The following is a 576,716-nucleotide window of genomic DNA, read 5'->3' as shown; positions in this document are numbered from 1 at the left end:
TTTTAGATATTTTAAACCATTGGTAAGTTTTGAAGTAAAGTCTGTTTTTCAATGTCTTTTGTTACTTTATGCAGGGTATCTCATTAAGTAGGTACATATGGGCTGAATAGGAAAGCTTTGCTGACTCGGCCATTTTTTTACTTCTTGTGTATTTTTTCTGTGTAGTGTGCCATTTTGTTGAATGGTGAAAAAGTTATGGTAGCCGTCAGTCATTTTTGTAGGATGCCATTTATTTACATCATGAGAAAATGAGGTCTTTATAAAATTATACCTTAGGTTTATTTATAGGTACCATTTCATACCTGCAGTGCAAATTCTCAGAGCTGTGTAGAGCTGAGGCCATTATCAAGATTTAGAGGCAAAAGAAAAAGCATCGTACTTCACAAGTACAGTATATTTATATTTACAATGTACAAAACCTGTAACTGTAACTTTGAACCTCTTAGAATTTGTCAAATTCTTAAAATGAAATTTAGTCTCATTTTTCCAAGTTGCTTTCTAATCTATATACATCTTGAGGTCACCAGTATTTTTTTCTAAATAAGAGGTTAAATTAAATATTATAATATCTCTTTTTTAAGATAAGTTTTGGAGTTCAAGAAATCTAATTGCATTTCTCAAAAGGAAATAATGAGATTTTCTTTTCTTTACACATCTGGGCAATTGCATGTAGAGGAATAGCAGAAATTATGACCTTTAGTTTTCCTGCACATTTTTCAGTCATGATATAGAAATTTATAAGCACCTTATCAAAGAAACTGAAATCATTTCTCATTCAGGGTCATATAGTAACAAAGCAAGTTACCAATGAATAAGTCTAAATTCTCAATTTTTCTCTTGGACAAAAATCGTGGATAGAATCCTAGACTAGAGTTCCGTGTATCTAATTTCAATCTAAACTATGCTATTTATTCCCTCTTAACATTTATAAGCCTCAACTTTCTTATCTGTCAAAAGGGAGGTACAATTCCCACCACACCAGATTTTGATGAATATTAAATGGGATATGCATGAAGCACATTCCATCTGGGAAGCAAATTATACACCTCATATTGACAGCAGAAATCCTATAGAATATGGCTTTCGGGAAACTGCCTGTAATGTTTATTATAAGGGAGCACTGTGGTAAAGAGAGTAAAACAACTGTGTTTCGCAGCTTGCTGAAAATTAAACATATGTCTGTGCGTGAGTGTGTGCATATGTGTATATGAAGGGAATTATTGAACATCTCTGATTTTTTTAGGCTTCTTTTTCATTGTAGTAAAAACACATAACATGGAATCTACTCTCTAAAATTTTTAAGTACAGTATTAACTATATGCACATTGTTGCACAGCAGATCTCTAGAACTTTCTCATCTTAAATGACTGAAACTCTATGCTCATTGAACAGTGACTTCCCATTTCCCTCCCCACCAGCCTCTGTCAAGCACCATCCCATTTCCTGCTTCTATGAGTTTGACTACCTTAGGTACCTCATATAAGGGGAATCATACACTGTTTGTCCTTCTGTGACTGGTTCATTTCATTTAGCATAATGTCCTCAAGGTTAATACATGTTATAGCATATGACAAGATTTCCTTCCTTGTTAAGGATGAATGATAATCCATTACCTGTATGTATAACATTGTCTTTATTCATTCATCCGTCAGTGAACATCTAGATTGTTTCAACCTCTTGGCTATTGTGAGTAATACTGTAATAAACATGGCAGTGTAAATATCTCTTTGAGAGCTGTTTTCAGTTATCTTTTAAAATAAATACCCAGAAGTGGGATTAATGGGTCATGTGGTAGTTCTATTTTTAATTTTTTAAAGAACCTCCATGCTGATTTCCATACTGATTGTACCATTTTGTATTACCACAAAGAGTACACAAAGGTTCCAATTTCTGCATATCCTTATCAACATTAATTAGTTTCTGTTTTTATTCCCCGCAGTGGCCATCCTAACAGATATGAGATGATAACTCATTGTGGTTTTGATTTGTATTTTCCTGATGATTAGTGATGTTGAGCATCTTTTCATTTACATGTTTGGCCATTTGTATGTCTTCTTTGGAGAAATACCTATTCAAGTTCTTTGCCACTTTTTAATAGGGTTATTTATTTGCTATTGATTTGTAGGTATTCCTTACATGCTTTGGATATTAAAGCCCTTAGCAGATACAGGGTTTACAAATATTTTGTCGCATTTCATAGGTTTCTTTTGTACTCTGTTGATTGTTTCCTTTGCCGTGCAGAAGCTTTTTAGTTTAACATAGTCCCAGTTGTCTAGTTTTGCTTTAATTCCTTGTGCTTTTGGTATCTAGCCAATAAATCATTGCAATGTTATGTTCAGACTAATCTTATGAAGCTTTTCTTTTATGTTTTATTCTAGGAGTTTTATAGTTTTAGGTTTAAATCATTTATCCATTGTGAGTTGATTTTTGTGTATGGTATAAGATAAAGGTTCACTTTCATTCTCATGCATGTGAATATCCAGTTTTCCCATTACCATCTGTTGAAGAGACTGTCCTTTCCCCACTGTGTAGTCTTGGCACCCTCATCAAAGGTCATTTGACCAAATATACATGGGTATTTTTCTGGGCTTTCTACTCTGTTTCACCAGTTTATATGCCAGTACCACACTCTTTTGATTACTACAGCTTTGTAATATGTTTTGATGTCAGAGGGTATGAGACTTCCAGCTTTGTTCTTTTGTCTAAAGGATGTTTTGACTATTCAGGGTCCTATGTGGTTCTGTATTAATTTTAGATTTTTTTTTCTATTTCTCCAAAAATGCCATTGAGATTTTGATAGGGATTGCGTTGATTCTGTAGATCACCTTGGAAATTTTAACAATATTAAGTCTTCCAATACCTGAACATGGAATGTCTTTCCGTTTATGTGTCATCTTTAATTTCTTTCATCAGTGTTTTGTAGTTTTCAAAAGTGTATGTTCTTTTGCCTCCTTGGTTAAGTTTATTCCCAAGTATTTTATCCTTTTTGGTAGTCTGTTCCTAAGTATTTTATTCTTTTTAGTGCTTCTGTGTATGGGATTGTTTTCTTAATTTGATTTTCATAATATTTGTTATTAGCATATAAATGTGCAACTGATTACTATATGTTGATTATGCATCCTACAGCTTTACAGAATTTGTTTTTTCATTAAAAGAGTCTGCGTGTATGTGAATCTTTTTTTCTACATTTGAGATCGTGTCATTTGCAAACAGAGATAATTTGACTTCTTCATTTCTAATTTGGATACCAATTTTTTCTTTTTCTTACCTAATTGCTCTGGCTGGGACATCCAGACTATGTTGAATAGAGATGAGAGTGGGTATCTGTGACTTGTTCCCGATTTTAGAGGAAAAGCTCTCAGTTTTTCACCACCGAGCATGAACTGTGGGTTTTCATATATGGCCTTTATTATGTTGAGGCAATTTCTTTCTAGTCCTAGTTTGTTGAGTTTTTTTATCGTGAAAGGTGTTGAATTTTGTCAAACACTTTTTCTGCTTCTCATGAGATGATCATGTGATTTCTATTATTTGTTCTGTTAATATGGTATAGTACATTGATTGATTTCCATTGTTGAACCATCTTTGCCTCCTAGGGGTAAATTCCACTTGTTCAGGGTGTCTGATTCTTACAATGTGCTGTTGAATTTGGTTTGCTAGTATTTTTTTGGAGGATTTTTGCAAGTATATTCATCAGGTATATTGGCCTGTAGCTTTCTTTTCTTATAGTATCTTTGCTTGGCTTTGGTGTCAGGTTAATTTTGTCCTCATAAAATGAATCTGGAACTGTTCCCTTCTCTTCAGTTTTTGGAAAGAGTTTGAGAAGAATTTGTATTAATTCTTCCTTAAATGTTTGTTAAAATTGGCCAGTGAAGCCATTTGGTCTTGGATTTTTCTTTGATGAAAGGTTTTTGATTACTGACTCAGTCTTACTAGTTGTAAGTCTGTTCAGATTTTCCATTTCTTCTAGGTTATTCAGTTTTTTTAGCATGTAGTTCAGAGTATTCTTGTATAATTCTTTTTATTTATGTGGCATCAGATATATATAATATCTCCTTGTTCATTTATGATTTTGTTCACTTGTATCTCCCCTTTTTGTCCAGTTAGTCAGGGTAAAGATATGTTAATTATATTATCTTAAAAAAAACCAACTCCTAGTTTTGTTGGTTTTTCTATTTGCTGTTTTGTTTATTTCTGCTCTAATATTATTATTTCCTTTCTTCTGCTAACTTTGGACTTAATGTGTTCTTCTTTTTCTGTTTCCTTGAGGTGAAAAATTAGGTTGTTTATTTGAGATCTCTCCTCTTAAATGTAGGCATTTACCACTCTAAACTATCCAATTTGTGGATTTTTTTTTTGCTGCATATCATAAATTTTGATATTTTGTGTTTTCATTTGTCTCAATATATTTTCTAATTTCCCTTTTGGTTTCTTTTTTGGTCCATTGGTTGTTCAAGAGTGTGTTATTTCATTTCAACAAATTTGTGAATTTTCCAGTTTTCCTTCTATAATTGGTTTCTAGTTTCACTCCAATGTAGTCAGAAAAGATATTTGGTATAATTTTAATCTTCTTAAATCTGTAAGACTGGTTTGTGATCTAACACATCATTTATCCTGGAGAATATTTCCTGTGCACTTTAGAAGAATTTGTATTTATAATTTTTGTATCTTCCTTACAAATTGACTCTTTTAAAAAATATTTATTTATTTATGGCTGCATTGGGTCTTTGTTGCTGCGCATGGGCTTTCTCTAGTTGTGATAAGCGGGGGCTACCCTTTGTTGCAGTGCACGGGCTTCTCATTGTGGTGGCTTCTCTTTGTTGTGGAGCATGGGCTCTAGGCACACAGGCTTCAGTAGTTGTGGCACGCAGGCTCAGTAGTTGTAGCTTGCAGGCTCTAGAGCTCAGGCTCAGTAGTTGTGGCGCATGGGCTTAGTTGCTCTGCAGAATGTGGGATCTTCCTGGCCCAGGGCTCTAACCCATGTCCCCTGCACTGGCAGGAGCATTCTTAACCACTGTGCCAGCAGGGAAGTCCCTAACTTGACTCTTTTTTTTTTTTTTTTTTTTTTTTTTTTTTTTTTTTTTTTGTAATACGCGGGCCTCTCACTGTTGTGGCCTCTCCCGTTGCGGAGCACAGGCTCCGGACACGCAGGCTCAGTGGCCATGGCTCACGGGCCCAGCCGCTCCGCGGCATGTGGGATCTTCCCGGACCGGGGCACAAACCTGCGTCCCCTGCATTGGCAGGCGGACTCTCAACCACTGCGCCACCAGGGAAGCCCCCTAACTTGACTCTTTTATTATTTTATAATGTTCTTCTTTGTTTTGTGACAGTTTTTAAATTTAAAGTTTATTTTGCCTTATATAAGTGGACTACCCATGCTTTCTCTTGATTACCATTTGCATAGATTATGTTTTTCCTTCTTTCCCTTTTAGCCTACGTGTGTTCTTAAATCTGCAGTGGGTCTCTTGTAGAGAGCAAATAATTAGATTTTAAAAAATCAGTTTAGTCATTCTATGTCTTTTGGCTGGAAAGTTTATACATTTAAAGTAATTAATGATAGTTACGGATTTGCTATTGCCATTTTTGCATAGATTTCTTCCCAGTAGTTGTTTTGTCCATTTTATCTTCTCCTGCTGTCTTCTTCCTTTTTGGTTTGTTGATTTTCTTTTAAAGTGATATGCTTTGATTCTATTCTCTTTTTCTTTTGTGTATCTCCTATAAATATTTTCTTTGCAGTTTCCATGGGGCTTACGTAAAACGTAGTTATGACAATCTTTTTTAAACTTATAACAACTTAACTTCAATCACATACTAAACTCTGTTGTTTTACTTCTTACCCCACCTATACTGGTTATTGATGTCACAAATTATATCTTTATGTATTGTTTATTTATTAACATAATTTTATTATTGTATTTACCTTTTATACTTTTGTCTTTTAACTTCTATATGAGAGTTAAAAGTTATTTATGCACCACTGTTATAGTGTTACAGAATTCTGTATTTGTGAGCCCAGAAATGTGGTCTGAATCTGATTTAGAGATAAATTTGTTTTTTTGTTTTTGTTTTTGGTAATAGAGAGGATCATGGTCCACATCCAGATCCAGTGGATCCACTCTAACTTGGGGGACAAGGGACAGTCATTTAACATCTCTAAAACCCTCATCTCCCATTTGCAAAATTTGAATACTAGTTGAATATTCATCAGTTACTTTTGTAAGTCCATTGTAAGGGTGTAAAACATGAAACTAATCTTATTGTATGTCATGACTATAGGATATATTCTGAACACATGGATTTTTATCCCAGCCTAATTGATCCAATTGGCTCATTTTGACAGTAGCTACTTTGCCCTGTGTTAGCATAATAAAGAAATTTGAGTTTACTTCAAATTCTGAGTAATTAAAATTTTTAAATTTCCTTTTTATATTTGTCTTAATTCCCTCACATATGTGAATGTGTCCATATCCATTTCAGATATTAGAAATCCTATAATTCAATAATTTAGGTAGATATTTTATGCTTAAATTAGTGCTAGTTGTAAGTAAGAAACATGGGTGTAAGAACATGAAGCATTGAATGGAGAGTGAAGAGAGTAGCTTTAGTTGTTGATCTTTTTAAAATCAGTAATCCTTATTATGCATCCTTTATTTTGAAATTAAGATGTTACATTAAAGGGCTTCCCTGGTGGCACAGTGGTTGAGAGTCCGCCTGCTGATGCAGGGGACACGGCTTCGTGCCCTGGTCCGGGAAGATCCCACATGCCATGGAGCAGCTGGGCCCGTGAGCCATGGCCGCTGAGCCTGCGCGTCCGGAGCCTGTGCTCCGCAACGGGAGAGGCCACAACAGTGAGAGGCCCGCGTACCGCAAAAAAAAAAAAAAAAAAGATGTTACATTAAAGATCTGAAATGCTGAAAGTCATGTCAGCCCATGAACAGCCATTTTTGGAAAGTGCTCTGTAAGAATGTAGCAATCTACATAGCACATTTTTAAGCCATGCAGAGCAGTTCATGACCATTATCTGATTCATGGGAGGTAAAATCTCAAAGTCTATTAATTAAAGGAAAAGAGGCTTTTCTGATTCAGGAGAGCCAACCCTAACCAGATCTGGAAACCACTGCACTGCTCAGGCTTTCTGTGGGCAAGAAATTCAAGAATAAAACACTTGGAAGAACTGTGATTTTCACTCTGTGCCAACAATTGCCGTAAACCATGTGCTCTGTGTGTTTAAATGGAACTGAAACTCAATTTTCTGCTGGACAAATGTTTGCACTGAAAAAAGCACTGGTGGAGCTCACAAACAACCCTTTCAACATGATGCACATTTTTGTTTATTCTCTTGTTTTATTGTGAAAGTGGGATTTCTATACAAAATGAAAGACATGAAAATGACTCCAGTTGTATATGTTACTATTTTTCTACACTGCGAACTGGGCTGTGACTGACATACTTCATTTGATAGGAATGATAAACACCCTTTGTTGAGGAAAAAGGGGGTTTAAGACTTCCTGTAATTAATATACTTGTATCCTTTCAAGCCAAGTACATGCTGTGTATTTCTATGTTAAAGTACCAGGTAGTGTAAAAACTGTTGTTGATGTGGTATGTGGTAGCTGAAGCCTTTTGTTTAAACCTTTGCTTCTATAAAGCATTATACTGGTAATGCTGTTTAGCAATAACTTTTGATTACTAAAGGGCGGTGAGACTTTTTTTCATGGGCAGTATTCATATTACACATAAATTGCACAAATGGAAAAAATGAAAAATATTCTGCTATAGTCTGGGAGAAATTTTGTTAAATAATGTTATTATATGGGTCGTTGAGTTCTTTTAGAGTCTTTTGAAGAGCGTCCAGGCTGTTTCCATGCTTTGTTTATATGGGGAAATGGTTTAAATAAAAAAATCTGAACTATTCTTGAATTAAGCCAAATATTTATCTTATGGCATTATTGATAGAAATTTTGTCATGTTCCTTGGAAATCATGCAATGTTTACGGGGATAGCAATTTTCTAGCCAAAACCTTACTCATGAAGTTCAGCTCTCCGACTTCTCAAACGATTGCTCTTTTTCTCCTTCTTTGCCATGCATATTTGGCATAAGCCTCAATGAATCTAAGTCCAGATGAATGTGTGCAGAGTTTCTTTCTGTTTCTAACTCTGTATAGGGGTACGGCTGTAGCTTTTGTGTGACAGGCTTTAGTGATTTTAAATAGTTCTTCTGCGTTTCAGAATCTTAGTGTTTTTCTAGCTTGTGATTAACACTGTAAAAAACATAAGCTGTTTCATATATTTATTGTTCTTCATTCTTCAACAAATATTTGATTGTCTACTATGTGCCAAACACTGAGTGGGTTACTAGGATGTGACAATGGCATGGTCTCTGCCCTCTTGGGAGATTGTGTGATCTACCAAAACATTTCCTCTCAGTCCCCTTTCCTTTCAAATCAAACCCTGCCTCTAACTGAAGTGCCTATCAATACAGTAAACACTGTATGCATTAACCTTTCACTTTTGCAGAATCGCACCACTTAATTGTTACACTTAATGCTACTGAAAAGTATTGAACATATTTGGCTGCATAGGATGGTAATGTGTGAGGGGTTATGAGATGTTCCTTGAGGAGGCCGGCAGGCTTCAGAGGCCCTGTGGAGTCGTTGAGCAGATATTGAGCAAGTCGCACTGTGTGCCCAGCAATCTGTCCGCTGTTGGGAGGTCAGTGATAAACCAAATAGAGATTATCTTTTTCCACTTAATGTACATACATTTCAAAACTTAAATTACGACAGATACTGTGAAGGTTTTGAATCTTCTGGCTTATGTATCTTCTCCCTGCAGGAAATCCAGGTGCAAAGCCAAATTTTAATTCCTTGGATGCTTAATGATCATAGAAATAGAGGATTAATGGGCAGATCCTGATCACTAGCCAGCTGATGCCCTTTCTGCGTCTTCATGCAGATTTAGGGGCTTATCTTCTTGGCAGTTCTGACATTTGGTACATTTGTATCTATTACGACAGTTCCTATGATATTTTTTCCTATCTACCTTCTGCAGCTTATACAGTAAATGCTTTCAATATAGTGAAGAGCCTTTATCATGTTAAATTCCCAATGTTTGGTCCCTCATATATACATGATTTTAAGTAGTGAATACATTTATCCATTCATTTATTCTTTGAATATGAGAGTACATTTGAGTCTCTGTCTCTTAAGTTTTTCTATTCATTATTTTTAAATATGCCAAATAAATTATTACTTTTCTGTATCTATCAAATGTAGATAATAAACACACACACATATATGTATATTTATGTATCTCATTAGCTTATTGTGTAACCAAATGAGATTGTGTATAACATATTTTAAATTATTCCAAGCATTCATGTAAGATCTCAAGAAATGTTAGATATTATTGACACTAAATAATACCACATTCTAAATCTAATAAAGAAAAATAAAGGCACATTTATCTTAAAATTGCTTCTTTCATCTATAATCCAGGCTGAGACCACATATGTGGGTACTTATGTATTTGTCTACAGTCCTGTTATTTGGTTCTACCTTATCCAATTTTATTTTTGAGTGCAGACATTCAAAAAATTCATGGTACCTGCAAATAAATTAACTCAAAGTTCTGGCAGGAATTTTAAAATTATCTTTTCTGATATGATCATATTATGAACGTATAACAGTAACTACAGAAAAAATTAAAAATATATTTAGACTGCTTTGGGGGAGAATCAAGATACTGAGCATTAAATAATGTTTGCAGTAAATTCTTTCTGTCCATGCTAGAGGATTCAGCAATACACCGCGTTTACCACCAGAAGGTGCTAGAGGGAAATGAAACCAGCTCTATGGATGCTTTGCACTGGTTTTTTTTCCATTTGCTTGGTGGTGTTCTTTCTCTCTAAATAATTTCCTCCGTTCAGTGACAGGTTTTCATATGGTTTCAATATTATATCTACAAAGTTTCAGGGATTTGTCCATGTGCAAAAACAAAAGTAGATTTTTAATCTGTTTATTCACCAATAAATAGAAAAGGTTTTAGAAAAAAAAATTGCATGAATTGTTTGAGAACATAACAGTCATGTAATTGAAGATAAATATTTTATGCTTCTGTGTAAAAATTCATCTTTTCAGTCAAGTTTATAAGTAAACCATATGTTCTAATTTAAATTTCAGATCTTTCAAATGTCAATTTACACTCACTTCAAAATAAGATAGAATTGAAAATGGTATTTTTAAAATAAATTTATTATTTATTTATGGCTGTGTTGGGTTTTCGTTGCTGAGTGTGGGCTTTCTCTAGTTGCGGCGAGCAGAGGCTACTGTTCATTGAAGTGTGCGGGATTCTCATTGCGGTGGCTTCTCTTGTTGCGGAGCACGGGCTCTAGGCGCACGGGCTTCAGTAGTTGTGGCATGTGGACTCAGTAGTTGTGGCTCGTGGGCTCTAGAGTACAGGCTCAGGAGTTGTGGCACACGGGCTCAGTTGCTCCGTGGCATGTAGGATCTTTCCGGACCCGTGTCCCCTGCATTGGCAGGTGGATTCTTAACCACTGTGCCACCAGGGAAGCCTAAGAATGGTATTGTTGAATGCATAATTCTCGAGTACATTTTCTAATCTTATAAGTAAATTCATTAACTGTAAAGACTTCACTGACTTCCAAGTTTCCTAGATATAAAGTAGTACCAGGTATCCATGTGTATTTTATTCAGATAGCTTATTTCAAGATAGTTTAAGCATCTAGGAGACGCTGGCATTAAGAAAAAATTCCATCGAGGATTTCCCTTTTCTTTCCCATTAGGAACTAAAACATGCTTCTCAGATTCCTAAATCCAGTGCTTATTTTCATTACTGCTATAAAGGCATAGAAAGAGGATAAAATAGTAAAAGGACAATGATATTATCCTGGGAACTGCTTCTGTCTTTCAGTGCTAAAAGTCCTCCAGCTATATAGATACTTTCTAAAGTCCTTTTGTAATATTAATGTAACTGATGAAAATGTATTCATTCATCATTTTAGCAAGAAAAACTATGCAATTTCCCTGAGTATTCTTAGGATATTTGCCATCTACGTTTTCATTTAACATGTGTTTAGGAAAAAAAAAACAAACTTGTGTCTGTAAGCCAGATAATTTCTCCAGGTTTTTTTAAAAATTTCATGGGTTCAGTAGAAATATGGCAGTCTTAAGCACAATGCTGCCAACTGGTAAAATGGGGCTAAAATCAGAGAAAGGAGAAGCTGCAGAGAGCTTGCCTACAAAAATGTACAAAATATGAAAACAAAAACATGTCAACTCTCCTATCCTCATATACCCTATTGTATTAGTTTCCTATTGCTGCTCTAACGAATTACCACAAACTGATGGCTTAAAACCCTGAAGTATTTTATCTTACAGTTCTGGAGGTCAGAAGTCCAAAATGGGTCTCACTGGGATAAAATTAAGAATGCAAGGCTGCATTCTTTCTGGAGGCTCTGGAGAGAATTTTCCTGGCCTTTTACACCTTCTAGAGGCTGTCCCCCTTCCTTGGTTTGTGTTTTCCTTCTATCTTCAAAGCCAGCAATGGCTGATGGAGTCTTTCCTTTCCTACTTGGCCCTGACTGTGACTCTTCTGCTGCATCTTCCACATTTAAAAGACCCTGTGCTTACACTGGGCCCTGCCAAATAATCCAGAATAATTTCTTTATTTCAGGGTCAACTGATTAGCAGTCTTAATTACCCCTTCCCTTGTAATATAACATATTCAGAGTTTCCAGGGATTAGAATGTGAACATCTTTGGGGGGGGGTCATTTTTCTGCCTACCACATCTATCTTCTGTGCATTTTTTACTGAATTGAAATACTATGTGTATAATTTAGCGTTTTCTCACATCAGCAGTTTTTAGCATACGTCCTTTCACAGCCACACAATCTACGATGAAAGAATTTACTATACTCACCTAATGTTGGCAGTTTCACTTACTCAAAAAATATTTATTGTGTTCCAGTTATGTTAGAGGTATTCTGCGAAGAAATGAGCCTTTAGTCATAAATAAGACAAAGCTTCTGCCTTTCAGGAACTTATGGGAAAATGGAAAAGAAAGGAAAGTAAGGGATTAACCAAAGAATTAGTTCATTAAAATTGTGACTTGGGCACGAAAATGAAAAAACAGGGTGCCATAAAAATGGGAAGAATATTCTTAGGCATACTTTCCCTGATAAAGTGACATTTAAGTTGACTGGAACGCTGGAAGGATTTATACATGTTAGGAAGTGAGGAGGAGTGTTTGAGGCAAAAGGAAGAGCATGGGTAAAGACCCCACGTCAGGAAGCTACTTAGCAAATTGGAGGAATCTGAAGAAGTCAGAGAAATCTCCTCCTTGGTGAGGTGAGGAGGAGAATGGCTTAAGATAAAAGTGGAGAGGTGGGCAGGATCCAGATCATGCAAGACGTCACACTGCCAGGGTGAGCATATTGGGCTTTGTGTTAAAGACAAAGGAAAGGTATTGAACCCTTTTAATCAAAGGAGAAATACAATAAGATTGCATTCAAAATGATCCCCCTGGCTGCAGCCATTCATGAATGAAGGGAACAGAGATGGAACTGGAGAAGGGAGGCTGTGTTGAGAAATGTCCACAAGTTGATGATGAAGTGAATAGTGAGGGTGGCAGGAGCCATGGGGAGGTTGTCTCCATTCATAAGAACAAGTATAGGCAGAGAAAGAGCAGTTGTAATAGGAAGATTGAGTTCAGCCTTGGGTATATTGAGTTTGAGAGACCTTTGAGTCATCAATGTGGGGCTTCAAGGGGGGAATTTAATAATTTTTTCAAGGTCTGAGAGTTCACTCTGGGCTGGAGCTGTATCTGTGGGCATCTTTAGTCTGTATAAAGCAACAGTAAACATGGGACTGAAGTAAAGAGGAGGGGAAAAGGGAGCCATTTCCTATTTCAGCTCTTAAGAGGAACAGTTAAAATATTGCATAAATCTTTGACCTTTTTTTTTTTTTGGTATCATTTAGAAGTACCATTACCAAGTTTAGGTATAAATATTTTAATACTGAAATGAAACTTACATGGCACATAGGCAGACAAAACTAGGGAAGGGCTTTCCAGGGAGAGAGAACAGCATGAGCAAGGGCCAGGAGGCATGAAGATATGTGCTGTTCAGCATAGTCTGGAAGTGTCAGTATGAGGAACGGGGTAAGAAATAATGCTGAAATATTAAGCAAGGGCCAGGTCGTAATGGGTTTTCTTTGTCATGGCAAGAAGAATTTGATTTATTTATACATGACTCATGTTTGTTTATTACTTACAACGAAGCTGAGACTGTTGTAAGAATTTTACCCTTATTAAATCAACAAGTCTATGAAGTAATCACTGTCCTTAGTCTCACTTTTTATTTTAGACAAGTAAGGCACTGAGACGGTAAGTAACTTGCCCTAGTTATACAGCTAGGGAGTTGTGCTGGAATTCGAGTCCAGACAGTCTATTACACAGCGGGATAAATGCTGTTGCTTGGCGTCCTTCTAATTATTCCTTTTGTGGGAAGCCACTCCCCTATTCATTCCATCAATCGTCTGCGTTCCCACTGGCTATCAGAGTAGGCAAGAAACCCAAACTGGCCTCATCAGTATCTTTCCTTAGGATTAAAAGTGGGAATAAAAGGGTACAAATCCTTATTCCTCTGGGAGCATAGCTGGTGGAATGTACACTCCAGATTGCAGGTGACTATGATTCCAGCCTCGTGGGCATCGTCAGTGTAGTTCATAAACCTAACACACCAAGAGAAGCAGAGAAGAGATCTAGTGAGTCTTTTGGAGGTATTCCAATACCTGATTCATTCCAGTCCGTCGGGGGCAAGCATCCCATTTTGGCAGTTTGGTCACAGGAACCAAGAAATGCCTAAGGTTGTCTGAGTTGGTTACTCTAGCTTGTGATCAAAAGCGTTCTATTGCATTTTAGCACAAAGTGGCATGGTTAGATTTGTGTACAGGAAAGCACTCACTTGCAACAGTATGGAAAATGCAAGACTAGAGACAGAAACAATATAGCTTGATTATTTCTGTAACCCAGATACACATTGCTTAAAAATGGACTAAACCATTACCACTGAGGATAGAGGGGAGGCAATGATATAAAACACGGTAATTTGGTCACACCTATTGAATTGTTTTATTAGTTGGGGAAGGATGAGGGAGAGGGAGAAAATATCCAGGTCTCCAGCTTGAGTAGAAAGTGGAATACTGTAGTGGTATCGTTTAAGGCAGTAATAGCTTGAGGGCGGAGGAAACAGTGAGTCCAGTTTTGTAAATTATGTCCAGAGCACATTTGTATATGTTCACTTGAAGAGAGCCTTTGGCTTCATATATATATAGGTTTGGAAATCATCAGTATGTTGGTTTTAGAATGTAAGATGTCATTATTGATCCTTGCTAAAACAGTTTTAGCAGCAAGAAAGGCATAGAAGCCTGATTTCATAATTGGAAAGGGAAGGGAAGTCTTCTGCTTAAACATGGAAGATTGAGTTCACATGTTTATTTTCTCAAATCTCACTAAAACATTAGCAAAGAATAAAAACCTAGCAGGAAAGAGATGGGAAAGGATATGAATAAGACCTATGGCATGTTGAAGAGTGAAGTGCAAAGGAAACATGGTTAGTAGAGTACAGAAAGCTGAAATATAACTACCTGAAGAAGGAAGAGCCAACGAGAAATAGAGTTTTGCCTCCAGACCCTGGAGGAATCGGAGATGACAAGAATCACTGAAATGGGGGATGAATGATAGTTGAAATTCCTAATGAGCTATTTAGTCTCCCAGATTCCCTCTGCAGCCATGTGACAATTCCTCCTCAATCCTGAAATAAGGCAGGAGGTTTACTCCCTGGTGAAACTGAACAGAAATAGTATCAGACACAGTGTTGTATCTGATACAATAATTTCAGACACAATAGAAAGTCTGAAACCGAGATAAGTAATTGGCAATGTAAATTCTAAATAGAGAAACTATGTAATCCTTCCTTTTACAGAATGCTGCATCCAAGCTTTTAGCTCCCTTAGTGGGAGAATGATAGATTTCTTTCTCAAGAAATGAGAGTGGGGGAAAAAAAATCAGGAAAAATAGCTCAGAAAAAAATGAAAACATTTATAATACATATAGCAAAAGAAAACTTAAAGAGCAATCATTGATAAGCTCAGAGGGGAAAAAAGATACATGAAATAAGAATAGGATGAGATATTTAAAACAGAACATTTAGTGAACAAACAAGATTTTTAGAAATGAAAAAGTATAACTCCAAGAAATTTTTAAAAAAATAATGTAAGGTTTGGCAGTTAAAAGTGAGGAAGACAGTAACAGCTAAAAAAGACACAAGAGAACCGTAATAGGAAAGGAAAGTGAACCAAGAAGTCTAGTATCCTAATTAATATACTCAGTCAATTTTTATTGAGCATTATTATGTACCATCTGTTGTTCTAGATGCTGGGCTATTGCAGTGAATAAAATAAAATTCTATGATCGTTAGTTCCAATGAGCCAGAATTGAGAAGATATAAGTAAAAAAATTAGGAGTGAAATAATACATAGATAATCTGGCTTGAGTTATTGGGGTTCCAGATTGAAAGTGCCCATTGAATTATATAGTATAATGAATTTTTTAAAAAAAGAAAAAGAAAGGCACATCATGATGAGATTTTGAACAGTCATGATAAAGAGAAAAATGTAAAAGCTTTCAGAAAAGAAGGTAACTTTCAAAAAAGAATGAAGAATTGTGTCCATCTAGAGGGCTGGGATAGGGAGGGTGGGAGGGAGGGAGACGCAAGAGGGAGGAGGTATGGGGATATATGTATATGTATAGCTGATTCACTTTTGTTATAAAGCAGAAACTAACCCACCATTGTAAAGCAATTATACTCCAATAAAGATGTTAAAAAAAAATGAATAAAGAAGACCGTTCTTGAAAGGGGTGCTAGAAGCCAGAAAAAAAAATGGAACAATTCCTGCGGTACTTGAAGGAAAATGATTGCCAACCTAGATTTTGATATTTAGCTAATCTCTGAATAATATGAGGATTAAAACAAAAGAAAAAGAAAGGTATTTGAGCAAATACGTGGCATTGAAATTTTTACCACTCACCTCATTTATGGTCCGTCAAATCAAGGGAATAAATCAAGAATGATGATTATGTGAGATTCAGGAATGAAGAGATCTAACCCAGAAGAGAGGTGAACGTAATTCCTAGAAAAATGAAGTTGCAGGCAAGGGTGACACCTGTATACCAGACCTACAGAGCAACCAGTGCTGACTGTTGGAGTATAGGGGAGGGCTCCAGGGGAAGGTCTTTCAGAGGAAATGAAAAGTTAAAATGATGGATTAGCCTACGTGCTCCCCCATAAAGATTCACAGAAGAATTTAGTGGCAGGAACATAGAAAACTATGCAGATATTTTAAAAGAGGCAATTAATTCCAAGGAAAAAATATTATAATAAAGTAAATGCTTTTATGATGCAGTGCATGACCCAGCAGTAAACAAAGTTACTTAGTTACTGTAATATAAACACCAAACAGTGATTTCTATCCAAATTGCGATGAGAGAAAGCTCATTAGGGAGTAAACTCATAGGAGAAGGAAAAATCCTCATCTTCCGTGTAAGAATTCAAGGGATTCTTGAACTTTGAAATAATAGGAAATAGCACGGCTATTGTTTGTACCTTTGAGACAAATTATAGAAAAATTAACTAAGAGTTAAAATGATCACCTTTCAAGGAGTTGAACTCCATGTTGACACAGAGGACTGCTGTTCTTATTAAAATCTTTCCAGTATTATTTAACTTTAAAAAGAGTTTGCATATAACATTTTGAATATAAAATTATATTTGGATTCTATTAATTAAAAAAGAGGAGGAATGCTTGAGGAAGAGTCTGAAATGTGCAGTTGTCGCTAGAATTAATCTATAAGGGGCAGAATAAAGAGAAGTGAGGATCTATTGCTGCATTTAGCAGCTTTAGCGTGGGAGAGGTTTGAATCGGTTTATAGGATACAGAGAATGAAATAGTAGAGAGGAAGAGTTTGAAAACCAGGTAAAAAAAGATGAGAACCCACAAATGAAATCCCCCAAATAGTAAAGTTTGCATTGGGACCACTGCAGTGGGCTGGGGTCCCTGCAAGTTAATATTCTTCTCCCTCATTAGGGATCCCTAGTGCCTTTCCCACCCAAAATTCAATAGCCTACTTTGCAGCTCTTGTGCAGGGTTGATGAAGTAGGGTTGTATCAGTTGATGAGCGTTTACCAAAAAAGGTTATGGCGTTGAAATGGAATGAAGACAGATGAAGAGGAATTTAGGAAAGGAGTTGGACATTAACTGAACCTGAGAAGAATTTGACTGAAAGAGAACATTCATCTACGCAGAGAGATTTGAAGGGAGGCTCTTCTCATTGTTTCTAAAGGTGCCTCCGTGGGTGAGTGGAACCAAGCTACAGGACCTCAACGTTGTGTATCCTCAAACTGGATAGAATTCAGTCCTTCCTACAGATAATCATTACAAATATGTTTGGCGATTACTGCTGACATTAATGAGAGGTTATTGCTGCCATATTTTCATTGCTTCATACGGAATGTATCATCTAATCCTTGTCACAGCTCTACGAGGTAAAAGTTGTTTTCATCCTGTTTTACAAAAAAGAAAAACAAGGGACACAGAGTTCAATTAGCAAACTGTCACCAAGCCAGTGAATGGAGGAGCTGGTATTTAAATCTAAGTAGCCTGACTCCTGATCATGTGTGGTTAGTTATTATCCTATGTTAGCTCTAGCTACATTGTGGACAGAGGAATAGCAAGTGCACAGGTTGAAAAAAGAGAGGGTATTTGGGGATTGAAAATAATTGAGCAGAGCCAGAGCATAGGAATTAGGATGCACATATAAAGGGGGCATGTGGGAAACTGGTAGAAAAAAAATCTGTAGACATCAGAGAAACTAGTTCATGAAGAACCTTTTTGTCATATTGAAGACATCTGGGCTTTAGCCTGATTGCTAGAAGGAGCCATTGAAGGATTTTAAGTAAGAAAATAATGTGATTAGATTTGTTTTAGAAAGGGCCCTCTGACATTATAGAAGATTGTTGGAAAAGTCTGAAGAGGGGATGTAGGGATGAGAGCATTTAAGAAACTGATGTTGATAGAGGTAAAAAGTAGGCACAGAGAAGAGGGGACAAATAGGACAGGCATTAAGGAAGTACCTTTAATCAGTCTTAGTGAAAGATTGGAAGAGGGGATGAAGGGTATGATTCCTTTGTTTTTGCCTTGAGTAACTAGGTAGATGAAGCACCATTCACCTATATAAGAAAACCAAGAAGAAGAGCATGGGGGAGATAAGGAAAATATGTCTTCAGTTTGAGATATAGCAATTCTATGTGACCTGGGAAGCTTCTAGATGGAAATGTGCAGTGGTTGGTTGCTTTAGTGTGTGTGTGTGTGTGTGTGTGTGTGTGAGAGAGAGAGAGAGAGAGAGAGATATGAATATGAAAGAATGGATTAATGGATGTGTAACCTGTCTATTTGAGTCTGGGTTTAACCTGTATAAATCACCTGCACATATTGGACATGGTTGTAACTGTCTCAGGGACATAAGCAAAGTTACAAAACATCATATGGGGGACTTCCCTGGTGACACAGTGGTTAAGAATCCACCTGCCAATGCAGGGGACATGGGTTCGAGCCCTGGTCTGGGAAGATCCCACATGCGGCAGAGCAACTAAGCCCATGAGTCACAACTACTGAGCCTGCGTGCCACAGTTACTGAATCTCACGCGCCCTAGAGCCCATGCTCCACAACAAGAGAAGCCACCGCAGTGAGAATCCTGCGCACCACAACGAAGAGTAGCCCCTGCTCGCCACAACTAGAGAAAAGCCCACGCGCAGCAAGAAAGACCCAACTCAGCCAAAACAAACAAACAAAAAAACATCATCTGGGATCATTTGACAGATATAAACTAAATAGTAAAGAGGAATGTGGTTATAATTGGGGGAAAATCACATTTAAATGATAGCTAGAAACAAAGACCACAGAGGAGATAGAAGGGGAGCCAAGTTCTGAGGGAAACCAACAAATAATGGTTTCATGAAAGATTGAGAATATTGAGTAGAATTTCAAGGAGAGAGTGATCAAATTTTACTGAAAGGCCACTAGACCTTTTGGCACTTAGCAAGCCATTACTGACTTGGTTTAGATTAGATTCATTGAGGAAGTTGGGTTAAGAGCTTGTTTTCAGTTTATAGATAAAAGAGAGGTGAGGAAATAAATCCAATTTGTGTAGACTAGACATTTCCCAAAGCTAGGAGATAACGTGAGGAAAAATAGGGTCAAAAGATTTTTTTTTAAGATGAGAGAGACTCAAGGGAAAGAGTCAGAAAAGAGAGATGAATTTGAAGATTCTGAGCAAAAAAAGAATCGTGGAGGAACATTTCAATGGGAAAAGATAGCGTCCAGTGTACAAAAGGGGCCATTTGACTTAGAAAACAGTTGAGATATCTTTGTTCACTAATGCTGTAAGGATGAAAGTAGGAACGTGATGGAGAAGGTCTAGCAATCTGTCAACTTGATAGACTCTACTTTTTTACATCCTATCCTGTCTTCCATGAACCAGTCGTTTATCCTTTCTTGGATTCCCGTTGTATTTGTGGTCTTTTCATTTGCATACTTAAATTGGTTCTGATATTTAATAACTTAATTGCATACTTAAATTTCCAATGCATGTGGGGAGATTCTCCTCAACTCCAACAAGCAATTCTTAGACACCAGCAGGGTGTCCATGAATTCAACTAAATTCTGACAGTTTACCCAGAGATACAATCGATTCCACAGGTTTAAGGGTCCAGTTCTACAAGACTGCACCCCCATTTCAGACGTTGCAAGCCCAGGTTGTTATCTTTCCTTCTGAGCTACTGGCTATAAATCAGAGGTTCTCATAACATCCTTCTTGGGTTTAATTAATTTGCTAAAGCAGCTAATAGAACTCAGAGAAATATTTTGCTTACTAGATTACCACCTTTTATAAAAGGATATAACTCAGGAACAGCTAGGTGGAAGAGAGGCATAGGGCATAGTATGGGGAAAGGGCACAGAGCTTCCATGCCTTCTCTAGGTGGGCACTCTCCCGCATCTCCACAGTGTTCACCAGCCCAGAAACTCTCCGAACCTCATCCTTTTGGTTTTATGGAGGCTTCATTATATAAGGCATGATTGGTTAAATCGTTGGCCACTGGTGATTAATTCAAACCCCAGGTCCTCTCCAGAGGTCAGGGAGTGGGACTGAAAGTTCCAACATTCTAATCACGTGGTTAGCTCCATTGGCAGCCAGCCTCATCCTTAGGTCATCCAAATGACCAAATACATATTCCTTATAAATCACAATATCACAATACTTTTTTATCTTGGAACCAGAGACCATGTCCCTTTGTCCTTCTAATTCCTCAGATTCAATACATATGCTAGCCATGTGATAATCTCTAATCTTTGGCTGATACCTTGATCTATACATGAGAAATACCTGGCATAAAAAAAACCCTGCGTTTTGAAGCATTGGCTGATGACCTTTATAGAAGTCAGAGTCACAGCAACTAAATTTGAGGTTTTTGATTTGCGTATTTGGATATAATTTTGCAGTCTGAGCAGATGATCTACAACCTGGCCTCAGAGATCTGCCTGCAGTAAATTGTAAGATGTGCCTTCTTTTTTTTTAACCTCCAAAAGTGGAAGGGATGAGTCAGCCCATCTGGGATTTTAAACATCCAGTTCCAGGGACACTGCACAGCCCAAAGCCATGCCTCCAGCAAATCACTATTAAAAATATTCTCTGCTAGGCAAGACTGCCTAATGTGTCAACCTTGACTGCTTCCTGTAAGTAAAAGGAAATATTTAGAAGTAAAAACAACAGAATTACTATTGAAGGCAATCATAAGGTTACTTCCTTCATTTGCCTTTGAAAATATGGTGTGTGTTTTATTCCCTGATAGCCTTGATGTTTTACATGAACAGTCAGATGTAACTCATTTTACCAAGGACGGATGAAGTTGAATCAATTTTCTCTCTGAAAAAGCTAATAATGTGTAAATTGATATATAAATGTTGGTGATATATACTGTATGTGCACTGGAATGATAGTATAAGCTTTTTTCTGCACAGATATCAACAATGTGATATTATTCACATAATTGCAAAGATTTAGACACAACAGGACAAAGAAGATATTTTAAAGAAAAAAATGAGGAATCATACAAATTTTGACAGGGTCTTTTAATGTCTGATAAGATATGTATTGAAAATTAGTATACTGAACATTGTTTATAATATTAATAATTGGGCACTAGAAAATGATAGTTACCTTTGAATATAAACCCTTTGTTCAGTTATTCTTAAATAGGATTTTAATGTCAGTACCAGTATGTGCAAAATATTAATAATAAATGAATTAACATAAAGGAAAGTGCAGGTCACTGTTCACAGTAGGAGCTCAACAATGGTTAGCTGAATTTGAATGATATAAAGATAAGAGGAAAAACATGTTAAACCCTCCTGTAAACAGCAGATGACCCCTGGCAGGAGTCCCTTCTTTTTCTTAGCTTTATTAAAGACTTTCTTACTATTTAGGGTGATTATTTTTCTTCTTTAAATTTTCCAATATTCCTTTAAATTTTCTGCCCTGTTAGATATTTTATTATTATCATCAGAAATATATATATATTTTAATCTTGGAAAGACAAATTACTTCCTTATATGTGGTTTTACTTTAAAGTAATGGTACATGAAATACCTGTCATTTGAATCTGCTGTTATAACTCCAAACACAGCCTTTCATAAAATGAAGTGCCATGTGCAATAAATGAGTGCATATACCGCTACATAAGCTTAAAAATAAAACAAAATCTTTAAAAAGAGTTACCAAAGTCACAGCAACATTTTTTAACACCCTCATTCGTATGTTTAATTGGTATGCCTGTATCCTTCCGATGTCTACACTTCCCATCTGCTACTCAAGGACAGATTCACGGGGAGAGGACTACAACAAGGCATGAATACTGGAACCTGTGGGTCCTGGGGGGCCACCAATGTCATTACTGTTCTAAAGAAATGAAATTCAAGATGTACTGTGTATTCTCATGGCTCTCAGAGACATTGTCGGTCACCATAAGAATTTTGATGTTTGCCCACGATGGGTGAACCCATTGCGCGGATTTAGGTAAATGAGTGAAATTGTCAGGCAGGTCTCTTGGGCAGCACTGTGGAGGACGGATTTCAGAAGAACAAGATTAGTGTTAATGAGGCCAATTCAAAAGTAGTGCAGTAATATTGAGGTAAGAAGCGATTTGAGCCTAAAATTATGCTACTTGTATTTTTTTCCCTAAAATTTCGTTTGGCCTCCATTTAACTCTGGGAGTGGGTGAAGAAATAAAGATATGGGGAAAAAGAGAAATTCAGTATGATTCTGTGCATGGTTACACCATTCATTCAGATGCGGAAGGCAGAGGAAAAAAGATGTGTTGAGGTTGATGTTTCTTTGGAGGTACAGGGAGAAATATGTACTGGTCACATGGTATCTGGAATGGAGATGAAGATTTAGGAGTCATTAGGGTGCACCTGGTTTTTGAAGCCTTAGGAGAGATTGAGCTCATCCAAGGAATGCGTAGAACAGTGTTTCTTAAAGAGGAGGGAAGAATAGCAGAATCCACTAAGGGTCGTTTGCAAACTCTACGTTCTGCTTCCCAACATCACAGGGGTGGAGAAGGAAGCATGTATACTTTGAAAAAACTCCCAGGTACTTCTTTGATATGCCGTCCTCTCCCAGGGGATGTGGACATTGATACTGTTTTAAAAGTTCTTCAGGAGATTCTGATGTACACCCAGGACTAAGAACCACTAAAGGCAAGTGAAAGGGGAAGAAGGGTGAGCATTCCATCTAGGAGAAACAGAACTCAAATGAGCAAGGCCAGACCTGATAATGTTCTCTAAAGGTGACAAGAACAACTACAGAATATTAGCAACTGTCACAAATTAAAGGATAACTTTATATATGTAATTTCTGTGAAGGACTCATAGCCATTTATCGGGCTCTTCAACTACTAGTATGCCATCTGCCTTGTAAGAATTCAACAGCCACTGCTTTTCTAGAGATAACCAGTATTTCCAAGTGTTTCGCATTTATTTGGTGACTGAATCTGACCACATTCTAGAAACTTTCAAACATGCTTTCATGTGTTTTTCTAGTTCCCTTTTGAGTGACAGCGAATTTCACCAGCTTTTCCCTTGCTCCCTCTTCTCTCTTTACTCCCCTTGATGTCCCACCCCATCCATCTTAATTTTGGCATCCTTTAAGAATATACGTCCTGTCTCCAACTTATTCTTCCTCATTGGGTTCCTGGATGTTTAACTTTAGCTTCTTTCTGTTTGTTCCATAGTGAATCTCTCAAGATATACAGTCTAGCCCATATCCAGTTGGATTCTGATGGCAAATCAAATATAAATGTGAATTATGGAATTTTTTCTTGGTATTTTAAAATCTCTCCTAATGTCCATCTTGTCATCTCTTTTTACCTCTTTATCTTTTTAATTGATCAGTTGGTAGAGTGAAAATGCCAAGTCTTACTGCTTCCTCCTTAATTTTTCTGCACTTCAGTTCCTGTTCTGTAAAATGGAGACAATTGCAATAGCTTCCTCATGGGGCAATTACGAGGCGTATAGAAGGCTTTCGTTGTTATCATTACTTCCTAATGACACCTCCTTTTCTCCCCAAAGTTTATAAATGAGTTTACCAAGATATAATTAACGGAAGCCAGACCCAAAAGTGCACAAGTGCACACACATCCACAGAAGCACACAGGACATATATCTTGATTTGGACACAGGCATATACATTTGCCAAAGTTTTTCAAGCTGTATACTTAAGACGTATACATTTTCTAGATGTAAATCATACCTCAATAAAATTACTGGGCGGAAAAGGTGTAATGAGAAGCAGAGCAGTAGAGCAGTTAAGATTGTGGGTTCTGGAACTGGATTTTGGTTTAAACCCTGGCTCTAGTACTAACTGTTGGTGTGATCTGAGGCAAGAGATTGGCCTCTATTTCAGTTTTCTCATTAGTTAGATGTGGATAAAAGGACCTATCTCATAGAGTTGTTATGAGGACTAAAGGAAGTAATCTAAAATAGTACTTGGCACATCTTAAATAGCATATAAATGTTAGCTACTGTTTTCTCATATGTTTTCTTAAAATAATGGCGTTACATATTTCTAGGGTATGTGTCTTCTTTGTATATCCCATATCTTTACTTAGGTAGTGTCTTTTTTCATGCAGAGAAAAAGGTTTTATACTTTTTTATTACCTCTATGTATGTCCAGCATTTAGCCTGATGCTACATTTAATAGGAGCAAAATCAACATTCATTGAACATTCACCAAGAAGGTCATACCAGATCAAAAGACAGTTTTTATTGTAAAAACTGATTAAATTGGGTATTCCTAACTAGTAGTGAAAATTTTATCTGACTGATTTAAACCAAATCTACCCAAAGAATAATTATTCCTTTAGCAGCAAATTTTAAAATGGTATGAAAATAAGTTTGTGAGAAGTAAACGGATTTTCTTTTAACCTCAACTATTCTACTCAACCTTTCAGATCCCAGAAAATTACAGTAATAATAAATTGGAATAATGTCAGATGATGGAAAATTCAAATCCACATGGATAATTGTCTCTTCTAAGTAGAGAGTGGCTATGGTTCTGGAGCTTTAAACATTTAAATCTAAAAGACAAATGTCCTAGTGTTTTAAAATGTTTCACACAGTGACCTTTTTCATTATGCATTTGAATTGTTTAAATCAAATTTTAATATGAAGTACAAAATCTGTTTGATTTAACAGTCATTTGTGTGAATTAAAAGAATGTCATCAGTGCCTTAAAAGAAAACTACAAAGTTTATTTTTTTAATTAAATTGACGGTAACCGTATTATTAACTAACAACATTTTCTATTTGTTCAGTTATACAGTAAAGAGAAAAAAAGATCCCACTTGATTCCCAGTTCTTGGATTAGAACTGATAATTACTATTTATTGCATACCAATTATTTTTCAATTCCTATACTTGGTGGATTTTACAGGTTTTATTAAAACTGTTGCAATGTAATTATTATCCCCCTGTAGACATGAGAAAACTAACAATATAGCACTCAATTTAAAGCTTAAACATGCTTCACTGAATGTGTGGATATTTTCCTCTTTAATGTGAAGTTTCTAATATGTGGAAAACTGGTACGTAGAACTGGAATGCTTTAAAAAGTGTGAAAATAACCGTCTAGAAAATGATAAGGTGATATGTAACCAAAAAATGGGCCATTACAGAAGTCAAAAACATATATTATTGGTTGGATGAAATCTGATTTTGCAAAAATAAAAAAGGGGGGTGTGCTTCCCTGGTGGTGCAGTGGTTAAGAGTCCGCCTGCCGATGCAGAGGACGCGGGTTCGTGTCCCGGTCCGGGAGGATCCCACGTGCCGCGGAGCGGCTGGGCCCGTGAGCCATGGCCGCTGAGCCTGCGCGTCCGGAGCCTATGCTCCTCAATGGGAGAGGCCACAAGGGTGAGAGGCCCGCGTACCACAAAAAAAAAAAAAGGGGGGGGTGGGAATGTTTATGACATATATGGGGTGAAGGGGAGAGTTATTCTTTTACAAATTAATTTTGAAATAGTATGTTAAATAGTTCAGTTTGAAAAAATAACAATGAAATTAGGACTCATCATACATTAATAAAGGTATATTTCCAGTTAAAGGGAGTGTTTTACCCATGGTACTGTGCTGATGAATCCCATTCTGTGGTCAAGACCACATCTGAAGTACCGAATCCATTTCTTGGGGTCATTTTCTAAGAGGATAACTGGAAGAGTAAGAGGTTTCCATGGTTTCCAGTGAGGATAAGCTGCTCTGATTACCCTGGAAAGGAGAAGCTTGCCAGTAGACTACATGACAGCAGAAGAGGAACAAATGGGTGAATAATACTGGGAGGTGGAAGAGAAGCATCATTTTCTGTTAGCGCTATGCAACCATGGTGTAAGGTGGTTTGCAAGGAAGTTAACTTGCAAATACTGTGACTATTTCAGCAGAAGCCAGGTGACCCCGTGTCAGGGAATGTGATAACCGAGGATTCCTCCTTGGGAGAAAGGGAGTGGAGGACTCCTAAGCAACTTTCTGACCCTTATCCTTTCAGACCAACAGAAGTGCACAGAAGTTTGCCGGGTAGATTGTATGTTATCAGTTTAGGAGAATCCGATATTTAAAAAAAAAAAAAAAAAATCATTTATGGGGAAAGTAGTTTTTGAAATGTTATTTTTTCCTGGGTATAAAGAATTGGAACTAATATTTCTTGATTTTAGAAATACCAACAACAAAATTTAATTGGCAAAGATAGTAAGAGAAAGAAAAAAATGAGAATAAAAAGGAGAGACAGATAAAAACAAAATTCTTATAAAGTGTGATACATTTAGCACTTTTTCTTTACCTGCCCCCATCAATTTAGTCATTATTTTCCATTGTTTTACATATACATACAATAATCTGAGGTTTAGGAATTATGTTGTTGTTACAAGCTATTAATTTTTACATTTGTATTCTATAAACACATATTTTAAATTTTTGTGTTGTCAGTTTTTGAGGTTTTTTTTTACTATATTTACTACAATTAAGCAACTTTTATTTAACTGGTTTTTATTCTCCCTGCCAGTATTATATGCCATCACTTCCTTATTTAAGATCTCTTAAATTTGACTTACTACTCAGTCACCTAGAGTATGTATTCAAATAGCTTGTGTAATAAATAGGAAGTTTGAATTACTGAAGAAGTCTTTCTCTTGCCTTTATATATGACTAAAAATGTGGCTAAATATAAAATTATTGGTTGGTCATTAAAACTGTAGGCAGTGCTCAGTATTTTTTTAGGAATTCAGTTTTGCAGATGGGTATGATAACAAATTGATGTCTTTCTTTTTTCATTAATAACATTATTTTCCCGACTTCATGATTTTTTGACATTAGTTTATCATTGTATCAAAAAAAAAAATTAAAAAGTGTATGGCTCTTCTTAGGCAGAAGGGTTAAAAAGCCTCTTATTTAGTTAATTTGAATTTGTTAAGAACACAGTGAACTTCTTTTGATCTTCATATAGTTTCACCAAGTTTTCTTTCATAATTACCACTCATTCTTCAGTAAATATTGAGACTTTTATTGCTTATTTTTCTGGTTTCCGCATTCAGTATACCTAAAATCTTTTATTAATGATCTGTTCTGCTACCTCTATAAAAATTTTCTTCTGAGGTAAGTTTAGCTCTTTGCTCTTTTTCACTCTTCTTATGAGTTTTTCAAGTTTGACCTCTATGTTACAGTTTTAACCATCTTATCAGTTGTGTCCTTCATCCCGCTGGTACAATGTTAATATATATGTAGCCTGTCCTGATTGAACTAATTTGTCTCAGCCTATTGCTTTTGCTGGTGGCAGTGTAAATGATACACCATCATTATAAAATTAAGCATATACCTCTCAAATGACACAGCACTTCACTCCTAGGTATTTATCCTAGGAATCAGAAACAAAAGACTGAGTTTTGAGTTGAGACAGAAAGCTATAGGAGTAAGTGAGAAGCCTCGTGTATTGTGAAAGGACTTCTCTGTTTAACAAGTGGAAGCATATATAAGACACATTATTTTTCCTCAGCCTAATTTCAGGGAGCTTGTAGAGTATAGCACTTCTTAAAATTTTATATAGGCTCTTTGCCATACTTAGCTTTTGATTGTGGTGGGGTTTTTTTTTCAGTGTTTTTCATAGTATATTAATTTAAAAAAAAAGAAGTCAGGGGAAGGTGTGTCAGGAAACTAATATAATAATATTTATTTTATGTAAAATTAAAAAATCATAATGGGCTTTTTTGGAAGATATGAACTTAAGAATGTAGTGGTTCTAAAATAGGTCATGAGAATATCCTTGGATACTAAGTAGCTCCATCTTTCTGTGTAAGAGTTGCATTTCAAGGGGTGAACAATAACTGTATTTCTGTGTCTTATTTTGTGCAGTGAGGTGTTAAATAAGTGAGATGAGGAACTCCCTATTTTATTTTAAAAAATTTATAATCTGGGACTAAGGTGTTGCTTTTGGTTAAAAGCTAGTGTTACAGTAATTTTTGCTGATTTTAATATTAATCATTAGACTTTGTCAAATGAGTTAGTAACTAAAACCAACACATTGTTCGTGGTATTACATCATTCATTCTGCATGAAACTGAGGCTGTCTCTTGTCCTCTTATTATCCCAGTAAGGATTTACACCACTTAACCAGGTATTAATCATTGGCTCTTGTGAAAGCTGGGAATGTTTGAGTCAGTTGGATGATTGTGAGAAACAAAAACAGTGATAAAGGAGCAAAAAGCCTTTGATGGAACAAATTGCCTATGAGAAGACTGGGGATAAGCTCAGGAGCCTTGGAAGGTAGAGCTCAATGAAAGGATACATGCAGAAGAAGCCAGCCACATCTTCAGGTGGAGAGGAAGGAGACTGCAAGGTGTTGTTTCTAGGGGTTATCATCTTCTCTGTAAATTTAGAAGCAAGGCCATCTTCTCAGTAAATATTCCTGGAATGACTTGAGGGTACTGAGAGAAGGAAGAAAGACTGAGAAGTTTTGATGGTAAAGTTTGGGGTCAACTGTGGAGGAGAATGCAATAAGGAGTCATTCAGGAGAGAATTAAAGGCTTGCTGAGCAATAGAGAGGTCTTGGTGTGGTTACCTGTGTATTCTGAGTCCATTACAATGGCTTTGCAACCTTTCTGGTAGTCCTTGACAGAGGGGGACAAAGGAAAATAAAATAACTGGGACAGCTGTGAACTCTCAAGTGGATAGGAGACCAAGGAATTATATGGGAAAATGGAACAGGGGTCAGGAAGGCCTGATACTGAAAACAGACTAGAAATCCGTGTAGCTCCACAAGATTAGCTAAATACTTAAGGTCAAAATATAAGAACATAATCTAGGAGGCATTAGTGAAGAGTGGTAACCTGTTGCCCAGTTGGCAAGCTGATAATGACAGCAGTAGAAGAGCAGTCAAGAGAAAATCTATCAGGCTAGTCTGTCCCATTACTCCTGTTAGTTGAGGGCTACTCTGTGTTGTGTGTTTTGCTTAAATCCAGGTTGGCAAACATTTTCTTACAGGGCTAGATAGTATATATGCCTTAGACAATCTGAAAATGCATTTACCTGAAAACCACAGGTGGTTGCCCAGGGACACTTGTGTGAAATCCCCATTAGAAGTCAAGGTAAAAAAAGTATCAGTATAAACAGTGTTGCAGTCCTTGTCAGAATGAACTTCCTAGCCTCCTGGATGTTGAAGAGCTTGTTTTCAATCTACCTACAGGTATCTATGTCTGTATATATGTATGTGTGTGTGTATATAGGTATATGATACTATATACCTAATACTGTTTTAGTCCCTATGAGAAACATATAGAAATTACAGAAATAATCTGTCTTCCAAGAAATGCCAATCTATTTGGAGAAGGAAATGGGAAAAGGAAGACTGGAGGAATGAAAATACTTATAAAATATCATATAGTTGGACAGTGAGTTACTGCTACAAAGGTGACTTAATGACTTTGAGTACAGAATTGCCTGTATACCAAGCAGGAAGATTTCTCTGCCTTTGGACTTGAGGTTTGAGACAGTAGCCAACTGGGAACTCTTTTCTCACGTATAGCATTTCAGCTACTCTCGTGCTTTGGAAAGATGAAATGACTCATTTTTCCAAGATTATTATTTCTCTTGCTTAGTTCTGCTAAATGTCATAGTCTGAATAGTTATTAAAAGTTGGAAAAATAATTAAATGGACACTTTTCAGACTCAATCACATTTTGACTGGTATGATAATGGTCTCCCAAAATATTTGATGCCTTGAAAGTAGTGTCCTGCTGTATTTGATATAGACTCCTTTTTCTTCTTTTTAAATATTTTCTTGAATTATAAAATAAATTTATGTGGCAATAGATTAAGTCTGTTAATTCTATTTTGGGCAGTTATACCTAAGAAAAATAAAGACCAGTGGATAAATCCTATTTAGTGTTTGACACATTAAAGTGGTCATTTAAAATTGTTAAACCATATTTGGAAAGTAATCAGAAAGCAGCATGTAAAAGAAAACAGGATTATAAATTTGTTTCACTTTGATATCATAGAACAATATGTTGGAAGGGCCTAGTGCTATCACTTCCTACCGGTAATTTTACATAAAATACAATCTGGGATTCTAGATGGAAAATTACATCATCAGTTGTTCAGTGGCATGATGGTGTCTTTGTAAATCTGCCCGAGCAATTTGGTTACTGCAGTCAATTTGTGTTTTACTTTGCTCATTGTCAAATTCAAGATTTCTGTTGTTCTAGTTGAGCAAAAATTTTTGTATATCACGATTTCAAGATGGTGGGTAAGATTCAAGTTGGCCTTTTAAGTTAAGATACATGTGATGTTAAGTGTTGACAATAAACTTTCAGTGACATAAAGTGAAGTGGGAAATATTCTCCCACCCTAATCTTACCCAGGGCTATTGAAAAGAGATGTTCTTCTTTAATGATGACAGGCACGATGAAGGAAAACTTGGTATGAACTACAGTTCTAAAGAGAGTGATTCCAACCAGACTGTACTGATGGGCATCAGATGAACAGAGAAGGAAATATAATTGTAAACGGAAAAGGCGGGACTTTGTTTCTAACGATTCTGTTACGTTGAGGGATATTTGAGGATCTGACCACGAAGGATTCAGCCCTGAGACTGGGTTTAACATTTTAAAACATTTTTAAATATTAAAACTTAGATGAAGTCATAAAAGGTATGTAAGTAACTTTTGCAGATGATAGCAATATGGGAGGGAGCATTAATGTGATGGATGAGAACATCAGTGTACAAGGTTAATAGCTTCAACTGATTGCATCAAATTATGGGATTAAATTTGAATGTAAATATTTATTGTAAAAACCAGTTTGGACAGTTTTAAGGTAGTAGAAACACAGCTTGATAGCAAATGGTGCTTTTTAAAAAAGTGAATCTGGGTATTTTTATATGACTATAAGATTAATATGAGCCAGTAGTATGAAGCAGCTGCTAAAAAATAAAAACCTTAGGCACGATAGAAACATAGTAAAGATCAAGAGAAGTCCTAGACAGTGCTCGCTTCGGCAGCACGTATACTAAAAATTGGAATGATACAGAGAAGATTGGCATGGCCCTGAGCAAGGAAGACATGCACGTTCGTGTAGTGTTCCATATTTTTACCTCACACCAGTCAGAATGGCTATCGTTAAAATGTCTACAAATAATAAATTCTGGAGAGGGTGTGGAGAAAAAGGAACCCTCCTACACTGTTGGTGGGGATATATTTTGGTGCAGCCACTATGAGAAACAGTACAGAGGTTCCTCAAAAAACTAAAAATAGAGTTGCCATATGATCTAGCAATCCCACTTCTGGACATATATCTGGAGAAAACTCTAATTCAAAATGACACATGCACCCCAATGTTCATAGCAGCGCTATTTACAATAGCCAAGATGAGGAAGCAACCTAAGTATCCATTGACAGATGAATGGATAAAGAAGGTGTGGTATACATGTACAATGGGATACTACTAAAAGAATGAACTAATTCCATTAAAAAGAATGAACTACCCTTCTGCAGCAACATTGATGGACCTAGAGATTATCACACTAAGTGAAATAAGTCAGAAAGAGACAAATATTGTATGATATCACTAATATGTGGAATCTAAAATACGACACACATGAACTTGTTTACGAAACAAACAGACTCACAGACACAGAAGACAGATTTACGGTTACCAAAAAGGAAAGGGGGTGAGGGAGGGATAAATTAGGAGTTTGTGATTAACAGGTATCACTACTATATATAAAGTAGATAAACAATAAGGACCTACTGTATAGCACAGGAAACTATATTCAATGTCCTGTAATAAACCATAATGGAAGAGAATACGCAAAAGAATATATATCTATATCTATCTACCTATCTATTAATCTATCTATTATCTAGCTACCTACCTACCTATAGTATAACTGAATCACTTTGCTCTACACCAAAAACTAACACAACATTGTAAATGAATTATACTTCAAAAAAATAAACAGATTAAAAAAAAATTCGTAGACACTTTGCACACTGTGATGTGCAGGCCGCATCCAGAGGGTTGTGCTGCTGTCTGTGAGCCATGATTTAAGAAGAGTGCTTAATATGACAGAGCGGGTCCAAACGAGGCTGGAGGCTGACCAGTTTTCTTCAGATGTTCAAATTGCCAATGGAACAGATGCTGGAATTATTTTCTTTCAAGTAAAAGCTTCAAGAAGCAGGCTTGATTCTCCTGGGAAGGCATGGGCAGCCACTGCCAGAGAGATATAATAAAGAGGAATCTTTGGTTCGGTAGAGACTAAAAGGAATAACTTCTATTTTCCTTTTAAAAGTCGAAGATGCCATGATTATGGCATTATTGATGCCATAATAAATAATGCCATGATTCTTGAATATAAATCTAAGATTTGAGAAAGCAAAAAGAAAGACAATCCTGGGTAAGAACTGACATAGGCTGTGACCTGAGGGTCTCACTCTTGATTAGCTTCTGGGCCTATTTTAAAGCATGTTGTTTGGACCTCGGCTCTCCATTTAAAGCCTGAATTGGACTTAATTGTGATACAGTGTCAAGTGATAAAGGAGCATATCACAAGGGGTATACTGTTAGCGTTAAAAAGGGAAAGTCAGAAATAGCTTCACGTGGATTTTTTTCCCAAATCAAGCAACGCAATGAAGTACAACAAAAAAGGCAGAACGCCAAACTCACAAGAAATGATGGTCTATCCCTTTTGAAGGTTTTCATGAACTATATATAACAGGATTATAGTTTTTTACACTGTAGTTCACTTAGAATTGAAAATGAAGGTGCCTTCGGCTACCTGACTGCCTTTATAATTCTTAGTGATTCCTACAGTCTCATGGCAAATTGTAAGAATTTTCTTTTTCTCCTTCTTGTTTATTTTCAGGGAGATGGGTTCTGTTCTTTAGAGTTTCACAAAGATGTAGTAGATCTTAGTTTGAACACATTGATCCTCTTATTTCTTCAGAATCTGTTATGTGTGTGAAAGTCTAATTTGGTATGGGTCAGGGCAAAGGAAATATAAGGACACTGGGTAACAAAAGAGACAAAAAAGGATGACTGATGTGTTAACACCCTTATAAGCCTCTCTACTTCAAAAATACCGGTCTTGGATAAAGCTATTGTTGAAAGAACACTTTTTTCTCCCTCAGGTCCAATATCCAGACACACACAAGTATACACATACTCTTTTTATAATCTAGAAATGTTATAGGAATCTGAGAATACATTTTGTATTATTAAATGACACATTGTTCAAGTCAAGGTTTTGTTTTGTTTTTTTCTTTCACAACCGAGTTTATAGTCAATTGTCCTGTGACATTAACACATTGTAGGTATTCTTAGTTTGTTATTAAAGAAAATATTGGGAATATTAGACATCTTCAGGGAAATTTTTAAAAAATATTACTAGATGGGTGAACATTTATCCTTTCCAAGAATATAAAATTTGTGACTCATTTTTATCTTTGGTTTTCCACTGTAAAGAATGGGTGTCAGCTTCCTATGTAATTTTGATTTGTTTATCCAGCAGTTTTGTTTGTCTGTGCAGTTTTCTATGTGCCAATTGTGGTCAATATTTGGTTTCCATAAAAGGTATGAGTTTTCTTTGAGGCTATCTTTCTTGCCATTGCCAAACCCACAACTGATGCACCATTACTTTGACTTTTGTTCTTAATTTAAACTTGGCACAGGTCCTGTCTTTGGTGTAAAACATGAAGCAAACTCCATTTTGACCTGGAATCTGGGGAGGAAACTATTTGCTTGACATTCTCTAAAGAGACATATAGACAGGATGTTTGTGTTGCTCGTATAGGGATAGAACTGCTACCTGAATGTGCCAGTACCCACAAGTTCAGGGTTGGCACTGCTATTAAAAAAAAAAAAAAATCTAGCCAAGTCCGTTTTTCTCAATTTATAGGTAAAAGCAGGTAAAGACACATCAAAATGTCTCTGTTTAATGGAATGCAAAGCAATCCATTTAAAAAGGCCAGAACAGGATTTAGATCCAGACTGCCTGAGTTTGAATTCTGACTCTACCACTTATATGCCCAGGCAAGTTATTTAACCTGAGTCTGTTGTCTCAACTGTAAAAATGAGACATCAGAAGTTTCAACCTCATGGAGCTCTTGGAAGGATTAAGGTCTTGGAAGGACTTAGAACAGGGATTGACACAGAGTAGCCTCTTCCTTCTTCTCCTCATCTCTCAGAATTGAATATGCAAGTTACGTTCTTTTTTGGCAAGAGTATGGGATTTAGGGTCTTCGGAGAGTTACCTTTTGACATTCTGGCCTCATTGTCACCCTGCTCTAACTTACCTAGTCAATGACTTAGTCTTTACTTCTTATCTAGCAAACTGAATGGTAACCCTGTGACCTGAAGGTGCTAATACATCTCTAAAATGTGAACCATTCAGTCATATTTTATGAATAATTTAGGTCTCGTAAGCTCAGTTCATCCATACTTTGGAAATTTTTCAATCTTCTGTAAGAGCTACGTGGGGCTAGAAATTGAAACCACATAAAACAGTAAAGAAGAATTCCGACCAACTTTTACCTGTCAAATAAAGCCATTTATTCATATTTATTGAGTGTCTAGGACCTTCACAGTGGAGAAAACTACTCAATCATTCTCATGAGCTCCCTGCCTTGCACATTGTAGGCACCTAATAAAATGGTTTTTTCAATTGAAGTTTATGACCAAGCTTTTCACAGTGAAGATTCCTTTTCAAATATTCTCTAAATCTCTTCTCTTAGAAGTAGATACCCAGTCAGAAGTGGAGAAGTCGCAATTGCTGAGCTTAGCAGTAGCCAAAAGCAAACTTCATCCCTAAGTCTAATGACAGCTTCTTGGATGCAGCTCATGTGTGTTTCTCTTCTCTCTCTTTTTAAAGACAATCCCTAGGTTTGGATCTACTGCTGATTTTGCAGTTTTTACTGGTTAGGTCATATTGAGAATGATGATAGCATTAAAAATGAAATGTTGTATTCTTTTTTAATCCTTTGCCCCAGATTAGTTGAAAAGGGAGAGAGAAGAGGGGGAGATCCATTACTATTGTTCTACAACACTGAACTAATTGCTTCTTAAGAAATAGCATGAAAGTTGTACACATTATATAAAAAATCATTGTCTAAAGTGAAATTATTTTACAGATGAAGATAATGGTGCTTATTGAGGTAATAATGCATCGAATTATATTCAAAGAAGAATTAAATAAAAGATGTTCCGTCATTCTACACATGGTTCACTAACAGAAATTCAAGATTTTTCACATTGGTAAGACGGCCACTTTTAGTGCCACTAAATTTTGTGCCACTTTTAGCGCCACGTAATTAACTGTGATTTTGAGTCTTCACATATGGAAAAAAATTAGGCTAGTACACTTGTTTGTTTCAGAAACAGTTAATAATTTTTAGTTTATCACTGAAATGATATATATTTCTGAATGAGCTTCTCCAGAGGCATGTCACAGTCATCTCATCATTCAGTATCACCCTGCCTTTCTGTCAGTTTTAGCCATTTAGAGCCGCTATTTTGGCCGTTAACTCTCAGGTCCTTCACTCTCCTCAAGCTGATCTTGACACAGGATTAGGAATACCAAAGCTTCCAGTCACAAGGAACCAGTGTCAAAGAGATTAACTGAATTATCTGTTGGCTTAATTCCCCATTCATGCTCACATGGGAAGGGAGTAACTATATGTGAGAGTTCTTTTACAGCTATACTCCAATACAGGCAATGGCTGTTACCACTTCCCTATATTGGATCATTATGGTGACCTTCATTGCTCCTCAAGAACTCCTTTACCTAGTCTTTCTCTTCCATGGTCTCAATTCGTAGCATACAAATGTAGTTCTCTGTTTCTGTACAGCCCAGACTTTGAGGTTAATTGAATATCTAATTCTTACCTACTAAAATTGGGTAGCTGCAGAAAGCAAGCTTCTTAATCAAAATTTCGTGTTTCTTGCTGCTACTAAAATAGGCAGGAAGGCAGGCCTGTTAACCGGTATTAGTGAGACTTTATGAGAATTTCAGGAAAATGTTAATGTTCCTTTTGGCTGTGCTTCCAATGAATTAGCTGTTTATGTGAAACTTTGTCTGTATTGCTCATGAGACCAATGATGCTATGAGGTTTTTTCCCTCTGCCTTGGAAAAAAGTGTTGCCAGAGTCGTGTTCCTTATGATATTGTTACTTTGCTCCTGATTTTGCACTAAACTCAAAGACGTAATCAGGTAGTGTTGGGTGAAAATTGTTGGCTGGCATGAATAGAGAATCTTTTATCAAAAGAGTTAAATATGATATCCTAAACGATAAGTTTCTTTCCTGAATTAAAAAACAAAAACCCAATAACTTAATTTTCCTTTATTTCTCAGTTAGCTGTGAAGGTAAGCTACAGGTAAACCTTTTCATACAGATGTGTACCTCACCATCTTGGTATTTCTAAGCCTGAAATCTGTTTTACTCAGACTTTTTTTTTTTTTTCCTAATAGACTATTTCCGAAATTGATGCAGATCTCTTATATCACAATTAATAATTTCCAGTTTATTTTTTTCAAATAAGGCTCTTCTTTTATTATTATTTTTTTTTATTGGAGTATAGTTGCTTTACAATGTTGTGTTAGTTTCTGTTGTACAACAAAGTGAATCAGCTATATGTTACATACATCCCCTCCCTCTTGGACCTCTATCCCACCCCTCTAGGTCACCACAGAGCACCAAGCTGAGCTCCCTGTGCTATACAGCAGGTTCCCACTAGCTATCTATTTTACACATGGTAGTGTATACATGTCAATCCTAATCTCCCAATTCATCCCACACTCCCCCTCCCCTCTGTGTCCACACGTCCGTTCTCTATGTCTGCATCTCTATTCCTGCCCTGCAAATAGGAAATACATGACTTTAATTTAATATAGGCTACATATATTTTGACCTGTTTGCTCATCCATATCTACCATCTACCAACTATGTGCTGGGCATGTGAAGGGTACAAAGCCCTCTGCCTTTATTTGGTGGGAGTTACAGTCTCCTTTTTGAGAAGCTATTGGAGAGTAACATTAATGGGTTAAAATAATGTCAAATTAGAAATCCTTTTAAGACATATTTAAGGATAAAAATTACTTTAAAGATCTTAATACACTATAGGAAAGCACAGGAAAAATCCTAAAATACTAACTTAGAATGGGCTTGGGAATAGAAATATCAACTTTGGAATCCTAGCACTGTTACTTAACAGGCACAAATTACACTTGCCTTTTTGCATTCTCATTTTGTTTTCCCTAAAAAATAGAGGTAATAAAAGTATCATCTTTATAGAGGTGTGTGAGAACTATGTGATATAATATGTACAACTACTGCCACCCAGTAGGTTCTTAATGCATTTTGCCTTTATTTTTATTACCAATGTTATTGAAAACAAGAGTTTATGGAAATTAAGTAGACTTATAGAAATTAGAACATTATAGGATAGAATAATCTTTCAGAATGTTGGCTTATATGGCTTTTTAAGTTTATGTATATCATACTTATTTGACTGTCAAATTTATTTTTAAAATTTCAATTCCCTCTTATCTCCAGGAAGCATGTATTTTTATTTTTCCACGCAGTATGTTGTCCTCCTTATTATTCTGGACATGGAAATAAAGGAGTGCTTGGAAATGTCTAGATTGTCTTGGCCATTCTCTTGTTACATTCAGTGATGTCAGTAAGACAGGCTCCTTCAGGAGCTGTGTACTTTATGAGTCTGGAGTGTCATATAAAAAAGAAATATCCATAACTCTATATTTTATGGCTGGAGGTTATATAAGGATTCTTGGTCGACTTTCTTTTGAGATGGAGTATTTCAGTAATGGTTTAAAATTGACATTCTGAATTATTATGTAATTATTTTGCATTCTTCTTATTTTCTTATTTGAAAGTAAAGAGCTCCTAATAACCAAAATATAGATGTACTTTGGACGTTTGACATATACAGTGTCCACGGAATCTTTCCACCTATCGTTAATAGGTACATTTCAGCTACACTATTTTTTTTAAGGCTAAGTCTTTTTTACTTTATCTTATTTTTTTATCATCTTTATTGGAGTACAATTGCTTTACAATGGTGTGTTAGTTTCTGCTGTATAACAAAGTGAATCAGCTATACATATACGTATATCCCCATATCTCCTCCCTCTTGCGTCTCCTTCCCACCCTCCCTATCACACTCATCTAGGTGTTCACAAAGCACCCTCCCTGTGCTATGTGGCTGCTTCCCACTTGCTATCCGTTTTACATTTGCTAGTGTATATATGTCCATGCCCTCTCACTTTGTCCCAGCTTACCCTTCCCCCTCCCTGTGTCCTCAAGTTCATTCTCTACGTCTGCATCTTTATTCCTGTCTTGCCCCTAGGTTTTTCGGAACCTTTTTTTTTTTTTTTTTAAGATTCCATATGTATGTTTTTCTCTTTCAGACTTACTTCACTCTTTATGACACTCTAAGTCCATCCACCTCACTACAAATAACTCAATTTCGTTTCTTTTTATGGCTGAGTAATAAGGCAAGAATATACAATGGAGGAAAGACAGCCTCTTCAATAAGTGGTGCTGGGAAAACAGGACAGCTACATGTAAAAGAAAGAAATTAGAACACTCCACAACACCATACACAAAAATAAACCCAAAATGGATTAAAGACCTAAATGTAAGGCCAGACACTATAAAACCCTTAGAGGAAAACATAGGGAGAACACTCTATGACATAAATCACAGCAAGATCCTTATTGACCCACCTCCTAGAGGAATGGAAATAAAACAAAAATAAACAAATGAGACCTAATGAAACTTCAAAGCTTTTGCACAGCAATGGAAACCATAAACAAGACCAAAAGACAACCCTCAGAATGGGAGAAAACATTTGCAAATGAAGCAACTGACAAAGGATTAATCTCCAAAATTTACAAGCAGCTCATGCAGCTCAGTATCAAAAAAACAAACAACCCCATCCAAAAATGGACAGAAGACCTAAATAGACATTTCTCCAAAGAAGATACACAAATTGCCAACAAACACATGAAAGGGTGCTCAACATCGCTAATCATTAGAGAAATGCAAATCAAAACTACCATGAGGTATCACCTCATACCGGTCAGAATGGCCATCATCAAAAAATCTACAGGCAATAAATGCTGGAGAGGGTGTGGAGAAAAGGGGACCCTCTTGCACTGTTGGTGGGAATGTAAATTGATACAGCCACTATGGAGAACAGTATGGACGTTCCTTATAAAACTAAAAATAGAACTACCTACCATATGACCCAGCAATCCCACTACTCAGGGCATATATCCTGAGAAAACCATAATTCAAAAAGAGTCATGTACCACAATGTTCATTGCAGCTCTATTTTCAATAGTCAGGACATGGAAGCAACCTAAGTGTACATCAACAGATGAATGGATGAAGAAGACGTGGCACATATATACAGCTACACTATTTATTTAACTGTTCCCTGCCATTTAAGAAAAGATGACATTTAGTAGATTTATGTCATTCCTGAAAAGATTCTTCTTTGTTATTTAACTTGCTAGAAACTCCTAACTTCACTCTTAGCTTAAGATTTCAGTTACTACTTCCTTAAGACTAAAACCTCCCAGTTTGCAATGTATTGGACACACCGTTTACGTCTATTAGGTGGCCTTTCCTAGTTTATACTACAGTAACAAAGTTAGAGCTTTATTTCTTGCTCATGTTCAGTATTGTATGAGGCTCCCCTTCATGTACCTTCATGGTGGGACACAAGCTGAGGGGCAACCCTTTCCTGGGCCATGCCAAGGTGGTGACAGATTGGAAAAAGAGATTGTAAGACTACATGCTGGCTCTTAACAGCTTCTGCTCGTATGAGGCCTGTGTCTCATATCTTTTCCACTCATATTTCATGAGCCAAAGTCAGTCACATGGCCAAGCCTGATGATAATGTGATGGAAAATATTGCTTCCTGTAGCAATGGGCCTGGTTTGTAGGGGAGGGGACCAGCAAAAATGTTTAGACAAAATTATAGTCCACCACACTACCTCAGTATTGCTCTCTTGACATGTTGAAATGTGCCTTCCTCGCTATAATTCGAAAATTCTATGTATTCACTTTTTAAACATATACTGAGCATTAACTATTATATATTCTGCATAGTCAGTGATTGTACAGACTTTAATATTAAGGACCATAAACTGAAAGAAGAGTCTACTGATGTGCTTAGCTCTCGTCCTCCTGATATTTCTATACATATTCAATAATTTTCATAATGTTTTCCATGATACTCTCTTCACTCACCTTTTGTGATGCCAAAAGGTGACTTGGACTTTTTAAAGAGAGATGGGTTTGGAATTCTACCTCTGTGATTCATTAGCAATGTGATCTTAGTTATTAATTCTCCTTGATCTCCCTTTTCCTGAATACTCTGGGATTATACAAAACATGTGACTCACCTGGTCAATCACTTTGATGCATTATAAATTTTCAAGCAAGTCATATCTTGTATCACTTCCACCATGACCCTCTAGGAACTCTCATTTCACTCAGAATTAAAACAGAAGCCCTTTTTGTGTTCTACAAACTCCACAATGATCTGTCCCCATGGTTCTCACCCTTGCTTACTTTGCTCCAACTATGTTGGGCTTCTCGATAATCCAAAACACAGAAAGCACAGTCCAGGCTTGGCACTTCTGCTACTGACGTTCCCACTGGAATGTTACTTCTTTAAATATCTACAAGGCTTGTTTCATCATTTTTTTCTGCTTAAATATCATCTCATTAGAAAGGCCTCTGGCCACTGTGTTTAAGATATCACCTCTTCTATCACTCTGTAACTTCTTACCTTGACATATGTTTTCTATTTTGATTTATCATCACTAGACATATATATGTGTGTGTGTTTGTTTACTGGTTTATGATTTTTTCCTCCCTCTAGAATTTAAACTTCATAAGAACAGAGACTATTTTGTATACTGTACATTCTACCACCTACAATGCTTCCTGGCCCATAGTAGGTGATTAGTAATTGATGAGTAAATAAATTTAACTTATATCATTCAGGAGAATAAATAATAAGATTAAACAGAGAAAAAAAGACAGGTTCCTTGTATCTTCTGTTTATTACTCAATACCAGAAAAGGTTACTGAGACATAATTACGGAATATTTATATTTATCTTCCAAGTCACTACCCAATTTTTTTTTGAATTTTATTTTATTTTTTTATACAGCAGGTTCTTATTAGTCATCCATTTTATACACATCAGTGTATACATGTCAATCCAATTCTCCCAATTCATCACACCACAACCCCCACCTGGCACTGCTCTCCCCAGCTTGGTGTCCATACATTTGTTCTCTACATCTGTGTCTCAATTTCTGCCCTGCAAACCGGTTCATCTGTACCATTTTTCTAGGTTGCACATATATGCGTTAATATGCGATATTTGTTTTTCTCCTTCTGACTTACTTCACTCTGTATGACAGTCTCTAGGTCCACCCATGTCTCTACAAATGACCCAATTTCTTTCCTTTTATGGCTGAGTAATATTCCATTGTATATATGTACCACATCTTCTTTATCTATTCGTCTGCTGATGGGTATTTAGGTTGCTGCCATGACCTGGCTATTGTAAATAGTGCTGCAATGAACATTGGGGTCCATGTGTCTTTTTGAATTATGCTTTTCTCTGGGTATATGCCCAGTAGTGGGATTGCTGGGTCGTATGGTAGTTTTATTTTTAGTTTTTTAAGGAACCTTCATACTGTTCTCCATAGTGGCTGTATCAATTTACGTTCCCACCATCAGTGCAAGAGTGTTCCCTTTTCTCCACACCCTCTCCAGCATTTATTGTTTGTAGATTTTTTGATGATGGCCATTCTGACTGGTGTGAGGTGATACCTCATTGTAGTTTTGATTTGCATTTCTCTAATAATTAATGATGTTGAGCAGCTTCTCATGTCCGTCTTGGCCATCTGTATGTCCTCTTTGGAGAAATGTCTATTTATGTCTTCTGCCCATTTTTTGATTGGGTTGTTTGTTTTATTAATATTGAGATGCATGAGCTGTTCATATATTTTGGAGATTAACCCTTTGTCCATTGCTTTGTTTGCAAATATTTTCTCCCATTCTGAAGGTTGTCTTTTCGTCTTGTTTGTAGCTTCCTTGGTTATGCAAAAGCTTTTAAGTTTCATTAGGTCCCATTTGTTTATCTTTTTTTTAATTTCCATTCCTCTAGGAGGTGGATCAAAAAAGATCTTGCTGTGATTTATATCAAAGAGTGCTCTTCCTATGTTTTCCTCTAAGAGTTTTATAGTGTCCAGTCTTACATTTAGTTCTCTAATCCATTTTGAGTTTATTTTTGTGTATGGTATTAGGGAGTGTTCTAATTTCATTCTTTTACATGTAGCTGTCCAGTTTCCCCAGCACCACTTATTGAAGAGGCTGTCTTTTCTCCATTGTATATCCTTGCCTCTTTTGTCATAGATTAGTTGACCATAGGTGTGTGGGTTTATCTCTGGGCTTTCTATCCTATTCCATTGAGCTATGTTTCTGTTTTTGTGCCAGGACCATATTGTCTTGATTATTGTAGCTTTGTAGTATAGTCTCAAGTCAGGGAGTCTGACTCCTCCAGCCCTGTTTTTTTCCCTCAAGACTGATTTGTCTATTCGGGGTCTTTTGTGTCTCCATACAAATTATCTGTTCTAGTTCTGCAAAAACTGCCATTGGTGCTAAGGATTGCATTGAATGTATAGATTGCTTTGTGTAGTATAGTCATTTTCACAATATTGATTCTTCCAATCCAAGAACATCGTATATCTCTCCATCTGTTCGTATCACCTTTAATTTCTTTCAGCAGTGTCTTATAGTTTTCTGCATACAGGTCTTTTTGTCTCCCTAGGTAGGTTTATTCCTAGGTATTTTATTCTTTTTGTTGCAATGGAAAATGGGAATGTTTCCTTAATTTCTCTTGCAGATTTTTCATCATTAACGTATAGGAATGCAAGAGATTTGTGTGCATTAATTTTGTATCGTGCAACTTTACCAAATTCATTGATTAGATCTAGTAGTTTTCTGGTGGCATCTTTAGGATTCTCTATGTATAGTATCATGTCACCTGCAAACAGTGACAGTTTTACTTCTTTTTTTCCAATTTGTATTCCTTTTATTTATTTTTCTTCTCTGATTGCCATGGCTAGGACTTCCAAAATTATGTTGAATAATAGTGGTGAGAGTGGGCAACCTTGTTTTGTTCCTGATCTTTGAGGAAATGCTTTCAAATTTTTCACTGTTGAGAATGATGTTTGCTGTCAGTCTGTCATATATGGCCTTTACTGTTTACTGAACCTACCTACTGTTGAGGTAGGTTCCCTCTATGCCCACTTTCTGGAGAGTGTTTATCATAAGGATCCTCTGGTCCTTTCTCTCTCTCTTCTCCTTCTGGGACCCCTATAATGCAAATGTTGTTGCATTTAATCTTGTCCCAGAGATCTCTTAGGCTCTCTTCATTTCTTTTCCTTCTTTTTTCTTTATTCTGTTCTGCAGCAGTGAATTCCACCATTCTGTCTTCCAGGTCACTTATCCGTTCTTCTGCCTCAGTTACTCTGCTATTGATTCCTTCTAGTGTATTTTTCATTTCAGTTATTGTTTTGTTCATCTCTGTTTGCTTGTTCTTTAATTCTTCTAGATCTTTGTTAAACATTTCTTGCATCTTCTCGATCTTTGCCTCCATTCTTTTTCCAAGGCCCTGGATCATCTTCACTGTCATTATTCTGAATTCTTTTTCTGAAAGGTTGCCTATCTCCACTTCATTTAGTTGTTTTTCAGGGTTTTTTCTTGTTCCTTCATCTGGTACGTAGCCGTCTGCCTTTTCATCTCTTCTATCTTTCGGTGGATGTGGTTTTTGTTCCATAGGCTGCAGGATTGTAGTTCTTCTTGCTTCTGCTGTCTGCCCTCTGGTGGATGAGGCTGTCTGAGAGGCTTGTGCAGGTTTCCTGATGGGAGGGACTGGTGGTGGGTAGAGCTGGCTGTTGCTTTGGTAGGCAGAGCTCAGTAAAACTTTAATCCGCTTGACTGCTGATGGGTGATGCTGGGTTCCCTCCCTGTTAGTTGTTTGGCCTGAGGTGACCCAACACTGGAGCCTACCCGGGCTCTTTGGTGGGGTAATGGCAGACTCTGGGAGGGCTCACGCCAAGGAGTACTTCTCAGAACTTCTGCTGCCAGTGTCCTTGTCCTTGAGGTGAGACAGAGCCACCCCCCGCCTCTGCAGGAGACCCTCCAACACCAGCAGGTAGGTCTGGTTCAGTCTCCTATGGGGTCACTGCTCCTTCCCCTGGGTCCTGATGCGCACATTACTTTGTGTGTGCCCTCCAAGAGTGGAGTCTCTGTTTCCCCCAGTGCTGTCGAAGTCCTGCAATCAAATCCCACTAGCCTTCAAAGTCTGATTCTCTAGGAATTCCTCCTCCCGTTGCCGGGTCCCCAGGTTGGGAATCCTGATGTGTGGCTCAGAACCTTCACTCTAGTGGGTGGACTTTGGTGGTATAAGTGTTCTCCAGTTTGTGAGTCACCCACCCAGCAGTTATGGGATTTGATTTTATTGTGATTGCACCCCTCCTGCCGTCTCACTGTGGCTTCTCCTTTGTCTTTGGATGTGGGGTATCTTTTTTGGTGAGTTCCAGTGTCTTCCTGTCGATGATTGTTCAGCAGTCAGTTGTGATTCTGGTATTCTTGCAAGAGGGAGTGAGAGCACGTCCTTCTACTCCACCATCTTGAACCAATCCTCACTACCCAATTGAATGCAGTCTTAATAACTATAAACTGCTAACTATAAAATATACATGATTATATTACTTTTTAAGATATTTTTTAAAATATTTCTTATAGGTGGAAACTGGTTTATTTGAAATGTAAACTGCACTTAAGCAGTTGGGCTAAAGACAGTAGTAAAAAAATTGCTTCCTTTCTTGGAAAATAGGTAAAAGAAAAAAAATCAAGCAGTACTTTGAATTTAGAGCAGTGAATTTAATAATGAAGTTAAATTTTACAATATCTGAAAAATTTAAGAACCTAAGGCATTTTACTTAAGGAGCTAAGACTTTTCATTTAAGCCAAGGTGTAATTTCAATATATCATCAGTATAAAATTGTTAATAAGATAATTTATATTTTTAATATTAATTCTTTGAAATCTGATGTGTATTTAGACTTACCACATTTCTCAGCTTGGATTGGCCACATTTCTGGTGGTTAGTTGCCATTTGTGGCTGATAGCTACCATATTGGATCTTACAGTTCCAATCTAACTGGTCATACCAATACAGGAGGATTCTAGCGAGGGCTACTCTTCGTTGCCGTGCGCGGGCATCTCATTGCGGTGGGTTATCTTGTTATGGAGCACAGGCTCTAGGTGCACGGGCTTCAGTAGTTGTGCCACGTGGGCTCAATAGTTGTGGCTCGCGGGCTCTAGAGCGCAGGCTCAGTAGTTGTGACGCACAGGCCTAGTTGCTACACGGCATATGGGACCTTCCTGGACCAGGGCTTGAACCCGTGTCCCCTGCATTGGCAGGCAGATTCTTAACCACTGCGCCACCAGGGAAGCCCCTCATTGCATCTGTATTTCACTGCTATCATGTTATTTTTTTTCAAGTTTAATAGACAAAAAACAGCATTTCATCATTTTTAATTTGTCTTTGATTAGCAGGAATATTTATCATAACTAATAGTTATTGAGAGCCACCTGTGTGCTAGGATTGGAGCAGTTGCTTTATTAATGTTATCTGGCTCTTCACAAAGATATGAAGATGTGTTAAAGGGTAAAGGGGTCCCAGAAGTTTTCCAAAATTTGCCAGACTCACACAGCTTTAAGTGGCAGAGCTGGGATCTCAGGTCTTTGTTTTTGACTGACTTAGGAATTTATGTAGGGCCAGTGGTCTTGAGATTCCAGGGAGCTATAAATTGAACTTTATTTCATAGGCAATGAAACTATGTTAATTGAAATGAGTGTGAAACTCTAAATATAGTCCTCTGATTCTTAGGTAACTCCTCAAGTAAAATCATCTCTGGTGCCCAATATAGCTGAAGTTAACCTGAAAAATGGGCTCTAAATGGATTAAATGTCATTATTTTGGTTATCTGCTATGTTTGTTCAAATGAACAAGTATTAATTAACTCTGTTGTAGATATTCACCACTCTACTAACAAATATGCACGAGTTAAATAAGGTTGCTTATTGATGAAGACCGTCTGATTTTAAAAATATTTCCAAATTATATTTCATTTTGATTCTAGAGGAATCGAAGACTTTTTCCTAGTAGTCCGTCTGCCCTGTACGGCTGTTTTTCTGGATTCTAAAGCGCTGTCACATAACTTCTGCTTGAAGTTATGCCTCAGTATGCAGTGGGTTCCTGTTTGCAGCAGAAGCCCAGAGAATGAATTGAAAGTGTCCTCTTTGTTTGTATATATTAACGTATAAGTGCTTCTTTCCCAGGATCAGTTTTAAATCCAAGGGAGCTGGAACCTTTTTAGTGGTGATTTGAATCTCCTAGACTGTTGAAAATTGTGAACATCAGAAGATCTCTGGTATAGAATATGTTTAATATTTTGAATCTCCATTAGCACCAATATGAAATCCAGATATGGCAGGAAATATCCATGTGTATGAGGAAAGCAGCATCTTTTGAGTCACTGAGTAGCCATGTAAAAGAAGTTTTGAATCTTACTCTAAAATAATTTTCCTTTTGTCAGGATTTTAGTTACACATTCAGGTGGAGATCATTTTTATGCTGAGGAAATACCTTGGCCTTGGTCCCACTGTCCTGAACGGAATAGGAATGGGCAGATGGATTTCTGGGAACCACAGAGCAGCATGCAAGTTTGCTTTGGAGACAGGGTTTCTTGCCATGCGTGTGAATTTCAAAGTGAAATGTTAACCTGCCTTAGCATCTCTAAGCCTTCATTGTTGGTTTTGGCTATTGTTTAGTGACACTTGTACTACCAGCAGTTGGAGAGTTTGCAAAGGCATCTGTAGCCTTGTTTTTAATATTACTCTAGCTGTCAGTAAGTAGAACTTCAAAGCCATCATTTTGAAGAAGTTGCATTGAAAATGAACTCCATTTTAGATGAAATTCTTGGTCAAAGCAAGAGAAACATTATCATAAAAGTTTTATGACTTTTTCAGTGTTGACTTACAGGGTAGGATTCAGTATGAACCCAGGACAACATGGAGCATACAGAGACTGGAAGGAAGGTAGAAGGTCACAGCCCTGGGTCACTAGGATGCCAGAACTTCTACCAAGCTCAAACGTGATTCAAGAAACTGTGTGTACTAGGAGTTAGGACCATAGTTAGTTCTGAGTGATAAGGTTTTTCCAGGCAAATGGATTTCTAGGAAACAAAGTTAAGTAATGTTAAGCTCTGACCACTTTAAAAGCAAAAGAAAACTCACCCTCCTACTGCTATCTTTCTGACTGAGGCCTTAAAGCTTACCCCAGGTTTCAGGTCAGGCTAACTTAGCATTAGCAAAGATGCGAGAAACTAGAGCATTCGGGAAGAGGCCATATCCTCCACAAAGATTCTGTGGGCTTACCCAGGAAGCGAGAATTTCTAGTTACATCTCTGCAAGGGGTCCATTTATTTGTTTTGTTTTTTTGATTGAGCATATCAGCAGGAAGTAAAGGTATACAGCAAGTAGCAGGTATTTGACAGTGTAGGCTGGAGATGGGGGACATATGAAAAGCAAGGTACTAATCCACAAAGAGTGCTTCACATACATTAGAGGGGTTTCTGAGTGCCCATCACTAAGTGCATTTCAAAGTGGGGTTCTTGTCCCAGAAAAGTCCAAAATCTCAGGCATGGTCATCAATCAGGGAAACTTCAGGGGAAATGTGGCAGTAGCCCAAGTCTTTTTACGACTATAATAGGGAATATCAGGAAGACTATCTCCCTATGCATGGATACTGGTTGAAACAAGAAAAGAGGGGGGCGTTCCAGGACCCTATATGTTATGAGGAGCACCGTATCCCGGCAGCTGACCATAGGACTGACTGTAGGAGAGTACTGATAATCTAAACCAAGGTTGATCCAGGCACACAACCTGAAAGTCAGTGGTCGCAGTGACCCCTGCTGTGATCGGTTGTCATGGACATAAAGAATACACTGGCTCTCTACTAGACCTAGTAGGAAGAGACCAGGCGTATCTGTAGATCACCCCCTAAGGTAGATCCTGAAAACAATATGAATAAGAAAAACAGTTTACCATTAAAAAAAAAAAAGCCAATCAGAGATTATATTAGTACAGCGCCTAACACGTTCACTAGCTCAACTTTCCCTCCTTTCACTCTACTGGTCTCTGCTAGGTTGTTACATGTTAAGAGAACAATATATAGTGGCACTGTTAATAATTCCATTTGAATTCAGATTTACTTCAAAATCCAATATATATCTTTAAAAATAAAGAGATGGCATGTTTGAGAATATCTTAGGTTGTTGATGACCATGATGTTTTCGTCCAGAATACTTACACTCTGACCTGCATAGCGGTGGAATTACATGAAGGGAGTGATGGAACGGGATGATTCAGAGGAGAGAAGAGCGAAGGAAACAGAATAAACCACAGAGTCTAGAAACTACAGTGCACGGTTTCCCCTGCTACTGTAGTAGGAGCGCTCACGGTCATTGCACAAAGCCATGCGGCTTAGTTAGCTTAACAGAATAATGGAAGAACAACAATCTTGGAAGGTTTTTAAAATTCTGTTTCAATGGGATTTTCCCCGCAATTGACAGCTTATGTGCATATTAATATTTTTAACTCATAAATCTCCATCAGCTCCGTACTTTTATTTTGAGAAACCCTAAGCAATGCCTCGCTGAAACCTGGAGTTACACAGAGAACTACTTTGAAACCACTTTGGGGATTCCACTGTCCCTCCCCAAGGAAGGAGAGATGGAAGGCTGTTATAATTCTGTAGCATCCTGGAGATCATCTGTTTCACTGTGCTACACTGTGCGACTGTCAAATCCCAACCTCCCTGACGTTTGTGTTCTTTGAACTCTTATCATGGAAATCTTCAAAAGATGACTATTCCACATATGAACAGGGATAACTGCTACAAAGTTCGTAGTTGACAGAACTCTTCGTCCTTAAAATTCCACCCATCTCTTCAAGTTCTTTATTGTTAAATGGACAATTTTTTGCTAATTGATTACTCCCCACTGTGACAAGACTGTTATTACTTTCAGTGCCATAGATCTTCAGCACCTATTTATATTGAAACAACATACATATTGCCTCTACAGTTCCATGATGCCATTTATTAAATGCTCATTGGATTATTCACGACACTGTATTATCCATTGTTTTTCCCATGAATACTGGCCTCTGGTGGCTCCCTCAGAGGTTGTTCTGTAAACACTAAGAACCGTGAATGGACCTCTTACTCAGAATGTGGAGGGAAATGCGAACCATAATTTGTTTCCTAGTCATGTTAAATTTAGAATTTAGAGTGTGAACTGAGAATAACACATCTATCTTTCAATTATATCTTTTCATGAACTCTTTAGGCCATAATAAGTGCATTCCTAGATTGTGATCATTTTTCTTTTTGCGGAACGCGGGCCTCTCACTGTTGTGGCCTCTCGTGTTGCGGAGCACAGGCTCCGGATGCGCAGGCTCAGCAGTCATGGCTCACGGGCCCAGCCGCTCTGCGGCATGTGGGATCCTCCCGGACCGAGGCACGAACCCGTGTCCCCTGCATCGGCAGGCGGACTCTCAACCACTGCACCATCAGGGAAGCCCCGATTGTGATCATTTTGAATGTTAACCGTGCCCCTGTCTTCTACACAGGGCCACCCATAGGGCAGGGGTGAGGGGACCTTGGGTGGAGAGAGAGAAGTTGCCTCTTCATATAAGGAATATCTCTCCCTCGGCCATACAGCTGGCGACCGACCTGGGGAAGCACATCAGTAGGAAGTAAGAGAGGATATTGATCACAAGGACTCATTAGCATTAGGGAAAAACGGTCTTGAAAGGCCTTTGAGAAGATAGATATGGCCACTACTAGAGGACTGTCTGACAATTAGCAAATGGGGAGGGATGGCAGCTCTGCATGCAGTGGGCAGTGAGTCCACAGGATAAAGAGTGCCTGCTGCTACCCCCTGCTACCCTTAAGTGCTACAGACGAGCAGCATCACCACAGTTGGAACATGGGCAAACGGATGCATGGGCCCACGAAGCTCAAGGCTGGTGGTAGACCTTTGGTTGCCCAGAACCTGAACTCGCCCTTTGTCCAACGTGAATAAACATTGTTCAGGATCATTTACATTTGCACCATTTTTGCAACCTAACCTTGTACAACCTTATGGAAGAAATAGTACACTGACCAGTGGGAGGGATCCTTTTCCAGGCTGCTCTCCTGGAACTAGAACAAGGTCACTAAGCCCTGAAATAGGTGTGAATCCCTAAACTAATCGGAACAACTGGTTCACCCCATACTTGGGATAAAGCATTGGAGAAGACCTCAAATAGAGGAAACAGGAATAGGTCCAATACAGTTCTGGTCTGAATTCAAGGTACCACACCCAGATAGCACTGCAGACACTGGCATGCTCCAGGCACCAGAGAAGGGCTTCTTTAGAAAATTTCAGTGAAGTGGTATAATGTTTTAGTTATGCAAGAGGAATAAGTTCTAGAAATTTGCTGTACAACATAGCACCTATAGTTAATAATATTGTATTGCACACTAAAAAATTTGTCAAGGGCTTCCCTGGTGGCGCAGTGGTTGAGAGTCCACCTGCCGATGCAGGGGACACGGGTTTGTGCCCTGGTCCGGGAGGATCCCGCATGCTGCGGAGCGGCTGGGCCTGTGAGCCACGGCTGCTGGGCCTGCGCGTCTGGAGCCTGTGCTCCGCAATGGGAGAGGCCGCAACAGTGAGAGGCCCGCGTAACGCAAAAACAAACAAAAAAACAAAACAAAATTTGTCAAGAGGATAGACCTCATGTTAAGTGTTCTTACCACACACACACAAAACAGGAAGGAAACTTTCAGAAGTGTTGAATATATCTGTTACTTTGTGTTGATGACTTTCTGGCTTTATGCATATGTCCAAACTCATGAAACTGTAAATCAGATATGCATAGTTTTTTGTATGTCAGTTATACGTCAATAAAGTTATTTTAAGAAGAAAGGAAACTTTCAAAGAAGGCACTTCAAGTGTGGGAGCCCCTGAAGACTGGGGCCCAGGACAGGGGCCTCACTTGCCTGGTTGTAAAAGGTGGCACTGCCCATTAGAGCTGTTTAATTGTGTAAAAAGTTTTCTTCTTGGTTCTAAGTCATCTTTTCTTGTCCTTCTCAATTTCTTCCAGTCTTCCCACAAGTGGATGAATGCCTTCTGAAGTATAACAACATTGTAGATGCCATTCCTTTATGTGTGTGACCATCTGTGCATGGGCACTGTCCTTCCTAATTAAGCTGTACATAACTGTCGTCTGCATTGTTTATATGTTTGTTTGGCATTCATATCCTTAGTAACACAATCTGTTCAAAATCAGTAAAATCACCCCAATTGTCACTCATCAAATGCTAATATTACCACATAGGCAATCATAGTTATTTTGGTACATGTTTTAAGACCCACACAGAGGACTCTGGGCATTTTGTAATTGGACCCAGTCATTGGTTATTTTGAGAGGAAGATAGAAATGAGCTATTCTTATAAATTTAGGAGTTTATAAAGACAAATTTAATCCTGAAGTGTTTTAAGATCACTTTACTCAAGTTGCAAAGGAGAATTTAACCTCATTTAAGTTGGTGTTTAGCTGATTTGAACATGAAATTAATTTTCTTTGTTACTTCATGAGATTTAAAAAAGGAGACTTTTATTAAATTGGTTTTATACTGTTTTTAAACCCAATAAAACATTGCATTGTTGTTAGCTGTTGGGAAGGAAGAAATTTTTTTCTACTCTTCTAGGTTCTTCTGGCTGGTCTAAGAATTAAATGGACATGAGACAGATTAATAAGAGAACATCAATCAAAAGTTTAATAACAGGTACACATGGGAGAGACACAGGAAAACTAACTTGGCAAAATGGCCAAAGCCCTCACCTTAAATACCATCTTCGGCTAAAGCCAAAAGAGAAAGTTGGCAGTAGTGGTTTGGGACTTCAAACGACAGGAAGGCAATTCACATGGAGATGAAAAAGCAAATATTTGGTAAACAAACATTGGCTGGTCCGTGCAGAGACAACGGGACACAGAGGGGAATTTTAACAAACAGACTATGCTAGATTCCTCCTGATATACCACACCTAGTTCATACTATAGTTATCTACGGTGTTAGTTCCTTTCCTGGAATAAGTCCTCTATCGACATTCTTTTAGGCAGTTAGGGAGAAGGCCAAAGGTTCTTCCTGAGTCTCTTGGGCCTTGATGATTTTCAGCTCGAAATAATACACATGCCAAAGAGACCCATTTTGGGGTGGTAAATTCTGCTCTCTTACATGGCTTGATTGCATTTTGTTCTGCTTTAACTATTTTACCATCTTATAGGAGGTCTGTAGCTCTGAATTAGCTAACAGACCTCTCCTTTATAAATGGAGTGAGCAGGTACATAAATTTCTGCATATTCATGTCAGTATATAAGTGACTTTTGTGAAAGCAAGTCTGGGTCATTGTTTTGGAAGCTACCCCAGTTCACATAACATATATACCTCATCCAGGAAGTATCTGCGCATGCATCAGCAAGCCAGTCTTCCCCGTGCCCTCTTGTAAAATCTCTTAATGGTATGTTGTCAATTATGCTAGGTTAAGAAACCTGCTTAAAAGTTTTCATGAACATAAAACATTATGAAGGCTATTAAATTAAAAAATGGTGTTTGGAAGGTGGAAATCCCCAGAAATCCTAATCTGTTAAACTTTCTTCTTTATTCACATCTTGTTGGAAGAGGCTAGTATGTTCATACCCGGAGCTGAAGGAAGACTTTTGACAACAGTCTTGCTGCCAGACCTGAATTCTTCAGTCTCTAAAGTTCTTTGACCTTTCTGAGACCCTCAGCCACAAATCTCTTTTCCAGCCACTTTGGCCTCAGCTCTGTGCTCTTGTGCCTCTCTAAATGTCAGTGTCAGCTGCTTACCCCATGACTCCAATTGTTCACTGATCAGACTACCAAGAACGGATTGTAGATGGGTCTATGGTATCTATGTATCATGCCAATTACTTAGGCTATGAAGGTAAATGATCTATTTCAAGGAGGTGCCTTTGAAGATCACATTCCACTGGAGGAGAGGTCCCATTACAAAAGAAGGTGATAGGTGCTGCAGAGACTTTTGAAAATATAGAAGCAGCAGCAGCTGACTGTGTTTCAGGCATTCAGTTAAGATGATTCTTAAGCTAAGTCAGGAAGCCAGAGAAGAAAAGGGCCATGCAAATACAAGGAGTAACATGACCAAAGGCGTGCAGTTCTGAAAGAACATGGGGTACGGGAGGAAGAGTATGGCTGGAGTCTAGAGTTCATGTGAGAGATGGTAAGAGCTGATGCTGAAAAGGTAGAGCCGGTACCGTGGAAGAAAAGGAAACTCAAGATAGGCACACAGACTGAGAATAGAAGGAAGGCCAACAAGGAAACCTGAAGAAACTGACTAGATAAGAAGAGGACACCAACATCAAAGAATGACAGAAGAAGAAGAACCAAGAGAAGATTATAACACAGAAATAAGAAGAGAAAACTGTAATGAAGGAGGAAAGAATCATTGGTGAACTTTGAAGGAGGGACATGAAACCAAATGAGAAGCGTGCAATGATTATTGAATGTCAGAGCTAGATCTGTTTCAGCTGACTGGTTGGGAAAGAGAAACGGCCATAGTTTGAGAAATTTAAGGGACATGAGAAAGAGGAGATGTTGAGTGGTCAAATTTGTTGAAGGAGAAAAGAGAGCAGGGAATTGGGAACTGAAGTCTCATCCAGACAGGCTACTTTTTTGCTCCCAGATCGAAAAACTTAGATCACATTTATCCCACAAGGGAGAAGAGCTAGAGGAAAGGAAGATGGTGAAGATATAGGAAATAGAAGAGATTGTAATTACTTTTAAAGGAGGTGTGGAAAATCTGTCAATTCCTTTTGCACATCAACACCACCTTTTTCTCTCCATTTCCTTTCCAAGTGAAACTTAACTCCCCCTTTGGCATGACTGTAATCCACCAACAAAGGTATTCTTTTTATCTCAGTCTCGGAACCTGGCTCAGCACTTTCCTTAGTGGCTGGCCCTTTCATTCCCCAGTTATCATGGCCTCATACATATTCATCGAATCACTGTCTAATATGGATAATGGCCAAGAGAATGTTTTTAACATTGAAAGAGGGTGGTTTTCGTATAAAAAACATATTGATATAGCTGAAGAAAGTAAAAAATAGGATAGCCACGTGGCCTCAGGACAAGTCCCTTAACCCTCTGAGCTTCAGTCTCCTCCTGCTTTTTAAAAAAATATATACTTTTAGAGAAGTTTCAGGTTTATAATAAAATTGAGGGAGACACAGAGATTGCCCATATACCCCCTGACCCATAGTCTCTCTCATTATCAGCATCACTCTTCAGAATGGTACATTTTTTACTAAGGATGCACCTACATTAGCACATCATAATCACCCAAAGTCCTTAGTTTACCAAAGGGTTGCCTCTTGGTGTTGTACATCCAGTGGGTCTGGAAAAATGTATAATGACATATATCCATCACTATACTATCATACAGAGTGTTTTCATTGCCCTAAAATTCCTCTGTGCTTTGCCTGTTCATCTCCCCTCCCTTCAACCCCCTGAAACCACTTATCTTTTTATTGTCTTCATAATTTTTCCTTTTCTGAACTGTCATATAGTTGGAATCATACAATATACAGCATTCTTAGATGGCCTTCTTTCACTTAGTAATATGCGCATAAGTTTCCTTCATATCTTTCATGGCTTGATAGCTCATTTTCTCTTTTTTTTTTTTGGAATATAGTTGCTTTACAATGTTGTGTTAGTTTCTGCTCTACAGCAACGTGAATCAGTTATATGTATACATATATCCACTCTTTTTTAGATTTCCTTCCCATTTAGGTCACCACAGAGGATAGCTAATTTTCTTAAAATGCTGAATAATATTCCGTTGTCTGAATGTACCACAGTTTGTTTATCCATTCATCCACTGAAGTACATCTTGGTTGTTTCCAACTTTTGGCAACTGTGAATTAAACTGTTGCAAAAATTCCACGCACAGGTTTTTGCGTGGACATAAGTTTTCAATTCCTTTGGGTAAATACCAAGTGGAGTGATTGGTGATTGTATGGTAATAGTATGTTTAGTTTTATAAGAAACTGCCAACCTGTCTTCCACAGTGGCTGTGCCATTTTGTATTTGAATCAGTAGTGCATGAGAGTTCCTGTTGTGGCATATCCTCACCAACATTTGGTGGTGTTAGTGTTTCAGATTTTGGTCATTCTAATAGATATGTAGTAGTATCTCATTTTAATTTGCATTTTCCTGATGACATATGATGTGGAGCATCTTTTCATATACTTACTTGCCCTCCATATATTTTTCTTTGATGAGGTATCTATTAAGGTCTTTGGCCCCTTTTTTTCCTTTATGGCTTTTGTTTTAAAGTCTATTTTGTCCGATATGAGTATTGCTAGTCCCACTTTCTTGTTTCCATTTGTATGAAATATCTTTTTCTATCTCCTCACTTTGAGGTTGTGTGTGTCTTTCATCCTGAAGTGAGCCTCTCGTAAGCAGCATATTGTAGGTTCTTGGTTTTTTTTTTTTTTTTTTTTTTTGTCCAATCTGTGTATTTTGACCCATTTTTTAAAAATTGGATGGTTTGTTTTCTTATTGTTGAGTTTTGAGAGTTCTTCGTATATTTCGGATAGCAGTCCTTTATCAGGTGTGTCTTTTGCAGTAATTTTCCCCTGTCTGTGGCTTGTCTTCTTCATGGAGTAGCCTTTAATTTTAATGAAGTCCAGCTTATCAATGATTTCTTTTATGAGCCATGTCTTTGGTGTTGTATCTAAAAAATGCATCACCATACTCAAGGTCATCTAGGTTTTCTCCTATGTTATCTTCTAGGAATTTTATAGTTTTGTATTTCACATCTATGACTGTGACCCATTTTGAGTTAATTTTAGTGAAGGGCATAAGGTCTGTTTCCTCTTATGTTTAAAAATGATAATTTTGTATAGCTTCTATCTAAGATGTATTCTAGCTAAAAATTCAAGGATACTAAAATTAAGCAATTAAGAATTTTATGAAAAGGGATGAAATGACTAGTAGGAAGTATGGTGGAAAGTCAAGGGGTCACAGGGGTAGGTTCCAATCTTGGCTTCTGGTATGGTAGTTTTGTATCTCTACCTAAGTCACTTGAACTAAGTCTCAATTTTGACATCTTCATAATGGGTAGGTATACTTTCCTACAGGACTGTTGTGAGAACCACATGAGATGATCTGGATAAAATAACCAGCACAGATGTGGCACATGATGTGTGCCTAGTGAATATTTGTGATTCTCTTCTTCCTAAAGTTAATTTTGCTCAATGGTAATGCCTTTTCTCAAGAACATATTAATAGCAGACATTGAATGAAAATTTACTATGAACGAGGCATTGGTTTAAGTCTTTTACACGAATTAATGTATCTAAACTTCTTTAAAAACCTTTTGAGGTAGGTAGGTATTGTTTTCATTGCCATCTTATAGTTGAGGAAACAGGCGTAGAGATGTTAAATAATTTGCTAGGGTCACTCATAAAGTAAAGAACTAAACCCAAATTGAAATCCAGGCAGGTCAGCTCCAGAACCTGTGTTTTAAACTACTACATATAGTTGCTGTTTATTTATGAAATAATTCTTAGTCAAATATGTGTTTGATATAAATTACATTTGATATAAGGCTCAGTTATATATGGCTTCCAAGCTTTCAAATATAATTTCTAATATAACTTCAGACATATGTAAAATGCCCAGTTTGTCAGTAGTAACTAACAGAAGAGCACAGATCCCAGAGCAGTCATGCCATCTGTCAGAAGCATTTTCTGATAGTGCAGTAGTTACTGTATTTGAAAAGAGGAATGTTGATCTGTTTTGTATGGTTAGCCAGATAACTACTTTGACATCTGAGACTTTTTCTGTACATTTCCTTGCCCTAAAAGAGTCAACAGTAAATTCATCAAAGAAAAGTCACAGGAATGTTTGAAGAGACAATTCTGATCATGGGTTAGTAAACAGGAATTACTACACTTGCGTAAATTAGTAAAGTAAAGCTTGAATCATTAGAGTAATTTAGTAATGATCTCAAATTAAAGGTTTACTTTTGTAATTAAGTTAATGTCTTTGATGCTAGTGTTTGAAATATACTGCCATTATAGAAAGTCAGATGTCTCAATAAGGAATTGATTTTAAAAATTTATAATGATGACTATTAGACATTAATTGAGCATATCCTATACTGATATTTTTTCAGTTAACCTGGCAGTGAATGTTATTAATTTTTAAAAAACTGTCAGTTCCTGTTTTGAGATGGTAACTTCTCATCAGTATATCTAGTGAAATGAATGTTTGACCAATAACTGGGATATTCATGGTTTTTTTTTAATGGAGTTAAGGAAGTAAGAAGGAGAAATTTGTTTTTAAAGATGATGGGTTTGAATTTGGGTATGTTTTGTTGGATGCCAATAGGAATATGAAGACACAAGAAACTTGTTCATGCTAGAGTTCTAGATTTTATTTTTTAATTTAAAAACGTTTTTTTATCATTGGAAGTATTAAGAGGCTGGTGGCGAGGGTCTTTCTTTAGTTTATAAGAAAGAATATTGGCACTGAGGACAACATTCATATGAGTGGAAAAATCAGAAATGAGAAAGCTAAATCCCTGTAGGAGGAGAGTAGATTGTCAGTTTGCAGTCTCAGAGATGGAGCAATTCTAAATGAAAAGAGGTTCTCTCCTGAAGTAGCCTTGGACTTGGATGTCACTGGGATTGAGCATGTCAAGAAACTGAGCCAGTCAATAAATTGTCCTCCCAAGTAACCAGGTGAGTGTTGTTTAGTGAGGACTTTTGCCTGAACTACTTAAGAGCTCTTGAAAAATAGACCTAGAAAGTTGAATTTGACTTAGAAGTGGCTTGGCTCAACAGTTGCCAAGAGCTTCAGGTCTGAGTAGTTAATGATACCCCAGCAATCACACCTATACCAGAGCTTCTGGAGCCTGCCCACCCTTCCTTGCTTTCATATGAAGTCTAAGACTTTACCATTTGGATTTAGGTTAGTCCAGGATATGATCAAGTATGAAAAATTAATACTATATATTCAACACTGGTACCTACTAATAATACTTAATATGTATCATTCTTTTATGATGGACCAGACACTGTGCTAAGGGCTTTGCATAATGATCTCCTTTAGACCTTACCTCAACCCTGAACTGGATATCATTAACTCCATTTACAGATGAGAATACTGGGACTTGGAGAGGTTGTGTGATTTGCTCCAGGTGACAGCACTAATAAGGGGCAAAACCAGTATTCAAACTTCGGTCTGTCTGATCTCTAAGTTATACTGATTCCGTGAAGGCTTTTCAAAAACTTTGTATGCTTTGTACTCTGAGCGACAGACAATAAAACGCAAAGATGATTTCAAAATAAAAGAAGAGATTAATTTTGAAATCTTTTAATTAGGAAAAAGCAATGACTTATCACCAAACTAAGTATTTTTATTCATAAATTTTTGACTGTACTTGTCAATCCTTTTATGAATAGTATATGTCTTTCTGTAAGGAAAGCTCAGAATCAAATCCTTGCTGAAGCTAATGATAAATAGTGTTAACACTGAAATTGACTTCACTGAGTAAAATTAGTAAGGAGATGCTAGCAATTTTCATATTAAAAGCTGCACCGAGTTTTTTTTTTTTTTTTTTTGGCTATCCTTTTATCTTAAATATAAGTTCTTCTTGGTTTGATAGGTTCTATTTCAGTGGGTAAACTCACAGTCACATGAGAAGCTGTTTTAAAAGGAAAATCCTTGATGGTTCAAGCAGTTGGAATCTGTGTTGAATTCTTAACTGAGGTTTAGGATGACTGTTGATGGGCAAAATGTGCTTGTGGGACACAAATGTTACATGATAGCACCCAGACCTGACTTAATGAACTAAACAGATTGCTGGTCTTTCCTACCAGCTGTTCCAGCATTCTTTAGTTGTTTGCATTATGACTTTTAATGAACAACAGATAAATCTGGGCATTTCAATAGCATATATATTATGTGAAGAAACTGTAACGGTAAAAAAATAGGCTAGTTTCTGACACTGTATCATTCCAATATTTAATCATCCTAAATGGCAGAAACAGATGAGTTCTTCTATTGGCTACAAAGCCATCCAATGTCATAGACATGACATCATTATGGGATATATAGCTGGTTGGCATGCACTTCAGTAATAAATAATCAGAGATTGTTTTCCCCCAAAGTGTTGATTATTTACTGTATCACGTTATCAGAACTCCTTTTGCCCCAAACCATCAGCTTTTTATTGTTTTCTCTAGTGATGATCCTCAGGGATAAGAATGTACTGAAATTATTGTAGACAAAAGCAGAAAGACTGTGATTGTTACCACCAAGATTGCAAAAGAAAAGCAATATAAACAATAACATCTTCCATTGGAATATTCTACTTGATGTCCCTATTAGTTGACTTTGGATTTTGCAAGGTGTTCTATGTATTTTAAAGAAAATTGACTGCAGGTCATTCTGTTTATTCACAAATATTTATCGAATACTTACTAAGTTCTAGTAAGTAATACTTACTTACACACGTTGGAAATATATAATCTCTGGCTCGGTGAAGTGGAAAAATAATTATTGTCCCAATGGAGTTTAAAATCTAGTAGGGGAGTCAGACAATAAGTAAGATATATAAGTAAACCACATAATATGTTAGATGGTGATAAGAACTATGGGGAAATATAAGGCGGAAAAGGCAAATAGGGAATGCTGTTGGGGAGTCTGAGGAGGTGCAATTTTAATAGATTAATTATCAAAGATTAACTCTCAAATATGTCTTTTGACAACTTTATATGCTGTTTTTCCCAGTGTACATAATATGTAACTTTGATATGTTTACTTAATTATGTCATCACACTATATGCTATTTTTATATTTACGTCAACCGACCCCTGCTGTTTTGTTAATGAACAAAAAATAAGTAGGATTTGGCAGATTCACAAGCTGCTGTTCTATCTTAGGAACTGGTAGGCATTAGATATGGTTATTTTGCAGTACTTTGTATTATGTTGCCAAAAACTCTGTTAGGTTTTTGTTGTCCTTACCTTGCCTGTTAAGCTCACGATCAGGATTGGTCATGGGTTAAAAATGTTTGAGTTCACATGACATTTTTACATTAATATTACTGAATTAATGTGAATGAGATAATGTTCTTGCGAATTACGTAGCAGTTTCTAGTTGTGATTTTCATGCTCAAGTGAACAGTGATGCATAGCTGCCTGCCCAGCTGTAGAGACTAGAAAGAACGAACATATCATCTTCCACTCAGATGCTCGGATGGTTATTTTCTCACACACTGGGAAAGGCATAACAGGAAGTGTCTGCAGTTATCCAATCACCGCCCTCCTTTGCTCCACTTCCGTGAAGAGGTAGGGTAGACTTTATTAGCTTTCATAAGTAGATGCTGGTCATAGTCTTATTGTTCTGTATAATCACTGCTCAATCAGCAATGTATAACAGTGTATTCAACGGAATTCTCAGAGCATATTATTTTGATGTCACTGCTCCAAATGTTTAGCAAAAGCTGGAATGAGAAAAAGAGTACTTATGGAAGATTCCTTGAAGGAGGCGCAGATCATCCACTCCTCTAGACTAGTAATTACAAACTTAAAGGACTAGAGAAGCCAAGAAAGTAACAAAATTGAATGAAGGCAAATATGTGACCTGTGGCCTCCTGGAGGGTCACATGCCCATCTAGGGACAGTTATTCCTCACTCCACAAAACACTTTTTGAAGGTTGATTTCTGCAAGTAGATGACCACCTTAAAACCATGCCCTTAAAGGACCAGAATCTTCCTCTGATTACAATAGGCTGGTATCTGATTAAGATACCTAAACCACATTTTTTCCAATCTCTGTTAAAATATAATTCTGAATTCTAATGTGTTGTGAATATAACACTCTACATTGAGGAAGTTAAAAAATAAAGATTTATGAAGCCTGCCGTTCTATTTACTATATTTATATATCACAGAGTACTCCTATGGGGATCCCTGGGAGAAATTTCTGTCTGATCTTAGTACCAGGATTAGCTGAGCTTATACTGTGAACAAATGAACGATTTTATCTTATGAATAAAATAAATAAATTTGTACCATTATATAGAAGGAGCTGGTGGCTTTAGACATGGATATTCCACTTAAAAGAGTCTATTTGTCAATTTCAGCTGTCTCTTGCAAAATGTAAATTCATCACCAAGCTCTAGCCAGTGGATCTCATCTTGCAAGGTGTACTTGTCTGTCACCTTCACTCCTGACTTTATCTTACCTTTCTTATTTTCATTTTCCCTCTGATCTATTTCCCCATCTATTTATTTAAAAATTTATGTTTTTTTATTGTATATAACTACATAGACCACCTTCGAACTTTGGGAACAGGTAAGATTAAAAATAAATGAATAATCAACTTCCAAAATCTATATTGGTTGACATTTTTCTTATCACAATAGCATTGCATACTAGTATATCATCAGGTCAGTCACAAATGCCAATATTTTTGTTACCAAACATAATTAAATAATAATAGCAAAATATTTACATTTTGACATGAATTGATAATTACTAGATGGTCCTTATAATGATATCTTAAAGAAGACCATCGTTCACTTTCTTAAGTTTGATAAAAGAGGTAAATTTACATCTAATGCTGGGAGTAGCATGTCAACGGAAGTTTGTCCTTGTGTGTATACATGACTGCCACTAGCGCATGTGGTACCTTTCTATGGTTTAAAAAAGGGCATTATGGGCTTCCCTGGTGGCGCAGTGGTTGAGAGTCCGCCTGCCGATGCAGGGGACACGGGTTCGTGCCCCGGTTTGGGAAGATCCCACATGCCACGGAGCGGCTGAGCCCGTGAGCCATGGCCGCTGAGCCTGCGCGTCCGGAGCCTGTGCTCCGCAACGGGAGAGGCCATGACAGTGAGAGGCCCGTGTACCGCAAAAAATAAAAAAAATAAAAAGGACATTATGTCCTCTTAGAGGATACAATCTAAGGTCAGGTCTCATACTTTTGTCCTTAAGGTGTGGCAAGGATTTTGGTCCCCAGCTCTCTCAGACCAGGAGTTATTTGGGAAAGGCATAACCTACCAGGCCATTCATGGAAACCTTACTAGTGTGTTACATGTGAGTTTCATCTGCCACATGTGTCTGGCCAAGGAAAACTAGATTGAGATCTGATGGGGTAAATTCTAGGTTGGTGACATTTTATATACACGTGAACAAAAATAAGCACTTCTAATCTCACAGAAAAGAAAGATATGACAACAGGGTGCATATGTGTCATATAACAGGTTAGTAATTTTTTGGTATGTATTGAACTCTTCCTGCATTTAATAGCTAAATACTTTTTAGTAGATCATAGACCTCTTGAGAATCTGATGAAAGCTATGGTGCCTCTACAGAAAAACACACAAAGGCATAGGCGTATATATATATATATATTTTTTTTTTAATTGAATTTATACAGGTTACCAGATGTTCAGAAACAAACCCCAACTATTGATTTTGGAGAGCTCATTCATTCTCAGTCCTTTGTTCAGAAGGATGATGATAACCTCCTTATGAAGGTACTGCACTTCTCTGACACGATGTCTCAAAATCATCAATCCCTAAGCTCATCAAAGCCATGCTCTGGGATTGCACCACTGATAAATATGGCCTCTGAACAAGTCTAAACAGGATCAGTTTTACACTACTCACACAGTGATTAATAGAAATGAATGTGAAGATTTCCTTATCCATGTAATCCAGTAGTTCAGATTCCACTTAGCATATTCTGATGCTTAAGCGTATGTTTAATAGGAAAACAAGGATTAAGTAAATCACTGTACATTTATTCAGTGAACTGTTAAATAGTCACTTAAAAGAATGAAAAGAATTAGTAACCATCTAGGGAAAAATGCTTGGCATATACTGTTAAGATAATAAAGTCGACTATGTAAGTGCTTAATCAGTATGATTGCAACATTTTTTTTCTTAAAAAATGTATTAAAAAAACTAGAAGATACTACACCAAAAATATTAGCGATTCTTTGATAAAATTATAGATCATTATTTTTTGTTACACCATTTTATTTTCCACATTATTATAATAAACATGTATTATTTTATATGAAATGGGAAAAAATTTTTAAATTATAAAAGCAGTTTGCTGGAGAAAGGAAATTGTATATATTAGTAAAGTATAAAATTGTCGTCTTCAAGCAAAAAGAGTTCTCAATCCTCACTAACAAATGTGCCAACTGTTGTCTTTGGGACAAAGAAAGATCAATTTAGTGATTATTGAGATTGAATGTCTCAAATGCCTAAGTTAAGCTGTGATGTATATTGGAATTTGTAATTTTCTCAAATTATTGATAAAAACACACATTAATAGGCTTTGAAAATGTAAATTAAAAAAGAGGTCTCTGTGATACTAGCCTGTGCCACTTTGCATATGTGAGAATAAATTATTGGAGTCTATACTTATACATTGCTTTGTAATGACACTTTTGTGGCATTTGGTCACATTACTTATTTCTGCTACAAGTGTCAATTTTGGATAAATGTTATAAAGCAACTGAGATTTGTGGGTTTGAGTTGAAATTTTGTCACGACACTGAAAAATCTCACCCAGAGGGTATGAATTAAACTTTTGGCTTCTACCCATGAGTAGGGCGAAACTAAAACTAAAATAATATCTCAAGGGGTATAAAACCAACCATTCCAGTAAAATGGACATACAGGCAATGCCTTGTTTTATTGTGCTTCGTTTATTGCTCTGTGCAGATACTGCATTTTTTTTGCAAATTGTACGTTTGTGGCACCCTTGTGTTGAGCAAGTCTACAGGCACCATTTTTCCAATAGCATTTCCTCACTTCATGTCTCCATGTCACATTTTGGTAATTCTCACAGTATTTCAAACTCTTTCATTATGATTATGTTTGTTACCGTGATCTATGATCAGTGATTTTTGATGTTATGATTGCAAAAATATTATAACTCACTGAAGGCTCAGATGATAGCAATTTTTAGCAATAAAGTATTTTTCTATTAAAGTATGTACATTGTTATTTTAGCCATAATGCTATTGAACACTTAATAGACTGTAGTACAGTGTAAACATGACTTCTCTATGCACTGGGAAACCAAAAAATTTGTGTGATTCACTATACTGTGATATTCAGTTTATCATGGTGGTCTGGAATTGAACCCGTGATATCTCCAAGGTGCCTGTATTCTGAAATTGAAGTTCTGTGTAGCTTGTATGTACTCAGACCATCCAGGACTGCTGAAAAAGAGAATTTACAACAATCTTAAACTGCTTGTTGGAAAGAACTAATATATACAGCTGGGCCACCATGTTGCACAACTCAGTGAAGTTCAATGTGAATAAAGTATGAAAAGTAGCTTCCAGAATTGGGCAAACACTGGGTGGAGTTAAACAGTCAAGGAAGACTTTACCAATCGTGACTATTAGAGGTCAAGACTATTGCAGTAAGATTCAAGCTTATACAGTAGAGGAGAGAGATTGTTTTAATTCTGATGAACCAAAAGGCAGTAGATTTTTTTTTTTTTAAACCCCACATTTGTTTATTTATTTATTTTTTTGGCTGTGTTGGGTCTTCGTTCCTGTGCGAGGGCTTTCTCTAGTGATGTGGCAAGCGGGGGCCACTCTTCATCGCGGTGCGGGGGCCTCTCATTATCGCGGCCTCTCTTGTTGCAGAGCACAGGCTCCAGACGCGCAGGCTCAGTAGTTGTGGCTCACGGGCCCAGTTGCTCCGCGGCATGTGGGACCCTCCCAGACCAGGGCTTGAACCCATGTCCCCTGCATTAGCAGGCAGATTCTCAACCACTGAGCCACCAGGGAAGCCCTGCAGTAGAAATTTTAAATGCTGGGATGAGCTAGTGGAATGTGGGACATTTGTGGGGAGGTTGGTCAATGTGTTTGCAATATGGCAGTTTACCTAATCTAGGCTCCTACCCTCCCACTGAGACTGGAAGATTGAGGCTTAATCTTTCTTGATGATAAAATTTCAAAGGGATGTTTCCCAGGTCCTTGAGAAAGACTTTCCTAGGTAGTAGTATGAGCTAGAGGCTGGGAAAAGATTTATATCTCAAAGGGGCAGAGAAAGAATTTAAAAATTCAATTTTTTTAAAAAGCAAATCCTCTAAGAAGAAGAAGGCAGAGGCCAAAAGTCAGGAAGAAACCTGTCTAAAGTTTAGTGATGCTGAGGGGATTCTTAAGGCCATCTTTGTTACATTCATTTTCCTTGGAGGCAGCATGGAGATAGAGAATCCTAACCATAAGAGGTAGGTTTTGTCCTTGGCTCTGCTTAGGTGTATTTTGGGAATATTAGTTTTTCTCTATGAGTTTTCTATACTGTGTAACAATTACCACACTTAGTGGCGTAAAACAACACACATTTATTTTTCTCACAGTTTCTGTGGGTCGGAGATTTGCTTAGGCTCTGTTGCAATCAGTGTGTTGACCACAACTGTGTTTTCTTATGGAAGCTCAACTGTGGAAACATCTGCTTCCTCCACTGGCATGGTTCTTGGCAGCATTCCTTTCTCTTTGGCTGTCGAATTCATGGCATTTTGCTTCTTCAAAGTGAAAAAGGGGAGACAGAGATCCTAGAGCAAGTTGGCTGGCAAGGAAAGTTTTGCATAACATAGTGTAATCCTGGAAATGACATCTCATCACCTTTGCTGTAGTCTATTGGTTAGAATCCTCACATTTTCCATGCACACTCAATGGAAGGCTTTTACATAGAGATGTAGATACCAGGAGGCTTCTGTAACAATCTATGCGCCACATCTTTCATTTGCAAAATTAAAGCAATTTCACTAATAATAGTTTCCTTCGATGTGTAGGAGTCCTCAAGTTGCTTCTAGAGAGGTTTGGTGATGGAGGTGATGTCTTCATGTTACAGAGCTCTGGTTCCCTATATCTACTTTAACCTAAACAAACGTGTTGAGGTTCCTTATGAAATTTGTCTTTTTCTTTCTTTTTTCTTTCCTTCTTTTTTTTGGATGAAGTTTTTCTATTTCCTTCAAAATATAATAAAAAATGCACCACACCAGATAATAATTTTGATCACACTAGCTGGAAAAGCTATGATTCAAATAAAATTTAAAATGAAAACTTGTCTCATGAATTAAAGCTTAGCTTTATGAATTTGACCAGTCACATAGTTATGATGTGACTTGTCCTAGAGAGAATTTAAAGATTCCCTAGCTTGAGCAAACAGCCTATAAGCTGGTAGCTTATTTTGCACAGACTTTTTATCCTCTGCATATCCTTGCATCTTTCATAGCTGTACCTTCTCAAAGAAATTATCCCACTCGAAATAGGAAAGTAAGAAAATTCTAGCGGAGCTGAAAGTAGTATCCAGATGAAAAAGGACCAAGTCACATGTTGCTCTCATTCTAGACCATTTTTTGCTTAGTTGAGCGTTCCACATTTGAGAACATACTTTAATTTTTCCCCACTTTTTATTTGCAAAGTTCTCTTTTCCATCTTAGTGTGAAAATGGAGCATATGCTGATACAATATCCCAGGCTGTGTTTACAGACTCTCTGGAGGTGAGGTGGAGGTGGGAGGGAGCATGGGGAGAAGCAGTTCCTTAGCAGTTGTTTTTCTCATTATGTTGTTAAGCAACCCATCACAAGTTATCCTTGGAACATATTTTTTATATTCACTTATACCACTGACTCTATATATGATTATTTATTTTTCAATTTATAATATTAAGGTGCCATTTTAAAAGGTGCTGTATTAACTCCAGTTTGGACTATAGATTCCAGCTGCTTCTTCATGTTTTACTTATTAAGACTGTTGGAACCAATCCTTGCCTTTGTACTTATAAAGTGTAAGCTCATGACCTTTCCGGGCCTGGTGGGAGAACCTCCCCAGACCGAGCACATGGAGCCTGCAGCTGTGAAGAAAAAGGAGCTAGTGCAGGTCTGGTGGCCTTGTTCTCAGGTGGCCTGGGCCTGCAGCGGCTTGAAGCAGGATTGCGGTTGGTTCCCAGCCAGAGATTGAAGTCAGGCTGCAGCAGGGAGAGTACTGAATCCTAGCCACTAGTGGCCAGTGACAAGGCCCTGGCCCGTACGGCTTTGCAGAAAATGAATTTCCACAAAGAAATGGAAAGTAGTGAAACAAGTAAAGTGTTTATTAGGAGGAAAAGGGGTACGTGTAGATAGGCACACGGGTGGACTCAGAGAAAGAGTTGCATTGTGGTGGTAGTTTGAATCACGTATATGGGGCATTTCTTCCGGGTTTCCTTTGGCCAATCATCTTGCTTTGCCTGGTTCTGTTTCCGTATTTGGTTTACCTCAGGGTCCTCTCGTGTGTGCGTGCATCTCTTAGCTAAGATGCATTCTAATGAAGAGGCCTGTGGGTAGGTTGACATTATATCACTCCCTTTTTTGACCTCCAAGAAGCCTTTCTGCACATGTAGAGTGGGGAAGGTCTCCTTAATCTTGAGAATGAGAGATCTATGGTCTCTTACCTGGGCAGGGCTCAGCTTCACTCTCGCTCCTGATATTTAGGGGTATCTGTCCACAGGGGACAAACTCCAGCTGCTCAGCCTGGGGCCTGTCTCTCTCCTGCCTCAGCCTCTGATTGCTAGTGTCTGTCAACCACATTGCCTTCTCTCAAGAAGTGCTGGGAATGTGATCAGGCAGAAACACACTTAAGTGAGTGCAAGAGTGGAAACTACCAAGGAAGAGTATGGTACACAGAGAAGAGTACGGAGAAGAGTAGACCACAATGTGAGCTTCCAAGGAAATCAGCATCTTGTTGATATGGAGGGATGTGGATTATGTAGAGAGTAAATAAAGTGTTATGGGAATTAAAATAAGGGGCAGATTTTTTTTAAAGTGGGGGAATGGGGCAGGATTCATGGAAGGGATACGTTTGATCTGGATCATATGGAATGAGTAGGACTGAAAATGGAGCTTATAAGGGTGAGAATGTTTTACATTAGAGGAAACTGCATTAATAAAAGGATGGCCATCTATGGTTTGAGGTGTATAGCTTATTTGTAGATACATGCATTTCAATTTGCCTGGAGTTCAGATTCCATGTGGCTGAGCTAGAGAGGTAGGGGCAAAGGGAGAGGTGACTCTGGAAAGGCAAATAGAAGCAAATCATAGGGGGCGGGGAGCGGGCTCAATGACCAGGTTAAGACTTGTTGATTTTTTTCATGGGTGTGTGTGTTGGGAGCAGACTAGAGTTACAGTATAGTGATTCAAACCACAGACTTTGGGATCAGAGTAACTTGGGTTTCCATCCTGACTCTGCCATCCACAAGCTATGTGAACTTGTATATACATAATGTCTCTGACCTTCAGTTTTCTCATCAATAAATGAGGAGCAATAATGCAAATTTATTTGAAGCATTCTGAGGATCAAATAAGATTAGGTACCTAAAGTGCTTAGGCTGGTACCTGCCACTCAGCAACATTCTGTGAGCGGCAGCTATGATCATGCTAAAGAGAAGGATGGAAATACCACTAACTTCAACACAATTATTCTCTTCAGTTGTTGGTGGAGATGTAACATTCCCTCTCTCCCAGATAAGTAGAAGCTGTCCCTGCTGTATTGAGCTTATTGCCAAGTGGATTAGAACACTGGCCTGAGCAGGGAGTCCAGTGATCTCATGGAGAGAAACGTAAACCAAAGTCATATAGAAGAGTGTACAACAGAATTATCAATGAAGACAGGAAGGATCTAGAGATGAGGCAACAGAAAGCACAGAGAAACTAACGGAGATGGAAATCCTGTGAATTCAGAATGAATTCCCTGAGGTATCAAGGCTGGGAGAGATTTTTTAGGAGCCTGCAACTATGAGTTGTTCAAAGAGGAATCTATTATGGTACTTCCTTGGTCTGGATAGAAGGGAGTGATGGTTCTTTATCCCTTCTATTAACCTTTGATTATCATTCTGAATAACACTAGGACCTGAAAACTGATAGACTTACTAAGATACACATCATGAATGGAAGTTCAGACTACATACCGATTAAAGTCAGAATCTGAAAGTATTGGTTAGTTGAGCAGATACAGCTGTCAGAAGTTAGGCTACGCAGGGACCACAAAACTAGGACAATGTTACCTAAAGGAAGGATGATATAACTAATATCCCATCATCAAAAGCAGGAAGTTACCTGCTAAAGGCATGTCAAGGTTAGAGGTGCAGTGAGAGTCAGTAGTAGAACTCAGCCTATGGCCGGAATCAGTTTGGTCAATGAAGCAGTTCCTTGAACTAGTATCTTATATTTTCCATTTCTTGTACGGCTGGAGGAGCAATATGTTGGAAGGATCAATTTGGGTACATTTGACATTGGGAGATGTATCTGTCAATGATCTTAGTACCAAGCTTCAGAAGCTAGCTCACAAAAGTAAAATGGGAATTAATAAGGATAATGTAAGTTCAGTGAATTAGTGAGAAGGATACTGCAAGTTCAGTGGATCAGTGGGAACCTGGAGGTCCAGACTTGGAAAATGGGCAGGAACTATAGGCACAGTACAGGGTGAAGAGCAGGAACCACAGTGAAGGTCATGTGGTCTTCGTGCCTCCACTCTGAACTCCAGTTATTCCCATGTTAATTGTTGTTTCACTTACTCAACACTGAAAAACCTCAGAGAGCCTCAGACTGACCTGGACTCTGCCCACGCCTGGCCTCTTTCTGTCCTGAACAGGGTCGTGAAGATATTTACTACTTTGACGTCCTTAGTGAGAAGTAGTCACTATTTCCTAAGGCAACGTGCAATGGGGGAGGATGGAGATCCCCTAAACAGAGATGGATGCTAATCGGAAGAGGGTTTGCATGTTACACAGATGCCTTCCTAGGAGGCACTGAGGTAAAGAAGTAGGAAGAGGGGGAAGAGAGCTAAAGAGGGTAAAGGGAGACAGACAGAGGAGGGTCAGAGTGTTCTTCTTGTACTGGCTGTTTCTTAAGTAACTAATTCAAAATCATCAGTATGCCAAAGTGGCATTTTGGGGGCAGCCTACCCTGAACGCCATCAGCAATAATGGTAGGCTCCTATAGTAGCTTCAAGATGCCTTTTATCAGGGGGCAATTTTCTAAGTACATACTTTGGAAACCTAAGAAACCTGTGGCCATTCCTCCTTCCAAATCCTTTAGTAACAGAGCTTACGTATACTGAGTTGAGGAGAAGTTTGTCATGTTAAACCTTAAGTCAAGGCTTAGCAGGAGCTGAATGATCTTTTTTGATGAGTGCAGATTTATAAGAATTTTAGCTTGGGGTTTGAGATCAAATTCTCTCACCTAAGCTGTGGGAGCCCATGAAATCTTTCCAATGAAAATGATTGCAGTTGAGATTTTTGCCAAATAGGGCCTCTTAAAAAGAGTCCCTGTTTAAGTCATTTCTCAAAAATAATTGAAAATGGCTATTTTGTTATGCTCCTAACTGCTATGTGACACCACTTATTTCTTTTTGAGAAGTATGATAGAGAATAAGATAATTCTGATTACGGTGAAATACGAGAACACTGATATTATTTTATTGGGTTTTTTTTTCCTGAGTTAAAACTTTATATTTTTGGATTGTTCATCATATACCCCTTTGCCTGCTATCATTTCCAAATGGTGACTATTACCCATGTGTTTTAATATTCTTCATATGTCATTTTAATGTTGTTCATATGTTAAAACTGAAGTGACTGCTTTTTTTTTTGGTCTTTGTAATACTAGGATAATTTAAAGAGAATGTTTTTGAAACATCATTCTATGTTTTTGTAAAGTGGGCCAAATAAAATATTTTTGTTCATTTGGGCAGCATGTCAACAGCCACGTAGTTCAAATAATAAGTATAATTTCTTTGAACATTTTGAAGCAGTTCAGATGGAGGCAGCATACAAGGTGGATCCTTGGAAAAGCTCCTGTTAAAAGATCCTATTTAAAAAAAAAAAAAAAGATCCTATTAAAGCTGATGTTGAGAGTTGGGGTTACAGATGGAAGGACTATATAGAAGAAATCCCTGAATCTCTAACTCTTCCCTTTTTCCTATCCCCACATCACCAGCTTTTATCATTTCTGACTGCTCAGGGTCTCTCTTTCTGAATGCTATACCAGCAATGGTATTAAGGTCTTAGAATCACATTGTTCTTCTATAGGATGTCTTGGCCTTCTGTCTCTTAGCACATATTATCCTCAGTTCCCTCATGCCATTTCTCTGCTCAAACTGTTATTCCCCATTATATCAGAATACCCGAGAAGAGCTTTGATGTTGAAGAACTATTTATTACTTTAAGTTGATTGAAAAGTACTCCCTTTATCCTCTCGTCTTATTGGACAATGTCATCCTGAGGTTGAAGAGCTGGTGAACACCAGGGACAACTGTGGAGAAACAGAGTTCTTGTTTGTGTGGCTCACCCGTCCTACCTGTCCTTTAAACCAGCAGCACTTGCTTAGATGCCCAGAAGGTAGCTTAGGTACAAACACTGATGTGACCTGCGAATTTTACTGGCATTGTTTCTTTTAGGATGTATTCATTGTCTAATGGGTATGAATTCATAAGCCTCCACCTCGTAGCGATTCCTTGAACTAAGTTAAGCAGTTTTTAAAAATAATCTTCTTTGTTATTTAGCAATTTGGGGGGAAACTGTTCATTTTATGTAAATGTGATTTACCAAGATTGTTGGGTAGATCATCATACAGTTAATACGGAGTATACAGTTTGATAGTTTTACAGATATACACATTTTAAAATTGTTCATGGACTTTTCTTGATAATGATTAGATCTAGATTTAAATGGCAACGTGTTTGAAAATATTTTCAGTATTATTAAAATATTTCATTAGCCCTGTTAGCTTGAGAACAAAAAAAAGGAGAGAGAGAGAGAGATGACTGAGAGACGGTATATTATACAGTTCAAGATGCTAGAGCTAGATTCCTAGTGTTCCAGTCCTAACTTCACGAATTATTAACTCCGTGATCTTGGGCAAGACATTTCACATTGCTGTGCCTTGCTGTTTTCATCAAGTATGGATAATCCTCATGGGATTGTAGTGAGTATCAGTAGACCCAAATAAAGTCTTTACTGTGGATTTTATGGAAGTGTATCACGTGCATATACGCAACTTTCTTACTGTTAAGTGTTATTCAGAATGATGTTGAGACGTTTGTAGTAAAATTAGAAATCCTGGATGTTAAAAAGAAATACAGCAGGTAAAAATGTGCTGCGTTCATTTCTCAGTCTGTGATGGTTTGGGCCTTAAGTTAATAACGAGTGTGGTCAGTAGAGGCAGAGAGCCTGGCAGGCGCGGAAGGGTAGTCCTGAGATGGGCTCCCATGTGTGAGCTTGGCCAGGTTTCTTAACCCCTCTGTACCCCTGTTGTCCCATCTATAAAAATGCCAACTTGGATTACCTGATCTCTAAGGTGTCTTTCGGCTCTAAAAGTCTATGAATCTTTCAATATACTTTGACTTAATGCATTTTACACATGGAATGTTCTTGAAAGCATTTATCCTTTTTCTAAAAAAAAACAAACAACAAAGGCTTTTTCAGGTGTTTCCTCTTCCTCCTCCTCCTTCCTGCCCGCCTCTCCTTCTTCTTCCTTCTATTATGTAGAAGAGATACCAGGCCTGACTACTGCTTTCAGGATGGTTAAATGATAGGATTTCCATTCCTAAGACATAGTAATTGAGATCACATGAGATTAATTTCTTCTAGTAGATTGAAACAATAACAAAATAAAAAAATAAAACTAAACTTGATTTTGTCTCCTAACCGAACTTCTCTTCTCTGTTTCCTGGCTCCCCAAACTCAATCCCTCCCCTGCTTTCCCTCACCTTGTGCATGGTATCCCTTTCTACTCCATCTTCCCCAGCCAGAGAACTGGAAGCCACAGTAGAAGTGTCCCTCTAACCTCCTACCCCATCCACAGTAATCCAGTAACCAAGTCCTGACTCTTCTATTTAACATACGTACTAGTCCATCCTCTGCTTTCCATTTCCTTTTGCCACTGCCTCACTTCAGACTCTAATCATTTCTTGCTTGGATTATGCCAACGAACCTATTTTCCTTATTCTGATCTCAGATCCTTCCAATAAATTTTCCACTTCTCTCCCAGAGTGGGATTTCCTGGAAATTATGTCTGATTGTCATATCCCTCCCCTAATAAATATCTCCATTTTCTTACCAGCTCTCCATGAACTGCCTCCTGCCTACATTGCCACTTAGTTTATTAGTCATTAATTCCTCTGTCCCCTGACCCTCTACCCTCTAGCTGTTACTGAACTACTTTCTTTTCCTTAGTACTTTTTTTCTGGAATCCTCCTGTTCCCACTGTCTGGAACACCTTACTGTTCTTCATCTGCCCACTAACTCGCATCAGCAGTAACAAGCCTCTCTTTGGTGCCCCTACTGTCATTTGCAATATAAATAACCATAAAAGAAATGATAGCAAATTTTCTCATACTACAAACTACAACTGTGATGCACAGTGGACACGTGCTTTCTTATTTTTTTTTTTTTTTTTTGCGGTACGCGGGCCTCTCACTGTTGTGGCCTTTCCCGTTGCGGAGCGCAGGCTCAGTGGCCATGGCTTACGGGCCCAGCCGCTCCGTGGCACGTGGGATCTCCCCGGACCGGGGCACGAACCCGTGTCCCCTGCATCGGCAGGCGGACTCTCAACCAGGGAAGCCCGACACGTGCTTTCTTAAACTGAGCTGGTGTCCTTCACAAAGGCCTACATCTTCTAACTTACCAGAAAAAAATAGATAAGATATATGCAACTGGCTCTTTAGGTGGTGCTCGGCATCTCTAGGAGAAAACATTCAATCTTGGATTCAGGCCTCTGCCCCATTTTAGGCTTTTTTCCTAGATTGGTCTGGGTATAAGGTGTTGAGGAATAAATGACTTGCATAGTCTTATGGGTAAAGAGTTGAGGTTCTTGGGTTCTGAAACTTCTGTTTTCTCTGACCCCTGGGTTGATTACCCTTGTCCACCTGGTTGCTGGTCTTGGCAGGTGGGGACAGCTATTAGTGTAGTTTCCAGTCTGGCTTCGTGGCTTGGGCAGGGCCGACCTTTGCCCCCCAGTTGACCAGGCTTTGCTTGTTTCAGAGGTTTTCTGGCCTTTGAGGCTCTGCGCCATCCTCTGTATGGTTTGAGATCGTGGACATTTATCTCAGCCTATGAGATTCACTACCCAGGGGGCCCCTCAGCAGGCCCAGTGACTCTCAACTCACTGTCTAACGATGTAAGAACATTTCAGGAGTGAAAACTAGAGCCTCTCTGCTGGACCACTCCACTCAGGCAACCTCTGCAGACTAGGTCCTCCTCACCTTACTGCTTTCCTCCACTTACCTCATGTTTTTAAAGGCATTTCTCTCCACCACCCCCGTCTCCCCTTATACCCTTTTAGGGTATAATTTCAAAAGAGGAGGAAAAGGAAGGAAGATAAAAAGGCAAGAACCTTGACCTCAGTTTGGTGTTTTCTTAGTTCCTGTAAGACAGTAAGAATCGTTTCCTTTTGTTATTCTTTCCTTCTGACTCATCCTTATGGGTGGGTCCTAATGATAAAAGAGTATTTTCCTGGCATGTGGAACAGGTTCTCTGATGAGATTGAACCCACTTAGCTCTTAGAAACTTATGATGGGTGCTTTAAACATACTGTCTCATTTAGTCTTCGTAAGTCCCTTATGACATAGGTGCTGTTATCATTTCTATTTTCAGAAGAGTTGCTGAGGCTCACAAAGGGTAATGAGTAGCCCATGGATTACCACAGGCATGTGGCAGAACCTAACATCTGTTATGTACTGCTGTAAAAGCCACCTAAGCACAAAGCACCTTACATTTTTTTTCATCAACATCATCTAACATTAGTATCATTCTCACTTTGTATGCTACTGCCAGACTTATTTTCTTCCAATTCCTCCAATTTTTTTTTTTCTTTTCCATCTGCTTTTCCCTCTGCTTGGAATTCCTTATCCTCCTACAAGCAGCAAATATAAAGCTCAGTTCACAAATGCAGGTGCCAAGCAATAAAAGTCTTGGTTTCATAATTCAATTTGTTACTTTAGCCAATTAAACCTCCTGTTAGGTTGGCAAAAAATTAATCTTCAGCCTTTTTTAGGGCCCCCTCATACACCCACCTACATGGTACCCAAATATCATGTAGGGCTAAGGCTTTGGACATGGATCGTGGTGGCCATGACAATACACCTCTCAGACCATAAGCTACAGGGAGCATCACTGAACCAAGCCCCCTGCTGCTGTGCCCTGAACTCCATCAGCACGTTGACACAGGCTTCTCGGGGGCACTGCTCACAGCCAGTTACTAAGCACAGCAGGGATCTTAAGGCAGGCCTGTTCCATGGGATTCCTTTGATGGGCAACTCTGGTTCAAGGACTCTCCACAACCTTGCTGAACTGTCCTTCGATTGCCCAGCAGCCTGAGGCACTTTCACTCCCAAATGTCCTTCCCTCTCTCCTCCATTGGGATCAGACTGGTACAATCTGAAGGCAGGCACAACCTTTTAAGTCTCCCTCCCTATTTTCTTTCATAGATGTTTCCCATAGTAAAATCTTAGCACATTTAATCCTGTCTCGGTGTCTGTTTCTAAAAACTCCCTCACTAATATATAGGGGATTTGGACATCACCAAATCATCCCTTCCCACCAGTTACTACCAAGAGGCATTTCTCTCAGTGGACATGTTACTGTGGCCCTTCAAATCTGCTGTCTCTTAGCTGGTTCATTCCATGATTCCAGTGCAAGGGGTCTTCAGAGAGGCAACCTATGGCCCTATGTGCCTAGTTACCCTAAGAAGCTAAAACCTTTCTTGGACCTTGCTGATGTCAATTGCAATTGTATGGTCCACCCATACACCAAATGAGGCTGACCTCTATGAACTTAATTTCTACTGAGAAAGCACAGACAATAATGAAATGAAATGAATAAATGAGTGAATAAGTAAAATAATTATAGCTGATAGTTAATCTTGTGAAGGAAAAAAACAACAAAAGAGGTATAATAAAAAGAATCAGGCAACATTATATTGAAATCAGAAAGGTTTCATTGAGAAGGTGGTATTTTGTCTAAGATTGAAAGAGAAGTGATAATTTCTTAATGTCTTCTGTTTAAGGTGTTAAAGTAGTTAAGTTGTAGCTTCCAATTTATAATATAGAAGAAAAGCACTGAACTTAAGGTCAGGAATCTGTTTATAGCCAAGTTTTCCTCTCAAACTATCAAGTAAAATCTTGGGCAAATAAGTAAGTGTCTTAGGGACTCCATTTTCTTATTGTTATTTAAATTAGGTGGTTTTTAAGATCACTTTACTTCTAATGGTCCCCAAATTGAAATCAAGCTACCACCTAGCTATCAATGGAGAAGACTGATCTTGCCAGCTATCTATCTAAAACCGTGTCATTTTAACATCAACCTTTATATTTTTCAGAGCACAGTGCATCAGAGTCAGAGATATTTGGGTTTCAGTACTGGTTTGCTTTCACCTAAGATGTGTGACCTTGGTACAAGTTTTCAACTTCTTCTTACTATAAAATGAAAATAATAGTGCTCTTCCATACTGTGTGTCAGAATGGAGATTATGTATGTACAATGCCTAGCACAGATAAACAGTGTCTCTTGTTTTTTATTTCATTTACAAAATATTCATGGAATATACATTATTGTCCTATTTTTACAAATTAGAAAACTGAGGCACAGAGAACACAACTTACCCAGGTCATATCAGAGCTAATAAGAGTATTAATCAAGGTCTTAGGAACCCGATTTGTTTTTTTCTATAACCTATTATTTACATGTGGTGTTCTTTAAAAGCATCTTTTGTGGGTTCTCAATATATATGTGTTTGTGCATGTTAAACTGATTCAAAAATTATGATGTGACTATTTCATTATATACTTAGAGTAAGTAAATCTGTAACTAACACGTTTGCTGATTTAATTTTCTGTACCTAAGGATTAAACAGAATTTTTACAAAGTAGAAAGTTGTTTAAAGATAACGTATTCAAGTACCTTCATTTGATAAATGAGGAAGAAACTAAGTTCAGATAGGTAACACACACTGCATGTTTAACAAATTTGCTTTAGTAAAGGCAATTTGAAGTTAAGCATTTCCATTGATCTTTCTCTTTTAAAACTCATTGTTACTGTGATATATAAATACATTTAGTCTTACATAACTTTTATATATGTATATAGTTAGTTATATAACTGTATGTAGAAATTATGGAAAATCAGTGCATTTAATAGCTGTGTGACAGACAAATTATTTAACATCTTGAACCTCATTTTCCTCACCCGAGGAGTAAGAATACAAGTAAAACCTTGTTTATAAGGCTTCGTGAGGATTAAATGAGATAATGTATGGTGCTTGAATATGTAAAATTTAATTTTATTTTATAATTTTTAATGATAAATGATAATAAAATATCATAACTGTTATGAATACTGTTGGGGGGGACTTCCTTTCCTCTGACCTCATGTTGCTATGAGGAAATTCTTGAGGGCAAGATTCATATAGGATTTGACTTTGTTTTTCAATGTTTATATACTATAAATAGGTATCAGTGAACGAATTAATGAATTAATGGAATGGAACTTCTCTTTGATCCAAATAAGCAACTTAGAATTACTTCATTGGAGGAGAAATACCTTATCAATTAGCTTTTAGTACATAACAAAACACCCCCAGACCACCTGTCATTAACAAATTGTTCTGTGGCTCAAATGGAATGTTTTTTGTCTGCTCCGTGTGTTTTGGCTGTGTTCAAGCATCTGCAGTGAGTTGGCTGGTCCCTCATGGCCTCGCTCACATGTCTGTTGGTTGGTACTGGCTCTCAGCAGGACCACATGTCTATACAAGGCTAGCTTGGGCCAGAGCAACAAGAGTCGGGGCACACCCCAGTGTGTAAGTACCGTTCAGGCATCTGTTTGTATAGTGTTTGCTCTTCTTCCATTGGCCAAAGCACATGTGGGAGGAGTCAGCGTGAGAGGAGATAACACAAGGGTTTGGATACCAGGAAATATGATTATTGGGGCTCTTTCTTGTAACAGGCTACTACAAATATAACTTTTGAGCCTCCCTTGCTTTATTGGATTTTTAATTGATGAATAATGCTTTGATTAGCTTTCCTGTTAATGAAGTAAAATGGATAAATCATTGAACGTGATTTTAAAGTCAACATGATCCTTTATTAAGAATTATTGTCTCATTATAATTTTTTTTTTTTTTTTATTGTGGTACGCGGGCCTCTCGCTGTTGTGGCCTCTCCCGTTGCGGAGCACAGGCTCCGGACGCGCAGGCTCAGCGGCCATGGCTCACGGGCCCAGCCGCTCCGCGGCATGTGGGATCTTCCCGGACCGGGGCACGAACCCTTGTCCCCTGCACTGGCAAGCGGACTCTCAACCACTGCGCCACCAGGGAATCCCCTCATTATAACTTTTAAGTCAGGATGTGACTGAGCCAAAGTTTAGTTGCTATGACTGGCGATGAATACTAAGAAAATTTATTCCTCCCCCAGTGATGCTGATGCTAATGATGGTGACTGCACCTAACAATAAATGAGCTCTTAATATATGTCACACACAACGTTAAATTCTTCACATACATCCTCCTATTTTAGCCTTATCATAGACTATTATTTTTCATTAAAAAAATCAAACAGGAAAGTGAAATACTAGGAGGCTAATAAGTTCTCCCAGAGTTATATACTAGTAAGTGGTAGAGGTGACAATTGACATTTGTTGGTCTGACATTAGAACACAGACTTCTGATTTATACTATACAGTGTCACAAATTTTATATGTGTATACATGGGTTTGTATACATATATATTTTAAACATGAAATGAATGTATGTACTTACAGTGCTTTACGTTATCTGTACTTAGTTATAATGCTGTTATATTATTTGATTCTTCCAGAATCTCAACAGTAATCTCAGTGAGTCAATGTCCCCAAAAATTAATGACACAAGTAGAATACTGTGTTAAAAGGCATCATTCTCACCATCATATGTACTTGCTTTCTGAGAGGTATAACAGTTAAAACATGTCAAACCATGGGTTTGGATAATAGTTTAATAGTAGGAGACTTGGACTTTCATGGAACATCAACAGTAGTGTCATGAGATGGCTTTTGAGGCCTTGAACTTGGCAGCCACTGCAAAGATTCAATTTGGCCAGCAAAACATAGGTAAAGGCCAAAAGGGAAGAGGGTAAGCAGGAAGGGACTGGCTGTATTTATGGGTGGGCTTTAGAAATGAAACTCTCCCAAAGCAGAAATGGAACATGGAAGTCAACTGCCATAGCTAATAAACTGAGGTATTTAAATCTACAAATCACACGTGTTTGCTATCGTGGTGTAAAGTAAATGGGTTCTAGTGAGTGTATAATGGAATGTTCTTGGGGCTCATATTTTTCTTGAGAGAATGTGAAAATTTTGATGGTTACTATTTATAAAATGGAGCATTTGACCCCCGAAAGTCACTGGTTTGATATTAGCCTTAGTTTTCTAATATTTCCTAACAAAGAAAATAGGCATTTTTCTTGTCATTTTTAAGTATAGGAGGTACTACTGTGGTCTACAAACAATTTATGATTTTATTTAGAAGTGATTATGTAACTCTGCTTTTAAAATTAGAATTAACAGCAGACTTTGGCATCTGTGGAGGTGGCATACATGTCTGAGTTTATATCAGAATGACTTGTCAAGAATTAATTGGGGGAATATTTTTAAGACCTGTTTTTTAGGGCTTCCCTGGTGCCACAGTGCTTGAGAGTCTGCCTGTCGATGCAGGGGACACGGGTTCGTGCCCCGGTCCGGGAAGATCCCACATGCTGCGGAGCTGCTGGGCCCGTGAGCCATGGCCGCTGAGCCTGCGCGTCTGGAGCCTGTGCTCTGCAATGGGAGAGGCCACAACAGTGAGGAGCCCGCGTACCGCAAAAAAAAAAAAAAAAAAGATCTGCTTTTTAATGGACACAGATGTGTGAGATAAAACACAAAATAGAAAATTCCTCATTTATTTCTATACTTATTCACCCAGGATACTCCTCATGATTTTTTAAAACATTGCAATTATTCACAGTGGATTCTATGATTTTATTAAAGAGGCAATTAGGGCAAAACATGACAACAGTCTTTTCTTACCAAAAATGATACATTTCTTTGCTTTGCCTACCTGAGCATTAGAATCTGAAAAAAATTAGTTTTGAATTCAGATTCTAATTCATCTAGATTTACCTTGGGTACAGTATTGAATCTCACAGAGTTTTAGTTCCCTACAACAAAAAACTGCTATTATAACCTAGCTCAAAGTATGGCAGTCAGGATTCAATGAGCTAAGTATATGACAGCAACGTGGCAGAGTGGCTGCTGCATAGACATTACTCAGTAACTATTAGTTCCTTTCCTCCATTTACATGACTACATACCGTACTGTGTGTGTGTGTATATATGTATATATTTATTTACATATATATATTTACATATATGTTATTTATATCATTACATAGCATGCATTAAAAATACTGTCATTGTGAACAAAAACTAAACCTTACCTCAAAGTGGTTTTAGAGATGTAATGGATTTTAAAAATTAATTATACATGAATTTTAATTTCTTCTCCTATTTTTAAAATTCACATCCTCAACATTTATTTGCAGCTCTCTCACACAAACATACATGCTGAGGAAGAGAAGGATATTTGTTTTTCCCGTGATTTTAGAATTTCTGTTTTGACACTGTGTACTTACGGTATTGATTTTCAGAGCCTCAGAACGCATTAATATGTTTTTTTGCATTCTTTCTTCCTTTGATGAATAAAAATGGAACTTGGGGGATATTTTATTTCACTAAAACTCTGAAAAAGTAGTGTGCTCCATCCAAATTGGAAAACTTAGTATATAAAACTTAAATTTTTGTTTCTTGGGTTTTTTGCTTTATGATAAGTCAACCTGGAATGCTTGCTGTGACTTGCTTCCCAAGACTTCAGTTTAATGCCTGGAAAAACTTAAGAGCTGCCCCTCATGTCCAAAATTCTTCATTCTTCAGCCCTTTGGGGGTAACTCCCTTAGCCCATCAGAGATGTTCATCTTCACTCTTTCATGATTTCTAAGTGAAAAGGGCTTGTCTTAGCTTCCTTTTCAGTTAGTAAGCTACTGAGGGAGAGACGACATTCCTTACATCTCTCTCTGCTCTTTATAGCACTTTTGCTCATAGCTGCTGCTGACTCAGTATTTGATAAATGAATGAATGGTCATGTAGTCTCTCACGGGCTCCATGTTGAACATCCTAGAATTGTACATATAAATATAAAAGTGGGCTAAACCACTCTTTAAAAGAATACATCATTTAAAAGAAGCCTTTGGCGTTAAAGTGTTTCCATGAATATAAGAATATGAGAAACACAGTAACGGACTCTAGGAAAACCATACCTAAGAGATTTGAGAAGTTAGGTATGTCATGAATTTCATATTAGATTAACTGTGTGGTTTACATTTATAGCTCAGTCAAGCTTATCTCTGATTTTTAAGAAGGAAAGATGGAAAAAGAAGAAATGCTTTTGCTATTATTCCCAGGGATTCAAAAGGAAAACAGTTTCTCCTGAGAGAGTCAAATAATTGTTTTCTGTAAGTGGATACTAGGGTAATATAAATGTGTTTCAAGCAAACTGTGTTAATGAAGCCCCAAAAAAGCTTTAAAAATTACATTCTTCTTGTGTGCCTAGTACTTGAAAACTCCTTCAGACAATTTAAAGGGTACATTTATTATGCAACATCCTATATTCGATGATATTTTAATGACAATGTCACATTGTCTAGCTTTCTTCCTTGGTATATTGTTTACATTTTAGCCAGTGAACTGAGGAATGAGTTACTATCTTTCTTGTTTTTTTGTTTTCTTTAGTTATGAAAAAAATGCAGAATAAAAAAGTACTTTGCTGTTGTGGGTTGTTTATTCTTTATGTTTGAACTCTGTCCTTTAAATTGGGTTAAGTTGCTAATTTCAAATTCATAGCAAAACCACCCTTGTGTGGCTTTTTCCATGGTGAATTACAAATCATTTTGGCTTTAATGTTTGGCAGATATGTACTTGGTCTGTGTATCAGATCTGCCTTTGGTTGGGTTCCTGGTTGCTCCAGTGCAGCAAAAATTGAATTGCAAAATATTTTTATTGGCTTGTCACCTTTGCTGTTGTAAAAATACTAAATCAAGTATCTATTAAAACCAGATTCTCAAATGCCTGAGTATTCAAACTGTTCTGCTCAGGATCGATCCAGGTTTTGCCTTCTTTTTCAGTTTAATTCCAAATTCTGTTGGTCAGTTTTCTGAACTTAGTCATTTTACACATTTTTTTTGGTACAAGATCCATTTTTTGTTTTTATGTTTTAGTGAATAATTGTTATTACTTGTGAGTAACTGATTGTTTTAAAGTGATATTATATGATTCCATTTATAGACTGATAAATGTTTTAGAAAAAGAAAATACTTTAAAACTTAGCGTAATGTTGCAGACCAACAAGGCTAAGCAGATTTTTCTTTCCAGGGTTAAATACTTTAGGGCAATTATTTAAAATAGAGCTAAGACATTTGACATTTGTCAACAAATATGTTTCTTAAAAATTTTTTTAATTCTCTTCATTCCTTAACAAATATTTCTGCCAAGCCATTATGAGTAAAAGTAGGCCAATATTCAAATTGTCTTTTTAAAAAATTGCCACTTAAAAGATTTATGTTAAATCAGCTTTATTAAGCCTTCTTATTTTAATACAAAAATACTTGCTCATTTTAAAATATGCAGTGAATGATAAAAATAAACAAATAGCTTTATATCAGATTCCCCTGCTGTGACTACTGATAATAAATATTGAAGGCAGTTAGATTTCTTAAAGGGAAAAATGGAACCTTTTCAATTAAAGAGATTTCTCTCAAATGGGATGTAAATGTGCATAGTAGATAAATTTCTAAAACTTAAAGAATAAAAGTGTTAATTAGTATTGTAGTTATTAGGTGGTAGTGTCTCTGTCCAGTTCTTCAGCATCTACTCCTACAGTCCATGAATATCTACTGGTCATCCACCCATTCTTCCATTCTTTCAGTATCATTTAAGAGCATGATAATCTGCATAGTATCTGGCCTTGTTTTCTAATATATGGGAAAGCTAATTATAGTAATTCATAATTAAGAGAATATATGATAAAACAGGTATTAAGAGAACCCTTTCCTGACAACCTCCAACCCCAAGTCTCAGTCAGATTATTTAGTTATATGTTCTCAAGGAATGTTTCTTTTTTTCAAAGTACTTTTATTGATTTGATGCTAAGCCTTCTTTAGTTTGATAATGTAATTCTTCTCATTTGTTGTAAGGGGCTCACCAAATTTTTCCAGAACTTAACACAGTGCCCTACACATAGTGGGTGCTTAACAAATATTTGTTGACTGAATGACTGAATATGAAATACAGTATAAACACTCAGAGAAGTGAAAGTTAACTTGGGGTTGGAATTAACAAGGAAGGTCTAAATCAGTAAATGACATGTGAATTGCCTTTCTAAGAGAAGGACGTGGATAGGTGGAAAGAAGAAAGAAAGGCGTTCACTGGAAATGCTATAAAATAAGAGAAGATAACATAGCACAAGATTAACCATTTTGAAGTGGCATTCAGTGGCATTTAGTACACTCACAGTGTTGTGCAACCACCAACTCAATCTAGTTCCTTAAAACTTTTATCACCTCAAAAGGAAACCCTGTACTCATTAAGCAGTTGCTCATTTCCTCTCCTCTTCTTAGCCCCTGGCAACCACCAGTCTGATTTCTGTCTCAATGTATTTACCTCTTCCGGGTATTTCCTAGAAATTGGAGTTGTGTGACATATAACCTTTGTATCTGGCTTCTTTCACTTAGTACAATGTTTTCAAGGTTCATTCCCATTGTAGTATATATCAGTACTTCATTCCTTTTACAGGCTACATCTTTCATTGTATGTATATCCACAATTTGTTTATCCATTCATCCATCTATGGGCCTTTGGCCAGTTTCCACCTCTTGGCTATTATGAGTAATGCCGCTATGAACATGAATGCGCGTGTAATTTTTAGTATATTTTTTTTCATGCTTTGAATTTTCTTTTATTTATTTTTACTGAAATACAATTGACTTGCTATATTATATTAGTTTCAGGTGTACAGCATAGTGCTTTGTACACTATGCTGTACAAAAATGTGTTTTTATACATTATGAAATGATTACCCTAAGTTTTGTTACCATCTGTCACCATATGAAGTTCTTTATAATGTTATTGACTATATTCCCTATGCTGTACATTACATCTCTGTGACTTATTTATTTTGTAACTGGAAATTTGAACCTCTTAATCTCCCTCACCCATTTCTCTTCTCTTCCTACCCCTCTCCCCTCTGGCAACCACCTGTTTTCTTTGAATCTATGATTCTGTGTCTGTTTTCTTAAGTTTGCTCATTTATTTTGTTTTCTAGGTTCCAAGTATAAGTGAAATCATACAGTATTTGTCTTTCTCTGTCTGACTTATATCACTTAGCATAATGCCCTCCAAGTCCATCCATATTGTTGCAAATGGCAAACTTTCATTATTTTTTATGCCTGAGTAGTATTCCTCTGTGTGTGTGTGTTGTGTGTATGTGCACCACATCTTCTTTATACATTCATCTGTTAATGGACACTTAGGTTAATTTCATATCTTGGCTCTTGTAAGTAATGCTGCAGTGAACATTGGGCTGCATATATCTTTTCTAATTAGTGGTTTTGTCTTCTTCAGATAAATACCCAAAGTGGAATTGCTGGGTCGTATAGTGGTTCTATTTCTAATTCTTTGAGGAATATCCAGACTGTTTTCTACAGTGGTTGTACCAATTTATATTCCCACCAACAATGCACAAGAGTTCCCTTTATTCTACATCCTTACCAAAACTTGTTATTTGTATACTTTTTGATAATAGCCTTTTTGAAAGGTGTGAGGTGATATCGCATTGTTGTTTTGATTTGCATTTCCCTGATGATTAGTGATGTTCTGCATATTTTCATGTGCCTATTAGCCATTGGTATGTCTTCTCTGGAAAAATGTCTATTTAGGTTCTCTGCCAATTTTTTAAATCAGATTGTTCATTTTTTTGATATTGAGTTGTAGGAGTTCTTTGTATATTTTGGATATTAACCCATTATCAGATATATTATTTGTCAATATCTTCTCTCATTCAGTGGGTTGCCTGAGGAGACAGATCCAAAAAATATTGCCAAGACTCTTCTAGGAATCTCACGGCTTCTGGTATTACATTTGTCCTTGAGCCATTTTGAGTTTATTTTTTCATATGGTGTAAGGTCCAGTTAACTTCTATTGTGTGTAGCTCTCCAGCTCTATTTGTTGAAGAAACTTTTTCCCCATTGTATATTCTTTTTCTTTTTTTTAAAATTTATTTATTTTATTTTTGGCTGCGTTGGGTCTTTGTTGCTGTGCGTGGGCTTTTCTCTAGTTGCGGTGAGTGGGGGTTACTCTTCGTTGCAGTGCGCGGGCTTCTCGTTGCGGTGGCTTCTCTTGTTGCGGAGCTCGGGCTTGACTCTAGGCATGTGGGTTTCAGTAGTTATGGCTCACGGGCTCTAGAAGCGCAGGCTCAGTAGTTGTGGTGCATGTGCTTAGTTGTTCTGCGGCATGTGGGATCTTCCCAGACCAGGGCTCAAACCCGTGTCCCCCGCACTGGCAGGCAGATTCTTAACCACTGCGCCACCAGGGAAGTCCCCATTGTATATTCTTGCCTCCTTTACCATAGATTAATTGCCCCTATAAGTGTGGGTTTATCTCTGGGCTCTCTATTCAGTTCCACTGACCTATGTATCTGTTTATGTTCCAGTACCATATTGTTTTGATTACTGTTGCTTTGTAGCATAATTTGAAATCAGGGAGAGCGATACCTCCAGCTTTGTCCTTCTTTCTCAGGATTGCTTTGGCTTTTTGGAGTCTTTTGTGTTTCCATACAAATTTTAGAATTATTTATTTTTAATTCTTTAGGTTATCTATTCAGGAATAAGATTGCTGGATCATATTTTTGTGACATTATGCTGATTTTAGGGCATATTATTGCCAAATATTTGATATCCTAAGATAAGATCATTTTTTGAATATTATGATTATTCATTTTGTTAATTTTTGCATTAATGGAAAAATTATTTTCAAGTTTATGATTATTTTATTCACAAACATATCTTATTAAAATTATTTTCTACTGTATGTGAGTTTAAAATCAAAGTTTACTTTTTGGTTTGTTTTAACCCTTAAGCCTTTTATCTTCTTACTACTCAGATGAATAACCTGGTAAGGTGATTCTTGACTTTGGAGATGCTGATTAATTTCAGAGCCTTGATTCCATCATCACATTTTTATTTACACTTAACCTTGACATTCCTTTATAATATTCTGCAAATTGGTAAGCATAAGCATAGAAAATTTTATTCCATTCTTCTAGGATTTGTTCATTCAGTGAGACATGTATTTTCCTCTGTTTTCTTTTACTGCCCTAGCCTGAAATAACAGCCCCACATCCTGTTGCCAAACTCCATGCCATTGAAATTCTTTAATTGTAACAAACTTCAGCTTCAGTTCTATTCCTTTAACTTACCTTGTACTCTCCTTGGACTGGAGATATCTGGATAGCCTATTCTGATGGGAATTTAAGTGATTGGCTAAATATGAAGATAAATAACTTAAATAATGAAATGCTATTTAATAAATGAGTCTTTTCTACCCACCCTGACTTCCATGATTATTTCAGAGATCAGAGCTTAGTCCCTATGAAGTATAGAGAAACTTTTTTTTCCTAATGTAACAAAAATCACATTTGCTCATTGAGCAAAACTCAGGGATTGACATAGATAGTCTTCATAAATAAAAAGTCACCAAACTCTTAAGTGTCCTGGAATTCTCTCAGCCATTGGTGCCTGGGCAGAGTTTACATACAAGCAAGGAGCCTGTGTGCAATGGACATCTTTTGTTTTCACCTGCCAACATTCATTACTCATTCTTTTGCTGACAGCACACTCATTTTACTTTGGGGAACCAGCCATCAAAGACATTGGATACTGTCTTGATAGGACGATATATCAAGGTACTCTACTTTTGCTGACCAAGGACTAGGGATGTGACCCAAGTTTTGTGAATCAAGTCTTTTTTCCCCTGGAATGCAGTCCTTGAACAGAGTAACAAAAAGTATGAACTTGATCTTAGGAAGCCCTGAAGAAAGTACCCATCAGTTCCTGCCACTCAGATCACCAGACCTGATTGATTTGTTTTGTTTTGCTTTTTCCTCAGTTCAGTTTGTATCTCCTCTGCATCCTCCTTCCAATGGTTATATTCATACATGGAGAGGCTATCCCAAATCCTAAAGCTATCCTACAGAAAACAGCCTGGGAGAAAGATGAACCCATCGAAATAAAAGGGCTTAGGGCAGACAGAATTAAATGTGTATCTAAGAGATTGTTCATAGGGAATTATGAAGGATAGGACTAGTCACCAGCCACAGGGCCAGTACTAGATTGGTTCACAGGACTGACATCAATTACTCAAAAAATTGGAGTCTGGCACTAATCCAAACTATTTCAGGAAAGGTGGCAAATTCTAGAACTTCAGGGTCTTCATTTCCTTCAGTTATTTATTTTTTTTCTGGCATCTAGTATAAATACATCTAAGTTATTCTCAAAAGTAAACCCTCTTTCTTGCTCTTGTCTGTGTTGCACACCACAAAACAGTGGTTGACAGAGTGCGGTCTCCAGATCAGCAGCATTTAGGAACTTGTTAGAGAAACAAATTCTCAGGCCCCACCCCCAGATTTATCATTTCAGAGACTTTAGGGGTGGGGCCCGGCCAGCTGTGTTTTAGCAAGCCCAACTGGTTCCAAAGCCCACTACCATTAAAGGACCACTGACCTAATACCATGCCAGAGTTTGGTGGACACTCACAAGTCCAATATCCCAGGGGAATTAATGTGTCATTGTTCAGGGAGACTCATGGCCCTTCATAGGTTGAGGAAAAACTGATTGGGGGAGAACATTTCCTGCCCTGTGATAAATTTCTCAGGAATCCTTTGGGATGATGTGGTCTCCAAATCAGGCATTCTGCTTTCTCTCTCTACTTCCACCAAACTCTACACCATGCAAATCGGAAGAGAAATAAATAAAGCAACACCAAAGCGATGGAGATCTTTATTTGAAATGTTATACCAAGAAAACAACAGGGAGAAAAGGTTGAATTCAAAGGGAATGAGTGGGTTAGAGCCAATAAAAACAACTGATTGTGGTAAGCAGAGGCAGTTATTGAAACAGGGAAAACACTGGATCCTGTGGAAAGTACTAAAGAAGTGTGGAGAAGCAGTTTGTAAACTGAGAAAGTGAGTCCTCATGAGCACAGGCCTACTTTCCTCCTTAATTAGACTGGAATTACCCATTAGTGGGACTCACCTGTGATTAAACCCAGCAAAACACAGTACGCTACTGGATGTGCAAGCTTGAAAACAAGTTAAGACTGTTTTAAGATGGTTCATGGTTTTAAAATGTTGATTAGAAAGTTGCTTCTGCTGGTGCTGTTAATCAGTGCAGTTGGAATGTGAGTCCCCAACTTAGGGAGAGGAAGAGATTTTTTTTTTTTTTAATTTTCCCAAAGTACTTAGATGTATGCAGCAAGATGTGCTGATTTTGCTATCATTTAAGTTGGCACTGTTAATGGAGGGGATCCTTGAAGCCTGTCGGGGTGGAAACTGACATGAACATCAGAGCATGGCAGTGTAATTGACAAGGTGGTGAGTGCTGATGGTGGAACGGGGGATACACGTTTCTTGAATTTTAGTTCTGGCTCTATTCACTACCAGTCAGATGTTCTTCGTTATTTCAAAGTAAAGTTTGAGGCTGAATAAATAAATAATACAAAAAGCAAATAATTTGTAGACAGTAATTTTAGTAATAACTTACTATTTAGTTCAGTGCAGTTTTTTATTTGTGGCATGACAGTTACTTATATTGTTTATATTGAAGCAATTAAGGATCTCCCTTGATCTGGAGGATACTAGAGTGGGCAGAGATACAATTACTTTAAAAATTCAAGTGGTGAAACTTGAACATCTTGTTCTGTGAAGATGCTGCTATGTTATTATGTTACTATTTTCTCATTACTAGAATTACAGCATATGCATTTTCAGGAGCACATAGTAAATACTGACCTTTCATTTTAAATATTTGGGTAGGCTAACGATCTCTACTATGAGTAGATAGGTTAAATATGGTGCATTAAAGCAATCCTGATACACCCCTTGATGTATGGCTTTTTAAATTATCATGTATATCATCTCCAGTAAGTTGTAGCTTTTAAAATTACATTGTAGTCTCATAAAATTATCGCTTTATATTAGAACATCTTAGTTCTAATATAAAGTGTGGTCATGGCTTCCTGAGATGTCATAATTCATCAAATCTTTTTTCCCCTACATCTCATCTCCACATCCTTTCTGAACTGTACACTGTAATTTTTAGATTGCCAAGTATGACCTATCAAAACTAGAACTTGGGTGTGGTACTTAGTAATTTTTGGATATTCCAATAAAATAATAATCTGATGTCTAAGGAGAACTAGATACTTTTCTATTGATATTTTATGGTATTTTGGAACCTCTTAATATATGAGTATGCACTAGCAGAGGTGGGGAATTGAAATACATTATATTATGTGTCAAGCTAGTCTCATATGTCAAACGATTTGAGAGGACAGGGAATAAGAGCCAGGAGTACTGAGGAAATATAAGATAGAATTTCAAAGGCAGGAAGAAACTTGATGGGAGAGTAATTAAGAATGAATTGGTGGAGGTTTGTGTATAATTACAAGGCATGTTTGGGGGAAATGAACAGAGTATTCATTGGAAGGGGTTAAGAATGAAGACTTAAAAAATACTAGAAGCAGGAAGTCTGGAAACATAGGCTGTTTTTAATGATGTTTTATACTGTAATATCCATGTATCATCTAATGTATTCATCTATATTTTCAGACTTGATGACCACCCTCCACTATGATCAATATGTAAATAAGTGGTTTTAGCTCAGTCAGAGAAGAAGGTGCATTTGTACAGAGAGAAGGAATTTGTCAGCCTTCTGAAAAGTAAACACACTGGAAAACCACTGTTTTCTCTTTCTGGGTAGAATTGGTACTGGGTCAGTATTTTCAGATCAGCTCTAAGATAATGGCATTTATATCCCTTTGCTCCCTTTCCTGTGAGTTTATCATCCAGGACTACCTAGAAGTTCTTTATCCAGTGTGAGCACAAATGACTAGAAAAAATGAAAGATGAAGCCACCAGGTAGCCTGTGACATGCAGTGTTATCTGCCTGTCTCTTGAATGGTGCCCAGCTATGGACCCTACAGTCTTTGTGCCTAGTCAGCTTTGAATTTTACTTACAAACACGATATCTTTTTCCATTTAGCTTTATGTTTACTTCGTTTTATTATTTGCCACTCCTCTCCCCACTTCCCTAAGCCAGAATTGGAGGAAAAAAATTTATATCAGTAGGCAAATAGTTTAAGTTATTTGAAGTAAATAATGTGGGTTTGGGGCTTTTTGTTTCAGCTCACTTCTAAACATCTTTATGATTTCTAACCTATGGAGGGAATTTTCACTGTTTTCCAGTGAACGTTTAATGCTAAAAGTTCAGAGAGAATAATAACGTGCCATCTATATGGTAACAACTCTATGAATTCTTGCTGCTTGACAAACAATTTTGTGACTGTGTCTGCACAGCTGGTATCTTACATGCTTCCATCAAATTGCAGTTGCTCCTGTTGATTTCAATTTTTTCATTCTCTTTTCCAATTTATTATACTCTTTCCATCTTCTGGTTGGCTAGTTATTGATGCTTAAACCTAGTTTACTGTGTACACGTTGGTGATCAGTTTTTGGAAGGATGCTTGTAGGAGCTCAGATACTGAGAAAGAAAATATACCAATAAAATGTAAACTGGAGAGAAAGAAAGTGGGCAACCAAACTTTAAAGCTTATCTAAATGGAGCTCACTGTTTTAAGATTGTGAGCCTGGAATGGCTGTACCTACTTTAAGATTTACTAATAATTTTACCCTTTTAGTGAATATTTAGTGAATATTTAGTGAATATTCTGTGAATATTCTGTGAAGCCCTGTTCTTTGCCATAGATGCGTTGTTTAAGTCAGATCTTTTGGAGAAAAACTCAAGAGGAGAAGCTGCTGAGTTTACCTGAGTTTTGTTTTTTTTTTTTACTTTAAAGTTCCCTTGACGGCACTGCTTGTTGATTAAAATGCTTTGAAAAGTTCTTCCAGTGACTGTCAAGAACACACTCTACTTTTTTTACTGCAGAGGCAAATGTTAGCCTCTCTTCAGGATTTTCTCCTTTTCAGCTCTTAACATTGCCAGATGTGCAATTAAATGGTCACTTCACCTTTATTATAGTTTTCGTGGCATGTTATTGTCATTAGTTTTCTTGTTTATGTACACTATAGCAGTTATGGTCTCCATATGCTTGTTTTGTAAGATAGCTTTTAAAACCCAGCTGAGAGATGCAAGCTGGTGGGGAAAAAATCACCACTGGTCTCTCATTTATCTCCTTTTAACCCTCAGAGGTAAATTCATCTGGGTAAATGTGTGTCTAAGCATCTTTCAGGATCAGGCAATGTTGTTGTATAGTTCCTCTCTAGAAAGAAGAAAGAGGGCTACAATATAGAACCTGATCTTTTCACTTAATAGCTTTGGGCTATTGACGTAGCACTTTTTAGATAAGATACAATAAGCAGATGAATTAGAAGCTGAGGTGTGGTGAAATAAATATATGTAGAAACTTGGCTTTTTGTGTTTGGGGAAGAGGGCACGTAAGGATTTCTTCCTGATGAGTATAAAGAAAAACAACTTCAAAGAATATGGGAGTTTAATAATTTAACTAACTTAGAGCAAGCCATAAAATTGAATTGAATTGATTTCTCATAATGCTCTTCTTAGAGAAATCCCAAATATCTTGTTTCATGAGAGTCTGGGATATGTACAATGCAAAATGCAAATATGCCGTTATTGCTGAAAGAATTACAGAAATAAAACTTCTAGAATGCACATCCTTTGGGGCATGGTTTTTAAAAATGTCCTATGAAAATGATATATTTCTAATGAGTAATTTTAATGCTTAATAGGAAACAGGGAAATTGGCTTTATGGGAGAAGAATCTATCCCATCCAATTTGAATTATGAAACTTTCCATTTACGTTTGTTCAAAGAGTTTTGTCTTGTTTTGTTTGCCTGTTTTTTGTCAGAAAGTGTGGAAAGTTGGAAAGTGTGGAAAGTTGGCAGTGTTGTCCCCAAGACTAAGAGTATGTGAACCCTTTGTTTTCAGTGACCTCATCCAGGTTAGCATCCGATGGTCTCCATCAGACAGGGTTTAGAGGAGAGGAGACAAATAACACATTACCTTTCATCGTTAACATTTCCTCTTTCATCCTGCCTGCATCTAAGAGGAGACAGTTCTTTTCTGTTAATTCCAGAAAATACGTGAGAGATTTTGTTTTACTTATGATAAAGAATATGAAAATACATTTATTATAAGCCAAGTTTAAGTAATGAAAAGTGAGATGATTTTAAAACTTAGCAAACTTTTCATTCCCCTGTTTCTGTATTCCAAGTTCACATGTAGGATGTATCATGCCAGTTGATAGATTTCAGCCCATCCCATTTTCAGCAAATCTAATAGTATTTTATTCTATTTTATTTTGACTGTGCACATTTTCTCCATATTCTTAAAATCCATTGAAGGCATTTTCAGTGACTAAGGAGATCACTGTCAGTGATAGTGGAATTGACTGATTTCAAACCTTCTTGGTACTGTTATAGAACTTGGCAAAGAGAAGACTCGTAGCAGTGATAGATGTTTCTGTGAACTTTTTATGAGACCAGTGGGAAACTTATAAATTTTTTTGGTGATTCCCTCTCCCCTCACCCTCTTTTTCCTTTTTGTCTGGACTGACTATTAACATAACCATGGTATAAATATGCTACTCATCCTGAAAGTACAATTGACTAATAGTGAGGATGTTAAGCTGACGTTACTAAGTCAAACTTCCTCTTCTATTAGATGAAAATCTACCTTATCACCAGCTACTTAGTAGCATGTTATTAACAAATTTTTAAATTCTCATTCCTTCTAAGTTTGAGGAACCTAGTTCTTAAAAATATAGCTATTGAAAAATGAAAAATATGCTGACGTTTTAGATACCAAATTTAGTTATCCTTTTTTTCTCCCCCCATTCTCATCCTTGCCTAGCCCCTAACGCTTATAAAAATTTTGTGGAAGCATTGTGGGGGGGATGAGAAAAAAAATGTTTTTGTGAAAATATTTAGCAAGAGAATATGGGTACAAGGAATAAAATGAGGAAAATAAAACAAAACATCTTAACCTTAGCCTAAATTTTCAACTTTGTTAAAAATTAGAAGCTCCTCATGTATATCTTATGTTGATAACGATAAAGAATTTCCTAAACTAAATTAATTAAAATTAATTAATTAAAAGTCATCTTTATAGAAATCTATCATACTTTATCAACAGTATACTTTTCTACTCAGCCATGTTCAAGGTTCAAGCAATTAAAACAGAAAAGAGGAAGATATTTAGGGCAACATATGTGTTGTTCATAAAAACAGTGACCAAAAATATGTAAGAAAGATTTAGGCAACTGTTTCTACTGCTGTCAGAAATCATTCTTCCTTTGTGAAATTTCAAGAAAAGGAACCCTTGAGATTCGGATAATGTGGAAGTGAAGGGAATGTATATCTGGACATCAATATTTTAGTCAGAAAACTGATTGGGAAAGAAAACAGATGTCAAGGTCTGGATGAATATAATGTCTAAGAGGAAATACATAAAGGAAAACTATTTTGGTGAAAGGCAGATAAGAAAGAAAAAGAAAACTGTGAAGTGTTCCCTGAGACTTTTTTAAGAATATATTTGAAGCTTGCATCTTTTATGGTGTATTTTCTATATATTCTGAATCCAATGGATTAGATGTCCCTGATACAAAAACATGGTTTTCCAGTTATTAGTCTTATTTTATTTCTGGGCTGTTGAGAATATGACCATTGCATACAGCTGGGAAAATTGTGCACTGCAACAGTCCCGGTGTGAAAGGCACTATAACTACAAGTGGTGGCCCTGGATCACTACTTTTGTTCAGTGGAATAAACAGATGATCTTAATGTATATGTAATATTACGTTGCTGACCAAGCACCTGAAGAAAATACTCAGGATAGTAGGAGAACAATCCTTAGACCTCATGTTTTCATCCTCACTCTTCCTAATTCCCCATTTCTTTTTTTTTTTAAGATGTTGGGGGTAGGAGTTTATTAATTTATTTTTTTATTTATTTATGCTGTGTTGGGTCTTCATTTCTGCGCGAGGGCTTTCTCTAGTTGTGGCAAGTGGGGGCCACTCTTCATTGCGGTGCGTGGGCCTCTCACTATCGCGGCCTCTCTTGTTGCGGAGCACAGGCTCCAGACGCGCAGGCTCAGTAGTTGTGGCTCACGGGCCCAGTTGCTCTGCGACATGTGGGATCCTCCCAGACCAGGGCTCGAACCCATGTCCCCTGCATTAGCAGGCAGATTCTCAACCACTGTTCCACCAGGGAAGCCCCCCCATTTCTTATTTTCATGCCTTCAGGTAAGATGAATAATAGGGAAACTTGCTGAATCTCTCAGTACTTCTCTCCTCCCCGCCTCTCTCTCTCTCTCTCTCTCTCTCTCTCTCTCTCTCTCTCACACACACACACACACACACACACACAGTGCTGTTTTGAAATATCCCCAGGGTTCCTAGTAAAATATTGTATGACATGATAAAGACCACCTTTGCAAAGCTATTGATTTGGGTGGGTTTTCTGGGTGGTCTCCTAGAATGGAGATGAAAGTTAGTTATATCTGAAATTCCCTTTGCTAAAACTAAGGGGCATAGCTCCTGATCACAGGCAACAATTAACTCACTTTTGGGGTTAAAATTAAAAAATAAAGTTAGAAAGAGAACTTTAGAAAATATTTCTTCTGAATTCCTGAAAGAATCCTGGTGCACCCTCAATATATCTGAAATAAAGTAGGGGATAGTTAACATTCTTATTCTGAAAGAGTAAGAGCAATGGTTATATATCATGCCCTAGGATGCTCAGGATATGAAAATGTGTAATGTTCCAAGTGATATTCCTACAAATTCTTCACAACTAGTAAGTACAACCTTTGCAAACAACATATTATTGATACCTTTTAAACAGTCATCTCTTTGTGTTTTAACCAATTCATATTTATATATAATATTCAAAAATAGCTGAAAACAATGAAAAGTGGCAAGAGAACAGTAGTAAAAAAAACCATACTTTTATAAAAAAGTGTTTTTACATATTGTTACGCCTAAAATTATTTGGCTGCATTTTCCAGGACCAAACTGTCAGGACGTGGCTTAAGTTCCCTTTCTTTACCTTCATAACACAGTGTGTTTGTGTACTTATATGCCTAGGAATAGTCCTTTCAAGTGTAACTATTTTTAAAGTTATTAATGTCCTTTTTCAGTAAGGTCTGCTGTCTTGTTGGAGCACCGAAATTTATCTGGCAAGACTATCAAAGAGATTTTTGTCTTAATAAAATAACTATCCTTTCTTCAGATGTGTATATTTTTGACTCTGGGGGATGATATTCTGAAAGGGAGACTATCAACGTGAAGTACCATTTCAAAGCTTACTATATTTGCTTTTCATTGTACTTTGTGGTTAAGAGGCCTTCTGAATTTGGTGAATTTTACTTGCTCAATTAACTATATCAGTAGTATATTGTAAGGAAGCCTGTAAGATGCTAAATAATTGCCAGAGAGCAAATATAATTAGTTTTCACCTCTCCTGAATTGTTCCTCATTTTAGTGGTTATGATGTGCATTTCCAAATGTCCATTAACTTTTATTATTGGTTCCTTTGTGCTCCTCACCTACCTTTATATTTGAACCAGCTGGTTTACCTTCTTTTCCCCTGCTTAATACCACAATAAAGGCATATCTTGGCTTATTGCTCCCTCATGTATACTACATGGCTAATACTTCTCTCTGCATCAAATTTTTCTCAGATATCTGAAAAAAAATGGTGCCAATGGGGATTCTGGAAAGACATTCTAAAACAGATCTTAGTGTTTTAAGTGCTTCAAGCCAAGTTTGGAGAAGAGTTTTAACTCCATGCTCATTGTATCCTGTATTCGTTTTTATTATTTGAATTTTCTCATTAGAGCTGGCAGACAGTCTAACCCAATCAATCAAACATTTTGCAAGTTGTCAGTACAAAATATTTCTTCTCTAAGGTTTAAGGGAAGTTCTCAGCTAAATGAAGGAGGCTAACAAACCAATAAAGATTTTGAGGTATATTGTGAAAAACTAATAACAGTAAACAGTTTTCAGGATGGATTGAAGAAAAAAATTAAGATCTGACTCTTTACTTTTGCTTCTAACCATTATAGATTAATAGGGATCTGATTTAATCTCATGTCTTAAACAACTAGAAACTGGACAAAAGTATTAAAAATATATATTATTCAGCCATTGGATAAAAGGCAGCACAGGTCTGTGATACCCAAGGGAAGGGTAATTAAAAACCAGTCCTATTATTGTGCCAGCTTACTGCCTGGAGGCAATATCCAGATCCCAGAGAAGGTCTGGAGAACCAACGTAGAGTCCAGCTATTGTGCTGAGTTGTAGAGACTGAAATCAAAGTTCAGGAAAGCCTAGAGGTCTAAAATTTTCAGACAGAGTACCAGGAAGGAAGGGAAAAATGAATGAGAGAGAGAGAATGAGAATGAACACTGGAAACTTACAGAGGCGTTTCCTCCAGTGTTTGGTAAAGGACTACACTGTACTTGTATGAGAAGAAACAAGCAAAGGTCAAGGAAAGAAGTACCAGAAAGGAGTATGATAAACAATTCCCAGAACTCGCATAAGTCTGGGGACACTAGGTATTTCCCCCAGCTGGAGTGGAGAGGCCACTTAATAGGCATTTGTTTGAGTTCAAAAAATTGTATTTCTTTAGGAGTGGTGTTAAACTAGCCCTAGACAACAAGCTGCTCTGTACCTTTTTAAAAATAGCTTGTAATAAAGTCTCAAAAGGAACTTAATTGTGCCATTACAAAGTCATACACCACATGAAATCCAGCACACAGCAATGTATAACTTAAAATGTTTCCCATCCAGGAAAAAATTACCAGACATGTAAAAAGCATTATAACATGAGTCATATCCAGGAGGAAAAAAAAAGTCCATTAATAAAAACATACTCTGAAATGACAGAGATGATAAAATTCATGTATAAGTATATTAAACAACTAATATTAATATTCCTCATAAATGCAAGAAGGTAGAAGGGAACATAAATACGGTGAGAAAAGAAATGGTAGATACAAAAAACACTCAATGCAACTTCTAGAGAAGAAAAATGCATTATCTGAAATAAAATACACTAGATAAGGTATAGCAGATTAAATATTATAGAAGTAAGTAAAGGTTGGTGAACTTGACAATATAGCAATAGAGGTTAATTGATTGCAAAATGAAAAACAGAGTTAAAAAGACCTAAAGAATAAATGAAAGGGGGAGGCAACAAATATTTTTAGAAATAACTGTTCTAAATTTTCCAAATTTGACAAAACTCTGAAGACTGCCAACGAACACAAAACCAAAGAAGCATAACAAAAGTCAAATTGCTAAAAATGACTAAAATGAGGAAATCATAACAAAAGCTGGATAAAATAGCCAGAGTACACAGGGAGGAACAAAGATCAGAATTACAACAGACTTCTCCTTAGGAACTATGCAAATGAAAAAAAATAGAGTGACATCTTTAAAGTATCAAAGAAGGAAAATTTTTAACTCAGAATTCTATACTCAGAAAAAAATTTCTTTTAAAAACAGAGGTGAAGCAAACTCTTTTTCAGCCAAATGGAAGCTGAGACAGTTAATCACTAGCAAATCTGTAATAAAATAAATTATACGGAGGTTGTTCAAGGAGAAGGAAAATGATACCAGATGGAAATTTGCATCTACACAAAGTAATAAAGACCACCGGAAACAGAAATTATGTGGATAAACATAAAATGCATTTTTATTCATTTTTGTTTTTCTTTAAAAGGAAATTGACAGTTTAGAACAATGTAATAATGTGCTATTTTAATGAATGTAAAGAAAATGTATGACAATAATAACAGAAAATGTGAGGGGAACATGAAAATAAAATACTGTGAGGCCTGTACATTATACATAAAGTGGTTTAGTATTATTTGAAGGTATATTGTAATAAGTTAGTGGTTTAAATTGTAAACACTAGAGCAACCATTAAAAAATGTTGACATAGAACTATATGTTATTAAATCAATAGCAGAGATAAAAGGGAATCATAAAAAAATGAATCGATCCAAAGAAGACAGCAAAAAAGCGGAAGAAGAATAAAGAACAAATAGAAAACTAATGGAAAGATGGTAGACTTAAACCAGTCATATCAATAATTACATTTATCTGAAGTGGTCTAAATACTCCAATTAAAAGGCACAGATTGTCAGAAATAATAAAAGAACAAGATTAAAAATGTATACCCTAACAGAAATCCACTTTAGCTGTAAAGACACAAAGAATGGAAAAGTTATACCAAACACTAATCAAAAAAAAAAAAAAAATCAAAATATTGCCAAAGTAGACTTTAGAATAAGAAATACTAACAAATATAAAGAAAGTATTTTCATTATGAATGTTAAAGGAGATAGCTAGCTCATCAAGAAGAAATAATAATCCTAAATGTGTATGAAGCCAGTGATAAAGCTTTAAATACATAAAGCAAAAACTGATGATATTGTTAAAAGACAATATTAAGATAACTAAAGGGTGTCAAGAACTATAAGGCGTCTGAGACTTTACTCTGTTTGAAAGCTAATAAGTTAACCTGGCATATATTCATGGGTGTTGGCAGAAGACATTAGACTTCTCTATTAGAGGCCAGAGATGGCTTATTACTTAGAGCAATAGCAGTAGCCAGAATATCGTATTTTCTTCTGTAGGTTTCTCTAGCCTCAGTTCCTACAGGACAGTGTAACTGAGGGCCAGGTGATGTCTGCATATGCAGTAGGTTGGGTTACAGGAGAAGACTTTGAGCCTAGGGAACACAAGTCTTTTATAATTAGTTGTAAGCAAACCTGTGTCACCTTTTTTTCCTGGAGGGAGACATGATTTTTATTAAAATATACAGCAAATAAATCTATTCTTTGCTTCAGGGGAAACACCATTCCTATCTTCCAAGGCTGTTTGCTTCTAGATAGAAGTCTTCCGAGGCTGTTTACACCTCAGAATCCTAGAAAAGATAATTTAGCATAAAGGGACAGTTAGTTATGGCCTCTGCTCTCAAGACTGCAAAATTGTGAAAAATATATAGAGAATTTTCTCCTAACGAAAGGCAATCTGTATACTAGGAGAATATGTTTTTAAAAATGTATCTAAGAAAGGACCTGTATCCAAAATATATAAAGAGCTATTAAAACTCAATAATAAGACAAAAATATTGATAGACATTTTGAACAGATATGTCACCAAAGATGATATATGGGTGGTATGGCATATAAACATATGAAAAGATACTAAATAAATTATTAGAAAAATTCAAATTAAAACTGCAGTGATAACACTATGCACCTCACTAAAATGGCTAAAAGATTGACAGTGTGAAGTATTGCCACTGGTATGTTTTGGAAAACAGTTTGGTAGTTTCATATATAGTTAAATATATGCTGATCCCCTCCTAGTTATTAATCCATGAGAAAATAATATCAACACAAAACATATACACATATTTATAGAGGTTTGTTCATAATATCCTCAATCTGGAGACAAGTCCGTATGTCCTTCAGCTGAAGAATGCATAAACAAATTGTACCATACCATGCAATGGACTACATCTCAGCTATACAAAAGAAAGAACTGTTGATACACATAACATGGACAGACTTCAAAAGTATTATGCTAAGTGAACAAAGTCAGACAAAAATACTGCATGATTTCGTTTAAACGTGTACTTGAAAAGGCAAAACCAGTGGCAGAAAGCACTTCATGGGTTGCTGGAGTTGGGTGTGGGATGTTGACTACAAAGGGGCATGAAAGAAGCTTTTAGGATGAAGGAGATACTCCACATTTTGATTACGGTGCTGGTGACATGAAGTATTTCCTTAGAATTTTATTATGTGTAAATTTTACTTCAGTCAAGCTGTTAAATATAGGAGTGTGACTCTATCTTAGAAAATATCAGAGTTGACTAACCAATCATATTTTTTCTTTACACAAGCATGTTTTTAGTGTTCATAGTAGTTCTTTTTTTCTCTCTTTTTCTTATAAATGAATAATAGCAAATTGTCATGTCATGAGGTTTTATTATATATTTTCAAAATCACTGATATTAAAATCTAGCCTCATTAGAATTCTCTTACTGCCTTCAACTTAAGCTTGGCTTTAAAAGGCAGTATGTTTTAGGAGTCATTGCTGCTTTTCCTGTTAGGTTTGATGGGAAAAAAATGACTATAAATTTATCTCATTTTTATTTTCAGGATTTTACCGAGTTCAGTTATGTTAACCCTATGATCCTGGCCAATCTCTTCAATTACGCCTCTTGACCTTACCTCAGTAATTCTCAAGGCTATTATATTTCTAATAACATTAATACCTAACATTCATTGAGCACTTACTGTATAGTAGACTCTGTTCTAATGACTTCATCCATTTATTTTCTTTAATTCTCACAACTGCCTTGTGAAAGAAGCACCGATTTTTTCCCATTTTACAGAAGATGAAACTGAGTCATAGCAACTGCCAAATTCATACAGCTAGTAAGTGAGGAAGCAAAGATTTGACTACAGGCAGTCAAGCCTTTTAGAGTCCATTCCCGGGACTGTAAAGCTACAAATTAAGTAAAATACAGATCATAAATTTTAGTGTCTAGGAGAATCAATTTATTTAAATTCAGTTCTCAAACTTCTCCCTCTCCCTCCTGATTCTTATTTGGTAGATTTGGGATGAATTCAGGAATCTATGTTTTTAGCAAGAACTCCAGGTGGTGGTTTGTTGAACCCAGTTTGAGAAACCCCATTTTCTGTGACCTTAAGCTAATTACTTTTAAGGGCCTTTGTCTCCTATTCAAAGGTGGATTCTTTTAGGATGAAATGCTTGCCCAGTAACTGCTATGTAGTACATTTCCCATATGTATTAGCTGTAAATATTTTTATTTTCACCATTATTAAATTTTAAATGATAACTATATATCTGGTGCCCTGTTCTCTGTATTTACTATATTTCCATAACCTAGGCAGGCATAATCTGCTGGATGAGTTAGCAGCTTTAGCTGCTATTGCATGAATTTAACCTGATTTCATGGGATGAAACAGAATGAACACCGTGGTTCATGGCTGTCAGTAGTGAAAAATAGCTGGAAATCAGACAAACAGCTTCATTGCTGGGATTGTTTCCGGGCTAAAAGTTCTTCCAACAGCTGTTTGTTTTGGCCATTAATCGCGTCCATTTTTTTTTTTTTTTTTTTAAGCTGGGGGAAATACAATTTTCTTTAAAAGGAGAATGCAGGCTGGTTATTTCTGAAGTTAGGAAGAATGCCTGTCCTTCCACTATTGTGGTCTTTTGGCTGCTTTGACAGTTGGACTGAAGGGCTTTCCTTTTGTTCTTTTTCACTCTCAGTGCTCAGACTCAGACTGTGTAGTGAGAAGAAAAGGTAAAACTAGGAGCTCTTTAATCCTAGAGAAGGAGCTTTGTAGCAGTTACCTTCAAGAAAAGTTTCCTCCCCAAAGGAATATTTAATATTACATGGACACTGAACAGAGAGAGAGAGAGAATGGATATATGAGAGAATGAGAATATGAGAATTCAAGCCAGCAAGAAAGAAACTTAACTAAAGATGAAGGGGAGTTTTGCCTCTTCCTGAAAGTTATATTATTAGTTGTGTTTTTTTCGTTTTTTTTTTTTTTTTTTTTTAAATCATGTTGACTGCTAGTTTTGTTTAAAGTATTTGTTCTGGAAATACTAAAGTTGGAGTCTACCAGACTGAGGTTAGAAGCATTTTCTTTGGCAGCAAGAAGATACTTTTATAGAAGCCATGCCTGTACTTGGGGTTGCCTCAAAACTGAGGCAGCCAGCTGTTGGGTCAAAGCCTATTCATACTGCTCTTCCGATACCAAATTTTGGCACTACTGGGTCACAGCACTATTCTTCGAGACCTCTGGAACTTACTAAATCAGAGAGCTCAATGCTTTCTTGTCAGGTCACATTACAATCAGCCTGTGAATTTGAAGAGAAGAAACCCCTCCAAGGAAAAGCTAAGGAGACAGAAGACAGCAAGGTTAGTGGCTGAAGGTTACCTACAGACTTATAAAGCTGAAATGCAAATTTCCTTTTAGGTAGAATATAAAACACGCTGTGAAGTGGGGAGTAGTAGAGGAATACCGGTGTAAGAAAGTAAGTAGTTTGAAAAGCTGAATATTTAGCCTATGCAGAACTGTATTTATAATTTATGGTTGTAAAAGTTGTGAACGAAATTCTCTGAATACGCCTGTGTTATCAGTACTACTTATTGATGAAGTGCCTAGTTAAATCCTAGATAACTCTCTTACTGATAACTGTAATTGATCACAAACAGGAGGAAAAGGGGAGCTATTTTTCAGATGTAAAGCAAAAAAAAGATTTATTTGTGAAAACTAGTACAGACACCATCACTTTTCTCTAAATGTCGTTTGCCTTTTAAACACTTTCTGATTGAATATATGAATCCTAGCCTGTTTAATTCATTGTAGTATCAAGCAAAATGAAGTATGATTTTCCTTGATACTGCACATTTGTCTGGGTTTTCACTTGTAAATTGAAACCCTACTCTTTTACTTATTACTGACATCTTTTTCAATCATTTAATTTATGACATTTGTGAGCAGTAGCTCATAGCTTTTGGGTTTTAAGCCATACTACACTCGTTTTCTCCAGATGCTGAGGGGCAGCATGGCCCTTCAGTTGGTGAACTTCACGGGGACTCCTCTGTACCTTGATGAGCATCACTTTTTAATGCAGCATTAACTATGACATCAAGCTTTACAAAGTCACCATTCTCACCTCTGGCTCCTTAGGGAATGATTTGATTTTACTCTCCCGCCCAAATGTAATTTAAAATAATTTAAGAAAAGGCTTCATATAGAAAACAACTCTACAAGTTAAAAAGGAAGTCACGCTTTTTGTCTGAAATGTCCATTCAGTCTTCACCTGTTCAAATCCTCTCAGGTACAGCCCAGATGCAGCTTTCTTCATAAAGTCTTTGCTAGTTACCCTTTCCTCTCCTGTGGTTATTCCTCTGTAGCAATGCTTACGACACCTTAATTTATATTGCGTTTTAATTATTTGGATAATTTATTTCTATCCCCACTAAATTGAAAATATATAGAACCTAGGACCTTATTCTGTGCTACAGCTCCCTCTCCTCAATGCTTTAGGTATAGCAATTAGTAATTGAATGGATTGATACATGAATGAATCAATCAATGAATGAACAATTATAATGAGAAAGATTTAGTTATGTTCACTAGTCCCTTTGGATCATTCAGTCTATAAAACGTAAGGTTTAGAATGAATGATTTTTAAAGTACTTCTAGTTCTAAAATTATTCCTTTTGTGTTTTAGGACAACACTATCTACCCAAAAAAAATCAATTAAAATAAAATCGTTATTTTTAGGCTTAGAGTTCTCAGTCCAACATAAGCAATTCAGGGTAAAAGTAGGGAAGTGTAAATTATCAATAAAAGACTAACAATATCTAACTTCATGCAAATAATTAAAACAAATGCATGCTGTTCTCTTCTAATATTCTGTGTACCCACAATGACTTGTCTGGATTAGATGGAAGAGAAACCACTTTTCTCTCCTGACCATGGCTATCATCTCTGCAGGTCTACTCAAACTTGTACTTTGATAACTGGCCTTGGCCTAAGACTTGACCACTGTAAGTACTATTGGCAATAGAATTTTGGTTGGTCTCTTTGGTTAGCAAACATAATCAATCATACATCCGATATTCCAATAAGACTCTGTGGTAAGCAATGTTGTATTTATAGAGATGTTTTTACCATGCTGCTTATCAGATGGCAAACGTTTTCAAACAAATGTAAAGAATACCTGGTCAGCATTTCAGAATATTTCTAAATGTTAGAAAAGAATTAAGATTTGTATAACCTTCTGAAAAAAAATAGAACTAAAGAAAACAGCAAAAATGATTAAGGTCATTGTGTTAGAGACAATTAGATTTGGCTGCAAATGGTAAAAAAAAAAAAAAAAAATCAACATAACAGCATAAATAAGATAGGAGTTTATTTCTTTTTCATTTAGAGGATATCTGGAAGTAAGCCGTCCATGACTGGTATGGTGACTTCATGCAATTGTCAGGGAACCACGCTCTCTCTTTTTGTCCACCGACGTCATTTTGGCATCCATCTCTCAGTCTTGAGTGGATAATTGAGTTACACTCAATTAAAAAGACACATCCTGGGCTTCCCTGGTGGTGCAGTGGTTGAGAGTCCGCCTGTCGATGCAGGGGACACGGGTTCGTGCCCCGGTCCGGGAAGATCCCACATGCAGCGGAGCGGCTGGGCCCATGAGCCATGGCCTGTGAGCCTGCGCATCCGGAGCATGTGCTCCGCAACGGGAGAGGCCACAACAGTGAGAGGCCCGCGTACGGCAATAAAAAAAAAAAAAAAGACACATCCTGTTTCATTAAGGATTCTTCCATATCCGTTTGGCCTGTTGATAGTTCCAAGGCTTTATCTAGTTGCAGTGGAGACTGGAAAATGTAGAGTTTATTCTAGGCCCAACTAAAAATTATGGGTTCTATTTCTCAAGAAAAGAGACCGATGATAGTACCCACAATAGATGACTGTCATTAAGAAACATTTATGTGGAGTATTCTGCTGGCCCTTGCACCAAACAGCCTCAGTCTGGTGAGAGAGAACAAACCTGTATACGACAGTGTCAGAAATGTATCTTCAGTCCAACACTCCCTTCTCCTATCCTTGTTTTTGGTTAGTGTACATGCCATCATTCCAGGCATCTAATCTTGAATTCCTAGTCTGATTTCTGGTGATATACATCGCTATTCCACATTCCATAATTTGCTAGAAATTGGAGATTTTGCTTCTGTACTACAGCTTGGATTTATCCCCTTATGCACATCCTCATGCTTTGGCCCTTGTTAAATTTTCTGTCAATTACCGTAATCATTCCAAATTGGTCTCTTCTCCAGTGGTTCTCCATCACATCCATCCAAAATATTTACCATTCTGATTAAAGAAAAAACTTTAGTTTCTTCTCCTGTCTTACAATATTTTTTTTGGAGCACAGGCTCCGGACGCGCAGGCTCAGCGGCCATGGCTCACGGGCTCAGCCGCTCTGCGGCATGTGGGATCCTCCCGGACCGGGGCACGAACCCGTGTCCCCTGCATCGGCAGGCGGACTCTCAACCACTGCACCACCAGGGAAGCCCTGTCTTACAATTTTTTAATTCAGGCATTTCAGTCTCCTAATTGTTGTCACTTCTTCGATCATAGCTCTATCTAGCTACTCTATATCTCATTCTTGGGTGTCCCAAATTTTTCAGATTGCTTAATCTCAATGTTCTTTGTTTTTAAATTGAAGTACAGTTGCTGTACAATATTATATGAGTTACAGGTGTACAATATAGTGATTCACAATTTTTAAAGGCTGTACTCCATTTATAATTATTATAAATTATTGGCTGTATTTCCCATGATGTACAATATATCCTTGTAGCTTATTTTATACCTAATAGTTTGTACTTCTTAGTCTCCTACACCTATATTGCCCCTCTCCCCTTTCCTCTCCCCACTGGTAACCACTAGTTTGTTCTCTGTATCTGTGAGTTGGTTTCTTTTTTGTTATATTCACTAGTTTGTTGTATTGTTTAGATTCCACATATAAGTGATATCATACAGTATTTGTCTTTCTCTGTGTGACTTATTTCACTTAGCGTAATGCCCTCCAAGTCCATCTATGTTGCTGCAAATGGCAAAATTCCATTCTTTTTAATGGCTGAGTAGTATTCCATTGTATATATATACCACATCTTCTTTATCCATTCATCTGTTGGTGGACACTTAGGTTGCTTCTCTATCTTGGCTATTGTAAATAATGCTGCTATGAATATTGGGGTGCATGTATCTTTTCAAATTAGTGTTTTTCAGGGGGGTATATACCCAGGAGTGGAATTGCTGGGTCACATGGTAGTTCTCTTTTTACAGTTTTGAGAAATCTCCATACTGTTTTCCATAGTGGCTGCACCAATTTACATTCCCACAAGAGTGCACATGGGTTCCCTTTTCTCCACATCCTCGTCAACGTTTGTTATTTGTGTTCTTTTTGATGATAGCCATTCTGACAGATGTGAGGTGGTATCTTGTTGTGGTCTTAATAAATAACTTTATAAATAAAGTGGTCTAAATAAATAACTTTAATTACAGATTCCATGGCCTATTTTCAAATTCCACCATGATATCTAAAAGGCATATTTTTTCTATTTACCTCTTGTTCTGATTTCTTGCTTTCCTTGAATTTTCTAGAGTCTCTCCTCATATGGATTTGTTTTTCCTTTCTTCCTGGGCGTTGACCCAATTGAGAAAGAGAGTAACTTTGCTTTGGAAACGTTACTTAAGAATATGGAGATTAAGGTTAAGAAAGAGTGTTTTACATTGTCATGGTTCACCAAATAACATACAGTTGAGCATTAGACATCCTTGTTCATGAAAGTTCCTCAGCCATACCTACCACTGAAAACTGGCCTTCACTGTTTAATCCCCATCCTCCTTTTGGCTTGATCTGTCACCTAAATTTTACCCCTCTTCTCATTTCTAACTTTTTTCAGACTTGGCTTGCTCACCCCTTCTTTCTTGAAGTACCTATGCAAACTCAAGATTCTTTTTACATTATTATAGAAAAAAATTAATTTTTTGAGCACCTATCTTGTACTTTATAGGAAATTTCTCATTTTATTCTCACAATGTTTCAAAGAAGGCACTGTATCCACATTTACAGAGAAGTAATCTGAGGCCTAGATAGAGTGGGAGACACTCGTAAGATCAGACAGTTAACTACCAGTTAATTTTGATACTACTAGTACCAAAATCCAGAATTTGAATCTAGATATGTCTCTACAAAGGCTTTATTGTCTTTTACATTACACTCTCTCATCATGGTATACTTGCAATATTTTTTCTAGTTATAACCTTTTCTCCAAGTTTCACCTATTTTTTTAAGGCTCACTTCAAAAGTCAAAGAAAATAATCAATAAGTTGTTGTGGAGGTTAAAAGGAAGGAAAGTTTATATCCAGTTGGGGAGATATAAAGGAAATTCTTGAATGAATAGTGGAATTTATATACATGGTAGAATGGATACTTGCTTAATGTTCTTACCCTGTTAGTTGTAAGGACAATCAAGATAGAGATTATTGCTTACTATTTTGTTCATATAGTGCTAACACTAATGCTTTGAAAACAGAAGATACTCAAAAGCATTAAATTGAATATTTTTTAAAACATAAATTGTGATATAGACAAGCAAATATGTGGATAATATTGCTAATGAGGGCAATTATTTCATAATTTACATTTGAGAGAAATCCTGTTTGGTTGGAACATTCAGAAAATACTTCATCAAGTAGTTGTAATTTAATGGGCAGATAGGCTCATATAGAGAGAGGAAAAAGCATTCTTTTGAGGAGAGAGTTTCATAGAGGAGTACCCAGAGAGTAAGCCATCATGGTTTGGGCAGACTATTAGTGAAAACGAACAGTTTGGGGTCAGATTATAGATGTAGGCAGACTTCATTAGGAGGACAATGAGGAAGGCTCTTCGGTAAAAATGAGACAAAATTACACTGTCAAAGACATTTGGGAGAAGTAATAGCAGAAAGGGACTTACATTAACTAATGTCTATAGAGCCTTGCTATATGCCATTTATTGGACCAAGCATTTCACGGAGTATTGCATTCAGTCCTCACAATAGTCTTATAATATAAGCACTGTTATCGTCCCCATTTTACAGTTGAAGAAACTGAGGCTGAGGTTAAATTACTTGCCAGTATCCCAATGTGGTAGAAAATGGATTCAAACTAAAACTGTGTGATTCCAAAAGATGCTACTCTTAACCAATAAACAACATTGCAACAATGGGGACTTGTGGTGCCAGGGGAAGAGAAGAAGGGCTATTGGTTGACTTGATTTCCATATATATATATAAAAGTAAGGTTTGCTGTAAGTATTTAATTAGCATTGCTCCTGAGTTGCAAATAAAGCATTGGTATGCCCAAGTGCCTAGAATTATCAGAAGACAATTAAGTGGACACAGGGTCTCCACCGAATTGTTTGAAAAACAGAAATAAATAAAAGAAACCCCAGAAGAGAAATATATAGCAGCAGATGTCAATAGAGTAGATGACAGCCTCTGGGCTCCAGCTGTTTCCTTCATGGCAAAGATGCCTGATTGCTGAGGACTGTGGACACCCCTGTTGGCTCGCTCACATGGTAGCACTTCCAGAGCTGGCCAGGCCCACAGCTGCATAGGTCAGCCCTCAGGTCTCTAGATGATTCTGCCTGCTTTGCCTGTTTCTGCTGTGCTTGCACATTTAGTTATTTGTATTTAAAGAAACATGATGATTTCTTTTTCTGGTTATACTTCATGCTCCAAGTTTTATAGTGAAGCTGTTAATGGTTGTTTTAATTGTTTTTGCCTTTGTGGTAGCAGTAGTGTAAAGAATGCTGTAATGACCCTTGAATTTTAACTTTTTCTCTGCTGGAAGAAGGCTCAGATTTTCAGTATCATACATTTATTTCCCTTAAGTAACAATTTATAGAAATGTGACAGTCTAATACTATTGTCTGTTATTTTTGTTTGTGCTTTACAACGTCTTTAAAGAATTATATGTAATGCTTTAAACTATGAAATTACCAGAATTTCTGCTGTAAATTATATGTGATTAAATGTTATTCAGAACCTCATACAACTTTTAAATTGTTCTTCTGCAAGTGTCAATATTGAGTGTATATTTGATGCTGATTTGCCAAATGTATTCTTCTTAGTTTCTTCCTTTCCAGTGTTATAGACATTTTCCTTTCCTTTAATAAAAAGGAAGGTACTAAGTATATTGTTTATGGAGACATAAAATCATTAGGTATGTCATAATTTTTAAACAAAATAATTGTTTCATGGTTGATATTTATGCTGTCATATCTCCAGCAATTACCCTCAGTCAATCTTGAACTTAAAATACTAGGTGTCATAGTTAAAAAGGACATCAAATTAGGAGCTCAAAAGATTTGAATTAAACTTCTGCTAGATTTTGAAATGATAAGTCGCTTTAAACTGTCTCAACTTCAATCTCTGTTATCTGTAAAAAATGAAAGAGAACTGAGGACAATAGTTCTTGGTAAAGCTTTTCTAAGGAGAATATTTTTATTATCTCCTCCCCTTCTTCTTCTTCCTGATTTTTGTCTTATCAGTTACCACATTTCTCTTATTTTTTCAATCTCTTCCAATCCAATGGATTCTTTGGACCCAGATTTTTCAAACTTGTCACATTTTGGAGCTGATAATTCTGTGTTTTAGGGGAATAGTCTTACTATTGTGGGATACTTAACATCATCCCTTCCATTATCTACTAAATGCTAGTAGCATTCTCCAGTGTGACAGCCAAAAATGCCTCCAGACTTTGTGAAATGCATCTGTGGGGAAGGTGAAGTCAAACTCCGTAGAGAATCACTGCTTTAGAATCAGCTTCCAAAAATGCTCAGATCTTTACTATTTTTAATTATTATTATTATTATATCCTTCAACATGCTTCAGATGATCACTCTTTCTAACTTTGCACATACCTTTCTTTAAAGAGTACTTTGTGTCCATTGCCGCTATTCCAAGGTTTACATTTGCTTTACTTTTCTTGATTTCAGACTTCTGTTTTCTGAGAGCTTACCAGTGGCTTTTAAAAAGACTTCTTTTTTTGCCTTATACACTTCTAAATGGCAGGGATTTTTTAAAACATCTTTATTGCAGTATAATTGCTTTACAAAGGTGTGTTAGTTTCTGCTTCATAACAAAGTGAATCAGTTATACATATATCCCCATATCTCTTCCCTCTTGCGTCTCCCTCCCTCCCTATCCCACCCCTCTAGGTGGTCACAAAGCACCGAGCTGATCTCCCTGTGCTATGCGGCTGCTTCCCACTAGCTATCTATTTTACATTTGGTAGTGTATATATGTCCATGCCACTCTGTCACTTTGTCCCAACTTACCCTTCCCCTTCCCCACATCCTCAAGTTCATTCTCCAGTAGGTCTGCGTCTTTATTCCCGTCTTGCCCCTAGGTTCTCCGTGACCATGTTTCTTTTTTCTTAGATTCCATATATATGTGTTAGCATATGGTATTTGTTTTTCTCTTTCTGACTTACTTCACTCTTTATGACAGACTCTAGGTCCATCCACCTCACTACAAATAACTCAATTTCGTTTCTTTTTATGGCTGAGTAATATTCCGTTGTATATACGTGCCACATCTTCTTTATCCATTCATCTGTTGATGGACACATAGCTTGCTTCTATGTCCTGGCTATTGTAAATAGAGCTGCAATGAACATTTTGGTACATGACTCTTTTTGAATTATGGTGTTCTCAGGGTATATGCCCAGTAGTGGGACTGCTGGGTCATATGGTAGTTCTATTTTTAGTTTCTTAAAGAACCTCCATACTGTTCTCCATAGTGGCTGTATCAATTTACATTCCCACCAACAGTGCAAGAGGGTTCCCTTTTCTCCACACCCTCTCCAGCATTTATTGTTTATAGAATTTTTGATGATGGCCATTCTGACCGGTGTGAGATGATATCTCATTGTAGTTTTCATTTGCATTTCTCTAATGATTAATGATGTTGAGCATTCTTTCATGTGTTTGTTGGCAGTCTATATATCTTCTTTGGGGAAATGTCTATTTAGGTCTTCTGCCCATTTTTGGATTGGGTTGTTTGTTTTTTTCATATTGAGCTGCTTGTAAATTTTGGAGATTAATCCTTTGTCAGTTGCTTCATTTGCAAATGTATTCTCCCATTCTGAGGGTTGTCTTTTGGTTTTGTTTATAGTTTCCTTTGCTGTGCAGAAGCTTTTAAGTTTCATTAGGTCCCATTTGTTTATTTTTGTTTTTATTTCCATTTCTCTAGGAGGTGGGTCAAAAAGGATCTTGCTGTGATTCATGTCATGGAGTGTTCTGCCTATGTTTTCCTCTAAGAGTTTAATAGTGTCTGGCCTTACATTTAGTTCTTTAATCCATTTTGAGTTTATTTTTGTGTATGGTGTTAGGCAGTGTTCTAATTTCATTCTTTTACATGCACCTGTCCAGTTTTCCCAGCACCACTTATTGAAGAGGCTGTCTTTTCTCCATTGTATATTCTTGTCTCCTTTATCAAAGATAAGGTGACCATATGTATGTGGGTTTATCTCTGGGCTTTCTATCCTGTTCCATTGACCTATCTTTCTGTTTTTGTGCCAGTACGATACTGTCTTGATTACTGTAGCTTTGTAGTATAGTCTGAAATCAGGGAGCCTGATTCCTCCCACTCCATTTTTCCTTAGAAAGATTGCTTTGGCTATTCGGGGTCTTTTGTGTTTCCATGCAAATTGTGAGTTTTTTTTTTTTTTTTTTTTTTTTTTTTGCGGTACGCGGGCTTCACTGCTGTGGCCTCTCCCGTTGCAGAGCACAGGCTCCGGATGCGCAGGCTCAGCGGCCATGGCTCACGGGCCCAGCCGCTCCGCGGCATGTGGGATCCTCCCGGACCGGGGCACAAACCCGCGTCCCCTGCATCGGCAGGCTGACTCTCAACCACTGCGCCACCAGGGAAGCCCAAATTGTGAGATTTTTTGTTCTAGTTCTGTGAAAAATGCCAGTGGTAGTTTGATAGGGATTGCATTGAATCTGTAGATTGCTTTGGGTAGTATAGTCATTTTCACAATGCTGATTCTTCCAATCCAAGAATGTGGTATATCTCTCCATCTATTTGTATCATCTTTAATTTCTTTCATCAGTGTCTTATAATTTTCTTCATACTGGTCTTTTGTCTCCTTAGGTAGGTTTGTTCCTAGATATTTTATTCTTTTTGTGGCAATGGTAAATGGGAGTGTTTTCTTAATTTCACTTTCAGATATTTCATCATTAGTGTATAGGAATGTTAGAGATTTCTGTGCATGAATTTTGTATCCTGCTACTTTAGCAAATTCATTGATTACCTTAAATAGTTTTCAGGTAGCATCTTTAGGATTCTCTATGTATAGTATCATGTCATCTGCAAACAGTGACAGCTTTACTTCTTCTTTTCCGATTTGGATTCCTTTTCGTTCTTTTTCTTCTTTTCTGATTTCGATTCCTTTTAGTTCTTTTTCTTCTCTGATAGCTGTGGCTAAAACTATTTTGAATAATAGTGGTGAGAGTGGGCTACCTTGTCTTGTTCCTGATCTTAGTGGAAATGGTTTCAGTTTTTCACCATTGAGGACGATGTTGGCTCTGGGTTTGTCATTTATGTCCTTTATTATGTTGAGGAAATTTCCCTCTGTGCCTACTTTCTGGAGGGTTTTTATCATAACTGGGTGTTGAATTTTGTCGAAAGCTTTCTCTGCATCTGTTGAGATGATCGTACGGTTTTTCTCCTTCAGTTTGTTAATATGGTGTATCACATTGGTTGATTTGTGTATATTGAAGAATCCTTGCATTCCTGGGATAAACCCCACTTGATCATGGTGTATGATATTTTAATGTGCTGTTGGACTCTGTTTGCTTGTATTTTGTTGAGGATTTTTGCATCTATGTTCATCAGTGTTATTGGCCTGTAGTTTTCTTTCTTTGTGACATCTTTGTCTGGTTTTGGTATCGAGGTGATGGTGGCCTCATAGAATGAGTTTGGGAGTGTTCCTCCCTCTGCTATATTTTGGAAGAGTTTGAGAAGGATAGGTATTAGCTCTTCTCTAAATTTTGATAGAGTCCGCCTGTGAAGCCATGTGGTCCAGGGCTTTTGTTTGTTGGAAGATTTTAAATCACAGTTTCAATTTCAGTGCTTGTGATTGGTCTGTTCGTATTTTCTATTTCTTCCTGGTTCAGTCTTGGAAGGTTGTGCATTTTTAAGAATTTGTCCATTTCTTCCAGGTTGTCCCTTTTATAGGCATAGAGTTGCTTGTAGTAATCTCTCATGATCCTTTGTATTTCTGCAGTGTGAGTTGTTACTTTTCCTTTTTCTTTTTTAATTCTATTGATTTGAGTCTTCTCCCTTTTCTTCTTGATGAGTCTGGCTAATGGTTTATCAACTTTGTTTATCTTCTCGAAGAAGCAGCTTTTAGTGTTACTGATCTTTGCTACTGTTTCCCTCATTTCCTTTTTCATTTATTTCTGATCTGATCTTTATGTTTCTTTCCTTCTGCTAACTTTGGGGGTTTTTTGTTCTTCTTTCTCTAATTGCTTTAGGTTTAAGGTTAGGTTGTTTATTTGAGGTGTTTCTTGTTTCTTAAGGTAGGATTGTACTGCTATAAACTTCCCTCATAGAAGTTTTTGCTTTTGCTGCATGCCAAAGGTTGTGGGTTGTCGTGTTTTCATTGTCATTTGTTTCTAGGTATTTTTTGATTTCCTCTTTGATTTCCTCAGTGATCTCTTGGTTATTAAGTAGTGTATTGTTTAGTGTCCATGTGTTTGTATTTTTTACAGATTTTTTTCCTGTAATTGATATCTAGTCTCATAGAGTTGTGGTCGGAAAGGATACTTGATACAATTTCAATTTTCTTAAATTTACCAAAGCTTGATATGTGAAACAAGATATGATCTATCCTGGAGAATGTTCCATAAGCACTTGAGAAGAAAGTATATTCTGTTGTTTTTGGATGGAATGTCCTATAAATATCAATTAAGTCCATCTTGTTTAATGTATCATTTAAAGCTTGTGTTTCCTTATTTATTTTCTTTTTGGATCATCTGTCCTTTGGTGAAAGTGTGGTGTTAAAGTCCCCTACTATGATTGTGTTACTGTCGATTTCCCCTTTTATGGCTGTTAGCATTTGCCTTATGTATTGAGGTGCTCCTATGTTGGGTGCATAAATATTTACAATTGTTATATCTTCTTGGATTGATCCCTTGATCATTATGTAGTGTCCTTCTCTGTCTCTTCTAATAGTTTTTATTTTAAAGTCTATTTTGTCTGATATGAGAATTGCTACTCCAGCTTTCTTTTAATTTCTATTTGCATGGAATATCTTTTTCCATCCCCTCACTTTCAGTATGTATGTGTCCCTAGGTCTGAAGTGGGTCTCTTGTAGACAGCATATATATGGGTCTTGTTTTTGTATCCATTCAGCCAGTCTATGTCTTTTGGTTGGAGCATTTAATCCATTTACCTTTAGGTAATTATCAATATGTATGCTCCTATTACCATTTTCTTAATTGTTTTGGGTTTGTTTTTGTAAGTCTTTTCCTCGTCTTGTGTTTCGTGCCTAGAGAAGTTCTTTTAGCCCTTTTTGTAAAGCTGATTTGGTGGTGCTGAATTCTCTTAGCTTTGCTTGTCTGTAAAAGTATTAATTTCTCCATAAAATCTGAATGAGATCCTTGCTGGTTAGAGTAATCTTGGTTGTAGGTTTTTCCCCTTCATCACTTTAAATATGTCCTGCCACTCCCTTCTGGCTTGTAGAGTTTCTGCTGAAAGATCAGCTGTTAACCTTATGGGGATTCCCTTATATATTATTTGTGTTTTTCTCTTGCTGCTTTTAATATTTGTTCTTTGTATTTAATTTTTGATAGTTGGATTAATATGTGTCTTGGCATGTTTCTCCTTGGATTTATCCTGTATGGGACTCTCTGTGCTTCCTGGACTTGATTTACTATTTCCTTTGCCATATTAGGGAAGTTTTCAACTATAATCACTTCAAATATTTCTCAGTCCCTTTCTTTTTCTTTTTCTGGGACCCCTATAATTCGAATGTTGGTGCTTTCTTTTTTTTTTTTTTTTTTTTTTGCGGTACGTGGGCCTCTCACTGTTGTGTCCTCTCCCGTTGCGGAGCACAGGCTCCGGACACGTAGGCTCAGCGGCCATGGCTCACAGGCCTAGCCACTCCGCAGCATGTGGCATCTTCCCAGACCGGGGCACGAACACGCGTCCCCTGCATCGGCAGGCGGACTCTCAACCACTGCGCCACCAGGGAAGCCCGAATGTTGGTGCATTTAATGTTGTCCCAGATGTGTCTGAGACTGTCCTCAATTGTTTTCATTTTTTTTCTTTATTCTGCTCTGCAGTAGTTATTTCCACTATTTTATCTTCCAGGTCACTTATCTGTTCTTCTGCCTCAGTTATTCTGCTATTCATTCCTTCTAGAGAGTTTTTAATTTTATTTATTTTTTTGTTCATCATTGTTTGTTTGCTCTTTAGTTCTTCTAGGTCCTGGTTAAACATTTCTTTTTTTTTCTCCATTCTATTTCCAGGATTTTGGATCATCTTTACTATCATTATTCTGAATTCTTTTTCAGGTAGTCTGCCTATTTCCTGTTCATTTGTTAGGTCTGGTGGGCTTTTACCTTGCTCCTTCATCTGCTGTGTGTTTCTCTGTCTTCTCATTTTGCTTAATTTACTCTGTTTGGGGTCTCCTTTTCACAGGCTGCAGGTTGGTAGTTCCCATTGTTTTTGGTGTCTGCCCCTAGTGTCTGAGGTTGGTTCAGTGGCTTGTGTAGGCTTCCTGGTGGAGGGGACTGGTGCCTGTGGTCTGGTGGATGAGGCTGGATCTTGTCTTTCTGGAGGGCAGGTCCACGTCTGGTGGTGTGTCTTGGGGTGGAAAAGACATCGTTTCTTGACTCATATTTACCTCTTGTTTTCATCCTGTTTACAGCACTTGACGTCTGCTGACCACAATTCTCATTTTAGAATGCTCCAATATTCACTATCTAAGTGACCGTGGCAAGTCAATTAATACTTAAGTCTCAGCTTCTTCATCTATAAAATGAGGACAATAATGTAAACTAACCACATAACGTTCGCATGTAAACTGTATGCCAACAGAGTGCTGTACATAGTTGGTGGTCAACTTATTACCTGTTATAATGCTATAAAACTATCTAATAGTTTAATACCGAAAGTAGTAATATTAAGCATTGTTAGTAGAACAAAGGAGACAGTGATTAATTTCCACGTACAAGTAAAGTAACATTTCAGCCACGTTTTGAAGAATGAATTTTTTTAACTAAATAAATATGGAAGAAAGAACATCTTAGGTAGAATAGCATCTATCAAGGTATGAAATACTGTGCAATGTTTAGAAAACTACAGATTATTCTCCAATCCTAGGATTTAGATAAGAGAGATGCCATTGAGATGAGGCTATGGGAAGATGACATTAAATGCCCAGTAAGGAGGTTGGACTTAGTCTATAGAGGATGGGGGGAAGGATGTCAAAGAATATGATCAAGTCTGTATTTTAGAAGGGTGAGGATGAAATGAAATGTGGAAATATCCAGTAAAAGGAGAGTTCAAAAATCAGAACATTTAGGAGTGTGTGATGGAGCAAACTTTTGTCTAAGATATCCCTCTCAAGAGCAATGGAAGAGGGACACATCTAGTGAAATAAGCTGTAGCTGTTTGAAATAACTTATTAATTATCAGCAAAACAGAGAATTCTGCGTCTTGAAGAACACGTACATGTTTCTTCAAACAAAACTTAGTTTATTTGGAAATGATAATTTGTGAACTTGGCAGCAAGTAGCAATCAATCAATGATAATTATTAATACTTTCTGAGTACCTACCACATGCTGGACGCTATACCCAATTTATTTTTTTTACAATTAAATATATGTAGAAACTGAGCTCAGAGAGGTACTAGGATAAAGCGGGAATGCCACCCTAGGTCTGTTTGACTCTTAAGTCCTTGCTTTTCAATCTCCCTCTCTGTCTCTCTCTCAGAACAATTTATAAACCACAGTCAAAATCAATGTTATTATTTCTTCTTTTTGTGGATTCTGAGTCACATAATGGGAAAACAAAGAAAACTGGATTCTTACAGGAGGGCTGAATTAATCTTTGACAGATTTCACTTTGCACTCTTCTTCCTCCCACTGTTACTCCATTTTTGCTTTAAGAAGTGCTTTTCTTTGGACTCCTAGTCACTAGAGCCAATAGAGAAATTCAATATCTGTGGGAGAGATCATTAATTGGACACATAGCAGGATTTCTCCACTGTTCCCAGGAAATGGAATGATTTGTTAAAAAGTGTTACAAGTCTGCCTGGAGATAAAGGCACCAGATGAAAAGGCAGTGGCAAAAATTTACCTAATTTTTCCCAATAACATAACATGATCTGATCTCCATCAAAGAAAAAAAACCCAAAGAAACAAAAACAGCAGGCCATCTCTTTTTGCTGTATTTGGATGTTGTCAAACTGATGTTCACTCTTTTTTTTTTTTAAACATCTTTATTTGGGTATAATTGCTTTACAATGGTGTGTTAGTTTCTGCTTTATAACAAAGTGAATCAGCTATACATATACATATGTTCCCATATGTCTTCCCTCTTGCGTCTCCCTCCCTCCCACTCTCCCAATCCCACCCCTCCAGGCTGTCACAAAGCACCGAGCTAATATCCCTGTGCCTTGCGGCTGCTTCCCCCTAGCTATCTACCTTACTTACTTGTTAGTGTGTATATGTCCATGACTCTCTCTCGCCCTGTCAAAACTCACCCTTCCCCCTCCCCATATCCTCAAGTCCGTTCTCCAGTAGGTCTGCGTCTTTATTCCTGTCTTACCCCTAGGTTCTTCATGACATTTTTTCCCCTTAAATTCCATATATATGTGTTAGCATATGGTATTTGTCTTTTTCTTTCTGACTTACTTCACTCTGTATGACAGACTCTAGGTCTATCCATCTCATTACAATTAGCTCAATTTCATTTCTTTTTAAGGCTGAGTAATATTCCATTGTGTATATGTGCCACATCTTCTTTATCCATTCATCCGATGATGGGCGCTTAGGTTGTTTCCATCTCCGGGCTATTGTAAATAGAGCTGCAATGAACATTTTGGTACATGACTCTTTGAATTTTGGTTTTCTCAGGGTATATGCCCAGTAGTGGGATTGCTGGGTCATATGGTAATTCTATTTGTAGTTTTTTAAGGAACCTCCATACTGTTCTCCATAGTGGCTGAACCAATTCACATTCCCACCAGCAGTGCAAGAGTGTCCCCTTTTCTCCACACCCTCTCCAGCATTTATTGTTTCTAGATTTTTTGATGATGGCCATTCTGACCGGTGTGAGATGATATCTCATTGTAGTTTTGATTTGCATTTCTCTAATGATTAATGATGTTGAGCATTCTTTCATGTGTTTGTTGGCATTCTGTATATCTTCTTTGGAAAAATGTCTATTTAGGTCTTCTGCCCATTTTTGGATGGGGTTGTTTGTTTTTTTGTTATTGAGCTGCATGAGCTGCTTGTAAATTTTGGAGATTAATCCTTTGTCAGTTGCTTCATTTGCAAATGTTTTCTCCCATTCTGAGGGTTGTCTTTTGGTCTTGATTGTGGTTTCCTTTGCTGTGCAAAAGCTTTGAAGTTTCATTAGGTCCCATTTGTTTATTTTTTGATGTTCACTCTTGAAGTTATTCTCTGATGTTTACTCTTTTGTAAAACTGAAAACCTGAGGTGGGCATTTCCCATCAGGACATGAGCTAGAGTAAACTTCGTAAACAGTGGAAATGGCATTTTGTTAGTCAAGGTAATGCTAACTTCTCTAGCAGACAGATTCAAGGTCTCAGTGGCTTAACACAGTAGGAGTTTATTTTTCGTTCTGTTGGCTGTTTGTATCATCAGGGGTAGACCAATGGTGGTCCATAGGTCAAGTCTGGGTTGGCACCCAGTTTTAGTGAGTAAAGTTTTATTGGGACACACCCAGGACATTTGTTTCTGTGTTGTCTATGGCTGCTTTTGTGCTGTGACAGCAGAGTGGAGTGGTTATAATAGAGTCAGTATGGCCTGCAAAGTCCGAAATATTTACTATCTGATCCTTTATAGAAAGTTTGCTGACACAGGTTTATGGCAACTCAGGAAATCAGATTTTTTTTTTTTTTTAGCTTGTGGTTGTACCATCCCACCTTTAACTAACCATCAGTGAAAGAGAGAAAATAGAGGATGTGTAAGAGACTTAGAAATTCCACATATCACTTCTACTCAGTTCTATTGGCCAGAACCCAGTCATATGACACCTAATTGCTAGAAAGGCTAGGAAGTATAGTCTAGCTGTGTGCCCAGAAATGGTTTGGTGAGCTATTAGCGAGAATTTAGTTAGCCCATGACTGTCTAATTAGTCAGATGTTCAACATTAGGCAAAAAAATTGCCATATGAAAAATATTCTAAGGGCCCAGAAGTGGCTTCCAGGTTGTCAAAATGTTGCCTTGAATGATAAGAACATGTCTTTAACAGCAAAACATTGAATGTGTGGAGGGCCATAATTATATTCAAGTTCCTCAATGTAGAGAAAGAAAATATCTTGTAGTTAACTCTGCTTTTAAAAAATGGACCAGGCCCATCTACACAAGTGTATCATACAGAAAGCTCGCTGTGGTATCGTGACTCCTCAGGCTGCTTCCCACTTGATGATTTTGCTAACCACCTTCAGTTTCTCCTGTTCCAACCTGGTGATCCAAACTCACGTCCTGAAAGCAACTCTCTCGGTACTGTGCCCTTGTTTCTACTCACTTTACTACTCAGCTTGTAGCATTCTTCTCTTGTGGGACCTGGAAACTCTCCATCAAGCTGGGAGCCAGAAAGGCCAAGACAGTGTCAGATCTGAATTCTAGAAGTGAAATTTAAAGAGTCAGGCTGGAGTCAGGCGTCACAGCAGGAAGGAGGCATTTCCTGGCTTCTGGATGTCAAATGGGTGGCTGCGTAGTTGTGTGAGGGAGTATCTGCTCCCTTGGCCTGGAGACACCATGTAGCTTCTGTCACTACATTGCAGATTGGTTCCAAAAAGGACCTAGTGGGACAGTATGAATGGGTCATTGACAATCCCACCACTGGTATTGAAAGAAGCAACTCATATTACAATCCTTGCAGACCTTGGTGAGCAAATATAAAGCAGAGTGCATAAAGCAACCTCTTTTCAAATGCAAGGTAAATTTCTAAATGACTTAATTGGTCTTTAGATTTAGTTGTGCATCTGGGATTATCTACTCAGGTTTCTACTTCTCTTTCACAGTGTTTACTATTTAGCTTTAGCATGGATCAATTTAAGTTGTTCAGTTTTTAGACTCTGAAACATGCAGGTAACAGACATTTCTCTTTACTGCCCCTGAATGCTTACATTTTTAATCTTGCTGTGCCTTTCTTTTTTTGGCAATTTGTTGGATTTCTACAGAGTGATATTTTTGCCAGAACCATTTATGTTATTATTTTGACCCATATATTTTTTTGGATTCTGTTTTACATTTCCTTTCTCTTCAAACCATATGCTTTTTATAGCTGTTTCTTCCTTCCTTTGGCTGACTTTTTGATATCCACACTTGTGTGTTGCCTTCTTCCATTGAACACAAGGTTTATCATCTGCAACAATATGTTCTCTCTGCTCTTTTCCTCTCATTCAGGCTAGATCTATTGTATTCTAAAACAAGGTGGCTATTGCACAAATGTAAATCCTTCCAATTTCTACTTCTGCCTCTTATCATGGATCCTAGTTGACTTTTCTTATCTTTATTTTTTTTTTAAAGAATCATCTTTTTAAAAAAAATTATTTATTTTTGGCTGCATTGGGTCTTTGTAGTTGCACGCGGACTTCCTCTAGTTGCGGGGAGCGGGGGCTACTCTTCGTTGCGGTGCGCGGGCTTCTCATTGTGGTGGCTTCTCTTGTTGCGGAGCACGGGCTCTAGGGCACGCGGGCTTCAGTAGTTGTGGCACGTGGGCTCAGTAGTTGTGGGTCGCGGGCTCTAGAGTGCAGGCTCAGTAGTTGTGGCGCACAGGCTTAGTTGCTCCGCGGCATGTGGGATCTTCCCGGTCCAGGGCCCGAACCCGTGTCCCCCTCATTTGCAGGTGGATTCTTAACCACTGTGCCACCAGGGAAGTCCCTCTTATCTTTATTAATCAATGAGTTCATCATCAACTATTCATTGTTTACTTACTAGGTACAAGGGGAAGTGTGTGTGTCTATGTGTCTGTGTGTCTGTATGTGTGTATGTTTGAAAGCTCATTTTGACATGATAGGCTTTATGGGAAATATACTAGCAACAACTGGGACTCTATTTAGGAATTTATATTTATTATATGGGGCAACATTAAATTCCTGTTTGATATTACCTAGAAATATCAGAAACAATTATTCAGATTTCCAATAAACATAACTGTGATTATACATTTGAGGAATGTTTGTTTTATTTCGAACAGATTTATTCTCTCCAGTTGTGACAATCAAAAATGTCTCCAGACGTTGCCTCCCCTTGGTGGGGGAGAAATTGCCCTCAGTTTAGTATCACTGATTTAAATACTGTCTCTTTTGAAAAAAAGATTTAGCAGAATTTTTTAAAATGCAACATATAAGATTTCAAAACATGTGCAAATAAAATAGGATTATAAGAAGAAAAGAATAATAGAATAGGATAAAGCCAGAGGAAAGAGCTGGTATATAAAATTTGTGCTGCAATGTTTTGTATAGTTACTAGGGGTCATCTGCACATTTGGATATGAGCTTTTGAGTTGGTGATATGTAAAGGTTAAGCAAGTGCTGTTTTAATCAGTGCCCGATGCATGAGCTAATATTTGCTTAGGAGGTTCACATCTTTGTCTGCTTTTGGGTGTGCAAGAAATATTTCCTAGGGGCATACAGAGACATTACTGTGTAATTTAAATAAAAATTTTCTTGATAGCTTTTTTATTCCAGATTTTACTTACTGTTTTCTCCCCTGACCCCCATTTTCTATAAGCAACCTTTAAAATAAAAGAAATTATTGAGTCTACATAGAGTGACCAGCTATAGTGGCTTTCCCAGAACTGTCCTGATTTTAGCACTGAAAGCTTTTGTTTTAGGAATCTCTCAGTCCAGGGCACACTGGGATGGTGGGTCCCACTAATTCTCAATCAGATTTTCATGTGTTCCTCTTTAATTTTATTGCATTTTTGTCTAATTATTAATTCTAATTTTGTAGTAGTAGAAAATGTATTTCATATTTGTTGATTTTAAAACATTGCCTTGTTTAATTAAAAATTCATTGCCAGACTGTCGGTCCTCTAGTGAGATTTAATAGAACATGTCCTTTCTTGAATGGCAGTTATTCAAATTAGAAGTAGTTTCTGTGGAGGTTTTAGTTATTCAAAGAAGAAATTTTTTTTTGAGGTTCAGATACTTACATCTGCTCCTTCTTTATCTGTGTCATTTTAACTGGTGTTGGCAATAATGAATGTCCTGTTGTATCCTTTTGTGTGAAAGACTTAGAGTTGTCAATAAAACAAACATGCTTAGTTCCCAGAGTTCATCAGGTAATTTCCACCATAAGTCCTATAGGTCCTGAGTTGAATTTAGAGCTATCTTGAGGTTGATTTGTTTTCTCTCCACCTTAGAGACTACACAGAAAAACAGGACTTTGATTTTACTCCAGCAGCATCCTTCTTCATAAGACAGACAGGATGTGGTCTGGGAGAAAGTCCACACTCGAACAATAGACCATTGACAAAATGTTGGGGAAGTTCAGAGAGGAAGAGAGCATCTGTGTACACCCAAAATTATCAGAGGCATTTGTGTATGTGTGAGAATCTTAGGTTTCAGAAAAATGTTTTTTAAGGTCACCCTTTTTCTGTCTCTGTTTTTATTGGATGAGGAAGATTGCCTTCAAGATAACACAGCATTTTAAATTCAGGGGAGGAATTGCATCACACTTTGTCTAGTTATCCTAGGCAGAAAATTAATTCCCTCAGGCACTAAACACATTTTGTTTAGCTCTTATGTCTGGTCTGTGTGAAGCAAGCTGAGAGAATTGAAAGAGCGAGAAGATAAAATCCAATTGAAAGATAAGGCTGCAGAGGTTTCAGCAGGAAAGAAGTCCTTTTAGGACGATAGTGGACCAGGTGCTGACATTATCTACAGCTCACTCTGCATGAAATATGAGAAAAGATGCTACGCGGAGTAAGGGTATCACAAGCACTGGTATGTCCCTTTCTCTTCTGCAGCCTTGATCAAGGAATAAGTAAACTTTTAATTAAATTTAATATTTTAAGGAGTTGCAAGAAAATCTTGGACATCATATCCCTGTGTTCATTCTGCTGCATTTGTAGCTCATTTCACCTTCCAGGGGAGAGTTCCTGTCTATACCACCCTGTCGCAATGGTGACTCATGAACATATCCAGTTGGTGCAGCTGCCTTTACGTTGAAAGGAGAGTTAGAACAAGTCCCAATGGCTGCCTTGTCTTTTGCTTTCTTCTTCTCTAGTGCGGTTGTGTAGAACTTTTGTTCACATGTCTTACCACCTGGATCCTCTTGTAGATGTGTCACTACTCTCCAAAGGACTTGGCCACGGTTAGTTCCTGTTGTACAACAGGCTTTCCTTTACAGGACATCTGTAAAACCACAACATGAATAGTCATAATAGCAAAAACGGCCTTCTAATAAACATAGTAAAATTTCAGAGCACATTCTTGAGCCAGGGGAAAGTGCCCCAAAGAACAGATGTGATTTAGGATGAGTAAGGCATAAGTCAAGGTGCGGGTCTTATACTCTCTACCAGAAAACAACACTAGGATTTCCTGGCAATACAATTATGTAATGACTGTGGTTTCTTTCTGTAAACTGTGTTTCAGACAGGGAGGAAGAAGGAACCAACTGGATTGTGTAACTTTATAAATAGAAACAGCCATGTTAAAATAACAGGACTGCTCTGAGTTAAGCCTATGAATTTTGCTACTAGTGGCAAAGCTGGGCCGCTGAATGAATATAAGATCCATTCTGTGGAGTAATTTCTCAGGTTTGCCCAAGAATGCTTAATGGGAAAAATCAGTGAGAAGTTCTTACCCTCCTTCCATTGTATGCCAAGTATTTTAGTCCAAGTAAATCAAAACTTTTCTCTGCTGGAAACAGTCAAGCTGGAGACATACAGGAACTTTGTCCTCCACTACAAAAAATAAATAATGAGCTCACACCATTTTTAATACAACACATAATTTACTAAATACTTGGAACAGTTTATTCTGGCAGTGGCATAAAGGATAAAGAGGTACCTGCCTTTTTATCTGTTGAACAAAATGAGTGCTACTTTTGCCATATGTTCTGGAACACTAGATGATTTAAATTTCATTGCTGTTCTTTATTTTAGAGGGCAGAACCCAGGTAAATAGAGATAAATTTCTTTAATAAAGACTGAAGCCATCAGTCTTCTCAGCGTGATGCCATTCGATTTGATATATATTCCAAAAAAGAGATTGTGCTATGTTGCCAGTTCACTGAGGTTTATAGATCATAAGTTTAGAATCTCTCAGGAATGACTGTATAATAGCAATGTTTTCTTTGATTTTTGTGGCTATAAAAGTGATACTAGTCCTTCCTAGACGCTGTTGACAAATTAATATTCCCTAGCACAGCGGGGAATCTTGGCATTCATTCAAAGTTCTCCCTAATCTAATTGAAATGAATTTTCTCATTTAAACTCTTACTTTAAGGAGAGGCCTATTTGATTCATGTTTATATCCCCTGAGATCCCTAACACAATGCCTTGGGTACAGTAAGAATTTAAACATATTCATTGAATTAAAAAAATCAATAATGACTTTTGTAATCTTATTTTTTTCAACTCATGATTTGCCTTCTGAAGACTTTGTTTCAAAAAGAGCTCTCCTAGAGGCTGTTCATGATTGCTAGGATATAAATATTGGCTCTACTGTTTTGGTATATTTCTGCTATTGGAGTAATTCAAGGTCAAAATCTTCCTAATTTTAGCTTTAGTATAGTATACTAGTCCATCTTGAGTGAATCTATCCCGGTTCAATGGTTGTTTCATATATCTCTAAATCTATATCATGAAATGTATCATATTAATAGTGGAAGGGATAGTGGAGGGTACTGTAATACAAGAATCTCTTTCTTGTACATTGATAAAATCAAGACCCAGCAAAGTGAAATGGACCATCTTAAAGCCATATAATCTTAAAAAGTGAATATAGAAGTCTTTGACCTAAGTGTCCCAGTTGTTGTTAACTAGTACTTAGGTTACCCTAAGAATCCGGCTTGAGAAAAATGATTATGACTTTAACATCAAATCCAAGACTCATCGTTTCACAGAAAGCCAGCCATTGCTTTGTGCTGGAGGACCAGTAAGGAGATGGGAGATGTTCCAGGCATGCTCCAACACCTCAGATTATCTTGGCATTCTTTGATTTCCTTGTCAGTTAGAACATAATTGATGAGATCAGTCTATTCATCAACAATGTCCATGCTCTATCGCCAGAGTAGGTTTATGGATGTTAATACAGTTTTCCTTGTCTAGGGTGATGTATGATCTGGATCTTCCTGTAAGTAATCACAGGTCCATTGTAGTGTAGTAAATTCAGCCAAGTGCCTTGTAATTTGTATGTTTGACTTAAAGGGCTTTAAGATACACTACTTCTCCAAGGTGTAAAAAAATATAATTCAGTATCTTCTATAACATATCTCTTCTTGCTCTCCAACCTCCATTCCTGCTGATAGTGGTAGTAAAGGTTGGTGAGGATGGGAGAAACCTAAATTAGACTCCTTTTTCTGTTTGTTTGCTTAGGTAAGCCTCATTAGAGTAAATATTTAGTAATTCGAAGGTGAAACTTCTTGTCAGTGCTGTTTTCCTTTCTCTATGAGGTTTCTCTCTTCTTTTCTCATTTCTGAAATGGCATCATCTGACACATGGACACAGTATGTTTAGGGAACTTTGTGTATCCTCAAGGTAGTAGCCGATGGAGTGGGAAAGGCTCTCGGGTTTGCTTGCAACCATCTGTATCCTTACTGGTCTGTGCTGGGATGGCCCCATACAGCTTGGTCACTGGGCATGCTGTGCCAATTTCTGCTGAGAGCTGGGCTTTAGGTACTGTGGACACCCACTGCTGGTTACCATTGCCTAAATTCTGCATCTGCCTTGCCGTAATGCTCTCTTTGGATACGTAGTCCTCTCAGCACTGTCGCATATCCCCACTGGCATACATAGAAACTCTGGATTTGGTGCATATCAGGAATGCTCTTTCAAGCTCTGTCTGGCTAAATGTGTCCCGTTGCCATTTTCCCTGTACTTTGGCTATTGATATTGGCAAGGGGCACCCTGTGTTTTCGCCCTCCCAGCTACCAGATGGGAAGTGGAATGCAAGTCCTCTTAGCTTTCACCCTGATCCTCAATGTATCTGGGAAGTCTTCTTAAGCAACAGTCAATCCTGGGACTACTCCCCAGGGTATGGAGTCATGGTCTTCCATCTCGGATCCTAATGGTATCGTATTTTAGACATAGCCCTTCTGAATCTCCTTGCTTCCTACCTGCTGTTGGAATTTTTTAAAATTCTCACCATCACAGTTAGTCTCTCTGAAAATATCTCCTGCATCCTCTGCATTGTGTTTTATATGAACTCTATGTTCAGGTTTTCAATGTGGTAGGTAAAAGGTAGCTTTTGCAATCTGGGAAATGGTCTCATTCAATGAATCCTAACTTTCAAAACTATTTTGTCACTGTGGACTTAAAAAAATATTTGAAATACAGTTGAGCAATGAGTTCCTTGTCATATGCTGAATTCTGTCTTCTTGAAGTAGTAAATATCATTGTTTTAATGAATCAAGGAACCATATGTCAACTAAGAAATAGAAATAAATAAGGACAAAAATATGCTGTTTTGAAATCTCAAAAATACACTCCCTCCTACCTAACTACAATGAATAAATGTTATGATTAGGTAAAATTCACAACTCACTCTTAAATATTTGTTTCCTAGAATGTTGAAAACATTTTCTAATTCTGGCCTCAGGGTCTATTATATACCTCGTGAAGAATACTAATAATAATTAGTTATTAATGAAGAACATTATTTGAGATATAAAATTGAATATGTATAATATATTCCACAGCTGCTTTGTAATACACACACACATTTATAAATTACCAAACTGTTCTATTGTATAGCCTGAATTTCAGTATATTTTTTGCAAAAAAAAATTAGGGAAATCATTATCCAAAAAGTCTGCCAAAATTAAAATATCTATGACTGTTATTCCCTTGGCTGCCAACTTAGTAACACTGTCGCAAAATGAAAGAAAGTTAGTTTGATAGAATCTATTCTTAGTGAACCTATGCTATCCCTAAAGGGCACTACATATTTTCCTATTTTCTCATAAGGTCTTTGTTTAGTGACTTTGTGGTCTAGTATAAAAACCCTGCATGACATCGTAGCTCCTCACATCAAAGTGGGGTGCAGGATGCTACCCCCATTTTGAATCTGGGCTGACCTTGAAATTTACTTCTAGCAATAGGATGTAGTTGAAGAGACACTCTAAGAATTCTTAGCCTAGTGGTTTTCCCACTTGCTGCTCTTGGGAACCCTAGGTGACTAAGCCTGGACTAGCCCACTGGATAATGAATGGCAAATGATTCAGGTACCCAGCCAACAGCTATCTAATGCCAAACTCACTCAATGAGTGAGACATCGACTACCAGCACAATGCAGATACTTGAGTGAGACCAGCCAAGATCAAGTGAAGGACTGCTCCGCTGAGCTTAGCCCACGCTGTCAACGCACAGTGTCATGAGCTAAAAAATGGTGGCTGTTTCAATTTACTAAATTTTTGGTAATGTATAATATTTTATAATAAATGCTAACTGATAATGATATGTTCTGAATTTTCATAATAATGTTATATAGTTTATCTCCATGTAAGTTTTATTATTAAAATTTCTTTTTCCTATACATTTTGGAATATTACAGTTTTCACGTCAATATAATTTTTCTGAAATTCATTTCTTCTGGCACATATGCCATAGATTACAAAGGAATGCTTTATAGTTCTTTTTACCAATGGATGTACATTAAGGTCTTTTAAGTCCCTGCTGTTTGTTCTCTTTTAGGAAAAACGTAGGGCTTGTAGATCTTGGGCTTCTATTGACTAGCGTATTCTTATTATTGTTCATGTTACCTGTAGCTATTTAAGTCTGAACATAAATACCAGTTTATGAAATGATAATGACAGGGTGAAATTAGGAGAAAATACTGATAAATTGCTCATAAATTCTGAAAGCTGGCTGTTGGCATCTTCTAAGCCCCAAGGGCTACGTTCTCACACAGAAGTTCCACCCAAAATTTGTTGTCTTTATTCTAAAGTGTAAAGATACACACTGGAAATCTAGATTTGTTTCAATTAAGACTATATTGGCTTAACTTAATGTTTAAAGTTCTTAAATCCAAAAATAATTGAAAAACTTTCCCTTGGAAAATTTTGTAGTGGAAAGAATGTCATCACAGAGTTTTAAATTGATGTAATAAAAAGTAAAATAGTAAAAATAAAATTCTTACTATTATTTTACAATTTGGGGAAATAAGGAGACATTAAAATGTAAAGTTGAAAAGAAGAAAAATAAAGTTAATTATCTACTTTCTTTTCTAAAATAACATTAAATATTTGAATATTAGGGAATGGCTTTTTAAAAAAAATTTCCCCAGACATTGTGAAAGTAAACATTTGAAAATTTGAACTTTTTGAGTTGAAAATAAGAAATGATAGTTTCTGAGGACTTACCTGGCAGTCCAGTGGTTAAGACGCCCTTCCACTGCAGGGGGTATGGCTTTGATCCCTGGTTGGGGAACTAAGATCCTGCATGACGCATGGCCAAAAAAAAAAAAAAAAAAAGAAAGAAATGATAGTTTCTGAAAATAAGATTTTTTACAGATCTTAAAATGGTTTAAAATTTTTACACTTACTTTGGACAGTGAAAGAATAGAATGGTTAAGTTCTAATTGTTTAGACTTCATTTAGCATTATCAAGTATTTAAAACTATTTTTCTAGTTTTGCATGGAATACATCTTTAACTTTTTTTAAACAAATGCATTCATTTTGATAATCTGTAAAATGAGATACCAATTAAGGGAAATTCAAACCTACATGTTTCTGATAAATTTGCGGAGGAATTCAAGCATGAAAGTTGGAACCAGCCAATTTTACATATAAATTCCAGCCCTGCCACTTATTAAAGGAGTAACCTTGAATATATCATTTAACCTCTCTGTGTTCCATGTCCTTTCACTCTAAAATGGAGATCATAATATGATATTCATGAAGTGTTTTTAAGTGTTAGATACCTTTTTATAGTAATTGGAATAAATTGAGCCTTTAATAATAATAATAATAGCTATTGTTATATACCTTTAGATTTCAGTTTTCTTTGAACTTATATGATAATTGTGGGATTTCTGTTTTATTTTTAGTGGTGATTGTTGCATGGAATAGAAAGGTTGCGACAAAAATTTAAAAAAAAATTAAAAGTCTCATTAATTCAGCAACTAAAATCAAAATGTAATCAATTCTGTTATCTTCAAATATTCAGCAATACTTGTAATAGTGAATTTAAAATATCATTATTTTGATTCCTAACAGTTCCTTTTTTCTGAATTTTAAACCATTATCTTTAGTTATATATGACATTTCTTGGATTTTTTTAAGGACAAGAACAAAACAAGGTTTTGGAAAAAGTCTTCCTTGGATAATCTTTTCCTCAAAGGAATTAATCATATTTAAATGTTCTTGCAAAATATTTAATTAAATGCTCAGATATAAAGCCATGTCTTAAAACTGAGGATAATAAAAATCTATATCATGTAGATGTATTATGTAGATGGAAAATGATCCCCCATAAACTCTTATATTAACAATGCTATGGAGTTGGTTAATGTTTTTGTGACACAAAGTTGATGAGTTTTGTTGTTGTTTTGTTTGCCTTACTTTTTTTTTTTTTTAAACTATCTTTGTAAGGACATGAGTGTAAAATTCACATTAGGTAACAAACGTTATCTATGCATTTTGCCAAGACTAAAAGCACATTTTACATTTGAGACAAAATACAATCCATATTTATTTCGCGGGTTTAGGAATTTCAAGAGGTCACTTCTATAGGAGAGTTCTAAGGGAGTTAGGAATCTGGCCTGTGATTTTTACTTTTGGCAGTGGCTTCTGAAATAGAACACAATAGCTTATAATATTTCAAAAAGTTATCCATCATTCACACTGTAAAGTACATTGCAGTATTTTAAGCTCTGGAGTATGGCTTGAAAAATTTGCTTTTCATGGGGGGTGGAAAACATGAAAAGAAAATGAAAATGGGAGACAGGGGGTTTAGGGGGATTGGGTTCCATGTGCATGAAGAATTTGACTCAAAATACATATGTTCCAGGAAATGTTTCGGGAGGACTGTGTTGTTAATTAAGATTTACAAAGGTTCAGCAATACCTCAGGTACTCAGGAAGTATGATGTGTACAACCACCATGTTAAAGTTAATATCTAAGACTCCAGCTGTTTATATACACAATTGATTTACCAGGAGAATTGGTGAGAAAGCAGCTCTGTTGAAGACAGATTGGGAACTCACAGCCATATTTTATTACCACTATCTCATTGCGGTTTTTCACACTGTGGGAATTCTGCTTCCAGAACTAGGGGAGCCTCTCTACTCTCATTTCAGTCTGACCACTTTCCTTCAGGGAAAGCAAAAGCTCACAAATCAAAAGTTTGTTCCTGTTGAACCCCAGGAAAATATTTAAAAGGCAAATCCTGCTGTATAAGCATGCTTATCCACATAACAATAGCTGCTTTACCCAAACCCAAACCAATCCAAATAAAATCTTACAAAATCTCATTAAGTATACAACTGCATGTGCAGTGCTTAGCAGAGGAGTTGCCCTGGATAATTCTGTTATGGTTTCCTACTGAGAGAGATGCAAGCTTCTTTACCCCAACCTAAGATCATAAGCCTTTTGTGTTTATTGACTGGCATTACATATTGACAGGTATTTCTTCTAGTTTATTTTCATTACAGCTGTAGAAAGTGTAGCTCCTTCCCTTGTTTTTAAATGAGTAAGTGTATATCATTCACAATAAAATAGTTTTGGTCATCCTATCCAAGAATGAGATGTAGAAGTTGTAAAAAACTGGTTGAGATCTCTTTTCAAGAGATCTGTTTTCAAACTCGTTGAGATCTTTTAGAGAAGGGAATAAAATTTCAGTTTAGCTGTGATTTTTCTTTAATTCATGAAACTTTTAGCATATCTTATTATACTCGTAAGCTTTCCTTGGGATACAGTTACATTCCAAGATTGCAGCCTTAGAGATTATATTGTAAGACCCTGGAAACTATTGTTGCAAATGTGTCTTAGAAACAATTTAAAATATAACTCCAGTCTTCAAATTTTTCAGTTTTGTCTAAGAGAAATATATAGTCCCTAGAGATATGTCTTTTGGCCCTCAGGGCAAAGGTTCTATGACAGGGTTAGTACGTTTTCAGGCTTAAGGAAAATCAGATGTGGCTCTCTTGGGAGAACAGTTTTTTGATAGCAAAGACTAAGTTGCTAACCTTTCTTGCAGTATCTTTCTGATATTCAAGAAAATATTTAAAATGGTAACTTAGCCTTGAATTTGAACTCTGACATGCTTTGTCATTCTTGTATTTCTCTCTTCCTTCTCTTGCTTACACTGTCACCATTTTATTTTTATGCTTAATTGTATTTCCTCATAAGTGGAAACAATTCCTGCTAACAAGTGAAGCACATTTAAAATATTTCCCTGTTCATTAAAAAATGTGGTTGATCTACATGTACTGATAATGAGTTAGACTCAAGATATGTTAACTGGAAAGAGCAGAATACATAACATGGTGGATCAGATGCTTCCATTTTTGTAATCAAATACACACAAAATATATTTGCATGTCTATGTACATATGTATTTATTTATGCATATACCAGCTCTGGAATGATACATAGGAAAATAGTAACAGTGATTGCCTCCAAGGAAGGAAGGGAAACTGAGAAGCTTAGTGCTCAAGGGTAGAGGTGGTCTTACTTTACTGTAATATATAATAATATAATATACTGTTACACTGTTATATATATATATATGCTATATGTATAATTCATATACATAAAAGTAAAGTACACACATAATTATATGCATATAACACACATATATCTACAAGTATATATATATACACTTATTACATATATAAAGTTATACATGTAAACACACACACACACACACACATATATATATGCACTTTGTACTGTTTAAAATTTTATTATGCACATTATTTAAAATCAAAGAATATTAAAATGTTGCTGAGGTTTAAAAACTAATTGTTAAATCTTTTTTCATACTTGAATTAGAAATAGCCATTTCCAAAGTAGTACTGCACAGCAGCAATCATGAGGATTCAAACAAACAAAAAATACTTATTTTTCTAGTTACTAGAAAATATTTCTCTCTCTTTTTTTCTTTTTACGTCTTTATTGTAGTATAATTGCTTTACAATGCTGTGTTAGTTTCTGCTTTATAACAAAGTGAATCAGCTGTACATATATCCCCATATCTCTTCCCTCTTGGGTGGGATAGGAAGGGTAGGAGGGAGGGAGGAAAATTTTTCTCTTTTGTTAAATGTTTTCTGGGTGTAGGGCACAAATTGCGAGTATTCAATAAAGCATTATTACTTTGGGCTTGGAATAAATTGCCATTATTTTATTTGAATAAAATACAATACTCCCAAGTCTGTATTTGACATTTAAACAGAATGAGGTTAGTTTTTACTGTCAAAATATTAGGTGCAGATGTGAATGCCTAAAGTCAGGTTTAAAATATTAAATAGAACTCCACATGGGTTTCAAATTGAATGGGAAGGGATGCTGGCAGTGTCTCATACAATTTCGAATGGCAGTGAACTTAGCATTTCAGTAATTCTTGGTCAAACTGCTTTAATTGGCCTATAAAAGGGATATAAAGGGCTTGAGGATCAAAACTGCCCTTCATAGAATGGGTAAGCATGATCATTTTAGTCTGAATTACTTGACTATATGATACAACATTCATTTGATATGTGTTTGTGAAGAAACGACAAAGAGTCATTTAAAAGCAGAGCATCGGTAAATCCCATTAATTCCTTTCTTGATCACAGAGACATTTGTTCGGGGCATTCGTATGCTTCATCTTGATGCCATAACCATGATTGTCTCTTATGTAGTAGAGATAAAGTTAGCATGTGATTGCAATATCATATAGCCCTGTGGTATTTACAGGGTCATAATTGTTTAAAATGTTTCCTGGCTTAAAAAGAGAAACTCAAATTTTCTTCCTCTTTTTTTTCTTCTGTTTTATGCAGATGATTATATACATTCATCTGCATGAAATTCTCTTAATTAACCACAACCAACAAGAAGTTTTGTGACTTTTTGTCCAGTTTTCTATTATCGTATGACATCAGTCATGATTAGAGATGACAATATTTAATGAGTTAATAACATTTACATTCTGGTCAAATGCTAAGAAATTTGGAATGATGTTCTAATGAAACCAGTTTGTATGTCTCTCTTAAAAGCACACTAAGAAAATGCTTCAGCGTTGCAAGTGGAGTTTCCTATTGTATCCTGATAAAATAAATCAGACAGTTAAATAACGTGAAATATGGCCCCCTGAATCCCCTGGACTTTTGCAACCTGCTATATAAGCAATAAGATGTCTAAGTTAGAGTTTCTGTTACCTTTTGGCCGGATATCATGGAAGCCAATTTGGCTTTAAGTTGTTGGGATTGGGGAGGGGGTAGATTATGGGAAAAAGCTCCTGAAATCTTAGAGGAGACTATAAAATGTCCTGAGATCTTAAATAATTTTTCTGAAGGATGTTTGCCAGTTTATATTCTATTACATATTATATTTAAACTCCATAATTCTACAAACGAAGTTCATTTTTTGAGCCATTAGAAAAATAGTCACTCCCTTCCCAAGCTAATATCAATGTGAATAAACATTAGGTAGGATTTCAATCATTTTTATCAATTGATATAAGTTGTGTTTGTCTAAAAGTACTTTTAAAATATACAGTGAAAAGTCAAGAAAGAATTCAACACACACAGAAAGATACTTTTCTGCTGCCTCATTTCTGACATGTTTTCCAATTTTTCCAATGGATAATATTGTGATGATTGTTATTTTAAATAACAGGCAAATACAGCTCTTCAGAGGTTTCTGCAGATGTGGGATACACATTAAAGTGAATTATGTTTCTCTTCATGGGTCTTTGGAGGAGTACTGAATAAAGTAACAGTCTATTAATTTTATTTTTTATATCATTAAAATAATGTTTTTAAAATGTTTTCAAGTTAAGTGTATAGAGAAGAGCAGTTCATCAGTTATCCCTGAAAAGCCTTTTGAACAAAGGAAAATTTGGTGTGACATTTTAATTACCTAAAGTTTAATGACAAAGATAGTAAAGTATCTTGCCTTCCTTGAGTCACTTCTGCTTGTCAACAAGATGAATTTGTTTCCAGTTTTGTAACGCCAGAGGAGTTTGGGGGGAGGTGAACAGAAAGTTGGACTATCGACTGAAACTGATGCAGAATCCGCTATGGCCAGCCTGTAGAATCTGTTGAATAATTTGAGACTGTTTCCTTTGGCTTGATGTTCTATTTTGAAATGGAACCAAAAGTAAAAACATGTATTAAATTCATAATCCTTCCTGTAATCCTTCGTAGCAAGGTCCAATGAGTGTACCAAGCAAATGATAACAAAAAATTATTAAAAAGACAGCATCATTATTCTCCTTTTGTTGGAATTCATCAAACAAATGAAAGCCCAAAGGGAAAGTATTGTTTCATTGGTGGTGATATGTGGCCTTTTTTTAAAACATTATTTTGATTAAATGATAGCTTATCTAATGTTTCCATATTAATCAGGCAGAAGTTTCTTGGATGAAGCAACTATTTATTTTAGGACTTGAATGGGGACAGGATGAAGGAGGATACTGTCACACTCAATTTTAGAAGGTCAGGAAACCTTTGCCTTCCTTTTTTTCTCATCTTTAAGAAAAGAAAAGAGGCTAAAGCATTCCCTTTCTTTACTTGTATCACGAACACTGCATGTTACCATTCTGAATTCCCTTTCTTCTTTGCTAATGAAAACTTTTTGCCAGTGACTTGATGAATTGTATTCATATTCTTAAGAAATGGACATCTTGAAAAATCTGTGTTAAATTATCTGCATCTGCTCATACCAAATACAACAGGTTTATATTTAAAATGTAAGGGCTGGGAGTGCCAACTAGAGAAATGAAGTGCAAAGTGTAAACAAATAATTCCGCTAAAGATAGGTATATCAGAATACATACTTGCTTGACAGAGTTAGCTTTTAACTTATTTATCTAAGCCTTGTTAAAATGAATCATCTATATTTAAAGTCCTAGAAGCTCAATTCTCTTCAGATGTCAGGGGATATGTTGAGAAGATACTCTGACTACTGGTTAAACTTGTACAAATCACCCAAGTATTTTTAATCACTTCATATTTCCTTATTTATAGTCACTATTTGGTAGACAACTTTTTGAAGGCCTCCTAATTAAGTATTTTAACTACTTTTTTTCTAAAATAAATAATAGCATAAGTTACTCTACTGATCATTTTAGCAAGATATTTTTATCTGGCTTGGGTCATGATATGTCTAACTCTTCAGTTTTCCTTTTATTATGATGCTTTGCATTCCCCATTGGCATAAGTGTGTATGGGATTCATTCAGTTTGCATTATTCTTATAGTCTTAAATTACCCTTTTGAATGAAAAAGTTTGAATTGACTACATAGGGAAAAAAAGTTTTTCTATAATCGGAAAGAGTCATATTTTAAGGCTACAGTGAATATTTGACTGACCTTTGAAAGTAGGAAAATTGAGAACTAAGACATTTACTTAAAGACAGTTTTCTCACAATTTAATTTTATGTGTTTTTTGTTTGTTGGTTTTTAATAATAGGGCTATTACACCAGAAGACAGGAACAAAAATCAGTTAAGGGTGTTACTCAGGGCAATCAAGTTAATAGTAACAGATCCCCAAATTCTCCAACATGTATATTAATATTTCAGTTCATCTGTCTCTGTAAAAATACGCCTCTTATGGCAGATATTATAATATAAATATAAATGGTGGTAGGACTAATGGATGTCTTTGGTACATCTTAGAAGATACCTAAATACAAAGGTTTGTTTAAATACTGTGATTAGGGCATCTCAAATTTGATTTGTACTTTCATCCTGCTATAGCTTCTTCATGCACCCCTTGTTTATATCTTCTTTTTCTATTTTCAGTCCTTTACTGAGTTCTACCAAGGTATACTTCCCCTTTCCTTATCAGTCCTTCATCTTCTCAGAAGTAGGGCCCAGTGGTTTGCCAATGTATCTAAGTGTAATAGTGAAATTTGCTCAAACATACGTCATTATGAAATAGCTTTGAGTCCTTTTCATAACAAGTAATCCTTATTTTAACTACCTTACAAATATCACATGTCCACTAGCATACGTTCACTGCAAGAATTTCCCTGCTGCAGCAGAGTGGAGGAACTTGCTAAACAAATGCTACTCTCTATAGTAAGCATTTATAAAGCTTTGATGCAGTTGGTTATAATTTCTGAGATGGCTGAGAGAGCAAAGATAGAAATTCTTAAGGCTAGTCTGAATAGAAGTAGACATCCCTCAGAACTATATATACCAGTGGAGTCTCTGCTCACCTCTTAAGCAACCCTTTTCCTATCTAAAATTCCCTCTGCCCACCCACTATGTGGCATGTTACCTTTTTTCCTTCCTTTCTTGGTATGTACCTCAATCTGTAATTCTCTTATTCATTGTTTTGTTTTGTTTGTTTTAGAATTATGCACCATGAGGGGAGAGGCCTTGCCCGTCTTATTCTTTTTCATCCCAGACCCTCTGTGTCTTGCACAAAGTTGGTGCTCAATAAATATCTATTCAAATAATAAATGGAGGAATGCATGAGTGAGCTAAGCCGGGAGCAACCCTAAAAGGGTTCAGAATGTTTACTCTTCTCCAGGATTAGCCTGCTGGCATCAGGCACGTTTTATGATTGATTTTGATTCTTTATGGCCATTACATGCATCATGATAAAATCTATGAGAAAGGCATTTTTATTGTCAATAAATGATGACTTTGATGAAATGTGAATAGTTGGTGAGGAAATGTAAGGTATGTTTATTTACATTAGCTCCTTTTTAAAACTACATGGTTGAACTAAAACATACTCTACAGTTCAAAACTCTTTCATAGTTCATGTAGATGAGTCTGTATGTTTTCATCCTGTTTTTATTTCATTTTACTTTGAAATGGGAGGAAAAACTGATACGTGAGACATTTCTATTGAACAAGAAAGAATAGATGCTTCCTTTTACTCTCATAATGTCCATAAGGACACTGAATATTTCAAATCCTTTTACCAACAAACATAATAGAACTTGTTTTTGTTTTCCAATCTTCTTTTATTACAAACACATTTTCCAAGGGAGATTTTGAGGTTCTTTGGAACTATAGCTATCTCTGAGATACAGGAAAAATACTCATTAGTTAATGTTTGAACCCTTAAAATGTATTTAGTCACTGCCGTTGATAGTAGTTAAATAGTTTAAAAAATTAGCTCTGTTAAATAGTCTATGTATTATAATTTAAGGAAATGATATTAAGAGTAATATTTAGGGATGTTTATAAGTTTTAAGATAATGTATTTAACAATAAACAAATGAATGTACAAAACCTCTACTATGTAACTTTCTACAATATAAAACAACCTATTGCGTCTATTATCCTACATGCATATTTTTGTCATCCTAATATGTTTGCTTAGTGACTACTGTGAAACAAACTTTCCCATTTCCCCCTTTTTCCCTAAGCTTTGAGATCCTTTACTTTGTGCCTAGTAAGTAATCAGTATACACTTCTTTTTAAAAATGCATGAAAAGACAATCCACTGCTCTTAGGGATGTTCCCATTGGCCTCCCATGATAGGAGTTTGTCAGTTTGCCACCAAAATAATGTGATAACATTTTTCCAGTATTTGTTTACCAAATACATTTTATGAAGAGTAATTAATAAAATTTTAAGCATATGGTTTGAAACCACATTTTAACTTTAAAAAGGTAAAAATCCAAACACAAAAGAAAAACATAATTCTTGAGCACAGTTATATTGATGTTGAATGATTTGTCAACTTGGATAAAATATGAATAGTGGTAGAGAAATTATGGGGATGTTAGAATATTATCTTTCCACATTCTATTGGAGAATTGAGATTGAATACATAAGACTTAAGGTTTAATTGGAACGGTTTTGAGGTTTACACAGTGCTGCTGGATAGAAGAAGGGAGTTTTTATTTATTGGGTTTTTCTATTTTTCTTTTTTATTGAAGTATATTTGACATACAATATAATATTTCATATGAACAACATAGTGATTTGACATTTGTATACATTGTGAAATGATCACTACAATAAGTTTAGTTACCATTTGTCACCATACAAACTTGAAACAATATTATTGATTATATTCCCCATTCTGTACATTACATGCCCATGACTTATTTATTCTATAAGTGGAAGTTTGTAGGGAAGGGAGTTTTTTAAAAGACTTTGGTACCACAGGAACAAGTTAGCCTAAGTGGCTGCTGGCTCATGCAAATTGTACGGGCCTCCTGGTCTATGGGGCCATAAGGGCACTTTGATTTGACTCAGAGAAGCCGGAGGATCCAGCAACCACAGGATACCGAACCAAACATTTTCTTCATCTAACATCAAGACCAATAACTAAGGTTAATTACAATCACAGAAAAATTTTGAGAAAGGCCTAGTGACAGATTTATTCTGTTGGTTATTTATAAGAAGTTTGCCATTTGATTAATATTTAAATTAAGTTTGTGGCATAGAAGGTATATATTTGCTCTATATTCTTCTTGAATAACTCAGCGAGTAACTTGAATAGCTCATTTAATAATTATAAAAGGAAAGAAATCCTCTTAATATCCAATCAAAGCTTTGGTCTATAGCTAAATTTGCCCATCAAATAACAAGAAACAGAGATTCCCAATGAAGATAAATTCTTGAAAATGTCTCATTTATACTTAGCCTCCTCTTCAATGTAACCAAATAAAATTATTAACAGCTACATTTATTCTTTAGAACATGCCAATAACATGGCAAGGATTAAATTTAGTAATGTGACAGTCAAAACAAGCAATAAATTTAACAGTTTAAAAGGAAGTCAGTGTTTAGACATGATAAACGCAATTGTTCAAGTTGAAAGTGGATGAGGTCCAAGATACATAATTATTCTTTTTTCCTCTTGACTGTTGTATTTCTTAATACATATTGATTTCCTCTAAACTTTTCTCTAAAAGAATATTTGGCATTTCTAAGCTGAAATGCATATGCAGGGCTAAAGTACATTTAAAAAATATGTGACTTATTAAAATATAGGTTAGTATATAAAATCCTAAGGGTAATTGTTTAAAGTAAGCGAAATTAAAATTTAGCTGAGCTTGATGGTTACAGGGAGATGAGTGTTGAATGATCCTTGAAAAATAATGAATAGATGGGTGTGAGGAGCGGAGTGGAACACATGATATGCTTTCAAACAGAATCAAAGCTGTAGAATATTCTACAGTATGAGAATAAAATGTGAACATTCCCAAGCATGGCAGGTAGGCCGTTCCTAGAGCTGTGACACTCAACCCTTGAGTAGACCCAAAGGTATGATAAAAACTAAAACACTAATTAGTTTGAGTAATTGTAGTATAGCAAAATCTTTCTTCATGGTTATAGAGTAAACCCTAGGGTGCTGTTGTGACCCCACCCCCTCAGGCCCCAAATAGTATAAAAAGCAGGCAGCCTACAGTTCTGGGCTACACTGACCTAGTAGATTGCAGGGTGCCGAGGCCCCTCAAGAGTGGATGTGTTTAGGTAAATCACTGAGGAAAACCAGAGAGTGGAGTCTGCTCGCCCCACATACTGTCCTTCATCTCAGGCACAGGCTCTGCATTGTGGATGTGCTGGTTCTATTGTAAACCAAAGTTTGTCATTTTCTTCTAGTCTTCAAACTTTTTAGTTGGCTCTAACTCAAAGAACTATTGATATTTGGAAGAACTTGAGAAGAAAAAGCAGCATGCTGGGATCTCTGGATTATAATGTGGAGAGAAACAGAGCCAGGGGAATATGTTCCTATGGACTAAAAATAGGTACTCCTAAAAAACTCAACTCTTGCATGAAATCTGGTTAATTTAAATAATTGTTATGAGAGCCTTAAACGTCACTATGCAGAAACGACACTTACAGATCTGTACAAGCCATTTCAAATGATTATTTAAGAAGAGTACTGAGAATGCATGTTTCAATTGATATGGTGGAAATGAGGTCAAGTGGAAAGAAGCTGGGCTTTGGGCAGGGCTGATTCTATTCTTAGGTTTGCCCCTTACCAGCCTTATGACCTTGGGCAAATTGCCTAACCATTCTAAGCATCAATTTCCCAGCTGTACTAGGATTCCACTAAATAACAATATAAAGTTCTTGACATATAGTAAGTAAATACCCTATTTGGGGAAATAAATGTCAAGTCAAAATAGTTTTGCATAGAAAATACGTTTTGGTAGTGATAATTTTTTCTGAAACACATCAGCTAATGTACTGACATATTATGCCTATGATCATTTGTTGAGAAAATGAAAATTTGTCTTAATGGATGTGAACCTGACCATGTCAGCCATTTTGAACATGGCGTGCCCCTCCCTCTTCAGGATTTTTGGAAGTACTGTTTCTGTTTGGAGTTTTCTTCCCTTGCTCTTAACCTGGTTAACTCTTGCTCATTTTCAGATTTTAGTTCAAACTTTACTTCTTCAGGGCCAACTTCCTGGACCACCTGCCTCCACCATCCAAATTTAGATTAGTTTCCTTTGCTTTATGCTCTCCTGATATCGTGTTCCTTTCATTCAAAGCCCTTATCTCTATTTTTCATAATACATTTATTAGTATAATCATTTATTAAATATATTTTTGCCACTAGGCCACAAACTTTATAGGGGAAAAACTTGTGATTTTTTTTTTTGCCAACCAATATATTTCTAGTGTTTAACGTATACAAGGTGTATACTGTTTGATGAATGACTGAAGATGTGTGTTCAGTTCTGTTTTGTGTATCATTTTTGTGTTGGATAGGAAATAAGTAAATACGTAAATAGTCTTTTGTTGTTACCTAACTCAAATTTTATATCTATGACAGTTTACCAAGAAAAATATCTGAATATGTTATTGCAACATACTATATAAAGATACGCTAAATAAAAATTTCTAATAATCATCACATCTCTATATAATTTCGGGCAAGAATGTATAGGGATCAAATTACTATATTTTAGGTGATTGAGTAAATCAGAATAAAGCCTAGATAATTGGAACATTTTCTTTCTATTAGTGAGACATTTAGGAATAGAAATCAGGGAGAAATATTGGGTCTGGAAATAAAATTTTATCAAGCTGACGAGTCAGTTAGTCATGGTGTTTCTGTTACAGGTGCTGGAGAATGTTCGGATGGGGAATCTGCCACACACTGGGGAAAGGAAAGGAAGTGAGCAGAGTGGGAAAAATAACCAGTATTTAAGGATAATTCTGTAGAGGAAAATAGTGGGAGACCTGGCAAGAAAAAGTTAATCCACGAGGATCTTAAAAACCAAACCGAGAGAGGCAAAGGATTTAAACTGAATTCTGAAAATCACCATTTTTCACGAAATTCGAGGATATACATCATCCTCAACTTAAAAGCAAGGTGAAAGCCTGTGTGAACATGGTAGAAAGTCCATTTATGATAGCTTTAGCTCTTGAATCCAATCATTTGCAAGGGTATTGAATAATGTGTATGCCCAGCTACACTTGTTAGGAGCTTGTAGTCAATTTAAATATGTGAAATACATTTTAATACAGAACTAAGTAGATAGAATCTTATGCATTATATCTCTTATTATATCTCTTATATGAGAGAGAACTTCTATATATTAGCATATAAGTAGAAAATAAACTTTAGTAAAAATTGTCTTTGAGATTTTCTTATATTGAAGACTAGCACACATGATACTTTTGTGTACTATACTAGCTTACAATTTATTGTTTTCTTTTTCCTGAAGCATGAGTGCAGATTGCCTTTTCTTTAATCATTTCATTGAACATGAAATAAGGTAAGCTTATATTTGAGACCAGCTAATATGAAAAATTAAAAATAAATGACATAGGGATTTCCCTGCGGACCAGTGGTTAAGACTCCATGCTTCCAATGCAGGGGGCACAGGTTCAATCCCTGTTCAGGGAACTAAGATCCCACATGCTGCACAGCGCGCCCCAAAATTAAATAAATAAATAAATGGCATACATGATGCTGCCTGAGTGGTATTTGTGTTCATTTTACATATACTGTAACTTCACTTTAAGTTCTAAATTTCTGAGAAACAGAAGCATTCAGAGAATAACCTGATGTGGGTATTAGTGGAAATGCATACACTAGAGCTGAGGGTACACCCTGAAATGTTGGTACTTAGTGAAAGACCGTGGTCTTGGGAAAGAGACCTCAGACTCGGGAAAGCTCTGGTTGGAGATTCTAGGACATAAGGCCAAGTTCTAGGACAGAGCCACTAGTTAATGACAATCCTGGGGAACCAAGAAAATGTATAATAGAGGTACAACTACTGAGAAAAGTCAATTGAAGCATTTTATTTTCTTCAAGCTGAGGTCTTGGCCACTGCAACTTAAATCATCTTTGCCAAGATATTAATATTACTCTTTTGTAGACTTTTAAAAATTTGGAACCCTCTAAATATGTGATTATGGCTCTGGCTTTAACCAATGTGGATCTGGATTTTTATATCATTTTTCTATTGTGTTGAATAAATATAATGTATGCTCATTTCAGAGAACTTGAAAAATATAGCTGAAAGTTAAAAAAAACCTCTAACCCAATTTTTCAGATGTTACTTTTAAAACTTATTAGAGTAATTACCTTTAGTTTTAACATATAAGAAGATATACATTTTGTACATATTTTATCCTTTTAAACTAATATTTAAAAATATTTCTCCATATCCATACATATTTTGAGGAAGTTGATTTTTTTAAATTGAAGTATAGTTGATTTACAAGGTATGTTAGTTGTTTCTGGTGTATAGCAAAGTGATTGAGTTATAAGTGTGTGTGCGTGCTTGTGTTTGTGTGTGTATATATTCTTTCCCAGATTTTTTTCCATTATATAGGTTTTCCCGAGATACTGAATATAGTTCCTTGTGCTATACAGTAGGACCCTGTTGGTTATCTATTTTATATAAAGCAGTGTGTATCTGTTAATCCAAAACTCCTAAGTTATCTCTCCCCTGCTTTCCACTTTGGTAACCAAAAGTTTGTTTTCTGTGTTGTGAGTCTGCTTCTGTTTTGTAAATAAGTTAATTTGTATCATTTTTTTTAAGATTCCACATGTAAGTGATATCATCTGATATTTGTCTTTCTCTGTCTGACTTACTTCACTTATTTCACTTAGTATGATAATCTCTAGGTCCATCCATATTGCTGCAAATGGCATTATTTCCTTTTTGGCGGTTAATATTCCACTGTGTATGTATATACACACACAATGGCATATATATGTATGTGCATATGTACACATACCACATCTTATTTATCCATATGTCTGTTGATGGACATTAGGTTTCTTCCATGTTTTGGATCTTGTAAGTAGTGCTGTTGTGAACACTGGAGTGCATGCATCTTCTGAACGGGGAAGTTGATTTTTAATGACTGAAAGAATTCCTACCATAGGTCTGTTAAAATTTCTCTCAGTACGTGCCTAGTGTTCAACGTCTGTTACATGTAATTTTTGTTTGCAAATTTTTATAATGTCATAAAGAACCATGACTATTTTTTTAATTTAGGGTAAATATCTAGAAGGCCAAATGTTGTTAACATTTTAAAAGCTATATATTGTGTCATATTATAGCATGTTAAATCATATTATATGAAATTTCTCTTTCTAAATATTGTTTGAATTTGTTCTTTCAATAGCAATGTTGTAAGAGTGTCTGTTTCTCTATAACTTAGAGAATACTAGGTGCTAACGTTCTTTTTAATCTTTTCAAATGGGTTGGGTAGATTTTAAAAACACCCAAATTTATTTGCATTTTATTAATTACTGGTGAATGCTTTCACGTGTGTAGGTTTTAAGCTTTGGAATCTCTCAGAATGGGTTTATATACTATAATTACCTTTTGGGAGTCCCTCTGGAACAAGTTACAAAAGGCTGCGATGCTTTAGGTTTTTGATCTCTAAAATGAGGTTAATAATACCTACCTTATTATGTTATTATAATGAGTAAATGAATTAAGCATACAGGGGTATCTGGCTTAATAAATGATTATTTCATTCTCCTTACTCGCTATAAATTTGGTTACTCAGTTTGACGTTAACAGCTTCCATGATAAATATATAAAAATATACATTAGAGGAAACTCACAAAAGTCGCACAGCAGATTTATATTTTCTTATAGGAAGAATGCATTTATTTTAACTTTACAAATAACAAGCCATTGGGCAAGAGTAAAGTTTTTCACGGCAGGACGTTAGCTGCCACCAGTAGAGGTGAAAGGAAGGTCTCTTTGGTCATTTGTTCGTTTTTATACAGAAGAAACATTTTGAAAGTATATTTTCTCCAGAAGTATTTTTTGGAAAGCCCCTTTTTCTTCAAACTGCCAACAAACTACAGTGTAAACATTTAAATTACTATTTTACACTATTAAACACTCCATGCATGATTGCCTCAGGACTTCTGTAGTGATTGTTACCCTTAGGTTACCCAAGGCTCATCTCTATATTTTATACAACTTTCTGCTCCAGTGGCACCTCATCAAAAAGATCTCCTCTGACTACACTTCTCGAGAAAACACCTTGTTGCTCCTTATTATCCTGTTTGATTGTTCTGCTTGATAAGTGACAGTACTTATCAATACATTATAATTATCAATTAACTTTCCCATTGGAATGTGAGCTGTATGAGAACAAGGAGTGTTCACTATTGTGTTCTCACTTCCTAAAACGTCACCTGGCATATAGAACAGCCACAATACATATTTATTAAATGAATGAGTTTATGAATGAATGAATGAATGAATACGTTGAATCTAGTAATAATGAGAAAAGGAATTCTTATTTGGTTATGGAATTTGATGAAGTCGACAGTATTTTGATTGTGTCCCTGCTCACATGAGTGATGTATTTTATTGACTATACGTATTTAAGCTGTATGTAAATTACATGGTAGATAATACATTGCAAACACGTTATTAATGAGTAGTCTATAATATTCTTTGTCTCCATTTGCATGTTCCTCTATCAATAGGTAATACTTAGAGAGACCCACAATAATTTCCTCTTTGCCCTTGTATCTTTTGAGAAAAATAGGACATACTGGAGAAACACTTAGCATTTCAGGTTAGTCCTTTTCCAAGGCATAGGGTAGCATGACAATGGCACTGTGAGCTGTTATTGTTCTTATTTCCATCAAAATTCTAAAATAAATAGTATAGATATGAAAGTAAATGTGGAAATGCAATTGGTTTATGTTTCTATCACTATTTTGTAGCCATGGTCTGAGAAACGTGCAGAGCCAAGAGGACCTAAGCAGGCATACCAACTAAAAGTATTATGGTAGCCTGAATGAGAGCCTGGAACAGGAAAAAAAAAAGATGTTAGTCAAAAACTAAAGAAATAAGAATGAAACACGGATTTCAGTTAATAATAATGTATTAATATTGATTGGTTGATTGTAACAAATATACATAGTAATGTAAGATGTTAATAAAAGAGGAAATTGGGTGCTGGGTATATGGGAACTCTCTGTACTGTCTTCTCAATTTTCTGTAAACCTAAAACTATTCTAAAAAACTGTCTATTAAAAAAAAAAGGTACTGTGATCTGATTAAGAGGTCTCTGGCAAGTGGAGCTTAGACATTCTGGTTACATTTGTTTTATTTTAATTGTATAATGGTTAGAGTTCCCACGGTACGTACTCTTTGCTCTCGAAGTAGCTTTTGACCATCAAATTCTGACCTGAATTGCTTTCTGAGAATGGCTGAGAAAAACTAACCCTCACCTCTGTCTCATAAAGTTCAATAGGATGTTTACAGGGGAGAGACGTGAATTTGTAGATTTTAAGTCCCCATTGAGCATATTTGTGACTATGTCTGCACATGCTTTGTCTCAGACAGCCATTTCTTCGTTTTCAATGACTAGTAGCAGGAAGCAGCTGTCAGTGGGCAGAATGTGGCAGTGCCTGGAGGTCGGTAGCTCTTTACCACCAAATATAGCTGATGCAGAGGAACGATTTATGAGTTAGTAAGGGGGAGTTACAACACAGTCCAGATGAAGCAAGTAACCCTGGAAAGTCCCCAGGCTCAAAAATTTCTCCTCCATACCTTCAGAGAACCATAGCGTTTTAAAACAGCAAGTTGTTTTAGTAGCTATCTAAATCAAGTCTCTACATAATGTAAGACTCATGATCACAGAATTCATATTAAATGGGAATTAAAATAATATTTGATCCACAGGGCTGTGTAAGCTGAATGGGATCATGTATGTGAAAATTATTTTACCACGGTAAAGTACTCCATATGGATGTACATAATTATTATGTGTAATCATCAGAGTTCACTGCCTCACAAACCAGTTCGTTTCACTGTTAGTGAGCTATAACTTTTTAAAAAGCACTTTCTCTTGTTAAGTCAGAGTCATCTTTTCCAATAATGATGAAGTCCCACAGGTGTGGGTTCAAATGCTGGCCCTCTTACTTACCAGTCAGGACCTTGGATAAATGATTTAAGCTCTCTACTCTCATTTTCCTCATTGATACATAATGGCGATAATCTCTGCCTTACAGCAATATTGTAAATGTGATAATATTTGTAAAAATGTGCCTATCCTAAGTGCCTAATAAATGGTAGTAGTTACTATTATATGAGTTTTCCTTTTACGATTCTACAATAGGTAAGAAAGAGTGAATAGGAGCCCCAAGCCTTTCCGGCCTCCCAATGGCACTTCATAAGAATTTGCCTGAACTTCCATTTCTAAGTAATTAAGACACAGTGAGTGGCATAATTCTGTTCCTCTTATTGTATTTGTCATTCTAGGAAGAGAAGGCCTGAGGGAGGAAATCTTTCTTTGGCACATAGCTTGTCTCATAGCGGAGTCACATCTTGTAAAATGTGGTTTCCCCTAATTGTCAGGAAAATGGACCATTCTGTCAGTATGCAGTTACTTTTTCCTTTAGAGAGGTTCCGTATTTGTTAGCAGTGGGATAAACCCTGCAGGCCAGTAGCACTTCTTTAAGCTTCTCCATCCAGAGCCTCAGTGTTGTGTTGCTCCAACTTTGGTAGATACTATCTATTGATACATAGACAGCATGTAAATGGCATCCTCTGGAGTTGTGCATGGCATTGTTGCTCTCTCCACCTACCCTGCCAATTAATGACCAGCTATTTTGTAGTTGTTTTGAGGCAGAATGCCTGGATAGCTGTGCTTTCCTTTAGGCTACCTTTGTGGATCTCAAACATAAGCGTGAATAAATGTGAGTTTATTATCGGCATAACATTTTTTAAAGGGATTTTTTTGTCATGGTGATTTTAACCTTAGGAGCTGGCTTTAACGTGGGTCTCTCTCTCTCCTTGCCCCATTCTAACACTTGGCTCCACTGTGCTGCCAGGTGAAATCTCAAGTCATTACAGTGTTTGCCTATGGTTAGTAGCTCAGTTGGAATCTTCCATAAACTGTGTATCAGGATCAGATTTCATCATCCGTCAGCATTCATGGAAAATGGCAGTTAGTCTTTTGCAGCTTTACCCACTGCTCAGCAAAATCGTTTGATATACTGTTTGGGTAAACAACTATTTTCTTCTAACATGTTTACTGAGAGAGAGTGCGAGAGAGAGGATGTGCACTGACTAACATTTCACAGTAAAGAGACTTATTTTCTCTTTTCTTTTCCTCAGAGATGGTCTCTGCTGCATTACGTTTTTGCTGTAGTTACTTGGTTTTTCCCCTTCTCTTAACTTTCGGTATACCACAGGGAAATTGGAAATCACAGGTCCAGCTGGAAGTCTTTCCTAGAAAAGATTGATTATACTTTCATGCCATATTTTTTAAAAGAGGTACAAAAATTACATTTGGCCACCTGAAATATTTTTTCCATGTGATCTTGTAGTAATTTGAAATAAAGCCAAAAGTAACCTCTCTGGGAGGCCCAGCACCTACTATAGCTTTAAAACTTTATAGCTCATTCAGCTAAAAGGCAGAGCTGGCTTCTAAAACCAGTTGGTTCATTTAATAACTGGGTGCCATTTAGCATGGTGCCTAGAAGCAGCTCCAAATGATAGCTCTGATTATTTCTTTATTTCTGGAATTCTCAGATTCCCCATCAATTCAGTAAAACTTTAGAAGAAGGAAATAAATGTTGACAATGCCAAATTATTATGAGATGCACCCCATTTTCAGAAATGCTAAGTATGGTTTATCATAAGTATAGTAATAAGGATGATGATGAAAGGATGGAACATTTCTGGAATCTTTATTGTTAGAAAAGTCTATATTCATGGACTATAAATCTACCATGGAGAGTATATCCTGTCAAATTTTGTGTCATTTACTTTAAAGTAAAGGAGGCTAACCATTTAATTGTCTCATGGTTGTTCCTGGAAACATGAGATTATCCTTATAGAGAGTAGGGGAAAAAATTAAAATATTTAAGCTTTTTTTCTAGGAGTTAGTGTTTTATTACAGTGAAGTGTGTCGATTTATGTCAGAGTCACGGAGTCAGAGTTTGAAAGGCCCTTAGAATTCAGTGGCCTAATTGTACAAATGATCAATCTGAAGTCTAAAGAGACTACATAGTCACAGCTTTTACCATTACTTGTTTTTTTTGTAGCTATATATGCATATGTACCTCTTATTTTCAGAAAAAAAGGTAGCCATGCACAATAATACCTTGTACAGAACAGTGCTCAATAAATGCATATGTTTGTTGTATAATAAACATCTACATAGAAATAAAAGTTATGTTGGTCATATATGAAGGTTTCCTTGCTTCTTACAGGTTGTATCTGCCCCAGAGGAGTATTTTTGTGGATCAGAATTTTCAAGAATATGCTCTGATCTTTAATTGGAAGTGATGTCTAATATTCATTCTAAATTTCTCTGCCTATGCCCATCTCCTTCCATTAGTTTCTCAGTTGAGTAGTTATCGATCATTAACATGCACTTAAATACATTAGAGTGGTCACATTCTTGAAAGAACATTGCTGAAGCAAGGAACCAACTTGCGATTTGAGTCATTCTCCAACTGTCCTGTTGCTTAAGACTAATTTTAATCCAAAGCGAGATATAACTCTAGTTCCATGAGCCTTCTCACCATTTTTGACAATGGGAGCAACTAAATCTTTCCGTTTAAGAATATTTCTGTTTAAACAAGCAATAAATTATTTTTGGCATTTCCTCCTCCCAGTTAAAAGTGGCATCACTTATCTATTTAAGCCAAATATCTATTCTTCATTCCTGGTATCAAATTAGTCACCAGATCCTGCTTATTTTATGTCTTAAATATTTCTTCAACCCTTCCCTCTCCCATTTATCTCTTTATCACTGTCCTGCTTCCCATCATCGTAATCGCTCATCTGTACTCTCTGAAGTCACCCTGTTGATAGTCCCAATCCAGTCTTACCTCCTCCCAACCAATCTTTCAACTGTTGCCTGAGAAATGTCAATTTTACCACACTACATCCAGGTGAATGCTCCCTACTGCCACAGGGTGAATTCCCATCTACACAGCATGGTATACAAAAAAGCCATGATCTGGACCCTGCATTCATTTATGGCATCACTTCTCTGCTCTAGTAACACTGAATGGCTTCTGCTCACACAACCTGCTGTTCAGTGGTTCAGTTTTTTTTCCCTCTAGCTCCTTTGAACTTCTGTATCTTCCCACTATCACTACAGTGCGTCTATATCTTAGACTTAACATATTATGTTTATTTATATTATCTTTGTCTTAGTCTAACACAGACTATAAGTCCCTCAAGTATAGTAACCATGCTTTGTTCATATTTCTTCAATGAGGGTATAATTTCTTTTCGTTTGAAAATATCTCAAATTGGTCTTAGATGTCATTTAAGCATTTTGTTGCTTCCACCCCTGGATAACTTGTTGCTGAATTCTTCTTTCTCAAAGCTGTAGTTACATCCCACAGTTTTTCTGATATTCTTGTTTTTAACTGTTGTAGCTTGCTGAATAAAAGCTGCTAAATTTGTTACATGTTTAATGTCATTTCCTTCATCTTTCTGGAATTGGAGGTACTTTTTATTTTTTTAATTTAACATCTTTATTGGAGTATAATTGCTTTACAATGTTGTATTAGTTTCTGCTATATAACAAAGTGAATCAGCTATACATATACATATATCCCCATATCCCCTCCCTCTTGCGTCTCCCTCCCACCCTCCCTATCTCACCCCTCTAGGTGGTCACAAAGCACCGATCTGACCTCCCTGTGCTATGCAGCTGCTTCCCACTAGCTGTCTATTTTACGTTTGGTAGTGTATGCATGTCCATGCCACTCTCTCACTTCATCCCAGCTTAACCTTCCCCCTCCCCGTGTCCTCAGGTCCATTCTCTACATCTGCATCTTTATTCTTTGGAGATACTTTTTAAAAAATCTGATCTTCTTAAATAAATATCTAGCACAGTGCCTACCACATAGCCAGCTCTCCATAAATAATTACTAGGCTGAAATGAGGTATGTAATTGTGGTTCTAGTCTGGTGTTGCCTTTTGACATGATTTATATACAACTTACACCTTGATTTCAGTTACCATAGTCAATTTAAAATGTCTTCGGGTGAGATTTTTCAATTGTTTTCATTTAGTATGGATTCCAAGCTTTTTGAGAAAGAAAAGTTCTCTTCTAGACTCATGGAGTTTTGACAACAGTTTTCCATGCTAATTAAATGAACAATTATTAAGTTCCAGCTATGATGTTAGATGCTAAGAATATAAATTTGACCTTGCTTTAAAGAAGATCCTGTTCTCAAGAAACAGATGCACCCCTCACAGTGGTGTCCCATCATAGGTGCATTTAATTTAGAATACTTTATTTATAGGCACTGGTGAAAGAGAGAAATTGGGAGTAGATAATGAAAGAAATTAATTTAAATGCTGTGGAAAATTCAGCTCATCATTCCATCATGAGATGGAAGAGTTGAATCTCTTCTTGGTTTCAGTTTCTACATTACTAATAGAATAGACTTGTATACTTAAAACTATGCATCTTCTACTTTAGGGGAAACTTCAGTATTTTTCAAGGGAAAAGTTGAGTGTGAGTAATGTGTGCCTTATGTGGTAACTTGAGAACCAGTATCCAGGGAAAGACAGTGACTCCTTGTGTTTAGGGATGTAGTAAAGTTCTATCAAAATTTGTATTTATTTGTGCGATTATGTGATGCCTATTTTCTCCACTAGATTATGTTCCATGATAACAGAGACCATATCTACTTTGTTTACTCTTACATCATTAGCCTGTAGTAAAATGCCCAAAACTTAAGGATTAGAGGAGTTATTACACGTTAATGTGATTTTCCCATTCAGTAGATTTACTTAGATATTTATACTGCTTTTGTGATCTTTAATTGAGTTCATTTTTTCTGTAACTTGTGACTTACCTTTTTTAGATACTAGATATCAATATATATGATTTAATTTATTTTAAAATATCAGTAAACTTTAAGAGAAATAAAACACCTCATTTTATCTTAAAAATTGATGTAGTTTAGAATCCACCTTTTGGGTAGCGTGATAGTTAATTTTAGGTGTCAACTTGATTGGGCCACAGGGTGCCCAAACATTTGGTCAAATGTTACTCTGGGTGTGACTGTGAGAGTGTTTATAGGTGAGATGACATTTGAGTTGGTAGACTGAGTAGAGATACTCTCCATAATGTGGATGAGCCTCATCCAATCAATTAAAGACCTAAATATGACAAAGGTTGAGTGCTTGAGCTGGGACATAGTATTTTCCTGCCCTTGGACTAGAACTTACCCCTTTGGTTCTCCTGGTTCTCAGGCCTTTGGACTCAGACTGGAACTACACAACCCACTCTCCTGTGTCTCCAGCTTGCTGACTGTACACCTTGGGATTCTCAGCCTTCATAATCACATGAGCCAATTCCTTATAATAAATCTCATTATATGTATACCTTCTGTTTCCATGGATAACCCTGACTTACACAGGTGGATTTAGCTAGGATTAAAATTTAAATGCTGGACAATCCATGGTAAATGCAACTATTTCAACTACCATAAATTATTTCAATGATAACTCAGTAAATATTCTTTTACTCTGTAATAAATAATGTTATACTGGACTCAACAAATCATGTTATACCAAACTTAAAGAATCTTGTCATTAATCTTGATCATCATTAATTACAGTTTAGGGTTAATGGCTGTTGAGCTGTTGAAACCCAGTTGTTATTAGAAATATACATGACCCAATAACTTTGGGCTCTTCTTAATAACATTCCTAAGTACAGTTCCTACCTTTAGGGTGAAAGAAAATTCTAGTCCTCACATAAGCATACAAAAATATGTCCAATAGTTATATCATTTATCTGCATTTGGTAACTTCTCCAGGATATATGAAGAATAGCTATTATAAATTTGGACTCTATAAATACATGCAGTAGTTACCACTCTTATCCCGTAGCTGTCTTAAGCCTGTCTACTTATTCATAACTGAAACCAAACCCAGTGGGTAGGTAGAATAAGAGAAAAACCTAAGAATTAGAACTTAATCTTTGAATTTTATGTTATGTTAGTCTCATAAGCCTTCATTTTATAAATTCTTGTTCTAACAAATTATAATTCATGTTCAATCAAATCTTAGCTCTTGGTTAAATTTTTTTGGTCAATGACCTTCCTGAGAACTTTGCTATTTATAGCCTATTTTGATTTCTTTAATTTTAAGGAAATTATGAAGTAAAGAAATATAATAGATATAATTTTTTATGCCCTAGCTCATCTCTAATTCATATGTGGTTATCCATGGTTGGAATTAGAAAAACATGTCTATTTTTTACCTTTCCTTTTTAATTTAGAGAACATCTGTTATACTTCGATATTTATAAAAAACCTCAGAGGGTAAATAGCCTGTTCTATTTTGACTTAGAAAGATATCCCTAAATCTCAATATACCGGCTATAATATTAGAATTTAAAGTATTGGATATGAAGATGACTTTTTGCCCAAAGTAGGTACTCCACAATGTGAATATATCCCAAAGTGTCTTAAACAGCTATCTGTAAGCTCTGTAGAAAAGCTTCAAGTTCTTTTGAAAGTAGCGTCAAGTCACATCAACATCTGAAATGCCTATATAATGTTTCAGAAACTAGTTCAAAGAGAGGGAATCATGCCCAGTATTCTAATATGATAAATGATTTAATAACTTAGACACAAGATAGTTCTCCAAAGTAGCCTGTGCTTAGTCAAATATTTTCTGCCCTTTCTTCTCTTAAGCAAGATTGTCCTGTCTTATAAGTAAGACTCCTTGTTAATTTAGCATTCCTGATGAAATATTAGCACTTTTCCTTAGTATTTCTGCTTTAAAAATTGGTAAGTGAAACAAACTGAAATGACAAGATAACTTAGATCAAATATATTTTCTCAGTGATCTAGATAGGGTATTCTGTACCTATGCTGTGATTCAGTATAAGTGTACTACCAAAGATTATTTTGATAATAACTTAGGAAATGTTTATGTGATGAGCATTGTTTTCATATTATGTTGAACTCAAAATATTCCATAAGGCACTTTTGTCTCTCACCTCCTTATTTATATTCTTGGCAGAAAAATATATGTATGTTGTCTGTTTGAGATAAATGCAATCTTGTTTCTCATACACTCAAATCTAGATGCGGACATACCTTGGAAATATCGCAGGTTCAGCTCCAGGCCACCACAATAAAGCAAATATTGCAACAATGCAAGTCACAAATTTTTTGGTTTCCCAGTAAATATAAAAGTTATGTTTATACTATACTGTATTCTATTAAGTATGGAAAGCATTATGTCAAATAAAAATACCTACCTCAATTAAAAAATACTTTTTTGCTAAAAAATTCTAAGCATCATCTGAGCTTTCATTGAGTCATAATCTTTTTGCAATCGTAACATCAGAGATCACTGATCATAGATCACTGTAACAGATATAATAATAGCAAAAACGTTTGAAAATTACCAAAATGTGACACAGAGACACAAAGTGAGCAGATGCTACTGGAAAAATGGTACCAATAGGCTTGCTTATTAACACAGGGTTGCCACAAACCTTCATATTGTAAAAATTGCAATATCTGCGAAGCGCCATAAAACAAAGCACAATAAAATGAGGTATGCCTATATATTTTTCAAGAGCTCTTTAACAAATTTCCAGTCCTATTATTTGTGGCCCTTTACATTTTTTGAAACAGTAACAACCTAAGTTCAGTGATATAATGCACTTTATCGTGTATATCACAAACAGCTAGCAATTTTTTTTTTTTTTTTTTGGCGGTACGCGGGCCTCTCCCTGTTGTGGCCCCTCCCGTTGCAGAGCACAGGCTCCGGACGCGCAGGCTCAGCGGCCATGGCTCACGGGCCCAGCCGCTCCGCAGCATGTGGGATCTTCCCGGACCGGGGCACGAACCCGCGTCCCCTGCATCGGCAGGCGGACTCTCAACCACTGCGCCACCAGGGAAGCCCACAGCTAGCAATTTAACAAACACTTGTTCATTGAAACAATTGGAGTTGAAGGACTTATGCACAACTCCAAACGTCAGCAGCCATAGAAACGGCATTGGACCCTGCTTTTCAGTCTAATAGGCTTGTTTAACTCTATGCTTTCTTCCAGAGACAAGACATTCATCCTAAGCGCCACTGTTCCCTTGTCCATTGATTTTCCTTCACAGGAAAGGTGTCATTGATTCCATCAGTTTCTCCCCTTTGCTGCTCTGTGACCAACAGCCTTGCAGGTGTAATTCCTCATCTACTAGTCTAGCAGAAGCCTCTGGGAGGCTAGTCATCCACTCTGCCACTTTCATGGGTTTAGAGACATTGACCTACACCAACATTTCTCAGGTGTACTTGACCACGGAACACTTTTATAATTATAATTTTTTGTTAGATTACTGTATTAACAAGATACAATAATAGAGGGGAATAATTCAAACTAACAGAGGGTAAAAATGGTCTCATAAATTAATTGCTTAATAAATTATCAAAATGTGACATATTTTATATATCAATACAATAAAGATACTAAAGTTGTAAGCCTATGTCGTAGCCTGTAATCACTGAGAAGCGTTTAATGCAAAGGTGAGTTGATGAATGCTGCATATATCTTCTTGCTGATGGAAAATTATTTCTTTATACGTCAAAGGATCACCAAAGGTTTCCTTAAGTTCATAAGGGAGGCAAGCAATTGAATCAGAGTCTCTTGTTTTAATTTCAGCTTTACCATTTATCAACTGTATGATTTTGAGAAAATTATTTAAACCTGATAAGCCTCATTTTCTTTATTTCAAAATGAGAATAATGAGAAAATAGGAATGAAGTGCTGATACAGTACCTGGTACAAAGTAATAAATGTATGTAGCTATTATAAAGGAAAGGAGAGCAGGGTAATGAATATTTGGTAGGTAGCTAACTTTGATATTAGTTATGTAAGTAAGGAAACAATATCATAAGTGATGAGTTTCATGATAATCATTCAGTGCCATTGAGTAACAAATATTAATATCTCAGTGGATGTTAGTCTTCTGATCAGTGCTTAGAAATACTGACAGAGTTATAAGAACTTCATATCTAACTATAGCATGTTTCTTACATGGTGTGGAAAATGTCTTTATAAATATAGGATTCAAAGGAACATAAAGGAAGTCAGGAAAGAAATTTGTTATCTTTAAGAACCTCAGGAATGAGCTAAATAACCAACTACAACTTACATCATGCTGCAAATCTTCTAATGTCAAAGTTTATGGAGGTCCCCTTCTACGAAGTTAAACTTTTTCTTAGGAGTTTACTGTTAAGTCAGACTTTCTCTGTTGCTCAACATGAACTTTTTCCTCAAGCATAAAACTCAGAAGAGTAATTAAGATTGTTTAAATTGTTCTTACTTATTTATTTACATATTTATTTTTATTGACGTATAGTTGATGGACAAATTTTATTGACGTATAGTTGTGTTAGTTTCTCTTGTACAGCACAGTGATTCAGTTTTATATATATATATATATATATATATATATATATATATATATATATATATATATATATTCTTTTTCAGATTCTTTTCCCTTATAGGTTATGTCAAAATATTGAGTATAGTTCCCTGTGCTATACAGTAGGTCCTTTTTGGTTATCTATTTTATATATAGTAGTGTGTATAAGTTAATACCAAACTTTTCATTTATCCCTACCCCTCCTTTCCTCTTTGGGAACCATCAGTTTGCTTTCTGTGTCTGTGGGTCTATTTCTGTTTTGTAAATGAATTCATTTATATCATTTTTCTTTTAGATTTCATGTGTAAGTGATATCATATGGTATTTGTCTTATTTCTCTTAGTATGATAATCTCTAGGTCCATCCATGTTGCTTCAAATGGCATTATTTCATTCTTCTTGTGGCTGAGTAATATTCCATTGTGTGTGTGTGTGTGTGTGTGTGTGTGTGTGCGTGCGTGTGTGTGTGCCACATCTTCTTTATCCATTCATCTGTTGATGAACATTTAGGTTGCTTCCATAAGATTGCTTTAAAATAAGAAAAAAGGAAAGATCTAGTAGAAGTCCATAATGCCAATATATTCATGTTAGAGTTGAACTGCATAGAGTACTTATATTGGCATGATCATATGCACATATTAATAAACAAAGCATCTTGTTATAAGTGAATTGATAAAAATAAAGACTATTAATGTAAGAAAAATCAGATACCCAATCTAAGAAAAAGTGAAGGGGGATTGAAAATTTGAAATTGTGTAGGCAAGCTTAATCTGACTTTTAAAGGATGAGCCTTGCTCAAAGACAAAATCAGGGGGTCAGGATCATAGAGTTAGGAGGCAAGAATGGTACCTTGCTCCAGTAAGGCTTTGGAATAGTGACTTCAGCAACTTAAATCAGAGTTTTGTTTGTTTTTTGCGGTATGCGGGCCTCTCACTGTTGTGGCCTCTCCCGTTGCGGAGCACAGGCTCCGGACGCGCAGGCTCAGCGGTCATGGCTCACAGGCCCAGCCGCTCCATGGCATATGGGATCTTCCCGGACCGGGGCATGAACCCGTGTCCCCTGCATCGGCAGGCGGACTCTCAACCACTGTGCCACCAGGGAAGCCCTACATCAGAGTTTTTGCAGTGGTGTTTAAAGCAGAGTGAGTTTGTCAGAGCTGGAGAAGCGTCTTCAGGATGCTCAAAGAACTTCCTTTTAGCTCTTGAATGAAAACTTTAACTGTAATTATAACATCGCTCTCCTAATTGCCATCTAGTTACACTAACATACTCTAAAGAGTAGACAAACAGCTACCTGTTTTCTGCAGAAAACACCAAGGATGTCAAAGGAACCTTGTTTTTGCCCATCTGTTGCCTTTCTCTAACTCTTGGCACTTACCTGTCCCCTTTCAAATGCGTGATTTGATCTCATGGGTCCCAGAACTTCAGCTCCCCTCTCACCTTCTGACTTCCTGAAACTATAGCAGTTTTACTTTGGTTTGTTGACTTTGGAAATTTGCCCAGCACTTTCCTAGATATTTTTCCAGTTGACTAACACTGTGGTGTTGTCACTGCCCTCTCAGCATGACAATTATGAACGTAACCTAGGAAGGTTTCTATTTCTAAAATAAAATTCAAAATAGTTTATAAGCCAAGATAAAAGTTAGAGAAAATATACATCTGTTATAGATCTTTAAATCTTGCTCTAAGTGGTATTTCATGTTAATATAAAATTTCAGTAATTTGGGTTTGGAAAACAATAATCTACAGAAAGTGAAGCAGGATTGATTATTAGAAAAAACCCAAATCCTTGGCATTGCATTATTTTAACCAACCCTACCAACTGTAGCTAGCAGAGTTAGAAAGCATTAGCCAATACCTAGTACGGGAATTGTAAAGTCAAAGAAATGTCTCTAGGGACCAGACAAGAAGAGGTAAATATGTGAAAAGGGCTGATGATATGAAACTACAGGTAATGGTGAAGAAGATTGGTTAACTGAAAAGTGGACATTATTGACATGCAAGAATGTGGATCTAATGCTGCTACATCTTCCCATTTCTCAAAAGAAGCCAGAAATCTGAAATAATCCGAGTTTTAAAAACTAGCTAAAATCTTTTTAAAACACTGTGTTTGCGAAACAAAGCATCTTTGGAGGGCTTGATCCAGTTGACTGCCTACCTCTGCGCTCACAGATATTTCTCGCACATTCTTATTTTCTTGACACCAAATGCCTCACTTGTACAGGAGTAACTCATTAAAATATTAGCAAATTAGGGCACATTTGAAAGAGACGTGAGATCTTGGGGTCTGATCAAAGAAAGAGGGATAAGAAAAGGACAGCGATGTTTCTTGAAGAATATGTCATTTTCCTGGATTCCTGCAATGACTGCCTTGCATGGCTGGGACTCTTGTGATGGGGTACGATGAAAGGAATCGGGGATATGAAATACGAACAAACAGAGTAATAGAAACAAAGAGTGAGAAGTCAGCAGAGACTTGCTGGTTTGTCTGGGACTGACCTGATTTTAAAAACACATTTTAAAAAGAAGGGGAGGGCTTCCCTGGTGACGCAGTGGTTGAGAGTCCGCTTGCTGATGCAGGGGACACGGATTCGTGCCCCGGTCCGGGAAGAAGATGCTGCGGAGCAGCTGGGCCCGTGAGCTATGGCCGCTGAGCCTGCGCGTCCGGAGCCTGTGCTCCGCAACGGGAGAGGCCACAACAGTGAGAGGCCCGTGTACCGCTAAAAAAAAGGGGAAGTGTGTGTGTGTGTGTGTGTGTGTGTGCGCGCGCGCGCGCGTGTGCATTTTGTGGGAAGGAGGAAAGAAGGGAATCGTAGACTGTGGATGGTAGAATGTTCAAAACTTTCTGGTCAGTGCTTTCATGATAAACAGTAAAGGGAACGGTTTTTGAGTCTTGGACGTGTTCCTGAATATAAAACTTATACTCTCCAAATGCAAGATAAGTATTTTGATTAGAACCTGCCTTTCTATTATTTGGCTTTGACTTTATGTTGTTAATGTTCTCAGCGGTTCTCAGTGCAAAATTTTACTCCAGAGCTTTGTATAAAATATATTAAGTTTTATGTTTTCTTTTGTAAAAAAAAATATTTTAAAGTATCTGCTTTAAGTAGGCATCATGATTCTGTTTCAGATCTGCCTTCCTTCCATATGCCACTCCACCCTATACCAACATATATATATATGCACACACACACATTAAAAAAAATTCTGTCTGGAAACATTTACACAAATGTTCCTTTTTAAACAAAATACACAGATCTGATAAGGGGAGTTATGTTTCCCACTCTTTTGCAAAGAGCTCATATAAAAGTATACATTATGATTTATAACCACTGAAAGTGGGATTTGATTTTATTCTGAACTTTTGTGGTCATTTAGTTTGTCTTTTGATCTCAATTTCCAGTTAAAAAAAATAAGATTCTGTTAATGCTATTCTTAGGACAATGGAAATCTGTCACAAAACAGAGAAAGTGGTGCTAATGTTAGAAAATTAATGAAGTGAGCAATTTATAGTAAAGTTGTGCGTTTAATTTTATCATCATTTCTGATAACAGTAAGATCTTTTTCAGGATAGCTATAGCCCTATTCTCTAGTTTGTCAGGCCACAAAATTCATCTATAAGATTGACTGTGAATCTATAGATTCACTGTAGGCAGATGTAAGTATAGCTCATGGATCTGCCTGCACATTAAAACCAGTGGAAATACTAATATAACAAAACAGGGTACTGCTAAAGGAGTCCAAAAGAAGGCTCTTGATTCCAAGTCTGTTTTCTATTAGCAGTTCATTTCATATTACTGTTTGCCAGGCTCTGTCTTAGGTACTAGAAACAGATAGATGAATAAAACCATGTATTTCAAAGTCAAAAATGTGAAGGGGATTGGCAGATAATATAAATGATTGATATGGAAAAAGTATACAATGTGATACAACTAGGTTTACATTTGTTTCCTCAGTTTTGACAGACATGGGGATGGAAAAATATCTCTCTTCTAAACAAAATCAACATAAAAATTGCATGATGAATAGAAAAATGGTCTCTGCCTCTGTCAGGGATGTACTTGGTAGTGAAGGAGGCTGTTGGCAATTGGATCGGACATGCCTCCTCTGAAGGGGTAACTTTCCCTCCCCTCCAGTGTCAACTGATGGTTGACAGGTGCAGTGATGCCAGCTGTCTTAAGATTCTAAGAGAACCAGGAAACCCAATCTTTACATATAGTCTCGTGCTTTCTCATTGTAGACTTTAAATTGTGTGGGCCAAACAGAGCAAAGCTGTAGGTCTTGGGCTGCAGGAGGCCAATGACCAGCCACAGAAGACCCACGTCAGGCTTTCCAGTTGCTTACACACCAGTACCTCACTGGTTAAAGTGTGGACCAGTGGTAGAAGCATAACCTGTCGCTTGTGAGCTTGTTAAACATGCAAAATCTCAGGCTCTGCTCTAGATCTCCTGAAGAGGAATCTTCATTTAAATAAGTCCCAAGTGATTTGTAGGCTCATAAGCATTTGACAAGGTCTGGCCTAGGAAGCATCAAAAAGAAAAAAATTGACTTTTCTCTAAAAGTCGTGACTTTGAACTTTGGACCCTTTCCTTTTATTTCTTCTGGTGCTTTTTCTATGCCCACTGACCATTTTCATTGATTCTTGGTCTCTCCTAGAGAACAGCTCATCTTAACTTGCATGGAAATAAATCTTCTGAAACCATTACAGGGTGTTTCAGTAAATGACTAGTACATGTTGTCACATCACATCATTCTTTAACTTGATAGGATATTCGAGTATTTACTGGCATTCTCCATGTCATCCTGGAGCTCTGACCTCGTTCTTTGTTGCCCTTTCTTGCCAGTTTGCCTCATATTTACTGTCTCATATTTATTTTACTCAGAAACAAAGTGGTCTTTCCCTAGCTGGGCCTTGGGTACACCTCTGTGGACTTCAATTTCCAGTTACTTTGTCACAGCAATTTGAATGGCAAGCCTGTAGGCTGCCCTGGCCTTAGTACTACTCTGGCTTCTGTGGTTCTTTCTTCTGCTTTCTTTCATCATGAACTGTACTGGTAGTCTCCATCAGCCCATTCTAGGCTCCTATTTTGTCCTGTTTTTCTTTTATATTGGCATATTTTTTGTTCCGGGGGCTGGTTGGCAGGTGTGTAGGGTGTATGTTTATATAATATGTCTGTGTTCTTTGGTATTCATGGTGTTCAAAGTGCTGTGAGAATTGTACAATTCCAATGAGGTCTCAAGAGAGAAAATCTATGTACATATTTTATTATGGATCCTACACTCATTGAGCTCAACGTCCAGTCTCACAGCCCTGTTTCTTTATAGCTCTGTGTCCAAGTGGTCCACATCTCAGCTGACCTAATACTGGGACATCTCATCAATAATTTCTATTATAAGTACATATTCTTATGTGGCTTTTCGACTCCATTTGTTTCTTATAATAACCATTACAGGTGAGGTGTCCCTATATTCCCATTTCATAGAAGAGAATATTATGATTATGGAAATTAGCTAAGTGACTAAGATCACACACACTTGAACCAACGCTGAATTTCTGGCCTTTGGTACTTTTTTGGAATCATGTTATATCACATATCCTCTGGCAAGCATATACAGAAATATCCTTATAATCCATTTGCATTTCATCTCATTTCAATTATCATTAAACTAGTCAAACTGAAAGAATATGTTTTTGTCCTGTTAAATACATAGTTAAATATTACAAAGGTAAAGTTATCAGAATTTGCTGACAAATGGTGCACAGGATATAAAAGGAAGAGGGGAGTCAAGGATGCTACCAGGGTTTTAGAATGGCCAGTTGGAAGGATAAAATGAGATGGGACATGAGATGGGAGAGAATGCAGGAGGAGCCAGTTTCGGTAAGGTAGGGATCAGCGGCTCAATTTTGGAAATGTTGGGTTTGAGATGTGTATTAGGATTCTCCAGAGAAATAGAGTTCTTTTTTGTTGTTGTTGTTTTGCGGTATGCAGGCCCCTCACTATCGTGGCCTCTCCCGTTGCAGAGCACAGGCTCCGGATGCGCAGGCTCAGTGGCCATGGCTCACGGGCCCAGCCGCTCCGCAGCATGTGGGATCTTCCCGGACCAGGGCACGAACCCGCGTCCCCTGCATTGGCAGGCGGACTCTCAACCACTGCGCCACCAGGGAAGCCCCAATAGAGTATTTTATATACATTATATTTATATCACATATATAATATATGATGAGATTGCTTATAGAGATTTATTATTTATTAAAAGGTATTGGCTCACAATAGTATGGAGGCTGAAAAATCCCATTATCTGCTCTCTGAAAGCTGGAGACCCAGGAAATCTGGTGGTGTAGTTCAAAGGCATGAGAGCCAGAGAGCCGATGGGGTAGATTCCAGTGCAGGTCCAAAGACCTGAGAGCCAGGAGTGCTAAGAGCAGAGGACTGATGTCCCAGCTTATTCAGTCAGGCCGGGAGCAAATCAGCCTCTCTCTGCCTTTTGGTTCTATTCAGGCCCTCAGTGGATTGGATGATGCCAGCCCTGCTTCCCCACCACACACACATTTTGGGGAGGGCCATCCGGTTTACTCAGTGCACCAATTCAAATGCTAATCTCTTCGGAAACACCGTCAGACACACCCAGAAATAATGTTTTACCAGATATCTGGGCATCCTGTGGCCATGTCAGGCTGGCACATAAGATTAACCGTCACAAGATGCTTTCTGGATATCCATGTAGAGACAGTGGGTTGGAAGTTGGATCTGTGAATCTGGAATATAGATGAATATATCATCTCCCTAGAGATGATAAATATAGTTAATGATTTTGGAGTCAGTAACGTACAGGTAGTATTTAAAGTCATGAAACTTGATGAATTCTCCAAAGAAGAAAGTGTAAATTGAGAAGAGGTTTAACTACTGATACTGGAGAACCATCAGTGTTGAAGGGTCAGGCAGATGCAGAAAAAAAAAAACCAAACATGTGGAGACCAAGAAGGAGCAGTCAGGGAGGCAGGAGGAAAACCTAGAGAACGTGGTGCCCTGGAAGCCATGTGAGGAAAGGGTTCAAGGAGGAGAGAATGATCAGCTACATCAAAAGCTGCTGATATGTCAAGTGTATCAGAATGAAAAAATGACCGATGAATTTAACACTTGGAAGTCATTATTGACCTTGAAAAAGACAGTGTACAGGGAGAATGGAAGATGGGTCATAAAATGCAATGGACTGAGTTTTATGAGGATTAGATGCTAGATGATGCAGGGTGATCTGTCCAAGCCTTCTTGAGGAGACAGATACAAATTGATCGTTTCTGAAGATGTAAGTGTGAATTTTGGAGCAGGGAAGGGTGCAAAGTCTAAAATTTTAATGGTATCTGGATCATAAAATGAAGCATATTTTATGGTTCAAATTTTTAAAGTTTGTATATCTTTTTCAAAATAAACTGTTCATTCACTAGCTACAAAAGTCCCGTAATATAGTCAACTTAATTTCTGTTCCTTATATCTCTTTTTCTTCTGTTTGTTGTCATGTTTTCTTTGTCATGTACTAACTGTCCTTCTTTTCTTTGGCTACCTTCTTGAAATCTTGACCCTTTTGTTCCTTTCACTTACAAATATGCCAAATAGATTTCTTGTTCTCGAAGTCTATTTAGCATATTAAATATTGTCTATTAAAAATAGACAATTTTGTTCTCGAATTTCTTTTACGTTAGAATCGCATTAAAGCTTCCGCAGGTTGGACCTGGTGTCTGCCTCTTTGCTTCTTTACAGAGGGAGAACTTGGCCATTTTATTGTTTGATTTATTTGATCTTTTCAATATGCTGCCCTTGACTCTGCTCTCACAGCACTGTCCTCTTGAGGGCGAGAGAAGGCACAGATTCTGAACATGAAGGGAATTTAACACAGGTAATGTCAGCAGTTATAAAGTCCACCCGAGCTGAATGTGGAAAATGAAGCTCACCTGGAGATTGCTCACTCTGTACAGCTCCCCATATCTGGACTATTCTTGCCATAGATCCTTCCTTCTCTGGTTCTCTGAATCAACCATCAGTCTTTCCTGTAGCTCTATCCTTCTTCTCTGCTTCATACTCAGACTGAGCTGTTGCTACCCTTTCTACTAGTCTCCGCTGAGCTACCCTGGCTCTTTAAAGAGGAACATTCTCTTCTTTCCTTTCTGTTTGGGGTCTCTGGGTTTGCTTGAGTATGCAGCTCTGAAATTATCCAGTGGTGTCTTTCTGAGTGGCACGTAGAAGTGCCCTCTGGATTTAGCAATAGTTGTCTACCATATGATTGTATGTAGGGTGCTTGTGGAAGAAGAGATGGTCCTATAGTAAATGATTTCATTATAATTATCTTTACTCTTATTTCTCTCTCTGAAACAAGTGATTTATATTCTTATTTTTTATTTCTGGCATTACATTTTAGTTGTTATATGTTGTTTTCAAAAATCGTCTCCCGACACTTTGACTAGATATTTTATTGGTGGTGGAATTTCTCTGAATTATCTCCCTTACTTAATCATCTTTAATTAGGATGTACCTGAAATTGGTTTCTGGGAAGATCATGCCCACTCTATGAAGTGGTCAGTCCCACTGAACCAGTAGTTTGGCTGCTGCCCAGCCATTTGATTGAATGAACCATTGTGTTGTTTTTATGTGTGTAGACAGCCCCTGTAATACTGGGCCTGTGAAAAATGCACTACAGATTATCCCAAAAGGTAGTGGTCATGAAAACCAAGCCAACAGGGAATAGAAAGGCACAGCACTACTTACTACATTTACTTTAGAACTGCTGCCAGTTTCTCTGAATTCTATCCTAACTTATTTTGCGTTTAGGACCAAAAGTTGTTTTCATGATTATTTCATTATACGTCTATCTACTCTAATTTTCCTTCTATGCTTTATCTGCACAAGTGTTGGTGTTTTGTTTTCCTGCTGTGCTGGTCATGCCATATGGTTGCTTTAATTTGATCAGGTACTTTATTTAAAAAAAAAAATAGAAAGAGATCTGAAATAAGTATGTATAAATGGTGCCAATGCATAAATCAAGGAATGAAAAGTTATTCTCATACTAACTGCTACAGATAGCAAAGTCAATATGCTATCCCCCTGGTCTGTAAACGCCTTTGAATATATCTGAAATTATTTCATTAAAAACTCACCTTTTGGCATAGCGAAATGTAATCTATGTCTTCAGGGATTTGGTGATTTTTTAATACCAACTGAGATCTCAATATTCAGATTCAGAATGGATTGATTACTTTGGGGGGCTTCCCTGGTGGCGCAGTGGTTGAGAGTCCGCCTGCCGATGCAGGGGACACGGGTTCGTGCCCCAGTCCGGGAAGATCTCACATGCCGCGGAGCGGCTAGGCCCGTGAGCCATGGCTGCTGAGCCTGCGCGTCCGGAGCCTGTTGCTCCGCAACGGGAGAGGCCACAACAGTGAGAAGCCCACGTATCACAAAAAAAAAAAAAAAAAAAAAAAAAATTACTTTGGGGGAAAAAACAAATATATCTACTTGCATTCATTACTGGTTGTATGCAAGTGGGAAAAAGGGTTTTCTTTGCCATGCATTTATTTCTTTATATCATCAGTGAGTCATTTTGTTTGAAAGAAATTCTCTAGATTTTATATCATTATCTCAAATATTATATGTGTATGGGGGGAAAGTGTCATAGTTTTTAAAGTAGGGAGACCTACAAATTGCATCTGTCAAATTATAGGTTGGCGAGGACCTAGAGAACTTGATTGATTTGTCCAAGGTTATAGAAGTTTGGTGCCATAAATGTGTGTATTCTTTTTCCTTTTTCACATTTACTTTCAAATATATTAAGTTTATATTTTCAGTTTACATTTATGTTTTCAGTTTTCAATTATATATTTACATCCCACTGGATTTTATCTCCAAATTTAATGCATTTCTCATTCTTGGAAGCTTTTTGAATTAATAATAATGTAACTCAGTATAGAAATAATATGTTTATCTTTTATAACAATGGTAATTATTTTATTGTTTAATAAAAGCTATATTAACTGTGGCTGACGAGACCCAAAACAATATTAGCACAAAAATTACCACAGTAATTAACTTTTGTGTGTTGATCACAGTATAAACTTTCTGAGCTAACTAGAACATTTTGGATTGGTATTGAATACTGAAGTAGACAGGTCATCGGTACCTGGAGCTTCCTTCACTTCACTGAGTACTTTTTCCACAATCTGCTGAGTAGGCAGCATGCCTTGGGACATTGTTTCCTCTGGTTACTTCTGTCTAGATAAAGGGTGGGTTTTTGATCCAAGCTATGCCAATTCTGTTTCTTCTCCCTGGAAATTGTAGACCATGAGTGTAAGTAGTTAGCTTTAGACACTGGATTCATTAGTTCAAAAACATCAAACCTGTATTTGCCATGGACCTGCAGAGCTGAGAAAGTGAATGGACCCTCATGAAAGAAGGAAGAAAGACATTAAGAGGAGAGGAGGGGAGGGAGGGGAGTCCCCCAGATTAGGCATCCTGTTTCCAGGATCCCTTTGATAGCTTATCTATAGACATGCCAATAAACTCTAGTGTCCATGCTTTCTGTACCGCTCTAGAGCTCCATGATATAAGAGAAGAGGATGACTGAAAATCAGATTGCAAAGGATTGCAGAGAACTTTAGATTTGAATCAGATTTTAGATTCTTTGGTGGATGAGTAACAATCAAGATAACTGATTAGAGAGGAGAGGAAAGGGAGGGGTAGAGAAGATGGGCTCAGTAGATATGAAAATCTTCCCTGAGAAGATATGACTCAAAGAATGTATCGAGGGCTTCCCTGCTGGTGCAGTGGTTGAGAGTCCGCCTGCCGATACAGGGGACACGGGTTCGTGCCCTGGCCCGGGAAGATCCCACATGCCGCAGAGCGGCTGTGCCCGTGAGCCATGGCCACTGGGCCTGCGCGTCCGGAGCCTGTGCTCCGCAACAGAAGAGGCCACAACAGTGAGAGGCCCGCGTACCGCAAAGCAAACAAACAAACAAACAACAACAAAAAAAGAATGTATCGAAAAGCAAAAAAGGGCCTTCAAGTCAGAAGGAACAGAATGCAGAAAAGCCTGAGTTCAGGAGAGATGAGCGTTCATTCAGATAGCGTGTAATTATTCCCAGTCTGAGTCTTTGAGAGTTTTATTCATTTCTGTGGAAAGCCATTCCTCCCTGTCTTTCTACAGGCTGAGCTTTGGTTGGTGTGGCTTCTAGTAGCCCCCAGATGGGAGCTGTTGGGAGTTCTTTGATCTCATAAGATTTTGCTCAGTCCCATCTCTTCTATGCAGCTTTTCTCACATGCTCCAGACTTCTCCTGGTTCTGCCTTTGTGATGAATAGTAATGCAAGTCACTGGTTATCTCTCTCTTACACTTTTATGTGGTATTCATTTGTTTTATATATACATAGAGATAGGGAAACATATATGTGTGTGGGTGTATGTGTATATATATATACATATATACACATACACCCACACACACACACACACGTGAGTCCTCACGACAACTCTGTATAATAGGTTTTATTACACCTGATTTTTCAGTTAAGAAAGCTAAGACTTCAGCACCATCTCTTAAGACTGTAAACACCTAAGAGGCAGCTAATATATCCAGTATATTGGACATAGGCATGTTGCTGGGCAAGTGAGCGAGCTCAATAAACATTAACTGACAGGGGTATTTCATATCTGAATGACATTACATGTGTGCCACATACTTGTAAGTAGGTGTGGATTATATGAACTTTTCTTTCACTGTGTGAGTGGCTGAATAAAGCTACTGGCCTGTGTACTAAACACAGTGATCCTCACATATTTTCTTCCATAGTATTCTGGAAAGCTAGAAATAAACCACTCTCACATAGAAACTATAGAATTATGGTTAGCAGTGGCTTTTAGCTTGTTTTGTTATATTTTATTCATTATTTTAAAACATAATGAGGCCTTGGTTGTAAGTAGCAATCACAAATTATATATTTATTTGTCAGCAGGCTATTCCAAATAACTTGTATTCAGAATTGCTTATTTCCACATAGACTACTAATTACATATTGGAAAATATACATAAATATTAAAATCACCATATTGTAAATATGGTATAAAACCAACAACATATGCTTCTAGAAAGTATTGGAGCTGACATATTGTTTATGACTTCGTATGGGCTAAATATATTATGCTTCACTGGAAAGTTTGGAAGTCTTTTATTTATTTATTTTAGAACTATAAGATAGTTTCCAAATGGGCATCACTCAGCAAAATGTACACAAATGTATTTGTTAGAAGAAAAAGAAACAATGATACAAATATTTTTAAAAGGGAGAAAACGCAGTTTAAAAAGAATATATCCTTGTTAATCTCTAGCTTCTGGTGTCTAAACAGTTTTTGGTGATCATATGAATTCCATTTTATAATAATGTTTAGACTTTCTACTATTTTTTCTGAAAATAATATTCATCATAAAAATGCACACTTTGCTTTGATAAGTGGCTTAGATATAGTTAAAAGACCTTGATTAATAGTTGGATTTTTCCATTGCTTTACTATTTACAATATTTCAGAGAAGCATTCAGCATACCACCCTCAGATTTTTTTCTCCTTTACATAATTTATAGATCAGATTGCTCCTTCTGTATAATGACAGCACTTTATCCTTGCCTGTAAAAATAGCTTGAATAGTTTGGGTTTAAAGAATCTGAAAGTCAAAACAAACCATACATAGTTCAGGGAAAAGAACATAGACTATAGATGTGGAAATAGGCAGACTGGATTCAAATCATGACCCATCCATTTGATGTTTTTTTATCAATTTATTTATTTATTTATTTATTTCTGGCTGTGTTGGGTCTTCGTTTCTGCGTGAGGGCCCTCTCCAGCTGCGGCGAGCGGGGGCCACTCTTCATCGCGGTGCGCCGGCCTCCCACCGTCACGGCCTCTCTCGTTGCGGAGCACAGGCTCCAGACGCGCAGGCTCAGTATTTGTGGCTCACAGGCCCAGCCGCTCCGCGGCATGTAGGATCCTCCCAGACCAGGGCTCAAACCCGTGTCCCCTGCATTAGCAGGCAGATTCTCAACTACTGCGCCACCAGCGAAGCCCCCCATCCGTTTGATGTTTGACGCTGCTCAAGCTACTTAATTTCTCTCAGCCTCAGTTTCCTTATCTCTAGAACAGGACTAATACTATTTGCCTTATAGTTTTGTTGTGAGGATCAAACTAGACTCTCGATATAAAGCCCCTAATATAGTTCCTAGCCTGTAGCTGGTGCTCCAAATGTGGCTACTGTTTTTATCAGAATTACATTTGTAGGTATAAGATTTCATAACTATCTGATCATTAAAGATGACATAAACTTTAAAACAGGAAATACAAATCAGTAATGTATCTGAACATATATAGTTGAGAAATTTTCGGGGACCTTTTTCTGCTTTGATCTTGCTAAAACAGTGGTGCAACTTAGGCCTGTTTCCAGCCATATAATGACTGCATTCCCCCCGGGTCTAGGCTGATTCACAGATAAGAGGAAGGAGCACAAGAGATGCCAACTCAAAGTCTATAAAGAGAGAAAAAATGTTATGAGGAGATTGTGGTACTACATGCTAGTGATTGTCGTCATAGGAGAAAAGGCAGACCAACTTGTTTATTCTCCTTTAAGTAGAACTAGTTCTTCAATGGAACATAAGCAGTTCCTTAAATGAACACAAATCAGCTTTTAAAATCAGCTACTGGCATGAAGTTGTCACCTTTTGAATGTGTCACCCATTATCTAATGTGACTCAATGGAAATGGAGAATTTATTTTATGGTTCTCTTATACAGATAATTTTCATGAATGCTTATATATTGTGGAATAATCTCTTCAATCTTTATAACTATCAGATGCTATTGAAATGATTGGATTAATGTCAAAGTCTACAGTTACTAGGTACATTTTTAAAGGTATAGCGATTTACTTTAAACAAAGAATTGAATATCTAAAAATGTGTTTAGGGGACTTCCCTGGCGGTCCAGTGGTTACGACTCCATGCTTCCAATGCAGGGGGTGTGGGTTCGATCCTTGGTCAGGGAAGTAAAATCCCACATGCTGTGTGGCACGGCCAAAATAATAATAATAAAAAACAAACAAACAAAAAAGTGTTTACATTTGCCCTGGTGGTGTGGATACCTTTAGGGACTAAAATACCTCATGATATTTAAGCTATCATTTAAATGTTTTCGCTGTTGTCATTTTTGAGACATCTTTACAGTGTTCCTACTTTTTTTATTTTAAAGTTCTTTTCGGAATAGCACTGTTTTACTATTAAGGCATTCTTAAACTATGCCCCAGAAGGAGTTCAGTTAGAGAGGATGAATAATATTTGGCTATTCTAATGTTTAATAGAATTGGAGTAGTCTTAAGTTTAACAGATTGCTAATAAGGGTATCATAATCTACAAACTCTCTCTTGCCTTTGTCTAAGTATGTTTGCTTTGAACTTCAGCAACTTGCTAGGACCTGGTCACAAGAAGCATTAAACACTCATATCTGAGAAACTGTGGTTCCAGCAAGTCATTCTGCACCCAAAATTGGTGACATGGAAAGCCCTGGGCACCCCAAACAGCTGACCTCTGTGGAAGAATAGAACTGAAAGGCTCTAACAGATTATGCCCTATTATCTGTATTCACGAGGTTCCCCTAGAGCTCAGAGAGAAAATGGGCACCCAACAGGCTGATGATGTGTCTCTGAAGCCATTTTTGCTTGAAAGCTGAGGGATGAAAGAAACATGAGAAACAATAAACCATGGGGTGCGGGGATTGGGGAGAGAGAGAGAGAGAGAGTGCAAGCAAGCTAGCTAGATACTGAGGTAGTATAGATACTAATTAGTAGAGAGAAACAACAGAAGAGCAGAGGGGAAAATTCCCAAAACTTCTGTATTTGGGATAGAATTGAATGGCCACCTTTTTTATACTTCTATCAGCCTGTAGCAAAGTGCCTAGAAGATAGTATGGGCATAATAAAGAGATGCCAAATGAAAGAAATAAAGAAAGGGAAAGGAAGGGTGGGGAAGGGAAGGGAAGGGAGGAGAGGGGAAAGGAGAGGAAAGGAAAAGTAGGGAGGGGAAGGGAAGGCATAAAAAGGGGAGTGGGGAGAGGGAGAGGGAGAAGGAGAGGGAGAGAAGGACAGAGAAAGAAAGAATGAATCTGTTAGGGCAGTACTGTGTTATTTCAACCAAACACTAACTGTTGAATAACTTAGTACCCACGTGTCCGAAGAAAGAGAGAAGAGCCATCTTGATGAGATAACTGATCTAGTACCTCGAGACTTCATGATAAATGAAGGTTAGAAATGGGATTTATACTAACCTTTAGATGTTCTAGAATTTCCTTGAGGAAATGGGATTAGAATCTGGCATTTTCATAAAATTTATCCAACTTGTTGACTAGTGAGAGCATGAAACTTTGCCGTGAAAAATTTGTCTCTTGATTTATCATTACCAGAATTGTTTTAAGATTTTCACTCAATCTTGTGTCTTTGTTTTTGTTAAAATATTAACTAATAAGAGAAAAAAGATATTTTGGTTTATTATCAATTTAGATTCAAAGAATGGAATCCTATCCAGGACTTTCTGCAACATCCTGGCAAATGATGATCCATCCTATATATTAAAACAAAAAAGAACAAAACAAAACAAAACTATCATTCTGGCAATGTTTCTCTAATTATTTTTAATTAATTTCAAAAAAATAAAATATCTACAGACTGATGGAATGAATATTTACTTATAAGAGTTTGCCAGAAATCAGTTCTCCAGACTTGTTTTGAAGCTAAAATTATTTATGATACCCTATGTGAATGTAACATTCCATTACAAAATGTGTTGATTTTAAAATAAAATTAATGTTTTAACTCACTTATCATTCGATAAAGTTAATTTCCATGAAAGATACAGCATGTTAATCAGAAAGGTTTTTATACCACCGATCACACATTTCATTATCTCCAGGATGTTCGTATGTTCGTACCCCAGTTTCCGAAACAAAGGCTTTGTAATCAGGTACTTCCACGTTTAAATGAGACTCAGCCTCTTACTTGCTGTGTCCTTCCAAAAAAGTAAATTAATCTTAACAAGCTTTCTTTCATCAGTTAAGAGGGAGTGATGCCTACTCCACAGAGTTTATGGCAACCATTAATTGAGGCAACATAGTGTCAATTACCTGGAATAAAGTACTATTGGGGATTGAACTGTGACCCCCCAAAATATATGTTGAAGCCCTAGCCTACTGTACCTTATTTGGAAATGGGATCTTTGCTGATATAATCCAGTTAGGTTGGGATCATACTAGGTTAGGGTGGGCTGTAATCCAATGACCAGTGTTCTTATGAGAAGAGGGAACTTTGGACACAGACACATAGGGAAAGCACCATGTGACCATGGAGAGAGAATAGAGTGATGGGTCTACAAGCCAAGGAATGCCTAGTAACCCTATTACAATGATATGGTGTTAATTTGATTTGTTCCTAGTAAACAGTCTGACTGCTAGAAACATCTTTTACTATGTAAATACTCATAAATCAATTACTTAGTAATTCACGCTAGAATTTTTCCATAAATCTGCATCAAGCTAGTGATCTGCAAATGCACATTTTCCCCCATTTTGAAAAATTGGATCAATCTCTGTTTCTTAAAAGATGATGATAATGATTATCATGGTCTAAAAACATGCTTTTTTTCCCAAGAACTTTGGGAAATAGCAATGTGTACTTTAAGACTTTAGTATAAAGGGTCTAGATAATTTTTTTTTTACTGTTATTTTCTATTATCTTCAGTTATTTCGGTGACCCTCAATCATGTTTTTCCATTTCCAGGTTACCAGTTACATTTGAATCACTCTTTTGTTTAATGTAATTTCAAACTCCATTTAAGATATGAAAAACATGTGCCTAGTGAAAAAAAAATCCTTAAAATAGTTTAATTGGCCCCAATATATAATGTGTACATGGTATGTGTCATATGTACACATATACTTCCACTTTGTATATTATGTACACAGCAATTCTTATACTCAGAGGAGAGCCACTTAGCTACACTAAAGGAAAGAACAGAAGGAAAGTCCACATGCCTATGACCAATGGCACTCAAGTCACTATTGGTGATTGGGTTGCGGGTAGAAAACTCTCAACAGTCCCTGAAACGTGTGCTCCATCCAGTAAACCACTAGAAGGTTAATGTATTTGAATAAGAAGAGGTAAGATTATGACCATCATCACAGATAACACTTATCTAGTATTTAACCATGTTCTAGGCATTACTCTAAGAGTTTTGTAGGTACCGTATTAATTCTATTTAATTGATTTTTTTTGGTTAGGATCATTTGACTTAGGTTGTAGTTTATTGGCAGATTAGATTCTGAATTCAAGGAATATGTTTGTGAACGAGGCTTTAAGAGGCTAGAAGCAAAATAGGATTTGCATGTTTTTATCTTTTCTCACTTAAGTTCTATCTTTAAATATAGCTAATTAAAATGTTTACACAATTTTTATGCTGGGCTTCAGACATTTTTACAGATGATTTTTAAAGTGTTTTCTTAGTTCTGTGCCTCTTCTTTCTGTCTGTTATACATATCCTTTTTCAGTCTGATGTGGATCTTGGATTTCTCAGGCAGCTTTTTTTAGCACTGTGCCTAGAATATAATACAGATTCATTGAATGTTAACTTTTTTTTTTCTTAATTCTTTGTGGGCCTTAATCATATCCAGTGCAGAAGTCCCTCTTTACCTCTGAGCCATGACATTTTAAGGAAGCCAAGTCGAGGTTTTAAGATGCTCTGCTTTTAATTGAATGAAAATTTCAGCAGATGTTTAGCTGGTTAATGTGTCCCACAATTTTTACATTTTGTATCTATGCCAACTTTTTAAGCTGCTTCAGGGGAGAACCATCCAGCAATCTCTTCTGCAGATGAATGCTTATTGGTCTTATTGGCATGTGAAGAGAGTACGCCTTTGATTCACTATTAGAAGCTTCAGTCGTTTATTCACTCATCAAGCAGCCAATCAGTCAATCATGAGAAAAGGTGTAAGATGTTTTTGGGGGTAAATTTCTACTGCGTGTACTGCAGCTGGCCTCTGAGTTTAGCAGCTACTTTGATATCTTAGTGAGGGGTGCTCTCTAGTGTTTTGCTACAGATGTTTCTGTGTCATGAAATTGCAAGATAAATGATTTTGCTTTTATCTAAAAGTCATACGTGAAGGATAACTTCTTGTTTGGGGGATACCATTAAAATAAATTATGGTCACAGGCACAGATTAAATTCCCTCAAAGGGTTAGCTAGTGCCCTATGGGATAACCTGTATATCTTGCTTTTATTTTCCTTGCACAAATATGGAGTGACAATCCATGGGATCTTGCCTAGTCTGTTGTGCACTAAAATGAATGTTGAATAGTTTTTAAAAACAATTTTCAGATATCTGTTCTCATTCATAAAACAGACACTTAAAACTCAAAACAATAAACTTAAACCCGTTACCAGGTTAAGAAATGTGTAGGTGCTTTGTCTTTGTTTCAGGAACTGGTATTTTTCCATTTTATGCCTAATGCGTGTGTTGCACATGCGTATTATTTTACAATATAAGTCATTTAAATGGCTTTTAAAAATCCAAGCCAAATGCAGCTCATTAATTTCTGAAGATCATTTAGTTTAGTTATGCAGTGTATGTTTAAGAGATATTTTGCATCTTTTTGATTCCAGCTGTCAGAATCTTGAAAACACCGTAACAAAACCTAAATGTCTTCCTTTATGCCTTACAATCCTCCTCTTCCTGAGCTCTGCAGAAATTTCTCCACCCTGGATTTACTTCCTGACCAGCTGCAAATTTTGACTTTTGCCTCCTCCCAGAGTCAAGTGGCTTAATTTCAATATGTAATTAATTTTTTTTAAATACCATAGTGGACACATCACAGAATTTCACATTTCATGCTTTATGCAGAAGAATGCATCAGTAAGTAACCATTTGTGTGTACATTAAATAAAACCTAACATTTATATAATGGCTAAAAATTCTTCCTGGCATTGCATAGAGCTGTGGAGTTTGTTTAGGGCTTTTCTGAAATTTCCACTTGTATGGCCCTCTGGAGATCTGTCAAATAAATAACAGATGTAGAGATTATCAGTTACTGTTGAATGTTTGACAAAAACAGACATGCAAGCCAGGGATTTCCCACTGGGTCTCTTCATGTTAAAAGAAAGAAAAGATCTTCCAGCCAGAATCAAGTAATTCAACTGAATAGTGTATTCTTTGCATCTTTTTATGTAATTTTTGCATAGGGTAAAATTTTACCCAGGAGGGTAAAATTTTTCTGATCTTTGAAGATAATCACTTTATCTCTGAGAAATAATTAAATTGACTGCATCATTGTCTTCTCCAGTAGAACTATAAAGACAAGGAAGTTGTAAAATTGGTAAGATGTTTGCTATGTGTACTCTGTGGCCACATGCGTTCCTCATTCATTCATTTTATCCCATCAATATTTACTGAGCACTTCCTATGGGCAAGACCTAGTCCAAGAGACTAGAGATACAGCAGTGAGCAAGACCATGCTTGATGACATGAAACTTAAATTTTAATGAGGATGTGGAGGTAATTGGGAGACAAATCTTTAGGGTAGCAGATGACATTAAGCACTTGAAGAAAATAAAGTAATATATAGAGTTAGGCAGTGACAGAATTGGGATGGCGAGAGAGTATTTTATCAAGAAATTTAAGGAAGACCTCTCTGAGATGGTGATTTGAGCAGAGACATGAATGAAATGGTTAAGGGAACAAATGAATGGTTAAGTGAATGATTTATTGATGGAAAAGCATTAGGAACCGAAGGAGCAGTGAATACAATGCCCTGAAGCTGGATAGGACTTATATGGTACATAAATTGCAGCAATTTTTATTTAATGCTGCAACTAAAAGACTATTTATTATTTGAAAATCATTGGAAAATATGTACTACCGGTCCAATGCTTCGTTCCAGAAGAAGAAAGAATAAATCCAGAAAACTGTTTTGAAGGGAAAGACTAAGGCTCCTTTCTGGTTGTACCTTGTGGGAGTCCAGTTCCTTCAACTAAAAGGTACCAAAGCAAAGAGGAAGGAATGGTTAATCCTACCAGGAAAGGGACAGATGTTGTAAAGATTGTATTAGAAACAGAGTAAAGGCTATTAGGCATTAGTTGAAATAGGAGGGAGGCAGGTTTTCCATAGATTTTAGTGAACATTTCAACAAAAGTCTAAAGTACAAAATCTACCTAATATATTTTTCCTGTTGTATTCAGTATATTTTAATCTTTGAACACTTGTGGATGGTACGTTGGCATTTTATACTATGAGTGTGTCTTCTCTTCTGTGGTCTCATATCTCGTCAGTTGTAGCTTCCATCAGTGAAGTCTGGCTTCTAGGATTCAGCAATAGCACACCTCTTTTCCCCTTTGCTGTAGAGGTGATAATGGTTTCCTGCTCTTGCTAAAATCTGGATTAAACATTCTTTATTTGTCTTCATGGCTGTTCAGTGGCCACAGATTAGATTCTTAAAGTCTTACTTCTCTAGAGTGATTTCTATTTTCCTGACTGTACGGACCCTGATTCATACTGCGATTTTGCATCTAAAGACAGTGACCAAATGGATCCTTTTAATCTGTAGTTTCTCTTCTGAAACGTGGAAAGCATGGGATGGCATTTAGAAAAACTTTAACTTACCTGCACGTTGTCAGCAGCATTGTTTTCTAGCAGAAGAGCTAACAAACGATGTGAAGTCCGGATTGAGCTAATCAAAATTAAGCATTAACTTACACCTAAAGAACAATATTCTGTCTTTCAGTATGGAATGGTCAATTGTGATATTTTTCTCTTCTTTCTCGATCCTAGGGATTCCCCTTGCTTTAATTATTAGAGCTCTTCTTAAATGAGATATATTAAGCACCACTTTGTGACCCTTCTTTTGGACAAGTTTTCATGGTCAAGGCTGTTTTCTTTTAGGGACTCTATTATCTTGCATATGACATCTACATTCTGTTAGCCAGTGATCCATAAATAGAAACTATTTGGCTGAGTATGATTACAGTCTATATTATGGGGACTTTTTTTTTTTTTTTGCAGTACGCGGGCCTCTCACTGTTGTGGCCTCTCCCGTTGCGGAGCACAGGCTCCGGACGCGCAGGCTCAGCAGCCATGGCTCACGGGCCCAGCCGCTCCGCGGCATGTGGGATCTTCCCGGACCAGGGTACGAACCCGTGTCCCCTGCATCGGCAGGCGGACTCTCAACCACTGTGCCACCTGGGAAGCCCTATTATGGGGACCTTTTACATCAGCTAGTCCAGAGTTGTTAGCTACTGATTCTGTTAGCACATCCATACCTATTTCGAGTTATTGGAAGATGTATCGGGTAGCTTTTGCTGCAAAACCAACCCAAACTCCATGTCTTAAGACAACAGCCATTTATATAGTTTACCACTTTGTGGTCGACAATTTGGCTTGGGCTCATCAAGGCAATTTAACTGTGTTCCATGGGTCACTGATGTTCGTGGTCAGCTGCCAGACAGCTAAGTGATCGTTTTTGAGAGTTGGGTGGCTTTTGTCAAGCTGGTCCACAGTGGCCTTATCTGATAAAACTGGGATGACTGGGACTTCATTCCACATGGTCTTTCCTTATCCAGCAGAATAGTCCAGGCTTGTTCACATGGCAGCTCAGAGCTCCAAGAGCAGCAAGTAGCAGTGTCTGTTGCACCAGTGCTTTTCTAGGCTCTGCTTGTGTCATGTTTGCTAAAGTAATGTTGGGCAAAGCAAGTCAAATGCCCAACTCCAATTCAAAGTTAAAGAGCGACTCCATATCATTTTGGGAAGAGTGGACAACATTACTACACTCTACCACAGAAAATATGTACAAATGGCCAAGTGATTCATTCAAGGAAGGGGAAAGAATGAACCCAAGAGCTGGTTTGAAGGGAACATAGGAGAAAGAATATTTTCAAAGACAACAAGATAGAGGAAGAATTGGAATCTTTAGTGAATGAACAAGGGAGAGAAACTTAGGTTTGGAATGAGTATACATATCACAGAAGGAGAATAAACAGAACAAACATTCGTCGTCTATGGGCAAAACGAAACGGATGCTTGGCATGCAGGCTCTTAATCATGGATTAAAGTGAGGGGGGGTTAAAGTGTGATCAAAGATTTCTTTGCACTGTTAAATCTTGACCAGGTGTCCACATGAATTAAAACATGGGCCAACAAATGAAGTAAATACATGTGAATTAGGTCATTTAGACCTCCTTATCAGAAGACCCACATGAGTGTTGTTAATTTAGACTTCAACTACTGGGGTGGAAGTGGAGGAGGAGAATTCAAATATTGCAGTATAGACTTCAACTATTGGGGTCCAGCTTAACTTCTAAAAATATTAAGGCAGAACTGTTGCAGCTTTGCACAAGTAGAACTCGGGATAGCAAGGAATATATCATGTCTAAGTAAGCCATTGCCTTGCGCCTTACTTTTTGATGCCCTGTTTTACCAAAATACATAATTTTTTTAAATTCAAAAGTCTGTAATTTGGCTTATTTCTTTTTTTTTATTTTTTAACATCTTTATTGGAGTATAATTGCTTTACAATGGTGTGTTGTTTCTCCTTTATAACAAAGTGAATCAGTTATACATATACATATGTTCCCATATCTCTTCCCTCTTGCATCTCCCTCCCTCCCACCCTCCTTATCCCACCCCTCCAGGCAGTCACAAAGCACCGAGCTGATCTCCCTGTGCTATGCAGCTGCTTCCCACTAGCTATCTATTTTACATTTGATAGTGTATATATATCCATGCCACTCTCTCACTTTATCACAACTTACCCTTCCCTTTCCCCATATCCGCAAGTCCATTCTCTAGTAGGTCTGTGTCTTTATACCCGGCTTACCCCTAAGTCCTTCATGACATTTTTTTCCCCTAGATTCCATATATATGTGTTAGCATATGGTATTTGTCTTTCTCTTTCTAAATTACTTCACTCTGTATGACAGGCTCTAGGTACATCTACCTCACTACAAATAACTCAATTTTGTTTCTTTTTATGGCTGAGTAATATTCCATTGTATATATGTGCTACAACTTCTTTATCCATTCATCTGATGATGGACACTTAGGTTGCTTCCATCTCCTGGCTATTGTAAATAGAGCTACAAAGAACATTCTGGTACATGACTCTTTTTGAATTATGGTGTTCTCAGGGTATATGCCCACTAGTGGGATTGCTGGGTCATATGGTAGTTCTATTTGTAGTGTTTTAAGGAACCTCCATACTGTTCTCCATAGTGGCTGAACCAATTCACATTCCCACCAGCAGTGCAAGAGTGTCCCCTTTTCTCCACACCCTCTCCAGCATTTGTTGTTTCTCGATTTTTTGATGATGGCCATTCTGACCGGTGTGAGATGATATCTCATTGTAGTTTTCATTTGCATTTCTCTAATGATTAATGATGTTGAGCATTCTTTCATGTGTTTGTTGGAAATCTGTATATCTTCTTTGGAAAAATGTCTATTTATGTCTTCTGCCCATTTTTGGATTGGTTTGTTTGTTTGTTTTTTTGATATTGAGCTGCATGACCTGCTTGTAAAATTTGGAGATTAATCCTTTGTCAGTTGCTTCATTTGCAAATACTTTCTCCCATTCTGAGGGTTGTCTTTTGGGTTTGTTTATGCTTTCCTTTGCTGTGCAAAAGCTTTTAAGTTTCATTAGGTCCCATTTGTTTATTTTTGTTTTTATTTCCATTTCTCTAGGAGATGGGGCAAAAAGGATCTTGCTGTGATTTATGTCATAGAGTGTTCTGCCTATGTTTTTCTCTAACAGTTTGATAGTTTCTGGCCTTACCTTTAGGGCGTTAATCCATTTTGAGTTTATTTTTGTGTATGGTGTCAGGGAGTGTTCTAATCTCATACTTTTAAATGTACCTGTCCAGTTTTCCCAGCACCACTTATTGAAGAGGCTGTCCTTTCTCCACTGTACATTCCTGCCTCCTTTATCAAAGATAAGGTGACCATATGTGTGTGGGTTTATCTCTGGGCTTTCTATCCTGTTCCATTGATCTATATTTCTGTTTTTGTGCCAGTACTATACTATCTTGATTACTGTAGCTTTGTAGTATAGTCTGAAGTCAGGGAACCTGATTCCTTCATCTCTGTTTTTCGTTCTCAAGATTGCTTTGGCTATTCGGGGTCTTTTGTGTTTCCATACAAATTGTAAATTTTTTTGTTCTAGTTCTGTGAAAAATGCCAGTGATAGTTTGATAGGGATTGCATTGAATCTGTAGATTGCTTTGGGTAGTACAGTCATTTTCACAATGTTGATTGTTCCAGTCCAAGAACATGGTATATCTCTCCATCTATTTGTATCATCTTTAATTTCTTTCATCAGTGTCTTACAATTTTCTGCATACAGGTCTTTTGTCTCCTTAGGTAGGTTTATTCCTAGGTATTTTATTCTTTTTGTTGCAATGGTAAATGGGAGTGTTTTCTTATTTTCACTTTCAGATTTTTCATCATTAGTGTATAGGAATGCCAGAGATATCTGTGCATGAATTTTGTATCCTGCTACTTTACCAAATTCATTGATTAGCTCTAGTAGTTTTCTGGTAGCATCTCTAGGATTCTCTGTGTACAGTATCATGTCATCTGCAAACAGTGACAGCTTTACTTCTTCTTTTCTGATCTGGATTCCTTTTATTTCCTTTTCTTCTCTGATTGCTGTGGCTAAGACCTCCAAAACTATGTTGAATAATAGTGGTGAGAATGGGCAACCTTGTCTTGTTCCTGATCTTAGTGGAAATGGTTTCAGTTTTTCACCATTGAGGATGATGTTGGCTGTGGGTTTGTCATATATGGCCTTTATTATGTTGAGGAAAGTTCCCTCTATGCCTACTTTCTGGAGGGTTTTTATCATTAAATGGTGTTGAATTTTGTCAGAAGCTTTCTCTGCATCTATTGAGATGATCATATGGTTTTTCTCCTTCAATTTGTTAATATGGTGTATCACGTTGATTGATTTGCATACATTGAAGAATCCTTGCATTCTTGGAATAAACCCCACTTGATCATGGTGTATGATCCTTTTAATGTGCTGTTACATTCTGTTTGCTAGTATTTTGTTGAGGAGTTTTGCATCTGTGTTCATCAGTGATATTGGCATGTAGTTTTCTTTCTTTGTGACCTCTTTGTCTGGTTTTGGTATCAGGGTGATGGTGGCCTCGTACGATGAGTTTGGGAGTGTTCCTCCCTCTGCTATATTTTGGAAGACTTTGAGAAGGATAAGTGTTAGCTCTTCTCTAAATTTTGATAGAATTCGCCTGTGAAGCCATCTGGTCCTGGACTTTTGTTTGTTGGAAGATTTTTTTTTTTTTTTTTTTTTTTGCAGTATGCGGGCCTCTCACTGTTGTGGCTTCTCCTGTTGTGGAGCACAGGCTTTGGATGTGCAGACTCAGCGGCCATGGCTCACGGGCCCAGCAGATCCGTGGCATATGGGATCTTCCCGGACCAGGGCACGAACCCATGTCCCCTGCATCTGCAGGTGGACTCTTAACCACTGCGCCACCAGGGAAGCCCTGTTGGAAGATTTTTAATCACAGTTTCAATTTCAGTGCTTGTGATTGGTCTGTTCATATTTTCTATTTCTTCCTGGTACAGTCTTGGCTGGTTGTGCATTTCTAAGAATTTGTCCATTTCTTCCAGGTTGTCCATTTTATTGGCATAGAGTTGCTTGTAGTAATCTCTCATGATCTTTTGTATTTCTGCAGTGTCAGTAACATGATCTTTTGTATTTCTGTAGTGTCAGTTGTTACTTCTCCTTTTTCATTTCTAATTCTATTGATTTGAGTCTTCTCCCTTTTTTTCTTGATGAATCTGGCTAATGCTTTATCAATTTTGTTTATCTTCTCAAAGAACCAGCTTTTAGTTTTATTGATCTTTGCTCTCGTTTCTTTCATTTCCTTTTTCATTTATTTCTGATCTGATCTTTATGATTTCTTTCCTTCTGCTAACTTTGGGGTTCTTTTGTTCTTCTTTCTCTTATTGCTTTAGGTGCAAGGTTAGGTTCTTTATTCAAGATGTTTCCTGTTTCTTAAGGTAGGATTGTATTGCTATAAACTTCCCTCTTAGAACTGCTTTGGCAGCATTCCATAGGTTTTGGGTCATCGTGTCTCCATTGTCATCTGTTTCTAGGTATTTTTTGATTTCCTCTTTGATTTCTTCAGTGATCACTTCGTTATTAAGTAGTGTATTGTTTAGCCTCCATGTGTTTGTATTTTTTAGAGACCTTTTCCTGTAATTGATACCTAGTCTCATAGCGTTGTGGGCAGAAAAGATACTTGATACAATTTCAGTTTTCTTAAATTTACCAAGACTTGATTTGTGACCCAAGATATGATCTATCCTGGAGAGTATTCCATGAGCACTTGAGAAAAATGTGTATTCTGTTGTTTTTGGATGGAATGTCCTATAAATAACAATTAAGTCCATCTTGTTTAATGTATCATTTAAAGCTTGTGTTTCCTTATTTATTTTCATTTTGGATGATCTGTCCATTGGAGAAAGTGGGGTGTTAAAGTCCCCTACTATGATTGTGTTACTGTCGATTTCCCCTTTTATGGCTGTTAGTATTTGCCTTATGTATTGAGGTGCTCCTATGCTGGGTGCATAAATATTTACAATTGTTTTATCATCTTCTTGGCTCGATCCCTTGATCATTATGTAGTGTCCTTCTTTATCTCTGTAATAGTCTTTATTTTAAAGTCTATTTTGTCTGATATGAGAATTGCTACTCCAGCTTTCTTTTGATTTCCATTTGCATGGAATATCTTTTTCCATCCCCTCACTTTCAGTCTGTATGTGTCCCTAGGTCTGAAGTGGGTCTGTTGTAGACAGCATATTTATGTGCCTTGTTTTTGTATCCATTTTTTCTTTTGGTGGGAGCATTTAATCCATTTACATTTAAGGTAATTATCGATATGTATGTTCCTATTCCCATTTTCTTAATTGTTTTGGGTTTGTTATTGTAGGTCTTTTCCTTCTCTTGTGTTTCTTGCCTAGAGAAGTTCCTTTAGCAGTTGTTGTAAAGCTGGTTTGGTGGTGCTGAATTTCTTAGCTTTTGCTTGTCTGTAAAGGTTTTAATTTCTCCATCAAATCCGAATGAGATCCTTGCTGGGTAGAGTAATCTTGGTTGTAGGTTTTTCTCCTTCGTCACTTTAAATATGTCCTGCCACTCCCTTCTGGCTTGCAGAATTTCTGCTGAAAGATCAGCTGTTAACCTTATTGGGATTCCCTTGTGTGTTATTTGTTGTTTTTCCCTTGCTGCTTTTTATATTTTTTCTTTGTATTTAATTTTTGATAGTTTGATTAATATGTGTCTTGGCATGTTTCTCATTGGATTTATCCTGTATGGGACTCTTTCTGCTTCCTGGACTTGATTAACTCTTTCCTTTCGCATATTAGGGAAGTTTTCAACTATAATCTCTTCAACTATTTTGGCAGTCCCTTTCTTTTTCTCTTCTTCTTCTGGGACCCCTATAATTCGAAGGTTGGTGCATTTAATGTTGTCCCAGAGGTCTCTAAGACTGTCCTCAGTTCTTTTCATTCTGTTTTCTTTATTGTGCTCTGCAGTACTTATTTCCACTATTTTATCTTCCAGGTCACTTATCCGTTCTTCTGCCTCAGTTATTCTGCTATTGATCCCATCTAGAGTATTTTTAATTTCATTTATTGTGTTTTTCATCGTTGCTTGTTTCCTCTTTAGTTCTTCTAGGTCCTTGTTAAATGTTTCTTGCATTTTCTCTATTCTATTTCCAAGATTTTGGATCATCTTTACTATCATTATTCTGAATTCTTTTTCAGGTAGACTGCCTATTTCCTCTTCATTTGTTAGGTCTGGTGGGTTTTTACCTTGCTCCTTCATCTGCTGTGTATTCCTCTGTCTTCTCATTTTGCTTAGCTTTCTGTGTTTGGGGTCTCCTTTTCCCAGGCTGCAGGTTCTTAGTTCCTGTTGTTTTTGGTGTGTGCCCCCAGTGACTAAAGTTGGTTCAGTGGGTTGTGTAGGCTTCCTGGTGGAGGGGACTAGTGCCTGTGTTCTGGTGGATGAGGCTGGATATTGTCTTTCTGGTGGGCCTGTCCACGTCTGGTGGTGTGCTTTGGGGTGTCTGTGGCCTTATTATGATTTTAGGCAGCCTCTCTGCTAATGGGTGGCATTGTGTTCCTGTCGTGCTAGTTGTTTGGCATAGGGTGTCCAGCACTGTAGCTTGCTGGGTTGAGTGAAGCTGGATCTTGGTGTTGAGATGGAGATCTCTGGGAGATTTTTGCTGTTTGATATTACATGGAGCTGGGAGGTCTCTTGTGGACCAGTGTCCTGAACTTGGCTCTCCCACCTCAGTGGCACAGCCCTGACTACTGGCTGGAGCACCAAGAGCGTTTCATCCACACGGCTCAGAATAAAAGGGAGAAAAAATAGAAATAAAGAGGATAATATAGAATAAAATAAAGTTAGATAAAATAAAGTTATTTTAAAAAGTAATTATTAAGAAAAAAAATTTTTACAGTAAAAAAAACAACAACAAAAAAAACAGACAGAACCCTAGGACAAATGGTGAAAGCAAAGCTATACAGACAAAATCTCACATAGAAGCATACACATACGCACAAAAAGAGGAAAAGGGGAAAAAATAATATATCTTGCTCACAAAGTCCACCTCCTCAAGTTGGGATGATTCGTTGTCTCTTCAGGTATTCCACAGATGCAGGGTACATCAAGTTGATTGTGGAGATTTAATCTGCTGGTTCTGAGGCTGCTGGGAGAGATTTCCCTTTCTCTTCTCTGTGTGCACAGCTCCCGGGGTTCAGCTTTGGATTTGGCCCCACCTCTGCGTGTAGGTCACCTGAGGGCATCTGTTTTTCGCTCAGACAGGACGGGGTTAAAGGAGCAACTGATTCGGGGGCTCTGGCTCACTCAGGCAGGAGGGAGGGAGGGGCTCGGAGTGTGGAGCGAGCCTGCAGTGGCAGCGTCCTGCATGACGTTGCACCAGCCTGAGGTGCGCCGTGCGTTCTGCCGGGGAAGTTGTCCCTGGGTCCCGGGACCCTGGCAGTGGTGGGCTGCACAGGCTCCCGGGAGGGGAGGTGTGGATAGTGACCTGTGCTCACACATTGGCTCCTTGGTGGCGGTAGCAGCGGCCTTAGCATGTCATGCCCTTCTCTGGGGTCCGTGCTGATAGCAGCAGCTCGCGCCCGTCTCTGGAGCTCCTTTAAGCAGCTCTCTTAATCCCCTCTCCTGGCGCACCAGGAAAGAAAGAGGGAAGAAAAAGTCTCTTGCCTATTCTGCAGCTCCAGACTTTTTCCCGAACTCCCTCCCGGCTAGCCGTGGTGCACTAACCCCTTCAGGCTGTGTTCACACAGCCAGTCCTCTCCCTGCGATCCGACCAAAGCCCGAGCTTCAGCTTCCATCCCTCGCCCGCCCCGGCGGGGGAGCAGACAAGCCTCTCGGGCTGGTGCGTGCTGGTCGGCACTGATCCTCTGTGCAGGAATCTCTCCGCTTTGGCCTCCGCACCACTGTGGCTGCGCTCTCCTCCGCGGCTCCGAAGCTTCCCCTCTCTGCCACCTGCAGTCTCTGCCCATGAAGGTGCTTCCTAGTGTGTGGAAATCTTTCCTCCTTCACAACTCCCTCCCACTGGTGCAGGTCCCGTCCCTATTCTTTTGTCTGTTTTTTCTTTTGCCCTACCCAGGTACATGGGGAATTTCTTGCCTTTTGGCAGGTCTGAGATCTTCTGCCAGCGTTCAGTGGGTGCTCTGTAGGAGTTGTTCCACGTGTAGATGTATTTCTGATGTATCTGTGGGGAGGAAGGTGATCTTCGCGTCTTACTCTTCTGCCATCTTCCCCCTCTACCTAGCTTATTTCTTAAACTGAAATACGTTACATAGCAACCACTGAAGGACATTTTTATATATTTCAAGGCAGAATTCATATTATTTTATCAAACATCTATTTTCGTAGGAGAATCAATGTGTTTCCATCGAGAGAATCTGCCTGGACAGTGTTCTCAATGGCAATTATACTCTCTTTGCTTTTTGTTTGATCAGATCAACAGAATTCTGGCTCTCAGAGGACCACTGTTTATTCAACTTTATGAAAACCTAATTGAGCTTTGATTGTCTGGTGATCTTTTATCACTGTTGGGCTGTGTGGTTAGAATTTTTTTTTTTTTTTTTTTTTTTGCGGTACGCGGGCCTCTCACTGTCGTGGCCTCTCCTGTTGCAGAGCACAGGCTCCGGATGCGCAGGCTCAGCGGCCATGGCTCACGGGCCTAGCCACTCCGCGGCATGTGGGATCTTCCCGGACCGGGGCACAAACCCATGTCCCCTGCATCGGCAGGCGGACTCTCAACCACTGCTTGTGCGGTTAGAATTTGAAGGAAAGGAGCGATGATTTCTATAGAGGGCTGAACAATCATTTGTATTTCGTTTTGGCAATGACACTATACATACAGCAAGTTTAGAACTTACCACCGTTTTAGACATTATTTATCAAATGCATTTAAAATATAACATAGTAGTAAATTTGAATAGAGAATACTTTGCTCTATATTGTATGTAATTTTCTCAGTTACTTTATGCAATTCAAGCTGTTTTCTCTTGTTTGAAAAAAATTGGAGTTTGTTTTGGGAATGAATGGTCTAACATTGGACATGAAGAAAATGGAAAAGTTAAATTTAAAAAACACAATAAAAAGCTCCCAAACTATAAAATGAAATAAGTCCTAAGTGACCTTTTTACTTGGAAAGTTCATAGAACAAATGAATACTACATAGCATTTTTCTGGAAACATAATTAATTTGGTATTGTGGAAAGTTAAAGTTTTAGAGAAATATATATTGTGAAAATTAGATCTATCGGAAAGACAAGTACAAATATGTACTTGTACATATTTGGTACATTGGCAAATGTACCAATGCTCAAACACCTTCTTGCTCAGGCAGCCAAATATTTGCCATTTTTTCTACTTGATTTGAAAGTATAAATCCAAATATTAACAGCAATATTTGTCACAAAAAATTATATTAAAAAATTACACAAGGACTTCCCTGGTGGCGCGGTGGTTGAGAGCCTGCCTGCCAATGCAGGGGACACGGGTTCGTGCCCCGGTCCGGGAGGATCCCACATGCCGCGGAGCGGCTAGGCCTGTGAGCCATGGCCGCTGAGCCTACGCGTCCAGAGCCTGTGCTCCGCAACGGGAGAGGCCACAGCAGTGAGAGACCCGCGTAACGCAAAAAAAAAAAAAAAAAAAAAAATTACATGAGATGCTTCTTGTCTTGAGAAAGACAAGATTATCAAAGAATAAGGTGACATTGACAATTGTCTTACCTTGTGAATGTGGAGAGTATTAGACTTTTAAAGGTCACTGTTCAGGTTCTTTTGGGTTATCTGCCCATGTCCTTGTCAAAAAAGGGAATGGAAGACTGTAGGTATTTCTGAGTAGAGAATTTTGGTTAGGAAAGTGGGCTTCTAATTATTCCATCTTAAGAACATGAAAAGGACACCCATTCCCAAGACTCAACTGCCAGTGAAGAAGTTGAAATTTAAGAGTAGAGGTATGTGAAGTATTCAGCAGACTTTTTGACAAAGGCTTAACCTTAAATTTAGGCTAGTTTGAGAAAAGATGTGAATTTTTTTTTGTCATCATAAATCTAGTAACTGAGGACATGTATCTTCAAGATATGGAGTTCTGTAAATGTTAATTTTTATTCAAATTTTAATTAGAAAGTTTAGAGACTAATAAAATGTTCTGCTAAGTCCATACCAACTGCATATAGTTGATGGAGTCATAGAGATGAAACTCAAATTTCATTTTTACTATTGATAGAACTGTTGAAGAATTATAGCCATGTGGCAACAATATACTTTATAATCCTGCACCCCAGAATTAGCCATATATACCCTGTCAGAGACACTAGCAGTCTGGAATAATCAACAAATTGTGATCATTATTAATCCAAATATATTAGAGCAAAAACAAATGCTATTAATAGCTGCAGCTTGGAACTGATTTAGGAAAGACTGTCCAACAGTAAGTTCTTTCTCATAGCTAAGTCCTTTTACCATGGAGTTAACATGAGCCTTCTAATGTGAAAAGATGAAAAATTTATTGGAAAACATAGGGTTAAAGTGACATATTCTTAAAAGACCCAGCTATTTTATGGGCATATAAAGGCAGTACCAGGGCAGACATTTTGAACATTTTTAATATTACCCTTTTTTTGTTTGTTTATACCAACAGAGAAGATGGTATGGAGTCATTGAAAACATATGGGTATAGGAGAGAGAGAAGCAGTTTTAAACCTGGCTCTGTGACTTACTATTTATAGACTTTGGCGAGTTGGTAAAGTGGTCTGAGCCTCACTTGTCTCCTGTGTAAAATAAATCCAGTGGCCTCTCGGTGTCCATGAGGAATTGGTTCCAGGACTCTCGACAAACACCACGCCCTCGTATAAAATGCACAGCACAGTCAGCCTCCATGTCTATGGATGCAACATCTGCGAATGCTGAGGTCCAACTATATAACAATGCCCATCTCATAGGATCCTTTGGAAGATGTAGGAAATAATACTCGTAAAGTGCCCAACTCGTGGGAATAAATGCTGTACCGGGGCGGGTGTCCTTCATGTCTTAGTGTAAACTGTGGCAGTTTCTTTTTTTGTTTGTTTTTGCAATACGCGGGCCTCTCACTGTTGTGGCCTCTCCCGTTGCGGAGCACAGGCTCCGGACGCGCAGGCCCAGCGGCCATGGCCCACGGGCCCAGCCGCTCTGCGGCATGCGGGATCCTCCTGGACCGGGGCACGAACCCGTATCCCCTGCATCGGCAGGCAGACTCCCAACCACTGCGCCACCAGGGAAGCCCGGAACTGTGGCAGTTTGATCAGAGCTTGTTCTGAATATTTGCGTCAGTGAACTTTGAGTACAAGAGCTTCTGGTCATTTGCCTAAAGAAAGCTACTGGCTCTGTCAGCCCTGAAGACACTCCTTAAATCAGCCATCAGTTCCAGTTACCTCCTCTTCCTGAAAGTGCCAGAATAGCCACCCTGGGATGGTTCCCTGCCTCAGTGTTTTAAAATCTCTGAGCTGTGAACCAGAGAGATTTCTGTTTTTAAGATTTCTGCCCTTTTGGAGGCTAGTGCTTTGTATTCAGTCTCCTAATTGCTTTTCTGGTCACCGGGCTCTTATGAACATCCTGGTTCCTGTCTGATCCCTTGATCGTCTAGTTCTTCAATTGCCTCCACGCCTTTATTTCTGGGAAATTCCCTCATCAGTATTTCTTCCAACTTTTGCAGCTCCCTTGTGCCCACCTTCTGCTGTTATCCTGCAAAAGTGTTGGTCATAGATGGGCCACCCCGAAGTGCTTTCAGACTGCTTGCCAACTTTGGCGCCTACCTTTGTCCAGAACTGGCTTCACTCTTGTGCCCTTGGTATGTGTCCCTCAACTTTATGTGGTCCCAAACCCCTCTTGTTACCTGTAGTTCTCTCTATGGGAGTGATAAGTAGTAATGAGTGTTCATATTACTGCTTTGAATTCAAAGTCTCACTGCATCTTCTTTTTTCAAGAAGACCAAGAAATGCTCATAAAGTATTTTTACTAATCTTATATACCTGTGCAGTAATGATTTCAAATCAATTTTAATTATATGAGAAATGTAATATTACAGAATTTTGTTAAATATAAACAAAAATCTGTAAATCTAATCACCCTCATTACAAATACTATTATTCCCTGCATTTGCTTCTAGTATTTTTTACATGCACATCTAAAGATTGTCTTATAGTCTACTTTTTTGCATCATATTAATACTTTTGCATTTTGGTATATAAGCATCATAATTTCTATTTTTCATGGCTACTTAATATTTCCTAGGGTGAATAAACTTTATTTAGTAATAATAATTTACCTATTGGGTTTTATTTTCTTTTTTAAATACTATAATTCATATTACAAATGACATTTTCTTGGCACATAAATACACATTAAAAAGAGAATAAAGAAGATCATAGGGTTGTATGGCAAGCCTAAAACCAATTTGAGAAAAAAAAACAAAAGAACAAAAAAAACGCAAAAACATTCTATTACTCCAGAATTATACCACCTAAATTATGATAGTGAAGAATTCTGAATTTAAAAAACCAGTGCTTATTTTTTACATAATTTATAAGCCACTGAATTTAATTTCACACACACACACACACACACACACACACATCAGAACTAAAATAGATGAGAGGCTGTGATGGAATTGATAGAAATTGATCATCTTCCAAATTTTTTAAAATGAATTTTTAAAAAGTGTATTTTACTGAAATCTGGAACCACCATTGCCATAGAAACAATGTTATAAATGATGGTTAATTTTCCCAAACAGTGCATCTAAACCCATATTACCCCTTTTGTAGGTCTGTAACGTAGGACTATAATTATAACACCTACTCTATTCAACTCCAAAGAGTATTGTGAGGGTACCTCCCTGGTGGCACAGTGGATAAGACTCCACACTCCCAATGCAGGGGGCCTGGGTTTGATCCCTGCTCAGGGACCTAGGTCCCACATGCATGCCACAACTAAGAGTTCATATGCCACAACTAAGGAGCCCATGTGCCGCAACTAAGGAGCTGGCGAGCTGCAACTAAGGAGCCAGCGAGCTGCAACTAAGACCTGGTGCAACCAAATAAATAAATATTAAAAAAAAAAAAAAGTATTGTGAGGAGCAAGTGAGATGACTCACTTGTAAATTATAAAGCAAAATTGGGATATTAAATATATTTAGGACCGGGGAGCTTCAAGATGGCTCAAGAGTAAGATGCAGAAATCACCTTCCTCTCCACAAATACATCAGAAATACATCTACATGTGGAACAGCTCCTACAGAACACCTACTGAACGCTGGCAGAAGACTTCAGACCTCCCAAAAGGCAAGAAACTCCCCACGTAGGGCAAAAGAAAAAAGAAAAAACAGAGACAAAACAATAGGGACGGGAGCTGCACCAGTGGGAGGGAGCTGTGAAGGAGGAAAGGTTTCCACACACTAGGAAGCGCCTTCGCGGGCGGAGACTGCAGGTGGCGTAGTGGGGAAGCTTCGGAGCCGCGGAGGAGAGCGCAGCAACAGGGGCGCGGAGGACAAAGCGGAGAGATTCCCGCACAGAGGATTGGTGCCGACCAGCACTCACCAGCCCGAGAGGCTTGTCTGCTCCCCCCGCCGGGGAGGGCTGGGGCTGGGAGCTGAGGCTCGGGTTCAGTCGGATCGCAGGGAGAGGACTGGGGTTGGCTGCATGAACACAGCCTGCAGGGGGTTAGTGCACCACGGAGTAGTCGGGAGGGAGTCTGGGGAAAAGTCTGGAGCTGCCGAAGAGGCAAGAGACATTTTCTTGCCTCTTGTTTCCTGGTGCGCGAGGAGAGGGGATTAAGAGCGCTGCTTAAAGGACTTCCAGAGAGCTCCTTAGCCGGGCGCGAGCCACAGCTATCAGCGCCGACCCCAGAGACGGGCATGGGACGCTAAGGGTGCTGCTGCCGCCACCAAGAAGCCTGTGTGCACGCACAGGTCACTATCCACACCTCCCCTCCCAGGAGCCTGTGCAGCCCGCCACTGCAAGGGTCCCGTGATCCAGGGACGACTTCCGTGGGAGAACACATGGCATGCCTCAGGCTGGTGCAACGTCATGCTGGCCTCTGCCGCCACAGGCTCGCCCCACATCCGTATCCCTCCCTCCGCTCGGCCTGAGTGAGCCAGATCCCCCGAAGCAGCTGCTCCTTTAACCCCGGCCTGTCTGAGCGATGAACAGAGACGCCCTCAGGCAACCTACACACAGAGGCGGGGCCAAATCCAAAGCTGAACCCCGGGAGCTGTGCACACAAAGAAGAGAAAGGGAAATCTCTCCCAGCAGCCTCAGGAGCAGTGGATTAAATCTCCACAATCAACTTGATGTACCCTGCATAGGTGGAATATATGAATAGACAACGAATCATCCCAAATTGAGGAGGTGGACTTTGAGAGCAAGATATATTATTTTTTCCCGTTTTCCTCTTTCTGTGAGTGTGTATGTGTATGCTTTTGTGAGTGATTTTGTCTGTATAGCTTTGCTTTTACCATTTGTCCTAGGGTTCTGTCTGTCTGGCTTTATTTTGTTTTTTACTTTTTAAAAGTTTTTTCTTAATAAGTATTTTTTATTTTCATAACTTTATTTTATCTTACTTTATTTTATTTCATTTTATCTTCTTTCTTGGTTGCTTGCTTTTTTTTTTGCGGTATGTGGGCCTCTCACTGTTGTGGCCTCTCCCCTTCTGGAGGACAGGCTCCGGATGTGCAGGCTCAGTGGCCATGGCTCACAGGCCTAGCCACTCTGCGGCATGTGGGATCTTCCCGGACCAGGGCACGAACCCATGTCCCCTGCATTGGCAGGCGGACTCAACCACTGCGCCACCAGGGAAACCCCTTCTTTCTTCCTATCTTTTCTCCCTTTTATTCTGAGCTGAGTGGATGAAAGGCTCTTGATGCTCCAGCCAGGCGTCAGGGCTGTGCCTCTGAGGTGGGAGAGCTAAGTTCAGGACACTGGTCCACAAGAGACCTCCCAGCTCCACGTAATATCAAATGGTGACAATCTCCCAGAGATCTCCAACTCAATGCCAAGACCCAGCTCCACTCAATGACCAGCAAGCTACAGTGCTGGACACCCTATGCCAAACAACTAACAAGACAGGAACAAAACCCCATCCATTAGCAAAAACCTTGCCTAAAATCATAATAAGGCCACAGACACCCCAAAGCACACCACCAGACATGGACCTGCCCACCAGAAAGACATGATCCTACCTCATGCACCAGAACACAGGCACTAGGCCCCTCCACCAGGAAGCCTACACAACCCACTGAACCAACCTTAGCCACTGGGGACAGACACCAAAAACAACGGGAACTATGAACCTGGAGCCTGGGAAAAGGAGACCCCAAACACAAGTAAGTTAAGCAAAATGAGAAAGAAGAAAAACACACAGCAGATGAAGGAGCAAGGCAAAAATCCACCAAACCTAACAAATGAAGAGGAAATAGGCAGTCTACCTGAAAAAGAATTCAGAATGATAGTAAATATGATCCAAAATCTTGGAAATAGAATGGAGATAATACAAGAAACGTTTAGCAAGGAGCTAGAAGAACTAAAGTGCAAACAAACAGTGATGAACAACACAATAAATGAAATTATAAATTCTCTAGAAGGGATGAATAACTGAAGGCAGAAGAACGGATAAGTGACCTGGAAGATAAAATAGTAGAAATAACTACTGCAGAGCACAATAAAGAAAAAAGAATGAAAAGAATTGAGGACAGTCTCAGAGACCTGTGGGACAACATTAAATGCACCAACATTCGAATTATAGGGGTCCCAGAAGAAGAAGAGAAAAAGAAGGGACTGAGAAAATATTTGAAGAGATTATAGTTGAAAATTCCCTAATATGGGAAAGGAAATAGTTAATCAAGTCCAGGAAGCACAGAGAGTCCCATACAGGATAAATCCAAGGAGAAACATGCGAAGACACATATTAATCAAACTATCAAAAACTAAATACAAAGAAAAAACATTAAAAGCAGCAAGGGAAAAACAACAAATAACACACAAGGGAATCCCCATAAGGTTAACAGCTGATCTTTCAGCAGAAACTCTGTAAGCCAGAAGGGAGTGGCAGGACATATTTATAGTGATGAAGGAGAAAAACCTGCAACCAAGATTACTCTACCCAGCAAGGATCTGATTCAGATTTGATGGAGAAATTAAAACTTTTACAGACAAGCAAGAGCTAAGTGAATTCAGCGCCAACAAACCAGCTTTACAATAAATGCTAAAGGAACTTCTCTAGGCATGAAACACAAGAGAAGGAAAAGACCTACAAAAACAAACCCAGAACAATTAAGAAAATGGTAATAGGAACATACCTATCGATAATTACCTTAAATGTAAATGGATTAAATGCTCCAGCCAAAAGACACAGATTGGCTGAATGGATACAAAAACAAGAACCGCATATATGCTGTCTACAAGAGACCCACTTCAGACCTAGGGACACATACAGACTGAAAGTGAGGGGATGGAAAAAGATATTCCATGAAAATGGAAATCAAAAGGAAGCTGGAGTAGCACTTCTCATATCAGACAAAATAGATTTTAAAATAAAGACTATTACAAGAGATAAAGAAGGACACTACATTAATGATCAAGGGACCAATCCAAGAGGAAGATATAACAACTGTAAATATTTATGCCCCCAACTTAGGAGCACCTCAATACATAAGGCAAGTACTAACAGCCATTAAAAGGGGAAATCAACAGTAACACAATCATAGTAGGGGACTTTAACACCCCACTTTCACCAATAGACAAATCATCAAAATGGAAATAAATATGGAAACACAAGCTTTAAATGATACATTAAACAAGATGAACTTAATTGATATTTAAAAGACATTCTATCGAAAAACAACAGAACACACATTTTTCTCAAGTGCTCATGGAACTTTCTACAGGATAGATCATATCTTGGGTCTAAAATCAAATCTTGGTAAATTTAAGAAAATTGAAATTGTATCAAGTGTCTTCTCTGACCACAATACTATGAGACTAGATATCAATTACAGGAAAAAAAAATCTGTAAAAAATAAAAACATATGGAGGCTAAACTATACACTACTTAATAACGAAGAGATCACTTAATAACCCAGAAATCAAAGAGGAAATAAAAAAATACCTAGAAACAAATGACAATGAAAACATGATGACCCAAAACCTATGGGATGCAGCAAAAGCAGTTCTAAGAGGGAAGTTTATAGCAATACAATCCTACCTTAAGAAACAAGAAACATCTCAAATAAACAATCTAACCGTATACCTAAAGCAATTAGAGAAAGAAGAACAAAAAAACCCCAAAGTTAGCAGAAGGAAAGAAATCATAAAGATCAGAACAGAAATAAATGAAAAAGGAAATGAGGGAAACAGTAGCAAAGATCAATAAAACTAAAAGCTGGTTCTTTGAGAAGATAAAGTTGATAAACCATTAGCCAGACTCATCAAGAAAAAAAGGGAGAAGACTCAAATCAATAGAATTAGAAATGAGAAAGAAGTAACAAGTGACACTGCAGAAATACAAAGGGTCATGAGAGATCACTACAAGCAACTCTATGCCAATAAAATGGACAACCTGGAAGAAATGGACAAATTCTTAGAAATGCACAACCTGCCAAGACTGAACCAGGAAGAAATAGAAAATATGAACACACCAATCACAAGCATTGAAATTCAAACTGTGATTAAAAATCTTCCAACAAACAAAAGCCCAGGACCAGATGGCTTCACAGACGAATTCTATCAAACATTTAGAGAACAGCTAACACCTATCCTTCTCAAATTCTTCCAAAATATAGCAGAGGGAGGAACACTGCCAAACTCATTGTACAAGGCCACCATCACCCTGATACCAAAACCAGACAAAGAGGTCACAAGGAAAGAAAACTACAGGCCAATATCACTGATGAACATAGATGCAAAAATCCTCAACAAAATACTAGCCAACAGAATCCAACAGCATATTAAAAGGATCATACACCATGATCAAGTGCGGTTTATTCCAGGAATTCAAGGATTCTTCAATATACGCAAATCAAGCAATGTGATATACCATATTATCAAACTGAAGGAGAAAAACCATTTGATCATCTCAATAGATGCCGAGAATGCTTTTGCCAAAATCCAACAGCAATTTACGATAAAAACCTTCCAGAAAGTAGGCATGGAGGGGACTTTCCTCAACATAATAAAGGCCATGTATGACAAACCCACAGCCAGCATTGTCCTCAATGGTGAAAAACTGAAACCGTTTCCACTAAGATCAGGAACAATACAAGGTTGCCCACTCTCACCACTATTATTCAACATAGTTTTGGAAGTTTTAGCCAGAGCAATCAGAGAAGAAAAAGTAATAAAAGGAATCCAAATCAGAAAAGAAGAGAAAGAACTAAAAGGAATCCAAATCAGAAGTAAAGCTGTCACTGTTTACAGACAACATGATACTATACATAGAGAATCCTAAAGATGCTACCAAAAACTACTAGAGCTAATCAATGAATTTGGTAAAGTTACCGGATGCAAAATGAATGCACAGAAATCTCTAGCATTCCTGTACACTTATGATGAAGAATCTGAAAGTGAAATTAAGAAAACACTCCCTTTTACCATTGCAACAAAAAGAATAAAACATCTAGGAATAAACCTGCCTAAGGAGACAAGAGACCTGTATGCAGAAAATTATAAGACACTGATGGAAGAAATTAAAGATGATACAAATAGATGGAGAGATATACCACATTCTTGGATTGGAAGAATCAACATTGTGAAAATGACTGTACTACCCAAAGCAATCTACAGATTCAGTGCAATCCCTATCAAATTACAACTGGCATTTTTCACAGAACTAGAACAAAAGTTTCATAATTTGTATGGTAACACAAAAGACCGTGAATCACCGAAGCAATCTTGAGAACGAAAAATGCAGCTGGAGGAATCAGGCTCCCTGACTTCAGACTATACTACAAAGCTACAGTAATCAACACGGTATGGTACTGGCACAAAAACAGAAAATATAGATAAATGGAACAGGATAGAAAGCCCAGAGATAAACCCATGCACATATGGTCACCTTATCTTTGGTAAAGGAGGCAGGAATGTACAATGGAGAAAGGACAGCCTCTTCAATTAATGGTGCTGGGAAAACTGGACAGGTACATGTAAAAGTATGAAATTAGAACACTCCGTAAAGCCATACACAACAATAAAATCAAAATGGATTAAAGACCTAAAAGTAAGGCTAGGCACTATTAAACTTTTAGGGGAAAACACAGGCAGAGCACTCTATGACATAAATCACAGCAAGATCCTTTTTGCCCCACCTCCTAGAGAAATGGAAATAAAAACAGAAATAAACAAATTGGACCTAGAAACTTAAAAGCTTTTGCACAGCAAAGGAAACCATAAACAAGATGAAAAGACAACCCTCAGAATGGGAGAAAATATTTGCAAATGAAGCAACTGACAAAGGATTAATCTCCAAAATTTAGAAGCAGGTCATGCAGCTCAATATCAAAAAAAGAAACAACCCAATCCAAAAATGGGCAGAAGACCTAAATAGACATTTCTCCAAGAAGATATACAGATTGCCAACAAACACATGAAAGGGTGCCCAACATCATTAAAGAAATGCAAATGAAAACTACAATGAGATATCATCTCACACCGGTCAGAATGGCCATCATCAAAAATCTACAAACAATAAATGCTGGAGAGGGTGTGGAGAAAAGGGAGCCCTCTTGCACTGTTGGTGGGAATGTGAATTGGTACAGCCACTATGGAGAACAGTATGGAGTTTCCTTAAGAAACTAAAAATTGAGCTACCATACGACCCAGCAATCCCACTACTGGGCATATACCCTGAGAAAATCATAATTCCAGAAGAGTCATGTACCAAAATGTTCATTGCAGCTCTGTTTACAATAGCCAGGGCATAGAAGCAACCTATGTGTCCATCGACAGATGAATGGATAAAGAAGATGTGGCACATATATACAACGGAATATTACTCAGCCATAAAAAGGAACGAAACTGAGTTATTTGTAGTGAGGTGGATGGACCTAGAGTCTGTCGTAGAGAGTGAAGTAAGTCAGAAACAGAAAAACAAATACCGTGTGCTAACACATATATATGGAATCTAAGAAAAAAAAATAAACAAAGGTCATGAAGAACCTAGGGGCAGGAAGGGAATAAAGACGCAGACCTACTAGAGAATGGACTTGAGGATATGGGGCGGGGGAAGGGTAAGCTGAGATAAAGTGAGAGAGTGGCATGGACATATATACACTACCAAGCGTAAAATAGATAGCTAGTGGGAAGCAGCCACATAGCACAAGGAGGTCAGCTCAGTGCTTTGTGACCACCTAGAGGGGTGGGATAAGGAGGATGGGAGGGAGGGAGACGCAAGAGGGAAGAGATATGGGGATACATGTATAACTGATTCACTTTGTTATAAAGCGGAAACTACCACACCACTGTAAAGCAATTATACTCCAATAAAGATGTTTAAAAAAAAAAATGACCAACAGATAAATAATACCAAGTATGTCTAGACTTCATTTTATGTGACATTGAGGAGTTAAATTTGATGATATAAAGAAAAATAAATAAATTTAATTCTTAGTTGTCTTTTTAATCATCATTAAGAAAAAAAATGTTATACCAAGTTCTAAGGATTCCAGTTGTGGAAATTTCACCAACGTATGCCCACATTCCCATCCCAGGGACCGTAGCAACAGGTTGAATGGAATTTCTCAGGACCCAAGGTCAGAGCTTCACAAGGAAGAGAGAGGCATTCCTAATGATGAAGAGCCCATAATAAGTGCTCAAAAAGATACACATGAAATGAATTAATGAAAAGATTATCAGGAATGAAGAGAAAGTCCTTGGTAAGGACTGTGGGTACAGGGCAATGGACTCTGGAAGGGAAATAGGAATATTTCCTATTTTTCTCCATTGGCATCATCATCAAATTCTTGGACACAGGAGATCTGTTGTGTGAAGAGTCTTCGGCTGCAAGGAGAATGTCTCTGTGATTTAAATTAACATCAGTCTGTGACAAACACCTGGATTCCAGGGGCTTAGCACAGTAGCTGTTTATTTCTCACTCCCACAGTGAAAGGTGTTTCCTGCTTGTTGGTTGTAGAATTAGGGATGCTCTGTTTTGGACAGTCACTCAGAACTTATACTAATGATAGCTCTGCCATTTTCATCATGTGGCTTCCATATTCCACCTAGATATGAACTTCCAGCTGCACCGAGGGCAAAAAGGATGGAGAATACGGTGTGGGGTATTTTTATGGGCCTGGCTGGGAAGAGATGAATATCACTTCTGTTCACATCCCATTGGTGAGAAGAAGTCTACATTTTCCTACCTAAATGCAAGAAGAGGAGAGCTGGAAATGAAGTTCCTGTGTGAGAAGCTGCTTGCTAGAGGATACTCTATGCTGTAGAAGCTGGAACACCAGTTTTGGTGAACAGTAGCTAAAATGTAATAGGTTTTCTGACAAGGGATGGGAGTGGGGTCACTTATAGTCATGAAGCGGCTGGAAAGGCATTGCTAGTTAGGTCAGCTCTTCATAAAAATCATCCATTGTCATAATACATAGCTGATGTATGACCTTTCTTAGAATAGACTAGGAAATACATCAGATATGGGCAGAGAAGAAATTCGAGATAAGGGCATTTTGTGGAGATAAATTCGTTTCTGTGCCTCATTAATGCAATTAAAAAACAAAACATAATTGATCTCAGTATGCATGTGCAATAGTTCTTTGAAATGATTCTATGTTTGTTTTGGGGGAATATGTTTTTAAATGTAATTCATGGGTAACATGTTTCATGGATTATAATAATGATGCCTTATTTTGTATAATATATTTTGCTTTTGCAAATGTTTTCTATTACAGTTAATCCTCACAATAATCCTCTGAGATAGGCAGGGTAGATAAGGATATGATCCCTGCATTAAAGAGGAGGAAACTCAAGATCCAGTAGTAAGTGGTAGAACTGGGAAAGGAGCCCAGAATCTCTGACTCCAGGCTGTACTTCTGAAACCCTTCAAAAATTTAACTTTATTTTTTTTTCTCAGAGGGATTGGGAGTTAGAGGGCAACATCAGCTGAGATCGGCTTACCTGCTTAGTGAGAAGTTTTACTTCCTGAGCTGTCCACGTTGGGTGAATGTTCTAGACCATGTTTCACATCCTCTTGGGGAACAACTTCAATCACTGGAATAGATTTATAAGAAAATAGATTGTAAAATTTGGTTTGGGGGCTTGAACTTGAAATATTGGCCCAATTAGAGTCTTTGATTTCTATTTGCTACCTTGCATTTGTATATAAATACAGTATGAAATCATATAGTGAGCAGTCTGCCTTTTTTTTTTTTTTTTTATTTTGCATTTTACTTAATGAAGTGTAATAACTTATAAGGGATTTAAATTGAATCCTTAGCAGTCTACCTGTTGTGGTACATTTAAAATGAAAGGATTTCAGAATGAAATTTGGAGATTTTTATGGTGATTGTCAATGTGATGACTTCTAAAATCTTGGTGCTCTCGTCGGGGTCAAGAGACCACTAGTGTGGTTGTCCAATTAGGTGAGCAGGTTTACTCCGCAGCATGACAGAGCTGTACAGTAGATGCACTCCCCCTGATGGTCTTGGAGTTATGTGGCTCTAGCCCCTACCTGTGGTGATTTGGAGCTACAGCATGTCACTGTAGAGAAACCACCTGCAGGAAGCCGATAAATAATTGTGTCTGATTGGAATATAAATTGGATCCATCGGAGTGTGCTTAGCAAACAGCAAACTACATGACACATATCACCATGTGTCGTGTATACTACAACGCATGATAGTTTCAAAAATTTCAAATATTTATGAAAATAGGATATGGCCCCACGGGGATCAACAAAATCTTCCAAAATGTATTGTGTTTGCTTAGAATTCATGTAACAACGACAAAAAGAAGATGGCAAGAAAACAAATATTTTTAGAAGTCTCTCTTTGTCCCCAGAAATTTCACTCCTGCAGACTAGCAGCGGCTGGATGGATGTATCAGTGCCCCTGGGGTGATGCATTTCTATTTCCATTGCTCTTCATTGCAGCTTTTTAGCACAGCAGGAAGTGTGTTCTCTCTCAGCTTCCAAGTTTTATGTTTTTAGCCTAAGTAAATAGAATCCACCTGTTGTTCACCTCCTTGTAAATAGATTTTTTTAACCTTGATAAAACTTTGAAATGGATACCTACCTTTATTACTAAAGATTTTAACATAAGAATGAATGGTTTCAAAGAGCACTTATAGTCAGTATTTTCTGGGCTCACTGCGAGGTGTTTTTTGGTTTTGGGGGATTTTTTTGGTAGCAGGAGAATTTTAGGAGGTGAAGGAAAATACTATATAAGCTGTGAGTCTTTTGTTACTTTTAATTTCATTGAAATAACATTCTCTTTACAGTGAAACACAGTTTAAAGTGCTAGAAATAAACCCATTTTTATGTGTGAACATCATTGTCTATGCCAGTGGTCCTCAAATATTAGCTAGCATACATCAAAATCACCTGCAGAATTTTTAAAACTCAGATTACTGTTCCCACCTTTAGAGTTTCTGAGTCAGTGGTTCTAGGGTGAGGGCTGATAATTTGCATTTCTAACAAGTTCCTAGATGATTCTGATGATGTTGATCCAGGGGCCATACTTTGAAAATTGCTGGTCTATGCTTAATGTTTCTAACAGTCAATTCCTCACTGTTAATTATGGGTACGTGAGTGGAAATACCCAGGTCAGAAGCCTAGAAACTGAATTGCTAAGACTAATCGAGGTTTATTCTCTCTTACCTTTGTGTTTCATTAATATTATTTTCTTACGCATATTTTTCTGCCATATTATTTCTTCTTTGAAGGACGGTTGCTAATATTTACCTAGAACTTAACTTACATCAATTATCAGACTGAGATAAAAAGAAGGTAAAAGAATTTCATGTATCATGCTTTCTTTCCCCCCCCAGAAAAGTATGAGAAGTAACTAAGTTCTCTTAACTGGTTTTCTAAAATACTCTTTGGTACAGTTTAATATGCAGGTTTTAACACATGTCGTCACCTGGGTTATTAGAATTTTGCAAGCAGTTAGGATGGATTCCCCATAGAGCATTCTATAAACGCAGTGGCAATGCGATTGAAGTTAAGTGAAAAAAATTTAAATTAGCACCAGAATTGTACTGTATGGTTATAATATCCAACTCCTTTTTCAGAAATTTACAAAGTGTCATTTTCTCTGTAGAAGAAAAGATCATTAAAAAGCGCTGTGAATTTAAGACAGGGTAGATGATTCTTTATATATTTCATTTCTGGCAGAGTGTTTATCGGATTGTCCACTGATGAGGAAATTGCCCAGGATGATGGTGACACTTAAGGTTAGAGGAGAAAATATGACTCAAAAACCAAAACAGTCAGTACATTTGAAGTGGTCAGAAGGATCAGAGAGTGACATATGTGACCGCAAATAAATGCCAGGGAGTCTTCACAAGCGTGTGGGGAGTGATGATTTGGAAAAAAGATCGAGGTAGCTGGAATGTCACCAGATAGGCAAGGTGGAGAGAGACGAGGCAATCATCGTTGCAAGGAACACCTGGTGGGTTCTCAAAATTGGCTAACCTGCTCCCTGCCCAGTCCTTCCTTCCCTCCTCAGGGACAAACTATGTGTCTTATCCTTTTTAATGTGGCCACAGTACCCAGCACAGCACTGTGCAATCAGTGTTGGCTGATTTGATTTGATTATGCATGCCCCAGTTTGTATTCTGGTTTCATTATTTTCCCTACAAATAAACTGCAGGTTAAAAAAAAAAAAATCAGGAATTAGCATAGTAAACTCTATCTCTTGTTAGTTAGCATAGTAAACTATGCTATAAACTAAACTATAGTTAGCATAGTAAACGCTATCTCTTGTTTTCCTTTTAGATTACATTTAGGTCTGTTTCTGCTCATCTAAAAATTTCTTATTCCTATATGAAAGTACAGGCTTACCTCGTTTTATTGTTTCACCTTATTGCACTTCACAGGTAACTGCGTTTTTTGTTTTTTGGGGTTTTTTTTATGAATTGAAGGTTTGTGGCAACCCTGCATTGAGCTTTCCGAGCAGCATTTGCTTGCTTCGTGTCTCTGTGTTACGTTTTGGTAATTCATGCAATATTTCAGCCTTTTTCATTATTATTACATTTGTTATGATGATCTGTGATCAGTGATTTTTGCTGTTACTATTGCAAAAAGATTACGACTTGCTGAAGGCTCAGACAATGGTTAGAATTTTTTAGCAATGAAGTATTTTTTAATTAAGGTACGTACATTGTTTTTTTAGACATAATGCTATTGCACACTTAATAGACTACAGCATAGTTTAAACATAGCTTTTGTATGCACTGGGAAACCAAACACTTCTTGTGACTTGCTTTATTGAGATACTTGTTTTATTTAGATGGTCTAGAATCGAACCCATAATATCTCCGAGGTATGCCTAAAAGGAGATGTCATTACATTCCAAGCTAATCACTTGGGCTATAAATTTAAACAGATAAATGCAGTTGTAAATGAAAATATCAATATAATTTCAGTTTCAGTAAAATCTGAAACTTGAATCAAGTGGTACATTTGACAGCTGTGTGCCAAGGAAGTGTCACTGGGATGGGTAGGGTTGCAAGCATGAAAGTTGAGAATATTGATGTTGATTATTTGCTCCATCTGGCTTATGGTCAAAATAAGTACAGTTAGGCAGCCAAGGTATATTCTTTTCTCAGGTAGGAAATAACTCTCAGAGAACTTGAAAGGTTAAATGCAGTCATAATGGAAAGTGATATTTTTGCATGTATATGAATTTTAACGTTTATTTAAGACTGGTGATCCCTTCACATGGAATATATTATTAGTAATATATGTGACATGGACCAGAATTTTGATATACTAATCATCATTAAGAAGTTTTCTCTTTTGTAACCAAAAATCAAATATTTTTTAAGAATTAAGAAATATTTATATTTTCTTAAAATCTAAACATGAAAGCGTCATATATATCATGTATATATTATGTATATGGATTGTGTCTAGATGGACCAAAAGGCTGTGAGCCAGGCTTTTTTGGGTGTCTACTAAGTGGTAGACACCAACATTATAACGAAGTCTTATTCTACTCCTGCCTTTGACACTGTTTTATTCTTTTTTATCTACCCATCTGGTGTCTGTATTTTATTTTAGAGGATTTCATCAAATGTATGGTAACCTTCAACTCTGCATGTATCAAGTGTGAGACACTAAAAAGCTATGTTCACACGTCCACACATTTCTTAGTGTCCTCTGGGGTTCACTCTAGGTCATCCCCTGGCCAGCTGGTTGATCCACTGGGTACCTTGAATGTTGATGTCTGTTGGTCTTAGGGATGATAATTGTTGTCCTGGAAGGACTTTCCATTTCTGGCTGGAATGTGGAAGGGGCAGATATAATCTTGCATTTCTGAAGGAGAAAGAACCTAGGGCAGGAAGACCGTCGCTGGAGTCTCAGTATCAGGATGCATAATTTCATTTAATCCCTCATTTTCATTCCTATACCTCCACCCTCCTGTCTGACTGATATCTCTAAGTCTGGATTTTCCCCGGTCTGTAGTTCCTGCCTCTTGATGGTATGAGCGAGAGGTAAAGTAGCTCTTGTCTCTGGTTTCCCCCACCCCAACTTTCCACTTGGTCTGTTGCCCACACTTCCTGAGATGTTCTGGGATTCTGTGGGAAAATCTCTGCGTTGCTCTGATGTCTCCTTCCGCAGGCTCCTGTGGGCTTGATGTTCCTTTACTCCTCTTTGCTAAACCATGTATCACTCTTGCAGCTGCTTTCCATATTCATATACTGTAGTCATAGGAGATTGAGTTTGAGCCTTCGGTTTTTGTTCTTGCTGTCTTAAGGGAGAATTCCTAGAAAATACAGGGTGGAAAAGTTTTCATTTTACCATCCAGAAAGTGGGAGTCTTACATCTTAAGTCTTAGCCTCTTAAGCAGTCTCCCTTTACTGTTTTTCTCTATCCCTCATAGCTACACCAGAGCTAGAGTTTAGAAATACAGCCATATCTGTCATTTTTATGCCTCCTACATAAAAATAAGCTTTTACCTAAAATATTGATACAGCCCTCTTTACTTTACATAGGACCCCTGCCTCATTCCTGTCCTCTTCTCTCTAGCTTTTCCATGTGCCTCTTCCCCGTGTTCTGACCAAATGGAATTATTCAGGCCAAATGGATTCAGAATTTAGAATATGAAATACACCTCTGCCCCTTAATAAGTTTCACTATCCTTCTTCATATATATATATATATATATATATATATATATATATATATATATATGGAATATGCTTTCCCCTTCTCTCTGCTTATCAAAGCTCATCCTTTTGGATGGCATTCCTCAATCTTTCATCATTCTTCTAGGACCTTCATAGTTGTGGCTTTCTTTTTTCTCTTTTTTTTTTTTTTTTTTTGTCCATTTTTCTTTAAACAAATTCACTTTTAAGAACTGGAGTAAATTGGCTTCATAAGGAAACTTTTATTCTGAAGTCAAGTGGGAACTATCCTGTGATTTTTAGGTAGGAAGGTAAATTAGTTTATCAGATTTGCATTTTAAAGCAGTCCCTATCTATAGCGTATAGAATAGTTTAGCGCATATCCTGCCTAATTTAGAGACAGTTTCTAGGACTTTTAAAGCAATTTGGGTGAGAGATGATGAAAAGCTGAACCAGAATAATTACAGCAGTAATGGAGCCGAAGGGTCAAAAGATATTAAGGAGATAGAATTAACAGAACTGGGTCAGAGATTGGGTGTGACAAATAAAGGAAAAAAGCAAAAGGAAATTATCAGAGTTTATTTTATGTTTACTTTAAAATTTACCTGCTTTCATAGACCTTCTTCTGATTTTCTGGGGTTGCTGACTCATGAATATTCACTTTTAATCAACCTTCAAACTTGAAATTTTTTTAAAAAGTTCATTACTGGTATTTTTCTTGATGTAAAAACTGAGAAATAAACTAGCTGAGTTGAACCATTTACTTGGTGAATCTATTACATATATTGTGATGATGTTTATATTATAAAAGCTTTTAATGGGTTCATTTTATAATAGTCCCTCATAGCCCTCAGTATTGAGATTTCTAGAAGGTCTGCAAGAGTCATGACATTGAACTCCATGGATCTTTTGGTCATATCAGTTCTGTGATAGCAACTGAAGATCCAGTCCGTGATCAAATTTCAAACTGAGTAAAAATAGAATGTTTCAGGTCTTAATTCCATACTGTAATTTTTCTAATCTCCTTTGCCCAACATTGCCTATCACTCAGGGATTTTTGAATCATACACTGAGGTGTACAAAATTATAGCTTTTAAAAAGAATATATAGGGAATTCCCTGGTGGTCCAGTGGTTAGGACTCTTCTCTTGCACTGCAGGGAGCCCGGGTTTGATCCCTGGTAGGAAACTAAGACCCCAGAAGCTGCGCAGCGTGACCAGAATAATAACAATAATAGGCAAAGAGATAGATTCTATTTTTTTTTTAAAGAATATATATATAAGTTCACCTCTCAAATTCCTATTTCTGTACAGCAGGAGAAAATTTATTTTTCCCAATTCAAAGTATTCAGTTACTTCTGGTTTAAATTTCAGTCCTATCAGAAAAGGCCCAGTCAACTTCAGATCCTTCTTCCCTTGTACATCTTTCTCCCTGAAGTGATAGTCTGGGGAGGGTTGGTGAAAGGGTGCTAACTTCCACGGCACCATGATGCCACATCTTATGGGCCGTTAGTGCCCATCAGTGCCACTGTCTGGTAAGTGGTGAAATTTATGATGTCTGTCAGACTGGAGTTATTATCATAACCTGTGCTCACATATTTCTTGCTTTTTGTCCTTTCCCATATTAGGTCTAAGCATCCTTCCTGTCCTGGTTTCAAATACTCTCTGGGCTCACTTGCTTTCCCTTAGAAAATCCCATATGATTCTCAGGAATTGGAAGAAAAAAATGGATGCTTTCCCATAAGCTTTTGGTAGGTGTTATGCTTTGTGAGTCCTTCTCGGGTCCAGATGCTACTATGAAACTCCACCCAGAGAGGTGGCCTGTTAGGTCGAATCTTAGCACCTTTGCTTCCTTCCAATTCTCTTCCCAGGACTAATTCTTCTCTTTGTGGGAAAAAACACTTTCATCACTGGTCACTCTTCCCTAATCTACCGTTTATGGCTTATCTTTTATGTGCTTAGTCCTTTGCTGATTTATGTAATGTGAAAACCCAATTATTACTGTTGAAATTGTTGGTTTTCAAAACAGTTTCTTTCTGCTATGGATTAGAAGAGCCTATTTGGCTTCTCAAAACCTATAATTTGAATAAACCAGAGAGCAGTGCTTACAGGAATATATCACTACTTCTTGAATGTTGGGGAGAAACTAATGTGTATAAATAAATGCAGGGTTGAAACTAGCTCAACTGATATTTAAGATCATCTGACTTCATTTATAATATTTCCTAAGTAGGTTATAGGTTAGTGTCTTTCTGTTAAAATAGGCTCTTGACTGAAGAGTCTGTCTTTCCCCACCTACTTCTCTACATTTCTTTGATCATTTAGCACTCATTAAAAATAAATTTGTATCTCATTGAAACATTTGTATACCTCAGTGTGTAGTGTATGCAGTAACAAAAACAGTCATAATAATTTTTATATAACTGTCAGGTTACTTATAATACACTCATCAAATACTGAATTATGGTTAAAAAGTTCAGGAGCAGTTTGCTGTGATACACAAAGGCAGTGCATTATATTGTCAGTAGTGAAAAAAAAAAATCATCATAAACAAAAGTTTAAGACTCCATGGAGAACCAAAGTAGATCTTCTGATGTTGTTTTACTGTAACAGGGTAAAAACAATATGATGTCTATATTTTGTCTTCTATTTTTGTTTGTTTGTTTTACAGCATACTTATTATTTATTCATTTGCCGTTTCATTGAGAAATAATTGATATACATCACTGTATACGTTTAAGGCATACAGCCTGATGGTTTGGTTTACATATACTGTGAAATTATTACCACAGTACGTCCAGTTAACATCCAACTTGTCATATAGATAGATACAGTAAAAAGAAAAAAATGGGAGGGGGAGTCTTCTTGTGATGAGAATTCACAGAATTAACTCTCTTAACAAATTTCCTGTGTATCATATAGCAGTATTAACTGTAGTCATCATGCCACGCGTTACATCCTTAGTGCTTATTTATCTTGTAACTGGAAGTTTGTACCTTTTGCCACCTTTCTCCAATACCCCCTCGCCCTCCACCCTCCGCCTCTGGTAACCCCAAGTCTGATCTTTTTTCAATGAGGTTTTTTCATTTGTTTTTAGATTCCACATGTAAGTGAGATGATACAATATTTGTATTTCTCTGTATGACTTATTCCACTTAGCATACTGCCTTCAAGTTTCATTCATATTGTGGCAAATAGTAGGATTTCCTCATTTTCTATGAGTGAATAACATTCCATCGTGTGTGTGTGTATAAATTTATATATCTATATTTTATATATCTATATATGTACCACAACTTATTTTTCCATTCATCCATCGATGGACACTTACGTTTTTTTCTATGTCTTAGCTATTGTAAATAATGCTCCTATGAACACGGGGTTGCAGATATCTTTTTGAGTTAGTGTTTCTATTTCCTTTGCATATATTTCCAGAAGTAGAAATGCTAGATCATATGGTAGTTCTATTTTTAACTACTTGAGGATCCTCCATACTAATTTCCCTAGTGGCTATACCAATTTAAAATTCCACCAGTAGTACACAGGGGTTCCCTTTTCTCCATATCCGTGTCAGCATTTGTTATCTCTTGTCTTTTTGATAACAGCCATTCTAACAGGCGTGAGGTGCTATCACATTGTGGTTTTAATTTGCATTTCCCTAATGACTAGTGATATTGAACATCTTTTCTTATACCTGTTGGAATTTTGTGTATTTTCTTTGGACAAATGTCTATTCAGATCCTTTGCCTATTTTTAATTGGGTTATTTGTATTTTTGGTATTGAATTGTACAATTTCTTTATATATTTTAGATATTAATTCCTTTATCAGATTATACTGTTTGCAAATATTTTTTGCCCATTCCATGGGTTGTCTTTTCACTTTGTTGATGATTTCTTTTGCTGTGCAGAAGCTTTTTAGTTTGGTGTAGTCTCACTTGTTTTTTGTTTTGTTTTGTTTCTTGTGCTTTAGATGTCATATCCAAAACTTCATTCCCAAGACCCATGTCAAGGAATTTATTCCTATGTTTGTTTCTAGAGGTTTCATGTTTTCAGGTCTTAATCCATTTTGAGTTAATTTTTAAGTGGCATAAGATATGGGTCCAGTTTCATTCTTTCACATGTGACTATCTTAATTATCTCAGCAGCATTTATCGAAGTGACTGTCTTTTCTCCATTGAGTGCTCTTAGCTCTTTTGTCAAATATTAGTTGATTATATATGCATGGTTTTATTTCTAGGCTCTCAATTCTGTTCCATTGGTCTATTTATCTGTTGTTATGCTAGTACCATATTGTTTTGATGACCATAGCTTTATAGTATAGCTTGAAATCAGGAATATTGCCTTCTATTTGACCCTATTATTTTATAATTTACAAATTAGCACTGTAAAAGAAATACTATAGGATCAAATAATTAAGAGATCATTACAACTTGCAGCAGTTTTCCTTAATTAGTTAGGTCAACTACCTTTGGGTGGACAGCTAAGATTTAAGGATTTGACAAAAGTACTGTCTTATAATGCTAATAAACCAATTATGATTAATGTAAATATGAAAATGTGAACTAATAATACTATATGACATTTAACAAATATTTAGTAAGTGAAAGGCCATGTTCCAAAAGTATAAATTTATTAACTCCTCACAATAATCCCATTAATAGGTAATACTATTATTGCCATTTTACAGATGAGAAAAATCTTACACTGAGAGGAAATAAATGTTCAGTCAGTATCCACATGGATATTGAGTGGCAGAGCAGAAATTCCAACCGTATAGACTGTTCCTTAAAGAATACCTGCTGTTGCATAATAGGCCCTAAAACCCATGCTGATAAGTAAGAAATATAAAGTATGCCATGGTGCCTTTAATTTCTATTATTTTAAATTACTGTAAATGCATTATTAAACATACAACTGTGCTAGAGTTTCTAAGTAGCACTTTGGTAAATGTAATCTCATTAATTCTTCTGAATTGACTGAAATATAATTATTACATGAGATGACATTTATATTCATAATATTGCAGTTTAAACATCTGAAACCAGCTTTCCTCAGATGTTTTAAGGTAAATGATATTTAAAGCTTTGGTCACAACCTTGATGACTTAAACACTCAATGGCCCTGTAGACAATACCAAATATTGATTTACGATTGATACGATATTATTTTCAATTATATCAGTTTCTTCACTAAAAAAAAAAACTGTAATTCATACCATAGTCCTACAAAATAAGTACCACACATTTCACTCATTCAACTGAGGCTAAGAGGTTAAATGCTGTGATTATTTTTATGGGAATGAATCAAGGGCAACTTTGGAGCTCAGATCCAAAATCCAGACATGATTTCACCATTCTTTTGTGTTTATTTGAACAACAGATTCTAATGATGATTGACAAGGTTGATTGTATCTTCTCTTATCAGGTTATTACAGAAAGTTTATTGATGAGTTTTAAATATATATATTTATATACCATGTGTCCTTTGCTTGAAAACTGTCTCCTTAAAGACACAGTTCCAATGTCCACTTTTTTAAATTTAATTTTTTATTTTTTAAAAAACAGGAAAATATAAGTTTATATATACTTAATTTTAAATATATGTATAAGTTGCTTTGTAATTGTTTTATATTTCCTAATCTAGATTATAACCCTTTGAAAATCACTGATTTAACTTGAATCAGGTATCTTCTACACATGTCTGTTAGAAAGAGTAAGTAAATAAAGTGCATGGGACTTAGTTTTTAAATTCATTTATTTAGTCTGAATAGATTTTTCTGATTGCAGCTAAGTCAGAGCTACTATCTGAGCAAAGTTTCATGTGTTAGAGATGCTGGACGAGTCAAAGCACTCGGGCTTGGGATTCCTCTAAAAGGAATCCTGGACCAAGTGAAAACGTATTTCATGAGCTCAGCCAGAGGCTATCCCAACAAGGTCTTGAAGCCAACCAGCTGGTTTCCCATCTGTTTTCCCACCTGAGTCCCAGGAGGGATTTGGATAGAGGCTAAGGCACTGTTGACATGCATTTGGAAAATAAAAGTATTATTGTTTTTAGTTTTAATACATTCCATTCTGTGTATATTTAAATAAGTTAAATGAATATATTTTCCATAATTTAATGCCTTTATCAAAAAAGAGGAATCCATGCAACGTGGAGTTTGTTGGAGGTTGTGTCATGATGGAGGCATTGCAGGCCTGGATGAGAACATCGCAGCCTTAAAATTGGATGCATTCCCCTGAGTTTGGATGGCAGACAGATCTGTGGCCCCAGTGAATTAGATAGCAGGAGTCAGAGATGTGAGTAGTGTAAGAAAGCAACGAGTACAGTTTCTCCAGTCGTCAACCGCCAATACTTTCAAATTTTTTAACCTTTGCAAAATGATAACATCAACACATATTTGTTGGAAAGCCATCATAGCAAATAACACTTAGATGCCATAAACCGATAATAACAGCAGACCCTTTTTCAGGGCTAACTCTGTGACCAGCACTTTACAAGTGCTATTTTATTTATTCCTGACACAATTTTATAATGTAAGTATTATTATTATCCTTGTTTTTCAGATGAGGAATCAGGTTTAGAAAGGATAAGCAACTTGTTCAGTGTCCCAGGGGTGGCAAGCAGTCTGCTGGGCCTCAAAGCCAGGTCTGCTTGACTACAGAACTCATGTTCTTCATCTTTGTGGATCCTTTAAAGTCAATTAACTGGTGCTTATAACTCGCTGCCTAGGGGACAGGCACAAATCAAGCCTGGCTTGCCCTGAAATTTCTACTAGAAACCAAACAATTAATGCTATCATTTGATTGATGTGTAGATGAACGGAAAGTGCTCAATTTTTTATATTCTAAACAGTATAAATCCTTATACAATTAAAAGTTTACAATAACACAGGCAGACTCAAATCTTGAGGAAAATGATCACCAAATAAAAGTGTCTATCTAGAAATCATGTGTTTGTTTTCTAATTCAGGAGACAGTTGTGCAAGTGATTTTTCTCACGCTTTAATATCTTCAGTATAAAGAAGATCATGAACATGGAGAAAGATGTAGTGTTGCTGTCATGTATGTTTTTCTTATGCAACAGGATGCTTCAAATTATTTATGTCTTTCAGGACACTTAATACCACTACATATGCATTAAGATGCCACTTTGTATTTTCTAAAATAAAGGAACACCCTCTTTTTCTTCTATGTTGTATTTTGGAATGTTTGTACCTAGGATACATTAAAAAAAACTTAGTGGTCCCACTTTTAGGTTTTGGTCCTGTAAAAAATACTAGTATATGAATGTGCCAAGGTATCTTACAAGTTTAGATGCAGTGGAAACATTTTAAAAATAGTTAAATATCCATCAACAAGGGATTGATATTATGTATAATATTACATCAAAAATAATGAGAAAATATATGCAAAATGGTTTTAGAAGTGTTATTAAAATACTGTTACATAAAAAACTGAAAAATGCAGTGATAAGTAAAATTGAGCTAGATTTGGTTACGCATTCTGTCATGAGCATGTGTATGTGTGTGTAATATTGTGTCATGTGGTGAAGTGTCTAGGCGTAGAAAAAATCCTAGAACTATTTATACCAAGTTATTCAAAAGTGGGTGGGGTTGCAAGTTGTGGGGAAACCTCCATTTCTCAGTTTCTACACTTTTATTTTGTTTTCACAAAAACATGTATCAGTTTTGTTAGAAATAAAGAAAGCATTTTTTTATATTTTGCTCGGCACTCAGTGCTCATGACTACAAGGCTCAATTTACCTTTCCGATCTAATTTGTCACAATTTCAGGCGTCCTGCCTTAATTATATAATTTACAACTGTGCCCTTGATTCCTTTTTTCCTCTGCCTTTCTGTATCTTGTCCCCTCTGTGGGGAAAGCCCTTTCCTTCACTTCCTATCTTTAGGTTCTATTATGTTTATAGTTCTAATTCCAGTGCTTCTATAACACATTTTTATGTGTATATTTCTCAGTTAATTGTCCTCCTCTATTCTCATTTCAAATTTTGCATTCTTCTATCATATCACATATTATAATCTGCCTTGTAATAAATGTATTAATATGTCCATATGAGCCATTCATGAAATTAAAGTCTTAACTTATTTATTTCCTTACATTTAGATTACATTATATCAGTAAGTGCCTATAACATTGGAAAAGTTAGTAACATTTTATTTTTGTGACGTTTTTGAACAGTTTCAGTTTTTTCTTCTATCATAATCTGTTATTGGAGAGGCACCTCTACTTTATGTAGATTGCCAACCTTATGGCTCATAATCTGCTCGTCGATTCTGTATTGTGATTTCTATGTAATAACTGCATTTGCTTCCTCTATTCTCTTATATAAATGCATTTCAAGAGGCTGAAATGGGATATGACAGTTCAAATAAAATAGCTTAGGCATTTGCAATTATTTCATAAAATGATGCCAAAATATTGTCACATACAGTATCTCACATGACAAATTTAATTAAGTCTTCTCAGAGAAACACACATTTTTATAGTAAGATTCTGGTATAAATCAATCCAGGTGGCTTCCTTTTACAAGGACAGGCAGATTATTTTCAGTATGATAGAACCAGGGGCAAGAGAGTAAAAACTCAAACTGATTTGCAAACAGGAGCTTCCTCAGTAGTCATCCAGGAAGGGAGTTTTGCTGTGTCACAAGTGACTAGTCCCGGGTTGTGAAAAAAGAGTGAGTCATCCCCCTTTGAAACAAGAGATAAGTGGGGGAAAGAGCTGTTTAAAAATTATTTTACAACTATTTCCTTTGGAGCTATGACTCCTTAAGCTGGAATGTGATCCAGAATAACTTCCCTTTGAATCCAACATTTGTCTTAAGCATTTTTATTGCCTCTCTTTTCCCTCGTCCCATCTCACTTCTTCCCTCCCTCCGTTCAACAGATTTACACGGACTGGGCCAACCACTACCTGGCAAAATCGGGCCACAAGCGGCTGATCAAGGATTTGCAGCAAGACATTGCAGATGGAGTGCTGCTAGCAGAAATCATCCAGATCATTGGTAAGATCTGCCCTCTGAGAAAAGCCATGAAAGTTTCTGCGCCCACGCACTTCGGTAAAATACAATTTAATTTGGATGCTTAAGAACTTGGTCCATGTGTCTCTGAGATTAATGCAGCTCTCCCCGTGATTTAATTAAAATGTTTATGTGAGAATGTTTGAAAAAGGCAGTTTGGCCATACTTTTAAATGGCTAGAACTGTATCTTTACATACACTGAATTGTCAGAAATGAACGCTTCATTAAACCATATGTCTCCCATGTGTGCATTTCGTTAGCTGGAGCAACTCATACACTCTGAGATTCCTTGAAACTATATCCTGATCCAGCAGGGACAATTGTGAAAGGTTTCATGCCAGCAGTCATTTGGCACAGGCTAAGGAATTAGCAGCAACTTCCTTCTCACTCACTTTTTTTTTTATTTGCCTGATTTGTGCATATGGACCTGGCGGCTGCTAACAAGAGTGTCTTCTTGTACACGGCTTAGGAGGCAGAGTGAATGTAGCACCAGCATTTTGCTTGGTGTTTTTTTTTTTTTCTTTTTTTCTTAGTCTCCTTTTTTTGTGTTTCACTTCATGGCTTAAGCATGTCGTTCTTTTTTTCTCTCTTTTATTTTATTTCTTGGCTTTAGCAAATGAAAAAGTTGAAGATATCAATGGATGTCCTAGGAGTCAATCTCAGATGGTAAGAATCATGTTTATTCTGAATATATTGCTTGTCTTCACTTCCAGAGTTAACTGCATTTATAAATGGACTAGAAGTTTCTTTTGCATGTCTCTCTCCTTGTTTAAGAAACCATTTGATCATATTCTATCATATATATTTCTTTGGGCGCAATTTAGGAAGAAGTGATAACAACAATACAGTTGAATATGTATGACTCCTGAAGAACCAATCTCCAGTGTTTTATCAGATTCTTGACCTTTTTTTTTGTTCTGATGTCTGAATAATGTAACACTGGTCTTGGTGGCAATAAATCCCATTTCCAGTTTTAAGTGGAGCCTTTTTGTCTGAACAACTGGTTTGAAGAACAAAAGTTGCCACGTGCATTTTAAAAATATATGAATAGTATTTTCTTCGCTCATAACAAAGTCCAGTGTAAACACATGGACTCTTCAACACTTTTGGAGATAACTCTAAGGGCAGGCTGCTGGAATTTTGCTGAGCAGGGACTGACTAGGAGATATGATTCATAGCCTTTTCCAGAAAGTTGTCGATCTAGAGGTCTGTCTGTCCCCCAGCCCTCTCTTATTTTTACCACTTGGTAAAGCCTAGAGTTTTATAATAAAATAATAGATTAATAAACTGCTGAGATAAAAACCCACCCCTTTCTTAATTAAATAGCCACAACTTTATTTTATAGGACAATATGAAACCAAAATGCCTTAACTGAAGTTATGTCAGCAGATATAATCAGGAATGACAGCCAAAATCCACAAGATGAGGTTTCCTCCAAAACTCTTTTTAGCATAGAATAGGCATTTAAAATAAAAATAATGAGTACTTAATTGACAGAAACTGCAAGAATGAAAAAAATGATGAACTGTTTTGACCTGCTGACCTGCTTTATTTAATGTCAGAAAACTGAAATCCAAAATAATAAAAAGAATTTATTTTTAAAGAGTGATTAACTAGCATGTCTGGGTGTGTGTGTGTGTGTGTGTTTAAGCACTCCTCTAAGGCCCTACTACAGTGTCATGAACTCTGTGTCGCTCTTGTGAAAAAAATCACTATAAAGAAAGATTCTCTGTAAAACATTTCAGTTTTAAGGAAACTTCCTGATCTAATTACTCTGGGCACAAAGACGACTCTATTAAAATTAATTATAGTTATTTCCTGAAGTTTTACTGGAAGTAGTTATAATACCTTTAGGCCCTGCTATAATAAAAGCTGCACGATGATGGGAAAGACATGTAACTTCTCTGAGCCTCAGCTTTCTCATCTGTAAAATGAACCCTAATTATGATATGATAATGACATATAATTATGGACATTCTTTACTACCTAAACTGATATGGAAATGCAAAATAGTATTGCTACAAACTTTATAAAGAGCACATTCATGAATTAATACCTGTTAAAATATTTTTAAGGCTTTATATTAAAAAGCTCTATAGTCCCTGAATATCATATGTTATTTCTCAAACCCAACACTGTTGGTTTTACTTTCATTATTTCAACCATAAAGAGATGTTGGATACTAAAACTCTTATGTTCTCTGCTGGCATTCCAATTTGATTCTGATTACAGTTCAATAAATAGCCAAGCTATTACTTCATGACAGATAATAAACAAATAAACCTTCAAAACTCATAACTATAGATAGAGATGCGGTCCTTAGATATTTATCTGAAACATCTGTGCCTAAAATTCTACAAATCTGAAAATATTCTCATGGGTATAAGACTCTCTTAATTTTATTACTTCCTGTTCCTTATTAGCCCCCAAATGTCATGCAACATCTAGCATACATGTTATGTTGATATTTCTGCTTCTGATTTAAAACAAACAGAAAAACCAAAACCTGAGAAATGCAAATGTTATAAAATAGGTGATTATTTTTTTCCAGCCAAAAAGTTTTAGTCAGAATTACACTGAATTTTGAGTCACGATGACTTGTACCCTCATTTTTTTTGATGTGGTTGAATTTCTAACCTGAAATTGGCATGCCTTCAATAAGGTGATTCAGAAGAATACATATGACACAAATGTAACTTTTTTGGCGGAATTATTTTTGCCTCTGTTCTTAAGAATTGGCATCGGTACTATGTTACTATGTTACTAATGAATAAAAATTCCAGATTTTAAGTGAGACAAAAAGTAGAGGAAAGAGAATTATGATAGCATGACTAGGCTTATAAATTTCATACATCTTTTCCAAACAGGATGTTGCCTGTTTCTTTATTGTGTAACAACCGAGCAGTGCTGTGTTAGTAACGGCGAGCACTGTCCTTACTTATAGAACTACTTGTCCAATGCTTTTTATATATCTGATTTTTCATGGCCTTTGGTTGGCGTTCATGTTTAATAACAAAAGGTAAGGTAAAACTAGGTCTGCTACTGTTTCTAGTTACAAATTGTCTTTTTTTAAATTTCAAACTTGGTAACCTTTATTGGATCATTTTCAGCCTTTAGTAATAGAAGTTCTCTCATGGTACGAATGTATGGTATATTGATGAATAACAGCCAGCTATTCATATTTAGGCAATATTAACTGAGCACATAAGGCACCAGGTGTAGGGACAATTGAGGATCAGAGGAGCAAATTTTCAAATAAATAATAGCAACAGTGTTAATAGGGAAGAACAAAAGGAATGTGAAGGAAGTGAGCTTGGTATGTTCCAGAAGCAGAAGACGACTGTGGTTTGAGCACAGTGAGAGGTGATTGGAGGGGACGACGGAAGCCTGATTATGTAGGACCAAAGGAAGGAGTTTGTATGTTACTCTAAGTTGATTGAGGAGCCTTTGGAGGACTTTTAAAGCTGGGCTGTGTTGTGATTTGATGTAAATATTAAAAATGATCACCCCAGGTGCTTTCTGGGCATTGTAGAATACTTAAGTGTTGGCCTTTGGTTGGGTATGGGAGATGAAAAATATAGGGACTGTGCAGTGGTCCCCGATTTTTTGGCCTGAATGAGTAAGTAGTTACCATTAAACCAGATGATTATTATAGAGGGAGAAAACAGGCTAAAAGATGAAGAAGGGAAGAGGACAAATTCAGATTTTGACAAGTAGAATTTGATGTACCCATTGGAACGTGAAGTAGGAGGTTATTGGAGGCAATTAGGCATGTGATTCTAAAGGCCAGAAGTAAGATATTGGTTAGAATATACCTACTGCGTAGATAATGGTTAAAGCCATGGACAAGGACGAGATCTCTAGGAGGTCTGTGTAAAGTCAGAAAGGAAGAAAGCTGAGGTTCTCACACTGAGGAATACCAACATGTGTGTGATAAGCAGAGGTGAAGGAGTCAGAAAAGGGTGAAAAGAATGGTGAGAAAGTGAGCCCATCACTGAGAGAGTGGATCAACAGATATGGATTGTTAATCCTTAGGGTAGCTGTGGTAGCTTAAGCTGTAGTACATACTTGGACTAACCCAGTGGGACAGGGCAATGTAAGATGGGGAAAATGTGGCAGATGCTGTCAAATGCTACCTAGTCAATGGGTTGGTATACCAGAAGGCAGGAGAGTTAGTTTTGGTAATTAGACAGGCGTTAATGACCTTCATGTAAACATCTTCTGTAGAGTGATCATGTGTTCAAGAATAGCTGAGAGGTGCAGATATCCACTGAGTCTTGAATGATCTCTCCAGGACTTTCCTGTTGAAGGATGAATAAAAAATATATAGTTTGAGAGGAAGTCAAGGTGAGGGGAGTTTTTGCAAGTGCGGAAGTAGGCAGAGAAGGAGGAAGCAATAGGGAAAGGGGAGGATCCAGGGGGATGGGGAGACAAGTGACCATGCCAGATCCTCAGGGATGTGGCAGAGGAGGAAATTTGGAGTCTGTGTGGAAGATTTAATGTTGGAAAACAATGGGGATACACTTTCCTTTCATAAGGGGATATGATTGCTTGAAGAGGTGGTATTTGTTAGTGGATTACGTAGAAATGGAAGGAATTCAAATCAATATGATAATGACTTCAAACTATTAGATACTATTAATGTGCTCTTTTCCATGTCATTCTCTAATGGTTACCTTATAATATAAAGAAAAAACATTGATTATAGTATTTTATAGCAGATAAAGAAAATTCAACAAAAATTCTTTCAAATATCATTGGCTAAAGGGCACATATTTAAGAAAAATATGAACTTGTCTTTATTAGCAGGATTATTGAGAGGTTGATTCATATTTATTCCAAGTTTCAACTGCTATATATTGCTATCTTTCCTTAATAAGTTTGAGACCAAACTCATCCTGAAAAACACAGAACTAAGTTTGTAGGAGCTTATTCAACACTATATTTAACCTCATCCAAAGATGAAGTTACTAATGTGGATGACACCTGTTAAGTAATTTCTAGGTGGGTGGTATCAGGATTCAAAATATATGCTGCATGCCACAACTCTGGTGAGATTACATGAGGAAATAAATTAGCCAACTATAAATACCAGGAACATCCAGAATGCCCAGCAGATTAAAAATAGCAGAAAAAAAATGCCCAACATGTATTTGAAATGCAGAGGCACAAGTGCAAGGTTCTTAGACAAAAATGTAAGACACGTAGAGGAAAAGTTGTTTTGAAAACAAAATTTTCTTTATTTTAAAATAGACCATTAGAGCACTTGGCCAGTTAGCTCAGTTGGTTAGAGTGGGGTGCTAATAAACTAGGCCATGATATTTAATAATCTTCATAAATGCATGGAGGGGTTAGGAAATTTGATCATGTGAAATAGTTGCAAACCAAGAATTAGATGGTGGGGCAGAGGTGAGGGCGTGGTTCCCAGCCTGTCCTTCCTCTTCGCTGCTTCCTCCCTTCACCTCACTCTAATAGCTCGACTGGTTTTTTCAGCCACAACATTCTCCCTTCTTTTCTATCATATCATATTGTTTAAAATTTGCTGAGATGCGGATTTTTGGAAAACTTGTGCCTCTTACCCTTTTCTATTCCTAGGAGATGAAAAATTAGGTTTTAGTCTTCCCTTAATTCTCTGATTCCATGTCCCACGGGGTTATGGCTGCCACAATAATTACCATCATGGATTTCACAGGCATCTTTATTCCATTTCTATAGTTTACAGCAGTCCAGACAGTGAAACTATTCTTGACAGAAAAAGTATCCTGTTCTTTTATCACCATGCTGTCCTTTTAAGTTTTAATTCTTTCAGCCACTGCTTGTTATTGCTGCCCTTTTAAAGGATCTATTTAGGTAAGATAAGAAGATGAGGCTCCTAACCAAATAGGGAAGAGATAAAATATTGGAATGCTCTAAAGGTTTAGTAAAATCTTATAAATGGCACGCTGCAGGATGCTAGCACTATGACTCAGAGGAGTGGAATATTGCTAAGTTAGTCCATTCACATGATCCCCTGCCATTTTGAAACTGTTCATCTTCTGGAATGTCTAGAAAAAGATAGCTTAATGAAGACAAATGCTTTCCTACAAATAGAGCTCTGATCTCTAAAGAAATAGTAACTGAAAATCTCTACTTTGTAGTTTCCTTAATGATTCATTATTTTTATTTAGGCTCCCACTTCAGGAGAAAAAGCATAAACTACAAGTATTAGGAAATTTATATTAAATGATTAGAGTATCACCCTGATGATTTTTAAAACTGAGTTTGTCTCTAGAAGTTGCTCTGTATACTTGTAAAGTTTGAATGAAGTAATTGAAATAACATGGGGGTGCTGAGAGTAAGTGTGTCATGTTGAAAGGACAGTGGTCACTGGAATTCTAATTCTGATTAGATGATCCAGGAAAAAGAATTCAGTAAATGCTCAGAGTTTTCACTCATTTCTGTAATGAGGAAAATTAGACTGATTAAAGTCTGTTAGAACTCCGACTTGCTAGACTGATTTAATGAAACACCAAAGACCACGGTCTGTTCAATATTTCATCTTATAGATATACCTGGGTTTTTAATCTTTATAGCTTTTTAAAACTACATTCATAGTAAAGTAAGCAAGACATTTCTTAGAATATATTACGTCTAATTTACAACAATATTTTTATGAAAGTTATGAAAGTTATCTGGTCTGCCATTCAGAAATTAAATAAATGCTGAAGACACAAGAATGCTTTTCTACACTAATTTTATATTATAGAATAAATAGTGTAAATGTTTTTCTTATGAGTATCAATATTTAAATTGGTTTGTGCCGTTAGTAGGACAAATAGAAATTGAAGTTAAGTAACTCCCTTTGGGTTGGACACCAGATTCCACATACAAATTTTTTCCTTCTTTCTGGAGACAAGATATAAAATATTTCTGGTTTTGCAGGTAGTTGTTAAGCTTTATTCTGTACATAAAAAATTGCAAAGGTACTTAATATTTCTACTATATATTTAAATACCAACCACTTTCTTAAACATTTAGAATGTTCTTTATCCTGATAGTTTTGACTTAAAATGCTGTAAGTTGTTTCCCACTGATAAGCCACTATCTGAGTAAACACAAAATACCATCATACCTTGTATTAGAAAACATATTTTGCAGCAATCCTTTTGTAATTTTAGTTTTATTACCCTCACTAATCTAGTTTTTTTTTTAAAGAACTTACTGCTCCATCTTTTTCAACCCTTCTTGAAATTAATAGAAAATTAACTGAGAAATTTAATACTCAGTACTAAAAAATATGAAATAAGAGCAGTTTTTAAAACCCTAGTTCAGAAAACCATATACTAAGATATGAAGCCATTTTAAATATGACCTATGATAGTCTTAGCTTAAAAACCTATGGTGATTAAACAATGTTTTTAAAAAAATACTTCCATAGGACAGAAAAAGGAAATGAAATGGGGGAATCTTATTCACTTGATCTCAGTATAATCATTTGGCAAGTATATCTTTGATAAAATAAATTATTTGAAAATCAGTAGATGTACCCAATCTACTTGTTTTATGATATTACATTTAAATGATTTTAATATGAATTAAATTAAACTGACCTGTGTGGATAGCCACAGACAAAATTCATGACATGTCTGGTTACACTTTGAAAAATTATATTGCCCGTTTGATTTGTATTAGCCATGTTTCAAACATTAAAAAAATATTATGAAATCATATCATAGAAGCATCAAATTTTAGAGATGGACCTGAGAGTTCAGCCATATCAGTATCGCTTATTGATTCATCTTCAGGTTGAATGTCAACCATCTTTATCCAGTGCTGTACTAGATGCTTTGCTTGCATTTTTCATTGAGTCATCATAGCAAACCTACAAAAGAACTTGTCTCACTGAGGCTGCCTGTGTCCCTATTTAGTAAGTGGAAGAATCAGTGTTTGGTCTCACGTCTATCTGAGTCTAGGCCAAATTGCTTTAAAACTTATTAACAAATGCATTTAAAAAAATACGGCCTGGGACTCAAGTCTTGAGATTTTGATCTCTTCCTCTTCTTCCCCCTCCCCCTCTTCTTTAAAGTTTGGATCCCTCTCCCCCCGCTCCAAACTTGCAATATAAATGAGCATTTTTCTTTAATATTATGCTTGTTTCTTCCATCTATGACAGGAATAAAAGCTTTGGTTAGGTTGGGAGAGGGTGTGGGCATATGAGATAAATAATGATTTATAAATTTTGTGGTGAAATTATGCATTTGGAAAATAATTAATTGTTATATGTAACTTTAGCCCTATATCTAAACAGATATTATTTGTTTAGAATGGTCTTGTAACTTCATAATAAAAGAGTAAGATTCCTTGTTTTGTTTTGTTCTCTGAAACAAACCGAGAAGCAGGAATTATTAAAAACCTACAGAGTATATTTTCAGGTCAATGAGTACTGACATAGTATTTTATAATTTTATATTTATAATACTTTATATTGGCAATTATAGCCTATAATGAAGATTTAATGTCATCTATAATTGGCAACTAATATTAAATGATGTTCATTATTCTCTAATCACCAAGTCAGTTAAAGCAGAATATAGAATTTTAAACAAAAAATAATTTTTATCTGATAAAATTCTAATAAATTTTCCATATCTGTACCCTTATCTATCTATCTATCTAGTCACATACACACTTCTGTTATATATGTGTTTATATAAAGCTTTCCTAGTATGAAAATTTATACATACACACATGTACACACAGACATAGATACACATATGCCTAGTATGGAGCTAAGCTCCTCATAAACATCTGTAATCTGAGGCTTCAGCAGAGTAAAAACTTTATTTCTAACAGTGTGTAAATTGCATAACTATGATTCAAACACAGATTTATTTGACTGCAAAACTTTAAACTATTATACTATAGTGCTTAATTAATGAACTGACTCCTTGTAGCTAACCCCAGACCAACTAAACACAAAAACAAACTGAAGAGCTAAACAAAATTTCTATCTCCTACCTCTCCCTATCCCACAACACAAACTAACGAGATAGGAGAGGAAAACATGGGACATAGCATTCGATGACGTGAAATACCTAAACTGTACCTTTCACCTCCCCTCCCCACAGACTTAACAAATCAAACCTCAGAGGGCAAGGCCTAGAACTCTGCATGCTTACAGATCCCAGCTGACCCTTAGGCTTGCTAAAGTTTTGGGATATACTGCTCTGCTGCACTAGTTTCCTGGGACTGCTATAACAAATTATCACAGATGTGGTGGCTTCAAACAGTAGAACTTTAATCTCTCACTGTTTGGATGCCAGAAGTCTGCAATCAGTATCACAGGGCCAAAATCAAGGCTTCAGCAGTCCTGTGTTTCCTCCAGAGGCTGTAGGGGGAATCCATTCCTTGCCCATTCCAGCTTCTGGTGGCTGCCAGCGTTCCTTGGCTTGTGGCCACATCAGTCATTCTGTATGTTCATCTACCGGGAGATAAAAATGCATTGGTTAGTTGTGAAATAATTTGGAATCATTTAAACCTTATGAACTTAGAATATGGATGGAACAAATAGATTTTGCATACTCTTTCTGTCCTTCCTTTCACACGACACAATTTCATCCTTACATTCAACCACAGATTTATGGAGCACCTATCTTGTGCCAGGCCTGTAGCCTAACTGCCTGTCAATCATGTAGAGAGCTTGAGTCAGAAGCTGGAAATGGCTCAGTCAGAATGTCTAAATTATAGTGGTAGAAAGCATAATGTGGCAGAAATGGTGATTTCATTGGAGACTGACAGGGTTGTGTTTGAATTCTGGCTCTGCTATTTATTAATTGTGTAAACTTGTACAAAGTATGTCATTTCTAAGCCTCTGCTGAATGGCCAAAATAATATCAAATTTACCAGAGTCTGTGGTAAAGATGAAAAAAGGGTTTTGCATTTGCAGTAAATAATACCCATGCTTAAAGCTGTGTATGAGACTTCCCTGGTGGCGCAGTGGTTGAGAGTCCGCCAGCCGATGCAGGGGACACGGGTTCGTGCCCCGGTCTGGGAAGATCCCACATACCGCGGAGCAGCTGGGCCCATGAGCCATGGCCGCTGAGCCTGCGCATCCGGAGCCTGTGCTCCGCAACGGGAGAGGCCACAACAGTGAGAGGCCCGCGTACCGCAAAACAACAACAACAACAACAAAAAAACTGTGTGTGAACTCCCTTCCTGTGCTGGGTTAAGTGGTGAAGGAAAAAGTAGCTTTCAAACCATTTCCCGTGCTTCTCTTCTTGACATGTAGTGTCCAGTTCCTCACAGTGCAGCCTGTTCACCTAGTGTGTTATGAAGTTAATATTTTACAAATGACATATTAAAATTAAATACACTAAAATAGACTTTTTAAAAATCAGAGTGCATTGCAGATAGAATGGGTAGAAATTGACTTGTGAAACTTTTATTAATTTCTATCTATAAACCTATGTATATACTGTGTGGTCATATAAAATAGATATCTTCAGTGCAACGCTGACCATTTCTTTCGCATCAGAAACACCATTAGTGCCCTGAGCTCTACTATCAAGCCCAGGCCCTTAGCAAGACGTGGAAGATGTTCCACATCTAGCCCCTGTTTATCTCTATGGCCTCGTCTTCTGCCGCTAGATTTTCCAGATCTCAAGATACTTGTTCCTGGAGTCTTTCTGCCTGTTCTCTCCTCCAGCATAGTTTCTTGAAACCTTCTGAAGGCCACCAGCCTTTGGAGGGGCCTGTTTTCGCATTGATAAACAAAGATGTTGTGGAGAAAGATTTAAGTGGGGTTCAACTCTTAATATTCCTGGCTATTCTGAATTCCCCAGTCCCTTAACTAATGGTGTTTCTCAACCCTGACCAGTTCACATATTGCTCCTTCTTTGGGTTCACTTCACCCCACATCCTGTTATTTGGTTAACCCTTCCTAACCTTTCAGGGACTGGCTCAGGCTTCCCTTGAAGCAGAAAAAAAAATAATGTGGGAGTTAATGATACAGGCTCTGTTTTTGACATATTCTCTCTGTGTATCCTTGAGCATCTCAGTTTAATTCTCTGATCAACACTTTTATCATTGGAAAAATGCTATAATTATGGCAACTTCAGAAGAAGGTATCTCTGTAACCATGATAGAGAAGTCTTATTTACTAATAACTTTCTCCTTTCCTGGTCCGTTTACCTCTGATCATGAATAGACTGTTCTGCATGCTTCTTTAGGAGTCTGTGTTTCTCTGATTATAACATTCATCACATTACATTGGAATTATCTCTCCTGTGAGACTATATATATTTTTAAGGGCTTGGACATGTCTCAATGAATAAATAATTGTTATGGAGTGAATGAAAGCAAACATCTTAAGAATATTTAACCAATGCAAAAACACTGTTGCATTTTACTTTAATTCTTCAAACATTTATATTTAAAAGTTATATTAAAATCTTTGGCTAAAATCTATATAATTATTTGAATTTTATGATAGGATGGGATTTTGCTCAAACTGAGCCATCGTATCTATTTATTTTTGGTTGAAATCAAATGTAATTAATTTATATAATGATACTAGCAGTGTATGTTTATCATGAAAAATAGGAAGACTCATTAATTAAAAATAGCACAGGTCACAAAAGAACTTACCATTGGAGAGAATGAAAGTTACGCTTGCTTTACATTCTTCTACACATTCTCTGTGTATGATTCACAGCAGCAGAACCTCAAACATGCCCTAACCAGGATGCATTGTGTCTATAGAGAGAACTCAGTCTTTGAAATATTACGCCTACTACCTGTTTTACGATTATTTAGCTTTTTATATTGCAGTGGTTTTAGGATCCCAGGGGGCATCAGAGCCTTTTCAGTTCCAGGCCAAATTCAGCTCTGTAAACATAATTGCAGAAAGGAAAGGCTGGCATGGTCTGTTTTCAGGCATCCTCTTGAGCAATTGTGTGTTGCTCTAAGCTGCTCTGCTGGGCATGGCTGCTCCCCCTTCTGAAGCTTGTCTAACCTTCTCAGAATCAGACTTCTCCTGTGCATCCAAATGACACTTCTTCTTTGAAGCTTTCACCAGATCCATAGTGAAAATTGATAAATCCATTCTCTTCACTGCCTTATAGTGTTCTCTGTAATTCTTTTTTGGACTGTTATGCCTTGTGTTATGGTGATTTATGAATCTTTTTTCGTCTCTTCAGCTATTTTACAGCTCACGAAGCTCACAAAGGCAAAGACCTTATAGTCATTTTTACATCCCTTAACCATCTAGTAGAGCTGTTTGCCCATAATAAACAGTCAATAGTGGCTGAATGAATTGATTACTTGTTGTTAAGTGTTGGTGCCATGGTTAAAATTTAATCACAAACTGATCTCAATTGATACTAATCACACTCAGAATGTAATTTCCATTAAATATCCGTAAGTAAAAATGAAAGAAACCTATGAATAGGCAAGGCATAATTTTGTTAATATTGTGAAAGATGCCTCCAATTACATCTTCCCAAACAGGTTATCCTAGTTTTGTAGTAAAAATACTAAAAGGATGGGTGGCATCAAACGTGCCACTTAAAGTTCATGAGTTCAATAATTGGGAGATTGGGATTGACATATATACACTATACACTAATATGTATAAAACAGATAACTAATGAGAACCTGCTGTGTAGCACAGGGAACTCCACTGTACAGTAGAAACTAATGCAACATTGTAAAACAACTATACACCAATAAAAAATAAATAAATAAAGAGAGTCTCTTGTAGACAGTGGAAAAAAGAAAAGAGTTGTGCTAATTAAGAACACTGCTCTTTTTTTGGACTACTTCATTCAACACTGAAATGAATAAGTCCACATATATGCAATACACACTCTGCGTTTAATATGTTGAGAACACATATTGACCCTCAGGTTTAAAAAATATTTGAAAGCATACATACAATGTTGACTGTCTAGAGTTTTCATAAGTGAAGATAATGAAAACTCTTGTTTTCCTCATTTGAAATCCAATTTGTGATTGAACAATTAGCCATGTTCATACTGAGCAAGTTCATAAGGGTCAAGATAAATGTACAATTATGAAGTCAGACAATCAAATTTCTGAAAAATGACTCCCATTCTTTGTGGGAATAGTGGAAAATACTGGAAAGAAATCAATGCTCTTTAGAATATACGAGAATAGTGGCTATATCTTGAAATTTATATCTGTAGCACCGAGTACAATTCCAGGCATAAAGTAAGTTTAATAAATGATGAATTGGAGACCTTCAAGATGGCAGAGGAGTAAGACATGGAGATCACTTTCTTCCCCACAAATACATCAAAAATACATCTATATGTGGAACAGCTCCTACAGAACACCTACTGAACGCTGGCAGAAGACCTCAGATCTCCCAAAAGGTAAGAAACTCCCCATGTACCTGGGTAGGGCAAAAGAAAAAAGAAAAAACAGAGACAAAAAATAGGGACAGGACCGGCACCTCTGGGAGGGAGCTGTGAAGGAGGGAAAGTTTCCACACACTAGGAAGCCCCTTCACTGGTGGAGACTGCGGGTGGGCGGGAGGGAAGCTTCGGAGCCGCGGAGGAGAGCGCAGCAAAGGGGTGCAGAGGGCAAAGTGGAGAGATTCCCGCACAGAGGATCAGGGCCGACCGGCACTCACCAGCCCGAGAGGCTTGTCTGCTCACCCACCGGGGCGGGCAGGGGCTGGGAGCTGAGGCTCGGGCTTCGGAGGTCAGACCCCAGGGAGAGGACTGGGGTTGGCTGCATGAACACAGCCTGAAGGGGGCTAGTGCGCCACAGCTAGCCAGGAGGGAGTCTGGGAAATAGTCTGGACCTTCCTAAGAGGCAAGAGACCATTGTTTCGGGGTGCGCCAGGAGACGGAATTCCTTCCCTGGCTGCCCACAGAAGGCAGAGCACTGCCTAAATGAGCTCCAGAGACCGGTGCGAGCCACGGCTATCAGCGCGGACCCCAGAGACGGGCATGAGATGCTAAGGCTGCTGCTGCAGCCACCAAGAAGCCTGTGTGCAAGCACAGGTCACTATCCAAACACCCCTGGGAGCCTGTGCAGCCTGCCACTGCCAGGGCCCCGTGATTCAGGGACCACTTCCCTGGGAGAACACACGGCGCGCCTCAGGCTATTGCAACGTCACACCGGCCTCTGCAGCCGCAGGCTCGCCCCGCATCCGTACCCCTCCCTACCCCCGGCCTGAGTGAGCCAGAGCCCCCTAATCAGCCGCTGCTTTAACCCCATCCTGTCTGGGTGGGTACAGATGCCTGAGAGCAAACTACACGCAGAGGTGGGGTCAAAACCAAAGCTGAACCCCAGGAGCTGTGTGAACAAAGGAGAGAAAGGGAAATCTCTCAGCAGCCTCAGGAGCAGCGGATTAAATCCCCACAAGCAACTTGAGGTACCCTGCATCTGTGGAATACCTGAATAGACAACAAATCATCCCAAAATTGAGGTGGTGGACTTTGGGAGCAACTGTAGACTTGGGGTCTGCTGTCTGTGACTGACTTGTTTTTGATTCTTACATTTACCTTAGTATAGTTTTTAGCGCTTGTTATCATTGGTGGATTTGTTTATTGGTTTGGTTGCTCTCTTCTTATTTGTGAATTTATTTATTTAAATATTTTTTATTTTATTTTATTTATTTTTCTATTTTTTTTCTTTATTTTTTTCTCCCTTTTCTTCTGAGCCGTGTGGCTGACAGGGTCTGGGTGCTCCAGCCTGATGTCAGGCCTGAGCCTCTGAGGTGGGAGAGCCAAGTCCAGGACACTGGACCACCAGAGACCTCCTAGCCCCACGTAATATCAGTCGACGAGAGCTCTCCCAGAGATCTCCGTCTCAACGCTAAGACCCAGCTCCACCCAACAGCCAGCAAGCTCCAGTGCTGAACTCCCCATGCTAAACAACTAGCAAGACAGGAACACAACCCCACCCATTAGCAGAGAGGCTGCCTAAAATCATACCAAGTTCATGGACACCCCAAAACACTCCATCAGACATGGCCCTGACCACCAGAAAGACAAGATCCAGCCCCACCCACCACAACACGGGCACCAGTCCCCTCCACCAGGAAGCCGACACAAGCCATTGAACCAACCTTACCCACTGGGAGCAGACACCAAAAAAAAATGGGAACTAAGAACCTGCAGCCTGTGAAAAGGAGACCCCAAACACAGTAATTTGAGAAAAATGGGAAGACAGAGAAATATGCAGCAGATGAGGGGGAGCAAGGTAAAAACCCACCAGACCAAACAAATGAGAGGAAATAGGCAGTCTACCTGAAAAAGAATTCACAGTAATGATAGTAAAGATGATCCAAAACCTTGAAAACAGAATGGAGAAAATACAAGAAATGTTTAACAAGGACCTAGAAGAACTAAAGAGCAAACAAAGAATGATGAACAACACAATAAATGAAATTTAAAATTCTCTGGAAGGAATGAATAGCAGAATAACTGATACAGAAGAATGGATAAGTGACCTGGAAGATAAAATAGTGGAAGTAACTACCACAAAGCAGAATGAAGATAAAAGAATTGAGGACAGTCTCAGAGACCTCTGGGACAACATTAAACACACCAACATTTGAATTTTAGGAATCCCAGAAGAAGAGAAAAAGAAAGGGTCTGGAAAATATTTGAAGAGATTATAGTTGAAAATTTCCATAACATGGGAAAGGAAATAGTCAAGTTCAGGAAGCACAGAGAGTTCCATAAAGGATAAATCCAAGGCGAAACACACCAAGATACATATTAATCAAACTATCAAAAATTAAATACAAAGAAAAAATGTTAAAAGCAGCAAGGGAAAGGCAACAAATAACATACAAGGGACTCTCCATAAGGTTCACAGCTGACCCTTCAACAGAAACTCTGCAAGCAAGAAGGGAGTGTCAGGGTATATTTAAAGTGATGAAAGGGAAAAACCTACAACCAAGATTACTCTACCCAGCAAGGATCTCATTCAGATTCAATGGAGAAATTAAAAGCTTTACAGGCAAGCAAAAGTTAAGAGAATTCAGCACCACAAATCCAGCTTTCAAAAAGTGCTAAAGGAACTTCTCTAGGCAGGAAACACAAGAGAAGGAAAAGACCTACAAAAACAAACCCAAAACAATTAAGAAAATGGGAATAGGAACATACATATTGATAATTACCTTAAATGTAAATGGATTAAATGCTACAACCAAAAGTCATAGACTGGCTGAATGGATACAAAAAACAAGACCCATATATATGCTGTCTACAAGAGACCCACTTCAGACCTAGGGACACATACAGACTGAAAGCGAGGGGTTGGAAAAAGATATTCCCTGCAAATGGAAATCAAAAGAAAGCTGGAGTGGCAATACTTATATCAGACAAAATAGACTTTAAAATAAAAACTATTTCAAGAGACAGAGAAGGACACTACATAATGATCAAGGGATCAATCCAAGAAGATATAACAATTGTAAATATTTATGCACCCGACACAGGAGCACCTCAATACATAAGGCAAATGCTAACAGCCATAAAAGAGGAAATCGACAGTAACACAGTCATAGTAGGGGACTTTAACACCCCACTTTCACCAATGGACACATAATCCAAAATGAAAGTCAATAAGGAAACACAGGCTTTAAATGACATATTAAACAAGACAGACTTAATTGATATTTACAGGACATTCCATTCCAAAAACAACAGAATACCCTTTCTTCTCAAGTGCTTATGGAACATTCTCCAGGATAGATCATAACTTGGGTCACAAATCAAGCCTTCTTAAATTTAAGAAAACTGAAATCGTATCAAGTATCTTTTTCTGACCCCAGCGCTATGAGACTGGATATCAATTCCAGGAAAAAAAAAAACCTAAAAATACAAACACATGTAGGCTAAATAATATGCTACTAAATAACGAAGAGATCACTGAAGAAGTCAAAGAGGAAATCAGAAAATACCTAGAAACAAATGGCAATGCAAGAAGATGACCCAAAACCTATGGGATACAGCAAAAGCAGTTCTAAGAGGGAAGTTTATAGTAGTACAATCCTACCTCAAGAAACACGAAGCATCTCAGATAAACAACCTAACCTTACACCTAAAGCAATTAGAGAAAGAAGAACAAAAAAAAATAAAATCCAAAGTTAGCAGAAGGAGAGAAATCATAAAGATCATATCAGAAATAAATGAAAAAGAAATGAAGGAAACAATAGCAAAGATCAATAAAACTAAAAGCTGGTTCTTTGAGAAGGTAAAGAAAATTGATAAACCATTAGCCAGACACATCAAAAAAGAAAGGGAGAAGACTCAAATCAATAGAATTAGAAATGAAAAAGGAGAAGTAACAACTGACACTGTAGGAATACAAAGGATCATGAGAGATTACTACAAACAACTCTATGCCAATAAAATGGACAACCTGGAAGAAATGGACAAATTCTTAGAAAAGCACAACCTTCCAAGACTGAACCAGGAAGAAATACGAAATATAAAGAGACCAATCACAAGCACTGAAATTGAAACTGTGAATAAAAATCTTCCAACAAACAAAAGCCCTGGACCACATGGCTTCACAGGCGAATTCTATCAAACTTTTAGAGAAGAGCTAACACCTATCCTTCTCAAACTCTTCCAAAATATAGCAGAGGGAGGAACACATCCAAACTCATCGTATGAGGCCACCATCACCCTGATACCAAAACCAAAGATGTCACCTAAAAGGAAAACTACAGGCCAATATCACTGATGAACATAGATGCAAAAATTCTCAATAAAATACTAGCAAACAGAATTCAACAGCAATTAAAAGGATCATACGTGATGATCAAGTGGGGTTTATCCCAGGAATTCAAGGATTCTTCAGTATACACAAATCAATCAATGTGATACATCATATTAACAAACTGATGGATAAAAACCATATGATAATCTCAGTAGATGCAGAGAAAGCTTTCACCAAAATTCAACACCCATTTATGATATAAACTCTCCAGAAAGTAGGCATAGAAGGAACTTACCTCAACATAATAAAGGCCATATATGACAAACCCACAGCCAACATCATCCTCAATGGTGAAAAGCTGAAACCATTTCTTCTAAAATCAGGAAAAAGACAAGGATGCCCACTCTCACCACTGTTATTCAACTTAGTTTTGTAAATTTTAGCCATAGCAATCAGAGAAGAAAAAGTAATAAAAGAAATCCAAATCGGAAAAGAAGAAGAAAAGCTGTCATTGTTTGCAGATGACATGATACTATACATAGTACATAGAGAATCTTATACATAGAGAATCCTAAAGATGCCACCAGAAAACTACCAGAGCTAATCAATGAACTTGGTAAAGCAGAAGGATACAAAATTAATGCACAGAAATCCCATGCATTCCTATACAGTAATGATGAAAAATATGAAAGAGAAATTAAGGAAACACTCCCATTTACCATTGCAACAAAAAGAATAAAATACCTCGGAATAAACCTACCTAAGGAGACAAAAGACCTGTATGCAGAAAATTATAAGACACTGATGAAAGAAATTAAAGACGATACAGACAGATGGAGAGATATACCATGTTCTTGGATGGGAAGAATCAACATTGTGAAAATGACTATACTACCCAAAGCAGTCTACATATTCAATGCAATCCCTATCAAACTACCAATGGCATTTTTCACAGAACTAGAACAAAAAATTTCACAATTTGTATGGAAACAGAAAAGACCCTGAACAGCCAAAGCAATCTTGAGAAAGATAAAAGGAGCTGGGGGACTCAGCTTCCCTAACTTCAGACTATACTACAAAGCTACAGTAATCAAGACAATATGGTACTGGCACAAAAACAAAAATAAAGATCAATGGAACAGGAGAGAAAGCCCAGATATAAATCCATGCACAAATGATCATCTTATCTTTGACAAAGGAGGCAAGAATATACAATGGAGAAAAGATAGCCTCTTCAATAAGTGGTGCTCGGAAAACTGGACAGATACATGTAAAAGAATGAAATTAGAGCACTTCATAACACCATACACAATAATAAACTCAAAATGGGTTAATGACCTAAATATAAGGCCAGACACTATAAAACCCTTAGAGGAAAACATAGGAAGAACACTCTTTGACATAAATCACAGCAAGATCCTTTTTGACCCATCTCCTGGAGAAATGGAAATAAAAACAAAAATAAGCAAATGGGACCTAATGAAACTTGAAAGCTTTTGCACAGCCAAGGAAACCATAAACAAGACAAAAAGACAACCCTCAGAATGGGAGAAAATATTTGCAAACGAATCAACGGACAAAGGATTAATCTCCAAAATATACAAGCAGCTCATGCAGCTCAATATCAAAAAAACAAACAACCCAATCCAAAAATGGGCAGAAGATCTAAATAGACATTTCTCCAAAGAAGATATACAGATTGCCAGCAAACACATGAAAGGATGCTCAACATCACTAATCATTAGAGAAATGCAAATCAAAACTACAATGTGGTATCACCCCACACTGGTCAGAATGGCCATCATCAAAAAATCTACAAACAATAAATGCTGGAGAGGGTTTGGAGAAAAGGGAACCCTCTTTCAGTGTTGGTGGGAACGTAGATTGATAATGCCACTATGGAAAACAGTATGGAGGTTCCTTAAAAAGCTAAAAACAGAACTACCATATGACCCAGCAATCCTACTACTGGGCATATACCGTGAGAAAAACATAATTCAAAACGAGTCGTGTACCACAATGTTTATTGAAGCCCTATTTACAATAGCCAAGACATGGCAGCAGCCTACGTGTCCATCAACAGATGAATGGATAAAGAAGACATGGTACATATATACAATGGAATATTACTCAGCCATAAAAAGGAACGAAACTGAGTTATTTGTAGTGAGGTGGATGGACCTAGAGTCTGTCATACAGAGTGAAGTAAGTCAGAAAGAGAAAAACAAATACTGTGTGCCAACACATAAATATGGAATCTAAAAAATACCCCTCTGGTTTTGTGGGGGAAGGGTAAGCTGGGATGAAGTGAGAGAGTGGCACTGACATATACACACTACCAAATGTAAAATAGAAAGCTAGTTGGAAGCAGCTGCATAGGACAGGGAGATCAGCTCTGTGCTTCATGACCACCTAGAGTCATGGGATAGGGAGGGTGGGAGGGAGAGGCAAGAGGGAGGGGATATGGGGATATATGTATACATAGAGCTGATTCACTTTGTTATACAGCAGAAGCTAACACAGCATGGTAAAGTAATTACACTCCAATAAAGATGCTAAAAACTTTTTTAAAACCAAAAAAACTAAAAAATAAAAATAAAAAATGAATCAGTGAATGGTTTGATTTATTGAACATAAACAAAATTAAATGGTATTGCTTAAGATACTAATATTGGTTATACAAATAGAAATTATTCATGTCTAAAAATATGAATTAACTTCTGTTGAATTTATTTAGTATCTTCAATAAAAAAAAACACATGCAATGATCAATTTACTTATTTACTCTAGAAAAACTGTGTTTTGGTTTAGGCAATTGTGATAACATTATTTTCATACAATCCAAAAGCCTGAAGGCTCAGTGTGCCCAAACATTTTTTTTTTTAACTCCCAAACATTTTAAAACTTCTGAAAGCATTGATTGTATCTAGAAGTTAGAAACTTTTGGTTTTATTTTCAGTATACAGTCAATATTTTTATAGTTATTTAGCCATCCTCAAGTTTAGCAGGAAAAAGAGAGGCAATGTAGGTGTTCCATGCCAATAAAATGTAAGCCACAGACAGAAGGACCCAAGAAATAGTGCATGACATAAAATAGGCAAGTAAAAGTCCTGGGAGTTGTCCATGAGCTGCAGATATGACTGTTACCTGAGCCAAATGAGAAATGGGGTGTCCAAAGAACCGAACGGATTTCTTTGTATTACTACTACAAAGGCAAATATATATTTTAATACCAAAGGAATAAGTGTAAAACACATGAATTATATAGTATAATGGTTCAAATACACAAAAGACAATATAGTGCTACAGTGTGAACAGTGCAATTCTTGCATCCACGTGGGGTAAATTGAAATTATATTCAGTTACTTTCTTTGAAGAGCATAGGTGGAAGCTTTGTTTTCCAGGCATCGCTGCAAACTGGAATCACCTGGGGACTTTGAACAGTTTTTGGTAACTGATCTCCACAGACATTCTTAATTAACTGATGATGGTGTAAATTGGGCATGTATACATTTAAAGTTCATCAGGCGATTCTAATGCGTAGCAAAGTGTGCAAACTGTTGAATTAAAAGTTTGGAAAGCAGGTTTTGTGCAGTGTGGATAATTCTCAGAAAAATTGCTGTAATACCAAAAGCAAAAGATGCTATGATGCTATTTTATACCATTACCACCTGCTATTGATTTTTTAAAATTTTATTTTATTTACTTATTATTTTTGGCTGTGTTGGGTCTTCATTGCTGTGCACGGGCCCCCTCCAGTTGCAGCGAACGGGGGCCACTCTTCGCTGCGGTGCGTGGGCCTCTCATTGCGGTGGCTTATCCCGTTGAGGAGCACGGGCTCTAGGCGCGCAGGCCTCAGCAGATGTGGCCTGCGGGCTTCAGTAGCTGTGGCTCGCGGGGCTCTAGAGCACAGGCTCAGCAGCTGTGGCACACGGGCTCATCTGCTCCGTGGCAGGCGGGATCCTCCCGGACCAGGGTTCAAACCTGTGTCCCCTGCATTGGCAGGCAGACTCCCAACCACTGTGCCACCAGGGAAGCCCACCTGCTATTAATATTAAAGACTGTTACAGTAATCACAGCTACTTTTTTATTCTTGAGTTTATTAGAGTTCTTACTATGTGCAGTGCATTGTACTATGTACCTATTTATGTGCAATTTCATTGGGTCCTCTGAGTAATGATGTATATTATCTGTTTCTCATCTCATTATTTAATTTGAAAAGGTCGGATAAGATGATCTTTATGGGCTCCTCAATTTTGGAAATTCTTTTAAATTATTTATTTCTATCAATCCTAAAATATAATGTCAACAAGTTCCCATAGAAGGGTAAATGGGAGAGGGGAGATGCTGGATCCCTCCAGTGTAGATGAGTGTGATGAGCATTAGAGAGGAGAAGCTTAGGATGCTGCAGAAGTCTAAGTTGCCTGGGCAGATAACGCTAAATTTGATTATTAATAGTATTATAAAGTATTGTTTATGTCTTTTTTAATTTGAATAATCTAGGCATAAAACATCATTTTATCTCTGTGTAGTTAATTCATTCCCTCAATAATTGTTGATAGCGTGCCTAAGGTACTCTTACTCTCTCTATGTGTGTACACATATACAGAGAGAGAGAGAGAAAGAGAGAGCCCAAGTGCCAGCAAGCATGAGAGGCCGGGAGTAGTAGGATTGAGGCTTTTATGAGTTGATTTATTTAATCCTAAATCTAAGAGTCAGTTCTTAGTTCTCATCTTACTTACCAGCTGCTTTAGCTAGAGCTCATGTCTCCGTTGGAGTTAATGTACTTTCTTCAGGTGCTTTTCTGTGTCCCATACTCTCCTAATTTGCGTGACATGTCACTGGTTGCTTTTCCTCCATTTCCTCTGTTGGTTCCTCCTCTTCTTTCCAGTGAGTCTCCTCAGGCCCACTGTTTGTTCCTCTTCTCTTTTATAGCTACACGCCCTTCGTGATTTAATGTAGCCCCATGGCTTTAATTACCTTCTGTATGAGGATAACCCTGAAATTTAGATCTCTGTTCCAAAACCTCTCAGTTGAACTCCAGATTGTGTATCTAAAGGCCTGTACATCCATTTGGGTGTCTAAGAGACTAGATAACAGGTCCAGAAATTAACCCCTTGTATCTGTCTGTGGCTTTTCCCATCTTATGGCTGGAGATGTCATCCACCTGGCTACCGAGGCCAGAAACCTTGGCATCATCCTTGACTGCTCTCTCTTATGTGCCACATCTTCCCATTAGATTCCTTCAAAGTATATCCAGAATCTGATCCTTTCGGATCCAGGTGATCCTTTCTCATCACCTCACTGTCACCACCATTGTCTGAATCACTATCATCTTTCATCTGAATTACTTGCACGAGCTACCTGACGGGTTGCCGTACTTCTATCTTTATATGCCTGGAGTCTATTCTCAACAAAGCCAGGGACCAATCATTTTATTTTTAATTTAAGTAAAACATACATAGAAGAGTATAAATACTCTAATAGAATTTGAGGTAAAGCAAACATAAAAAGTGTATAAAATACTCCAGTCTTAAATATATAGCTGATAGATTTTAAATATCTCTACACCTGTGTACTCACCACTCAGATCAAAACAAAGGATACTTCTAGCATGTCTATTCTCCTTGTGCCACTTTCCAGACTGTACCCCTCTAAAGTTCATCACTATTCTAATGTCTGTTTTCATTGTTTAGTCTTGATCTTGAATTTCATAAATTGAGCATCATATAGTATATACTCTTTTGTTAGCTTCTTTTGCTCATCTTTTTTTTTTTTTTTTTTTCCGTACGCGGGCCTCTCACTGTTGTGGCCTCTCCCGTTGCGGAGCACAGGCTCCGGACGCGCAGGCTCAGCGGCCATGGCTCACGGGCCCAGCCGCTCCGCGGCATGTGGGATCTTCCCGGACCGGGGCACGAACCCGTGTCCCCTGCATCGGCAGGCGGACTCTCAACCACTGCGCCACCAGGGAAGCCCTGCTCATCTTTATGTGAGACTTTCTCTGGAGGTCAGTTGCTTAATCTGTAAAGATGAGGGTAGACTAAAGATGAGATTAGGAGCTAAAATTTGAAAACAAACTGACGTCCAATCCCAACTCACAGAATTTCTGATTCTTATTGTCTGGCGTCAGACACAGGGAAGTAGTATATTTTAAAAGATCCCAAAGAGAGTGTAACATGTAGCCTCTGGATCAAATGACTCTCTGTCTTCCTCTGTCTCTATCTCTGTCTCTCTTTTTTTTTCTTGGATTCATTTCTTCCAAAAATACAAGGACCAATTGGCCAACACTCCTTTCCTCCCTTCTTCCTCAAGTATGTACTGTGCATCTATCAGACACCAAACACCATGCTAGGCTGCCGAAGGCGCACAAGTCAACAAAATTCAGTTCTTGTCTCTCAGAGGCTTAGAGCTTCGCTAAACCCATGTCTTCATAAAAAAAAAAAAAAGAAAGAAACCTGAATGAACAAATAAATAAATAAATAAAACTATGAAAACTCAACAAACATCTCTATTTACCCGCAAACCAAATAGAGGGAGTGAGGAGAGAGAGATCAAGAAATGATTGACTTTGTTAAATAACCTAGTAATTTTGAAATAGTTGTTTAAATTTGGTCAAATAACTGATTGCTTATGAAAGATTGACTCAAATTTCAACTCAGTTGCTTTCCTTTTCAAAATGATTTGGTATCTAGACAAATTAAAGGGGATTGAAAAGAGTTAAAATTCTTTTTCAGATCTTGAACAGAAGGACGCCATTTGTAAACATATCCTAAAAATTAACTATGTGATTATATAACCAGTATTTTGAATATTTTGTTTTTGTTTTGCGCCAGTTAACTGATGTAATTAAATCCATGCAGAGACTTCGCTTGTGAGGATAATTTTCCACTTTCTGATTAGTCATTGAATATAACGCCCACCTCCACCCCCCAAAAGAAAAGGTACGGTAGATGTGTCAATGCTCTGGTCTTCTTCAGGGCAGTGTTTTTCAAATTGTGGATTACTGTCCATCAATGGATCCTGAAATTCATCTAGTGGATTTTAACCAATATTTAAATACAGATTAAAAAGCATTAATTAATTAAGGAAAAGAGAAGACAATGTTATTAGTAGAAAGCATCACAAGCGATTTCATGTAGCAAGTGTAAGTACTGACCTATGAAACTTTTGTTTCCATTATATTTAGGTAGCTGTGCATTGGGTTGTTTATTAGTTTATTAAGTACATGAAATTATTCTAATTAAAAATTGACCCAAATTATTAGCTGTTAAAATTACAGTTTGAATTTTGATAGCTTATTTGGTATATGATTCAAATAATGCTGAGAAAAAATAAAACTCACTTCAGTTAATTGGATAAATTTGATGGCAAAATCACTTTTATCTGTTTAGGATTTCAAAAATGTTTGGAGGTTTTTAGTTCAAACAACAGTTGAGGTTTGACATGACAAAAAAAATTAGGAACTAAAGCAGTATTTATAGATATTTAACTGGGAAATGTGAGGGGACAATCTTATTTTAAAGCAGGAATTATGAGAAACTAATTTCTCAAATTTATTAAAATAAAAATAATCATTAACCAAAATATATTATTATATAGGTAGAAAGTATTCTCAAATTATTTTAGAGTATGCCTCTGACAAGGAAACTAAACATATAAATGACATTTAACAACATTTCTCATAGCCATTTTCTTTTATTATAACATCACTGGGTAAAAAATGTAAGTAGTACCAACAAGCATGATTGAAATTATAGATGACTTTGGAGTTAGGTAGGGAGAGGATATTATTTTCTTAAGTTTTGTTTGTTATGTTGTTACATTGTTGGAAAATTAATTATGACCAAAAACAAAAATTGGTGAATAAATAAAGTGTAATGAACTATCCTTTAATAGTCATACTGGAGATTTTGTATTCAAGTACTTATCTGTTGCTGTTACTTACCTGCTATAGTAAGATGGGAAACGGAATTAACTACCTCAAATTGTTGGTGCTCATAGTGAATGACTGTAAAGGACTATGACAAAAGGTTGAATGCTTCTGATAAATAGATATGAAAGGAATGTAAGGTATATTTTGAGTATTTTTTTCTTTTCTCTACTAGGACCCTTTTAATTTCCCCTTCTAATTTATGGTGCATATTGAGAGAGAGTTGTTTGTCTATAATACCCAATCTAGACAGCAGTTTTATTTTTTATTCTGTTTGAACAGCCAAAAAAGCCATTTTACACTTAATTACAGACACTGTTCATGAATATTTTCTTGGTCTTCCAATGAACTAATCTGTTTATGTATAATAAAAATACATTTTGCAGTAAATTATATATATTTGGGCCAGAAATCTTCTTACTTTCTATAAAATTCATATAATTGGTATAAAATTAATAATATCAATAATAATTGTTGCAGCAAACATTCAAAAATACTCAGCTCAATTCTCTGTCTTAATATTAGGCCACAATAATTATTTGGCATCCTTTACTTTTAATCAACCTGAAAAAAATTTTTTTAAAGAACACACTGGGTAGACACAGTAGTATATTCTGTTTGTTACACTTTTCTTTCCTTTATGTTATCTTATTTTCTAATAGCAAAGTGAAATGTGAAGGAAAGAATTTGAAGTGGATTCCAGAACCATAGGTTTTTTTGGGTATTTAGACGTTGACAAGTAGAACGAGAAGGTCCACTTGGTCATGTAACATTCAGCGTCTTCAACTCTATCATTCTTTCAGTAAAACTTATTTTGAAACGAATCAGGAAGTTATTTTTTTCTCAAAGCAAATGTGTATACCTTGGCTGCAATCATTTTGAAGTAAAGAACCTCTCATTGGATATTATTACTTTAATTTTGCACAAAATTACATTTAAAAAGGAACATAAACAGTTGTCCATTTTATAAAGACAGATTCTGGAATATATTTTTTTTCTTTTTATTTTCTTTAACAGACATTTTGACCTTCCTATGAAGCTCAGCTAAAGAGGACATTGGCAAAACTTTGTATGTCCTCCTGCATAGCTTTTGATGAGAATTTAATAAGACAGAAAACAGTACCTTGCCAAGTATTAACTTTAAATCTCTTATTTACTTTAGAATTTCAAGATTTATGGAATACCACAAAACCCAGGGAGATGACTCACAAAGAACTGGAACTTTCTAGTTTCCTACATTCTTTTAAAAAGTCTTAGCTATTTAACTTTGCTACATAATGCCATAACTAATACTGAAATCAGCCCATGAATTAACATAAATTAGTCTTTTTTTTTTTTTTTTTTGCTTCTCACCCTAAATGGTTAATCACTGGCTATCATGTTGCAATGAACTGTTCAAAAGCAGTGGCATCACTCTTTTAAATTACAAAGGCAATGCCTATATTTAAGCAGAGAATTAGCAACTGTAGAAGTACAAATACAGTTTTTAAAATAAAGAATTTCTATGATTTAGGATGAAAATATGCTTCATTTCTTTCATGTATATCAACCCTTATCTTTTGGCATACTTACCAAATATTACTGTTCGAATCTCAGTTACCCACATCCTAGTATTCTAACTCACAGAAACAGGAGTCTCCTCCTATTTGGATACTTTAGTTGAGACTTGTTTGTGAAACACAAAATCAGTCTGGTTTTATGTTAAGTAGGTGGGTTGCTAATCTGTAAGAATGCCATTCTTGGTCAGGCCTTTATGAATTGTTTGTAAGTACTAAATCGGACAATGCAATCTTTATATTCATTCTGCAATTAGCCAAAATAATTCTAGTTAAACTCTGGTTAAAGATCTCTAGTATGAAATGAATGTAAAGTATTCATTCTTTCTTTATCTTTCTCTCTGGCTTCATTCTAGCTCATTTATTTATTTAAAAATAACCTTCTAAGTTACTTTTTCACTGTTTTTCATGTTGCAGATTGAAAATGTTGATGTCTGCCTTAGTTTTCTAGCAGCCAGAGGAGTAAATGTTCAAGGTCTATCCGCTGAAGGTAAGAAAAAGCACAGTTGTCACAAATGGCATCCATGTTTGTAAAAGACTTTTTATAATGCTAGAAATGTAAAGTGGGAGTACATAGCCCCTAATACAAGAAAGGAAATCAGTAAAGTTTCCAAAATAATAGAAACATAAATTGAATGGTTATTAATGTACGCCTTATGTAGGTATGTTCCAGATTTTGCCAAAATTGTTCTTTACATTATGGGAGGGGGATATATTAACAAAATATCTTTATGTTATTACCAGTTGGTAGTGTTTGTAGAGTCTTAAGTAGATGGATGGATAGATAGATAATGCTGGATAATAAATACAGTAGATGGACATAAATACAGTTAAAGTAGTGTAATTAATGCTCAAATATTTTATCAATAACAATTCTATAATTTGATCAAGTTGGTAGTCCAAGTCTAAATATTTGTTAATTTTAAATAAGTCATCAGGAGTTCTTACTTAATTAGCACTAACAGTATTAATAACTGTTCTTTGTAAAGGCCTTAAAAATTTTAAATGTTTAAAAGATCATCACTGACATTGAAATATAGAAAAGTGGAAAAAGAAAACTAGATCTGTTATTGTTTTTTCTGCATTTGTTTTTCTTCCACATATATTTTTAGGAAGCCTTTGCAAAATTTTCAATTTAGTACTATTAACAAAAAACAATTGCTAAAGTTTTGAAATACCAAGTCCTTTGAGATCTGTATCAGCAACAACCATTTTTAATTAGAATTTTATGATTAAACACTTTTGACAATTTATGTTGCTTCTTGTTTCTACTACAGTCAGTTTACTCTGAAAAGCCTTTTTCCCCCACAGATAGTAGAAATATTAGACAATTCTCAGCTGCTCAAAGTTTGCTGCCATTGGAAAAAGAGGAATTGTGTGACTTCTGAAATATTATGGACATGTACTAGAAATATTTACGTTTGTCAATTTTTCTTCACTGTTTAAATTTTAAATTTCTTTAATCCTTTATCTGTATATGTCATCATGATGTTTAATATTAAATTACATATTTAATGGCAAAAAACTTATGTTCAAACCTAACTCATGGTTCTGTTACTTAGAAGAAAATTTGGTAAAATCCTCCAGGATAATACTTTACTTTCTAAGCGGTTAAAGTTGGTGAGAAATGTTACCATTTATTCGTTTTATGGCTCTTCCGTATAACATGACATCTTTTTGTTTTGCTTTGTTTTGTTTTTTCATACTTTTTTTTTAAACATCTTTATTGGAGTATAACTGCTTTACAGTGTTGTGTTACTTTCTACTGTATAACAAAGTGAATCAGCTATACGTATACATATATCCCCATATCCCCTTCCTCTTGCCTCTCCCTCCCACCCTCCCTATCCCACCACTCTAGATAGTCACAAAGCACCAAGCTGATCTCCCTGTGTTATGCAGCTGCTTCCCACTAGCTATTTTACATTTAGTAGTGTATATATGCCAGTGCCACTCTCTCACTTCATCCCAGCTTACCTTTCTCCCCCAAACCCGTGTCCTCAAGTCCATTCTCTACATCTGCGTCTTTATCCCTGTCCTGCCCCTGAGTTCTTCAGAACCCTGGTTTTTTTTTTTAGATTACATATATATGTGTTAGCATACGGTATGTTTTTCTCTTTCTGACTTACTTCACTCTGTATGACAGACTCTAGGTCCATCCACGTCACTACAAATAACTCAGTTTCGTTCCTTTTTATGGCTGAGTAATATTCCATTGTATATATGTACCATGTCTTCTTTATCCATTCATCTGTTGATGGACACTTAGGCTGCTTCCATGTCCTGGCTATTGTAAATAGGACTTCAATGAACATCGTGGTACATGACACTTTTTGAATTATGGTTTTCTCAGGGTATACGCCCAGTAGTAGGATTGCTAGGTCATATGGTAGTTCTGTTTTTAGTTTTTTAAGGAACCTCCATACTGTTCTCCATAGTGGCTGTATCAATTTACATTCCCACCAACAGTGCAAGAGGGTTCCCTTTTCTCCACACCCTCTCCAGCATTTATTGTTTGTAGATTTTTTGATGATGGCCATTCTGACTGGTGTGAGGTGATAACCTCGTTGTAGTTTGGATTTGCATTTCTCTAATGATTAGTGATGTTGAGCATCCTTTCATGTGTTTGTTGGCAATCTGTATATCTTCTTTGGAGAAATGTCTATTTAGATCTTCTGCCCATTTTTGGATTGGGTTGTTTGTTTTTTTGATATTGAGCTGCATGAGCTGCTTGTATATTTTGGAGATTAATCCTTTGTCCGTTGATTCGTTTGCAAATATTTTCTCCCATTCTGAGGGTTGTCTTTTTGTCTTGTTTATGGTTTCCTTGGCTGTGCAAAAGCTTTCAAGTTTCATTAGGTCCCACTTGTTTATTTTTGTTTTTATTTCCATTTCTCTAGGAGGTGGGTCCAAAAGGATCTTGCTGTGATTTATGTCATAGAGTGTTCTGCCTGTGTTTTCCTCTAAGAGTTTTATAGTGTCCAGTCTTACATTTAGGTCTTTAATCCATTTTGAGTTTATTTTTGTGTATGGTGTTAGGGAGTGTAACATGATATCTTTTATTAACATAAACCTCTTGCTTTTTATTTATCTCCTAAAAATATATGAATGCCCAAAATGATTTTCTAAATTGATTAAACATGCATAGTAATAAAATAAGAAGTTAAAAAAACCTCTTTCAATAAGATCATTCAGGTTTACAGGAGAAAATTAATACTTTCTCACTGTAGCTTTATATTGAACAAGCCAACACTTATATGTTATGACCCCTGTGAGGAAGATTGGGGGCTTATAACAATTCAGCCTCATTTTATATGAATAATTCCACAGCATAGTGTGTGTGGCATTATAAACCATCAGAGAGCAAGAAATCTAAGTAGTTTATTAATGTTTCTAAATTCCAAAAAGGAGACATAAAACCTTGACCTCAAAGGAGGATATATTTTATTGCCAATAGCAAGTTTCATTTAAATTATGATTATAGGTTGTGTAGCATTATATCAAGCTTTACTTGCATCTCATTTTCTAATTTTAAAATTATAGCTGCAGGAGGAAAATGTAGGCTCATGTTGTAGCCTACTTCGTGCATTTAATTTTTTATTCAGTATTAGAAAAACTTACACAGGAGCCCCATGTGTTAGAACTAGGAACTCCACTTACATTTATTCAATTATGTTATCTAAAGTCATGAGTAAGGTGATCTTTAATATTTATTAATATGTAACATAAATTAAAAATAAAAGAATCGGAGCATTAAAAATGGATACCTATGATGTAGTCTGCTTTTTGGAGGACATATACATATATTTTTGAAAATGAATTGGTTGGTGGGTGATTTAGAATTGTGCTAACAGTTATAAATCTAGTTGCTATTATGAGGTGCACCCGTAGCATCAGTATTTATAATGTAGGACAACCAGCATTTCAGTGGCTTTCTTTCTCTAGCTCATAGCCACCACTGTGTTGGTAACAGCTGTGTGTGTTTGTGAGGGAAGCAGAGTGCTAAACCAAATGATTAGCGCAAGACTGAGAGCCTGTCCATTTCCATGAAGAAACTAACTCTAGAAAAACTGCCGTTCAGGGTCAGCAAAGAACATCACTTGAGTAAGCTCTGTTCTCTCTATGCTTCATCCCTTCCCTCTCTCCCTGAAATTTCCAAGCTACTTGGAAATGCTAGCATGTTTCAGAAAATCAGATTTGCTTAAATCTGTGACTGAGAAAATCAAGTTGTATTTCTGTCTCCGTAGATTTAGCCTAAGAGGCTTGCTTCTAGAATTGCATTTGTAAAAAATAATCATTTTCTATGATACTGTTTTTATATTTTCCACTTGATACAGAAATAAGAAATGGAAACTTAAAAGCCATTCTAGGGCTGTTTTTCAGTTTGTCTCGCTACAAGCAGCAGCAGCATCACCAGCAGCAGTATTACCAGTCCTTGGTGGAGCTTCAGCAGCGGGTCACCCACGCCTCCCCTCAGGCAGAAGCCAGTCAGGCCAAAACCCAGCAAGATATGCAGTCCAGGTAAGGAAGGGAAGCGGGGAATGTGTTTAGAATGAATTTATCTTGCTACAGCTTGTTTTTAATAAGTTTTTGTTTGGAAAACATATTTATATAGTTGTATCAAAGTGTTGGGATTCTTTGATTAACATTATAGAATTTAAAACCACTCTTCTGTTGGTTGGATGACCAACACTTATCACTTTTTAGGTGAAATATTTGTGTTTGTTTTCTGAAGGTGATTGTGGTTTGTATCAAAATGTGTGAAGTGTCTTTCTTGTAAGTAGTATATCAGAGTTCCTTCCTTCTACAAGTTATTGTTTAGAATGTGCTTTCTGAATCCTAGTCTCCAGTTGTGTAGTTTTCTTTGGTTGATGCTTTTGATCGATTAAATCGTTACATCTGTCAAAAATTTCAGGTCTGTTAAACATAGGAGTTTGAGTGTTTGGGAACATACCATTTTGATGTGAGATTGTGCATGCATGTGCGTGTATACGTGTGTGTGAGTTTCTATACACACATTGTTTGTCTGACTTGAGTCTGTGGGTGCATGTAGACACAGCTGGTTTGGGGTGCTGACAAACCACTACAGCTTCCTTTACTCTTTTGTTCCTGCCTTTTTTCCAGTTTGGAACTATATCAGTCATGATTCAGCTAGAGAAGCAGAATCAGTAAGAAAGAGTGCAAACAGATTTATTTTAAAGAATTGATTCACATGATAATGGGGGCTGGCTAGGCAAGTCTGAAATCCTGAGGGCAGCCCAGCAGGAAGACAGGCTGACACTCTTAGCACGAGCTGAAACCGCTATAAACTGGTGGAATTTCGTCTCTCAAGGAGGCCACACTCCCACTTTTAAGACCTTTCAAGGAGTGAGTCAGGCCTGCTATCCTAGTGATAATCTAGGATTATCTCCCTTACTTAAAGTCAACTGCTATGGACTTTAACCACATCCACAAAATGCTTTCACAGCGACACCCAGATTGGTGTTGAGTGGAACTAAATAAACCTAGCTAAGTTGACACATCAAAAAATGATCACAGAACGTAATTAAGTTAACAGGTTTCATGCAGATTACTCATATGTTTCTGATCAATTTTCGGGTTATCAGATCATTAGCTCTATGGCATACATAACTATGATCATTTTTCTTAAGGAGGGAGAATGTCCAATATGAAAATACTCTTTTATCGTCTACTAAAATATACACACTGTATCACACATATGTAAATATTTAACTTTTTCCATCTTAGAAGCCAAGCCTAAAACCTAATAATACAGTTTGCCTTGAGTTTGTTTTTGGCAATTAGTATTGACTCAGAAAGCTAACATAAAATTCCAAGATACATTCACAAACCACTTCCCACTTATTGTCAATATTCAGCAGCTCAGAAATCCCCTTCTCTTTCATCTGTCAACCATCCCTCACTTCATATTAAGCATTGTTTCTGTCTCTGTACAGCCATGTAAACTCATTTCCTTTGGCAAATTTTACTCATTAGTGAATTATTAATAAAGAAAAATCACAGTTTCACCAAAAAATATGGAGTATACTACAAAGGCCATGGAATGATAAGGGATATTTGTTTTTACTAAGTAATGCAGATGTGCTTCTGTTCTTTAAGCTTGTCTTGGTATTTTGTGATGTCATGTGAAATTGTGCAGGAATCAAAGTGAAAAAAACATTCTCTACAGTATAAGTTCTTTAGATTTCCTTAAGAATAGAGAAGGAGAAAAAATAAAATATATTTTTTATTATTAATTTTTTGGGGGAAGTGGTGGTTGGTAGAAAGAGATCTAGATTTTGAAAACTGCCAGAAATAATATTTCCTAGAGTTTGGTTTAAGCCATTTGAACGGACAAGAAGCAAGAATGGTAGCTGGAAAAATATAGGAAGTAAAGTGGTATTGTGCAAAGGATGTTGACTCTGGAAGTGAGATGAGATATCATTTGTCATTGCTTTCCCTCACTTTATTTCTGTATCTGCCATGTGGAGTTTCTTGCCCCACATTTCTCAGTGGTTATGACCCGTTGGGGGAAATTTTTTTCTCTTCTTGCTGGATATGCATGGATATTATGAAACTGTATTATATTTTAAAATATAGACCTATGTATAATAGGCATGGTCATTTTATACCATCTTGGGGAGAGCTATCTTATTTTTTTTTTAGTGAAAGCTTATGAAAAGCATTCTTTTCACCAGCATCCTTTAATTCTGAGATAGACTGTTAAATAATTTTTTCTTTTGAAAAATTGGATTTGGTTACTTTTTGGATTGTTGATTTAATAAATGCAGAGTAGTTACTGTACTAAAGGTAGCGTAGTACTTAGTTAGCACCGTGATAAAGAGGAGGTCCAAGTCTTCATTTTAACAGAATTTATTCTATGTTTTGGAGAATGTTATATTTCAGATATTAATGCTTATTTCCATTTGTATAGATTTGACATAGTGAAATAGTGTATGAATTATAATCTCTGTGAACTTAAATATAACAATGTACCTAAGCATTTTTCAAAGCCTGTATTGATAGTATACATAGGAAAGGAGTAAGTGTCTATACAATAGAACCAAAATAATTAACATGGAAAAGAATCTCAGTGACACATTATCTTCATTTACATGAGATGAGAGTCATAGATCATGATTTATGAAGCCTTTCTGTTGATTCCAAAGCTCTTCCCAAGTGAATAGCTTGAATGACTGGTGGCTATATTATTCTGGATATTTAGCCAGAAAAATGTTCTTGTATTTTTCTCTGTAGACCTAAAATAATTTTAGTGCACATTGTTTCATGAGAGTATTTTTGTTTTGTTCTCTTTGTTTATTTAAAGTAAATTGACATAACTCCACAATAATTTCCACAATATTTATTTTATACATTAAGAATTGCTCATTTGTTTTACTCTTTTGAGAATAACCCCAAATGTTTTCAGTCAGTTTGAACATCTTTCATTTAAACAGACATTTTGATCTAAAGGTTAACAAGTAAAATATACAAGAGAGAAAATAAAATGTGGACCAAGAGACATAGAATGTGGATAACAAACTCTCCTCTTCTGGCTTCTCAGCTTCCTCTCCACTCTTGAGTGTGTGGGGGGCGGGGGTTGTGCGCATGTGAGCGAGCATGCGTGCCTGTGTGTGTCCTGTTCAAGGACTGAATATCTCCTTGTTAAGAGCTCACCTCTAGGGCTTCCCTGGTGGCTCAGTGGTTGAGAGCCCGCCTGCCAATTAAGGGGACACGGGTTCGTGCCCCGGTCTGGGAAGATCCCAGGTGCCGCGGAGCAGCTGGGCCCGTGGGCCATGGCCGCTGAGCCTGCGCGTCCGGAGCCTGTGCTCCGCAACGGGAGAGGCCACGGCAGTGAGAGGCCTGCGTACCGCAAAAAAAAAAAAAAAGAGCTCACCTCTAGAATCAGACTGCCTGCACTTGGATCCCAGTTCCACCACTTCCTAATTGTGTGACCTTGGGCAACTTACCTAACTTCTCTATGCTTCAGGTTCTCATCTGCTAAAAGGGTATAAAAAATGGCATTGATTTTATGAAATCGTTCTGGGGGGTTCAGTGGGTCAGTATCTACAAAACTCTTTGAACATACCTGTCAGATGTCACTCTTTTGCTCAAAGCCCTGCCATGGTGTCAAATAGACTAGGCTTGCTCCCCGCTTAGGAAATACGTTGTAGCTGATTCCTTTGCCTGGAATGCTCTTCCTCTGATAGCCACTTGGCTGAATCTCTCACCTCCTGCAAGTCAACTGCTCTAGTGTTGCCTTCTCACTGATGCTGACCTTAACTTCTCTTTTAACACTGCAGTGTGCCCATCTGCACTCCTCATCATGGTTGCTGTAGTTTTCCTTCTTTTCTGTAGCTCTAACCCCTCTCTAACCTACAACTTATTTATTATATTCATTGTTTATTATTGCCACTTCCTCCCCTCTGGAATGTAAGCACTGTGAGGACAGCAGTATCTTTACATTTTAACCACTTCTGTATTTCAAGGGATTAGCCCAGAACCTTACACACAGTACGTCCTTAGTAATGATTTCTGAAATGAGTTAAGAATGAATGAACCTTTATTATAGCTGCTTCTAATTTTAGGTAGGAAAACTTTCTAACATTCACAATTGCAATGGTACGTCATTTAAAACGAGAATTGTGTGTATTACAAAACTGCTATAATAAAGATAAAATGTTCTTGATTCTTGGGTGGTCATGATATTGAACTACAGTTAGTTTCAGAATGATATATAGTGGAGCCATCAGACCTTATCCAAGTGTGATGGAACTATTTGCTTCCATCCTCGTTGATGCCTGACTATATACCTCTTTGGTCTTTTACCTATTTATTATAAATATTTTGTTCCCTTTGTTTTCTGGCTGTCATTCATTAATTCACTGCTATCAGTGTTGCTGCCTCTGTGGAGTACCATTCCTTTACCAATATGTGGTTTCTGTTTTGCGGGATAAGAAAGCAGATTACCAAGATCATTAGCCTTTTGGTACCACAAAAAGTAATAGGTAACATGAGTGAAGTGTTTGGGCTATGAAATATCATTGATAGCTTAAAGACTTGCATGTTTATAACTCCTGTCTTCTCTGTCATGTTTGGTTTAGACAACGAAAGAAGATATCTGATCTAGTATTAAGAAATGATGCCTCTAATTTACAGCTAGTGCAGAGTTTAAAATTTTTAATTAAAGGCTGGTGAAAAAAATGAATGCCACAACTAATCCGACACAAACGTATTATCTTTAAAATGTCCAAATTACTAATTTGTTTTGTTAGTAAATAATATTAATACAGAAGTTCTTACCTCGTCAACATAAACTAATAGTACAAAGGGAAAAATACTGTTGAAAGACCTATGTTCTGAATTAACCCTAAAACGACATATGGTTGGTCTAAGTTTAGTGATGACATGTGAGGGCAGTCTTGTTCCTTGATCACTGATCTGTTTATCATTTGACTTGAATTATCTACTTGTAGTATGTGTATTAAAGTAAAGCTGCGACTCATTCTAAATTTCCTCAGTCCTTCAGCAATCTCAAAAATTTGAACATATTTCATATAAAAATTAATTTTTCTCTATTTCAGTGATCTTTGGAAGGACTTAACATAGGTAAAGCTGAAATATTTCGCTATATTAAAGAATGTTAAGTATCCTGTTTGCATTTATTTAATATAAAATATAAAATCAATTTCTTTTATTTTTCTGGCGCTTCATTTTATTTTGAAGAGTATATTAAAGGCCCTTTGTCTAACCAACTGGAAAAAGTATGAGAACTGTTTTAATATAAAGTACTAAAAATCTTATGTAAGAGTTGTGATCATAGTTATCTTCTATAGGCATTAACCAGGAGATGGGGAAAATAGTACTTCTTATTCAAAAAACAAGGTAGACATGAATCCTATAATTTTCAAACTCAGAAAATTCATTTCCATCAGCAAATATGTCATAGACATTCAGGATATTTCTGCTAATCATATTTTTACATATGTGTGTTTTGGCAGAATTCTAGTTGACATGAAAAGTAACAGAAAGTTCAATTTCACCAAAACCGTACACAGTGCCTGGCACGTGAGACCAGCCAGCACTGAGCAGAAATCATGTCATGAATGTCTAATTTTCCTGAGAATATCTAGTAAAACATTATAGTGAAGGAAAATTATAAAATGAAAATTCATTTTTCTTATGTACTGGTCTGGCTATACATGAGATGTTAGGGTAATAGTATACATAAAAAATGTTTTCTATTTGCCAGAAGTTTAAAAAAGGGAGGTGATTTTCCTTAGAATACAGGCCTTTTAGCTTAATTTTTGTCTACATTATTAAATGATTTCCCATCCCGTTATTAAATAGTTGGTGAATTGTACCAATCCCAAAACAGTGATTTTTGAATCACATGAACACGTATTTTTATATTATAGAGAATTAAAACATGTAAAAAAGAAACAAAATGCATGTGAAAGCGTAGGTAAGGAGTTACATAGATAGGTGATAGAGTGTTAAAGGCAGTGATAATAAGTCTTTCTCAACTAAAATAAGAGCTGTTTTGGGATTTTGGGAGGTTATGGTCTCCACAGAAGATCATTTGCCCTTCTGCTTTTCATTTTGTAGGAGAAAGTCAAGAATGTGTCCACTTGCTGTTTAGATAAATTTGCTCCTTCCTATAGGACTCACAAGTCAAATTGCAAAATCTCTGGGCACATGCTATTTGAGTGACTTGTCTGTTCCCTTTGCAGCCCCTTCTCGAGGCTCCCATGACCCCTGCCACACACATTGCTTTTGGAGCCTTCTTCCACGGAGGACATTTGCCTTCCTCTTTTCCAGGAAACATCATTTCCTTCTGGGAGATTCACTCTGAAACTGGGATGGTTTACAGCTTTTCAGCCTGGGGTTATAAATCTTGAGAAGTATATAAGGAAGTTTAATTTAAGATGACAGGAAGGCTCTGGTAATTTAAGCCCTCATGAACCTGGCTTCAATTAGTTGCTTAATTGAGCTCTGTGTTGTGGCCTATAGTGTGCTCTTCATAAAAGACAGTGAATCAATTAAACTTTAAAGAAAATGAAACAAACAAAAACGACATTTATGAATCTCCTTTTAAATAACAGAATTTTTTATTCCTAGAGAGAAATAATTGAAGGGAAAGAAAATATTCTTTAATTGACTGATGGAGGAAACCAAGAGAGGGTGTAATACTAAGAGTATGTACACACACACATACACTCACTGCTTATGTTCTGTGCTTCTAGTCCATTATTTTCAAAGCTTGACAACCACTCATGGTTCTGTTGTTATGATGAAGCAGCGTCTGTATAGTGTTGGTTATTTTAGAGTCAGGCAAACATGGTTTTCAATTCTGCCAACCAATTCCCAGTGATGTGGTATGAGGCAAGTAATTTTAACCTGCTCAAATACGAGGTTTCTTACCTCATATTAGAATAGTGGTAACCTTCTCAAAAGGGTATTGAGAAGACCACCTGACATAATTTGTGTTTAAAGTTCCTCCTTAGCACAGCCCTTAGCATGTAACAGGCACTCAAACCAGCCACCTTCATCTTTCCTCCTCCCACTTCTAGTTCATATCACATATATAAAGAAATATATTGACCCACATTAAAAACCTCAAGTCAACCTCATCACTGTTCCTTCCTCTCTCACTTTCTTTGATCAGTTCTGTCCATTACACTTCTGACTTCTACTAAATACATAAATGTAATTCAAAGTAATAATATCCTTATGATTTAAAAATGATGGCCCAATGCTCAGACCTTCCCAAGCCTGGTCTAGCTACAGAGAAGTAACCCCATTAATTATTTTAGATATTTCCTTTAGTAAGTATTCCCTTATAGCTAAATAAAATACTACTACCACTAATTTTTATTCATTAATTCGATCATTATCTTTTGATGTACACACTCTCCCATCTCTCCCATCCCCCATTAATATATTCAACAAATGTTTATGAAGCACTTAGTGTGTTCCAGGCACTCTTCTAAGCGTTGGAGATACAACAGAGGACAAAAGAAATCGAAGAATCCTTGCTCTTTTGAAGCTTACATTTAGTGATAGACAAACAATTAAAAATTTAAATATGTACTAGTAATTGGACAACTGATGGTAGAGAGGCATAAATCGGAAAAGGAGAAATAAGATGTGTAGGAGCCATATTTCTGCACATTTCAACAGGCTTCTGGGAAAGTCCTCACTCAGATGATACTGAGCAAAAAGGGTCATAGAACCAGCAATTCCATTCCTGGGTATCTATCCAAAAAAACCCCAAAACACTTATTCGAAAAGATACATGCACCCCAGTGTTCATAGCGGCATTGTTTATAATTGCCAAGATATGGAGGTAACCTAAGTGTCCATCAACAGATGAAAGGGTAAAGAAGATATTGTGTGTGTATATATGTGTATACACACACACACACACACACACACACACACACACATTGGAATATTATTCAGCCATAAAAAAGAATGAAATAATGCCATTTCCAACAACATGCATGGACTTGGAGGGTATTATGCTAAGTGAAGTAAGTAAGGCAGAGAAACACAAATACTGCATAATATCACTTACATGTGGAATCTAAAAAAACAAAACAAACTAGTGAATATAAAGAAAAAGAAACAGATCCACAAATGCAGAGAACAAACTAGTGGCTACCAGTGGGCAGAGTGAAGGGGGAAGGGGCAAGATAAGGGTAGGGGATTAAGAGGTACAAGCTACCATGTATAAAATAAATAAGCTACAAGGATATATTGTACAACACAGGGACTATAGCCAGTATTTTATAATAACTATAATTGGAATATAACCTTTAAAAATTATGAATCACTGTGTTGTACACTTGAAACTTATTGTGTATCAACTACACACTTCAATTTATTTATTTGTTTTAGAAAATAATTCTAATTTATTGGTTATCTGTTTAAAATAAATATAGCAGTGTGTACATGTCAATCCCAAACTCCCAATCAATCCTCCCCCTCCCACCCTTACCCCCTGGGGGAAGTTGGTTCTCCAAGTCTGTGAGTCTGTTTCTATTTTGTAAATAAGTTCATTTGTATCAATTTTTTTAGATTCTACATATAAGTGATATCATATGACATTTGCCTTTCCCTGTGTGATTTACTTCACTTAGTATGATAATCTCCAGGTCCATCCGTGTTGCTGCACATGGCACTATTTTATTCTTTTCAATGGCTGAGCAATACACTTCGGTTTGAAAAAAAAGAATAGGCCATAGCTCCTTTAATGATGCTCTAGAGGGATGTCAGTCCAGGTATATTGAGAGACCCCTCTTTGCTGGCATTTGTTTTCTTTGATTATTCAGTTATTATAGTTAAAATCACTTCTTGTTTGTTTGGATGGTTAATTGATTTGTTTGTGTCTGGCCATGGAGTGGTCATCAATAGTAATTGACATGGATGTTCGATTAATCTCCCTCTTTTTATATCCCCTTCGTCTTATCTGAAATTTCCTAGTCCAGCCTCCCTCGTTCTTACAGACTGAATCCTCCCTCCATGCGCATAGTAGGATGAGGCTTCTGTGTTCATTTTGATGGAGAACACATGGAGGCTATGTGTTCCACATCAAAAATACTTCATTTATTTTCAGTTCTCCAAAAGCTGCTGAAGTCTCTTGGTCATTGATGGCCCCTTTTATCTATCATGTTATCCTTTGATGTTGTGAACTTAAACCTTAATATTGTTTATCAACATGTTAATGGCATCACATTCATTGACAGAACCATTCTTCATTCTGATAACTTTTTTTTTCTTTAACTAAGTAATTGATTTCTCCAGGCAGAAAATGCAAACATCACAGTTATACTCCATCTTCCCAAGGGAATGGTGAGAATATAATATATATTATAAAGTATTAGACTCACTCCTAATTTAGAGAATTTGACTTGTGCTCTCTGACATAAATGTCTCGATAAAAACAATGGTAAGCCAATGTTTCATAATTTTCTCTTGTAATTACCAAATATATGATTCATGTATCATCACAGAGCCGTTACTCAGAATAGCTAATTTGTGATTTATTTCTTTAACATTTTACTCCAGGACATTTTGATATCCTGTTTATATATTGCATGAACATTGTCTCCCAAACACTAGACATTGTTTGGTTCTATTTGATCTTTACTATTTCTGGGGCACTCTTCTCAAATAGAGCACTGATAATGTAGAGTTGATTATTATATCTGCAATTTTATACCATATGAAATTATTATGTATTAATCTGTTTTCCACTAAAATCTGTCTCAAAGGTTCAACTTATTGTCTTACAATGGAGAAATGCATCTGTCACAAAAACTATAATAATTGTGTCAGTATGACCATTGAATGTTTTCCTGTCACCAGGTCTACAGAGAAAGACAAATTGTAATCAGGGGATGACTGGGTGAGCATAGAGTTGAATTTGGGGGACTTGCATGTTTCTGCAGCTGAGATAGTCTTGCCATTGGTTAAAAGTCCTTCTTCATTACAAAGCGCACTGTCAACATTGCCTCTTCACACTCCCATTTCCTGTGCTTCTGCTGCTGACCACTCATAGCACCCACCCCTTTCTAATTGACTTCTCAGTCTCAAAAGATGTGTAAATAAAACCAGCTTTCTCTCCTCACAAGTGGGGGCAGACTCTAGACCAGATTCCACCATCAGAGATGTTTTGAGACCCCAGTTATCCCTAAATGATATGAAACTGACTGTATTAATGATTACATTTGCTTTGCAGTAAATTGAGAGGAGCCCAATTATAAGGACTCTCTAAAATAGACTTTCTTCTAGATCTTCAAACATTTATATAATTATTTTATAAGCATAATAATTAAGTTCATTTTCATGAACATGGGTACTGGGAAATAGTTTAACATAGTCTGTGCTTCCTACAATACTTTTATTTATTTATTTTATTTTTGGCCGCATTGGGTCTTCATTGCTGCTGCACACGGGCTTTCTCTAGTTGCGGCGAGCGGGAGCTACTCTTCGTTGTGGTGCGCGGGCTTCTCGACGCGGTGGCTTCTCTTGTTGCGGAACACGGGCTCTAGGTGCCCAGGCTTCAGTAGTTGTGGCTCGCGGGCTCTAGAGCGCAGGCTCAGTAGTTGTGGTGCACGTGCTTAGTTGCTCACGGCATGTGGGATCTTCCCGGACTGGGGCTTGAACCCGTGTCCCCTTACTTTTTAAATCTTCAGAAGTATTAAATAATCCAGATTTTTTCACTCATCAGGGTAGTCTTTGCCAAAGTTTGTTTATATTTTTAGCTTAAAAAATAGTAATAACCTATATGGGAAAATAATCTGAGAGAGAATGGATATATATATATGTATATCTAAATCACCTTGCTGTACACCTGAAACTAACACAATATTGAAGTCAACTATATCCCAATATAAAATAAAAGTTAAATTAAAAAAATAGTTTTGTCTAGCGGTATTCAGGGTCCAGTTTTTTTTAAGGCGGTTGCATTAAATTGAGCTTTTAGAATGGAGCACTGAATGCATTGAGATATAATTTTACTCCACATTGAAAGTTGTAAATGGAAAAGATCCATGCAGGAGCATAGTGTTTTGAGCTACATGTAAGTAAAAGCAGTGTGAAAATCTAATTTATGGTATCAGTGTGAGAGAAATGTGAGCCTGGTTTCCTGAGTTCTTTATCTTGAAGTTCTCCATTCCTAAAAGAGCATAAGACTTTGATGCAGTAATATCCTAGCCAGGCATCTCCCTCTTTAGTTACTGTTTTGAGATCCCTCAAAAGCAGACCATGCAGGTGGCCTTATTAACTGTCAGTTGAAATTTAAGATAAGACAGAGGTTATAATAGATTTACATGCCATCTTTCGCTAATGGGATAAGTTATCACAGTAACCTGTCTCACATGTAATCAGGATGATATTTCAGCCACCCAGCTGCTAAAAAGAAACACATGTGGATGAAGGCTAAGCTTCTGACTCATTTATGGATTAGGCAATAACTGTTTTTAGTGAAGTCTCAGCAAAATTTATGTATAGGGACAACATATTTTTATCACATACTATGATGTGAGTATAGTTGTTACAAAATGTCTTAAATATTTTTAAAGGAGCGTATATGGTTTTAAGGTACAAAAGATATTTTGCAGAAGTGGCCACTTTCCTCTTTTTTAGAGCTATTAGCTTGTCAGTTATCATTTTATAACATTGCACAAGGACCCTACAGAAGGGAAACCGTATATACTGAAGGAAGAATTTGGTTTAAAGAATTCTTTAAATATTAATTCTGAAGATACGGTTTCATTTCTAGCAATCATAGGATATATAAGGAAATGTATTTCAATCTATCTCAGCCTTAAAAATTTTAGTGAGTGTGTTCTACTATCTTCAATGTTTGTTATTTTATATAAAATCCTTAGTTTAAGACTTTCTTCTGAGGTACTTAATTATAATACACCTTGGGTATTTTATCCCTAATTTTCTCTCAAGCCATTTTTAGTAAATTTGAAAGGAAATAATTCCTGTCTTCTTCACATGATACCATCTTACAAAAGAAAAGTAAAATTGGGAGGTTAAAAAACTTCCACCAAAATTTATGCGCAAGAAATTTCTTACCTCATATTGTGTAATTTGCTTCTTTGTATTCCTCCTTGGTTCCTTGGGAATAGTGTTGTTAGTAGAACAAATGTGATTTTATGATTAAGCATTTTTTTCTCTTTCTTTGGGAATCAAGAGTACTAAAGGTGTGACTGTAGAGGGATTCTGTATAGGGATTTCCACTCCTGTTTGTGTGACTCCAAGGCTGAAGTTAAGTAGACTGAAGCGAGGAAAGATGGTTGATTCTAAAACAATTTTCTGTAAAATCTCTTAATATAGATGAGGAGTTATAAAAACCTACATAATATGAAAGATTGCTGTGATAAACATAGTGTATTATCATATTTATATTAAATATATCCATTTTAAAAATTACTGTTTTGTGCTTATTTTTATGTTTTGATGAACCAGTCACTGTGTGTAGTCCATGAATACCACATGGCTTAATGAAAAACAATATTGTTCTAGTGATCTTTCATATATTACCTTAGAGCACAGGGTTCTTTCTTACTGGTGGTTTGAAAGTTCAGATGCGACCTTTCAACAAATAAAGATTCAGCCCCAACTATGTGCCAGGAATTATGCTAGATGTACAGCTGAGATCTGGTGATGCTTTAACCTTTTATTTCACCCATCACCTAACAGAGGACCTAGATGTTTAAACAGGTGGTTCAGTGAGGTGTGCTAACTACTCCAACAGAGTACAAAAGCCCATACAAAGGCACTGATGAGGAAAATGCCATTTCACTTTCAGGAAACTGCCACTTTTTGGCTGAGCAGAAAGTGGAAGTGGAAATGTGTTCTGGGTATCTCTTGCTGTTTAAAATATATTGGCACAGAACAATACGATTTTATCATACTCATAGATTTTGTGAGCTTAGGAGTCAGACAGGGCACATCAGGAATGGCTTGTCTCTACTCCACTATTTCTGGAACCTTCACAGGGAAGGGTGGAATGGCTGGAGTGTCACAGGCTGCCCCGAAGCAAAACACCTGTGGTTGGAGAATCCACTTTTGAGGTGACTTCTTCACTCACGTGTCTGGAACAGTGACTACCTATGGCCTCACCAGCATGGCTGTCTCAGGGACATTGTACTGTGACCCAACTGTATTGTGACCCAACAGATGAAGGACTGACAGTTCCATCCGGCTTCAAAGGGAGGGTGGGTGGGATAGAGATCTCACCTTTTAATGACAGGAGCATCTAATAATTGATTGTAGCTCTGGGTTTAAATTGCCACAGGGCGTGATGAGAGGGAGGCTAGAAAAGTAGGCAGAGGCCAATTCATGGGGGTTCTGGATGCTCCTTCTAGGAGCTGGGAGTTCTTTCTTGAAGGTAAAGGAAGTTGCTTCAGGAATTTTCTTAGCAGAAGGAAAATGAGGCTGCTTATAACTTAGGAACATGACCTTGGTGACAGGGTGGAGAAAAATGTGCTTTGGGGAGAAATGTGAGAGGGTCCAGGTTTGTCATACATTATAGCTATAGAGACAAGAGTTTGAACAATTTAATGTTAATAGGCATGAGGGTGGGACTGAGGAAGATGGATTTGAGGACTGTTTGGAGGCAAGGGCCAAAGAAATCATCACATTTCTAGTTTTGTTGACTCACTGGTGATGATGTATTTCAACAAGGGAAAAAATAGTAATGCTGTGGTGGAAACAGATGAGAAGGAGATGAAGAGAGGAAGTTCAGCTTTGGCCTTCATGGATTTGACATTTCAGTGGGACTTCTAGATGGTGATATCTAATATGAGGCTCTGGAGCCCAGAAGAGTGGTCAGGGCCAGATGTATGGACCTGGGAACATCGGCTTAGCAATGTTTTGTTGATTGAAACTATAGAAATGGAAGAGATTACTCAGGAAGAGAGTATAAAGCTAGGGAAGAAAAGGAGGGCTCAGAACAAAACTCTGGAGACTACAAACATTTATGGGTCAAGTGAGCAAACAAGAGAATTCCTTTTGTTGTTTTGCAATATATTCAGACTTATGGAGGCCTGTTTGCTACCTTCTTAAGGGCAAATTATTTTTGTTGTTGTTATCGAGGACTGCCTCAATTTCTGACACATTTTACCGCTGTCTTTCAAATTAGTTATGACATTTAGAGTGAAAAGCTAACACAAAACTGTGGTTGAAATATTAAAGCAAATATACTATAGCATTAAGCATATCAAAACTATATTTTCATCTAATGACTGTATCACAAAACAGAACATTTATGAAATTCTGTATTTGAGGTACTTGGGGGATTATGTACAGTTTTGAGAATTGTAGGTTCTGGAAGGCTCATCCTGTGCGTGTTGTTTTGGGAATGGTGGTTCTTGGATGTCCTATTGGGGCAATTTTCTGATGATTCTTTATAAGATTAGGACCTATAGGGCTTGATATTGTTGAGTTTAGAAAACAAGAAGAGTGAGTAGTATTCAGAGAGTTTTGAGGGAGAATAAGACAATTGTATTTGCTTGCACGAAATCGGGTCTCAAAGTAATTATAAACCAGGAGATTGAGAGCCAGAGTCAAAAGCTCAGGCACTGTCCTAAGATGTCCGTGCTTGTGGGTCTTAGAGTAAGAATGTAGTAGCATCAAAAGTGATAGGTGGGGGCTTCCCTGGTGGCACAGTGGTTGAGAGTCCGCCTGCCGATGCAGGGGACACGGGTTCGTGCCCCGGTCCGGGAAGATCCCACATGCCGCGGAGCGGCTGGGCCCGTGAGCCATGGCCGCTGAGCCTGCGCGTCCGGAGCCTGTGCTCCGCAACGGGAGAGGCCACAACAGTGAGAGGCCCACGTACCACAATCAATCAATCAATCAATCAATCAATCAATAAACAAACCAACCAACCAACCAAGCACAGGAGGGCAGGGTAGTTGTAGGAACATAGGAAGTTAGGTTTTAATGAATTCACCAGACTATTTATAGAGCCTCACATGGGGGCTTAGTGAACCCAGGGACTCCCAAACGCACATCTGAATCCCACTGAATTCTCTTTTTAACTGTTGCAGCACTTATTTCTACCAGACACCCTTCTAAGTGATCTACAGTTTAATCCTTATAAGAACCTTGAGATAGATAATATTGTCATCCTTATTTAACCCCTGAGGACACAGGCACAGAGAACAGCTGAGCTGGGATTCAGGTAGAGTATTCAGGCTTTAGAGTCTGTACTACTAACCAATATATTAGATCTTTACGACTGGCATTTCAATTTAATAATTCACAGAAGGTAGATATTTGAATGTACCACTTTTTCACACTTGCCTAATATTGTTTTGTTTCTTCTTCCAAGGTTGAAGTCAGTTCAGTTTCCATTAAATATCAAATTGTATTTTTTAGGAAGGGTTTTGAGTTGGAATACATGGTCTGAAGGGTTATACTTCTCAGAGTGAAACAGTCATCCCTGCATTCTTAAACCTAATTTTCCCAAATTAAATCGTTCTAGCACATTGCTGATACATGCCGGCGGTCAATAAAATCTTTTTTTAATGGTTTATTAATTGGTGGATAACGTCAATCAATACATGCTTATTAGAATAAGTGGAACACAAAACTCAATCAAATTTCTCAATGTCTGTGTCTGTCTGCCACTTTAAATACCTTAGGGGTGTGAAGTCAATTTCTTATTTATTAATTTATTCAATATCCAAAACTATTATGTGCTTTAAAAAAGAGCTATTATAATATGACCATAAAGTGATCTTTACTTTATCTCTGCTGTGAAAATGGATTTATTCATCTGTGAATATCCATCTTCCTAGTATTTCCTGTTACTTTATTCACCCTTTGACTAATGACATAAACTTAAAAGTGGAGTCTTGATTTTTTTTTCTCATTTTACACTCTATCAGGGACGTTATATCTCTTTTTCCTGCCCTCTGTTCCCATGTAACTATACTGTGCAACCCAAGCCAGAGGCCCCAGAGCCATCTTAGATTTTTCCCTTCAAGTCCTGTGTCCATGATTATAACTTCTCTCATTAATCATTTACTCTTATTTCCTGTGCCTCTGCCTCCATTCAGGCCCTCATCAAATCTTTCCTGAATTGTAGCAGTGATTTCCTATGTGGTCTCTTGGTTCCAGGCTTGCTAAGTATCCCAACCTCTTTCATCCCCCCAATTTCTTCTTTACATATCAAAGAAAATGATCTCATTAATCTGGGAATTTATTATTTATTCTGCAATTTAAACCTTTTGGTATTCTCTGCTGGGGTCATGACAAAGGCTCAATTTCTTAGGAAGTTACTGTGGCTTACCAACTTTTTACTTGGGCAATTAGTAGTTGTTAAAAGAATATTTTAACTCTCATGGGAATTAAATAGCAATTAAAGCAATTCAAATATTAACTGTCTCAACTGAGATTTTTTTTTTTTGAAAGAACCTTGATAGTAGCCAATGGAGGTAAAGAATGATAGACGTGTGAGGCTCAGATATTATGTTTTGGTGACTTTTAATGACGCACATGTCTTTGTATCTGGGTCCAATTTGATTTTTGAAAATGAAAGCTAAGGAATAAGATTACGTAATTTTTACTTCTGCATGGAAGTCCACTGGTGGAATAACTACAACAGAAATAGAACCTTCCACAAAAATCTTGCACTGAGCCACTCAAAATCTTCTTAACAATATTTGAGGAAAGCATAAGGAAGAGATCGAGTAAGTTTTTACCCTCATTCTAAGTGTTCTGATTAATAAGGGTTGCTGGAATCCTAGCCAAGGATTTTGAGGCTACCACAGGACTCAGCAGAAAAAAGTTCTGTGATTGATTAATTAGTCATGTGTGCAATGAACATGGGAGTGGCAAGTTATAAATAGTGTGCCATAATTTGCTAGCTCTTACTAAAATGTGGCTTAAACGTTTAAAAAATAGTGTTTACTTGGAAGATTTTTGAGAATTGCTTGGACACGAAAAGCATCAGACCATTTAAAATTTGTTTTACTGTTTATTTCCTATTTCTACATAAAGTCATCTGTTGAATGAAATTATTTAAAATTCCCTATCTAAATGCTGAAGAGTATCTATTGAAAGTAGATTTATTTGACACTGGAAGAGCTGATACTCTGAAAGCAATATAAAGTTATTATCACAATGTCTTGGAGATACAAATCCAAAAGGCAATGAATTAATAGCAAAAGAAGCATTAAAGTATCACAAGTTGTACTTTGCAAGAAAATGATATGGTATAGTAGAACATAGCACAGCTTATAGAATCCAACAGAAGAAAGTTTAAATTTCAGTACTATTATTTATAAGATGTATAACTTGTACAAGTTACCTAATGTTTAAAGGCAGTTTCATATTTTTCAGTCAGGAATGGAGTATCACCTTTGCAGGACTATTGTGAGGAATAAATGAGAAAATAAATGTAAACTGTCACTTAATAAGGACACAATGAAGACAAGTGTCTTCCTTTAATATACTTCTGATAATTCCATTTTTAAAACAATTTCCCTTGGTTAAAAGATGGTGATATAACATACCATTTTTTGATAATACTACCCAGTAAATAGCAATCAATAGTTAATTACTGAACACATACCAACCCATGATAGGAACTGAGAATGAAGAAATGAACATACCGTAATTCCTGTCCTGGTGAACAATGCAATCCGTTCAGGAGATAAGCATTTACCCTGATAAATTTCCATGTTAACCTAATTCTTAGAGATGAATAAAGACCTGGGGACTAATGGAGGACAAAACTAACTCTACAAGACTTGAGAAATGCCTCAAGAAGGAGGTGACACTTGAGCAGGATCTTAAAGCAGAAGTAAGATTTCATAATGTGGGGAAGAGAAGCCATCGTGTTGCAGATGAAGGAAACCTCATGAGAAAAGCCATGGAGCCGGGGGAGAAGAGGCCTCAGGCCAGAAGCAGAGGTGTGATGACAGTGGAGAACATGGGATGCAGGATGTGCAGAGGAGATGAAGCTGTAAGAGAGTCTGAGGAGACACACGGAAACACTCAGTAAACCAGATCGCAGAGCTTGGACTATATCCTACAGACAATGGGGAGTCAACAGCAATTTCAAAGAAAGAGATTGACATCTATTCTTTCTTGGGAAAGTTAGTTCTGTTGACTGTGAGAAGAATGATTGGATTTGGTTGGCAATAAAAAAGGGATGATAACAAAGAGACTAGTGGAGGGGCATTATCAGAGTCCATGAGAGAAATGACACAGAGGTAGAAATGGAGTGGGTCATGTCAAAGAAGACAACTCTTCTTTGTTCAATGGAAAAAAAAAAAGTTGGTGACACTAAATTTAAATAACAAAGTCAAAGAGAGAGAGATGATTTGAAAGAATAATGAGTTAAGATTTGAACATTTGGGGGATATCTGGGAGAAATACAGCTGATAGATCCAGGTAGAATATGTAGGAGATAGTGAGATACTTAGAAAAGAGGCTCTGAGTTTAGAATTGAGATTGGAGTATAAAATACAGATTTGATATAAAAAGAACGGAGGGATATACCAGCTGATACCTAGGATTATGGTTTTGAAAATATTCATGGGCATAGTACAAAATTTAGAAGGGGTGATGGTGAGTGGACCTGTGTCTTGGAAGGAGGAGGAGTAGCTCAAGAGACAGCTGTCGTGTTAAGAAAGCTAAGTGAGTTGAGGATTTCTAGAGGAAGGAGGGTGTCAGCGCTATCTAAAGCAGCAGCAGCAGAATAGAAAATGAGGCATGGCTTGAGATGTTTAGATTATGCTCTTTGACTTTGGAAACAGGTGTTTTTCTTCCAAGCTTGGACATCTGTGGATGTTCTGTAGAGCACAGCTTTTATTATGCATAGGAATCCTGTTAAAATGCACATTCTGATTCAGTAGATTTGGGATGAGACCTAATATTCAGTATTTCTAACAAGGCCCAGGTGATGCCATTTTGTTCGTCTGTGGACAACACCTTGAGTAGTGAGGCTCTGGTGGTTAATGAAAATAGGTGATTGCAATTCAGGATCGGTTTACTTTGAGAAGCTTTCTTTCCTTATAATAAATGGATATTGCAGTTCTACATGGGGATTTGCACTGAAGCTGTATTGGATAGTTCTGGCAGTTTGGATCCTTCTGTGTATTGAACACCAGATGAGTTTCATCCTTTTTTTTAATTGACTGTCTCTAATCTCCTCCTCTTCCCTTCCACGTTAGGGGAAATAAAAAGCTTTCCCTTGATATTCTACTTTACAGGATAGATACTTCCTTTAGTAGAACCCACAGTGTGTCTCAAAATATTTATTTTTTTATGCTTTTGTTTCTGATACTTTTTGCCACCCATTAGCTAGAAGGACTTTCATTTGACAACATTTCAGGAAAAGAATACATAATCTTCTAACCAGATGTCTGCAAATCCTTAGTTTAGTGGTGTTCTGACTCTATTTATCTGCCCCCACTTGCCTCAGAGCTGTGTCTACATGTCCCTTGTGTCTGTTTCACTATTAAACTGCTTTGGCTGTACCTACTCACCTGCTTTGTTACTAGCCCATTTGTAAATCTGAAATTAGGGACATGGTATCACAAGCACTGTGGGGAAAGAAATTCGTTTCTGCTGCGTAGAGAGCCAGGGCCAGGTAAAAAAGGAAGGAAGAAAGAAAGAGAGAGAGAGAAAGAAAGAAAGAAAAAGGAAGGAAGGAAGGAAGAAAGAAAGAAAGAAAGAAAAAGAGAAATAAAGGGAGCTAGAGGCATTGTGAGAAGTGTTGGGGCTTGAGTTAGGTGGTAAACATGAAAATTGAAGGAGAGCATAGATAAATTTGTAGAGGTCGAATCAGCGTGGCAGGGTATTGATTGCACATCTACAATAATTAAAAGGAAGGAAAAAAGGAAGAGTTGACTATTGAGGTTTCAAGCCCAAAGACCTAAAGAAAATGGTGATCCTGTGTACAGAAATCATGAAATGAAAGGAAGGATCTGATTAGAACTTGGGGGATTAAAAAAAGGAAAATGGTGAGTTTGATGTGGTAATTGATTTTGAAGGTCATGGAAATGGATGTCTTTTATTCAGTTGATATTGATGACTGGGAGTTTGATGCAGCTATTAACTCTAGTTTCTAGTAGATTTCACCTGAAATCTTAGGTAAGAATCAACTGAAAGAATGCATACAAGTGTTTGAGGAAAGATGACATATGAAAAAGCATGCTTTTAAGAGATGGGTAAGGGAAGAGGGCCTGGTGAAAGAAAGAGAAAATGGACAAGAATGATGGTGGGCAGATCAAGTGAGTTTATTAGTATGACAGTCTGTGAAAGAGAGAAATTTAAAAAGGCAGAGAGAAAAATATGGTCAAATACAAAAATATTAGAATATGGTGAGAGTTGAATCAAACTCTTCTTCAAATAACAGTTTCACATTTGTAAGGATAGTATAGGGCAGAAGCCCAGTTTCAAAGAATTAAAGTAGGATGGCTTGGTACAAAAATATAGGCAACTAGTAGAGTATTCGCATAATAATTAGAAAACACAAGTGGGCAATAAAATCAGACTGATTTTGACCAAGTTGATTAACCTCTAGATTTTGTTGTTGGTTTTCTACTTTTATACTAGAAATTATGGTACATCTTTAAAATCATGGAAGAAAAAAATCAACGAGGTGGCTTTAGTTCCCCGAGGGAAAGTACATTGTTTTATTGGCATCTCTCCTGCTAATATTTGTGTTCAGTTTGGAGGGTACAGGCTAGAAGACATCATGGTGAACCTGTAGGTGGTTCTCTTATTCTTGGGTTGACAAAGCAGTCTGACATGTTCACAGAAGATTCATTTTTTTCACTTTGGGTACTGTTAGTTTTAATTTTTGAATTAATATTTCATTGGAGTGCTTTGGTTTTTACTTTTAAATTGTCCTCTGATATTATTGTTGCTGAGGTAGTTTGGCCAGTTGTAGCCAGTTGTCTCAGTGTCCAGTACAGTTAGAATACAGAATGCACTCTCTGCGAATAAGAATATATCACATATCCACTTGAAAAACAAGTGCTCTGAAAAGCTGTCTAGATATGAGGAATTCTTTATTCCTCTCTAGCCAGGCAGTTCAAAGGCCTGCATACTCCCACCACAGACTGGCTGCATGGAGTAAGAGTTTACTCAGGAAACATGTCACCATCTTAAGGGATCCTTCCCTTGGTTAAATACCCTCTACTTAGCAGCAAAGCAACTGGATTAACAGCAGGGCTCCACATGACCCTTCCACCCTGACTCCAACAACCCCATGTTGTTCCTGTTTCCTTGGAGGCCTTGGAAACTGTGCATGTACAACAAATGTGTTCATGTAGAGTCATCACAATTCACCAGCAGAGTGATTATCCACTCACACATCAACCCATGACCATCACAGCACGTGTGAACATGTTTAGGCCCACTGAGTCTTACTATAGCCTTCAGAACACTAATTTCAGAACCATTAGGTAATTCAGAAATCAGTTCAAGTTAAAGCACACATGTTCATTTCGTTTATAAAGTATCCACTGCTCTTCAAAACTTGGTTTCCATAATGCTTTTTGGTGTGTTTTCGACCAAAGATTGTGATTTAAAATATCATTAAGAATTGTAATTCAAGAATGCCCAGAAATTGTCATCAGCAGTTGTTCAGTCCATTTTTGAAGAATTTGACTCTATTCTAATCTCAATTTTTTGCATAGATCTTTCTCTAGAAAAACATCTTGTATTAATCACTTCCATAAAATATTCTATCCAGGACTAGAGATCAACAATAACTTACTACACAGAAACCAGATATTTTAATCTTTTGGCTTTCAAAATAGTATTTAGGTTAAAACAGCAGACTAGAAGAGTTTATAAAAGAAAATAATGACTCTCATTTCATACTCTTTTTTCCATTTGAATCTTTTTGAGAAAGAGATCTTGCTATGGTGTTAAGTCAAACTTTAGCTTTCCTGAAGTTTTCACTGTCATTTACAAAGGTTGAATTTTTTCTAAGATGGAATAATATTACTTTAAAAATATTAATATTGTCACACAACCATTTTTTAAAATTCATTGATGACACACTTATTAAGGGGTCCACAGCATTATTTATTTCATAATATGTTCATAATCAAAGGTCATGGTATATGTGTTACATTATCATAATTTTCTAATTTATTCTTTATACATGTTTGTACATGTTCTAATTGCATTTCATTAACTCATAGTTTTCTTGTAAGTTTGTACTTTCTTTCCATGTTCAAAGAATCTCTTTAATTCAATTTCTCTGTTTCTCCTCATACAGTCTGGCAGCCAGATATGCAACTCAGTCTAATCACAGTGGAATTGCAACCAGTCAAAAAAAGCCTACTAGGTCAGTTAATATCTCTAATTTATTGCTTGTTAGTGATAATAAAGTAAATGCCCAGTGATATTTTGTCCTATCATTCTAACTTTTTTCAAAAACTGACATACTTCTGGATGAAAAGCTTAGAGTACTGAATTCTTCCAAGTAGATTTCCATACGCCTTCTTGGGGGTGAGCATGTTTGTGTTAGATTATGAAATGGGTCTTGGGTTCTTCTAATTCATAGTGCTATGACTGGGCTGAAGTCTAGGTTCTAGGCTTAGAGAAAGTCAAGGAAAAAAATTACTTTGAAGACCCCATTCTTTCCAGGCCACAAATCTGGAAGTAAAACAAGATTGTAATTGCTTTTTGAAATGGGTATGCATTAATTATTGCACATTTGGAAGCAGAAGTGAGAAACATTGGCAGATTTTTGTGGGGAAGTTAGCACCAGCTCAGCCTGAACCATTCTTTTATCTTTAATCATTTAAATTTTTGCTTCTTTATATCATATGTATTTTAAAGGCAGTCTATTATAATAAATGACAGTGCATTATATACTGTTTGGAAAATACTGGTATAGAAAAATGTGTGGAAAGTTATTTTTTTTAATGTTAGGTTACTGGAGGCATGATGGTACAGCTAAGTGAAGCCACAGCAAATGTGTTTTGCCCCCCTGATTATTATGTGATTATATGTGCCATCTCACTCACTGGGGAAGTATCTCAGTGGTGGTTTACTAGTCACTACTCTAATAATGAATCATATTATGCAGTATTTGACCGCAAGAACTACTTATGATGCCTTAACTTGAGGTTATGTGCTTTTCCCCTTGCCTTGGTTTCCTAAGTTATATTCATTTCCGTAGTAATTAAACTGATTCTGGAAAGGCAAATTAAAAGGGTATTTAATTAAAAAATCAAAAGAAATGATATAAACTAGGATGTGCAAAGAACAGTGACCTGCCATGTTCAGTAAGCATTTTCTATTACTACTTCTAAGACTTAATGAATATAAAATATATTTTAAGTACTTCTTTGATTTAATAGAACATCTCCTTTTTGGCTTCATTCTCATTTCTCTTTTTATTACTTTGATGAATGATCTTGAGCTCTGGCTGACTGTCAAATTAGGGTAATGAGAAGAGCAAATGGATTTTTTAATTTGTTTTAATTTGTTCTTCTGAGAACTAAATGTCACTTGGCTTCATGGGTCACAGTCAAGATCAAAATGCATTTTAATTGCTTTCTAGAAACAGGTCAAGTTTCATTGCAAGCAGGGCAAATTTTGTGACAAAATTTGTTTATAAATGTGAGTTTGGAATGAACTTTCTAACTCTATGGCTGTGTCTACAGGACTAGTTCTCAGATTTATTACGATGGGACATTTGGCCAAATTAATTAGTTGAGTTCCTTCTACATAGTGCAATCACTGGTACTCAAAATTCTTGGTGTCTGTGGTTATTGTGCTAGACTTACAAACCCTGTAGATCCATTTGAGTAAAAGTTAAATGCTGGAGTCATTTGGAAAAGATTCTAATCTTGTGCATGACACAACCTCTAATTAGCAAAATAGCTGAAGGAACTATTTATTAGCCATATGTATTTAAACTCCAAAATACAGTCAACATTTTGGAACTATTAACTATTCCAAGATATCAACATTTCTGGTCTTAAGCTGGCGTGTGTGTTTTCCTGCTGTTCATTCCATTTTGCAATACCTATTACTATTATAAAATATTTGTAGTATACATTTAAGAGTTTTATTTCCTGATAATCTATGGAAATAATGTGTCAAGTAGTATAATAAGGTGAGTTAAAATTTGAATATTGTAGCAACTGATTGTGATATGTTGGGTACCAATATAATAGATATAAACATTCTTTTATTTTAAACATTTTGTATAACAAGAAAAAATTATTTGCTACATTTATAAGTTATGGATTGTTTTTGTTATTTTTCTTTTAAAATAGAACTTATTAGAGCAGTACACAGTGACATTCACATGGTGGCAGCAAATACTAGCAAAGATGCTGGCAACCCATAATATCATGTTTTTAAATATGTCTTAAGATGCCAATATTAATTCTTGATTTCTAGTTTTTCATTTATGCGGATTGAGTTTACTATACATACACAATATACATTAGTATTAGTATAAAATAAAATATAGTAATTGCATATTTTATGCACAGTTCTTGAAATAATTGATACCTGAAATTTTAATCTGGAAACTGTTTAAACAGTGAAATAAATGATCCAAACTGATGTTTAATTATAGTTCAAATAAAATAACTGCAGATGATTACCTCCTATCAAACTTCCCCTAATTCTAATACAGTCTACCTACATTTCCTCATGTCTTGTCCTTTATACACCACGAGTAGATAAAGCTACTATCACTATAGGTGTATTTTAAATTGTCATTCTACTAGCATAGAGTTTTCTTCTAGATTTTCTTCTGAGACCTGCATCCTTGTCGCATGGCCTGTGTGACCAGTTGGCCACACTTGTGAGATAACCAAGCTAGAGTCTAGGTGCTTACTTTTGGCAAGAGAGTGAAACATTTTATGTGAGATAGATCAGTCAAATATGAACAAACTCACAACCTTGGTCTCCACACCGTGTTTTCGAGTAATTAACTAGCTTAGATATTCAGTAAGCATTTGCTCTTTGCAATTTGTATGTAACTTTATTCTTCTTTTTATTAATGTACAAGTTCATCTAAGATACAGCCACCTAAAATAAAAACAAATGTCCCGTATATTGAAAAGAACAAGTTAACAACAACTGCAGGCAGCTGGTTAATAACCTGAGAATATAATAGATTCTAGTTAAGTATTATTATTTCCCTTGCTTTTCATGTAATTGTTAGAGTACCTTTAAATCAAAGTTTTATTCATCAGGTGCGTATAGGCATGCCTTTTTAGTTAAAATTACTTTATTTCTAATTGTCCTGCATTATTAATATACTTTGGAGGCAAATTATATCATATGAACCAAGATTTTCCTGAAGATTTTCAAACCTTGTGTTTAGCTGTTTGTTGCTTAAGCCAACATTTTCTGCTGAATGTTATGATTTTCCCATTAACTCTTCCCTGCTCAGAACCTCCTGTTCCCTATCTTTTTATAATGTACAATAATGATGTAATTTTTCTTGTACTATTTCAGACTTCCAGGTCCCTCTAGGGTGCCAGCTGCAGGCAGCAGCAGCAAGGTCCAGGGAGCCTCCAATTTAAATAGGAGAAGTCAGAGCTTTAACAGCATTGATAAAAACAAGCCTCCAAATTATGCAAACGGCAATGAAAAAGGTAAGTGTTCGCCCATTACATCATTAAGGCACAAGTGTAACATATGAGCCTAATAAAGTACATGCTAAATCTAGTGTTTAAGCAGTGTTACAGCATTTGGAATGGAAATGTTATCAGTGGACTTTCTTATATTGTCTAAGTGCCTCCTCCTGAATTCCAGCTTTCTTCAGGACCTTTCCTATCTGAAGAACACTTTAAGGAAATATAGTCATTTATATTAAAGTGGTTAGTGATTATCCCCAAGTATAAAATCTGTTTCTCAAAAAAAGTTCCTCCTGGATGCATGTAAATAGCATTTTCTTTTGTTTTCTCATGTTTTATGAGCACTTATCTTGAAATCATAAACCTATATGAAATGTTTTCAAATCCTTGGTTTTAGTTAACATTAAATGCCATACATGTTTGAGGAAGTTAAGGTTGGAGCATCAAAATTTAAGACATAATTATGAAGGGTACTTAGTCTTTGAGAGCAGCAGGACAGATAAATATTATGACCTTAGTTTTTCCTATAAGAGACAAATTATTCATGTTTGTTTTATTTTCTTGAATGAGTGTATGATAGAAATATCCAATCACACGTTGATCAGGAAGAAAGGACACAGTGGAAGTGTGTGTTAAAGGCAGATTATATATTAACTACTGTATGATACACAGTTCTCTCCAATGTGCACAGTGCGTATTTAAAGAGGTGTTGGCTTGATGCATATCCCTGTGGAGCTTGCATCCAAACGGTAGGATGTGTAATTTACATCTAAACCATGAGAAAATCAAGAACCTCTGCTGTTGGGAGCAGTGTGACCCTGTGAGGGACTAGGGCATGTTGCGGGATTTTGAGGTAGTATTTTCTAATCAATAAAACTTTAACTTCTCTGTGTAGTATTTAACTCTCCATGCAACAAGACATGAAATTCCAAAGTGACAAATACACTTAGTAGAACAGCTGGCAAATTTGGTTTGACTAATTGAACCAGGTAGAAACTTTTTGGCTCAGATTAGATCATTTCCAATTGTTTCATATGGATTATCTGATTAGACTTCTCTTACTCAGACATGAATTGACAGGAGTGATCTATGAATTATACACTTTCATGAAAATTTCCTACCCATTAAAACAAAATTGGACAGACTGTAAATCCCTGTAAGCAAAGCAGTGTATCTTGATCCCTGTAATATCCCCAGTTCTTGAGTTGAATGGAAAAAGAAGAAAATAGTATGTGTTTGGAAGTTAGGATTTTGTCTTTAAAATAAAGAATAAAACCTTTGATTGGAGAACCTAGAAATGTTACTGAAGACTTAACACTTCTCCTGGAGAGAAAGGGGACAAGAATTTCTTATCAGAAAAACATCTCCCTCATTTTGTGACTTTCCTAGAAAGCATCATACAAAGGCCTATATGTGCTATGAAATTCTAAGGGAAAATAAACATGTTTAGACATTAAGATATGCTGAGTGGACTGCTCAAGTGTCTGATTTTAGCTACATGATACTACAGTTGTATAAGAGTTTTGCAAAAAATGACTAATAACATAGGCAAAGAAACCTAGAAATGCTTTAGATGACCCAACGCTTTGATATCATAATGTATTTTTTGATCATGTGAAATAATTTTTGTGTTTCTGGTGTCTAAAAGTAAAAATCCAGAGGTAGCCAAGTATTCATATCTTTCCATAGCCATTCAGCCTCTCTTATGTATGTCTAGGAAGTAGTGCAAAATTAGAAAGTAGCAATATTTATAATAACCACAAGGTGGAGACAGATAACATACATTACGAGGTTTTTGACCATAAGCAGATTTCCTTAGGTCGCTATCAAGAGCAAAAGTTTTCATGGTGAATTAGCCATTACTTTTAATTCCAACAAAGTAAAATTCCAAAACATTTAAAGTGTATGATCTCACATTCACAAATATTTATAATATTATATATCAAATGTAGGCATTAAATGTCTGTAAACTGTCAATCATAATTAAAGCATAAATTGCATTATATAATACAGCCTTCTGGAATTTGTTTTGCATGCTATATGGCATTTTCTATTAATGTGGAATTACAACTTCATATCAGTATATCCAATATCATCTCTAAATTAATCATTGTGTCATGCTATTTTATATTTCTAAATATTAGCTTAAATTATAGAGCAAACAAAATAAATATAAACATCACATATGAACAGTTTATAATTTATTCTTTAGACTATTTGAATGGTACATCTTTTTGGATAAGAATGTTTTATTTAACCTTTGACATGGAGATTTTTCATGTTAACATAGCATATAAAAATATAAGATTGCATCTGATGACAGGTTGATCTCTGTGACAATATAGTTCATACATATCCTAGGCATGGCCAAATAAGGTGAAAATTAAACAAGAATTTTCAAAGGTTACAATATTATAATGACAACTCAGAAATTACTAACTTGAGTATTCTAATTGCCATTCCTTTTTAGTTATTAGAAAGTATAACAGTTAAATTTAATAAATTAAGATATGGGCTCCCCTGGTGGCGCAGTGGTTGAGAGTCCGCCTGCCGATGTAGGGGACACGGGTTCGTGCCCTGGTCCGGGAAGATCCCACATGCCGTGGAGCGGCTGGGCCCGTGAGCCATGGCCGCTGAGCCTGCGCGTCCGGAGCCTGTGCTTCGCAATGGGAGAGGCCACAACAGCGAGAGGCCCGCGTACCGCAAAAAAAATAATAAATAAATTAAGATATTTTTACTCAAAAGAAATAATCACACTATCTGTAATGTGCTCCCTGAATGCTTCTAAGTGAAAATGTACTTTCTACTTTCTTTAAGAAGTCTTACATGATGACTTATATGAATCAATTGGGGAATCTCTAGAATTTGTAATAGATAGTAAAGGTTTATTCACAATTAAAAAAATTTCACTTCCTTATTAAAAAGCATACTGTTGAAAGCACAGTAGCTTCTCACATGTATGGGATGGTAAAAATAGCTTATTTACGAATTGTGTGGCTTATCTAATAAAGGGAAATCAGAAGAGAATCACAAACTGCACTTCAAAAGATACATCTAATACCGTTTTAATAATAATCCAAAAAATAGTGTGCTCATTTCACCAAATGGATTAAAATATCGGTGAACCTGGCCATAGATTATCACTTGCAGGGAAGGCTGAAATAGAAATGTTAAAATAGAAAGCAATGCCACCCCACCATTCTGTTGAAATGGAATGTAGGAACAAATTTCTCAGAACAAATGGTGAAAGGAAGATAGTATATTGTTTGTAGAAAAGCATTTCTTTGGGGAGTCCAAGTTTCTTCCCTTGGTGACCTGACATGCAGAGACTGACAATGAATAATATGATCTGACACTAGCATTTATCAGTTTGCCCATGCACCCTATGAGATTACTCTAGACAGATGTATGCTTTAAAGAAAAATCAAATATCTTTTCAGCGGAAATCAGGGATCTTGTGAAAAAAAAAATGCCCTGGTTCATTTGGGCACACATTTTTATGCCTGAAGCAAATTATCTTAAGAAATAATTCTTGTTTTGTAAAATCGACATGACAAATATGAAAAAGGCTTAACAGTTCAGTAGTATTGGGAATGTAAATGTCCCTAGCTCTATTTGGAATTCACTTTCTGAATTATGATCTGTAACCACTTATTACTTGGCAGAGTTCCTTAACAGAGAGATGTTTTTCTCTGTTGCTAAGAAACATGCCACAGTACCAGAGGGCATGCTCCCATCTCTTTATTGTTTCTCCCATGTGATTCTTACATGGTACCTGTACATCTGTGGAAGAGGAGATTTCCTTTCTGTTCTCCTAGGTTCTAATGAAGTATCTTCTGGTGTGAAAGTGTTTTCTTTCATTTACACTCAACATAGATTTAGTATGATTGATATGGAGAATTTAGCAAAATTGAAATTGAACTTTTTAAAACTGTAGGTTTAATGTGAATGTTGCATTAGTCGTGGAGTTTTGACAGCTAAAACATAATTATCTAGTTCTTAAGTACTTTTTTAATTACTCTGAAATTACTCTTAAGACCACAGAACTGAACTGTTTTATTTCCTTTTCAATGCAATGCAAATATGTTTTACTCATTATATCTCTTTATGGGTGATTTCATTATGTGTTCCACCATGACTTTTTGCTTTATTTCCTTAATAATTATATAAACCCATAATGACATAATTTCAAATTAATCTTGAGGATGTTTATGAGGTAACAATTAAGTACATAGGTCAAGTGATATGACTAAATAGACTTGGGCATATATGTTGTTTACTTATGTATACATGTTTACATATTGAGGTGTACATGTGTTTTATATGCCCGTACATAAATTACATACTTTAAAAAAATCTGGCTGGTGAGTTAAAGCTTCCCTAAATTTTTCAATAGTCCACAAAGTGGCACTCTCACATTACTAATGGTACAATATATACATGTGCAGAATGGACAGTGCCCCTACAATCCCTGTAATAGCATTCCATGTTTCTGTTCATCATAAAATTGATGATTGAGGCATTTTGCAAGCCATCATTTATGGGAGTGTGGTGAGGTAAACAAGGGGCCAATTGGTAGCAAAACAACTGAAAACAAATTTGAATGCTATTTTTTTTAACTTTCGAAACGTTCAGTGTATTTTGGTATATTATTGTAAAATGAGAGTCTAAGTTAGTTATTTACCAAACTAATTGCCGTCACCACATTGATCAGTCATTTCCTTCCTTCCGTAATGATCTGTGATGCTGAAGTTGTGCTATAATTAACAAGGACCATACATATCACTGAGCACCATGCCTGCTGTACAGTGAATACTTTAAAAAGAGTGGTGCCATTGTCATTTTTATTGTTGTTGCTACTTTCTGTGTTGTTACTTTGTGAACTGAAAGCTGGTTTGCTTCCATCCAAACAGTATACTACTCAGTGAGGAAGAAGAAATAAACAACTGAGGATGTTCCCTGGTCCTTTCTCAGGCTAGTAGCACCATTGGCAACATAACACTAAGCTCGGAAGCTAACCTGCCAAATTTCCATGGAGAATCGTCTTTATCTAAACCTCCCATATGCCTGTTGTGACTGCCACATTTACCTCCGTGTATTAATTTTAGAACTAGATTGGCATTTTTCCCAGGTCATCAAAGTTATTTTTTTTTTGCATATGAAATAACTAAAAATTAACTCTCTGAATTTAGATGTTCTCTAAGCAGGAATTAAAATCTATTCTTACATCAACTCAAAAGGATGGTGCCAGTAGGATGCCCCAGGAGATAGTATATAGGTAACTGAATAGTGAGTATCTTGTATCATGTTCTCCCCGTTTATATTCTGCTCATTGAGGAAGAAGGAACCCAAATTTCGGGGTGTTACCCAGTTGCCTTCACTGTTGTGACAAACGTGACTTTCTGGAGAACCGAACCGGCAGAATTTTTGGGTGGGCAAGCAAACATATGGAAAGAAGGGAGAGTCAAAAGCCTCCAAATTTTGTAGTCACATAAACCTAGGTTCCAATTTTGGTTTTGTCTTTTCTAAATTTTACTCTATGCATGATTTGGAGCAAGTTACTTTCTCTAAGCTTCAGTTTTCTCATTTATAACAAGAGAAATAATATGTATATTATAGATTATTATGAGTTTAAATAAGAGGCATATGGGTAGAAGCTCTAAATGTGATACCATGTATCAAAGTACTTGGGAAAAGTAAGCAGTTGATAAATAATATTATTTGGTTGTAATGGAATTGGTGGTGGTGGATGCGAGGTGGAAGAAGAAGGGGAGGAAAAGGAGAGGGAGTGGAAGAAACTTTCTCTTTGGAGGCTAGAGACAAGGAACCAGCTATAGGCAGAGAGGCCCTGCAAACGCAAGATACAAGTTTGTTGCAGGAATGCCCTTAAATATGTGCATTAGATACCTGTGCTTTTCCACCATACCCAGCTAACAGTTCATTTATAGTCAGAAGCTGAGTTAACAACACTCAGCAAATGCATCAGTTGAGACCAGGCTACTTACTATTGAATATGTAAATCGCACAGATTGTGCCGACCCCCGCTCTGTCAGAGCTGCAGAGGCTGCCATTTCAGCAGCTGTTGTTCTGCACCCTTTCTTGTGAGGTGTCCAGAGAGACACTCATTATTCTGATGCTCTCCTGATGCACAGTGACTTAGGATTTTCACTCCTCATGAAACCTGAAGCACCTCATTGCTGATTATAGAGAGGAGCTGGGCACAGATTGAGAGTTGAGTTCAGAGAAGTGTCTTCTATGTGTGTACTTATCTGAGAACGATTTTATAGCTTTTGCTGTGACCGTCGCTGTAGGCTGGATGTCGATGTCATAATTTGGAGTCCCTCCTGTCTCATTTTTGGGTGTGATGATGTTGAATTTCCTCTGTACTTGAACTGTGGTAGCAGTCTATCTAGCTAATGTCAGCACACTTAACAGAGCATCCTGACTGGTCCTTTTCCACCCTCTTCTCTCATCCTCACCAAAGCTCCCAGGCATACAGGGGTAGGAGTCCCCTGGCTTCTTAACCTAGTTGCAGAAACACAGAAGATATACACTGAGTATGTGGCGAAAATGATGAAATAAAGGACATTAGGAAAACCTCTTTTGTTTTTAGTGATCTCTCACCACAGATTGCCAAGCATCCGGGGGGAATGCAGAACTGACGAAGGTTCCAGAATTCCACAGAACGAAGAATATTAATGCTGCACAGCTATGGAACATTTAATGAATTTAGCCAATTTGAACACTGTCATAAGAAATAACTCTTTAAAGCCAAACATGGTCTGTGACCAGCAGCGTTGGTATCATGTGGAAGGTTGTTAGAAATGTAGAATCTTGGGGCCTCCTGCAGATCTGCTGAAACACAATGTGATGTACATTCAGTAGGATCCCCAGTGACTTAAGCACACATTAAAGTCTGAGACCGTTATGTTAACACTTAAAATGTCAGACATTCTACGATAATTATAGAGCTTGGGCTCTAGAATCACACATGTGGGATCAAATCCTAGCCACACCACACATTCCTCACTAGCTGTGCACCACTGAATGAGTTGTTTAGACCCTCAAAGCTTGGGTTTCCACAAGTGTGAATTAGAAATAGGAGCCCTTCCAAAAAAAGATAGGCAAAGTGATTACGAAATTGTCACACACACAAAAAAATAGGAGCCCTTCCCATCTCATCAGGCTGTTGTGAACACTATGTGAGATAATATAAAGAACCTTCAATAAAATGCCAGTAGGCATTATTATATCTGTAATAATTATTAATATTATTTTCATTATAGAATAAGAAATATTGCAAATAACTTTTGAGATCAGTGTAAGAAAGTGAAGATAAATTCAATATGAGGCCATTATTTTCCTCTTAACAATACTACAACAGACTATGATTTCATTTTCGGGGTACTTTATTTCTAACTCTGTGTCCCAATATACGTATGTACATTTTTTTTTTTATATAATTTATTTTTGCTGTGTTGGGTCTTCGTTTCTGTGTGAGGGCTTTCTTTAGTTGTAGCAAGCGGGGGCGACTCTTCATTGCGGTGCGCACGCCTCTCATTATCGCGGCCTCTCATGTTGCGGAGCACAGGCTCCAGACGCACAGGCTCAGTAGTTGTGGCTCATGAGCCTAGTTGCTACGCGGCATGTGGGATCTTCCCAGACCAGGGCTTGAACCCGTGTCCCCTGCATTAGCAGGCAGATTCTCAACCACTGTGCCACCAGGGAAGCCCCGTATGTACATATTTTTAAAATGTAAATAAATAGAATAAATTTTCACATAGTTTCGTATAAAAATTCTATATTACTCCTGCCTTGAATGCCTGCATATCTCCCTTAGCTCATCTGTCTTGATCTTATTTAATGTTGTACAGCCCTTTGTGCACTTCTGATCTCTACCATTTTCTTTCCCACCTCCTACTCCTTTAACGTTTAATATATGCCATTCATCTTCTGTGAGTCTGATTTCTTTCCTCTGACTAGATTGTAAGGTGTCTTGGGGAGTCTTGCACAGAATAGCCACTCAGTAAATATTAACAGATGTTATGCCTAGATTCAAGTCCTAGAGATTGTAGGAACTGAGTAGCATTGATTAATATTTCTGGAAATAGTAGAAAAATAGAGGCACATATGTTGGACAGAAATCTGCAAAACAGTAAGGTCACTGTGTGAAATGCACGGGCACGTACACAATTCACTGAACTTGAGAAAATGCATCTTGTTTGGAGATGTTCTTAGTTTCCAGTTGAATCTAGGTAATCGAGAAATAAAGTTTACTTGACAATTCTATTAAAGGCATGAATTTGACATTCACTATTTTTTGTGTTTCTAGAGTCAAGGAATAATGTTATAACTGATAAGCCATTGAACTTCTTGTACATTTGAAAAATAGTATAACATAGTGGTTGACAGAATTAACTTAGAATCCCAAGCTAAGTTCAGTTCTCAGACTTGTCACTTACAAATTGTGTAACTTTGGCCAAGTTCTTTTACCTCTTTGTGCTTCAGTTTCTTCATGTGCAATTTGAGGGTAATAATGAAAATTTTATGCAGTTGTTGGAAGGACTGAGTTAATGTATTTCAAAAACTTAGTTTAGTGCCTGTCACACAGAAGGTGCTTTGTGTGTAATGTAGAACTATGCATTACAGGTGTGGTCTTTGCTTTCATGGACTGTATCAACGGTGCAGTAGAGGAAACAGGCAATCACAGTGAAGTTATCTACGTTTGTCTATACTATTGGCATTGTTAATATAAACTTCACAAATCTATTACATTGTTTTAGGCACACTTATTTTCTTTTAAAAAAACCTAACTCACACAAATATTTAATGAAGAATTTAACCTCTTTTCCTATCTCTAACTTTCTTTATTAACTTTTTAATGTAAACTCCTTCTTCTGAAAAATGGGTAAGACAAGTATTCTATACCAATTGGCTTAATTACCTACTGTTTATCATGCATTTTGATACTGTTGGAAAAAACATTTAAAAGTGAAAGCATTGTAGTTTTAGATCTATGAATACTTAATGGCATTTAATGGTCTCCAATTCCTGAATATTATGAAAGGATTTATTAATATTTCCTTTGGACATTTCATCAAAAACAGCTTAGCATTTATTTGACAATATCTAGTATGTTAACAGTATCAACGTTGCCTCTTTTACATAAATATCTAATTTAATCATTTATCCATTGTTTTCTCCATTTCTCAGAAAAAAAAGAAAAAGAGGAGGGAAGAGGGAGGTATTTATGGTAGATGAAATTTAAGGTAAATGACATGACCAGAATTACATAGTTCTCCAGTGTCAACATTTATACTGAGATCTCTTAACTCCAAGCTCAATTTTTTTTTTATTCTATACATTGTTATAAAATCTCTTTTTGGTTTAGTCTTTCATGCTTAAAAATAAGAATTGTAATCAAGCATTAATCAGTGCTATAACAGTCGTATAGAAATTCATATCATAATGAGATTTCTCAGTGGACAGTAAGTAAACACTAGTGCATTATAAGTACTTATATGACAATTGGCCTTATTTCCTTATAGCCCCCAAAAAGTAGCTTGATTTTTTAATTAGAATTTAAAGTTTGTTCAGATCCCTACAGGAACCTGCAGGTGTGGTAGTTAAGAGCACAGGCTTTGAAATCCATTCAGGTCCAGGCTGGATGACTTCGGACAAGTTATGTAGAATTTTTAAAAATTATTTATAAAATTATTATTTGTAAGAATTATTTGTAAAATATCAATACATACCTTGTAGGGTTGTTATAAGGATTATACATATTATGTATTACACATTTTTTAGTATTACATATTTGTATTACATATTTTATATATTTCTTAGTAGATTATCTGACCCATGTAAACATCCCTTTCAATATTTATTTTGTACAAATAAAAACAATATTAACAAAAAGCTAAATTATGATTCAAAAGCATATTTAATCAGATAAGAATAAGCTAGGCTCCCTGTAGGTTAAAGCAATCTCTCAGTATTCATTATTTTTATAAGGCAAGGTGGAATATCCATTCACTGCTATGAGCTACAGTAGTAGCTGGAAGAATACAGAGAATTGCTTAGGGGAGGGATAGTGTTTTATTCATCTATAGACCTCTGTGACCAGCAAAATTCATTTGGCTATGAATAATTTTAGAAGGGGAAAAAAGTGTTGTGTTTTTTTTTTTTTCCCCAACATCACTGTCCTTCAGACACTGAATGTTTGATATCTGGTACGAAAACCACCACATTACAGAAGTGATTGATGCCACATAGCATGTCCGTTTCCAGTTCAGAGGAAAGAAACTTCCTTGTGCCTACAGTTAGAAATACTCAGTGGTGTGACATAAGTGATCAAAAACTAACCAGCCTTTTTAAAATGTTTCTTCTTAACCACGTCCAGATTCCTCCAAAGGACCTCAACCATCTTCAGGTGTGAGTGGCAGCACGCAGCCCCCCGGCGCCGCTGGGCAGCCCCCGGCCTCGGCCATCCCGTCCCCGAGCGCCAGCAAGCCGTGGCGCAGCAAGTCCATGAATGCCAAGCACAGCGCCACCTCCACCATGCTGACCGTGAAGCAGTCGAGCCCAGGCACCTCTCCCACACCATCTGCAGACAGACTGAAGCCCCCTGCCTCGGACGGGGGCAGAGCAGCTCCCTCGGGACAGAAATCCATGCTTGAGAAGTTCAAGCTGGTCAATGCCCGGACTGCTTTACGCCCCCTGCAGCCTCCCAGTTCAGGACCCAGTGATGGTGGGAAGGAGGACGATGCCTTTTCTGAATCTGGTGAAATGGAAGGCTTTAACAGCGGTCTGAATAGCGGCGGCTCAACAAATAGCAGCCCCAAAGTGTCACCGAAATTAGCCCCTCCAAAAGCTGGAAGCAAAAATCTCAGCAATAAAAAGTCTTTGCTACAGCCAAAGGAAAAAGAGGAAAAGAACAGGGACAGAAATAAAGTTTGCACTGAAAAACCAGTCAAGGACGAGAAAGATCAGGTGGCGGAGACGGCTCCAAAAAAGACCTCTAAAATTGCAAGCTTCATCCCAAAGGGCAGCAAGACGACAGCAGCCAAGAAGGAAAGCTTAATCCCCTCTTCCAGTGGGATTCCAAAACCGGGCTCAAAGGTGCCAACAGCAAAGCAAACTGTTTCACCGGGAAGCTCAACAAGCAAAGAGTCTGAAAAATTCAGGACTACCAAGGGAAGCCCTTCCCAGTCCTTCCCTAAGCCCGTAACGACTGAGAAAGCAAGCACATCCAACTGCCCTCCTCCTCTGGAAGGAAGGGAAGCTAGCCACGCCTCTCTGGCGGGTTCCTGTGCGGGGTCAGCGGCGCAAGGCAGTGGGCAGAGCGTGGGAAATGGTGCTGTCCAGCTCCCTCAGCAGCAGCAACACAGCCACCCAAATACTGCCACCGTGGCTCCATTCATTTATAGGTAAGGCGAGCGCCGTTGGTCCACAGCTGTAAACACTGACAGGTCTGCATACTCAGAGTATACATAATAAGGAAGGTTGCGGAGTCCTATTTCACATAGTCATTTTGGAACAGTGTTTCATTCTGGAGAGAGAGGCCTAGAATTAAAATTTTTAAAAGAAAGCCTCCCATATCCTCCAATCTATTAGTCCTCATCTCCTTCCCCTCCCCCCTCCCCTCCCCCCCACTCAAGAACCGAGGCCTTTGAAAGTTAACCTACTTGCCGTCAAAGGCAAAATAGAACCCAGATGTCATGACTTTCCCCCGTGTCTATTACTTTTACTACTATTATTTCTATTATTAGTCTTTTAAAATAATTCTCATTTTTATAGGGTTTAGAGATATTTTTGTTTTCACCCATGAGAAAACGTAAACCATAATGGTTAAGGGGGCACGCTCTGGGACCAGGCAGATATAGACTTAATGCCCAGCTCTGCCACTTACCAGCTATATGCCTTTGGACAAAGAATTTAACATCTCTTAGTCTCATTTTCAGCTGTCAAATAGAAATAACAGTATCTACCTTGTAGAGTTGGGAAGAATAACAGGCATAATGCATGTAAGATGCTTATTGTATATTGTGGTACACTGTACGTGTTTGTTAACTGTTGTCTATAAGGCGTTGCTTTCCCAACATAAAATTTACATTAATTTCCACAGCTAGGCCTGTTGTTTCCAGGCAAAAATAATAATCTATATAATTATTATATTTAATTTTATTAACTTTTTTGTTATATATTTATATTATTCTTCATTTATTAAAATACATAGCACAGGCTATATTTTAAAATATATATCCTACTAAACAGTTGTAGTGTCAACACATTTTGCCTGTTGTCTTGTGGTAAGTTTTACTCGATTAGGACTATGTCAGTGCTGCTGTGTCTCCATTTTTATCCACTGTCTTTTCAGTGAAGAGGTGGCTAGGGAGGAATAATGCCTGCGACTTTGGCAGGTGTACAGCTCATCAACAGGAAAAACAGGAGGTAGGATCTGCTGCAAATAGGAAAAGGTCAAGATTATATAGTTTCAAATTTTATTAAATTTATTAACTATGTGAGTTTTTAAGTAAAGAAAATAATTATAATGATTTGTTTTCCCTCAGTGAAAAACCTAAGTGCTTTGATTTTTTTCTGGGGCTTTATATACTCATCCACACAAATGTATAATTATTGAACTTCAGGTCTACCTCAAATAGCTACCTCATTTAAGGCTGCTATTCTGACTTCAATAGCAAAAATTCATTTAAAACCTTTGTATCTGCATCACATGGTGTTACCGAGCCCAAGCTTGCTCTGCTTGCCAGATGACAGGCCAATAAATCGGGAGATGAGTTGTTGGGGCAAGGAATAACGACTTTAATCAGAAAGCCAGCAGACCGAGAAGATGGCACCCTAGTCGCAAAAAAACATTTTCCCTCAGTCGGCATTCTCTGGGCTCTTTTTCTACAGAGAAGGGGGAGGGGGAGGGGCCCACTGCAGTGCCAGCCAATGGCTGAGTGTGACCACTAACAGTTGCTCATTGACAGTTGCTCACTAACGGTCGCTCGCTTGGGGGAGGGGCCCGGTGCGAGGCCGACCAATGGCTGAGGGAGACTGCTCTAGGTCGTGCCTGTCCCACCTGTATTACAATGGGAGTCTGCAGATCCTTCTAGCTCCAGAGACCCTATCTGACAAAGGAGAATTTCAGATGTCAAAATCATAATCCACGTTTCAAAAATATGAGAAAAAATGATAAACTTTAAAATATGTCATACTCCGCACACTTGTCACTCTCAAATGTATTCTGTAAGAAGATCTGTCATTTCAAATCACCATGGATGAATTTCACAGGAAAGTATAAATCTAAGCAAAAAGAATATATCCACCAGTTTAGCAAGCTTCTTTCTATAAGTAACAGCAAACTTCTTTGGTTGTTTGCAATAACATATCCAGTGGGTACAGATTTAGTGATTTTCATTTGGCAGTAACCTTTGCTATCTGAAAGAGGAAGCAGCACAGTTTAGAGGTTAAAGTGTGAATCAACCATGTGACTGCCAAATTCTCCAGCCTCTTTGAGTTTCTTTTTGCCCTGTTTAAAATGGAGATTATAAAAGTGAGGTAATATATATAGCCAGGTAGCTAGGATTACAGGCTGTAGAGTCCGTTTGCTCTACCGTGGTTCAGAAACTGCACCTTGTATTATTGAGACAATGGCCCCAAGAGCCAGGTTGCCTGGGTTGGAATCGTGATGACACCATTTATTAGTCATGTGACTTTGTGTAATGCATTTAAAGACTTGAGACTCAATTTTTATAATCTGTAAAGTGGAGATGATAATAATAGAAGCTTCCTCATAAGGCTGTTTTGAAGATTAAATGAGTTGATATTTATACAGGGCTCAGAACAGTACCTGCCACACAGTAAATGACCTTCCCCAGACTTCAGTTTCTAATTCTGTAAAGTGTGGTAGAAGAATATCTACCTAATTTGGTTGTTTTAAAGATTAAATAAGGCAATCTTGTGTAAAGTCTTCAGCACAGAGCCAGATTCAGAATAAATTGCCTATAAATGTCAGTAATTATTTGTTTTATTATCAATAATATAAAGTAGTTGAAAATAAATAAAACCATCTAATAAGAAATGTCACATCATAGTCTACATATGAGGAAGAGGCTGCTTGGAGTCTTTTATAAATTCAAAATAATTTTATAAATGATAATATAAATGCTCTTAAGGTTGAGTAGTCAATATTCAAGTTTCTTAACTGTCAGTGAAAGAGATATCGTAGAGTCTTGTCATTTGGCTTATGTGACCCCTGATGTCCTTTCCACTCTGACTACTCCAACACCATTTAAGAATTTCTCTTGCAAAATCCCTGGCAGACTTTTCTGGAGGTGCTAATCATTTGATACAATAATAGTAATAATTTACTATTTTATAATGGTTTTTGTTGAGTGCTTAGTACAAGTCTGTATTACAAAATTTATGTTCATTTTTTCATTTAAACTGTGTCATCAACCCATGACAAGGGAATGTTACCCCATTTTACAGAGATGAAGAAGCAGCAATTTCAAGGCAGAATAATGATAATCTTTTATAGTCACAGGCCTGGCAGGAGTTTGCCTTTGAATCCATATATGCCTGAGTCTGTAGTGTGCCCTCCTTTGCTTAGCAGTTCTTGCTGTATGTGTAGAAATAAGAGGTATTGTTACTAGGAAAATTCTGGCTGGGAAAATGTCAATAGCAGATTTGCAGATATCACAATCAGAATTCATTTATATTGGGAAATAATTGCTTTTAAGTAGAATAACTTTAAAATACATATATATGTATGTATATGTATAAACATACATGTTTGATATTTAAAGAAAATTAAATAACCTCTATATAATGGGAAGATCCATGTGTGACGGTGATATTTTTCCCTGGTTCTCAGCCCACTTCTAGGTCATGCTGGTTATTAATTATTCCTTCTGGGACCTTATTATATGCTTCATAATACTCCTTCTTGCAAATTGAATGTTCAAAGTCCTATAAATATAATGTTGAGTTCTGGAAGTTAATGAATTTCATTTTAGTCCTACTTCCTGCACAGTGCAAGGATATTCTATATTAAGTTTTTATAACTCATTTATCACTACTATGTGATAAAAGTAGTTTTGAATTGGGCATATCTTTATCCATTTAATGAGTGGATATAACTAAAATCAAAGGTGAAAACTTTAAGAAGATTTTAACTCACTATAAGAAGTTCCCAATAAGTAGACCTGTGTGAATGGATGAGCCTGCCTTTTTTAAGTGCTGCAGGTGGCTACCGGAGATTGTTAAGAAGCGATACAGTGACCAGTTGCCATAGTTTAAGTTAAGGGAATTCACCAAATATCTTTTTTCTTTTATGTACTCATCACTCATTCTGCAAATACTATGTAATAAGAATTACAAAGAGTAAAAAAAAAAAAATTATCTGCTCTCTGGGAACTCAGTTTTATTGGTGATAATGAAAAGAATTTAATCAAGAACTTAAAACATCGCTGTTGTCATGGAAGTGTACGCAACAAAGAAGGTAGAAGAGTTTTCCTGAATCTTACATGAGGGTGGAGTCAGTGTATGCATTACAGAAGAGGTAAGAGAAGAGACGAGACGTAAGGATGAGTTAGAATTTGTCAGGTGGAAGGAGGAATGTTATGGCATCATCCAAATTTGACATTCTACAATTTTACAATCCAAGCATGTTGGAAAAAATAACAGACAAGTTACGAAGTGCTATGCAAAATGCTAGTAACTAAAACTGCTAAAGACTAGAGGTTAGAATTCATGATTACTTGAGTGGGAGACTAGGAAGAAAATTTGGAGTGAATCCATACTTTGTTCTTCTCTTCGCTCACTCCCTCCCAACGGATCTTATTTTCAGCTAGTCCTCTTGGCTCTGGCTGCAAAACATACCCTCAGTTGGACATTTCTTTCCATTTCCATCCTGCCTTCCCGTGATCAGGGCACCACCAATTTTCACCTAGTTTCCAACGAGTCTTCCAGCATTCACTTTTGGTCCTTTCTGGTAGCATCCTTCACACAGCAGGGGCTCTAATCTTTTACAAGTATAAATTGTATGTCATTTAAATTCATGAGACCATCTACTGGCTTTACATTACACATGAAAAGTAAAACCTAAGCATCTTACCAAGCCCTACAAGTTCCTACATAATCCGGCCCTCTCTCTAGCCCTTAAACTATGCTCACTGCCTCCCTGCCTTCATTCTGTTTCTTAACAGACTAACCGGTCCTGCTCTGGGGACTTTGTCATAGATATTCTCTCTACATATAAGGACTCTCTTCTGGATCAAAGCAGCCTCCTGGGACTTCCCAGGTGGCGCAGTGGTTGAGAGTCTGTCTGCCGATGCAGGGGACACGGGTTCGTCCCCTGGTCCGGGAAGATCCCACATGCCACGGAGCGGCTGGGCCCGTGAGCCATGGCCACTGAGCCTGCACGTCCGGAGCCTGTGCTCCGCAGCGGGAGAGGCCACAACAGTGAGAGGCCCACGTACCACAAAAAAAAAAAAAAAAAAAAAAAAAGCAGCCTCCTTCTTCTCATCAGAACTCTGCTTACATGCTACTTCTTCACACAAGCCGTTTCCAACCATCTAGTCTGAAGGAACACTCACAATGCCTTTTGCCAGAATTATACGCCATTGTCCCCTTGTATTTTATTCATAGAGTTTATCACCATCCACTGGGTTTTTGTTTACTTATTAACAAGTGTGATTTCAGCCACCTCTGACTATAACATAAACTCATTGAAAAACAAGCATCTTGTCTTTTTTTATTTAGTAGCATAATTGCCCAGGACAGAGCCTACCTACAATAGGAACCAAATAAAAATTGTTGAATGAAACACCATCATCATGGGTTAGACTCATCTGCTATAGAAGAATAGAAACACTACCAAAAATGTACAGTGGAATAAGAAAAATTCAGAAGTCTTTTATTCCTATAAATGGTAGGGTTTAGTTGAAATATAAACGGCTTTAAAATGTTTATAGAATGAAACCATATCTTCTCTTTGGGACCTTCATTCACTTATTCTTTTACTCTTTCGACTACCTACTAAATACATTTACTGTGTAAGGCATCAGGGATAGAGTGAAACATCACACATCCCATATGTTATTTCCCTTCCATGGTCCACAATGTAGTAGGCAAGAGACTGACTGAAACATGACTACAGAATGAAGCAGGAAGTGTAAACCCCCCAAGCAGTGAACCAGATTTGGTATACCGAGACTTCAAAACATGGAAAATGACCGCTAGTTGTTGGAATCAGAAAGTGGCTTCCTGTGCTTGCAGAGATATGTGAAGTAAAGTTGTGAAGAGATTCCTTAGTCAAGGAGGAAAGAAAGACGTGCCCATTTTCTCTAAACCTCAGTATTTTTAAGAGCCCCCAATAAATTTCAAAATAGCTACTAATCAGATTCATAACTTGCTAGTTTGAGGTCTACATGCTCTTTGTTATTTTCTGACCATTTGTAGTAAATGTCAAGAAATCAGTGCATTGGACATAACACAAACATCTAAAGGCAAAGGGAGAGAATCAGGGTGAGGACAGTTCACAGAAGAAAAAAAAGGAACCCAACCTTTAGATAAGGCAAAACATTATTAAACAGAGAAGAAAATCATTGTGCTTCTTAAACCCATTCATTAAATATAAGCAGAAACCCTCTGTACACACTTGATTTGTAAAATTAGGTCAAGAAAGTCTGAATTTAGAGGTTTCCTTTTGTTACTCATATGTATATGTATATATATAATTGGTATAATATGATGTGTCTTATATAACAGCATCAGGGGTTCTCAGGAAAGATTGTTGTGACAGTTTTTGTGAGATTTCAGATTTACCTAGAAAGTGACATGGAAAATTGGCCCTTGAATATATTATATTCTGAAAGGCAAAGAATACAAAACATTCGTTTTGAAAATGCTTACTCACATGGTTTCAAGTTTGGCTTATTTGTTGAACCAGTAGATTCAGTAGGAGGATCTGTGAGTCTATGAATTTTGAAACGTGGAGCATAGAACCGTCTTGCAGATAAAGCTTTTGTAAGCCCTGCAGCTATTATTACAGATTATACTGCAATTGTGGTTTTATGTGAACTGGGCATAATTGGTTATCAGCACAAACTAAAGCTTACTGAATGCTTGTCTTGCAAACTTGTCTTTTGCTGGGTTGGATATATATCTGTGCATTGGGTAGCAGTTTAAGCTCCCTCACACAGCAGTATTTTTAAGCTGGAATGCAGAGCCAATGCTGGAAGAGGGTCTGTTGTGTAGAAGACTGCTATGAGTTGGCATTCTCCCCACAGAGAAGCTTGATAAACTGCCCTTTCTGTATTTAGCTTATGAGGTTCAGCGCCAGATTGCCCGACCAAACCACAACTGTTTCTTTTTTTCTGTATTTTATCTTCTCTTGGAAAAGCTGTTAACGTTACAGAAAATTTGCAAGAACCGTACAAAGAACTCCCATATACATTTAACTCAGAGCACCCAGAGACCTTTTTCAAGTTTCACAAATTGTCCCAGAGATAGCACTTTTAGCAATTCAGGTTGAGCGTTGTACCCAGTCGTCGTGTCTTCCTAACATCCCTCGATCTTGGAACAGTGCTTTAATCTTTCCTTGACTTCCGTGACATTGATATGTTGAAGGCAAGCATTTTATAGACTGTTTCTTAATGTGGGTTTGTCTGATATTTTCTCGTGATTGCAGATATATGTATATAAATGTATATATATATGTATATCTATATAATGTCACAGAAATGATACTGTGCTTTTCCATTGCCTTCCTCCCAGGTATCACCGTTATTGATATTCCCCTTTCTGGTGGTGTTGAATTTGATTGCTTGATTGGGATGATGTTTGCCACAGTTGGTCTGCTTTCACCCATAGGTTTTAGCATCCATTGAGGTTTCTTGCCTAAATTAATAGTTTACTCCAATGGATGTCATGTGATTTCTAATTCCATTATTCCTTCTGCATTTATGCCTTGCCATTCAACTTTAAGAAAATGATGTCCCTTTCTTATTTTTCTCCTCCTCCCTGCTCCCTCCTTCTCCTTCCCCCCTACCCCCTCCTCCTTTTCCTTCTCCTGTGCTCTTTCCCTCTCCCCCTCTTTGAATTTTGTGGACTAATGGATTCCTGTTGTCTTCAGTGGATTATAATCCATCAATATGACTAGTTATTTTGATGTTTAGAATTTCCCAGATTTGGCTGCTGGGATGCCCTTCAAGCTGGCTTCTGCCCCATTATTCTTTGAGAACTTTGTTTCTTTTTGGCTCAAGGTAATCTAGGCTCACCTTGTTCTCTCACTGCCTTGGCTTCAGCTTTTATCTAAGGTGCCCTGATTTCTTTTGTGAAGAGTAATATTTAGGAACCAGATCTCACTGCTCCTAGCTTTCCTAAATAGTAAAATATACGGAGGTACACACACACACACACACACACACACACACACACACACTCATACAGACACACACATATTTTTGTAAACCTATTTCCTTTTTTAAAAATTAATTTATTAATTTATTTTTGGCTGCGTTGGGTCATCATTGCTGCGCGCGGGCTTTCTCTAGTTGCGTAGAGTGGGGACTACTCTTCATTGCGGTGCGCGGGCTTCTCATTGCGGTGGCTTCTCTTGTTGTGGAGCACGGGCTGTAGGCACACGGGCTTCAGTAGTTGCAGCACGCAAGCTCAGTAGCTGTGGCTCGCGGACTCTAGAGCGCAGGCTCAGTAGTTGTGGCGCACGGGCTTAGTTGCTCCGTGGCATGTGGGATCTTCCCGGATCAGGGCTTGATCCCGTCTCGCCTGCATTGGCAGGCGGATTCTTAACCACTGCGCCACCAGGGAAGTCCCTACACACGTATTTATCTCAATATCAACGAGCTATCTATTAGAGAGAGAGAGAGAGATGGGTATATAACCGTAAATTCACAGTGCCTCCAATTCCAAATCAACACACAGAGTTTATTCTTGCTTTCTCCTTTCCATACTTGCACCTTCCTTTGTCAACTGAGAAACCTGGCTCCCATTATACTCAATATGTTTTCTTATTTGCTCAGCCCCCCAACCCCCAGCATACAAATCTGACAAATCTCTCATCCACACTGGGCTACTCTTCACTCTGACAGATTCCTGGCCTTGGCCCTGGCTGTCACCTGTCTTCCTTCCCACCAAGAAAGAGAGAGCTGGTTTGGGAAAGATATTTGTTTTTCTTTCTTTTAGGTTGGGTTTATAAAGCAGGAACTATAAGACCATTAGTTATTGTTGCTGACTCAAACCAGTTTTGTTTGTGTCCACATTTGTGACTAGTATATCCATATCAAGATGAATTCATATAGCTATATTTTTAATATAAACCAATATGCAACACCCCTATTTATGAAATTGGAAATCTGAAGATTGCTAGTGTCTAGGTGTATTGCTGAATTCCTTTAAATGGCATGTATAATAGCTTCCTTTCTTAGGAGTAAAACTTTAAGGTAGCAAAGAGTAAAATTAAGGTTAGGCCATTGGGTATTGTCACATTCAAATACTGTCTGTTAATAACTTAGTGACTAAGCTATCTGTCAGCTAAGGAGACATCAGATACATTAACATGCTCAGTGTCCAGAGACATTTGGAATTAAATGGAATTAAATTGTAGGGTAGTGGTTAATAAAACAATATTTAGAAGCTTCCAGATTTAAGTACAGGTTAAGTATCTCCCAGCTTGTTACACAGGGCAAATTATTACATCTCTAGAAGCCTCAGTTAATCCACAGCACCTAAATTACAGGTGTCTTAGTCTGTTCCAGCTGCTCTAACAGGAATACCATAGACTAGGTGGCTGAAGCAACAAACATTTATTTCTCATAATCCTGGAGGCTGGAAAGTCTAAGATCAAAGTGCCAGTAAATTTGGTATCTGGTGAGCTCCTGCTTCCCGGTTCATAGATGACCATCTTTTCACTCTGCCCTCACATGGCAGGAGGGGCAAGGGAGCTCTCCAGGGTCTGTTTTGTAATGGCACTAATCCCATGCATGAGGGCTCTATCCTCATGACCTAATCACCTCCCAAAGGCGCCACCTCCTAGCATCATCACATTGGGGGTTAGGTTTCAACACATGAATTTTGGGAGGAAACAGATATTCAGTCCATAGCAACACAATTGTTGTGAAGTTTGAGTGATATGCCCTAGATAAAACACTAGGCATAGTACTTGGCATATAGTAAGTGCCCATAAACAGGAACTAGCCTTTATGTTAATTATTGGTGAAACCTATACCTTTAGCTACTAGGACTCGTAGTAGCAGACACTAGCACTAGCTTATTAGAACTCTAAATAAATTAAATGGTGTTTTTGCGGCGCCCTATCTTGCAGTTTCAGTAAGTGCTTATAACATGTTGACCATGTTGTAAATGCACAGTAAGACAGTCTGCACAGGATGGTGCCTTCTCAATATTCCGAATCATCTTTCCTTTTCCCGGTCAATGTGAGAGGAATGCAGTATCGGTTTACATGGGAACAGTGAATGGTGCCACTGCAACATCTACCTTTCCGTTAGAAAACACTATTGATTCTGAAGTCTTCGTAAATTGTTTTACGAATCAACCCCAAAACCTGTTATTTTACTGGAATGAAGCATGCACAAAAATAGAGGACATGCTTAGAGCCTTCAGAGATTAAACTGAACTTCTTTGATCATTTGTATAAAAGTTAAATCTTTACCAGTTACCTTTGATTGTCCCTCTAGAGACTGGAGTTAAACTCTGATTCCACTTTAACAAATAATGAGGTAGAAATCCTGGAGAAATCGATGTCTTGTAACATATGTAGAGCAGGGGATCTGGACCCATTTGCATGTGAATACAATCCAAAGGTCATTTCTGAGATCTTTTTATAATTATTTGAAGTTTAACTTCACCATGTTCCTTCCCTTGATCAATCTGTTGACCTATCATTTCTAATGTAGGTAACTCAGATAGGGAACACTGTGAAACACACCAAAGAACTTGAAAATATGGTATAAATAAGGTTTTCTCTTGTGACCTTAACTAAAAAAAGAAGTTAAAGAACAAATCAGCCACAAATGTTCACTGCCACATTAAAAAATAAAGTAAAACAAAGGTTTCTAAGACCAAAGTTTGAATACTTTTTTATCAGAGGGTGGGGACTTAGCCAATGGAATTGAGTACTAGGTTTCATACATTGAGAAAGAAAGCCGTACACTGAGAAATATTTTTTAAGATCTGTATATTTGCAGCAAAGAAGAAAGTCTACTCCCAAAACACATTCTGAATGCTCTTTTGCTCCAGAGAGATTTTCCTAGAGGGAGATGCTCTGCATCTTTATAACTAACATGGCTACAAGTATTCTGGTTCCTATAATTGCTCTGGTCTTGTTCTAGTAAAAATCAGTTGGCATTGGGCTTTAGACAGCCATCCCAGTGAACTACTTTATGTGACTCAACATCTGAGAAACCAGTCTGTGAATTCTGAGCCTGTATGACTGTAGGCCAACCCTGGCTCCCAGCCAGTTCACCCAGGCACCATGCCTCTCTGAGGCTTCTTGGCAAGCAGCCAGTAAGCTTTCCTCGGGGTGTCCTATCTTACTACATACTCTCCATTTAAATGGCTTCAGCAAGTAACAATCCTTAGAAAACTTCAGAGGAATTTTTTCCCCTCGTTCATGGACATTAGGCTAAGGAATAAGCCAGGGAGGTACAGTGGCTCACAAGAAAAGAGCCCAAGTGGAAGAATAGATGATAATGAACTTTAGAAGTGAGTGGAGAGGGGCAATAGACAGGGGACATAGGAGACCCTGGGGGCCAGAGAAGAAAAGAAACAGCCCAGAGAGCCGGATATATTCCCCACATTATAACGTTGACCAGAATCCCACATGCCTCAGGAGAATGCCTTTCCAGGCTTTTAGTAATAATAACACTTGAGCTCACAATTATTTTGCGAGGAACATGTTTTTCTTTGCCTTTTACACATAAGCAAATTGAGGTAAGTCACTTAGCAAGGTCACATGAGTTAATAACTGTTTAGCAAGAGAGCTAAGTTTTACAACCAAATGCAGAGCATGCACCATTATACCATGCTTCCTTCTGTATGCTTTACCCAACAATGACACTATTTTATGATCACTACTGATAAGATTTATTCATTCAGTTATCAAATATTTGCAGAGTGCATCGTATCTGCTAGACATGTGGCTAGGCATTGGGGTGCAATGATGAGCTTAAACATCGAGAATGGACTCTAGTTTGGAAGATGAACATTTATTAAATAATTACACAAATGTCATGTTACGAGAGTATGAAGTGCTCAAGATAGGTGCAGGGAGAAATAAGTATTTGTAACTTGGGACTTCACCTGAAAATTTGGAATGGTTCTTTAAGAAAGAGTCACTTGAGCTGAGACTTGAAGGGAGAAATTTAATTGGATGTCGTGGGAAGGAAAATATTCAAGTAGAAAGGACCTGTTGAGGCCAGGAGCTATAGGATGTGGGTAGAAGATTCTTGTGACCACAAGGGAGAGAGATAAGGGGAGTCCAGTGCAAGATGACACTGGAGAGGCAGACAGAGATCAGACCATGCAAAGCCCCTTAGGCTCCCTAAAGGTTTCACCCAGGGGCACTATGAACAAGGACCAGGTTTGTTGAGAAAATATCACAAGTTCAGTTCTGTACAAGATGGATTTGAGTTATCTCTGTGATAATCAAGAGGTAACGTCTATTAGACAGTTATGATTCACATCTGGAATTCAGAGAAAAGTTCTGGGTTAGAGTTTGAATTTGGACTTCATGTGTGGATAGGCAATCACTAATACAATGGGTATGTTTGAGATCGTCTGGAGAGACTGTACAATGCAAACTGGAGGAAGCTTAGGATATTGCTTTGAGGAACGCCCAACTTTTGCCCTTCGTTTTTACTACTGACAACCATGACATTTAACGATTGGGTAAAAGAGAACAAAGAGAAAAAAAGTAGCATCCAGAGAGAATGGGGAACAAACTGGAAAATTTTTATTGTAGAAGCCAAGGAAGGAGAGTTTCATGAAGGGAGGAATGGTCTGCTATTCTAAATGCTACCAAGATATCAAGGAAGGTGAAGACTAAAAACGTCTGTTGATGTTCACAACATTGAAATTTTTACTGGCCTTAATGGTATATCCTGTCATTCGAACAGCATGTCCTCTTCTGAATTTTGCTGTGCTCCTTATATTTAGTTTTAAGTTACAGTAAGCTAGGAATGTCTGCCAGAAACCACTGGAGGTCAAGGCACAGCTTTGTATGAATTCTTGCATGGCTCTATCTTTCTTTTAATATGTCAATTCCTATATACATACATACATACAGCATATAGTTTTCCCTGGTTTATTAAAATCCTAATGAGCGTTTCAGTTTTTAGATCCATCAGATAAATAGAAAATATTTCTGGCATCAATGATTACACTTAATTTTCTCTCAAACAAAACCAGGATTTAGAATAAAAGTAACATAGTAAGCGAAAATTGATTTAAAGATTAACTGAATTTTTCTTTCACGTATAAATATTCTCTTTAGATTTTTTTAAAGTAAGAAATATTTAGTGATCACTTGCCATGGTCCAAACTCAGTACTAGGAATGGGACTCCAAGCAAATGAGATAACTATAAAGAACAAAGTCCAGTGTACAATGCTGTATTGTCTTGTCTCCTTCTTTCTCTTGTAGTTCACGCTGTGGACTTTCTAAAGATGTGGTGTTTTTGACCAAATATATGTAGATTTTGAAGCTGCATAAGGAAAGATAGTGCCTCTTAAAACGTTTACCTGTGCATAAAAGGAAGAAGCAATGCATGAAGATTGGAATATCAAAACGTATGCAGTCCCTCTGTGGAGTGCTTTTTATTTGATTAGACCTACTCTTTACATGTTAATCACACACACAAATATATACGCATGAACACATATACACAACTATAAAACGTATTATAAAAGGGGGTTGTCAGAATGAGAATTTGTTTTTGATCGACTTTAATTTTTCTGAAATCAAGACATCATAGTGACATTTATAGCCCATAGCAAAGTCAATATTTATTTTACTTATACTTTGTATTTTAGGATATATTTTATAGAATGTGCATGGAAAAAATAATTTTAGGGGTGTTTTCAGTGCTTTAATTATTCTCAGAAGAACACAGTTTAGACAGCAAAAAAAAAAGGAATCTTTTCTAGTCTTTTGCCCAGAAAAAGTGCAGTCAATTATTGGTAATTACAAGCTTTCAAACTTAGAAAAGTCTAAGAAATCTGATTTAATACCTCACTACAACTTGGGTTGTATATGAAAAGTAAGGAAATTCTCCTGTAGATAGACAGCTTTGGAATGTCCCAGACATAAAGAAATGCTCACTTACCTTCACAGAAAACTTTTAATACATTGATTTCTTCTTGTACTAGAGAACTTTGATGAGTCGCTGGTGACAGCAATTGGTGTTTCTGTCTTCTTCGTTAATTTCAGAGCACATTCAGAAAATGAAGGTACCTCTTTACCATCTGCCGATTCCTGTACCAGTCCTACTAAGATGGATTTATCATACAGTAAGACAGCTAAGCAGTGCCTAGAGGAGATATCCGGTAAGTGACCTGATTGGTGGGTAGGTCAAACTCAGAATTTTTATGATCTCTCCGTAAGTCTTTTTATTAAATCATATTTATGCTATACTGTTTTCCCTTAGGCGTAAATGGACTGTGTACATTTCATGCTTCAGAGATGCTTAGGTATTTGACTATTCTGCTTAGAATGGTCTCTTTGTTGCTCTGTAATGAATTCTGTAAAGAATGGTACTGCTCTCAGAGGCTGAGATTTTAAGTCATGGTTGCCCTCAGTCTAGTTGAATACTATCAGAGAAGACCTGGAGAATCTTCTATTGTTAATAAGGCAGTTCTTGAATATATCCAGAGATTTAAAAAAATATTAATGATCAGATGGCAATGTAAAATTTCCAAGGTCTCCAACCCTGCTCTGTCTACAATTCTGTGTTATTTTGAACATTTCTACATAGTGGCTCCAAATGTGTGTTCTGGGAAAAATCGAATTATGGAAATATTTCATTATATATAAATAATGTAAGAAAAATGACATATAAATACTCCAGACCCAATTTGTCTCAGCTTTAGTCCACTATTTTTCCTAGGATCCGCATAAGCCTAGGCACATATGGAAGCCCTCTGGTATAATTTTATTACATATAGGTCCATATGGACCTATATAATATATAATATAGGAACTAAGTAGGCTTTTAACGTGATATACTGCTTCTAAGGGGAAAGACAGTTTAAGAACATTTTATGTGTTTCCAAGTATAAGAATGCATGGCAGTAGAGGTATGTCTTTTGGTCCAATAAATCTCTGACTCAGCCCTTGTATATTCCTAAGGAAAAAACTAAAAGAACTATTTAAATTTTAAAAATTACTATAGTACTCCTAGAACTCAAAGTATTACTCTGAAGCTCATGAGCGTAGCCATATCACAAATTTGGAGGTTAAGAAACTTCCTCACTTAAGCAGACTTGAAACACTTTGGCGAGCATTAGCAGTTACTGCAGTATCCATCAATGGATATTGACAACAGTGACAGCACAACATCCCAAGGGTTCCTTTTGGAATTAACATCAGTGGTATCATAGGCTTCAGAGTTTTCACGTGGAGATTACAGTGGGCCAGTTCAGGGTAAGGGCAGAAATGTAACGCAAGGCATAGCTATAGGGATACTTGTAGATTTTTCAAGCACTTGGAGAAAGTGTTGGTTTTCCCTAGCTCCAGATAGCCCCTTGGTGAATGATGATATGTATCTGTATTGTGACTAGATATTATTTAAACATAGTGTAGAACGTTTCACACATTTCTTTACTCATGCGTGTCTTCAATTAGTATCAATATGCCTACAAAATACTAGAGCTCAAATCTGTAGGAGAAAATGCATTTAAGTACACTTTGAATTCTAATTATGTGATTTTCACAAAGAAACCTTGTTTTTCTGAAATTAGTATATCGCTTAGTATCTCTGATTGAATCAGTAACCCATGTTTGATCTTTTTTCCTCCAGTTTCTTATTCTTTTGACCATTTAATCATTTTTTACACATCCAGTTAATATTTCCATTTATGTAAGTCACATCATTATGTTATACACCTTAAACTAATACACTGCTACATGCCAATTATATCTCAGTAAAACTGGAAAAAAACATTCTTAATTTCCATTTAATGTTCTGATTTTTAATAGAATATTTGAAAGTGAAAAATAAACTAGACTTTAACATAATACAATAGTCTGATGGATTTATTAGAAGGTATATTAATTTATGTCAATAAGTATTGATATAGAATCATAGATTTGAATCTATGATTTAGATAGGAATAAAAGAAAGAAAACAGCACATAAGTGCTGAAATGGGGCTTATCTGATTATGTCATTCCTACGATCATTTGTTTAAAATGAGTCTATAGTGGAGTACCGAAAATTTCTCTCAATGCAAACTTGACATTTCATGAAAGAAAGATATTTATGATTAGAAAGCTATAAATTGAGTACCATAATTGGAGAAATGTAGATGAGAGTATACTGGTGGACCAGTGATGAGAGGATGACAGTCATAGGGAAGTAGGCCAGTGACAAGAGCAGAGCTGGCATACCCTGGCCTTTCTTCTAATGATCTTGCCTTCTAATCCCTCCTTGAGCTACTTATTCTCCTGTTCGTACCCTACATCTGGGCACCGTCGGAATCTGCAGCTTCTCTATAATCTCACGTCCATGCACCCCACTCTTGCTGATGACATCCTCCTATCCTTTCAATGCCCTTCCTTTCGTTCTCTGACTCTGACGCTGGTTCTACTAAGATTTCCAATTTATTGATCCCACCACCATTTACTTACCCTCACCAAACCCTACATATCCTTTCTTCCTTCCTTAATCAGATGAATTCCTATAGTGACTGAATGTGATTTTACTTTTACATATACCCTTTACTCCCTTACACCTCTTTCACTTCATTGTTCTCATTGGATGAAACCACAGACCTAGTAACATTCAGGTCTCCACCTAGTCCGTACCAGCAACGAATGAACCTGGAGAAAAACACATCACGTGTTGATGTGATTCGCTTTACATTCATGGCCACCAACTTCAAGTGAGTAGTTAATGCTGCCCGGCAATCATTCTGTATTTCTCTGGCACATTTACTCATTTTTTGTCATCTAAGAACTTGAGATTGTTCTTAGATGACAATTTTATACCTTATCTCTTCTTTACAAAGCTACAGTGCCGCTTCTCCCATCCTTTCTCTTAACTGATGACCTTGATGTCACTAAAAAAAATTTAAGCAGAGAGAAAAGAATTTCACAAACCCCTGCCACCATATCTACCCATGTACGGCATTTCATACCTATTTACTTCACTTTTCCTTGGATTACTTTCTTTTCTACCTTATCTCCCTCTATACCAAACCACTCTCTTTAGCCCCACAGGCTGCTGCCATCTCTGCAATCTTAATTTAAAATAAAACAAAACAGCTTTCCTTGACCCCTTCCACAGCTTTCTTTCTCTATCTAATTTCTCTTGTTGCTACTATATTCTGGCTGCTAGGGAAACCACAAACCACATGCACACTTGAATTTAATGCCACATCTTAGACTAGCCCTTAGAATATTTCTTCAAAGACAGCATGAGATATGAGCAGGTAAGTGTTCTAGGAAGTAGAAAAAATTAATCCTGGCCTCTGCACTGCCATTATTTTGTTGTTTGCATTGTCCCTTAGTTCTCTTTTTTGTGAGGTGACTGTAGTGATGCTTAATAAACTCAGGATTATTGTGAGATACGGTTTTATTCTTCCATCCATCTTTTCAGTAATCATTGCCAGGTACGTTATAAATGCCAAGCATGCCAAGGATTGGGAAAACAAACATGACTAAGACATGAGTTCTCCTATGGAGGAATAAGAGACAAATAAACTTTAACACCACAAAAAATTGAATTACTAGATTTGTGGAAACAACTAACTTAACTGTAAAGATTTATACAGAGCCTAAAAGAAGATCACACGTGTGTATAGTAGAATTCTAATGAGTAAAGAAATCAGGAAATAATATTTCAGGAAGAAACAACTTCAATGGAAGTAATTTGAAAAAAAGTTTTACTTGTTATTTTTGTCTGTTTCTTATTGTAAAAATGGGTACTTTTGGGATTTTGGTAGCTCAATGATTTTCAATGCCAGTTTCAATGCCAGTGCTACTGTTGAAGCCTTATTGCTAAAGGTTGCTGTGGGGACCTCAGTGGGGAGTAAATCTGTCCTGTTCCCCAAGTGAAGTAGCCTAAATAATAGAGAACTCTGATGGAGTTAGTCTTGGCTGGATAAGATCCAGGTTTTGTGAATTTTTGAAGCCTATACAATTTGGAGGAGCCTGGAAATAATTTTAAAAATACAAAGTTACATTGGCTCAACCAAGTTAGAAGCTCTGTATATTAAACACCACTGGCTTCACAATAGACGTACCTTGATGTCCTGGTATAGCTTAGCCTGACCAGCATCCATTGCTGCGTCTGCTCATAACAGCCCCTTGATTTTCTTTTGGGGAACCATAGCCCCATCAATCTCTGTTCACGTAGTTCAAATGAAATTGACCCAAGCAGATCCAATCAGAACAACCCATCCCGTTGACCGCAGTGACTCTTTCAGGAGTGGACAACTGACCCAATTCAGTTCAATCAGAAACAATGAGAATCAGTCTCAGAACTTTTCCTGGCTGTTAGGAAAGAGACGCTCCGTTTTTCCACTAGACCTGAAGCTAATCAGAAGAAAGCTTGGAGCTGCTGGCAGTTACCTTCACCCTCGAGTGAAGCAAACGTAGAGAAAACAGAACGTAAAGCAGGAGAATATTAGCTCAAGGTCCTTGTAGAAAATGTCTGAGCCCCTGAACAAGCCACGTCAGAGACTCTGTCTCCCTCCTTCCCTGTACTTTTCTGTTGTGTTACCCAGGGAAATCCCTTTTTGTACTTAAACAAATGTGAAAAGCATCCCTATTGCATGACCTGGGAGATGCATGACATGTAAAGATCTATGATACTGTTAAGGAGAAAGCTTGAATAGTTCACATTGAAAAGCAGATTTGTTAGGAGGCTTAGCTCTTTACATTTCCTCTATGCAGTAACTCATTTGAATTTATAAGAACAGTGTCTTCACGATTAAATGGTAGCAGAAGTTAAAAACGTAGTTAAATTGTGGTGTGAAGATAGGTATCAGAAATGAGTTACACAATAAAATGGCATATGCTGGAGAAAACTCAAGACTTACAATTTGGAGACCTTTTATCCCTCCAAAGTCTTTATGTATCTCTCTCAAATTTCCCATTATTTGTCATGTTCTTAGGAAGGAAACTGTGATATTTACCCAATCTGATGATGGTGGTTCTATTAATTATTACAGTCAGGTGATACGCATTATATAATTTGCGACAAAGACCGAGTGAGCTTCTTGCTTCCAGCCTATCCTTAAGATTCATGCCATGACCTCAGTATTACAAGTCCAGCTGAACTGATGGTTTAGATTTTACTGCTTTGGCTTGGGTTTTATTCTCTCATTCATTGACAAAAAGAATCTGGCTTCAGAGACCATCCCTTTCATCAAGTGCCAAGAGATCCTGCCAAATGCAAAGTGAGCTTTGTTTTTCATTCCACTGGAATCATTCAGAAAGTTTTTAGATTTTTTTTAATACATAGGTTCACACATGCCCCTTGTTTTGCATAAGACTGTCTACCAACATGTATAACATTTATTTAATCCACTTTTTAACCTTTATCTAGAATTTATATTCCACTGAAAAATGGTGATAGATGCCAGACTGAATCAGAATCAGTGGAGCCAATATGTCATTTGTAAAAAAGTAATTAAATAATTGGATGAATTCAGGAAATCATTTTAGAAGTAAGAATTTAAATTGAACAGAGAGATAAACTAATGGTTACATGTGTTTTTTTCTGACTTCCCAGACTTTGTATTGAATAATGGGAAGTATTTGGTATTTAAGACCTGTGTAAATGATCACTTATTTTGCCTTTTTCTTGGGTGTTTATAAAGATTAAGATGATCAAGCTCAGGACATTTTAAATCAGTTTAGATCTTTTACTTAAATAGCTACTTTGTAATTATGTTTACTAAAGAGCTCAAAAGCATTCCTTTTCAGAACATTATAGTAGCTCTACTTTATGTGAGGTCTTGGCTAAATTAGAGCGATTCACATTTTCAGTGTTGATTGGGTGTATTTGTCTCATACACTGAGGCTTCCTCCTCCACCTTGTGTAACATACATTTCTGAGCATGCTCTCTGGAGCCCGCGAGCCACAACTGCTGAAGCCCGCGCGCCTAGAGCCTGTGCTCCGCAGCAAGAGAAGCCACTGCAATGGGAAGCCCGCGCACCGCAATGAAGAGTAGCCCCCGTTCGCCGCAACTAGATAAAGCATGTGCGCAGCAACAAAGACCCAACACGGCCAAAAATAAATGAATAAATAAATAAATCTATTAAAAATAAATAAATAAACGATTGAATACAAGTAAATATAAATACACCCATGTATGAATGTACACCCAAAGCAAGCAGAGATAACTGCCTCTAGAGAAGCAATAATTGGGTTCCCTGCTATTGTTCAAGGTAAACTTAAGGACCCATGTAGTTGTTCCCAGGGGAAAAGCTACTATAACTACAAGTTGACAATATCTCTAAACAAAGAAACAAGCAAAAATGCCCTTTTGGTGCTTTTCTCTGTTCGGGTTATATCTTCAAAATAGCCAGCCTCTCGCTGCTGTCTCCACTGGACTTAGTCCCTTCCTAAATTCACCCCTACAGCTGTGTTATACTTTTTACCCAGTGAATCAGAATGGACCATGTGATTTCATTTGACCAATGACATGTGAGTGGAAAAATGACATGGGCCATTCTTGAGCAGAAGCTTAGGTTTCTTATCTCTTTTTCCCTCTATCTTGATATCAACCTGTCCTAGACTGAAGTTGCTCTTTCAATATGGGTCTTTGTATAAAGGGTACCTGGATCAGAGCCACAGCCAACATAGAGTGGACATTAATGTGAGCCAAGTGCATCTTTGTTTCTGTAAGCTGTTGAAATTTCTAAATCATTTGTAAATACAGTATAATGTAGTCCAAGCCAGAATTTCTCAACCTTGGAACTATCAACATGTAGTCTGCATAATTCTTTGTTTGGGGAGTGGGGTTCCTGTCATTATAGGGTATATAGCAGTATCATTGGCTTCTACCTCTCAGATGTCAGAAGCACCACACCCACCTTTGTGACAATCAAAACTATCTTCTGATACTGATGAATGTCCCCTTGGGAGGACCCAGTTGAAAACCACTAGTCTCTAGTCTCACTCTAGAAGTTCTGAAAGTGGGGTTTGTTCGAGAGCTAGCAGTATCTATATCACCTGGGAATGTGTTAGAGATGCAGAGTCTCAAGCCCCTTTCAGACTAACTGAATGAGTAGAGATGGGGCTGGGGCCCAGCAGGCTACGTTGTATTAAACCCTCGGAGAGGTTCTGAACATTCAAGTTTGAGAACCACTGGTCTAAGCTGACTGGTACACAAGTATCCTTGTATAAGGAGAGGGCATCTTTATTGCTTTCACTTGTAATGCTCAAGTTTAACTTTTGATGCCTAAAGCATAAGAATTCCATTTTTTGTGAATCTGTAAGCCTTTAGAGGATGCTGCATGTGTCCTTTAGTGTAATACATATCAAACACATTAAAGTTTCATAACCTTAACAAATTTACTCTAGTCTTGTAATCTGCTGATTTACTGGATCACAATAACTCCAAATGAAGAAAAAACCCAAAGTGAGGTAGCATCTTGATCTTTTGAAAAACACTTTATAAAATGATGTTTTTAGAAGGATAATTGTCAGTTTCTATGATTCAGCCTTTGTACCCTCATTTTATTTAAGCACATTTTATATAAACATAGATTATTTTTGAAGAATGAAGAATTGAGAATCAGTATTCATAATTCACAGGTTTGTTTAATTGCAAAAATTTTTATCACAAATGATTGCCCTTCTTTCCATCTAATACCTTTTTACATATACCCTTGAGCTTGAGCATAAGGAATAATTAACTTTGCAAAATAAGTTGTTATCATATGTAAGGGTATAGGCAGTGTACATTATAATGCTAATTTACATAGTTAAAAGACTGAGCATTCCCTCTAGCTGAAGTTAGCAACAGGAGGTGAAAAATCAGAATTAATTTGATGATATTAGCTCAGAAAATGCTACGGAATTATATCAATTTGAATGACATGAATATTTTAATCTATTTCTCCTTGCTGCCCCCTTTTAGTGAGGAATGTTTATGGGCAGAAAAATCTGAAAAGCTTTTCCTTGATGTTCTTCTCATTAGCTCTCAGTGGTACATGGTCTCTACTATACCTGATAAGTGTTTAAAAAGTTTTCCTAGAATCAGAATTTCAGGATGGTAATTATAACCAGTACAAGATAAATATAAGAAATTTACCCTTTAGGTTTTCTGCTTTTTATCAAAATATTAAAGAGCTGATTATACAGTAATAGGTTTATGGAATAGACTAAGAAAAATGCTCTATGTCAGAAAACATAATATACGTTTTATGGGTTTTGTCACATCATTATCTTCAATATACTTGGCCATCAACTTTCAGTTACACGCTTTGAGTGAAAATATTCATTCTCAAAAAGAAAAAAGAAAAAAAACCGTTTGAGGGTTTTTTTGCGCTATTTTTGTATAGGAATAAATATTGATTTTTATTGTCATATTAGGATTGTACTAAATATCTTCAGAATAAAAAGCCCTTGGATTTGTTCTTTAAAAGAGGAGGTGAAAGCTTTCCCTTTAAAGCATTATCTGTCTGCCGGCGGAGAGTGTCACGCTCCGTTTTTTAGGTCCTTTACACTCTTGAATTTGATTTGTGCTTTTACAGCACAAATCCCAACATTCAGAAGACAGATCTGCCTGCTTCAGCTGCCTGCAGCTCTAGAGAATTAGTCTGTCGTTCTCTGTCGTGGAGTGTGTGTTATGTATGTGAGTGAGTGCATATGTAGTGTGTGTGTGTTTCTCTCCGTATCTGAGGCGGGGTAGCCGAGAGTGATTTAAACATGCATAGGGTTAATCGTGTAGCATCTCATTCAGGCTTGGCTTTGAAACCTGTGGCATGCTAGGCTGGACAGCCGCTTCTGTGCCTCTGTTTTAATTTAGCAGGATGTTTGCTGCCATGGCAGCCAGCAGCATCCACTGCAGCAAGGAAGAGCCATAGATCTGAGAATGCAGGTGGAATACTAAAACATGAGAGGCGCGTGCAGGGCTGGCTTCAGTGCTTAAGCTGCTCTTACGGGGCTCTGATGTGGAGGCTCTACATGCTGCACCTTGTCAGTTCCTCTAGAGTAAAGGGCTGCAGACCCAGATAGATCAGTGAAGGGCTGGTGAGAGGCAGGGGAAAAAAGCAAAGCCAGAGACATCGCTGGTGCTTCACTACCTCGCGTTTGGGAATACAGAAGCGATAGAGGGAAATGTGGACCCATCGCCCTGCTGAGACATGTGATTGGATAAAGACTGGAAAACGTAGTTGGCTTCCTGTGCTACTTTTCAGGTGGAGCAGTGTCTTTGATGAACTCTTTTCTGCTTCTGATATATACAAGCAAAATGTTTGTAAGTACTGCTGATGAGGGGCATGACAGGGCAAGCTGAATTGTGGGCAACTCATTGATTGTACTATAGCTCTAGAATCTAACGTGAATGTTTGAGCCTTGCCTGAGCTTTTATTGAAGTGCAAGTGTTAATTAAAACCAAAAGGGCCAGTTGGCATCTCAGTGCGGAAAGACAATATGAAATCCAATTGAAAAAGAAGAAGCCAGTAAGGAGAGCCATGCAGCGGCCAGCTGAACTCTCTGTGTTTCAGAGCAAAGTAAGGCCAAAGGGAGCTTGCCTTCAGAAGCAAAAGTCTCTGACCGATCTGTCCCTCACCAGTGAGGGGGAGAGGCGACCCACTGTGCGCATTTCCAACTGGTTTGGAAATGCCGCCAAGGCCAGCCAGAGAGAATCCAGCTATGCAGAGAGGCGCTCTCTGTCCAGATTCTTGTCAAGGTCCATGCAGTCCCTGTACCACACCAGGGGCCCAGGGGCCTGGAACCTGCTGCCCACCAGCCATGCAGGCAGTGAGAGCTTAGAAGAGTGGTCTTCCGGAAAAGGCTTGGAAGGTGAGAGTGATGAAGACAGCCGGTCCGAAGATGAAAATGTGTCCTCCAGGCCTGGCAGCATCGGCAGGAGCTGGGCCGAAGAGGAGGGAGAAAGCTGCCTGCGGGAAGGCACAGCTCATCTGGACGAGGATGTGATCCTAACAATGCTGGGCGACCTGGAACAGGCCCTTTACACTGACTTGTTAGGTAAGTCGGGTCTGCTCCTAAAAGGAGGATGGAATTTTCAGAAGCTGCCTCTTTGCATAAGCCAAATAGCTTCTGTTCTTCTGACTGATGTTTTCGAAACCGTAGTTACTCAAAACAATTTTAAATTCCTTGTTTCTTGAAATGATTGTCTTCAGAAAACTGAACTGTGAGAACTAGTTGTAAAGTGTATGTGGAGAAAGTAAATAGCAACTGCCTGCCCTGGGCATTACTGGCCTAGAGTCTAGTACACTCTAGACATCCATAAATAAGTGTGAACATTTTAAAACTCCAAATTTGTTTTTTACTTAGTCATTAACGGGGCCTATTGATTCAACTTCCCTCAAGGTGACCTCACCACAGATTTGGAATAAAGAATGAAGGACCTCGTTGGGTAAATTTTTTGTATAGTCAGGTTTCTTCTGCTGCCTCAGTGGTGTCTGAATAGATGGCCTTGTTTGTACCTCGGTGACAAGTACCATACATTCTAGTTATACTTGAAATGCAGAGGCCTCTTCTGACAGCTTTACTCACTTACTTTTTTTTGAAGTGTTGGGCAAAAAATACTTCTGAGTGTGTACATCATAACTATTTAAATTACTATGTAGATGCATGTGGACTGTTCGGATACTTTACAAAGTAGGCCTGTTTGATGACATGATTCTTAGGAGTAACTTCTGATAATAATCTTTAATTAATTAGATATTACAATGTCTGAAGTAATTCTTCAGTTTTGCCACCTGCCTGAATAGCTAAACTGTATACGTTTTAATTGTTATATCTAAGTTCAGCGCTCTACTGTAGCATATTTATATCATATGGTGCCTTCTTCAAAAAGTCATAAGCATTAAACCATTGACCACATCCTCTTTTATGTCAGTGTGTATTTCCACAAAGGACTTCATATAGGACTCTTTAAATTTGAAAGAATTAAACCAGACCAGTGATCCCTTTGTTTCTATTCATACAACTGAAGCCAAATATAGGTTTGTTTTTATTCTCTATGTAGACCCTCCTGTTACAAGAGGTTTTATGAGATTTTCTGGAATCTTAGTGAACCAGCTTTAGAAGAAGAAAGCTTAGAGAGACAGCAGAGGTGAATATCGCTCAATTTTTCTTGATAGTTTAGCTTTAAAAGAGTAATGTTTCCACAGTTGCAGGAATAGTGATTTCTGAATCTGAATACACCAGGTGCTCAGACACTGAAGATTTACTTCTTCACCATTGTGTGCTTTCCGTGATGAACTGCTTCTCATAAAAAAAAAACAAAAAAAAACTCTGCATGCAGTACAAAGGCAAGAGGGGGAGTCTTAATTCTTAAGAATCTTTTTTCGTTTCTTGATCCTCTGAAACGGTAGAATCAAATAATATTTGTCCTTTGCCTTGAAAATGGTAGCATTTATCTTGTTCTAAGTACCTCTTATGTAAGTATTTTCAAAGATATGACCAGAGTAAAGTCCCCTGAAAGCATGTGTTGGTTGTTCTGTTAAATTATAGCATGCTGTGGCCGGGTGTGTATATGACATATGCCTTTTTGTACATAAATAACTTGGAGCATTACTGTCAGAGGGTCATCTCTCAATAGGTGTCTGTGTATTCCATGGTTTTTAAACTGAGCATCTGCTAATTTATTTATGGGATTATTCTCCTTAAGGCTTTTTTCTCCCCCAGCATATGCCAGTATTCAAAGATGCAAATGAGAAAGTAAGAGGAAGAGTTTATTCAAATAGCTCTGATATGAATAATCATATCAGGATAATGAAGCATTGCAATGCAATTCCCTAAATAATGATGCATGTTAAGTTGGTAAATATATCCAAGCCCACAGCCCACAAGAATTGCAGGATTTCTGCTACGTGCTTGACTAGGTTCTGCTTCTGACTCAAAATGGCTTCTTCCAAGTTAGTTTTTAGGCAGAGTTCCCTGAGTTCAACTCTTTATTCTTGGATATCCTAATAAATCAGACAGACTAGGGTCTGTGCTATAACTATATAGGAGAATATTTAAAAGGTAGTGGTAAAGCTGTTAGCCATATTTTGCTATTTTTCCCCCAAAGTGTCTAGTTTAACCTGATGAGTTGAAAATTTTTCTATCCAACTCACATTTGGAGTCATCCACAAAACTAGGGTGATTTCTCCAAATAAATCAGGCAGCTGTACTCTAAAAAATAACATTTGTAATATACCTGGTGTGGAGGACATAATTCTCTGTGAATCAGGTTCATTCATATGTAATTTGATTTCTTCCTAAAAGATGACAAAGGCTGGCAGTGTTAATTACAGTGTGTGTAATTAAAGCTTGAAAAGTAAGGGCAGGACTGCACAGATTAAATGGTCTGTCTGCCATTAAGTAAAAACGCAAAAGCACCGAACTGAGCCTGTTACTCTGTCCTAATAGAAGAGATGTTACAAGCAAAGAGAAAGTAGTTTGCACTAATGTGAAAAACTCAAAGCAAATTGAAGAATAGGCCGTTCTGGAAAATGTGTGTACGCCCTTACTATTTTGTCTGACAGGAGGCTTCTTCCAGGAATAATAGCTGGCTTTGAGATTATAAAAGTGAAAGGGGATACATTTTTGTGACTAAATTTCTCATGTGCATTTTTCTGCTAACTTTTATTTGTTACTAAATATTTAATGGTATTTGTGCTTTTACATTTGGCCTTTTCACAGTTGTGATTCCCTCCCTGCCCCCATTTCTCTATCTATTTATGGGATTTGGATACAAATTTACAGGATATTTCAGGCTTGTGCAATCCTTGGGGGGGGTTTTAAGTGCATTTAACTTTATCTTGCCTTTCGTGGGTCATTGAGAACATTTGCTGCAAGAAATTTTGATTTGGTTATTATCTTTCCTGACATGAATGAGGCAGCAATTATGTTTTGCTCAGTAAGTGATGGGAGGAAAAGGTCCATTTGTCTGATTGTCATGAGTGGTGCAGTGTCATGAGTAGATGTCATGCGGAGAAAAAACAATGGAGAGAGAGAGAGTGATGGTTCTGAAACATGAGGGAAGCTGTATAAACAAACAGTGGATTCAATTGGAAGAATCCAAGGATCTAAGATGCCTGTTGGATTGGAAGAAGGAAATTTAAAAGGAGATAAAAAGTGTTTAAAAATACTGAGTGAAATGGAATGTCAGGAAATACACTGTTCTTAAAGTTTATGTAAAAAAGATATTGAAAGTAATTCAAATATCAGTGTTACTAATATTATGCAATTGGCAAGTAGTTGAGATGCAGCTTGATTACAAAGTCAAAGTTCTCCCCAAAGGAAGGGGCTAGGAGATAGGAGATAGGGAACTTGTAATGGTGTATTTTTGGAACTTGTATAAGGGCAATGACTTGCCTTCCTTACTCCCTCCAACAAAAGTCATCTCAGCACTTTCTCCTTTAAGACTTTTCTCTTACCATCACTTAGAATCTTAGGCTTCTCTACTGTGTGAAATCTTAGATAAACTACTGTATATTAGCTTTAATGTGTCTCTAGTTTGGTCTCATCCTTCACTGTTACTTTTGCCATTTTAAGTAAAATCTCTTCTTCACCTCTGCCTTTCCTTTGACTGTAATGATATTTTTTTCTGCCCTTCAAGATTTTCCTTACAAAGCCTTCTTTTTCTTTCACCACACTGTCAGATTGTTTGGAAATAAGAGGTAGACTTCTTTCTAGCCATTTCCCAAATATGCTGTGTTATATTTATGAGGAGAAGGATGGGAAGAATTTCCAGAGAAAATATAATTAGAGTCTTAAGGGTTATTAACAGTTCTGAATTTTAAAATAATGTTAATCTATGAGGTTAGAAATTGTATGACTTGAATTAGGGTTAGAAAAGTTGTACCATATACAACATATTCTTATTTCTTTTTTTTAATTTATTTTTTTATTGAAGTATAGTTGATTTACAATGTTTTGTTAATTTCAGGTATACAGCAAAGTGATTCAGTTATACACACACACACATATATATTCTTTTCAGATCATTTTCCCATATAGGTTATTACTAAATATTGAGTATAGTTCCTTGTGCTATACAGTAAGTCCTTGTTGTTTCTTTTATATATAATAATGTGTATATATTACTCCCTCCTCTGCCACCTTTCCCCTTTGGTGACCATAAGTTTGTTTTCTCTGTCTGTGAGTCTGTTTCTGTTATGTAAATAAGTTCATTTGTATCATTTTTTTAGATTCCCCCTATAAGTGTTATCATATGATATTTGTCTTTCTCTGTCAGACTTACTTCACTTAGTATGATAATCTCTAGGTCCATCCATGTTGTTACAGATGGCATTATTTCATTCTTTTTTATGGCTGAGTAATATTCCGTTTGTGTGTGTGTGTGTGTGTGTGTGTGTGTGTGTGTGTACACACACAGGGAAGTTAGGGAAGTTTTTCAGTACTTTCTAAATCTGAAATAATAATACAGTTATTAAGCATTTCAATCATTCAAATAATTGGTAAATTAAAAGGAAGGGATTTGCAGACTGGCAGCAGAGTGGTGGTTGTTTTGGCAACCATTCAAGATGAAGGATAATGAACAGTTTAGTAGTGTTTGGCTGAAGAAGAAATTAGCATTTGTCTTTCTGAGTGGCTGCCATGGTAAAGTGATATAAAATTATTCACTTGGTTTCAGAGCCATTGCGACCCCTGGGTGGATGTTAAATGGGGGCAAATCATTATTCGTCCTCAGAATTGTTTTTATAATAAGACCTAATTGGCCTAATATTGGAAAGAGTCACCTCTTACTGGAGAGGAGGAAGCCTTTCCAATCTTGGAGGTTTTAGGCAGAGACCCATGGCCACCTCGCTAGTGACACAAAGAGTTTTCCCTCATTGGCTGAGAGGTGAGGCAAGACAATCTCTGAAGTCCCCATCAACTCTAAGATTCTACTATAGATGTTAAATGTGTGCATCTGTTGTGTGGGGTTTTTTTTTAACCTGGCATGAATATTGTGGAAGAAAAATGAACAGGTTGAATATCTACCTGTATTCTTACAACTGATGGTAGATATGCATCTTGACTTGTCTATGTGACAATTTTCATACTGGAATTTAATACATGCCATTTTCTACCTTCACTTTTCCTTCTTTTTTTCTTTTCCTTCCATCCCTTCTGCATTCCTTTCCCTTCCCTACCATCCCCTCCTTTGCCATCCTCTTCCTTTTCTTTCTTTCCTATACCTTCTCACCCCTTAATCCATTCATTCCCCTTCCTTCCTTCCCTTTTTTTATTCCTTCTGTCTTTTTATTTAAAATTCCTCGGGCTTCCCTGGTAGCACAGTGGTTGAGAGTCCGCCTGCTGATGCAGGGGACGCGGGTTCGTGCCTCGGTCCGGGAAGATCCACATGCCGCGGAGCGGCTGGGCCCATGAGCCGTGGCCGCTGAGCCTGCGCGTCCGGAGCCTCTGCTCCACAACGGGAGAGGCCACAACAGTGAGAGGCCCGCGTACCGCAAAAAAAAAAAATTCCTCATCACTGGACATCCTCCTGAGTCCAAATTGAACAGAATTAAGACTATGTTTCCTCTCCTTCCTTTCCATGTTGTTCTTACTATCCAGATTCACCAATTTCAATGGCCACTGGCCTGGGAATTATTACATGGTCATAAACAAAATGGTTTAATGGCACCTCTGCCCCCAAATGACAGATGGAAGTTGAACAAGGCCAACAGTTGTCACCCTGGCAGAGCTGTTTATGTGTAGACTTATTACTGGATTAGATGCCTAAGACTTTACTGGCACTCTGGTGTCACATGTGGATATTTTGGTTCCCTATAGAAAGTGGAGAAATAGTTTAAACTAAAGCTATCCAATTCTTGGATCTTGGTTCATGAGTCTAATAAAATAAAAGACTTAAAAAGATATTGCTTCTATGAGAAAAGGCCTCTGTCTGATTCCCCAGAGTATAAATGTATACTTGCTACATAAGTCAAGTTTGTCTCAGCTATTCTGAGCACACTTTGAAATAGGTGATTATGAAAGTAATTAGGATCCAGATAGTTTCAAATATTTAAATTAAGCTTAGAAACATGGAGCACTGTACAGTATATTTCCAAATGACTCTCTCATTTTGCAATGATTAAGGTCATAGACCCACGAAATACTATTGTATTATCACCCCTTCAGATTATTACTTGTAACATTACATTTGTTTCTATTCACATTTTATTTGTAGAAAAAAATTATAATTTCAGATAATAATAGTCATTTGGAATTTTCTACCTATTATTTTACTTTTGCGAAAAGGAACTCATATCTATATCTATATAATTATTCAGATTATTCACAGGACAGTAAATGGCATGAATAAAAATTTTATTATTATGTTACTTTTCTAGGTGAAGACCCTGAAACAAGAAGAATGAGAACAGTTAAAAATATAGCAGATTTGAGGCAGAATTTAGAAGAGACTATGTCCAGTCTTCGTGGGACCCAGATAAGTCACAGGTCTTCTTCAATTCTGCCTATTTGGGGGCCAATAAAGAAAAAATTACAATTTAATTTCTTGTAATGATAAAGAAGGAATTTTAGTTTTCCTTTACTATTTTCTCACTTAAATTTTATATGACAGTCAACTGGTGACTTCTCAGCCCTACCCAGTGATTTTTTTCTCCTATCCATCTCTTCTTCAGTATAATTTCCCATTTAAACTGAATTAGCTACTGAAACTAACACCATCACTGCTAAATGGTTTTTCACGCCTGCCTCAAATAACAACGGTGGAAGTTGTGATTAAAATGCATCTGAGGAGAGGTGGTAGAGAGTCTTTCAAACATAATTATAGTTAACTTCCAGAAAAGTTCTGGGAAGGCTACAGTGGGTTAAATTAAGGGTTGGTTGAGAATGTGAAACAATATTTTGTTTTATCCAAAATGTAATGATGGCGTTTCTTTTGAAAGCAAAAAATCTGTGATGAATGCCCCTTCCTACATTTTGGTACCTGCAGAGGTGTTTAGAATCTCAAAATGAATGTATAATTTGACTTTCATGAAAATGGACATACTTCTAAGAAATGACTCTCAACTGTAGGCGTTCCTGTCTTCATGCATTCTGGGTCTATGGCCCCAAGTGAACCAGAATATAGTGATTTCTCTATTTTATTTGACAGCACCCTGGAGACAACATTTGACAGCACTGTGACGACGGAAGTGAATGGCAGGACTATACCCAACTTGACAGGTCGACCCACTCCCATGACCTGGAGGTTGGGCCAGGCATGTCCTAGACTTCAGGCTGGAGATGCTCCTTCCCTGGGTGCTGGCTACCCTCGCAGCAGTACCAGTCGTTTCATCCACACAGACCCCTCCAGGTTCATGTACACTACGCCTCTCCGTCGAGCAGCTGTCTCTCGGCTGGGAAACATGTCACAGATTGACATGAGTGAGAAAGCAAGCAGTGACCTGGACATGTCTTCTGAAGTCGATGTTGGTGGATATATGAGTGATGGTGATATCCTTGGGAAAAGTCTCAGAGCTGATGACATCAACAGTGGGTAAGTGGCCCTGGGCCCCGGTCTCTAACAGAATTGTGTAAAGAGAGGTGGTCTACTACAATGCAGTAGCTGTAGGAAGGGGATATAGGTTAGTTAATAAAGTCATTAGAAAATGTGAGAAATCTAAGGTTATTTGGGGATATTTCAGCCTTCTATTCTAATCATTCATGAACAGTAAAATGTCCAAAATTTCTATAAAGTCTTTTCATTATAATCCATTAACTTTTTCTATTGTTAGTTCAGAGAAACACATGTGCCCTGTGTTTTTCAGAGTGATTTTCACATGCTTCTTAAATAACAGATTTTGTAGTGAAGGACGTGGGAAGGAGATAGGAGGAGTTTTGCTGAGCTGCTTGATTTTTTTTTTTGGCTTGTCAAAGCTGCCTGTAACTGCTTTGAGGAACACAGATTTTCTAGCATTCTTCAATTATATACCTCCAATCTAACTTGAGGGAAAATCATTTTAGATCTGAAAATTTCAATCTATTTATTCTCTTTTGATGGCATCAGATTTTTTATGTTAACCCCTGTTTTCCTTCTGTTTTCTATTACATTCCAAAAAGAGTTGTGATTATAAAACTCTCAAAAGCATTTTGGCAATTTGGAATATTTAGTTCAATCTGAGGATGAGCCCCAATAGAGGAAATAGGATATTCAATTAAAACTACTTCTATTAATAACTGTAGTTGACACGTTGAAAATTTATTACCTACTTCACTCTTTTTAAGTGCTTTAAGGACATTAATTCATTTAACCCCCTCCCCACCACCAACCCTTATGAGGTAAGTATTTTTATACCTGTTTTACAGATAAGGAAACTTATCCCACTTGGCCCCAACTGTATTAAAGCTAAGCAAGGACTAGACTTGCATTAGGACTCAGATACACCTGACTTCAAAACCTAGGCTCTATAATAAAAGGAAAAGCTTCCCAACTAACTTTATCTGTATTTTTCATGTGAGTCCAGGTTTTTACCTCTTCTTTGTCCTTATGCATCTGAGAGGACTGGTCTCTGAAAGCATTCTTCTGTACAAGTAACCTTTCCTGACTTCAGTCATGAAAAGCTTGTTTGAATGGGAACAAGACATTAAAAAGTACAAAAAAGCTTTTGATCAGACTTAACAGCTCTGCTTTGATATCCTGATACCCACCAGTTCATTCCTGGTGGCCACCTTCTCTGAGTTTCTAAAGGTCTAGAATTAGGGAGACAGGTTATTGTTAATTAGGGTAGGAAGCAGTTGAGTTGCCCCTGGAGTTGGAGTGTCTAAATTAAGTCTCTTTCTACCATTTTCTATCTGCCAACTCCTTGAGAGCTTAATGTATCCAAATTCTTTTCCATAATAAGGATAAAATTGCAAAATCTTCATGAAATTGTTAAGAATGAAGAAAATAACCCACAAAATTCCACTCAGCACAAAGCCTATCACAATATGTGTTCAGTAAATTATCATCATCATCACAATTACATTTTTATCAGTAATAATTATTAACCTAATGATTAATAACCTAATAATCATAGGATATGATCTTATATAGGAGACAGTAGAAATTATGAGAGGTGTGAAGAATCCTGGGAAAAGAATAGAGAAGAGAGGTCATGAGCTGAATTATGTATGTGTTCAAAAATATTTGTTGCGTTCTTCCTATGTGCCAAGCAACATTCAAGGCACTGTGTGTTCAGTGGTGAACATATAGACACAGTACTGGCCCACGTATACTCACATTAGTGTTTTTATATTTTTATAGTTGCTCATTTATCCAATAAATGAATAGTAATATGTGTACATATGTATGTACGTGTGTATGTATATACATTCTTAGATAAGGGTTTTTGAAAGTCATTTTTTAAAAAACTGAGTTCTGCTTATAGTAGTATATTTTACCAGCATACCTATAGTCAGGAGCATTTTGTATTTTCCAAGACTCTAGTGGTATTAGGCAACTTACTTCTGTAACACAGAAATCTCAAAATCTCAGTAACTTAACACAAAGAAGTTAATTCCTCCTTCACATAAAACCCCTCCTGGTGTTTCTGATCATCAGTTGGGAACTAAGATGGATGGTAGGTAACTCTGCTATTATCCAACCAGACTGCCGACGTCACCCTGGGTGTTGATTTCAAAAGACAGATGACGAAAGAGAGGAAGAACCATGGTGTAAGAATAGTTAATATGTACTAGGTCTGGAAGTGGGGTTTATGACTTCTACCCACATTTCCTTACCCAGAACTGCTGCAGCCCCATCTCACTGACAGCAAGGCCAGGAACCAATGTTCATCTTTGTGCCCAGGAGGAAGAGGAAATTGGTTTGATGAGAGCTGGCTAGTCTCTGCAGAACTAATGGGAAATTTTTAAGATATTGGTATATTCTTTGTAGTTCCTACTTGTTTCCTGCCTCACTGGAAACCTGATTCTCACGTCTGTTCTCCAGTTTTGTTCTCTGTTGGCCTTTCAGAGGAGGTCTTGAATAGTCCCACAAATGAGTCCATGTAAGAATGCATTAGTGGTCTGCATGCTTTGTGTTGAGTCATTCATACTCAGTGTCTAAAGCAGAAGAAGAAGAAGAAGAAAAAACTAAGTAAAAATAACACAAATCCTATTTGAAAACTTCCTCTGATGATGTTTACCTGCTTGGCCTTATACATGTTCTCTTTCACATGGTAGAGTACAGGACACTGAAATTTAAAGAATGACTCAGAGTTCTGTCCCCTGGATGGAGCGTGACTAGACGTGGTCAGCAGGCAGTGTCACCGGTCTCAGCTCAAGGGTGACTGGGGTGTTATGGGGAGGACACCCAGGATGTGCTGTACTTCCTCATTGCTCACCAGCAGATGTAGTGTACCATTGTCAACATCAGTGGGATGCAGCCCGATTTGTCAGCCTAAAGTTAAAAGATAGGAAGATATCCCAGGGGAATTTTAATTTGATGTTTTCTTTAAGAAAAAAGGGCATAGAAAAGTCTGTGCTACAATTCACGAAAAAAATTAAATCACAAAGTTAACTGTCTGTCCCCAATTTTTTAAACTATGTTTTAGTGATTAAAGGGTCAAAAAAGGCTCAAAAGACAAAGCAATGAATGAAGATGTTTAATCTTGGATATTCTTCTCATGCAAGAAGGAATGTCATGAAGTAAATGGGAAAGGAGTTTCATTTTTTTTGTTGTTGTTGTGGTACGTGGGCCTCTCACTGTCGTGGCCTCTCCCGTTGCGGAGCACAGGCTCTGGATGCGCAAGCTCAGCGGCCATGGCTCACGGGCCCAGCCGCTCCGCGGCACATGGGATCCTCCCGGACCGGGGTACGAACGCGTGTCCCCTGCATCGGCAGGTGGACTCTCAACCACTGCGCCACCAGAGAAGCCCGAGTTTCATTTTTTTCACGTACTTCAGGTAGAACTCAGAAAATTAGTTAATCGGCATTCTGAGAATTCGAGATTTCTTGAAGCATGCAAAGGCTTATCTCTTTCTTCTCTTCTAAAAATTACTTTAAGCACTTGGGAATGTGAATCTGCCAGTAATTAGGAATTAGTCAAAGGAAGGCTTCTTACTTATAATGAATCTCTTTGAAAAAGTCTCCATGTGTAAAGCAAAAAAAAGGAACACCCTGGAAAACGGGGGGAAAAGTTACATATTTTAATTGGGTGGAAATTGAAGTTATCTGCAGGTGTCACAGTGATAAATAGTTGGGCCAAGAATATAACCTAAAATCCTGCTTTAAATGGCCCAAACGCAAAGTAATTTAATTCTGGAGAATGACACTTTTTAAAAGGGAGGTGGATACTTTAATGCTGCTTTAATCCCCTGATGCTCCCACAATTCTGCTTTAGGAAACTTTGTGATAATTGAAGCATTCAAGACATTGGGAAGGGCAGGGTTACTTGAGTTGGCTTAAAAGGATGTACATGGGAAACCACATATTCCTAATCACAATGCTTCTATTCATTTCATATTCAAGATATGAGAGTTATTTTTAGTGAATGTAGAAATGCTAATGGAAAAAATAGCCAGTAACGTTAGTCAACACTTATATAGCACTTATTATGTGCTAGGTCACCATAACTGTAAGAGATAAGCATATCATTACTATCTCCATTTTACAGATGAAACAACTGAGGCATGGGTAGGTTAAGTAACTTTAGGTAGAACTCAGAAAGTTAGTTCATTGGCATTCTGAGAATTCAAACTTTCTTGATGCATGCAGTGCTGGACTTGAACTTAAAAGCAGTCTGGCTCCAGTCTGCAGTCTTAACCATCTTGACATACTGACCCTGTGAAGTTGTCTACATGTCTACTTGCCCACATTTCTCTCCTAGGAGTTGATTATTACAAACAAACATAACAGAGCTTCACAGCAATCATTCATTATTAGTATAGTTTTCTTAGCTAGCACCTTTGATCAAGGGGATAATCCTTAATATTATCTGTGTTCATGATCTGTGTTCTAAGCGCTGAACTAAAGTTCCTTAGAGGTTAAAAACACACACACACATTTTAGATGCCCTGTGTTTTCATGTCATAACAAATAGCTAATTGTTATATACAGTTTCTGATATAAGATATTGAATGTAAAAACAGAATTCTAGGAAGATATGGTAGGGGCATAGGTGAATCTTTCCAAATACCCACAAAAATAGACAAAACAACTAGATAGCAAAACCATGGGGAAAAACCATGATCGTTGTTGAAAAAAGATGATGACAAGGTATCACCTCAAACCCCAGGTATAAGCAATGAAGGACAAACAGTCAAGAGCCAAAGGAGCAGAATGATATCAGCATCTGTGTACGAAGAAAGAGAAGGTAGTAGTGGGGTGTCTGATAACACTGAGAACAGAAGAACCACAAAATAGCCAAGAGAAACTGACTAGAAAACACACAGGGCTTATCTGAAGATAGCAACTGAAGCTGGGAAGGTTTTGACCACTTGACCAGTCAGAGACAGTAAGGGCTGAAGGTCATATCTGAAGGGAGTGGAGCAATCTTGTCCCCATGTATTCATTAAACTCTCCAGCCACAGCTCCCTTCCAGGACAGGACCCCACACTGAGGGAAAACTTCCAGGAGTAGAAGCAAACTGAACAGGATGTAGCAATAAAAGTGAAGATAGAGAAGGTCCAGATAAAAGTGGGAGATGGGAACAGAGTCTAAAAATCTCAAAAAAGCTAATTATCACATTCTAAAACACTACACAAAAATAACTGAAGCATTTACTGTGTGTGGTTAGAAAGGTATCTAGATCAAGTTTCTTTTTATTCTGAAGAATTAATTTCACATAAAAATAAGTAAGAGAAAAATGTCAGGATAAAACCCCACATAAGCCACAAACATATACAAGACGTACAACTAATAAAGGATTACTATCAATGGGGAAAGAAAAAAATAAAATAAATATAGAATCCAATAGAAAAATGAGCAAAAGTCATAAACAGACATTTCACAGACAAAACATAAATGGCCTATAACAAAGTAAAAATTTGATCAACCTGCTTGGTAATCTGGAACTTGTAAATTAAAGCCAACATGAGAATTCTTATTCATAGACAAGTAGAAGTTTATTCTGAAAATATTTTTAAATCTCTTTGGCATTGACTAGTAAGTAGGGTTTGAATATGTGTATGTATCCCTTTTGACCCAATGATTCCTTTCCTAGATAGAGACCTTTGACAAGCTCTTGCCTGTGAGCATAAAGAAATGTGCATATACAGATGTTCATGGCAGAGTTGTTTGTAACAGCAAAAAATCTAAAAACAGCTCAAATGTCTGTAATAGTCAAACAGATAAATAGACTAGTGTGCTTGTAAAACAAAGCTGTATAACACTAACATTAAAAATGCAATAATACACATCAAGATAGATGATTTGCAAAAATGTAACTTAGAGTGAAGGAAATAAGTCACAAAAGAATATATACAGTGTGATTCAATTTATATGAAGTTCACATGCATGAGATGCTAAACAGTGTATTTTTAGGAATATACGCCCATGTGGTTAAACCGTAAAGGAATGCTTAACACAAAATCCAGGGCAATAGATATCTCTAGAAGGGAGGTTTAGAAATGTAGGACTGGAAAGAGCCTATATGGTAACTGAAGAAACTGGAAATGTTCTCTTTCTGAAGCCAGGTTATGGGTACATGAAAACTGATATTATTTTTTAATTATTATTTAATGTGTACTGTTACATTTTATACTCTTGCAAAAATATGATGTATTTAAATATGAAGCTTTTTTTGAAAAAGCATGGAGTTGCTGTGGAGGTAGAGTTGTATGTATTTATGTTGATTGAGAAAATGAGATTGAATGGCATACAAAAAGAAGATGTTTATAGTTTCTTCCTATTTCAGTGAATTCCAGATATAATGAGAACATAGTGATGTTGATTCACAGGTCTGAACAGACTCCGTCCTATAGTAATTGAGGGTGGTGAGTGACAAGAAGAAAGTCATTTACCTAGATTGTTAACTAGGTGGATGGTGTGTTTCCCTATAACTGTATTAGTATATACAAAAGGAGCATGAGCTTTAGTGGTAAAGGCAATATATGGTCTGTTTATGCTGTATTTGAGGTGGTTATGGGAAATCCACGCATCTGTGCACAGGAAGCGGTTTAATATCTCATTCTAGCGCAGGGTGGAGCACTATGGCCTGGAAATATTAACATGGAAAACACACACGTAAAGAAAATGTGCCAAAGTATGCAGTTTTTCTACAACAGAAGGAAGACGAGAGATGGCAGTGGAAGGGAGGAAGAGTTAGAAATGCTTTGGGAGACTATTGCGTTTTTTATGTGAATCATCTTATAACTTATAGAATTTGAACATGGCTAAAATTATCCTAAGACTTCCATAGTTTGAGAGATTTTACTTTCTGTCAGTAACCTTCACAAATTTCCTTTGCAACTTTTTGTTTGTACCGATCATCCTGTGACTATTACGTCTTAAACTCATCTTAGCTTATGGTTTAGAAGTTTAGGTATAACATTATTAGGAAATCTTTTTTTAAATTTTACATTATTCTTTCAAAATGATCTCCTAACATTTATATTTCCTGGATTGTAGCAATTTTTTCTAGAGGAACTATGAAATGCATGTTATTTTAGATTTTTAAATGCTTCAGAAAAGCTGAAAAGAAGGAAGAATTTTCAAGAAAAAAATTTAAATGAGAAAGTTGCTTGTGTGATGCCCATATATATTTTTCAAATAACAAACTCTTCTGTTATGAAAATGCCCTACCAACATTCCAATGTGACAGTGTCTGTAAACAGAGGAAATAGACACTGATGACTATTTTTGGTTCAATTAATACCTGTTGTAAACTTATTTGATATTGCCTGGAAAATCCCAGGGTCAAAGGAAAATGAGTATCCTTTGAAATGCTTCCTAAAAAAGTTGGGTTTTTTTCTTAATTCATTGAAATTTTAAAGTTGTTTTTTCTTTGGAAAATTAGTTTTCAAAGCATTTAACCTTTGTCTGTAGAACTTACTCTTCTGTAAACACTGAATAATTGAAAGCTTATGTTTCTAATAGAAGTCATCTTCCATCTTATTTCTTGTTTACATGCATCACCATTATGGCTAAAGTGCTGAGATCTGCTGTCATGGTTTCTTCCTGCAGTAGGGAGGCCTTTTAAATTCAGCTGAACAAATGTTTAATATATTTGTTGATACCAAACTATATACAAAACACTTTACTAAACACTTTTAGAGATACACCAATGAATAAGACAGACCAATAAGATATAAAACTTAACATGTATACATTGTTTTAACTTCCTCCTGAGGTTAAGTTTAGGATCAAGCATGTTGATAGTTTTTTTTAAAAAGGGGTCTCTCACTTACCTGGAGAGAACATTTCTACCATCCCCAAACTTTTAAAACACAGTTTCAGGGCTTCCCTAGTGGCGCAGTGGTTAAGATCTGCCTGCCAATGCAGGGAACACGGGTCCAAGCCCTGGTCCAGAAAGATCCCACACGCCGCGGAGCAACTAAGTCCGTGCGCCACAACTACTGAGCCTGCGCTCTAGAGCCCATGAGCCACAACTACTGAAGCCCATGCGCCTAGAGCCCGTGCTCTGCAACAAGAGAAGGCACCGCAATGAGAAGCCTGCACACTGCAACAAATAGCAGCTCCCGCTCACAGCAACTAGAGAAAGCCCGTGCACAGCAACGAAGACCCAACACAGCCAAAAATAAAATAAAATAGAAAAAATTTTTTTAAAAATTCAAAAGGAGAGTGAATGAGAAAAATGTTTTTCACTAAACACTTTATCAGGAATTTCATACACTTCACCTTAAGAAAAGAAGCAATAAAAATGTTTAGAATTGGGCTTCCCTGGTGGCGCAGTGCTTGAGAGTCTGCCTGCCGATGCAGGGGACACGGGTTCGTGCCCCGGTCTGGGAAGATCCCACATGCCGCGGAGCGGCTGGGCCCGTGAGCCCTGGCCACTGAGCCTGCGCAAAAAAAAAAAAAAGATAAGAAATTGGAAGTAAGAGTAAACAATAGAACACTGACAGCATCAATATGGCAGCTGACAAATTTAAAAGTACGAAGGACAAATATCCTTTAATCTTTAATTGTCTCATTTAGTATCACTGTATATGATACAGGAAATTGATGCTCATAATCATGAATTAGTTATCAAAAAAAGTTGTCATATCTAGTATTCCATTTAAAAGAGTATGTCAGTCTTCAGCACATTTTGGAACCAAAGTACTCTTTTTATTGTTTTAATTTTGGTGGGATTAAATTCTTTGGTTATCAGGAAAATTAACCATGTAGAGTACCTTATGAGGATAATACAGCATGACTTTTAGTTTTGTGTATAAAATTCATATATTTCCTTTTAAACATATGTTGGGAGAGACTTTGTGAATAACAAGTCACTATTATTTATAGGGTTCTCATATTAAGAGCTTTATGTATTTCTCCTTTAATTACCATAATATCTATCTTCAGTAAATTTTATTCTTCGCATTTTGAGGCAGAAATTGAGGCACAGTTTAAGAAATTTGTTTAAGGTCCTTCAACTAATAAGGACAGAATTTACTAATCATATAAGCAATTAGCCAGCTTCATAATCGTAGTTTTAACTATTTGGTCGATCTTTAATACGGTCATGATTAAATTTTTTATTCCAAATAGTGAAATTAACTCGAATTTGTTTAAGCAAATTGGGGATCTTATTACAAGGAAGCAAGGATATCTCCTAGAACCCCAGGAGAAGTTGTGAAGCTGAAACCACATGGCCAAGTGTGCTTTTTGTGCACCTGTGTCATTCTTCCTACTTTGCTGATCAGCTTTCTCTGTGCCTCTGCATCTGGTGAAGATAAATACCCAAAGCTCCTGGGTTTTCATTATCATAAACTCTTTCCACATAGAAAGACTGATGAGCTATCTGTTAATCCCATTTCTCAAGAAAGAAACATTTGATTAGCCCCACATGGGGTAGGAGATTAACACCTGTTCTAATCCCCCATTGCCAAGAAAGGATTATCAAATAGTAACATGACTATGGGAGTCTACCAGCCCTGTGTGAAGATGGTGGTCCTGTGATAGCAAGGAAGTAGTTCTCAGAGACAGGAAACGGGCAGGCCGTGTGGTCCTTCAGTTCAGACAGCAGTGCATGATGGTTAAGGTCATGGTTTCTGAAGCTGACTTTCTAGATTTATTCTCAATTCTGCTGGGACTGGTTGAGTGACCTTGTGTAAGTCCTTAACCATTTCGTGCTTACTTATTTTCTTTATCACTAATGTGGGGATAATAATGTTATTACATGTAAACTATATAGAACGGTTTCTGACAACATCTTAAACATTTAATACATCTTAGTAATTATTTTATGATAGTGGTCAATTGCTGTATATATTTTATTTATCAAATAAATTAATCTAATTTTAAGATTACTCCTGTGACCTTCAGTGCTTCAAAGATAGTGTTTACAAAATGAAATAATCATGCTCTTATTTTGCTAAGAGTTACATTATCTCTAAGTCTGTTCAAAATATTGATAACAAAGGGGAGAAAAAGGAAGGTCTTATAATTGGCTAGTTACTTTTTGCAGTAAGGAAGATTAATTTCCTAATAAACTTGAAAAGATTTTCTAATACTTCCTGGTGAGTAGAATATTCATATAGAAAAAACTATAATAGAGCATATTTGCATAATTATTAAAAATTTTGCACACCGTTTGTTTATTAAGTTAAATTATACAGCTGAGGTCAATTAATTTTCTGTTGATTAATTAGGCATTTATTTTCAGGTACATGACAGATGGAGGGCTCAACCTGTATACTAGGAGTCTGAACCGAATACCAGACACAGCAACTTCCAGGGATGTCATCCAGAGAGGGGTTCATGATGTGACGGTGGATGCAGACAGGTAATGTCATCAGCATATTTGATGGTGAGGAATGCATAAAGCAATTTTATAAATGAGATCCTAGGAGTTTTACAGTATTAAACCAAAGGACTTTTTATTTTGATATAATAATTATTTTGGAACATTTTGAAAACTAAGGTTCTTTTGCTTACAAGACTTTTAGCTCTGTACACTAAAAGAAATTGCATTGCTGTTGAGAACATTTAACAAATTTCAGGTTACATGGTGGCAAATTTTAATATCTGCCAAAGCAAAATTATAAACATAGACTTCTGTTCCTTACTTGAAAAGAACCCTGGCTGATAAATTCCTTTAATTCAGATGCTCTCAGATCTACCTGGGGGCTAATGACATAAAGATAAAAACATAATTCTAATTTTCAGGTAAAATAAGCTTGATGCTTTTCTTGAGGGGTTTCTTGAAAGCATACAACTCTTGCTTTAAAAGCTAATCTCTTTCATATTTCAAATTGCTTACAGGTTTGTGTGTTTCATATACTTGTTATTATTTTGCTGGGAATTGTTTTGCCAATTTTATCAGAATCACTGCTGTTTGACAATGTTGTCTTTGTGAAATAATGTTGTAAGACATATTTCTGACCTGATTTTGCCCCCTCTTCACTCAGAATTTTTAATTTCTTAAGCAGGAAGGGATTGCCTATTTCCAGAGCTACTGTATATCAGTACCTAGAGTAGTTCTTTAATTCAACATTTATGAAGGGGACGAAAGGGTAAGACCTAATGTGTCCACATTCTGAAATAAGAACTGTGTACAATTCATAGTGCATTTTAATATAGCCAACTCCAGAGGCTAGGCAGTGAATTCTGATATTCGTCATCCATTCCTCCTTACTCAAATGCTGTTGATGTTTTAACTCCTGTCGGCCAGCTCTCATCCTGTGTATACGCTAGTCTCCTAGGCTGTACACGAGGTGTCTGTGTGAAGCATGTGGTTACAGAAGGCTTATGAAAACTTTTGCTCACTCCACCCCCCACCTGAACTATTCTTCAACTGTTTTCCCTCGCTGACTCTCACTAGCTTCAAACACGATGGACTTCTGCTTTCACATTGATGCTTCCTCTGCCTAGAATGCCCTTTTCTACATTCCTTGCATTATTGCCTCCATCATATTTCTGTTTCAGCTTAATGTTACCTTCTTAGCGAAGTGTTTCCAGAGTAGCTAAGGTACATTTCATTTCCAGTCACTTTCTTTCCCATTATCGTATATTGTTTTCTTCAATGTACACATCACTCCTAATTATTGTTTACATGTTTATTTTGTATCTCCCCCATTACAGTGTAAGCTCAAGAATGCAAACTTTTCATCATATTTATGATACATTGAGCTTTTAACAAATGCTTGTGGAGTGAATGAACAAAGGAACGAATATAGGCTATATATTCATATAGGCTAGCGATAGCGTCCAGTTGACTAAAGAGACAAATAAGACTGGGAAAAGAGACAAGATACTGCAAGGATATTATGTAAGAGAGGGAACGAGTTATGTGGGAAAATAGGAAGGAGTGATTAGAGGGAAAGAAATCCAAAGTGTGGGCCACATTTTGAAACTAATGACCAACTCATTGTTAGCTGACAGTGGAAAACATTAAAGGAGAGGGAAAAATCTGTTGGTCTTTGGGAAATGAGACTTATGATAGCAGAAGCTAGGAATCAATACAAAGGTGACTTACTTTGGAGGCATTTGGGATAACCAGCTCTCCAGGCTCCAGATTGTAGGTGGGCTGAGGAACCTCAGACCAACGGAACAACCCAGGTATTCAACTAATAAATTGGGACCAGCAAAAGCCATAGTTCTTAAAGTGTGGTACCTGGATCAGCAGCATCAGTAGCACTTGGGAACTTGTTAGACATGCAGATTATCAGCTCCATCTAAGACTCGCCGAACCTGGGGTCCAGCAATCTGAGCTTTAACCAGGCGATTCATATATACACCAAAACTAACGAAACACTATCTTAAAATGAACAAATAGATGCCAGGCCTATGAAAACGTAAACATTTAACATAAACATGTAAACATAGAAAATAACATTTGGAAAGTTTTACTTCATTAGCTGTGCTTTGTCAAGTGAAAGAGACTATCAAAATAACAATGGCATTAATCTTTAAATTAGATCAAATAATGATGTGTTGCACCTGAAATAAATTGTCTCAGATTCAGATTTTGAGAAGTATGTAGAAGGTTTTTGAAAGAATTATGTAATTTGAGGAATACAAAAACGCTTTGGTCACTTTTATATATTAAACAGCAGTAGGGTTATAGTGAAAATCCTACTATAGGAGTTTTAGAATTTCCTCTTTTATTATAGTTAAATCTCAAGCTCTTTTAAAATTGTATATTCAGAAAGTGATTCAAGATGTTATTGTTTTAAAATGCATAATCTTAGATATTAAAGTTGTGAAAGTCCTGTTAATTTATAAAGGATAACGTTTCATAAAATTTTCTTAATTCTGATAGCCATTCCAAGTAGGATTGACAAGAATAGCTAAAGGTACTGAGAAGTCCTGCAGTTTAAAATAAAACCTGCTTAACTTTATTTAATTCATTGCTCCTTAAGTTTTTTTCATCGATTCCCCCACCTTTTTCTCTATAATGATAATTTGTTCCTATAATGTTTTAAGAAATGCTCATTTAGCCTAATGCTCTCATTTAGTGGATATAAAAGAGTGAGGAGTTAGGTCTTTTACTCCTGTACTTCTAGTTTCCCAGCTACCTTAGTCAAGGTTTTTTTAAAAAAAATAATAATAATATAAAATGTATTAGTGATTGGTTCATTTTAGCAAATCGGTAAATAATAGGGCTTACAATAGTTCACTGATAAGAAAGCTTAAATGCAAAAAAAAATCAGCAGTGTTTTCATATTTCTTAGATATTCTTTCTAAAAGGTGTATCAGGGAAAAATGCACTTATGTAATGGCAAAGTACCCAGCTGGCTAGTATGGCAATGGATTTGAATTGTTCGTGTTGCTGTAGTGAAGGTTATATGCTCCCCTTTGATCAACTTCTGGAGAAAATGTGATGGGCAATAGAGAATAGCTGAATTCATCTTCTCAGCAGATTGAAATGGCCCCAAAGAAAAGAGGAGGGCTTCCAGCAGCCAACTGTATTACTCAAAGACATTGCAGAACAAAAGTGGGGCATCATTTCGAGAGGAACTTGGGTTTGGTCCGTATGTAGTACTCTGCTCGGACTGCCATAACAAAGTACCATGGACTGGGTGGCTTAAACAACAGACACTTGTATTCTCACAGTTCTGGAGGATACACGTCCATGATTACAGTGCTGGAAAATTCATTTCCTTATGAGGGCATTTTCCTGGCTTGCAGACAGCCACCTTCTCACTGTGTCCTCACATGGCCTTTTCTCTGTGCTCTCTTGCAGTAAAAGACAGAGATCTTTAGTGCCTGTTTCTCTTCTGATAAAGACCCCAGTTGTATTGGACTAGCTTCCTCCCACCATTATGACCTTATTTAACCTTAATTACCTCTGTAAAGGCACAATCTCCAATATAGACACATTGGAGATTAGGACCGCACCATATGAATTTGGTGGTGATGGGGGATGAAGGGATGGGCATAATTCAGTCCATAAAACTATGTAACTCCCAGGTGGTTTTATCCTTGGAGATATAGGTTCAGTCTCTCTATAAGTGCTGGATTAAAGTAGTGAATGTGTGTATTATGCATATCATAAGCCCAAACCCTACAGGGATCAGGAACATCACATGAAATGAGTGAAACAGAAGAGACACATGGTAAACATGGCCAGTCCAAGTGGGCCTCTAGCCTCAACCGTAGAGGTCGCTGCCTGCGGAAATGCACAAATGTAGAAAGGAGGGCTGAGGACTGCAAACCATTTGATTTTTTTAATTTAATTTTTATTTTATATTGGGGTATAGTTGATTTACAATGTTTTGTTAGTTTCAGGTGTACAGCTAAGTGATTCAGTTATACATATATACATTCTTTTTCAGATTCTTTTCCCATATAGATTATTATAGAATATTGAGTAGAGTTCCCTGTGCTATGCAGTAGGTCCTTGTTGATGATCTATTTTACATACAGTGGTGTGTATATGTTAATCCCAGACTCCTCATTTATCCCTCCCCCGCCACATTTCCCCTTTGATAACCATAAAGTTTAGCCAAGAGTCTAGACTTTTTTGAGAACTCTCCCAATTTTTAAGTATTGGTAACTGTCTTAGCATATCTGTGAGGGCAGTAGATAAAGATACACATTTTTTTCAAGTTAAAGATACACATTTTTTTCAGTCAGATAATCTAGGAAATCATAGAGAAGCTTATATAAAGCAAGAAACCATGAACATTCTCACATATGGTCATGTAAACTTCCTAGGTCCATTAAATTTTCCCAAAGTACGCTGGTGGTGATACCTGCTGTACAGAATGAGAATGCTGCCACTCGTGAGAAGCCTGCCCGGCAGGTGCAAGGAATTGTGGCAAAACTAGCTGAGCACGTTTCTAAGTTTTTAATATAAGATAGGACCAAGCTAAGGTCTGTATCCCAGCCATAGCATCACTCTGGAGGCTGTGAGGCCTGTTATGGCAGCAACTATAGTTAATTTTGTTTAGAACACTCTGAGGATTAACACTGTGCGGGCCAAAAGCTCATTTGGATCGGTGATGCAGAGAGAGAAAACAAGCCTTGAGAATGAACCCTTGACGTTTAACAAGGGAATAAGGGAAGAGCAGTCATTGAAGAAGGCAGAGAAATCAGCTCTAACACAAAGGTGAGGACAAATAGGGTTAACTGGTACTTTGAAAATGGAGAGAAGAGGGAATAGGCACCAGTGTCAAATTCCATGGAGAGGTTAAGTTAGGTGAAGAGAGTTTATGCCAAAAAATAAAGTAAAATAATATGAAGTTTCACATTTGAGAGGTAAAGTTTCCTGGATGATTTAAGCAAGCTGTAAGTCATCGCCTGAGTGACTAGAGTAGAATGGTCATAGAAGTCAAAGTTCGGTTTTGCAGATGATTTATCCAGGTGGCTATTAACTCATGATGACAGAATGAGTCTCAAAAGAGAGGAAGACATGGGCTTCCCTGGTGGCGCAGTGGTTGAGAGTCCGCCTGCCGATGCAGGGGACACGGGTTCGTGCCCCGGTCCAGGAAGATCCCACATGCCGCGGAGCGGCTGGGCCCGTGAGCCATGGCCGCTGAGCCTGCGCGTCCGGAGCCTATGCTCCGCAACGGAAAAGAAAGAGAGGAAGACAAAGCTCCAGGTACCAGTCTTTATTGAATACTGACGAATTCCTCAAATTGTAATAATAGATTTCACCAGGTCTATTCTGGATTGTCTGTTACATTGTTATCTGAAGTATATTCTTAAATATAGTGATTGCTCATTTCAATTATAAACGAATCAGTTTAACTATTCATATTTTTACTGACTTTTTGCATGTTTCGTCATGACTTTTTGAAAATATAAAAACATAATATATCATAGAAATTATTTTTGTATTGTATTAAATGACAAATTGATTTCATTTATGATACTATAATCGAGAAACTGAAATCACAGCTGATGAACGAGTTTACAAAAGACATTAAGGATATCATATTACATGTCTCTAGATTGTCAGTCATTATAACTTTCTATATTGAGGGAGGTCTAGTTCCAAGCATCTAGTCATAATGAATCCCCTACTGGAAGAGGAAATCTTTTCTCTTAGGTTTAATGGTTGGTGGCCTGCAAATTACTCTGACAGAAAAACAAGAGGCAAATTTTTATACACATATGTATGCAGGAAATCACAGAAAGATGTGATTTAAGGGGAGATGGTTAGAAATTGGGACATCTTCATAGGGAAAAGGGGCCAGGGAGAAGGACACTTTCGGGAAAACAAATGACTTTCAGGAAAGATAAATGGGACCATAGAAGAAGAGATGGGAGATATGATCGTTTTGTGACAGTGTCTATTTAGGCAGTTCCTTATCTGGTGCCATTTGTCTCTGGTGATAGAAGTCAATCCTGTCTGGTGTGAAACTCCCAGGGAGGAGATTTATGACAGTTGAATTCTTTTGGGAGACACTTTCAGGCAGACAGGGGGAGTTTAGGAAGAAAGAAAAAGCTCTTTGCAGTGGTATATTTTGGATCCCTTCACCCTAAATCTACAGTTTTCATCAATGTGTAGAAAATTGCACTGCCTCTACCAAAAGGCTCATGGAAAATTCTCAGAAAATCAGGTGGGGAGTCATTTCTAAGGGTAGGAGGCCTTTGGTATTTTCACGACTTCTCCAAACAAGAAAAGTGAAGGCAACTGAGATTTCTCCTAAGCCACCAAGCAGATATCTCCAGAGTCCGAGTTCATGATGCTTGTCACCAGTTTATGTACACTCTAATAACTCCTTCTATTCTGTTGATTTATTCCCGCATAATCACAGAAACAGTATATTCCCATAGCTGAAGTATTTCCTTCATTAGCTTACTGGCTTTCCATAGTAATGAAAAGCAAACACAAACAAGATTAATAGGCTGAGATTAAAGTAGTTAAGTAAATATAATTATTCCATTTTATAATTAAATGGCCTGCCATTTTGGCCCTCCTTTCTTTAAGTAGGGAGAGACGACTGCAAAACACTGCAGAAATAGAAAAAGTTTTATTTGCCCCCCTCAGCTTCCCTTTGGTACCCTGCTCATCTTTGCAGGCTTATGCACTGGTGCTAAACTTCTCTCCTGTGTCCTGATTCTCAGCATTACCTGACCTCATTGTGAATAATCTTACAAACTTCCAATACTTTTAAATAACACCCCTCGTAGAATTAATTCACACTGTACACATGTGAACACATCGTGTGCACATGTACACAACGTGTGCACGTGTATTGAGACCCTGCTCTCTGCCAAGTTCTGTGCTCAATCCTGGGGGACCCTGTACTCAAAGGTCTTATGTTAGAAGGGCTTTTTAGGCTTGATTAATTTAAAATAGGGATTAATGAAGCCTAAAAAGCCATTGAGATTCAAAGGATACTTAGTCAGTACAACTAGCCCAAGTTGTAGATATTTTTGATTGGGATACCTTTTAGTATCTTTTTTTTTTTTTTGCGGTACGCGGACCTCTCACTGTTGTGGCCTCTCCCGTTGCGGAGCACAGGCTCCGGACGTGCAGGCTCAGCGGCCATGGCTCACGGGCCCAGCTGCTCCGCAGCATGTGGGATCTTCTCGGACCGGGGCACGAACCCGTGTCCCCTGCATCGGCAGGCAGACTCTCAACCACTGCGCCACCAGGGAAGCCCTTCAGTATCTTCTAAAACATACATACAGGTGGCTGTAAGTTTTACCACCCTTTGTAAGACTGCCCCTGATACTAGACTTGGCCATGGCTAAACTTTACCATTACAGAATACATCTCCCAATAGAGGAGATGGTCCCCAGTACTCTTATTTATGAAGTAGTTTTACATTATCTCCTTCCAAAACAATTTGCTTATGAATCTTATGAAGATGGTGATGATGACGTTGAAGACAAGGAGGAGTCATGGCTGCTACAGTAAAAATAGCCAGAGTATCTCTCTGTATTGAGGATCGAGTAGTGCAACCAACATACCATACTAGTTAAGTATGTTGTTATACTTTACCTTTACGGCAGCCCTGTGAAGTGCACTTTATTACTGCCGTTTTATAAGTGAGGCAGACAGTCCTTTGATCAAGTAACTTGCCTATAGACACTTTGTTGATAAATGGTAATGGTTGGATTTGAATCCAGTTCAATTTTTTTTATTTTATTCATAAAATTATTAATATGGATACGGGTTTTATCATGCCTGGATAACATACTCTGATTTTTAAAATTATTTCAGTTGTCCCTTTCTGGCTAAACATACCGTAAAATATGAATAGATCTTTCTTATTCAGCTTCGTAAATGTTGGTAATTTCCTTCAGCATGTAATCATTTTCTATTTCTACTGCAGATTGTCAATAAATGTAAAAACACGATTGACAGAACAATATTTTCACATGCATTAGAGCTTCTAAAAGGCTGGCTAGTTTGTTAATCAGTGACGCAATTTAGCAGTGTTTTGTTCTTTTATGCATGTAAATCTATCCTAATCTTGAAATCTAATGTCTTTTGAAATATCTATTTCTAACAGGCTCAAGGAAATAATAGAAAAATGGAAAGGGGAAAAATATGATTCATCCTATATACAGGAAAATACTAATAAAAGTGTACTTATATGAAGGGAAAAACAATGTGGACCTTTTATATTACATGATTTTTTTGTCCTACAAAGAGCAATAAAATGGGAGAGGTTTTTGTCAATGAACTTAATTGTTTAATTTGATTTAAGAGTTGCATCGATACATGAAACAGTTTTTTTCCCCTTTCAAAAGCTACGGATGAATTCTTTTTTTATAGGCTAACTAATGGGGTGAGACATTCAACTTGGGATCATTAAACTGAGGTCTTCCGGCTGGCAGCTGATAAATTCTGCACCTTCCTCATTTCAGCTGTTTGAGTGGGTGGCATGGACATATTTATTAGAGTCATATGTGCTCTGTTTATATTCTTTTTTCTTGCTTGACTTAATTTGTGTTTGAAACGGTTAAAGTTATCTGCAGTGAGCTGTATTTTTTCTTTTTTTAAGCATCAACAGAGCTTCCATATGTTTTTTTAGATAAGTTGCAAATGAAAGTGTTTTCATTACAAATGAGTGCTTATTCTCTGAATTAGTTATTTTGCTATTATAAAGCTTTTCTGTGGTTATTGAGAAAAGTTCACAGAATAAGTAAAAGTATAAAGAAGAATCTAAAAATAATTCATAATCCTCCCATCCCCAGAACAACCGAGAATATTGCTTCGATGTATTTCCTCTCAGGCTTGCTCATCCACTCTGTTTGCACAGTTTGGGTTATACCATCTATACAATAGATTATCCTGCTTTCTTTACCTACTTATGTAATGAACACTACCCCATAATATTAAACATTTTTTTAAAATATGACTTTTAATGATTGCATGCTCTTCTATCGCATGGGATAAATTTTATCTAAGGAGTTTGTATAATCAACCATAAAATTTTTAAGACATACATCAAATTTCGGATATTATTGGCAAGGCCATTAGGAGAAACTTATCTGATTGTCTATATGTATTTTTTCTTAAAAGGTAAACACCTCACATATGCACATGTGCATATTTGTATATATGTGTGTGTATATATATGCACAGGTGCATTTGAAATTTAGTTTTATTTCTCCAAGTAAATCTCATTCCTTAAGATTAAGTTTTATAATTTACTTTTACTTTAGATTTTTAAAATTTCAAGTGTATATTTAGGGCTTTGTAAACTCTTAGAATTCATGAGTTTGATATAATTTAAAAATACTTTGTCAGCCAGGTTTTCTTACAAAATAGGTGGTAAACAATATTGACTGAAACTGTGTTGCTTCTTCTTCAAACATAAGCAAATATCCAAAGGGGCTTTATTTCTTAGCAGAACAAAACCCTATCACTTGTTTCTCTAACAATATAATCTATTCTGATCCCAGACAGTTTGTACAAGGCACATCCACTTGATAACCCAAATATTTACTAGATAAAAATAATTATAATAATAGTGCCTTTATTGAGTGTCTCATTAGTGCTAGACATATTTCTTTTTTTCATCTTTTGAGATGTTAATATACTTCTTTCAGTCACTAATAGAACAAGAAGACAACCCCCCCAAAAAAATCAATATATAGAAGATTTGACCCATACAATAAGAAAGTTGACCTTATGTACATGTATAGAACACCAGAACCAAGAATAGTAGAATTCATTCTTTCCAAGTACACATTGGATATTTACAAAAAGATGTGTTGGGCCATGAAGTAAGTCCCCACAGATTTCATATATTCATATATATATATTTATATGAATATATGATATATATATATATATATATATATATAATATATATATATATAAATATATATATATGAAATATATATATATATATATATTTCATATATATATATTTCATATAGTATTTCATGAAATACTATAGAGTATGTTCTTTGACCACAGTGCTTTAAGCTAGAAATCATTAACAAAAAAGATAGACAATCTCTGTATGTTTGAAAATTAGAAAATGTACTTCTTAATAACATTTGAGTAAAAGAAGAAATCACAATGGAAATTAGAAAATATTTTGTTCTGAATGATAAAGAGAACACTACATATTAGAATTTGTGGGATATAGCTTAAAATCATGTTTAGAGGGAAATTTATAGCCTTAAATACTTATATTTATAAAACAAACAAGAAAGGCTGAAAATCAATGAGCTAAGCTTACAAGAAGTTAGGAATTCTCCAGTTCAAGGAGTTAGGAAAAGAAAAGCAAATTAAACCCAAAGAAATAAGAAAATATGCAAATAGTTTTTAATACTTCACATGCATTAACTAATTTAATCCTCATAACAACCTTCTGTATTTGGAACTGTAATTGTCATCTCTTTGCAAATGAAGCATCCATAGCACAAAGAGATTAATCATTTGCTTCAGTTCATGCCATTAGTAAACAGCAGAGCTAGACTTAAACCCAGGTGAAGCAAAACAAGTGGATTATAAAAACAACATTCATAAGTATATATTTTTTAATTTTTAAATCTTTTCGAGCTTTAGTTTTGACTAAGTAATTTGATTGTCCTCTGTTCTTCTTGTCTAAGCCGGTTTGATTGGCTGTTGGCTAGAACAGGTTGATCATAGTAAAAACCAATAGAAATTCTGCCCAAATTCCATTTAACTACTACATTTTGAGAATATGTTGGTGTAGTTGATTTTAAGATTCAGATATCATACCAGCTCTGCTGCTACTGAAACTCTCCAAATATTTTAGTGAGAAGATTTTTAAAACACATAAAGCCACAGTGGTCAGGGTACAGTTGGCCCTCTGAATCCACAGGTTCCCCATCTGGGACCATTTTATGTAACAGAGTTGAGCATCCTTGGATTTTAGGAGGGTGGGTGGAACCAATCCCCCTGCAGATACCAAGGGACAACTATACAGAAGGCAGCAATAGCAGGAAAGCTGGGAAAATGGCAAGACAGAGGGAGAATGGTGATTGATTTAACAGCCCCATGAAAGCAGGGAGCGTGCCAAGGGTGAAGGCAAGAAGCAATGCAATTTACACCATGGGAACCCCAAAGGCTTGGGAATTTTAGGATTAATTACCTTGGGATTTAGGGCTGAGTATGAGGTAAAAATAGGAGGAACTGCGTTAAAAGGTTTTTAAGAAGCAGTCAGATCCCCAAATCCCCAACCCAAATGTGAATAACTGGGCACCTGCCCCTTTTCTATCTTAGCAAAAGACCGGAGATTATTTTCTGGGGAGGAGAAAAGAAATAGAATTTGTGTGGGACACAGAGGAGGACTGACCACAGGGTAATTAAATGAAGTTTTCGTAATAAACATGGAGATTCCCAGCTTTTCCTCCAGTTTAGACCCGAAGTCTAAATTTAGGCAACCAGGTATGAGTCCATCTAATGAGGACCATCGTTTACCTTCTACTTTCCCCATGTACCTGCCGTGTGCTTACTGGTTACAAATTCTTAAATCACTATAGGCAGTATACATTTGGAAAAAATATGGTATTGTGATCTAGAATTTAGCATAATTAGTTATTAAAAAGGGTTTTGAAGTTTGGATTCCTGGCTTCAGATCGCAGCTAAACAATGGCTGTTTGTATGACTTTAGAAAGTTACATAGCTCTCTTAGCCTCATTTTTATACTTATAAAAATGAGTGATCGGGCTTCCCTGGTGGCGCAGTGGTTGAGAGTCCACCTGCCGATGCAGGGGACACGGGTTTGTGCCCTGGTCCGGGAAGATCCCACATGCCGCGGAGCAGCTGGGCCCGTGAGCCATGGCCGCTGAGCCTGCGCATTCGGAGCCTGTGCTCCGCAACGGGAGAGGCCGCAGCAGTGAGAGGCCCGCGTACCGCAAAAAAAAAAAAAAAAAAAAAAAAGAATGATCTATTAGTAATAACTAGTTACACTCTTAGGCCTCTTTTAATTGTAAATGACAGACAGTCATATTAAAACTGAATTAAGAAAAAAAGCATGCTCTGTTCCAATAACTGAGAGGTCCCTAAGTATCTCAGAGTTCGAATGCGGCTGCATGTAACAGTATCTGGTTCCCTTTATCTGAGTCCTACATAATTCAAGGTTCAAGTTCAGTGCAGAAGCGAGCTTCTGCGACATTCCTAAGACTCACTAAAATTGGACAGGTTATGGTATGCACATTCTTGAACTAGTCACCATGGCCAAAGAAGCATTTTCACTGCCTAAGTTCTTACTTGTATCTTAACATGCTTAATCTATACAATTACCATTGCACCCTTTTTTTGACTCCTTCCCTTCTTCTGTTCCAAAGCTGGGCATCCTGGCGTCTTGCCCACAGCTTTACCTCATATGTGACCTTGCCTGACCTCACAGTTTATGCTTTGGAAATATTGAATTATTTATTGCTTCCCCCTCCACACACATATACACATATCGACATACTAAAATCAGCTGTTCCATGTCTTTGCTTAGGCCCGGAATTCCATACTCAACCCTTCTGTCTTCCTTCATAATGCTTACTCATTCGCTGAGAGTTACTTCAGGTGTTGTTTTTCTCTGTGAACTTTCCTCAAAACCTTAATAGGCTCCGTGTTCCTTCTCCACGTACTGGGTGTACTTCAATCTTAAAATTCATCATATTATTTTGAAGACTCTCGTTATGTGTCTGTCTCTCCCACAAGCCTATGATATATCCAAAGACAGGGATTGTGTCCTATTCATCCTCTTACCCCAGTTTCAAATACAGTTCTTGTCAATATACATCTGTTGTCCCGAAACCCCATTTAATCTTGTGCATTCTTGTATTATACAATACTCTCCACATGGTATCGAAAATATTTTTTCCATGTCTTATCCAACGTTATATTTTCAGCATCTAACACAGAGCCTGATACACTGTTAGTACTCAATTAATGTTTACTTGAATGAGTGAATAAATGAAATGCTTTATTTTGTGGAGAGCTTGTTTTAAAACTATAGGTAGAAAAAGAAGCATGTAAATAAGAATGTTAACATTGAAGGCATTATGGAAGAGTTTATTATGTGTGAATGTCTTTGAAAATCATTATCATCCAGAATATTGCTATTTGCTTCTTTTTGTAAATTGAGATATAATTGATGTATAACATTGTGTAAGTTTAAGGTGTAAAATGTGTGGATTTGATTCTAGCTGGTGATCACTTAAAAATATTTTGGTCAAGACACTCAAACCAGAAATTTGGTCCACAGTCATAATTTGGTGATTCCTGTTCTAGACTATTCTTAGGCCTGACATTTATTCTCTGTATTAGTTGGCTAGGGCTGCTGTGACAAACTCCCACAAATTGGGCACCTTAAACAATAGAAATGTAATGTCACGGTTCTGGAGGCTAGAAGTAGGAAGTGCAGGTGTCTGCAAGTTTGACTTCTTCTGAGACCTGTGAGGGAAGGACCTGTTCTAGTCCTCTCTCCTGGCCTTGTAGATGGCTGTCTTCTCTTCATGTCTTCACATTGTCTTGCTCTGTGTGTGGGTATCCAAATTTCCCCTTTTTATAAAGACATCAGTCATATTGGGTTAGTGCCCACCCTAATCACCTCACTTTAAACTTAATTACTTCTGTAAAGACCCTATCTCCAAGAAGGTCCCATTCTGAACATGCCGGGGGAATAGGACTCTGCCGTGTGAATTTTGGCTGGGTGAGGAGAGTGGCATAGAGTTCAACCATAGCATTCTCAGTCTCTTTGTACTACATCAAACTTGATTGCCACCAGGAGGTAGAGTAACACGTACTCTTTCTGTCCTTCTAAATGTCAAGCCATAGCTTCTCTTTCAGTAACAATGCACGGTAATAATAAACAAATAGAACTGAACCAAGAAACTGGAAAGATGACCCTATAAGGCTTGCCATTTCAATCCTACAAAACACCCAGAAGAAAATATGGCATCGTATCAGTCATCTGAATATTTAACCACTTTAGAAAATGGGCAGCAATATGTAGAAAACTAAAATTATATAGAAAATTACTGTCATCGTACTTCCAACAAATATTCTGCTGGTTAAGGTCCTTAACTCTGTGATTCCCTAAAAATACCAAGAATAAGACCCACACAGATCACACCCTCCTGTGTCCAAGAAGCAGACAGAATTGACTGTAAAATAAAACTGTCATTTGAAATCCCCAGCTGTGAATGTGCCTTGTTGTTAGGAAGTGTCGTACCTTTTGTAACTAGAGCTGTCACAGCATGCAGAGCCGAGATGCCATTGAGTCGTACAGCTGGGGCAAGGATAGGTTAGCACAGGAATTCTAAAGAGGTTTTTTAAAAAATTTTAAATGAAAAGACCATGTGACGTTCTTCGATATAAAAGCTTAGATTTGTAGCTTATATACCTGAAACTGTCTTTGGAAAAATTGGTCCGTAGTCATCAATTTTGAAAGAAATGTGCTTTAAAATAGAGCATCGTATTCTATCTCTTTGAAGTCTTATTAGGCTGCCATTGTTCCATGTGTTATTTTCATGACTGTTGACATTTTTATCAGCAAAAGCAAGCAGTATATTTTGGTATTTGTTGTTTGATATTCAGCATTTGATACCTGCTCCATCATCCCAAACCTACTTTAATAGGACAGTTGTAATCTTATATAGTGCCAAGCAGAATTTTTTTTCTTTCTCATCACAGAAGTGTTAATTTTTTAAAACTTTCCCATCTTTAAAAATAAGGAAACAAACATGAGACCTCTTTAATTAGCTAGAGATGACTAGATACCCTGGTGCACTGACCATACCTCTAGAATAGAAGCATCTTCAAAGAGAACGCTGGAGAAGTGATTAGGCCTGTCAACCAAATGGAGTTTCCATCACTCCATGCAAGGTAAGTGATGGTTACTCCCTTTCCTGCACATGGCAGTAGAGAAATGGAAGGGGACTTACATTGTTTAACTACAGGCCAGATGCCATGCCAAGTGTCCTATATTCATAACCAAAGTAATGTATTCTGCATTTTGCAAATGAGGCAACCAAAGCGTGGAGAATGGACACATTTACCACGCCAAATGCGTTTTGTTTATATCTTAATACCTTATGAACATGATCCTGCCCTCTCCCCCACACACACATTCTGTTGACAGCAGAATCTCAAACTATATCCATATACCTGGGCTTTCCTGACTGCTGTTTCAGACTAGAATAGTTTAGGGATTGGATATAGTTAAGAGTTTTCTAACTTACAAGTATCCCTTCCATAGTAGGTCCTCACGTGGTGTAGGTTGAGGTATAACAGTACAAAGAACCAGTGGGAAGAGGAAAAGGAGAGTATCACATCCCCTTAGCAAGCAGGCAGCAGAAGTAGAGCTGGCCTCCTTCTCCTGTTTCCTAAAGGCAACTTAATTTTTGTAAAATTAAGTTGTCTGTGTGATATATGGAATGAGCCTTAAATTAACTTTAAATGTTTTCTATCTTGAAACATGCTTTTAAAATAAATTTTCACCTGAGTAAATGTTCTTTTTGGATTAAAGGCTTAATCACCACACTTTGAAGAGATAGTTTTGCGGTATGCGGGCCTCTCAGTGCTGTGGCCTCTCCCGTTGCGGAGCACAGGCTCCGGACGCGCAGGCTCAGCGGCCATGGCTCACGGGCCCAGCCGCTCCGCGGCATGTGGGATCTTCCCGGACTGGGGCACGAACCCGTGTCCCCTACATCAGCAGGTGGACTCTCAACCACTGCGCCACCAGGGAAGCCCTGAAGAGATACTTTTCTTAACCTTCTGACTGCATTGTTATTATAAGGACAGCAGTTCATTAACACAGTGGGTGTCAGTATTAATTATGACTTTTTTTTTTTTTGCGGTACGCGGGCCTCCTACTGCAGTGGCCTCTCCTGCTGCGGAGCACAGGCTCCGGATGCGCAGGCCCAGTGGCCTGGCTCACGGGCCCAGCCGCTCCACGGCATGTGGGATCCCCCTGGACCGGGGCATGAACCCGTGTCCTCTGCATCGGCAGGCGGACTCTCAACCACTGCGCCACCAGGGAAGCCCATGACTTTTATTTTTATTTTTTAACTTGAGATATCTGGTTTTTCTTTTTTAATTTTTGAATTTTACTTTATTTACTTTTTTAAACAGTAGGTTCTTATTAGTCATCAGTTTTATACACATCAGTGTATGCATGTCAATCCCAGTCGCCCAGTTCATCACACCACCACTTTTGCCCATTATGGTTTAATTTCTATCTAAAATAGATCATAACTCTTGATTGGCTGCTACCTTGGAGTTTTTCCAAGATATTGGACTCATGGTAAGATAATAATGTTCAAATGGATACTGATGGTCATTAGGGACTCAGGACTGTTTTCTCCTACTGTGATGCTCTGTTTTGCAGAATGCAATGGTATGGGTAGTCTTCACTGCAGAAATAATCATGAGAGTCAAGTGCATGCCGCAGGTACAATCACCACCATCCAATTGTCTCAAAGTTGTTTGTCTTCTGACTTTATTTAGCTGAGCACACGCACACAATAATAACAAATGGGCTAATTCAAAGTCCTGTCAACCGCAGGCAACTTAGTCATCATAAACGTGGTCTGGTGCATTTTAGAGATTGTATCTACTTGACAAGCTAGCAGATATGAAGAGGAAAGGCAATAAGGCAGGAAATAGAGAAGTCAGAATTTGATTTTTCTCCCCCTTAGGAGAAAAGCCTATCAAGATCTGTAAGTCTTCCTTCAATGTGTACTTGAAACATTCAGTTACTTACACTGTTACAACATCTCTAATATCTTATAAACTGTATAACATTATAAGATGTTAAGAGAAAGTGAGGTTGATTTTTCAGACTCAAAGGAATGTTCTTTTCTTTAAAGAATCTCTCTTGGTCAGAGTCAGCAGACGCTATGATGCCTTTTGTAGGTGCAGCTAATGAGCCTGTTACTTCCGCTCTGCAAGGCTCGTAGCAGGCCTGGTGCATACGCAGAGCTTGGGGCTCGGCACACCTAAGGGCCCCAAGGTAGTGATTGCAAACCTTAACAGGATGTGGGTGGCAGGAGCTGCATGGGGGAAGTGCCGTCTGTCCTTCACGCTCCTCTAAGCGTATGTCAGCTGTCTGTCTTGCTGACAATCTCTTGTTCACTGTCCACAGTCATTTCTTCTCCTTGCGTCTTGCTTCTTTCTCTCTTAAAACCCTGGCCTAGGCCTTTTTATACACCTGGGAAATCTGAGGGGGTCCAGGCTGGAAGTGGGAGAGAGGTTTGTCTGAGGCACTGTGCTGTTCATCCTGTGTGGAAATGATGTTTCTCCCAGTCCCAAGAGAGGGGCTACCTGGGACGCTCCCCAGGGTCCCCAGGGTCAGGCATCTTGAGTGCTGAGCCCTCCACATTCACCAGCCCCGTGTTTTTGTGACCTGTGCTTTGTGTTTCTGCCTCTGACCACCTGTAAAGATAATGTTTCATTTTAAAATGCAAAACTTCCTGAAGACAAGCACGTTGATGTGTCATTTCCCTGGGTGCCCTTTAATTTATCTCATTCCCTGGCATATGCGCGTTTTCAAATATAAATGTATGGGCCGATGAATTATTTTACCTCCATTGTTTTGCCAAATGAATGACCCGTTTTGAAAATATCTGTGCACGAGTTTTAAGGAAAACATGTTATTTTGGGTTAGTTAACTTTTTTTCTGATAAGTTTTATTTTTTTTATTTTATTTTTTTTATTTTTTAACATCTTTATTGGGGTATAATTGCTTTACAATGGTGTGTTAGTTTCTGCTTTATAACAAAGTGAATCAGCTATACATATACATATGCTCCCATGTGTCTTCCCTCTTGCGTCTCCCTCCCTCCCACTCTCCCCATCCCACCCCTCCAGGCTGTCCCAAAGCCCCGAGCTAAAATCCCTGTGCCTTGCGTCTGCTAAGTTTTAACATGAGGGTAACTAGTTATACCTTGACTACTTTGGTATTTTGTTTTAGACATGCTCCGTGTGGTCTCTGTTCATCAACAAAAGCAGTGTGTGATGTAGTCCTCCTACTGTTAACATTTCTTTTTTTTTTTGCGGTACGCAGGCCTCTCACTGCTGTGGCCTCTCCCGTTGCGGAGCACAGGCTCCGGACGCGCAGGCCCAGCGGCCATGGCTCACTGGCCTAGCTGCTCCGCGGCATGTGGGATCTTCCCGGACCGGGGCACGAACCGGTGTCCCCTGCATCGGCAGGCGGACTCTCAACCACTGCACCACCAGGGAAGCCCTACTGTTAACATTTTAACAAAAGATGTTTGATTTACAAACTGTGTTGTTACATACATCAAACTTTTCAAGACATACATTTAGTGTGACAATTAAAAGTTTCTCCCTCATACCTATACCCCACGGCTATATAGTCCTGTAAATCCTTTTTCAAACTCAAGTTTTCCACACCTTCCGGATACCGGAAATCCTTTCACCACACTTCTTAGAATTTAAAACCACTGTCAGCTAAATTGCCTCTGTCAGTAATCTCTTCTTGAATCACCCTTCACCGTCTTTTCACTCTAAACTGCCTCTCCCTCCAGGCTTCTAATTCCATACAGTTCTTCGCCCACAGACCTCCTGCGACTGGGCCTGGATGTAGGTTCCACGTCCTCCTTGTCTACCCACTCCCCTCTCTTTCCAACAGACATCCAGTTTTGAAGCCCCTACTATCAGTCTAGACCCCCTGCTGCCCCTTCTTGGTGTTATCATTCCAAGAACCTTAAGCCACTCTCCCTCAGGTATGCAAGATGTTAAGTCAGTTTTTGTCACTTTCTCTTACACTACTCCTGTCATAATCCACTACGATATCAGTGTCTGCACACACTTTCCAACAGCCTAGCTTCTCAGGACCTTGATACCTTACCTTGCAGGGATCTTGCCTTCGATTCTCTCTTAGCACTCTCACTCTCTTAGTGCTCCCAGTATCCCCTACTAGAACTTGCTGTTGATAAAAGTTTCACCCTCTGCATTGGAACCGTTTTGAGTATCATGGTAACAATCGCTCTGACTCCTCCAGTTTCCTCCTTTTATTATTCCAGCCCCAAGAGTAATATAATTCTACCAGGACCTTTAATCCCTTAATTCCAAACTTGTCAGAATCCCACACCTTCGCTGTGTCCTCATACTCTTCGTTAGACTATGGCAAGTTAGATTCCATGATTCATCAAAAAAAAAAAAATCCATTTATTGGCTATAGATGTCCCCCCTACTCCACTGCCCCCTTCTCCCTTTGCTTATTTGACTAGCAAAACTTCAACCTGTAGTTGAATCCAACATTTCCTCTACTCTGCGTCTGCCCAGCTGAATGTGGCCAGAAAATTTCAAAAATCATGCAGACTGATTCCATGGCAAATTCATGATTAGTGATTAGTGGACTCCTAGTATGCCCAGAAACCCTACGTTCCCTTATTCCCTCATCCTTCCATTCTCTTAACAGATAATTCACCCCTCTTCTTTCTCCTCATACTCCTATCTCCCCTTCCCATTTCGACTCCCAGTTAGCAGGCCTGCTATTCCCCTGAGAAAATGGAAGCAATTCAAAAAGAACTCCCACCACCTTAGGTCTCTACTTACTTACCACTCACTTATATTATCTTCTGTTAGTCTGTCTCAGCTATTATACAAGGCCAAACACTCCAGTTAAGTCCTGGATCCCACCCCCTATCTTCTGTTCAGACTTTTAGCTCCATTACTTCTAAGCTGCCTGGATCTTCAGATTTTTGTTTGTTTCCCCTAGGTTATTCTTATCAGCACACACAGACGTGTTGACATTTATCTCTCACCATAAACGAATAAGACAAATCCCCCTCTGCAAAGTCCATATTGCCCTTGAGCCACTACCCTCTTTGCTCTTCTTTACACCAAAACTCTTGAAACATTTTTTTAAATTCTCTTGCTATCTCCAGTTTCTCTCATCCTGTTGACTCTTGACTCCACTCTTGCAAATCTTTTCTTCCTGAGGTAATAAATGACTTTCTTATTAGGGTTAGCAGTGACTTTCATTGAGGTCAAATACATGTTGCTAAATCCAGTGTTCATTTCTCATTCCTCTTCTGATGGACCTATCAACACTATTTGATAAGTGGGTTACTTAGTCTTCTGTGAGATCTTTCCTTCCTCTGCCCCTTAGAAAATCATATATGATGTTTGTGAGATGCTCAAAGTTCACTTGAGGAAGAGTCATCTTGATAGAAACTAGAGTAAAAGACAGGCATAAGGAATTGCAGATCATCAAAAGGGATGGTAATGATCAACATAATTAGGATAGTGGTGGTGAAAATGTAAAAAAAAAAAGGATGGAAGATACATTACAAATGTAGAACTAATGGAAATTGCAATCGATTTGATGTCAAGGTGAGAGCAAAATGAAAATGTATAGCTGCAGTTACAAGAAATAACCTACTAATATCAGTGGCTTACAATAACAAGCGTTTATTCCTTGCTTATAAAACATGCCACAGTTGTGGCTTGACTGCTATGGCTTGGCTTTCCTTTGTTTTCTCATTCCTAGATCCAGGCTGAAGGGGCAGCCCCTGTTTGAGTATCTTTTCTTAAGACAGAGAGGAAGAACAAGAAAGCCAGCAGCAATGTGCACTGCTACTTAAAGGATGTGTCATACGTCATGTCTGCTGACACCCAGTTGGCCAAAGACCATCACATGGCCAAGGTCAAAGTCAATGGGATAAACATGGATAAGCCACAAAAAGAGAAGGGGGATAGAATATTTGTGAACAAGTATACCGTTTACTATAGGGGTAATTCAAACTACTAGTTTCTATCCTCCTAAGTGAATGTGAAAAGAGTGGGCAGAAACAGAAAATCTAGTAGAAAGGATGGATTTGGGAAAGAAGAAGATGAATTCAGTAAGAAACATATTTTGTGTAGGCTGAACATCCAGGAGCAGATGTCAGACAGGCAGTTTGAAATGGAAAACGAGCACTTAGGGAAAAGGTCAGGTCTAGAGATTCTGAACAAAGCCAAGAACAGATCATTTGGAAACACCTACATTTTGGCAAAAGGAGATAAAGGATTTAACTCTAAGGAATAGAGTAGGTGGTTCCCAAATTACAAAAATCCAAGCTCCGAGTAAAATGTATTCTGATACAAGTGTGGATGGGTGATTCACTATCAAGTCGCCTACACTTACTCAGCAAGTAGGTTCTGAGTTTTGTGAATTTATCAGAAAGACAATATGGCATAAAAACTAAAAACATAAGCTCAGGAGTCCAAGATACAGTTTTACCTTACCGCTCAGCCATTTTGTAACTCTTTCAGTTTGGGCAAATTATTTCACTTCCCTAGACCTGTTTCCCTCTCTGCAAAATAGTGACAATAACACTTACCTTATAGGATTGTTGAGAAGCTTAAATGAGATTTTGCTTGCAAAATGCTCAGACAGCTCCTGGCTTGTTTTAAATATTGAACTGGTGATAGTAATGCTGTTAAGAAAATTACAAAAAGAAAACATTAACTGTGGCTTGATTTACCTTTGCTTTTCTCGAAGTCTTTTCTTGAAGCATATGTTTTTTTATTTACTCGTGTTAATATTTCTTTTGACAACTTAACAAGAATGGCTGGAATTATTATCCAATTATGTGAAAAATGCAAATAAGGTTAAATTCAATTATAATATGTGTGCCGCACTTTGAGTAATAACATTTATTTTTAAATTAATTGCACCCAAATGCTCACTTCTTGCTCCTTGTCAGAGTGTGGCTGTACAGCATGCATATTTACTGCTACCAATATTTTTATTACATTGACACTCTGAAAGGCTATTTGGATGGTGTCAGTACTATTTATGTTCAGCTTCTTAAGTTTTTATGCTTCATAAGAAGTCATGGTAATGAAAGAATTTTGAAGGGATGAAACATTGCTGAAGGACTATTCAATTTAGATCAAAGAAATAAATGAAACAACTCTTGAAAGTTGGCTAGAATTAAAAACTTAAAAAGATATATCTGTTTTACTGTCAGTATTTCTACAGCCCACTTGTGGCCCAGATTCACTTTACATTTTGTTCTGCATTATCATTTCTTTCCATTGAGATGTGATTTCCACTGAGATATATCTGTGTGTTGGGGGTTATCATGGCTTCACTGGCCATCTTTCATACTAGTAAAAAAAAATTAAATACTCTTTAGTGAAGAAGATTCTCTTTATGACACCAACACTTTTTCCCATTTTTTGAATTAACTGACTATGAAGTGTTAACAGTTGTCAGTGAAACAATATGTATTCTAGAGTCTGTAGCCCATATTGCTCTTTTATACTATCTTGCGGTTTTCCTGTGAAATGGTTTTTGGTGTTTATTTTTTTTAAGCATCACTAGCCATTTTTTAGACTGCAGGGCTATTTAAAACCCAGACTCCCATATGAGGCTTACAGATGTTGCAGAATTAAAGGAAATTAGCTTCAGGTCTGGCAGTGATTTTCTAAAAATGGTTCTGTTGATCTCACTGATATCGAGGATTTCTTTGCTAAGCTGCCAAGATACATGAATCTACGAGAGCTGGTTTTGTAACAGACCTTGACGTGTATGATCTAATTCTAGAAATCAAACTTTTAACTGAAAATCAACAGCCTCAGGGAGGATTAAAGGTTCTCTTGCTATCCACGTGTGTATTCTGTCCTGTATTGGGCAGATGCATTTGGAGGTTGTACATTCAGAAGGAATCCAAAAGTATCTGTACATTATCACTATAACCTCCCTGACCTCCCCTTCCCAGCTGCAATGCACAGCCAAGAAATGAGTGTTTAGAAGGTGGGGTTGTGACCTGGGTGGGATTTAACATGCAGTTTTATGTTGTTTGACTTTTTTTTTTTTTTTTTCAATTTAATGACAGCCATGTTAGTGGGTGGTTAAGTAATCTAGCAATGGTCAAGTAGACTTATCATGAAGTATAAGGTCTCACCTTCCTGTCTGCTTCTAGAAATAATAGTTTATAAAATGCAACCTCTAAAATGAATTGTCCTCTTTTGACTGTTTTCCCTGTATATTATGCAATGAGTATTTTAGAATCAAAATGTTCAGCTAATTAATTTTTATAGTCTTACAGAGACTTTATATTTAATTAAGGATATATTTATTTTCCTTGCTTTTGCAGATGAAATCCTAATAGAAAATTAATTTGAATATTCACTTATTGATCAACATGATTAATATGAACTATTATTTTTTATTGCAAAAGCAGTGTAACATCATAGAGAACTTTTGCTAAATAGAAAAAATTCCCACCTCTTGTTTAAGCACAACTGATGTTATCATTTTTCTTTTCTAATCTTTTTTCATATGCATATTTCTATTTACCTACATGATAATGTATAAGGTTCATTCAATTTTAGATGCTGCTTATTCACTTAACATGTAAGGCTTCTTATGATAGTTAGAATTGATCTTTATTGTCACAGCTATATAGTTCATGTAATACATAAAATACATTAAAATCAAATAGTGATTCTGAAATGCATGTGAAGAAAAATAAATCTACAGGTAGCATATTATCAACAAAATATAACAGGGTAAAATACAAAATTCATTCAAGCATTGTCTTTCCTTTCCAAACACCTTTCCAACAAATCGTAAAATTCTATTATTATAGAATGTGTGAATGGATTATGACTGCAAACAATATTATCTCAACTAGGCAAACAAAGGGGGAAGACCCAATGATCAAATTAGCTTGGCAACTTTTACTTTTGAAGTTCAGTGCTTTATTGAAATTCACTGTCACATAAACTTACAGGCAATGCTAATAATGTCCTCTCTAGAAGAGAAGATCAAAAGTTCTTCATCCCACTTCTTTCTCCTTTTGTTTTCCTCTCAAGAGAGAAACTCAGGAAGCAACTAAAATAAATCCTTTTGTCCAGAACTCTACGTAAATGCTACTGCTCTTTCAACCACTGCAACTTTCTAGGTCTTGCTTCTCTTAGGCAGCAACTACTTGCTTTTACAGTGGTCCCCAGAGAATTTGAAGATGGGATGGCTCACCCAGAATCTGAGAGCATGAGTGGGAAGATGGCTATGTGTCCCATATCACTGCAGAGTGGATCCAAGACAGACATGTTGTACTAGCAAAGATGGGATCCAAAAAAAAATACATTACAGCCCCCAAAATCTCTTACTGGCATTTAGATTAAGAGTTTTAATTTCTGACCTTTCATAAGAAACTATGCAGTTCATCGTCAGTAACTGCACGTTGATCTCTTAGAATTTGAGATTATTAATGGATTCTACTCTTCATATATTTTGAAATTGGCATGAGAGGCATGTTTGTGCATTGCACTCTCTTTGCAAACGTGGCAGGTCTGATCATTTAAATTTATGATTTAGTCAACCAGCTGATTCTCTGCCCCCCACCACCCCTTTCCCCATACCCCTCAAAACAAAACAAAACAAACCTTATAGAATTCACCTATTTATAAGCTCAGATTTCTTCCCCCTGAGATTTAATTCAAGTGGAGAGAGAAAGCTAATACAGGGGAAACAAATGAGAAAGAGATAAATGCTAAACCATATGGAGAAGGCCCTAATTATTAATAAAATATTCAGATAAACATGTTAACACACCTAAGAAACTCCATTTTATTTAACGTATGAAAAGAACCAAGGCACTTTGCCTTGGTTAAATAGGCATAACTGTTGTTTCTGATTTGTCAAAAAATAAGCTATAAATCTCCAGAGTACTTAGCCTTTCCATAGATATACTACATTTGGTTTTCCAGAGGTTTCCTTTCTCTAATTTCCTCCCCTTATTTTTAAGATGAAGTAAACTTCATTTCAGTTGTTTTATTAGCTTGGATAATGGCTTTTAGGTTTAGCATTCTGAATGACTTTTGAGATATTAATCCTATTTGAATGCACTAATTAGTGGCAGGGTCAACAGTGGAAATTAGGACTCCGGGGTTATGATGAGAGATGCTCAGTGTTTTATGGGAAGTTGGTTCCCTTCTGCCTCCTCACCACATGTAGATTGATGCTTGTGGTCACCAGTCTACGTATATACTACCTGGCAATACTTCCGTAGCTACTATACCTGACTCATCTAATCAAAAATAATTTCAGATCCCAAATGTTTCAGTGTATCATCACCTTCTCAAACTCTGACTTAAGCTTTCTTCTGCTCTGCACTGCTTGACTTTTGTATGATTTTGTTTACTTATTTTATGAATTCAACTCTATCACCATTTTGCAAAATTAGAATCATACATAGGTTTCTCCTTCTCTTGTATCTCCATCATCCCCCGCATCAAGCGATGACTAACATACTCTGCATTCAGGCCCCTCCAAAAAATATTTTGAAAGTTGAATTAAATTGCAAGTGTTCCTATATCCATACTTCTTTGGTTCCACTACTGCAAATAAATGTGGATGTTATAATACTAAGCTATGGAAAATTCAAAGGTGTTAAAAAATTTTATCCAAGATTCTAGTTTAAGCTTGTCTGAATTTAAAGCCTCTGCTACTAACATTAACCATATTGCCTGATGATGCCTGTTAGAATTCACTGTAGGAACTGCGCCTTAAATGATTCCAAACTGTTAGATAATATAAAGTATATGGTGAGTGAGCTTCTTGGAATATTTTCCCACTGATCATGGTACCATTGACATTAAATAGACCTTTGTTGTCAGTATACTGTGGACTTTATTACAGAGTAACCCTAGGCACTGCTTTTATAGGTTCTTCTTAAAATTACCTCCACATACTTTTTAAAATTTTCTCTAAAACAGAAATTGCTATGGTTGATGCCCCATACAAGTCTTTATGACCTATCTTTAAAGTGAAAAAGACAGTTCTACAGTAGTTGCTTTCATATTTCTAAAATCCGTTGATTTCAAAGATAAAAGTTAAAAACATGTGAAAATCCCTCTGCATGGAGTCCATGCTTTCACTTCCAAACTCTAACAATAAAAGTGAGAGATGAATGGCATCTTGCAGAGAGTTGGAGCTATTTCTGAGCTTTGTGTGGGCATGTATGTGTGTGTGTGAACATATCCAAAGAGATACAAATTTAGCTTTTTACTCAAGTAGCTATTATATTGTAAAATGGCATAATATAATTGAAAAGAGTACAGTTTATATCTTAAAATGCCTTTTTGAAATACAATGGATTACTAACCTAGCGAATTCAGGAGACCCTACTTAGGTTATGTGCTTGAAGTGTTAGAGACCATATAAATAATACCTATTGATTCTTACTGATGTTTTGACTTTTTTTAAACATCTTTATTGGAGTATAATTTCTTTACAATGGTGTGTTAGTTTCTGCTTTATAACAAAGTGAATCAGCTATACATATACATATGTCCCGATATCTCCTCCCTCCTGCGTCTCCCTCCCCCCCTCCCTATCCCACCCCTCTAGGTGGTCACAAAACACTGAGCTGATCTTCCTGTGCTAAGCGGCTGCTTTCCACTAGCTATCTATTTTACATTTGGTAGTATTTATAAGTCCATGCCAGTCTCTCACTTTGTCCCAGCTTACCCTTCCCCCTCCCCATTTTGTAACCTGCTACTTTACCAAATTCGTTGATTAGCTCTAGTAGTTTTCTGGTAGCATCTTTAGGATTCTCTATGTATAATATCATGTCATCTGCAAACAGTGACAGCTTTACTACTTCTTTTCTGATTTGAGTTCCTTTTATTTCTTTTTCTTCTCTGACTGCTGTGGCTAAAACTTGCAAAACTATGTTGAATAATAGTGGTGAGAGTGCAAAACCTTGTCTTGTTCCTGATCTTAGTGGAAATGCTTTCAGTTTTTCACCATTGAGAACAATGTTGGCTGTGGGTTTGTCATATATGGCCTTTATTATGTTGAGGTAAGTTCCCTCTATGCCTACTTTCTGGAGGGTTTTTTTCATAAATGCGTGTTGAATTTTGTTGAAAGCTTTTTCTGCATCTATTAGATGATCATATGCTTTTCCTCCTTCAATTTGTTAATATGGTGTATCACATTGATTGATTTGCGTATATTGAAGAATCCTTGCATTCCTGGGATAAACCCCACTTGATCATGGTGTATGATCCTTTCAATGTGTTGTTGGATTCTGTTTGCTAGTATTTTGTTGAGGATTTTTGCATCTATGTTCATTAGTGATATTGCCCTATAGTTTTCTTTCTTTGTGACATCTTTGTCTGGTTTTGGTATCAAGGTGATGTTGGCCTCGGAGAATGAGTCTGGGAGTGTTCCTCCCTCTGCTATATTTTGGAAGAGTTTGAGAAGGATAGGTGTTAGCTCTTCTCTAAATGTTTGATAGAATTCGCCTGTGAAGCCATCTGGTCCTGGGCTTTTGTTTATTGGAAGATTTTTAATCACAGTCTAAATTTCAGTGCTTCTGATTGGTTGGTTTATATTTTCTATTTCTTCCTGGTTCAGTCTCGGAAGGTTGTGCTTTTCTAAGAATTTGTCCATTTCTTCCAGGTTGTCCATTTTATTGGCATAGAGTTGCTTGTAGTAATCTCTCATGATCTTTTGTATTTCTGCAGTGTCAGTTGTTACTTCTCCTTTTTCATTTCTAAGTCTATTGATTTGAGTCTTCTCCCTTTTTTTCTTGATGAATCTGGCTAATGCTTTATCAATTTTGTTTATCTTCTCAAAGAACCAGCTTTTAGTTTTATTGATCTTTGCTCTCGTTTCTTTCATTTCCTTTTTCATTTATTTCTGATCTGATCTTTATGACTTCTTTCCTTCTGCTAACTTTGGGGTTCTTTTGGTCTTCTTTCTCTTATTGCTTTAGGTGCAAGGTTAGGTTCTTTATTCAAGATGTTTCCTGTTTCTTAAGGTAGGATTGTATTGCTATAAACTTCCCTCTTAGAACTGCTTTTGCTGCATCCCATAGGTTTTGGGTCATCTTTTTTCATTGCAATTTGTTTCTAGGTATTTTTTTATTTCCTCTTTGACTTCAGTGATCACTTGGTTATTTAGTAGCATATTGTTTAGCCTCCATGTGTTTGTATTTTTACAGCTTTTTTTCCTGGAATTGATAGTCAGTCTCTTAGCATAGGGGTCAGAAAAAGATACTTGATACGATTTCAATTTTCTTAAATCTACCAAGGCTTGATTTGTGACCCAAGTAATGATCTATCCTGGAGAATGTTCCATAAGCACTTGAGAAGAAAGGGTATTCTGTTATTTTTGGATGGAATGTCCTGTAAATATCAATTAAGTCCATCTTGTTTAATGTGTCATTTAAAGCTTGTGTTTCCTTATTTATTTTCATTTTGGATGATGTGTCCATTGGTGAAAGTGGGGTGTCAAAGTCCCCTACAATGATTGTGTTACTGTCAATTTCCCCTTTTATGGCTGTTATCATTTGCCTTATGTATTAGGTGCTCCTATGTTGGGTGAATAAATATTTACAATTGTTATATCTTCTTCTTGGATTTATCGCTTGATCATTATATAGTGTCCTTCTCTGTCTCTTGTATTAGTTTTCATTTTAAAGTCTGTTTTGCATGATATGAGAATTGCTACTCCAGCTTTCTTTTGATTTCCATGTGCGTGGAATATCTTTTTCCATCCCCTCACCTTCACTCTGTATGTGTCCCTAGGTCTGAAGTGGGTCTCTTGTAGACAGCATATATGCAGTTCTTGTTTTTGTATCCATTCAGCCAGTCTGTGTCTTTTGGTTGTAGCATTTAATCCATTTACATTTAAGGTAATTATCGATATGTATGGTCCTATTACCATTTTCTTAATTGATTTGTGTTTGTTATTGTAGGTCTTTTCCTTCTCTTGTGTTTCCTGCCTAGAGAAGTTCCTTTAGCATTTGCTGTAAAGCTGGTTTGGTGGTGCTGAATTCTCTTAGCTTCTGCTTGTCTGTAAAGGTTTTAATTTCTCCATCGAATCTGAATGAGATCCTTCCTGGGTAGAGTAATCTTGGTTGTAGGTTTTTCCCTTTCATCACTTTAAATATGTCTGCCACTCCCTTCTGGCTTGCAGAGTTTCTGCTGAAAGATCAGCTGTTAACCTTTTGCAGATTCCCTTTTATGTGATTTGTTGTTTTTCCCTTGCTGCTTTTAATATTTGTTCTGTGTATTTAATTTTTGATAGTTTGATTAATATGTGTTTTGGCGTGTTTCTCCTTGGATTTATCCTGTATGAGACTCTCTGTGCTTCCGGAAGTTGATTCACCAATTCCTTTCCCATATTAGGGAAGTTTTCAACTATAATCTCTTCAAATATTTTCTCAGTCCCTTTTTGTCATCTTCTTCTGGGACCCCTATAATTTGAATGTTGGTGCATTTAATGTTGTCCCAGAGGTCTCTGAGACTGCCCTCATTTCTTTTCATTCTTTTTTTCTTTATTCTTCTCTGCAGTAGTTATTTCCAATATTTTATCTTCCAAGTCACTTATCCGTTCTTCTGCATCAGTTATTCTGCTACTCATTCCTTTTGGAAAATTTTAAATTTCATTTATTGTGTTGTTCATCATTGTTTGTTTGCTCTTTAGTTCTTCTAGGTCCTTGTTAAACACTTCTTGTATTTTCTCCATTCTATTTCCAAGATTTGGATCATCTTTACTATCATTTCTCTGAATTCTTTTTCAGGTAGACTGCCTATTTCCTCTTCATTTGTTTGGTCTGGTGGGTTTTTACCTTGCTCCTTCATCTGCTGCATATTTCTCTGTCTTCCCATTTTTCTCAACTTACTGGGTTTGGGGGTCTCCTTTTCGCTGGCTGCTGGTTCTTAGCTCCCTTTTTTTTTTGGTGTCTGCCACAGTGGGTAAGGTTGGTTCAGTGGGTTATGTAGGCTTCCTCGTGGAGGGCCTAGTACCTGTGTTCTGGTGGATGAGGCTGGATCTTCTGTTTCTGGTGGGCTGGACCACGTCCGGTGGTGATTTTGGTGTGTCTGACTTTATTATGATTTTAGCCAGCCTCTCTGCTAATGGGTGGGGTTGTGTTCCTGTCTTGCTGGTTGTTTGGCATAGGGTGTCCAGCACTGTAGCTTGCTGGTCATTGAGTGGAGCTGGGTCTTAGCATTGAGATGGAGATCTCTGGGAGAGCTTTCGCCATTTGGTATTAAGTGGAGCTGGGAGGTCTCTGGTGGACCAATGTCCTGAACTTGGCTCTTCCACCTCAGAGGCACAGGACTGACACCTGGCCAGAGTACCAAGACCATGTGAGCTACATGGCTCAGAAGAAAAGGGAGAAAAAGAGAAAGAAAGAAAGGAAGGAAGGACAGAAGGAAGGAAGGAGGGAGGGAGGGAGGGAGGGAAGGAAGGAAGGAAGAAATAAAATTAAGTTATTAAAATCAAAAATAATTATTAAAAATAAAAAATTTTTAAAGTAATGAAAAAAGAGAGAGCAACCAAACTAAAAACAAATCCACCAGTGATACCAAGCGCTAAAGACTATACTAAAACAAACAAACAAAAAAATGGACGGACATAACCCTAGGACAGATGGTAAAAGCAAAGTTATACAGACAGAATCACACAAAGTAGCATACACTTACACATTCACAAAAACAGAAAAAGGAATATTTTATATATATATGTTATATATATATAATATATAATTTTATTTATATATATATATATATATGCTCCCAGCATCCACCGCCTCAATTTTGGGATGATTCATTGTCTATTCAGGTATTCCACAGATGCAGGGTACATCAAGTTGATTGTGGAGGTTTAATCTGCTGTTCCTGAGGCTGCTGGGAGAGATTTCCCTTTGTCTTCTTTGTTGGCACAGCTCCTGGGATTCAGCTTTGGATTTGGCCCTGCCTCTGCGTGTAGGTTGCCTGAGGGGCGTCTGTTCCCGCCCAGACAGGACGGGGTTGAAGGAGCAGCTGATTCGGGGGCTCTGGCTCACTCAGGCTGTGGTGGGGCAGAGGGGTACGGAATGCGGGGCGAGCCTGGGGCAGCAGAGGCCGGCGTGACATTGCACCAACCTGAGGCATGCTGTGTGTTCTCCCAGGGTAGTTGTCCCTGGATCACGGGACCCTGGCAGTGGCGGGCTGCACAGGCTCCTGGGAGGGGAGGTGTGGAGAGTGTCCTGTGCTTGCTCTCAGGCTTCTTGGTGGCTGCAGTAGCAGCCTTAGCATCTCATGCCTGTCTCTGGTGTCCACACTGATAGCCATGGCTCACACCTGTCTCTGGAGCTCATTTAGGCGGTGCTCTGAATCTCCTCTCCTTGCGCACCCCGAAACAATGGTCTCTTGCCTCTTAGGCAGGTCCAGACTTTTTCCCGGACTCCCGCCTGGCTAGCCGTGGTGCACTAACCCCCTGCAGGCTGTGTTCACGCAGCCAACCCCAGTCCTCTCCCTGAGATCCGACCGAAGCCCGAGCCTCAGCTCCCAGCCCCTGTCCGCCCTGGTGGGTGAGCAGACAAGCCTCTCGGGCTGGTGAGTGCTGGTCGCATGGATCCTCTGTGCAGGAGTCTCTCCGCTTTGCCCTCTGCACCCCTGTTGCTGCGCTCTCCTCCGTGGCTCCAAAGCTCCCCCCACCCCACCCCCCGTCTCCTCCAGTGAAGGGGCTTCCTAGTGTGTGGAAACCTTTCCTCCTTCACAGCTCCCTCCCAGAAGTGCAGGTCCCATCCCTATTCTTTTGTCTCTGTTTTTTCTTTTCTCTTTTGCCTTACCCAGGTATGTGGGGAGTTTCTTGCCTTTGGGGAAGTCTGAGGTCTTCTGCCACCGTTCAGTGGTGTTCTGTAAGAGTTGTTCCACATGTAGATGTAGTTCTGATGTATTTGTGGGGAGGAAGGTGATCTCCACGTCTTACTCTTCCGCCATCTTGAAGGTCTCTCCAATGTTTTGACATTTGAAAGCTCATTTGAAGATGTAACATTTAATAATAACCTTAGCTTTGTAAACAAAGTTGGTTTTAGGAGAGGATTATAATCGGTTCTTTGGAGGTGCACTATTGGCCCTTTCTTGCTAAAATGCATTGTTCTTTGATTAATGTTGACAGTTTTAAAATTGTTGAAAATTAGTCATTCAGGAAATAATCCTATGAGAAATCCTCATTACTCAGCACGTTCAACAGATCAGAAACTTAACTCAAGGTAAATGTTATGTGAAAACAGTGTTTTAATCAGGGTCTAGCAAGTAATTCATCTGTTCTTTGGCTACATTTCTTATTGTTCCTCCTTTTCTTCCTTTGTGAGTTTTCATTTTAAAGTCTGGACAAAATATGAAGAATCACTGTCATGCTCAGTTCATTATCAAAATGGCACTCACTCACTGTGAGTTAAAGAGCAATCATAAGCGTAAGAAGGAAAATGCTTATTTAATTTTCCTGATATTTTTCAGCCTGTGACATTCATTCATTATTATTCCAGCAAATATCCAAACCTAATATATACAAAGTGCTGGGGAGCTGGGGATATAGTAATGCAGGGCACAGGTTCCATATAGCCCAGATTCTTGCAGAATTTCTTGAATTCATGCGAAGTTCACATTCAAGTTCAAGGATATTTTAAGTAACATTTCACGTTGGTACCTGTGAAAATTGGGAGACAAGGGAGCAAGGAGTGGTCAGCCCCATCTGAAATACTTGGCTTATATCGAGGGAGTGTTACAGTGTATAAGTACATCTTTAAAGATGTGCTCATGCTTGGTATGGTAATATTTTTCTAATGCCAGGAAAAAGAACTCATTTTAACCTTTGAAAGTATTATTTTCTCAACTGTTTCATCCATATTCACTTGGGCCTTAAACCAAGTTCTAAGGCTATTCCATAGTAAGGCGATGCAGACATTTTATGTCTCCCTGTTGCATAGTGCAGAGTAAGGTATGTATTTGGCTTTCATATATTGATTAAGTATTATCTGGTTGGTGGGTCAAATCCCCCAGAGAAACTTGCCAAGTCATGTTTACTTCCCACAATAATTTCCATTTGGTCAAATCCTAGGGGGCTGGATTTTGTTCCTTTCATCTTCATAGACTGAATAAGCACCTAGCAAATCCTTGGAGCATGAATGAATAAATGAAAGTAGAAATTATTTTATAAACAATGAATATGATTCATTAAGTAACATTTTCAAGTTTCTGTGGCTACATCTGTGACTGCCTGTTTTGGGAACAAATTCAGGGGTAGATTGTCCATAACGCATTCTTAATTTTCTGTCATTGACTAAAAATAAGCTAAAATTCAGGTTGTCAGTTATAGATATTTACCCATCTATATTTTTCTGCATCCTATTTGCTTATTGAGGACACAATCTCATTTTTCTTTATTATTTTATAACAGCAATTAGTATGGAGCCTGGAATTTAGAAGGCGCTCATAAATCAAGAATGGAATAAAAGAACAGAGGAGGCATTTTAAGCTTTGATTAGGAAATCGAAAGTACCATTAAATCTCATGGTATATGAAGTTGTGATGGAAGTAATACAACAAATCCAGATATTAAATGTTTGGAAATAAAACACACATCACTGTAGTATAGAGATTTGCAGAGCACTGGAAAAGCAAGCTGTAGGGGCCAGAGGCCATATGCTCTCTGTGTCAGTTTGACAAAACACAGGGACTCTAGAGACTAACACAAACAAACATCAAAAACAGTGGCATAGGGCTTCCCTGGTGGCGCAGTGGTTGAGAGTCCACCTGCCGATGCAGGGTACGTGGGTTCGTGCCCCGGTCCAGGAAGATCCCACATACTGCGGAGCGGCTGGGCCCGTGAACCATGGCCGCTGAGCCTGCGCGTCCGGAGCCTGTGCTCTGCCACGGGAGAAGCCACGACAGTGAGAGGCCCGCGTACCGCAAAAAAAAAAACAAACAGTGGCGCATTAAGCAGGAAAATAGACAAGTTTCTTCTTTCCCAGTAAACATTATTTCCTACCTCAAATCATCTTTCCTTTTACATTAGAAGATATACTTATTCTAGGGCATACTCAGAAGACTGTCATTTACCAAGATGTCTTAATAATCGTTTTCTTACTATTTGTATTTTTGAAGAGAAATTCTAAAGCAACAATTTTGAATACAATTGGAGGAGGAGATGTTCATAGCACGTCCATTCATTTGAGTTTATCTAAAAACACTGTGAAGCTGATTGTTTGTGAAGACTTGGGCCAGATTGGAATTTCCTTCCAACATGCAGCTATGAAGTCTGCTCATCCTTTATCCCAAAAGCAATCTAAAAAATATGAATTTCAAATGCGCAAGGTATAACATTATGTCTAGTTTGTTAGGTTATGGGCTATTTATTTTTAATTAAAATGACTCAATGAATATAATGATATCAATACAACATTTTAATGAGAAGAAAATAATTCTCCAAATCAAAAAACTATACCTGATAAAGTAGCAACAATTACTGAGATGATTGCAAATTACATATTTAAACTTGGAGGATGACATTAACCCGGTCATATCATTATGAGCATCCTAAATCATTTGTTCTTTTAAGGTCATAATTATAATACTTTGTAACTACACAATTACAAATGTGTACTATTTTAGTTATTATTAGAGAAAACCCTCAAGAATATGAGGAAGAGTAAAGAAAAAGTGTTTTTTATTGATAATTACCAGATTATAAATCAGAAGCGTATAACACCTAGTTATAGTGTCTTACACATGAAAGATATTTTAAAATATTTCTTGATATGATAGACAGCGTATTGCTGTATTTCATACTATGCATTACCTCTGTCAATACCAAAGTTCCAGAAAGCCTTGCAAGTTAGGTAGGCTCCACAGGAAGGTATTCCAGTTGCTGAAAGTGACTTCTGTAAACTTCCTCAATCAATTCAAACTCAAGGATTAAAGAAAGTGTAAGGGTAAAAGAGAGAAAGAATATGAACATATATGTTTATAAACACAATTGAAGGGTTCCTGGTGTTTTTATTTCACCAGTCCACTCAAAGAGCCCAGACCTCAGAGTGAGCACAAATGGGAGAGTTCTGTCTGTAGAGTGAGACAAGCAATGATTCTAGGATTGAAGATAGGTTTCTCTCATATATTTTGGCCCCTCAGTAAAACCTAGCTGCTTCCTATGAGGCTGAAGTGAATAAATTGCAATATGTTGTAATGAGACTGAATGAGACCACTTAGGGATAAAGAAAGGAAGATCAGTAGAAAGGCTTCGGCTTAGCAATGCCAAAATCTGCATCTTTTGCCTTATTTGAATTCTTACTGGACTCAACCTAGTCTTTTATGTGTTAACATTTGAAGAGTAAAAATTTACCAAATTGCTGCATTTTATTTTTCAGAGATTTTGTCTGAAGGACAGGCAAAGATTGGGAGATTGTCATATTTTAGCTTTTTGAGAATGAAATTTCCCAATCTTATATAAATGTATTGTTAATGTAACCCATGATATTTGTACAAGCTTACAAAATTTATTATACATGTAATCAGAAATTACCTTCAAGCAGATCACATCCCCAGGAAAAAGATAGATTAAAAAAATAAGTAGTATCAGTTTGGTGAGAGAAGTGCTATAATGAGGAGTATAAAAATTTGAACTGGATACTCACAGAATACACAGGAGCGTTATGTAAGAGCCTCAGGTGTTTGAGAAGGTTTTTGAGAAGGAACTAAAGACATGTAACAGTCTGGGGGAAATGTACATACAGAAAAATACATTAAGGAATGCATGAATTTATGAAATTGAGAGAACACTTGAAAAAGTGCAAGGTAGCTCCACGTGACTATAGGTAGAGAAGCAATGGGAAACTAGGCTAAAACACAAAGAGCAGACTTCGAAGAGTCTTTGTACCATGCTAAGTTCTTGGTAATATATTCTGGCTTTTTGGAGGATGCACTGGACCAGACCAGAGGCCGAGATGGCAATTAGGAGATAGTAGTACTAGTCTACTGGAAAGTAGTGGGATCATTAATTAAGACAGTGGCATTGGGGATGAAGAAATGCAAATGGAGGGAATAGAGATCAGATTGAGCTTGGTGACCAATTGGATTTAGGTCGTACAAGATGGAGAATTCTAGGTTTTTGTCTTGGGCATGTGCTTCCATGATCATATAGGATCATACAAGTTGTATACTTGTACGCACAGCTGAATGACTGTGGAGCTGAAATCCAGACCACACTGCTTTCAAAGCCATGCTTCTGTGGAACTATATAAATACACTTGCTACATAGGCTATTTTATTTATTTATTAGCTGCTTTGTGTCTTCGTTGCTGCGCACAGGCTTTCTCTAGTTGTGGCGAGTGGGTGCTGCTCTTTGTTGCGGTGCACAGGCTTCTCATTTTGGTGGCTTCTCTTGTTGTGGAGCACGGGCTCTAGAAGTGCGGGCTTCAGCAGTTGCAGCACGCAGGCTCAGTAGTTGTGGCGCACGGGCTTCCTTGCTCCGCGGCATGCGGGATCTTCCCAGACCAGGGCTCAAACCCGTGCCGCCTGCATTGCAAGGCAGATTCTTAACCACTTTGCCACCAGGGAAGTCCTACATAGGCTATTGACAGCCCTAGTTGTAACCCAGATGGAATATAGGAAATGCAGATTTGGTTTAAACACTACTGAAAAAAGTCATTTTCTGACCCTAACATTTTAACTCATGCAAGCCTGAGAAGAGTCTTCCATATATCTATCTTATGCCTGAAGCTAAGACAAGACAGTATTAAATCCACTATGTGGAAAAGAGAAATACAATTCTCAAAATCAATCCCATGAATCAGTACCACATAGGACATGCCCCAAGCAATTACCTGACTTCCTCCAAGCTTACAGAATAAAACCTAGTTCTCCTCTCTTGAGAGGACTAAGGAATAACATCATAACCTGCATCCCAAACTACCTGAAAAGGAGATGCTTTTCTCCACGGCTTTACGTTATTCCCTCAGGCTCCTCTGTTTGCCCTCACTAAATCCTGGGAAATTGATTTCTGCTCAACTGATAAAAATGCTCTCTGTTTCAGATGGAAGACTGACTCATTTGTCAAAATCTTTTTTTGTTACTGAGTATCACATTTTTTTTTCTCCTGTTTATGTTCTGAGCCTTTTCAACTCCTATAAATCCACTAACTCCCCAGTGTGCAAGGACTCAATGACCTCTCTTGCTTGCTTCTGTTCTGCCCTCTTTCTTTTTTGGTGTGCCCTGACTCCACTTTACCTGCCTAAGGTGAGAGATGGTCTGTTTACCAATCACTGCCTCGTCTTGAAGTGTCACCTTTTCTGAATCCTCACTTCCTCCTGGGTGGGACACAAGATGAATCTGGTCAGATTATGATCCAGGATTAGCAACAAAAATCTGTGGATGAAATCTTCATCTGGAAGAAGACAGAGATCAAATAGAAGTTACTAAGCCAGGCTCAGAGACAGAGACTGATGTGGAAAGTGAGAGAGTAGATTGGGAGCAGCTGGCAACGTTTCAGACCCAGAGATAGTTTAGGCAAAGCATCAGCAATGAGTTAGGTGCCTGGGAAATCTCAGGAGACTCAGACACCTAGCCAGGGTCACATCATCACTTCACTCTTGCTTTTAATGTTTAATCCTTTCCCTGTCAAGGCAATTTAACTGTCATTCTTGCATTTTTTTCTCCTTTATATCCATGCATACGATACAAGGAGACAACAGTTAGCTGTTTGTGGTGGGAAATATAAATGGCTATTTTGAAAGTGTGCCAGCCAGGATCTGCTGCAAGTTTTCATTGTTACTGCTGCCATCTGTTGTTCTTCACTGCTGGGATGTGAATTTCCTGGCAAATATCTCTCTGACTCTGAACTATCTTTCACCCCCTCCTAGAGATATTCACTTGCTGGAGTGGCTTGTAAAACAATGTTCTTTACCAAGGCAGCTTTCCGAAAGTTGAATGGAAGAATCTGGAATGTTTTTATATAACATATTTTATGTATCTCAGAGCAAAAATATTTCTTCATTGTTAATAATATTTCTCTTAAAAATAAAAATATTTTATTGAGTTCTTGTTACTTTAACGTATGCTATCTCAAGCAAGATAACATGGAACAGATTTCCATTTTCAACCTTGTTTGCCATTAGGTCTGTAGCTAAGTTGTTGGGTTTTATCTAAGTTCTTTTATCTCTACATAATGTTTCTGTTCACTCAACCATGAGATTATAGTAATTTGGGGACTTCTCTTCTTCAGAAAGATGGCTAATGCCAAAAATATTTCAAGTGATAAAGGAGGTTTTAGAGAGGGGAGACAATTTAGCTGAGGATTAGTAGCTGTGATTGCTACTTATTAAGTAAAATGTCTATAACTAAATGTTCAGATATCAAAAAAAAGTCCGAGTTCTCAAAAGTGAGAATTACACATTTTCTACATTAAAGGAAAAGTTATGTCTCTATAATATCTTTTTGATTTCTGTATTCTCAGTATTTTCCATAATGACACCATTCAATAAATGTTTCATGCACTAATTAGTGAATAAAGCTATGCATGGTAATAATTTTTTTAGAAGAATAGCTAATTACTATAATTTTGAGAAAGTTTTTTAAAAGGCTTGAATTCTTAGTTAAATATATATTTTTAAGTTGTAGTCTTTAGTCTTAAAAAAATATATAAAAAAACCTCTGGACCTCACTATACTAGAACAGCATGGTATTACATGTATGTATGGTATTACATACATAATCATTTAAAAATAGCATATATTGAGACTTGATAAGTGAACTATAATAATAAATAGAAAGGAATAGTTATCAATAAATGATCTCTTTGAAATTCACTGTTTGTTTAAAAAAATAGTTTCTTACTTTACCATAACAATGGACTATAAAAAGGAGGAGGAGAAATCAGATTATATATGCAAATTTTTCTGGGAGAAATTGTAGAAGAAAAGATCAAAGATTGATTTTTTTGAACCCTATATATTAAAATATAATAAATAAAACTAAAAACCAAGAAATAGATTGAGAAATTTTTGAAGTACTTTAAATATATAAAAATCTAATACCTATATGTTGTTTAAACTCTATTAGAAAAATACACGAAGGACATAGACAATTTATAGATATAAAAATAGCAACTAAACCTATCGAAAATTTAATCTCACAATTGCTCAATTTAATTAAAACTACATTAAACAACTATTTCACATTTCAAAAATTTTGAATTACTGAAGGAAATCACATACCTGAAAGTATCCAGGTTTTGTAAGATTGGCACTCACATGGCTGGCAGGAGTGTAAAATAATGTGTTCATTTATTATGCTACATCTGCAGTGTTTCAAATGTTTGTATTCTGTGAATCACTAATTCTCTTTCTAGGAATTTATCCTAAGAAAATAATCATAAATGTAACCTGAATACTATCATTGCAGTATTACTAACAACAGTAAAAAAAACTATAAAGTATTTCATATATCCTAAAACAGAAATGGTAAAATATATAATAATTCATATAATATACTTGTGTCAAAAAAAATTTAAGGATATTAAAAATCACTATAAGGTGATATGAAATAAATGAAGAATGTACAATCAGATATATAATCAGGTATAATCAGCAAGGTCTCAACCAGGTATGTTACATATGTATATATTGTACATCCAGAAAATGACTGGACAGAAATTATAAAATGTTACTGGTGGGTACTTCTAGGTGGGATTACAGATTAATTACTTTGCCTCTTTTATACATTTCTGGACTTCTGAGTTTTCAACAATGAACACGTATTGGTCTTTTACTTAATACAGAAAGATACCAAATGGACCTTAATGAATCCTGAGTTAGCTTTCACATGAGTTATATGTTATATTCTCAACTTGTCACTAATAGAAAACCTTTAAATAAACTTGTACACATTTCAACCATATAACAGCATCGTGAAAATGGGCTTTGAAATAAACTAGCGAAACCATAATAAAAGCATCGTTCCAATGATGTGGTTCAGCAAAGTAATTTTTAATTAGATTATTTTATCTCGTGATTTCAGCCCATATAGTAATAAACACAAAAATAGATGTTTCTTATCTGCCTCAGATAACATTAAAACAAAAAATCTGCCTGATTACATAAATTCATTTCAAGCTAACACCGTTCATCACATTTAATCAAATCTACGTAGGGCTTTCTCTTATAAAGAACAAGAGCTTTTTCTCTTTTGTTTATCTTACCCTATCTGATGCCATAATAGAATAGTTGTAAATATTCATTATTTGTTTTCTAGAGAAAAGAAAAGGGAATGAAAGGTCAATGCATAGAGTTTATTGATGCCCTCCTTACCCAAAATCCCCACAGTATTTATGGTGTCTCTCTAAATATTTCATGGATAAATATATAGCATTTTGTGCACACTAAAAATAATGAAAATAGAGAGACTTTAACCCCGTGTTGCCGTGAATTGCCAGTTTTGTAAAGAGTTATACACTTAAACTATGATATTGTAAACTCATATAAACTTCCCTTGATATATGAAAATAATGGTACTAAGTGCAAACAAAATTTAAGATTAAAACTATGCAAGAGATCTAGAGACTTTTTGTTTTCTCTTTTACCACATTCCAACTAAAGAAAAACTGTTTTCTATACAACCTACTCACTAAATACTTCTGACACCAAATGTTTGGGTTTTTTTTTCCCCACACCAACTGATTCTTCAACACCAGCTGCGTACCCTACAATTCAGTTCAGCTCAGTGCTGGCACTATTTACCCAGAGTTTACATCAGAGCCCCACTTCAGAAGCCAATTGTAAGCCCAGACCTCCCATATTTCTGACTGGCCAGCTGTAAATTGGGGGCTCCCATGATCCCCTCCACAGGTTCAAAAATTTGCTAGAATGTCTCACAAAACTCAGGGAAACATTTACTTATATTTACTGGTTTATTATAAAGGATATGACAAAGGATATAGATGACCAGCCAATTGAAGTGTTACATAGAGTAAGGTATAGAGAGGGGCATGGAACATCTAAGCCCTCTCTTGGCATGCCACCCTCCCAGCACCTCCCTGTGTTCACTTGGAAGCTCTATGAACCCCATAAATTATGGATTTTTATGGAAGCTTCATTATTCAGGCATAATACCTTAACTCAATCTTCAGCTTCTCTCCCTCCCGGAGGATGGAGGTGTGAGATAAATCAATAAATGATGTAGTCTTACAAAGTCACAAACTAAGGCCTTAATCTGTGATACATTCACTCATTCTAATATGTAAGTGTGCAAATAGTTATGAATTGTGGTTTTAAACTAAGGACCAATGGGCTATCCAGGAGCCAACCAAGAGTTGTCTTATTAGAACAAAAGATGCTCCTGTCACCCAGGAAGTTCCAAGGGATTTAGGAGCTCTGTGTTAGGCACTGGAGTCCAAGACCAAATATTAGAACAAAAGTCTCTAATATTAGAACAAAAATATTAGAACAAAAGGTTCTAGCACATCTATCACTAAGAAAATTACAAAATTTTTAGTAGCTCTGAATCAGCAACTGGGGACAGAAAGCAAATATATATATCTTATTTTGTCACACCATCCAACAGCAAATCCTGTCCTCTCTACCTCCAAATATATCTTGAAACTGCCTTCTTTTAATTTACTTGTAAACCCCTCATCAAAAACTGAAGGATGTTGCAATAGCCTCTTCATTGAGCTTCGCACTTCTACGCTTCTTTACCGCTAATATATTCATAACACTAAAGTAGTATGTTTAAACCCTATATCTGCTCATGTCGTTTCGCTGCTTAGAACTATTTGATGAATTTCTGTCATATTTCTAAGGAACTCTCATGTCTTCGCATTGTCTAGAAGATCCTTGAAGGGCTTCCCCTGCCTCCCTTCCCAGTCTCAGAACTGACACTTTCCCCTTTCCTGCTGCTACACAGTCCTGCTGCCCTTTGACCTTTGTGGCTTCTGGGTCTTTACACTGGCTGTCTCCTCTTCCTGTACTGCTGTCTTCTCCACCCTTTTCACAGATGGCTCTCCTTCACCCTTCAGTTGTCTACTTAATGACTGTTTACAACGACCTCCTCACAGGCCGTTCTTTATTCACCCAGAAGTAGTAGGTCTTTCTGATTGGTTTTTCTCTCACAAAATCACATTGATTTTTAACCACAGTCCATAATTATATGCACATTTGAGTGTTAGAATGAGTGAATGAATCACAGATTAAGGCTGTAGTTTGTGACTGTAAGACTAGATAATTTATTGTGTCAATTGAAAAAAATGCACAACCTAAGCATGGAAATTGTGTTTTATTTGGTAGACAAAACTGAGGACTTAAGCCTGGACACAGACTCTTAGATAGCTTTGAGGGACTGCTCCAAAGAGATAAGGGCAGAGCCAGGATATATAGGAGTTCATGCAACAAAGACCAGGTAGTCAGAACATCAAAAGATGACTGTTAATTAAAGAAGAGCAGACATCTCAGGGTAATGAATTTAGTGCTTTTCTACTATAAGAAGATGCAAAAGGCTGGGCTCGTTGAAATCATTCCTTTGATATGTACCTCAGCTATCTGGGGCTAGTATCCTGTGTTTTCCCATTCTGAGTCTCCTCAGCGTGCACCCTTGGGAGGTAGCTGCAGGGCTGATGGCTTGATGGTGGGCAGGCTGTTTCTATCCTGAGGGGCAGCTCTAATGTGATAGCTTGATGGCTGCAACATCCTTTGTTTACTGATATGGCAGGCAACATTTTTTCACTCACAATTGATTTATTCCCCAAACACTAGGAACCTATCGTGGGCCAGATGCCAACCTGAGCACTGAAACTGCAAAAAAGAAGTCGCTCTATTTGCCCTCAACCGCAGTCCTGTAGCTGAACCCACTTTGCAAGCAGATAATTTACAGAACAGTGGGAGCACACTTGTAGTAAATACAGACGTGGAAGAGTTAATGTTTCCCTGGAAATCATGGAAGGATTCATAGAGGAAATGACGCTTCAACTGGATTATAAACCAGTTGCTTATGCTCCACTGCACAGTTAAACAGTGGAAGGATGAAACACTTTAAAAGTAGAAGGAACTTTTTTTAAAACTGCAATAAAGACCATGTTCATTGTATAGGTTGAAAGGACTATTTTTAACATAAAATCATGTTTAGTATATTGATGTCGTTATATACTTAGGTTTCTACAATTCTAAAGTCTTTTTTAATGATATTCTTTTTTTCTTGGTAATAAAATATTTTTCCAGGGAAATGCTGAATAAATCGTTGTTGAAATACACTCCATTGCTTTCTATCAATGACCCTGAAGTAATATAGAATTTACACTTCAGCAGTTGCTGTGCTCAAATGTGGAAGGTAGTGTATTGTGTTTGCTGATTTAAAAATAAAAATGTATGGCATAGGTCTAAGTGATTTTGTGCTCATTTAGTCTTGAGGAAAATATCATTGACTTAACATATTAGTACCAAAGTGCAAAGCCTAGACAGTTGACTCTCAGTATTTTAAAAATTATTATTGCAAAGTTCATTATGTCTAAATAGTTTTAAGATACCTGTATCTCCTTATGTGTATTTTTCAAATTGGCATAAACAATGGTAATGGAAAACAAAGCCATCCTGGAATGTGATAGAGTTTTGTTTTAAGTGGTGACTTTATTTTCTTAGGCAAATGTTATTTACTTTTCCCTCAGAAACAGGAAGCATATCCAGAAGTTTTTACGCAGTGATCTTATGGATAGCTACGGAGACTTCATTTTTCTTTTCATGAAATAATTATTTGTCTTAAGAAATATTTAGTAAAATCCTTAGAACTTATGCTTTTCATATCTTATTATGTTTTCCAATATTTAGGTTGGAAGAGAGCAATTTTTCTCAGTATGATTATCTTATGAGATTTTTAACACTGGACCTCTAATATACCAATGAAATGTTAGGAGTTTGTATCCCCTTTTCTTCTAGCCTCTAGATTTTTTTCTGTTTCTGCTACCTCACTTACATCTTTAAAAATCCCCATTTTATAGTAGACACTTGTGGAATAAATGGGAATCTCCACATTCGTCTTAAGTGTCTGCAGTGCCCAAATACTTCTAGTATATCAAACTATATGTTTGTGGGATGTCCACAGGTCTCAGACACTGGAATGAACACTTTATTTACATTATCTGCATTATCTACCAATGGCAAACTTGACTCCAGAATTTTCATTTAAATCATATATAAAAAATGTTGAATTTGCTTAACATTTTAAAACTTTTTATGTTCTTAAAGTACTTGAAAATGGAACCAAGGATATATGAGTTTTAATTTAGAGTTCAGAATGAGGATGTTGTGGGGAAAGATTTAGGACTTGTTTCGAGACCTGTCCTATATATCTAAGTGATATTCAGAGGACTGAGATGTAAGTGAGAGTGGCATCCACAAATCTAAAGCAGTATACAGTAACCTATGGTTGATGATACATGTAGAGTCCGACCAGGTGATTACTGTCAGCATTAAGAATCAGGTACATATTGCAAGAATCATCGTGAATGAGGGAGTAAGACATGCTGGTACCCTGGAGGAGGAACCTTATGTTGATGGTAAACCTCAGGCGCTTGGTTCCATAGTGTTCCAACAGCATTGGCCTAAGAACACTCAGATAACTGACAAATATTAAACATCCATATTTTCTAAAAAACATGTAATGTATAATCAAATAATTTTAAAAGATACACAAACATTGTTTAAATGGCTATTTCTTATTTTAACTTTTAATAAAATAAGCTAACAAAATAGTATATTGTTAAAAGTTTAGGTATAAGAAGGTGTTTTTATAGCAATCAGAGATAATATCACCTTAGTGAGCGGCATTTCCATGATTGTAGTTGAATTAGGGTTGGAACTGAGTACATCTAAAGGAAGCATGTTTGTTTATTTCATTAATGAAATATTTAATGAGCTGGCAAATTGAGACTGAGGTTACTGTTGAATGCCTGAAGTATAGGAATTAGTTTTTATTGAAAGAACATCTCTATGTTTTATATGTATAAGTAGTACAGTTGACCTGCCAATATAAGCTATCAAAGAGCCTGATTGAATACCTGCTAAATGAAGTGCTACCACACCAAAAAACAGGAGTGTGTTGAAAAATTACTTATAAACAGGAGTAGCATTTTCCTCTGGAATTAGATTTAAATCTGCAAAATTATTTTAATATTTATTTACTTAATATTTCAGAATTCTTCAACATAAAAAGCAAAAAAAAAAAAAAACACTCTCAATATATAACACATTTGTTTTCAAGCAGGTCTGCTTCTAAATGTAACTCCAGGGGTGAACGTAGGGGTCAGAGCCACAAATGCACAACCAGATAAATAAAATAGATCACTGGCCCCACTGAGTTATTAAGCATTAAAAATATAAATAGTAAAAGGCATACCAAAACAATCCTTTTCTTCTTAGATTAATGAGTAATGTAGTGTATATCCAAATTGTAATTTATCAACAGGTTAATTGGCTACATTTGTTTTTACTTTACAGTGTTTTTTCCTACAGTTCTAAGTTTTGACATATGCATCGTCATGTAACAGCCACCACAAATCTTCCCACACTCCCATCCACTGGCAGTCACTGATCGGTCCTACATATCTATAGTTTTGCCTTTTCTAGAATGCCACATAAATGGAATGTATGTGAATGTTAACAGCTTTATTCATAATATTTTAAAACTGGCAACAACTCAGCGTGTAAATGCAAACTATGTGGATAAGATACTCAGATTTGTAATTTTTTAGCCGTCTTAGATTGTTGAGAAGAATTTAGCAGATCAATAGATCTGTAACTTGGAGATGATAAAGACTTGCCCTTTTATGAAGAATATAGTCAAGAATTCTTAGCACTTAAGGAATTTAAAAATGAAAGGATGAAGAAAATATATTGATGGGTTTGAGACATACTACTCAGGGCTAATTATGTGAGTAAATTAACATTTTTGTCAGTTAGAAAAACTATTTTCTATGAAGTTTTTAACTTAATTAAATGTTCCATAATAAGCAAGATTAATTATATCCTACCTAGGGAGAATTCTGGCTCTACAAAACCAAAGATGAAAGTCAAAACACAGAACCTTAAGATAAGGAAAATGATGTTGTCATCAATAAAAATTTGTTCAAGATTGTTTAGCAGAGGAATATGTTGAACACATTTTTCTCAAATTCTACATTTATTATTGCATTCAATCCGACTTAACTTTATTGGATAGAAGCAGTATTCTAAGTAAAACTGCTTCATTTATTTAACAAACATCCACTAGTCATGTATTCAATAGTTGACACCATGTTGCATGCTAGAATTATAGAGATAAGTGTCACACAGTCTCTGGCTTCAGGTAATTCAGATTATGGCCAAGAAGATAGAAAAACACCAAAATAGTGGTTATATTGTAACAAGTGATATATGCTGTAATACAGTGGAAGTGTAGAAGACTGTGATCAAAAAATGAGATTGCAGAATTTGAGATCTTAGAGGTAAAGCAGTTTGAGGAGATGGAAAAATGTAAAGTATTATCAAATGGTTCATATAAATGATTCATTTGCTTCCCACACTACTCTGTGAGATAGGGAGATCAGAATAGCAAGTTTAAGTGAACATACTAGCTACGCCCCTCTAAAACAGGCTCAAGTGAAAGGCTTTAACTTTAGGAATCCATTGTGCTTTACATTACACCAGGATAAATTTGGAAATTTGTTCTTCATGTCTATGATGTTTGTTAGTTTGATATATTTTTATTTTTCTCTCAAGAGATTGAAACTTTCTATCTTATTTTGGGTTCTTTCACTTATATCATTTTAACTACAAAGTCATTGTGTTCATTTGAGTCTTTAAATGGTTTTAAAACAACTGATTTTTTAAAATTCTAGTAAGAGTTGATGCATTTACTTTTAGTCGCTAATGCTAGGATTTACATTGGTAAACGCTATTATTAGAAATATTGATTCTATCTTCCTTTCCAGAGAAATAGTTACTTTAAAAATATTCATTTTTAAAAAACGGTAAAATTTCTTCTTTGTTTAATTTTGCTCTTTGAGTACTGAATATATTGTGGTAAGTATTTCTTAAAAATTCATTTCATGTGACTATGAAAGATTACCTCTGTAACTGCCTTTCTTTTAATCTCAATAAACCATGAGAATTTATTCAACATTTATGTCAGCCATTGCCATAAATAGTAGAAATTAAAAGAAAAATACTCCACAGTTCTGTGCTTAGAAAACTCACAGGCTAATGGTCCATTTTGACACATATTTATAGATTTATAAAACAATGTGCTAAATCCAGTCCTATAAGTCTGGATAGTATTATGGCAGTGCAGAGGGGAAGCTACCTAATTCATCCCGACAGTGGCAAGTAAAAGGGGCTTCCCAGAAGATGGATGCTAGAACTGCATTATAAGATAAGTATGGGTTAGTCAGGTATGCACAGGGGTGCCTTGATTGAAGACAGAGGTTGGAAGTAATGTGATGGTGATGGGAATTGAATGCAGCTCTAAGTCAGAGTGCACAAAGTGAGGCAGGTGATGTAAAGAGTTTAAGCTCAAGCGGTAAGCTAGGGCCACATAATGGAAAGCCTCGTATGTCTTTTAAAGGAGCCTGAACTTTGCTTTAGACTAGTGATTGCCCAAGTGTGTATATTTATAATTTTATGATTATATGCATGCATTCCTATGAGAAGATAATATATGTATTACACTGCATATATAAACATGAAAAATTTAAAGATAGGTTAAAGAAGAAATAATATTTTTAAAATTATGAATGTATTGATAGAGGTTCTTGGTTGCAAACTACAGAATCTACTATCTAATTTAAGGAATGAAGTGATATAAGAAGGCTCTCTGAGTAATTGGGGTGATTGGAGAACCAGGCTGTTTGTAGGTGCTTAGCCAACCATAGCTCTAGGGCATCACTGCTTCCTCTGCTTGGCACCTCTGACCCTTGGAATTAGAGACCTGATATCTGCCAGTGTTTACAAGAGAAAAATTGAATGACTGCTGCTGTGTTTGCCAGAAGATTTTCTCATTTGTGACTCTGTAGGCCCTTTGTTATATGTCATATCTGTCTATAAGGGAGTCTGGAAATGTGAGTTTTTTGCAGTCTACCTTCGGAAGGTAAGACTCATAATGTGGGAAATTATCAAAATAAGATGTAGGGAAGATATTCAAAAGATTTGAGCAGCCGCAAATGGCAGGTGTTTGCTACAGTGGTACAAAATACTCTTTTGCTGTCATTAAAAATACAATTATTATTGGTAATAATATGATTTATAAATGTGTTTGGTCATCATGTTTTAAGCTCTCAGTAGCTAATATCTCAAGCAAAATACTAACCTGGGGGGAGATCATCATTAATATTTTCTATAAGTTCAAATTTCAAATTTTCTTCTTGATAATTACTTTTCTAGTTGGTTTGCTATATGATCTCAATACATCACTTTTATTTGGAATGTATGGTGAGACTCATAAAGTACACATAGCAGAGTAGGAAAAGTTACCGGTTTACCATTCCTTTATGGTTAGCTTGTGCTTTCGTTACAAATATTCTCTTCAGTGTGTGGATTATTTGCAGGCGGTTTTTTTAAAGCCACTTGTCTATTTTATGAGACTGAACTTTTGTCTGTATCTAATATCTGTATCCAGTTTACCTGAATTCAATTAATAGAGTGCAGGTGAGCAGCAGTGTATCATAGTAGACTGAGAACCAGCCAGGAAGTGAGAGAACCATGGTTCAACCCTTCACCCTGTGGAGCTCCCATCCTCATTCAGGTGACCCTGCTCACCCTACATTACTTCTGCATCTTCTGACACACTGACTAAGTGAGGGTGCCTATGTTAGCCTGCACATGAATATTAATATAGCCTATTTTACTTCTTCTTCTTTAGATTAAGAACAGATATATTCAGAATTTCAGATATTTTTCTTATGCCCCAAGGGATTACTTTGTGTACCTTGCAGGGCAGGTGCATTACATTTTGGAATCTACTACCTTGGTAAAGAGAAGTCTTTGAAGAGTGGTACATAAGGAAATGACATGGCCAGATGTGAACCTTCAAGCACTGACCCAAATGTAGCAGATGAAGTTTATTGAGAAAGACTGAAGGCAGGAAGGCCAGATAAAAGAATATTGTATGTTGCCCAGGCCAGAAATGGCAGGAGGGATGATATGATAGAATAAGTCTCAATCTTCAAGATTTGGTAAATGATTGGGAGTAGTTATTGGTAGGAGAAAGAATGAGGAATGATTTTCTGGTTCCTGACCAAAGCACAGTTGTTTTGTTTTGTTTTGTTTTTAATTTTTAACACAACAGGTGAATTCTTACATGCTGTGTGAATCCTGATTGCCTTCTCAGGGGAAAAAAAAGGTTATGGATAATGTTCTTCTTTCCTGATGCCATGCAGTATTTGCAGCAGTATTTTCATTCATTCTATAAACATTCCCCTGGATCTGCTCTAGACACTGATTCTTAGCAAACCTCCGATAAGATTACTCTCAGGTTTGCGCTCAGTTCTTAGCAGTATGATTTTCCAAAAATGGAAAGTGCACATTTTTCATCATGAGATTAAAAAAATAAGACTTCTCTTCCCAACGCGTGACACACGTTAAATGAGAGTGTGGGTGACTTTTGCATCTTGCCTCGTGTGCTTAGCTCATTACTGCTGCCTGTTTTGCCTTTAGCTGGGATGACAGCAGCTCGGTAAGCAGCGGCCTCAGTGACACCCTGGATAACATCAGCACTGATGACCTGAACACCACATCTTCCGTCAGCTCTTACTCCAACGCCACTGCCCCGTCCCGAAAGAACATGCAGGTGAGAATTGCCCTCTCTGTTTCCCCAGGGCTTCTGCCACATTTTCCCCCAAATTATGTTGCATTGCATTAAAACATAGCATAACCTCTTAATCTGAAGGAGTTGCATAAACTGAAGCAGCTTATGTATATATATTTTTTCAGTTGATCACAGTCTAACCCAGAAAGCCTTATGTTGCCATATCTGTCTTTATAATAATATGTGTGTCTAGAACTCCAAAACTGATTTTAATAGTCTAATTTTGGATAGTTCCTGATTAATTTTATACTGGTCTCTGAGACACATTGCTGGATCTCTTGTGAATGGTGAATCGAGAATGAATATTAGGTAATTAAGTTTTATTTTGTCTTACTTTTCCTTGTTAGCTTTGACATATAAAGTGCCTTCCTCTCTGGAGTGTTCAGTTGGGGTTTTCTGCACACATTTCTTCTGATATTCTCTAATATGTGTAATTGAGAATTATAGGGCTAAAATTAAGGAAACTTAAATGAAGACAGATTAAAAAAAAATAGAGGAATCTTCAGAACTCTTTTGAAATACAAATCACTGCTTCTTTTTTTTTTTTAACCAGTTATCTGAAAGGACATTCCAGGGCCCAATTCACACTTGATAAACTTTTCTGCACAAAGTTTTTCTGTCCTATTTTCTTCATAGCTGAAGACAGATTCAGAGAAACGATCTGCAACCGATGAGCCCTGGGATAGTACCGAGGAGGTGAAAAAAACAGAGGAGGACTTTGATAGCCATGGGGATGGAGGTGGCAAGTGGAAGGGCGTTTCCTCCGGACTCCCTGAAGACCCTGAGAAGGCAGGGCAGAAAGCCTCCCTGTCTGTTTCACAGACAGGCCCCTGGAGAAGAGGCATGTCAGCCCAGGGAGGAGCACCACCTAGGCAAAAAGCTGGAACCAGTGCGCTCAAGACCCCTGGTAGGCTTGTCATCTGGCAGCTGTTATGCCAAATTGTTTTATTGTTTCCATTCGATCTTTTTGTCTTTCATAGTAGCTTTTCTTAATTACATCAGATTTTTCTTCATGCTAAATTTCTAAATTTCACATGCTTTGTCATATGCATCCACATGACTGTAACATTCCAGGCATCCTCTAGAGGGCGTCCTCATAATTTGGTGAGTGTCTATTTTGCCACAGTCATTTCTGATCATGTGGAAATAAAATAAGCCTACTTATTAATAAACATAAGATTGCCTTCATTCTGCCTTTCTTATGAAAGTTTGGGATATGTATGTTAACTCTGCCCCTACGTTTCACTTCCAAGTCTAAGAGAAAGAGCAGTCATGCTAAGCTACTTGGAAGGCTGGAGATTTGAAACATCATTTCTGAAATAGACTTGATGCAAAAAGGGGGTGAAAGAATTGTGCAAGTTGTACTATCCTTTTTTTTAAAAAAGACTCTCTCCCTATTTTAAAAATGGTTCCTCATTTTAAATAGTGCCACCTGAAGTACTGCTGCAACAGGGTACTCCAAATACAATCATCTCAGAGATATTCAAATGAATTCCTTTTTGAGCACTTAGTTTGATGAGATTAAGTGCTATCTTTATAAAGGAAGGGAGTTGCAAGATCTAAGGCAATAATAAATAGCAAAAATAGGTGTTTTCATTTTTATCTCCTTGATCTCTCGTCACTTTCCTCTAACAGCCATATTTTTATAGCTTTGTAGTTAATCCTCTGAATGTATTAAGAGGACATGCCTATTTAAATCTAAAACAGTGAATATTTAGGAATTGAGGTAATATAAAGATGTATTTACATCTTACACTTTGTTTAAAGAAATATTGTGAAATCAAAATGTGCAGACACATAAATTTGTGTATTTTTCACTCATTAGGGAAAACTGATGATGCCAAAGCTTCTGAGAAAGGGAAAACTCCCCTGAAAGGATCGACTCTACAGAGGTCTCCTTCAGACGCAGGAAAAAGCAGTGGAGATGAGGGGAAAAAGCCCCCCTCGGGCATTGGAAGATCAACGGCCACTGGCTCTTTTGGATTTAAGAAGCCAAGTGGAGTAGGGTCATCTGCCATGATCACAAGCAGTGGAGCCACCATAACAAGTGGCTCAGCAACACTGGGTAAAATCCCCAAATCTGCTGCCATTGGTGGGAAGTCAAATGCCGGGAGAAAAACCAGTTTGGACGGTTCACAGAATCAGGATGATGTTGTGCTGCATGTCAGCTCGAAGACCTCCCTGCAATACCGCAGTTTGCCCCGCCCATCCAAATCCAGCACCAGTGGCATTCCCGGCCGAGGTGGCCACAGATCCAGCACCAGCAGTATAGATTCCAATGTCAGCACTAAGTCAGCTGGTGCCACTACCTCAAAACTGAGAGAACCCACGAAGATCGCCTCAGGGCGCTCGAGTCCCGTCACTGTCAACCAGACAGACAAGGAAAAGGAAAAAGTAGCAGTCTCAGATTCAGAGAGTGTTTCTTTGTCTGGTTCCCCCAAATCCAGCCCCACGTCTGCTAGTGCCTGTGGGACACAAGGGCTCAGGCAGCCAGGGTCCAAGTATCCTGACATTGCCTCACCTACATTTCGAAGGTAAGAAAGCATAAAATGATGCTGAGAAAATATAAAATGCTATATCTTAGGATATATGTGTGTCCTATATCCTATCGTATAAAAGATGTATATCCTAAACATATATGTCCTAAGTATATATATTCTATGACACGTATATCTTAGAATGTTTTATTCAGTTTCTGAGTAAAATGCGTTTTATGAAGCTGATGATATAAATAGCTAGTGAAAGAAATATCGCTCATTTTGAGAAATGCTTCAACTTTGTAGTTTCACTATCATGTCATATTAGCAACACAAATAGCATTTATGAGAGACTTAAAAGCAGATGGCAATACCTAGGGGGAGTGATAAAACAGGAGCTTGCAAAATTTCCATAGATTTTAATCTTTCCACAGTTAAAAATAAAATAGAACGTTAATAGGTCTTTATGACTATTGGTATTCATTTCTAGTGTCTATATTATCTTGCTGGCTCTTAATGAGCTGGTGATCGTGAGTGTGGATGAAGTTGTGTTCCTTGTACAGTACTGGATCACAATGGACAGATGTATATAGTACCATATCTTGACATATGAATGAAAATCTAGGTATGATATGATTGACAGAATTTGAAAAACTTTGGATGTTTGATACAGGATTATAACTAAGAAATGGGCTAGGTTTTCTAACTCCTCATCAGCTTTCTTTGATATGACTCTGATAAGCAGCAGGACTTGGTTTCTGCACCGGGACTGTCTTTGGTATTGAGTTCTCCTTCGAGAACTCAAGTTCGAGAACTTGAGAGTTCTCCTTCGAGATATCACTGTTTTAAATACTGATGTGTTTTAAGTGGCAGGAAAATGCATACAGTGAAAGACTTGGGACAAATAGTCAAACCTCTCTGGGTCTGTTTCCTCATCTATGAAATGATAGAGTATGATTTGTCTTTCATGACATGTTAAGTATTTTTAATGTTTTTATTATACTGACTAACCCAAGAATCTTGATATCTGGGAGATATCAAGGGTCTTGAACCATTTACTTTTATATTTCAGGCAATCTCAGATACATGGCTGTTTGCAAAACCTAGAGGTTTTATATCTCTCAGTAGCAATATTAGTCCTGAAGAGCTGGTTTTTTGAAATGTTGCCTCGCGTTGCAAAGAATAGTCTCTAGTAGTGGGAGTAAATATCTCTGTTGCTTAAGTAGAAGCCAGTGGTGCCCTCCAGTGGCCTTTACCTATGAAACAATTTCTCATATTCGTCACAAAATGTTTCACTATAGGAAATATGGATTCCACTGCAACTTAATTAGTCATCGTTATGCCATTATTTCATGTCACTTTATTTCCATATTTACATAAATTCGATTATATCATCTGCTTCATTTACAAAACTAAAATGTTTTCTGAACTAAACTCCAGCGTCTAACTTAGCACCAACTGTGTTTCAAATCACTATTACAGATATGTATTTGAATAGCACTGGCAACTGACATAAAACCCTTTGGTCTTTCTTGGGGAAAATACAGACAAACCAACATGTTGCTGTCAGTGTCCAATATCGTTTCTAACCAAATGCTCTCTGAAAGTCAATCAGGCCACCAGCTATACAACATAACCCCTAAACCTTGCCTTAAGCATTCCTTTTAGATTTTGAATAAACTTTAAAATGAAAAGAAAAAAAGAAAAGAAAAATAATTTACATGTTATATACCGAATGCGTAGAAGTTGTTTCATTATAATGGTTCTGTAAATAGGTAGCAGCAAGTACGTGCAAATATTTACGTTTTGCAAAAGATTCTCATGATCGCTTAATTGTGAAAACCAGGGACTTTCATGTTTGATTTACAGTTCCTTTTGTTTGGCCCATGTCCCCCCACCACTGGGGTGGCAGCCCGGGACCGACTTACCCTTTTGGCGATATGAGAGATTTTTGGCACTAGAAGTTCAAGCTTATCAAGTTCATTAACATAGAGACAGGAAGTGCTCGGTAGCTCGGTCCACCAAAGCACACTTGGCTCTATGTACTGTAACCCTAAATATTAAATGTGGATATTAGTTTCTCGGAACAACTGAAGTTGTTATTTGTTTTTCTTTTAGGTTGTTTGGTGCCAAGGCAGGTGGCAAATCTGCCTCTGCACCTAATACTGAGGGTGTGAAATCCTCCTCTGTAATGCCCAGTCCTAGTACCACATTAGCGCGGCAAGGCAGTCTGGAATCACCGTCGTCTGGTACGGGCAGCATGGGCAGTGCTGGTGGGCTAAGTGGCAGCAGCAGCCCTCTCTTCAATAAACCCTCAGACTTAACTACAGATGTTATAAGCTTAAGTCACTCGTTGGCTTCCAGCCCAGCATCGGTTCACTCTTTCACATCAGGTGGTCTCGTGTGGGCTGCCAATCTCAGCAGTTCCTCTGCTGGCAGCAAGGACACTCCAAGTTACCAGTCCATGACTAGCCTCCATACGAGCTCTGAGTCCATTGACCTCCCCCTCAGCCACCACGGCTCCCTGTCTGGACTGACCACAGGCACTCACGAGGTGCAGAGCCTGCTCATGAGAACGGGTAGTGTGAGATCTACTCTCTCAGAAAGGTGAGCTCTCCTGGAGGCGTCGATGAAGTCCTCACCCCCTCCTCCCTGCACTGTACCTACCTCTCCCCACACCCTGCTCAATTCCCTTGATTTCAGTGGGAGTGCCACTTTGCAGAGGGACATCAGATTGATGAGACTGGCTGGGCCTTTTCTTTGGTCTCATTGCCAAGTTTGTAGAAGGAAAAAACCATTAAGGATCCATAAAAAATTGAATAATTAGTTTCTTAATATGAATGCATACATATATACCCAATAGGCAATTTAAATAAAATTCATAGCATGTATTTATGTATTGAATGATGTTTTCTCAAGACATGTCAGTGATTTGGCTTGAGCTCCAGGACAGCACAGTTCCTTAGGATAATTTAAGCATTTTTAAAGACCAAATTTAAATGGATTCTACAGTTATGCTCAGAGTAAAATGTTCAATTGGCTTTATTAGTATTTCCATGGAAAAATAGCAAATGGATCACTGGGAATCCTAGTTGAAGTGGAAGAAAGATCAGTTGTCAGATATGAATTCTTAGAGAAAATTACAAACACTGGTGACATTTTTAGTAGGCTCTTTAAAAATAAACCACATTACAAGGTGTTTCTCATTGATTTAATGAATTACTGTTTTCTTCTAAACTTAAAATGAAGACCTTAATGAAGCATGCCTTGCCTAATATACTTACCAGAAAGCATCTCTGTTGACCAAAATGGCTCTAGATTCTCTTCCCTAAAAAATCCTTTCTCAGATATTTTGGTACTGACTGTTTCCCTCAGGCACATGTCTTAAAACTGCCCCTTTTTTCCTGATGAACTTAATGCTATTTGTTTCTTGGCACACCTAAAGCTTTCAGAAATGGTCTTGGCTGTATATCTTAATTGAGTTATTTGTGAAAGCACCACTGGTCACTGAAAATGCCTGATACCTTTCCCAAACTTTTGTTCAGTCTATTATTGATGCTGACATATCACCTCAAACTAAGCACACGGCAAATAGGTTATTGTTTGTTAACCAGAATCAACCTCCAAGATACTGATTAGTTTTTAATCATGAATATGACTGCAACAAGTTGACCGTTTAACCATCAACCTACTTCTTTGGCATTGATGATACATTAAAAATACAGAAAAATGGTCAAGTAATTATCTGTAACCAAGTAACCCTCAAATAAAACCGGATGTTAAGATTGATGAGTTTTATGCAACATAAATGCAATGTTAATATTTTGCTTTGATCTATATTTTAGCAGAAGTCAGTATATATATATATATATATAGTCTCACTATAGAAATACACTGGCAAATATACAGTTACGTATTCTCTTTAAGCAAACCTTTTTTTTTTTCAGTCTTTGAAATAGACCAGTTTTACAGATGGATGTATTATAAATAGCCAGATAAATAATTTTTCTAAAATAAATTTTAAATAAATTAATTTTGAATAAATGAATGTTCTACCCTTGATTCTTAGTAAAATATATTGATGAATATTAAACTGTGAAAAGCAAATTATCTTCATAGGTATATTATATAATATAAACATTTAATTAGTTTCTTCCAATAGATTACTAGATTGAAATAATTTTTGATATAAGAAATTGTGCCTTTTCTTTCTTGCGAACAAATTTGCAAGCAATAGCAATTTATTCTGATCCTTGAAAGTACACCCAAGAACTTTATGATCCCTTGAAGAGAAAATTAGATCCTGTCAGAGATCCTGGCTTAATCATAATTAAGTCCGCAGAATGTTGGGAACATCAAGGAAACCAAAGAGCCATGCCTAAGAGAAAATGTGCCAAAGTGTAATATTTAAGACAAAGTAATTAGAAAGATATAATAGAGATGTATGTAAGTTCATGACTTATCTGTTTCTCTACGATTTCAGAAGACTTTATTGATACTCATTATCCTAGTACTGTTAAATAGTTTCTCATTCAGATTTTAATTTTAGTCTAAATTTCTCCTCATTAAAATATCATAAACAAACAACCAAATTCTTTAACAGTTTTTCCTCTAACTGCTCTAGGTCATTGGTGGCCTTTGGTTATAACTATTAATAGTTCACCTTTGTTTTGTTCATTTTGTTTTTTGTGACCAAACCAAACCTTAAAAATAATTTAAAGTTGTAGCCAAATTTTAAATTTTCTGGCTTGTTTTTAACTATCAGACCTGGCTCCCCTGCCTTTATAACCGTGCACTGAAACAGTGCCTGTCTTCTTCAGACTGTTGGTTAAAATTCCTCCTTCACTTGTGCAGGCGTAAGAGTTTTCGACTTTTCAGTGTTTGTGAAAACTGTCTATATTATAAAATCATTAATATCCAGATTCAAACAGATATTTCTGCTTAAAGTTTTAACTTATATTGGTAAACTTAAATTTTTTTCTGATTTTTCTTTCATTAAATTCTCTGCATCATACAAACACATAATGTTTATACAATTAATAACATGGGCAAAACAGTGCCTATTTTCAATGTACTCTGAAATGTTAAAATTGAATAAATTTGCACACATGAAAGAGATAATCTTTAAAATGGCTTATGACTGTATTAATGTTTCAGCATTGTGTAGTTTATATTTAGAGGTCTCTCATATTTGTTCAGTATGATTCCTTTTTGTTTGTTGGTTTATCTACACTACTAAAAACACATCTATAGTCACGATGTATGCTAGAACTGGCCTCTACATAATATAGTAATTACCCTATGTGGACATTCCCAAAACATAAAGTAAAAGTTGTATGATGCTTTTGGATGCTTTCTATTGCAGTGCTAAATAATGGAGTACACATAGAAGAAAACATTTTAGCTTTGATTTTGAGTGATTAAATTTCAAGTCAATGTGTTTGCATTCATGTTGTATCATCCCCATTATGCATATCATGTGTATTTAATTTTGATCACTTGAGGTTCTAATGGAAGAGATGTATCATTCTGCAAATTCAAATTAATTTTATTATTTGCTTAGCCACATCAAAGATTATAACAGAAATTCCTAGACTTATCCCACCTAGTTGTTGACACCCTCTTCCTTTATTTTTAGGAAGGCCACTTCTCATTTTCTCCAGACACATTCTTTCTTCCCCTTCTAAGACCAAATGGGAATTTTTAAAAATAGAAACTGAAAACTTATAGCCTTTTAAACAGCTAACTTATAATTTCTAAAAGGTGGCGTCATTTAATTTCCTTAAAATATTTAAATGATGCCAGAAACATTACATTTCAACCAGACATTATGTATTATTTTTCCTCTCTTATGTGTAAGTGGGATTACATCTGCCTTTATTTTTATTAAAGATTGTTTAAATACAAAAAATAAGTATTAAAAGGTGTTTTATATCTTCTCTGTCCATTGGAAGTTGTCACTTTAACTTAGGCAGGGAAGATCTTTCTTATTTCCTCCTCTATGATTCTCCTGCATGTGAAATCATAGCAGAAGTCTAGTTATTTGCATGGGGAAGGAAAAACTACCAGAGGACTAGGTAAATAGAATCTAGAGGAGAATTATGTTAACATATAATCTATCTTCTCATAGTCCTGTCACTAAATTATCATCGAAGGTGTCACAACAATGGACATCTGGTCTCCTTTGGTTGGCCTTTTCCAATGAGTTAAGCATTAAATATGTGTTACAAAAAGACTTATTTTGTGTAATTCAAACAGAACCATTTATGTTGGATGTGTAATTTCAAAGTTTTGTTTACATTATGTCCTTAGGGGTTTTCTTTGTTTTAACAGCATGCAGCTTGACAGAAATACACTACCCAAAAAGGGACTAAGGTATATATTTCTCTCAGCACAATTGCTGCCTTTCTCTGTTGTTACGTAAACTTTTTGTGCTGTCTCCTTACCTCTTTCCTTTTTTGTTTGCGAAGAAGCACCTGACATTGAGGATGAAATCACTTTTAATCCTGATGTTTTCTCTGGCCTGAGGAGTTGGTGAGATGGCCCTCAGGTAGAGATTTTGTTAGAGGCCAAAACTCAGTAAATTCAATCTAATGTAAAAGCCATTATTTGGGGGGCAGCAACTTTTAGTTGAATTCAGAACTCATTTCTGAAAATTAAAACAAAATTTTAATTTTCCTAACATTTGCATCTTGGAGGCATATGCTTGCAAAACCTCGCCCCATATAGTCTACAGATGTGGCCAGTGAATGTTGAAAAGTTGAAGGATGCTCGAATTTGAATCAAAGAAAACATATTTTCATCGTCAGATGACAAATACTGTAATTAAGGTATAATTTTTAAAGAATCCTTTTGGTAAAAACTCAGAAGAACTTTATTTTCTATTTTTCAGGAGTGCTGGTAGCTATCAGATCAATATAGACATGAATTAGTCTAGTATTACATCATAATATCAAAATAATTATTCCGTTCCTCATAAAAAATAAAATGAAAATTTAATGCATGGCCATCCTTTACTGTACACTTTTATCTAAGAAGATATGGAAGGAACTATGAATAGAGATATAACACTATATGAACATAAGTCAACTGCTCTTTGGTTCTAAGAATTGACTTACTCTGGTAAAAGTGAATTCTGGCCAAATAGGTCTTTCTCTGTTATCCTCCTCCTCTCCACATTCTTAGCAAGAGCAAACAGCTTGCAATTATTCCATTCTAAGATTTCATTCCAGAAATTTATTTTCCAATAAAGGAAGTCCATTTCTCTCTCCATTTTTAAAAAAAAGATCCAGACATGGTGTCAAGTGGCATTTTAACCAAAAAAGTGTTTTTCCTTTTTTTTTTAAAAATGATCTGTCAATTTGTGTTCTATTTCCTATGTCTTCCTGTGAGCATCACTGCAATTCCCTTGGCTTCTGGCCTACTACTGTCCACCATATTTAGTCTGTTTTTCACCTTCTTCATATCCTTCTAAACACTGTGCTTTTGAGCCCTTCTCAATTAACCTGGCTGTCTGCTCACTGCTTATGATTTTCAGCTACATATCTCACAGAAGCATAACTTTCTTTTCCAAATCCTTTATTTTTTTTCCTGTGAGATTCACACAGATGGTGTCAAATCATCTGGAAGAGCTAAGCAATTTTAATTAGATTCAATCTGTTTGAGAATGTTGCTCAGTCTGACTAGTAAGCTCCTCTCAATTGTTTTCTCGTCTCAGTATTGCCTTGCCCTTGCAGATGTGCTGAAGTGTCTTAGCTGTGCTGTTTTGCAGATATACCCCGTCATCTCGGCAGGCCAACCAAGAAGAGGGCAAAGAGTGGTTACGCTCCCATTCGACTGGAGGGCTGCAGGACACTGGCAATCAGTCGCCCCTGGTCTCCCCTTCTGCCATGTCATCTTCGGCAACGGGAAAATACCACTTTTCCAACTTGGGTAAAATATTCTAAAACATCAGTTTCATCTTGTTCCTTTCACCACCTACTCTCCCAGGAGCCCTGGCATCTCTCCATAAGAATGGTTCATTTAAAGAGGAGTTAAAGACACCTTCACAGTACCTTTTATTTGTATGCTTACTGTCCACAAAATAATTTCCAAACATTATGCAGTTTATTGCTCATGACAACAAGTTGACATAGGCAATACTGTTGTTATTTTATAGTCTAAGATCCAGAGGCAAAAAGAGATTATTTGACTTAAAAAAAAAAAAGAAAAAAAGGCTCACCCCTTGTAAGAGGCAGAGGCAGTAATTGATACCAGAACACCTGACTTTAAGTCTAAGGGTTTTCTCAGAGTCCTCTTAAAAACCAGTAAAACACCTCCTTACTTTCTGTTTAATTTTTTTTAATCCTTATAAGAACATGAATTATCTTTTTGTAGAAAATAGAAATAATTAGGAAGAAGAAAAATATGTGATTCCATGACTCCACGATCACTTCTTTGATCATTTTAAAGTTAAAACTCTCCTTAAAATGCATATGAGAATTCCTATTAAGATAATACCCTGTGAACATTTTTGGATAAATGCACTGAAAAGAAATGACTATTTGAGCCATTGGATTACTTTTGTTTAGCATAATTTGTATGAAATATAAAATCATTTGTGTAAATGTCATAGAAAACACAGGGAAAGTGGCGAAATAAAGTCTAAACATGACAGTTATCATTTAATGGATCCAATGCTTTTAAAAATAGATTTCTTTTCTATAAAGTCACATATAAAATAGTATCATTTTTTTCTCTTTTCACTTGAGAAGTTTTTTTGTAATGATAGACCAACAGATTGTCCAAATTCTTTAATAATTTGGGCTTTTCAACTTTCCGCCCTGTAGGGATAGTCAAAGCTATTTCTCTTCTATTGTAACTATTCCTGCTATACAGAATAGAGCTTTTGGCAATGAAAAAAACAATTATTTTGGTCATGGTTCCACATGCACTAATGAATATCTATCAAACACCAAGTTTTTGTTGCTAAACCTGCACAATGATGAGACTTTTTTGCCTCATAATGGCAAAGAATGGTATAACTTTTACTTTGAGTTGTAGTTATAAAACACAGCAGGAAGCTTAAAACTTTGACTTCAAAAAGTGAAATAAAAATGTTTTGATAGAGTCATAGACATATGAAACAAAATCTAATTTTATGCAACATTGGAATCAAACCCATGTCACCTAGTTGGCTAAGTTTGCTGGGTATCTCATGTCTCCTGTCAGTCTTTTGATTACTTGACATTAATTTGAGTATTTGAGTCCCCACTCCATTATTTTCCCATTGTTGTTATTCTGACTCTATCTAGTCCATCTTTCTTTGAGAAGAAAAAAAACTCACTACTTACTATGTCTGATCTTAGCAAGTCATTTAACCTCAACTTTCTCATCTGTTGAATGGCTTCATAATACCTAGGTTATATTGTGAGGCATGACTAATGTGTGCAAAGACACAGGAGATTATCAGACTTGGTGGACTCTGCTACATCATCATTTTTATTGGAAAGAGATGTCTTACACTGTCAGAGACAATTGCAGTAGATTTCAAATTGATCTTACTGCCTCTACTCAAATCTCAACATTTTCACCCAGTGGGACTTATGAAGAAAGATCTTCCCATACATGTCAACACACTCTCATGTGCCTAGCCATATTTTATAAGGATATGTGGATTCAAATCAGGTGTTCTGAGATCTCTATGTTGTATTATTTTACAAGTAAAAACGATGACTAATTTTAAAATCATGAAAATTACTTTTAGAGAATTTGGGTTGTATTTCCAGATCACTGGAACTTATAATTATTGGGTAAGAAAGTAGATACTATTAAAATGCAGTCATATATAAGAGTTACTTTATTATTAAATTTAAAAAATATATCAAATGTAGCTCTTTAATTTGAATATGGATAGCATTGTCCTACATTTTACTTTGGTCATCACTTGTTTTCAATTTGATCATTATTTTTTCTGAATGATCAGTAAGATAAGTGATTATTACTAACATTCAAGAGTTGCAGTGTCCATGTTTTTTTATCCTTACCCATTAAAATATATCAAGACATAAAATTTTTAGAAATATTACTGTAAAAATCATGTATATATAACAAACATTTAAAATTTAAGATCACTACTATTATGTCATTATTAGTAGACTACTGTGAGCTACTGCCAAAGTAAACTCTGGTTTGTATATAGTTTCTGGCATGATAGCTATGTTAGAAACCATTCCTACCCAAGAAAGCATAACAGAATATATTTATATAAAAAATAATAAATTATTGGATGCAGTTTCATTTACTATTGGTCACAGCCCTTGTGAGGCATCCCATAACCTAGTGAGACTCATTGTCATAGTCCCACGAGTGATAATTGCTCAGATTCATTTTTCACCTTGCCTCAAGGGTTACCATGTAGAAGCATTATTATCAACCTGTCACTTTCAAATTCTGTATAGTTGATGGACCCTTTTTCATACAGAGTGATGTTTAAACACCTTTGTATAGGAAGTTTCTTTGCTTTACTCCCAAAGGTCCCTCTATCTCGAATGTCCTTCTACTCCCCTCTCCATATTCACCCTTCAAGCCATTCAGAATTAAGCCCTTTCTTCTATACTTATGGAAGAATAGAATCTCAGAATTGGAAGAGACCTACATCTGGTTCAATCGTGCATCTATTATGTAAATTCTAATGACAGCTCTAGCTTCTCCTCTAAACCCACCAATGACAGAAACTACCTAAATCTAGATATATCACACATTTGAAGTTCTTTAAATGATCAAATAAACATTTCTTGAATCTCCACCTAGTTCCCAGTTATATTCCCAAATTCCACAAAATAAATTAAAATTACGTTACATATGACAACTCTTATTAAAACAACATCATAAACTCACTAACTGATGTGTCTAGATGTGGCAGCAAAGTCAGGGGGCAACTTGGAGGTATTTAAAAACCCACTCCATATTTCTGTCAGTTCCTATTCTCAAATCATTACAAATAAACATATAATTTAATAAAAACAGTGGCTTTGGTATGATATATAGCTTAAGACAAAGTCAGTAGTCCTCTTTTCCCTAATACATAGTCACATCTATATCTGTCCTGTTAGAAATGTTTACATGTCTTCTCCTGGCTTTGAATGGGTCTTAGAGGCCATTTATTCTGCCATTTTTATTTTTTAATTCATGAAGAAACTGAAGGGTAGAAATGGAGGTATTTGCCTAAAGCAAATGGAAAGCAAAGCCACCACTAGAAGCCCTGTACTAATTTGTGTCCCATTACAAAAATTCTCTGTCTGTCATACTTTTGTCTTCTATTGCATAACTTTTCTCAGTCTGTTCTATGTTATTAATTTCTCTACCTTTCAGTCACCTCCCCTAGAGGTCACTCTTGAAGCCAGGGATCTTGCCATATTTATCTTTCTATTCAACCACAATAACAAAAAAGCAAACCCGTCATAGATTTTAACTTAATTGAACATTCTTAAATAAAATGAATATCTTTCCAATGGAGAAGCTATCAGAAGTGCTTATAAATACAAACTATTCCTTTTAAAATCTACCCTAATCCTCATTACTATTTCACTTTGAATGAGCTAATTGTTATGTTTTAAAATTATAGAAGGATACTTACTTGGATATCTCTGCAACCATTCTGTAAGAATTATGCAAAGCCAAACAATGAATGAAATGTCTTTCTAACCTCTATATACATATACTAAAATGATGTACTTCATTGCGTTGAATACTTCATTTATTTAGCAAAAAGTCAATTCATACTGTGGACCTAGAAGAGTCTGATTTACCCCAATCCAGATACCTTAAACATAAACATTCAAGTCTAGAATGTCCTTTGGAGTATCTTTTGGCTGTCCTCAGCAATCAGATTGATTGTCACTGCTGACTGAAGGAATGTGCCTGAAAGATCTCTCTCTCTTACTCTCTTGCTCTCTCTTCTTTTCTTCTTTCTTTCCTTCTTTCCATCCTTTCTTCCCTCCTTCCAATGGATTGGGGACTTTGCAAATCCCCAGTTTCTTTCTTTCTTTATTATGTGTCACATATGCACACATAGGTACAGTTCTTAGGTTTTTTATTTCTTTTCTTGGTCTTTTTTTACTGTAATTCATAGCTAGCTGTATCAGAGTTGTTCTGTGGATTGATTCATTAATACCTGTAAAGTATCCAGCACAGTGCCTGGCAAATAGGAGATAATCTCCTTAAGTTATCTCATAGTATGTACTCCTCCTATTTTAGTTTGTTCTGAGATCCAGTAATTACATTAAGAAATGTAGTCTCTGTGTCACAGGAAAAAATAGCATATTCAGTCAACCACATCTTTCTTTAAATTGATGATTATCAGTTGGCCTAAAAAGTTGAGTGTCATTAGAACTATTTGGCAATAAGCACTAGGTAAATAAATTCACATTCCAAATTACAGACTTAAGGTACTGCTTTGGAAAAACAAGTTTATGACTTTTGACAGTCTCACCGTGACATTCTCATCTTAGACACAGTAGAAAGTAGTTTTATGTGATTAACCTCACGATGAGCTATAGATACCACATACATTAGATTATATTTCATTTTTATTTGCCTCTATTATAACCTAACTTTGATAATAATGATGGTACTGATTATGAACTGCCAAAAATTTAGAACTCAAAATGACTGAAAGTCTTTGGTTGGAAGCTTCAAACGTTTCTTCCTGGGAAATTTAAATTTCTTGTGTTTTATATTCCTTTCTATTTTTGCTTTCCCCATTAAAGTCATCTATTTTTCTCTAAAAAGAAATGTGCAGCTTCTAGGAACACAATCTTTTCTTCATAATGAGCAGCAGGAAATACCATGTTATTTCTAGCAAAAAACAGTAGAGGTGACTCGATGGTTTTGTTTAATACTGCTTTAAAAATGGACATACTGCTTGCCATGAAAGTGCTAGAAAAAAAGAGGACTCCACTGTAACTGCTATTGAAAATTTCAGAGGCAGACATCCCAGAATAATAGGCCGTGTGTGCTTTGTTTTTCAGTGAGCCCGACAAATCTGTCTCAATTTAACCTTCCTGGGCCCAGCATGTTGCGCTCAAACAGCATCCCAGCCCAAGACTCATCCTTCGATCTCTACGACGACTCCCAGCTTTGTGGGAGTGCCACATCTCTGGAGGAGAGGCCACGGGCCATCAGCCATTCAGGCTCATTCAGGGACAGCATGGAAGAAGGTAGGCATCGGGGGAAATAAAGATGAAGTTACTTTAGTTAACTCAGACATGAAAACTACACTCACATCACAAGGATTCCCTCAACAAAGTAAATAAGTATAACTCTCACTTGGGAGCCCTGAAGCTTGAAGAAATTTTAGTCTGCATTAGCTTCTGTTTCTTTCTGTATTTGGAAATATGCCAGAAATTGTTTCGATTAATACTTGGCTATAGAGCAGTTCAGAGTAAGTCTGGTGTTCTCATACAGAAATCTGTGTAATTTTAGAGACTATTTACCCTGGTGTGCCAAATATCCAAGTGACTGTTTTGTTTGACACCTCAGTTTAAAAACCATAAAAGATACATAAACCAGAAAAAATTCTCTTATGAAACAACCACAAGCTGCCGACTTTTATTCTCAGAAACTCCCTCTGGTGTTAGTTTTTATTATCATATTATCTTAGAATTCATATTGGGCCTGCTTTTTGCTTTATAAGTTACATTTCCTTATCCATTACATTAAGATTCTCACCTGACCTAATAAATGTCTTTGTAGTTGTAAAGTTCTACATGAATACTTTATAACAAAAACTCTTTGAAAAACTCAGGAGGCTTAATTGATTTTCAAATGTACGTAATTTTCTAAACTGTATAACCTCAAATGTCAAACTTGATGACAACATTTGAGAGATTTTCTTCTTTGATTTAATGAATGATTTTTAAGTACCCACACAGGAAAATTGTGGCACACATATTATAAAGCATATCAGCTAAGGATAAAATAGAGGTAAACAGAGAAGTTCAAATAGATTAGAATAAAATCAGACGTGTAATCAGCCCTACTATCCTAGTCCTTAGTAAGTCTGTATAAAAAAAGGGACTCTAGATCTTGAAGCATACCAAGGGTTTAAACCTCTGGTCATCCACTTATCTGTGGTATGAACATGAGCTAGTTTTGTAACTTTATTAGTCCTGATTTCTATATGTGTAATTTCTAAGGATGAAAACAGAGTCAAGAATAGTTCTGTTCCCTTCTCTTTCCCCTTCCTACCTTCCTATTTAAAGTATCTTCTGACTGTAATTGAGGTAGCTGTGAAAGTTGACTCCTGGTTTTCAGGTCACCGCTGTACATTTATTTAACACGCTGGCACTAAATCAGTTGACCGTAGTTGCCACTGCCTTTTGGGATATTAACCAAACCACTGAATTCACCATGACAGGTAGTGAATTCTACCCTGAGGGTCTGCTGATTGCTTCAAGTGTAGACAAAATGTAATTAATCTGAAATGTAAAGTCATCACCTTTCTGAAATGGTTCTTTCACAGACAGGCCTCTTATAATACTGGAAAAATGATTTGCTAAGCATACTGATGGCTTTCTAGGGTGCTTCACTGACAGAGCAAATGCTCTTTATATGCTGGGAAATTCTGGCCTTCCATGTATGAGAATTAAATAATCTGAACTGTTGAAAGCCAGCCCCAGTGGGCGAGATGGCTTTTTGATGTCTATACATTGAATACTGAATTATTATAATTCTTAAATTATGCTCTAAAATAAAGGAATTGTTGGACAGGAAATGTAAGGGACTTTATTGATTCCCTGCCCAGTGCTCACAGTGAAAGATGAGGAAACTGAGCCACAAACTTTAAGGTTATAGACCTAAGCAGCAGAAAAAGGCTAAAAATGCGATCTCCTGATTCATCGTCCACCTTCCTACTGATGCACCATATGCTAACAGTCTAAGTTCACACCAGTGTTATTAGAAGTTGAAAGAATGTGCTTTTGTTTAAAGATGACTAGCATTTTTCACACCTCACAGAGTGATTTGCTCAAGCTAGGACTCTGGGAGCCGTCCTTTATTCCGCTTTTGACCCACATCAGTTTTAAAGAGGTTCTTCCTGGTGTCTCTCAAAATCATCCCTTTATTTTCATCCCAACTGCCTCTATCCTACACACTTTTCCCGGTCCTCTCCAGACCAGGTCGTGAGCACCCCCAGGTGCTTTTGTAGTACCCAGAACATTGCTCTTAATAGTATTTATATGACCCTGTTGTGATTATCTTTTTAGTTACGTATCTTTCTACTTTTTGGGCTCCTAGGATTGTGGCATTCAATTTTACAGTCCCAGCATCTAGCAAGGGCCTGTCACATTGTGTGCGTTTGACTAATGTTTATTTAATGGATGAGTAAGCAGAAATAACCTTATATTATCCCACAATGAAAAGAGGAAGAACTTTTCTACAAATATTATTAAGCACAATTTTATCCACCTTTTGGGCTTAATATTGTACATTGGACTTGCAGAAATATAAATCATTCTGTTAATTGTTTAAGATTGGTATTTTGATGCACCTGCCTAAAAGACAGTATGCAATTTCCATCCTTAATTTCAATGAGACACTACCTTGAAATAAGAAGTACTTTCTTTTACTAAAATTATGAAGGAAACCATACTTCTCCATTAGAATGGGTATAATCAGCTCATCACAGATAATGTTGGAAGAGCTTGTTTCCCTGAAAGTTTATGGAGAAAAAAATTGAAAATGGATCTTTGTTGTATAAAAATGAAATTAAATAAAATACATAAAGTTTTTTTAAAGTTTAAACTTTCATGGCAACTTTAGGTGTCCACGATTTTCGGATTATTTATTATGTGGGAGTTTACTCTAGTTTTCAATACGTGCAAAGCATGCTAGAAGGGCTTGCACTTGTCAGTTCTTCTCTGTAATGTGGTGGAGGAGGTACTTTAGGGACCTTTCCATGGCTCAACATTTTCGATCTCTAAAAAATGACAGCAGACTTGTTCTCAGATTCTTATGTTATTTTTATTTCCTTAATCACCTATTCTTCACTCTTCAGTAAAGGTCTGGTGGTTCTGAGCAGACTTCATTACTTCACCTCTTGTTCTTTTTTGCTTTCTTCAGTTCATGGCTCTTCATTATCACTGGTCTCCAGCACTTCTTCCCTTTACTCTACGGTAAGTGTTGACTGTTAAGAAAACGCTTTTGCCTTTGCCAAGCACACAAATGGTTAAATAGGTTGGCATTTACACAGAAGCCGCGCAATTAAATAAGGGTATACTCTAAGCTCCTGCATACTGATAAGGTGGTGGGTGCTCTCCCAGCCCTTCTATGGCTCATTTGTATGTGCTTCCACTTGACTTTTATGTACTCATTGTAATCAATGAGCGGATAGAAAACTGAATCTCATAAAACCCGATGGGCTATGACTCGGAATCCCTGAAACCATGTATGATGATCCACCATAATCTTATAATACTGACTACTTTTCCTTGTTCGGTTCCCTGAGCCATGACTGGTAATTGTTCTATGGTATCTTCTCCATTTTCTTTCATAAGTTCATTTTTTGAGAACTTATGGGTAAAAGCGTAAAAGGCTTGGTGACTTTTTAAACTGTATCTTCTGAAAGAGTGTGATTTTAGAAACTTCATTTCTTAAGAGAGGAATGCCAGTGTATCAGCGTATTTTCCCAATGTGTGAAATTGTATTTTGTTTTTGCCAAGATGAGTCTTCTGTCCACTTATTAAAATTTCATCATTTTCAAAAAGTCTACAGGCAGTTACGTTTTACGAAAAGTTTCCTTCATCCTAGGTTAGAGCAGGGTATATTTTAGTTGATGAATCTCACTGAGTCTTGAGCACTATGAATAATCCCTAATCCTGTATCGAAAGGTTCATGAAAAGTTCAAGGCCTCAGCTGTCACTGAATAATTAAGCATTAAGGGCAATACTAATTTTTTCATTCGTTTTCATTAAGTTCAAATGTTATGGCCCTCTTTTTATATTTATTGCTTTAAAGTGTTACTCAAGATCAGACTATCATTAGCAGAGGCAATATTTTTCTTATCATTTCTCCTTTTAATGATTAACATTGCCAATCGATTCTATGAATAATGAAATCACTGTTAGTGTTTAGGTACATCTGCTGTTTTAGGCAAACGGATAAAGAAGTGAGAAATGTAAAAATGTATCGGAAAAAACACAAAGAAATATGTCATGTTCCTCCCATTGGGCCAATGCCACTGCTTGACGGGAGATATATTCTGACTTAAACCCTTGCAATTGAAGTCTCTATATAACATTAAAAGATGCAGCATCATTATAGTCATATTTTAAATATATAAAAAACAATATTTGGATAAGAAACTACCTTCATGAAGCCTGAGAAAAACTCAAGAAGAAAAAGAGCATGGGTTGAGGAAAAACAGATGGCTAATTAGTATACAAGAGTCTAATAGACCTTTCTGTGATAATAAAATTATTCTATACCTGTACTAGATTATACAGTAACCACTAGTCACATGTGGCTATTGAGTATTTGAATTGTGTGTGGTATGACAAAGGAAGTGCATCTTTTATTTTAAGTAATTTGATTTTATATAGACACGTGCCTTGTGGCTGCTATACTAGATATTACAGGTTTACAGGGAACAAAGGAGATACATTTAAAAAATTATAGATTTATAGGAGCAGATGTCAAAATAATAGGGTTAAATTAGAAAGTATAAATGAGAAGTATTAAGAGTACAATATGAAATAGGCACAGAGATGAAAATAAAGAAACTATACACACATATTTATGTGATGAAATAGACCCTCATGTTAAGTGTGAAAAGAATGGATTAGGTGATCAAATCACATGAGAAGGTGATATTATTAGGAAATTAAGAAATTTAAATAGTTCTGTTGGAAATGACAGAAATTATATAATTGAACTGACAGCCTGTAGTAAGACAATTAAAATAAACGCATATATGGAGGAGTAATAAAGAGAAAAATCACAGGTGATAGAGGAGTCATTTCTGTCTCCAGTCCCCCATTATCATGCACTGATAGTTAATTGGCAATGAAAAGATATCTGTGAAAGTGCTTTTCAAACTATGAAGTGAAAAGTCAATTTATCATTTTTCTTCATGCCTCCTTAAGGACTCAGGACAAAGGATCAGTTGATTTACATTTTTGCCTGACTCTATCAGGAGTTATTGTGTGACATCAGGCAAGTTGCTAAATTTCTTTGGACTGTACCTGCAACGTGAAGTTGGCAAACAGCAGCCAGATCTAGCCCATCTGCCCCAAGGGATTTCTGCAATAGTTAGAGAAGATAAGGTTCATTACATACCATAAATTACAGAAAATTATAAACTGCATGGGAGCACCATTTATATCATAGTCTTTGTGATTTGCACCTTTTGAAGTTATGCCATGTGCAAGCAACACAGTTGTGCATGATATCCCTTCATAAAATAATTAGGGAACTTGCCGGCGGTCCAGTGGTTAGGACTCCGCACTTCCACCGCCAGAGGCCTGGGTTCAGTCCCTGGTTGGGGAACTAAAATCCCGCAAGCCACGCGGTGTGGAAAAAAAAAAAAATTAAAGTGTTTAGGGGAAAAAGATTATTATTTTTTTTAAAGGACTATTAGACACTCTTTGCTATTATGAGGCAATATACTGCTCTTCCTAACCATAAATATAAACAGTCTTTAACACCATCATTTATGCAACTTATAGAATTATGTGTTTTGATTAAAAATATTAAACTAGGGCTTCCCTGGTGGCGCAGTGGTTGGGAGTCCGCCTGCCGATGCAGGGGACACGGGTTTGTGCCCCAGTCCAGAAAATCCCACATGCCGCGGAGCGGCTGGGCCCGTGAGCCATGGCCGCTGGGCCTGCGCGCCTGGAGCCTGTGCTCCGCCAACAGGAGAGGCCAACAGCAGTGAGAGGCCTGCGTACCGCAAAAAAAAAAAAAAAAAAAATTAAACTAACAAAGATGACTTGTTGTAAAGAACATTTACCTGTCAAATTACAATATAATAAATCCAATTGAAAGGATTATTTCTTCACATATAACTCTTGAAGTCTCTACCAATTATTATTTGGTAAAATTTTCCAAAGTACCTTGTTATAAAGCTGAGTAAATCATCTTACAGAATTTTTGAGCAGAAAGATCCAGGGAGATTACACACTGGTTGGAAATCACAGAGCCAATCTGACCTGCCAAGCTGTTACCTTTGGCAAGCTTTGAGTTTGTATGTTTGTTTTTAAATCTAAGCCAACACTGAAAAAATATGGAGTTTTACCTAAAAATTCAAATTTCTCAGTTCCTTTTGAAAGTAATCGGAATATCTAGCAACACGGAAATGAGATTCCTCCAGGTTTACAGCATCGCCCCTTTTCGATGTTGGCGTGTGAATTCAGGCAAGACCCAGCCTCCACCAATTCTCTTCCTGACACTGAAGCTGAGTTTGCACTGTTAGTTATTACTGTGCTGTTGCATTTATTGCAGGAAAGAAATACTCCTCAGTATCCATATCTATATGAAAAGTGGGGAAAACAGATAACCTAGGAAGGCTGTGTAATTTTTTTTTTAATACCCAGGGCTCTTTTTATTCTTTGTATGTCTAGTCCTGTTAAACATTTAAAATTTTGATCCTTGCAATAGGTGTTTTCTGAGTGGCTGTATATTAAAAATTGTATTGAACCCGTTTTGTACTTGGAATCTAATTTGTATTGATTTAATAAGAGTGAGCGAGGGCTTAGTTAGTTCATTGTGGCGCCCTTCAGCATATTTCCTAACACATAGCTAATACTAAAGTAAACATTTTTTGATTAGTAAATTTGAAAGGATGAATGAATGGCCAAGTAATGGCTTACAGAATAAAGAATCATCTAATATATTTTTATTTAGGCAAGGTGTTTTATATTGTTTACCACCCTTGAGGACATTGGGCCAGCTTCAAAACCATCATTTAAAAATGGCAAGTAATCATATTCCATCATAATGTCATCAATCCATGCCTAACCCGCTGAAAGAAATATTAATATTCTGGCTCATTGCTTCAACTTTATGGTAACACCTACCCAGTGTTGCTAACCACAGGATATGAAAGAAGGCAAAGATTAAAGAAAAAGTTAGTTCTGAAAAGTCAGCAAAGAGAAAGTCATTCTGTACAGTATATATAGAATTAATATGTGATGGTTATGCATGTAACTAGTGTAACTTATTCAGGGCTTTTTTAATGAAAAAATGCGATGACTGTCTTTCTTGACTATTTTTTTTAAATAGCATACAATGCTCTTTTCAATATGCAAGTTACTTACTGAGTATCAGTTCTGTATAATCCTAGCAAGCCTAGAAGCAGGATTTGGACAGAATAAACTGGCAGTAAATATGCAAAATACCAGGGAAACCAAATAGTCAAAGTTAATCATGCCGTATGTCTCAAGGCAAACAACCTCCAGCTTTTGATCCATGAAATTTTTATCTTAAAATTCCTTCATTCTGTCTGATTCAAAAATCAAACTTTATATGAAACATTGAAATTATTATAACTTAAAAATATTGAATCTTCACTTTAAAAAGTTGAGATATAAAACATTAAATCTTTATGTCAGAATTTGTTTTTAAAACAGTTTTCTTATAAAGGCTATTAGGATTCTACTAGTTAACCACTCTTCATTTAACCACTATATTAATAACTGTACATATTTTTTAGGAATAAAGAAAATATAAGATAGAAAAAAAATCCAGTTTAAAAGAGATGCTTATGCATAAAAAATATCCTGAGGGTTATTTTACTTTGTTTTAGTTTATGTTTTCTGGAGGAAAAGAAGAGATAAAAAATGGTTTAGGTACTTCTGTGTCAATTAATCAGGAAATGTCTCGAAAGGAGAGATAGGAGGTAGGAGATTGTTTTTCAGCTTTGGATCTGCTCAAGGCAATGAACAGACTTGTAACGTTCAGCAATATTATGCATTCTCCAGCTTTTTCCAGAATGAGGGAGCTTCCCAAATACAATGGCGCACATAATTCATTTTCTGGCATTTTGCAGCCCAACATGAAGAAGAAAAACAGAGCTAGGAGTTTTCTACAGCTGAGGCCAAAACACCCCTCAAGGTCCTGCAGCAGTGCTCATTTCCATTATCTGTGGAGCCAATGTTTGTCAGCCACTTTTATCACTGCCTTACCACTGGGGGTTTTAATGTTTTGCTGACTTGGAGCCCAATAAACTTATTTAATGATCATTAAGAAAAGCAAATAAAATAGAAACTAATCAGCAGATTTTCTGTGGTTGTCAATATTTTTCCTCTAGTCTTATTTGGCATTCTTTATGATCTATATATCACAGAATAAATTTCCGACTCCTAGGTCTTGGCTAAAAATCTCTGTGATTTCAGAGTATAAATTTCCTAAAATCTGTATGAAAAAAAGATCTACTCTATTATTTTTTTCTGCACTCATATTTTTTAAAGTATAATTTTATACCTTCTTTTGTTTATGGTCTGGATCTTAGGGTAACACCATTTTTTAATTCTATCCTTTGCTTTCAAGACATAGTACATATCCATAAATCAAATAACTGATATTTTTAAAATACCATTAGGTTTATATATAACGAAATATTCATTTGCAGTCCTAAAGGTTCCTGTTTTTACTGTTTTAATTTAATAATATCATATTTTACCATGTTCTTATGTTAGACCAAAATAACATTTTAAATACACAGTATAATTATTTTATTCTTTTATACTTGTAGAATGAATTGACACTAATTATTTATAGTTAAATTCTTTTTCCTTTTTTTTCTTTTACAGGCTGAAGAAAAGGCTCATTCAGAGGTAAAAACCTTGTAGTATTTTTACATTTGACTGCTTTCGTTTACATTTATGATGAAATGAGTGTTTCGACCACTAGAGGGCTCTATGATACAACCCATAACTCTCCAACACTGCTAATAGAAGTGACCCAGCTAGTGATAAATGGTCTTAGATATTTCCTCTTAAAAGAAAATGTAACGAAGTTTTTAGAAGCAAACTCTTTTCTCATGTTCTAGCTTGGAGTCTTAAATCAACATCTAATAAGCTGTCTCTAGCACTTACAAATCTTTGATGGATGAATGAATGAATGTGTGGTCTATTATAGTCTCTTCCCCCACTGCCTGTTAGACTAAGTGAATAGGATTAAGGCAAGTATTGAATTTGAGGCACTAGGCCGCCACAACACAATTTACCAGTATCCCAGCCCATCTACTGTTTGGTGCCAGGACTTTGCTTCTTCTAATCACTTGATGTATAGTGTAGTATATTGTTCTAATCACGTACATTTCACAAATATTTCATTGCAATCACGTACAAATCAGATTGCAGCCTGGAGAGAACATTATTTTTCTTTCCCTTTGTATAAGAGCTGTCCTGGCCAAGGAGAGCAGGGAGACTTTAATTAGGCCTTTATTCAAGGTGTGCTAATGACTATTTGATTGGTTTTACCATGAGCAAGGAAAAATGCATTGGTAACAGCCTATGCAAAGGAATTCTGCCCTTTGAAGTTTTATTTTATTAGACTTTTAAAGTAAAATTTGTGCTGTATTTTTAAAAAATTGAAAAAGTATAAATTATATCAATTTTATCTTTATAATTGCTAGACCAAAGAGTAAATACGGTTTTGAAAAACCTAAACTATTTACATCTCACGAACATGGCAATCGACCACTGACCGCAATATGTATAGCTACTAAGGCATAGAAATACCACATCTGTTTGTCATATTAGTAGTTATCCGCCTCCCCTTTAATTATTTATGCCCCATAGTAGGTTATGGTTCTTTTTTAATGATTTATATTACTTTAAGTTTTCCTAGATTCTATTTTAAAGGAAATCTGATCATGTAATAGAGACTATTAATTTGAGAAAGCTCTTTGAATTTGTATTGTTTTAAGAATAAAATAGATGTTCTCTGCTTTCTGGAACCATTTGCGGTCATCATTTGAATGCAGCTCAAATGCTCTTTGGGTCTGGGTGTATCTCTTTTTTTAAAGGACAGGAGTCAAATGGAATCACATTTACTAAAATTATGTAAATGTCCCCTGTCTCTAATTCCAGTTTAAAGTTTAGTTCTTTTTTAGAGTCTTTTCAGTATTTGCCACCATTTCTTCTCCACAAAAATCTAATGGGTAGGAAAAAAAAAAAAAAAAGACAGTTAATGAACTGTGTCAAGAATGCTCTTTCAAACTAAGGTAGTGTTTTGAAAGTTTAACTACAACAATAGAAGACTTGTTTTTGAAGAAATGAGAATCATCAGAGTAGAATGTTTGGCACCTAAGTAACTAAAATCCCTTGAGACCAGAAGTATACTTGTAGACTTAGTCTCAATTGCTTATGAATATCTTAACCTTACTAATCACTGTCTATATTTCACGGAAACATGAAACATGCAGATTAAACTGTGGAAAGTGCTTAAATTAAAATTTTAAGTATGATATATACTCTCATCTTTTTCTGGTTCACTTTTATTTGAGTGTGGACCTAACCAAACAGGAAAACATTTTAGCATATTTATGTTGGTGGTTTATCTAGCCGTTTTTACAGTATTACTGATTTTTCCCCTTTTTTGAAACTATGGATAATCTGTAGCAGCATTTCTGCCCAGAGCTCATAGTAACTCACTGAAAAAAGGGCATTATAACAAAGACTTGGGAAGGCTTCTCTAAGTGTTAGGAATTAAAACTCCAGCCAATAAAATTATTTTCAAATATGGAATCATTAAATGTTGAATTGGAGCCAACTTTCAGTGACTGCAGGATATTCTACAGCTTCTGAGAAGTTGCCAAAGTATAGGAAATAAAAATAAACGTACAAAAAAATGGATAGAAAAATAAAAAGACCCAGAAAAAATATATATGTATATTTACTGGGGGTAGGATGAGCTAATTATAGTATTGGCTTTTTTGGATTGAATTCTTAGTTTTAAGTTAAAATCTACTAGCGTATTGATTTGATTTTTTTTAAAATTACATTCAGCAAATCCATAAACTACGGAGAGAGCTTGTTGCATCACAAGAAAAAGTTGCCACTCTCACTTCTCAACTTTCAGCAAATGTAAGTCACTTTTGATTTTTTTTGATATATTAAAACAGATGTTTATATAGTAAATGGAATAATTTTAGTAACAGACTCACTAACTTTAAATGTCCAAAATTATACAGACTTTAGGTCACTAAATAGTGGGACTTTCCTGCACGCTGGGTAATCAAACGTAAATCCACATTGATGAGGAATCACAATGTGGTTAAAGTGGCTTTTTGTTTCATGTAAAGTTGGAAACATTAGTAAAAGCTACAAGTCTTATTTCTTTTCTTATTTCTCATTGTTACCAACGCCCAGCCCCACATACGTAAGACTTTCTTCAGCTCCAAGACAATGAGGGGTTGACAGTGATTAACTGTGGAGTATAAAAAATTCTTGTGCCCTGTCTCCTTCAGCACAATTTATTGGACAATTAGTTAAGCAGCCGGTTAATTCTCTAAATGTGGGTTCCTTAGCTGTATTATAAATGAGCTAGAGTTCTCTCAAAAACCTTGGTAGCCTCCTTATAGCAGTTAAAGCAGCTGAGGATCGCAAAAAATGATGATGGCAAAAACCATCAGTTATATTAACATTTACTGAAGATCCTTCAGTGTGCCTGGAGTATACTCAGAGTAGGAGCAGAAATAAAGGCGAACATGTGGCATTGTGCCTGACCCTAGGGAACAACAGTGTTAGAAGCAGCAGTGAGGGGTGAGGAAGCTCCCGCTATTTTGCCATATGTCCTGACACCTTCACTCAACATCAGTCTGCTCACTTCCACCGGGTGGCTTTGGGCCTGTTCCTGCCTCACCACTCTGCTCTTCGTGGAGTTCTTCCATCTGCTCAGCAAAGCTTAACACAGCAAGAGTGAGCAAATGTGGGCTCACTGGGTATGATTTAAATAAGAGATTTTTTTTTTTTTTCGGTACGCGGGCCTCTCACTGTTGCGGCCTCTCCCGTTGCGGAGCACAGGCTCCGGACGCGCAGGCTCAGCGGCCATGGCTCACGGGCCCAGCCGCTCCGCGGCATGTGGGATCTTCCCGGACCGGTGCACGAACCCGTGTCCCCTGCATCGGCAGGCGGACCCCCAATCACTGCGCCACCAGGGAAGCCCTAAATAAGAGATATTTTAAGAATAAAAGTTATTGTGTAATATATTGGGTTGGCAAAAAGTTTGTTTGGGTTTTTCCGTACCATCAATAACCCAAACGAATTTTTTGGCCAATCCAGTACCTTCCACAGTATATAAGTAAATCATTTCACTCACAATGCATTCATTTTAGCACTGTTTTTGAATTAACTTTATCTTTTTAACTTTGGGAGAATCAAATGAATTTGGGATTGGCTATATTTATTTTTTATAGATGTTGTCAGGGGATTCTTAAAATAATAGCAGGTTTTAGAGAACTGTTTAGACAATACTGGAAGAGAACAGTATTATTTAACCCATATTTTTTGTCTAAGAATAATTCTTTAATAGTTCAGAAGCCACTGTAAATTTTATACTACAGGCTATATGTATAGTAGTATAAAGCACTCTTGTCTAGATCCCTGAATTTGTACCCAGAGGACATATTGCAGTGTAAAAGCCGGAACACACTGGGTTGTGTTTGTCTGCAATGAGGAAGGCTCAATGACAGGCCCTATGCTCTGGATAGTAAAGACATAAATGTCTTGAACGATTACTCAGAGTTTTGTTTTATTTTGTAAATGTCTCTTGCATGGACTTATATATCAGTTGTTGGATTAATAAACAGCTGCTATACATAATGGAATTTGGGCTTTTACCCAATATTGTTTATACTGTCTCCATTTAAAAAGTAATACGGTTGACCCTTGAACAACACGTGTTTGAACTGTGCAGGTCCACTTATGCATGGATATTTTAAAAATCTGCATGTAAGTGGATCCACACATTTCTAAATATCTGCATATAACTGGACCCGTGTAGTTCAAACCCGTGTTGTTTAAGGGTCAACCATACACAATCCATGGTTGGTTGAACCCCTGGATGTGGAACTCACAGATGCAGAGGGCCAACTATGGGACTTGAGCATCCATGGATTTTGGTCCTGGAACCAATCTCCCACAGATACCAAGTGACAAATGTACGTGTATTTTGTATTAAAAAGAAAAACTGAAATTAAAAGAAGTGTTTAATAAAAGATATATATTCGTTTTTCCCTCTGAGATTCCCATTCCCATTCTTGGTTATTGATTTCTTGTGTTTCCTTTCAACATTGTTCTTCTGTATACCCCTGAATACATATATACAGAACACATTTGCAAAGGCTTATACACATACACACAGAAGGAGCCAAGTTCTAACATAGGAGGACAGTCCTGGGGGACAACTCAATGCCATTGTTTGGAAAGGTACCAAACATTTTACAGAGATGTCAGCCATTGGCTATCTGCCACTTCTCTCAAGTCACGCATGCCACACTATTTTCACTGTTGTGTTTTCACGACTATGGACTATGTATTCTCAGCTGGGCATTGATATGATCGTCAAAGAATGAATAGTGTTTCTTATGGTGGGAAAAAAAAGTACTCTTTTCTTTTTAAAGTTCTCTTCTTATGCATAAAGCACAGATATATACAGAGTACATAAACAGGTATCCAGCATATCTGTGATATTAAAATGGCCATGGAGGAAGGGGACAATTAGGAAAAAAAAAAAATCTATAATGTCTCTCTAGGGGGTGATAAAGAAAAAAAAGTGAGAAACATAAAATTAGAAAAATCGGTGCCAAATTGATACATTTGTTTAAAAAGTGCTAGTCTTGGAAAAACTATCCAACTATCTCCAGCCTTCCCTGTCCACATCTTTGTTATCATTAGTAGTACATTTTGCGCATGGATGGGAGCTTAATATATATGCTATTTGGTATGTTCTTCTTCTTCTTTTTTTTTTTTTACTTCATAATGCATTTTAGAAATATTCTCAAATCACCTCAGACCCACACAGAAACCTGTACATAGCAGCTTTATTTTTTAATAGTGCAAAAATTGGAAACAACCAAAATGTCTCTTAATAGGTCCATGGATAAACAAACTCCGATAGATACATCCATACCATGGACTGCCACTCAGCAGTAAAATTAAATAACTATTAATACACACAGCAACTTGGATGGATCTCAAATGCATTAAGCTTAGTGAAAAAAAGACCAATTTTAAAAGGTCGCATACTATATAATTCCATTTATTCAACATTCTCAAATGACAAAATTATAGAAATGAAGAACAACTTAGTGGTTGCCAGGGTTTAAGGAAGGTGGTCACCTCTCTCCTGAGAGTGGGTGTAACTAAAAGGGTAGCAATAGGAAGAGCTTTGTGGTGATGAAAGGTGGTTATTTACATGTGTGAATCTTCATATGTGTACCAATAATGAATTTCTGGTTTTGATATTATACTATAATTTTATAAAATGTAACTATTGAGGCAAACTGAATAAAGGGGTACAAGAGTCCTCTCTGTACTCTCTTTGAAACTTCTTGCGAATCTGTAATTATTTCAAGTTTAAAAATTAAACACCTAAAGATCTATCACAAATTTTTTAAATTAAATTTAATTTAAAATTTTTTAAAGTGATGTCTAGTTTTTAATTTCTTGGGAATTTGAATCTTATTTCACCATTTAGTGCTTTTTTTATTTGGTGGTGATATGGATTGTTATAGCTTTTTACCATCAGATAAATGTATTGCTGAAACTGTCAAAAGATAAAAGTCAGAAGATTCAGGTAATGAAGATATATATTATCTTCTATTCTTTTACAAAGCAGTTTATCAAAATTTACTTTAAAACTATTGCAGTAACTAAGAACTTGTGTAGGAGGATGCCTGTATAAATGTTTATAAAATAATTTTAAGGTCAGTCCTATTTTAAACATTTAATAGTATCATTATAATTACTAGGGATGGAGTCTTGTATATTTATGTTCCTTTGTATCTTTAAGGATATAATCTCCTTTACACATTCAGAAATTTGAATTATTTATAAGGCGCAAACCATCTTGAACTCATTCTCTTTAGCACTTAGTTTAAAATGTCACTTTAGATTCAGTGCACCATTATGTCATCAAAGGATTTACTTGAGAAAACACTTGGTTTCTCAGTTCTAAGAAATACTGCATTTAAATTTCATTCAGAGTGTGTTTCACGTCATTGCCTCTGAGTTAACATCTGTTGATGTATGTAATATATGCATATATTTTAATATACTTGTACAGAAATGAAATTAATTATAAGACTGAAAAATTTTTCTGTCGAGTTTCTTCAATGTAAGTGAAAAATTTTTTTTAATCTTGTACATTTCCTGTTTGGAGGTAAAGATATGCCTTTTATTTATTATTTTATTCAGACCACGAGTAAACTTTTTACTTTTTGGTGAAATGGGATCACTACAATGACCATTGTTGTATAGAAGTGTAATAGCCATGATTTATAAAGACAAACTACAATGTTTGGTTCTGTAGAAAATATCATTAACTGTTATTATTATCATTTATTTAGTAATTATTTTAAGATCCAGCTATTCAGTTTTACTCAATATATGAATAATTCTATCAGGACTTAATTGGTTTTCCTTAATTTGGGCTTTTGGGGTTTTTTTTCTTTTTGTAATTGATGTGTCACATGTCTGGACCTGGCAGCATGATTATATTTTTATGGAGTCCAGACAATAATCTGTGTTTTAATATTTAAATTTGAAACATCTGTTTCTCTGCTTTTTCTCCCCCTTTGTTAAAAGGGGCAGTGGTAAGTCAGAAAGTTATTCAGTCAGCTCACCTCTCGTTTGCCTGACAGAATATGACCTCCATTCAGTAGAAGGTACGCTGAGCCTTTCCCTCCCCTTGTGAAGTTCTCTGAGCAGAGCTGCAGAAAGCCTGGGAAGCCTCTTTATAGAGCTGTGTCCACTAGGATGTCTGGAGAAAGGAGAGAGGGTATGTTGGCCAGCGCTATTGCCTGGCCTTCTTTGAATCAATACCCCACCAACAAACAGGAAGAGAACAGGAGCCCCACAGTCCAAGGCCCCCGGGAATGTATGGTCACATCAGACAGTAAGCCAGGTGCCCCCTGGCCTCTCACCCATACCTTCATGCTGCCAAGCCAGGTGGGATGCATTTAATGTATTTCTTACAAATCTCAGCCCTTAGGTAATCTGGAAATGGGCACTAAGGCTAGTTATTGCTACCACTTTTCAAAAATATCGCTGAATGAATGTGTAACCAAAAAAAGTTTATTTTGTTTTTTGTGTGTTTTGTTTTTTTGCCTTTCAGTGCAGAAGTCTTCTAACCATAGATCTCTCAGGTGTTATTTTCCTTGGGATTGTGTCCTATATCTTTGCTCTATTTAATATTTTTATATAGTCTGGCAGTTACTTTTGTTTTTCTGCATCTCCTTTAAGGGAAAACTATTTTGCACATAATTAACAATGACAGACACTGAAGGGACAATTTTATACAGTAAAAGAAATATGAAATCTTATTTATGATAGTTTCAGAGTCATTTTCAGTTCATCTAACTATTGAATTTCAAATGTAAAGTCATCTATTTCTCTCTGTCTATCTAATCTGTCTGTCTATCCCCATATACATCTATGTAAAGAGTATGTTTTATTTGGTTGATGGGCTGTCACTGAATTCTGAATGAACAAATGCAATGCAGGCATTTTTCATAATGATATTCCATCTTATTTTTTAGTACCACAGTTTTTTACATGTCTATTCAGATTATGTTATGTGATTCCAAAACTAAAGACAATATGTACTAAAAATATTTTCCCTTAACTAGTATTCAGTCTTGTCTATTTTACTACCTTCACAGACTTCACCTAACACAAGTAGGGAATATTCATCAACATATTGATACAACTTTACTGTGGCTTGAAAATTATGCAGCTGCTAAGACAAAAGTCAGAACCATGTAAACTATGATTAACAGTCCCCCTAAAAATCCACAGTTCTTTTAAAGTTATCATTTTACAAAGTTTTTAGACAAGATATATTTTCCTATAGTTTAATCAGTCTTACATTCCATTTTTTTCTCCAGTAAGGTGACAAAGATTATCACTGGTATAAATGCCTTCCTTTATTTTACCTATTGTAGTGCCTTTCCATGAATCCAATTGGTGCGAAAGTTGCCCTTTTATTAACTTCAAAGTAACAAAGCTATTATGATAAGCTAAGTTAAGGGGACATAAACTTAAAGCAGCATTTCACAATCATACTTTTAACAAACTTTTCACGGAGAACAATGTGACTCAAATTAAAATGTTCTTTTGTAACTAGTTATATATGTTCTTGTAAATAATTAATGAAGAGCAATTTTCCAAAGATTGAAAACTGACCTTCTAATGGTGAACATTTTATATTTACTCATAGATACCAAATACAAGCAATATATTTGTGCAGCCTGTTCTTCACAGTCCTGCTTTCTTTGTCATATTTTTAATTCCTATTAAACTGATAAAATACGCACAGCTGGTAAAATGAAGCAATTTTCTACAAGTATATACATTCAAGGACTCATTGTCCAACAATTAAACCTTACAGTTGTTTGGGAGAATTGAAACTTTTCAATGTTATGTAGTCTTGCATTTCTTGTAGTGAATATTAACAAAGTTCTTCTATTTTAGAGGAAAACAAGCAATCTTAGCTTTAGAATTTAGTAACCCACTTTATCTTCATAGCAGGATTATTTTTAACAGTCTAAACTGGAATCAGCACTAATGGTCATCATGGACAAATAAGTTATAAATCACACAGAGCAGTGCTTTACAGCAAATTCTAACTCCTGCTGCACACCACATGGATGAATCTCAAAATACAATGTTAAGCAAAAGAAAACTGTCACCAAGAAAATCATGCCATGTGATTCCACTCGGATAGTTTTAAAAATAGGCCAAGCTAAAACATAGTGTTTAGGGATGCAAGCTTAGGTGGCCAAACTATATAGGGAAGCAAGAAAGTAATGATAACACAGGTCACTCTAGTGGTTATCTTTTCGGAAGGGAGAGGGGACAGAGATGAGGAAGGGGCAAGGGAGGACTTCCAGGGTCTTCAAATCCTCTTTCTTGACTTGGCTGCTGAGTGCATGAATATTCGCGACGATGAACCAGTGAGCTGTACATTTTCATTTTGTTCACCTTTAACATAGTGTGAAGGTTAAGTATAAGAGAAAGTGGGACATAACCTTATGCTAATTTCTGAGGGTACTAATTCTGATGTAATGACATTCCTTGTCACTGGAAAGGTTTTGAACTATTAGATACTATTTGTTTTTTTAAAAGAGTGTTATTTATCTGATTAAACCTGCTAACAAACCTTGGAGTACAGTTCTCAAGGTCGCGAGTATGTGTGTGTCTGAGAGAGAGGGAAAGGAGGAAAGAGGGAGAAGGGAGTGGAAAAGAATAGAGGCTTTTTTTGGTTATTTAAAAGAATTTTTTTATTGAAGTAGAGTTGATTTGCAGTGCTGTGCCAATCTCTGCTGTACAGCAAAGTGACTCAGTTATATAGAAATTCTTTTTTTATATTCTTTCCCATTATGGTTGATCACAGGATATTGAACAGTTCCCTGTGCTATACAATAGGACCTTGTTTTTTATCCATCCTATATATAGTAGTTTGCATCTGCTAACCCCAAACTCCTAGTCCTGCCCTCCCCCACTCCCCTCCCCCTTGGCAACCACAAGTCTGTTCTCTATGTCTGTGAGTCTGTTTCTGTTTTGTAACTAGGTGGGAAAGAATAGAACTTTACTTACTGATGGACTGGAGATTAATAGCATCTTCTATAAATCATCTTTCTCTATATTATAGTGTCAGGAAAACAAAGGCATCCCAGGATGAGCTCAGAGCTAGGAACAAAGACACCTTTGTATCATGATGCTAATGGAAGGGACTTGTACATTCTAGCTGTTACCAATAATGGAATAAACTTCTGGCTGTTACTAATAATGAAATAAACTTCTAGCGCCCTAATTCTTAGGACTCCTGTGATCCACTTGATAATAGGTACCTCAGCCTTTCAGCTCTGCTAGAGTTACAAGGCGATTTATTTTAATTGCAGCCTCTCACTCCCTTCTCTCAAAAAAATAATCTTTTGGCAAATTTTCCCCCACACATAGTTTATTATAGATGTAGGTTGTAAAACATTCTGTACTTGTATCTTTTTATGGATGCGATAAAATTGGAGAACATACCTGTGGTTCTACATCAAGCCACAGTGAGAGGTTGACGTATCTCTTCGTGCATAATATTCTGTGGGTCAAGCTGTTGCATGATAGCATGTCAATAGAAACTGGCCTATTTTAGAACTATAATAAGATTTTCAAATACTTCTTAATCGTAAGAGTTACGGTTATGTACTGCAATATGTATAATTCTCTGAGATTTAAAATAAAACCCCAGAGCCACAAAAACTTAAATAAAATATAACTGAATATTATTTCTAGCTGGCCTACCTACATTTCCTTAGTGGAAGGGAAAAAAATAGGAATAAAAGCCCTTTTTATTGAAAAGAGTTTGGAAAGTGAAGACAACTCTTTTCGATTCAATTCTTTGTTAGTGGAAAAAGAGGAACGACAATGTTATAGCTGTCAGCAGATTTCCGGCACTTGGAAGAGAGCATCATTTCAATAGAGGAGCTAACAATGTCTTCAAAGGTCATCATGCAGGTATAAGAATGAGGAACATTCGTCCATTGAGTATTGCCGCGACCTCCTCTTGGGCTTTGAGTCTAAAAACTTGGCAACTCAGAACTTTATCCAGTATTTTGGGTATCAAATCCTCCATGATGTGCAAGTTAGAAGGTGTTTTTATTTGCAAAATAGCATTCCCTTTCAGAAGTTGAACTCATTAAATGTCAAGATTGAAAGACTGATTTTTAAGCTGAGGTTTAGAAATAATAGATGAAGGTGTGTGTTAATGGAGAGTCAGCACTGAAAGCCAGACATGGCAGTCATAGTATTTAAAATGAAATTAAGCATTTTGTAAAGAGAAGGGTTTTCATCCATCCACATAAGGTTCTGACATTTAAGATATGTTCCTTCCGTTTTGTTCACAGGCTCACCTCGTAGCAGCTTTTGAAAAGAGTTTAGGGAATATGACTGGCCGACTGCAAAGTCTAACCATGACAGCGGAACAGAAGGTATGTTCAGGAATTGCCACTGGGGCTTGAAATAAGGTAGGAAGTTGCATAGGGTGTTTAAACAATACCTGAGATGCAGCTCCTTAGAAATAATACTGAGAAGATCCATTCTAAAGTAAATTGGAACAATGGCAAGATAATACGTTTTCTTTTTGGATTTTAATTTAAAGACTTATGATTCCGATTAACCTATATTGGAACACACACACACACACACGCACACACACACGTTCTTTTCAGGCAGTCTATTATTTTACTTCTGACTGGAACTATTGAAAGAATACCAAATGTTAAGAAAAAGAAACAGGAGAAGAGTTAGAATATTCTAGGAATAGTTTAACGCAGTTGATGAGAATTGCACTCTGACAAGAATTTTCACAAATTCATGGTCTATAAGCCCAGTTATAGACCATGGCTGTGATCTGAGATACTCATGAAGAAGGCCCGAAACAGAGGTTAGGGCTTTCTAAAGTAAGGGGCCTTACGTTACAGTATCCACGAGACAAGGAACAGTCCTGCATAATTTTGGAGTAACAAGACTAGTTGGCATCTGGGGATGCTGTCTTTGAAGTAAAGCTAAGCTACATCAAAAGCTTTAAAACAAACCTGAAGGATTTTATGGAGTAAAAGAAGGAATGGTTTAAAAAAAAAAAAAAAAAACCAACAGAGAATTTGGTTCACAAAGGCAGAAATATCAAAAGGTCCACACTGGATAGAAAGAATCTGGACACTTTCCATATGATGACCAGTAACTTACCTCCCTGCCATTAATTTGGTGGCCCTAACCTGAGTCCTTGGATGAGTGTCTAAAAAGTCTTTAAAATTGTGTGGAAATATCTGTAAAAATGGCATATGTGCATAATATGAGCAGATTTCCATGGTTTTCATCTAATTTTCAAAGAGATCCATATCTAAATAGTTTTGGATAATTTCAACTGATGTAGAATCAGTTCCTATGTCTTTCCATAGGAATGGCTTCGATTTTGGCTTCAGTTCTGTAAAGTATGGCTTTGGCTTTAAAGAACTAGCATGTGTTATTGAGTTTTGTCAGTTTACTACTTTTTTTAAAGTTAAAAAAACAAAACAAAACAAAACTGAACAGTCCAATTAAACCAAAAGAGAAAATCAAATATTCCTATAGTTGCCTGGTATAATTATAGAACTGTATTCTGTTTGCCCTTATCTTTCATTCTCCCATTTCGTAGCTCTCCCCTGCCCATGAAAGAGAACACTGTCCATCCCTGTCAAGCCTGTTCTGAAAGAGAAGATAACAAACTCCTTTGACCACATAAATTTTGTCTTAATCTTTTTGGGGGTGATACAATTTACCATTTCACTATGTAACATAAGAATTCAGCAAATAGGATTACAAGGCCTTTTTAAGGGCATTCAGGTGGGAAAGATTATAAATGTTGGAGTCCAGTAGCCTCAAGTTTGAATCTCGGTGAGGTCTCTCAAGAGCTGAAGAATCTCCCTTTCGTAACCCTCAATTTTGTCATTATAGAAGTGGGAGTTATAATAACTACCTTGTAGAATCATTCTGAGGAGTGAGATACTGTAATATGTCACAGGTAGTGGAAAGTCAACAAATGTTACCTTTCTTTATATTTCTCTCCTTTTTTTCCTTAAAAAATGTAAGAAACCAAATTCATCATTGGTCATATGCCAGGCATATTGCTAGAAATCATGGTTAGTATTTAAGTCTCAATATCTTTAAGAAGTCAAAATTTATATATTTTGCCTCTCCATATTTCCTTCAGCTCTTTTTTATTTGTAGGCAAATTTCTCGTAGAAATTGGAAATATATACATGTTTGTTAATTTATAATGTCTATGAAAAATTCCTGAATATTTTAGAATACATCTCCATAATACAAAGAATTGTATAATTGTTGCACATTATCCTTGAAGTAACATTGCCAAAATTGTAAAGTTTTCTCGGAAGATATCATGATGTCTGCAATTGCCCTTGCCATTTTTTTAACTGAAAGTAGAATGGTTGCTCTTTTAATTGAAATATGTATACACACAAAACGATGCTTATTTTATTTTATCAACATTAGGTTTTTTAACATTCACATTAGCATTGTATTTTATTAACAATGTTTATTTCATTATATTATTTATTTAACAATGTTTATTTTAGTAATCTGAGATTAATAACTTGCTTTTTTCCAGAGTGGTTTTGAGAATCTTATAAAGTTTATTGGATTATGATATAACACAATTCAATGACAGAATCTAGTGAAAACCAGTAGAGGGATGTATATAACAAGATGCTTGAGCCTAGGTAATTACCACCCCAAAGTAGAAATTCACTGAACTGAATTGATTCTCAAGGAAGCTAAGGCACAAAGGGAGATTGCTTGGCGTGTTTAGTTTTCATTTTCTGACCAGAAGAGCATAATTTAGATTGAAGAGACAAACTTTCAGACACTGAATTCAAGGACAAATTTATTGTAAAATTTCTTCAGTTAGGGTCATGAAATAACAAAAGACAAAATCTCTGTTCAAATAGACATTTCTCTAAAAGCTGAGGGCATAACATTTAATCGTATTTCAGGAAAGCCATTTTCTTCAGGGAGCTGAGATAAAAGGGCATATTGTTCTCTGGTGATCCAACAATCCTGGGAAAAAAGAGCAAAGAATATAAAGCAGAGGTTTTGAAATTCTGTTCTAGACTTCCAAGGTTCCTTTGTCCATTAGTCATGCACCAAAGTTATAATGAATTTCTATTGTGTATGAGATACTGTTCTAGCTACTGAGAATTCAGCAGTGAAATACACACACACATACTTATATCCTAGTTTATAACTGGTTATAATATAAAATAGAGTTTATATTCTCATAGGTGACAGAATATGATAAAAATATAATTCAACTATATGGGAATTTCAGGTGAAGATAAGGACTACTGAAAAATTTAGAGCTAAGAATGAGTATATTGGGAAGCAAGGTAGGATGCTAACACATGAAGAACCAAAGGCCAAGGTGGTTGCATGTGCTTGGGTATCTACTTAAGAAGTAGATAAACTAGAAAAAAGAAAGAAAGAAAGAAAGAGATAAACTAAACTAGGACTCAGATCCAAGACTCCTTCTTCAGTGTGTGATTTTCAACAATCATATGGCATTAATAGCCTGAAAACTGTATCAAAATTTTAGTTAGGTTCATAGACCAAAATCACTCCCTTGAATAATGTTCTAAATTTTTTCCTTGCTTCCAGATGCCAAGTCACACCGATTCTCTTGCTAAATGTATGTGCCAAAACACTGCTTTTATATACTTGTAGCCTGGTAAAAATAAATAAACAAATAAAAATAAAAGAAAGAAAAGACATGTATGAATAACTCAGGAGGCAGAAAATATGAGGTGCAATTAGAAGTATAACAGGACAATGTCCTGAGTGTTCTCACAGAGAACCATTGCATTTTCACACTAGTTTTGGTGTGGGGGTGGGGGTGAGGTTTTTTTGTGTGGTTTTTTGTTTTGTTTTGTTTTTTATTGAAGTATAGTTGATCTACAATGTTGTGTTAATTTCAGGTATGCAGCAAAATGATTCAGTTATATATATAGTTATAGAATAGTTATATCTATTCTTTTTCAAATTCTTTTCTCTTCCAGGCTATTACAAAATATCGAATGTAATTCCCTATGCTATACAGCAGGTCCTTGTTTGTTATCTCTTTTTTATATGGTAATGTGTATATATTAATCCCAAACTCCTATTTTTTCCCTCCTCCCCTTTCCCCTTTAGTAACCATAAGTTTGTTTTCTATGTCTGTGGGTCTATTTACATTAGTTTTAGAGGAGAGGTGGCCAAGAGGAGCCTTGTCAGGCTCTGGGAGGATGAAAAAAATTAATTCAGGAGAGATGGAGGGCCGCTTGTCATAGAGGAAGGAACACCATGAGTGTGAACAGCAAGGAGGGAAATTATGGGAGACATTAAGGGAAAAAGAAGGAATGTGGAGGGAAATGTGGAACCAAGGCTTGAAGGATATCTAAGGAATCTGGTCCTTGGAAACAGGGAGCCATTCAAAGATTTTTGACACTAGGCTCACATGATAAAAGTTAGTTAATGAAGATCAGTCTAGCAGCATTTCCCAGTAGTTTAACAGCATTCCCTGTAGCTGCCAGAAGACCATGTGTTATGGAACAGTAAATCTATAAATAAGAGTAATTAAGATAATTGTCAGTAATGCTGCCCAGAGGGTGATATTATCTCTAGGTATCCCCTATACCTAAGGCTCAACAGATTGTGATGGTGACATAGTTTGATCAAGAATTTTACCTGGATTTCAGGTCCTTGTCCCTTAACTAGTACTTTTCCACCAAGATTCTTTAAAAGAATTAAGACCGAATGCCCTGAAGCATCTATTATATGTGATGAAACAGCTTCTTTTCAGTGCATCTAGAGTGGTACTAGCTACATACCATCCGTATCAGAAATGAAAAAATTGTCACTCAAATTATAGTTCAGGGTTTTATTTTCTTATGCTGCAATAAAGGTCATCAAAATGATAAGAATTCTGCAAATCTATATTTTGATGAATGAAATTTTTACACAACTACTGCTAAATCCTTGCAAATTTACTAAGGCTATGTACTCATTGACAATTAGAAGACTTTCATATCACTTCCTTATATCTGTAGTGCCAGAGGCAATTAGAACATATGTTAAGGTGTGGTAGGTTAGTCTTGTTAGAAGGTCAGAGCATGACCGAGGAATACACTTTGGTTTGAGTAGTGGAGCTCAGATGTTGATTCTATGCTAACTATAAAGTCTAGGGTTTGCTCATTCTTACCTCTGAAACTACTTTTTTGGATGACTCGACGAATAGACACTTAAATGTTAAAACTTAGAAAATTCAAAACCAACTCTCTGGAAATAGATAATGTAGAAGCTAAAATTTTAGTTGAATTGTATCTTTACATTAACTCCTAGTTCAGGTTAAATATTTATCATCTAGAAGTGTTTTTAAAAATTTATCACTAGACTCAGAAAATACATTCATTAGCCTTTTACGGCATAGGATAATTTGAATCTGTAAGTTACTTATGGATTCAAGTTACTTGTGCTACTGGGGTTTGATGAATTCAGTTCATTTAGTTAGAACCAGGGCTGGCCAGGTTCTTTCAGCAGAAAACTTCACAAAATTTCAAGACACATACGAAGGGTTGGAGAGTGGGGTGTGTTCAAAGCAACTATAGCTGGATAATGTGAGCTTAACTGTGTCAGTGTGAGGAAGCAAAAGACTGGTTTAGTGGAAAAATTTTAAGAGCCTTGCCTAGAAGGTCAAGTAGAAGGTCAGGCTGGTTGATGAGATTTGTTGCCAAGCTGTGAGATTCTCAATAAGGCCTGTGTCCAGGCGAAATTTGGAAAGAGGTCAGATGTCGTTAGGAAGTTAGGTTGGAAAAACACGGAGCAATGCCAGTATTATGACACAGTATTTGATCATTTGATCACTTTACTTTGCAGCATTTCAAGTCTGACCTTGATAGCTTGTTTAGCCTCAGAGACATGTACAAAACAGTTAGAAGAGATACTGACTCCATCCAGCCTCTTTTACACAAGAAATTCACATGGACTACATTACTGGAATCTCACGTGGTCAGCCTATGTTTGGGGCATCGTTATCTTGAATGGCTCATTGTAGGTAAATGAAATTTGAGTTCGGTTCTCACGTTTTAAAGTATCATTTTTGAAAAGTGGAAAATATCAATAAAATATTATCTGATCATCTTATTCCCAAGACTCTCTGAAGAGTTACTCCAGCCCCAATCTTCTCTTTGGGAGAAGAGTAGGAAACTGAAAACTACTAAATTAGAGGAACAAACTTCAAATTCATCTCTTGATGGTATCTATATTTTCCAGGTTCTTTCTGAAGGTTTAATAGGGATTCTCAAAACTTAAGTTATCTTCTATTAGGTCACCTTGAAAATGAAAAGACTATGTGAAAATATTTCAGATTATCAAACGATTTTATAGTTGGTTATCTCTGGAACTCACTTCTAATTATTTTTCTAATCCACACTCCCTGCCACGGCCAAAACTAAAGCAGGGGGACCATAGTTGTCCTTGGCGGCAGCACTGCAAGCTCCATGATTATAAACATCTTAGAGAATATGTACCTTAAAAATAAATGTGAGCAATCAGCTATAATTACAAAGGGGAAAAAAGGAAGGCTAGAAATAAACTATTTAGAAATTTCTGTCTTAGTCCAGTTTTCATTCTAAAATGCTTTATATTCATAGCTATACACTTTTGGAAAAGAGAGAAAGGAAAACCCACTTTGTTGCCATCCAAAGGAAGTGATTCCACTGATTTAGCCACATTGAGACTTTCAGTTTATAATGAATAATAAAGTTATTGACGTTTTTAGTATATAGCATCCTAAGTGATCAGACACCCTCTTGTTTACATCATTCTTTGAAGGGAAGAAACACCTGTTTAACATAGACCAGACATTTGAACAAAATCGTCCCAACATTTACTGAGATCAGATCATAAATCAGGTGAAAAGATAAACTCTTCGACAGATAAATAAGCTGAATGCATTAAATGGTCTGGATGCATAGAGAAGGAACCTCTTCATTTTTCCTCAAAGGAAAACTAAGAGGTGTCATGTGAATGGAGACGTGTCACCATGGCCCTTAAGGGTGAAGGATATTCAAAGCACAGGAGGAAATCACATGGAAACACTCAGAGAAAGAGATAGTGCTAGTTTGAATGATGGTGAGGGTGGATCTCATTAACTGAAGTAAGAAAAAAGGAAGGGACTTTTGCAGATATGGAGAGATAACTAGTTCAGGTTTAACAGACTATCACTGTAGAATTTAACTATCTTTGTTTTTTTAATTTAATTTTTTTATACAGTAGGTTCTTATTAGTCATCAGTTTTATACACATCAGTGTATACATGTCAATCCCAATTCATCCTGTCATGACCCCCAACCCCCGCTGCTTCACCCCCTTGGTGTCCATACATATGTTCTCTACATCTGTGTCTCAACTTCATCCTAGAACACCGGTTCATCTGTACCATTCTTCTAGGTTCCACATATATGCATTAATATATGATATTTGTTTTTCTCTTTCCGAATTACTTCACTCTGTATGACAGATGTTAGATGCATCCATGTCTCAACAAATGACCTAATTTCATTCCTTTTTATGGCTGAGTAATATTCCATTATATATATATATATACACCACATCTTCTTTATCTACTCATCTGTCGATGGGCATTTAGGTTGCTTCCATGACCTGGCTATTGTAAATAGTGCTGCAGTGAACACTGGGGCTCATGTGTCTTTTTGAATTATGGTCTTCTCTGGGTATATGCCCAGTAGTGGGATTGCTGGATCACATGGTAGTTCTATTTTTAGTTTTTTAAGGAACCTCCATACTGTTCTCGTAGTGGCTGTATCAATTTACATTCCCAACAACAGTGCAAGAGGGTTCCCTTTTCTCCACACCCTCTCCAGCATTTGTTGTTTGTAGATTTTCTGATGATGTCCATTCTAATTGGTGTGAGGTGATACCTCATTGTAGCTTTGATTTGCATTTCCCTATACTTAGGGATGTTGAGCAGCTTTTCATGTATGTATGTCTTCTTTGGAAAAATGTCTCTTTAGGTTTTCTGCCCATTTTCGGATTGGGTTGTTTATTTTTTTAATATTGAGCTGCATGAGCTGTTTATATATTTTGGAGATTAATCCTTTGTCTGTTGATTCGTTTGCAAATACTTTCTCCCATTCTGAAGGTTGTCTTTTCGTCTTGTTTATGGTTTCCTTTGCTGTGCAGAAGCTTTTAAGTTTCTTTAGGTCCCATTTGTTTATTTTTGTTTTTATTTCCATTACTCTAGGAGGTAGATCAAAAAAGATCTTGCTGTGATTTATGTCAAAGAGTGTTCTTCCTATGTTTTCCTCTAAGAGTTTTATAGTGTCCAGTCTTACATGTAGGTTTCTAATCCATTTTGAGTTTATTTTTGTGTATGGTGTTAGGGAGTGTTCTAATTTCATTCTTTTACATGTAGATGTCCAGTTTTCCCAGCACCACTTATTGAAGAGACTGTCTTTTCTCCATTGTGTATCCTTGCCTCCTTTGTCATAGATTAGTTGACCATAGGTGCATGGCTTTATCTCTGGGCTTTCTATCTTGTTCCATTGATCTATGTTTCTGTTTTTGTGCCAGTACTATATTTTCTTGATTACTGTAGCTTTGTAGTATAGTCTGAAGTCAGGGAGTCTGATTCCTCCAGCTCCATTTTTTTCCCTCAGGACTGCTTTGGCTATTTGGGGTCTTTTGTGTTTCCATACAAATTTTAAGATTTTTTGTTCTAGTTCCGTAAAAAATGCCACTGGTGATTTCATAGGGATTGCATTGAATCTGTAGATTGCTTTGGGTAGTATAGTCATTTTCACAATATTGATTCTTCCAATCCAAGAACATGGTATATCTCTCCATCTCTTGGTATCATCTTTAATTTCTTTCATCAGTGTCTTATAGTTTTCTGCATACAGGTCTTTTGTCTCCCTAAGTAGATTTATTCCTAGGTATTTTATTCTTTTTGTTGCAATGGTAAATGGAAGTGTTTCCTTAATTTCTCTTTCAGATTTTTCATCATTAGTGTGTAGGAATGCAAGAGATTTCTGTGCATTAATTTTGTATCCTGCAACTTTACCAAATTCATTCATTAGCTCTAGTAGTTTTCTGGTGGCATCTTTCGGGTTCTCTATGTATAGTATCATGTCATCTGCAAACAGTGATAGTTTTACTTCTTCTTTTCCAATTTGTATTCCTTTTATTTCTTTTTCTTCTCTGATTGCCATGGCTAGGACTTCCAAAACTATGTTGAATAATAGTGGTGAGAGTGGACATCGTTGTGTTGTTCCTGATCTTAGAGGAAATGCTTTCAGTTTTTCACCATTGAGAATGATGTTTGCTGTGGGTTTGTCGAATATGGCCTTTACTATGTTGAGGTAGGTTCCCTCTATGCCCACTTTCTGGAGAGTTTTTATCATAAATGGGTGTTGAATTTTGTCAAAAGCCTTTTCTGCATCTATTGAGATGATCATATGGTTTTTATTTTTCAATTTGTTAATATGGTATATCACATTGATTGGTTTGCATATATTGAAGAATCCTTGCATCCCTGGGATAAATCCCACTTGATCATGGTGTATGAGCCTTTTAATGTGTTGTTGGATTCTGTTTGCTAGTATTTTGTTGAGGGTTTTTGCATCTATATTCATGAGTGATATTGGTATATAATTTTCTTTTTTTGTAGTATCTTTGTCTGGTTTTCATATCAGGGTGATGGTGGCCTCATAGAATGAATTTGGGATTGTTCCTTCCTGCGCAATATTTTGGAAGAGTTTGAGAAGGATGGGTGTTAGCTCTTTTCTAAATGTTTGATAGAATTCACCTGTGAAGCCATCAGGTCCTGGACTTTTGTTTGTTGGAAGATTTTTAATCACATTTCATTATCTGTGATTGGGTTGTTCATAGTTTCCATTTCTTCTTGATTCAGTCTTGGAAGGTTATACCTCTAAGAATTTGTCCAGTTCTTCCAGATTCTCCATTTTATTGACATAGAGTGCTTGTAGTGTTCTCTTAGGATGCTTTGTGTTTCTGTGGTGTGTTGTAACTTCTTTTTCACTTGTAATTTTATTGATTTGAGTACTCTCCCTCTTTTTCTTGATGAGTCTGGCTAATGGATTATCAGTATTGTTTATCTTCTCAAAGAACCAGCTTTGAGTTTTATTGATTTTTGCTATTGTTTTCTCTGCTTCTATTTCATTTATTTCTGCTCTGATCTTTATGATTTCTTTCCTTCTGCTAACTTTGGGTTTAGTTTGCTCTTCTTTCTCTAGTTCCTTTAGGTGTAAGGTTAGATTGTTTACTTGAGATTTTTCTTGTTTCTTGAGGTAGGCTTGTATAGCTATAAACTTCCCTCTTAGAACTGCTTTTGTCACATCCCATAGGTTTTGGATCATCGTGTTTTCATTGTCATTTGTCTCCAGGTATTTTTTGATTTCCTCTTCGATTTCTTCAGTGATCTCTTGGTTATTAATAGTAACGTATTGTTTAGCCTCCATGTGTTTGTGTTTTTTTACACTTTTTTCCCTGTAATTCATTTCTAATCTCATAGCGTTGTGGTCAGAAAAGGTGCTTGATATAATTTCAATTTTCTTAAATTTACTGAGGCTTGATTTGTGACCCAAGATGTGATCTATCCTGGAGAATGTTCCATGCGCACTTGAGAAGAAAGTGTAATCTGCTGTTCTTGGGTGGAATGTCCTATAAATACCAATTAAATCTATCTGGTCTGTTCCATCATTTAAAGCTTCTGTTTCCTTATTTATTTTCATTTTGGATGATCTGTCCATTGGTGTAAGTGAGTTGTTAAAGTCCCCCAGTCTCACTGTGTTACTGTTGATTTCCTCTTTAACTGCTGTTAGCAGTTGCCTTATATATTGAGGTGCTCCTATGTTGGGTGCATATATATTTATAATTGTTATATCTTCTTCTTGGATTGATCCCTCGATCATTATGTAGTGTCCTTCCTTGTCTCTTGTAACATTCTTTGTTTTAAAGTCTATTTTATCTGATAGGAGTATTGCTACTCCAGCTTTCTTTTTATTTACATTTGCATGGAATATCTTTTTCCATCCCCTCACTTTCAGTCTGTATGTGTCCCTAGGTCTGAAGTGGGTCTCTTGTAGACAGCACATATATGGGTCTTATTTTTGTATCCATTCAGCAAGCCTGTATCTTTTGGTTGTAGCATTTAATCCATTCACATTTAAGATAATTATCTATATGTATGTTCCTATTGCCATTTTCTTAATCGTTCTGGGTTTGGTTTTGTAGATCCTTTTCTTCTCTTGTGCTTCCCACTTAGAGAAGTTCCTTTAGCATTTGTTATAGGGCTGGTTGGGTGGCGCTGAATTCTCTTAGCTTTTGCTTGTCTGTAAACCTTTTGATTCCTCCATCGAATCTGAATGAGATCCTTGCCAGCTAGAGTAATCTTGGTTGTAGGTTCTTCCCTTTCATCACTTTAAGCGTATCATGCCACTCCCTTCTGGCTTGTAGAGTTTCTGCTGAGAAATCAGCTGTAACCTTATGGGAGTTCCCTTGTATGTTATTTGTCATTTTTCCCTTGCTGCTTTCAGTAATTTTCTTTGTCTTTAATTTTTGCCAATTTGATTACTATGTGTCTCGGCATGTTTCTCCTTGGGTTTATCCTGTATGGGACTTGCTGTGCTTCCTGGACTTTGGTGGCTATTTCCTTTACCATGTTAGGGATGTTTTCAACTAGAAACTCTTCAGATATTTTCTCGGGTCCTTTCTCTCTCTCTTCTCCTTCTGGGAACCCTATAATGCGAATATAATGCGAATATTGTTGCATTTAATGTTGTCCCAGAGGTCTCTTGGGCTGTCTTCAGTTCTTTTCATTCTTTTTTCTTTATTTTGTTCCACGGCAGTGAATTCCACCATTCTATCTTCCAGGTCACTTATCCGTTCTTCTGCCTCAGTTATTCTGCTATTGATTACTTCTAGTGTATTTTTCATTTCAGTTATTGTATTATTCATCTCTGTTTGTTCTTTAATTCTTCTAGGTCTTTGTTAAACATTTCTTGCATCTTCTCAATCTTTGCTTCCATTCTTTCTCCAAGGTCCTGGATCATCTTCACTATCATTATTCTGAATTCTTTTTCTGGAAGGTTGCCTATCTCCACTTCATTTAGTTGTTTTTCTATGGTTTTATCTTGTTCCTTCAACTGGTACATAGCCCTCTGACTTTTCATCTTGTCTATCTTCTTGTGAATGTGGTTTTTGTTTCACAGGCTGCAGGATTTTAGTTCTTCTTGCTTCTCTAACTGTCTTTTTAATTAAAGACAATTTATACTTACAAAATTCTCTAAAAGAGCTGCTAATCTGAATTTGGCTAAACTAATTATTTCATTTATTTTTTTCCCCACATTATATAACAAATATATTTCTTACTTAGTTATTCTTCTTTTGGGCTTATTGTGCCACACTGAGTAACAACTACCCTGCTAATATCTGTTGTTGTTAAAAATATACTTAAAATTTTAGAAAGTGATCATTCTTCTATTTCATTAAACACAGTTTTCTGAAAAATCAATATTACCTGAACATTTTACTTCTAATTTAAAAAAAATAGTTTTTAGAAGAGATTTCTCTAGAAAAGAGTAGAATTTTGACAGTAAAATAAGTCAGCCAACCCATAAAATTAAGCTAAATTTTTAGACATTTGTATGAGATTTCAATATCATTTTTCCTCTTTAAACCTAAAGCCAAATGTTTTAGCAGATTTTTAATCCAAAGTACAAGCACTGTTGATTTTAAATTCAAGGATGAAAATCTGACTTTATTTAAAATTTAACATTCATCTTAGTCTATATGTTATAAAATTAACTATTTAAATTATGTGATTCACTAAGTATGCACTATAGTTATTCTTTTGTGAATAAATTCCTGGTAAAAGCAGAATGGATTTCCAATAAATATTTCATCACTTTGGAGATTTATTTTAAGTGGGAAATAGATTCAATTTTGGTACAATTATCTATTACTAGTTGGGCAAGTGACAGAATGTAGATAAAACTTGGAGAGACTGAGAAATTATGATGAATTGTATTTGAATTTGTCATGGTATTGGCAGTTTTCACAAACCTGTTCTTTTTCCTTTATGATAAATAAATGCAAATGAAATTATACTCAAGTATCTGAACATCCATCTATGAATCCAGGAGGTCGCTATTGCATTTCTATTATGAGATTCTTTGACTTATAAGCTATTAAAAGTCTATAAGAGGGTTTGTTTTTTAAAAATACCTAACTGTCTTCTATCAGGAATATGTCAGATACTCAGAGAAGATAGATATGTGAGATGCCAAGTATCTATTCCAAACTTGGATATCGTTTCAGTTAGCACCATCTATCTTTTTTTTTAAAAAGTGTCTAAGGCTGGAATAGTCATTGGACATTCTCATGTATGAAGCAGTTTCCTGCAGAGGTAGTTGTCATGGTCCTGCCTTTTTTCATATATACTGGGAGACATTAAGTAGGGATAAACTGCTTACCATGGAGTGAAGAACCCAAGCCTGATTCTTTGGCTTTCTGCCGAGGAAAGAAAATGGAGAAAATGATGAATGACAAACACGTTATGGAGGAATTCTCCCTCCCCCCAGAGGCTGACAAAAATTCTAATTTTTAGGCTTGCTATCACTGCCAAGAAGGATACTCCTTGTATTTGTGCTCCTGATGGAAATATTGCTTCCACTGAAACAGCACTCCAGTTCCTTGTTGTTGTGTTGGTGCTGTTATCTTATCTTCCTAATAGTGAGTCCTTTATTTCTGATAAAGATATTCATTTAAATGACTATGGGAGATCAAATTTATACACGGATTTTCGTTGAGACATAGCTTCAAATTACCCTTAATTCAATAAGAAAATAGGTGTTTTATAAAAATTTGATTTGTAAACTTTTTAAATAATTTAACTATTTTAAGGACTATACATTACATATATTTCTATTCACTTTTTAAAAATTCCTGTATTGCTTTGGCTTGGTGAAACTAGATCTTCATAGTAGGAATTTTGTTGGATGAACAGTGCCAGAATCTAAGATGACATATGGCATTTAATAGGAGTGAGTTAGGAATTAATTCCAGGTTTTGTTCTTGAATGTAAAGAATCTATTTCCTAAGGGCAAAATAAATGAGAAAATCTAAAATCACTCATTTGGCAAAAACTCAGGGTTTCCAGTTAACAGTAAATGCAATATGATGTACCAATGCAATAATAGTATTTATCTATGTAATATAATCATGGGTAGTATTAATAAGTTTGGTATCTGAAATGAGCAGTGTGATATCTTGTTTTATATGGTACTGGTCAGCTCTGGGTACCACCCTTTTAAGGAAATAAAGACTGTTCAGACCACATGTATAAGAGAATAACCAAGACATTATTTTTTAATTCTCTATTGCATTTACCTTCTTACATTTACAAGTAAGAGGTTGTAAGACACAACTTGAAAGGTCAGCCGCACATCTAAATCTACCAGGACATTAGCACTACATAAAATCAAACTCATTTGATAGTGAGCTATGAATAAGAATCTTTTACTTTAAAAGCTCCTAAATTCTGTTTGTTTCACAGGAGTCTGAACTGATCGAACTAAGAGAAACCATTGAAATGCTGAAGGCCCAGAACTCTGCTGCCCAGGCAGCCATTCAGGGAGCACTCAACGGTCCAGACCACCCTCCCAAAGGTATGTTTAGAAATCTTGCCATTTTTCATCCAATCTGCTGGGAATCTATTTTTATTCATTAATTAGAGCAAAGCTGCTTTTACTCAGTCGCACTGCCTTTTATAATATATCAACATAAGTTGCTACTAATGCAGTCAGAATCTCAGAATTTAAGAACAGTAGGCTTCAGTATCAAACTGACCTTAAGGAAATTGCTTCTATAGTCCAACACTTTTCTCTGAGGAGGTTGGTTAATGTGTTCATATCTGCCTTCAAGCAAAACAAACCTGGGAAGGAGTATGGAAATCTAGATCTGTATGTAAAAATACAATAATCAATATGGTGAAGTAGTGGATACTGGGAGCAACTTGCCCTGGGTGGGGGCAATAAAAAGGTACATTTTCTGTAGAGAACTTAAAAAACAGTAAGAAAATGGACTAAACATTGGTGTATTTCTAATTATTACTGTGCTTCAGCAATTGGAAGCAATGATAAAATAATCTTCTCTGCCACCACCCCACTCCTTAAATTGTCACTGAAGAAATACTCTGTGATAATGTCATGTCATTGTTTTCTTTGCATAGGTTGTACTTATTCCTATTCTGACTCTTTTCAGTAGCATTCAATATGCTCAACTCTTGACCAGCTGAAAAATGTTTTCCTAAATCCTGAGTGCTCTGTCATCTCTCTTTGCATTTCCAGATGAATTTTGGGAAAGCTTGATGGAATCATTCAATGTCTTCAACAGCCAGTTACACTTCAGACCTTGGGAGTGTGGTTTCTCTTTCCACTACTCCAGCAAAACTGTTCTCTCCAGCATCATTAATGACTTAGATGACTCTAAATCCAGTACAAAGTTTAAAATTCTTATTGTATTTGTTGTGCAAATAGCATTTGATGCTGATGTCCACTGCATCCTACTTGAAATATTCACTTCTTCTAATGCTCATGACATCCACATTCTTAGTTTTTCTTCTGCTTCTTTGAAATTTCTTTCAGTTTCTCTTGTAGATTCACTCATTTGTATGCATTTGTTAAATGTTGATGTTTCTTAGGATGCAGTCCTAAACTGCCTTCCATTATGATTTTATACATTATGATTCTCTTCATCCTATCTAAAATTTTGTACAAGCTCATCTAGTACTCTACCTATAATTATTATTTGTGTTGATAACTGTCAAATATATCTCTCCAGGGCAGGCTCATCTCTTGAGTTACAGATCTGTATATCTAGCTGCCAAAGAGAAAACTCCATTAGGTTATCTTCAGATGTCTGTTTGTCACCTGAAAGTCAACATCCCCAAATTTGAACTTGTCTTCTTCCTTCTCAGACCTGCTTTGCCTTCAGTGTTCCTTTCTCAGTAAACAGCATCACCATCCTTCCATGTGGCCAGAAATCCTCCTCTTCGTACACAGTAAATCACTAAGTTCTATTGATTCCATCCATTAAATATATCTTGTTCCCTTTTCTCTGATCCTGCTATCACCATGCCTCATAGCTCCCCTGAACTATGACCACAAACTCCTAAGTCTCAAGGAGCCTTCCTGCTCTTCATCTTTCACCTCCTTATGCCATTCTTCACACTGAGACCAGAGCAGTTGTGTAACAATATATATTTAAAAGGTATCCCATTGCCTTTGGATGAAATACTAACTCCTTAACATGACATAATCTCTCTTGGCCAGCTTCGTTCAATCAACAAGTATTTATTGATATTACCATTTATGTGCTAGACACTGTTCTAGACCTTGTGTCTTGCTATTTTGTCGTGTTGTGTATTTCATATTTCAGCTATCCAGAACTTCTTTCAGTTCTTCAAAAGTTCTTTATATATTCTCTTTATTCTACTTGGAACTTTCTACCCTGTTTGTTCAGCATAAAAACTTTTTGATCTTGCAAGAGTTAGCCTAAACATGCCTGCTTGTGCCTAACTATATGAGGTCCCTCTGTGATGTGTTTCTGGAAATAACTGTACTTCCCTCATCAAAATTTGCATTAAGACACTTTGGTGCCTTAATTTGTTTATGGTCTGCCTTTCCTGGTCAACGGCAGGGTGGTCTGTTTTCTTAATCCTTAATCCTGGCCATAATGATGGCTTGCACATAAAAGGGGCTTATTCAAATTTTATAGAAAGGACTAATACAATTTTTTAAAACTTGAAATTTAACTTATAGGAAAACAGTTATATAAAGTGAGATATACTTAAATTGAAGGACAAACTAGTTCTCTAGGGGCTACTTCTGTTAAGAATTTAGCAACTTTCCATGTGGGGGAGTTAATGTATATGCTGCATGGAAAATTACTGCATATTTAAAGCTTATCTTAGAGCTATAATAAAGCAGCTTATGTTCTAAATCTTCATGTCAGTAAATAGGTCCAGAAGGGATTTAAAAAGGCTTAATCCTTTCTTTACCACAGTACAAGTCACTGAAGTAAAACTTTCTGGAAAGATTCCTTTTATCTCAGGCAACAGGTAGCTTAATATATCTACTGGAATTGAAAAATAGGAATTCCTTTGCTCAGAAATGCGGGAGGGATACCTAAAATGAACAAAACGATAACAGTTAATATTCAACTTGGCTAAGAAAGATTAAAAAATAATTTTATAAGATTTAAAGCTAACAAAAACAAATAGTTATAAAGGGTTGAATGTATATAGAATATTCAGATTGTGTTTCTGTAGTAGTAAAACTCATATCAAGGCATATTGTAAATATTTAGAGAAGAGCATTCCAGGAGGGTCTTGAGACAGAAAAGAGATTAGTGCCTTTATGGAACTGATACAAGGAAGATAATGACCAAAGGTAAAGTAAGTAGAACCAGGTTGGAGAGATAAGTACTGACCAGATTACTGAGGAACATTTGGGCCATATTTAAGGGTTGAGGGCTTCCCTGGTGGCACAGTGGTTGAGAGTCTGCTGCCGATGCGGGGGACATGGGTTCGTGCCCCGGTCCGGGAAGATCCCACATGCCGTGGAGCGGCTAGGCCCGTGAGCCATGGCCCCTGAGCCTGCGCAAGAGTTGAAGTGTTTTCTATTCTTATTAAAATGGAAATCATTGGGAAGTCTCAGGTAAGGGAGTGATGGTGAGGTTTTTCTTTAAAAAGATTTCTCTAACTCTGGTTTGTAGAATGGTTTGAAGGTGAGTTGGACAGCTGTTCTTTCTTAGAGCAGGTAGGTGATGTTGGTGGCTTGAACTAGAACAGTGACGGTACAGAAGGTGGGAAGTGGAAAATGAATGAATGAATAAACATATAACTGAAATAGATATTTTTAAAATAAGCTTCTCCATTCATTCAGATTGTTGATATTCATTTTTTTTTTTTTTTTTTTTTAATAATTAACAGTTTATTTATTTTTGCGGTACGCGGGCCTCTCACTGTTGTGACCTCTCCCGTTGCGGAGCACAGGCTCTGGACGCACAGGCTCAGTGGCCATGGCTCACGGGCCCAGCCGCTCCGCGGCATGTGGGATCTTCCCGGACCGGGGCACGAACCCGTGTCCCCTGCATCGCCAGGCGGACTCTCAACCACTGCGCCACCAGGGAAGCCCTGTTGATATTCATTTGGTCCCCCATTCTTTACTGAGCTCTGCAATGCCACATGTACTCAGTCAAATACTTACAAACACTAGAAAAGAATTGCCAGAGAAAAGTAAAATGCATTCCCTTCATTCCATGGTATTATGGAAATTATGCTCTTGCCAGTTTTTATTGGAAATGCGGTCATAATTGAACATAACTAATACCTCCAAGGACTACTTTTGACCTACGGTTAACAAGAATTTACCTATCTTTTTAAAATTTGGGATTACTTGAAGTCAAATATAATTTATTAATTCTGGATATAATAAAAACTCTGGAATACTTTAACACTTAATACATCTGTTTTATTTGTAAAAGTCAGTTATGAAGGGAAAAATAGAAAATACTAATCTTGTTCACAAAAGCTTATAGCCAACTGTAGCAGAAATTTAAAACACAGATACCTACACATGTTCTTTTATTGCTTATTCATATTATTTCCATATTAGTTGATTAAGGGATACTGTGCTCCTTTATTGTTAAATCAAAACAACACACATAAATACCTTGATTTAGGTGTTGGTACTGGTAATGTTTTGGACATGCAAAAACAGTAAATGTTCTCATCATTAAAAAAAATACTTTTGGACCAAACTCTAGGGATTCTTAAATACAGCTCTGTTTTTACCCTCCTGTAAAAATTTTCAACATGGTTATTCTCTTAATGGAAAAATTAAAGTACTTATTGGTATGTATGTACATGAGACTAAGGATGGAGATATGTATATGCATATTATACACCCACACATATACTTATTTATTGTATGTTTTGAAAGTAACCAGTTACACTTCCATTGCCATCAGCCATTTTACTGTTAAATTAGTCAACTGCAAAGCTTTGATTATATACTATTATTTCTATGGGAACTTTTTGAAAGCTATATAATAATTTCTGACATCTTTTAAATTCCACTGAGATTTTTTTGCTTGGATAATATGCATTGATACCAATTATATATGACAATAGAAATGGCCTAAAAGCATATTTGACCTTAAAATAATTTTATGAATTATTAGTGTCTCCACTAACACTTAAGTTCACTGTGAGTAGAAATCATTTCAATTTTAATTTTAATGACTATAAATAAATCTTATAAGCTGATTGTATGGAGTAAGTGAGTATGTTCAAAAAGTGATTTAGTATCAAATGGTATCCTCTTCAAAATATCGTATTATCTAGAGAAGCACTCCATGCTTTTTAGGAGTATATAGAGGTGATATCACGTGGCAATTAGTACAATAGACAGTAGGATACTTCTAAGTCTCAAGTTGGCTCCACTGTTTTTCAGCTACGTGACCACAGGGAAAATTTAATAATTGCACTCATTTCAGTGGTTTGCTTTAAAATTACGTACTCCCAGAGTAGAGTAGTAAAAGCTAGCTTTATCATTACCTGTTATTATTGTTACTACTATTACTCTTCCAAGTCATGGACAGGCGTTAGGGGTATGATGGAAGAATTACACTGTCTTAAGTATGATTTCTGTTTAATTCACAAATGCAGTCTACCCACATTCTCTCTTGAGGACCTTCGCCCCATTCGCTCTTTGACCTTGGTCAAGTTACTTAACTTCTTTGCGCTTCAATTGCTGCATCTGTGGTATGAAGTGCTTAGATGACTTGCAAGGTTTGTTTTGGCTCTAACAAGGTATGATTCCATGAAATGGAAAGTTAATATATTTGGCTTCGGTAGCTTTATTCAAAGGACAAATATTAAAAACACACAATTAATTATCATGCTATTAAGAGTTTCCTTTTACTCCATGGAACAAATCATTTGGAATAAATCATTTTGGAAGTGCTGTTTGATCCAGGTATTCAGTAAAAATCACTAGCATAGCAGTTCATTTTGGGACAAAACTCAGAATCCATTAAAACACCAGTGCTGCCAACTTACTTGAGATTCCCATTTCTTAATACAGATAACCCAGTTAATTAAAGCAAATATGGTTGTACTTTATTAAGCTTATAAAACCAAAACTGCATTGAAATAATCTTTACAAAGCCATGTTGACATTTATTAGAGGACTTCCTCTCAGAAAGCCTAAAAGTCTTGTTTGTTCAGATTGCAAGTTTTTATGAGTAAACACGATACTGTCTATCTGTGGCTAGATCTCCGCATCAGAAGACAGCATTCCTCCGAAAGCGTTTCTAGTATCAACAGTGCCACGAGCCATTCCAGCATTGGCAGTGGTAACGATGCTGACTCCAAGAAGAAGAAAAAGAAAAACTGGGTAAGCCATTAGCATTCATCTAGTTCAGAAGCTTATTACTGCACAGTGAGTCAGGCTTTTTCCTTTTGGGCTTTAGAGATCCACAGCAGTTTACAGTGTCTCATTCAAGTGACTGACACCTCAAAGGCTACACTCATCACCAAGATTAGGGCAGCATGGTGCTGAAGAGCAAATGTTTTGGAGTTGGCACTAACTTAACTTGGATTTGAATCCCAACTTTGACACTTACTATTTGGATCTTAGGCAAGTGACCTCACCTTTTTGGGGAGCCTAAATTTTCTCATCTGGAAAAATTGGATAATTAATACTGACTTTATAGAGATACTGTAAAGAAAAATAGGGTAACATGTGTAAATAAATGGCTCCGAGCAGGGGCTTACTGTGGAGGTAGAGATGAAGAAGAAGAAAAAGATGATGGTGATGCTGATGGTGGTGATGGTGGTGGTGCTGGTGGATGGTGGAAGTGGAGAAAAAATGGAATAAAAAAAGTAAAAGGGAAAGAAGAGACCTTGAAAGCCTCTCCACCCCTTGCATCAACAGGGTTTATAGTGTGAATAAAGTGTCACTGTATAAGAAATCAACTATATGTATTTTTACCAAAAGAACATAGGATAAATATAAAAATGTACTTTAACAGAACTGTCCCTTAAGTTTGCTAGAGATAGAATTTATGATATTAAGTAATTGCTGAAAAAACTGAGGGGAAGATGCTATCACTGCAGAATGTTTAAAAACAATGAAGTAAAGGATTTCTTTTAATGCCATGCAAGAAAAGTAGATGTTAAATAAGTAGAACTCTTGATGAAATCCAAAATATAACTAGCAGAGGATTTTACTGGAGTGCTTTCTGTAAATAATGAGAAAAATATCTTTTCTGTTTTAAAAAAATGTTTATGCAGGTAATATTTTAAAATACTGATCAGCCTTCATTCCCTTGATTTGTAATTCCACACTCTTTCATGTTTCTGCAAGGTGAACTCTAGAGGAAGTGAGGTGAATATAAACCATGGACAATTTGGCATGCATCTATAAAAATACCCACCCTTGGCATGAATGCTATTCATTTTGGCAGGAGGCTTTTATACCTTTTAAAAACAGATTACCTTGTATGTCTTTTCTTTGTGTCTTTTCATTTTAATCTCCAGTTTTAAAGAGAAGTAAAACTACTTTCTGAATAGCGCTGTAGGCCATACCAACTCTGGTTTCTCATAGTCCGGGAACTGAAAATTTGAATAGAAACTCACAATTAATGAAGTATTAGGTGAATTTGATTTCATTTTGCTTTTTAAGTTTATATTGTCAGCAGGCCCTGACTTGATTGTAGCGCTAAAGCAGCCATTTAAAGCAAATTGCCTTGAAGAGAGGAGCCTTCTGAACGGAGATCCCTTCAAGGTGCTTCGTTTTAAATGAGTGCTCTGACAGCCATGCCCTTGACCCTGCACTGTTTAAAAGCCTTCCATGTTTGCGCTGCGCTGGATTAATACAAGAATAAACCAAAAACACAAAACACGGTATCTTTTTTTTCTAGAGATACTGTGCTGCAGCTGTTAATCCTTTGCTTGTACATACTGACCCCAGGCAGTGGCTAGGATGGCACCTGCAAACTAACGGCCCAAAGCAAGATGCCCCCAGTGCAAATAGACAAGGAAGGTAATTTCTGTCCTTCTTGCAGCTGAGAAGCTCATTCAAACAAGCCTTTGGGAAGAAAAAGTCCACCAAGCCTCCATCCTCACATTCGGACATTGAAGAGCTTACTGATTCGTCCCTTCCAGCGTCCCCCAAGTTGCCCCACAATGCGGGTGACTGTGGGTCAGCCTCCATGAAGCCCTCGCAGTCCGCCTCAGCGTAAGTCGCTCCCTCTGCCGGTTGCGGAAGTATTTGTTAAAGACAACTTCAGGCCAAGCCTAGCTCTGTGTTCTAAATGGAACTGCAGCACCATCTCTATACCGATTATTTTCAGATCTTCCTTAGAAGCAGACAGCATTTGTTTCTCTTCTGCTTTCCATACGTTAGAAATTGAGTGTTCTTGATCTCATGATCCCCTTTTCTAAGTTATTATTTTCACTTCTTTTCACTTGCATTTGTCCATGTATCTGTCTAACTGTGCATTAAATGCAGGTTACCCCTTGTCTGGCCACCAAAGAAACGGCAAAATGGCCCTGTGATCTACAAGCATAGATCCCGGTAAAATGGAGTGTGATGCATGAAAACTGCAAAGATCCCGATTCTAACCTAAGCAGTGTTCACTCTTGCTTTTTCTAAAATCACTCGCATGCATTTCAACAATGACTACCTTCTCTGTCCTCCTGTTTTGGAAGTAAAATTTGGTTTCCTCAAGCCAAACTTCAATCCTTTGTTCTTTAATTGTGTTAGATGATCTAGCATAATTTTTTTTATAGTATCCCACTAGTTGATGTTACAAGAAAGAGTAAAACATTTAGAATGTAAAACATGTGCTCTGATAATTCTCTTTGTTCTATATACTATTTAAATGAGATTTCCTTGTGTGCCCAAGACGGTGGCTCACCCAGAACTCATATAAAGCAGGGCCACTATTAGAACCATTTAAGACTCTTGTACACCCTGTATAATTTCCTGACTTAGAGGAAAGAACATAGCACTATCGTTTTGTGACCAGCAATGAGTCCTCACATTTTAAATGGAAAAGATATTCATTAACATAAAACAGATTCTTTTGACATACTTCCTACAAAGCTGTCTATAGAACAACAATAGGATATAATGTATATTACCTTCAGGCAGCCCCCAAGTAGCCTGCTCATTTGGGTTGAAACCTGTGATTCAGTTTCATTAGCTGATCTCCTAAATCAGCTGAGCCTACCAGGAGGATTATATAACACTCATCCATTATTTAAATATCCAAAACTAATCTCCCTCATTTATTTTCTACAGTATTTAGATTGAATTTGATCGTAACCTGAAGATAGCATTGTGGCAAATAAGGTTATTCTTTGCAAAATTTTACAAAACAAGAAATCAGCATTTTAAGGACATAATAACTTTGCTTTAAACAAATTTCATGTTGCAAATAGAGGCTCAAGTCCCTTGAAAAATGGTAGAATGAGATGTAGTAATATTATGACTTTTCAGCTCCATAAACATCAGCAACAAGGGAATTTTGAGGATCACTTTATATACAGTAAAGATAGATTGTTTTTAAACTTCAGAAAATAGGAAGAAAAGATTAAAAGAGACAGCTACTATTTTCAGTTTTGAACCTGTGAATGTATTACTGTCTGTAAAACTCTTTTTCCTTTTCTCTAGGTATTGCCAGCAGCAAATAATCTGTGTACCTGCTGGATAATATTGCAGTTCAGCTTTTAAAAGAAGCATTACCTTTCGTAATCCTCTGGCTTCCCCAACCACTGATTTTGTGCTTGTTTCTTTCTTCAGGATCTGTGAATGCACAGAGGCTGAGGCAGAGATAATTCTGCAGCTGAAGAGTGAGCTCAGAGAAAAGGAATTAAAATTAACGGATATTCGGCTGGAGGCCCTCAGCTCTGCTCATCATCTCGATCAGATCCGGGAAGCCATGAACCGGATGCAGGTCGGTCCGAAAGCACCTTCAGGGAACAAACAGGAGAGATTTAAAATGCTGCTTATTCTCTTCTCTTAGTTATTATAAAAACAAATCTCATGTTTAAATCCTTTTTGGAAATGCACTCTGCTTATTCAGTCTCTGCACCTCATTTCTCAATACTGGATGGAGAATTTTGTCAAATCCAGGTTTGGAAGTGGAAGTGCAAACTGGCCAGTTGCACTCAAGGACCATTGAAGGCACTGTACTAGAGCTAAGGTTTTAGAGAAACTACTACAGCCCTTGCTTCTTCACTTTTCCATGATTTACCCTTATGGTAACTTTTTCCTATTCTTTTGAAATCTGACTTTACCTGTTTTCTATTGAAAAACAAACGTAATGAGGAGTCAACAGAAATATAACACAAGCTTTCTAAATATGAAAGTAAGTGTGATATAGAATGCCATCTGTAGAAGTAAAGCTTTTCTATTTTTTGGAAGCATCTGAAGGCTAAATTCAGAATCAGTCTGTGCTCAGACTAAGTTTTCGTTTTATTATGGTCAACCAGTAATCACTTGGTACCACAAGATGACTGAAATAGAAAAAGCTCATTGCTGAGCAGATTCATCTGCCAATGGATATATTCATCAATAGGCTTGTGTTGTTTTTATGAGCTTAGTGCCCCATTTTGAAGGAACAAAAACTTTTTCAGACGTTAGTTAGGATCCTGAGGTGGTAATTTTAAATCACCTTATTTATATTATTTTTGTTTTACTGTGGTTTTCAACTCTCCCTGAATTCAGAGTATTACAAACAGCATTATTTTCTATGAGATTTTAACATTACTTGCATTTAAAATTTTTTTTTTAATTTTTTATTTTATTGAAGCATAGTTGATTTACAATGTCATGTTAGTTTCAGGTGTACAGCACAGTGATTCAGTTATATGTATATAACTGAATATATATATACATATATAGATTGATATAGATATAAAAAGATAATCTTTTTCAGATTCTTTTCCCATATAGGTTATTACAAAATATTGAGTATAGTTCCCTGTGCTATACAGTAGGTCCCTGTTGGTTATCTATTTTTATATATGTAGTAGTGTGTATGTTTACTTTTAAAATGAGAAATGGTATGAACTCTTCAATTATGTTATTCTTAATTCACATAAGACCATGTCATATTTGGAAAACTCCTCAAATATATGATAGATTTTTTAAAAATTATAAAAAATTCTACTGGTTAGTGTGTGTATTTGTGAATAGCTGAATATGTGTATGTGAGAGACAGAGAAAGGGATTCCTTTTCCTTCTTTGGAAGGAAATCCTGTTTTCATAATTTGTGTTTGTTTATTTAATATGTCACCACATGGTTTATTTAATACATGAACCGATTGACCCTGTTAAAAGAGTTGGTACCCTTTTCTCAATCAAGCTAGCTCTATGTTTTTCATGTTTTCCATCTTCACAACAGAATGAGATTGAAATACTGAAGGCTGAAAACGACCGGCTGAAGGCAGAAACGGGGAACGCTGCGAAGCCAGCTCGGCCCCCGTCTGAGTCCGCAAGTAGCACTTCCTCCTCATCCTCACGCCAGTCCTTAGGACTCTCTCTGAACAATTTGAACATCACGGAGTCTGTTACCTCAGGTGATTTTGTGCACACACCTGCCTGAATCAAAGCATGCCTCTGACTTCACAAGCCCGGAGACCTTGAATTTGGAGACCCTTACCCAAGCTGCAGCTCTCACCCATACCCTCTTAAAAATGTTAATGGCCTAGCTCTCAGAAATAGTCCTTTTTCCTCTTATAAATTTATTTTACTTCATTATCATTTTAATTTCTTTTATTTATTTACTTTTGGCTGCGTTGGGTCTTCGTTGCTGCACATGGGTTTTCTCTAGTTGTGGAGAGCGGGGGCTACTCTTCGTTGCGGTGCGCGGGCTTCTCATTGCGGTGACTTCTCTTGTTGCAGAGCATGGGCTCTAGAGCGCAGGCTCAGTAGTTGTGGCACACGGGCTCAGTAGTTGTGGTGCACGGGCTCAGCTGCTTCACGGCATGTGGGATCCTCCCGGACCAGGGCTCGAACTGGTGTCCCCGGCATTGGCAAGCGGACTCTCAACCGCTGTGCCACCAGGGAAACCCCTTCATTATCATTTTAAAAGAACATTCTGTGTGAAAGAGTAAGAAGACATAGAGATATGGTTTTCATATCATTTTTTAAAACAGTTACTTGTGTTTGAGAAGTACTTCCTCCAGGGTTACAAATAGGATGAAAAAGTAATATTCTCAGTGATGATTGTTAGTACTAATGAATGTAATACTCAGAACTCCATGCAATTTGATAGTGTTTTAAGTGTACGAAGCCCGTATACAAGTGTATCAGGACCTATTCCTAAATTTGACTAGATGATCCTGCGTGATGTGGCCCAGGGAGAACATAATGCTACTACATCACCCAGACTGCAGCTCTGTTAGATTTTCAACAAACAAAAAGAACACACTGGATTCTATTATTGTATTCAATGGTACTAATGATGGAAAAAGGGTACAGTTTTATTCAATTGCAAATAGAATCATATGACATAATGTTGTCTTAATAGCTGATGAACTATTCAGTTATAAGGTATAACTGCTCCTATGGTATCGAATCATTCTATGTATATAAGACTTAGTTGAAGAAAGATTTACATGAGGATCGGCAGTGATTGCAAAGCACAGCCACTAGATGACGCTTGGAAACCAATAACATGTATACATGTTCCTGGGCAATTTTAGATCCCATGATAGAACTGAGAAGCTTCATGGCTTGCCTTAAATTACACCAAAATATAGAAAAAGAAGATAAAGATGAAAAGCGAAAAAGAAAAAAAAAGAAATACAGCAAGCTGATATTGATGATATTTTAATGAATCATATCTCTTGCTTCTAAAAGGTCAGAATTTTTAAAATTCTACTAATTACATCTGCCCTTCATGGTGTAAAATGAATGGCCCAAATGCATACTTGCTTTCTTCTTATAAAAGGTAACTAGAAACTAAAAGGCAAGTAGGAATTTCCTGAAGTTCATGAAAACAATGTTTATACCATTTGGCAGGGACTGGGGAAGGAAAATGAATTTTGAGAATACTCATCAAGTAAAAGAAATATTGGTAGCTAAGAAAAAACAGATGTCATAATTAAATGAACTTATAAATCATTAGGTAAAATAAAACTATGGAAATATGGTAATAACTTGAATGTGTAAATTGTCTATGAAGTGTTATCATCCACATTCTTCAAAAGATGGGAAAAAAAAGAAAGAACAAAAATTTTAAATGTATAGAATCTGAGAGTCCTGAGTCACATCCTATACATTGGCTTGCCGGTGATGAACCTGAGAGAGGTGAGGTAGGATCCACACCTAGTGGCAGTCAGTGCCTGCCTATGTCCTGGAGCTTCACTTCTAAGGAGAGAAAAGGACTGGTACCTTATAGGATGGCTTAATGGTGGGATTTTACTGCCTGTTACATGATTTTGGTTTAGCCTATGGAAATATGATAAGGTCTGAAGGAGGCAAATTTAGTACTGAAGGTAGTTTAGGAAGAACAGCCATATAAAAAGGAAACCAAAATTAATGTCTAGGAAAGACTAGGACTCATAAAGATAAATATAAAATCAAAGAAATTAAATTTACATTTTCTGTGTCCATCTAACTGATGGCCGTGATTCAGAATTTGGGGCAATTTGGTGAGGAGAGGTGTTTTTTTTTTCAAAAATGTGTTTTATAATTACCCGTTTCATGGTTTATTTTTAGTCCTATATTATCTTATTTCCTCAACTATTTTTCAGTAGCGATACTTGTGTCTGAACTAGCAAGAAAAATGTAAATCACTTGACATCACTTGACTAGGATACTTTTCAAGTCAAGTTTTCATTGTCTTCACTCTTGTTTAGTGGGTTCAAAATTGGAAATCAAAAGTGCCTTTATGCTGAGGCTTTTTAATAGAAAAAATTTCTAGAGTTCATGGGTTTTTTTTTAAAAAAAAAAGTAGGCAGGAGAGAGGCTAATTGACAAATGTCCAGTTCCTGAAATAATAGTGCATGTTCCATACATCCAGTGAAGACAGAAGTTTGAAAAACCTTCAGTTTTTGTCAGAATTTCACTTGACTGTAACCAGAATGGCAAATCTTTTTTCAGAATGTTGACAGAGGACTCTAACTTATTTTCCATGAAACAACACAGAGAACCCTTATCTCAAACTGGCTGTTATTTGTTTTTACTCAGAGTTGTTTGTTCAGGCGATCATCCCATCAATGTACTGTGGGTGGGGGGGGTGTACATTGACTCACTCACCCAGAGTGAGTCATGATGTGCTCCTTCCACTGTCAACACAAGGAGTTAGAATAAACACACAGGGAAAAGGAGTAATGGTTAGAACAGATAAACTTACTAAACACGGAGGATAAAGTGCTTTAAAAGTGTTTTCTATTATGTTCTCAATAACCCTACGAAGCTGGTGCTTTTGTGCCCCAAGAATTAGGAAAGTGATTATGATAATTTTTCAAGATTATGCATCCAATAAGTGATAGAGCTAATATTTGAGCCCAGATCTGGATGATTCCAGTGCCTGACTCTTAACTACTGTATTCATTTTGCTAAAGCACTTAAAACATTAAAGATTACCTTGTTGAGAATGTATACTCCAAAAGAGCAGGGAATTCATCTTCCTTCTCACCATGGTATTCATTCCCAATGCCCAGCACAGTTCCTGATTTCTTTTTTTTAATAAATTTATTTACTTATTTTTGGCTGCGTTGGGTCTTGGTTGCTGTGTGTGGGCTTTCTCTAGTTGCGGCGAGTGGGCGCTACCCTTTGTTGTGGTGCGTGGGCTTCTCGTTGCGGTGGCTTCTCCTGTTGCGGGGCACGGGCTCTAGGCACACGGGCTTCAGTAGTACCAGCATGCGGGCTCAGTAATTGTGGCTGGTGGGCTCTAGAGCGCAGACTCAGTAGTTATGGCGCACGGGCTTAGCTGCTCCGCGGCATGTGGGATCTTCCCAGACCAGAGCTCGAACCCACGTCCCTGCATTGGAAGGCAGATTCTTAACCACAGCTCCAGCAGGGAAATCCACAGTTCCTGATTTCTGTGATGCTTAATAAACTGTCAGCTAAAAATAAATATTTTTGAATATTTATGAAGTTATGAATAATTGAGCAAAGTACTAAAGAGGTAATTTGGTCATGAATTACAAGATATTTAGATGTGAACGATAAGCCACTTTAAACTTTTGAGAAAAGGAGCAAGAAGAGAATTAAAATGACACTTAAGGAAGAGGTTTGAGTTGGATAGGAAGAATGGTGAGAGACTGGGAGGATGTTAATCTAGTAAAAAAAATTAATAAATTTCAGTAAGAGATTGTCTGACAATTTAAAAATTTCTAGCAAAAAAACTCCATATTCCTTAAACTCTAAATGTGCTTTTGATTGTTATGGTGTTATGGCATTTTTTAAACTCCTTCCTTTGCAAAATTGCATATTCCTAATTATTAAGATAATAGAAGCATTTTATTTTCAGAAGGCACTTGATGAAATTGTTGCTTCTATAATGGTACAGTCACAGTCCTTGGCTCTCTAAATTTACACTTTGAGCAGTTGAGTCCTCTTGTCACCTGGCACATGTGCTCTTCAACACGTAACCAAGTTTTCTTTGTCCCCAGAAAACTATCTTCATATTAAACATAATAGAATCCTTGTCAAAGGAAAACATATATGTGGGATAGTTTGCCTTAATCATTCTCCAAACTGGACATTAATCTCATATATTTTGAAAATTAATCTTTAATCACATTTTAAGGTTGGTGGGTTAAAGGTTAGCTAACTTTATCATGCTTCTGTAACTCTTAGCTGATTACTAGAAGTATTATTTTGGTTTTGAAGCTATAAGCATAAAGAGAACAGGAAAGCAATAATTAATATATTTCTGCGGGGATGTATAATGCCGTGGTTGAAATTCAAAACATTACCTAAAATTATCGATACGAGGTGAGGATCGATACTCACCTCGAAAATCATTTCAGTTGACAGGCAGTCTCACCACCTTCGCATTCATAACTACATGGGTGATGAGCTTGGATGTTTTTGGTTGGATAGAAAACTCAGATTGCTTTTCAGTTTGTCACGGTTATGATGGTAACTGACTATTACTCAGGTATTACTCAGACCTGTGCATAATAGAAAAAATTATTTCCTCATCTAAATGCAATGGGTGCCCAACACTTGGGTGAAGATCTTTGGAAGCAGAAATAAATTCTTAGATGGAAACTTTAACCCAACACAGTCACTCATCTTCTTGGAAGCTGAGGTTTTTCAAACCAGTTAGGTTAGAATGGGTGGCAGAAAATCTGAATATTCCCATCGAAAGATGTAAAACTATGAGGGAGAAAACGATGACAGTAAAGAAATCCAAGCTAATGTGACTCTATTGTATGTGTGTGTGTTTGTGTATGTTTCTTTGAAAATTTGGTAGATATTTTGCTCGATGATGCTGGTGATGCAACCGGACATAAAGATGGCCGCAGCGTGAAAATTATAGTCTCCATAAGCAAGGGCTACGGTCGAGCAAAGGTATTTCTTTAACCTTAAGTTCTTTATTACTAAAGGATGAGAATGACCATGAATCAAGTATTTGTCATAAATATACTATCAGCGGTGTTTGTCTTGGCATTGGCCTAATCTATTATAAAAGCATGAAAGTTAGGGACTTGAAAGAAATGACATCATCCTATAGGTAGAAATGTGTCTCAGTATGTCATGTTCATTCACTGAAAACAATCTTGGTTGTCAGCCAACCTCATTTCTAAAACCAAAAAAGCACATTGCTTTCTTTGACATTAACATTTTGTCTAACTAAATACAGGTGATATTTATGATGTATAGAAACATGTTGCTAGAGCTGCCAAGATGGTCTTTGTACAAAGAAGAGACTATAAGTTATATGGCTCTTCTAGACACTGGAAAGATATATTTTATTGAACTCAGTATGACAAATTCCATTGACACTACTTGTGGGTATCATTTTAAAGCAAGGTCTTAGATGATAAGGCAAATATTCTAATTTTTCTGGAATCAAATATTGCCTTCAAATTGGCAATACCATTCTGACCCTAGCCTCTTCTTGAAACTAAAACTATTATTTCAAGTTGAAATTGTAGTTCAGTGGCCAAAACTACAAATTTATAAGTATCCAAAAATGTTTTATCAGACAGAAATTCTAACAAAAAAATCTTTAGAATTTTAAGATAATTGAAGTATTGAAGTTTGAAAAGTGAGCTAGCAATTGTGAATTTTTACACTGTGCATATATTCCAAGAATTCTAATGCCATAAACTTTCTGCTTGAGCTGCAGATCTGTGCCTGAATTTCCCAAGTGGGTCTTTATGTAAAAGACTGTAATAGTCTCAGTGAAGCTTAGATAGTCTAATGATCTCTGATTTGAAAGCAGCTGCTTAAAAGCACTGTATGCATGTCCATTTTGGCTCAGTTACAGTAACGCTGTAAAACAAGTTTTCTTTTTCAAAATAATTCTGAAAGATAATATTTTTGAACATTGGAAAGTAGTTGTCTTAGTCTTCTTGGGTTACCATAACAAAATACTATAGATTGGGTGGCTTAAACAACAGAAATTTATTTTCTCACAGTTATTAAGTCCAAGATCAAGGTGCTGGCTGATTTGTTTCCTGGTGTTTCCTCTTTCTCCTTGGGTTGCAGATGACTGCCTTCTTCCTGTGTCCTCACTTGACCTTTCCTCAGTGTGTGTACTTCGGGAGAGAGAAAGAGATCTCTCTCCTACTTCCCCTACTTAGAAGGCCACTAATCCCATGATGAGAGACCCACTCTCATGGCCTAATCTAGCTCTTATTGCCTCCTGCTGGCTCCATTTCCAAATACCATCAATTGGGGGTTGAGGCTTTAATATATGAATTTGGGGGGAGGGGCACAAACATTCAGTCTATAACAGTTGTTACAAAATAAGAATGGTTTGCTGTGAATTTCTCAACTTTTTCTGTAACAGATATTGGCTTCAGGTTATATCTAAATAGTGCTGATAATCATTTACCCTTATAAAGTTAAATGTTGCAGATGAAGAAATTGAGGCTCTGAGCCAGCTAAGTGACTTGAACTAACATCACATTTCTTAATTACATGGTAGATGTTGTGTGTTGTGGAATCCATGTCTTCTAACACCTGACTCAGTTATTTTTCTACCGCCTCTTTAGGACTAGGCAAGTTGGTGACTAGAATCAGGATTGTGATATATCAACTGTCTAATTATATATACTGGTGTCATGATCACTATCTCATGTAACCATTCCAGTCAACATAAAAACGGCTTCAGTTAGACTATAAATTGAATTGCTTACTTTTCTAATATATGTAGAAATTCCTCAAAATCCCATCCTACAAAAACGATAAATTTGGGACCTTTGTTTGTATTATAAAGGAGTTCTTTGCTTGACAAAATGAGTCCTGTAGGATTCCCTGGCAAGTTCTTCTAAATATTGAATTTTCTGATACATTCAAAATGGGACCTGTGTTGTGAATATGTGAATGCCATACTACCGTGGATAACTTATTTTTCAAAACTGGATTGGATTTTAGAGATAATCTAAATAAAAAAACAAACTGAGTTTTGGACTTAACAAAGATAAGCTCACAAAAACATTATGATGAGGCTCTAGGACTCATGATATAGTTCTGTTCCATCTCTATCACTATTTCCCTCCTACCAAGTTGCTTCTCTTCAGGAATGCACCCACTGCATTAAAACGGAAGACTTGTTCTCTCCTGGCCCTTTCCCTTCTACTGAACAGGTCATGAATCAGTTTTCCTTGACCATACCACTTCATCTAATCTCTTTCTCTCTTGTTTTTGTTGCTATCCTGTTACTCTGTTAGTTAGTTAGTTTGTTTGTTTGTTGGGGTATTTTGTATAATCCACTGTGTATGTCTGTTATTATAAAACCCATAGGTTTAATATATATTTTAGTGTTAATCACCACAAATATTAATATTTTTTAGTAGAAGATATCATAATAAAAAAAGACACACAGTTGGATTTTATCTTGTTTTATTTTGTTCTTACTTAGGATCAGAAGTCTCAGGCATATTTGATAGGATCCATTGGTGTCAGCGGAAAAACCAAGTGGGATGTCTTAGATGGTGTAATTAGACGTCTCTTTAAGGTAAGTTGTGCAAGACATCCTGATATTAATTTTCAAATGTGTTTCATTTTGGATGCTTCCCTTAGCTTTAATGGCATAGAGATATCTGCTTTTCCTCTCTTCCATTTCAAATATTAAGGAAAGTTTTCTCTCTTTATGCTGTTTGATATTAATTGTTCTTATATTAACCATTTCTAAAATTCTTGATAGCTAGCTTCACATCCCCATGAGTTTTGTATTTGTCGTAGAGGAGTTGGACCTCTGTTTTGACTTTCCTTTTTTGTGTATACCATTTCAGGAATATGTGTTCCGAATTGATACATCCACTAGCCTTGGTCTGAGCTCTGACTGCATTGCCAGCTACTGTATAGGAGATTTAATTAGATCCCATAACCTAGAAGTGCCTGAACTGCTGCCTTGTGGATACCTTGTCGGCGCTAATAACATCATCACTGTGAACCTGAAAGGTAAAAATAAAAATGAAAAGCACAGTTGTATTTTTTTTACCAACATTTCTTTTCTTTTCTTTTTTGCAGTTTCCCTTCAAATTTTCATATTTGAAAACTGTGTTAACCACTTTGATAATTTTGATATGATATGAGCTGTATTTATATTTAAAACACTAAAATCCTACTAAAAACACAAAAATCCAACTAAATGAAATTCTTTGAGTTTTGAGATGTAATTTCGAAGTTTCTCCAAGATTCAGAAAAACAAATGTGATGTAGCGAATTTCAATTTTCTAGATTTTCTCCATTATCATCTTAGATTTAGGGGAGATTCAAAAAGTTTATTGCATATTCCAAGGTAATATATTCATTCTTTTACCTTTAATTTTAAAATATGTATTCCCAATAAGTACCCACTGGGGATAGAGAATGGAAGTTAAGAATCAGGGATGAGAAATTCTCTTTGCTTTGAATAATGTGACTAATTCTAGGCAAATGGAATATCTAAAGTATGCTTGTATCCATAATTCCTTGTTCATATATGTTAAAGAGTCAGAACACATCTATATAAACTATGGATTAATAGAGGGATTTGTCAATATTTGATTTTATGATTAAGGTAATTGGGTGAGTAAAAGGAGAAACTGTTGCTCTCCTTCTTAATTCCTTGCCAAATACCTATTATATTTATATTCTTCAAAAGCTTAAGGGGTGGTACAGCTGGGATGTATAATGAGAGCTAGAGGGAAATAAAGAGAAGGAGGAAAGAGGAAGAAAAAGAGAAGAACATACACACTTTTATACTTTTTATTTTAATTTTTACACTTATTCTTAACAAAACTACCACCTTCAAAGAGAAGGAGGACTTTATGATAGAATTCATAGTAATGCTTCCATCTCTTTGTGGAAACATAAGTGAGAAGCATGAAATAGACGAGGGAAGTCTAAGCAAAGAGGAAAAACCTGCTTTCATTTGGATGTTCACTCTGCCTTATTACTGATGTTTTCTGTCTTAAAATAGCAACACACGTGGGATCGAAATGTCAAGGAAAGTATCTTGCAAGGACTGCATTCCAATGGCTAACAAAGCCCAGTTGACACTATATTTTAATTTCAAGCTTATGTAGAACAATAAGCTACACTCTTCCCTTTGTTTCTCCCTTCAGGGGTAGAAGAAAACAGTTTGGACAGTTTTGTTTTTGATACGCTGATTCCTAAACCAATTACCCAAAGGTACTTTAACTTGTTGATGGAGCATCACAGAATTATACTCTCAGGACCTAGTGGTACTGGAAAGACCTATTTAGCAAATAAACTTGCTGAATACGTAATAACCAAATCTGGGAGGAAAAAAACAGAGGATGCAATTGCCACTTTTAATGTGGACCACAAGTCTAGTAAGGTAAGTCACAGGCTCCTAAGACAACTGCTATTTATCCATGTCTTAAGCAACTAAGCTTTCAGATTATATGAAACTTCCATATCGTACATGGAAGCATATCCAGCTCTTCGGCTAAAACTAGAATCTGGTGAATGACTAAACCCTACTTCATGAATTTGAACAAGACTGCTCAGTGACATTCAGGTATCAGGTATTCACAAGCATTGAGAATGGACAGAAGAAAAGGACAGAGTCTCTGTTGTCTGATTTCTCGTAGACATCATCTAGGAAATATTAGAGCAGAAAGAGATCCATGCAAATACCACAGAAACAAGAGGCCATGACTCTTCCTGCAGAATCAGAGCTTTATAAAAGCCAATACTTGGTCTAGGTCATAATAAATAAGTAGGAATTAACGGGGATGTTGCAGCAATGGGGATTTGGGTGTAATTCATATATTCTAAGCAGAAATTCTGGGAGCAGCAATTTGTTTACATCATATTTCTATAGGATTTCTGCTTAGGAACCTTAGGAAATTAAACAATATTCCATTTCACCATCTGCTAAGGTTTAATGTACCATAATCACCCTGAGTGCTCTCAGCTCTTAAATAGGCATGAGGGGCTATAAAACCCAGCCAGTACTTTCGTATATTCAGAGTGAAATAAAGAATCCTAAGAAGGAAATAGTTGATGCCTAACACTGGACTATTTTTGCCTATAGTTATTCATTTACATTCTCAATCAGTGCAACCTAAGGTTCTCTTAGGAAACTACATCTGGTATAAGCAATACCTTGAAGATATCCAGATGATACTGGGTTCTGTTGTTTTTCTAGAGATAACCTGGTTAGATGATCTAAACTGACCCAGTCTCGCAGAAACCTCTGGCCTGCAAATTTTTAGAAAAGAAACATCACTCCCCAAAGCAACCCAAACCCACTGGATTCTTGACATAAACAAGACATTTAATTTAGTGAACAAAAATTTCTTAAAGGAGTAGTTCATTAAGTCCATATCACTGACCAACTGTGGGACCTAGGGCTGATTGTTAAATTTCTTTGTGCCTTACTTTTCCCAGCTGTAAAATGGGAAAAAATAGTGGGGTTGTGGTAAGGACTAAATGGGTGTGTATCTGTGTGTGTGTGTGTGTGTGAGAGAGAGAGAGAGAGATAGAGAGAGAGAGACAGACAGACAGATAGAAGCAGGGAAAGGAAGAGAATAGTACAAGTAGCAAGCACCACCTAAGGGTTGCCTGCAGTTATTAATTATAGCTCTTCGTTCCCAATATGTAACGGTTTCTTACACAAATACACACAGACACATACAGACCACCCACCCCCATCACATACACGGATCTTTGTTCAAAATTGGCTTATATGTATTTTTCAAGGAGAACAAAGGTGTGTATAAAGCACGATGGGATCTCTTAATGTGGACTCAGTACAGCACATGAATCCCGAATGTTTCTTTGGAACTCAACACTATTTGGATTGTGGTTGAACCACCCATTCTCATTTCAAGTAGAGAGAGACATGGCACCTGAGGCAGAATATTGAACTCTTCTTTTTTTTTTTTTTTTTTTTTTTTTTTTGCAGTACGCGGGCCTCTCACTGCTGTGGCCTCTCCCGTTGCGGAGCACAGGCTCCAGACGCGCAGGCTCAGCGGCCATGGCTCACGGGCCTAGCTCTTCCACGGCATGTGGGATCTTCCCGGACCGGGGCACGAACCCATGTCCCCTGCATTGGCAGGCGGACTCTCAACCACTGTGCCACCAGGGAAGCCTTGAACTCTTCTTTAAGCAGAAGCAGGAAGAGCACAGTTGTTTGCTTCAGCCTACACCTTTAATGCCTCCAGTGAATTCTGGGTCTCCTCATAGCTTTATTTAAAAGCTTTTAGCACATTTTGTTTTCTTTTCAGCCAAAATGATGAAAGAATTGGCATCTCTTAATTACTCTCAGTGCTCTCTTTGGTGTTTCCTTAATGTTGATGTGACAGAACTCTTTAGAAGTTACTTCTGTTATGAAAAAAGCAAGTGGTTGGAAGATAAGAGAAGAATAGATTTATTAGAGGAAACGGGCATTTTGATAAAGTTGGAAAATCACTTAAAATCAAGTTTCAAATCAGATAGATTGACTTGGATATAATTCGACATGCTAAAATAAAGTAGGGTAACTTAACATTAGTTCTAAAATTTGCCTCACTCCAAAATATACTGTTATATATAAGTTCTTTTTATTTCAGTTTAAAAAAAGTGTTTAGTACTTGGAGATATTCTTAATCAATAATAATTTATATGTCCTTTAAAATTTGATCAAGTATATCCAGCACTCTTATTTTCTACTTTTTCTGAATAAAATCACTTGTGCCATTATAAGGTCAGTTTAATCTTTGTTATTACAAACTGATGAAAAATGAAGCTTGCCAAGAGCCTTTGAACAGAACAAATGAGGCTAGTAAACAGTAATAGGAAGAAATCCATGGACAAATCACATGGCATTCATCACCAAGAAAGCACAAACTACAAGTAACAAATGCTTATTGTTTCTTTAGGTTTGTAAGATTTGAATGAGCTGTCAGTAATGTTGCATACCAACTCATGGCCAGAGAATTTGGCCAATTCTTGCCAAATTGAAAGAGAATCCACACTTTATTTTCGGGGGGTTGATGGTATGTGAGAGTGGTATAGAGAAATGGGGATGACAGGTTGGGATTGTAGGAAGGATGCTGCCAAGTGTAGATTTACTTAAGTAAAGGGTGAATGAGGTACGAAATAAATTCTTTTCCTGAGAAATGGAACTGTGTAACTGCTGACATGCTTTCTGCTATGCCTTCGATAGCTCTGAAGAGACAAAGCCACAAATCACTCACTGATTCCAAAAAAAGCCAATAATAAACCATCAAATGAAAAAAATATTTTCATGTTTTTGTTCCCTCTGCATTTTACATTCTTTTCCTCTTCCCACTCTTCAAGCCCTCTCTCGAGTTGCCAGCTGGAATATTTTGATTGAAAGCAGGACACATAAACAGTTACACTTTGTGACATTTTATATGGTGGGCCCAGAGGCTAGAGGTGGATTTAGTAAAGAATATGTGGCCAACTGAAGCCAACTGGAATGTTAGGTGGGAAAAGATCAGAAAGCTGGACTTGGCAGATTCATTGTGAGTGTGTCTGGAGTCAAAATCAGAGATAGCAATGATCAATAGTTTTTGTATAACTGCTGTGTTCTGTGTATATTTTCAAAGCATGGGATTCATTTCATTATCAATGTCCATCTAGTAGATATACCTGTTTTTTTCTGCCTGATTAGATCTTGGACATGAAACTTCTAATGCTAATGTATCAGTACTTCAATCTAAGATTTTACCCTGATTAAGCTAGAGTGGGGATCATGAAGTGATTTCAAAAAGGTTTGAGAAAACTCAAGTTGTATGACCAAATTATTCGTGTATGCCTGTTTCTACTTGTGACTGGTCCGTAGCTTTCATTAGATTCCCAAAGGGATCTACTACCCTTCTCAAGATGAGAGAGGACCACAATAGAATCTAATGGCCCTATTTTTCCAAAGTCACCCGGTGATTCTTCTTTACCAAATTCAATTCAAACTTCTCCCCCTCCCCTGCCCCCTTCAGCTCCACCACCTCCTCCTCTCCCCCCACCTCTCTCTCCCTCTTTTGATCCGTATATACTAAATTGCTTTAATTGATCCCCTCTTTCTAGAAATTGTTCCGATTTTCATGATTTTCATTCTCTCCTTGTCTCCTTCCTACCCTCTAGTAAGCTGCTGCTCAGTGCCTTTCACTGACTGTTTTTCCGTCACCTTCCAGTAAATGAAAATATCCCCCAACATTCTTTTCTCTCCCACTTCTGTTCTCATCTGGATAACTCCCTTGTTTCAACTTGTATTGGCTCCAATTGGACAGTATTGGCTGTGCCCACTCTTCCATATGGTAGGCATTTCTATTAGCTTATAAGTATGTTTTCATTAGCATACTAAATATACATGTTTAGGAATGCCAATTTCAATTCTTGTATATTTGTGATGTATCTGTGAAAATATATCACAAATCCATCTTCTTTCATCCATCTCTACTACCATTACCCTCCCACCCAAATAAACACTCTGTCATTTACTTGGACTATTGCAATTGTTTACTAACTGCTTGATTTACAACTTGCATTAAATCCCCCTTCTCTCTCTGCCTCTTTATCCTTGCACCTCATGGAAATAGAATGTCTTCTATTCATTCATAATTCTTCTTTCATAATTAAAAGCTGACCACATTAAAATCCTGCAGTGTTTCCCCACTGCTTTCTGCTCTAGGTCAAAAATCTTCCCATACTTCTACTATTTCTCTTGAGTCCCACAGTGTCTCTTGGCTTCAGCAATTTCAGTATCTCTTGACTGGTTTCTCTTCCTCCTTTGCAATATACTTACCACACTTTCAAATCATGATTCTGACTACATCACTCAGATCCCCAGAATAGTCAATGTTTCTTCACTGTCAGTAGGAAAAGTCCAGTAGTCTTACCAACCATTCAAGGTTGCAAACTTTCCTTTCCAATTTATTTACCACTCTTTCACAAAACATATACTACTGGGTTTTTCCTACATGGATATCATATTTTTGTGTTTCGGCCTTTGTTCTTCTCCATCTATGAAGAAAGCTCTTCTTCCATTTTTAAGCATCACAGTATTACCTAATCTTTAAAATAAAAGGTTAATAGCAAATAATACTGCCACCACAAAGTCTTTCCCAGAAGCTACAAGTAATCTTTACATGCTCTGAACAAAATCTTTAGTGTATATTCTTTTGAGGTAACGTATTAGTTTTCACTGTGAATTTTAGTTATCTATATACATGCCTAACCTATTCTGGGCAGTAAGCATCTTGAATGTGTTTTCCATTTCTAATTAATCATCCTGTCCTTCACATGTATGTTTCCTGAGATAAATAAATTTCTCTACCCTGGGGAAAACAACAACATATGAATGGTGCACATGTTTATGTAGCAAAATCCAAATTCCTCTGCATGGATTCAAAGTCTTTTCGATTTCCCCTTTCATTGAGATCACTACTGCCATGGACCATTTCTCTTGCAAAAGCAGAACACCAATATTTTTCCCAACACATCACACACTCGTATCTTCCACCTCTTACGCTTTACTCTTTATTCTTCAATTATACCTCCTGCCCTCATACCCTATAGTTCTATGAACCTTAAATCTGGATTAGATGCCTCTCTTTAGTTTTTCTATAGTGTTTTATGCATTTCAGTTATCACATTGCCTTCAGACTTACTTGTTGGCCTGCCTTTCTATCAACTCTAATGCCTGAATATAAAAGTAATCTCTAAATCCTTGGTGCCAGAGTACCTGGCACATAGTAGGCGCTTGCTAAAGCTGTGTTGAAAGAGTAAAAAACTACATACTTTTTTTTTTTTTTTTTTTTTTAAAAACTACATACTTATCATTTGGAATTCTATTCATTATTCAAGATCCATCATGAAATTGTTTTTTAACCCTGCTCAAGATGTACAAATGGAAAATGTCATTGTAAATATGCAAATATTATGGAAATGCTCTTACTGATTAGGATAATTCTAAGAAATCTAATTATATTTCTGGCCTACCCATCTGTGAGAGCAATCAGTGAACTGGTTATCATATTTAGATTAAAAGCTATTAGAAAGGAATAATATCTGTAAAGAACCAAGGGGCTTAATAAATGCTAAATGCTAATGTCACTTAACCTAATGAAATATAACACATTTTGTCTGTTGTTATAAATTACAACAATTGCAAGCAGATAATAAATAAATAACAAATCAACCAACCACAGTTTTATTTGAGTCCCAGGGCTGTATTTTCAGATGCACCTCATCAAAATGAATTGGAATTAAAATATTTAAAGTCTTATTGGAAACTTAGGGGTGCCATTTTGGATTTAGTCTATACTTGAAATTATAAGGTTTGCTAAAATCCATCTTTATCATTGTAATACCAAAAACAAGAATGAATCTCAGTATTTGTGGTTTATCCTAAGAGCTCATATCCAGAATTCTTTTTTTTTTCACTTTTCTTCCAGGGAGAAAACAACTGAGGAGTGTGTCCTTGTGTTTACAGCTTTATATTTACTTCAGGTGTCCTGTACTGGCTTTTCTCTTTCCTTTAAAAGTGTATCCTCTCAACATTGTATGTTTTTTTGCTTTGTAGAGTAAGGTTTTATATCAATGGAATGATCTGTGAGTTTTAATCAAAGAACCTGGATGGACGACAAAATGTATCATTCCTAAACTATGAATTGCTTTCCATTGGTATAAATTTCTCATTAACATATTTGTTTTTTTTTTTTAAAGGAATTGCAGCAATATCTAGCTAACCTGGCTGAACAATGCAGTGCGGATAATAATGGTGTAGAGCTTCCAGTTGTAATAATTCTTGATAATCTTCATCATGTGGGCTCTTTGAGTGATATCTTCAATGGTTTTCTCAACTGTAAATACAATAAATGGTATGCTTGTGAAATATTTCGAGTGATAAGATATGAAAAAATGGTGATCAAATATGCATTCTTGTGCCTTTATACCTTTTAAGACGTATAGTGGATGCTATTAATTTGAGAAGCCTTCATTACTATTATACCATATTTCCAAAGAACCTCTATGTGTTCATTAGAACATCTGTTTATTCATTCAACAATTGCGTCTCAGGCACTTCTATGGCAACATTACTTACTTGATGATGTTAACTTCTACAGGTATGCTGGAAGTCTGGGAGACCATTATCAATGATGGAATGTTTGAATCAGGGAAATTAAGAACTAGAACGAAGCTATAGAGCTCTTGTTTCACTCTTAGTCCATTTAAAGTTTAAATTCAGCCTTCCTATAGAAATAATTTTAATACATTCAGATATACCTCTCTCCACTAGTGATTCTAATTTTTAACTATTTACATGAAAGAAAAGGTTAAAGTAGGGTATAAAAAAAATCTGAAAACCCACTTAAGATTCACTATAGTATGGCCTCTAAAAAAGGACATATAAGAACAACAACATAAATGTTAGCTTTAATGGTGCAAGTAACCCAGTTATCTCTGCTAGAGATTTTTTAAATGTTAAAAATTAATCAGCATAAAATAAATATTGAAACAAGAATATAAATTCTTTCATGTTATTAAGAACCTTTGAAATAATTATGAAACAAAAGAAAAAATTAATGAATTAGATTATAAGCACAAGAATCATAAGATGTTGGAGTAGAGTGAGATCACTGTGATTATTCTATCTAATCTTTTCATTTCATAGATGAGAAAACTTGGGATTAGAGAGGGAAAATGATTTGCTTAGGATGCCAGATCTGAAATTAGAACCCCAAATCTTAATTTCCAGTTCAGTGATCTTTGTCATTTTCCAACCAAACACTACAGAATTACCCTTTTACAGCCTAATGTTAAAATGGAAAAATCCATATTTATCTAAATTGTTTTTGCAGACAATTTTAATGTATTAATCTCTTTTACCTTTAGTACATATAAATTTTCTTTTTTTTCTCCAGTCCATATATTATTGGAACAATGAATCAGGGAGTTTCTTCATCACCAAATCTAGAGCTGCATCACAATTTCAGGTGAAGATAAATTGAATTTTTTTCATATTGTCTCTTTTCTGTTTGCTTTTGGTTATTGTTTTTTCCAATTGTACATTGAGAAATCCTGCCAGTGGTGACCTGGGGTGTGAAAATAATTCTCACTTCTTCTGACACTCTTTCTCAAGCAGACATTTTGTGGTCCTCAACCTGTAATCAGAAGTGTTTCTTTCAAAAAGAAGAAAAAAGAAATGTTTTTTCTGCTCACTATGTCACTGGCTAAAGTAGAGCACCTTTTTTCTAAGTGTGAGAAATGTGAAGACAGTTCCTATTTCAGGATTTGTGATTCTCCTACAGAAGAGTGCTCAGCCTGTACATGCCCACTCACTGCTGTGACGCACATAAGCTTCTCTTTAGCTCAAGATGAAAAGTTAGTTACAGTATAGCTCTAATGCTAATAGACCTTCTCATCCCTTTGATCATTAACATATGGCCACCAATTAAATTAGGAACATTATTACTTTATATTGGAAAGAGAATCACTGTGGACTTAAAGTTTAATTTATGTAAAAGTTTAATTTATATAAAGATTTCTGAGTTTTGGGGTTTTTTCTCTCTTTTTGTAGGTGGGTACTATGTGCAAACCACACAGAACCAGTAAAAGGCTTTTTAGGCAGATATCTTCGAAGGAAACTGATAGAGATGGAAATTGAAAGGAACATACGCAATAATGACCTAGTCAAAATTATAGATTGGATTCCTAAGACATGGCATCATCTCAACAGTTTTTTGGAAACACACAGTTCTTCTGATGTTACCATCGGTGAGTTCCAAAATTGCAATATGCCATTTTCCAGGAACTACGAGTACGTGGTAAAGATGGCCAGATTGGAGGGCAGAAAATAACAAGTGAAGCTGATGTTTTTCAAGCTTCCAGAGATTTAAGTTTTCATTTTTTTTTCCTTCTGAAAGTTTGCCTTCTTCCAAGCTTTGCATAAATATTTCTAATTAGATTTATTTTGTCTGACTATTATGGTTTACTAAGATTTTACTGACATCGAATAAGTTTAATATAGACAAATATCTAAAAATCAGATAACCATTTGAAATAAATTGTATCTGTTTAGAGTACCTTTTTTTATGCTAAAAACAAATATTAGCTTATGGCTCATATCAAATATAGCTGTGAGAGAAGATTTTAGTTAGAGGTAATTTAAGTGTTTTACATATTTCATGAAGACAAAATGGTTTGAATTATTTTCTTGAGTTGGCATAAAGATGTTTGTTTTTGTATTCCTTCTTAAATTGCACGAAAAAAATGTCCCTTTCCCATTGCGGTGGATCATAAAGACATACTCACTAAAGACACAGTGTAAATTAGAAAGAAAAATTCTCTATTTGTGATCAGAAGACCGAGGCAGAGACCCACTTCTGCAAATAATGACATATTTTATATTTAACAGTTCATTCCAGCATAGTTTTGTCGTTTGTAAAATGGGGCAGATTGACCGGATTATGACCTTTAAGGTTTCTCCTAATGCTAAAATGTTACATTTTAGATTAAGGTTTTAGTGTAAAAAGAAAGGAGGGTCCTGGAGATTGGGTCTTCAGTGAAACACACTTTAATATAATCAAACTAGCCAAGATTATAATTTTCTAAGAATCCTATAAGAAACATGCCCCCCAAATGGTGTCTAAATATGGGTTCTTAAAAATGTTTTGTTATTTGTTTCTTCTCAGGTCCTCGACTTTTCCTTCCTTGCCCCATGGATGTAGAAGGTTCTAGAGTATGGTTCATGGATCTCTGGAACTATTCTTTGGTACCTTATATTCTGGAGGCAGTGAGAGAAGGTCTGCAGGTATAGTACTCAATTTTCTTTACTGTTTTTAAAAACTAAGTGAAAAAAATCATCCTTTAAAAGCAAAAATAATTCATTTCTCTGAGTATTTGTGCAGAAAAATAAGGCATGAACTATATAAATATAGTGGTAAAGTTTCAAAGAACAAATAGTATACACTACTTTTTTTCTGTTCTGAGAATAAATATGTAGGAGAAAGAGAAAGCACAGTTATTCTAACAAGTACACATTGAAGGCCAAATTTATTGCCATAGGTGTTTACAGACCTGTTTTTTTTTTTAATATTTATTTATTTATTTATTGGCTGCACTGGGTCTTAGTTGCAGCACCCGGGATTTTCGTTGCGGCACGTGGGCTCTCTGTTACAGTGCGCAGGCTTCTCTCTAGTTGTGGCACGCAGGGTCATTAGTTGTGACGCGAGGACTCTCTAGTTGTGGCACATGGGCTTAGTTGCCCTGCAGCATGTGGGATCTTAGTTCCCTGACCAGGGATCGAACCAGCGTCCCCTGCATTGTAAGATGGATTCTCAACCACTGGACCACCAGGGAAGTCCCCAGACCTGTGCTTATTGGATAGCTAGTTAATTGCACAGTTCTACATCTTATAAGAAAGGCATGTTTATATGGACCTTGATCATTTATTCTCTTCTTATCTAATCTGCAACAAGTAGTTTTTGCTTATAGTTTCCTTGCTTCGGGATATTTCTTTTTTGAAACCCTTTAACGTCACTTGTAAGATCCTTTACTATTTATGAGAGTGCTCTAAATCTAAGGCATTTGACTTTTTAAAATCTATGGCAGGCGGGTTTAGGAGCGCCCCTGCTGTCCCTGTCATCCACCCCTTCTATTTACTCTTCACTAAGAAGTCAAAATATATCACTAATAAGAAAACCCTTTTTCTTCAATAAAATGTATCATCCCTTTTCCATCACTCTTGATTTTTCCTTATATTGAAGTTGAAATTTCATGAAATTGTAGAATTATAAAACTTACGTGTGAATATTTTAAGATTGATATTGTATAATTACCAAACTTGTGGCAGAAAAATCCAGTCATCTTTACAATAACTTAGCTAAGGTTTAGGTAGTATTTTGCTTAGGCATCTCTATTTCTGGTTATCACAACTGCTGCTAGAATTACGATATACTTCATGCTTTTCACATTTTGTCATCTGCAATACTGTGTTAAGTCTTTATTTTACTGTCTAAAAAAACTGGTTTTCTACTTTACTTCATTTTGCTTCCTTTTACCATCATGCTTTCCTCATCTAGTAGAAGGGCATGGCAGTGATTTAGAACTATCATATTATGAGGGTGTTCTGAGAATTCAGAGGTAATGATCCTAGAGAATGCTGTCAATTGGTTCTAATCCATATTTAAATAACTCAATTTCATATTTTTAAGGGTATAAGTCAAACTAGCCCCAGAAAGTGTCTCCAACAAAATTAAAGACTGTACCAAAGGTTTTTATTTTTCAAGTATAACATAGCACATGTGAGGATTCCTCTAAAACTATTATGCTATCTCAGATGTGAGTTGGGTCTCTTGATTTCAACCATTTTTACCAAAATATATATATATATTTTTTTTTTTAATGAAAATGTATTTAAAATATTCAGTCATAATTTTAGAATAAATATTTAAATGAATTATTTGTTCTCTAGATACTATTTCAGTATTAAAAAACTATGATCCAAATTTTTATATATGAAATTCTCCTTATTTCGTATTCATTTGCTAATATCTAGAAAGAATTAGAAGCATTTTAAAAACTCAAAAACCACGATACCTAAAAATCCTTAGATCTCATTTTTTTAACTACATAGTGTTTTTAATATTTAAGTCAATATTATTTATAAAACACTGTCCTGAGAATTATCATACGATAAAGCTTCCATTTAAACAAAGGCATAATCACTAAGGTAATACCAGTTTCCCAAACTGAGAGATACTTCAAAAAAAATTTTTGAGGAGAGATTAAAAGATCTCAAGTTTTATGCTGTGGTTCTAGATGTTTAGTAGTAGGTTAGTGTGAAAGCTGGTTCAACCATGATGTAGGGAGTAGCTGGGTGTTGGTGGGGATTGGTGGCAGGAGGCAGGAGGAATTCAGCACTTGGAGAGAAAAAGGAAAACCCTTTGGTGAGTAGAGAGTTCTCATTGCTACTGAAGGATACGCTGGACCAGAAGTCTGTTGGCAGATGATGTTCTTGGGATGGTCCATATGTGACTTCTGGAGGAACAGGAAAAAAAGGAATCACACATGTCATGAACCATTTCCTTGGATATCCTGGCAACAAAGAACTATGAATTGGAACAAGAGGTGGAAAAACAAAGCATGGTTACAAAGATGAAAATCTGAGTTGAGAGGAACAGAAAAAGCTCTCTTCAAATGAAGGCAGATACTTTGATGGGGAACCGTATGGGGAATACACTTTACCAGATGTTCTAGTTGAAAAAAAACACTGATGATGCACTGGATTCCAATGTTTATTCTGATGATTCTATCTTTCTTGAAACGTCAACAATCAGATTATCTCCTTCTGAATGTTTATATTTCATTTCTTTCAATTCTTCTTCTATAGCATCTATTTTACTCTGGAATATAGAATTGAGCCTGTTTAGCTTTCTATTGGTCGCCCCCAGTTTTGCTGTCCTTGATGATTCTTTAAAGGCTGACATCTGTTGATTCTACTAGACTTCCATATTTTTTTGGTAACATTTCCTTTCCAAGAATTATATGCTTTCCTTCAATTAGTTTAAGTTGTATAGCAAGCTATGTTTTACATCCTCTATAAAGTAGATTTTTAACTGAGAGAAATTTTCTGCTCTAGAAGAAGAGAACTATTAAAAAAAAAAAAGAAAGAAAACTAACCATTGCCACCCCTACCATCATCCCCTAAACAAATGCACAGCTATCAAGACCTGAATTTTTTTTTGTCTTAAGACAAGCTGCCACAATGTCATACAACTTCTCCAGGAGAAACTCAAAAGACAGTTCCAAGGCAGCCATGGGCTTTCATGGCCTCAATGTCCGCCATTTTGCTTTTGTCTCACTGAACCACAAGAAGCCACATAGAACACTTAACACGGTGTTCTGTGCCATCCACGACCAAGATGTGTATACACCTAGTAACCAGGATTGCCCTCAGTGGAGTAGGAGAGTCCATTAAAGAACTAGCGTACCCATGTTACTGTCCTCTTCTCTTAATTTTACCTTTTCTTTCTGTGCCCCTGTGGCTTATACTTTTTTATTTTTTTTACCAAGTCCCATCAACCTCTTTCTCCTCAGTGTGCCCTTCCCAGTTTGGTTTTGGCTTTGCGTTCAGCTTAAAAATTCTTTAACATCGCTTGGATTCATCTGCCCTCTACTCCACTGCCAGTACTTTAACCAGGCTTTATAATCTCTTTCTATTAATTTTCTCCCTCCATATGAGTTTTGACAAATCTTTCATTTCCCATGATTCTCCTCTTTTACTAGTGGCCTTATAAAAAATATCTAAAAAGAGTTTTAATGGGAAGCAGTGAGATTATAGAGGAAGTTAATCTGAGGGAAATGGTTGTCGGAGAAAAGATTCTTATTTTCAAGGAAAATTTGAGTAGAATGAAGTGGACAGAGAAAAGAAGTCTCTTTTATTCACCATCTTTCCAAAGTGCACTTTAGTAAAGAAAGCTATTTAGTGTCTAGCTTTTTAATTTCTCCATTACTGGAACTTTCCTTTCTCAATGATGAGCTTCCTTTTAGTTTGTAAAATTACTAACAAAGATAAATGGGGCAGCCATTTCTTCATGTATTTAAAATAAAGCTCCTTCATGCTCTCCTCCAAATGTTGATAACCTATCCCAAATGTTCAGCTTTATTTTGTCTCAAGCTTTATTTTGTCTAGCCTTCAAGTTTTAAGTGAACTATATAGAGAGATATATGTTTAAAATCTGGAAAATTGTGTATGGACACTTCATTCCCCTGAGTCCCATAGGAACTCAGTGTGCAAAGGAATCAATCAATTAGTAGTCACCTTTTGTACTGAATAGAAATGCATTTTATATGTGCTAAATTTGTGATCACTTTTTAGATGTATGGGAAACGAGCACCCTGGGAAGATCCCTCAAAGTGGGTGCTTGATACATACCCATGGAGCTCAGCATCTTTGCCTCAGGAGGGCCCAGCATTACTTCAGTTGAGACCAGAAGATGTTGGGTATGAGGGCTGCATATCCACAAAGGAAGCTACAACCTCAAAGCACATTCCACAAACTGACACAGAGGGGGATCCCCTGGTAAGAAGCTGATGTTTGGTTCTTCCTATATAATCTTGACTATAGTGTGCGGTCATTAGTATTTATGCATCAGAGACATTAGTTATCCTAGGTAATATTTGAAACTGTCCTGATGTTGGTACTCAGTTTTAAAATTTTTACCTTTGGCCTACTTTCATTGGGTGAAACTCTTAAAATGAAAGACCAAACTCATATGCTTAAAAATAATCAAAAAACACTGAAATCAGGCTGAACTCTGCGGCCATAAGTTTTCTTTTATTATGCAGAAAATTGTGTAAATAAGTCAATAGATTTTAAACATTCAGTACTCAATTCATTAGGTATGTAAGAGAAAACTGAATTTTGTTCTAAAATGAAAGAAACCAAAAGAATATAATCTAATGTATGCTTGAAGAACTAAAGAATGTTTTACACGTATCTGACTAAATTTAGAATTAGTCCTCTATTGGCAACAGTAGGGAAGAATAAACTGACTTGAGATCAAAGGGACGTTATTCTCTGCCTTGCTCAGTTTGCAATCATGAAAGGCTTAATATAAGTCAGTAAAACTCCAAAGTATGAGTACTCTGAAAATATTAAGTACATGACAGGAAAATGACTTTATTTTTGTATGTATATTTTATATTTAGAGATGACTTTCCATAGATTGGTATCAAACGTAATGTGTTTGTTAGCTTACTATTCTCTGACTAAAGGGATCACTGGGAAACCAATACAGAAAGAAGACATGCTGAGATAAAGGTCATTATGTTACTTGAAACAAACAAAAAAGGAAATGATTAAAATCATAATCTATAACTATACCTAAAGACAGAAAATGACTTGCTATCTTGTGGAATACCCTTATACCAACAACCCCGACATGTATATGTCATCATCATTTCAGCTGATCATTCTGAATATTTGGGGGTTTATATGTGAACCACCTGATAAAGTTTCATGATTTTTTCCCCAACAAAATGGACACACACAGAAGATTTTGCATACTGTTTCAGGAAGTTCCATAAAGTCACAGAGATATAAACATTGACCTACTTAGAGCCCAGGGATCTCTTATTTAGGACTTTTGATCTAGGCTATAAACTTCTTAAGGGCCTGGAGTTGTATTTTTATGACAAGTATCTGGCCCTTTAGCTCATACGTAGCTAGAAATCAACAGTGGTGGTGGAATTGGTTTGAATTCTGCCTAATTGTGAGCAGACACTAAGTAATTCCTGATAGGATGATTAAAATGTAATAGAGTAAAATTAAGCCTTAGAGGACAAATATGGGTTATTTCCTCTGAATTTTTTATAAATTCCAGTTCTCCTTTTGCAGATTTTAATACAGTTCCTGATAAAGGTGAGGTGTTTATAAGGTTTGTTTTCAGGGTTACTCTACAGAGTATGGGACATTTAAGGGATGTCTTAAATTTTCCCAATTCCCATAGTCCTGGTCAGCTAAACCCATTAATCACTCCTTTCCCTGGCTCAGAATGCTCTTGTCTTCTAGCATGGAAAAGAGATCGGGATCTCCACATTTTGAATGAGAATTTGGGTAAAAAATATCTCTGATTCCTAACCTGCTGCTCACCTAAACATCTTAAGGAACAAGGGGTTATGATACCTGACATGTTAAATGACAAAAACCTTATCATCTAAAAATCTTTGAATTAGGCACATTCTGATAGAGAAGTAAGTACCTCTCCGCATTTATTGCTCTATATTTTTATAATTATTGACATAGGTAAAAACATATTTGCAGTCCAATCTAAATCAGAAAAAAATCTACTATTTAATGTCAGTAATATATTTTTGAATCTGAACACGGATGCAAGTGTTTGGCACATCTCACAGTGTTTAAATATATAATGTGTATTCATCATCAACAAACTCATTAATTTCATTCATTCAGTAAATATTAGTAAATAATAAGTATGTACTCAAGGCTAAGACCTGGTGATCAGAAAATAAATTAGATCTCATTTCTGATCTTAGGAAGCTCACAGTCCAGCCGTGGAGAGAGACATGTATATATATAAATTATAGTAAAATAATGATAGAAGTATATCCTAGATAGATATATCCTAGATAGAGTTGTGAGTCTGTTGAGGAAGTGATTAGGAGAAAGCTCCAGAGGAGGAAAGGCTTGAGCTAGGTCTGGAAGGATGAATAGAAACTCATCATGGGGTTGGGTAGGGAAGATCCAAAATTAAGAAAATAGCACGTGAAACGTGATGGAACAGTACAGTAAAAATAATGAGTTTAGGGAGCTGTATACAAATTGTTGGGATTAGAACAAAAGGGACGGGAGGAATTACAGCTACAGAAGTCTGCAATTGTAAAATCATGTGAAGCCTTGTTTATCTGGTAGGAAGTTAAAATTTTATCACACAGACAATGGGGAGCCACCAAAGGTTTTTGAGCAAGGGACTACCTCATTAGATTTGCAGTTTATAAAGATCGCCTTGATAATAGAATAGAGGGCAGATTAAAGGAGAGAGGATGGAGGCTGGGAGACTAGCAGACGTGTAAATACCAGGGATGATAAGGACCTGATGGAGGTGTTACAAATGTAAGACGTTATATTTCTGACCCTGGGTATGGGAAAGAAGGAAGGGGGAAGAGAGGAGGGAAATACTTTTGTAGAGAATAATGATCTATCCGAGTGACTACTGAATGGTATGGACCCTTACCTCCCTCTTGTAATCTCCTTTGACTTGAATGTACAAAGCAACCCTATGAGAAGGCAGAGTAAAGCCTTCATATGTATTTATTATGAATCTGAGATTCTGAACTTATTCTAATAGAACATATTTACTATATGGCACCATTTTCAAAAATTAAGACTTTAATAATACTCTTATTACACGGTAGAACTTTTACAACAGTCAGCATTCAAGTGATTTCAAACATTTGTGACTGAGATAGAAGCACAACCCTTGAAACCATTTCTGCCCTTGGAAGGTGCTCAAAACACAATTCTCTTTTACAAATCATCTTCACCCAGATGCTTGAATATACAGCCGGCTACTAACAAGGGAGGGATTGACAAAGGAAAGGAAAAAGAGAATATGAATGTGCATGAAGGTAGGGGTGTGTGTGTGTGTGTGTGTGTGTGTGTGTGTGTGTGTGTATGTATGTATGCCCTCACATGCATGAGAGAGACAGAGAAACGAGAGGAGAGAGAGGGCAAGAGAGAAACAGAATATTGATGGAGACATTTAGCTTTTTGACTTACTGGGTTTAAGAGATTATCACCAACTACTTTAATTTCATATCTTTATGTAGCTAGTTTAATAAATTCAGGGAATTAGACAAAAAATTATATTGAAAAATATTGTCCTGAAGAATATTAAAATGACTTTAAAATGTGCTGTAACTGTAGCTTCTTCGTCAGAAAGGCATCCCTGCTGGAATTGGTAATTACCAGTTTGTCATTTTATTTCACAGGTCTTTTTTGAACACACATTTTACGCTGAGCATACAAGCATGCAGAGCCTAACATATGACTAAGGAATCCTTTTTAGATTTCTCCTTTCTTTGGGATCAGATTCCCTATATTTCTAAGTTGGAAACAAAACCCAAAAAACTTTGATTACATTATGAAATAGCAAAGTTAGCATGCATTAAACAATACAAACATTATTACAGTTTACAGAAAACCTTGATAAGAAAACAACCCTCCCGAAGACATGTGCCATTTTTTCTGTGCTTTCTAAAACTGTTGAACCATTTATTCATGATTCACTTTTAAACAGTCTTTCTTTTTCCATCCCTACCAGTGGATCTGCAGATCTATCAAAATCCAAGCAAGGTGGCTGCCTTTTATTTTCTAATACATGGAAATGCTAGCTGTCTTTCTCCCCAGCTGCTTTCATGCCTACGTCCCTTTTATGAGAACAAACATTGCCATTGTCCTATAAGGCTGGGAAACTTGAGACAGCCGCTCTTGTTCCAGATGGTGGTTGTAGTTTTCAGTGAGTTATCCATCATATTTTAGCCAGACATTCAACAACCACAGAAACTTGACAGTGATTCTTCCCTTCTCCCTGTTCCAACGTTCATGGTCGGCTTCACTTGGTCACCTCTCAAGGTTAGCTCCTAAGCAGCAGATGGGGGGCTCCATTCCACTCCATCCCCACCTCCTCTCCAGGGACCATGTCCAGGAGCCCTTGTGTGCATCTGCCTGTAGGAACATTCAGGACTTTCAGTTGTCATTCAGTGCCTTCTGCTTCTCACCCAAAGAGCTGGGCAGCTTGGTGTACTCTCCAGCCACGAGCCCAGATGTCCAGCTGTGATAGTTTCCTTTCCCCTCTCCCTACTGGAACTGTATTCATTTACAACTGCAAATAAAAGACTTATGCGGAGGCCCTATTTTGTCCTTATGGTTTGCTGCTGTAGTCATGTTTGGGAGAAACCGTTAGGAGCCAGGGGCAACTAGTAAAAATCTAAAATTTTTTTCCATTTCCCTTGGAGGGGATGAGATGGGTCGTCCATGTGGCTCGGGGCCGTGTGTTTTCTGGGACTGGCTTCCTCAATGCATCGTTGCCTCCATCGATGTCTCCTTTTCTTTCTTCAGATGAATATGCTAATGAAACTCCAAGAAGCAGCCAATTACTCGGGAACACAAAGCTGCGACAGTGATAGCACCAGCCACCATGAAGACGTTTTGGATTCGTCTCTTGAATCTACCCTCTAGAGGGTGAAAAAAGTTAGTGGAAAAGACTATGCTTTAGAAAAAAAAAAAAAAGGTTAAAAAGTAAGGTATTTTCACTAAACCACTGACAATGTGAAAGCACCCAGTCCAGGGCCCTGATCCAGGGCCGTGGTCTCCAAGGAGGCAGTAGAACTAAGTTTGAACCGCCAAGATGCTAAATTGACACAGAAGTGTAACTTGCTTTCCTTTCTAGGCATTTTTATATCTGTGGAGTGATGTAAGGCTCCATTACTCAACTGGAAAGGACCCTAATGACAGGGCAACTGAATAGATTGCACATGGGATAGCCAAACTGGACTTTCTGTTTTTCCTCTTTAAAAGTTTACAATGCAGACCTTTTTTTGTTGTTGTTCCTTCCTTTGGTTTCCTCTGAGGGGCTGTTCTCCCCAAGCAGGGTCCACGCCTCTGATCCGTCCAAGCTCCTCTGTGCCACATGGTGCTGGTCACGGAGCCCCAGTAGTGTTTGTGTTGTGCGCTCACCCCATTCCTAAATGAAGAGGCCAGGCCTCCGCAAGCACAAATGGAATTGTGCAACCGCCAGGGGAAACACTGCTGTGACAAGCTGGAGAAGTGCCAGTGTCATTCAACTGCCATGATCACAGGATGTGCTCCACCCACTTTCTAGTGTCTGAGTCACGGGTTTGATAAGGTTGTTTTTACCACCGTGGTCTTTTTAAACCACCTGCCCACTCCCTTAAAAAGAGTTTTATACCAATTATTAGTCAACACTGATAAAAGGCTTTTTTAGGGCTTTATTTGTTTGAGCCTTGTCAGTGAAAAGAAGCAACATTTCCTATGGTGCTGTCTCACTGCCTTAAAACCAATTTCTACAACAGTTTAACAGTTGGTTTAAATCCTAAACCATTGGTGATTTCCACTGTCTTTTCATTTACAACACCGGTTAACGCAGTAGCCTCATCTCTCTCTATTTTTGTGTTTGTTTTTGAAGAAATGGATAGGAGAAAGATCCGTATTTTTACCTTGTGAATAGATTGCTTTGCCTATCCTCCAAAATACTCAAGTAAACCCAGAAACCCTCTTTGACTGTCACTTAAAAGCAAAGCCATGTGGCTAAATTTCATCCAGCTCTAGGGGAAAGAGTTTCAGAAGGCGGGAGATTGTGATTTCTTATCCAGCAGAGCTGGAAGCACTAGATGCGGCATGAAGCACAACGATTCCGCTTTTTTCCCCTATTGTTTTTTTTTTTTTAATTATTATGAGTTTTGAACATGTTGTTTTGATGGATATTGTTGTACATGAGAAATTCAGCATTCGAGAACACTGATGCAGTGAAGTCACTGTGGATGAGGAAGCGTTTATACTGTAAAAGGACGTTAGATTTGCACAGTCTACTGGGTAGGTATTGTAAATAATCATTTTAAAAACTTGCACAAATCGAAATAAACACACACACAAAATTGTATTTTATCCTGTGGGTGTTGAGAGATGTTTCACTTGCTGAGATTTCCTGTACTTTGCAAATACAGAATGCAAACCCTCAACACTGTTATTATCTGGTGTGTTTGTCCTGTATTTACAGTTGTGGTGACCATGCAGGAGCTATCAGTGCTAAAGTGAGCATGCTTCAAAACTGTCCATGAAGCCAATCCATGTTCGGAAAAGTAAAAATGTCTGAAAGTGCATCTGTCGTGACAGGCTTTCAAGAGAGTGCATGGAAACTGATGGGAGTGATTGGAGAAGTTCCCACCACACACAGGGGACAGGTTTGAAATTTATCAACCCAAGGGCTAGGCCATGGTGTAGACTTGTCCCATGCATGTGAAAATGTGCTACTTTCAGGACGTGCAATTGGTGCTACTCTCTGTGACCACCCACGGGTCAGTTGCTATAGAACAATAACAACACGAGACATCTGCGCAGTTGTCAGAATGTCACTCAGTCCATAGGTCCTCCACGGTGCTATTGCCCTAAGGGAAATGGGAACTGAATTTATGCACATAGAATGGTCACCCTGACTTTGAAGCCTCAAACGTGGATCACATCTGTGGTGAAGCATCAATATATGTAGCTGGATGAGTGACTAGTGGCCCTTGTATAATATGTGATCTAAGAAAATTGCTAATCTTTCCCTGCCGTTTTGAGAAACACAGTCCAAACACGGTCATAAACAAATTCCTGCAATACATCCCAGTAGGTCCGCCTAGTTTACAACTTAAACTAGTTTGTGAAACATTTGTCTGTATACATTTTATATTTTGTACATTTTTGATGTAACATATCATGTAAATAGAAACAGTGAGATAAATCATCTGAAAAGTTTTGTAGTCTTTGTAAAGCCCCGACAACAAGTACTTGGTGTCAGTGGACATAACTGGGTGATGTATTTTCTATTGGTTGATTGTTCCTCTAGCTTGTAAACCAGCTTGCATATATTTTTTTGCAAATGTGCACCCTGTATCTGTCTAAATTATTACTTTGCCATTAAAGTGGAATTATTTATTGACAAACAAGGTGTGGCGTGTATATATGGAGAAAATTGAATAATTATGCACCGGAAGTATCAAGCTTTAAACTGTTGCTTGTACTATTAATATGCCATAAGTAGGGATGCATGTGAATTTTTATTTTTCATTCCTTATAGAAAGGACCTCATGGCTTTTAAGTAAGGAAATAAATTGAAGGCACTAGGTATATCTTTTTAAATGAAAAGTATTTATTCAGTGAATATTTTTAGAAAACTCTGACTGAATGGTTATAAAATAAGCATTAATATAAAATAAAATGTCGATATTCAATTAATTATTTGTTTTTATTCCATTAAGTCTTTTTTTTAAGCTTTTAGCTCTAAAGATGCTTTTAACATAAAATAATTTTTCTGGTGGTGCTTTATTTTTAATAGAGATTATAAAAAGAAACAGAACCCCCTTTAAAATGAGAATTTTTTCAAAGCACCTCAGTCTCCAACCCCAGTAATTGGAATGTTTATATGGGTACTCTAAGTAGGGTTTTAATTCTAAAAACAGGAAAATTAGGACAGTTATTGAGCAAAAATATATATATTAGTTAAAATGGGTCTAGTATCCATAATGGATTAAAATTTAGGATATTGGGAAATTTCCACAATTCATCTTATCCAGATAAACGCTGAATTAATGCAAAACTGGAACATAATTCTGACACATGCAACATCAGGCTGCATAAGTGTGAATCCCAACACTGTCATTCTTCTCTGTGTGACCTTGGCCAATTTACTCACCCTCTTTATGCCTAGTTTCCTCACCTATCAAATGATGATCAGAATAATACCCATTTCTCACAGATTACTGTGTTGTTCGGGGGTCAACAGTATTTAAAAAAAATTTTTTAAGAGTGCATCTTTTAACCAAGTTTTCTCATTTATAACATGGGGGTAGTAATATTACCTACATCATAGGGCTGTTGGTAGCAGTGAGTTTGGATCTGTAAAGCACTTAAAACAATGCCTGGCGCTCAGGAAACTGAATAAATGCCAGCTGCTGTATTAGCGCTGCCATTATAATCAATTAATAATGTCAGTAGTGTAATAGATACTCTCAAGATTCAATTTGTAAATGTATTCATGGTAATATTAAAGTCTTATGAAAAGTACATCTTTCATCCAGTTTCCTAATCTGTAAAATGGGATAGTTATAGTATCTATTCATAAGATTGCTTTGAAGATGCAATATTTTATTTATTTATTTTAGATATTTTCTATTTTTTTATTTTTACTTTTTAATTTTGTTAGAATATAGTTGAGTTACAATGTTGTATTAGTTTCATGTATACAGCAAAGTGATTCTGTTATACATATATTCATTCTTTTACAGATTCTTTACCCATATAGGTTATTACAGAATACTGAGTAGAGTTCCCTGTGCTATACAGTAAGTCCTTGTTGGTTATCTATTTTATATATAGTAGTGTGAGTATGTTAATCCCAAGCCCCTAATTTATCCCCCCCACCCACATTTCCCCTTTGGTAACTATAAGTTTGTTCTGAAATCTGTGAGTCTTTTTCTGTTTTGTAAATAAGTTCATTTATATCTTTTTAAATTAGATTCCACATATGAGTGATGTCATATGATATTTGTCTTTCTCTGACTTACTTCACTTAATATGATAATCTCAGGGTCTATCCATGTTGCTACAAATGGCATTATTTCATTCTTTGTTATGGCTGAGTAATATTCCATTGTATATATGTACCACATCTTCTTTATCCATTCCACTGTCAATGGACATTTAGGTTGCTTCCATGTCTTGGCTACTGTAAATAGTGCTGCAATGAACGTTGGAGTGCATGATGGGTCTTCTCCAGATGTATACCCAGGAGTGGGATCGCTGGATCATACGGTAGTTCTATTTTTAATTTTTAAGGAACCTCTACTGTCCTCCATAGTGATTGTACCAATCTACATTCCCACCAGCAGTGTATGAGGGTTCTGTTTTCTCCACACCCTCTACAGCATTTGTTGTGGGTAGACTTTTTGATGATGGCCATTCTGACTGGTGTGAGGTGATACCACATTGTACTTTTGATTTACATTTCTCTGATAATTAGTGATGTTGATCATCTTTTCATGTGGTTTATGGGAAGATGGAATATTTTAAAATACATGAAGCACTCAGAAAAGTCCGTCACATCTTAAGTGCTATATGTTGGCTATTATTATTACTCAGCAAATGTTTATATTATACACCTAACATGTGCCAAGCAACTTTCTTAGGCCTCAGAATCATTGAGACTCAGGCCACAAACCTAAGTGACTTACAGTTAGTACAATTGGGTCTCTGCTTCTTATTTTGATGAGTACCTAAGCTCTCTACTAGAGAATGACCAATGAGAAATCCAATGAATAGTGGCTAAAAGATATTCAGACACTAATAGAATCAGCAATACCAGTGGATTGTGTTTAAATTTGGAGAAATTCAAATACCTTTATTTCAGACTTTTGGACTTTAATGTTAAAAAAAACAAATCACAGTATTTTTATAAGAAATAAGCCACCTTAAAAATTGTCTAAATCTATATCTTTGATCAGCTAAGACGCTTAAAAAGCTTCAACAGTGTTTTGCTTGGCGGGCGGGGGTGGGGGAACCGACTGATAGGTAAAATATTGCATTACTGAATTCAATATTAATTTTTAGTTCAGTGGAGATGATTTGGATAAGCAATCATTGGAGGCTCTCTTCTCCACATGAAATATACATTATCTCTTAGTTACTCAGGAGTTCATCAGCAAGAAAACAAATTTATAGAAATTAAACATAGCACTTTCTGAACTAGAATCTTATTAGAGAAAAATGAAAGTTCTCAAGTTGTTTTCCATAAAATTGTAAAAAAACTTCTAAACATTTTATTTATTACTGGAATTTTTAAAGTTTGCCTGAATATTCTAGACTAGCATGGTACAGTTGAAGCTGATGAACAACTGAGTAAATAATTTTTACAGTGATTACATGTTAAAATGAAAATACTTCAGTATATTGGATTATATTAACTGCAGTATTAAAATTAATTCACCTGATTATTTTTCCTTTTTTAATGTGGCTACTACAAATTCTACAATTAAATATGACGTTCATATTTGTGTCTCACTTTATATTTCTATTCCTGTTGGATAACACTACTATAGAAAGATTGATCTTTATAAAACGTAAATGTGATCACCTACCTCCCTCACCTCTTTTGCATTTTGTTTTTAGGAATAAGGTTCAAACTTCAAAGGACAATTCTTTGCTCAGTCTGGATTTTGCTTATCCCTTGACTTCCTTTTTCACCATGTCCCCTGCCACCATTTTGGTCTGTTCTCTACATTAGCCTAATTGTAGAACCTAGAAGTAATTGTTGAAACATTAACAACAACTTTCCAGACAATTTAGCTATGAGCATGCCTCAACATTTTCGTATAATCTTGATGTATGGAAAAAACTTCTGGCATGCCAATTTAAAGGTTTCTCTCTTAGTAGAGAGACATTTATAGAAAATGTAGATTAGACCAAAAAAAAAAACCTATTTAAAGATTCCCAGCCTTTTTTTGTTTTTTCTTTCTTTACGCGGGGCTCTCACTGTTGTGGCCTCTCCCATTGCGGAGCACAGGCTCCGGACGAGCTGGCTCAGCGGCCATGGCTCATGGGCCCAGCCACTCCATGGCATGTGGGATCTTCCCAGACCGGGGCACGAACCCGTGCCCCCTGCATCGGAAGGCAGACTCTCAACCACTGCACCACCAGGGAAGCCCCAGATTCCCAGCCTTTTGACTGTCAGGTGGATGGGTGAGTAGATGGTTTCCAAAATCAAATATTAATCCTATAAGTAATTAGGCAATTATTGAAAATTACTAAACATTTATCCATGTTCTAATTTATTCAAAGAAGATTACTGGTTTTATCACGCAATAACATTTTGTCCCAGACCAGGTTTAGAACAATATTTCTTTTACTGTAATTTACTTCCCTTTACCCCAAGGCCCTTAAACATTCTCAAATGCCATTACCTTAGACAAACCCTCTGATCCCACAGACTAGGTCAAAAATCAGAGTTATTTGCTTTTCTAGATCCACATATATATACTGTGAGTCACTTATCATGTTCGATTTCAGGGCCTAGAATATAGTGCACTCTCAATAAACATGTATTGAATAAAAATATTTCTGAACATGGAGACAGCAACTGAACTTTATGGTAAGCAAAAGCAGTAAATTTGAGAAGAACCACTTTACAGGTAGAACTCCCGGGAAAGCCAGATTAATAATTAGAATACTGTTTAATGACCACAGAAGGAGGAGGATACCTGAGGATTTGTGTCATCCAGTACAAAATACTGCCTCACGCTTGGGATTTTTTTTTTTCCCTTTAGATGTAATGTACTACATACCATCCACCAAGTTTTCTTTTTTCTTTCTGCTTTTCAAGTCCTTTGAAGACATCTTATTGTATATAGCACAATTTAAATGTGTGGGCTTTTTAGGGGAAGAGATAAAATACACCAAGAGGTTGGAAATGTAATGCTAGAGCCCAGAAGACAGGTGGGGACTGGGAAGATCAAAATAAGAATCCTTAGCATAAAAATGAGAAGTGATGTGAATTTCACTTTGGGATGTTTCCCCACAAGAAAGATCTTGACTGAGAGGGCAGACAACAGAAGCAAGAAGAGCTACAGTCCTGCAGCATGTGGAACAAAAACCACATTCACATAAAGATAGGCAAGATGAAAAGGCACAGAGCTATGTACCAGATGAAGGAACAAGATAAAACCCCAGAAAAACAACTAAATGAAGTGGAGATAGGCAACCTTCCAGAAAAAGAATTCAGAATAATCATAGTGAAGATGACCCAGGACCTTGGAGAAAGAATGGAGGCAAAGATGGAGAAGATGCAAGAAATGTTTAACAAAGACCTAGAAGAATTAAAGAACAAACAAACAGAGATGAACAATACAATAACTGAAATGAAAAATACACTAGAAGGAATGAATAGCAGAATAACTGAGGCAGAAGAACCGATAAGTGACCTGGGAGACAGAATGGTGGAATTCACTGCTGCAGAACAGAATAAAGAAAAAAGAATGAAAAGAAATGAAGACAGCCTAAGAGACCTCTGGGACAACATTAACTGCAACAACATTTGCATTATAGGGGTCCCAGAAGGAGAAGAGAGAGAGAAATGACCCGAAAAAATATTTGAAGAGATTATAGTGGAAAATTTCCCTAACATGGGAAAGGAAATAGCCACCCAAGTCCAGGAAGCGCAGTGAGTCCCATACAGGATAAACCCAAGGAGAAACATGCCAAGACACATAGTAATCAAATTGGCAAAAATTAAAGACAAAGAAAAATTATAGAGAGCAGCAAGGGGAAAATGACAAATAGCATACAAGGGAATTCCCATAAGGTTAACAGCTGATTTCTCAGCAGAAACTCTACAAGCCAGAAAGGAGTGGCATGATATACTTAAAGTGATGAACGGGAAGAACCTACAACCAAGATTACTCTACCCAGCAAGGATCTCATTCAGATTCGATGGAGGAATCAAAAGCTTTACAGACAAGCAAAAGCTAAGAGAATTCAGCACCACCAAACCAGCTCTACAACAAATGCTAAAGGAACTTCTCTAACTGGGAAACACAAGAGAAAAAAAGGACCTACAAAACCAAACGCAAAACAATTAAGAAAGTGGTCATAGGAACATACATATCGATAATTACCTTAAACATGAATGGATTAAATGCTCCAACCAAAAGATAACAGGATTCCTGAATGGATACAAAAACAAGACCCATATATGTGCTGTCTACAAGAGACCCACTTCAGACCTACGGACACATACAGACAAAAGTGAGGGGATGGAAAAAGATTTTCTGTGCAAACGGAAAGCAAAAGAAAGCTGGAGTAACAATACTCATATCAGGTAAAATAGACTTTAAAATAAAGAATGTCACAAGAGACAAGGAAGGACACTACATAATGATCAACAGATCAATCCAAGGAGAAGATATAACAATTATATATGCACCCAACATAGGAGCACCTCAATACATAAGGCAACTGCTAACAGCTCTAAAAGAGGAAATTGACAGTAACACAGTAATAGTGGGGGACTTTAACACCTCACTTACACCAATGGACAGATCATCCAAAGTGAAAATAAATAGGGAAACAGAAGCTTTAAATGATACAATAGACCAGATAGATTTAATTGATATTTATAGGACATTCCACCCAAAAACAGCAGATTACACTTTCTTCTCAAGTGCGCACGGAACATTCTCCAGGATAGATCACATCTTGGGTCACAAATCAAGGCTCAGTAAATTTAAGAAAATTGAAATAATATCAAGCATCTTTTCTGACCACAATGCTATGAGATTAGAAATCAATTACATGGAAAAAAAAAACACATTCAGGCTAAACAACACGTTACTAAATAATGAAGAGATCACTGAAGAAATCAAAGAGGAAATAAAAAAATACCTAGAGACAAATGACAATGAAAACACGACAATCCAAAACCTATGGGATGCAGCAAAAGCAGTTCTAAGAGGGAAGTTTATAGCTATACAAGCCTCCCTCAAGAAACAAGAAAAACCTCAAATAAACAATCTAACCCTACACCTAAAGGAACTGGAGAAAGAAGAACAAACAAAACCCAAAGTTAACAGAAGGAAAGAAATCATAAAGATCACAGCAGAAATAAATGAAATAGAAACAAAGAAAACAATAGCAAAGATCAATAAAACTCAAAGCTGGTCCTTTGAGAAGATAAACAAAATTGATAAACCATTAACCAGACTCATCAAGAAAAAGAGGGGGAGGACTCAAATCAATGAAATTAGAAATGAAAATGGAGAAGTTACAACAGACACAGTAGAAATACAAAAGATCATGAGAGATTACTACAAGCAACTCTATGCCAATAAAATGGACAACCTGGAAGAAATGGACAAATTCTTAGAAATGTACAACCTGCCAAGACTGAATCAGGAAGAATAGGAAATATGAACAGACCAATCACAAGCACTGAAATTGAAACTGTGATTAAAAATCTTCCAACAAACAAAAAGTCCAGGACCAGATGTCTTCACAGGTGAATTCTATCAAACATTTAGAGAAGAACTAACACCCATCCTTCTCAAACTCTTCCAAAAAATTGCAGAGGAAGGAACACTCCCAAACTCATTCTATGAAGCCACCATCACCCTGATACCAAAACCAGACAAAGATACTACCAAAAAAGATTACATACCAATATCACTGATGAATATAGATGCAGAAATCCTCAACAAAATACTAGCAAACAGAATCCAACAACACATTAAATGGATCATACACCATGATCAAGTGGGATTTATTCCAGGGATGAAAGGATTCTTTAATATACGCAAATCAAACAATGTGATACACCATATTAACAAACTGAAGAATAAAAACCATATGATCATCTCAATAGATGCAGAAAAAGCTTTTGACAAAATTCAACACCCATTTATGATAAAAACTCTCCAGAAAGTGGGGATAGGGGAAACCTACCTCAACATAATAAAAGCCATATATGACAAACCCACAGCAAACATCATTCTCGATGGTGAAAAACTGAAAGCATTTCCTCTAAGATCAGGAACAAGACAAGGATGTCCACTCTCACCACTATTATTCAACATAGTTTTGGAAGTCCTAGCCATGGCAATCAGAGAAGAAAAAGAAATAAAAGGAATACAAATTGGAAAAGAGGAAGTAAAACTATCACTGTTTGCAGATGACATGATACTATACATAGAGAACCCGAAAGATGCCACCAGAAAACTACTAGAGCTAATTAATTTGGTAGAATTTGGTAAAGTCGCAGTATACAAAATTAATGCACAGAAATCTCTTGCATTCGTATACACTAATGATGGAAAATCTGAAAGGGAAATTAAGGAAACACTCCCATTTTCCATTGCAACAAAAAGAATAAAACACCTAGGAATAAACCTACCTAGGGAGACAAAAGACCTGTATGCAGAAAACTGTAAGACACTGATGAAAGAAATGAAAGATGATACAGATGGAGAGATATACCATGTTCTTGGATTGGAAGAATCAATATTGTGAAAATGACTATAGTACCCAAAGCAATCTACAGATTCAATGCAATCCCTATCAAATTACCAATGGCATTTTTTACAGAACTAGAATAAATCATCTTATAATTTGTGTGGAGATACAAAAAGACTGAATAGCCAAAGCAGTCTTGAGGGAAAAAAATGGAGCTGGAGGAATCAGACTCCCTGACTTCAGTCTATACTACAAAGCTACAGTAATCAAGAAAATATGGTACTCACATAAAAACAGCAACATAGATCAATGGAACAAGATAGAAAGCCCAGAGATGAACCCACACACCTATGGTCAACTAATCTATGACAAAGGAGGCAAGGATATACAATGGAGAAAAGATAGTCTCTTCAGTAAGTGATGCTGGGAAAACTGGACAGCTACATGTAAAAGGATGAAATTAGAACACCCCCTAACACCATACACAAAAATAAACTCAAAATGGATTCGAGACCTAAATGTAAGACCGGATACTATAAAACTCTTAGAGGAAAACATAGGAAGAACACTCTTTGGCATAAATCACAGCAAGATCTTTCTTGATCCACCTCCTAGAGTAATGGAAATAAAAACAAAAATAAACAAATGGGACCTAATGAAACTTCAAAGCTTTTGCACAGCCAAGGAAACCATAAACAAGACCGAAAGACAGCCCTCAGAATGGGAGAAAATATTTGCAAATGAATCAACGGACAAAGGATTAATCTCCAAAATATATAAACAGCTCATGCACCTCAATATGAAAGAAACAAACAACCCCATCCAAAAATGGGCAGAAGACCTAAAGAGACATTTCTCCAAAGGAGACATACAGATGGACAAGAAACACATGAAAAGCTGCCCACTATCACTAATTATTAGAGAAATGCAAATCAAAACTACAATCAGGTATCACCTCACACTAGTTAGAATGGGCATCATCAGAAAATCTACAAACAACAAATGCTGGAGAAGATGTGGAGAAAAGGGAACCCTCTTGCACTACTGGTAGGAATGTAAATTGATACAGCCACTATGGAGAACAGTATGGAGGTTCCTTAAAAAACTACAAATAGAACTACCATATGACCTAGCAATCCCACTACTGGGCATATACCCAGAGAAAACCATAATTCAAAAAGACACATGCACCCCAATGTTCATTGCAGCTCTATTTACAGTAGCCAGGTCATGGAAGCAACCTAAATGTCCATTGACAGTGGAATGGATAAAGAAGATGTGGTACATATATACAATGGAATATTACTCAGCCATAAAAAGGAATGAAATTGAGTCATTTGTTGAGATGTGGATGGATCTAGAGACTGTCATACAGAGTGAAGTAAGTCAGAAAGAGAAAAACAAATATCGTATATTAACGCATGTATGTGGAACCTAGAAAAATGGTACAGATGAACCAGTTTGCAGGGTAGAAGTTGAGACACAGATGTAGAGAACAAACGTATGGACACCAAGGGGGAAAAGCTGCCAGGGGCGTGGAGATGGTGGTGTGCTGAATTGGGCGATTGGTATTGACATGTATACACTGATGTGTATAAAATTGATGACTAATAAGAACCTGTTGTATAAAAAAATAAATTAAATTTAAAAATTAAAATAAAATAAATAAAATTAAATTAAAAAAGAAAGATCTTGACCAAGTAGAGAAGACAGAAGAGAGCGTGAGAGATGTGGTGGACATCTTTATAGTTCATTTGGCTTTTATTTTTCAAGTGGCATGATATATTTACGCCCATTTCATGTGACATTTCTAAAAGAGGGGTATAATGTAAGGGAAAAACCATTGAATTCAGAGTCAGAAAATCTGTGTCCTAGTCATGTTTTGTGATTTTTTTTCAGGAAAAATCAACTACTCTATTATCTGTGTTCACTAGATTTTATACTCTAAAGATTGTGACAGATAATGAAATGTACCCAGTGCAAATGGAGTCATTCTAAACATCATCTGTGATACAAATAATGTGTATCTATCAGTTCCCAGACAACCATATTCCTGGGAAACAGTAGAAAGTCTAGAAGTCTAGTCATAGCCCAGCCAAGAACACTTGAGTGTTTATGAGTATCGTCGGTAATCGTGTTGAGTGTGATTTGGTCCTAACTTGGTGTCCTGAGTGGAGGTAGCTGAATATAAGTTGATTTTAGAGGGTGGTATTCAAGGTGTAGATTAGAAGCTGGACCAAGTCCCCTATAGACACTTCGAATGTGGTGGAATGATCGTTTGCCTAACATCAGTATTTTTTGAGGGTGAGTTGCCTAGCTCCCAGGAAAATGGCTTTTTTGGGAAGCTTCACATTCCCTAGTCCAGTCCTTTCATGGGTTACCGTGGGACGTAGGTACTGGGCAGGCCCTTTAGCCAGTTGGCAGGCTAGAGACTCAGATAGTGATGGGGCAGTGCTGCCCAGAAACCTGGTGTGGGTTGGACTTCTGAGGCCAAAAGCGAGCACAGTGAACAGCCAAAGTCAGGCTCATGGTGGCTGGAGATAAATCCTCCAATCTGGCCATTGCATAAAAGCTAGAGGAGAGTCTTTGCCAATATCAGTGGTTTTTCAGAGGAGGGAAATTCACCTGGACTCTGCTCACTTGTGAGACTTCATACTCTTTAAACTATTACAGCCCTTCCAGTATAAATATAATGGGAGCCGCACATGCCATTTTACGTTGTCCAGCAGCCTTATTACTAAAAGTAAAAAGAAATAGGTAGAATTAATTATAATAATGTACATACTTTATTATCTTGACATATGAAAAATATTGTCATTTCAACATATAAAGAAGCTAAAATACTTTTCAATAAGACTTTTAATATTTTGCATTTTTTCCTTTTTTTTGTACCAAGTCTTTGAAATCCAGCATGTATTGTACACTTAGAGCACATCTCAATTTGGAGACTAAATTTTCAGAAGGACTTAATCTGTACTCAGGTTTCAACAATTTACAGTTAGAAAGATTCACATAGGTAAGCTGTTCCAAACATAGTTAACATGAATTGAGTATCGGTTTTAAATTTAAATTTTAGATAATCACCATTAAAGTTAAAACTTGAGTTCCTAAATTGCTACAGCCTGCAAGTGCTAAATCACCACAGGTGGACAGTGGCTGCTCCTGAATAAGACAGTCCAGCCCTAGCCTCACCCACAACCAGCTTTCTCAGATCACAGGTAGAACTTCTTCCAAGGTGCAAATGCCAACACGGGGCTTTAAGTTGAAACTTTTCCAGCGTATTCAGAGACCCAGACTTGTTTTCCCTTCACATGCAGGTGCTGAGTTACAACAGTTGCTTGTAACTATTTCAGTGACCCACTGAGTGAAAAACCATGGAGTCCTTAATAAATGTGTCCATTTCTTGTCTGGACATCTCATTTCATATATATATAATATATACACATATATAATATATGTACATGTATATATAGTAATTATATAATTACTATATATAGTAATTATATAATTATATGTATATATGTCTTCATATCTTTACATATATATATATCTCCATATATTTACATATGTCTTCTTAATCCCAGGACAAAAATTGTCTACTCATCCCACACTTGGATGAAAAAGGACCTCTCCTCAAAGAGAGACAAAAGTTCTTTTTCTGACAGGAAAGAATTCTCTTCTCTAGATTTAAAAAAAAAAAAAAAAAAAAAAGAGGTAGCATCCAAAGACATTTTAAATAGCAGAATGACTCCCAGAGCAAGATCAGAACTTCAATGCAAACCTGTCAATAATATTAACATATATAAATATAAAAAGAATGTTTTTAAGATTGGAAGTAGGAGAATAAGAGAAATATCTACAAATACACTAAGAATGGACACGCATACTAAGTATGAGATAGAAGAAACAGATTAAAGCAGTGCTTTTTCTGATCTGGATAAAATATCCCTCAGGGCTAGCCACCTACTTTTTTTACCCACATTCACTGTTTACCAAACACCACTGTAATTGTTTATCTTGCTTTCTAGAAACCCCCAAACCTATAAAGGTATTTCTCAAATGTAACATTTTTTTGCTTTCTTCTTCTTATATATTAAAATTCAGTGAATATTTCTTTCCAAGATCTGAAACCTCATATTTCCTTGACTACACATGGTTGGTTGGTTGGTTTGCTTGTTTGTTTGTTTGTTTTTTAAGATCCGCTAATAGAAATTTAGTTCATCTGCAGAAGCCACAGGGCTGACTATAGAGAACACACTGTAAGATATCCCCTTGTGAAAGCAGCACAGTAATTAGCCTTATTAAAAAATAGTATACCCTTTAGCTGTTTGCTTTATTCAGAATCAACCAGGAGTTTTATTAACTAGCTTGAGAGAAAGATGTCTGTTATACTGGGGCACACTCAGAAACTGGAAATGATTAATACTCCAAACACACATTAGGGTTTAAGTAAAATGAATGAGTTATCCTATCAAATAAAATTATACTTGGTACTAATGTTATCTTAACTGCAAACCTGAAAATAAAATTTCTATATGCCATTAGCACAAAACAATAGTGGAGGAAAGTTTTCGGGGGAGCCAGTTGGCGGGTGTAACTATGCGAGAGCAATTCCTGTGTTACTCCTTGCAGGACGCCATGGATTTGCAGCATGCTCTGGAAATTTTCTTCTCACAGAATGATTTACAGAAGATATGCAGGACCTCCAGAGAACTAGAAACTAGATCATGTGCAAACAGAGGAAAACATTTTACCAGCCAGGCAAATATTGATACTGCCAGAAGCCGGCCTACAGTTATATTGTGACTATTAATTTCAAAGAAAGGTCAAGTTGCAGATCACGTCTCAACATTACTAAGGCAAAAACGGAATAGGAGTTTGAACATATCATAGGAAAATACTGTAAACAATTTTATTTATTTATTTATTCATTCATTTTAAGCTGCGTTGGGTCTTTGTCGCTGCTCGTGGGCTTTCTCTAGTTGCAGCGAGTGGGGGCTACTCTTCGTTGTGGTGCACGGGCTTCTCATTGTGGTGGCTTCTCTTGTTGCGGAGCACGGGCTCTAGGCACGCAGGCTTCAGTAGTTGTGGCTCGTGGGCTCCAGAGCACAGGCTCAGTAGCTGTGGTGCGTGGGCTTAGCTGCTCTGTGGCACATGGGATCTTCCCGGACCAGGGCTTGAACCTGTGTCCCCTGCATTGGCAGGCGGATTCTTAACCACTGCACCACCCGGGAAGTCCCTGTAAACAATTTTAAATCATTACCATTTATTGGGAAATCAACCCATGTTAATTTGAAGAAAGAAATGATCTTGTGGCCAAACAGTTGTAACTTCTAGCATATTATAATGTTAACAATATCATAGAGATCTGTCTACAAGGCAGTGTAACCAATTTTTAGAAGATCTACAAAAATATCTATTAAGTAATTTTATATTACTCTTCATGTAGAACAAGGGACCTAAACTGAAGAAAAAGTGGAATCCCAGAATCAACACTACTTTTCAATCAAAGGGAACAATTTAGTTAAATGGATGCCTTTTTAATATGTATGGGACACTAATTGGAAAATTCCAAAAGAAACAACAGTGATACTGTGATAGTTCTGTTTTATGTACACTTTAGCATTCCTAAACAGATATTAAGAATCAGCTGTGGCCTCTAAAGGTAAGACATTTGTTTTATCTATTGACCATCCATTATCTTATGAGTGCATTGAGTATACAAATGGCTGATTTCAAGACATAATACGTGCTAATGAAAGGATAACACTTCTCCTCTCCTCACATTTTGGCCTTAGGCCATAAGGGATAGAAATTTCACCTGGGAAGAGCTGCTGAGGGACTCTTTCTCCATCTCCACCCCCAAGGTAAGGGCCTTGCACAAGTAATGGCCTAGTATTCTGGAAAGGGGGGGGCGGGGCGGTGACGTGGCCAAGTCAAAGTCCAAACAAGTTGTGTTTGTAAAAACCTCATGTAAAGATTATTAGCCAGGTTTCCCTCAGGTTTTCTCCAGGGTCCTAACCTGCTCTTAAAAGCTCTACCCCTTACTTGAACCCGCCCAAAGTGGGAGTACTTACGTGAATGGTAATACAAGCAGCTGCTCACATTTATCTGCCAAGGAGGGCAGAATGGTCTCAAATCTACTTGTGTACAGATCCAGTTCACCAGCTTTTATGCAGTAAGCATCCCTGGGCAGGGTCTCTGCAAGCAGTGGGAGGAGATTTTGGAAAGATGTTGAAGTTCCCCAGCTTCTCCACGAGCAACCGAATGAGTCCAACTGTCTTCTGTCTTCAAAGTGGCATTTCTGTGTGTGATGGTGAAGAAGGGTAGCTAGGAAATCTTGATAGCATCTTTAATGGAACCTATACATGTCCACTTCTAACTACAACAGGAAGATTAAACAAAATAAGGTAGATAGTAAGGGACTTGAAGCCAGCTAGCTATCATATCTTTTTAGTTGTCTTTGTTCTTAGAATTCTATTCATAATTCAGTGCCTTGAACATAATAGGTGTTCAATTAAAGGTGCTGAATAGATAAGGAGAGTCTTATAAGGGCCGCAAGAAAAGATACTTATTAATTAATCATTTTTATATTTAAAAACCACTTTAGCCAAATAACATTATTATTGGGACCATGAAATGAGAATAAATTGATTTCCAGGGCCACTTGAAATAATCTTCCAAAATTTGTTTACCACAAGAGAAACTACCTCTTATGGAATTTCTGAACTTAACTGTATTTACTGTTTACTATTGAAGCTAGAGAACGTATGGGAATGCCAATTTTTGCCACCTATTTTAAAGATACATCCTCAATCAAGAATAAATGAAGCACATCTGTGGATGCATTCAACAAATAGTTTTAATAATCATTCCCAATTTATTTTTAGGAAAAAATGTAACAGAAAATTTCCCTCCTCTTGATTTACCTCAGTGACCTCAAAGTAACACGTGCAGAAAACATCCACAAAGCCAATAAACCGTCTCTGTTAACGCGCTCACTCATTCATCACCTTATGCTTTCACCCATTATCCAAAATGTGGATAATTTTTATTTGCATTTCAAATCAAAAGATTATTTCTTTTAAGGATGCTTTTAAGTGATGACCATAAGAAGTGCATTGTATAGTTTGTTACATTACAAGATGGAAAAACGCTTCCAGCTGAGGGCATTCACCTCACCTAACTTATAACAGAGGCCGCAAACTAATACCTTCTTGAATGATAAGGTACTAAGTGACCTACCGATGATTTTTTAAAAATTGTAATTGCTTACTGTATTAGTTTTCTGTTGCTGGATAACAAACAACCACATAGCTAGTGACCTAAAATCACACCCATTTATTATCTCATAGTCTGTAAGTCGTAAGTTAGGCTGGGCTCAGTTCAGTTCTCTGCTTAGGGTCTCACAAGACCAAGATGAAAGTGTTGGCTAAGATGAGCTCTTCCTTGAAGGATCTGAGGAAGAATTTGCTTCTAAGCTCATTCAGGTTGTTGGCTGAATTCAGTTCCTTGTGGTTGCAGGACTAAAATCCCTATTTTCTTGCTGGGACCACTCTCAGCTCCTAGAGGCTTCTGGGTTCTTGGGCATGGCCTTCTATAGCTCCGAAGCCAGCAAAGGCTGTCATATCTACCCTTGTCCTGCTTTCCCCCTCTGATGCTATGTCATTAGATTAGGTCAACCTTTTGCCCCATGATATGAAGGTCATGGAAAAAGTATCACATTAACAGATCCTATTCACATTCAAAGGGGATAGGATGATACACAGAAGGTCATTGGGAGTCATTCTTAAAATTATGCCTGCCATGTTTACCAACATTTAAACATCAGGGTACTTCATATAGATATCCAGAAATCTGGTTTCTCTTAAAAGGAGAATTTCCAGCAACATTGGGTCACATTCCACCATTACAATTGGCTAGACCTGACAAGTGATAGCCTCTCTCAGAAGAGCATTCACCAATCGCCATTCATGTACATCCACCCACTTTCACTCTGTACATATTTCCGCTTTCAACAACTGCCTTACAAAATAAACAATACTGCAACACAACCTTCCTGACAGAGTACATATTCATACCTCTTCAAACCTAAATTTATCCTGGAAACTCAATGATCTCTGCACTTTGACAATAACAAGATAATCTCAAGCTGGCACTGATGTTCCTTTGCCTCTCGAGACTGATCCTTGTAATAACGTTTCAATAAACTTAGTAATTCTGAGCATGTACCATCTTTTGGTCTGATAAGTGAATAATAGTGCACAAATTAAATGCTACCACTGAGTTAGCCCATGCAAAAGACACAAATGTATTCTCAGTGGACAAATGTATTCCTGTGTAATCATGACCGCAGCAGAAAATGGAATCTGTCATAAAAAATAAATCATCCAAGAGTCAGACCTTGTTCACACAACTCAGCACTAAGTTTCATTTTCCTGATTCTTCAGCTGAGAGTCTAAACAAACACTTGTAAAACAGTCTGACAGATCACATTGTTCATCAAAGTCGGATTCTACAGCCTCAGAATTCAGATGTCTGAAACCGTGGCAGCTGGGAGACCCACTGCTTCTTCTTGTGTGCTGGTCTCTCTGTGATCACACCTTCATTCGGTTAGGTTTTCCAGTTTCAGAAGGCACAGAGTGCAGAGAGGTGGTGCAAAGCCTGCTGGCTGCTTGTTTTGGGGGGAGTATGGGAGGGAAGTCTGGAGGTGATAAGGGTTGAAGTAATGGAATTAGCTAAAGGTTGTTGTGGGCGAGATTGTGGAGGTGCTACTTGTCGGGGTAAGACATTCAGAAATTATCTTATGACAGCCAGGGAATCTCATTTAGGGCAACAGAAGAGTACAGTAGTTAGAAGTCAGCCTTTGGAGCCAGACTATGTGGGTTCAAATCCCACCTCTGCCACTTCCTAGCTATATGACTTGGGGTGAATTATTTTTATACTCTGTCTTAAAATCTTAATGTAAAATGGGGATGACAGTGAAGATGTGTTAATATATTTACAGCATTTAGAACAGTGCCTGATACATAGTAACAATCCAGGATATGTTAGCCATCACTACTACTCTAACAATCCATGTTGGGGCTAACACTGGGATTAAAAAAAAGGAAATAAGAAACCACAAATAAAACTTGTTGGAAAATAACAAACAATTTTTATCCCTTTAAATATGTATATTAGATTCCTCTGGGTTGCCGGGAAGAGGCACAATTGAGTTGCCTCAGTTAATTAGACTTTATTTTAAACCTATTTTGCTTCTTTCTGCCTCAGGTCTAATGTTTATGCAAGACTTACTGCCATATAGCTCTTCATCTCTTTGCTTCTGTTCTCTCTACTAACTTATTTTCTTGCTAAGTGCTTCACATTTAAATTTCAAAGAAAGGATGTGAGTGGTTTTCCCAATCACCATTAAGTGTGGCTCTTTCAGCTGTGCCTAGCATGGCAGAGAAAACACTTGTAAACCTGTGTTTCCCCTACTGCATGCTTGTGAAGGTAAGTTGCAGATAAATGCATTATTTTGCTCTCTTCTGCTTTTAAGGTCATTGGTGCTTCAGGTTGTGGTGATGAAGAGTCTGTGAGAGAAAAGACAGAAGGGACAACAGCTTTATTGCCAAACTTTTCAACAATAGCAATGAGGAAAGAATAGCTAATTTACTCAGGGGTCGTTAACTCAAAGAACAGCTCTTGTGAAAGCAACATATTGTAGGTGGCGTGGGAGAAGGGGAGAAAGCAGGGCATGGAACGGCATAGAGGATGGGAATAGTTCTTCCGTCAGAATAATGAGAGGCTCAGGAGTGTTTCATGATATTAGAGAATAGAAGATGGGGAATTTTAGTAAGAATTCTTGTTGACTATGTACATGGATCCTTTTTTTGTTCTTTGAGAGATCAGGCAAAGATTGGCAACATCATTTGAACCATGCTTCTTTGATTGTGAAACTTCCCTAGCCTAACCATGTGGAACACAGTTTAAATAGGCTTATACAAGGGACAGGCAAAGAGGAGTTTGGGCACGGACATCACTCTGAGCCTCCCTAGGAGGGAGCAGTTTAATTAGATTATTCAGTACAGCAATGGATCCTGGAATTCCAAACACCATGCTGATTCTGTTACCTTCTTTGTGAGCATAATATGAATTTAATTACTTGAGAAAGGACTTCTTTCAAAATATGAAATTATAAAATAACATTTGGCAACTAACAAATAGATGTTTTAAATGCATACCTTTTGAAATCAACAAAAATTGAACTAGATACTTGCATTTGGTTTCTAAATGTGCCTTCAAGAGATCATGTGTTCAAATAGGCAGTAGAGAGCTGTGATTAAAACATCTGGTCCACACAAAGATTGAAACAAATTCAAATGCAGGCTTTTCCACTTATTAACTCCATTGCTTTAGATAAGTTAACTTGTATAGTGAATTTAAATTATGTGCACAAATTCTTTGACATTCTTCCCTTCAAGAGTTGGAGCTCAATTTCCCTCCAGTTGAGATCCTGCTGAATGTAGTGACTTACTTTTAATAAATAAAGAGAAAGTAACGTGTTTGGATTTAGAGAGTAGGTCATAAAAAGCACTTCAACCTCCTCTTTAGGACTGCATGCTCTAGAGAAACCCAGTTGCCATGTGTGAGAACACAGCAAGCAGCCCTATGGAGAGGTCCATTTGGTGTGAAGCCAAGGCCTTCTGCCAACAACCTTGTGAGTGAGCCATTTTAGAGTTAATCCTTTAGCCCCTGTCAGGCCTTCAGATGACTGCAGCCCCAGCAAACATCTTCATGAAACCCGGGACCAGAGCCACCCAGCTAAGCTGCTCTCCGACTCCTGACCCGTGCAAACTGTGTGAACAAAAAAAATGCTTATTGTTTTAAGTTACTAAATTCTGTGGGTAATTTTTGTTACACAAGAAGTCGTTTTGGTAATATATGGAAGCCAGCATTTGACAGGGGGTCAGACATATAACTGTCCTGGCCATTACAGTAGCTGCGAGCCACATGTGGCTATTTAAATTTGAATTCAAGTTAAATAAAATTTAATATGCAATTGACCAGTCACATTAGCTACATTTCAAGTAACTCTATAGTCACATGGGACTATTGTATTGGATAATGCAGATATAGAACATTTTCATTATCACAGAAAGTTCAATTAGTGTTTCTCTAGAGCAATGAGGCTCAAACAGGAACCTGCAAAGACTTAGGAAAACATGGATACATTTTGTGATCTTTATTTGGATTTAAATATTTGGCATGATGATTATTTTTTTAAAAAATGCATTCCAGATCATTTGGACAACTGTCTTAAAACCAAATATTGCTAACTGATTTCTGTTCGTGATTTAAGACCTTGAATTTGGATGTTTATAATGGAGTTCCAACCAGGCAGTGCTACTCTAAATGTTGAGGACCATTGATAAAAGAACAGAATCTAAGTCTCTGCATAAACAATGGGCACTTAAGATGTCTGTGATATCAACCCGTGGTGTCAAACATGCTGACTGAAAGTTCAGTCATGGGAAAAGTGGTTTATCAGCATAACACACTGAGAAGTCAGTGATTCACTTTAAGCAGAATAGCATTCCCTACATATGAAATTTATGCTCCTAATTTGACTATCATTGATTATATAATTTTGTTTGTATTTGTAATTATCTTTGACCTTATAAATGGATAGTGGCTATACATGCAAATATAGTGTTATACTTATCCATGGTTGTCACATTGTAAAAAATTACTATGATCATACTGAGATTCCATGATATTTTCCTCCTTTAAAAGTGTACCTCCATGACTCAGGTTTGGAAAACAAAAATCCTAGAGGTATTCCATTCATCTCAATTTGCAGTTCCTAATTTCTGTGTATCTGAATATAAATTATTGAGCAAAAGATCCTGATTGGCCCAGCTTGAATCATGTATCCCCACTTGTCCGGTGACCTGTGATTAGGATGGCAGGTTCACGCTAGTTAAATATTTCTCTCAGGCTAACTCATATTAATTGAGGTACTTTACAAAGAAGAAAAGCTGGGGAGATACTCCCAAGTTGCCATCTACAACGCTATTAACCATTAGAGATGAGAATCATGCCTGGAAGAGAAGTCTAGTTTTCCTTTCAGTTAGCAGACTTAACATTTTACCCAAGCCTTCACAGAAAAGAATACCTAAGCCTGAATGACCGGGCTGGGGGTACCTATTTTCTGCACAATAACAAGCCCATGAGGGAGGTATTTTTAAATGGGGAACCTCTCCTTGCACTTCACAGCATATCCAGTAGGTGGCCCTGCCTATGCTTTTGCAAATGCCCGTGAACACAAGCGCTTCTTTGATGGTGCATTACATTAGCTCTGTGAGACACCTAACTACTTGCAGAGAACAGGCTTCTAAAGAGAGAAAGGCTTTGATGAATGCAGTAGCATTATATTAAGTTATCGGCATACCTTTTGTTATGTTTATTGTGTCCTGGTTTTTATTTGAACTGGATGAAAAATAATAAGGACTGAACTTCTCGCTCAGCTACGCCTGTGCAACTCTTCTCAAGAGCTCACAGAGCTAGGTCAACCCTTGCTGGGTAAAACAGGTTGGCCTTGGGGCATGCTGTTTTCTCCAGTGTCCTCTTTTCCCGTGTCGTGGAGTGGACTTGAGAAATGCCTCTGCCTGCTATTTATGGGGGCAACCAAACTGCCCTTAGTAACTGCCAATCTCAGTTTCACTGCTCTTGATTCCTATTTTCCTCCTCTCCTCCCTCAAATCCATTTGCAAAAGTCTTCTGTCATCTCCCACTCTGCCTTGTCACCTTCCCAGGTTCCTGCATTCTTCATCCTTGCTTAGTTTATTTCCCTTTAATTTAAACCCACATCTATTTTTCATTTAGCCTTTTGAGAAGTCTCTCCAGGTTTTTCCTCTTTGAAGGTGTTGCGACTAGCTTTTTTATTAAGTGCTACCGACTTCCCGTTGGTGGCATCCATTTAGATGGCAATGTTATCTTTGTGACGTGTTTATTCGAAGAGCGAACAGGGCCTGCCTTCAGAGGTCTGAAAGGAAGGAGTTCCCATTTTCTCACAAAATTTTCTCCTGAAACTTAGAATAACTCAGATCTTCTTGAAATGCATCCTATTTCCCACAGGAACAATTGTATGACTGGGTAAGTCACATAGGTGATAACAGACACTTAGTTATGTAAAACACATTTGGGTCACATTCAAGTTCCTAGCAATTCTAGAAGAGTTAGAACAAATGCACCTGATTCTTTGGGGACCCCAGTAAGAAATGAAATCTTACTATGTGTTATATAGTATTAGCTCTCTCATTTCAGTTTTTTTAAATAATATTTTGTATGTGTGTCTCAACACTCATAACTAGAATAGAAACAGTGGATTAGTTTAAGGTACTTAGCATAATGCCTTCTACCTCCATAATGATTTAAAATAGTAAAGTTAGGTGGAAATGCTCTAAATAGGCACACTTGAATCAATCATGCTTGTTTCTAGTACAAAGGTGTCTCATATTCCTTAAAATATTGTCAACAGCCAAACTCTGCACACTGCGTGAAAATAAAAAGCAGAAAGATGAGTTTATTGTAAGGATTTCAACCTGCAAGCTGAGAAATTCAAGGCTACAGGAGCAATGAGTTCTGAGTTGCTCACAGGCTAGGGAGTTTTTATGGGATACACGTGGAAGTTACTTGGCTTTTTCAGCTGATTGGTTGCCTGGTGGTCTCCTCCCTCATTTGGATCCCGGTAGCTGAGTCAGGGGAGCAAGGAAGTCCAGAGATGGCGTAAACAGACTTGGCGTTTGGGGACTGGCTGGCATCCTCTGCTGATTTCTGAGAAGCGCTGTAAATTCCTGCAACTTCTGTTAGGTAAAGTTAACTTTCATTTTCTTTAATGCGCCTGCATTGCTTTAAATGGCCAACTCCATTTCGTCTCAGACGTAAGCAACTGTGTTTTAGTTTGGTTCAACAACGTTAGAAAATAAAATTCTACCCATGTGTAAGAACTGGGTCACTGGGCATGAAGGATCTATTGAAATTTTATACTGTTAAAAAAACAGAATTCAACTGAGAAAATTTGAGGATTGTGTTGGCTTTGTCCAGTGAATTGGGCAGCATGCAATCTAGCAGATAGAAAGGAGCTCTGAGGAGCCATATGAAATGAAAGAATTATGGGCAGAAGGGAGCAGGAACAAGAAAGTTATACTACACTAAAAATCAGGTTGGTTATTGCAAGGTCATGTTCCTTTAAGGGATGGCACGGGTCTATCCAGCAGCTTACCTAGCTAATGCTTATCAGGTGATTCCTAATTGACTGGTTTTAGATTCCATTTCTGGAAGAGAAGAAACTGTAATTAACTCGTCTCAGTTTGGCGACACTGGGCTTAGCATAAGCAACTCCATTTTTTGCCTATTTTCTTGTTTTTAACAATATGCTTGCTAAAGTAAACATCAATTAAAATCACCAAATGGTATTTCTATTGATATTTTAGATTACAGAAGATTTATTTTAAAGGGCCATAGCGTGTTTTTTTTCTGTACAAATAACAAGTTTATTTGTCCACACCAGGATTAAGTTACTTAACAGAGAGACAGAGGGTGGTGGGAGGTTGGCATCCACAGCACCATTTATGTCATGGGTTCTGGAGGCACATCATCACTCCTACTGTGGTACCACGTAAAGAGCCATATCTTTTGATTGTTGATTCGTTTTTAATAAACTATCCAAAGGAGTTTGTACAGATAATTTCCCCATAGTTAATGTTCAGAGTCTTTTTGTTGACCTTTTAGTGACATTCACATCTGTGGTCATGCTTTTCAAAACAGTATCTGAAAGACTGAATATATCAGTAAAGTATTTTAATAGTTAATGTGAGTTCTTAGAATGCCTTTTGGCAATGAATATATTCTTACGTTTTGTAGTTAAATTGACAATCAATTTATTAGAGTTCCACATTCAAAAATCATGCTTTCCTTTGGCCTTTAGCTATTTTTCACAAATTTTATCTTGTTACATAAATCTAATAAATTCTATTTGAGAAAGAACAGTCACCTCTCCTTGTTTACTTATCCTTTAATTAACTTTGATTAGCTCAAGTCTAATGGTTTAAACTCTCTTAAACAATGAATTCCTTGAGCAACTTCGTTAGTTAAATCCCCTAAAATATTTTAAACAAAATTTATAATTTTAATATCTTCAGTTTTTAAGCACCAACTTGACAAACTCTTCGTGTCTGAAGATGCCAAAAATGGTTTACCTGCTCCTTGCCTGAGTTTGAAACCTCTTTATTTATTTTTTAGTTGATTAATTTAACAAATACTTTTATAGTGCTTACTCTCTCAGGCTGCTCTACCCCGTAGTCAAGAAGATCTTTTATTCCCAAGGTTACCAGATAAACAATTCACTCCTCTTCCCCTGGAGGGGAGGGGATGGGACAGGGGAATTATCCACTGGAACACCTGCAGATGAAAAGGTGAAATCAAGGGAAACATGTTCCCTCACTCACCCAGTCAACACACACATACTCAAAACCTCTGGTCTTGTATTCCTGTTACTCTTTGGGCTTATTCATTAACGCTATGCTCAAACAGGGCTCTGACTGTTTCCATCAGTGGGGGACATCCGTGTGTGGCCTCTTCAAAAAAACTTGTACCTGATGGTAGAGGAAAAGATGACTTTAAGACTATTACAGTAGTAGTCAAGACTGTTGTAAGAAGGGATAGAGAATGAACTAAATTTCACTGAAACAAACGGTGAGAGAGTTTTAAGCACTGAGGTGAGCTAGAGGGAAAGTACTGGAGGACTTTTGGTGGAGTCAGTCAATGTGATTAAGCCATCTAAGGTTGCTAGTTGGTGCTTATCATGAAGTTAGGCTCCTATCCTCTCACAGAGACTGGGAGATTGAGGCTCCATCTTTCTTCCTTTTTTTACAAAATTTATTTTATTGAAATATAGTTGACTTGCAATGTTGCGCTAATTTCTGCTGTACAGCAAAGTGATTCAGTTATACATATATATATATATATACATTCTTTTTCATATTCTTTTCCGTTATGGTTTATCACAGGATATTGAATATAGCTCCCTGTGCTGTACAGTAGGACCTTGTTGTTTATTCATTCTATACATAGTAGTTTGCATCTGCTCATCCCAAACTCCCAGTCCCTCTCTCTCCCACTCCCCCTCCCTCTTGGCAACCACAAGTCTGTGAGACTGTTTCTGTTTCATAGATAAGTTCATTTGTGTGATGTTTTAGATTCCACATATAAGTGATATTATATGGTATTTGTCTTTCTCTTTCTGGCTTACTTCACATAGTATGATCATCTCTAGGTCGATCCATATTGCTGCAAATGGCATTATCGCATTCTTTTTTATGGCTGAGTAGTATTCCATTGTGTATATATATACCACATCTTCTTTATCCATCCATCTGTTGATGGACATTTAGGTTGTTTCCATGTCTTAGCTCTTGTACATAGTGCTGCTATGAACATAGGGGTGCATGTATCTTTTTGAATTATAGTTTTGCCCGGATATATGCCCAGGAGTGGCATTGCTAGATCCTATGGCAACTCTATTTTTAGTTTTCTGAGGAACCTCCATACTGTTTTCCATAGTGGCTGCAGCAGTTTACATTCCCACCAACAGTGTAAGAGGGTTCCCTTTTCTCCACAGCCTCTCCAGCATTTGTTATTTGCAGACTTTTTAATGATGGCCATTTTGACTGGTGTGAGGTGGTACCTCATTGAAGTTTTGATCTGCATTTCTCTACTAATTAGTGATGTTGAGCATCTTTTCATGTGAGGCTCCATCTTTCTTGATGATTACATTTCAAAGGGATAGCTCTGCATAGGTCTCTGAGAAAAATAATTCTGGTTTTTAATTTTTTTATACAGCAGGTTCTTATTAGTTATCCATTTTATACACATGAGTGTATACATGTCAATCCCAATCGCCCAATTCCTCCCACCCCACCCCACCCCCCACAGTTTAACCCCCTTGGTGTCCATACGTTTGTTCTCTGCATCTGTGTCTCTATTTCTGCCCTGCAAACCGGTTCATCTGTACTATTTTTCTAGGTTCATTTTATATCTAAAAGGGTCAGAGAAAGGAATAAGTAGAAGATTGTAGAAGATTTATATCTTAAAGGGTCAGAGAAAGGATTAAGTAAATGCTCTAAGAAAAGGGATATCAGGAGCCTGTAGTTAGGAAGAAAACTGTCTAAAATTTAGTTAAGCTGAGGAGTTAGACCTCAGGTGGGTGGTGTCAGTTCTCCCCCATAAGGCTCAGAAGTGGCCAGTAAATCAAATCTGTGTGTGTACCCAAGGAGAAAGAATGAGAAAGAGGTAGCTATTCTCTTGTCCAGGCTAATATTTCGGGGTGCCTAAGAGCTATTTGTGTAATAGATCACCGTAGATCTAATCTCTTCTTTAATGTAAAGTTTTCATTACATCCTTCTGCTGCTTCCTCCCATCTCTCAAATGCCACTTCATCCTCTTCTAGGAGGTGCTGAAAGAAGGTAATAAGAACAGAAGTGTATGCTGATACTTGTTATTCTGATATATTTAGTGAGCATTATAAAGGGTGGCATTTTGATTCTTGATTGAAACGTAGTATTACAAATTAACTTACTAAGATCTATGTTCTGAAGAAGAGGAGGCATTCCCGTTAAGAAAAATTCATACCTGAAGAGTTTAATCTTTTTAAAAAACTTTCTCCAGCAGTCTTCCTCATGATATACTGAGCTTTTGTACCAACCTGCCATTTAATATTTCAGTTCTTAGAAGGCAGCTAAACCTAATGTGGGCAGAGTTACCAGTTTTGATTTAATAAAAACAGTGACCCTCATGTGGAAGGTGAGAAGAGGTGGAATCTATCCATAAGGGAGGAAATTAAATTTTCAAATTTTGATTCATTCTGGAATCCACACTTTTTGGGGCTAAGTTGATAAGATAATTTACCTGAAGAAAAGCCAGATTTAATAAAATGTAAATGTAAGTATATGCTAATTGAAAAACGTTAGAAAGTGTTAGAAAATCAATTCATTTTGTAAGTGCACTGATAAAGAAGGTACTGCAAGGGGATTTATGTAAATATAATTAAGCATTCATCTTGCAAACTTGTTAAACAGCAGCAGGCACTTTAGAAGGTGAAAATAATTAGTTCCTCAGCTCCCATGTGAGCCCAAGTCATTGTTACAATTATATTTGTTTATTACTTCAAAATGACTTTTTATTTCAGTGCAACACAGACTTAGAAACCTATAATCACATCACATTTTTCCTAATAATTTTTGTTTGTATTTAATGTACAAACAATAAATTCCCATCTTTCATAATGTTATTGACCTTTTATCTTTATTTATATTGATTGGTTGGTGGTAAGGTAACAGTGAGGTGCTCTAGGAATCTTGTGCTCAGCCTGAAGTTACCATCCTCCACCTGGGTGGAGGTCTTAGTTCCTGTAGAAGAATTCAAAGATATTGTTATGTATATCCCTTGAGGAAGAACTGGGGCCAGGGCCCAAGGCTACACTATTGTTTCTTGATTGTTCCTCCTTTGTTTATTCATCCCCTCCCTTCCATGATTAGGTGATTAGCTACTGTTTGAATTTGCCCTTTAGTGTTCAGGAAAGTCTAGGAGGCTGAAGCTTTTATCCTGCAAATAAGAAGCTGGGGACAGGAAAGGCTTTGTACCTAGGAGGGCCCCACAGGGTCTTGATCAGTTTCGGTCACATTGGCCTTAAGTTCTTCCTACCCCCAACTTCTTTTTTACCCTAAGCCTTTGCAAGTGCTAATCCCTGTGTTCAGAACACTTCTCACATCTTCCTGTTTTGTTAATTCATTTTCACTATTCACATCTCAGCTTAAGTCTAACTTTTCCAGTAGCCTTTCTTGAGTTCCCCAAACAGTTCAGGTTTCCCCCTTTTGTGACTTTTCCACCCTAACCACTACATATGTTAGTACCGGGGTAGGCTTCCTTCTAACACTTTACATAGGCACCAATTTGTTGCTCCAAAAGTTAATCACTTATGACCATGTTTAATAGATAAAACTTTAATTTGGCTAAGTGCACAGGAATGAAAAACCAGTACTTAGAAAATTATAGGTTTTGAGGAACTGTTACAACCCAAGGAAAGAATTTTAGGAGTTATTCTAGACTTCTAGGCAGCTCTAGACTGCATGTTGAGAGCAATGTGAATTATGCTCAGTAGAAACAAATAAATAAATAAATATCCTTGTTCCTCTGCCTATCACCACAGAAAGATGTGTTATCAGAGAAAACAGGAAATTAAACATAGGAACCATTCAGTATCTTTGCTAGGCTAGATTCACCAAACCAGAATGATTTCATCAAATAAGATTTGTTGCTTGGTCTAGAAATATTTATGCATAATCAAAAATTCTCAGTGTAGGGCTTCCCTGGTGGCGCAGTGGTTGGGAGTCCGCCTGCCGATGCAGGGGACACGGATTCGTGCCCCAGTCCAGGAGGATCCCACATGCTGCGGAGTGGCTGGACCCGTGAGCCATGGGCGCTGAGCCTGCAGGTCCGGAGCCTGCAGGTCCGGAGCCTGTGCTCCACAACGGGAGAAGCCACAACAGTGAGAGGCCCACGTACCGGGAAAAAAAAAAAAAATAGTGCTCTGGAAGAAAACATTTAAATTGCAACTGGATTAATAAAAAGTTTAATGGTTGCTGGGTCTAGACCATCATTTCTTTTTTGCTGTTGTTACTGTTATTAAGCTAAAATGCACACTTTTTAATTAAAAGCCCTTAATTTATTCAGATTGTTATTCTTTAAATCAAAGAATATTCGTACAAATATTATAGCCCTTATATAATACTGTATTTGCTTGTTTGTCTTCCTGCCAAAGTATGAGATCATAGTGGGTGTATTCTCATTTGTCTATAGGTATCTAATTTTCAAATGAATAAATAAATGAGTAAATAAAAAATGAAGATGAGGGTAAGAAGTGTGGATAAATTTCAGTTTCCTCACAATTTTGCCTCGTTCTGAATCTAGTCCTATCACTAAATATATTTACATTCTGATACAGGCCGATATCAGAATCAGAGAATTTTTACTGGAAACTCATAGAGGTAGAAGGTATTTTAACTTTTTTTGTTTTTAATTAATACTCTTGAATTCTGGTGGAGACAGAAAGGTTTGAGGCGCCGCAGTATATGCCAAGAGATGCAGAGACAGGAGTGAAGAGAAATATAAGAGAGAAAGTTGGGCTTGAAGACTCATAATGAGAAAAGTAAATACCTTCCACTCTGACATCACTCCTGGGTTTATATAGCAAAGTGCAGAAGAAGCTCCCAGGCATAGTCAGACAGAAGTCAAGTCATGGCATATTAAAATTGAGAGCAGTAAAAGTTATTATCAAAAGTCAACTTTGTCTTCTATTACCACTTCTTTTATTGACATCCTTGTATTTATAATTAAGAATTTTCCTAAATTTCAAAGCTTGTTTTTGTTCTGAAGACAGCAGTTTGCGAGCATTTTATATTAAATGAAAGAAAAAAGAAAGCTCACATAAGAACCTGCTTTAATCTTTTCTTTTAGTAAATTTTCCGCTTGTACATGGAAACACTAAACCTTGAAGAGAATTTAAAAGTCTGTCCTGTAAACATAACTCTCCAATGGCAGTTATGTTTCTTTGACTACCAGCAAACAGAACTTGATTTTGGTGTCTTGAACAACAACAATAAAGTATTTATTGGGTAGCTATGGGCAGCAGTGTATACACTCACAGGGAAAGTTGAACAACCAGGACTTTTTTTTTTTTTTTTTTTTTTTTTTTTTTTTTTTTTTATGCATTACGCGGGCCTCTCACTGTTGTGGCCTCTCCCGTTGCGGAGGACAGGCTCCGGACGCGCAGGCTCAGCGGCCATGGCTCACGGGCCCAGCCGCTCCGCGGCATGTGGGATCTTCCCAGACCGGGGCACGAACCCGTGTCCCCTGCATCGGCAGGCGGACTCTCAACCACTGCGCCACCAGGGAAGCCCACAACCAGGACTTTTAAAGGATAAATCATAGGATAGTTCCAGTACTTTGGGTTGCAAAAAGAAACAATTAGATTTATTTTGGACATTGCTCTTGGGATAAATCAAGAGTCCATTTTTGTTTTAAACCTTTTATTTTGAAGTAATTTTAGACTTACAGAAAATTTGCAAAAATAGCAGTTTCCATACTCTTAACCACATTGCAACTACTAATACCAGGACATGAACATTAGTGTAAGGTTATTAATTGAACTAAAGACCTTATTTGAATTTGACCTGTTTTTCCACTAATGTTTTCTATCTGTTCCAGAATTCCATCCAGGATCCCATTTTGCTTTTAAATTTTATTTCTCCTTAGTCTCCTGCAGTTTGTAATAGTTCCTCAGTTTTTCCTTATCTTTCATAACAGTCGTTTCTTATCTTTCATGATCTTGATACTACTGAAGGCTATTGATCAATGACTGTCAAATCTTCTTCAATTTATGGATGCCTGAAGTTTTCCCATGATTGAATTGAGGTTATGTGTTTTGACAAGAATATCACAGAAATGATATTATGTCCTCAGTGCATCATATCATGGGGTTCATGATATTGATAAGTTTCTTTACTGGGGATGTTGACCTCGATCACTTGCTTAAGGTGGCTTCTGTCAGATTCCTCCACCGTAAAGTTAATATTTTTTCCTTTGTAATGATGAATATCTTTGGGTGCTAATTTGATACTGTGCAAATCCATCTTCTCTTCAAATGTTTAATCAGTAATTTTAGCTTCTACCTGTTGATCTTGTCTGCAACAGTTATTACTGTGGTGTTTGCCAGTGGTGATTTTATATTTCCCTTTATATTTTTAATTGGACTTTTGTATTAAAGAGCTATCTCTTCTTCCTTATGCATTTATTTAATTGATTCTATATTTGTATCACTATGAACTCATGGATGTTTATTTTTTATGGGTTATAAGTTAATACTTTCTTTGTTTGTTTGTTTGTTTTGAGGGAGGGGGCTCAAATTATTCTAGTTTTGGCCATTATGAATTGCTTCAGATTGGTGCCTGTTTTTGAGAAGTATTTTTTTTGAATACTTTCATACTATCTGATATTACATAATTTTTAGTTTTATATTTCACTGCCCCAGTCCTGGAATCAACTATTTCCCTAAGGATCTCTGGTTCTTTTTATTGGAGGATAGTGTTTAGAAACCAAGATCTGGGTACTATGTGTGCGCATTGCTACTGGGATGTCATATATATATATATATATATATATATATGTATATATATATATACACACACACACATATACATATATATGTATACTAATTCAGGCATACTCAAATATCTATATATAGGTATCCATCTCCTTGTATATATATTAAAACTATGAATTTTCTCTGAGATATTGAATTCCAATTTAATAACAAGTGTTCATTTTAGATTTCTTCCTTTGCTCCAACAGTGAGAAACCTGGCTCTTATTATCTCCCATATGGTTACCTATTTGTTTAAATCTAGTATACCCATATACAGTTTCTGAACTCCTAACTTATATCCCTGTGAGAAAGATTTTTATCAACTAGATAACAACACTTATGTACAGTTTTTTGGTCATGCTATATCCGGTTTAGACATTGTTTTCCAAAGTTACCTAGGTTAATTTTTCTCTTCCCTATCACAAATGAATGTGGTTACTATTCATTTGTAATACATTTAGAGTTCTTTTGTAGTATTTGTATCCTGTTTTGGGTTCTTACCCATTTTGGTTGGTTTTATTGTTGTTTTTTGTTTGTTTGTTTGTTTCCGTTTTTGAGTATGTGAAACATTACTATGGGTCTCTGGGTTAGAGCTATGCAAAAAAACATATCTACTCAGAGAAGTATCACTCCCTCCTGTTCCTGCTACCTTGTTCCCATTTCTCACTTCTTACAATAATTTTCACCAGTCCTTATAGGTAATATGTTGTTTTTAATTTCTGGTTTATCCTTCCAGTATTTATTTCACACAGATGAAGAGATAATGTGTATATTTTCTTATATTCCTTTTCTTTCTTAAGTGAAGTTTGCATACTCTTTTGTGCTTTGTTTTTTTCACTTAATGGTATATTTTTGAAATCATTCTGTATCAATTCATAAGTGTATTCCTAATTCTTTTATTACAGCTGCATGAAACTGTTGTATGGATGTGCTAGAGTTTACTCAACCACTTTCCTATGTATGAATATTTAGGTTGTTTCAATATTAAATAATTACAAACAATGCTACAATGAATGACCTTATGCATATGTATTTCTGTATTATTGGAAGTGTATTTTGAGGGTAGATTCCTAAAAGTGGGATAGTTGGTCTGAAAGATATGTGCATATATACTTTTGTAAGGCATTGTTAATTTCATTTTAGAAGGGCTATATATATTTGCATTTCTAGCAGTAATGTATGAGAGTGTCTTTTTCCCCATAGTCTCACCAACAAAATGTTCTGTTGTATTTTAAATTTTTTCCAGTCTCTAAAAGATCAAAAATGACATCTTGCAATTCTCTCATTATGAGTCAGCTTGAACATTTTCTCCCTATTTGAGGAGAATTTTTAATATCTTTTTTTTTTTTTGAGAAGTGTCTGTTCATTTTTTATGACATTTAAAATTTTTATTTATTTATTTTTGGCTGTGTTGAATCTTTGTTGCTGCTCACGGACTTTCTTTAGTTGCAGCCAGCGGGGGCTACTCTGTTGCAGTGCACAGGCTTCTCATTGTGGTGACTTCTCTTATGTCAGAGCCTGGGCTCTAGGTGCACGGGCTTCAGTAGTTGTGGCACATGGGCTCAGTAGTTGTGGCTTGCAGGCTCTAGAACGCAGGCTCAGTCATTGTGGCGCATGGACTTAGTTGCTCCGCAGCATGTGGGATCTTCCCAGACCAGGGCTCAAACCTGTGTCCCATGCAGTGGCAGGCGGATTCTTAACCAGTGCACCAACAGGGAAGTCACCATATTTTCTGACATTTTTATTGAGTTTTTGGTTTTTTCCCCTTAATTTTAAGGTTTTTTAAAAAAATATGCTAGGGATATGAGCCGTCTTTCTGTGGTGTATGTTGTTAATAGTTTTTCCTAGTTGGTTAGTTTCCTTTAGACTTTGTCTATGGTGGTTTTTTTCCATGCAAATTAAAAAAAAAAATGTTGTCAGACTTACCTGTCTTTTTCTTATTGCCTCTGAATTTTGAGTCATAGTTAGAAAGCCTTTCTCTGTGATGAAGTTAAAGAGGAATTCATCTGTATTTTCTCTTATTATTTGTGGTTTAATTTTTTTCATTTAGGTTCCTAATCCATTTGGAGTTTATTCTTATTTAAGGTGTGAGATATGGGTCCAATTTTATCTTTTTTTTTTTTTTTTTCCCAAATGGCTCCTTAGTTGACCCACCACCATTTATTTAAAAACATCCATCTTTACTCAGGGCTTTGGAATGCTGTCTTTGTCATATATTAAGTTGCCATGTGCATTTTTTATAAATTTATTTATTTAGGCTGCATTGGGTCTTCATTGCTGTATACAGGCTTTCTCTAGTTGTGGCAAGTGGGGGCTACTCTTTGTTGTGGTGCGTGGGCTTCTCATTGCGGTGGCTTCTCTTGTTGCAGTGGCTTCTCTTGTTGTGGGCTCTAAGCACATGGGCTCAGTAGTTGTGGCTCATGGGCTCTAGAGTGCAGGCTCAGTAGTTGTGGTGCATGGGCTTAGTTGCTCTGTGGCATGTGGGATCTTCCCGGACCAGGGGTTGAACCCATGTCCCCTGCATTGGCAGACGGATTCTTAACCACTGTGCCAACAGGGAAGTCCACCATGTGCATTTGCATCCAATTATGGACTTTAATAACTGCATAGGGCTCATAATTTTTCTTTAGCCATTTTTTCATGAAATTCTTGCATGTTTGTTTCTCCATATGAACTTTAATAGAAATTTGTCTAACTGCAAAAAAGCATTTTTGCATTTTTATTGGAATTGTATTAATTTTATATATTAACTGAGGGAGAACTGACATCTTCATGTCGAGGTACTCTATCCAAGAAGAGGAAATGTCTATTTCAAGTCTATTTTTGTGACTTTTGGATTGTTTCACAATTTTCCTCATAGAGATCTTATACATTTTATGTTAAATCTATTCCCAAGTATTCTACCTTTTAAAATAAGATTTTAAATGGTTTTTCTCTATCTTTATGTCCTTTGACTATTTATTACATGTTTATATGAAGACTATTGATTTCTGTATCTTAATGTTATAGTTTGTTACTTCACTGAATTATTGTTTGAGTTAGTTTATCATTGATTCTCTGATGATTTTCACGTATACTATCATATTATTTGCAAATAAAGATAATATCACTCCTTTGTCCATTCTTATTCTCTTGTCAACTACTTTTGTCTAATTGTTGATTAATATTTCTAGTACAATATCAACTAGGAAAAGGGATAGTGGAAATGCATGCAGTATTTCCCCTTTATATAAGATAATAGCTTAAGGAGTAAGGTACACACATATGTTAAGAAAATATCTATGTCTCAGTTCTTATTTTCTTGAGGCTTTTTTTTTTTAAGCAATAGTTGGGTGTTGAATTTTGTCAAAGATATTTTCAGCACCTCTGAAGATAATCATAATAGTCCCCTTAGATTTAATAATATGGTGTATGATATTAATAGATTTCCTAATATTAAACTAACCTTACATTCTGGGAATAAATCCCACTTGGTCACGGTGTAGTATTTTCTTAATGTGGTTCTGGATTCTGCTTACTAATATTCTGTTTAAAAAATTTTCACCATTATTTATGAGTGCAGTTAGTCTTTAATTTTCTTCCCTTGTACTCTTTCTGGTTTAAAAACGTTTATTATTCTTTCTTCATAAGGGAAACTAGGAAATTTTTCTTCCTTTTCAATGCTCTGTAATAACTTTAGAGTATTAGGACTATCTGGCCTTCAGAAATTTGGTAAAATTCCTCTGTAAAAACCCCTAGGTCTGGTGCTGTTTTATCAGTTTGTTTAAAAAAATTTTTTCTATTTCTTCTAAAAAATGTGTCTGTTTCAAATTTCAAACTTGAATGGGGTCAATAGTCAGGTTTTATTTTGTGAGCCAACTAGAAAATCTTTTTTCTTTTAGTAGGTGAATGTTTTAGGCTGAATTGTGTTCCCCCAAAATTCATATTGAAGCCCTAAACTCCATTATATAGAATGGGATTGAATATGAAGATAGGGCCTTTAAGTAAAATATTAAGTTAAAATGAGTCTGCAAGAGTGGGCCCTCATCCAATCTGGCTGTGTCCTTATAAAAAGAGGAGACTAGGGCATAAAGAAAGACACCAGGGATGCAAATGTAGAGAGGAAAGACCATGTGAGAACACAGAGAGAAGGCAGCCACCTACAAGCTAAGGTCAGAATGAACCAAACCTTCTGACAACTTCATCTTGGATTTCCAGCCTCCAGGACTATGAGAAAGTAAATTTCTGTTGTATAAGTCACCTAGTCTGTGGTGTTTTGTTACGGCAGCCCTAGCAAAGTAATACAGTGAATTAAGCTCATTCACAATTATTTTTGTGACTGATATGTTTGGTCTCAATTCTTTGTGATATATATAGTTCACTCATTACATGTGTTTCCCTATGAGAGTATTTCTGTATAAGTTACATATAGTTTGCTCTTTTATTTTAAAAATTTGGGGGAGTATACAGGAAGGTCTATTTTTGTCTAGTGGTAACCTAGTAGTAATCTTTTGAATGCTGTTTATTCAACCCTTTACCACCTAGCTTATCAATTTTCATTTTATTTTGTAAGTATCCTTTAGCACCCACACATCACCTATACAACAAGGAACTTTTTATATTTTCCTCTTTTTCCCTCTCTTCCCATTTTTAGTTGCAATATTTCTGATTTATCACAATATATAACCGTTGGGTATTAGTCTTACACTCTCACCTCCAACATTATTTTAGTCTTATATGTATATTCCTTTTTTTCTCTTTTTTTGGCTGAGCCACATGGCATGCAGGATCTTAGTTCCCCAACCAGTGACTGAACCCGTGCTCCCTGCATTGGAAGTGCAGAGTCTTAACCACTGGACCACCAGGGAAGTCCCTCATATACCTATATTTTAAAGTGCTTGCATTCAGTCCTTTTGCTGAAGTTTTCCTCATTATTATTTGGTTGAATAAAGCTCATCCTCTAGTTGGCAGAGGTCAGCAAACTTTTTCTGTAAAAAGCCTGATGGTAAAAATTTGGAGCTATGTAAACCGAGAGGCCATAAACTATTTCTGTCACAACAACTCTATCATAGTGTGAAAGTAGTTACAGGCACTATGTAAAGGAATGTGTGTGACTGTACCTTACCAAACAGCACCTTGGGCCATAGTTTGCCAAATAGTACTCTGGTAAATTTCTCAAAAAGGTCTGATTTATACAGAATTCCTTAAGTTCTTTTATGTTGAAAATTGCTCATTGGCTTTGTTTTAGATCCTCGTTATTTGAAGGACAGCTTGGCTGGATACAAAATTTTTGTTTCATATATTCTTTCATTGAATTTTTGAAAACTGAAGTCCCACTGTTGCCTTGCTTTTTGTGTTTTGAAAAGTCAGATATCTTTATATGACATTTTGCCTGCATGTCTTGAAGATCTTATCTTCATATTTGAAATTGAATAGTTTTAGCTAGAATATGTCTCAGAATTGATTGATGTGGGCTCACTTTACCAGGTAATTTTTTGAGTTCTTTCAATGTGTATATTTGGGTCTCTTTCTATATTTCGGGAAAGTTTTCTGGGATTAGAGTTTTGAATATTAACTCTGTCCCATTGTGTTTTTTTCTTTTTCAGTGACTCTGATTATACGTATGTTATTCCTTCTTTGCCTGTCTTCTATTCCACTGCTTTCCTTCAGATCCTTTTCATTTCTTTCTTTATGTCATCTTTATCTCTTGGTTGCTTTCCTGTATTTCTTGAATGTACCTTTTAATTTTCATTTGAGTCGATTCTCCCTTGAGTATTTTAATGCATTGTTGTATTTACTCTTTGTAAGGACTTAAGTGTTAAGGTGCTAAACTAATATCCACATTTCACACATAAGAAACATGAGACTTTATGCACTAAATAAACTATAGACCTGCTTAAAGGAAGTTCATGAAGTAGAACCCAGAGTTGTTGAGTCCTGGGGAACGTTTGCACACCAATATGCCATGCTCCATGTTAGTGCAGAACAGAAGGATCAGCATAATAGAGTCACTGTGTATGTCTCTGCAAACACTAGAATGTGAGCTCCAATATCTCGAACAGAGGCTGGCACCAAAGTAGATATTGAAAATTGTTGCTGAGTTAATATTGCATGAGTCATGTCCCCATTGAAACTGCAAAACACATGATCTTCAGGACACCAAAGAACAGGTGGTGATTGCAGGCTGGCAGTTCTTGTGACAGCTGATATCTGTACTGATCTGCAAACCACTTCTAAGCCTCCCTATTCTCCCAACACCTAGTTTTTTTCACTTCCCTTCAGCTTTATCCCATCTGCCCTAATAGGTACATCTCTCCCTGCCAAATGGTAACCAAAGCTCTGTTGGAAACTTGGGGATAAGACTAAGAGCACTAACCAGATAAGTGGTTTGTGATTTGCTCACATAGATTGTTTTGAATATTTACTAGACAGAGAGGAAACTCTCCTAAAACGATCCCGAGGATTAGACCCTGAAGCAAAAGCCATCTAAGATTATCTGTGGATTTATCTATACTCTTAAAGAACAGAAGACATGTTTGGGGAGGAGGAGGTAGAAATAACCGAATAATTGAGGAATTAACTTTTACAGATTTCTATTCCCCTCTCCATTTTTAAAGATCTCCTTAATTATACAGACCTATGTGGAAACTCTCCTGTCTTTAAATTTGCTTCTTCTCACTTATTTTGCCACTTACTTGTCCGCTGCTTACTGGGGAATGTGTGCAGTGGGAAATGTAGGTGCTTTATGCAGTGAGATAGTACAGTGAAATATTGCATGTGAACTTCCTTGGACACGAGTCTTCCCATAGTCAGAGCATGCACATTGCCTGGAGAATAAGACTGTTGTGCCAGGAGTGCAAATAGAAAGAGACAAGTTTCAGTTGTTTGACTTCCAAATTGGCAGTGACATCAGAAATAATAGTCAGCACCAGGAGACTGCTGAAAGCACTCAGTCTCCTGTGCCAGTAAGCATAGAGGGAGACAAGCCAAGGCTTGCAGGCCATTGGTGCCACTTGAGCAAGCTCGTTGTGTTCCTGGTGCTGGGGGGCCTCATTAGCAGTTCTTGTCAATGCCAGGAGAGTTTTCATCAAAAACTGCTGCTTGAACTTGTCCAGGAGATGCCCACCTGTGCTCAGAGAATTTGCTGACATTTATTTAAATGGCCTCATATAGACCACTCCTCCCTCCCCTTTTCTTCCTTCTCCCAGTCCCTTTTTCAATCACCTCGGATCTTTGTAAGTCAAATGCTCAAAAACAGAATGCAGTGGACAATGAAATGCAGAGATAATAATGTTGTAAAGAGAATGTCCATGGTGTATTACTTGGAGGAGATCAAGCAGTGGTGAAACTCTCAACTGTTATATTGGAGGACTTTTTAATACTTTTAGGTGAAGGGACTTCCCTGGCGGTCCAGTGGTTAAGGCTACGTGCTTCCAATGCAGGGGGCGTGGGTTCAGTCTCTGGTGGGGGAACTAAGATCCCACAAACCGCACGGTGTGGCCAAAAAAAAAAAAAAAATCATATCGTCTGAATAAAGACAATTTAAAAATAAATAAAATAAAAGGAAAGACAACTGATGAGATAAAAGAGTGATGTAAGGGCAATGGTGATTTTGCCCTCAGAGCAAACCTATGACTGAACTGGGCCATTACTGATTGTGATAATAGAACTTCAACAGGCATTTCCATGATGGGCATTATTCACACAAAAAAAACAAAAACAAACTTTTAGGTGAGAACAGACATTGTGGGGAGGCTGGCTCTTCAAATTATGAGAATCTAGAATAGGGACATTTTTGAGTGGGTATGTGTGATTTGGGTAGGAGTAAAGAGAAAAGTTGATAAAGATTTATAGCAATATCATGCAGCTGTTCCAGTGGTTGGTGTAAGTTCCAGTTCAATTCAGTTTCAAAGGCCAGAGAACCAGGAGAGTCAGTGTCTCATCTCAGGCTGTCAGGTCAGAGTAGAGCACTCTTACTGAGTTCTTTCTCAGCCTTTTTGTTCTATTCACATCTTCAACTGATTGATTGGAGGAGGGCCACCCACATTAGGAAGGGCAATCTGCTTTACTCCATCTACTGACTCAAATGCTCATCTCATTAAAAAGCACACCCAGGCACACCCAGAATAATATTTGACCAAACATCTGGGCACCCTGAGGTTTTTTTAAATTTTAAAATTATGCATGATATGCAGTGTAGGATATTGTGGGAATGGATAGGAGAGACCACATTCTTCCCAGTATTAAGAAATTCTAAATATCTTAATGCAGCTTTATGTAAAGTGTTAAGGTATGGTAGATTTAAAAAATGTATTTTGAAAACTTTTTATTCAATAGAATTATGTATCTTTCAAATCAGATGCAAAATATACCAAGTATTTTGGTTGTTTAGGTTGTTAAAAAATTTGCTTACATTAAAATGAATAAAACTAAATGTTAGTGAAAATCTTTAAAAAAGAAAAGTTGGTCCATAAAATTAACCGTCACAAGGATATAATAAACCCTCTGGATATAGTGAATCAAGATGGAGTTTGGGGAACTGAAAGGGGAGGTGCTCACAACTAAAGGTTTCTACTTTTCCTTCTTTAATCATTTTCTTGGGACTTTTGAAGGAGAGATTAGTTCAAGATGGGGAAGGATTAGGATAAATCCTTTCGGAGGAAAAAGCAAAAGAAGTAAGATATGTCTATCTCTTTTTTATTTTTTATGAGAATGTGATGATGTAAGCACAGAATACCTGTAACAGAGAACCCAAGTCATGCAAGCTTTAGTTTGAAGTAGCAGAAGAAGAAAAAAAATTGTATCATTTTGAAGGTTGACACAGAGCTCCTTCTAAGGAGAGAAGAGTCATGTTTGGTCATAAATATGAGGATGAGGCCCTTTGGGCACGAGCAGATGCTTTGTGATAAAACAGAGGGTTAGCTAAACACTTCTGCAGCAGAAATTATCTGAATATTGGGTGGGAGCTCCAGGTGAGTGAGCTTGGTTTGAGGAGAAATGGGGGCAGCAACATGCTGCAATGCTAAAATCCTAGCAGGAAAAATGGCCACCACAAATTCCCTAGGTAAGTTCAAGGAGTTTCAAGGCCAGAGGTATCTAATAGTCAATGTTAAGTCATTGTCCTGCTGTACAGCTAAGTAAACCTACCTCTCTCCTTGTTATCTCTAAATTCTTAAGTCAAATCTGAAATACACATCACCTTGGGATGGAGGAATTTGAGAGAATAAAGTATCTGCGTGTGACTCAATGGGTCAGTGAGGCATAGAACAAAGGATGGCACACATAGGAGGTGTAACTCGTGATGGAGAGTGAAAATTAAGCTGAAATGACACAGAGAAACATGGGCTTGCCTACCCATCTCTACCCAAATAATCATAGGGGATTTAAGAAGTTCAAGCTAATTTCATGAAAATATATTAAGAATATGGCCACCAAAGCCAGCTGGAGAAACTAAGTATGTCCAGATGTTTGGATTACAGTGTAATGGAAACTTTTCTGTTTTACTTCTTTATCTGGCTTTCAAAAAACATTGCTGGCCTATGTTGGAAGCCACACCTGGGGTTAAAGTCAAAAGGATTATGAAATCATGCATTGGATATTTCGATCCACATTTGTCCTTTGGTTCTTTCTCCTTAAAAACTAAGCTCCAACACATTTGTTCTGGGATGTCTTCTCTTCCTTTCTGCAGCTCTGGGTACATGCTGTTGCTTTTATATTCATACTCAGTGGTGTGTTCTCTGAAACCTATATCAATCAGAGCCTTTCAAAACAGAGCTGATGTGGAGAAGATCTGGAGGTCCACGCTGGAGTCTCACTTCGAGATGGGCTTGGAAATCAAACAACAAATGCAAACGGTGTTATTAATCAAAATAGGCTCAAAGAATATTTGCCTGGCAGCACTACAGAGAGCAGTAATAAAATTAAATAAGTGCCTTAGGGTAGTTACATATGAAAAAATATTTATTTGTACAAGAACAGATAAATGGTGAAGCACATTAGGATTTGAAAGCCCCTTTCAAAGAAGGCTCTCAGAATGGCCATTTACAGACCCCAGCTGGTTGTCAGAGTCTTCCATGCATCCTAATGGCTCCTCTACTGTGGCTGCCAGAGACTGTCATTTACATTGTCATAAAATAAGAGAATCTCTTCATTGTTTCGAATTGGAGGCTAAACATCCTTATAGGAAGTGGCACCTGGAAACAGGGACTAAGTATTATGCCTAGGATTTGGAACAGAGTTGAGTCTTGGCTCTTCAATTGTTCCATTGGTTCATTCATTTGGCCCACAGATCCTTATTATTCATCATAGGTTGCTCATTACTGAATGATACAAACACGATTTAGATACGTATCCTTACATAAAGGAACTTCCCATTTAAAATGAGAGAGAATGTAGGTACACATATAGTCAGAAGGGCCGCAGATCAGGAGTGCTAAATGTTATGAGAATATTATTAGCTGTATTATTTTCACTATTGCCCTTATTGTGTTTTTCATGTACTGAAATGGACGAGGCACTATAGATTTAAAGGGTCTATACTTTGTCTCCCATTCTTTACCTCTTACTCATCCCTTACCCCCACTGTAATCTGATATTCATCCTCACCAGCTTCTAAGAAATGTGCTTTGCAAACATCATCAATGACCTCCTAATGCTGAAAACTTCAATACATCTTAAGTCTTCAAGCAACTTGATGTTCAGACCTTCACTTCCTTCTTTATTTTCTGTTCAGTATTTAGAAGGTGGACCAACTCTTCCATCAAGGAGTTGATTTCATCCTCAGCTTCCAAGATGGGCCTCTTCTGTTTTCCCCCTGTGTCACTGGCTTCTCTTTTCCAGGTCTCTTCCTCTGCCTACACCATCCATGAAAGTGATACTTTCATCTTGGCATCCTTTCCTCTTCTCTTTTCTACTCCCTTTTCCTTGAAAACTCCACACATGAACATAGTTTCTCCTAACAGCTTTATGTTGTGGACTCCCAGATTTCTATCTTTAGTTACAATATTTAACAGTATTTAGTTACAGTATTTCTAAATCCCCAGTGAGCAAATCCACCTGGATATTTCTCAGGCATCCCAAACTCCTAATTCTGCAACTGAATTCATTGAACTCCTTCTACATACAATTTCTATCAACACATATCAGCCCTCATCCTATTTTCTTTATTTCAGAATGGCTCTACCGTAACGATATTCAATGGCTAAGCCAGAAACGTAGGGGTCTCCCTTCCCTCCTTCTGCTGCTTGACACTTACCAAATTCTTAATATCATCTGAACTCACTGTATCCTCTTCATCTACAAAGTCAATTATGGCCCTCATTATATTTTACTTACATTATTAAAATAGCTTCCTAATGAGTCTTTCCATTTTTTTTTTTTTTTTTTTTTTTTGCGGTACGCGGGCCTCTCACTGTTGTGGCCTCTCCCGTCGCGGAGCACAGGCTCCGGACGCGCAGGCTCAGCGGCCATAGTTCATGGGCCCAGCCGATCCGCGGCATGTGGGATCTTCCCGGACCGGGGCACGAACCCGTGTCCCCTGCATCGGCAGGCGGACTCTCAACCACTGCGCCACCAGGGAAGCCCGAGTCTTTCCATTTTTTAGCCTCTCTTCCAATCCATTCTTCACACTGCTAGAAGAATTATCTCAGGAATTCCAGGTAGTTGAAGACAGTGGTGGCTGCCTATGTCCATATTTCCTAATATTTCTTCCAAAAACAGTATGGATGAACAAGGAGGATAAAATAAAACAATAACTTCAGCATAATTTAGAGATAGAGAATAATGAAATTCATATAAATTCTAAGACAGAAATCTGAAACAGCAAAATCCAGCCTGTGGTCTCATGCTACCATCAGCATCTTCTAGAGCAAGGCCTTGCAGTAAGCAAAAGAGGCATGGAACCATTCTGGGAGAGGGAAGATGGGAGCTAGAATTGGCCTAGGGTTGATTCAAACCTACCACCAGAAAGACTAAGCCACCCTAGGAGGTCTGGAAATACTAAATGTGCCTGGTAGATCAGAGCATAGACAACAGGAAGGAGTTTGAAAGTATGTGGGATTTGAAGAGGCAGTCTCTGAAAGGCACAGTCTCTGGGGAGAAAAAAGGGCCAAAGGGAAGGGAGAAAAGCCACTTGGAAATTTGTTTGTTTGGACTGCTATAACAAAATACCATAAACTGTGTGACTTATAAACAAGAAATGTTTTTTTTTTTCACAGTTCTGAAGGCTGGAAGTCTAAGATCAGGGTTCCAGCATGGTCTGGCGAAGGCCCTCTTCCAGGATATTTTCTTGTTTTATCTGCACATGGTGGAAGAGTCTAGGGAGTTCGCTCAGATCTCTTTTATGAGGGCACTATTCCACGTATGAGGGCTCCACCTCATGAACTAATGACCTCCCAAAGGCCCCCACCTCCTAATACCATCACCATGGGAAGATTTTAACATATGATGCTTGGAGGGGACATGGTCATTTTTTTTTCCCACATAAAACATCTATCCTTTTCATCAGATTTTCAAAAACATCCATCAGGCAAAACAGTTTAAGAAACTTTGCTTTTGATAGAGATAGGGAAAGTCTGTCAAGATATGTCAGTACCTTGGGAAAAGGACTGTTAGACAGAAAAACACCATATGTGCTTTGAAAGGAAGTGAATGAGCGGGAGCATTTATTTCATATGGTCAGGCAAAGAATAAACTTACCCACACTAATTAGACTAAAGGTATATCAGTGAGGACTGATACTGTATATATTACCTGATAAAGTCTGGATTATTCTATCTGCAGAATGATGAACAATAAGGAAATAATTTTAAGATAAAAGGAAATAATTAAACAGAGAAATGATATATTTCTGAGTTATACCAAATGGTGGAAGGCTGAGAATAAGACATTGTATTACTTTTTTTTTCCCCAAGGAATATATGATTTATTTTTTATTTTTTCATACAGCAGGTCCTCATTAGTCATCCATTTTACACACATCAGTGTGTACATGCCAATCCCAATTGCCCAGTTCATCACACACCCACACCCAACCCCTGCCGCTTTCACCCCCTTCATGTCCATAGGTTTGTTCTCTACGTCTGTGTCTCAATTTCTGCCCTGCAAACCGGCTCATCTGTACCGTTTTTCTAGGATCCACATATATGCGTCAATATATGATATTTCTTTTTCTCTTTCTGACTTACTTCATTCTGGATGACATTCTCTAGATCCATCCACGTCTCTACAACCCAGTTTCGTTACTTTTTATGGCTGAGCAATACTCCATTGTACATATGTATCACATCTTCTTTATCCATTCGTCTGTCATGGGCATTTAGGCATGTCCTGGCTATTGTAAATAGTGCTGCAATGAACATTGGGGTGCATGTGTCTTTTTGAATTATGGTTTTCTCTGGGTATATGCCCAGTAGTGGGATTGCTGGATCATATGGTAATTCTAGTTTTAGTTTTTTAAGGAACCTCCATACTGTTCTCCATAGTGGCTGTATCAATTTATATTCCCACCAACAACGCAAGAGGGTTCCCTTTTCTCCACACCCTCTCCAGCATTTGTTGTTTGTAGATTTTCTGATGATGCCCATTCTAACTGGTGTGAGGTGATACCTCATTGTAGTTTTGATTTGCATTTCTCTAATAATTAGTGATGTTGAGCAGCTTTTCATGTGCTTCTTGGCCATCTGTATGTCTTCTTTGGAGAAATGTCTATTTAGATCTTCTGCCCATTTTTGGATTGCATTTGTTTTTTCAATATTGAGGTGCATGAGCTGTTTATATATTTTGGAGATTAATCCTTTGTCTGTTGATTCATTTGCAAACATTTTCTCCCATTCTGAGGGTTGTCTTTTGGTCTTGTTTATGGTTTCCTTTGCTGTGCAAAAGCTTTGAAGTTTCATTAGGTCCCATTTTTAAATTTTTGTTTTTATTTCCATTACTCTAGAAGGTGGACCAAAAAAGATCTTGCTGTAATTTATGTCATAGAGTGTTCTTCCAATGTTTTCCTCTAAGAGTTTTACAGTGTCCGGTCTTACATTTAGGTCTCTAATCCATTTTGAGTTTATTTTTGTGTATGGTGTTAGGGAGTGTTCTAATTTTATTCTTTTACATGTGGCTGTCCAGTTTTCCCAGCACCATTTATTGAAGAGACTGTATTTTCTCCATTGTATATCCTTGCCTCCTTTGTCATAGATTAGTTGACCATAGGTGCGTGGGTTTATGTCTGGGCTTTCTATCTTGTTCCATTGATCTATGTTTCTGTTTTTGTGCCAGTACCATATTCTCTTGATTACTGTAGCTTTGTAGTGTAGCCTGAAGGCAGGGAGTCTGATTCCTCCAGCTCCGGTTTTCTCCTTCAAGACTGCTTTGGCTATTCGGGGTCCTTTGTGTCTCCATACAAATTTTAAGACTTTTGGTTCTAGTTCTGTGAAAAATGTTATTGGTAGTTTGATAGGGATTACACTGAATCTATAGATTGCTTTGGGTAGTATAGCCGTTTTCACAATGTTGATTCTTCCAATCCAAGAACATGGTATATCTCTCCATGTGTTGGTATCATCTGTAATTTCTTTCATCAGTGTCTTATAGTTTTCTGCATAAAGATCTTTTGTCTCCCTAGATAGGTTTATTCCTAGGTATTTTATTCTTTCTGTTGTAATGGTAAATGGGAGTGTTTCCTTAATTTCTCTTTCAGATTTTTCATCATTAGTGTATAGGAATGCAAGAGATTTCTCTGCATTAATTTTGTATCCTGCAACTTTACCAAATTCATTGATTAGCTCTAGAAGTTTTCTGGTGGCATCTTTTGGGTTCTCTATGTATAGTATCGTGTCACCTGCAAACAGTGACAGTTTTACTCCTTCTTTTCCGATTTGGATTCCTTTTATTTCCATTTCTTCTCTGATTGCTGTGGCTAGGACGTCCAAAGCTATATTGAATAATAGTAGTGAGAGTGGACATCCTTGTCTTATTCCTGATCTTAGTGGAAATGCTTTCAGTTTTTCACCATTGAGAATGATGTTTGCTGTGGGTTTGTTATATATGGCCTTTATTATGTTGAGGTAGCTTCCTCTGTGCCCACTTTTTGGAGAGTTTTTATCATAAATGGGTGTTGAATTTTGTCAAAAGCTTTTTCTGCATCTATTGAGATGATATGCTTTTTCTTCTTCAATTTGTTAATATTGTGTATCACATTGATTGATTTGCGTATATTGAAGAATCCTTGCACCCCTGGGATAAATCTCACTTGATCATGGTGTATGATCCTTTTAATGTGTTTTTGGATTCTGTTTGATAGTAATTTTGTTGAGGATTTTTACATCTATATTCATGAGTGATATTGGTCTGTAATTTTCTTTTTTTGTAGTATCTTTGTCTGGCTTTGGTATCAGGGTGATGGTGACCTCATAGAATGAGTTTGGGAGTGTTCCCTCTTCTCCAATTTTTTGGAAGAGTTTGAGAAGGATGGGTTTTAGCTCTTCTCTAAATGTTTGATAGAATTCACCTGTGAAGCCATCTGATCCTGGACTTTTGTTTGTTGGAAGGTTTTTTTTTTTTTTTTGTTGGAAGGTTTTTAATCACTGTTTCAATATCATTACTTGTGATTGGTCTGTTCATATTTTCTATTTCTTCCTGGTTCATTCTTGGAAGGTTATACCTCTCTAAGAATTTGTCCATTTCTTCCAGGTTGTCTAGTTTATTGGCATAGAGTTACTTGTAGTAGTCTCTTAGGACTATTTGTGTTTCTGCGGTGTCTGTTGTAACTTCTCCATTCTGATTTCTAATTTTACTGATTTGAGTCCTCTCCCTCTTTTTCTTGATGAGTCTGGCTAATGGTTTATGAATTTTGTTTATCTTCTCAAAGAACCAGCTTTGAGTTTTATTGATCTTTGCTATTGTTTTCTTTGTTTCTATTTCATTTATTTCTGCTCTAATATCTATGATTTCTTTCCTGGGCTTGGGTGGCTATTTGGTTTCCCATGTTAGGGAAGTTTTCTGCTATAATCTCTTCAAATGTTTTCTCGGGTCCTTCTCTCTCTCTCTTCTCCTTCTGGGACCCCTATAATGCGAATGTTGTTGCGTTTAATGTTGTCCCAGAGGTCTGTTAGGCTGTCTTCATTTCTTTTCATTCTTTTTTCTTTATTCTGTTCTGCAGCAGTGAATTCCACCATTCTGTGTTCCAGGTCACTTATCTGTTCTTCTGCCTCAGTTATACTGCTATTGATTTCTTCTAATGTATTTTTCATTTCAGTTATTGTATTGTTCATCTTTGTTTGTTCTTTAATCCTTCTAGATCTTTATTAAACATTTCTTGTATCATCTTGATCTCTGCCTCCATTCTTTTCCGGGGTCCTGGATCATCTTCACTATCATTATTCTGAATTATTTTTCTGGAAGGTTGCCTATCTCCACTTCATTTAGTTGTTTTTCTGGGGTTTTATCTTGTTCTTTCATCTGGTACATAGCCCTCTGCCTTTTCATCTTGTTTGTTTTTCTGTGAATGTGGTTTTTGTTCCACAGGCTGCAGGATTGTAGTTCTTCTTGCTTTATTTTTTTTTGCGGTACGCCGGCCTCTCACTGCTGTGGCCTCTTTGTTGTGGAGCACAGGCTCCAGACATGCAGGCTCAGTGGCCATGGCTCACGGGCCCAGCCACTCCACGGCACGTGGGATCCTCCCAGACCAGGGCACGAACCCGCATCCCCTGCATTGGCAGGCGGACTCCCAACCACTGCGCCACCAGGGAAGCCCTCTTCTTGCTTTTGCTGTCTGTCCTCTGGTGGATGACGCTATCTAAGATGCTTGTGCAAGTTTCCTGATGGGACGGACTGTTGGTGGGTAGAGCTGGCTGTTACTCTGTTGAGCAGAGCTCAGTAAAGCTTTAATCTGCTTGTCTGCTGAGGGGTGGGGCTGGGTTCCCTCCTTGTTGGTTGTTTGGCCTGAGGCGACCCAACACTGGAGCCTACCTGGGCTCTTTGGTGGTGCTCATAGTGGACTCTGGGAGGGCTCAAGCCAAGGAGTACTTCCCACAACTTCTACTGCCAGTGTCCTTGTCCTCACAGTGAGACAGCTCCACCCCCGTCCTCTGCAGAAGATCCTCCCACACTAGCAGGTAGGTCATGTTCAGTCTCCTATGATGTCACTGCTCCTTTCTCTGAGTCCTAATGCACACACTGCTTTGTGTGTGCCCTCCAAGAGTGGAGTCCCCGTTTCCCCCAGTCCTGTCAAAGTCCTGCAATAAAATCCCACTAGCCTCCACAGTCACATTCTCTAGGAATTCCTCCTCATTGCTGGACCCCCAGGTTGGGAAGCCTGATGTATGGCTCAGAACCTTCACTCCAGTGGGTGGACTTCTGTGGTATAAGTGTTCTCCAGTCTGTGTGTCACCCACCCAGCAGCTATGGGATTTGATTTTATTGTGATTGTGCCTCTCCTATCTCATTGTGGCTTCTCCTTTGTCTTTGGATGTGGGGTATCTTTTTCGGTGAGTTCCAGTATCTTCCTGTTGATGACTGTTCAGCAGTTAGTTGTGATTCTGGTGTTCTCACAAGAGGAAGTGAGAGCACGTCCTTCTATTCTACCATCTTGAACCAATCTCCCAACATTGTATTTCATATACAGAAAATGTATAACAGTATGGCTATTGGACTATAGTCACAAGGACAGACTTTGGACAATTTGCAGTATCCTATCAGGTAATGAAGTTTACCCAATAGATGAATCAAATGTACCATATATTTTTTTTGAGTTTTTGTTTATTTGTTTTGCTCCACATAGAAAGTTCTTATTGATCTAATAGCATAGTAGCATAATTATTATTTAACAGTAATATTGTATAGATGCTAGAAGCTTGGCTATGGCGTTTCTGTATCTAGTTTCATTATTATCATTATCATTATCAGAGCTAACATTTGCTCCATGTTTCTTGTCATGCTATGAACTTACATACATCACCATATTTAATCCTTAACAGAAGTTCTTATGTAACATATGCTGTTATTATATCAGCTTTAGGGAAAGGGAAATTGAGGCTGATAACAGTTAACTCACTTCCCATAAGGTGGCACACACCTAGGTCTGTGTGATACTGAACTTATTTTGCTACTAGGTTCCTAGCAGAATGTCTCCATTTTAGTTTTGAGAGAGCATTAAAAGAGACAGCACTGAGAGAACCTGACACCATCTTTTGCCTGGAAACAGTGATTCAGGATCATGTATCCTCTAAAAAGGAATAAAGAACATTGATTATGATTTGCGTCAAACCTCAAAAACATTGCAAAGTAGCAGGATGGAAGAGTCCTAGAGGAAAATGTAAAGAAAAGGAGAAAAGAAATAGGAGAAAAAGGGAGAAAAGGAAAGGATGTAGAAAATAGAAAAAGTCAGTGAGTGGAGACTAGAGACATCTAAGGAAGAACGGGAACACTGCTGCTTCCCCTTCATTCTCCACCCACATAACACTTGGGCTGAACTGTGTGAAAATCTGTGAAGTACGAGAAAGAGCCCACAGTCTATTATCATTTTTTTAATAAAAATTATTCTAGAATTCAAGGAAACCATTTTCCTCCCCTATATATTTAGCTTTCTGCCATTTCCCAGTTTTGGATCTTTTATTTAATAAATTTGTGTTCATTTACAAGCTCTCCAAAGTATAAATTTTAACTAATGGCTTAAACTGTTTTTTCTGCATATTTCGTTTATGACTTTTAAAAATCCTTGCCTTTAAAATTTAATCAGTACCAAATAGAATAAAGCAATTTACATATTCCAGAATTATAGATAATTTCCTTTTTAATGAGTTTTAAATAATAGAATCTGATGTCCCTGGTCATTGGCTAACAGTAATAATGGTAGCTTCTGGGTGTGGACAATGGATCAGACTCTGTGCTAAGAATTTAACATGGATTAACTCATTTAATCTGCACAGTAATCCTGTGAGGAACATTGTGGCAGAAACTGCAGGTTAGCTACCAATCTAATTTTCCTTTTCCTCTTTTGTACCCCAATTTTATCTAAAGTGACAAAGTGTCAGGTAAAAGATTCCATTTCCAAGCCTACTTTGTAGCTTCACGCAGATATGTGACTGAGTTCTGGCCAATGAGATGTGCACAGAACTGTTGTGTGGAACTTAGGCTGTTGAGAGATGCTTCCTTTTGAGCCCACCCTCTACCCCCACCTTCTCTTTTTTACTCTCTGGAATGCAGATGTGATGTCTAATGACTCAGCAGCCAGCGTGGACTATGGTAGCTTGAGGATGGAAGCCAGTGCTGAGTGTGGGGGAGCAGAAAGACAGAAGGATCCTAGGTTCTGGATGACTTCCTGGAGCTACCCTACCATAAACTTTGGACTGCTTCTCTCTGTATTTCTTTTATGAGAGAGATGAATCCATATGTGTTTAAGCCACTGTTATTTTGAATAGTCTACTATATGCTATTCAAGAGAATTCTTAACTGGTACACAGGTATTATCTCAATATTATGAGTGAAGAATCCTATGATTTAACCATATTAGGTAACTTTAACAGTATTTGGATTCAAATTGGGGTCTGTCTGACTCTAGAACCCAACAATTTACTACTAGCTTAATACTGAGAGAGAAATTTTATTGTGAATATCCAAGTCATGTAACATTCAACATAATTCTTTTCAAAGCAGCAATAGCAATTCATATAGGAGTAGAGACCCTAGCGAGCCAAGTCAAGGTCATGCATTCCTTTCCCAAGGAAGTCAGACTTATTTCAACCATCCGTTAGTGCCTCTGGCCGCTCCTCAGCTCCTGTCCCATGCTGCACAGTAATCATTCAGAAAGCTGGATTAGGGTGTGTACGACCGCTCACCACCAGTGAGAAACGACAGAGACTGTCCACGAGACTCTGCATATGTGTGTGTGCATAAATCATCTGTATTCCAGACCTGTCAATCAGTTCACCTGCTATAATCCACTTTCCTTCTTGCATATCCACAACCACAGCCGTTTACTTCAAGACACTCCCTGCTCTACTACCCCTCCAGAGGCCGGGTACACCAGTGGCAGCACTGAATGTTAGCCAAACCCTGCATGGACCAGGCTAAGTCAGTCAGATTCTCCACTTTAACAACAGAGACCATAGGCTACATGTGATAGCCCAATGGTTGTGTAATTTCCAGATTTGAAGCCATCTATATTTTGGGTCTCTGCAAAACTTGTAAATAGGCAAAAGAAACTGCATAGGCAGAAGTATAAAGCAGACATGTCAAAAGGAGGGGTTTAGACCACACACGATTGTACTAATTGAAAGTCCATAGCATCACCTGCCTGGTTCCCTTCTGTTTATTCTTAATATTTCGACCTCAACTTCACTTCTAAGAAGCTTTTACTATCCTCTCAAAATCAGCTGGGCTCTGTGTCTAATATTTCTTCTTTGTACAATATTACTAATTTTAAAATATTTTAATTAATTAATGTCTGTGACCCTCCCCCCCAAAACTGTGAGTGCCAAGAGGTCAGAGACAGTTTCTCATTTCTGCTGCCTCGACAGTGCGTGACACATAGAGGTTATTCGATATATATGCGTGGTAGACAGTATTACCAGAGAGAAAGAAAGAGTCATCTTAATGCTTGATTTTCTTGTCCTGGTCCCAAGTAGATACAATGGTACTTCAGTTTCTATTTCTGTATTCAATAAACTACCATGTTTATGATGATAAAAATAACCCCACATCTTCTTTCTTGATTTGGCTTCATATATTTCTCTTCTTTGAAAACAAAGGAAACAGAATTAGAGAATGTATGTAAAATAGATGGTTATGTAAACAGAGAAGGGAAAAGCCATAGATATAGGAAAGTAGAAATTACATCATGTGAAATAATAGCACACGTTCAGTTCATTCATTGCTATATGTTTAAAATGAGTGTAATTATGGTTCTTATGATAACATTACATCAAACTTCTATTTTGACCAGCAGTTTGAAGCATATCCTTGGACACCACACTATTTTAGTAAATGGTGGAGTTCAAATTAAAGAATGGTGTAGATTTTCTTCACTGACATGTTTCTTTACCCAAGGAGGGTATAAGGGTTAACATTGCCAGAAATAAGCAGAGAAAACTTGTGGGAAATGATGTTTTATAGAAAGCTCATTTGGGTGACTGGCCTGTCCATAAGAACCTCCTGATTGAGGAAAATAATGGTTTAAAAACCTTCTGTGCAACCTATCAACTCAAATGCAAATTTCCATTATATTTTGTGAATTCATTTAGATGTAAATTATAAAAAATAAAAAATCGTAAACAAGTCATGGTGGCAGACAGGGAACAAACAGGTTGTGTCTAGCTCTTAGGAAGAAGGGGTTGCTTGGAACAATTTAAGCTGAGAGATGCCGCACCATTGTTTCCTTGAAATCATGCTTCATAGGTAACAGATGGCACCACATCAATAGCTGATCGGAGAATAGCATTTGGCATTCTGTCCTCTGCGTAGGAGGAAAGAGTGTTTAAATTTTAAGGGAAAAAAACGCAGCTCGTGAGCAAGATTGGCATACAAATGGAGAAAAGTGCTAAGGAAAAGAGTCTCTTTCTTTCCATTCAATATCCAGAAAAGCGTTGAACAAAAATCTGTCAGAGCTCAAGTCAAATGATAATTTCATTTGGGCTTATTTCCTTAGGACTGGTTGTTTGATTTCAAATCACTGGTACTGCTAGGGATACATTCCCTCCTTCCTTGGGTAAACCTACCTAGGATTGTTTCTTTATGTGACTTGTGTTGTAGAAAAATCAAGGGCTGAGGAGACAATAGGTGCTCAGCCCCACCAACTAGCCATCTTGTTATAGTAAGTAATAAGTCATCAGGAGAAAAATCCCACAGTCGCTTCCCTCTGTCATCCTCTTCTCATATCTCGGGCTGTTCATGCTGACTTGAAGTAGACCCGGTCTCTCAGGTGTGTTGCACTGATGCCATGTCTACCTTTTGTCATGTGCCTAGATCTGAATTCTTCCACCTGTGCCCCCCTGGAGTAGACTGCCAGACATCAGATACTGAGGAGAACATTCAGAAATACTGAATGACAGGTGGCCTGTGGACTTGCTTACTCTGTGTGTGTGTGTGTGTGTGTGTGTGTGTGTGTGTGTGTGTGTGTGAGAGAGTGTGAGAGAGAGAGAGACAGAGAGACAGAGACAGAGAGAAAGAGAGAGTTACTGACAAAGGCTGAAGTTAGTTGATGTTAAGGCTAAAAGTTAGCAAACCCCAGCGGTTTCTATAAGAACCTTGAGTTTATGAAGGTGTCTATGGTGTATTAGCACAGACTTCATAAAGAAAACATTTATTACCTCTGGCAAAATACAAGCATAGGGCTTCCCTGGTGGCGCAGTGGTTGAGAGTCCGCCTGCCGATGCAGGGGACACGGGTTCGTGCCCTGGTCTGGGAAGATCCCACGTGCCACAGAGCGGCTGGGCCCGTGAGCCATGGCCACTGACCCTGCGCGTCTGGAGCCTGTGCTCCACAACAGGAGAGGCCACAACAGTGAGAGGCCCGCGTACCGCAAACAAACAAACAAACAGATTTAACCTAGAAGAATTACAGCATCTCCTGGACTTGGCACTGGATTATGAAGGAATCATCTGGGTACATTCTGAATTGTCTAAGAAATCGAGTGGAAAAAGACTTTCGGCAGACTGTCTCCAGGGTCAAAGCTGCATTAAGCTCCTTTAACCATTAGCATGAACATTTTCATAGGCTTCTTGTAAGATATGAACTTGTATTCATCAATATTCATTCATATAATTTATGAGCATTTTAGGTATGCCTACATTTTTTTTCCCAAGGCAAGAGCCCATTCCTCAGGTTTAATAGCTAATAACATTTGAATAATGCATACTAGAAATATTGTGTGAACTGGCACGGATTAATGCTTCTATTTTCTTTCCCCACACCCACCCCTTTTCTTGTTTATTTTTAACCAGTGGAAACGTCAAGAAATATTTTTCACTGTACCTGCAAATATGGGAAATACGGGTCTCAAAGGAAGTTCTTTCCCAAAACAGAAGTAGCAATACACAAACTTTTTAACTTTTTTTTGAGCCTTATACTTTTTTTTAAATTTATTTTTGGCTGCATTAGGTCTTTGTTGCTGTGTGCAGGCTTTTCTCTAGTTGCAGCGAGCAGGGGCTACGCTTCATTGTGGTGAACAGGCTTCTCATTGCGGTGGCTTCTCTTGTTGCAGAGCACCAGCTCTAGGCGCACGGGCTCAGTAGTTGTGGCTCGCGGGCTGTAGAGCGCAGGCTCGGTAGTTGTGGCGCATGGGCTTAGATGCTCCGTGGCACGTGGGATCTTCCCAGACCAGGGATCGAACCCCTGTCCCCTGCATTGGCAGGCGGATTTTTAACCACTGTACCACCAGGGAAGTCCCAACTTTCTAACTTCCAAGAAATTACTATGTACCAAGACATGGCAGTAAGAAAAAGACAAAGAATGCTAGAAAACTATGTCTTTGAGGCATGACCTTTCAAGTTCTCAAGTCTAGTTTACTGCAGGGAGGCTGACAAGTTAGCCATTTTAGGGCACATGCAGCTGACACTTGGTAAAGAGGTTTCATATCCAAACTATATTGCCAATTTATTTGAAAATTATTTCTGTCAATATTTGCTTCTCCTGTTAAAAGACCCTCAGCATATGTCTCCTCCCTGCCCCCTAAAATAGAATATTCAGTTGATCTACTTTCTAAGTACACAAGTAGACTGTTCTTGGGAAAGAAAGTGACTAAAGCCTGTAACATCTTTAATTGGGGCTTAGGTTCAAGCAGCTGTCTTTCTGCAGGTAGCCTGGGCCCCGGAGAACCTAACTAATGTAATGTTCAGCTTTGCTCACAGCAGCCTCCCCGCTCCATCCTGGGAGCTAAGATTTGCATGCCTCCCCCAAATTAACTTCCTCTTTCAAAAAAAAAATATGTGTGAGGAGCTTGTAATATAAAATGCCCATCTTGTTTCCTGAGCAGAATTCAGTCTTGGCTGAAATATTAGTTCTAGAGTTCGTATCACAAGCTAGCAGAGGACAGAGTTTAGCCCTTAAACGCAACAGATTTCAGAAGTGTGGAGGCTTACTGTCTTGTTACCTTCCTTTTCATTGTACAGTGGTCATAAGGAAACTCTTCCTAGTATGCACTGTTTTTCTCTGTGTTTTGAGAGGCAAAGAATGCTTTTAATGTTATTACATAAACCATGTTTTGGTTATCTCTAAGCATTAAACCACATTGATTTAGGAAAGGGTTTCATTGAATTATAGGATCTAACGGGGTTTATTCCATCTTGTTGTCCTGATGTGAGATTATAGTTTACTACACTGGCCTGATAAAGTTTCTCCTGTTTTAAAGATCTTTAGTGAGATGGTTTTAACCATCCATACTCCACCCCAGCATGGTTTATACCATGGTCTGAAGATCAGCAGAATCTGCTCTACCTGAAAGCTTTTATTTTTAGAAATGCAAATTCTCTGACCTGAGGAATCTCTGATGGTGGGCCTTTAACAAGGCTTCCTGGTGATTGTCTTGTCTGCTTAAGTTTGGGGAACACTGAGCTCTATGATACATCAGTTGTACACTGTGGATGGTTAAGAGCATAGACTGTGGGGTTTAGACTGCCTGAATTCAAATCCTGTTTGGATATCTTACTAAACTGTGTCAACTTGGGTAAATTACCTTTCTGTACTCTATGTTTTCTCATCTGTAAAAATGAGATGTTAAAAACACCTAAACTCATAGATTTACTCTTAGGATTAAATGAGTTAATACATATAGAACACATGGAATTGCGCTTGGTACATACATAGTAAGCCCTCGTAAGTAGTACTCATCATTAGAAACGTACTGTATGCAATTGTTTTGCAACATTTTTGTGTTCACCAACATTTACAGGGAACTCGAAGTGAAAATAAACCTTTACTAGAAATCCAAAGACATCAGAGAACTTTTTGAGGAATGAAAAATATTTTGTCATTATTATTATTATTTGATGTGGACCATTTTTAAAGTCTTTATTGAATTCGTTACAATATTGCTTCTGTTTTTTTTTTTTGTCTGCGAGGCATGTGGGATCTCAGCTCCCTTACCAGGGATTGAACCCACACCCCCTGCATTGGAAGGTGAAGTCTTAACCGCTGGACCACCAGGGAAGTCCCGTTTTGTCATTATTTATTCCAATCAGGAATTGCTTTTCTTATGCATGTCCTGAAGTTCACATGAATCAGAAAAAAAAGAAAAGAAAAAAAAAGGAATATAAAAGAAAACGTGCATAACGTTATAGACTTAATTTTAGGAGTCAGAGTAAGTTTAAGTACAAATTCTACAATTTGTTAGTTGTGAGACTTTATTGATATATTTTTTTCTTTGTAGGAAATGCCTTTTGTTTCCTAAGAAATATTTGTTTAGCTTCTAGGAGGCAAAGATTTTCTATGTTTTCTTCTAATAATTTTGTAGTTAAAGTTTTTTTTTTTAATCTGTAATCCATTTCAGTTAATTTTTGTGCGTAGGTTGATGTAAGGGTTAATGTTCATTATTTTTCCTTATGAATATGTAGCTCTTCTAGCACAACTCGTTGGAAAGTCTATCTTTTCCTCACTGAATTACTCTGCATCCTCACTTGACCATTTGTGCAGTTCTCTTTCTGAACTATTTGTTCTGATCATCTATACATCTACTTTACATGAACATCACCCAGTCTTGAGTACTTTAGCTTTATAGCAAGTTTTGAAAATCAGTAATATAACTCTTCTAATTTTGGAAAAACGTTAACATGGTTTTGACTATTCTATGAACTTTATATTTCCATATAAATTTCAGAATCAAGCATCTCAATTTCTACCAAAAAAGCTGCTGGGATTTGATCGAGTTTACTTTGACTCAATATTCCATGTGCTGTACAATATATACTTGGCTCATTTATTTTATACATAGCAGTTTGTACCTCTTGATCCCCTACCCCTATTTTGTTCCTCCCCCAAGAAGGGTTACATATTTATGCTGTGAGAGTATTTGTAAATTGATGACAAGCAGTGTGATTTAAGAGAAAAATATAATTTTAGCATATTACTGGTTAATTTGGTATACTAGTATATTAACAATTAGCATATTGATATTAACTATCATATTAATATTCTCTATTTCTTCAAGTTTCATTTGGAAAAATAAAGATAAAGCTATGAGCTATAGCTTTGCCCAAACCAATAAGAAAGAAATAAAACAACAAATTCTTAATAGATCAAAGTAGAGAATTGGGCTATGCAATATTCCCCCAACACCTTAACTTTAGATAAATATCAGTTAATCCATATGTTGTCCTAGAATTGCTGATTTCCAGATTTACTACATCAACCATATTTCTCTTGGCTATAAAAAGTAATAATAATAATAATCCTTAAAAGAGCTAAATGAAGTTAGCCTTAACTAAATAAAGTTAATCTGATAAGACTTGTTCTATTTTGTCATGAGCCACCACTTTAAACATTGGTTATAAAATTTTTGATTCAGAACAACATAAATGCCAACTCTCTGTAGGTGATATAGTGCCTATTATAAATACTACAAAAGAGGCCGGGCCTTACTTTTCATTATTATTTCTCCATTGCCTAGTACAGTGTTTGGCATGTAATGGAAGTATAGCATACTTATTAAAAAACGAATGAAAGGACTTCCCTGGTGGCGCTGTGGTTAAGAATCTGCCTGCCAATACAGGGGACACGGGTTCAAGCCCTGGTCTGGGAAGATCCCACATGCCACGGAGCAACAAAGCCCGTGAGCCACAATTGCTGAGCCTGTGCTCTAGAGCCTGCAAGGCACAACTATGGAGCCTGAGGGCCACAACTACTGAAGCCCACTCACCTAGAGCCCATGCTCCACAACAAAGAGAAGCCACTGCAACGTGAAGCCTGCACACCACAACAAAGAGTAGCCCCCGCTTGCCGTAACTAGAGAAAGCCCGCATGCAACAATGAAGACCCAACACAGCCAAAAATAAAAAATAGATAAAATAAAATTTATAAAAAAAAAACAAAAAAAGAATGAAAAATCTGTTTTCTTTTTAAAAACAGGAAATCCTCATTTGGCAAATTACAAGTTCCCAGCATGTTTCTTAATCTCCATAATTCTATTTTTTAACATTTATAATATTTCAAGGGATACACACAAAGTATAGATAATACTATGAGGAATACCCATGGGTCTACCATCAAGATTATGAAATAAAGCGTTATAGATATCCTTGAAACGGAACTACTGTGCTGAATATTTTTAATTTTATTCATTCAAAAGATAGTTTTACTAAATACACACACATAGGTAATATATAAGCATTATTTCACATGATTTGAATACTTAAAAATTATATAATTGGTATCAAATTATACAACCCTCAAGCAACTTACTTTTATTTTTTCCTCTCAACCTTATATTTGTGAGATTTATCTGTGTTTATAAGCATAGCTCATATTTATTAATTTTTACAGCTGTATACTATTCCATTGGGTCAGTATTCTAAAGGCAATCATGTAATTCTTGAATGTGGTTCCCTCCAATCCTTAATATCATCATTATCACCATCAGCATCATTCTTCTCCTCCTCCTCATTTTAGTATGATGCATAAACAAACTTGAAATGAGGTATCTGTGATAGATTGTCACAAAATGACCCCCAGTGAACCGCAATTCTCTGTACTCATACTCTATCTCCTCCTACACTGAATCTGGCCTAGGTATTAGCTTGGTTTAAGCTATAGACTGTTGTAGAATCGATGGTGTCTGAGTTCAAATGCCCAAAATTTATGAAACATTGTGGTTGCTGCTTTTGCCCTCTTGAGATTCCTGAAATGCAGTGTAAAGAAGCTTGAGCTATCCTACTGAAAAGACCACACAGAGAGAAAGATTCCAGGGAATGAAAGCCTATGACGGGAAGAGGTCTGGGAAGATGAAAGTCTATAAGTAGAGAGGGCCCCAGTCATCCCAGATAAGGGACTGGACATGTGAGTGAGGCCATCTTGAATTCTTCATCCCAAACTAAAGCCATATTAGTAAGCCCAGCTGAGGCTTAAGTGAAATAGACAAGTCATCCCATCTGAGCTCTGCCCAGTCAATTCACAGAATCATGAGAATTAATAATCATTGTTTTCCTAAAGCACTAAGTTGTGAGGTAGTTTATTTGTAACAATTGTTTCAACTGTTACAGTGGAATGGCGAGATTCTGTTATTGACTTTAAAGAAAATACTTCTAATATTTTACTTTTAAGCATAATGTTTTCTGTAGTTTTTTGGCAGGTACCCTCTAACAAGTTAGTTTCCATTTGACCATAGTTTTCAAACGCTGTATTTTTTATTTTTATTTTTTGAATGCCTTTCCCATATCTGTTGTAATGATGCTTTTTTCTTTCATCTTTTAGCATGGTTAGTTACATTTTCAAGTATTAAATAATCTTTGCATGTCTAAGGTAAATCAAATTTTGTGATATTTTTACGTATGTTGCTGCACTCTTTGCCAATATTTTATTTAGGATTATTATATCTATACTCATGAATATAGTTCTTGCATTATTTTTCTTTCTTCAGTTGTTCATATCTAGTTGTTCATATCTAGTCTTGTAGTAAGGTTTTATCATCCTCATACAATGATTATAAATACAGGCATCCTTTGTTATTAATATGTATCAGATAATATATACCTGGAAATATGCTGGACAGAATATATTTGCATATTATGTGTATATTATGTGTACCATTTTAAAAAATTTTTATTTATTTACTTTTGGCTGTGTTGGGTCTTCATTGCAGTGCGCGGGCTTCTCATTGTGATGGCTTCTCTTGTGGAGCACAGGCTCTAGGCACGCGGGCTTCAGTAGTTGCAGCTTGTGGGCTTAGTAGTTGTGGCTCACGGGCTTAGCTGCTCCGTGGCATGTGGGATCTTCCCGGACCAGGGATCGAACCCATGTCCCCTGCATTGGCAGGTGGATTCTCAACCACTGCACCACCAGGGAAGCCCCTGTGTACCATTTTTAAATGGTACAAAAAATGCATTCTCAGACCATCCAAAGCCCTCATCAAGTTTCTCCACGTATCACTAAAACTTTCTTAATGCAAGGCTTTTTGTATAATAGAAGGAATCTAAAACCACTTATTCAATTATTTTCACTATTAAATAATGATAGTATCAGACACAAATGGTATTTGTAATGTGTGCATACAAAGAATATGTTCTACCATATAAAAATAATCAGTGAAATAGTAGGTTGAAGATATTAATTTTAACTGGACCCAGTTGCTTAGCATAAGCAAACTGTAGTGCCCAGGGCATATGTGAGCACATATAGTGATTATGCAGAGTCTTTTAAAATAGAAGGAGATTAAAACACTACCCTTAGGACACAATCTAGCGTAGACTGAAGCCACATTACTTTCTATGGCCCTGGGTAGTGTACACATTCAACATTTTTCCTGGTATAGAAATGTAGATTTTTAATAGAGAGTTTTGACTCAAATAATGAACTTGGGCAAAAATTTGCAATTCAGCATTTGAATATTCATATCAAGAAAGTTTTTGTGGTGAGCATACTTGTAATGCTTTAGCTTGTTTCACAAAGTTTTAACATGTAGCATCTTCACATTTGAGTATTTTAAACTTATTCTAATTTCTTTTTGTTGTTGTTTTATGAGTTGTTTAGAAATGCTTTTTAAACATTTCAGATGTGTTTCTTAAGTTATTTTTAAAATCATCTATTGCAGTGCTTTATCATTAAGAATGTGTTCTCCATGTTACCTATATTTTGGCATTTGTTTCAAACTCATTTTATTGTTTGATGCTTGATAATGTTTTTGTAAATATATCACGTGAATTTGAAACATTGTATATAGTCTTTAATCTTGGCATGCATGGTTCTATACATGTATCATCATACCAAGTTTGTTAATTGATATGTTCAAATCTTCTATATTCTTATTGACTATCTGCTGAATATTCCAATTACTGGAGGAGGTGTGCAGATTTTTAAAAATTTCCCACAATGGTAGTAGAATTTTTAATTTCTCCAGGTAATTGTCTCAATTGTGCTCTGAGATGTGTTCTTAGGTACATGCTGATTTTAAATTTTTTAATTTTTCTGTTAAGTATTATTATTATGTAGAGAACATTTTTTTTCCTCTTAATTGTGCTTTTTACCTTAAAACATATTGTGCTTAGCCATGCTAGCTCTCCTTGGGTTAACATTTTCTTGGTATTTTAATATCCTTTTTCAAGTTTTGCATCTTACTCATTTTACCACCCAGTCCTCCTCATTGGTCATAATTAGCTTCTAAATGATTTCCCTTAGTTAATAGCCCCTCTCTCTGGGAGTTTTAATTTTCAGCAAAGCTAATATAGAAATTTTCAGACACTCTGTTTTGAATCAAAGGATTCTCTCAACACCCTACTAAGTCTTGTGTTTCTTATTCCTCATTTGGTGGCCCTAATCCTAATTTTACCCCTTAACAGAACCCTAACGCTAACACTAACCCTAATGATTCATTCTTTAACTCCAAAGCAAAATCTCATGGGTTAATTATTGTTCTTTAAAAAAATTACCTCTTAGATGTTCTTAAGTAATCTTTACCTCTTAGAATCTTGGTTTTCTAGTGGACATAAAACTATGCCACTCCTCTTCCACTTGTTAGTAGGTCTATCTGCCCTTCTAACACTGTATTCCCCTCTTACGAAAGTCTACCAAGTCTACAAATTGATTTGTTCTTAAAATTTAAATTCACATCACTTGGGACCAGCACAATGATATATATTTGCATTTGAGGTTCTTGGTACATTTGGGGTTATACTGACTGGTTCCAGGTCCAATTGTTTTCTCATATGACTCACTGGCACCACCCACAGTGTTTTCCTTCCTTCATGTTATAGCTACTGTTTTCCATAGTAAATCGATTTACATATTTATCTCCATGTTTTTCTCCTCCCTCATCGCATTTAGGTTCCTCTTGATTAGTTTATCTAGCCTCAAGGCAAACACATTCTCCAAGGAGAAAAAAGTGCTTGAGCTTGACAAAGCTTAGAAAATAAGATGAAAATAGGGAAGGCATTCTAGGCAAAATGAATGGTGAAGAGATAGAAACATAATATGACTAGGGAACATTATATGGGTAATTATGGGATTTCTGAAAGAAAACAATGGGAGTTTAGATAGAAGTGGTTGTTACAGGATACAAAATAGCCTTGAATTTTAAGTTGAAAAGTTTAGTTTACCCTATAGATTTTAAAACTTCATCTGAAGTTGTTGAACAGTGTTGCTCAAAGTGACATTTTAAATAGATTACTCTGAAAATGGCTTGTAGAAGAACATGGGAGACAGAAATCAAATACACAGATTTGTATAACAATCTGAACTGCAATTCTAGAGAAAATGGACAAGAAGTGAGAAATTTAAGAGACACTGGAAAGTGGATAAGAATGAAGTGAGACAGATACAAAGGAAAAGACTTTGGTAGGATTTTTTTAGCTTCTTTGACAAAAACAGTATCACTGATCCACATAGGAAGTTACATAGGAAAAGTAATCACAGAAAAAGAATGAATTTTTGTTACACGTGGGGAATTAGAGGCACTTTCAAGTAGCAATGGATGAGAAGTCTGTTAAATGATGCTTTATACTTGATAGAGTTTGAGAGACACAATCAGGGTTTTCTGGATTAGGGAGGACAAATGTGTGATAGTTTAAGAGGGACGCTATATCATGACTATTTCAGTTGCAAGCGATAGAAACCTAACTCAAATTGGTTTAAGCAATAAAGATTTATTGGGAGAGTACTCGGGTAGTTCACACAACGAAGGAACAACTTTGTTACAGAGCAAGGGTTCACTGCCCAGTCACATAGAAGCCAGTACTGTGGCACTGGCTTTTGAGAAAAGAAGGAGCTCTTGCAAGGTCGACTGGCAAGGAGACAGGAGGCATGGGTCAAATCTGTCTGCCCCACCTGGGGTTCCATCAAACCTTTATGAGTTAGGGAAGGAGGTGTGGTAGGCTGAAGTGCTGGTGGGCAGGTTTTGATTGGAGGGCTGTGGAACTTGGTCCTTTATGGTGAGATATGGTTAAGAGGCTCCAGAACCACATCTTCTTGGATAATGGACCCTTGGCTTCTGAACGGATTCCGACATTAAGGTTCCAGTCATACCCCTGTCCTTTGATTCTGTGGAGGGAAAAAGGGAGTATTATTTGAAGTCAAAATTTTCTCCTCTGCCCGTGCTTCAGTTGTATGACTTGCAGTTTTGCTCTATGTCTCTGAAAAACAACTCAGTATATCATTAGAAATAGGATGGGGCCAGATGGGGCTGGTTCTGTGGTTAAAACTTCAGGAATCGGGCAGTTCTGGGGGCTTGAGGACTAAAGCTGGGGCTTTGCCACAACCACAATTCTTTTTGTCCCTCTGTCTTTCCATATTTGTCTCCCTTTGGTCCTGTTTTCTTCTATGGTAGACAAACTTTTCCCTTGTGATAAAAATGGTAATTGCTGAACAACTTTGGAATCACATCATTAGAGAATTTTTCTAAAGAGGAACTGCTAGTTCCATAAAATCTGATCTGGGAAAGGTCTCTGATTGATTTGGTTTGGGTCATGAATCTATTCCTGGGTCACTCAGTGTAGTCAGGGGCAGGGGACACTCTGGTTAAAATCCATCTCTGTGGATAGTGTTGGGGTCCAGGGTAGGCCACCCCAAATGTGCCCCAATGGTATATTGATTATTTTGAATTAAAGTTACTTAAGAAATGGGAAACACTCTGACTCTACTTTCTGTCTCCTTAAAAGCAGGAAATAAATCTCTCATGTGAAGGGTGCATTCCCTGCATCTGCAAGTAGAAGGACACCCTTATTGCCAGAGACAGGGAATTTGGGGCCAAGAGACCTATATAAATATACCTTGTTAATTCTTTAAGTTACAACCCCAAACCCAAACTCTGTTTAGATTCTTCACTAATTGGCCACCCAAAACCTAAGTTTCTTTGCTCTATTAACTCCTCACAAATTTATTGTTTCTTTCTAAAAAGTATAAAAGCTGCCTACTTTGGCAACTTCTTAGGTTATATTTCTATGGGACCTCCACGCCCATGAATTAAAATTTGTTTCTCTCCTGTTCATCTGTCTGGTGTCAATTTTATTACTGGTCCAGCCATAAGAACTCAAGAGGAAGAAATTTCCCCCTCCCCAACAATAGGAAGGTGGGATGTATCACTAGAAGAAGTGATGGAGGAAAATATGTCTATAGAGAAAAGCAACTATAGTTTTGACTAAGACGGTTCAACTGTACCTCCCAATTTTATGATGCAACAATGATTAAAAGAGATTTACACCTGTATAATTGTGCTGGATATTAATTCTAATGCATGTTACACTAGTTGACTGCAACCTCATCAATGATGATTAAAAACGAAACAAAACGAAAAACTGATGGGCTGACACTGAAGTAAAAAAAACTAAACTAAGCGGCTACATACTGTGTCTTTTTTTTTTTTTCATACTGTGTCTTATAGCAAATCTATAGGCCTCTAAACCAAGTAAGGATATCATCAAAGGCATTGTCTTTCTTTGAAGTAATTAGGATCAAACGATGAGACATCAAAGGAGAGGTTTCAGGATGAGCCAAAGAAAGTCTGCTTCAGGAAAAGTAAATTGCTTGGTATATATACCATTAGAGGAGGGTGAAATCAAAAGCACGAAGACAAAAATCCATCGACCTGTGACAGCTTGACTCTGAACGAGTCAGAAAGTCAATGATGTTGTAAGTTGGGCTCATCTGTAACAAAAGCCATGAGGCAATTGATATCTAGAGAAAGCAGAAGTCATGAAGAAGAGTAAAGGCAGCCAGGAGCAGATAGGAAAAAGGAAGCACATGGAGAGAGAGAGAAACAGAAATGGAGCTGTTGAGTTACCGTTACGGTGGGGCAGAAGATAGTTGAGTTAATTGAGGTGTTGCTGGAGCTGATTTTAGACATCAGCATCTCATTCCTCCATGAAATTTGACTGTGTGGCAGTTGCAACTACTTCTGTTAGTTCTTACTTTCCCATGTGTGTATGCTTAGGTTAGACCTTTACTTATTGAAACGATCTCTTCATATATCTGTTCTTTAAAACCTTAGCAATCCTCATTTTACTTATCATCTTTCAGGCAAATCTTTTGTTTAGAGAGAAGGGGTTCCTAATAAAGTCTATGGATTTTTCAGCACAGTACCCTTGATTAATGTATGTGTTTGCATATTGTTGAGATTTAAGCAGCAAGTACAAGTTGAATTAAGCTGAATTTATTTTCCAAATGATTTCTCTAGTTTAACAAGAACGTGCTGGAAAATATGATTTGGAGACAATATATAGTATGGTTTTAGAGCTCTGGACTTTTAGGTCAGATAGACTTGGCTTTCAATTGTGAAATAGTTCTTCTGTCTATGTCCTCAAGCAGGTTTTCTAAGCTTGAATTTTAACCTTTTTTTGGCAGTGTGGCACTTAGGATCTTAGTTCCCCCACTAGGGATCGAATCCGAGCCCGCTGCAGTTGGAGTCTTAACCACTGGACTGCCAGGGAAGTCCCAAATTTTAACATTTTTTAAGTGGAGGTAATAATAGTGCCTCTCTTAGGGCTGTTTTGAAGATTAAGTAAGACAATACGTTTTCAGTAGAATTATCATTACATGGTGCCCAGGAATGTTAGCTGTTAATTATCATTTGACTGGTATGTTAACTATTATTACCTCACATTAAGTTATTGATCTGGAATTCATAAAATTAACTTTTGCAAATATGAATGTCCTATTATACATTTGAATAGTTATTCAGATAATTGCCTTGTTATGCTAAAACACTTGTGTGATAGGCTGGCAGCTAAGAAAACAAACATGAGAAAAGAATGGTATTCGTTCAAGTCCCTTGGTTGTTCTACACATATATAATGATCTTTGCATTACTTATTCTATTTAGCGGTAAATGAATTAAGTAGAATATAATTTCTTCAAACATGCTGGGGTCTGGGAAGCCTAAGAAACAACACTATCAATTCCCTACCTGGAGTTCTGAACAGCTGAGATATAAGACAAAAGAATAAAGCAGTATCATTGATAATACTGATACTGCACATGGTGGCTGATATCTGCAGGAAGGTGGGATGTCTAATACAGAGCCACTGGACCGCCAGGGAAGTCCCTCATCGTAGTATTTTTAAACAAGTCTGAAGGACTAAGTCTAGCAAAGTATTAAGATTTTTTTTTTCATATTTTCAAAGCATGCATAATTCAGTATATAGGTTAATGAAAGAAATGTTCACATATTGAGGTATGGGGAAGCCATTCTGGCTTATACATGATCTAATTCAAATTTTATGCTAAAACAGCATGTTTGTGGTTGTCAAACGTATATTGTGCATGTGCTTTAATTATTAAAGAGTACATGGACCAGAAGTAAAAATATACGTGTTAAAGATGAAGATTGAATGCCTCCCTTCCTTGGTTGCCAATGCTAGTACTCTTTAGATGATAATAAGACTCCTGTACATGCTGATCTGGTTTTTTTAAAACCTTTAAATGATGTATCCCTGACTTGTTTGATGTTATTTGCTCTAACAAGATAGAAAACTGTACTGAAAACCATGCCCCTCCAGCGTATTTCTTCAGGATTTTATCTGAGAGGCTGTCTCCTGGGCTATAATCCTGTTTGGCTCAAATAAAACTCTTTTCCTATAATAGATTGTTTATTGATGATTTCTATGGACAAGATAATGAGTGGAAAAGTAGATCATTGTTTAGAGCAAAAAGAGGATGGTAGTGTCAGGTAGACTTTGGAAAGATAAAGAAAACAGCACCAAAACATAACAGCCTTAGGACTGTCCATGATGGAGGAGCGTGCAAACCCATGGGTGAGCCAGGTCAGAGCACATGCCTGAGTTCCGCTCTGCTCCTGCATAATCAGGATCAGGGGAAGTCTTGAACCTAGATCCTATGGAGAAAAATACGGATGGGTGAGCTGGAGAGAGAGTCTTAGCTCTGAATTTTCCTCCTTAGGAAATTCATTTAAATGTGATAAATGTCAGAGCAACATTGTCATACCAAAATCTGCGAAAATATCCCTTTCCTCTAAGGCCAAGACTTCACCAGGGGCTGGTTGCTAACAGATGTCTGGATGGGTAAAGATTTGCACTCAGAACATGTGATGGTATACAAATTTATGAAAGAATCATTGATTCTTGGTTGAGAGGTAATGTTTTACTACAGTGTCGTATTCATGCAATGGCAAGTGGCTAACAGCTATAAATTTCCTCTTCTTTGATTACGATATTTTTAGATTCAGAAAAGCTTGTTACTTCTTTCACCTAACAAGCACTGCCTTTTTTATAACTTGTGAAAAATGTAATTAGAGGGTGAGATCTCAGCTGAAGGAGGCCTGACTTTAGTAGAATAGCCTCTGTGATGTGGAGTTTCCATCTCAGACATTGTGGGAAATTGTTAATAGGTGAGCCTGTGTACTGGTGGTTAATACAATAATTGCTCCCAGCTGTAATGGCTTAAGCTTCAATTCGCTCTCAGTGGATCCAAATCGAAATGTCAGATTCATGGAGAGGTAAATGGAAAAGTTCTAAAGGGTGGAATACAAGAATTAAAATCTAAATTAAAGTCCTGCAAGAAAAAAGAGGGTATTGTGTTGTATGTAGTGAATTTTTTATTTTTAATTTATTTCTCAGTGACAGTTAAATTGTTAGGTAATTGTTATATTCTAACAGAATGATATTTCTTCCCAAGAAATTGTCTGTTGCTTATTACGGAGGGAAATGTGACCACTCTAGAAAAGAAACACTACTAGAAAACATGAAATCTTTAAGAGCACTAGAGGAAAAGATCTGAAAGTCATTTCTTAAAAAAAGACAAAGTGATTTTCACTTGCACCTTGCTTTGCTGCTGAATTCAGGTTTCTAATTTTTTGGCATGACCCATGGTTTTTATTTTAGTAATATACTATTTAGACATAGATGAGATGCAGGGAATTCTCTTGGCAGAGCTGTTGTTAACAACTGCATTGATGTTGAGAATTATTATTCTCAATAACTAATTCTGATGATGTTAAATATTTTTCTTTCTTTTTTTCCAAATCCAGTGAGCCTTCCATAATGAGTGAAATTATGGTACAGAAGGGGCTCTCCCATAAACCTAATGAGGGTCTGGGGAAGTATTTGTTATGCATCATTTCTGGTTTATATGAAAGAATATTAGATATTAATTTCCTATGTAACAATTACTTAATCATGGGATACTTACTGTTATTTCACTTTGTTGAGAATTTAAAGCTCCTACCTTCTAAAATGTCACTCTTTAGGCACACAAAGTTGTATTGAAATTAATGGGGACAGTTAGCTAATTAGCAATACACAAAACTTGCCTCTTTTTGTATATAAAGTATTCTACCTGATATAGCTTTTCATTAATGTTGGTTGAAAAGATATTTAGCACTCAGCCCTCTATTCTTTAAAGTTGAGAGGGCCTTTATTTGGAAAAAAATTTTTTTAATATAAAAACATAACTGTGCCACACTTTTGTGCTATCTTGGCTGCCAGGTGAGTAATTCTTATACAGGAGATACTGATTTAGACTTGTTTTATGTTGTGAAACTTCCAAGAGTAGTGACTTAATAAACCCAAATAGAAGGCTGAGACAGGTGGATGTGTTATCAGCTTCTACTTGGTGTACATTCCACCCTTCCTTCCTTCCTTCCTTCCTTCCTCCCTCCCTCCCTCCCTCCCTTCCTTCCTCCCTCCCTCCCACCCACCCTCCCTCCCTCCCTCCCTCCCTCCCACCCACCCTCCCTCCCTCCCTCCCTCCTTCCCTCCCACCCTCCCTCCCTCCCTCCCTTCCTTCTTCCCTTCCTTCCTTCCTTCCTTCATCAAGACCTTATTAAGTTGTTTTATTTTTCAAAGATAGAAAATGAGTCAGAGAGATGGAGATCAAAATACTACAGCTTAATTACTAATAAACTGAATTGGAAAATGTATTTCAGATATGTAGCTCCAATCAGGCTTCCTAAGATTTTTCCTTCAGAATATAATCCATTCACTCAGAAATCTCCCCTTGACAGATACAGAGCCTTGATTTCAGAAAGCAGAGAAAGCATGTATCTTGAGGCAAAACTCCTGGCAAGAAATATAGGAGCAGGGATTGACAGGCTCAGGTTCTTACCCCTAATTAACCACTGAGATAAGTTGCCTCTCCTCCTTGGGAAGGAGAGAGAGGCCTCCAGGATCCTCCACACTTTTCTCTCCTAGGTTGCCCACTCTCCTCCTTTTGCAGGAAAAGTATGGGATAGAGAACTGGCTCCAGCTCCCCCATGTCTGCCCTCTGCATTAGTATTTGTTCTGGGCAGGTGATTTGCCAAGTTTTGGGAGGTATGCACAGCCAGACAATTCAAATTCCTTGGCCCTAAAACAATCTCATGTAGGAGGGAAATTGATACCTAAAGTGCTAAGTGTCAGAGACATAAAACGTTATTCCTTCTGGCCTAGATCTTAGGAGGGACATCAAGGTAAGGAGAGCTTTAAGCTGGGCTTTGAAAGATAAGTAGGATTTAGTCAGAAAGAGACAGATGAAAAGGCATTAAAAATTAGGAACAAAGATAAAGTGATGAAAAATCGGAGAATAATAGTTGGACTAGAAAAAAAGATGTAAGGCACTCTGAAGGAAAAATGAATTAGTTAAGTTATGCAACAGAAATGGAGAGAATAAGAATATACACACAAAAGAGTGGGTTTTAGAAGATTAGTAATTTGGGATTTAATATTCTTGATTCAAATATTTAAGAACTACTCCCAACATTTCATGACAAATTTTAAGTGGAATTAATTCTACCTCATAGGCTTGTTCTGAGGTTCATATGTACTTATGCATGTGACGCCATTGAAAATAAATATTAATGGTGTGGCCTGTGAACTTGGGCTCAGGTCACTTAGCTAAAGACCAAGCCCAGAATTCACTTCCAAAATAATGGTTGCTGTAAAAGCGGTCATTACCCAAAGTTTTGGATGAATCAATTTCAAAATTTGAAATAGTCTATTATCCTTAAGCAAGAAAGTTAGCATCTTGCTCCCTGAAAAGCTCAGAGCATACTGAGTCCTATTCTCTTTGCAAAATTTTAAACTGTGGCATGTAAGGAAGAAAAAAGCCACACCATATTAAACTTTCTTTAGTTCTTGAACTCTTCAATTTTGTTCCAACTCAAGCCCTTTCCTTTGCAGGGGAACAAAATCTGCCACCCCAAGGTATGTCTCTTTGGCATGAGAACTCATCTAGGCTGATTATTTTTAGGCCCAAAAGGCTCAGGAAGAAACTTTTGACTTTCCCCCTAGCTGCCTAAAGAAATGTAGATAGAAGATCTGTTCCATGAAGGGAGCTATCGCCATAGGTAATTATAGTATTAACTAGGTGTGTAAACAGGAGGAACCTAGCAAAGTCTATTGCTTAAAATTCCTCTCTATGTCCCATTGTCTCTGTGTGGCCCAGCAAACATTTGGTTACCAAACATTTGCTTTTTCCATCTCCATGTGAATTGCCTTCCTCCCCTTTGAAGTCCCAAACCAAAACCCCCAACGTCCTTTTTTTTTTTTGTCTTTAGCTGAAGATGGTATTTAAGGTTAAAGTTTCGGACATTTGAGCACGTTACCCACTTCTCCTGGGTCTCTTCCACGTATACACGCTATTAAATTTTTGTTTGATTTTCTCTTGTTAATCTGTCTCACGTCAATTTAATTCTTAGACTAGCCAGAGGAACCTAGAAGGGTAGAGGAAAATTTCTTCCTCCCTGACCCTTTGTGCATGGAGTATTTTAGCTTTTGCATGACTAGCTCCTACTCAACATTCATGTCACAAGTCAAATGATATGTTCTTAGAAAACCCTTTCTTGTATCCCACTTTAGAGTAGTTACTCTAAACTACTCAGAAAACTAGTTTCTCTCCTACCTTAGACACAGTCTTACAGCATCATGTTTTATTTTCATTCAGAGCACTTACGAAATTATCACTTTTCTGGTCAACTTCCTCTAGATGGAAGTTCTTTGGGGTTAGGCAATGTTTCTGTCTTTGTATTCTACTCTATTCTTAGCAAATAGAATGGCTATGAATCCACATATTATCAATAGACTGTTGGATGAGTGAATGAATGAATGAATATATAAACAGGCCACCTATCTGAAGAACTGACAGGTATAAATCCTAAACCTTGGCCAATTTTGGTACCCATAAATCAACCCTTAATATATTCTTATGAAAAATATGAATCGAGTATACAATGTATATGGCTCATTTTGTTTTCATACGAAGATATTGAAGTGAACAGAAGGGTCAAAAAGAATATATTTCTTTGTATATATTTGTTCTCTTTTGTGATTTTTCCATTTTTGTCCACTTTGACATAGGTTGTTCCTAAGGTATATGTATAGGATGGGTAGGTCGATGGCTATCAAGGAGAACCTGGCCAAAAAATGAGTTGCTTTCTTAACCTGATACCACATACCCAGTGGAGAGAGGTTGCTGTAGTGACCACATTCCCTTGATTCACCAGGGTACTCCTGTTATCTTGTGCCCTGGCTGTAGAGCTTTGTCCTCTGAGAAAGCTATCAGAGAATGGGTAGAAATAAAGGAAAAACAACAACAAACAAACAAAAAACTTGTGCTGAGCTTTAAAAAATTTTGTTCTAGTGTTTCATCTCTTGAAACAATTGTGGAAAACTTGGTAACTTTGAATACAGCTTTTAAGCGTGTGTTACATAACTTTGAGTGCCCCAACTCCTACGATAGTACTGAAACTGATAGGTGTCGTTTCGGCTTCCGTTACATGGTTTTGTTGCTAAGCAAGTCTGCTTGGTTTCATGATTAAGCAAACCTGCTTTCTTAAGTAATCGTTAACTTACAGGGGTCTCCCGTATTTTTTTAACTTATAATCCCCTAGTGGGACTAACTATTTAATCACCTACTTTGTCCCTTTACTCTGTCCCTATCAGTAGGACCATATCCATTCGAGGAAAACATGGGTTTGAAAAATCTGAATACTTAGCATTTTTAGCTATTTTGTTAGGCATCTTGAATTTTACAATAGATGTTAGTTTTTAAAAGTCCAAACACCTGCACTGATCCTAAATGGGTCAATTCACAATCACTACCAGTTTCATGTTGCTGCTTCCACTGTACTGAGGAGTTGAAGACATTAATTGTGATTCTAAAGCTATAGGTAAAAACATTTAAAGCTACACTTTCATCAGAATGTAAAAATGGGAATTTTTTTCTGTTTTAACAAAGCTTATTTTTAGGAAACGTAAATAGTAGTAATTTTTAAGATATTTTCTGATGCCTGAAGTAGTTAGATTTTTTTTTTCTTTCTTTGGCCACTATATCTCAAGGCTATTGACTAAAGTTTTTTGAGTAACTAATAATGTTTGTTCTAAATTCTCACAAATAATGTTTGTACTCTCAAAATGTTGAGCTATCCTGATATGTCATGATGTGAATTCACATGTCTCAGAAAAAAATTATTATTTTTACAATAATATAATCTACTACAGTTGACCCTTAAAAAATGCAGGGGTAGTGCCATGACGATTCACACAGTGAAAAATCCATGAATAATTTAAAGTTGGCCATCCATAAATATTCAGTTCTTCCCTATCTGAGGTTCCATATCCATGGAGGATTCAATCAACCCTGGGTCATGAAGTACTATAGTATTTACTATTGAGAAAAAATCCACTTGTAAGTGGACCCATGCATTTCAAACCTGTGTTGTTCAAGGGTCAACTGCATACGTTTATTGGTAGGAAGAATGTGTGCTGGAAGGAAGATAAAAAAATTTTTTCATGTTAAGATGCTTGAGGAGTTTTGAATTTTATTTTCAGTTCAGAGAACACAAAATATTTTTTCTTGAAATATAAGCAATAAGAATACAGCATGGAATTTTAAATGTTTCAAAAGTCATACAATATAATGCAAAAGAAAAAATGAGAAATATGTTTTTGGCCAATGCAACTTTATAGATCAGTGATGTAATTATAAGGGTTTAATTGAGCATTATGGGTTATTTCACATTTACTATTTTTCTGTAATAAAAAGGAGGATGAGAAAGCATGGTTGCAAAAGAGAAGAAATTTATTTCATTCATAGAACTTAATTACAAAATGTTTGCTAAATCCAAGTTTACTGAAAGCTAAAGTCAGCTTTTAGTTGTTTATACTCAAGATCCATGATAATCTTTTAAATCAACTGGCACTGAATTCTTAAGCAAGAAGGGTTTCCTGGGAAATGCAATTTGGATGAGATGTCTAGAAATCAATGTGCTAGCATTAAACCAGGTCTCGTCTTTCTTTCCTTAGGTTTCTGTTCATTTTCTCTTTTCCTGAGCTTGTGGCTTTTCCCTTTAGCTTATGATCTCACTGTATTGGCACTTTCCTTTCTTTGAGGAAACGATATTATTATTAGAAAAAACATTGCTATGCACATCGAACATTCTCGCTCAGTTCTGTAAGCTTGAGGATGTCAGCCTGCTCTCAGCTGTCAAATTGTATTTGCTTCACTGCATTACCTCTCTTTCACAAAGCCCCTTGTTCCAAAGTACAGCCCCAAGATGGGAGTTCTGAAAGAGCTAATCATGAATCACAGTACTTGGAAGAGTTTGGAATAAACTGATGAAAACCTATAAGCAGTACCTTAGGGTCTTTGAATATCTGGTTTGAAGTTTTGGTTTCTACATTGATTGGCAACAAATCATTCACTAGAGCTAGAGGATAAAAAAAGAGAAAGGAAAATCTGCCCATAAAATCTTGACAAGTTCAGGGAAGAAACTTTACATTTCCTTTCAGTATTCATGGGAAGGAATCTTGACTTGCTCAAAGGCTCGTTGTTATTTTCCAGTTCATTAATCATTGAGTGTTAAAGGGCTGTGGGAGCAGAAGGAAGCTGGGGCCAGCCAGCCAGTAGACAGCCCATAATAATGACAGGTGGCGGAGGTCTTGAGCTGAGGGCGGCCAGCCCAGGCACAGGCACTGTGATCATTAGTCGCCATAACCGATTGGGCTTGACATGCCCTCTGCTTTCCAAGGAAGCAATGCTGAAACTCTCAAGTCCACTGATGTACTTGTGTAATACAAATGGCCTATTTTCCTAGATTTTTCAAAGTAATAAAAGCTGAGACAGACTGAAGAGATAACGACTAAATCAAAATGTACAAGAATATTTCCTCTCCTTAAATAATTGCTAGTTGATCTACCAAAACATTGCAGGTTTGGCAGAATAATTCTCACTTGTTCAATATTAAATATGCAGTCACAATTATTGCACCTCGGGTGTATTTTCTTAGTTGCCTTCCAATTCTTTACTCTTTGTTTTCTTCCTCACTAAACTCAATCTACGATAAACATTATACAGACGATTTGCAGAGTTCTTAGGGTCACAAGTCCCGGCTATAAATGCAGAGCAAATTGTACTGTAGCTTGATCGATATAACAGTTGAATGCCGCTTACATAAATGATTTAAAAACCTCTGGCACTTCCTTTGTAAAAGCCTTGTAATAAACACATCTCTTCTTTCAGGGGGAAGTTGTTTATAAGTGCCTAGAATTGAATGCCTTTCAAATCATAATCAGACATTTTTTGATATTTGAGTTTTATTTCCAGGCTTTGGTGATAGTTTTTATGTTTTAAAGTTTTACTCACCAATAATTTCTATTGTTTTGTGTCTTTATGTAAAAAGCAGTATAATATATTGATAGAAAACTCAGTATTACACATATTTAAATGGAGATTTGATTAATTGAGAATGTATTGTTTTTCATATGACACCTAACGTGAAGTTTAACTTTGCATTTCATGATTAGAAGCTTTGCTAAACAAAATGAGTTACGCAAAGTTAATTGTCAAGGAAATGTTTTAAAAGAATTAAAATGTAATAATGAATGTTGTTTTTAGATACATGAAATTTGGAAACATTTGTTTACTTATGAATAATTGAATTCCTAATTATAAACCATTTTTTTGTGTATTCTATATACCTATAATGAACAATGTTAACCTTTTATAGTCATTCAATTTGCTTGAAAGATATGATTTTTTGATATATGCTAAAATTCTAAAGTTTCTCTTCTTTGGATTAATCTTTTTCCTCATTGAGCATGCAGTAAATAAGTCTATTTAGAACCACATTTAAAACTTATTTTGATGTGTGTCTTCCCTAAGGAAATTTGTTTAACTATGGCAGTGATAGGATATATTGTCTGGACTTAGCTTTCTGACTGTCCTTATACAATACCATACGGTTCCTACAGAACTGTATCTTAGGCGGTATCAAGCCTTGAATCAGATGTTCTATCTGTCAGACCGATAACCCCAAAATGTACATGGAGGAAAAAATCTAATAGAAAGGAATCTTCGGGGCTTCCCTGGCGGTGCAGTGGTTGAGAGTCCGCCTGCCGATGCAGGGGACACGGGTTCGTGCCCCGGTCCGAGAGGATCCCACGTGCCGTGGAGCGGCTGGGCCCATGGGCCATGGCCGCTGGGCCTGCGTGTCCGGAGCCTGTGCGCCGCAACGGGAGAGGCCACAGCAGTGAGAGGCTGCGTATCGCAAAAAAAAAAAAAAAAAAAAAAAAAAGGAATCTTCAAAATTCAAAACTACATAGATACAAGGAGGATCTTAGTAAGCCAGGAGAGTTGCATATTTACAAAGGGGATAGGCTTTACATCGACCATAAAGTGGTACGTAGACTGACCCTGGGCAAAGCTGGTCAGTAGAATCAAGCTGCTTCCAGTTAAAATCGTCTTGTTTACTAGAATTCTTGATTGGAAGAGCTTTGGCTTTTTTTTCAGAGCTCCTCTTTGCCTCTCCTTTGTCTCCCTGACAACTCTTCTAAATGTTTGCTGACATCCTGATTAAATCTTATATAACTGACTATAGCAAGTGCTCGTGTCTTCCAAATTCTGCCTAGAGCAATACAAAAACCCAGCAGATAAATTATGGGTGAATGAAAGGAGACTTATTACATTTCTAAAAGGTTTCACTTTAGGATTTCTTTAAATATTGTACTTCTCTAATGTAATTGAAATAATTCAATTAACTTTAAAAAAGACTTTCAGAAAGATATCCATATTTAGTTTTGGTTAACTCTTGTCATGTAGCTATTAGCACAGTGGTGATGTTTTGATATACCATTAAAACTAAATGAGGGCTTTCCAAGTCCTCTCAATGTTTATAATTTGTCAGAATTAGAAATTTCATGGAACTATTCAAAAGTATTTATGGAGTATCTACCAAATGAAAAGCACTGGCAGAATGCAGAATAAAAAATATATACTAGGGCTTCCCTGGTGGCACTGTGGTTGAGAGTCCGCCTGCCGATGCAGGGGACGTGGGTTCATGCCCCGGTCTGGGAAGATCCCACGTGCCGCGGAGCGGCTGGGCCCGTGAGCCATGGCCGCTGAGCCTGCAGGTCCAGAGCCTGTGCTCCGCAACGGGAGAGGCCACAACAGTGAGAGGCCCATGTACCGCAAAAAGAAAAGAAATATATATATACTAACAGTAACTAAACATTTGGCTTCATGATATATTTATTAATATTAGTATATAAATATACATTTATTAGTATATAAATATATATTTATTAAGATATATAGGTCAGTAATTAAAATAAAAGGCAAAATATAAGGATCATAAAAGAAATATGTGGCTAGGAATTAAAAAATAAAGATAAGAATTATTTATCTTTGAAAATAATTATGAAAAGTCATTGGAAATCCACAGGACTAGAGATGTATACATGTGAAAACTAAAAAGATAGTGCAGTGGAGATTGTAGGTGTCTTAAAAAGTAAAAAATTAATGTTGATTTTTGGCAAATTTATAGATTATTAAAAAATTTTTTTTTCATGTCAGTTAAGATTGTGTTTGGCTGCAAGTAACAGAAATCTGACTACTGTTATTTAATCTAACAGCACTTAATTTTTTTGCAAAAAATGGTAGTCCAGACATTTATGCTGACTCAGTGATGCCAGCAGTGACCTGAGTCCTTCTCTCATCCTTCATTTGTGTTTTTGTTCCTCATACTTCTTAGATTGTTGGTCTACTTACAGACATATCATGTTTGTAAAAGATGTCTGCCAGCTAAGTGGGTCTCTTTTTATCGGGAAAACAAAAGCAGACATCATCTTCTGCTTGCAGGACTAGGTCACATAACCATCCTCCAGCTATACATCATTGTTTCTCACCAAGTGTCATAAGTTCCCATGTTTAAACCTCTGCTTTGTCTTGACCAAACTTTAGTCAGACTTCTTTCTTTCCCAGAAGGCCCAGAACATCAGCTTGCCTCCAAGCCTAAACTAGCAATAAAATGCAGAACACTCCCACCTATCAGCTTATGCTGAGAAGTGGCGGACCATGAGACACATTCCCTGTCCACCCTCACAGAACATAGACTGCATACTCCCTCTTTTTTTGCTGACTTCTCTTACTTATTGCTTACCCCCTCCTTCTAAAGAAAACACTTTTTCTGTTTAATTTGGAGATTTTGATTTCTGAGATTGAAGAGCTCTACCTATTGCAATAGTCTTTCTTCTAAATAAAGTCTCTCCTTACCTAAGTCCAGATTTGTTTCTATTTGACACTTCAGTCTCTGGTTTAGGGGAATAAGGAGAAATGGGGAGTATTGGTACTGGGTGTTAAGTCATGTGGAGTGTCTGCTGAAGTTTGTAAGCACTTGGCAGTGTTTAAGCACAAGCTGGCCTATTTACCACCATTGTTATGTAAGGAAATCATTTATACATTGAGAAGAAGCTTAACCTAGATAATCCAAATGTTCTCTCCAAATCTAGCAGAGTGTGATTCTAAGCATGGCTCACACATACCCTCAAATCAGCTTTCACTCAGAGTTCATATCTAATTTTAGTCAATTGGGAAAACATTTAGAGACAATAAAATTTAAATTAGACTTTAATCATGCATAGAATTTTGATAGTTGAGACAATAGTGTTACACATTTAGGCAGGAAAACACTCAGGATTTGTAGTTCATTGCTATGTGACTGTCTGGAATCCTGAATCTAACCACCAATGATTTCCCAACTCCCAGCTTTTGCGAAGAGAACAACTAAATTCAAGGTTCTCATACATGTTGGTATTTGACCCCTACAAGATACATTCTTTGGTTAAAAACAGAGCAAAACAAAACTTTATTATTCCCATTTTAGTTTAATCTAGTCTTGGTGAGAAAATAAAACCAGTATGCAATTTTCTTTCCTCTTGGTTCAAGAAAGCAATGTGATAAAACTGTATCTCAAGCTCATCGAAAGTCATTTAAATCATCCAAAAGCATCAAATATCTAATAATGTTTGGAAATAAGATATGAAAAAAATTCTTCACTACTTCTCATGGAAGAAATAATCCTGTTTTATGGGTACTCTGAAAGGTGTTAATACAACTTTCCAACAGAAATATATGGAATTCAGTGTCTTAGCAGAAATGAATGCAGTACTTCATTGCAGTAAGGCAGAGACTGTTAAGAAAAATACATTGATAAAACTTGAAAAATAGTATTTTCCTCAAAACTCACCTCACTTTGTTTCATAAACACTTTTCAATCACATTAGCTTATTTGTTTCTTTCTGAATGAGTGAAAAAATTGTCACAATTTTTTCATATACTCGTCTTGATACTATATATTGACATAATCATTTTAATAAAGGGAGCAGAAAATCATTTTGGAAGTTTTTATCTAAGATTTTAATCCTACTGTTCAATTCTCTTTGTATACTTTAAATAGACTTTAGTATTTCCTGGTCTCAAACAGCAAGTGTTTTTAGGCAGGCACCCCAGATGAAACATTTCTGTCTTCATTCTAGGAATAGAATTCTTGTCTCAAATTTCACTTATAAAAGAGCATTAGTAGGAAATTTATGTCATTGATTCATGAAGTAAAATATATCTTTCTCTGCAGAAACATGAAGCTCCTTTTACTGATTTGTCTTTGTTTTGAAAAGTTAAAAAAAAAAAAGGCAAGGTACAGTAAGTAACATAACAAATACCAGGTGGCCACCATACAAAATTGGCCAATACTGTCATGTTAAAGTTTTGTTCTATGTATCTCTTCACTTATTCATCTTTTGTGTTCTTTAATATTTTATGATTTTTCTTTGTAGGACTCATATAATTTTTATTAGATTTACTCCTAATAGGTAGTAAAGATAAATATAACTTTCATTGCTGTTGTTTACATTTTTTATAGCATTTTCCAATTTGTTATTGCTTATTTATAAGAATTCTAATGATTTTAGTATGTTGTTTTTGTATCCAGCAAATTTACTAAACTCTCTATTAGATTGAATGATGTCTAGGTTTGTCTTGGATTTTCTGTGTAAATAACAACTATTTTGTGACTTTAAAAATTTTGGGGGCTTCCCTGGTGGCGCAGTGGTTGAGAGTCCGCCCGACGATGCAGGGAACACAGGTTTGTGCCCTGGTCCAGGGGGATCCCACATGCCGCAGAGCGGCTGGGCCCGTGAGCCTGCGCATCCGGAGCCTGTGCTCCACAACGGGAGAGGCCACAACAGTGAGAGGCCCGCGTACCACAAAAGAAAAAAAAAAATTTGTATGCTTCATATTTATTTTTTTAATTAAAATATTGGCCAGAACATCTAGTGCAGCATTCAATAATTGAATGATAATAAAACATCTGTTTTATTTCTGATATTAGTAGGAATGATCCTTACATTTTACTTTTAATATAATATTCCTATAGATTTTTGTTAGAACTTTATTAGAAAAATGTTCCCTTTGATTCTTAAATTACTGAGAATTTTTCAAATGATTTTTTTCTGCACCTATTTTTCTTCATCATATAACCTTTCAGTTTAATAGATGTTTTATATTGACTTACCAATTTTAAAAAAAGTGTTGTACCAAACTTGTATCCCAGAATAAACCTTTCTTGGTATTTCTGAGTTCTTTTTAAATATTCTATTGGGTTAAATTTGATTTCCATGATTTCTTTTTATTTCTTCTTGTTTCTTTAAAGGTGAGATTTAACTATAATTTAATTTTTATGCTGTTGCCTGCTTTCCATATATGTTACATTAGATTCACAATATGAGTAAGATAGTTTTTTTAACAATTTTTTTATCTTTAAAATATTTTGGTAATACAGGAATTACTTATACTTTTAGGTCTGGTAAAACTTAACTCTGCAATGATCTGGAATGAATGACAATTTTAGAGAAAGGTTTTTTTTTTTTCCATCTGATTAAATTTTAATGGCTACTGGTCTATTCAAGTTTTCTACTTATTAAATCAAGTTTAGTAACATATTTCTTATACAGTTTTGCTCATTTCATCTATCCTTTCAAATATATTGACATAAAGTGGTTTATAATATTCTTTTATGATCAAAAAACAATCTCTAAACTACTATCACCATATTGCCCTTTTAAGAAATACTGTTTATTTATATCCTTCTTTTTTTTATAAATTTATTTATTTGTTTGTTTTTATTTTTGGCTGTGTTTGGTGTTCATTGCTGTGAGTGGGCTTTCTCTAATTGTGGTAAGGGGGGGCTATTCTTCATCACGGTGTGTGGGCTTCTCAGTGTCGTGGCTTCACTTGTTGCAGAGCACGGACCCTAGAGCACAGGCTCAGTAGTTGTGGCTTACAAGCTTAGTTGCTCCGCGGCATGTGGGATCTTCCCAGGCCAGGGATCGAACCCGTGTCCCCTGCATTGGCAGGCGGATTCTTAACCACTGTGCCACCAGGGAAGCCCTTTTTTTTTCTTTTTACTATTACATACTTTTTTCTTTATCAATCTTGCTAGAGGAACCCACATCTAAGCCTGTAACACATATAATTCTCCTAGCCACATAATTATTTCAGGAATGGACATGTTGGGGAAGAAGAAATTTTCTTCTACTCTTCTAGGTTCTTCTGGCTGGTCCAAGAATTAAATCAACATGAGACTGATTAATAGGACAAAATTAAACAAAAGTTTAATAACATATATACATGGGAGAGATCCAGAAAAACTGAGTAACTCACCAAAATGGCTGAATCCTTCACCTTAAATACTATCTTCAGCTAAAGACAAAAAAAAAGGATGTTGGGGGTAATGGTTTGGAACCTCAAAGGGGAGGAAGGCAATTCACATGGAGATGAAAAAGCAAAATGTTCGGTAAACAAATGTTTGCTGGGCCAAGCAGAAGCAGTGGGACACAGAGAGGAATTTTAAGCAGTAGAATTTGCTAGACTCCTCCCTGTTTACACCCCAAGTTCATACTATAGTTATCTATGGTGACAGCTCCCTCCCTGGAACAGGTCCTCTATCTCTATTCTTTAGGCAGCTAGAGGGAAGGTCAAAACTTCTTCCTGAGTCTTTTAGCCTTGATTGTTTTCAGCTGGGAATAATCCTCATGCTGAAGAGATATTTTGGGGTGGCAAATTTTGCTCCCTTACAAACACATACTCTAATATACAATAGTGATAAAGGGGGAAGAGTTTTTTGGAGCTTTTGGAAAATGTGGTCTCTTCCTTAAGAGATAGATACAAAATGAGGTGGTTTCATCCTTCTAAGCACTTTTGAGCACCGATGTGTGGCCCCAAACTACTCTAACCCGATTAGTATTACCTAATAAGAAATGGCACTGCTGGTTTTATAAATGATGGTCTTTTTTCATCTTACTTGGTGATAATTCAAGCTTTATATTTTCTACATAACTAACTGAGATATTTCTTACTCAAAAACTTATATTTTCAAAGTAGAACTTTCAACTATAACTTTGAGAGGCAGGCTGTATAGTGAAAAATTATGTTGTCTATTCATTCATCCAGTCTTTCTTTTATAAACATGTATTGGGTGCCTACTAGGTTTTAAGCACTGCAACAGGCACAAATGATACCAAGAAAAATGAGATTCAATCCGTTCTTTGAAGGAATTTACAATGTAAGTGAGGGATACAGACAGAACCATTCATTCTAAAACAAACAAACAAACAAAACAACGAGTAAAATAGAAACACCAAGAGGGATATCCCTGGGAAAAGACAAAAGTGGCAATTCTGTGTCCTTGATAGTGAAGGAGGGATAATAGACAACAGGGTTTAATTGAACACTAAGTCTTTTGAGGTTCCATAAATTTTGATGCAAAAGCAGTCAGATGTAGAGTTCGTTAAGACAAGTATCCGTTGTACTCTACCCATGGAAATCAGACTAAAATTGTGAAAGCTTTTACTCAGAGGTACCTAAAAAACATAACACATTTAAATTTACAGTGACGAAGGACATAATTTCTAAAATGATTTAGTAATTATAGCTATTACTTTAGAACCGTTAGTCATTACACTGAGGAATAAACTTTCCTGAGAATAGCTAAAATCCATGTTTTCCTTACTTAAAAAAGGATTGGATAAAAAAATAAATAAAATGTTGGCTTGTGTTAATAGACACATTAAGCAGAGAATGACTTATGAGCTAGGAAGCAATTTTTAAATTATGTTAATTTTAGGGTATACGCAAACATGTAACATTTAAACATCAACTATTCCAAGTATTTATTCAATGTTAATTTAATAACATTGCCATAATGCTGTATTATTATTTATCTATAACTCATCCTTCCTTCCCCCTCCCTGTTGTGATTCATTGTGGTCCTAGTGTAATTCCCTGCCCATTGACTTTGGTGTTGGCCATGTGACTTCCTTTGGCAATGGGATGAAATGATGGTGCAGTGAGAATGTACCAACTCTAAGATGAAGCCTCAAGAAACATTAAATGGTTTTGCTCACCCTTCTTGGAGATCCTTCCCCCCATAAATGAGAAGCACTTGCCCTTGGTATTTGGTGGACTAGAATGACAAATACATGGTTCAGAACCTAATCTTCAGTCTGAAATAGAGCTTTCCCAGCCAACCTGTAGACCTATAAGCATGAAATAAATTCTTGTTTTAAGCCATGGAGATTTGGGGGTAGTTATACAGCATATGTCAGCAGAAACCTGACAAATACAGGTCGTTAACTCACTGTCTCTCAAATCTATCTTTGCATGAGGATGATGAAGAGAAAGAAATTAAACTGGTGCGTTCTCTGTGCTAGACACTACTTTGGGTATATAACACATATTATCTCATTTGTAGTATAGCTCAGTGATCAAAATCTAAATTTTATCAAGCTTTATCACTTATTACCTGTTTGTCCTTGGGAAAGTTATTTAACACCTTGGTGCCTATTTGCCCTGTTAGTAAATAGGAAAAATAGCAGAATCTATCTCACTAGTTCCTTTATGGTTTGCATGAGATTTTAAAAAGACAAGAAAAACAATTGCCAGATACACAATAAGTACTCACCAAATGTTAGCTACTATTACACTAATACTCTTTATCCCAGGCCGATGAGGCAAGCTTTGTTAAATCAATTTTAATAATTAAAGAAGATAAGTAATATTAACTATTCTTGCATGGTTTTGAACTCAGGTTTGCTTTATTATAATTTTTTTTTTTACATATTATAAAGTTTGTACTTATTACATATACATGTGAGTTAGAAATCTCTTTCCCCTACAGATCCTACATTTCATAAAAATCTATTAAGGCTTTTTTTCATTTAATGCCAGGATGCTTTGGGGCTAAGGTATCTAATTATTTCAATATGCTCTAAAATATATGGAAAAACTAACTAAAAAGATAAAGAATAATTCCTATGAGAAAATGTAAAAGGAAATAATGGGGGTTTTTGGAATTTTATTTTATTTATTTTGTATGCAGCAGGTTCTTATTAGTTATCTATTTTATACATATTAGTGTATATATGTCAATCCCAATCTCCCAATTCATCCCACCACCACCACCACCACCCCTGGAAATAATGTTTTATCTGAGGGAAAAAAAAAGGGAAAATGTGGAACCTCTTTCTAATTATATAGAGCATTTTAAGAACTTTTGTGGTTTTTAAAAATATACTAAGGTAAAGAGTGTCATAAACTCCAGTGTACTCATAATCCAACTTTAACAGTGCATGTTTTTGAGGCATATTAAAATTCAGAAGCTAATCATAAGATGTAATAAAACAAGCTAATTGCACTTTGCTATGGATATAAAAAAGTAATTTCATTATCTATTGCTGTATAACAAGTTGCCTCAAACCTTAGTGGCATAAAACAACAAACATTTATTATCTTACAATTCCTCTGGGTCTAGGATCTGAGTACAGCTTAGCTGGGTGCCTGTCCCTCAAGCTCTCTCCTGATGTTTCAGACAGCCTGTCATTTTTGGTCTCATCTGAAGGCTCAAGTGGGGGAAGATTTACTTCCAAACTCAGTAACATGGTTGTTGGTAGGATTGAGCTCCTCACAGAATTCAATTGTTTGATGGCTTGTTAGCAGGAGACTTTCCTCATTTCAGGTGGCAGAATTTAGTTCCTTAACGTTTATTGGCCAGAGAACTTCTTTATTTCCTTGCCATGTGGCTCTTGCCATAGGTTAGCTCACAATGTAACAGCACATTGTGAACAAATGAGCGAGAGGAGAGAGAACAAGCACCCAAGGTGGAGGCCACAGTCATTTTTTACAACCTAATCTCAGAAATGAAAATCTTGTTACTTTTGTTGTATTTTATTTGTTAGAAGTAAGTTAATGAGCCTAGCCCCCACTCAAGGGACACAGTGTGGGAATACCAGGAAGCAGGATGTTGGCAGCCATCTGGGAGGCTGCCTCCAGCAGGTTAGGTATAACTTTAAAGTCTAAGATGTCCAAGACACCAGGTCCATAAATATAGGCATTAGTGAAAAATTCTTCTCTGACTTATATGGTAACTGTGTGATTGGCAGGTGGCAACAGGGTTCTGGGCATGGTTATGGAATCTAAATTCTCAAAGCTCTTTAAGAGGATATCATTATTTATCTTATATCAACCAGACCAGCGTTTTTCAGTCAGTGATCTATAAAATCCTTGTGTGTTTAGAAATATTTTCACGTTTCTTTACGTTTAGAGCCATGAGGTTTATAAAATCTATTTTTTATTGGGAAATTTAAACAGTTAAATCTAAAAAAAATTTGTTAAATGAATCACTGAATGAGTGAATAAATGAAACTCATTCATTTGTCTGTTAGGCAGGCTGATATGATGGGTATAATTTAGGAGTCTTTGCTCTGACATTAGTCATACAAAGAAGGAGATGTTCCTTGAATGAAAATTAATTCTGCTTACTATGCACTCTTTTACAAATTTTCTTGGGATTAGAATATCCAGTAATTGACACAGTATTTTTTAAAAGTTTCTTCTCTGAAATAAATACTAATTTTCTGTTTGCATTCCTGTAAGTTTTCTTTGAAATTATATTGATATTTTGGTTGTATTTGAATGACATGAAGGTTTCCTATGAATTGTGAATGGATAAGTTTTACATTCAGGTCTCAGTTATGTTTTCCCAATGATTGATGACATAGTGAAGTTAGGTTTTTACTTTCTAGTGCAAAATCAATTTTTCAACTAGAGTAACTGGCAACTGTAATGAGTTTGGAAAAATCTTTTCTGGTTTCATGCTGAGATTCCATTATCTGCATTTAGAGATTGCTATGTACACAGATGCACAGTACCAGTGGAATGCTGTGTTTCTGTAGTTGCCCCAAACCATTCAGTGGCATAAAGTTTAAATGAGTGTCCTAAAATTACAGCCTTTGGAGAGCCTTAAAATCCTGGGAACAAATTGTGTCGTGTCAATTAATGTAGATGTCTTCAAATCTGGGATTTTATTTCTCCAGAGTACATGTTTTACTTGGGAAACTTCCAGAAATAATAGGCTTCTAGTACCCAGTGAAGTCTCCAACTAAAAATGTTCCTAAAATGTCTATGTTGAGAGGAAGCTAATTCTTCATTGTTTCTTTGGATGTTCAACAATGCCAAAGCAAAATATATGTATTGCATTTCATAAACTAGAAGGAAATTAGTACTAAATTTTATTTGCAAGTTGCAAATATTTTAGCACTAATATTTTATTCACATTGCCATATTCTTTAGTGTGAATTAGTTCATTTTAAAAATATTTGAGGGCTTCCCTGGTGGCGCAGTGGCTGAAAGTCCGCCTGCCGATGCAGAGGACACGGGTTCGTGCCCCGGTCCGGGAAGATCCCACATGCCGCAGAGCGGCTGGGCCCGTGAGCCATGGCCGCTGAGCCTGCGCGTCCAGAGCCTGTGCTCCGGTGCAGCGGGAGAGGCCACAACAGTGAGAGGCCCGCGTACCACAAAAAAAAAAAAAAAAAAAAAAATTGAAACTGAGTTAATCAAGGGTTTTACTAGTAGCATTGATAGGAAAGTTTAAAATTCCTGTAAGATAAAATTTAACAACTGAAATCTCAAATCTCTATAGTCATGATAAGTGCATTTTATGTATGTATTTTTTCCCATCTCTTTGGCTTTCTTTCTTCGATTGCATCCTCATGACACTAATATGTGTTTAAAAGCAAAATAATTTATTTGGTCAATTAATCCTCTTGTTTACATAATGATAAAATAATCCACTGTTTTTTTTTCCACAAAATTTCTTGAAATCACCAGTATTCTCCATCCTATATGGTATTTACAGACTTAGAATGTTTAAAAAAATTGTTCTGAAGTTGACAAAAGGGAAGTCAATTTAGTACCTCTGGGGGGAAAAATAAATCTAGTGCAAAGCATGCAACATGAAGGAAAACTTGTGAAGAAATAATGTTAAAATATCCAGAGGTGAGAGCAGAGAGAAAATTGTATATGACCTTGCATTATCCATCCAACTGAAGCAGGGCTGCGCAAAATGCCATTGAGTTTTCCCACTGGATACAACTCCATCATATTACCTATTAGGGAGGTGACAGACTTTCTACTTATGTTGCCTTTGTGAAAAACCCCCCAGAGTATTAAATTCAGTCCTGGACAAATCGATACTAGAGAAATAGAAAGACCGAGGTGGGGTTTTGAGAAAAACAACACATTGTATGAAATGTCTTAGGATCATAGGGCTGAAAGGAACCCAGAAACGTCATCTAATCTCCCAGCCTGCCTCTGGGCATGATTGCATTTAAACCACTGAATCTCCTTTGAGAAAGGAAACTGTACAACATTTCTACTGTTTTAATATTTCAGATATGTATTTGGCACACTTAACCTAAAATCATTAGACTATAACTTTTTTGTAAACTTGTTTGTTTTTAATTGCAGTGAAGTGAACAAATTTTAGGTTTAAAGCTCCATAAAATTTTACAAATGAATATAGTGGGACTACAACCCAAATCAAAATAAAATACCACATTCTCAGCATTACAGAAGCCTCCCTCGATTCCCTACAGTTGAGTATTCCCCCATCACCCCACAAACACGCTGTAAGTAACTGCCATTCTTATTTATAGACATATTAATTAGTTCTCCTATTTTTGAACTTAATATAAATGTAATTATATATGTTTATCTTTGTTTCTGGGCTTTTTTGTTCAATATTACATAATTCAGCTTTGACTAAAGGAATTTTTTTGTTCTATCATATTCCACTGTATGAATATAGTACAATTTATTTATTCATTCTACTGTTGATGAATATTCTTTTTTCCATTTTATTATGAATAACGTTGTTTTGAGCATTCCTGTGTGTAGCATTTCGTAAAGTTATGTGTACATTTCTGTTGGGGAAATACCTAGGAGAGGGACTGCTAGATCATAGAGTATGTGTATGATTAGCTTCAATAGTACCATCAAACTCTTTCTCAATTCATACCTGCATTGTCAGTGTATAAGAATTTCTGTTCTTTCACAATTTTACCACTGCTCGGCCTTGTAAGTTATTTTAAAATTGTAGCCATTCTGGTAGTATATAAAGATATCTCACTGAAGTTCTAACTTGCACTTTCTTGCTTACTGATGAAGGTGAGTACCCTTTCACACCCTTATTGGATATTTTGATATACTCTTTTTAAATACCTCTTCATGACTTCTGGTATTTTTAATTGTGCAGTAAGAAAAAAATGTATGTATATGTGCACGTGTGTGTATCTTTTTAGATCTGAGTCTACCTTTGATATAGGATATCCGAGTTTGCCCTGGAAGTTACTCCATGATAGCCAATTAAAAAACAAAAAAGGAAAGAGAATTTAGGATTGCATGAAGATGCACTTATTGGGACGGCCTGAAATTGATGTTACTTCTCCACCCGTTCTATTGGTCAAAATTTAATTTTGCTACAGGAGTTCCATTAACTGTAAGAAGTTGTAATCTTGTTGATTAGCCAGGATGTAGCGACTATAAGTTTGAACACCTAGTCAATCTCTGGCACATACTAAAAAATATTTTATAGAAAGGTTTTTAGAAAGCAAGTCATCTCAGTATCATAATTAAGTCAGCCTATCTTGACTGTCTCTCTATTAGAATCAAAGCTATGTCTGTGCTTACCATTTATTTCTGATTTTGATTTTCTGTATATATATGTGCGTCTCTCTCTCTCTCTCTCTCTCTCTCTCTCTCTCTCTCTATATATATATATATATATATATATATATATATGGCGAATTCATTCCATCTAACATTTTGTTAAATTGAGTTCCTTTCATATAAATTTTGTTACACTGATTTCTCTGTCTTTTATAGACTCCCAGAGTTGAAAAAGACCACAGAGGTCATCTGGTCCGATCCTCATCCAATGCATAAATCGCCTCCAGCTGGTTAAACTCATTTTTAATTCCAAAGCTATTCTCCAAGTTCCTAGTCATTTCATCAGAAAACTTAATTAACAGGGACTCTATTCAATCTATTGACTCATGAGGCCAGCTTAACAAAATTAATAAATATATAATTTGGCTGACTGCACAGTGAGGTGAAAGGTTTCAGAGTAATGTGCATTACTTCAATGCCTGTAATTCCTTCCATAACATTACCAAGCAATATTAGATAATCTTAAATTCACTTTGCTGTGAAAAAATAAAAATCTGTCTAGTTACAACAGCATGCTATTGGGAGATCAAAAATATCGTACTTGTAGGTAAAATGTGCTAGATGGGCAAATTAATGTTTCAGATGAACCACAGGAAGCAAAGAACACTTGAAATTCAGTAACTTCATGAATTTTTTCTTGAAAAATGTAACATATTTGAAAAGCTACCATGATTATAGACCAAGCTGCCAATCTTAAGTACCACTGTTTATATAAACGGCAATATGAAAACTATTGATATTTCCTGGGCTTGTGTAGTTCACAGACATTTGGTCCTAACCAGTATGTTCATGTACAAAACTCAACAAAGAGTAAAATTAGAAATTTGAATTTGTGTTATGTAACATTTGAAATTTAAATAAGGTAACAAAAATGCCATTGAAAGTACCTGATCCCTGGTTATAAAGCAAATCGGGTAACTTTATTTCATGTCGACAAAAGTATTTTCTTTTTCATTAGCAACGTGAGTTTTCATAGGTCATACCATATCCAGTGAAGATTTCTGACTGATCAATTGCATGTGAAAACTTGCTTCCCTACAGAGGCACAAGAAAACCCACACTGTGATTGACAATAACTGTTATAAGTTATTTAAGGTGCAGATTATGATAATGATAAACATTTTACCAACTTTGAAGTTTCTTATTGTTAAAGTACATTTTTGATGGCTTCAGAATGACTTTTACAGACACAAAAGATTATTCAGGGGTCCACTTTGGTTTTTAAAATATATATTTGATTTCTTAGAGGAGCTAGATCTTAAAAATTTCAGCTTAGTTTAAAATTTTTATTTTTTAAGATTTTTTTGATGTGGACCATTTTTAAAGTCTTTATTGAATTTGTTACAATATTGCTTCTGTTTTATGTTTTGTTTCTTTTTTTTTTTTTTTTGCAGTACACGGGCCTCTCACTGTTGTGGCCTCTCCCGTTGTGGAGCACAGGCTCCGGACGTGCAGGCTCAGCGGCCATGGCTCACGGGCCTAGCTGCCTGGCGGCATGTGGGATCTTCCCGGACTAGGGCACGAACCCGTGTCCCCTGCATTGGCAGGCAGACTCTCAACCACTACGCCACCAGGGGAGCCCTTTTTTTTTTTTTTTGGCCACGAGGCATGTGGGATCTTAGCTTCCCGATCTTAGCTTAAACCCTCACCCCCAGCAGTGGAAGGTGACCTTTTAACCACTGCACCACCAGGGAAGTCCCAATAAATACTTTTATTCTGCTTGCAAGTCTAACAAATATGAACAATCACTTTTAAGAGGGTTTTTGATTAATATGTAGTCTCCTTCCTAAACTTGGAAAATTAAATTCCTTTAAATATTTTAACTTGTAATTATAAACTTTAAAATATTAAATTTCTTCTTTCTGTACTTCAATTACCTGAGAGATAAATCTTCTAATCCATTATAATTAACTTAGGAGGGTCTCCACAAGGAATATTTTTAGGGTTACCTTCTTAGCTAACAAATATTGCTTATCAACCAGAGATCTAATTCAGGAATACAATTTAAAGATGCTCAGAAGCAGGGTGATTTGAGTGTTTTCTTTTGCATTCTTCTGACAGCTCTAATGGAACCCCTTCTTACAGCCATATACCACAGACTCCAAAATTTGAAGAGAACATTGGGTTAGGTAGCCAAAAAGGAAGGTTTGAGCCTTATCAAATTGCTTACATTACAAGTCAGGTTAGAGTCTGTAATCCTCTGTAAGGTGATTATGCCACTGTTTGGATGTAACTAATATATTTTCTAAAACATTCAAGTCTGAATTCTGTTTATATTTTCTTTCTTATCTGTTAGAATCTTTTCCTACAAGTAATAAAATAGTATCTTACTGAATTTTAAATATTTTCTCCTGATATATTTGTGCCTTATAGTCCCAGCTTTTAAAGTCATTCTACTGAATTATGAAATTAAACATTTTTGTATTAATTTTACATGCAGTCATCGGCCCTACTAATTTCCTATTTTATGCCTCAAAGTTGGCATAATTTGGGGTTAGAGAGTAAGGGTGAAGAAACGAAGTCAGTCTTGATCACCAAACACCTCCCAGTTATATTCTTAGATTTCCCTGGTATTTCATCTCTCTTATGGTTCCAGGTATATCTTACAAGGAAATTTCTTAAAGTAGTGTGAGTTTTCTATCAAGGAGCATTACTAGCTAGAACACATCCATAAAATATACTCACACTCTCCCTGTTTATTCAGGGAAGGCATCATACCAAAGCTCAGTTTGAGTAAAGAGACCAAAGAAGAACAGAGGAGTGTATTCTATGTAGCTAGTTCTCCAGTGGCCTGGTTTCATCTAAGGGCAGATTTCAGAGCACCCAGAGTCATGCTTCTCAAACTAGAGTATCTTCCAGATGACAACTCACGCAAATATGTCAATGAGTTTTCACAGCTGTAGGATAACCAAAGCACATTTCAGTTCAATGCCAAATTTCCCTGAATATTTAGAGAAAAATATTTTTGAATGTATATTCTCTTTAATGGTATTTTAATGCTCACTCATATGCAGTATCAGTAGAATCCCACTTTACTACATCAGCCAATCTCATAGATATGTTTTGACAGTGCATTCTTTTGTAATACTAGGGAATTCCATGGGATGGTTGTATCAAAGTAAATAGGATATACTATTTTAGAATAAGCAACGTATGCCAATGTATGGCATGGATGCGTTGTAATAATCGCTTATTGAAATTATCGAGGATGACATTGAAAGTCTCTTCTTGGGGACTTCTCTGGTGGCACAGTGGTTAAGAATCCGCCTGCCAATGCAGGGGACATGGGTTCGAGCCCTGGCCTGGGAAGATCCCACATGCTGCGGAGCAACTAAGCCCGTGCACCACAACTACTGAGCCTGCGCACCACAGCTACTGAAGCCTGCGTACCTAGAGCCCGTGCTCCGCAACAACAGAAGCCACCACAAGGAGAAGCCTGCGCACCGCAACGAGAAACAGCCCCCTCTTGCTGCAACTAGGGAAAGCCTGCACACAGCAACGAAGACCCAATGCAGTCAAAAATAAATAAATAATTTTATTTTTTATAAGTCTTCTTTTGAAAATTTTATCACCTTATAAACCAGTTTAAATTTGGTTTTCACTTTAATTACTTAAAAAAACCCTTGACTCTCAAAAATCCACTCATCCTCCTGCTGCAATTATTATAGATCAGATCTTTTGGTTACATGTTATACCGTTTAGTTCCACTTTCTCAGTGACAGTACCAAATAGTCCAAGGTTGTGATTTAGTTGCATCTATAATTTACCATTTTACTATGCCTTATTTTAAAAATATGTGTTAACTTGAAACAATAATTCAGGAATTAAGAAACTAAAAAACATTAGAAGTATAAGAATGAATTTGCTAAAATATATAATGTAATGCAAAAAGTTCAAGGGAACATTAAATTATTAAGACAATAGCAAAAAAGATACTATCATCATTCTAATCATAGCATGAGACTTGATGGTAGGTGGTGATAAACAGTCAAACAGTAGGATGTACTTACATGCTTATTTAAAATATGAATACAAAAAATGAAATGTCATCCCCCTGAGCAAAAATTATATAAATTCACTTCTTTTTTGTAGTAATAACCATAACATAATAATCGTGAATTTAAATGAAAATCACCAAAATATAGGGAAAAGAAGAAAAGTGTTGTTTATAGGATACAATAAAATGATAACTTGATGAAAATAGCAAATAAAAATTGCTTGAATCTTATTTCAAGGTCAGCTTTAGAACTACCTAATATGGTTAAGTTCTAGATTAGTATATGAGTTTGCCTTCTTAGGTCATTATTATTGTAATTATTATTAAACTATTATAGAAAGGGACAAAAATGTTTGGGTCAAAATGAAGCAGCAAATTAAAAAAAAAAATAGTCTTTGTTAAACAATGCTATCTAATTACAATTTAAATGTAGTGAAAAACGTGTCGGCACAAGTGGTTGAGAGACTATGGTGATTCTGAATATTTTACAGTTGGACTACACTATTAATATAAATTATTTGTCCATTTCATTCATCTTTTTTTGGATAAATTTATTTTATTTATTTATTTTTGGCTGTGTTGGGTCTTCGTTGCTGCGCTCAGGCTTTCTCTAGTTGCGGTAAGCAGGGTCTACGCTTCCTTGCGGTACGCAGGCTTCTCATTTCAGTGGCTTCTTTTGTTGCGGAGCACTGTCTCTACGCTCACAGGCTCAGTAGTTGTGGCTTGCGGGCTCTAGAGTACAGGCTCAGTAGCTGTGCCACGCAGGCTTAGTTGCTCCTCTGCATGTGGGATCTTCCCAGACCAGCGCTCAAACCCGTGTCCCCTACATTGGCAGGCGGTTTCTTAACTACTGCGCCACCAGGGAAGCCCTTATTTGTCTTTCATATATTTATATTTTATGATGATATCTGTGATAACATGAAAATGTGAAGAATGAAGGATGATAAACTACATGATGAAAAAAGATAGGATATATAAAGATGACGTTGATTTTTTAAAAAGATTTTCTTGATGTGAACCATTTTTTTAAATTAATTAATTAATTAAGGCTGAGCCAGGTCTTAGTTGCAGCATGTGAGATCTTCGTTGTGGCATGCAGGATCTTGAGTTGCGGCATGCATGCAGGATCTAGTTCCCTGACCGGGGGTTGAACCCAGACCCTGCACTGGGAGTGTGGAGTCTTACCCACTGGACCACCAGGGAAGTCCCGATGTGGACCATTTTTAAAGTATTGAATTTGTTACAACGTTGCTTCTGTGTTTTTTTATGTTCTGGTTTTGTTGGTCACGAGGCATGTGGATCTTAGCTCCCTGACCAGGGATCGAACCTGCACCCTGTGCATTGGAAGGTGAAGCCTCAACCACTGGACCACCAGGGAACTCCCTGACATTGATTCTTTAAAAAGCTTGTTCACTGAAAAAAAATTGTCAAATTTGCATGAAAACAGACTGGTATAACCCACGTTAAGGTCATTGTATATCTTCTTTATTTTTCTTCTTCAAAATTGTCTGGCTATTCTTGTCTCTCTGCATCTTCACTTCATTTTAATAATCAACTTGTCAAATGTCACAAAAAAAGTCTGGATTTTTAATTGAAATTTCATTGAAATTGTATACATATATTTGAAGGAAATTGATACCTTTGCATTATTGAGTCTTCCAATCCATGAAAATCCCTCCAACTATTTTTGCAATCTTTAATATCTCTCAAAAATATTTTGTAGTTTGGTGTATAGACTGATTTTCTGTATTTTCCTTTCTTTTACTGTCTTTGCTTTAATCTAAATATATTCTACTAACTTATCTATCTCCAACTAGTCTTCTCTTTAGCTGTGTCTAATCTGCTGTCAATGCCGTCCATTGAGTTATTTTTAATATTTATTGTATTCTTTACATCTAGGTTTTCCATAGTTTCTATAGTAATTCTTCTTCATAGATCCTGGTTATATGCTGATATTAACCATTTAACCCCCCCCCCCCAATTTTCTTTACTATATTAATCATAGCGTCCTCGAAGTCAAAGCCTGATATCTCTAATATCAGAATCTCCAGTAGATTTTTTTTTTGACTCTTGATTGTGGTAATTCATGTGTCAAATGTAGTGTAGTCTATTGCTGTGTCAGGTTATTTTTGATTGCATGCTGAAAATTATATATGAAAAATTATAGATATAATTTGAATCTTTTGAAGATGTTTTTCTTCATTGAGGATTTCCTCTTGTCTGTAGCAGGATTTAGACTAGAAGATCGTTGAAGTCTATCACAGATTAAACTGGCTTTCTGTCATTGTGAAAACCATTTCTGATTCTCCTTTAATTCTTTGGTGTAGCCATTTGAGCATCCCAATTGAAAATTTGAGAATGTCACCAGGTTCCCTCCTCATTGATGTACTCTATATACCTTTTTTTTTTTTTTCTTCTTTCTAGCCTTTTGAAACTGCTAAAGGCTACTCAGTGGCTCATCCATCACTGATGAACAGTCATATGCTGCCAGGACAAAAAATGTACTAAATGTCAGACTGTCCCTCTGCACTTCTCATCAGGATCTTGGGTATAAGTTTGAGTACCTTAGCAGCTCTCCCAGTTTTTCAAACAGATGTTTTTAATGTGTATTATCCATCTTTTCCTGTTGTTATTGGTGAGAGGATTGGTCTGATACAAGCTAGTTCATTATAGCCAGAATTAAAAGTGGCGCTCTTACCTCTTCATTTAAGAAAAACTTCAACTGGTATTTATATGAGACAGTCAACATTACTAATCAGTGGTTCCCAGACACTCATAGCAATTTTATGTAACTTATCTCCTTATGAGATGTACATCAAAATTTCCAGTATTAGTGACCTGTTTTACATCATGTTTTCAGTAATACTCTGGGCATTACTCCTGTGTGATCATATTAATCTCTTGCCATTTTTTTTCCCACATACTAAATTTTATTTTGTTTAAGATAACATCGATTTTAAGAAATGTTTTATATCATAATTTAAAGAAAAAAATGTTATCATTTATAATTATGTCAAAATTTTAAGATGCTTCCCGATTTCAGAAATGCCAAAATGTTAATAATATGAAGCTATATGAACTATAAAACTATATATAGTTTCATACAATAAGAAAAATAGTTTTTTTTAAATTAAACTTGGAATCTCAAAATATTCGAAAACAAAGAAATAAAAAATTGCCTATCATAAAAATCTGATACATAATGTGGGTTTTTCTCAATTCAGTCATATTTTTGGAGTTATTAGCTGAACTAAAAAACATCATTAATTAATGAAGTAGATATGAAATTTAAAAATTCTTTTATGATAATTAATATAAAACCTTTGCATTTAAAAATAAATACACAAACATATATTATGTAATAGAATACAAAAGTTTTTATACATGACACACCAAAAGTTCTTTTGTGAAGAATTTGAGAATTACTGATTATGAGTAATGCGTAAATTTTGGATCCTTTTAGAAATTCTTTAAAATAGTGATCCTGTAATATATATCAAGCAGCGGTTAACATTATTATTAAACATTATTGTTTTCCCCAGTGAATGAAAGCTTGTCTGAATGAGTGAGAAGGATATCATAAGTATACATATATTATTTTAATTCCTAATTTTCATTAATTCAGCATGTATTTAGTACTACTGCACCAAGCAGTATAATAAATGCTGAAATTACAGTTCTCACTATATTACCTCGTGCTAGTGGTACATTGATGCATGGTTCTTGCTCCCAAAGTATATAACACATAATAATGAGAGAATCAAGGAGTTCATATGCCATTTTAAAAATCATATGATAAAGAGTATTATGGCAAAAAAAGCAAGATGGTAAGGGTATAATTCCATAGAAGATGGTCTAGTTCTCCACTGGAAGGTAAAATTCACTGGGCAAATATGCTAGGTTTCCAGTGCTCTAATCTTTGAAGGCACAGAGATATGAGAAAGCATGGCCTATTTAGTCTGACATTGTTTGGTCTGGCTAAAGGATTAGAATGTTTGAGAGTGAGAACTAGAAATTAGCATTAGAGGGACAATCACAAGCCAGCTTAAGTTTTATGACCTTGTCAAGGGATTGAGAATGTACCATGTAGACGTAGTGGGGCTATTAAAGAAGTGTAGCAAGGGATGGCCGTAAATATGATGGGATATGGCAGTTGTTTTCCAAGATCTGTTGATAGTAGAATTGTAGTAGTAAGGGCCAGGTATAGCTCAATGTGTTTTACATGTATGAACTCATTTGTTCTGCATAACAATCCAGTGGAGTAGCCCCACTCTTTCTTATCTCACTTAACAGATGAGGACAGGCTGCGAGAAATTACATAACCTGTCCATATTCACACAATTTGAAAATGTTGAATACGGCATTCAGTTGACATTATAACTTCAGAGCGTGAATTCACAGCCTGTCCTTTAAGCACACACTTGCTACTCAATGGAAGTGCACTAAGCAGCATCACTGACATCTTCTGCAAGTTGTGGGAAATACAAAATTTCAGGCCCCACCCGGACTTGCATTTTAACAACATCTGCAGGTGATTTACATGCACATGAAAGTTTGAGAAGCATGGCACACTGCTTCTGCACCCCAGGCTCTTTTGAAAGAAGATCTTTCTGGGATAATAGGCCTAAAATGCCTTTTGTTCCTATGGACTTTGTTCCAGTGTTTGAGTCATAGACAGAGATTACACCTAAGTAATATCAATAAATCTGGATGAAAATTGGAAAACTTACTTTGGATATTTTGCCTGCTCAGTAAAAATGCTTGTCATGTGTCTTCTGCATTATCTGTTTAAGTAGGAGCACCAGATTTGGAGGTGAGACAGGCTCAAAAGATACATCATGAAAAAAATATATAACATTACCGTGCTTCCCCAGGGGTAAGATAAGTATCACTGGATGTGAGACAGATCATTTTAGTTGGTACATGGACAAGATGTTACACAGCAAAGATTGAGGACATAACTCCATTTTCAATTCTCTCTCAATCCTCTGATCAACTCAGATCAAGCATTTTTGAGACTCTATTTCTCTTAACATTTTTCTACCATTGTCCTTTTTAAAAAGAGAGAGAAATAGCTTTGGGCAGGTAATAATAACAAAGTGGGATTTTTGCCAATGTTTTGGTTTTGTTGCATTTTTGTTTATAATCATTTTATATTTATGGTTTTTTTTTCTTTTTCTCTATATTTATGGTTTTAAAGGATGATAGATTTGAAACTCCCTTTAAGATAACATTTAAGTAAAAATCTGTCCATTTTAAATAAAGTAATTAAGACAGTAATAATATAGTTGATACGTGGATGTGGAAAACACTGTGATGGATGTGTGTTAAAACTGAAGATTAAGACCACTGATATACAGGAAAATCATTGTTAAAATGTTTTAAAAAAAACTAAACACGTGAATCCATGACAGAGCTTATTCTCAAAGAGTTTTAAGCAAGTTTAAGCATCATTTCAATTAACAATGTCTTTTATTTCCCTTTGTCTAGAGTGTGGTGTTATCTGAATGTCCTTCTAGGAGGGCAAAGGCTCTGGGTCACCCTGTGACTCACCACTCTTCCCTCCAACCAAGATGACACCTGACTGGAAAGAGGAACACGATGCAGTCAGTTGAGATAGGAACACATATTTCCTCTTGACAGAAGCACAGGTCTTTTCCCTCTCTGGGAGGATCCCTAAAGACAGTAGCTAGTGGCTTCTCAGCTTACCTCTACCACATCCCTGACCTTGTCCCTTTTGGAGGACGACCAAGAAATTCTAGGATGAAGCAAAGAATAAGATGCATTATATGAAAGATCCTTATGTAGAAAAAGTGCTATACAAATATTGATTATGCATATTGTTATTGTTTTAAAGGGAAACATCTTCCTCATATATAGGAACCAAATAGAATAAGGGGAAATTTGGACTCTAACTTACAATCTTGGTTTTTTTAAAATCCAAAGCTTATTTAAATAACAACTCCTTCTCAGACCCACTAAGATCTGTAAATCACTATATTTTTTAATGCTGAGGAAAAGAAAAGATTACCTCTAAGTGCTTCAAATCCCAGCAGTGTTTTTAATGAACCAAGCTTGTTTTTAATCAATACTTAAGCTATGGGGGTTTTATTTTTTATTTTCTTATGGTGTTGCTTTTAGATTTCTGTGCTTACAAAGAGAAAATAACAAATGTCATGCTTGGAACAGAGAAGTGACTTCGATGTTGCAAATCAATGAGAAGCATTGTTTAGCTAAGTATGACAGATAAGAGTGAAAACAAATGCCATTTCCCAATCTTATAAGAAATCACCATTATGAGGCATCATCTGCAGGTGGGCACCGGAAAAGGTAGCTTTTGAGCCTGGAGCTTTAAGTTGTTCGCAGAAATCTTTTCAGGTTAATATGAGTGAAATGCAATGCCTTCCAGAACATTAAACCTGTCTTTAATTGTTAATCTCTTTTATTTGTAGGCCATTTTATTTTGTACAAAGTGCCTTTACCTCACATTGTATCATTTAAATCTCACAACATTTCTGACAGGCAGACAGAGTGGGGTTTTATTATAGTCATCTCACAGATGGAAAATTGGAGATTCAAAGATATTAAACAATTAGCCTAAGGTCATGCAAATTGGTAAATGGTAGAGCACAATGGGTACATAATTCATGTAGAGTCTGAGGAGAGAGAATTTGTTCTGATTTCCTAGCCAAAATGTCCTCAGTGGATATATTGAAGAGAAGGAGTTCAGTTTCAAATATAAAAGTAATTAGGTGGAAGTTAAATTCTTTAAATCCAATGTAATCTTTATTAATTTATTCAACTAATATTTATTATGTACTGTCTGCATGCTAGATGTAGTTCTGACGTTGAGAAGAAGGCAAAATCCAAGACAGTAGCAGTCCCTGAGCTTGAGAAATTTACAGTCTAACAAATTATGATTAAGCATGTTTTAAAAATTTATTTATTTAATTTATTTATTTTTGGCTGCATTGGGTCTTTGTTGCTACATGCAAGCTTTCTCTAGTTGCAGCAAGTGGGGCCTACTCTTCGTTGCGGTGCATGGACTTCTCGTTACGGTGGCTTCTCTTGTTGCAGAGCATGGGCTCTAGGCATGCAGGCTTCAGTAGTTATGACACGTGGGCTCAGTAGTTGTGGCTCGCAGGCTCTAGAGTGCAGGCTCGGTAGTTGTGGCACACAGGCTTAGTTGCTCTGCGGCAGGTGGGATCTTCCTGGACCAGGGCTCGAACCTGTGTCCCCTGCATTGGCAGGTGGATTCTTAACCACTGCACCACCAGGGAAGCCCCCATTCAGTCTTACATATAATGAAATGTGTTGTTAGGAAAATTGTGATATGTACTTTATGATTTGAATGTATAGGATCTTTTGTTTATAATGCCTTGTTCCATTTTTCAGATTATCTTTTTACTTGAATTGCTCCATTTGGAGTCTGTTAGATTGTAGCATATATTTGATATGCTGGAAGGCCATACTGGTATCATTCTTTTACGTGAACTTGGTTATTCCTTGGACCGCATAATATTCTCTTCTTATGGTTAGTTTCTTACTATAAAAATTTTCTAAAAGGAATAAAAAGGGCAGCTTCTTTTTCAACCACTATCAGAACTGTGCTAAAACCTATGTGAAAACTTCTGATTTAGCATTTAGTTTATATTTCTTTCCAGATAGAATTTTTCCACAGACAAGCAATTATTCTTCCCAAACTCCATCTAAGAGGATACAATTTCTTCTACTTTCTAAAACCTGATCTTACACAGTAAAAATGCCAGTTTTGCTTTGTCTGAGATGAATGCAGAAAAGAAGATAATTGTTTATTTAATGCTTTGGTTTATATGATTCAGATTTCCTGAAGCTTTTATTCCCCCTTTGGGAAGGTTTGGGAAAGAAGTTCTAAACTTTTGTTCAGTAGAAACTTCTGTAAATTCTCAAGTATTGTGTTTAGATTGTGAAAGGTAAAGGCTGTGCCATTCTTGATATAAATGAACAGATTCTCTTACTGACATGGTACAATACATCACCAAAATTTATCTACTGTATCAATGCCAGGGACTGGAAAAGGGGGATATAAATAAAGTTGGAGAAGTCATAACTTTGGGCTCCTAACCTCAGGACTCTGGTCAGTAAAGTCTTTAATCTCTGTGTTGAGAAGAGTTATGATAACATTGAAGGGAAGATAAATGTGTGGTCTGTATTGCCAACTCCTAATCCAGGGAGTGATGCTCATTTTGTATTTTGACTTGGTCCAAAAGGTCTATGTTTTGAGGCTGGCTTCTCCACTCAGTGTGTATGCTTTAAATGGGAACAAGCAATCATTATTTGCCTTGATCAGAGCCATGTAATTATCTTATTATAAAAAGAATGGCATTCCTCACATTTTCTACACAGGGATGGTGACATTGACTCATTAATGGTGGCTACCTCAATGTCTTCCTCATCACAGCTCCAGTAGCCACCATTAATGAATCAATGTCACCATTGGATCAAGGATAAGAATAAGAAAACTAATGAAAGCCAGGAGTAAAAGTCTCCCATTCTCATCCCTGCAAGCTAGACCCAGAATTCGCTACTTTCTTTCTCTTACAGAACAAGGAAAGACCGAGAAAAGAATGCCTGTTTCTATCTTCAGAGCCAGCAGAAATTATGTATGGATATTTACCAAACACTTGAAATTGAAAAATTTAAGGCAACAGCAAGTAGGACCTGATTTCTTTGTCTATAGAAATGTATAGTAAGACCTATGGAGAAAAGTGGGTTTAGAGATACATTTTGGAAGTAAAGGGCAGAGAAAGAATAAGCAACACACTCAAATGATACCACAGGATAAAGGAGGGAGTGAGGGAGTGAGGTCTAGCTCAGGGTGCGGTATAATATCCTACACCCCTCCTCCTGCTAAACCTCTACAGCTTAGGTGAATTGCCTATGTCCTTGAGTAAAGAAATGCATAAAACTTCATTGGAGTCCTCTGTGTGTCCAATTCAGATAGCAATGACCCTTGAAGCGATAACCTTGCCTACTCAAACCTGTTTACATAATGGATATCACAGGCTGTTGGTTGGTATTATTGATTGTGAGGTGCCTCTACTCAAGTTGATGCAACTGAAGATACTGCAAGTTTGATTCCTGGTCCTCCAAGGATGGTTAGGGACACTTTGTGGGCCAGAAAAAAAGTTTCTCAGGAAAAAAAAAAAATTAAGAACACTTAAATAATACCTTATTGTCCTTTATTAATGGTTCAAGTAGGTCCTTGGTTATTTAAATGGCAGCATATACTCATCACCCTTATAGTAAAAGGGAGCTAAATAGAAACTAAGCAGCACATACCCAAAACCCGTTCTGCACACCATAGGACACAGAAACATTTGGAGGTGCAAGCAGTTGCCTTCAGAACAGTGTGGGGCTGAGTCAGCTCTCCTGCCCAGCAGTCTGCAGTCAGGACTTAGCTTGTAGGTGGCAGTTGGGGAAAGAAATATAGATGTTCAAGTTTTATGTAATGTGTTGAATTTCTTCTCTCTTTCACTCAGAAACCTAGGTGTCCCTTTTTTGTTTGAATCTTATAGGTTGCAAAGAAAAGGGATATATAATGGAAGCTTATTATAAGGATTTGCAAGAGGAAAGGGCAGCTAGAATTTGTGAGGTGCAGCAATTGCCTTCCAAGCAGGCCTTATGGAGACTGGTTTGACATTTGGAAGCTGGAAGATTGTTCAGGGGAACTTACTGATTCCTCAGAAGCAGGCATTTTTACATGGTGTTCTAGTGCTCTATGATTTGGGTGACTTTTTTTTTGTTCTCCCTGTATCTCTGCTTCTAAGATTCTGGGATCTATAAATGCTTTTTAACTATTCATCACTCTAGCTTATGTTTATCGTAGCATCTGCTTTCTCAAGGTTTTTGCAACTATTATCTGAGTCTCGCTGCATGCCTTAGAGTTACAGGAGAATCTGGTTCATTTGGAACTTCACCATCCGGTTCAAGGAATATCCGATGGGCAGGGCTTTTTGTCACAGTAGACTGGTGGCTGTCCTATACTTTGGTAAAGTCAAGGGGGCACAGCCAACATGCTTGTGAAAAATTGGACAGTGAGGGCTAGCCATTCAAAATAATTCAGCTGAAGACATTCCAGACTGATTCCTGGCTCCTCAGAGAATGCTTAGAGATACCCAGGGGGTCAGAAAATGAAGAAACATTTTAGGTGCAGTCAACTTTGGTTAAAGGGGAGGGCACAGCTGTCTATGGTCCTGGATGCCACTTGCCTAGTCAGAAGGCAGCAGTGAACATGGACTTTTTCCTCAGAATCACTTGTAGGAATAGCAGGCATTTGGGTTCTTTTCTTTTTTTTCTTCCATTCCTTCCCAGACTAGAAATAATATAATAATGAAATGTTTATAAAGTTTCTTAAGAATGAGGACCCAGGGTACCAGTTGTGCAGAGAGCTACTGACCAGGAAATGGATGGCCTGGTGGGATCTGCTGGATGGTGGCCCTAAAGAAATGTGGATCCTCTAGCAACAAGAGGTGTGAAGAGAGAGGACCTTCAAGATGGTGGAGGAGTAAGACATGGAGATCATCTTCCTCCCCACAAATACATCAAAAATACATCTACATGTGGAAGAACTCCTACAGAACACCTAGGGAATGCTGTCAGAATACCTCACACTTCCCAAAAGACGTGTGGCTGACAAGGTCTTGGTGTTCTGGCCAGGTGTCACGCCAGAGCCTCTGAGGTGGGAGAGCCGAGTTCAGGACATTGGGACCACCAGAGATCTCCTGGTCCCACATACTGTCAATCGGCGAGAGCTCTCCCAGAGATCTCCATCCCAACGCTAAGACCCAGCTCCACTCAACGACCAGCAAGCTCCAGCGCTGGACACCCCATGCCAAAAAACTAGCAAGACAGGAACACAACCCCACCCATTAGCAGAGATGCTGTCTAAAAATCATAATAAGTTCACAGACACCCCAAAGCACACCACTGGGTGCAGGCCTGCCCACCAGAGGGACAAGATCCAGCATTATCCACCAGAACACAGGCACCAGTCCCCTCCACCAGGAAGCCTACACAACCCACTGAACAAACCTTACCCACTGGGCACAGACAACAAAAACAATGGAAATTATGAACCTGCAGCCTGTGAAAAGGAGACCCCAAACACAGTAAGTTAAGCAAAATGAGAAGACAGAAAACAACACAACTGATGAAGGGCAAGGTAAAAACCCACCAGAGCACACAAATGAAGAGGAAATAGGCAGCATACCTGAAAAAGAATTCAGAGTAATGATAGTAAAGATGATTCAAAATCTTGGAAATAGAATGGAGAAAATACAAGAAACGTTTAATAAGGACCTAGAAGAACTAAAGAACAAACAAACAATGATGAACAACACAGTAAATGAAATTAAAAATTCTCTAGAGGGAATCAGTAGCAGAATAACTGAGGCACAAGAACAAATAAGTGACGTGGAAGATAAAATAGAGTAAATAACTACCACAGAGCAGAATAAAGAAAAAAGAATGAAAAGTATTAAGGACAGTCGTAGAGACATCTGGGACAACATTAAATGCACCAACATTCGAATTATAGGGATCCCAGAAGAAGAAGAGAAAAAGAAAGGGACTGGGAAAATATTAGAAGAGATTATAGTTGAAAACTTCACAAATATGGGAAAGGAAATAGTCAGTCATGGCCAGGACGTGCAGAGAGTCCCATACAAGATAAATCTAAGGAGAAACATGCAAAGACACATATTAATCAAACTATCAAAAATTAAATACAAAGACCAAATATTAAAAGCAACAAGGGAAAAACAACAAATAATGTACAAGGGAATCCCCATAAGGTTAACAGCTGATCTTTCAGCAGAAACTCTGCAAGCAAGAAGGGAGTGGCAGGCCATATTTAAAGTGATGAAAGGGAAAAACCTACAACCAACATTATTCTACACAGCGAGCATCTCATTCAGATTCAACAGAGAAATTAAAACCTTTACAGACAAGCAAAAGCTGAGAGAATTCAACACCACTAAACCAGCTTTACAGCAAATGGTAAAGGAACTTCTCTGGGAAAGAAACACAAGAAAAGGAAAAGAACTCCAATAACAAACCCAAAGCAATTAAGAAAATGGGAATAGAAACATACATATCAGTAATTACCTTAAATGTAAATGGATTAAATGCTCCAACCAAAAGACATAGACTGGCTGAAAGGATAAAAACAAGACCCGTATATATGCTGCCTACCTGAGACCCACCTCAGACCAAGGGACACATACAGGCTGAAAGTGAGGGGATGGAAAAAGATATTCCATGCAAAAGGAAACCAGAAGAAAGCTGGAGTAGCCATTCTCATATAAGACAAAATAGACTTTAAAATAAAGATTATTACAAGAGACAAAGAAGGACACTACATAATGATCAAGGGATCAATCCAAGGAGAAGATATAACAATTGTAAATATTTATGCACCCAACATAGGAGCACCTCAATACATAAGGCAAATGCTAACAGCCATAAAAGGGGAAATCGACAGTAACACAATCATAGTAGGGGACTTTAACACCCCACGTTCACCAATGGACAGATCATGTAAAATGAAAATGAATAAGGAAACACAAGCTTTAAATGATACATTAAACAAGATAGAATTAATTGGTATTTATAGGACATTCCATCCAAAAACAACAGAATACACTTATTTCTCAAGTGCTCATGGAACATTCTCCAGGATAGAATATATCTTGGGTCACAAATCAAGCCATGGTATATTTAAGAAAATTGAAATCATATCAAGTATCTTTTCAGACCACAACACTATGAGACTAGATATCAATTACAGGAAAAAATCTGTATAAAATAAAAACACATGGAGGCTAAACAATACATTACTAAATAACCAAGAGTTCACTGAAGAAATCAAAGAGGAAATTTAAAAATACCTAGAAACAAATGATAATGAAAACATAATGACCTAAAACCTATGGGATGCAGCATAAGCAGTTCTAAGAGGGAAGTTTATAGAAATATAATCCTACCTCAAGAAACAAGAAACATCTCAAATAAACAACCTAATCTTACACCTAAAGCAATTAGAGGAAGAAGAAGAAAAAATCCCCAAAGTTAGCAGAAGAAATCATAAAGATCAGATCAGAAATAAATGAAAAAGAAATGAAGGAAACAATAGCAAAGATCAATAAAACTAAAAGCTGGTTCTTTGAGAAGATAAACAAAATTGATAACCATTAGCCAGAATCATCAAGAATAAAAGGGAGAAGACTGAAATCAATAGAATTAGAAATGGAAAAGGAGAAGTAACAACTGACACTGCAGAAATACAAAGGATCATGAGAGATTACTACAAGCAACTATATGCCAATAGAATGGACAACCTGGAAGAAATGGACAAATTCTTAGAAATGTACAACCTTCCTAGACTTAACCAGGAAGAAATAGAAAATATGAACAGACCAATTACAAGCACTGAAATTGAAACTGTGATTAAAAATCTTCCAACAAACAAAAGTACAGGACCAGATGGCTTCACAGGTGAATTCTATCAAACATTTAGAGAAGAGCTAACACTTATTCTTCTCAAACTCTTCCCAAATATAGCAGAGAGAGGAACACTCCCAAACTCATTCTATAAGGCCACCATCGCCCTGATACCAAAACTAGACAATGATGTCACAAAGAAAGAAAACTACAGGCCAATATCAATGATGAGCATAGATGCAAAAATCCTCAACAAAATACTAGCAAAAGGAATCCAACAGCACATTAAACGGATCATACACCATGATCAAGTGGGGTTTATCCCAGGAATGCAAGGATTCTTCAATATACGCAAATCAATCAATGTGATATACCATATTAACAAATTGAAGGAGAAAAACCATATGATCATCTCAATAGATGCAGAGAAAGCTTTCAACAAAATTCAACACCAATTTATGATAAAATCCCTTCAGAAAGTAGACATAGAGGGAACTTTCCTTAACATAATAAAGGCCATATATGACAAACCCACAGCCAACATAGTTCTCAATGGTGAAAAACTGAAACCATTTCCACTAAGATCGGGAACAAGACAAGGTTGCCACCTCTCACCACTCTTATTCAACATAGTTTTGGAAGTTTTAGCCACAACAATCAGAGAAGAAAAAGAAATAAAAGGAATCCAAATCAGAAAAGAAGTAAAACTGTCAGTGTTTGCAGATGCTATGATACTATACATAGAGAATCCTAAAGATGCCACCAGAAAACTCCTAGAGCGAATTAATGCATTTGGTAAAGTTGCAGGATACAAAATTAATGCACAGAAGTCTCTTGCATTCTTATACAGTAATAATGAAAAATCTGAAAGAGAAAGTATGGAAACACTCCCGTTTACAATTGCAACGAAAAGAATAAAATACCTAGGAATAAACCTACCTAAGGAGACAAAACACCTGTATTCAGAAAACTATAAGACACTGATGAAAGAGGTGAAAGATGATACAAACAGATGGAGAGATATACCATGTTCTTGGATTGGAAGAATCAACATTGTGAAAATGACTGTACTACCCAAAGCAATCTACAGATTCAGTGCTATCCCTATCAAACTGCCACTGGCATGTTTCACAGAACTAGAACAAAAAATTTCACAATTTGTATGGAAACATAAAAGACCCCGAATAGCCAAAGCAATCTTGAGAAACAAAAACAGAGCTGGAGGAATCAGGCTCCCTTTCTTCAGACTATACTACAAAGCTATAGTAATCAAGACAGTATGGTACTGGCACAAAAACAGAAAGATAGATCAATGGGATAGGATAGAAAGCCCAGAGATAAACCCACGCACATATGGTCACCTTATCTTTGATAAAGGAGGCAAGAATATACAATGGAGAAAAGACAGCCTCTTCAATAAGTGGTGCTGAGAAAACTGGACAGCTACATGTAAAAGAATGAAATTAGAACACTTCCTAACACCATACACAAAAATAAACTCAAAATGGATTAAAGACCTAAATGTAAAGCCAGGCACTATAAAACTCTTAGAGGAAACATACGCAGAACACTCTATGACATAAATCACAGCAAGATCCTTTTTGACCCACCTCCTAGAGAAATGCAAATGAAAACAAAAATAAACAAATGGGACCTAATGAAACTTAAAAGCTTTTGCACAGCCAAGGAAACTGTAAACAAGATGAAAAGACAACCCTCATTGTGGGAGAAAATATTTGCAAATGAAGAAGCTGACAAAGGATCAATCTCCAAAATATACAAGCACCTCATACAACTCTATATCAAAAAAACAAACAACTCAGTCCAAAAATGGGCAGAAGATCTAAACAGACATTCCTCCCAAGAAGATATACAGATTGCCAACAAACACATGAAAGAATGCTCAACATCACTAATCATTAGAGAAATGCAAATCAAAACCACAATGAGGTATCACCTCACATCAGTCAGAATGGCCATCATCAAAAAATCTACAAACAATAAATGCTGGAGAGGGTGTGGAGAAAAGGGAACCCTTTTGCACTGTTGGTGGGAATGTAAATTGATAGAGCCACTATGGAGAACACTAGGTAGGTTCCTTAAAAAACTAAAAATAGAACTGCCATATGACCCAGCAATCTCACTAATGGGCATATACCTTGAGAAAAACATAATTGAAAAAGAATCATGTGCCCCAATGTTCATTGCAGCACTATTTACAATAACCTGGACATGGAAGCAACCCAAGTGCCCACGGACAGATGAATGGATAAAGAAGATGTGGCACATATATACAATGGAATATTACTAAGCCATAAAAATAAATAAAATTGAGTTATTTGTAGTGAGGTGGATGGACCTAGAGTCTGTCACACAGAGTGAAGTAAGTCAGAAAGAGAAAATAAAATACCGTACGCTAACACATATATATGGAATCTAAAAAAAAAAAATTTTTATGTGAATTATCTTACTTAATTCTTACAACCATGCTATGATATACTCAATTTTATTGTATCCATTTGGTAGATGAAAAATTAAGGCTTAGAGAGGTATAATACCTCATCCAAAATTACATAGTGAATTGCCTGAACCTTACCTTAGACTCTGGCGCTTATGTCAAGCTTTTTGGGGAAGATTAGCAGCACGTGGAAAGGAATATGATGGATTAAGCCCTGTGTTTTACATTTTATCTGTAAATTGGCATATTAGTGGTATGTGTCTCATAGAGTTTTGCATATTAAGAATAAGTGATGTACCTAAAGCATTTAGCATGTTGACTGGACCTACAAAAAACAATAAATGCTAATTATTATTATTAAAATTTTTATGAATGATTAGGAGTAACTCTATTTGGAATAATACATGTGCAAAGGTTTTATTTAAGTATAAATAATGTAGTGTAAGCAGAGTTGAGATATCGCATCTTGCATCTTACTAGTGACTAGCCACAGGGCAGACTATGGTGCCACTGACGGGAACATCACTTGACTGTCTCTTTACTGTCTAATAACTTTAATTATGTCTTTCTTTTCTTCATGCACTCTGTGATCCTTCTTACTGCCTCTCTCTTTCATCTCTTCCTCCATACTTCTTCAAATTTTCCAGCAATTTTCCTATATGTTTTTCTGTGTCACTTACCTCCCCAGCTCTCAGAATTGGCTGTAATATTGCGTTTAGGAGCCTGCCTGGGAGTTGTATTTCTCATATAAGGCCTTAGGGATTGATCTCTCCCACCAAAATGTTATTTGAGCAATATAATTTTTAATACGAGTAAGATGAAAATAGGTAGATATGCCCTCCTGCATCCAATCCTGAGAATTCAGGAGGAAACGTTTTAATTTATTTGTGGGGAAATTGTTTTTCAGCGTGGAGTCCCTTTTTTCAAAATTACGTTTATGTAAAGATATGTTTGATAATGACAATAACTTGCTAGTAGACATATTTAACGATGTTAGTTCCTTGAGAGGAGGCTCTGGTCCTTGTCCTTCTATTTCCAGCACCTAGCAGAGTGCACATAGTAGGTGCTTAAAAATTGCTGGAGAAAAATAGAGACATAAATTACGATAACTAGTTAATTGTTATGTAAGTAACATTATATAAATATAATATAATAATAATTACAGTGTGTGAACCTGTACTCCTGTTTTGGACAGTATACCTATTGACAGTGTTCAAACTCAGGTCTCATTAATTCTGGGAGATTTATGGACAGAAATACATACGTACCTCACAAACACAGCCTAAACCTAATTTAATCAATAATTTAAATACTTGCCTCACTCTGGAAACCTAACATTGGTGATGGTATGCACAAATCTATATGACTTCCTAAAAAAGCCCAATGAAGATTTTCAGAACCGCTCTACTCCCTGAAAATGTCCCGGGGATAAAGCCTTAGTAGACTTTTTTTTCTGTTTGCAGGCATGTTTTAACTGGCCTACTTGAAATATTTTTAAGAAGCTTAGGGAATCCACAGTTATTATCTGAGAATTCCACGTTTATATTTTTGGTTATAGCAGAGCGACTTTAAAATTTGACTTATAAAGAAAGACTTCTGAATACCAGGTGATTCATATTTTACATAAATAAGGAGCAAATCGAGAAGTAAAGGAATTCAGTACGCTCACTAAAATACAATGACTAATGTGCAAATATGGGAAAGGTCATTGTATTTGATGCTCACATTATGCATAAAGAGATGAGGCTTCTTTTGAAGTGTTTATTGTAGTGATTGGCCATGGGACTGAGTTATGAAATCAATGCAGAGTCTCTGAGTCCTGTGGTAACACACTAGTGGCTTAGTACAACCTGGGATACACACACTCGGCTATTTGTGAACATACTTTATGTTTAGAGAAAAAAAAGGAATTAGCCATCTATGGGCCAGTTGAGTAACCTCATAATAAAACATAACAAAATAAAACTGTGAGACAGTTGACATCTCAATATGATTTGATTTAATCCTGTCTAGTGAAAGAACATTTTATGGGCTTTATCATGCGAGTGTTAAAGTAGAGGTTTATTAAAGGGAGCATAGAGTAGTATAGTGACCTGATAGATTTAGTCAGAAGACATGAATTCACTTTATGGCTTTCTTCCTTCTCCTTTTGGTAAAACTAGGCAAATATCAACCTCATTCAGCCACTGATTCTTCATCTTGAAGATGGTGGAAACAATATCTACTCACCTATCACCAAAAAAAATTTTAGGCTAAAATCTAAAAAAAAACCTGTAAAGTGACATAAAATACTAGTTAATCTTCAAAAGTAATAATTTTCTTTTTTGCAAAAGATTTATAAGAGTAAGATATTCTTAAAGACCACACTGAAATAAGGATGGATCTTAGGATACTTGCTGACTTCTCTATGGCTCTTGCAGGATTTATCAGAGTTCTGAAAGATGTTTGTGCATATGTGGCTTTAGTTTCAGTTCTTCATTTGACCTGTTCATTATTTTTTGTGTCACTTTTTGAGGGCCAGATTTCCCAAGCATTTTACCATTTATC

General features: G+C 36.9%; 1 protein-coding gene and 1 non-coding gene across 3 annotated transcripts; both read left to right on the top strand.

Annotated features, from left to right (window-relative positions):
• Nucleotides 1-31,210: 31,210 nt before the first annotated feature.
• Nucleotides 31,211-31,317, top strand: LOC136131616 (U6 spliceosomal RNA). Its single transcript, XR_010656357.1, has one exon. It is a non-coding gene; the product is annotated as a U6 spliceosomal RNA (small nuclear RNA).
• A 71,363-nt stretch (nucleotides 31,318-102,680) lies between these two features.
• On the top strand, nucleotides 102,681-464,062 carry NAV3 (neuron navigator 3). Of its 2 annotated transcripts, XM_065887340.1 has the most exons (40): nucleotides 102,681-102,923; nucleotides 214,913-215,030; nucleotides 215,660-215,712; nucleotides 242,638-242,710; nucleotides 246,558-246,741; nucleotides 268,997-269,065; nucleotides 272,209-272,348; nucleotides 282,733-283,759; nucleotides 297,809-297,924; nucleotides 314,092-314,200; nucleotides 314,862-315,245; nucleotides 325,494-325,613; nucleotides 375,134-375,266; nucleotides 375,921-376,191; nucleotides 377,110-377,818; nucleotides 379,880-380,368; nucleotides 384,095-384,136; nucleotides 385,533-385,693; nucleotides 390,772-390,960; nucleotides 393,863-393,915; nucleotides 399,550-399,573; nucleotides 401,752-401,829; nucleotides 410,865-410,948; nucleotides 425,147-425,258; nucleotides 430,933-431,054; nucleotides 432,027-432,047; nucleotides 432,727-432,899; nucleotides 433,173-433,238; nucleotides 434,469-434,622; nucleotides 436,075-436,249; nucleotides 441,106-441,203; nucleotides 443,725-443,820; nucleotides 444,098-444,266; nucleotides 445,415-445,650; nucleotides 451,989-452,143; nucleotides 453,188-453,259; nucleotides 453,844-454,040; nucleotides 454,958-455,076; nucleotides 459,145-459,348; nucleotides 463,909-464,028. In XM_065887340.1, the coding sequence occupies exons 1-40, from the start codon at nucleotides 102,681-102,683 to the stop codon at nucleotides 464,026-464,028; spliced, it is 7,158 nt and encodes a 2,385-aa protein (XP_065743412.1). The 2 variants fall into 2 exon arrangements, with proteins under 2 accessions (XP_065743412.1, XP_065743413.1); XM_065887341.1 differs by lacking the exon at nucleotides 433,173-433,238 and having other exon boundaries at nucleotides 463,909-464,062.
• Nucleotides 464,063-576,716: the final 112,654 nt, after the last annotated feature.

Source organism: Phocoena phocoena, chromosome 11, assembly GCF_963924675.1.
Source record: "Phocoena phocoena chromosome 11, mPhoPho1.1, whole genome shotgun sequence".
In the NCBI taxonomy this organism is placed as follows: Eukaryota; Metazoa; Chordata; class Mammalia; order Artiodactyla; family Phocoenidae; genus Phocoena; species Phocoena phocoena.
The sequence above is the reverse complement of the archived record's forward strand: the minus strand, read 5'-3'. Positions and strand labels throughout refer to the sequence as shown.

Bases quoted from the DNA above. Each gene is read 5' to 3' on its own strand.
- NAV3 (XM_065887340.1), top strand. From the start codon at position 102,681: ATGCCTGTACTTGGGGTTGCCTCAAAACTGAGGCAGCCAGCTGTTGGG. The intron at 431,055-432,026 runs GTAAGCCATTAG...TGTTTCTGCAAG, and splicing joins AGAAGAAAAAGAAAAACTGG to GTGAACTCTAGAGGAAGTGA. The intron at 432,048-432,726 runs GTGAATATAAAC...TCCTTCTTGCAG, and splicing joins TGAACTCTAGAGGAAGTGAG to CTGAGAAGCTCATTCAAACA.